A 576,716-nucleotide genomic window follows, 5' to 3' on the forward strand; every position below is an offset into this window, starting at 1 on the left:
TTCAGTGTCCTCATCCTGTGTTAGAGTGTCGGCTATTATGTTGTCTTTCCCTTTTTCCCATATCAATCTTCTGTCTTTTTCCTCAGATTTTTCACATACTTTTATCGTGCATTCTGCATCCTCGTTTTCATATGCCTCCTCTTCAAATGCCACTGTTTCGATTATACCTTTTTCGCTTTCATTTGTTAGCTTTATTTCTCCTTCTCCTGAGCTCATCTCTTCTTTTGAGGAATCCCAGTTTTCTTTTGCTTTTTATACTCTCAATTTTTCTTCTTCTGGGCTCAACTCTTCTTTTGAGGAGCCACAGGTTTCATTTTCTTTTGTCTTTTTCTGACTTTTTCTCCCTTTTCTTCTTTGTCCTTGCTTCGTTGCCAAATTCATTTCCACTGTTTGTTCTTTACCTGATTCGTCCGTATTTTGTTTCTCCTGTTCCTTGTTCTGTTCTTCTTCTTTTTCTTCTGTTAGATTCATCGTATTATTTTTAAAATCTATCACTACATGTTTTTCTGCCAATTCGTCAATTCCTACTATCATCTCATGTGACATGTTTGGCATTATTACACATTGTAGTGCATACATCTTCTTACCCAGTCGTACCATTACTCGTATGCCTTCATTTATAGTTGCCAATGTCCGTTTGTTTGCGCCCACTAAATTTACCCTAGGTATTTTGTAAATTAAATTTGTTAAGTTAACTTCTTCTATTAGTTTTCTGTTGACCAATGTTATTTCAGATCCAGTGTCTATCATAATTTTAATTTGTTTCTCGTTGATAAATCCATCCACAAATTTTAAATTAACTCCATTTTTCTTTTCGTTGTTTCTTGCCAATTTAATAAACTCCTTGGGGTTACAAAAAATTCCTGTTTGATTTTTGGTTTTTAGTGAGCGCCGTCGTGAAAAGACGCCGGTTGCTCATCGTTGTTTATATTTTCGTCATAATGTCTCTCTCCGGCATATTCTTCTGTCTGGGTATTATTTACCTCTCTTCTATTTTCTCTTGGTCTGTCGAATCTGTTTCGGTTTTCTCGATATCCCTGTTCATTTTGTCTACCATTATTTCTGTTTTCTTGATTTGAGCGTGTGGTGTTTCTATTCTGGTATTCTCGATTTCTGTCCTCATTCCATTGCCTATTTCTTTGTTCATAATTTCCTCTTCCGTTGTCTCTATTTTCGTTTTCCCTTCTGGGATTAAAATCTCGTTTTGTATAGTCCCTCCTATTTTGATTTCTATCTCTGTAATCCTGTGTTTCTCGGGGCCTGTAATCTTCTCGCGACCTTCTTGATTTTGTTTCTCTTACACGTAATTCTCTTATTTGTAGGAATTGGCATAAACTATCTATGTCTTTGTAGTTTTGCAATGTGATATGGTCTTCCAGCGTTTCTTCGAAATGTCTTGCAATCAGTTCGACTAATTGTTCCGATGAGTAATTATATTGTAAATGTTTTGCGTTATAGTAAATTTGTAATGCATATGTCCTTTCTGATATACCCATCCTATCATTGTATTTCCCATTTTGCAATTCCTTGTTAATTTCCAATTGTTGGACTTTTCCCCAGAAATAATTCAAAAATTTTTGTTCAAATTGTTGCCAACTGTCAAATTCTTCTTCTTTGCAATCGAACCATAGGCTTGCTTCATATTTTAGATGGTTTCTGATAGTTTCTTTTGCTGTTTCGAAATTTCCGATGTGCTGTATTTTCTTTTTCAGGCTATTTATGAACGGCACTGGGTGTAATCTTCTTACATCCCCGCCAAACCTTATCTTCACGTCATCTGTGCTATGTATAACCATTTCTCTTCTTTCTCCGACATTCTGTTGCGTCCTGTTTTCGGTGACTTGTTTTTCTATTTCTGAATAGCATTTTCCAACTTATTTTCCAAATTTTCTAGTTCCTTTTTCTGGCCATTCGTTAACTCCTTTATTTTATTTTGAGTTTTCATTTCTTGTTCTTTCATGTGATCCTTCAATCTCATTTCTTGTTCTTGCATGTGATCTTTAATTTTCATTTCATACTTTTCTATGCGTTCCTCCATTTTCTTGTTGTTCTCTTCTATGGCTTGTTTTGTTTCCTTCTGATTTTCTTGCATTATTCTTTTTGTTTCATCCATTTTTTGATCCATTTTTTGTTGTGATTCATCCATTTTCTTTGATGTTTCTTCCTGATTTTTATCCATTGTTCGTTTTGCTTCATCCATTTTTTGTGACTGGAGTTGCATAAGTTGTAATATCTTTTCTAATTCTGACAATTCTTTTTTTTTTGTTTCCATGATTGTTGTGTCTAAAATATCTTCTTGGTCTGAATTTTCCTCTTGATTTGAATGTTCTTTTTGTTTTTTATTGTCTTTGCTTTGGCTTCTTGTCACAGACATTTGTTTTCAAGAAGTACTGTCCCCGCCAAATATGAAATTTTACTAGTATGTTACCAAAACGACTTTTTCTCACCCAAATATTATAAATTGTCAATAAATATATCAAATGTAAATATCGTAAAATAAAATATTAAATCAGTTATGTAAAATTTGTACCTAAAGAGATCTAAAATTTTATGTTATCAAATGTAAGTATCTCACTTTTTACCACAGGCATATAAATTTTCAAATACCGGCTTTACTCTTTCTATCCTTCAAATTTTCCACTAGAAATACTTTCAAAATGCTTTCCACGTTGGACGACAGTTGTTGTGATCTTGATTATTGATATGAGATAATATTCTTATATGTCACTTAATTTAATCAATGTATTAATACTAATCTAATTAATTAACTAGATCACATATCAATATGTTTTCAATCTCAGGGCGAATTATAAATTAATTACTTACTTTCGTGGCTTCAAATATTTCTTAATGGTTCCTAATCGGGATAGAAAAGAAAAGAGTAAAAAAAATACACATATGGGTTACAATTGTAATCAAAATATTGTTTATTTTATTTAAATGGCAATCACTGCTTAATATTTGCTATATCTTATTATTCTTAAACATAACATTTACACATGGGAATCTTATTTCCTTTTGATTTCCAATTGAAAGTTTTTATTAACATTTAACTATTATGATTTATTAGCAATAATTCTATTTAAGTTTGATGAAGCTTTTCTGATATTATTGATTATGTTTCTTCAATTTTAAATGTGGTATTTACTACGAAAAACCCATACATTCATGTCCAAACAAATGAGACTGACCTTTTTCTGGTGAACTGAGAATGTCTTCACACAAGACCCGTTTCCTGCTATCCTTGGCTGCAATCAAAACCTCGTCCTGGCTTCCAGTAATGTTCTCCTTTGAAACTAGCTCGTATAGCTCTCGTTTCCTGCTTCTGTCGTGATGCTGTGTTCTACCTTTTTCGAAACTGCAATCAGCTACCGGGAACTCTTGGCTCAAGGAGGTTCTTTTACTCTCAACCTGGCCTACCTCTCGTTCTACGATAGATACTCCACACTCACGGAACTACACCGGCTTTCTCACTCTCCGTACACTACCGTCTACTACTCGACTTCACTTCTCGACAGCTCAAAACATTCTGATCTCTATTTGTCATTCATTCCCCTACTTTCTAAATATCCCTTCCAGATTCACAAATCAAAATTCCACCACCAACTCTCATTCGCAGTATTCCTCAAAACCAATTTTTAAACTTTCTAAATATGCTTAATGGATTTCAAAGAAAATAGTTAATTCCCATTCTAAAATTACTTTCTACTATATACAAATTTTAATGACCTATTCTCTATTTCCACTTAGTCTTATTTAGCATCGGCTAATGATCGATCCTTCCGCGAACAACGATAATGACCTATTAACGATTTCACTTGAGTCTTATTTAATCACTTCTTAAAATTAAATATAACAATTTGTTGTATACAGGTTGTTCTAAATTTATATGCCCGTGGTTGAGAAAATTGAAAATATTTTATATTAAATTGAATTCTGTTTATAATTATCAAATTTTAATTTTCATATCAAATAGAAATATAACAATATATATATATATATATATATATATATATATATATATATATATATATAAGACTTCCCTTGTAATTTTTCCGCCATTTTTAATCATCTCCACTGTAAAGCCGTCTCTTCCTGGTGATTTATTATTTTTCATTTCTCTCAGGGCTTTCTTTATTTCTGATTTGCTAAGCTCTGGTTGTAGGTCAGAGTTAGCATTTTTTGTGGTGGTTGCTTTTCTTGATATAAGTCTAAGTAATACCTGTTGTGTTATTGCTAATATTTCATGAATATCGTTGGTCTCTTCTCCCTGAGTATTTTTGATGCCATTTACTTCTGTTTTTCCCAGTTTTGGTCGTAAGCACTTCATATTCTCGTTTTGTTGAATAACTTTTTCAACTTGTTCTTCTTGTTTCTTTCTTTTCTCTTCTTTTATCTTTTTCTTTATGCTTTTGTTTATCTTCGAATACTCTGCTGTTGATCTCTTGTTTTGTTGAGCTAGTGTTCTTCGTTTTTCCATTAATGATATTTCATGTGAGATCCATTCTTGTCTTTTCTTTCTCATGGGTGCCACTTCATTCCCGGCTTTCAGTAACGTTTGTGTTAGAATGTTATTGATTTCGTCGACTCCTTTATTTACGAGTAGATTTGTATCGGGCATGATGTTTTTTATTTTCTCTTTATACTCTTGTTTATTTTCTCTTAATTTTTCCATATCTAAATTTTGTAAATTTTGTGTTCTCTTTTTCATTTCAAGTTGCCCATTAATGCTTAGGTTCGCTCTAACTAATCTATGGTCACTACCAGTTGTAAAATGGTTAAGAACGGTTACGTCTTGTACAACAGACTTTTCCGATGAAAGTATGTAGTCTATTTCATTTTTTACTTGACCATTAGGACTGATCCATGTCCATTTTCGTTGCGGTTTCTTATTGAAGAACGAGTTCATAGCATATAGTTTCCTCTCTTCCAGGTAGTTCATTAAGGTATCTCCTCTATTATTTCTCGACCCATATCCAAAATTTCCTATCCTTGTTTCTTCTTCGCCCTGCTTTATTCCTAATTTTGCATTAAAATCTCCGATAATTAGTGTTATTCTCGTTTTACGTTCTTCCATGACCATTGTCTTCCATGGCCAAATGCTTCAATATCTTCTTCCGGATAGGTTTAGGTAGGTGCATATATCTGTACTATCTTTAGTGACGTTCTTTTCATTTTCATTATCATGTATGTTACGCGCTCTGAATTTCCTCTAAATGTGCTTACATATTTGACAATCCTTTTGTTCACCATGAAGCCAACTCCGTTGTTATTGTTGTCTTCGTTACCTTTGTAATAGAGTATGTTTCCTGATTTCAGCTGTATTCTCTCTTCACCTTTTCTTCCTACTTCTGCAAGGCACAGTATATCCCATTTTATTTTCGATAGTTCTTCTTGTAGCTCAAAAATTTTTTCGTCTCCATTTAGAGATCTTGCATTGTATGTGTAGACGTTTAGTTTTAGGGTTTTGTTTCGTTGAGTTTTCATAAGCGAGTTCTTGTCTCCCCCAGACTCGGTGAGACTGACCTTTTTCGAGGTGTGGGATTTGGCACTAGATGCTTTACCCACCTGGGGACCATATCCGTGCGTTTTAGTGCTCGCCATTATGGTTTGAAAGGGGGTTATTGGCAGTTAAAACACCACGCTTGCCATGCGGGTTGGTGAGTTTGTTATCAGCCGCCCACTCTGGATCAGACGCTACATTTAATTTTATACTAACCCCTAAATCCGCCATACACGCCGTATCAAAGATCTTCTTTTTCGCCATGCCTACCGTTGGCATCTAAACATTCCGTATATGTATTTGGACCATAGGAGTTTTCTATTGGTTCGTTGCAGCACGCGGTAATATTTTAACCAATAGGCGGCGAGGTCCCAAACGCATATACGGAATGTTTGTCGGTCCCAAATTCATATACCGAATGTTAAAAATATCGTACACCGAAAAAGATAAGTTTTTTTAGAGTCTTTTAAAAGGAGATTGATTTTAAAATACTCGTTACTGTATTATTTCTGTAAATATATTTTGTTTTATTTCCTATTGCATTGTGTTATTTCTCTTTAATTATTGAATAATACAAAAAAAAAACGAATAAAGTCCTTTATAAAAGGTATTTATTTAAAATCCCTAAAGGGCTACATCACAGAACTAGTTTTCGATTGGTTGACCTTGACCAAACATTATCAGTGCCTTCCTAAAATGAATATAACCTGATACAATGATGCAAAGGTTTTAAAATTTTGACTACGGTTAAAAAAAGTTGTAGGTTATACTCACGTGACCTTACCATGCTAACCATCAAAATATACCTAATATTACAAATTTTATTTACATATATTACATAATTACAAATATTTTGGTGGTTAGCATGTAAGATCACGTGAGTATAACCTACAACTTTTTTTAACCGTAATCAAAATTTTAAAACATTTGCACCATTTTATAAGATTATATTCATCTGAATATAATCACACACACTTATAGGTCTGGATCCCGCGTATGAAAAAAAAGTTGATTAATAGCAAGCTGAAAATTTGTTAATAGCTTAAGGGTGTCCAGTCGGATAAACTTTGATATATGGGAACACTGGAACAGGGGCAGTTTTAATTGTGGAACAGGTTAAAAATTTGAAACGGTCACACCACGAAAACGGCATATTTATTTTGTCCGACAAAACAGACTTAAACTCTTCGAACAGAGATTAAACTCTCATACAAAAATCAGAGTGCTATTTATCACCAAATGGGCGTTTTAATGAGTGAAACATGTAGAATATGTCAAATGACAGGAATTATGACAGGTGATAAATAGCAGTCTGATTTTTGCATGAGAGTTTAAGCTCTGTTCGGAGAGTTTAAGTCTGTTCTGTCGGACAAAATACATGTGCCGTTTTCGTGGTCTGACCGTTCCAAATTTTTAACCTGTTCCACAATTAAAACTGCCCCTTTTACAGTGTTCCCATATATCAAAGTTTATCCGACTAGACACCCTTAAGCTATTAACAAATTTTAAGCTTGCTATTAATCAACTTTTTTTTCATACGCGGGATCCAGACCTATAAGTGTGTGTGATTGTATTCAGATGAATATAATCTTATAAAATGGTGCAAAGGTTTTAAAATTTTGATTACGGTTAAAAAAAGTTGTAGGTTATACTCACGTGATCTTACATGCTAACAACCAAAATATTTGTAATTATGTAATATATGTAAATAAAATTTGTAATATTAGGTATATTTTGATGGTTAGCATGGTAAGGTCACGTGAGTATAACCTACAACTTTTTTTAACCGTAGTCAAAATTTTAAAACCTTTGCATCATTGTATCAGGTTATATTCATTTTAGGAAGGCACTGATAATGATTGGTCAAGGTCAACCAATCGAAAACTAGTTCTGTGATGTAGCCCTTTAGGGATTTTAAATAAATACCTTTTATAAAGGACTTTATTCGTTTTTTTTGTATTATTCAATAATTAAAGAGAAATAACACAATGCAATAGGAAATAAAACAAAATATATTCACAGAAATAATACAGCAACAAGTATTTTAAAATCAATCTCCTTTTAAAAGACTCTAAAAAAACTTATCTTTTTCGGTGTACGATATTTTTAACATTCCGTATATGAATTTGGGACCGACAAACATTCCGTATATGCGTTTGGGACCTCGCCGCCTATTGGTTAAAATATTACCGCGTGCTGCAACGAACCAATAGAAAACTCCTATGGTCAAAATACATAAACGGAATGTTTAGATGCCTACCGTTGTGGTCTTTATCTGTAACCCTAGACAAGGGACCCTAAGCAGGTTCTAGTTCTCCGGGCCAGGGAACCCCTGGAATCTACGGAGGGCAGGGGCAGGGATTGATTCACTTTCCCTGATAGGACTGTCTAAAAAAGTTCCTACCCGTACCCGTTTATTTAATAATACATTAACAAAATATTTTAAAATCAGTCTTCTTTAACTGACTTTAATAAAAAGTCGTCTCTTTTGGTCTACGAATATTTAACATTCCGCATATGAATTTCGCACCAAATAACATTCCAAATACTATAATTTTTTTTAATAATACATTACAGATCCGGATTTAAGGGGTGGCAGACTGGGCAGCTGCCCTGGGCCCCCACATTCCTGGGGTTCCCACAAAGCCCCAAAGTTAAAAAAATTAGCACATTATTCACATATAATAATTTTTGTCAATCAATTAACTGTGATAATTCGTTACATGGAAGGTTTCACTCCTCTTGAAAGGTTTTTCCTTAAATATTTTGGCAAATCACGGTCATAAAGCAGAAGATATATTTAATTCTCTAATGACATTCTTGCAAGAAGATGGTATCGATTTGAAAAACTACAGGGGACAGTACTACGACAACGTGTCAGTTATGAGTGGAAAATACAATGGTGTTCAGGCTAAAATAAGATAACATAATACCTTGGCGTTGTGGATTCCGTGTGCCGCCCACTCTCTAAATTTAGTTGCAAAAGCTGCAGTTGGGTGTTGTCCTGCTGCCATATCATTCTTTGATTTCTTGGAAGGACAATATGAACAATATGTATTTTTTACTTCCTTTACATATAGATACAACTTGTTAATCGAATGTTTAAAAGCGGTGTCTTTAAGCGAGAGCAACGCCGACCGCGGCGGAAATTGTTCCTAGAAGAGTAAATACCTTACTACTAGATGGTCATCTAGAAGTGACGTCGCAAAAGCACTAGTTAACGGTTTATCAGATTAAAGGAGCATTATCCAAAATTCCAGAAGACGATGAGCAACAATTTTAAACTCGTAGCGATGCAAATGGTTTGTATAATGGAATGTGTTTACTGGAAACAGGAATATTTGTAATATTTTGGAATGAAATCTTAGAGAGGACAAACAGCACAAGTCGTATTTTCCAAGATCCAAATATGAACCTTAATTCATAAGTGGCGGCACTTAGATAGATCACTTAAAGAACATATTCTTTTAAGGAATATTCCAGATAGGTACTGAACTGATAACATCAGAGAAATTTAGGACTCAAAATTTTATCGCTATTATAGATTACTTCATTACCTCTTTAAGTCAGAGGCATTCTGCATATGAATCCATTCATTCCAATTTTGGATTTTTAGATTATTTGGAAAATTTAAGTTCAATGAAATTGAAGCTCACTCACTGAAGCTTAGCGACATTTATAGCAATGGTTTAGATGAAAATCTTGGCATCGAACTGGTACAATTTTTCAATTCATTTAAAGAGAAAATCGGCTCATCACATGTAAGTAAAGAACTTCAAACGTACCGATTGCTAAAAGAAAATAATGTGAATGATGCGTTTCCAAACGTTGTGGTGACACTTCGTTTATATTTAGTTCTGATGCTAACTAACTCCCTAAGGCTAAGAGCATTTGAAACATATCTCTATAATGAGCATTGAACACGACGTCTTAAAGCAACTGAACATATCCGACATAATCAAAGAATTTTCAATTAAAAAATCTCGAAAAGTACTTGGACTTTAACCATACATTTTACTATGTTTATTTTTAATATTCTACTGTGACAAGATACAGTTCTTGTATTTTTTATTATTTAAAAATATATGCATAAAAGTAGATCAACATTTTTTTTAATCTCTAAAATGGAAAACCCTGTAGTTGGCTGTATACCATAGTTATGAAAACAATTTTTTTAATGGTAGGAGGTGAGGCCCCACACCAATTCTACCCAAGGGCCCCCACTGACTTAAATCCGGCTCTGCGACTTGCTACCAATAATTAGGTAATCATGAACATAATTCACCCTGTATAGTGCAGATATCTATTTTCACGACGATAACAATATTATCCAACTTTAATAATGTAAATATAAAGCAAATAACAAATACTTAAGTATTAGGTTAACAAGTGGTGATTAAAATGATCCTTAGTACTACAGGATTTTTTATTTTACTGATTGGTAGGTAAAACTAAATTGACTACTTATTTACTTTTACTACGTTTACCGTAAATTTTTTTCTTTGCTTTTATTTGCTTTAAATGTCCATAAAAATTTGTTGCATTTAAAGTTTTGTATAATCTTTGATAATCGAGATGATTTTTTTACAAAAATATTGAGAAAATATTCGACATGATGTTACAAAATAAGATGAAAAAACACAACTTTATTATTACACTCAGTATATAGGTTAAGTTTGGTTCAACATGAGCGGACGCTTATAACCACCCTTCTACTCAACCTAAGATGCCTATTGTGGTTCATCTGCCTTTTTAACAAAGTACATTGTGGCCTTAGATGACACTTCTAGGAAGTAGCAGGACTCGAGTTGATAATGCTAAAATGTATTGAGCCTTATCCTATCTAACCCTGCGCAATTGCACAGAGCGTGCTCCGTTGTCTCGTGATCAGCCTGGCTCAATCTGCAATTCGCACTTTTTGTCAGTCCGATTTTGTTTCCTGACAGTGTCCTGTGAGGAGACCCACGATGATTCTCAGGTCATTCCTATTTATACCTAGTAGATCCCTTGATCTCTTCTTCAAAGGTTCACGTTTGTCCACGCCTTCGAATTTGTTTGTACCATATTGTTTTTAGAATGTGCTTCTTGATATGCTAACGTTGCTATGACAGGTTATGGGCATATCAATGTTTCTCTTGTTCCTCCCCTGGCAAGTAGATCCGTTTTTTCGTTCCCTTCAATACCAGTATTTCCAGACACCCAGAGTAAACTTTCTTCGTCACTTTTTCTGATCGGAATCAGATTCTGAAGACAATTTCAAACTAACTTAAAATCAATCCGATAATACCTGGTGGCTATCAGTTAGAATTTTTATCAATCTGTTCATGCTCCTCTTTATTAGTTCCTCCAGGCACATCTTATAGCATACATTTCTATTTGGAAGATAATAGAGTGTTTATTTTAGGTTTTCACTAAGGCTTAGCCTTGATTTTCCTCCGTATACCTCAGAACTTCTTCATCGGTTTTAGATCTATCTGCAGTCCAGCATTAAATGCCATTATAATCTTTATAATGTATATATCCCTTTCTGGATAGACGATAGTAAACGTCTTTTCTAAGTTATATTTAAGTTGGTATCTGATACTATTTATTAGGTTGGCAATCATCATAGCTATTTTAATTTTTGAGGCAGCGGTTCTAAATAGTTGTCTTGAACTGCATCCAAGCCATTCTCTCAGGTTCTTCAGCCATGAAATTCGTCTTCTTCCGATGCTTCTTCTGCCATCTATCTTTCCTTGCATTATGAGTCGTAGGATGCCATACTTCTCGCCCCGCATCACATGTCCGAGATACTGTAGCTTTCTTTCTTTAATTGTAAATTCAACTTCCTTCTCGTTATCTATTCTTCTCAGTACTTCATTGTTCGTAACTAGGGATTGCAATCCAGCAGCATTTTCAATCCAGCTGGATTTTTGCAAGATTGGCCTGAATCCAGCTGGATCCAGCGCGGATCGAGCAAAATGTGGAATCAAAATAAAAACAAGATTTTAATGTTTTTTTTTTGTCTATATGCCAAATTTCTAATGGTAGGGGAGCCCAAGCGGGGATTTTTGCAGTTACTCGAGCGCGTCAGATTATCATATGGGGAGAAACCTGATACCCTGCAGATGTACCTCTACTATATATTGGCATTTAACACAGGGGAGTTCGTTAAGGGGGGCCCGAAAATAAAAATATATCCTTAAAAAAACTCGAAATTGTCAGATTAAGATAAGGTAAGTTAAGTACATACAAAAGAGTGTATATTTCAAAAATCTGACGATTTGAGCTGGGCGTAAGGAAATGGGTGAGTCACAAAGTTTCACAAGAAAAAAGAGAATATTTCGCGAAACGAATGACTGATCGAAAAACTAAAAAATATGTGCTCAATATTTTTTAAAAATCTATGGAATGGTACCAAACATGACTTCCCACGGAGAGGGGTGGGGGGCAAATTTAATATTTTAAATACTAATCCCGCGATATTTCGCGAAATGAACATCAGATCGAAAAACTGTAAAATACACTTATTCAATATTTTTGAAAAATCTATCGAATTACACCAAACACGATCCCCCACGGAGGTGGGGTGGGGGGTTACTTTAAAATCTTAAATAGGAGCCCTAATTTTTTATTGCAGATTTGGATTCCTTGCGTAAAAATAATTAACTTTTATTCGAAACATTTTTTCGAATTATGGATAGATGGCGTTATAATCGGAATAAACGATTGTTGGAAATGGAAAATTAAATTAAAAAATGGCAAGCGCCCACTAAAATGGAAAACTTTACTTAACTTTTTTTGGTTTTAGGACCTACTCTTCACAACCCAATAGGTCCCCATAACGCTCGAGTGACTGCACATTTAGCATACTTTGCTCCCCTACCATAAACAACAGAAACATGAATTATTTAGTTTTATGAAAGTGATACCTTAAAAACATAGGCCTTACCTACTTCGCACAGAACTGCACATATAGCCGGTTGCGGAGAAAGCCCTTCCGGCCTCTGTGCTGGTCGGCTTTAAGGTCATCAAATAGTCATAGACCATTGACAAACGACAGTGGCGACGCGTGACTTTTTCTAAAGTGTTACCAAAACCAGATATTAAATATATACCAGATATATTATATATTATCTATATATATAATGTATTTTATAAATATTTTTATATATACAGTGTTCCCATACATCAAAGTTTCTTCGATTAGACACTGTGAATTTTCAGCTTGCTATTAATCAACTTTTTTTTGGTACGCGCGATCCAGGTCTATTATAAAAAAAAGATGAAATAAAATTTAAAAATTAAAAATTTAAGAAATTATATAAAGTATCTACAAACTAAAAACATATTTGTTGTTTTTAGGTAAAATATGTATTATATCACCTTTATACTTTATTAAAAAATCCAAATTGTATAATTAGTATACTAATCAGTACATTCATTTGTCATTTTTAGCCTAAAATATTAAATAATTTTTATTTTATTGATTATATACTACAATGTACTGTATAATCAATATTATTATATGTCATATTATAATAATGTTGTTGTTAATTAATATATTTCGACAAGTAATTAAAATCGATTAATATGATTTATATAGGATAAAAAGGTATAGATATATTATCTGTATAATAAGCAAGTACAGTTACAAGTTATAAACTAATAATTAATAATGCATATTATGCAATAATCGAATCCAAAGGGCCGGTACGGTTAACTAACCGGAGTTTAATCGAGAAAATACCGGCCCTAAGAATAACAGATTTCATAAATGGAATTGTAATTATTACCTATAATTATAATAATAATTAAAATTGCATTTATTAAGTCTGATATTCTTACGGTCGGTATTTTCTGTCCCGATAGACACCGGCCCTACCTAGCGTCACCAAATTAAAATTTGGTAACACCAATACGCGGTTTCAGAGCCTCGTCCCCGCAAAATTTTCAGAGACGATCCAGTCAAAGATCCTACTATCGTTGCCACTCACAGAAGTGGTAAACGGCGCGGCGCACGGTAAGGGCACAGCATAATAAATATGGAACCTCTTTATACTGTGGTAAGGGCGTATTATAATAACGTGTAACCGATTTTACATAAACTCGCTGATATTTTCGTGCGTCTAGTTGGCTATTTTACTGAATTAGGTAGATACTATTAATAAATATTTCTATTTTTAAAAAATATAAATGGAATTATTTCATAGTAGTCATAAAATATTTATTTACAAATTTTAACTGTTACCAATGGTAACAATGGTTACATGGACGCTTTGCCAGTGACAAACGATCACCTTTCACTACTTCGGGTTCATAAACCGCCATATCCTTTTCCAAAATATTTTCGTAATCTTTTTGAGAATCAGTTTTTTGACTATAAATGTTTTCTCTTTCTCGTTTCAATGCAATCTCAAGTTCTTGTTCCAAAGTAAAATTCACTGTCTCCGGATTAGTTGGCCCATCTTCTTCCATTATCTCTAGCACTGGTTCCACAGTTACTTGTTTATTTATACGAATCAACAAATTTTTCACCTCTTGTCGCATTGCATTCTTTTTCGGCATGGGGAAGTAACCAGGATTGTTTAGTCCTTCGTCATACATTTTTTGATTTTGTAAATACACTAATGTACCTGTAATCTCATAGAGACGCCGTTCCGTGATTCTGTTGCGTAGTGCTTCTGATAGATCTGCATTAAGGCTAAAGTCCTGGCTATTTAGTTTGTCTAAGACAAATTTAGCTGGTTAAAAGTGGCGATTAACTCATTGATTATTGACCACTCGCCAGCAGAGAATTTTATGACGAAATCAATGTATATCAACGCTTTATGGATGCAAACTTTTAAGCTATAGAAACTTTCCAGCATACTGAGCTACTGCCATCGCAATAAAACGGCAAGTTGCCGACTCACGGCTTTGAATAAAGATGCTAATGAAGACATTAAGTAACTTATTTCGAATTTGACACGTTTGCGGATCCGCGCTGCTGGATGCAGCATGATTTGCTGGATCCAGCATGTGAAAAAAATCGCTGGATCTAGCTGGATTTCTGGATGCTGGATCCAGCAATTGCAATCTCTATTCGTAACTCTATCGACCCAGGAAACCCTCATAATTCTTCTATAGGTCCACATTTCAAAGGCGTTAAGTCGTCTCATTGTCTCTACATTTAACGTCAATGATTCCACTCCATAGTATAGTACACTGTATACGTAACATTTAGTCGAGGAAATGAAGCATTTTGGCTCGCAATTTTTTCGTCCAGCATGGATTTACTTGAAATTTTCACAGAAGCTAGAGAATAGTCCAAGGATCATTTTCTATATCACGCCGCTGTACGCTAAAACCTTGGGGGTGGTTGCCACCCCATCTCTGGGGGCGGGAATTTTTTATTACATTGTAACTATACAAATCGATGTAAAAAGTGATTATAAGAAAAAAATGTTTTTTTACATTTTCTTCGTAAAACTAATATTTTTCGAGTTATTCGCTCTTGAAAGTAACAGTTTTTCGATGAAAAAATCGACTTTTTTAGAGGGTTTTTTGAGAATACCTCGAAAAATATGCATTTAATCAAAAAAACTGTAGATACCAAAATAGTATCTTTTAGTAACACAAACCAAATTATTTTTCTGTAATATCGCCAAGACCAATACAAACCGAGATACGGCATGTTAAAAGTTTTTTTTTTCGTCAAATGCATAATTTGAAATATTCAAAGTAAACTAACGGAAAAACTTTGCATTTTTCGAGGAAAACTTAAATACTCTTTTTTCAAGTATACAGTTAGGCCTTTCAAAAAAAATAATAAAAAGTTTCTAGTCTGAAAAGTAAGCGACTTATGATCAGGTCGGTACCTGCTTTTCTCTATAAAAAAATCAGTGAAACAAACCCCCTAACAACCCTCCTGATTAGAAATTGGTCTTCACCTTTCTGTGATTCCTTTTATATTTGTATTATTAATACACCCAAGAAGTTTGACGTATTTAAAAGGCCTAATTTTAGAAAAATTAGAGTTTAAAGAAAAATAAATTTTTTGGAATTTCCTATTTTTCACCTTTTACTTCAAAATATCTCCGAAAATACTGGAGATACGAAAAAAATTATAGATTACCAAATTGTAGCTTCTTTAATAATTAAAATTTCCTTGTGCATAGATTTTCATTACAGTGAACAGTTAGCGAGATATAGCTGTTTAAAACCTCTATTTACGAGCAAACACCCCCTTATCCGAGCCCTTTAAACCCACCCTAATTAAAAACTGAGGGATCTTACGGAATTTAGTTTACACAGTCTTATAACTCTTCAAAAATTCTACAAAGTCATTTTTAAAAAATCTTTTCAACGCCAAAAATGAAGGAGCTATGTTTATAAAACCAATTTTTTTTTCGAAAAATTCGGATAGTCCGCTTATGGATAATTTTCAATGTATGTATAATACCACAGAACCGGTTCGTATACTGGAAGATGACTAATAAACTATTTGTATTTGTATTTGTACATATTTGTAAATTCGTATTTTTGTGTAAATAAATGTTTTTGTAATTCTTTAATTCTACTTTTTTTTTTCTGTATAGACCTACTAAAATATCTGCTTATAAAAACTGTAATGTTATTAAGGGTGGTTTTTAAGGGTTGAAATATTATGATATTATATCCTAAAGTATAAAACAATCATTATTTAACCAATCAAAACCAAATTTTACCCATATTAAAGTATACAATGTTTTTATATAATTTTTGACAATAAGGGGTTATTTACACCCCTAAAAATAATCAACGCCCTTAAGCATGATATAGAATATGAAGTACAGGGTGAGATGATCCTAATCCCAAATTTTTATGTAAATCGATGCAAGCCGAAATTATTCCTTTAGGATAAGTAAATTTTTTATATATAGCTCCAACAAGGGTGGTTTTTAAGGGTTGAAATATTATGATAGTATATCTTAAAGCATAAAACATTCATTATGTATCTAATAAGAACCAAATGTTGACAATATTAAAGTTTAAAATGTTAACAAACTAAACTAAGTTATCAATCGAAGCAGCGCAGAAAACGACAATAAATATCGCCTCCGTACCACCAGATTGACAACAGGTGGAATACTTTCTTTGGTTGAATTATTTAAAATTCTCTCATCTTAATTTTCTCGGCACCTGTATGACTTATAAATTGTAAAAGTCTCAGGAGGTGTAACCAAAGAAAGTATTCCACCTGTTGTCAATCTGGTGGTACGGAGGCGATATTTATTGTCGTTTTCTGCGCTGCTTCGATTGATAACTTAGTTTGTTTTCCGGTAGATGGCCCTAGTTCATCCGTGACATTTCTTTCTTTGCAATTCGGGAAGGCCCTAAGCTATGGGAAATGGTTAAAGCGGAGAGAAGAGGATATGGGTTTACTGATGAGGGGAAAAAGATCTCCGAAACCGGTATAGACTCTCCGCTTTAACCAGAGTATTATGCAGCTGCTGCATTTTCGTTTTGCAAAGAAATTGAGAATGTTTATGCATTTTTAAAATGTTATTTTATAATTTTTTACAACTAGGGGTAGTTTTCACCCTTACAAAACCAAAAGCGTACAACGGCTCAATATAGAAAATGAACCAGAGGGTGTAATGAGCCTAATCCCAAATTTTTGTACAAATCGATGCTGGACGAAAAAATTGGGAGGTTTTGCCATAAAGTACAATTGTACTTTAAGAGCTAATGTTAAATCTTTGTTACATATAGGACTTTTTTCATTTTCATAAAATTAGAACGTGCTTTTTCGATTCTGACTTTGATTTCTGCAATGTAGTCATTATTTTCTGTTATAAATGTTCCTAGGTAAGTGTACTTTTTTACTCTTTCGATGTGCTGGCCCTCTATTATCAAGATTTCGTTAGTATTATGGTTGTTTTTACTAATTTTCATAAACTTCGTCTTTTTGATATTGAGAAAGAGTCCGTACTCCCTACTACACCTTACTATTTTACTCATTGAGTCTTTGCAGGTCTTGTAAACTATCTGCTATTGTTACTGTATCGTCTACATATCTGATGTTGTTAACTAAGGCTCCATATACTCTTATGCCGACTGTTTCATCTTCCAGAGTTTCTCGCATTACCTCTTCAGAATAAGCGTTAAATAATAGAGGTGATGTATGCAGCCTTGCCTGACTCCTGTTTAAACTACTTTATTTAATGGGTTATAAGTCAAACAATCATAGTATTGAGTAAACTTATATATTTTTATAAAACTTACTAAACATCTTACATACAATAAATCATACAAGTGACAACCATGTTGACTGGCTTGAAGTTAGCCATGTCATGTCTAGCACGCAGCCCCTTGCTACGCTGTTACACAGCTATATATATTAAACACCTTCCCCCTAAGATCGATATCTATAAGGGGTCTTTATATTACGACCAACTCTCGTCTTATAACTGTTAGAAGTCTCAATATTTGGGTTGACTTTATGACTCAATGTAGGTACTGATTTTACATTTGGGCTTGGGCAACTAATGGTTTTATTAACACTATCATTTACGTTAATGTGAGTGGTATCTTTATGAACACTTTGTGACTGAATATCAGGGTACAACTCGGGTTCTAAAATGAGTTCTTTTTCAAGTGTTGTGGTGTATGAATGTTTCATTTGGTGTGAATTCCGTCTAATAATTTTATTGTTATCTTCTTTTTTCACCCAATATGATCTAGGTTCATTGGCCTTTTCTAACACAATTGCTTTACGCCAATAATTATCTTTTGAACTTCTTATTACTACCCTATCTCCCTTTCTAAACTCTACTGGTTTTCTTCGTGCTGTCTTATCATAACGTACTTGTAATTTCTCTTTTTCTTTGCATAAATTCTTATATACTTGTTTCTGGATTGTAGGTTCTAATTTATTAGCTGTAGTTGGTAATTGTCCTCTCAGGATCCTGCTCTGTAAAATTTGAGCTGGAGATGCATCAAGATTTATTATGCAGGTATTATTATATTCCATCACCAAATCTCTAAAATCAACATTTTCCTCATTACTCTTTCTTAAAATTTGTTTGCTTATATTGACTGCTTTTTCTGCAAGTCCATTACTCTGGTGGTAATGTGGAGTGCATGTCATAATTGTAATGTCTTTTTCTCTATAATAATTTTTACATTTTACCGAAGTAAATGGTAGATTATCTGCAATTAAAATTTCTGGATATCCAAATCTACTAAAAGTATCTTGAAATGAGTTGATTACTGAACTGGAGGTTTTATCTTTTAATATTGAAATGTCCAACCAATGCGAAAAATAGTCTACAATTACTAAATATGCTTTTGAACCATACTCTAAAATGTCTGTACCAACTTTATTGAATCTTAGTCTGGGAATGTCATGAGGCATCATTGGTTCTTTAAAATTATTTGGTCTGTATTTCTCACATATCCTGCATTTTTTTATATAGTTTGTCACATCATCATCAAGTCCTGGCCAATAATATATACTCCTGGCTTTGTTTATAGTTTTACTGACTCCTATATGGCCTTTGTGAAGCAATTTTATCATGTCAAGCCTAAGTTTTTTCGGAATAATTATTTTGTCATCAATAAATGCGATGCCAGCTTCAAAATACAGTGAATCTCTTATACCATAGTACTTTTTACACACTTGAGGAACATTTTTTCCTTTTGGCCACCCATTATAATAAAAATCAAAAATTACTGCTAATGCCTCATCCTGGCTAGTAGCTAGTCTTAACTCAGATTGCTTTTCCTGGCTCATAGGTAAATGTTTACTCACTGAGTGGACCATTTCAAACATTTCTGGGTCATGTGTCTCTATATTTAAACTGGACCTAGATAGCATATCAGCAAAATGTATGTCTTTCCCAGGAACAAAATATACATTTAATCTGTACTTGAGAAGTTTAAGCCTTAAACGTTGGAGTCTAACTGATCCAATTTTGGAAATTGGCTTCTTCATAATGGAGATTATAGGTTTGTGATCTGACTGAACGTCAACATCAAAATTATAAATAAAATTGTGAAATTTTTGAGTAGCATAATAAATTGCCAATAGTTCCTTCTCAGTCTGACTATAATTTATTTCACTATCATTCATATTTCGTGATGCACAAGCTACTAATTTTAAAATAGAATCATATTTCTGGAACATACAAACACCTAAACCATTTTTAGATGCATCACATTGTAAAATAATTTTTTGATTAGGATCATAAGGGACTAACGCTGGTGATTTACAAATTATGTTCTTTAAATTATCAAAACATTTTTGATGTGACGGGAGCCACACCCATTCTACATTATTTTTAAGTAATTGACAAAGAGGTTGAATATGTTCAGCCATGTTCGGAATGTACCGTCTAACGTAATTAAATGCGCCCAAAATTCTTTGTAATTCTACTTTACTATTTGGTTTTTCAAGTTTACAAAGTGATTCCACTCTGTCAGGATCTATTTGCATCCCTTTATGTGAAAAAACTTGACCCATAAATCTGACCTCTTCTTGACAATATTGAAATTTGTCCCCATTAAACTTTGCTCCTACTTCTTTAGCCCTTTCTAACACTTTTTTAACAGTTGTATCATGTTCTTCTTTTGTTGTTCCCATAACAATCATATCATCATGACAAATCAATAAATTCTCTATACCTTTAAATTTATCTTCTACTACTTCTTGAAACAGATCTTGGGAATTTGATAATCCATATGGCAATACTTTATATCTGAAAATTCCATAAGAAGTTGCAAAACAGCATTTCCATGATGATGTCTCGTCAAGTTCTAAATGATGATACCCTTCAGAGAGATCAAATACAGAAAATATCTTTTTACCTATCATTTGTGCACAAACATCTTCCAATTTATGTACTACTCTTGGTTTGCGGACTATTTGTTTGTTTAGATCTAATGGGTCTAAGCATAAACGTAACTTACCATTTTGCTTTTCCACAATAACAATGCGGTTTATGCTTGCCCTGGGGTCAATTTCGTTAACTTTGACAATTGCCCCTCTTTTTGTCAACCTATCTAATTCATTTTTTAAATTATCTCTAATTGCGACAGGTACATTTACAGGTGGGTAACTTACTGGCTCAAAATTGTCTACTGTAGTGATCCTATGTTTACCACAAAATTTACCATGACCTCTAAAAACTTCAGGGTTAAGGTTTATAAATTTATCCCTTTCTGCTAATTCTAAAGTACCACAACTCTCAATATTGTTGATTCGTTTAACTAACCCCAAATCAATACATAATTTACCACTTAAAAGAACTCGAGTTGCCCCATTAATAATTGTAAAATCCTCGTAAACATACTTATTTTTATGTTTACAAAATAAATTTACGACACCCATTGTTTTAGCCTGAGTACCCTCAAACCCTTTCAGTACATAATGATTATCCCTAATTTTAAATTGTTTATCAATTTTCTTAAAAATTTTTAATGGAATTATACTTACATCTGCACCTGTGTCAAGTTTTACTTTAATTGTCTTGTTTTCAATTTCTATAATTTCATCCCAAATATTTTGACTACTTACATTTTGGTATACTTTATTGACATTTCCTACAAAACTATCAGCTGATCCATCACTGCTATCTTCATCTATGACATCAATATTCTTCACTCTACAGGACTTTGCAAAATGGTTTAAAAGCCCACATTTCTTACATTTCTTTCCATACGCTGGACATTCTCTGGCCCCATGAGTTGATTGACATCTTTTACACTTGAATTTTTCATTGGTATTCGCTTTACTTCTAGAGTTATTATAATTTCTATGGCCCTGGTACCTATCTTTACGAACTTCTCCTATGTCTACATCTTTTCTTTCGGTATGAAATTTCAAATTTTGGTTCTTACTTTGTTCACTAGTTCTACAAAATTCGATGGCTTTTTGTAGGGTAAGTTTGTCCACTCTCAATAGAGCTTCTCTAGTAACTGGATCTCTGATGCCCATTAATATTTTGTCTCTCAGAGCTTTATCTTCGGCTGTTTGTTCTGGATCAATTTCATTATAATTACATGTTCGAATCAAATGTCTACAACTAGTAAGAAACTGCTCAAACGACTCTCCTTCTTTCTGGACCCTCATGATAAAATTGTATCTTTCAAATGATTCATTCATCCTTGGATTAACATACTTATCGATTAGTGATATCATCAAGTCATACTTGTTATTTTCGGCTTCTGGGATCTCGAATGTGGACATAATTTTGGCAGACTCAGCCCCAATTATATTTCTTAAAATTGACATTTTCATTTTATCTGCTGACTGGTCTTGTCCCGTTGCTAGTAAATAATCTTCGAAACTAGTCTTCCAGAACTTCCATTCGCTTGCAGCATTTTGATCCTGCAGGTCAAAATCTGGTGGTAATTTTACATTTATTCCCATCACTGCCATTCAAGGTTGCCAGGTCAAAAAACTAAAAATCACCAGACAATTGCTTAAAAAGTTGCCAGATTTTGCTAAAAATCACCAGATTGTTATGAGTATGCGCAGTAACGAAAAATGTGTTGCTGCACATAATTTTGTGCATGCGCATACGCGTAACCATTCGAGAACGGTAATATGAAGGGTTGAAACAATCAAACCTAATAAAACAATAATTAGAATACATATGAAACGATTTTTTTTTTGTAAAATATAATATAAAATGTAGGTGTTCATTTTTATAAAAGGTACTGATAATCCCGACAATGTAGATTATTTAAAACTTAACGTTTTATGTCTTAAACTTGGCCTGACAGACGATCCTCGTCGAGCGGGGTGTTATACAAAATTGTTTTGTTGGAAACCTAGTAATTTTTGCTCATGCTAATAAATTTTTAATACAAATTAAAATTGAAAAAATAGTTAATAAGCACCTTTGAGATTTTAGTTTATTAGATGATCAAACCAACACAAAACGTGACAAAACTACAAAATATGAAGAACAGTAATCACTTAAAACTCTACAGCTGACACAAGAAAGATAAAACTGCTAAATTGATATGTTGATATTAACTGAACTGGTTTGTTTATAAAACCAAGACATAAATTATTGGAAGTGCATGAACACTTGCAAGAGTAGCGAAAACTTCGGGAAATCCCCGGTTGAGCACCACAGAGGCGGATCATTTTATATTACAAAATTAGACTTTTTGTATTATATGAATATTAGGCAATTCTTAATAACGAATAAAAAACATATAATCGTACTTTTTAAATAAAAATATATAATATAGATAAGGTCAAAAAATCACCAGATATTAAGCTTTTTAAAAAAGTTTTCACCATATCACCAAATGGGTTAGAAAATCACCAAATCTGGTGAATTTTCACCAGACCTGGCAACCTTGCTGCCATTGTAGGTTATGTATGGTACCTCGTGTACAAGTTGCTATAAATTTAGCTTTTCGACTGTAAACTGTAACCCAACTAGCTGTTTGACTGCGCCATGTTTAAACTACTTTATTTAATGGGTTATAAGTCAAACAATCATAGTATTGAGTAAACTTATATATTTTTATAAAACTTACTAAACATCTTACATACAATAAATCATACAAGTGACAACCATGTTGACTGGCTTGAAGTTAGCCATGTCATGTCTAGCACGCAGCCCCTTGCTACGCTGTTACACAGCTATATATATTAAACAACTCCTATCTTTATTTCCATTTCTTCAAATGTTTGTTTTTCAATTCTTACTAATGCTCGCTGATTGTAATGGAGGTGTGTTATTAGTCTTAAATCTCTTTCATCTACGTTTTTATTTTTTAGAATTTCCATGAGTCGATCATGTTTTATTTTATCAAACGCTTTATTGTAGTCTATAAAACAGACGTAGAGAGGACGGTTAACATGCAAACATCTCTGTGTCAGCACGTTGAAGAAGAATTATTCCTCTCTGGTACTCATACCATTGCGGAACCCATATTGAGTGTCACTAACATCCAGCTCCAGTTTAAAGTGTATTCTGGCGTGGATAATTTTCAATAGAATTTTCAAGGTATGTGATATTAAGCTCATGGTTCGATAGTCACTGCATTATTTGGCATTCACTTTATTTGGCAAACACACAACTGCTGATGTCAACATTTCTCTAGGGATGATTCCCGTAGTATAGATAGCATTGAACAGTTCTACTATTATGTCCAGGTTTTTCTCGTTGACCAACTGATCAGCAGATTTATTGGTTTTCGTAGAGTTTATTGCCTGACTAACCTCTGATTTGGTTATCTCTGGACCTACATCTCCCGTTTGACTATCTACGGATGTACTAGCTTCTCTCTGGTCATGAAATAGTTCCTCGATGTACTCTTTCCATCGTTGTAGTTTTCGTTTCCAACTCTGCGTGATTTTAAATTATCTCTCCAGATTTGATCCCGGTATCTTTTTGCCCTGCTTCCTGGCGTCTTTTCCGCCTTCTGTATGCTCCTACCTTCGCCGTCCATATATATGTATTGGAGGGAGGTGAAGCATGACCTCCATGGAGGTGGTTGCGTATGCCTCAGGTTTATTGTGCCTTTGATACTGTTGATTCCTCATATACCTCCACATTTTGTGCACTGTAGAAGTCACTGTTCATTCTTTTCGTCTTGTAATGTTCAGTTTTTTATTCTTCTTATTAGCTTCTTTGTTTCATTATTCTTCTTTAGGCTTTTCTGGAACATTTGATCTTTTATACTTACTTCAGGTAGGCTTTTCGTTTTTCTTTAGATCTTTTCTAAACCAAGGTGTTTTTTTTGTTATCGTTTTTGTTGTTTATGACTAGGTATACATATTATGTTTTCCTAAAGCTTCGACTGCTGCTTCCTCAATGTTTTTAATTTTTTCCACGTTCTCATTTACATCTTCGATGCTATTTGTTTGGTTCATTTGTACCTTCTGCGACAACAACACCAATTGTATTAGTTAATTTTTACATTGTTATTTTTTCAGCTAGTATAAGTTTAGGTCAGGAATGCGTTCGAAAAAAATACGACACTGGCATAGTGTGTGTGTGTGCAACGCTACCTACTGTGATGAATTACCACCTTTAAGCAAGTTAGATCAACCACAATATCAAGTATTTACGTCGAATCAAGATGGTCTTAGGCTTCATAGAACAACAGGAAAGTTTAAACCGTATGCGTTTAACATATTTAACGCTCTTTATACCATTCATATAAACAAATATGAGAAGCATCAAACGATGTTCGGATTTGGAGGTGCTTTTACAGATGCTTTTGGTATCAATCTGCAAAGTGTTGAACCGACTGTACAGGAAAAGGTGCTAAGGTAAATTTTTTAAGAATTTTATTCAAAAATAGAATAGTTAAGTTAAAATGAAAATAACGGTTTCATTTTTATCCAAATCGGCTCTCTTGTAATCACTCGACACGTGTTTCTAGGTCTACCCGTTATCAAGAGAGCTTTGGAAGAAGACCGATCTGAATCACAACGTCCGTTCTGATATATTTTCTTAGCGTCGCCCGTTGGTATTTTAGTACCTCATTGCATCGTTCCCCGTTAGAGGTCGTTCTTAGCATACTCCGGTATAAATATTTCATTATTTATACCGAGCAGAACGGACGTTTTGATTCAGATCGGTCTTCTTGCAAAGCTCTCTTGATAACGGGTAGACCTAGAAACACGTGTCGAGGGATGGCAAGAGACCCGATTTGAATCAAAAAGGAAACTGTTTACATTTTCATTTTGTTTTATACCATACTATGTATTTATTAGCGTACAAAAATGATAATGTTTCGTATGGGTAATCTGAGATGCATTATTGGAATATTTTCCTACCGTCGCCCGTTGGTATTTCAGTACCTGGGTTAACAAATTACTTGATTCGTTGTCGACATTCATTTCATTAATTTAATAGTTAAGTTCTTCTTATACTTCTCGCACACCTTATACCCTATATAAGAGCGCATGATCCAATAGTTAAGTTAATAACATCTACACACGCTCTAACAAAACCACCTGACTGTCGGGGACTGACAACTTTGGGTCTGACTGTTGGAGCGTGTGTAGGCTTGTCGCACGACAAAAATGAGCTATCCTGACAGTCAGGCTGACGGATTTGGTCGGGTGGTCTTGCTATTCCAACATCCTGACAAAATTTGTCGGGTCAGGACGTGTGTAGCGTTGTTGGCCTGACCTCTGACTCCAACACGCCTGAATAATTTTATTGGTAATAATCTGTACGGGTGGCTTTTTTAAAACAGTGGACACAAATTACGTGTTAAGTATGCTAAGGTCTATAATATAGAATACATAATTTACTACATGGTGCTGTATATTTTAACATGTTTTTACCCCCCGTTAGGGGGTGATACCCGAGAGACCCGATCACAAACGAATGAATCGTTGATTTGTAACTTTACTCACTTTACAATCAAAATACAATTCGATATTATTTTGTGAACATACGAAACCGAGAAAAGTCGAGGTCAAAGAGGCATTTCTTGGATTTTTTACGTTAAAAGCAAAAAAGCAGTGATCTAAATAACGATATTGTCAAGAAGCTTGAAATTGATGATTTAGATATTATAAAGTACCATTTACAGAGATACTATACGATAATGCAGCTGTTATGAGCAGCGTAAGTACATGGAGGAATACAAGCTATTATTAAAGCAAAAAACAAAAGTGCTATTTTCATTGGATGTATTGATCATTTAATTAATTTATGTGGCCAGCACTCTTTTAGATGAAATTTTTAGAGGCAGTTTTTCTTCTGCTTCCACTAGCTGCTAGAAAGTGCTTATTAAACACAGCAAAGTATCTGTCGAGCGACTATCTACAACGCGTTGGAGTGCTCACTATGCTGCAGTTAAAATATTGGCAGAACATTTTGATAGTGTTGTTGCTGCAATTGAGGAATTATGTCATCAACAAGAAAATTTATACACCAGAGGTGTTTCTTCACAAATTTCACATTTCTTTGTTATCTTTTCTTTTGGAATGATGTACTAAGAGAAATCAATTTTTGTCAGATTGAATTGCAAAGTAAAGACATAACCGTTTATCAATCAGCGACCCAAATAGGAGCACTTCGTCTTTATATTGAAGAAAACGTGGTCATATTATAGATGAAGCAATAGATTTTGCTACGAAAAGATATGAGGACGAAAATGAATTCGACATCAAAAATGAATGGAGGGTGAGATAGCTACCGATACAGGACTCACACTTCAAGCGGAACTTCAAAAGGATGTGTTGGAATGTTTTGACCTATCCAATGTTGAACTCGAAACCAGATCAAAGTCCATTCAAGATGTGGCTTCATTGTTCGAGGTTGTGCAGACACATACTCTGCTAGAAATACCAAGGTTCAGAAGACATTTACAAGCGGCCAATATTAGAGCTTCTAAATGGTTAGCTGCAGACTTGTTAAAATTCATTGTGGATTGGGTATTCAAGGAATTCCTCCCAAACCTAATGGTCGCATTAAAATTGTTAATGACCATTTGTGTATCGGTTGCTTCATGTAAGATAAGTTTTAGTAACCTAAAATTAATCAAGAATTACTTGCGAGCAACACTAACGCAAACAAGGCTAAATAACATAGGTGCAATTTCATTAACTATAATTCTTATTTAATTTTCATTATTCAAATCATACGTTTCTATCGGATTTTCATTGATTTTAACAATCTTTATTTTTAGGATTTGGGGTGACACCATCGATTACCGCCCCGGGTGTCATCCATCCTAGTTACGTCACTGGTTGTTTATTTCGTTTTTTTCGTATTCGTTAACATACAAATGTCCAAGTTTAAAATTATAAATAAAAAAATCAATTTACTTACACTGAAACATATAGGGTGTGTTACAAAACTGACTTTTCTTTTCTATGATCTTTTAGGCACTAATGTTTAGTTTTAGTTGACTTTATTTATTTTTAATAACTTACTTCTAAACAAATGAAAAACACTGAATTTATATCCTTTATTTTACAAACTACGATATTTAAAATATTTATTACACCAAATCTACTAATTTATCTAATTACAAATTCAAAAATACCGCGCCCGTTACATGTCAAAGTACACCGACGGTTTCAAATTCACCACTAAACTCTAATTCCAAAAATGTCTATTTATATAGTTATGTACAATTAGTCTACGAATTTCCAGAAAAATCGAAAGGTAAATATTATTTACAGAGCACTAAAAAAAAAGGTTTATCGATGGCCTTCTAGATACGCCGATTGTAAACAAGTTTCTCTCGTCCACAGAAAGGGCCTCAGACAGTTCGCCGCCAAAAACTTTCGGAATTGACAGGGCCGGCCTGGGACCGTGACAGGTGTCCCCAAAGTAGTGGAAAGGTCGAATATACTAACTGAACATCTGATCGAAAAACTGAACAATAAGTGTTCAATATTTTTCAAAAATCTATCGAATAACACCAAAAATGACCCCGCACTCCACCCTCTTGAGGTGTGGGGGGGGGACTTAAAATAGAAATCCCCATTTTTGTTTCAGATTTAGATTTCTCTCGTAAAAATAAGCAACTTTTATTCGCGGCATTTTTTCGAATTGATGGAGCTATAATCGGGAAGAACGATTTATCGTGATACCCTATCTATTTAGGTAAATTTTAGGAACGGTCTAATATATCGAGAAATACATTTCCAAATGAAAACCAAAAAACACGTGATTAATATTTTTCAAAAACCTATCAAATGACACCAAACACTACCTTGCACTTCCAACCCCTGAGGGAGAGGCGGGGGTAACTTTGAAATCTTAAATAGGGAACTTAATATTCACTAGTGCCGAATACATAAAAAACAGAAACACCAAACATGACCCCGCACTCCACCCTCTTGAGGTGTGGGGGGGGGGGGAACTTAAAATAGAAATCCCCATTTTTGTTTCAGATTTAGATTTCTCTCGTAAAAATAAGCAACTTTTATTCGCGGCATTTTTTCGAATTGATGGAGCTATAATCGGGAAGAACGATTTATCGTGATACCCTATCTATTTAGGTAAATTTTAGGAACGGTCTAATATATCGAGAAATACATTTCCAAATGAAAACCAAAAAACACGTGATTAATATTTTTCAAAAACCTATCAAATGACACCAAACACTACCTTGCACTTCCAACCCCTGAGGGAGAGGCGGGGGTAACTTTGAAATCTTAAATAGGGAACTTAATATTCACTAGTGCCGAATACATAAAAAACAGAAACACCAAACATGACCCCGCACTCCACCCTCTTGAGGTGTGGGGGGGGGGGGAACTTAAAATAGAAATCCCCATTTTTGTTTCAGATTTAGATTTCTCTCGTAAAAATAAGCAACTTTTATTCGCGGCATTTTTTCGAATTGATGGAGCTATAATCGGGAAGAACGATTTATCGTGATACCCTATCTATTTAGGTAAATTTTAGGAACGGTCTAATATATCGAGAAATACATTTCCAAATGAAAACCAAAAAACACGTGATTAATATTTTTCAAAAACCTATCAAATGACACCAAACACTACCTTGCACTTCCAACCCCTGAGGGAGAGGCGGGGGTAACTTTGAAATCTTAAATAGGGAACTTAATATTCACTAGTGCCGAATACATAAAAAACAGAAACACCAAACATGACCCCGCACTCCACCCTCTTGAGGTGTGGGGGGGGGGGAACTTAAAATAGAAATCCCCATTTTTGTTTCAGATTTAGATTTCTCTCGTAAAAATAAGCAACTTTTATTCGCGGCATTTTTTCGAATTGATGGAGCTATAATCGGGAAGAACGATTTATCGTGATACCCTATCTATTTAGGTAAATTTTAGGAACGGTCTAATATATCGAGAAATACATTTCCAAATGAAAACCAAAAAACACGTGATTAATATTTTTCAAAAACCTATCAAATGACACCAAACACTACCTTGCACTTCCAACCCCTGAGGGAGAGGCGGGGGTAACTTTGAAATCTTAAATAGGGAACTTAATATTCACTAGTGCCGAATACATAAAAAACAGCAAGAAGACCTTTTCTGCATATTAATAAACCTAATATTGTTTTTTCAATTTATATATATTTATATATATTTGCTTGTTACTAAATTTTTTTCTTTGTTGCCTATTTTTATTATTTCTTAAAGGAATCCCATAATCCCATGAGTTTTGATGTAAAATAAACTGCTAAAAATAATTATATAATGCTTTTGCAAAACCAATTCTAGCTCTTACTTCTCAAAATCTGGTATAGAGTACAATGTTGGAAGAGTACCCATTGGTGGGACTGATTTTTCAACCAAAGGATACAGTTATGATGACTCCGATACACCAGATCCTTCACTAAGTAAATTTAAACTTGCTGATGAAGACTATCGTTATAAAGTAAGTACCAATTAATGCTTCAAACACCATCTTCTTTCTTCCTAGGTTTTGGCTGAATCGTGTTTGGTCTTATTTGCATTTTTTCAGTCTTTAGTTTCAGTTTTGTTTCTTATACACTTTTGAGACTGTTTAAACAGCAAATACTGAAGAATACGTTTTTATCATCTTCTAGTACCCTCTCTCTCTCTCTATTGTCTTTTCCCCATGATTGAGGATCATGATTTCTTCCAATACTTCTAACAAATTTTCTCCATTGGTTCTATTTTCGGCTGCTTTAAAAGTTTCGCGGAAGCTCTTATTTACTATTGAATTATGAATTTGGTCGGACCATCTGGTTGATTACCGCCCTCTTGGTCTTCCCCTCGGAAAGTTTCCAGAAACAATTAATCTCTCTGAATGATCATCACCTTTGGGAACCACGTGACTAAAGAACTGTAGAATTCGCTGTCAAGTTCATTAATGATGGAAAAGTTTGAGCTGTCAAAGTTATGCGCAGCATTATTCTCCAAAACCCCACCTCAAAGGCATTTTTAGGTGTTCTTCATTATGAACGCAAAAACGCATAGGTTTATCAGTTTTTCTCCGTTTCCATTTGTTTGTTTTTCGTCGAATTTCTGCATAATTCCTGATATGGTAATATTCCCAATTCTTAAATTATTGAAATCGCACATTACGAATATACTGTCCCGATTATTAATGTTATCTAGTATAGTCTAGGCGCCAAATAGAGGTGACCATGTCCTTTTCAATTCTGATGGACAAACTCAACGATTTCTTATGGATTTTTGGCTGCTGATTACGAATTTCGAGGGTGGATTTCAATCCGAGTGGTCAAAAAATTGTTATAAACAATTAAATTGTTTATAAGGCTCTGGCTCATAAACTAAAAGAGATAAAAAAATGTTTCAAATAAAATTTGTTCCTTAATAAAAAATGAAGAAGAAAACTTTTACTAAACTTAAATCCAACAATTAAAACCCAAGATATTGTAAAATTATTGCACAATGCAAATTTCAAATTGCAAAATAAGTGTTTTTCGAAGCTTTATCGATCGTAACTCGGCTTCTACACATACGAATAAATCTTAGAAGGTATCATGTTAAAGCTTAATTAATAGGCTATCAAATAAAGTTTGTTAAATTACGTTATCTTCATTCGTTTTAAAGTTACACCTGTTTGAAGTTATAATTTTCTGAAAAAAATTGTACATTAATTTGTTTATAAGGGTTTCAAGCAAATTTGAGATATAAACATTTATACTTTAAATAACAATAATGATAGAAGAATTCAAAAGGAACATTTTGAGCATACGAAAATGTTCGTAAGTTTATTTTTGGCCAAGATATTGATATTTTAATAGCGCTCTCTGAGGCGCATGGTCGGCTCACAGCGTAAAGGTTCACGCAGTAACTTCTCAATGCAAATTATAATTTCTATATGTTTATCTTAAGAGTATACAGTAGAGCGTCATCAATATTTTTGATTTTCGAAAGTTTTGCGAACTTTCAACAGTGAGGCAACAGTGCGCCGGTAATTTGACACTGACAGTGACATTATACTATCAAACTATATACTCATAGGCGCGCTAAATGTTGCCGAGTCAGTCACGCTCGATTTCTTGTTATAGAAAATCGATTTTTAGTAGTTCCAATGTGACACAAAATCCTGCATGGGATAAAAAAGTTTATTTGAAGAAAGTGTATTTTTTTGTTCTTACCGCCATTCTTTATTATATTACGAATATGTGTGCCAAATATCTCGACAAAATATTCAAAATTACAGCCGCAATCTTGGACCGCGTTTGTTGCTACCTGTTGATCGCTACTGTATGCTCTTAAAGTATATTAACTAAGCTTTAAAATGAGACATTGAAAAGCTCATTTGCATGCCTAGAAGTCGAGTTACGATTGATAAAGCGTCGAAAAATATTTACTTGATTGTGAGCCGATCTTGCGCCTCATTGCGCGTCATAAAAATATCGATATCTTGGCCAAAAATAAACTTACGAACATTTTCTTAAGCTCAAATTGTTCCTTTTGAGTTCTTCTATCATTATTGTTAATTAAAGTATAAATGTTTATTGCTCAAATTTGTTTGAAACCTTTATAAACAAATTAATGTATAATTTTTTAAGAAAATTATAACTTCAAACGGGTATAACTTTAAAACAAATGAAGATAAAGTAATTTAGCAAACTTTGTTTGGAAGCCTATTAAATTTAGTTTATAAATGAGACCTTCTAAGGCTCATTTGCATGCGTAGAAGCTGAGTTACGATCGATAAAGCTTCGAAAAATACTTATTTTCCAATTTGCATTGTGCACTAATTTTACAATATGTTGAATTCTAATTGTTGGATTAAGGAACAAATTTTATTTGAAACATTTTTTTTATTTCTTTTAGTTTATCAGCCAGAAGCCTTATAAACAATTAAATTGTTTATAACAATTTTTTGACCACTCGGATCGAAATCCACCCTCCTAATTCGTAATGAGCAGCCAAAAATCCATAATAAACCGTTGAGGTTGTCCCATCAGAATTGAAAAGGACACGGTGACCCCTCTGGCGCCTAGACTAGTAGCTCGTCAAAGAATCGTTCTCTTTCTTTCATTGCTTTGTTCATATCAGGTGCATATATACTTATAAAATGGATCTTTTCATCGGCAACATTTATTGTAACCTGTTTTTTAACTCTTTCGGCGCTCTTTTCAAATTTCCTGTGAAGTAGTATAATATGGCTTTAGTGTCTTATATGTTGCCTATCCATTATGGTGTTCCAGTTCTTGAAGAATTTATTGGTCTTTGGTATTCCAGGAAGTGACGTTCAAGCTTCCGAGCCTGAGTAAGTATATTCTTTTTTCATATTTGCTTCCATTTTTGTGCCATTTTGTCATCTCTGATTCGTCTCTTCTCCGAGGCTGTTCCGATAGCTCCGTGAGTAAAGTCTTTCTTTACCATAATATGTAGGTTACTAGTCTCACCTATGAACCCTCCTCCTTTGTCGGGACTTGGGACGTCGTTGCCTTATCATAACAAATTTTATTCTTCTTTTTACAGCTATCATATATCCGCCGTGCCAACGAGTTAAACCAAGAGTTAAAACTATTCGCATCCGCGTGGATAGCGCCCAAATGGATGAAAACCAATAACGCCTTCTCAGGGTTTGGTCGTGTGAAGGATGAGTACTACCAGGTATGGGCAAATTACCACAAGAAGTTTTTTGATGAATATAAGAAAGAAAATATTACATTCTGGGGAGTAACAACAGGAAACGAGCCTAGTTTGTCGTTGTTTGGATCCAATATTCCTTCCAATCGGTTCACTATTGAGGAGATGGTAAGTAGTACATATACGTAAATGTTGAAATTTAAAAATTATTAAATACGGAATTCCTGAAGTACATCAACGAATTGTATCTGATGCTCTTATGATGTTGATATCGAGCTGCCGTGCCACCTTTTCGGGGATCTTCCTAGTGGTTCTTTTTGTATTGGGTTTATGTGTTTTTACCCATTTCGCGATTCCTCCTGGGTCCATTCTGTCCACATGATCTCCTCCTCCTCTTCCTTTTTCTTCTTCATTCCTCCCAATAGGAAAAGTGCCTATTTAATCTTCGGTGTCTTTTAATCTAAACCATAGATTCCCAAGTAGTCTATAGAGACCCAGAGCATAGTTTCTAATAATTTGGCGATGAATTAGCAAGGAATAGTGTATAAAAGTTAATAAATCAGTCCTTCTCGTCAGAAGTGCTGAAAGCTTCAGACAGATCTATGAAAGCAGCAAAACTCTAGTCTTCTTTAAAAACCGGCTTCTATGTAAGTATACAGAGATAGGTTATGTGGTCGATGCAACCTCGATTTGGTCTGAAACCTGCTTGTTCGATTGAAATAGCTTTGAGAATTATGTATTGGGCTTAAAAATTAGTCTCAAGTAGTATATACGTTATAGACGAATACATAGAGCAATTGGTCGATATTTTTTTGGGTGGTCAGCTGGTTTACGTGATTTGATCTTTTTGATTTTTTATAATTATATTATATTGTACTCATTATAACATTGTAATGAAACTTTCAGAAAAGATGGGTAGGGGATCACTTGGGACCCACTATTCGTCGGTCGGAGTATAAAGATTTAAAAATAATGGTACTGGATGATCAACGGGTGTTTTTGCCTTGGTTTGTGGACGCGGTAAGTATATCATTCTAAATAAATATATGGAGAAATGCTACCTTGTAAGAACACAAGGTACCTATGTATTTGAATTTATAGATATTTTAAAAATATATTATACCGGAATTCACCATTCACCAAAAAAGTCAATTTCATATGTAATCCCAATTTAAGAAACTCGTCTACAAAAAATTTGCACATTACACGGCTAACATAACTACTTTATTGTTCAATAAAATCTCAACTACTCTCTATAGTATTATTTTAGAAAAAGAGGTTGACATAACTGTTCAATTTTTCACATGCCAAAAACAATTTTGTATTTTTCGCTGTATCATTCGATAATTTCCACCCTTCATTATCATCATCAATCGTGCTATAGCCCTATAAAAGAGCCTCGACCTTCCCAAGTCTATTACGCCAGTCAGTCCTATCCATTGCCAACCATTGCCAGTTTGCTGCGCCTATTTTCTACCATCCTCATCTACACCACCCTTCCATCTGAGTTTTGGCCTACCCCTATTTCTACTTCTCAGAGATTGTGACATAAAGGATTCTTCTAGGAGGGTTGTTCTGCTGTGATCTTGCTAGATGTCCTGCCCATATCAGTCTTCCTATTTTTATAAGAGATACTACGTCTTTACCACCAAATATATGTTTATATCTGTGCTATACCTCGTAGTTGTACCTCCTCCTCCAAACACCATTTTCACAGATGCCACCGAAAATTCCTCTCAGGATTCTTCGTTCAAATATAAGCAGAAGGTTTTCATCTGCCTAGGAGATGGTCCATGTCTCCGATCCATATGCCAATACTGGTTGTATAAGGGTTTTGTATATGGTTATTTTTGTTTTTTGGCTTAAGTTCTGCTTCTCATATGTCTACTCCGTCCATTTGTTTGCTAGGATTATCCTTCGCTTGATTTCTTCCGTCATGACGTTCTCCTTTTGGTGATCAGGGAGCCTAAGTATGTGAATTTGTCCACCACTTCAAAGGTAGAGTTATCAACCGTGAATTGGTGACCGATGTTTCTGGCTCTATTGTTGGGTGTTGATAACATCATCTTAGTTTTCTCCTCGTTTACTTGCAGGCCCATATTTTTTGAGGCATTTGAGAACGTGGTATACATTTCTTCTAGCTTGCGTGTTGTGCGGGCAACTAGGTCCACGTCATCTGCATATGCCAATATTTGGGATGATTTATTAAAAATATTTCCTCTGTCTATTCGGCCATCTCTGACCGCCTTTCCTAGAGCTATGTTGAAAAGGAGACATGCCAGCGCATCTCCCTGTCGCAGCCCAACGTGCGTTTCAAACGCCTGTGATTGTTCGCCCTGTATTTCGCCTTTGCAAACAACTTTACGCATTGTAGCCTTAACCAATCTTATCAGTTTATCAGGGATGTGGAATTCATCCATGGCTTGATACAATTTATTTCTTAGGACACTAAGATGGTATGTGTCGATATTGAATTCATTGGTTTTTCTGATCTGGTCTGTTATTGATCGACCAGGCCTAAAACCACTTTGATATTCTCCAAGAAGCTCATCTGAATGTGCACTTAGACGACCATATTGTTCATCCGCTATAACTTTTCCCATGTGTCACTATTCATTTTCAAACAAATTCAGTCAAAGCATAAAGTGAAACGAATGTCGATGTGTATATACATTTTGTATACTGTATACTATATACTACACATATCGGCGTACGTTTCACTTTATGTTTTGACTTAATTTGTTTGAAAATGAATCGTGACGCATGGGAAAAGTTATAGCGGACGAACAATATAAGATACTCGAAAATATTTTGTAAGCTGTATTAAAGAGGGTTATTCCCCTATAGTTTCTACATTCCAATTGATCGCACTTTTTGTATAGCGGACAAACTATTCCCATACACCCCTCTTCCGGGATTTGTTCCTCATTCCAGGCTCTCAGTATTATTATTATTTCCACCCTTAATTTTAAATAATTATTTAGGCCAACCTTGAATAATAATTGTGCTAGTACCTATCTGTTCCCGTAAAGAATAGACGTGTTTTTCGGTCTCTCTACGACTATGTACCCAAAAAGAAACAGTACAGTAAAAAAACTAGGTACCGCTAATCCGCTAAAGACAATTAAACCTGGTACGAGAAACAACCGCATATAAATGAAAACCTGCTATAACTATGCAATATCCGAAACCTAATTATATGAATACCGCGAGTGTATGTAACAGTGATATTGGTAAGCTTTTTTCTAAACTTGATTTAGATATTTTCCGTATAACATAATTATGTACCTCTACTAATTCATTTAAACCACACCTATAATACAGTCATAAAACTCTGAAATTATTTTAATAATTTTGCATATGTACATGCCTTAATTGTGCAATAACCATAGAATTAAATACCAATACTTATAACTTAATTGTACAATAACAACAAATTCGTGTTGCAGGTTTTTAGCAACGCAACTATTAAAAATTATATTGATATTGTTGCTGTGCACTGGTATTGGGATGATGTGATCTTGCCTGTTGTATTGGACAAGGTGCATACCAGATATCCCGAAAAACCATTAATGGGCACTGAGGCTTGTGTAGGTCAGTAGGTACCAACATTTAAAAATTTTTTCGCAAGACCATATACCTACTTATACGATTTTTTATACTTGTTTTTTTTTGTCTGTAGGTGATCGTCTTTGGGAAAAAAGTGTAGAACTGGGTTCATGGCAAAGAGGAGAACGGTACGCTTTCAGTGTTATACAGGTTTGATTTTTTATATTTAATAATGATAATTTAAAATTTTTACTCAGATATTTTCCAAAATCAAGATCTTTTCGTATCTTCTTCTTTTTCTTCTTAACTGGCTTTACAGCTCGGGGTGAGTTTTCGGCACATCTACTATAGCCCTCCATTTTCTACGATATTGTGCTTCCATTTACCATTATGCTGTACCCCAATCCTAGATAAATCGGCTTCAACATCATCCTGCCATCTTTTTCTGGAACGGCCTACTGATCTTCTACCGTCTGGTTTCTCAAAAAATACCGTCTTTAACACTCTGTCTTCCTCTGATCTTACCACATGACCTGCCCATCTTACACGGTTAGCTTTTATATGTCTGACGATGTTTTCAGTACTATACAGAGTCACCAATTCAACATTAAGTAAGAAGCCTTCTCCACTCTCCTATCAATTCATCTCTTTGAGGGCCAAATATCATTCTGAGAACCTTCCTCTCAAATACCTAAATGTCGTATGCTAAGTTCAAATTTTATAAAAATGTGAGATAACTATATATCAATGTTAATCAAAGTAAGTTATCAATTGAAGGAGCACAGAAAACGATAATAAATATCGTTCCCATACCACCAGATTGATAACAGGTGGAATACTTTCTTTGGTTACACCTCCTGAGATTTTCAAAATTTATAAATCAAACAGGATGCCGAGGAAATTAAGATGAGAGAATTTTAAATAATTCACAACTCATCTGATCAGCGTGGTAAAAGTTTCAACAAGAAAGATTCCTTAATACTCCCACAAAAGAGTAAATGAATTAAAAAGTATAAACATTTTCAATTTCTTTGCAATACGAAGATTCAGCAGCTGCATAATACTCTGGTTAAATCGGAGAGTGCAGGAAGAGTCTATACCGGTTTCGGAGGTCTTTTCCCCCTCATCAGTAGTCCCATATCCTCATTTTTTTATATCGATGTTGTTTTTCATAATGTTTTACGGCTATCTTCTATTTATAATGGGAGTATTCTCTTCTTCTTCTTTAACTGCAGTCTCCCAATCGGAGGTTTAATATCATCATAACTATCTTTACTCTATCTACCGCTGCTCTGAAGAGTTCTACAGAACTGCAGTTAAACCTTAAATTCTTCAAGTCCTTTAAAGTCCCTTAAATTCTTCAACCAAGAAACGTTCCTTCTTCCTATACTCCTTTCTCCTCTTATCTTTCCCTGTATTAGTCTCAGGAGTTCATATCGGTGTCGCCTCATTACGTGTCCCTGATATCGTAACTTTATTATTTTTATTGTGTTTATTATCTCATATTCTTTGCCCATTTCTTGCAATATTTAATATAATCAATATTTCTGTGTCCATGCTATTCTATGCATCCTCCTGTAACATCCATAATCCATAACATGCAACCTCATGTGCATTGTTCATTATTAGTATTTTATTATAACTCATGTTTATGACATTGAACTAAATCACGAAAGATGTTTATTTCCAAGATGCTATTTTAATAATTAAATTTAAGGTGAATATTCAAAAAACCTTGTTCGACCAGGGCTAATCTGTAAAAAAACGTGTATTTTTGGATGTGAGAGGTGGCATTCGGATTTTTGCAGATAATAGAGAGTTATCAAGTAACCCTAGGAGAATACGGTAACGGTATTTTCCTGTATACTTTACATGTTATTTATAACGTTACCGTATTCTCATAGAGTTACTTGATAACTCTCTAATGCTAGGTAACACCTTCAGTAATAATAATTGACTTATGCTCCTTCTCAAATATGCCCGGAACATTTATAAAAAAATTAAGATATTTAAAAATTTCGAAAAACATCGATTTTTTTCTGCTTTCTTTGCTTATAACTTTAAAACCGTTCGTTTTGGAACAAAGTCGTAAAGAAATAAAATAAAGATAATTGAATTTTGTATGATATACGACTGGTCAGTCAAAAATGTCTTAAGGTATTATCTTTTCTGCAATATAGAAATAAATACAAAATAAGGGGGCAAAATACGCCTGTTATTCAATGTTTCTTAACCACTTTGGTGGCACTTAGAACCTTAGTAATTCCCTTAGAAAATTCTTATAACTTACTTAAATGGTCTACCAAATTTCATTAAAATCGACCTAATAGATTTTGCATAATAAATTTACAATGTAAATGTTTTTAAAGAAGTTAAAATTTTTTAAAATCTTTCTGAACAAAAAGTAGACCATTTAGAAGTTGGCTAATTTTTTTACATATAAAAAGGTGCTCTACCTATCTAATACACTTTACAGTATTAAAATCGGATTATTTAAGGGGACTCAGCAATGTTTTAAAATTATAAACAATTTTTGGCTTATAAACAAATAGCTTTGTTTAATAATAAAAACATTAATTTTTAGCAATGCAAATAATTAAAACCGGTATAATTTGACTTAAACTTTCAAATGCTGTCAGCAGAATTGCTATTTTATTTCTTAATCAAAAGTTAGTCTCGTTCAAAAATTGCAATTTTTCAATTTTTTGAATGTTCCACCGCGTTTATCTAGAAAACTATGCATCCTACGAAAAAACTTATAAGAACATTTTTTGCTTAGAATTGCCCAAGAAATACAAAAAAATGTTTTATTTTGCGAAAAATCGATGTTATGTACTTCCTCAAGTTCTTTGTTTATACATAACAATCTTATCGACAACCGGATCAGCTGTTACCCAAAAAATTCGTGTTCTACGGGCCAAAATAACTTTATAACTTTAAAACATTGCTGAGGCTGCTTAAATAATCCGATTTCAATTCTGTAAAGTGCATTAGATAGGTGGAGTACTTCTTTATATGTAAAAAAATTGACAAATCTTTGTATGTTCTAGTTTTTGTTGTGCAAGATTTTAAAAAATTTTAATTGTTTAAAAAAAGTTTAGATTGCAAAATTATTATACAAAATCTAGTAAATCAATTTTAATCAAATTTGGTGGACGGTTTTAGCACATTACAAAATTTTTCTAAGCGAATTAAGAAGGTTCCAAGTGTAACCTAAGTGATGGAAAAACATTGAATAAGGAGAGGCTTGTTCTGCCCCCTTATTTTATATTTATTGCTATTTTGCAGCAAGGGTGTTAAATTAAGACATTTTTAACCAATCGTATCTGATAGAAAATTTAATTATCTTTGTTTTATTCCTGTACGACTTTGTTCCAAAATGGATCGTTTTAAAGTTATAAGCAAAGAAATTGGAAAAAAAAACGAAATTTTTTTTTTTATTAATGTTCCGTGCATATTTGAGAAGGAGCATAAGTCAATTATTATTAAAGAAGTTATCACCTAACTTTATCTGCAAAAATCCGAATGCCACCTCTCACATCCACCTAAAAACAGATCCTTCCTGGTCTATGTGTGGGATACTCCACAAACGTGTACCGTTACAAGAGGCTGCGTCACAAAGATATTTTTGTTTTCCAACAGGCCTACATTTACGACATAAATTAAATCCATTTGTTTTTGCAGGATATCCAACACCACTTCATAGGCTGGACCGATTGGAACATGGCTTTAGACACCAAAGGAGGACCAACGTATATAGATAATAACGTGGATGCTCCGATAATCATTAATTCAGCCAAAGGAGAATTTTACAAACAACCGATGTATTACTCATTGGGCCATTTTTCAAAATTTGTCCCTAGAGGATCTGTTAGAATAGGAATCACTCAAACACCATTTATTTCTTCTACGGCATTTCTTAGACCCGACCAAGGTGTTGTTGTTGTTTTGCAAAACAGGTGAGTTATGTTTTTTACAGGAGATTGAACATTATTTTCATTGTTAAAATCTGTAAAGAACTCTAAGAATATAAGATAACACTGGGGAACAATTTTTAAAAAAATCTGTTAAGTTTGATTTTTGAGCTGTTTTATAGGTACCTAGTTATTTAGGCATGCTGGTTTCAAATCTATAATTAGTTTTTCTCTGCCACGTTAAATTTTTTCTCTATCTCACAATCTAGCATGGATCATACGAAGCACTATTGTTCTCCTTTTGTTTAACGCTAACTTTCTACCATGAATGAAGCTGGTGTGAATGACGCATAAGATAACAACAAGTCAAACTGGACTTGTTCAGTTCACAGATCACCTACCACTCTCTTAGTATAAGTGGTCTGTGGTTCAGTTACGCCTGAGAACTTGTACTGTACTGACACGTCGTCTCTCTCTGAAATAATCCAGTATTTGATCCGTGCTTTTTGTGTTTGTGGGAAGGCAGAGCTGGTGAGAAACATTAAGTGCAGTCGAATTGGCAACTAAGATTTGACCTGAAACATGGTGATCCAAACACTGTAGAAATTGTTTCAAGTATCTCATTTCGGAATTGTCTAACAGTGATAGTCCAAAGATTCGGCAACCTTTTACAGATGAAGATTTAACCAAACAATGTCAAAAATTAAAAAGAATACTTGGTGACTTTCAAAAACATTGTTAAATACACGACTTTCTTTGAAATACACGATCACATAATTAAGCTGAAATTGCCCAGCAACTCTTGGAGAGCTTTAAACTGCTAGGTTGCAATATGAACATCAAACAGCCATTTTTTACATAGCCACTTTGCTGATTTGCCTGAAAATCGATTTTTTTACTATTAGTACGAAAAATGCGTATTTTCTTATAATGAAAAATTAATAATATACTGAAAGTTTCAACCCTTAAAAAATTTTCTAAAGGTCACTCAACACTTTTTTTTCCAAAAATCACGTTATTTTTCGTTTTCTGACTAAACGAAATAAAAAATTCATATTCCGGGTATTTGAATGGCTTTATATTATAAATTATAAATTTATAGTATACTTACATTATTATAAATATTAATATAGTATAATATAAATTTATAATATTTAGAATAATAAATTTATAATATAAAGCCACTCAAATACCCGGAATATGAATTTTTTATTTCTTTTAGTCAAAGAAAACGAAAAATATTGCGATTTAAAAAAAAGTGTTCAGTGACCTTTTAAAAATTTTTTTAATGGTTGAAACTTTCAGGATCCTAATTTTCATTACAAGAAATTAAAAAAATACAAAAGTAAAAAAAAATTATTTTTATATAAAGAAAATATTATTTTTATTTATTATTATTTCATAAGAAAAATATTATTTTTCATCAAACTAAATGAAAAAATCTTTAAAAGGGTCTAGTATCATTTATATTTTTTCGATAAACACTCTTTTGAGATTTTTTGCTAATTTTAAAGAAATTTTTAAACATTTTTAGATGAGCACAAGGGTTTAAAAAATTTCTCTCGTGGTAAAATTACTGACATGCATAAAATAAGAAACAAAATTTTATATTGAATAGAATATTAACTCTGTATTAACGGAGTGTCTTAAATTCGATGAAATTGTATGTGTAATTTTTCAGCAATTTTAGGACTTTATGAAATAAAAAAATCTTTTTCATACTGGTTATCAATTGGTACATTTTTATTGAAACTCGGGGGAAAATAAAGGCACTCATACACGGAATATGAATTGTTTACTTCATTTAATAAAAAAAAATAACGCGATTTTTGTAAAAAATAATTGTTGAGCGACTTCTAAAAAATTTTTTAAGGGCTGAAACTTTCAGGATATTATTTTTTCATTACAAGAAATTAAAAAAAAAATGCTTGGGCAAAAGTAAAAAAATCGATTTTTTTTAATCACCCTACAGTACTATCATACATTTCAAAATCAAGTATAAATAAGCATTTTCAACACATTTTTACATATTACTTTTTTTGTTATAGGGGTATTCTTAGATACAGCATCGAATTAGTAGATAGCGAAAGAGGAAAAATCAGTTTGACTTTAGGTCCCCACTCGCTGACTACTGTTGTATATTATTAAAAATACATCAACAAGCAAACAAGCTATTTATTAATATTCAAGTCAAAAATAAAAATATTTTTTTATATTTGTTTTTGTTTTTAATAATTGTAAAAAGTGTCCAATATGTTGGCTTATACATGACGTGTTTTATCTCACTGTGGTTTCTTAAGATATTAAGGTATCATTGACATAAAACTGAATTGAAAGTGGTGCAAAAGTTGAATTTAAAGTGGTGCAGGAGCCTTGTTGCTTCGTAGAGAGGTCGCTGCTAGCGTACTTAGGCATGTTATGTTACTATAATGATTCTTTGGGTTATAAAACAAAAACTATCAACTTTTATTTAAATAAATAAATCTAACAACTCTTAGGTAATTTAATCGCTATAAGGGCATAATTAACTGAATCATCAGAGCACACGTGCCAATTATTGCTGATAATATTGTAAAACATTCCATGGACTAGTTCTGTTCGACAATTACCTAAAAAAATAAAAATAACTGTATGACATTAAAATTACTAAAATTTAAAAATCGAAAAATAGGTCATCACAATCACAACAGAACTTTTATAAACATTTTTTTAAACGACCTTTATAACAGTTCATACAACGAAATAAGCTATACGAAGCAGTAACTATCTAGATAGAAAATATGTGTATTTGTTTTCCCTATGTATTTTGTCACAAGAAGACAACGACATACCGTCAAGCAATTAGTTCAGCTTGAAATAGTAATGCTTTCATTATTTACTATTTCAAGATTTCCAGCCTCTTCTTCTTCTTTTTGTGCAGACATGTCTGTTCTTCAATGTGTCTCGCCTCCAGTGAGGTGCCGTTCCATCGTTTTCGTAGTCTTCCCACTGGTCTTCTTATTGGGTAACCATATTTCGCTGTCTTTACGACTCTATTTGTTCTCATTCGATTTATATACTCTTCTCTTTCTTACCCAGTCCTTAATGTTCTTCACATTGCATCTCCGTCATATATCTGTACTTCTAGCACTGTCACATAGAGTCTTACCATCGATTTTTTTTAAGAGTTTTCATCTCTACTGTTTCTAGCATTATTTTTGTTCTCTATGTGGCAGGTCATGTTTCTTCAGCGAATGTCATTTGTTTGAATCTAATCAACCATCTAATCTTGGCAACAACGCTTCATACCTCTTTCCCCTCGTAGCGCCGACACTTGACTTGTTTTTTGCCAACCTTTTGCTACGAGAGCCCTGCACACCTAAAACTCGATCTCTTATAATTCTAACCACCGAGCGAGGTAGTCGCTCTCCCAGAGCACACCGATTTCAAAACTGTAAGTTATACCTTATCCTTTTGAATTATCTTTCAGATTCCCTTTAAATTGATGGTCCAGCTATTTTTCGATTCAGAGGAGTGCACGCTAACGAACGCTGCTGAGGACGCCTGCAATGGTAGAAACAGCCTCTCCAGCGGGTGTGCATCCTTCTGAATCGAAGACAAACAAAACCATCATTTATTATTTTTCTATCTTTACTCGGATTTGAGTACTGAAAGTTCGTCTTCTGTCCTTTTTTCCTAGACGAATGAAAGCGAAATGTGATCGTTTCCTTTTCGTTTTCGATATTCGTCGTCTGCGGCCCTATTAATTGAAAAAGTCGCAGATTAAGGATGTACCAGAAAGAACTTTCAAAACGAATCGTCTCAGATTTAAATAGCTATTTACCATTTTTTGGTGGATTCTACATCTGAGACTCTTCAATTTGTTAAGAGATGTCGCTGTATCGCGTCCTAATGGGGATTTTGAATTATCTTTCAGATTCCCTTTAAATTGATGGTCCAGCTATTTTTCGATTCAGAGGAGTGCACGCTAACGAACGCTGCTGATGACGCCTGCAATTGTAGAAACAGCCTGTCCAGCGGGTGTGCATCCCTCTGAATCGAAGACAAGCAAAACCATCATTTATTATTTTTCTATCTTTACTCGGATTTGAGTACTGAAAGTTCCTCTTCTGTCCTTTTTTCCTAGATGAATGAAAGCGGAATGTGATCGTTTCCTTTTCGTTTTCTAATTCGTCGTCTGCGGTCTTATTAATTGAAAAAGTCGCAGATTAAGGATGTACCAGAAAGAACTTTCAAAACGAATAGTCTCAGATTTAAATAACTATTTACCATTTTTGGTGGATTCTGCATCTGAGACTCTTCAATTTGTAAGTTATACGTTTTCATTACGATTCAGAGCAAATAAATGATTTCAACCACTTCTTAACATCGACATACTATTCGATAATATTTTTGTAGTATCATAATACATTCATATTGAAGTACTAGCAGTGTCTTGAATCATTACAATAATAAAATAGAACCTCTAACTATGGAATACAACACTTTCGAAGGAACCCTAATTCATCTGAGAAACAGCTGTACCGGTTGTTTCTGTACCCGGCTCCAGAAGTAAGCCACACTTGGACGATTAGAAGCCCTAGCCGTTCAGTCATTATTTGTCCAATGGCTGTATTGTAAATTCTGCCTTTCATTTCTTTACCGATATACTTATTACTCCATGTGATCTTCCACTTCTGTTTCGAGCTTTCCGTAGCTAGATAGTGTGATGCCTAAATATTTGAACTCTATCACTTGTTCTATTATCTGACCCTCCTGCTCTAATTTACATCTTATTAGATTTGCTGTTACAGCCGTGCATTTTATCTTTTTTGGGGAAATCAACATTTTAAATTTTTTATCTATTCTCTTATCTCTATATACAGGGTGTTTGGTAAAGAATGGGCCATAGGCCATAGCTTAACCTTAGATTCCTGACGTTAAAATAGGTCGATTTGAGCTTACTTACCTTAGTACAAAAGTTGATAATAACCGAAATACCGAAATAACCGTCAAATTTAAACTTTTATTTTATTTATTTTTAAATATTTCCTGACAGGCATGGGACAGCCAAGAAGAAAAAACTAATTGCGTCTTGTGAGTTAATTACAATGCTTATAAATATTTGTTTTGGTATACTTACAATCCTCCAGCATCCTTTGTAATTCATGTGGCGATACGAATTTTTCATACTGGTGCGTTCCTTGCGGTATCTCTCTTACTATATTCTCAGCAATAATTATTCCAAATACATTAGCTTGCCACGTTTTATTAATAGTCGTTATGAAGATTTTACCGTTAGGCTTCAGACAATTTACACACGCTTCAACGAATTCGCTTTTTTGTGTGACATGCTCTACGACCTCTGATGCAACCAGAGCATCATACTTTTCACAGGCTTCTAGGGCATGGTTTTCTATAGACGATGTGATATAATTGATGTTTAGGTTGTTGAGACGAGCATGTGATTGGGCTAATTTTATCAAGTCTTCGTTGGCATCGAGGCCTGTCACATCAGCTCCTATTTTTGCTAAGGGTTCGGTTAAAATACCACCTAAAACAGATAAGATATAGTATTACCATCTATTTACGAGACTCATTAATATTCAATTCGGCAGGATGCTATTGTTTGAGGTGTGAAATTATATAAACAAGGGATCATTTCATAAAACAGGTAGAAGTAAATCATCATTCATAACTATGTAGAAAATTTACTAAAAAATGTTACCTCCACAACCTACATCTAAAACTGAATAGCCCTTTAATGGAAAAGCAGGATCTTCAACTCTTTTTCCACTAATAAGTGAATCTCTAATCCAAGGTATCCGAATTTTATTCATAGCATGTAGTGGTTTTACTTGTCCGAATTCATCCCACCAATAGTTGACATATTTTTTAAAATGTGCCATTTCTTGACTATCGACTGTTGTTGAAAGGAGCCTAAAAATAACCAGACATGGTATTATCATCAAAAATAGAACTTAAAAAAAGCACAGGATTTAATTTGTTTTTTTTTTACCAAAACAAAATTGATAGTGCTTAGTGTTTACATTATTACCGAGGGCCTAAAGTCCCTGAAAACTTTTATAATGTTTATTTTAATAAGTTACAAGGGCGAACAAAAAGGAAAATTTAGTATGATTTTTAATTTCAAATACTTCATTCAAAAGAAACATTTTGTTTATTCTAAGAGACTTTTGGGCCCCGGTAATAATGTAATCTTTCATTCTGCGTTTAAATTTTTCAAAAATATTATTAGTTTTCTCAGGATTCGGAAAAATGAATAAATTTAAATAGCATCGGACCAATATTTCGCGCCTACTCCCTTAATATAACTCGGGCCTTATTTGTAATTATGCCAATTAATATAGGATAACTTTGCTCTAGCATTTCCAAAAATTATTAAAATAGGATCCAAAATAAAAAAGTTATTTAAAATCAAAACTGGTTAATATTTCAATGCAGGGATTTTATGAACTTTTGAGTGTATAACGTATATGTAGGTCTAAAAATATGTAACATACACGTGTATACTGGGTTGGGATAAAGTATGAAACCAAGCAAATATCTTTGAAACGAAAAGAACAATATTTATGAAACTTTGCATGCAGGTACACTAACGCAAAAGGCATCTGTTGCCATAGTTTTTGTTTCTACTCCACTTCAGGTTTCACCGGAAATACCCTTAACTTATTTAATTTAAATGGGATACCCTGTATATTTTTGCGGATTTTAAAAGAACTTGTTATTTTTAATTCATACATACCAAACTTGGTAGAAAAAATTTGATAAAAAGTGTCTCTAGATAATTGTTTGTATTAATACAACGTCGTAGGAAATAAACGAGTACCATCTATACTGTAGACTAAAATTGCTGTTTACATGCAACTGCATGACTTATTTGAATTTAGAATAGTAGGTAAAACTGTTACTGAACTAATTGACAGAAATAAGTTGTATTAAAAATGGTTTATTTAAGTGAAAAATATCGCATTGAATTATTAATGATAATCGGTTATGGTGAATTTTCATTTTTTGGAAGTGAATTGTCCAAATCGATGGATTGGACTTAGAGGATTCATAGAGTGGTCCGCTCGTTCTCCGTACCTCAACCCGTTAGATTTTTTTCTTTGGGGATATCTAAAATCACATGTTTACGTTAGGCCTAGGCGAGCAACATGCTTGCAGGATTTGAGACAAAGAATAATTGATGAATGTGAACTAATACGTAGAGAAATCTTGCAAAAAGTGACTCACGAATTTATTTATAGGCTTGCACGTTATCAGGAGGTGAACAGCAAACATTTTCAACATTCGGAATTATTTTTTTTATTTTTATATCATTGGTCTAACGTAAATAAATTAACCTATTTTTTAACTGTAAAGAGATTTATTTCTTGTTTTAATAGTTTTTTGTTCCAAACGTAGTATGTATGAATTAAAAATAACAAGTTCTTTTAAAATCTGCAAAAATATAGAGGGTGTCCCATTTAAAGTAAATAAGTTAAGGGTATTTCCGGTGAAACCGGAAGTGGAGTAGTAACAAAAAATATGGCACCAGATGCCTTTTGCGTCACTGTACTTGCATGCAAAGTTTCATAAATATTGTTCTTTTCGTTTCAGAGATATTTGCTTGGTTCCATACTTTATCCCAACTCTGTATAGTAAAAAATTTATACAATATATATAGGTTCAAATTACTTACCACCTATAAATATCAAAAGAAAAATATACCTACAGTAGGTAAATTTTTTATTAAATTATCTATGAAACATCTTACAACGTAACTGCAATAAAACTAAATACAATATATTGTAATATTTTGTGGATAATTTAATTGTAAATAAGAACAATGCAATACCTCACTATTTTATTGATCAATAAATATATATCTAATTAATTATAATCTTTTATTAATTTTATTGGATAAAATTGTTATGTTTCGGAAACACAGTGATGTATTAAATCACAAATTTTAGTAAATATTAGTATTTCTCTCACTGTATTTAAAATATATATTAAAACAGTCAATCATACAAGGTAAGATAAGGAGAGGAAATAGTATAGGAAGAAGGAGAGTGTCATGGTTAAAGAATTTAAGGCACTGGTTTAGATGCAGTTCTATACAACTCTTCAGAGCAGCAGTAGATAGAGTAAAGATAGTGATGATGATATCCAAGCTCTGATTGGGAGACGGCACTTAAAGAAGAAGAAAACAATCAAATCAAAAATGTAAAATAGACCAGTTACAAAAAAATTCGAAGAGGTACCACAAGGTTATTTATTATTGTTAAAAATCATAAAAGGACGCGTTTCGGCTTTACACAAGCCATCATCAGCTTAAATACAGGACATAGAAAACAACGGACTGACCAGAAAACAGGCAGGAGGAAAAATCAGCTATGTAGCTATTTATAGCATTTTGTTCTTATTGTACTGTAAAATCATGAAGAACTTCAGCATGTAGAGTTTGTAGAGGAACCATCATGTGAGCCGGTCAGGTGTAAAGACCTTCCTAAAGGAACAATAAAAATAAGAAGATATGAAGTGTGTGCATCTCTATACTATATAATGTAAACTAGCTGATTCTTCCTCCTTCCTGTTTTCTGGTCAGTCCGTTGTTTTCTATGTCCTGTATTTAAGCTGATGATGGCTTCTGTAAAGCCGAAACGCGTCCTTTTATGATTTTTAACAATAATAAATAACCTTGTGGTACCTCTTCAGAGTTTTTTTGTAACTGGTTACCTCGAGACCACATTTGAGTAATATGGATACTTCTCTTCATGTGTAAAATAGAAGTTATATTTAAGAAGAAAATTGGGTTTGTATTACATTCATCTATACTCTAACCACACATAAACTTGACCTAATATATTAATTTTTCCCGTAATACGGTCTGAAGATTGCTTATACTTACATAATAGAAACATTTATTTGTAGTGCAAGTATACCACCCGTAGTGATGTATGGTAGCTAAATGTGGATATCAAAAGCAAACTAAGAGAGACTACGTTTGGGAAAGAAAAATTCTAAGGAAGATCTGTAGGCCTGTGCTTGATGAAGCAGCAGGACAATATAGAATAAGAATTAATATGAGCTAGAAGAACTATACCCAGATGCTAACATAATAAAAGAAATAAAGTCCAGAAGACTCCAATGGGCAAGACTCCTCAGAAAACATTCTGACGAAAGAACAGTAAAGCTGGTATGGGAAGAAGCTTCACTGGAAGAAAACCATGAGGGTGCCCTCGACTCCAGTGAAGAGATAATATAGCAGGAGATCTTAAAGCTATGGGCGTGGATAATTGGATAAAGAATGCTCAAGACAGAGAACAGTGGAGGCATGTTGTCGAGTCGGCTAAAACCCAAGACTGGGTGGGTTGTAAAGCTAAGGAGTAAGTAAGTAAGCATACCATGAGAGTAAGTAGTCAGTGAACTGGAAAACTGTCTGCTTACCTTATTTGGGTTCCACCTCTTAATATTTTCTGCATTGTGTATTCTAATCTAAAAAATATATATGGAATATAAATAACTGCAAGTAAACAATAATTGTACAAATTAATAAATCAAATAAACTCTGTACTGAAATTGAATCAGTTGTTTCAGAAAGCTGACATCTCGGGGTTGCTGAGTTTCTATCGATACAGAAAAATTTTCTCCACTCTTTAGGTTTATTTAGAATGTTAAATCGGGTTGGGTTTTCTTGAAACATGTGATTCCATATCTAAGGGTAGTAAAAATGCAAAAAAACGAAAATCGATTGTTTTGGACATGTCGGGTTTCTGAAATGACTGATTCAATTAGTCCTAGGCGAGATAGTTTGTTTTGTGTTGTATATTTTCTACAATGTTAAATTATTCGCAAAGCTGAGTGAACTGACTATACAAGACATACAGTATGTTTATCGGATGGTGCTACAAATCATGTAGCGAATCTAGCTGGTTGGTTGTGTTGGTCCCTGTTAATCCGAAGATTTAATGTTGCTACTTTTATTGATATATTTATTAATCTAAAACGGCTCAATTTGTAGCTTAGGCCACTATTGCTCTGACGGCCTCATATGGTATTAGCCGAAATAAACAGTACCTACTGAAATTTAGTAAACTTTTTATAGTGTACATGCAATATTTATTTATTTGATAGGGCTTATTTGTCATTAACGGTCATATTAAGAGTGCTTTATTATTAAAACCGGAGTGAAAATGGAACTCACAACTGAGGAAAAAATATTTCAGAAAAGTTTCGAAACAGAATAATTTCTTGTGTAACAGACTTCGAATACCCAGCTCACTCCCCTAATCTGACAGCACCTGATGCATACATTTATTATTTATAAAGGTACGTATTCATATGTTGGTCGCTCCTCTACATATATGTGGTCAACCACAAACTGGTTGAATCGAAGAGGGTGAGCGGTGAGCACCAACGTATCCACTATGTGGAGCTGCTACATGGAGCACATAGCACCAACATATGGATACACACTTATACAGCAGATATTAGAGAAATACCACAAAATATAATAACCTGTTTTCAACAATTGCAGTAATAACTGCAACTGCAACAACTCTCTAAAAAGCTGGATAATATGCAAAATCAAGCATTAAGCTTGGTTTGCGCCGCAATGGTTTACATTTTGAACTATTTGAACGTGTTAATTATATAAATTAAAAGCAAATACAATGGTCACATTCAGTAGTGTTTATTTTGGTGACTACTGTTTATTATATTTTTAGCATCAAAAAAACTAATAAATGTCCCACTTACATTTAAACAAAACTGTCACAATTATAGACTCAAAGAATCTAAAATTACTTCGTTGTTTCTAAATATAAATATTGATATATTTTGAATTACCTTTATATCTGTTTTTTTCAAAAAATTTTTGAAAACAAAATATCAACATAACCTACAACTACCACTGTCAATGTCAATGTCATGGGCACTTAAATATTTTAACCCTTTGCATAGTGATGTAACAGCCACCTAAAAGAAAATAAATTTGCAGTTTTTATTTTGATTAATAATAAATCCTATATTTTCCTAATAATCCTAAATAATTTCTTATTCTGTGGAAATAATATACGTAACTATTTTATAATAATAAAAATAATTATTTTAATGTTCTTTAAAAGTCTATCGAATAGTATCGAACAGGAGGATAACGAATTTTTACCATCAAGTTGATAAAAGACCAACATTTTATTTAAAAAATTGTTTCGCGCGTAATTGGCGAATCGACGGGGCAGGGGGAATTGGGGAAATCCCCTAGACAAGACTATACTGGACACTGGAGTTTGGAATTATTGCATGTATGAATGGGATGCTTTATATTAATGCCAGGATTTATCTTTAAACGTGCAAGGAACACATATCAGGCTGAAAGAAAGAAACCAGGATTAAACAGTACAAAAATCAACACAAAAAGTGACAGTCTACATTTTATTTTCAAAAAGTTTATACAATACATTTTTATTATTATCTTATGTATTTGTCGTTTCTAGTGAAGCGATCCTTTATCTTCGGGATACAAAAAGTAAATGTCTACATTTCCCTTCTTCATTCTGACCGTTTCCGTATGTCGAATTAAAAATATTGCTGAAACACCATACGCGAGGCAAGGGATCCCTAAAAAGAATATTAAAATTATAGCGTTATACCCCAGACAACCAAGTGACGTCAATAACGTCGAGGAAACGTCAGCTTTTGGTTGAATATATATACGTGTTTGACCATTACGTCGTATAAAGGTCTTTTGTAGGTGATTTTAAATACGTAAGATTAATGACGTTAAAATACGTTGAAAACACGTTTTCATTTCAGACAGCCCAAATCTGACGTCACAAAAATGGGAGGAGCTTAACGAGTCAATGCTTTTAATGTTGTTGTATATTGACGTTTGTAAGTTTAAATTGTCATATCCCTATATAAAAAGTGATAATTTTATAATGTTGCATTGAGGGTACCTATTGTAATTATATGAATTTTATACTCTCCCATTTGGTTTTACTTTTAGCCTATAAGCTAAATTTAAAATAGTTAAATGAAAAATTCCAATACCAACAACGCCCAGACGAATAAAAATTATTATTGTGTATTTTTAAAACCATAAAATGAAAAATCATCTAAAAAAACGACTTAAAAACTACGTTTTTTATATCACGTATTTAAAACGTGATAAAAATGACGTCAGTTATGGTGGGACATATTCACGTGACTTTCGACGTCGAAAAAACGTGACAAACTGATGTGGTTTGGTGATAATTATGACGTCTTTTCAACGTTTTGTAAACGTTATTTGGTTGCCTGCGACGCTTTTCCGTTCCTAATCGCCACTATCATTTATATTATTGTTGTGGCATTCATCTGTTAAATTTCTTTCCGACATCGCCTTGGTGATGCCCTTTATCCATATGGTTGTTGGTCTTCCTTGTTTTCGTTTTCTGTGGGGGTCTATTCTAACACTTTTTTGGTAGCTATTCTTTCCTCCATTCGTCTTACCTGCCCTTACGTTACTATGATAGCTGTTTCTCTCGATGACAAGTAATGGTTGTTTTTTCTATTCCCATTTGTTGTCTGATGTTGTTTTTTATGTGTTCTAATCCAGATCTTCTTGCTGATTTCTAAAAATCCATCTCAGTGGTTAATAATTTAACGTTTGACTTCTTGATTATTTGCCAGAGTTTAGCTCCATAGGTTAGTACTATTGGTTTTAATAATGTGTTTTAAACTAAATTTTTATTTTCTGTTCTTACATTTTTTTTGTCACGGTACCGGAATTCAGGGCTTCTATCACCTGTCTTCCCTTTACTATCCTTTTTTTTTATATTATCCTCTCCTGACTTCTGGCTCCTGTTCCACGTTCAGGTTCTCCGTTCCTGATTGTATTACTCAAATAAAATTTTTGGACGACTTACCTAAATTTAAAACCTTTATAGCCTTGAAAAATATATCATCAAATTTAAGGTCCTGAGGATCCCTCTTCGTGCAGTGATACTTAATATACGGGAAACAGCCGGTCCTGAGTATGTGATAATTTGATTTTCCTACTTTCCAATTGAAATGAGATTTGCCCCATTGATCGTCAGTTATGCTAGAATACTAGAATCAAAACGAAATATTATTTTTTTTAAGGAATTACATAATTTACATTGATGCTCCTATATACTAATATAAGACAATAAGACTAATGAACTATATAATCTTAAAAGTGTATAAAATAACAAGAATAAAAAACCGCTAAACGCCGTAAAAATGAGTGACGCATACAATATTCCAGCTACAAAAGATCTGATATGAATATCACGTGGCGCGAAAATGTATTTTCATTTTGATGCAAAATAAAATTTTAGTTTTATTTTAAAAGATTTTTCCATAATATTTGCTAAATTTGAAGTAAAACGCGCCACAAAAGAGTAACTTTGATACAGTTTGAATTTTGAAACTCTTTTGTGGCGCCCTGTATTTTTTATTTCATGTTTGTATTTATACCCCAAAGCTTCACTTGCAGCCTCATGAATGTATTTTTTAATTTGCTGGTATAATTCTTCCGCTGTTATATTTTCTCGTCCCACATTTTGTAATTTTGTGGCCAGTCGTAATTTATATAGAAATTTCGTTGAGTCTTCTTTCAAGCTTTCTAGGTTATATTTATGAGATCTTACTTCTTGTCCCTTTTCTATATTCTGTACCTGAGTATTATTGTTTTTGCGATAGTTAACTATCACGTTGGCCATAAGTAAACGATGATCGGATCCACATTCTGATCCACGGTATACCCTTACGTCAGTGGTTTTCAGGTGGGAAGTTTGACGTTGAATTACATAGTCGATTATCGAGCGCAGATTCCTAGTAGGTTGTATCCATGTAAATTTGTGGATGTCTCTATGTTGAAAAAATGCATTCATAATCTTGAGAGACATTGTTTCACAAAAATCTCTAAGACGCATTCCGTTGTCATTGGTTAGTTGTTCCCCATATGTTCCTACGACTCTATTATTTTCTTCTCTACCTATTCTGCCGTTTAAATCTCCTAGTACATAGATTTCACAGTTATCTTTAACTTGAGAGATTATTTCATTCATCTTGTCGTAGAAATCGTCTTTACTTTCTGGATCTGCATCTTCATTTGGGGCATACACTCCGACAATTACGATATTGTGCCCATTCTTTGTCATTTCCAGCATCAGCAGTTGTTCATTTACTTCAGTCCACGATTTAATATTATTTTTAAGATTTTTTCGAATAGCAATAGAGACTCCTCTCTTAGCTCTTTTATCTTTGCTCACTCCACTGAAGATATGTATATGCTCTCCTATCTCTTCATTTCATTTTCCCTTTTTCTTGGTTTCGGTAAGAACACATACATCTATTTTTCTTTCCGCTAATTCTTTGAATACTTCTGCTTGTTTGGTTTTAAGTCCTTGCACATTCCATGTAGCCAATATCATTTTCCTTTTCCGTTGCATTAGTCGTCTTTGTTTTGATCCGTCCGCATTCCGAGGCGTTTTGTCGAAATTTGTAGCATTTATTTCTTTTGACAAGGGACGAGTTGCTAGCCCATCGCCTCAACCCTCCTCCTTTATCCGGGCTTGGGACCGGCACCGGCATTTACTGAGCTACTCAATCCACCCAGCACTTACCGGAGGCGGAGTTTTTCAAAACTTTTTTTATAAATTAAATGTATGAAGTTGAATGCAATTTTTCTCGATTACACGTTAAGCTTTATAAATGGTCGCCTTTGTCGCATTATCTCCCAAATGATCTATTGTCCATCGAATGTACACTAGATTTTTTTCTATTCGAAATAGATTGAAAAAAATTATTGGGATGGCCGGTTAATGAACTCGGATTGCCCGTTGCCAGATCAAATTTAGCGTCGTAACCACTACAACTACATAAACCATTTCGGGAATAATCGTTAATTTTATTATACTTTTGTAGCTTAATTACTTCTAAACGGCTTAACCGATTTTGATCACGAAACATGAGTTTGAAACGTATTGACAAGTAGTATCTGATGCATCTAAGGTCAAGTATGATAACTGAAGCTATTACAGGAATTATTGAGCTTGAAAAACCGTTTTTCCTATAGGAAATAGATTTGATCATACTTATGAAGCCTATAACTTAAAAATTCTTATTTTCCCGGATATGAGGTATACACCGTCAGATTCGTCTAGCTAGAGTCCTTCTACAAACGCTCAGTTATTGGCGCAATTCGTAGGTCGAAATTTTAAGTAATTGTTGAAAAACCAAAATTTTCAAAGTTTAGTTTTTCAGTTTTTCGGCGATACTGAGCCGTGTGTATGTCTGATCCTGACGGCTTAGACACCATTTGAAAGCTTAACTCGACACTATTGATTTGGTGTATTTGCGGTTCTCCTGTCTCTTCTTGAACCGAAGATATATACCCCCAAAAAATATGGCGTTTTGTACCTACCAAGTCCTATAGCTAGCTTATGGGTGGTCAAAAATCACAAACTACACCGGTTCTGAATCGGCCCTGACCCCCTCTTCAAACACAGAAAAAAAATTCAGATCGGTTTAACTTTTCCAGCCACATACATACATAAATATCCACAAACATTTTCCCTTTTTTATATAGAAATTGAGTCATATTTCTGAGCTCGGTAACTTTTGAATAGTATAACCGATTTTCAAAATTAGACATGCGTTGGAAAGGTAATGATCAGTACTATTAGAAGCCGCAAAGGTCGGAGTTAAATTTTTGAAGTTTTTGGGAGTTTTGGGGACGAGAACGAAAAACAGGCCCTAAATAGGAAGGGCCGTAAAATCCACACCCTTGGACCAAAATGGATGGTTGATATATGAATGGGTGAGTCTTTTCCTGAACTTTAAGATGGGAGTTGGCACAATTTTCAATTCTGTCATATCTAGAAAATCGAAAATTTCGTGTATATAGTGTCGCGTGTAGGGGGTGTGGGTGTGCGCAACTGGCGAGAACTGCCGTTCTCTGGTAATGTTAATTCCTAGTTGAGCGCTAAGTCGTCTTCAGAGCTCTATAAAGATGGCTTTGTATGGCGAAAGCGTTCAGCTAGGTTTACATACTCTTATATTTTTCTTTTTCTTTTAATTAAGTAAGTGTACACAACACACGACGGGGGATTCACGACGAGGTTTGCAGTATCTATATATCGGAAACTATTCTTCTTCTTCTTACGGTGCTTATCCGTTCCAATGTTGGCGAGCAGCATGGCTATCCTAACTTTGCTTGCTGCTAATCGGAATAGTGCGGTTGTAGATAATATTGAAACACTTTCTCAGGTTTTGAAGCTACGATATTCTTCTTCTTCCTGGTCCTCTCTTGCCAAATAACTTGCCCTGAAGAACGAGTTACAACAAGCCATATTTCTGTTCCTTCCTCATAACATGGCCAAGATATTCTAGTTTGCGCTCTTTGATTGTGTTAATATTCTCGCATTCCTTGCTCATTCTACGTGGGACCTCAATATTAGTCATACGATCTTACGATCCACCCATGAACTTCTTAAAATGCGTCTGTAACATCACATCTCGAAGGCATCAAGTTTTCTTAAAGAAGTTTCAGAAATCGTCCAGGCCTCTACTCTATATAATAACGTAGAAAATACATGCATCTGATGATAGAGATTTCGATAGAGTCCTTGTCCATGCAGCCCTCCGCTCGTTTACTCACTCTTGCTGCCATTTTATGATGGTTTCTGTTCTTATTTGTCTCTTCTGTTGATTATTCTTGCAGTATGTTTGGCTCCCTCTTTTACCAGCAGGTGTATTGGTGGTACCCTAAGTATAACTTGTAGGGCTACTATCGAGGTCGTTCTGTAGGCGCACAAAACCCTTAATAAGACTTTTCTTTGGACTTTCTCTAACATTTTTTTGTACTTTTGTTTTTTGCCTTACTTAATTACACAGGTGCCACATATACACTAAGCGCCAAAATTAACGCACCACCTTAAAAATGGGACATTTTTAATGTCTTATTTCCTAAACTTGTTGTCCGATTTTAGTAATTTTTTTAATATTTCATAGCTTTATTCTTCAAGAATATCGATGTAATAATACTGTTGCTAAACAGATAAGTGTCATTGTATACCGGGTGTAACAATGTTAGTGTGTTTTTTCCTCAAAGTTTGGAACACCCTGTGGAATATTCTAGCGTATATAAAATATTGAAATTACAATTCAACTGCAACCTTAGGCTATTTTAACATTTTGCTTTTTGATTCATTCGCTTATATTGGATAATAAAAAAGTTAGGTACTTTAATAACTAGCAACGTTCTTCATCAAAACAGGGTGTTTTTAAATAAGTGCGACAAACTTTAAGGGATAATTCTGCATGAAAAAATAATGACCGTTTGCTTTATAAACATATGTCCGCAAATTCTTCGTTTCCGAGATACGGGATGTTGAATTTTTTCTTACAAACTGACGATTTATTTATTGCCCTAAAACCGGCTGAGATATGCAAATGAAATTTGGTAGCTTTTAGGAAGTAGTTATTGTGCATTTTTTTGGCATACAATTAAGAATTTTATAGTCACCATTGGCGTGCATACGGGTAATATGACTGGGTAATATGACCCGTATGCACGCCAATGGTGAATATAAAATTCTTAATTGTATGCCAAAAATGCGCAATAACTACCTCTTAAAACCTACCAAATTTCATTTGCATATCTCAACCGGTTTTAGAGCAATAAATAAATCGTCAGTTTGTAAGAAAAAATTCAACATCCCGTATCTCGGAAACGAAGCATTTGCGGACATATGTTTACAAAGCAAACGGTCATTATTTTTTCATGCAGAATTACCCCTTAAAGTTTGTCGCACTTATTTAGAAACACCCTGTATTGATGAAGAACGTTGCTAATTATTAAAGTGCCTAACTTTTTTATTATCCAACATAAGCGAATGAATCAAAAATCACAATGTTAAAATAGCCTAAGGTTACAGTTGAGTTGTAATTTCAATATTTTATAAACGCTAGAATATTCCACAGGGTGTTCCAAACTTTAAGGAAAAAACACACTAACATTGTTACACCCGGTATACAATGACACTTATCTGTTTAGCAACAATATTATTACATCGATATTCTTGAAGAATAAAGCTATAACATATTAAAAAAATCACTAAAATCGGACAACAGGTTTAGGAAATATGAGACATTAAAAATGTCCCATTTTTAAGGTGGTGCGTTAATTTTGGCGCTTAGTGTATAATTGTGGAGTGTATCACTTCCACCAGAATCCTTCTTTTTTCCGTGCCTGGCCCTTCTATACTTGACATAATTATCTAATGCTAATGCTGTTGCTCTCTGTTAGGCTTTGTTTTTTGTTAGCAGAATTTGTTGACGTGTTTGCCAAATACCTGCTTACTTCTTAAATGCGCGAAAATTAAATAATCGTGTTAAAAGTTTTTTGAAATTTTTTAATTTTTTGCGCAATTTTGAAAAATTGTCTTTCCTAAGAACTATATTAGGTATCTCATATTACAATATTTTACTCTGTTTAATACACTTTATATCACTTACTTTAACGAAATATGAAGTCCAAGGTGGTTCTTGGCATTGCTTGATATAATTTGTAAGCACCTCCGAAGAAGTTGGTTTATGCTTATTACGAAAATTATAAAATATATTCCTTGTTTGAATTTTTACGACCATATTACGATTACCTAAAAATAGAGTTGTAATTATAGCCATTTATAGCACGTGTTACGTCAAGGAAAAAAGTATTAGCTACCTAATTCAAGCAAGGAACCTTTATAATATCTTCTACCTATGGCGTATGAAATAAAAAATAAAGAGATAAAGAACTGTAGACAGAGTTTTAGTGAATTTGTATCATGTGTTCCTGAGAAGAGTTACAGATTGGTTAGGAACTTGTAAATATTCCCTTGACTTTCTTTAAATATTTAGTCATTCTTCTTCTTTAAGTGCCATCTCCGCGTCGGAAGCCGGCAATTATCATAGCTATTCGGATTTTAGAGACGCTGCTCTGAAAAGTTCATTTGATATACATCCGTACCATTCTCTCAGGTTGCGCAACCACGATATTCTGCGTCTCTCTATGCTTCTTTTTTCTTGAATCTTTCCCTGCATAAACAATTGGAGCAAGTTGTATCTCTGTCCACGTGTAATATGTACGAGATATTTAAATTTTCTTGTTTTGATGGTATTTAAGATTTCCATTTCTTTATTCAGCTCTCTCAGAACCTCTTTGTTTGTGACGTGTTCTGTCCACGATATTTTCAGAATTCTTCTGTACACCCACAACTCGAATGATTCTAGTTTTTCATTCCATAAAACAAAGTCGAGAAAACGTAGCACCTAGCCAACCTAACTCTTAGCTCCAACTTCAAATCTCTTGTGCAGAGCACTTTTCTTGTTTTGTTAAAATTTGCTCTAGCCTTTTCTATTCTGTCTATTAATTAAGGCCGGTACTTTATGCCTCGATTAACAGCCCGTTAGTTAACGGAGGTTTAATCGGGACCTCTTTAGGGTCTCTTGCGTTGTAATAAATGCAATTACAGTATTACAAGTATTATAATAATTAAAATAAGTATAATAATAATTATAATTGCATTTATTACAAGGCAAGAGACCCTAAAGAGGTCCCGATTAAACCTCCGTTAACTAACGGGCTGTTATATAGAGGCATAATTAAGTACCGGCGCTGTCCATTAATAGAGGACAAATACAGTCAAACCCGCTTATTAGAATACCTCTTAAAGGAATATCCCGGTTTAAGTAATAGAAATTTGAGGTCCGGAAACGTTTCTACTAGCGACCTATGATCGGCTATTAGAATATCCAGGTTATAGGAATACTTTTGATTGGCACGAAGGCTATTCCAATAAGCGGATTGGACTGTATATAAATCAAGTAGTGGGAGAACAATAATTAAATGTAACTATTTGTAACAATTAGAAATAAAATTAAAATCTACCACCTCGCTGGAAAAATTTTGCCTTATAAAATGTTTTCAAATGAAAAATTAAAGCTGAAAAGTGATAAACTAAAACTACATTTTTGACAATAGCGCATTAAATAATCCTTCTACTGTTTCATATATTATGGTACTTATATATAGTTTTAAACATAATTAACTGTAAATATGCACCAATTTCCACGAAATACTTTTTACAAAAAAGGGTGCGATCTTTTTAAATTTCAAGGTCGTACCTAGCCATGACGTCACAGTACTGACGTTGAAAAAGAATGTTGAATGGATTGGCAACAGTGCTTTTTACAAGAAATGGAATGAACGATCAAGAAATGGCATTTATTTTTATTTTATAAATAAAAGGAATAAGTGTCAAAACACGGGCGCTCCCAAGAGCTCCTAAAACTTTCCTTTATTAAAAAAATTAAAATAGAATTAGTGACGAAAGAACTAGACATCTGTTATACATTTTAAAATATAGATTAACGTGAAGAATGATTTGCTAAAGATAATATTAACAAAGTGAAGGTGAACAATGTGAAACTAAGTTTTTGAAAGTGTTTGTATTGATGTTAACGCTAAAAATATTTGTATCGATAAGTTTGGGTTAATATGGACTTAGTTAAAAACTCGATTTTCAATTGATATTTTTTAGAAAACAATTGAATCTGTTAAAATGGGACATTGTAGATAGAACATGGATAAACATTTGGAGCAAGATCTTTTAATTCCTGTTTCTTCAGGTGAGTACTATACAACTTTTATGTAGCGTTAAAAGATAAAAGAGGGGTTTTCTTACCTTATTTACAAACTTATTCAATAATCAAGTAGGAATATCAGGATGGTACTACAACATGTCACCTAGAAATTGACGAGGTTAGATTTTTTTGGACTGCTTCCGTTTCTTTATTTGTTTACTATAAATATACTTATTTATACTTTGTTTTCTTTGTGATTATTCAGTAAGTGAATAAAATAAAAACATGATATTCCTATCTATAATCTGTAACAAATGTAAAATTATTTCAACACCCACTAGAATGGCTAGACTAATGCTCTTTTTAATAATTTCAAACCTCGTTATTATATAACTTAGCAAAAGCAACTGATCAAAAAGCCTGCTTTGTGTACCTTTGTTGATTTGGCTAAAGCTTTCGATAGAGTGAGCCATCCAGGCCTTCTTGCAACACTGGAGAGAATTGACTTTAGTGGAACTGCACTAGAACTTAAACGGTACTACGTACTATCTTCAAAACAACTCAATGTGTTCAAATATTAGGAGAAGCTAGTGAATTTAAGAAAGTGAATTATGGAGTACCTCAGGACACAGTGTTACAGGACTAAAAAAAGCACATACCTATATAAAACATGTATGTATAGTACCTACATAGGCAGTGATGAAATTCCGTTTCACCCTGATAAGATTTAAGCCATATCGCCCTCCGCTGTCCGAATAATTTGGTTATTGCCGCCGGCAGCTAAGGGAGCGTTCAAGTATTACGTAACGCAATTTTTGAAGATTTTTGACCCCTCCCCCCACCTGCGTAACGCTCTCTAATATTGCGTAACGCAATTCTTGAAGATTTTTGTCCCCCCCCTGCGTTACATAATACTTGAACGGCCCCTAAAGGTAGGAGATTTTTATTTCACTAAAAGTTTGCTTCACTAACTAATTATATTGTAATTGTAACGTAATGGTTACATTGCATTAGTCTTTTTCTTAAGTGTTATTAAGTTGGTCATTAACAGTACGTCTTGTTTCCCAAAAATCGCAGTTAAAGTCACGTTAAAGTTAAATTCTTCCATTCTAATCGTTAGTGTTGCCAGTGGTTTTTCTTGTAAGATAGAAACTATAGTATTTTTACTACAAAAGCAATATTACGTAGGTCAAAATTTTTGACGTAAGAGAACTGTCAAAACATTAGAATGTGACTTTTCATTATTGCAATATTTATCCTGTCAAAACATTAGAATGTGACTTTTCATTATTGCCATGTTTATTATAAACATGGCAATAATGAAAAGTCACATTCTAATGTTTTGACAGTTCTCTTACGTCAAAAATTTTGACCTTCGTAATATCGCTTTTGTAGTAAAAATACTATACCTTCAGCTATGCCTTTATCGATGTACTTAGATATAGTACCAAAACTAGACTCAGTGAAAGCGAAGTGTATGTAATGTTACATTCGTCAGGACAATGCTGCAGTTTTCTGTAGATTCTAAATAAGAACATTATTACTTAATGTCTAGTAAATGCAGAAATTGTCATTTATTTAGCCCTAGTATTAAATTAAGTTGTTTAAATCATCAGTTTTTCATTCCAGCCTAGCCTGTGGCTGGCCGGCTGGTGGTTCTTCAATTCTTTTGCTTCACTGCCTTTTTACACCAGGTAGTTTCCTCAACCGAACACCATGCTGTGAACTATTAAATAAGTTGTTTGTAGCAAAAAAAGTTTTATAGTCTGGAATACATCACTTTTTGGAATATTTTTGAGAATGATGGAAGTAGGCTTATTGGTCTATAGTTCTCCATCTTAGTAACATCACCTTTTTTATGTAGTGACTTGAAAATTGCCAATTTTAAAGTTTCAGGAAATTTACTTTGACTGAAAGAAGAGAAATCTCTGAATATCTCAGAAAACAAATTTAATTAAGATGATTGATATTTCATCCTAACCAGAGCTGTGCTTGTTTTACGTTATTTATTATTTTGGTTTATTTCTTTCTCTGAAACGGAAGCTAGAAACATGCAATGATTATTTTTTTATTTTGGTACCTACACACACCGGCAAAATTAGCTGAACACCTTAAAAATGGGACATGTTTGATGTCTCGAATCTCCTAATCCTGTTGTCCGATTTGAGTGATTCTTTTAGTATGTTATAGCCTTATTAGTTAAGAATATCGGTGTAATAATATTGTTGCTAGACAGGTAAATGTCATTTTATACCGGGCGATACAATCATACTGTGTTTTTTTTTCTTAAAGTTCGGAACACCCTGTGGAATATTCTAGCATATATAAAATATTAAAATTAAAACTCGATTGTAAACTTAGGCTTTCTTAACATTTTCTTTTTTGATTCATTTGCTTATGTTGGAAAATAAAAAAGTTATGTGCTTTAACAACTAGCCATGCTTTTTATCAATAAATCCTCATCGTAGGGGAGGAAAGTATGCTAAATTTGCAGTTACTTGAGCGTTATGGGGAGCTATTGGATTGTGAAGAGTGGGTGCTAAAACCAAAAAAAAGTTAAGTTAAGTTTTCCATAAAGTGTGGGACTCTCCATTTTTTAATTTAATTTTCCATTTCCACCAATCATTTTTTCCGATTATAGGAAATATAGGCTATATCTATCCATAATTGGAAAAAATGTTGCGAATAAAAGTTGCTTATTTTTACGTCAAGGATCCAAATCTGCAATAAAAATTGGGGGCTCCTATTTAAGATTTTAAAGTAACCCCCACCCCACCTCGGTGGGGGGCCATGTTTGGTGTCACTCGGTAGATTTTTGAAAAATATTGAATAGGTGTATTTTGCAGTTTTACGATCTGATGTTCATTTCGCCAAATATCGCAGGGTTCGTATTTAAAATTTTTAATTTACCCCCCACCCTCCTCCGTGGAGTGTCACGAGCCCCCACGGAGGTGGAGGGGGGATTTAATTTAAAATATTAAATAGGAGCAGCCAATTTTTATTTCAGATTTGGATTCTTTACGTAAAATTAAGCAACTTTTATGCGATACATTTTTTCGAATTATGGATAGATAGTGCTATAATCGGAGAAAAATGATTGTTTAAAGTAGAAAATTAAATTAAAAAATAAAATGTCCCCCACTTAATGGAAAACTTAACTTAACCGTATTCTGATTTTAGCACATACTTTTCACAATCCAATAGGTTCCCATAACTCTCGAGTAACTGCAAATTTAGTATACTTTCCTACCCTACTATGAGGATTTATTGATGAAAAACATGGATAGTTGTTAACGCACATAACTTTTTTATTATCTTACATAAGTAAATGAATCAAATAGGAGAATGTTAAGAAAGCCCAAGTCTATAATCGAGTATTGATTTTAATATTTTACATATGCAAGAATATTCCACAGGGTGTTCCAAACTTTAAGAAAAAAACACAGTATGCTTGGTACACCTGGTACAAAATGATATTTACCTGCCTAGCAACAATATTATTACAACGATATTCTTAAATAATAAGGCTATAACATACTAAAAGAATCACTCAAATCGGACCAGTGGTTTAGGAAATTCAAGACATCAAACATTTCCCATTTTTAAGGTGTTCGGCTAATTTTGCCGGTGGGTGTATTAATTTGAAATTTTTTTTTTTTCGTAAAATTTCTTTACAGTTTCTGACTCTACATTTGCTATAAATTGATTTATTTCATTAGAAAGCACCCGAGAATTACCCTACAAACCAAAATTAAAATGATTTTTGGAATTACCCTCAATCTCTTAACCAATTGCCAAGACATTTTAGGTTTATTTCCACTATTTTCAATTCATTCTTTACAACAATGCTTTCGAGATTGAGTAAGTAAAGAATTGTACTTGCATTTTTCTGCCCTGTAGATATTTTTCTTCTTCTTTTTCTTCTTGGAGATCTTTCGATCTGTTTAATTCTGAAGCTGCCTCTGGTTAATTTCCTGGGAGGTAGATTGCCAACTATTCCTCCATCTTTTAGGTGGGCTTCCGGGGGTCTTGAACTGGGCGGGTTGTTTTCTAGGGCAATTTTTGGGAGTCTATTCTCATCCATTCGAGTTACAGGTTGTACCACATCCTCTTGCGCTGCCTTCCCCATCTTACAATATCTTGAATTTTGCATTGCTCTCTAATGTCTGTATTTCTCACTCTGTCTCTTCTTGAAAAACATTTTTAATGTGTCTGTGTCTTTAGAATTAAAACTTCTTTTAGTAAAATATATCCTATATGCTGTGGAGACATGGACAATGAATAAGTACTGTTTCAACAAAATAGAAGCATTCTAACTATTGATTTAATAGAAGAATATTGAAAATACCCTGGACTGATAAAACAACAAATGCATTTCATTCAGAAGAATTAGAAAACAAAAATGGTACCTAATTAAGTACTGTTGATTATCAAAAGTCAAAAACTTTAATATTTTGGACATGTTTGCAGAAATATAATTATATGAACACCTATAAAACATATCCAGGGAAAAATTATTGTAGGAAGAACTATAGGGATAAGAAAGATGTTTTGGCTGCGAAATTTATGATTTATGAGTTTGTGCAGCTGTATCTAAAATCCAAATAGCAATGATGATAACCAGTCTTCTAAAGGGAGATGGCACATAAAGAAGATCTAATTGAATATAATATTTATTTATTTATAAAGCTCACCAGGCCTTGAACGCCTTGAGGTGAAAAAGTTTCATTATCCATTACCATTAGTATTTACATTTATTTACATCAAATACATTTAATATTTGTTACAGTCTTTCCGTATATTTTTTAACCACTTCCTTCCATTGATTTCTATCCAATGCTTTTTCATTCCAATTCTAATTCAGTGTTTTTTTTTTTGTAAGTCTTCGTATACACTGTCCTTTCATCTCATTCTTGGTCTACCTTTGCTTCTTTTTTGTAACGGCTTTCTTGAGAGTACCATTTTCAGAATTCTTTTTTCCCATTCTTTCCGTCATTTTTTTGATTCGTTACATAATTCTTCAAGTTCTTTATTATTCTTTATTATTCCTTCTTCTCGATTGACCTTCTATCTTCACACCTCCATTAGTCTGGGCAGATTATCGGCGAATAGGCCATTTTTGGGAAAAGTTATTTACCAGCAATTTTATTGCTGGAATCGAATCTTATAATATAGGTATGCAAAGTCCGTAGATAGTGTGCTACTTTTTTTATAAACACAATGGCGCCCGAAAATCGTGTTTTTTTCAATTTTTGCTCTATAACTCCAAAGATTTTAACTCAAAAACACCCAAATAAAAATTCACCGTAATTAAATTCTGCATAGAGACGTGTTTTTTCCGATTGATTTCGACGAAAATTTTCCCCGGAAAATGCGGGTTTTCCAACAAAATCCTTAATTTTCAACTAAAATTTTAGATAAGTAATTGTCTACCAATAATTAAATATCTTGGTAATGTAAAAGCTCTTTTCGTATAGATTATAATTCCAGAATCTGATGGAAATTGAATGAACAGTTTAGCAACAATTAAATTGTTAATTAAAAATTTACGGTCGCTATAATAACCACAATAATTACGATACATAAAAATAAGTATGATTTTTGTATAAAAATACACTGTACCTATCTAATGTACTTTACAGAATTGAAATTGAACTATTTAAGCGGCCTCAGGAATATTTTAAAATTATAAATAATTTTTTGGCTTATAAACAAATAGAATATGTCGGGAAATATTAAATTAAATTATATAAACGGTATTGGAAAAACACCGGCAGTACGCTTCTTTTAAAAGAAAAAACGTTTAATTGTGATGAGTGGTTCCTGAGATACAACCAGTCAAAGTTGACCGGCATTTACGGCAAAGATATAAACAATAGGATTATAATTTTATCATAAAATGCTCATAACATATATTATTATAATAAAAACTATCGATATTAAGAGTGAAAATTGCCAAAAATAGCAAAATTCCAATCAAAAATTAAGTTGGAGAAAATGTAATCTCAAAGTTCAAAATCGGTATACGTTATAAAAAATGCATTTCTCGGCTTCCCATGGAGCAATTTTCTTCATTCTTTTTTTGTTCCCAAGTAACTCAAGTAGAGCCATCTAACTATGTAATAATGTAATGCATTATTAAATGTCAAAGTTGCTTTTGTTTTGTTATAATAAATTAATTTATTTATTATAACAAAAATTTTTAATTTGTTTAAATAATTATACAGCTTTCAAATGAGAATATTTGTATTTTTAATGTTAAAAGATACACTTGTAGTAAGTTTATCTAAAAAAAAGTCTACAACTGGAAAAAATATGTACTTAGTTTTCTTTTCTTATAAATGAATTAATCTATTATAACAAAACAGAAATAAGTTTGATATTTAATAATGCGTTAGTTAGATGGCTCTACTCCAGTTACTCAAGAACAAAAAAAAATAATGAAGAAAATTGCTCCATGGGAAGCCGAGAAAATGCATTTTTTAACGTATACCGATTTCGAACTTTGGAATTACATTTTCTCCAAACTAATTTTTAATTGGAATTTTGCTATTTTTTTGGCAATTTTCACTCATAATATCGATAGTTTTTATTAAAATAATATATGTTATGAGTATTTTAAAGATATGAAAATTGGTGTGGAGAAAGAGGACCGCAATAAAAAGGTGATGGTTTGAAAATTATGATCCTATTGTTTATATCTTTGCCGTAAATGCCGGTCAACTTTGACCGGTTGTATCTCAGGAACCACTCATCAATATTAAACGTTTTTTCTATTAAAAGAACCGTCCAGCCGCTTTTTTTCCAATACCGTTTTCGAGATTTAATTTAATTTAATATTCCCCGAGATAAACTTTTGGTTTATAAGCCAAAAAATTGTTTATAATTTTAAAATATTTCTGAGGCCGCTTAAATAGTAAAATTTCAATTCCGTAAAGTACATTAGATAGGTACAGTGTCTTTTTATACAAAAATCATAGTTATTCTTATGTACATATTATAATTATTGTCGTTATCATAGCGACCGTAAATTTTTAATTAACAATTTAATTGTTGCTAAACTGTTCATTCAGTTTCTATCGGCTTCTGGAATTGTAGTCTATGCGAAAAGAGCTTTTATATTACCAAGTTGTTTAATTATTGATAAACAATTACTTATCTAAAACTTTAGTTGAAAATTAAAGACTTTGTTGGAAAAACCCGCATTTTCCGGGGAAAATTTTTGTCGAAGTAAATCGGGAAAAACACGTTTCTATGCAGAATTTAATTACGGTGAATATTTATTTGGGTGTTTTTGGTGTAAAGTTAAAATCGTTGGCGTTATAGTAAAAAGTAGCACACAATCTGCGGACTTTGCATACCTATATTATTAATATACAGGGTGTCCCAGACTAATTTAGCCACGCTATATCTCTTAAACGAATAAAGATTTTCGAATGGGACAAAAAGTGGTCTATTCTACTTGTAATACACTTTAATATGGCGTAAAAAAATCATCCACTAAATATTCACCCCTAACCTTAATTTTTTTAATAGCACCCTGTATATTTTTTATAGTTTTGGATGTGGTCTTCTATCATCTATTCAACACATTTTTTGAAAATAAAATCGGTTTGTAAATAACCAAGAAAATATCAGTTTAGTTTTGTTAATTATGTGTCTCAGAATAAATTATCCAGGCTATATTTCTTAAAAGAATAGAGATTTTCGAATAGGACAAAAACTGATCTATTATATTTGTAATACACTTTAACATGGCGTAGAAAAAAAATTATCCCCTAAATATTCATCCCTTAGTTACAACCCCTAATTTTATTTTTTTTAAACAGCACCCTGTAAGTTAGGGATGAATATTTTTTCTACGCCATATGAAAGTGTATTTATTACAAATTGAATAGATCAGTTTTTGTCCCATTCGAAAATCTCTATTCGTTTAAGAAATATAGCCTGGATAAATTAGTCTGGGACACACAATTAACAAAAATACATTGATAATTTCTTGGTTATTTACGAACCGATTTTATTTTAAAAAAAGGTGTTGAATAGAGAATAAAATACCACGTCCAAAACTATAAAAAAATATACAGGGTGCTATTAAAAAAATTAAAGTTAGGGGTTGTAACTAAGGGATGAATATTTAGTGGATGATTTTTTTGTACGCCATATTAAAGTGTATTACAAGTAGAATATATCACTTTTTGTCCCATTCGAAAATCTCTATTCGTTTAAGAGATATAGCGTGGCTAAATTAGTCTGGGACACCCTGTATACAATCATAAGATTCGATTCCAGCAATAAAATTGCTGGTAAATAACTTTTCCTTGTATTTTGCTAATTAGCCCAGAGTACATATCTTTTTGTATTTTTCTCTCCCATTTCTAAAAGACCATTTCTGATTTTTTAAGCAACCATATTTCACATAAATACAGTGTGAATTTTATGTATGGAACGCCCCAATTATCTCGGAAACAGCTTGCATGATTTTTATAGGTTTTAGTGAGTAAGGGTATTATGATGAGGCCGATATTATGGTGGTATTTACATTGTTGTCTTCCGTTTTTTCTTAAAATCCAATGAACTTTCTTATTTCAAATGGAACACTCTATATATTTTTTGCGTTTTGAAGTCCTTGAAAAATACAGATTATTTTTTATGCAACATTTCCTATATCTACATGCCGTAATTTCGGAGTTATTGCTCTGTTTATTAAAAAAAAGAGATTTAAAACAAATTATAAAAATCAATTTTTTCGGCCCGTGTAGACAGTATTCTAGGTTCTTTGGATCATTGGGAACAAAAAAGGCCTTTTGTAATTTTTCTTCTAAAGTTGATTCTTTTTGAGTTATAAACAATTTAAAACTGAAAAATGGCTATTTTCAAGGCTTAAAAACACAAGTAAAAATAATTGATGGATTCGACCGTTACTTGATGGAAGTTCATTTTATCTAACAATAAAACACTAAAAACGTTTGTTTTCTATACTTCCACAAAATTTATTATAACTATGTGACTACAGCTATTTCAGCAGAGTGCCTTTCTCAAGTGATTTAGTTTACTATGAGTTTGTCTTTTTAAAGTCTTTAACTGAAGAGGTTGAGGAGTGGGGAGCTGTTTGTCTCGAGTTGGTCATTCAGAATTATATCTGTATTTTTTAATTTATTAATTTCCATAGATTCTAATAAAGATAGCTTAAGGCCTTTATTTTGAATATGTAGAATTTGCAACTCTTCATTAAAAGAATGATTATGATCTAGAATCTAGAAGGTGAAGTGCGTATGTAGAAGTGTCTGTTTTTCTATTGTTGAAAGTCCTTTTGTGTTATGCTATCCGTTTGTCAAAGGTTCTGCCAGTTTGACCGATATAAGTTTTCGGACAGTCACCACAAGTTAGTTTGTAGATACCACTCTGTAGTTGTTTTCTCTTTCGGCTCTTATTGTTCTTAATATATTTGCTAAGTTGTTGTTAGTTCTGAAAGCTGGTGTTATTCCTTTCTTTTTTATGTATCTGGCTATTTTTTGTTGTTATCTTGCCAGTATATGTGATAGAGCAGAAGGTACTGGGTTCTTTATGTGGTGGTGGATAGACTAGTTTCAGGGCTTTCTTATGGAGTTTTTGGTTTAAAATTTTATTAATTGTTTGTTCGTTATAGCCATTGTTTACTGCTATTTGTTTAATGATGTTCAGTTCTAATTCGAAGTTATTTTTTGACATTCTGTCAGTCTATGTATCATGCTATGTTAGGCTGGTAATTTGTGTTGTGGCAGGCTGCCATAACAAATTTTAAAATGGATGCCAAGGGAAAGACGAAAGAGAGGAAGGCCGAAACAATCCTGGCTAGGCGGCATTCAGAAGGCAATGTCGGAAAGGAACCTTGTGAAGGCGTATTTTGCAGCCTTTCAAGATTTTCACTTCATGGACGACGTCAGGCTGCCATAACAAATTTTAAAATTGATGCCAAGGGAAAGAAGGAAGAGAGGAAGGCCGAAACAATCCTGGCTAGGCGGCATTCAGAAGGCAATGCCGGAAAGGAACCTTGCGAAGGCGTATTTTGCAGCCTTTCAAGATTTTCACTTCATGGACGACGTCAGGCTGCCATAACAAATTTTAAAATTGATGCCAAGGGAAAGAAGGAAGAGAGGAAGGCCGAAACAATCCAGGCTAGGCGGCATTCAGAAGGCAATGTCGGAAAGGAACCTTGTGAAGGCGTATTTTGCAGCCTTTCAAGATTTTCACTTCATGGACGACGCCAGGCTGCCATAACAAATTTTAAAATTGATGCCAAGGGAAAGACGAAAAAGAGGAAGGCCGAAACAATCCTGGCTAGGCGGCATTCAGAAGGCAATGTCGGAAAGGAACCTTGTGAAGGCGTATTTTGCAGCCTTTCAAGATTTTCACTTCATGGACGACGCCAGGCTGCCATAACAAATTTTAAAATTGATGCCAAGGGAAAGAAGGAAGAGAGGAAGGCCGAAACAATCCTGGCTAGGCGGCATTCAGAAGGCAATGTCGGAAAGGAACCTTGTGAAGGCGTATTTTGCAGCCTTTCAAGATTTTCACTTCATGGACGACGCCAGGCTGCCATAACAAATTTTAAAATTGATGCCAAGGGAAAGACGAAAAAGAGGAAGGCCGAAACAATCCTGGCTAGGCGGCATTCAGAAGACAATGTCGGAAAGGAACCTTGTGAAGGCGTATTTTGCAGCCTTTCAAGATTTTCACTTCATGGACGACGCCAGGCTGCCATAACAAATTTTAAAATTGATGCCAAGGGAAAGAAGGAAGAGAGGAAGGCCGAAACAATCCTGGCTAGGCGGCATTCAGAAGGCAATGTCGGAAAGGAACCTTGTGAAGGCGTATTTTGCAGCCTTTCAAGATTTTCACTTCATGGACGACGTCAGGCTGCCATAACAAATTTTAAAACTTATGCCAAGGTAAAGAAGGAAGAGAGGAAGGCCGAAACAATCCTGGCTAGGCGGCATTCAGAAGGCAATGTCGGAAAGGAACCTTCACTCTGGCGAATGGAACGATCGATGAAACTAGGAACCGGAAGGCGGAAAACGCTATAAAAACCGGGATAGTAATAATAATATAAAAGTCCAACCTTGTGTTTAATAAAAAGTGAAACTAAAGGCATAGAAGAACGCTGAACTAAATATAAAGAAGCTATGCATACAGCGGCCAAAGGCATTTTAAAACCAAACAGGGCCAGAAGATGAGAAGATTGGTTTGACAAAAAAAAAAAAACAAATCTACTAACCAACAAAAAAAAAAAAGAAGAATATAAGAGACTTCATCAACGCAAAACGACTTTAACTCTGGAGGATTATAAAAACGTTCGACTCGAAGAAAAAACAACGCTTAAAAGGAAAAAGAAAAAGCAATACAAAAATGTTCTAAACAAGATTGTTAACCACCATAACAGAGAAAATTCTCGGAGATTTCACCAACAGATAAACATCTATAGAAACTAATTCAATTCTAGAATATGTAAGCTTTTTCCGGTAATCTCCCTGCCACATTTTTTAAAAAACGGTGGCGACACCCTTTTGAAAAATGTTTCATTAGGACAATGCACCGTGTCATATGAGTATTTTAATAATGGCTAAAATCCATAAAGTTTAAATTGTTGAAGAATCCACCGTATTTACCAGATTTGGCCCCTAGCGACTTCCATCCTTAATATCTAAAATAATTCATGCGTGGAAAGCGTTTTTTTAACATCCCTTCACCCCTTTAACTGAACTACCACTGACCAAAATCGGGAGGATTAAATAAACGGAACCAACTATCTAATCTATCGATTAAAACTACAATATAAAAAGTCCTACCTTGTATTTAATAAAAAGTAAAACTAAAGGCAAATTCAATTTCTCATAACATCGAAGTCCCTGTCGCTCTTCTATCCCGGAACCGACGACGTCCCTCTGGAGCGGTGCACCATCGCGGCGCAGGCGTCGCCAATCGATTTGGCATCGCGACGTTCTCCCGGCCGGGTATCTTCAGTTGTTCTGGAGCGTTCGAAGCGCTTTCTGCGTCGAGGTCTCTTCAAGTGATACAGTACAACAGGTATTTAGAGTGTTGCTTGCTCAGAAAGTTTTGTAGTTGATTGTTTAATTATATCTTTTGAAACAAACACGTTCGAAAGCTTTTATTAACTCAACGTAAATTTGTAAGTTTGGTTGAGGAAGTTTTTGTTGTTTTTATTTGGAATCGATACTGGTAGCTGACGGATTTGTCCTCCGTGAATTTTTAATTTAATTTTGTTGGTGTTTTATTGCTATTACTTCAAACGGTTGTTTTTCGCTATTGTAGTTTCAAATTTAAGTTTGTTTTTAAATAATTGATTTATTCGACTGTTACTTGATGGAATTCATTTTATCTAGATAATAATAAAGAAGGAAAACTTTTGTTATCAATACTTCCACAAAATTTTTTACCAATTAGTGTCACAACAGCTGTTTCGGCCTTTCTCGAGTGATGTCTTTTTACTATGAGTCTACACTTTATAGTCTTTAACTGAATAAGTTGGGGAGGGGGGAGTTGTTTGTCTCAAGTTGGTCATCCAGTATTATATGTGTATTTTTTAATTTATTAATATCTATAGATTCTAATGAGGGTAACTTGGGCTTTATTTTGAATCTGGAGAATTTAAATTGGTCATTAAGAGAATGATTGTAATCTAAAAGTTGAAGTGCGTACGTAGAATATGTTTTTATATTATTGTAAGCCTATTTGTGTTCTGGTATACGTTTGTTAAATGTTCTACCAGTTTGACCGATGTCAAAGTTTGACCGATCTGTCGAAATCTCTTCCAGTGATACAGTACAACAGGTATTTAGAGTGTTGCTTGCTCAGAAAGTTTTGTAGTTGGTTGTTTAGTTGTATCTTTTGAAACAAACACGTTCGAAAGCTTTTATTAGCGCAACGTAAATTTGTAAGTTTGATTGAGGAAGTTTTTGTTGTTTTTATTTGGAATCGATACTGGTAGCTGAAGGATTTGTCCTCCGTAAATTTTTAATTTATTTTGGTGGAGTTTCATCGTGATTACTTTAAACGGGTGTTTTTCGCGATTGTTGTTTCAAATGTCAGTCTGTTTTTAAATGAGTGATGTTTTCGACCGTTACTTGATGGAAGTTCATTTTATCTGATAATAAAACACTGAAAACTTCTGTTTTCAATACTCCTACAAAATTTATTACCACTGAATGTCACTGCAGCTGTTTCGGCAGAAAGCCTTTCTCAAGTAATGTGTTTTTACTATGCGTCTACACTTTATAGTCTTTAACTGAATAAGTTGGGGAGAGGGAGCTGTTAGTTTGTCTCAAGTTGGTCATCCAGAATAGTACATTCTTTCACGGTTTTTGCTGTAAATTTTAAAGAACCGCTTGGATTGATACGAAATTTAGCATACGCGTAGCTAACATGTCAAAGAAAAAAAGTGATATGGTGCCGATGTGTGCTTTTGACCTGGGGGTGATTTTCACCCCATCTCGGGGGTGAAAAAATATATGTCCAAGATAAGTCCCGAAATGGATAAATTGACTAATTTTGAGTAACTTTTGTTTTATAGAGTTTTTTCACCAAATCAATACTTTTCGAGTTATTTGTAAGTGAATATGTTCATTTTTCAACAAAATAACCACGTTTTTAGACGGTTTTTCGCAAATAACTCAAACCTTAAGCATTTTGTCGAAAAAAATATTTTTAGCAAAACTATAGCCTATAAAAATGTGAAAAAAATGGTGTATATATTAGGTCTCTATACCTAGCAAAAGCAGAGTTATAGCTAATGAAAAATAGGTTCATATTCGAAAAATTCCAAATATAATAATTCAATGTGAAATATCCAAATAATGAAGCATTCTTGGGGAAAACACATTACAACTTTTTTAAAAGCTTTATTTCTGTTTTAAAAAAAAAATTTCTAACATCAAATGTAAGCAAGTTACGCTCAAAAAAAAGTTGGTCCCTTTTGTTTTGGAAAAAAAAAATCAGGAAGATCACCCCCCAATTAGCAACTTAAATGAAATTAATCGCTTCACAAATTATTTTACTTATGTTGTGTTTATATGATATGTAAGCTTCATCGATCCAAAGTGCTTATTTTTGAAACAATTAGGTTTTAATTTTTAAAATTTTAATTTTGAGAAACATGCTTTTTTTCAAAATAACATAAAAATTGTTAGAGATACCAAAAATCTTAAACAATAAAAAAAGTCGGCTTTAGTTTTCCGAATATTTTGTATTTTTTGTTTTTCTGTAACACAAAAATTGGTTAAGATTCGGTGTTTCTAAATTTGCATACACTCGTGATAAGTGACTCGTTCAAGCCCTTTTAACTACAGCTCTTTCAAAAATAAGGACTTTGAACCGATGAAACTTACAGATCATAATATGATCAATACATACGGTGTAAAAAACTTTTGAAGTGGTAACAATTAAGTTCATTTGAAATGCTAATAAGGGGGTGATTTTCCCGATTTCTTAGCAAAAAAGGGACCAACTTTATTTTGAGTTTAACTTGTTTACTTTTGATGCTAAAATTGTTTTTTAAAAAACAAAAATAAGCATTTTTTTAAACACTTTAAAAAAGTTAAAATAAGTTTTCCCCAAAAAAGCGCTTTGTCTTTTGGTTATGGCACGTTGAAATATTCGATTTGGAATTTGACGAATATGAACCTATTTTTTATTAGCTATAACTCTGCGTCTACTAGGTATAGTTACCTAATATATATACACTATGTTTTTCAATTTTTTAACTTGCTATATTTTTTATAAGAATTTTTTTTCGACCAAATACTTACTTTTTGAGTTATTTGCGAAAAACCGTCTGAAAACGTGGTTATTTTGTAGAAAAATTAACATATTCATTCGCAAATAACTCGAAAAGTATTAACTTGGTGAAAAAACTTTATAAAACAAAAGTTACTTAGAATCAGTCATTTTATCCATTTCCGGACTTATTTCGAACATACACTTTTCACCCTCCAAAAGGGGGTGAAACTCACCCCTAGGGCAGAAGCACACATCGGCACAATATCACTTTTTTCTTTGACTTGTTAGCTATGTGTGTATGCCAAATTTCATGTCAATCCAAGCGGTTCTTTTAAAATTTAGAGGTTTTGCAATATTTTACCTTTAAAGAACGTATGTACTAGAATTATATCCGTATTTTTTAATTTATTAATTTCGATAGATTCTAATAAGGATAGCTTAATTCTTTATTTTGAATCTGGAGAATTTGAAATTGGTCACTAACAGAACCATTATGATCTAGAACAGTGGTGCGCAAACTTTTTTAATGAGGGGTAACAAAGTTCAATAAATGCTATAGAAGGGCCAGAATTATAGAAAAAATGCATTTTGTGTTAGGACTCTATGTATACTCTTCATGTCAGTGGATCCTCGGTGGGCCGGATTAAATACTTTCGCGGGCCGGATTTTATACTTCCGCTGGCCGTACTTTGCCCGTCACTGATCTACGTGCGTACGTAGAATCCGTTTTTCTAGTATTAAAAGCCCTTTTGTGTTCTGCTATACGCTTTTTAAAGGTTCTACCAGTTTGACCAAGTTTTTGGCAGTCACTACATATAAGTTTGTCTACACCACTGTGTAAGTGCTTTTTCTTTTTGATCTTGTTGTTCTTAATATATTTGCTTAAGTTGTTGTTTGTCCTGAAAGCTGGTGTTATTCCTTTCTTTTTGCCTCGAGGTCTCTTGCAGTGATACAGTACAACAGGTATTTAGAGTGTTGCTTGCTCAGAAAGTTTTGTAGTTGGTTGTTTAGTTGTATCTTTTGAAACAAACACGTTCGAAAGCTTTTTTTAACGCAACGTAGTTTGGTTGAGGAAGTTTTTGTTGTTTTTATTTGGAATCGATACTGGTAGCTGAAGGATTTGTCCTCCGTAAATTTTTAATTTAATTTTGGTGGAGTTTCATCGTGATTACTTTAAACGGGTGTTTTTCGCGATTGTTGTTTCAAATTTCAGTTTGTTTTTAAATGAGTGATGTTTTCGACCGTTACTTGATGGAAGTTCATTTTATCTGACAATAAAACACTGAAAACTTTTGTTTTCACGAATTCCACAAAATCTATTACCAATTAATGTCACTACAGCTATTTCGACGGAGTGCTTTTCTCAAGTGATTTGTTTTACTTTGCGTCTACACTCTATTGTCTTTAATTAAGATATTAAAATAGTTGGGGGGGGGGGCTGTTTAACTTTAGTTGGTCATTCAAAATTATATCTGTATTTTTTAATCCATTAATTTCCATCTTCTCTTCTTTAAATGCCATCTCCGCGGCGGAGGTCGGCAATCATCGTAGCTATTCGTATTTTAGAGACGGCTGCTCTTAATAGTTCATTTGATGTACATCCGTACCACTCTCTCAGGTTGCGCAGCCACGATATTCTGCGTCTCCCTATGCTTCTCTTTCCTTGAATCTTTCCCTGCATAATCAATTGGAACAAGCTGTATCTCTCTCCACGTGTAATATGTCCGAGATATTCCAATTTTCTTGTTTTGATGGTATTTGGGATTTCCATTTCTTTACTCATCTTTCTCAGAACCTCTTTGTTTGTGACGTGTTCTGTCCACGATATTTTCAGAATTCTTCTGTACACCCACAGCTCGAATGATTCTAGTTTTTTCATTCATGCAACATTCAAGGTCCAAGCTTCCATTTCATAAAACAAAGTCGAGAAAACGTAGCACCTAGCCAACCTAACTCTTAGCTCCAACTTCAAATCTCTTGCGCAGAGCACTTTTCTCATTTTCTTAAAATTTGCTCTAACCTTTTCTATTCTGATTTTGATTTCCTGTAACTAATCTCCTGTGGAGTATATTGGTCGACCTGTCGACCATATTGGTCGACTCGTTCGATATTGGATCCGTTTATGAAGAGATTTTCGTTATTTCTTTGAGTTTTCGATATTCTCATAAACTTTGTCTTCTTGACATTCTTTGTTAGCCCATATTCTTGTCCAAACTCTGCTATTCTGGTCACCAGCCTCTGAAGATCCCCAATATTTTCAGCTAAGATGACAGTGTCATCCGTATATCTAATGTTGTTAATGGGAACCCCATTTACCTTTATTCCAGCTGTTTCAATCTCAAGAGCTTTTTTCAAGATCTCTTCCGAGTAGGCATTAAAAGAATTGGCGACAACACGCATCCCTGTCTCACTCCACGTCTGATTTCAATTTCCTCTGACAGCTGGTTGTTAACACGTACTTTTGCTCGTTGCTTATAGTATAAATTCGATATAATCCTGAGGTCATTGTAGTACAGCTTCTTTGATTCCAGGACATGCATTAATTGTTCACGTCGAACTTTGTCGAATGCTTTATTATAGTCAATAAAACACGCATATATATCTTGATTGACGTCCAGGCACCTTTGTATAAGTATGTTAAGTGAAAAAAGAGCTTCACGAGTTCCCAGGCCTTTGCGAAACCCAAATTGCGTATCATTAACGTCTATGTCCAGTTTATGATAAATATATTCGGTTGTGGATGACTTTCAGTAGCAACTTTAGCACATGGGACATCAAACTAATGGTGCGGTAGTCGCCTCATTCTCTTGCGTTTTTCTTTTTGGGGAGGCAAATAAAGATCGACGTCAACCATTCTTTGGGTAACGTGCCTGAGCTATAAATTTTGTTTAAGAGTACCACTAAAACAACAATATGCTGCTCATCTATAATTTTTAAAAGGTCGATAGGAAGCATGTCAGGTCCTGGGATTTTCCTGTTTTTCATTGTTTTTAACGCATGTATTATTTCTTCCTTTGTAATATCTGGACCTATTTCTCCTGAAGTAAGTTCTATGTGTTCCAGGTACCCTCTTTCATCATCGAACAGTTCATTGATGTATTCTGCCCAACGTTGTACTTTCTCATCGGTCTCTGTTATAGCAACCCCCGTTATTTGCTTAATTTCCATAGATTCTAATAATGATGGCTTAAGTCCTTTATTTTGAATCTGGAAAATTTGAAATTGGTCATTAGAAGAGTGATTATGATCTAGTAGGTGAAGTGCGTACGTAGAATCTGTTTTTCTATTATTGAAAGCCAATTTGTGTTCTGCTCTACGTTTGTTAAAAGTTCTACCAGTTTGACTGATATAAATTTTTGGGCAGTCACCACATGTAAATTTGTATAGACCACTGTGTAATTTTTCTTTTGGCTCTTGTTCTTAATATAATTGTTTAAGTTGTTGTTTGTCCTGAAAGCTGGTGTTATTCCTTTCTTTATGCGTCGAGATCTCTTCCAGTGATACAGTACATTTTCTATTCTAACTATTTCATATCAAATTCCTAGCTTTTTTTCTGGCAAATTTTTTATCAACATTAATATCACAAGAGAGTGAGAATAAGCTTAATAATATCTTCTTCTTCACGTGCCATCTCTGCGACGGAGGTTGGCAATCATCATGGCTATTCTAATCTTAGATGCTGCTGCTCTGAATAGTTCGGTTGATGTGCATCCGTACCATTCCCTCAAGTTACGCAACCATGAGATTCTTCTCCTTCCTACACTTCTCTTGCCCTGGATTTTCCCCTGTATAATCAATTGAAGTATGTTGTATCTCTCATTACGCATAACATGCCCCAGGTATTGCAGCTTTCGTGTCTTGATGGTTTTCAATGTTTCCAGTCTTTTGTTGACTTTTCTCATGACTTCGTTGTTTGTTATATGCTCGGTCCATGATATCTTTAGGATTCTTCTATACACCCACAGTTCAAATGCTTCCAACTTTTTAGTAGTTCGACGTGTTAAGTGTCCATGCTTCTATCCTGTAAAGCAGGGTCGAGAAAATATAACACCTTGTCAACCTAACTCTCAAGTCTAATTTGAGTTCTCTTGCACAAAGTAATACCTTTCTTATTTTATTGAAGTTTGTTCTTGATTTCTCTATTCGAACTTTAAATTCTTTGGAGTAATCGTTTGTGTGATTAATTATTGTGCCAAGATAGTTGTAGTTTTCTACTTGTTCTTAAGTTTTACCTTTAATTGTCAGGCTTTCATCATTATTTTGGGTTTTTGATATCCTCATAAATTTAGTTTTCTTGATGTTTATTGATAATCCATATTCTTCTCCATACTCAACGATCTTGTTCATTAGCTTTTGAAGGTCTTTAAGGTTGTCTGCTATTATGATAGTATCGTCCGCATATTTAATGTTGTTAATTGGCGTTCCATTTACCTTTATTCCTGCTGTTTCTCCCTCAAGAGCTCTTTTCATAATTTCTTCAGAGTATGCATTGAATAGTAGTGGTGACAATACACACCCCTGTCGCACTGTGACAATACACACCCCTGTCGCAATTCTCTCTTAATTTCGAACTCTTCTGATGTGTGTTCATTAATGCGTATGTGTGCTTGCTGTTTATAATATAGATTTGTTATAATTCGAAGGTTATTGTATTGTAATTGTTTTGCTTTGAGGACGTCAATGTTTGTGGCGGACTTTATCGAAAGCCTTGTTGTAATCTATGAAACAGACGTACATATCCTGGTTCACATCCAAACATCTCTGGATTAGTACGTTGAATGCAAAGAGAGCTTCACGGGTCCCTACGTCTCTACGGAATCCAAATTGGGTTTCTTCAATATCCATATCAAGTGTTTGGTAAATGCGTTTATGAATGATCTTTAAAAACATTTTAAGTGTGTGACACATCAGGCTTATGGTACGGTGGTCGGTGCATTCTCTAGCATTTTTATTTTGTGGGAGACAAATAAATGTTGAGGTCAACCATTCATTGGGTATGTCACCCGACTGTTAAATTTCATTAAAGAGCTTCAAGAGGACATCTATGTACTCATTTTCTACTATTTTAAGGATATCAATAGGCAGTTGAGAATAACTTAACTGACAATAATGCGACAATTTTTCGAAAACTTGTTTCCTGGCAATAGACACGAGAGCACAGAGGGCTCCAGAGACTATTGATGAATGGAAACAAGTTTGAGAACAAAATTAGAGCATTATTTTCTCATTTCTTCTCACTATCGTATGGTATTCGACAGATTATTTTTTAGTACTTACATATGTATAAAATTTGAGTCTTTGTATAAAAACATTCAGTGACATTTATCTCAATTAATGTGACACACATTTTTCAACTTGTCAAAGTGAACAGCACAGTTTAGGAAATGTTCATACGAAGATATCAATGAAATATTAGTTAAAATTATTTATAAATACATTTTTATTCATGAAATAATCTTACAGAAGTACACTTGATCGCTTAAAATTGCAGATTTTTATTGTCCTCGTGATAATTCACATTAGATGCAGAACTAAATGTTTATAATGGTTCATTTTCTTAAATGTGACAGTTGTCAAAACTAGGAAGCAATCTACCTAAAAATTATTCCCAGTATAATAATAATCTGATTGGCCAGAATTAAACACGTGACTAAAAATCTTACTAATACTACACGATTGGAAATTAAAATCATTAAAAAATAATCGCTGGAAATTTTTCCAATATACAGTAAGCATCAAAATTAACGCACCACCTTAAAAATGGGACATTTTTGATGACTCATATTTCTTAAACCTGTTGTACGATTTGAGTGATTTTTTTAGTATAATATAGCTTTATTCTTCAAGAATATCGACGTAATAATACTGTTGCTAAACAGATAAGTGTCATTGTATACCAATAGTAACAATGATAGTGTGTTTTTTCCTCAAAGTTTGGAACACCCTGTGGAATATTCTAGCGTATATAAAATATTGAAATTAAAACTTAACTGTAGCCTTAGGCTTTGTTAACATTTTGCTTTTTGATTCATTCGCTTATGTGAGATAATAAAAAAGTTAGGTACTTTAACAACTAGCAATGTTATTTATCAATACAGGGTGTTTGTAAATAAGTGCGACAAACTTTAAGGGGTAATTCTGCATGAAAAAATAATGACCGTTTGCTTTATAAACTTCCTTTATAAACGTCCGCAAATGCTTTGTTTCCGAGATACGGGATGTTGAATTTTTTCTTACAGACTGACGATTTATTTATTGCTCTAAAACCGGTTGAGATATGCAAATGAAATTTGGTAGTTTTTGAAAGGCAGTTATTGCGCATTTTTGACATACAATTAAGAATTTTATATTCACCATTGACGTGCATACGGGATGTATCTAAAATGTTTATACCCGTATACACGTCAATGGTGAATATCAAATTCTTAATTGTATGTCAAAAAAGGCGCAATAACTACCTCTTAAAACTTACCAAATTTCTTATGCATATCTCAACCAGTTTTAAAGCAATAAATAAATCGTCAGTTTGTAAGAAAAATTTCAACATCCCGTATCTCGGAAACAAAGCATTTGCGGACATATATTTATAAAGCAAATGGTCATTATTTTTTCATGCAGAATTACCCCTTAAAGTTTGTCGCACTTATTTAGAAACACCCTGTATTGATTAATAACATTGCTAGTTGTTAAAGTACCTAACTTTTTTATTATTCAACATAAGCGAATGAGTCAAAAAGCAAAATGTTAAGAAAGCCTAAGCCTACAGTTGAGTTTTAATTTCAATATTTTATATACGCTAGAATTTTCCACAGGGTGTTCCAAACTTTGAGGAAAAAACACACTATCATTGTTACACCCGGTATACAATGACACTTACCTCTTTAGCAATAATATTATTACATCGATATTCTTGAAAAACGAAGCTATAATATACTAAAAAAATCACTCAAATCGGACAACAGGTTTAGGAAATACGAGACATCAAAATGTCCCATTTTTAAGGTGGTGCGGTAATTTTGGTGCTTAGTGTATTTTTTCCACATTCACTCTATTTTAATATTTTTACATTCATAATCCAAATATATCATTCTAATACAAACTACAGACGTGAAACGCCAAAAACTCGTTTATATATCCCTCTTTTTGTTCTCCACCTTTGCTCCCTGGATTTGATTACTTTATAAAATGGATCCTTGTAGCTGTTGCTTCGCGTTAGTTGATCGCCAACTTCATGACCTTACTCAAAGGATACTGTGTATACATGGCCGTCTGATGGTCTCATTAAGTTCTCTGTTCTTCTTGTTTTATTTTTGGAGTTTTGACTTTTTGTTATGGTGCCTGGAATGACGGAATGTAATTAGTATTCTATAAGAATTTTCTGCTAACTTTTCTGGGTTATTCGTTGTTTGAAAAGATCTTTATCAGATATAAGTTAACTCTGAAGTTTACTATTCTTTTCCATTCTTTTCTGTTTACTGCTTTATTTTTCTAATCTGGGATTTTAAGTTCCTCTACGTTTTTCACTATCCTTATTCCACATGGTTTCAGCCTACCTTTCTTCTTCTTCCTATTCCTCCCGTCAGTATTCTTTTGGGTAGTCTCATGCCCCATCCTATAGCTTTTCTCTAAATATTTTCCTGATGACTTTCATTTCCCACACTTGGAGCATGACTTCGGATTTGTTGATTGTCCATGTTTCACTGACATTTAATGCTGTAAGTCTTATCACTGTCTTATATGTTCTTATGTTAGCCCTTCTAGATATACAGGGTGTAACAAAAATACAGGTCATAAATTTATTCACATATTCTGGGACCAAAAATAGTTCGATTCAACCTAACTTACCTTAGTACAAATGTGCACATATAAAAAGTTACAGCCCTTTGAAATTACAAAATGAAAATCGATTTTTCCCAATATATCGAAAAGTATTATAGCTTTTTTATTGAAAATGCACACGTGGCATTATTATGGCAGTAGTATCTTAAGGAAAAATTATAGTGGAATTTGGAAACCCCCCAAAAATTTTATGGGGGTTTTGTTCTTTAAACCCCCCCAAACTTTTGTATACGTTCCAATTTAATTATTATTATAGTACCATTAGTTAAACACAATCTTTTAAAAACTTTTTTGCCTCTCAGTCCTTTTTCGAAAAATCAGTTTTTATCGAGATATTTTGAATATTTTTCAAATCCACCACATATTTGTATATGGTTAAGTACGATTATGGACACTGTAATAATATGAAAATGTATTTATGATTTACATTTTTAGGTATATTTTGGACCATATTAAAAAAGAAACCACATCTCGATAAAAGGTGCCTTATCTAAAAAATACAAAGAGGCAAAAAAGTTTTAAAAAGACTGTGTTTAACCAATGGTACCGCAGTAATAGTTTAATTGGAACGTACACAAACATTTGGGGGTTTAAAGGCACAAAACCCCCATAAATTTTGTATGTAAACGTATTAAAAAAGAAGCCGCATCTCGATAAAAACTGCCTTATCAAAAAAATACTAAGAGGCAAAAAAGTTTTTAAAATATTTAATTTAACTAATGGTACCACAATAATAAATTAATTGGCACGTACACAAAAGTTTGGGGGGGTTTAAGGGAACAAAACTTTAGGGGGTGCACAAATTTCACTATAATTTTTCTTTAAGATTTTCCTGCCATAAAAATGCCACATGCCCATTTTCAATAAAAAGTCGTTAATAGTTTTCGATATATTCGGGAAAATCGAATTTCATTTTGTAACTTCAAAGAGCTATAACTTTTTTTGTGTGCATATTTGTACTAAGGTAAGTTAGGTTCAATCGGACTATTTTTAGTCCCAGAATATGTGCTTTAATTTATGACCTGTATTTTTGTTACACCCTGTATTTTTACTTTGTTTAGAGCAAAGATACAACGATTACCAGCCGTAATTCTCGCTTGGATTTCTTCCTTCATATTTGGTAACCTGCCGAATGTCGCTCCTAGGTAATGGAATCTTTCTACTTCTTCGAAGTTATATATTTTTCCTTGTATGATTATTGTCAGTTACTGTCCTTGTATGTATTCTCGGTCTGTCCATTCCACCTGTCGACTAGGTGTGTTAATTTTCTTCTCTCGTAAGTTCCTCTTACATTCCATTCCATTATTAACGAAATGCAAAAATTATGGAATAACTGGAGTTGTGTTGAAATGGCTAGAAAATTATCTAAACGGTAGATGTCAAAAAACTAAAGTAAATAATAATATTTCAGACGAAATAGGTACTATACATGGAGTTCCCGAATGAAGCGTTCTTGGACCATTATTATTTATTTTATATATAAATGATCTACATCTCTATCTTAAAAATTCATTTGTAAATCTGTTTGCAGATGATACATTAATTTCTTTCTCTGGACAAGATTTTAATAATTTAGTTTAAACAATAAATGATGAATTAGATATTCTTAATAATTGGTTGATGGCAAATAAATTGAAACTAAATGCTCAAAAAACTAAGTGTATGATTTTGGGTACAAAGATAAATTGTTATTGTTAAATAAATCAAGGAAATTTTAGTATTAAAATAGGTGAAGATATAATAAGTTACGTAGATGAAATTAAATAGCTTGGAATTTTATTTGATCCACAGTCAAATTTTACCAAACATATAAATTTTCTGTGTAAAAAAATTGGTAAAAAAATCGGTTACTTCTCTAGAATATCTAAAGGGCTTTCCCGATGGTCTAGGAAGGTTGTGTATAATACAATAATATGTCCGCATTTTAATTATTGTATGTCACTGTTTATTTCATGTTCAAATGAACAGGTATATCGTTTGCAGTTGCTTCAAAATAAAGCTATGGGAATTGTCTATGGATGTAGCAAGTATACCTCTATAAACTTTATGCTGGAAACATTAAATTTTTTAGATGTTAATCAGCTTATTACTGAGTCATGTTTGGTGTTAATATTTAAAATTATTAACAAGCAAGCTCCTCAATACTTCAATAATTATGCCATTAAAAGATCACTTTTGTTAGGTCAGTATAATTTAAGATTTGATAATTATCATATTGAAAGGTTCAATACAAGTGCCATGGAAAAAACTGTTTTTGTTGAAGGACTAAGAATATATAACAGTCTACCATCTAGCATAAAAGATTCACCAAATGTTAAAGTCTTCAAAAGTCGGTTAAAAAAATTGTATTTTAAGAATTAGTTGATTTTTCGTTTTTAAGTTATAGTTATTAAAATATATGTAAATGTTTATTTGTAATGTAATAGCTAAAAAGCTAAATAAATCCTATTATTATTATTATTATTACATTGGGGAACATACTTCAGCCTGAACGGTGCATTGAGTTGAAGGCAGTAACTTTCTTGGTAATCGTTGTAATATTTCTGTTATATGACTCGAACCTGGAGTTTTTTTGGGATCGATGCTTCAGTTTTTATTTTCCTTTGGAATTATTAGATTTAATTTCCATGATATCTGTTGCCGTTGATAAAGTCATTTCCTTTGTTTGGCTGGAACGTGTTTGCGGGATGCTCTGCAAATCGATTGGCTTTTTGAGCTTTGTTTCAAGCCCAATTTCCATCAGTATTTCTGATGGGAGGAGGGTTTGCAATATAGGTCGTGTGGTGGCATTCCAGCGCGAATATTCGCTGCTTATTTCGGCTGTTAACTGACTAAAATATTCCCCCCGATAGATGCATTCTTGATGCGTTGAATTCCTCTTTTGATATATTGTGATATACATTTAAATAGCGTGTTTGCATGGGATTAAGCGACAGTTGATTTTAATGAAAATTACATTTGATAATAATTGTTGTTTGACGTTTCGGTTTCCACTCCAGAATTCGTTTTCAAAAAACAAGTATTTTCAATTAGAGAGTTGTGAATATAAACACAAAAAAGAAGAAAACCGGGAATACTAAAAGATACAAATGGGAAACTTGTGTTGAGTACTAACGAAAAATTAAAGAGATGGACAGAATACATAAATGAATTGTTCAAAGACAATAGATCAGAGCAGATGGAAGTCGAAGTAGAAGATGATACGGTTTTGAAGATTTAAAAGAAGAAATTAAATCGGCATTAAAAAACAGCAAAAATGGTAAAGCAGTAGGTCCAGACCAAATCCCAGTAGAAAGCTTAAAATGCATAAATGATGAAACCTTAGACATTATCGCAGACTTGTTTAAAACAACACAGTGTACAAAACACTTGTTTTAACACAGTGTACAAAACAGGAAACATACCCAACCTTTTGTGCTATCCCTAAAAATACAAACGCTAAAGATTGCAGTGAATACAGAACAATATCATTAATAAGTCACATTCTCAAATTATTCTTGAAAATAATACATGGTCGTATAAATAAAAAACTAGAAGAAGGAATAGATGATAGTCAGTTTGGGTTCGGAAACGGACTAGGAACCAGAGAGGCGTTATTTGCTTTTAATGTGTTAGCTCAAAGATGCATGGACATGAATGTGGATGTGCATGTTTGTTACGTTGATTTTGAGAAAGCTTTTGACAAAGTAAGACATGAAAAATTAGTCCAAATTCTAAAGACAAAAACATTGACAAAAGGGACTTACGAATAATAACAAACCTTTACTGGAATCAAAGAGCACAAATTGTAATAGATAACGAACCCAGTCCAGAAATTGAAATCAGGAGATGAGTTCGGCAGGGATGTATTATGTCTCCATTACTCTTTAATGCATATGGTGAAGCCATTTTTGAAGAAGCATTGCTATCTCAAAGTGAAGGAATAATAATTAACGGAAGATCTATTAACAACATAAGATATGCAATATGACACCGTGATTATGGCAAACTCTGCTGAACAACTCCAACTACTACTAAACAAAACAAACAATTTCTGTGAAGAATATGGACTAAAAATGAATACAAAAAAGACCAAATACATGATAATAACTAAGAAAACAAACATACAAACAAGCATACATTTGGGAAATGTACCGATAGAAAGGGTTGATAAATACAAATCCCTAGGAACATGGATTTCAGAGAAAAATGATCAAACAACAGAGATAAGGACCAGGATAGAAATAGCAAGAAATGCGTTTGTAAAAATGAAAACAGTTCTCTGCAAGAAAGACCTTAGCTTAGAACTGAGAGTAAGAGCTTTGAGATGCTACGTGTTCTCGATACTACAATATGTACTTGAAAGCTGGACATTAAAGCAAGAACACATAAATAAGCTACAGTCATTTGAAATGTGGTGTTACAGAAGGATGCTTAGAATAGCATGAACACAGAGGAACACGAACACGGAAGTATTGCGAGAACTGGGTAAAGAATGCGAAATAATAAACACAATAAAAATAAGAAAGTTACAATATCTGGGACACGTAATGAGGGGACCGCGATATGAAATGCTAAGACTGATAATACAGGGAAAGATAAGAGGCGGAAGGAGTATAGGAAGAAAGAAAGTGTCATGGTTAAAGAATTTAAGGCACTGGTTTAGATGCAGTTCTATAGAACTCTTTAGAGCAGCGGTGGACAGAGTAAAGGTAGTGATGATGATATCCAACCTCCGATTAGGAGACGGCACTTGAAGAAGAAGAATATAAAGTTTTTTGGTGGTTATGTTTTTCAGTTCGAGTCTCGATCTTGTAGACAATTAGCCATGCTTTTAGTTGAAAATACTGGGAGTAGTGTTTGTATCAAATTCTTCTTCCTTCTTGTATGTAGGCTTTAAAGCCTGTTTCTTCTTCAATATTAGCCTCCTAAATTGTTTAAGTTATCGCACCATCTTTTTCTTGGTCTGCTAATACTTCTTCGTCCATTTGGTGACTTATCTCGTGCTATTCGTACTATCCTATCTTCTACCATTCTACTAATGTGTTCGTTCCACTCCTGTTTCCGTTTTGTCACCCATCTATTTATCTCTTCTACATTGCATGATCTTCTTATGTTTTCGCTTCTCTCCCTATCCAACAGACTTTTCGGTTATATTCGTCGCAGTATTTTCATCTCTGTTGTTTCTAGTAGTCGTCTCGTTTTAGATGTGTCAGGTCTTGTCTCCGCCGTGTATGTCAATATAGGTCTAATTGCTGCTTTATAGATTCTTGCTTTTGTGTCTTGTCTTAGGTGTTTGTTCTTCCAGATTGTGTCATTAAGAGATTCCGCCGCATTACTTGCTCTTAAGCTTTGTTGTCGTACTTCCTTTTCTTTGTATCAAATTCTAATTATTTTATGTATAGGGTAAGATCGCAATCTTCGCTAACTTGTCCTGCTCCACCAATCATTTGTTGCAAATTCTCTAGACTTTCAGCTATTAGGACTGTATCAATTGCATACTGTATGTTGTTGATGGGCCGTCCAATTACTTTTATGCCTGCTGTTGATTACTTCATGACTTGCCTAATTATTTCTTATAAATACAAAATGAACAGGAAAGGCGACAGCATACTTCTTTGTCTGCCACCCCTTTCAATTTCTGTCTCATCTGATACTTCATGTCGGTCCTTTCTAATTTTGTTATACACCAATATAGTTTATCGTTTTTATAATTTATCTGGTCATTTTCCCTTCCAATGGCTTTTCTGCTAAGTGCATTTGGGTTTTTATGTTTTCATATCGTTCTTCATTATTATTATTTCTTGTATCTATTCTGTTTTTGACGCTGTAACCAGATAGAAGGAGATTTTCTGTTGGAGTGAATGCACAGAGAGTGATAAACTCCAACAGAAGTAGGAATAAGAAGATCTACTTAATGTAGCCAAAGGAACAACAATGTGGCTTCTGCGTTGAAGAAGCTGAAGTCTAAAATACTACTTTGCAGTAGTACTTGTATGGAAAGGTGCCAAGACAAGAGTATAGAATTGATATAGGACTGAAGATGAAAATTATGAATAGATAGATGTAACTTGAATAGCTAGCTCAATATGCAAGAGAATGGCCACTTTACACTCAAGGAAGGATTCGGCCAATTTGCACGGCTATTTCTGGCTGGACAATAAATTAAAGGAAATGACAATGATGGCTAGAAAAGAAGATATTAAGACAATGTTCACAAAATAGAGTAAATATAATAATATAATGAAAATAGAATAAATTTTTGGGCGCCAGAAGAAGGATAACTGGGTTAACCCTCTTCCAGGTATTCTACGCTGCTATAGAGTGTATTAAATTTGTAATAAAAGTATATTAAATGTACAAATATAGAGGAGTAATATGAGAAAAAAAATATGCACAATAAATATATATTTATTAAATTTAACTACTAGATGTTCACAATCTCCGAGTTAAGACAAGTAACTAGTCTGTGACTCTAACATGACAAAAAAAATGATACTAGTGAAAGTCAATTAAAAAATTATCACACAAATGTGATCTAAGAATAATCTTAATAAGGTTAGAAAATCTGAATAAGGGTACCTCTAATACAGAAAGTACAACTTACACCTAGATTAGTATGAACCCTTCACCAAATAACACTTGTACGATTTTAATACGTACACCCTAATTGAATACTACCTGATAATAGAATAAGGAAAATACCTAATGTAAATAATATATATTTTACAACTCTCAATGTGTTGACGGGTAACAAGTCCCTAAATGAACCAACTTAGTACTGGATACAAAAGATCCTTTTCTGACTAGTGGTTCTAAATAATAATCGCAAGTAAAACTAGTACCTTCCTGAGGGGATGGGTACTAGGGATTTATTCAAATATAATATAAAAAAATTAATAGTTAACGTTAAATAATATTTACAAAAATCTAATACAAATTGAAAAATTATGAAATAAGTTGAATGATTTTAAATTTAGGTGAATTGAACTAATATTATTTTTAAATTAACTGAGAAAACAAGTCTAAAATTAATACGAACCAAGGGGAAAGAACATGTATGGGGAGAATCTTCGAGCTCGAAACTTCTACCAAGAATTATATAAATTTGGGGGAACAGTACTAACTGTTAGGCATGGTTATTATAACTAAAATGTACTTAAATTTGTAGAGAAAGAAAAAAATATTTATGTGTAATTAAATTATGAACTTATGTGTATCTAACTTAAATGTCCTGAATATTACAAAAAAAAACAGTATAAGTCTTTAACTAGTATGGATAATTGTCCCCCAAAACAAACCCCTTTTCACGCGTTCCAACACTGATCCTTGGTGTGTGGTACCAAATCCGTGGTACGAAGTTAACACCGAAGTGGTGCAACTGCCCAATAGCTAATGAACCTGTCCCTCGGAGGGTGCAGGATGATGAACCAAAACAAAACAAATGGGACTGTATCCTTAGACTTGTTCCCTGGTTGACTGAATCTTGGAAGTGTCTGCTCTCGGTGTTAGAGAGGGTTTACCAGCGGTAATAATAGATTTCTCCCAAATGGCTAAAAACAAAATATTCCCAGTTTATTCCTAATAAAACATGTCAGAAAAAGAAGTAAAAGAGAGAAGTTAATGAGGAAAGGTTTTTAGAAAAGAACTACAAAAAACCGACCTTTCACTGACCCAAAAAAACCTATCTACCATGACATTTTAACCATAGGTTGTGATCAGACTTTTAACAACTATGGCCTTGATTCGAATAGACAAGAAAACTTACAATAATAGGTTTTTTCAAAAGAAGTTGTACATGTATGGTATAAAGAAATAGGTACTGTGAAAATATATGAACATATTAGATATGGGAAAAGAATTATGAAGTCTATGAAGTAAAATTTAGTAGGTTTCAAGAAGTAATGATATAATTGGCAATAGGTTTTCATAACTGGAAATTTTTTATGAACATAACCCCATATTAAGAATGTTATTAAAGATCTTTTCTGGATACATGATAGACACTGCAACATTCTACATAAAAGCCAATCGATGACTTAATTTAAATTCAATCCATAATGAGAATAATATTATAATTGCCACAATTATGACACCATATTGAAAAAACTATTATAAAAAACATACCGGTGTGAGATCCTTTTTCTTACAGTTTCATTATTCCGTCACTTTAATTCACTCAACTTTCTATAACTTGCAACAACAATAATGGAACTATGCAACTGGAAATAACTTATTTTAATTATATAATTAGAAAACTCACGCCGCCATTCTTATTGACACTCCCAAGACCAATGCTTCCCTCTTCACCGTTCCGGCTTCGTGACAGCTAGCGGCCGGTGTTCAGTACCAACCTCAAGAAATATCAATGTGACCACCATACACCCAGTATGACGTCACCAAGGGAATTTTGTACGAACTAGTTTTTAATATTCTAAGAAAATACTTTTGACAATAATTAAATAAGGTGTTCCCATTAATAATTAATTAAATAAGTGATGGAACGTCACATTCCCCTCCTACTGGAAGAAAAAAAAAATTTAATCCAAATTTTTTTTTATGCTCTAAATATTAAACTAAAGTAGTAGTAGTGTATTATTTATCGTTGATTCGCAAGATTACAAATAACCACAACTAAGGATCAAGGGAAAGCACTGCAGCAAATAACCTGAATTGCAGAAGATCACCCGAAGTCCTATTAAAAGCGACTGAGGTTTTGCCGTAAAAGACACACAAACTAAATATGAGACTAAATTTATAATGACAAATAAGTGTCGAATTGGCAGCAAATCCAAAGTTGAACTATCCATGGACATCAGATTTATAATGGGTATATCCAAGGACGAACAACCAGGCAAAGGTGTGAGCCAAATCGTACAATAACGCAAGTAAATATACTAAAGTTACCAAATAAATCAAGAAAATTAGTGAAGAATCGAACACTCAATCCAAAATTGGACCAACAATGGACACCAGATTCGTAATGGCATATCCAGAGAAGAACAATCAGGAAGATTTATGGAACAATTCTCACCAATACCGAATAATACAAATAGTAAACATACCAAATGAATCTAAAACACATTAACCAAAATAAATGGGGAATCGGACACTCAATCCAAAGTCAGACTATCAATGGACACCAGATTCGCAAAATCATATCCAATGAAGAACGACCAGGAAGATTTATGGACCAATTCACATCAATACTAAATCATATAAATAAATAAGTGAAGAATCGGACACTTCATCCAAAATCGGACTATCAAAGGACACCAGATTCACAAAAGCATATCCAAAGAAGAACGATCAGGAAGGTTTATGGACCAATTCTCACTAATACTAAGTAAATAAACTAAATTAGCTCTACATCTACCCTCATCCGGTAATGTGAGCCTATCTGAACTAAATAATAGAAATAAAGGATGAACTTATAAGTTCTATGACTCTATGGCAACTACAAAATATGACGGGAACAAACTCCCAATTTTTTTTATAAGACTGTATATTCATTTGAACATACATAGGATTATCCAGGAGATATTCCTGAATCTAAGCAACAACTAATGCCTAAGGAAAGAAGGGGAATCTACTAAAAAGAAAATCAATAATTCGTCCCGATGGGTTAATCACTAACATTACGACTCTACGTATATGGATAGTCAAAGCATCAATATACTATGAAATAAGAGACATAAAATAAGCAAACTAAACTTCCCTATTATCGTGTGAAAATGTGTCTGGAATATTTGGACTAATTACACAAGAACGGCTAGGAAATGTTGCGCACCATTTCCCGACCGGAAATATTATCATGCATAACCATCCGCAAACTCAATCATGAAAGACATGGATTACGAAATCGGATAGCAGTGATCAGTTGCTGAATTTCGAACCCACGTATTCACCAACTTTGAGCATTAACAGACTAGTTCATAAGAAGAAATATGAAAGACTCAAGCATTCATCTATAAACCAAAATTCCAAACTCATTCCAAAATTATACTGTGGAGAAAATAAAGACCTGAATTATTGTAAAGTATCTAACATATCCGTGACAAATGTCAATAGCGTAACCCAATAACAAATTAAAAACCACATCTTTCCAATATGGCAAATCCAATAACATTATATAAAAATAATATATAAAAAAAATAATAAGTAGGTAATCAAATATCCAAAATATAACACATAATCTAAGATATGGTAGTGTAACATAGTTCCATCTATATTCAGCGAGAGTACTAATATGAGCCTACATATCCAAATATCTAAATATATAATAATCAACAGCTCTTTTATTGTAAGAGGTTGAGTAAGCAAACCGAAAATACAAGTGGAGGTTATCAAACTTGGTAATACTACTGCCTGGATTAATACTGAAGAGTATTGATCCCTAATGATTAAACTGCAACTCATAATACAAAAAAATGATAAACTCGTATAAGCGGTATTACAGAATAATTCTTCGGTACCTAGTACTTAAGAAGTGAGAAGTCATTAAACCATGCCGAAGGATGAAAATTGAACTATGGACTTGCACTATCGAGTGATTAAAAAATTAAACCTAATTCTAATCCATAATTAAAACGAGCTAAAGGCAACCACAGGAAGGGATTAGCTCAACAACCCTGTTAAGCTAATCTTCTTCCGATGAAGTTGAATCAGCATCGTCCATGGTATTGTCAGGCAGTAAATCCTTTACATGAAATTGACCAATTCGCTTATTAGTCGAATTGTCCTTTAATTCATAAATCAAAGGAGATACTACCCTTAATACAGTACACGGAACATATTTCTGGCACAACTTTGCAGAAATGGCATCACCCTTACTGGATTTGACAAAATTGCGCTTTAAGACTCGATCACCAACAAAGAATCGCAGATCTCGTTTCCTCAAATTATAGTGCTGCTGGTTCCTTAGGTAAGAAGATTTTAACTTCTTCCTAATGTCTGAGAAAATATGAGGTAACGTCTGGAGATCATCTAAGCGATGAAGTTTCTCAGATATTTGAGGAAGGTTTTCGGAATTGTCTGAAATTAATCCAAAATAATCACCTGATAACGCAACATTCCTACCAAAATTCAGATATGCTGGGGAGCACTGGGTCACTTCATGGACAGAAGTCCTTATGGCCTGAGCTATGGAATGGATATATTGATCCCAAGCTCGGTGATCCGGGTAGGTATAGGACCTTAGAGCTGTGACAATACTGCGATTTACTCGCTCAGTATGATTTGCTTGTGGATGGTAGGCAGCATTGTAAAAGGTCTTTTGAACCTTATATTTAGCTAAAAGATCTTTAAAGGCCTTTGATACAAACTGAGGACCATTGTCACACGACACAATTTGGGGAACACCATACACCAGAAAGACTTGTTCCTCCAAATATTTTAAAATTGCTGGAGTTGTGGCCTGACGAAGAGGACAAACCAAAGGAAATTTAGTGAAATAATCCACAACTACCAGGCAATAGGTATTACCCTTGTAGCTCCGAGGGTACGGTCCAATGAGATCCATTGAGATCATCTGCCAAGGAAAATTGATGTTTCTGAAGGAACCCATAAGTCCAGCTTGTGGTAGGTTACTTGGTTTACAAGTAGCACAAACCATGCATTTAGAAATGTACCTTTTAATAGACTTCCGCATGCCAGGCCAATAATATAATTCAGCAATGCGGTGATATGTCTTATAAAACCCAAAATGACCAGCTGTAACTTCATCATGAAACATATGCAGAATATTTTGCCTATTTGGCGTAGGCACAACTATTTTCCACTCCGACATGTTGGATAAGGACTCTATCGGACTAAAGGTGTGTTTGTACAGAACATTATTCTCTACCTTAAAATCAGGATATTTTTGTGGGTCTTGAGTAACCCTATCAATCATATTCTGATACCACACATCAGGGGTTAAAGAAGACAGATCTAGGACATTAATATCATGGACACGTGAAAGAGCATCTGCAACCACGACCCCGTTTGCCTTTCTATGGACAATCTTATATGAATAGGCAGCCAGTTTACATATCCATCGAGAAAGTCTCTGAGAAGGGTTTTTCATACTATGAAGCCATACCAAGGAACTATGGTCCGTAATTATAGTGAAATTACGACCTTCCAAATAATAACGAAACGCTTCTAACCCATGGATGATAGCTAAGAGTTCTTTCTCTGTGGTTGAATAGTTTTTCTGGGCCTTATTCAACTTCTTACTAGTGTAAGCTATTGGGTGTTCAGAGCCATCCTTCAACTGAAATAATACGCCACCAGAAGCAGTATTAGAGCAATCTGTCATCAGATAAAAATGCTCATCAAAATTAGGTGACATCATGACCGGAGCGCTCGTTAAAGCATCTTTAACGCGCCTAAAAGCTTCATCGGCCTCAGGAGTCCAAGTAATGGTCTGTCCCTTTTTCCTGTTCTTCAAAAGATCAGTAAGAGGAGACAACAAGGTAGAGTATGACGGTACAAACCGACGATAATAGCCACACATTCCCAATATCCTACGGACTTGGGTGGTGGTCTTAGGTATGGGAAAATTTTTAATAGCTACTATTTTCTCAGGATCAGTCCTTAGCCCCTGGTTATCAACAACATAACCCAAGAACTTAAGACTAGGACGACAAAACTGACATTTATCCAAATTGATCGTCAGATTAGCTTCCTTAAGACGTAAAAATAACTTATCTAAAATTTCCATATGAAGGGAAAAATCGGGAGTGACAACCAAAATATCGTCCAAATAATAGAAAACATAGGGCTCTAACTGTGGACCAATGACTAAATCCATCAGACGACACATTGTCTGAGGAGCAGAAACAAGACCGAAAGGCATGGTGACAAACTGGAATAATCCTTTACCACTGACAGCAAAAGCAGTATACTTCTTGCTCTCTTCACTCAGTGGGATCTGTAAGAAGGCCTTAGACAAATCAATAGAAGAGATGTATTTGGCATTCTGAAGTTTGCTCAAAATCACATCTATTCTGGGGATAGGATAAGCATCCCTGTTCGTTGTGATACTGTTTAGTTTTCGACCATCAAAGCAGATCCTGAAGGATCCATCCTTCTTCTTCGTTAACCAGAGTGGGGAACAATAGGACGACGTTGAATGTTCTATGATATTTAAAGCAAGCATCGAATCTACTTCTTTTTCTAAATCTGCCTGCCAGGCTTGAGGTATGGGATACTGATACAACCTAAAAGGAGTGGGATTTCCCACTTCGATAGTGTGAGATATTAACGACGTACGACCTAGTTTGTCTTTTGAAGAAAGAGTAGTGAATTTAGAGATCATACTCTCTAATTGCCTTTGTTCGGAGCTTGATAAACTAGCAAAATCATGAATAGCACTAAGGGTAGATAAATTAAATTCAGATATGGAAAAAGAAAAATCAGAACAACTTAAGGTGCTATTGAAAGCATTGAAAAAGTCCATACCTAGAATTATAGAATTCTGCACGGAAGGAATAACATAGAATGTAATTTCTCTACATAAATCGGCCACTGTGATTTCAATTTGGAGTTTGCCCGTAATGGACTGAACTGTACCATCTGCAGTAGATACTTGCAAAGATGAAATGGGCATAATGGGAATACTAGAATTTTTCAATAAATTTAATGAATGTGCCCCTATCAAGGAAATATTAGAGCCACTATCTAGCAAAGCTAAACACGATTGTCCTAGAATTTGAATAGGGAGATATGGCCTATTATCATTTTGTTTCCTAACTAATAAAGAATTAATATCTAGATATAAAGTATTGGGTTGTCTAGAACCGTTATAGGGAACTAACCTAGACGTATCATCATCATTAACAGAACTAGAATCTAATATAGATAATGGAACTACATCACTATCACAATTATTATTGTTACGTTGAACACTACCAATCAAAGAAGAATTTGTAAATGAACATCTGTGATCATTTGAATCAAGCGAATCTAACGTATCATCTATAGAAATTAATTTCTGGTTTAATTTTGTTTTGTGGTGTGTGCTGTTTTCTTGAACGACACCCCTTTCCCTTTTCGTGAAGATGGGTTTGGGTTGCTGGATGTGCTTGGTCCAGCAGTTTCGTTTGACGATGGGGTTGGATTCCCTGATTGGGTGTTGGACGGAGAAACGTTCAGGGGACGGACCTCCGACGTCTCGTTTCCCGAACACTTAGAACAATTCCTTTTAAGGGTGTTCTCTCGGCCACAACCATGGCAGAAAATACGACTTTGAGGAATTGCACAATTGTAAAACGGATGACCTGGCTGATCACAATTCCAACAGACAAGAGAACTAACAACCGAAACATTATGATCATGGCCCTTATTTGGCCAAGAACGTTGCCTAAAGGAAGTTGGCTGAGAAGAAGAGTTAGAATAGGATCGAGATGTGGATGGAGGTTGCGAAGACCAAGATAAAGTTTCCTCCAAACGTTTGCACTTTATAGTAAGGTCATCAATGTTCTGAATGTCCATAAGAGCTAATTGTTGATGATAAAAGGGTAATAGACATTTAAGGATGATTTTAATTTTAGCTAAATCTGACAAAGGAGTGTCTAAACGACTACACATACCTAATATAGTATTAATAAACATAGTAACAGATTCCCCAGGTTTCTGCTTATGATTCTTAATTTGATCTAGTAGGTCGTCCTGGAACGAGTACGGAAGAAAATCTGACTTCAACTTTTTAATCAGATCAGACCAACAAGAAAAATTACCCCTATTATTCCTAAACCAGGTAAAAGCTGTCCCGGTGAACAGTTCAGCAGATGCAGCAAACAAATCCTCTTCAGAAACACCTCTAGATACTCGAAGACATTCAACCCTTTCCAAAAATGACATCACATCAGTGTGCTGTTTTTCACCTGAAAATGAAATACCCCATTTGTGTACTTGCACAGGTTTGGAGTAAGTGAAACTAGATACATTGACTGGAGCATTAGGAGTAGAGGTAGCTATGGGGTTAACTCTAGAATCAAGTTCACCCTCTAGTGTTAATATTCTAAGAGAAACAGATTTCTTGAAAGGTTCCTGTTCTTCGGTAGGACAGTGTAACAAGTGTACACGGGCAGAAATATGGCCTAGACGAGATGTTAATCGCGCATACTCTGTATCCTTTACAGTTCCCCTAAATTTTTCGATTTTTTTAGACAAGCTGTCCAATGTTTCAGAGATTCCTTTCTGTTGTTCCTCAAAAGGGATGGATACAGCTGATATTTGGAGAAAACTCCTATTGCCAGCTTCTTGTTTCAAAGCACCTCTCAGAAGATTGCGTTTTTTATCGACAGTTGTCGACTCCTCTGGCATTATGTCCCTAATCTTTAATTCATAATCCAGTTCATCCACCAGAAGATGTTCAGCTTTAAAAGCACACATGATGAGAGCAAAATTATTGACAAGTAGTCCAAAGAACAGAAGTATGAAAGATACCTAAGTTTGCACGCAAAATATATATACCGAGAAAATATTCGCAACACACCAACAAAATCAAAATGGCCAGAAAAAAAAAATATATATATATATATATAATGAAGTATATAATCAAATAAATATATAAGATCAAATAAATATATAAGATCAAATAAATGGATAAATAATCCAATAAATAATGTATACTCAAGTAAACCTACTACCTAAATACTGGAAGTAAATTTTTATTTATATGTAACTTACCACCACTTTGGAAAAAATATATATAATAATAATCAATGCTTAGTTGTACCTCCAACTATACCACTATTGGCTGAAGGAATAAAAATTACCTTATATGAATTATATTATTAATAGCAATATTAAATATAAGTTCCCAATAAAAAATTCAAATTTAACCCAGAATGTAAGTTGCACAAACCTATACTATAATGAGGTCCCAAAATATAAACAAAAATCAAAACAGCGTATAAGAATACCTGATATGTATCAGAAATTAAAATTAAAATAAATAAGTAACAAGATGTGTATAGAGATACCAACCGAAAATAACAAAGAAACTTGAGATAAAAAGAGAAGAATTGACCTAAATAAATACTGTCTCAGACCAAAAATAAGGCCACCACGTTGGGAAGCCGATGTAACCAGATAGAAGGAGATTTTCTGTTGGAGTGAATGCACAGAGAGTGATAAACTCCAACAGAAGTAGGAATAAGAAGATCTACTTAATGTAGCCAAAGGAACAACAATGTGGCTTCTGCGTTGAAGAAGCTGAAGTCTAAAATACTACTTTGCAGTAGTACTTGTATGGAAAGGTGCCAAGACAAGAGTATAGAATTGATATAGGACTGAAGATGAAAATTATGAATAGATAGATGTAACTTGAATAGCTAGCTCAATATGCAAGAGAATGGCCACTTTACACTCAAGGAAGGATTCGGCCAATTTGCACGGCTATTTCTGGCTGGACAATAAATTAAAGGAAATGACAATGATGGCTAGAAAAGAAGATATTAAGACAATGTTCACAAAATAGAGTAAATATAATAATATAATGAAAATAGAATAAATTTTTGGGCGCCAGAAGAAGGATAACTGGGTTAACCCTCTTCCAGGTATTCTACGCTGCTATAGAGTATATTAAATTTGTAATAAAAGTATATTAAATGTACAAATATAGAGGAGTAATATGAGAAAAAAAATATGCACAATAAATATATATTTATTAAATTTAACTACTAGATGTTCACAATCTCCGAGTTAAGACAAGTAACTAGTCTGTGACTCTAACATGACAAAAAAAATGATACTAGTGAAAGTCAATTAAAAAATTATCACACAAATGTGATCTAAGAATAATCTTAATAAGGTTAGAAAATCTGAATAAGGGTACCTCTAATACAGAAAGTACAACTTACACCTAGATTAGTATGAACCCTTCACCAAATAACACTTGTACGATTTTAATACGTACACCCTAATTGAATACTACCTGATAATAGAATAAGGAAAATACCTAATGTAAATAATATATATTTTACAACTCTCAATGTGTTGACGGGTAACAAGTCCCTAAATGAACCAACTTAGTACTGGATACAAAAGATCCTTTTCTGACTAGTGGTTCTAAATAATAATCGCAAGTAAAACTAGTACCTTCCTGAGGGGATGGGTACTAGGGATTTATTCAAATATAATATAAAAAAATTAATAGTTAACGTTAAATAATATTTACAAAAATCTAATACAAATTGAAAAATTATGAAATAAGTTGAATGATTTTAAATTTAGGTGAATTGAACTAATATTATTTTTAAATTAACTGAGAAAACAAGTCTAAAATTAATACGAACCAAGGGGAAAGAACATGTATGGGGAGAATCTTCGAGCTCGAAACTTCTACCAAGAATTATATAAATTTGGGGGAACAGTACTAACTGTTAGGCATGGTTATTATAACTAAAATGTACTTAAATTTGTAGAGAAAGAAAAAAATATTTATGTGTAATTAAATTATGAACTTATGTGTATCTAACTTAAATGTCCTGAATATTACAAAAAAAAACAGTATAAGTCTTTAACTAGTATGGATAATTGTCTCCCAAAACAAACCCCTTTTCACGCGTTCCAACACTGATCCTTGGTGTGTGGTACCAAATCCGTGGTACGAAGTTAACACCGAAGTGGTGCAACTGCCCAATAGCTAATGAACCTGTCCCTCGGAGGGTGCAGGATGATGAACCAAAACAAAACAAATGGGACTGTATCCTTAGACTTGTTCCCTGGTTGACTGAATCTTGGAAGTGTCTGCTCTCGGTGTTAGAGAGGGTTTACCAGCGGTAATAATAGATTTCTCCCAAATGGCTAAAAACAAAATATTCCCAGTTTATTCCTAATAAAACATGTCAGAAAAAGAAGTAAAAGAGAGAAGTTAATGAGGAAAGGTTTTTAGAAAAGAACTACAAAAAACCGACCTTTCACTGACCCAAAAAAACCTATCTACCATGACATTTTAACCATAGGTTGTGATCAGACTTTTAACAACTATGGCCTTGATTCGAATAGACAAGAAAACTTACAATAATAGGTTTTTTCAAAAGAAGTTGTACATGTATGGTATAAAGAAATAGGTACTGTGAAAATATATGAACATATTAGATATGGGAAAAGAATTATGAAGTCTATGAAGTAAAATTTAGTAGGTTTCAAGAAGTAATGATATAATTGGCAATAGGTTTTCATAACTGGAAATTTTTTATGAACATAACCCCATATTAAGAATGTTATTAAAGATCTTTTCTGGATACATGATAGACACTGCAACATTCTACATAAAAGCCAATCGATGACTTAATTTAAATTCAATCCATAATGAGAATAATATTATAATTGCCACAATTATGACACCATATTGAAAAAACTATTATAAAAAACATACCGGTGTGAGATCCTTTTTCTTACAGTTTCATTATTCCGTCACTTTAATTCACTCAACTTTCTATAACTTGCAACAACAATAATGGAACTATGCAACTGGAAATAACTTATTTTAATTATATAATTAGAAAACTCACGCCGCCATTCTTATTGACACTCCCAAGACCAATGCTTCCCTCTTCACCGTTCCGGCTTCGTGACAGCTAGCGGCCGGTGTTCAGTACCAACCTCAAGAAATATCAATGTGACCACCATACACCCAGTATGACGTCACCAAGGGAATTTTGTACGAACTAGTTTTTAATATTCTAAGAAAATACTTTTGACAATAATTAAATAAGGTGTTCCCATTAATAATTAATTAAATAAGTGATGGAACGTCACAGTAAGTGACGCTAATCACAATTTATGAAGAAAGGAGATCGACTCGTCATTTAGTTTGCAGGGTACCTTTTTGATTTTATGTTTTCATCCTCATTACATTTTATTTTTACATTACATATTTATTTTTTATAAATCTCCTTCATTTCACCAAAAGGTGGTCTGATCCACAGGTGGCTCCTTTATATTATAAATACTCTTGTTTTTTCGACCCTGATCATTCACTCTTAGCCCAGAAACAGACGAACCACTCTGCAGCGTTGCTCTGTGGCGTATATACATTCTTATGTAAATTAAGGGCCAAACCAGACGGGCCACTCTACAGCGCTACTCTGTGGATCCACAGAGTGGCTGAAACAGGCAATTTTCTAGCGCCGGCGACTGCGCTGTAAAGTGGATCGTTTGGAAGAGTGCGACGTTTAATGTAATGAGTGAGAAAAAAAAAGTAAGCTTGTTCAAATGATTAAAACTTGCCGGCTAAACTAAAATAATCTTTTAAAAAAGTGTGTTCGTCAAAGCCAGTGTTTGTAATGTCCATAGTTTTAAATATTTTATAAAATTTCTACCCTTTTGAAAAAATACCAATAAACTCCATAAATGGAATTAAGAAGAACCAGACAAAAGCAGCTATATCACAGAAAGAAGCACATAAAAAATTAACCAGTACATCTGGTATTCTACAGCCGTAAAATAGTTTGATACAATTTTCAATACAAAAAACACACAAATAGTAAGATTCCCATTACAACTGAGTGAACGAGGTCCTGTTTTTAAGGAGATGATGTCATTAAATATATTATGTAAACATGTTAACTTGTAATCCTCTTTTAACTGATATCTTATCGTTTTGTTTTCTACAACAAACAATAAAACCTTTTTTTGGCAGAGGATGGGACCCCACTATTTAACATAAATGAAAAAAGAATGTGTGTGTACTTTGTACGCACGTAAGAAGTTATACTTCTATTATATGATTTAAACGAAATTAATATACTTTTTATATTTTATTTAAATATTAAACTAATTTATACTTACTACTTCTAAAACATTTTTATTAAAACAGTGCCAAAAATTAAAATAATAAAAGAATAAAACACACACAAACACATTAAAAATGCCACAAATGATTTCTGAACATTAATTGTCGGAATTTTTTTTAACTAAATACGTATTTTCTGAAAATAAAATTATATAATAAATATACTTACAATCATAAAATGTATAAAAAAAAATAAAAAAATAAAAGTTTCTATTAGGATTCGAACCAACTTACCAGCGCGGCTGGTATTGGCGTTGTATTGGGTTCACTCGCATTAAACGCTTCGCCACGGAGACAGTGTGTCATTATGTGCGAAGATCGACTAACTAAACGGATTAAGCTTTTGACATTTTTGAATTAAATTAAATTATTTTGATTTTGAATTAAAATAATTTAGAATTGAAAAAATACAACAAAACATAGAGTAAGAAAACAATATATTAGGTGAACATTGATAGAAATTTTGATGGTAATCAAATTATGTAAATAAAAGTATTACATACTATGTATTTTGGTAGGTTCAAATAGGTAGGTACCTATGATACATTTACAATTATTACGTACCTGTTGCTTTTAAAAACTATTTAAATGTTTTGTTTCTGTCCTCACAACAATAAAACTAATATATTATACATTTGTTTACCTTCATATTGAACAATTATTTATTATTGACAGATCATTTCAACGCCCAATAAGAGCCCGTATAACGACTAATACCATACTGTCGGTGTGCGCATGCTCGCAGATCAATATAAATTCACCCTCAATCTCAATCGCGCCTAAAGAAGTATAACTTCAACAAACAATATTGTGAGTATTTGTTTTGTACAGTTCAATGATGGATTCAGACGGGGAAAGTCTTCTTTCTCGTCAGAATATATAATAAAATGTAGATATAAATAGAGAAAATATTGCTTACCGGATTTATTCTATTCGATAGGGTTACCTTCTTTAAAATCAGGAACAAATAATTCAAAGATCTCGTCCCACGCTTTTCCTTTCAATGCCCTATAACTATACCCTCGGGTTCTTTTATTCCATTATGTTTTGGAATTCAGTTAAAAATCTTTCAGAATCAAAATTCATTTTAAGTGCTCACCGTGTAAACTCTCGTCAATATTTGTGGCAGCTACAAAAGTGGTCCGTCTGAGGCCCAAACCAAACGGGCCACTCTGCAGCGCTACTCTGTGGATCCACAAAGCAGCTTCCGATGATTTACCGTGGGTTCTTATGTGAAGTGGACGTCGCACCCCAGACGAGCGACGAGCCACAGTCGCCGAGGCTCACTGCTAGTGGCGTCCACTAGTGGCAAACGCCATTCAGACGGACCACTTTTGTAGCTGCCGCAGATGTTTACGAGAATTTATAGGGTGAACACCTAAAATGAATTTCGATTCGGAACGGTTTTTGATTGAAGTGCAAAACAGACCGGATATATGTGATACAAGAACCCGAGGGCATTAAAAGTGGGACGTCATCTTTGAATTATTTGTTTCTGATTTTAAAGAAGGTAGCCCTATCGAAAAGAATAAATCGCATAAGCAATGTTTTCTCTATTTATATTTACATTTTGTATATATACATTGGATGCATTTGAACTGACCGAAACAAATACTTACAATCTTGATTGTTTATTTATGTTAAATAGTGGGGTCCCATTTTGTTGCTGAAAACAAAACGATAAGATATCAGTTAAAAGGAGGTTGCAAGCTAATATGTTTTTCACTTTCACTCAGTTGTCAGATTGTATCAAACTATTTTACGCCTGTAGGATACCAGATGTTGATTTTTTATGTGCTTCTTTCTGTGATATAGCTGTTTTTGTCTGGTTCTTCTTAATTCCATTTATGGAGTTTATTGGTATTTTTTTAAAAGCGTTGAAATTTTATAAAATATTTAAAACTATGGACATTACAAACACTGATTTTGACGAACACACTTTTTTAGAAAAATATTAGCCGGCAAGTTTTTAATCATTTGATTATTTTTTTCACCTGTCAAATTCTGACGTTTTTGCTTTTTCAGCCAATCACCACGCGTCGTTCTAGCCAATCATTGAGTGTAATACTGATAAAACAGCCTCTTCCTTGATAAAACAGTCTCTTCCCTGATAAAACTTAAGGTACCCTAAATTTAAAAATATAAAATAATTGATCTATAACCTACTTAAGACATTGATCCTAGTTGTCTTAAAAATATTTCACAGATGCCCGTATTTACTAATAATACATATTGGTTCACAAAATAATCTTTTCAAATACCACTCGTCATCTAAATTTTGCTTGATAAATTTTTTCGTTTTCATACTTAAACTTCTTTATTTAGGGTAAAATCACTCAAACAAACCGAAATGGATAAAATTTTATCATTCGGTCTGTTTTCGTAATTTTACCAAATAAAGAAGTTTTCGTGAAAACAAAAAAAATTATCGATAAAATTTAGAGGACTAGTGGTATTACCTTTGATTAAACTTACTGTTTTTTCTCGCCTATTACATTAAACGCCGCACCCTTCCAAACGATCCACTTTGCAGCGTAGTCGCCGGCGCTAGACAATCGCCTGTTTCAGCCACTCTGTGGATTCACAGAGTAGCGCTGCAGAGTGGCCCGTCTGGTTTGGCTCTAAGTAAATTAAACGTGCCATTCCAGACGAGCGAGAGTGGCCAGCCGCTCGCGTTAGAAAATTGCATGTCTAAGCCACTTTGTGGCGCCACAGAGTAGCGCTGCAGAGTGGCTCGTCTGTTTCTGGACTTATGTAATAATTGTATAGTCTATTATTGATTTTTGATTCAGAACTGGTTTTGTATGTGTATACCTCTGTATCTCCTTATGTTTCAAGAATCTATTAGATATTCTTCACGAATACTAGTGCCATGGGTAAATCAGTTTCCAATATCATACTTCATACTTTCAAATTAGGAAATATAATTTATTCAAAAAAAATTGCATGTTCTTTGTTACGACCCGTATTTTTCTTAAAGTTCTCGTATTAAAATGAAGCTACCTTACTGCAACTTCAGTTTGTAAATTGTTGAAGTTCGATCGAGGTCTTTCTTGCAGATAACCCGAATTATCTGTGTTCTTTCCAAGGCAGTTCGATTGAAGCTGTTCTGAAACATTTCGGATCCCTAGTTTTCGTTTCCAAACAACTTTTACTCGGCAAATTCTTTGCTTTTCATCCGAAAACTTGTTCTTTTCTCGCTTGAGAGGTCTTCCAAAAGAGTCTTAATAATTTATTCAATAAAATATCCTAAATACGGTCACGAAAAGTACGTTTAAAATAAGACTATATTAAATAGGGTGATAGATAAAAAATTGAAAGAGTGCGGAATTTACTTTCAATACTAAAAGTAGCAAATATTCCAATAAATAGGGAGAAAATATATATAACTTAGAGAAAACAATATGCGCAAGTAATGTTCTTAACAATTTTATTGTTTAAATGCTTATAAGTAACCTAATCTTATAAAATCCTAATGCGACAAGTCACGCAGTCGGGTACGGTTTCATCACCCATGGTCAGTATCTCGAAAAATAATAGTCCTGGAACCGAAGCTTTTCACCTCGCAATTTTTACAGGATGGATCGATTTGCTTGAAAATTTGAAAATAAGTAGTCCAAGGATCAAAATCTGTATCATGCCGAAAGGCGCTTTTACCATGGGGGTGGTTGCCACCCCATCTCGGGGGGTGGAAATTTGGTATTATATTTTGATCGCAAAAGTTGATAAAAACATTCATTCTAAGCCAAAAATGTTCTATACATTTTTTTGATGAAATTAATAGTTTTCGATTTATTCGCTGTCGAAAGTGTTAGTTTTATATCGAAAAAATCAATGTTTTTCGATAATATACTCGTAACAACCCTCCTAGAAGAATCCTTATGTCACAACCTGTGGGAAGTAGAAATAGGGGTAGGCCAAAACTTAGATGGAAGGATGGTGTAGATGAGGATGGGAGAAAAATAGGCACAGCAAACTGGCAACGGTTGGCAATGTATGGGACTGACTGGTGTAATAGACTTGGGAAGGTCGAAGCTGTTTCATACTATTCATAGGGCTGTAGCACCATTGATGTTGATGACTCATTTACAATTCACTCAATTTTTGCCGTAAAAATTTTTTTTAAACCAAGTTCTTGGGAATTAAATAACCTACAATTTCATATTTAAACATTTTTTCGTATCTCCGATGCTAACCTTTCTATTCTGAAGAAAATGGCATTTTTTCCAAAACTACAAGAAGTCGTTATTCGCTTTTAACTTCTCTTTTTTAAAAAGTAATCATTATAAGCCAGTCAAACTTCTAGAATCTATTAATAATACATAAACAAAGAAGAATGAATAAGGAAAATTACTAAAAACACCGCTAACTTATATTGTTATGCTTCCAATTGGATTTCTCCTTTTTTTTTCAAAAAAATATATTGATTTTTTAACCGTAACTTTTTTGTTTTTATCTTAGAAAGTTTGGTAAAAAGAATTTTGTAGATTTTTACAAGATCTATAAGCCTATTAATATTAAATCTTTTTAAAATCCTCAGTCGCAAAAAGATGTGACATTGAAAGGGTTGGTAAAGGTGGTTTTTGCATGCTATTACAAGTTTTAATTGTCAATAGCTCACTCAATTTTGTGCCGTAAAAAAATTTTGCAAACCAAGTTCTTGGAAATTAAATAAGCTACAATTTCATATTTAAACATTTTTTCGTATCTCTGATGCTAATCTTTCTATTCTGAAGATAATGCCATTTTTTTCCAAATTACAAAAATTTGTTTATCATCATCCAGCCTTCTGCATCCAAAGTTGAACATAGGCCTTCCCTAATTTCTTCCATTTTTGTCGATCTTGGGCTTTCTGCAACCAATTCTCAGCTATCCTTTTGACGTCGTCTGTCCATCGTGTAGGTGGTCTACCTCTACTTCTTCTGTCTTCTCTTGGTCTCCACACTGTAGTTTTTTGGGTCCACCTCCCGTCCTTCATTCTGGCTACATGGCCCGCCCAATTCCACTTCAGCCATGCTACTCGCTCTATGACATCTGTGACGCCTGACCTTCTTCTGATTTCTTGGTTTCTGACCCTATGTCTGAGAGTCAGTCCAAGTAGTGACCGTTCCATTTTTCTTTGACTGGAAACACACATTGGTTTCGTCTTCCTTTTCAAATAATTTGGCAAGTTGCTCTTGAAGATGTCTGATAGAGCTCCATATGCAGCCCATGCTAAGGTGATCCTTCTCTGTAATTCAGCAGTTTGATTGTCCCTGGCAATTTGGATTTCATGCCCTAAGTACTTATATTTATAGACCAATTAAAAGTCGACGTCAACGAAATAGAATTGGTCCAAAAATTCATTATTTGCTTTTAACTCCATTTTTTTAAAAACTAATCATTCTATGTCTGTCAAACTTCTAAAACCTATTAATAATACATAAATAAAGAAGACCAAATAAGGTCAGTGAGTAATTTTAATTAGGGTGGTGATTAGGAGGTTGCTTCCGATCACTTTTTCGCTGAAAAAATAGGGACTGACATTCTTTTCATTATAAGTCACCTAATTTTTAAGCTAGAGACTTTTTTATTTCTGAAGATAGATATTTTTAAATACTTTAAATTAAAAGAGAGACGTTCTCACAAAGAGAGACGTTGTGAAAACGTCTCTCTCTTTTCTTTACTACATTAGTATGGACTCACACATGCAACCCATTCATTATTTACTTTAAATTAGTTTCAACAAGTTATCCTCGAAAAATGCATAGTTTTCCCATCTTTTGACTTTGAAACTACAATATTTAGCATTTGACGAAGAAGAGCTAACATATAATAAAGTATAGCTCGATTACTGTTGGTCTTAAAGAAAATTAAAAAACACGGTTTTGTTTATTTTTTCAAAAGGTACATTTTTGTTAAGTGGTTTTGATAAAACGAAAACTTTTGGAGTTATTAGCATAAAACTTATTAAAAACATTGATTTTTTCGATATAAAACTAACACTTTGGATAGCGAATAAATCGAAAAATATTAATTTTATCAAAAACATGTATAGAGCGTTTTTTGCTTAGAAAGAATGTTTTTACCAACTTTTGCGGTCAAAATATAATAAAAAATTTCCACCCCCGATATGGGGTGGCAACCACCCCCATGGGCCTTTCAGCATCATATAGATTTTGATCGGTGGACTATCCACTACTTACTCTCAAATTTTCAAGCAAATCGTTCCATTCTGTAAAAATTGCGAGGTTTTGTTTTATTTTAAGCTTCATTACTAGGACTATATAAGCGTTATTTTGGGAATTTATAACATCGATATTAAAAGTTGCACCATTTTTTGTTCTATAAAACATTTTGATCTAAAACTTTCCAGAAAACTTCTTTGTACTTTATATTTGTCTAATCTTCGGGCTCAGTGGAGGGTGATCGGCTGTTATTGAAACACCAATAGCACTTAGAAAATTTATTGATAGCGACTGACACCAGGGTAGTAGAACCAACCCCGGGAGAACGTAGTTGTACTGATATGTGGCTCGTACGCGAATTAGTTTTAGTCTGTCTCTCTAGCTGAGATATCATAGTTTTATAGAAGCTAAATTTGGGTCATCGTTGACACGAGAACCCCGTGTTTCGTGCATCTAACAAAGGTAACTAGTTTTACTTTCGTCAGCGATTTTGTATCATTTCCAAATTATATTGTTTACGATTGGTAAATCATTATCGAAAATTAGTAGTCCACATGCGTAAATATAATAACAAATTATTTCATGTGATCTACGGGTTGATAAAATTGTACTGTTTAATATCGGATATTAATTCTGAATATTTGGTGTTGAACAATATTTTAACATAAATATGAGTAAAAAGCTTAATTTCAAATTTCGTCACTTAACTTTTGCGATTAAACTTTTCAATTCAGAAATCTACACCTTTTACTTTAAATAAATATTAACTTTTATTGTAAAAAGACTGGAGGCTTGCAACAGGCCCCATAGTCTTCAGAAAGGTGAAAACTATATGCTGTAAAAATATTAAAACCGAACAGAGTTGTGCGAGTTAACGCAAAAACGTGATTTCATTTTTTTATTTTTAGGGTAAAATGGCGATTTTGACGATGTTCCTCCACATAAAATTCAAAATAATATGTAAACCTCATTTTCGTTTCCAGCACCATCAAAAACATAAAGTCTGACAAAAATTAGCCATTCGCCACCCCGTCTAATAAGCAAAACTATCTAATATAGTCGATATAATTTGTTATTTGTTAATAACAAATTTGCAATATCTCGGCTTATATTGGACCGATTTCAATTTTTCAAAATTTGCTTTATTTATTTTTTTAAGAAAGCAAAACGTGATTTAAGAAAGGATTTATCTCTATCAGTTTGTTAGTTATAAGCATTTAAACAATTAAATTGTCAATAATAATTTCCTGCACAAAGATTCGGGTTATGCCAAAGCAGTGGGTAAAAACACGAGGGGCAGACCAAGGAAAAGCTGGAACACTAGTGTAAACGAAATACTCAAGAAAAGAGGAACATCGTGGCAAGAGGCAAAAGTTTTAGCAGCAGATAGGAAGAAGTGGCGTAAATTTGCAGAGAGTATTATATAAAGGAGGAATCCTCGACACCTAATGGTAAAAGAGGCAACCGATTATGTATGTATGTAGATTCGGGTTATTACTTAGAAGATTCGGATTCAGCGTGTCAAATTACATAAATGTCAGTTGTAATATCTCATGGACCTGAATCGCCCCCCTTTGCTCCCTTTGCCCCTAGACTTAATTCCATATACCGGGTGGTGAATTGGAAAACGGGCCATAGGAAATTCAATGTAAAATTCTAAACTGTTGAATTCCTGCTTCCCTAATTATTTTACATCAAAACACATGAGAAACTATTTGTAGAGGATTGAAATCGGTATTGAAAACAAATGTTAAAATTGTTCTACGAATTAAACATATTCCAAAAGTTTGTAAAAATATAATAAATTTTTCAGAGAATTACGCCAAAGTTAGGCCACACACAGTGCCATAATGTGTATCGGTTGCGTTAGGTCACAATGAAGTTACAGTATTTTAACTGTCAAAATTTTTATTTTCAAAAAAATTTTCATTTATTGTTTAAAAAATAATAAAGTTGATGAGATACCTTAAGTTGCGGAGAAAGTATTAATAATAAAGATGTTTTATTTAGTCAACAGTGTGCGCACTGTCAGTTAAATAGTAACATGGGCCGAACTTTTACACACATAAGTGATTGATGTGATCGTTCATGGGTATTCGTTCATTTTTCCGACTGTACCTACACTGTGGGCACTGCGGCAAATGTAGATATTTTTCAAAACTTTGAAATGTGTTTTAATTGTAGAACAATTTTAACTTTTGTATTTAATACAGATTTTAATCCTCTACAAATGCTTCTCATGACTTTTGATGTAAAATAATTAGAGAATCAGGGATTTAACAGTTTAGAATTCTACATTCAGTTTCCTATGTCCCGTTTTACGATTCACCACCCTGTATAGTATTTAAGATCATGCAGTCATTGAACAATCCTCTTAAGACAAAAAAAAACCACGAAAAAGTGAAAGAAATGAAAATGACACGACGAAAGAAATAAAAACAAAAACGCAGAATAACATCCTGCATGACCAGCATGACGCCACAACTATTGTTCCCTGTAGATAAAATTTCATTCCTGGTACATAAATTCGTATTGTTTATTTAAAAAATGCATGATGCATCTGTTAAGAGCAAAACAAGAGACTGTGTGTCTGAAAATAGGGAAAAGGATGCAATTCACTAATAATTTAGTGGACTGTAATGACCTCCAAATCGATATTTAGAACATAATATATTTACATTAGAATTCCACAAACGACGGGTGGTAGTTCCGATTATAAACCTTTTCTATAAAACATTTTGCTAGAATCATTACGTTTCCAGATAAATGTTTGGAGTTCAAAAATAATTTCAAACAACTATGTATTTATTTTTGTCAATGGAAAGTTTATTAACTACAATTCATACATGAAAAGCGAAGATGGAACACTCACCTTGGACATTTTACCGAATTATTGAAGCAAAATACAGATGAGAAAAAAAATTTTCTTATAGAATACAATAGAATATAATAGAAGTGCCTAGTGAAGAAGAGATTAAAAGCATAATCTAAAGTGCTCAGAAATAACATAAGACCGGGAAAAATGAAATATCTGCTAAAGAATGGAGGGAAAGAGCTACAAAAAAGGATGTATATCCTTATCAAGAGGATACGGGAAAAGGAAAATATGCCCAAAGATTGGACCAAAGCTTTATTATGCCCCATATACAAAAATGGGGATAGATTGGCATGTGAAAATTACAGATGTGTTGCTCTGTTGGATACTTGTTACGAGGTACTAGCCAGGATGAGCTGAGAGAGATGCAACAGATTTGCTCAAGATAAACTAGGTGAGTATCAGGCCGGTTTTAGGGTTAATAAATCAGTGACAGATCAGATTTTTACACAAATAAGAATCCAGACTACCTGCTATGAACATAAGGTATCCCTGCATGCGTTGTTTATACAGTGAGCACGTAAAGGTTGGAATAAATTCATTTTCTCGAGAATGGACGATTTTGGAGAAAAATCCCGAAACAGGTCAATTTTTATTTTTAAATTACGACTTTTTGGCATACATATCATACTAGTGACGTCATCCATCTGGGCGTGATGACGTCATCGATTATTTTTTTAAATGGGAATAGGGGTCGTGTGATAGCTCATTTGAAAGGTAATTTAATTCTCTATTCAGTAATATAAACATTTACATAATTATTTGTACAGGGTGTCCAAGAAAACATTTTTTAATTTAATTTATTGACATAAAAAGAAGAATGCATGTAATTTATTTAATCCAAAATACATTTTACTGCTCTCAGAAACCAAAAAAAATGTTTATTTGAAAAATATTCATTGTTTTTTGCTTAAACTAAATGTTCAAACTGTCCAGAAGAAGGTGGGTGGCGGCTTTGATATTGAATTTAAGCAAAAACCAATATTTATTTGGCAAATAAACATTACTTCCTGTTTTCTGATAGCAGTAAAATGTATTGTGAGTTAAATAAATTACACACATTCTTCTTTTTATGTCAATAAATTTAATTCAAAAAAAATTTTTTTGGACACTCTGTATAAATAAATATGTTATGTTTATATTATTGAATAGAGAATTAAATTACCTTTAAAATGAGCTATCACACGACCCCAATTCTCATTTAAAAATTTTTAAGATGACGTCATCATGCCCAGATGGGTGACGTCAATAGTATGATACATATGCCAAAAAGTCGCAATTTAAAAATAAAAATTGACCTGTTTAGGGATTTTTTTCCAAAATCGTCCATTGTCGAGAAAATGAATTTATTCCAACCTTTACGTGCTCACTGTAGATTATAAACATAGACAAGGCGAAAACGGCGGGTTCGTTAAAAAAAATATTCCCATGAGATTTTTTTGCATAATCAAATTCGTGAGACACCCCAGAATAAGGTTCAAGAAGTCGCCCACGCGAAAAGTGATTAAATTTTTTTTTAACAATTTTTTTTAATCAAATTGCAAAAATCAATACATTCGGCCCGGACAAATTTTTTTTTTAGATTTTTCGGACCATTCCGGACAGAAAAGGTCTCATGTAATTTTTCTCTAAAGTTGATCGTGTTCGAGTTACTTATAAGTAATTTAAAATTTGAAAATCGCGAAAATGGCAATTTTTAAGACTTAATAACTCGGTTTAAAATTATTATTATGAAAGTCAAAACGTGACTAAATCAAATTTAAAGCCCCCCTCCCTTCATGATCCTGAAGATATTTGTGTCATTAATTTATTACTAAGCTGTTATTTTTAATTAAATAATGAGTGGTAAGATCGTATTGACGCGGCTGTAAATGTGAATGGCATCTCTGTCGCACTCATCATGGACGGCCGCCTAATACGTGCATGGCGCTCATTATTTTTACTTAAAAATAACAGCTTAGTAATCAAATAATGACAAAATTTTCTTCATGATCTTGTAGGCGGGGCTTTAAGCTTTGATTTAGTCACTTTCTGACTTTCTTAGTAATAACTTTTAACCAAGTTATTAAGCCTTGAAAATTCTTCTGTTAGTTCTTTATCGTCGATTATCATATGGCCTTGATTGTCTATCAGTGTATGGATAGAATTGGTTCTATGTCCTCTTTTCTTAGTGGACATTGCTTTATAGAATTCTCTGGAGCCTGCTTTGGGTCGGTCTCTCTCCATAGCTTCATATTTTTGTTGTTCTTAGTTTCTTTTCTTTGTGAGTATCATTTTTCTTGTTTCTTTTCGGCAGTCGTCGTATTCCTTTTTACTTTTGTCTTTTTGTAGTTGTATCCATGTCTTCCTTGACATTCATCGTCATACCATGTTTTTGCCCTCTTCTGCCTACTCCTTCCAAAGATCTTGTCAGCTGTCTTGGTTATTATTTCGGCAATCGTTTCCCACAGCTCTTCTATATCATTGTAAACTGTTTCAGAGTTCAAGGTTTGTTCAAGTTGTTCTATATATTTTTGATGTTTCTCTGTGTTCTGCATTTCGTCCATGTTCCATTGTGGGCTCATTGTTGTTTTGTTGTATTTGTGGCTAGATATTCTGGATTTGACTTTTGCTCTGACTAAGTAATGATCTGTGTCTCCGTCTATTCCTCTGAGGCTTCTTACGTCTATGATATTGTTCACATGTTCACCACAATGATGTGGTCAATTTGGTTTCGCGTAATATGGTCGTTTGAGATCCAGGTTTGCTTATGAATGAATTTATGCGGACACATAGTTGATTTTATTAACATATTATTAGCTGCTGCAGTTTCTGTGAGTCTTAAGCCATTTTCGTTGGATATATTGTGAAGGCTGTGTTTACCGATTGTGGGGTGTAGGCTAGGCTCTTTGCCTATTTTAGCATTAAAATCTCCACAGAGTATGCGCATATCTTGTTTGGGCATCGTATCTATCACTCTTTCTAGGGCGTCGTAGAAGTCATCCTTGCATCTTCATCCTTCTCTTCCGTTGGCGCATGAGCTGAGATGATCTAAATGTATCGTTCTCCCTGCATATACTTTCGTTTATAGGTTAGAAATTTAGTATATTTTGTACTAGGTCCTCTCTTATCACAAAGCCCGTTCCAAATTCATGTCTTCCGTTTTTGTTACCGCTGAAGAAGATGGTGGATTTACTTTATATTTCCAGCGTCTGGCCATCTTATTTCTTGGACTACTGTTATATCCATTCCTATGTTTTCCTGTTGTTCTACAGCATTTGTGGCAGCTCCAGGTCTGTACCAACTCTGGATGTTCCAAGTTCCGATATTCATAGTCCTTTTACATTGCATTGGTCGTTTTTTGTGTTTATTTGTCCGGTTCCGAGGCAAAGTTGCAGTTTTCATAACTAGCTTATTTTTCCGAGGGTGGGTAGTTAACCCTCCGCTCAACCCTCCTCTTTTACCCGGGCTTGGGACCGGCTGCAGTAAGGTGATTTCCGAGCTACTCAGTTCACCGTTCCTCACCCTACCCCAGGCAGAGTTCCTGGGGTAGGGTGAGGGTAGTTCCAAACAAAAAAAAAGATCCCAATAATTAATGGGGAATATGCGTCACACCTTATCTTTGGGAAAATCATTATTAAACAAATGATGAGGGAACAGTTGCGAACTTCAGAAAAACAACATCCTTTTCGTCTCGGACGCTCATGTTCTGATGATATATTTTCTATAAAACAGCCCATAGAAAAAACAATAGCATTCAACGCTAAATGGGACATTGTATTTTTGGATCTCTGAAAGGTCTATGATAGTGACCCAGTCAACAACCTGTGATAAGTAATGGAAAATCACGGAGTAGATAACACCTACCTACATAAACGCCTTAAAATCACTTTACGAAGACAATGAATGTAGAATAAAAGCCGGGCAAAATTGCTTAGATCCGTTTAAAATACTTCGACAAGGATGCCCCTGTCACAACCTTATTAAAACTTTACATAGATGAAACACTAAAAAACTAGAACAAGAAATGTGCACAGTCGGGAGTAAAACTTGATGACAACTATATCCATAGCCTTTTGTTTGCCTGATCAAATAATTTTAGCAGAAGATAAGACGACATACGAAATATTGATAGTAGAGGGCCAGCAGATCGAAAGAATAAAAAAGTACACTTACCTAAGAACACTTAAACAGAAAATATTGACTACACTGCAGAAATCAAAGTCAGAATCGAAAAAGCACGTTGTAATTTTATGAAAATGAAAAAGGTCCTATGTAGCAAAGATTTAACATTAGCTCTTAAGTACGCCTAACAAAATGTTACGTATACAGTGTACTATACTATGGAGTGGAATCATGGACGTTAAATGTAGAGACAATGAGACGACTTAACGCCTTTGAAATGTGGACCTATAGAAGAATTATGAGGGTTTCCTGGGTAGATAGAGTTACGAACAACGAAGTAAGTACTAAGAAGAATAGGTAAAGAGAAGGAAGTCGAACTTACAATTAAAGAAAGAAAACTACAGTATCTCGGACATGTGATGCGGGGCGAGAAGTATGGCATCCTGCGACTCATAATGCAAGGAAAGATAGATGGCAGAAGAAGCATCGGAAGATCTGCCTCAAAAATTAAAATAGCTATGGTGATTGCCAACCTCCGTAGCGGAGATGGCACCTGAAGAAGAAGAAGAAGAAAGACCACATCGTCTACATGCTAAACAAGGTTGAAGGTATGATAAAAACGCAATACATAATATGGTCATTGGAAACACCACAGAAGACTTGGAGATAAATATCAACTTAATAGAACAAACAAATCAATAAAAATACTTTGGGATAACTTTAACAAATACATGATCAGATGAGACGGATATAATAAATAAAATAAAGAAATACATCTGTTATAAGAAGTAAAAAGATTTCATAGAAATATTAAGAAATACTTTCATTTAGGAAAGAAAGTTGAGAAGTATAAAGAAATACTTTCATAAAGTAAGAAAGTTAATAAGTATAAGCAGTGATAGCATTAAGGCACATATCTACATATTACGTTGGTGCTCCGTGTAACTGCTCCACATAGTGGATACGTTGGTGCTTTACATGTCAATTTGGTGCTTTACATGTAATCCGAACAAATCACGCTCCAAGTGTGGGAAAAAATCCCAAGGAAAATATTTGGAGGAAAGCTATGGAATGTAATGTGGACGGAACTACATAGATAAATACAGAACTAGAAAAGATGTATGGAGAACCGAATATCCGTATCGGAAGCATCATTATAATAAAAAAGACGTGAGATAGTTTGGACATATCCAAATAATGCGAAACAGGAGACTACCCAAAAGATTACTAAATAGAAGAATAGGAGGAAGAAAAACCAGATGGAAGAAGGATATTGACAGACAGAAGAACTTAAAATCCTAAATTGGAAAAATAGAACAGGAAACAGGAAAGAATGGAAAATAGTATACCGACCATAGTATATCTTCTAGGTCTGTAGAGCTAAATTATATATCTCTTGATCTCTTTTTGACCACGGTTTAATATTCAAGCAGTTGATTGTATATTCTTTTGTCGCGCACGTTTATCTTTATTATGTATATTACCTTAAGTATGTGGTATGTACCATTAAGTACGTAAGCAGTACTGTGTGCCTTACTAATTGTACAAAAATTTTCATTTTCAAGGCGAAATCAATTAAAAAGTAGATAAGAAACGATTTAATACTAATTTTCACCGTTCACACCGAAATACCTAATTTATTATGCATATGCATTCGAGTAGATAATATATAATTTTTAAAAAGTTATCCAGATTGTCGTTATTATGCTCTTTTTTTTAACTTGAATTTTTCTGTGTCGATGCGTTTCAAACACGCGTTGTGAGTGATAAATATATTTTGTGATGGATGTAGTGTAGATGTATCTGAAAAAGAAGTTTTCGTTTAATTTTAGCAGGAGTTTGTTTCATAGATCGGGTAAGCTTTTTATTTATCACTTCTGGACATTGGTATCATCCAAGTCTCTCCAATGATCTCTGCCCTCCATAGGTTGATAAAAATTGGTCTTAGTTATCAGTTATTTTGTTATAAGTTTGCTAACTAGCTGAGGCCATGATGACTTTTATTTGTTAGTTTTTTTAGTGATACCGAGTATACCAAATTTGGCCCTCAGTATTTGAGTTTATCTTCTGGACTGAGTACCATATAATAGGACTCAAATGACTCTTTGATAATGCAGGGAGCGGCAGTCAACCTGTATGTATAACTTAAGAATATACTCCGACATACATACTACTAAACTTACGTGCATAGAAATCGGCACACTTAAAAATTTGGTCATTTTTGATGTCTCATATTACTCTGGGCTAATTAGCAAAATTCATGGAAAAGTTATTTACCAGCAATTTTATTGCTGGAATCGAATTATAAGATCCTATATATTAATAATATAGGTATGCAAAGTCCGCAGATAGTGTGCTACTTTTTTTATAAACAAAATGGCGCCGACAAATCGTATCTTTTTCAATTATTGCTCTATAACTCCGAAGATTTTAACTTTACAACAAAAACACCCAAATAAAAATTCACCGCAATTACATTCTCCATAGAGATATGTTTTTCACGACTTGCTCCGACGAAAATTTTCCTCGGAAAATGCGGGTTTTCCTAACAAAAACTATAATTTTCCAATAAAGTTTTAGGTAAGTAATTATTAATCAATAATTAAATAACTTAGTGACATCAAAGATTTCTTGGTATAGATTGTAATTCCAGAAGCTGGTGAAAATTAAACGAATATTTTAGCAACAATTCAATTGTTAATTAACAATTTACGATCGCAATAATAACCAAAATAATCATGATACATTAATCAAACCTATAAAGATTATAAAGATGAGATGCTTGTTTAATATTTTATCGACAAAATATAAATTTTTCTTTTTTTTGCATAATCTTTAAATTTAAAAAAAATAGTTATAATACGTTGGTCTAATTAGTAAAGTACAAAGAAAGGTTATTTACCAGCAATGTTATTGCTTTAATCGAATTATAAGATCCTATATAATATTAATATAGGTATGCAAAGTCCACAGATAGTGTGCTACTTTTTTATAAACAAAATGGCGCCAACAAATCGTATTTTTTTCAATTATTGCTCTATAACTCCGAAGATTTTAACTTTACACCAAAAATACTCAAATAAAAATTCACGCCAATTTAATTCTACATAGAGGCATGCTTTTCCCGATTTGTTCCGACGAAAATTTTCCTCGGAAAACGTGGGTTTTCCCAACAAAATCTCGAATTTTCAAATAAATTTTTTGGGCCCGTAATTATTTATCAATAATTATATAGCTTGGTGAAAAAAAGCTTTCTTGGTATAGATTATAAATTCAGAAGCCGGTTAAAACGAAACGAATATTTTAGCAACAATTCAATTGTTAATTAACAATTTACAGTCGCAATAGCAACCAAAATAATCATGAGACATTGATCAAACTTAGAAAGATTATAAAGGTGTGATGCCTATTTAATATTTTGTCGACAAAATATAAAATTTTCATTTTTTTGCATGATCTTTAAATGTTTAAAAAAATTGTTATAAACAAATTAACATTTCTTAGAAATTGTTTATTATATTCTAATTTAAAAAAATACTTAAAATGCGTATTTCATAGGTCTTGAAAATGAATGCTTTAAAAAAATTGTCCAACCATTTGCAAATAAAACAGCAAAATAAATATACGATATCTCCATTGTCTATAATTTGTTTTAATTGTTTCAAAGCTTAAAAGTGAGTCTATGGTACAATATAATTACTCACAAAGAATGTCAAAAATTAGTGCAATGGTTATATTTTAATCGAAGATTAAAAATACTTTTTTTCTACTTTCGCGCGTGTAAATTACAAAAAAATATATTTATAATATTTAATTAAAATATAACCATTAAGCTGATAATCGATATTGTTTTATAAATAATTAGCTTGTACTTTAAACACTCTTCTACGCTTTGAAAGAATTTAAAAAAAATTATTAACACCGTAGTAATCGTATGTTTATTTTGCTGTTTCATAACTTTTTTGCAAATGGTTGCAAAAAAGTTTTAATGCATTCATTTTCAAGATATTTGAAATGTGCATTTTAGCTATTTTTTAAAATTATAATATAATAAAAACTTTCTGAGAAACGTTAATTTGTTTATAACTAATTTTTTTTAAACATTTAAAGATTATGCAAAAAAATAAAAAATTTATATTTTGTCAACAAAATGTTAAATAGGCATCTCATCTTTATAAGATTTCAAAGTTTGATCAGTGTATCATAATTATTTTGGTTATTATTGCGACCGTAAATTATTAATTAACAATTGAATTGTTGCTAAAATATTCGTTTAATTTTCACCAGCCTCTGGAACTATAATCTAAACCAAGAAGGCTTTTAAGTCACCAAATTATTTAATTATTGGTAAATAATTACTTATCTAAAACTTTATTTGAAAATTTAAGATTTTGTTGAGAAAACCCGCATTTTCCGAGGAAAATTTTCGTCGGAGCAGATCGGGAAAAACACGTCTCTATGCAGAATTTAATCACGGTGAATTTTTATTTGAGTGTTTTTGTTGTAAAGGTAAAATCTTCGGAGTTCTAGAGCAATAATTGAAAAAAACACGATTTTCGGGCGCCATTTTGTTTATAAAAAAAGTAGCACACTATCTGAGGACTTTGCATACCTATATTATTAATATATAGGATCTTATAATTCGATTCCAGCAATAAAATTGCTGGTAAATAACTTTTCCCAAAAATGGCCTATTCTCCGATAATCAGCCCAGACTATATTTCCTAAACCTGTTGGCCGATTTAAGTGATTTTTTTAATATGTTATAGCCTGATTCTTTAACAATATCGCTGTAATAATATTGTTGCTAAACAGGTAAATTTTCATTGCATACCGGGTGTACCAATCAAACTGTGTTTTTTTCTCAAAGTTCGCATCACCCTGTGGAATATTGTAGCATCTATAAAATACTGAAATTAAAATCCAACTATATCCTCAGGTTTTCTTAACATTCTGTTTTTTGATTCATTCGTTTATGTTGGATAATAAAAAAGTTAGGTACTTTAACAACTAGACATGTTCTTCATCGATACACGGTGTTTCTAAATAAGTGCGACAAACTTTAAGGGGTAATTCTGCATTAAAAAATAATAACAGTTGGCTTTACAAACGTATGTCCGCAAATGTTTCGTTTCCGAGATACGGGATGTTGAATTATTTTCTTACAAACTGACGATTTATTTATTCCTTTAAAACCAGTTGAGATATGCAAATGAAATTTGGTAGGTTCTAAGCGGATTGTTTTACATAAAATTAAGAATTTTATATTCACCATTAGCGTGCATACGGGTAATATGATTGGTCATATTACACGTACGCGCGCTAATGGTGAATATTAAATTCTTAAAGGGGGAAATAGGTTTAGAGGTTTCAAAATTTCAAATTTTTGGAACTAGCATGAATCGATAGTATTACTCTTCAAGAATGTGTTCTGAAAATTTCAAAGCAAAATTCGAAGTCCTTCCCAAGTTGAGAATTATACGGAGCGCGCTCGCGTAGAGCGCAATCTATGAGATTTTTTTCAAACGAGTTTTTCTCGAAACTCCTTTTTTTCGGCTTGCGTGACGTCTAGCTCAAAAAAGAATGAACCAATTTTAAAAAACCAAAGTGATTATTGTTCGTTATTAAATTGTCTTCGATATGAACCTCCAATTGGAATAAAAAATGGGTTTTAAGTGCATTTTTTAAGGCAAATAACTGAAGAAAAAAAAAACGTTTTCAAACTTGCGTAATTTTTCAAATTTTTGATTTTTTTAGCCGATTTGAGGTTCATATCGAAGAGAAATTTATAATAAACGTAAAAATTTTTGGATTTTTGATTTTGGGCGGAAATTACGACCTCTACCTACATGTCGCGCAAGCGGCATACGTGCGGCGAACGTCCACGGGTTGCGGCCTACAACTGCTCTATTTTTAAATATAATAACTTCAAAAATTTGGACATATACTTTAGAATATGTATAAAATGATCCCAAAGTTGCAAAAAAATATTTTTTTTTTCTACCTAAAAAAAATCTCAAAAAACATGAAAAATCAGGCTCTTAAACCTATTTCCCCCCTTAATTGTATGTCAAGAAACGTGCAATAACTACGTCTTAAAACCCACCAAATTTCATTGGCATATCTCAACTGGTTTTAAAGCAATAAAATAAATCGTCAGTTTGTAAGAGAAAATTCGACATCCCGTATCTCGGAAACGAAACATTTGCAGACATACGTTTATAAAGCGAATTGTCATTATTTTTTAATGCAGAATTACCCCTTAAAGTTTGTCACACTTATTTAGACACACCGTGTATTGATGAAGAACATGTCTAGTTGTTAAAGTACCTAACTTTTTATTATCCAAATTAAATGAATTAATCAAAAAACAGAATGTTAAGAAAACCTGAGGCTATAGTTGGGTTTTAATTTCAGTATTTCATAAATGCTAGAATATTCCACAGGATGATGCGAACTTTGAGAAAAAAACACAGTTTGATTGGTACACCCGGTATACAATGAAAATTTACCTATTTTGCAACAACACTATAGGGCTTTTCATTCACAGTCATTTGTTTCGAACTTCTGTCATGTGTCACATAATATTAATATATCTACGTCATACGTTATTGGTATACCAAATGATACAAACCAAAGACGTATGACGTAGATATGTTAATATTATGTGACACATGACAAAAGCTCGAAACAAATGACAATCGATGAAAAGCCCTATTACAGTGGTATTGTTAAAGGATCAGGCTATGTGTGTGTGTGGAGAGAAAGAGATGGCATTAGACAAAGAGTCTTTTTGCCACAGAATTTTGTTATAGATATGTTTAAATTTTTATCTTAGAATCATTTATAAACTTGATTAAGATATTAAATATAGATTTGTCAGAATAAGATAAAAGATTGCTGATGCTAACTGGAAGGCTAATGTTAAGGTTAATTAAGCCTAAATATAAGTTTCGAGTCTGATCCCTATGATTAAGACAATCAAAGAATACATGGTTCAGATCCCCGATGGACTCATGGTTACACGAACAGAAGGGAGTTTCATAGATTCCATTCTTATGTAGATGCTCTGGAAAAAGGCCATGGTTAAGTTTTAGCCGGGTTATTAATGAGGAATGTACTTTGTTATAATTGTAGTTAAAATGAGGTATACATTTGGGTAATAATGGGTGAATAGAAAAGTAATGATTTCTTGATGTCTGCTGAACATCTTCGTATTTGGACCTCCATATTTCCCCGCCAACACTTCTAATAATAGAAAATAGGTCTTTGAAGTTGAAAATGTTTGTGATTTCTGGTATCTCGGATGTATTTTTTGCCATTCCATCCACTATTTCGTTTCCAACTACCCCACTATGTCCTTTAACCCACAGTAAAGTAACTGTTTTTTTAGTGGATTTTAGATTATGTAATGTTTTTTGATATCAAGAATAATGGAGTTTTGGAAATTATCTAATGGATGGCTACAAATAGCTTGTAGTACTGCCTGAGAGTCTGAGACTACTACAACGTTCTCGCAATAATTAGAAGCACACCAAGTTAGTGCTTTCTGTATGGCAACAGCCTCGCTGTAAAAATAGAACAGCAATCCGGAATTCGGTATTTTTCTGCATAATTGTTGTTTGAAACAAAAAATGCGAAACCAGTACTTTCATATGTTTTTGATCCATCTGTATAAATTACTGTTAAATTTTTCCCTAATTTGTTTAGTATGGATTTAAATATAAGATTTGTTAAAGTTGGCAAGTCTGAATAAGATGGCATTATATTGGTTGGTTTGTCTATCAGAACTTCAAAGTCATGTTCGAAAAAAGGAAATTTTGGTAGCTGTGAAATATAAGGTTGGTAAAGATTCGTATCGACAAAAGATTCTGTAAGAGGAGGCGAATTTTTTATCCTCCAGTAAGAATTTGTTAAATTTTCTGTCGAAAGTAGACCTATTTTGTGAACCATAGTTGTATTAAACGTTCTGTATCAGACTATAACAAGTTCAAAAAATCACTTAAATCGGCCACCAGGTTTAGGAAATATGAGACATCAAATATGACCAAATTTTTAAGTGGGCCTATTTCTATGCACGTAAGTTTATTACATATCGGTTTATAACGTTCTCCGCGGTTTGCTACTTCTAATCACCACTTAGTCCGGTCGTTCCATAGGTCCTCTTCTATCTTTCTTTCACTCAGCTCTTCGTCTATTCCTTCCGAAGTAGATATCTGTCTACTTCGTTTTCACTTGCCTTCTGGTTGCCATCTTAGTATTTCCTTTGGAATTAGTTGTTCATCAATTCTTTCTTATGTACGAACCAAATAAGTTGTTTTGTTGATAAGTCACCTGTGATTGGTCGTCTGATTCTCATTATTTCGCGAATGCGTTCGTTGTTAATTATTTCTCGTCTAGATATTCTTGCCGCTCTTTTCCAAAAAATCCATTTCCTCTGTCCTCAGCGTTGCCAATGATATTTATTTCATTTGCCATACCTCACAGCTGTATAAATAGAGTCTTTTCACTATAGTCTCATATATCCTCTTTATATTTTCTTTGCTGATGGATTGGCCCCATAAAATACTGTGTAACATTGTAATGGATTTTCTACTTGCCGTATTTCTTTTTCTTAGCACTGTGTCTAATGTTTTATTATGCGAAATATTAGTACCTGGATATTTCTAGTCGTAGCAGTATTTTCTCGTGGTTCTGTGATCTAATATGAGGTCTTTTTATTAACTTTTAGACCCCATATATCATACTCTCCAATTAATTTTCGGGTCGTATGGTTCAAATCATCGCAATCTTGAGGCACTATTGCTTGATCGTCTGCAAAGGTGGGGATATTCCCATTGTTCTACATTTTTGTTTCCATCTTTTTAAAGCGCTTTCGAGTTATATTTTAAATAAGGTGGGGGACAGGCAACATCCCTGCTCAATCCCTTTGATGTTACAAACCCTCTTATTATATGTGTCACGGTTTTTATTTTGTTATGGGTTGATTGGATAGTACTTTGACGGCTTTTATTAATTCTATATTAATATTCGTGTCTCCATTGATTGCCACAGATTCTTCAGTGGAACGCTATCGAAGGCTTTTCGTAAGTCGACGAACAACACATGGATTTCTTGATTCCGTTCAAGCTTTTTTTTCTATTATTTGGCTAAGGAGAAAATGTTTGTTCTTTTGCTCCGAAATCCTGCTTGTTCTTTAGGCTTGAGAATCTAAATATTCTTTCTCGATTCAATTCTTCAAAACCGTTCCATATATTCTACTCATAAATCCGGTTACAGATATCCCTCGATAATAATTTTCACAATTGTTTATATTTTCCTTTCTATGTATAGTACATACTGTGATTATGATGTTTTCCATTCCATAAGGATTTCGCGTGTGTTTATGCATTCTTGAAAAAGTTGCCGAAGATATTCGTATAATTTGTGCGTTCTAAAGAATTTTCCGGATATCACTGATCCGGGCAATTATTCGCGCGTCGGTAAACCGCCATCGTTGTATATTTACGCACCACAAAAAGTCAATTCAGTCGAAAAAAGTCGATCCGATAGCCAAGCGGGATAGGAGGTAGACCGCACTTCACTTCACTGTACTGTATGTGAGTTCAAATTCTGATCCGATGAACGGAAAAATAAAAAGGCTAACGCAGCAGTTTAAAATTCTAACATATCGATCTGAGGCTTAGACTGAAATACGCTAGTGTCTGATCGGCCTATGGGGTAGCAGTACGGCATGAGATAAGGGCTTGCGGCTCGGTGATACTCCTCCATAGATCCTTGAGGGAAGGTCGTTGGCGCCTAATATAAGATACTGCTGTATATATAAAACAATCAATGGAAAATAGATAAGGAACGATTTAATACTAATTTTCACCGTTCACACCGAAATACCTATAGGCCAGGGTAATAAGGCAAAAATATACCCTGTTCGTGACACTTTAACAGCCAGGGTACTGAAGCGTTTTTTTGACAGGTAATACCTATAAGAACAAATTGTAACTATTTATATTTCATTTTTATTTATAAACAATATAGTGTCAAAAAACGGCCTTTTTTCCTTTTTTTTTCAAATAAATAGAAAACAGTGAAACTTATGGTTTTTTTATTACACATATCTTCGAGAGCATGGAAAAGGCTTTAAAATGGCGTATTACAAAGTTTGTTACACTCATTTACTGTTAATATAATTGCGAAAAAAGGTCGAAATTGCAAAAAAAATAATTTCGCAATAACTACATATTGTAAAAATTAGTACACAGCTTTGAAATTTTTATCAAATGAGGGATCTTTGGTGCTTAATACGTGATAAAAATTTCAAAGCGATTCATTCATTTGTTTAAATTTTATTCAAGTTGTTTATCCCAGAGAGCTTTTTTTGCAATAGCATAAGTCAGAAAGAAATGATGTTAGAACCATTCTACAGGTGTCAAATGAAAGAGCATAATCTAAATTTTCAAATTGGTTTAAAAAAAAGTGAATAAAAAATGCATTTATTAGTAATAAATAATTATGCAGAAGTATCGTCTATTTTTCCTTATAAACTTTTTAAATAGTTTTTTTAAATCTACTTTTTTACCGTGTTTTAGGTGCATAACTACTAAGTAGTGTTATGTATATAATAATTGATAAAACATTGTAATAAATATATAAAATTTATTATATAAAAAAATTAAACAGTTGATAAGGAAAAATTGACGATATTTTTGCACAATTATTTATTACTAATAAATGCATTTTTATTACCTTTTTTTAAACCAATTTGAAAATTTAGCTCATGCTCTTTCATTTAACATTATTTTTTCTGACTTATGTTATTGTAAAAAAAATCTCTCTGGGATAAACAATTTGAATAAAATTTAAACAATTGAATGAATCGCTTTGAAATTTTTGTCACATATTAAGCACCAAAGAACCCCCATTTGACAAAAACTTCAAAGCTGTACACTAATTTATACAATAGTTATTGCGAAATTAATTTTTTTGCAATTTGGACTTTTTTTCCCAATTATTTTAACAATAAATGGGTATATCAAACATTGTAGCACGCAATTTCAAAGCTTTTTCCATGCTCTCGAATATGTGTGTACTAAAAAAACTATAAGTTTCATTGTTTTCCGTTTTTTGACACTAAATTGTTTATAAATAAAAATGGCAGCCAGATCCTACGCAGGAAATAGTTACAATTTCTTCTTATAGGTATTACCTTCAGTACCCTGGCTGTTGGAGAGTCATTTATTATGCATGTACTCGAGTAATATAATTTTTAAAACCTTATCCAGATTGTTGTTACATGTTCTTTCTTTTTTTTAACTTGAATTTTTCAGTTTTTTTGTGTTGGCGCGTTCAGAACACTGTGAGTGAAAAATATATTTTGTGATGAATGTAGATGTATCTGAAAAAGAAGTGCTCGTTTAATCTTAGCAGGAGTTTGTTTCGTAGATCGGGTAAGTTTTATGGTTAGGAGTTCTTTTTTATTTACGATCCACGAAGGTGAGAGGCTATAAAATTTTATTATCATATTTTCGCCGTCTTCAGCTCGTCGTTTTTTTTATTTCCATTTTCGTCCTTCAGGCGAAATCGTGTTGATATATTAAATCTTGTTGATAATCTTCACAGATGATGTTTAAACATTGTGTTTATTATAAATTAAGGTCCTTTCACACCTGTCATCTCGCTCGCCTAAGCCATGCTCAACTATCGTTCCTTTCAAATGGTCACCTATTTTCGGTTTCCTTATTTTTGTATTTCAATCTCCTATTATCATCATTGCTTCTTTCTTAGTAATGTTGGAGATAGTTTCATGTATCAGGTGGTAAACTTATTTCTTCTTCTATATCTATATCTTTGGCCGCTTCGGATGTTGGCCTGTATAATATGCATATTGGCTGGTTTAGCATTTTTGATTATTTCATTATTTAATTATTTTGATTATTTCATTCATAGAGATTCCGACTAATAGAAACCTACAAGAATAAACATTACAGCGATTATTTTTTGATGATTTTAACTTCCAATCGTATAGTAAGATATTTAATCACGTGTTTTCTGTCCAATCAGATTAAAATTATACATACTGAGAATTATCTACTGTAGAAAATTACCGATAGAATTTATTTAAGTAGATTGTTTCTGTTTAATGGCAACCAGTTTCCTAGTTTTGACAACTGTCACATTTAAGAAAATATCCACAATATACGTATTAAAAGATAATCTTACGAATATCACACGGCAGTAAGAATAGATAAGAAAATAATGCTTCATTTTTACTCAAATTTGTTGTCATTGGGCAATAGCCACTCGAGCCCTGCGGGCTCTCGTGTCTATTGCCAGACAACAAATTTTCGAAAAACTGTCGCATTATTTTCAATTTATTCTCACTCTCTTGTGATATTATACCCGATAATTTTTGATAATTTCCCGTCGTCAAGTATTTTACGTCAGATGCCCTTCGTTGCTACGCAAAAATACATTCAGTGACATTAATGGCAATTATGAAAGTTTTACAACTTGTCACAGAGAACAACAAGAAACAGGTTTAGCAAATATTCAGGCGAAGATATCAATAAAATATTAGTTTAAATGATTTAAAAAGACAGTTTTATTCATGAAATAATCTTACCGAATTACTCTCGAGCTCGAATTATCGATTTGCTTTGCCCTCGTGACACTTTGACATAATTTATCTCCCTCTCGGGTCGTGAAATTATTAACTCCCCTTCGGGTCATGAAATTAAAACTGTCAAAGTGTCGCTCGGGATACAAATCGATAATTTGAGAGCTCTCGTGTAATTACTACTGATTATTCCATTCTTTACTGGAAGGCATTTATGTATCTACGTATTTTGCATAATGTTTTTTAATTAATATTGCTACGCCTTTTTGTCCTGATTTGTTAGCTCCTGACATGAAAACTTCGTAGTGATTGGCCTATCAATGTCTTTGGCCCCCAATGTCTTCCCAGTGTGTCTCAGATAACCCGTAGATATCTACCTTCTCGTTGATCAGTTCATATTCTAATATACAGTTTACTTGGCTCTAACAGCCCCTAACATTCCATGTTGTTATGCTGTGTTTTCTACGTAATGCTGTTGGGTCTTTGCAGACCACAGAATTTTCTTGCTCAGTTGTCATTTCATAACGCTCTCTAGGAAGATAATCAGGTGGTTTCCCGTTGCCTGTCAGATGGCAGTATCATCGCCGAACTAAAATGTGGTTGCCGCCTGTGAGTACACCAAACCTCACACAATAATGACATAGCTGCTACCCTATTTCATGACCTCAGTTAATCCGCGGGTACTTATTCGGTTGAATCTTATTCGTACCTGTTCCGCATATCTACAAGAACATTCCCTGTCAGATATTGGGACGCTCCATGTTGGGGTTGAAGACTTCCCTCGGCCAGTCTGTACTAGACTGAAAAGTACTGAAAAGCCCTACTCAGTTCAGAGCTCCTCCTCCACGCAAGATAGGACCGGCATGTCAGAGTCCTAGCTTGCGTGGAATTTTGTTTAATATGATTACTGTTGTGGTAGGGGAGCAAAGTATGCCAAATTTGCAGTCACTCTAGCGTTATGGGGACCTATTGGGTTGATTATTAGATCCTAAAACCAAAAAAAGTTAAGTAAAATTGTCCATTTTAGTGGGGACTTTCCATTTTTTAATTTAATTTTCCATTACCAACAATCGTTTTTTCCGATTATAACGCCATCTATCCATAATTCGAAAAAATATCTCGAATAAAAGTTGCTTATTTTTACGTAAAGATTCCAAATCTGCAATAAAAATTTGGGGGTCCCATTTAAGATTTTAAAGTAACCCCCCAACCCACCCCTGCGGGGGGTCGTGTTTCGTACCATTCGATAGATTTTTCAAAAATATTTTTGAAAGTGTATTTTGCAGTTTTTCGATCTGATGTTCATTTTGCGAAATATCGCGGGGTTTGTATTTAAAATTGTAAGTTTACCCCCCCCCCCTCTCCGTGGGAGTCATGTTTAGTAGAATTCGATAATTTTTGAAAAATATTGAAGACATATTTTTCAGGGTTGTTTTGTTTTAAACATTTTGTTTTAATCAACTGTTTTAAACATGTTTAAAACACTTAAATTAAACAAGCGTTTTTTTTTCATTTTCTTTGTGAATATGAATATAGGCCTCTGAAGTTATAGGTACAGTGAGGACGTTTGAGTTGGAATAAATTCATTTTCTCGAGAATGAACGACCGACTCTGGAGATAAATTACGAATCACGTCGATTTTCATTTTTAAATTAAAATTTTTTAGCATATATATCATACTAGTGACGTCATTCATCTGGGCGTGATCACGTAATCGATGATTTTTTTAAATAAAAATAGGGGTCATGTGACAGCTCATTTGATAGGTTATTCAATTCTCTATTCACTGATATAAATATTAACATAATTATTTATACAGGGTGCCCAAAAATTTTTTGAATAAAATTAGTTGAGACAAAAAGAAGAATCTATATAATTTATTTAATTCGAAATACATTTTACTGCTCTCAGAAAACGGAAAAAAATGTTAATTTGAAAAATAAACATTGCTTTTCGCTTAAATTAAATGCTCAAACTGCTAAGAGGCAGGTGGGTGGCAGCTTTAATATTGAATTTAAGCGAAAAACAATATTTATTTATTAAATAAACATTTTTTCCTGTTTGCGGACAACAGTAAAATGTATTTCGAGTTAAATAAATTACATATATACATTCTTCTTTTTGACTCAATTAATTTAATTTAAACAAAATTTTTGGGCACCCTGTATAAATAATTTTGTAACAGTTTATATTAATGGATAGAGAGTTGAATAACCTTTCAAATGAGCTATCACACGACCCCTATTCTTATTTAAAAAAATCATCGATTGCGTCATCACGCCCAGATGGATGACGTCACTAGTATGATATATATATTATAACGATCAGATGGACAAGAGGTCATGAAGGCTGAACCAGAAGGATCAGGACGATATTATCCTTAGATGGAATAAGGAATGACCGAAGATGGAAAGGTCCAATCGTTTACATTGACGAAACAAAGACCACGTTGCTCAGTCGGAAGAGATGTGGGCGCGGTTCTTTGGGTTGGGCTTCTGTTACAATGAAAGATGTTAAATGAATAAAGAATGGTATGCGAATAGAGCTAATGAAACGACGATAAACAAAAGATAAATAGGTAATATTAACTGATGATTTGACTCATGGGCTCTAAGAAAACGGAAATACTTAATAACACTCTAATAATACTAAGAAAAATATCTACATAATGTAAATGTTTATAGTTTAAATGATCACCCATTTAAAAATAAAAAGATAATCATCAACTTCATACTAAAAGTATGACCTACTTTTCAGAATGTCACTATCACAAACTGGGCGAAAACTTTAGGTCATTGAACTTATTTCACGAAAGAACACAAAATTGTCCTTGCCCTGGACATAACAAAGGCGTCTCTACTAATTTCTTCAATAAGTAAAAGATGAGTGACTTACTTAAAACATCTGTGGCCCTTTGTAAGCCGGCAGGCTCTCAAGGTGTGGAAGATGGCCATGAAGAAATTCAACTTTACGACACAGTCGAAAGAATAATAGTATTTAACAGTGTTCATAAAATAGCAGCTGGACAACATAATGCATAGGTGGAAGGTGGAAGGTGAAAGGTGGACCCTTTAAAAAATAGAATAACGCAATTGTATTGGAGGCATTTATAAAAGATTGTTTTTTTTTAAACTTACCGACACGAGTCGGGTCTACCAGACCTATGGCCACTGGAAATCACATGACTGCACTATATTAACTCAACTCACAAATGATGCAGAATTTTGAGAATTTGTGGTTTTTATGAACCTTTGGCGTCCTTTGTTAGTGGTGGGGTTTTGACCAATCAAAATTATGGGAAACTGTGAGAGATATTCAAGAACAGATTTCCTTACCACTCGTAAAAGGGCTTAGCGAACCTAATACTTAAGATGAGTTATGGGATGCAAGGCCCATATCATTCACCAGAAAGCTATTAAAGTCTAACATTCGACTCTATCGATAGCACATATGTGTTTCTAAGAAAAACACGGCGCTAGAGATTCTGGAATCTACAGGGAAATAAGTTAAAATCCATGTAGCAATGAAAACTGAAATAAATTCTACACTGGGAAAACTTAAACGTTATAATATGCCAAAAATTGTAATTTAAAAATAAAAATCGATCTGATTCGTAATTTATCTCCAGAGTCACCCGTTCTCGAGAAAATGAATTTATTCCAATTTACATGTCCTTACTGTACCTATAACTTCAGAGGCTAGTATTTTGAAACCATGATTTTTGGAGCTACGCACCCATTGAGACTTTTATTCTACACATCAAGGACTACCAGAACCCAAAGTTTCAGAGCATTTGACAGAGAGCCATTTCCCATAAGGTTTCTGCGGGGTCCTTTGTCAAAAAATGAACCGGGATCAATGCCATTTCCATAAGCTCCTTCACTTTATTCGTAACATTTACCAAAAATTCGCCATTTGCATGTTCAGGCTGAAATGCTTCCAGAAGTTCTAGTCATATAGAGGCTACAGATTCTGTAGCCTCTCCTTTAGTGCAAGTATTTGGACTTTGTCCCTGCAATATACTTTATTTTTATAAATACCTAGTCTTAGGCATTTGTCTTTAAATTTGTTTCATTTACAAGCTTTATTACATCTTTATCAATACTGTTTCAGCAAACGTGAAATAATATTGGCCAGTTTTCCAACTAACTTTCTAAGCATTCCGATAAAGTATTCCAATGAACATCCTGGTGCAATACAAGAGCAGAATCACCAGCTTCTCGGCATTTTGTGCTAGCAAAATGTATTTTTCATGTACATTTCTGAAATATTTGCAATTTTTTTACTACTCTTTATTCCTGACACTTCTATATCATGGGCAAGTAAGTTCAATATATGGGCCTTAAGTTATTATATGTATCTGTGCTGCCTAATTCCTCAAAAAGATCCTTCTCATTTTAAGAAAATATGATTTAAACAATGTTTTTTCTACGTTTTATTTGTTTAAAACATGTAATATAAAAACAAAACAAAAACATGTTTAAAACAAAAAAAAACCGTTTAAAACGAAAAAAACGTTTGTTTTGTATAAAATAAAAAAACATGTTTTTTTGCAACCCTGATATTTTTTAGTTTTTCGATCTGATGTTCATTTTGCGAAATATTCGCTTTTTTTGTTAAACTTTTTGACTCACCCATTTCCTTACGCCCCGCTCAAATCGTCAGATTTTTGAAATATACACTCTTTTGCATGTACATACTTAACTTACCTTATCTTAATCTGATAATTTCGAGTATTTTTAAGGATAGATTTTTTTTTCGGGCACCTTAACGAATAAGAGGGCTCCCTGTGTTAAGAGCCAATATATGGTAGAGGTACATCTGAAGGGTACCAGGTTTCTCCCCATATGATAATCTGACGCGCTCGAGTAACTGCAAACATCCCCGCTTGGAGTCCCCTACCATTATATAAAAGTCAAAAGTACCATTCTTATGTTTAAACAATAAGCCTACAATTCATATACAACCAGCCCTGTGATGAATCACTCACGTTAAATATAACGTAAAGTTATCCTGTAGTTAACGTATCATACATAACATGTAGTGATGTATCATATTTAACTTAACTACTTGCGTTATTTCTTGACAGTTCTTGAGTTATCTGATATATCAACTGTCACTTTATAACGCGACGTTAAAGCTCAAGTTATGAGATAACTATGTAGTTATGTAAGGAAGTGCAAGGTTAGGTTCATCTTGTGACTTGCTTTTAGATAGAAATAAAATTAATATTAAACAAAGAACGCTGCTTCAGGTTGTCCTAAGATTTTGTGCGGCATGTTATTAATTTAATATCAAATATAAAGCAGTACAAAATTAAAAATATTTAAAAAAATAGACCTGAAATAACAATTAAAAGCACGTAGGTAATAATAAGATTAAAACAATAATTAAAAATTAAAAGTAAAGCTAATAATTTAAGAATAGAAGGGTAATACAATTTTAAAGATCATACAAACATCAAATCGAGATATAATTGTTGAATATAAGTTGAAATTTATTAACATAGAACCATACCTACTTATATCTTTATGATTATCTTCCCATCCTCTGTCATGTTCCGATCAATCTCTCGCACTCACTCCAACTTGTACTATTTCTACATAAGGTTTTCTTTGTTACTTCAAACTTTGTTACTCAAATGTTATTTCTCTTTTAACGTTTAAGAAATAACTATCTCATAACGGTGACGCATACGTCACACCGAATTTACGTAAATAGTTATGGGCATAGTTATCCCTGAGAGTTATCTTAACTTTAACTCAAACGTTAAAGATAACTTTGGTCATCCATCACAGGGCTGAATATGTATTAGACACTTTTTGGTGTCAAAAGCTTAAGACCATAAGAAGTTTTTAAAGCTCCATCTATTTGTTTAATCTCATACTGTAAAACTTTATAATTTTCATTCCCTCGCATTTTACGTATTAGGTACTTCGGGAAAGATATAAAATATATCTAACTTACTAGTGTTAAATATCAAAATGTTGACATTAATATTAAAATGAAACCATCATGTACCTTGTTTGCAATTTTTACTAATTCTTATTTTATTGTTACAGGTAACTATTCTTTATACTTTTGCTTTGCAACAATGTAAGTAATTTGTGAACTACTTATTAATACTAAAACTACAATCTTTTTTCTTATTTTAAGTGACCAGGTCTTACTACAGTACATTATTATTGGCCGTATGTTGCATTTTAGTACGCGAATACAGTGGTAGGGGAGCAAAGTATGCTAAATTTGCAGTCACTCGAGCGTTATGGGGACCTATTGGGTTGTGATTATTAGGTCCTAAAACCAAAAAAAGTAAAATTTTCCATTTTAGTGAGGACTTTCCATTTTTTAATTTTATTTCCCATTTCCAACAATCGTTTTTTTCCGGTTATAGTGCCATCTATCCATAATTCGAAAAAATGTCTCAAATAAAAGTTGCTTATTTTTACGTAAAGAATCAAAATCTGCAATAAAAATTTGGGGGTCCCATTTAAGATTTTAAAGTAACCCCCACCCCACCTCCGTGGGGGGTGGTGCTTGGTACCAATCGATAGATTTTTCAAAACCATTTTGAAAGTGTATTTTGCAGTTTTTCGATCTGGTGTTCATTTTGCGAAATATATCGCGGGGTTTATATTTAAAATTTTAAATTTACCCCCTACCCCTCTCCGTGGGGGGTCATGTTTAGTACCATTCGATAGATTTTTGAAAAAATTGAAGACGTATTTTTTAGTTTTTCGATCTGACGTTCATTTCGTGAAATATTCGCTTTTTTTGTGAAACTTTTTGACTCACCCATTTCCTTACGCCCCGCTCAAATCGTCAGATTTTTTAAATATACACTCTTTTGCATGTACTTAAATTACCTTATCTTAATCTGACAATTTCGAATATTTTTAAGGATAGATTTTTTTCGGCCCCCCTTAACGAACTTCCCTGTGTTAAGAGCTAATATATAGTAGAGGTACATCTGCAGGGTACCAGGTTTCTCCCCATATGATAATCTGACGCCCTCGAGTAACTGCAAAAATTCCCGCTTGGGCTCCCCTACCATAAGAAAGTTTGCCAACAAACACCAACCACTGTTAAATAGTTTCGTCAAAACATTTGAATAATTTTTACCTGACCAAATAGGATCGGTATTTTACAAACATTCAAATAAGAATTTTCTGAATTCTATCTGGCTCCGAAAAAATACTTTGTTAATTATTAGTAATTACTTTTTAGGCAAAGTCTGATTACATTGTAATTATATTGCCCAACAACATGGCCATATTCTGCTACACTGATTATTTTTTTCTACCGTAAAACTTGATATACAGGGTGCGGCATTAGTCCTAAGTCCATTTTTCATGTGTAGAAAGAGATACGAAAAAAGTATTTAGGTAAAAGTTGGAGCAGAGATGGGACTATACTTTGAAAATACAGGGTGATTGATTAGTAGGGTAAAGCTCAATAGTTCCGCTATAGTAATTGTTCGAATAATTATTCGAACATGGAAAATACTTTGAAATATTTTCAATCCTAGCTCCATTTTTGATTGCAACACTCAACAGTGCCAATATGTACAAAGGACAAGTTTAGTGTTAGTTTTTAATGTGTGCGCCTAAAAAGGCATGTGCCTTAAAATAACTTTCTATCCCGGTACCTCCCTCACCCTCCAAGTACCAAGAGGGTAACTCGCCCGTTAAAGAAAAGGGCAGTGTGGAATCAATCTAGCTCAGGGCAACATCTCGTCGCCCCACTCAAGTATATCAGTACGAGATCTGGGCAACACACCGTTGCCAGACTCGACGCTAAAAAGTGAATCCGTCAAGGATAAAGTAAAGTGTGAATCGTGAAAACTTCTCTCTCGATCTGTTATACGTCCTCCAGGGACAACAGAGTTACGAGCAACGCAACAGTTCTCTATCTCTTGCACCTTTAAAGTGTCAGGTAGCATCACTCACCTGTTTCTCAAGCCCAAGTAAGACGCAACACTCTGTTGCCTTCAACCACACCATCGCCACATCGTCTCCAGACTGGATAGTGGAACTGGAACAAGTGACTTTGGACAGACAATATAGTGCGTACATGGACTGAAAGACTCATTGGTAGCTCGTAAGTACTTTTTGTAGTTTTGCAGTAGGTATTTTGTTTTCTCTGGATCAATGCTAGTGTTGCATCCACCCATTTATGTTTTATGTATGTTTGTTCTCTTTCTCTCCTAGGTTTTCTTACTCTACTTTGTATATATTTCCTCTTAATAAAATGTTAGTACTCATGGTAAAAGCTCCTTTAAACCTTAGTGTTTAAATATCCCTCTCTCACCCCCTTTATTACAGGTACAAGTAGATAACCTCATACATTACATTTAGAACCAGCACCTCTTTAGTAGTACAGTCTCTCTCTCTTTGTTAGGACGATCTTTATGACGTCCTATTGTCATGTTGTGATAGGTATTATCTCAACAAGTGGTCCTTCGAGCCGGATCTTCTTCTTTCTCGTAGCCTCTCTGTTGCGTAGTAAGTGGTCTATCTTTTAGCCCGAATCTCTCCCTCTCTCTCTCTCTCTTAAGTGAGTGGTCCTTCGATTGTTTTAGTTCTCTCAAGGCTTATCTACCTGTAATCGCTTTAATCTCTTTAGTTTAAGTCTCACAAAAATATCTTATACTTTTTATCCCGTAATTTTTCCATATTTTTAGATTTTCTGTAGATCTCGGATAGGTTCAGAAAGTCTGACAACGTCGCAATATCTAGTTCAGCAAACATAAGTAGTTTTGGTTATTTTCGACCTGCTTGGATAAGATTTTATGGGTATATCGCTCTGTTTCTTCCTTTATTTGTTTGGTTTAAGACTTACCTATTGTTACATAATAAAATATTTGTAGAACACCACAATTTTGTTGTGATTGAATTGATGCGGCTGTTTTGATTGATATGTTTACATTTGAGCAGTTTTAAATATTATTTTTATTTGATATCGATTTATTTTTTGTTTGTTTGTTTTGTTTGTCTGTATTTTAACAATCAAAAATGGAGGTAGCGAAGAAAAATAGAGCAACTGCAAAAGGCAAATTAACCAAATTGCAAAACTATCTTGAGAATAGCCTGTCTAGTCTGTCATTGTACGCTTCTAAGGATCGAATATTATATTTAAAAAACTCATACAGTTCGTACTGGGAAGCTCAGGACGAAATCATTTCGTCAGGAGTTGCAGATGACGAAAATACGGACTTAATCGATGATGCTTATTTGAAAATGCTCACCAACCTGGAGGAACATTTGGCTAAACTTGATGGTAGCAGTTCTTCTACTTCTTTTACCCAAGGTAATCCATCTCCTCCAAATATACCCACGCAAAGGAATATAAAGCTTCCCCAAATCCAATTAGAAAATTTTCATGGTGATTTTAACACTTTTCAAACCTTTATTCAGATATTTACTAGCACCATAGATGCAGATGCATCACTCAGTACCATAGAAAAGTTCATTTATTTGCGTTCTCTGTTAAAAGGAGAGCCTTTCCGGTTGATAGAGAACCTCGCTCTAGTTGAGTCCAATTATGGCATTGCACTATCTACATTAGTGAATAGGTGTTCCAATAATCGTATTGTTATTAAACAACTATTCTCAAAGATTGTTGATTCCAAAGGGTTGCCTAATAATGCAACGTTCACTCAGCTTAGGGAATTCCACACAACCGTCTCTAATGCATATAAAGCTCTAACAAATCTCAATTTCTCACACGAGAAGCTGTTTAATTTAGTCTTCATACATCTTATCAGCCAGAAATTAGACAATGCTACACTTCGCCAATTGGAATTTTCTCAAGAACAGGAACTTGAGCAGACAGATGTTTCCAAATTTATGAGTGCGATTGAAAATCGAGTCCGTCATTTGGAAATGCTTTCCATCACCACTAATAGGTCCAAGCCCCCAGTTAGCAAAGATGAAAAGTTTTCATGTCACACTCTTACTGATGCTAATCAAGATTTGGCATCATCTCGTTCTAGCTTCGTTAGTAGGTCATGTGGATATTGTAAAGACAAGTCTCACTCTATTTATGCTTGTAAAGAGTTTAAGTCCCAAAATGTTGCCTCTAGACGTGAATTTGTAAAGCAGCACTCATTATGTTTTAATTGTTTAGGGATTAAACATTTAATCAAAGACTGTCCAAGCACTAAAACGTGTTTGTACTGTCATCAACGTCATAATTCCCTGTTACATATGGACATCAGAGTCTCTCAACCCCATGCTCACTCTCAACCATCAAGGTCCCGGAATAGTAATGTAAATTCTGCTACACAGATTTCTTCTTCTCATGGTTCGGTAGACAACTACCCGTCTACTTCCCGCTCATTTCCTGAGGTTGTCGACAATGTCCAACATAGCACAAATGCAGTTACACTGTCGAACGTTCTTTCCACAACACATAGCGACTCAATAGTGTTATTGAGTACCCTTGAAGTATATCTCTATTCCAACTCTGGTAAAAGAATCCAAGTCAAAGCTCTTTTAGACAATGCTAGTCAATTATCTCTTGTAACAAGTGACTTAATACATCAGTTAGGTATCACCACAGATCCTCAGACCGTTAAAATTAACGGAGTTAATTCTGGCACGTCCACCTCTAACCAAGTTTCTCATTTGGAGATTTTTTCGGCAGCTACAGATCACAAATTAGATGCTAGTTGCTTTGTATCACTGGATATTTACCCCAAGTTAGAATTAACTCAAAGCACATTGATCTTCCTAGTTCCGTTACTCTGGCGGATTCTCAATACGCAATTCCCAGCCCGATTCATCTCTTACTCGGCGCTGACTTGTATTCGGATATTCTTTTAGGTAACACAATCTCTCTTGGCCACAAGTTACCAATTTTACAGGAGACTCTTTTCGGCTACACCATTTTTGGTAGGGTTCCAAGCTCAGCTATTAGTAAAGGATATCATCACTCCACATATCTCAGCAATTTGGTCACATGTCACATCAGCAATCTTTCTGATAGCCCCCTCTCGTCTGATGAAGTATTGGGTAGACTAGTGGAGAGATTCTGGGAATCTGATCAGCTTCCACATATTCAGGATTCTGTAGATGCAGGACACCCCGCCGAAACTGAGTTTTTACGATCTGTACAAATTCTTCCCTCAGGTCGATACAAGGTTTCGTTAAATTTAAACCGCCCTATTAATGATATTAACTTATCAGGCTCTTTACCAGCAGCTAAGGCTCGTTTTCTCCAATTAGAGAGGAAACTACACTCTGATCCACAACTCTTCAATAGTTACCGCACAATCATTCAAGATTACTTAGCCAACGGCCAGATTAAAAGAGTACCCTTAAAAGCTCTAACATCTGAAAATAGGGTAAATTATTATTTACCACACTTTCCAGTCAGAAAAAATGACTCTAGTACAAATGTACGACTAGTATTTGATCCAAACAATAAAACCCCTTTAGGTTGCCTTAACGATCAACTAGACAAAGGGTTTCTAACGCAACCTCTTCTTATTGATATTCTGTTGAGATTTCGCATATTCACTCAAGTGTTAATAGCAGATATCCAATCTATGTATATGCAGATATGCATAGATAATTCTGAGTCACACCTACTCAATTTTCTCTGGCGTGACTCACCAGATATGCCTTTCAGTGCTTTTCAGCTAACTAGAGTTCCATTTGGTTTATGCTAATCGCCATTTCTCGCCACTCGGGTCCTCAAACACATTGCGGACAACAATAAAAATGATTTTCCATTAGCCTCTGACACTCTCTTGTATTCTACCTATGTAGATGATATTTTAAGTGGATGTGACTCTTTAGACAAATTGGAACTATTATTTTCTCAACTTAAAATCGTGTTAGGTAAGCACGGGTTTAATCTCCATAAAATTTCTTCGAACAATAAAGAGTTCTTGAAAAGACACGGTCTTAAGTCTTAACCCTTCCACCCCCTTAACTCATAATTTGGGTGACCCCTCTCCGAAAGTTCTCGGCATTAAATGGAATCAAGTATCCGATACATTCTCATTTTCACCACCAAATGTTGATGTAGGCCAGTCAATCACCAAAAGAAAGGTGCTTAGCATTTTAATGTCGACTTTCGATCCAATGAACTTGGCCGGTTATATCACTGCCTCTTCCAAAATTCTCTTGCAACGTTTATGGCAGGCTAAAATTAGTTGGGATGAACCAATCCGCGATCCAGAATGGTTACGTGATTGGAACATTTTACTTGACGGTTTTCAATCCATTCCTCTCTTGGAATTCCCCAGATGTTTAGCATTAGATAAAGGGTTTGTAGATATTCCACACATTTTGCGACAGCTCTCTTAAAATATTTGCAACATGTACCTATCTGCGCGTAGTTTACGAGGATGGCTCAGTCTCCTCACGTTTGGTATCTTCCAAATCACGAATAGCTTCTGCTAAACAAAATTTTACAATACCTCGCTTAGAGTTAAACGCTGTTGTGATCGGAGTCCTCTTAACTCGATCAGTCTCGGATGTGTTAAGCAAAAATTGGCGGATTTCACAAACTCACATTTATAGCGACTCGTTAGTAGCTCTAAGTTGGATTTTAAATAAAAACTTTCGCTTAATCCATATGTTCATAATCGTGTACAGAAGATTATTGCCCTAAGTAAGGGTTACTTTTTCCATCACATTCCGACACAACTAAACGCAGCAGACATTCCGACTCGTCCCAGGGACATCACACATAATCCCACACTGTCAAAGTTATGGTTGTCAGGCCCAGAGTTCCTAATCGAACATTCTCTCGATTTTTCTCGATTTAAGATTATTCCCATCACGGCAAACCTACCCGAGACTCGTTCAGCGCAAGTAACGTTAACTACAGCCTCCCATGATACACAAGTAAATGAAACCCTAGATCTCATCTTCTCAAAGTTTTCGACTTTCTCTCGTATGCAAAGAGTATTAGCCTATGTGTTCAGATTCATCACAAATCTGAAGAATAAGCGCTCGAATCTCCCGTTACTCTCATCTTCCCTGGAGAATAAAGAAATTGAGACGGCAACTCTCAGCTTTGTACAATACCTTCAATTACAATCGTTTCACGGGGAACTATTAGAATTAAAAACTGGAAAGGTCCTCTCGAATAAATCGCTAAGACATCTTAACATTTTTTATGATCAGAAGTGCTCCACACTACGTGTTGGAGGTAGACTTTCCAACGCTCCCCATCTCTCGTATAATGAAAAACACCCCATGCTTCTTCCTAAGAAGAATCGAATTGTGTCATTGATGATGTATCAAACCCATGTCTCTCTACTCCACGGCGGGCCACAAGTCTGTCTGTCCCATTTCAGAATGAAATATTGGCCGTTATCGGGGTTAACTCAGATGAAACAAGTGATCCACAATTGCGTGGTGTGTCACAGGTTTAAAGCAAAACCAGTCACCCAATATATGTCTGATCTTCACTATAATCGTGTTTCAGGCACAAGGCTCTTTCAGTTTGTCTCAGTGGACTATGCTGGACATTTTACGTTGAAAGCATCACACCTCCGTAAATCTCCTACCTATAAAGCCTACGTAGCATTTTTTATTTGCACCACCACTAAGTGTTGCCATCTTGAACTGGTAACAGGCCTCACTAGCCAGGCCTACATTTTAGCTCTAAAAAGGTTCATAGCAAGAAGGTCAGTCCCATCATGCATTTGGTCTGATAATGCGACTAATTTTTATGGGGCAAAAAACGACCTTCATGAACTTTATACGTTCTTTATGAATGAAGACCATACTGCCTCCATTAAAGATTTCGCGACACAGAACCAAATCACGTTCAAATTCGCTACCCCTCTCAATCCTGCAAGTGTAGGAATACACGAAAGAGGCATTCAATCGGCGAAGTTTCATCTTCGTCGTGTGATCAGAAACGAAGTGCTAACTTACGAATGTTTCAATACCATATTATGCCAGATTGAAGCTATTCTCAACTCTAAGCCGCTATTTAGGATCTCAGAATGCCCAGAAGACCTCTCATTTCTTTGTCCTGCCCATTTTCTAGTGGGTCAATCTCTATTAGCTCCTCCGGAGCCTAGTAAAATTTTAGAGATTCCAGAAAACAGACTCTCTCTCTACCAGAAATTGTCCCAAATGCAATTATTGTTCTGGAAGAAATGGAGTGTCTCATATCTCCAGACCCTCCAAACTCGATCCAAGTGGTGTACTGTCACCCAAAGTCCCATTCAAGTCGATGATGTGGTACTCTTAATAGACGCCCACCTTCCACCACTAAAGTGGGAACTAGCAAGAGTCCTAGAGCTAATACCCAGCAGTGATGGTTTGATTCGGACTCTACGACTGCAGACAAAAACCACAACTTGTCTTAGGTCCATCAGACAAGTGAGTAAACTTCCTAGCCCCCCATAATAGAAAATGATATGTTCTCTTTTCCCTTTCCTCCCGAATATGTTTAGCCTTTGCTCCTCTGGCCGGGAGTATGTTCGAATAATTATTCGAACATGGAAAATACTTTGAAATATTTTCAATCCTAGCTCCATTTTTGATTGCAACACTCAACAGTGCCAATATGTACAAAGGACAAGTTTAGTGTTAGTTTTTAATGTGTGCGCCTAAAAAGGCGCATGTGCCTTAAAATAACTTTCTATCCCGGTACCTCCCTCACCCTCCAAGTACCAAGAGGGTAACTCGCCCGTTAAAGAAAAGGGCAGTGTGGAATCAATCTAGCTCAGGGCAACATCTCGTCGCCCCACTCAAGTGTATCAGTACGAGATCTGGGCAACACACCGTTGCCAGACTCGACGCTAAAAAGTGAATCCGTCAAGGATAAAGTAAAGTGTGAATCGCGAAAACTTCTCTCTCGATCTGTTATACGTCCTCCAGGGACAACAGAGTTACGAGCAACGCAACAGTTCTCTATCTCTTGCACCTTTAAAGTGTCAGGTAGCATCACTCACCTGTTTCTCAAGCCCAAGTAAGACGCAACACTCTGTTGCCTTCAACCACACCATCGCCACATCGTCTCCAGACTGGATAGTGGAACTGGAACAAGTGACTTTGGACAGACAATATAGTGCGTACATGGACTGAAAGACTCATTGGTAGCTCGTAAGTACTTTTTGTAGTTTTGCAGTAGGTATTTTGTTTTCTCTGGATCAATGCTAGTGTTGCATCCACCCATTTATGTTTTATGTATGTTTGTTCTCTTTCTCTCCTAGGTTTTCTTACTCTACTTTGTATATATTTCCTCTTAATAAAATGTTAGTACTCATGGTAAAAGCTCCTTTAAACCTTAGTGTTTAAATATCCCTCTCTCACCCCCTTTATTACAGGTACAAGTAGATAACCTCATACATTACATTTAGAACCAGCACCTCTTTAGTAGTACAGTCTCTCTCTCTTTGTTAGGACGATCTTTATGACGTCCTATTGTCATGTTGTGATAGGTATTATCTCAACAGTAATAGATAGCAATAAAAGTTAATAACAAAAATTTTAGCCACCTTTGAGCTTCACATTACAAAATTAGAATGTTACAGGGTGTTCGATAACACAGTGGCAGATTTAACTTATGTTTTTTTAAATGAAACACCCTATATTTTATTTTATATTCGAAATCCTGTTAACTTCTCCATCACAAAAATATAAAGGTTTGTAATGTTATACAGGGTATTTACAAAGTTATAACCAATTTTGAATGAAAATCGTAACAAGTTCAACTCCCTGTATAAATAAAAATAAGCACAAAACAGCAATGGTCTATTAATGCCATATTTTTTTATTTATTGTCAAATTTTTTAAGAATTATTGATATTGCTAATTTTCTTTATATCAAATACAGGGTGAGTCAAAACGCAAGTACATTATTTTCTCAGTAATGTTAAATGGAACACCCTGTATTTTATATATCATTTTTGAAAAGTAACATTAACGTACTTTAATTTTTATATAACATTCCGTATGCCCAAATTTATTAGTTTTAGAGATATTTTCATTTTTCAGAGCAAATTATTTTAGGTGTTTAAATTTATCTAAATTTTAAGTAAGCCATGACTGAATTGACAATTGAAGATTACCGGTTATCAATCCGGTAATCAATGTAACACTGTAGCAAATAAAGAAATAAAAATAATTTATTAGTACAGTAGACTCGCGATTATCCGAGTCTCGGTCATCCGAGCCACTCGGTTAACCGAGGCAAAAGAAATACTTTTTTAAACAGTAATATTGATAAGGTAAATGTTTTTATCTTTTATAGACAGTACTGTATTAATTTTGTCTTTAAAATATCCACAGTTATGATTATTTACGTGTTTTTCTATCAATATAACCAATCTCAGTGTTAACCGAGTTTTTCCGTATCCGAGGTAGTCACGGTCCCAGTTACCTCGGATAATCGCGAGTCTACTGTAATACATTTTACAAACATAAACACAACCACTACATGCAACATTTTTGAAACAAATAAAAACTATCTTTTTATGTAAATGCAACAAATAAACAAAGAAAATTAGTAATAAATTTTACAAAAAAACACACAAACACAAAATACAATATTTTGTGAAGACAATTAAACACTACTTTTGTATGTAAATGTAACAAATAAAGAACGAAACATAATTTATCAGTAATACATTTTGCAAAAAACATGTTTGAAAAAATTAGAAGCTACTTTTAATAAAATATTTTTAATATTTAATTACATAAGGTGTTCAAAATTATCTCGCTAACACATTTATGTACCCCTAAAAACGATCATTGAATGAGCTACTTACTCTATGGAGCATGTGTAAATTAACTCATCGAAATACACTTTGTATTCTATTTTTCATCTCATCCCTTGTTGTTGGAGGTATTTTATAAACTTCATTGTTAACGTAACCCCAAAAAAATCAGTCCAGTTTATTAAATTCTGGTGATTTGGGTGGCCACGCTACTGGTCCATTGAAAAATGAAAATATCTCGAAAACTAATAAATGTAGACATAGGGAATGTTATCTAAAAATTAAAATACGGTAATGGTACTTTTCAATAGTGATATAAAATACAGGGTGTTCCATTTAAAATTACTGAGAAAATAATGTACTTGCGTTTTGACTCACCCTGTATTTGATATAAAGAAAATTGGCAATATCGACCATTCTTGAAAATTTTGACAATACGTTAAAAAATATGGCATTAATAAACTATTGTTGTTTTGCTTATTTTTATTTATACAGGGAGTTGAACTTGTTACGATTTTCATATAAAATTGGTTATAACTTTGTAAATACCCTGTATAACATAACAAACTTTTATATTTTTGTGATGGAGAAGTTAACAGGATTTCGAATTTAAAATAAAATATAGGGTGTTCCATTTAAAAAAACATAAGTTTGGTCTGCCACTGTGTTATCGAACACCCTGTAACATTCTAACTAATTTTGTAATGTGAAGCTCAAAGGTGGCTAAAATTTTTGTTACCAACTTTTATGGCTATCTATTACTATAGCGGAGCTATTGAGCTTTACCCTACTAATCAATCACCCTGTATATTGACAGGGTGAAATAAACTTATGTTTTTTTAATGGAACACCCCATATATTTTTACATTCGTGAACTTTGCGATATAAGGTTTTGTAATGTTACACGGTGTATTTTAAAATATAATTACGGTGTTTTATTATTAGATAATTTTGGAGGATAGGCCTAAAGTATAATGAAAGTACTTTATTTGTGAAACCTATAAATATATATAGTCCAAGTAATGAAGCTTAAAATAGGACAAAACCTCGCAATTTTTACAGAATGGATCGATTTGCTTGAAAATTTGAGAATAAGTAGTAGATAGTCCAAGGATCAAAATCTATATCATGCCGAAAGGCGCTTTTACTATGGGGGTGGTTGTCACCCCCTTTGGGGGGTGGAAATTTTTTATTATATTATAATTGCAAAAGGTGATAAAAACGTTCATTCTAATCAAAAAACGTTCTATACATTTATTTGCTAAAATTGATAGTTTTCGATTTATTCGCTATCGAAAGTGTTAGGTTTATATCGAAAAAATCAATGTTTTTAATCAGTCTTCTGCTAATAACTCCAAAAGTTTTCGTTTTATCAAAACAACTTTGTCTAACAAAAATGTACCTTTATAAAAAATAAATAAAACCGTTTTTTTTTAAATTGTCTTTAAGACCAATAGTAATCGAGCTATACTTTATTATATGTTGGCTTTTCTTCGTCAAATGCTAAATATTCTAGATTTAAAGTCAAAAGACTGGAAAACTATGCATTTTTCGAAGACAACTTATTCAAATTAATTTAAAGTACTTAAAATTATCTATCACGAAATTAAAAAGAAGTCTCTAGCTCAAAAATTAAGTGACTTGTAATGAAAAGAACGTCAGTCCACATTTTTTTTCATCGAAAAAGTGATCGCAAGCAACCCCCTAATCACCACCCTAATTAAAATTAGTCATTAACCTTGTTTGGTCTTTTTTATTTATGTATTTTTAATAGGTTCTAGAAGTTTGATCGGCTTAGAATGATTAGTTTTTAAAAAAATGGAGTTTAAAGTGAATTTTTGTAGTTTGGAAAAAAAATGTATTTTTCTTCAGAATAGCAAGATTAGCATCAGAGATACGAAAAAGTGTTTAAATATGAAATTGTAGCTTGTTTAATTCCCAAGAACACAGTTTATAAAAAAAAATTTCTACGTTAAAAACTGAGTGAGCTATTGACAATTAAAGCCTGTAATAACATGCAAAAACCACCTGTACCATCCCTCTAAAAGTCACCTCTTTTTGCGATTGAGGATAACAAAAAGATTTAATATTAATAGCCTTATAGATATTGTAAAAGCCTACAAAATTATGTTTTACAAAACTTCCTACGATAAAAAATAAAAAAGTTACGATTAAAAAATCAATATATCTTTTTGAAAAAAAAAAAGGAGAAATCCAATTGGAAGCATAATAATGTAAGTTGGCGGTATTTTTAGTCATTGGGCTTATTCATTCTTATTTATTTATGTATTATTGATAGATTCTAGAAGTTTCACTGGTTTAGAATGATTAGTTTTGAAAAAAATGGAGTTAAAAGCAAATAAGGAATTTTTGTAGTTTGGTAAAAAATGCCATTTCCTTCAGAATAGAAAGATTAGCATCAGAGATACGAAAAATTATTTCAATATAAAATTGTAGGCTATTTAATTCCCAAGAACTTGGTTTAACAAAATTTTTTCTACGGCAAAAACTGAGTGTATTGTAAATGAGTATATATCGAAAAACATTGATTTTTTCTATACAAAACTAACACTTTCGATAGCGAATAAATCGAAAACTATTAATTTTATCAAAAAAATGTATATAGCATTTTTTGCTTAGAATGAACGTTTTTATCAACTTTTTCGGTCAAAATATAATTTAAAATTTCCACCCCCGAGATGGGGTGGCAACCACCCCCATGATAAAAGCGCCTTTCGGCATCATATAGATTTTGATCTTTGGACTATCCAGTACTTATTCTAAAATTTTCAAGCAAATCGATCCATTCTGTAAAAATTGCGAGGTGAAAAGCTTGAGTTCCTGGCCTAATAGTACGAAAACAAAATATAATTATTGTTGTAAAAACATATACATTTAACAAGGAAACTCTTGAATTGTTATTAAAATTTGACCATTTAATACGAAAACACCTTATAGAATAAAAATAAACAATAAACATATCGTTTATTAACCGTATTATGATTTAAAGCATAAACTTATATTAAATATTTTGCCAGATCTAAAATCTTGTGTTATTTCTTGTGCTTAATTTTAATTCAGACAACATTTTTCATTGTGCGTGTTCCTGTTTTAAAACGTTATATCCACAGGTATTTGTAATACTGTAAGGATTTTATAGTTATAACCGTATTTTCGGCATATTTCAAATTCTTTACCATTTTATCTCATTGGTGTAGTTTTCATAGTGCTTTCTCCAAACGTTAAAGGCAACAGGACAATAACTACATTTTTGCATTTGACGCAAAATACAGCAGGTATATTTTAAATTTTATTGTAGCATAGTTTAGAACTATACTAAATTTACAATCAAGATGCAATAGAAGTAAATAAACCAAGACACGTTAAGTGCTACTAGGAGCACTCCCAAACCATAATTTACAATATACCTATATACATTGTAAATTATGATTCGGAAGTGCACCTAGTACTTAGTAGCATTTAAAGTGTCTTGGTTTGTTTATTTCTACTGCATCTTGATTGTAAATTTAGTATAGGTCAGGGGTGGGCAAATACTTTTAAGCGTGGGCCAAAATGAAATTTTCAAAATGTCTCCCGAGCCGGAATATTATATCGCGTACGTAAGCTTGTGTACACGCGAATGTTATTGGTGAAGTTTTTCCCTACCCAAGAAATTTTTTTGAGAAAACTACTATAAGTATCATTTTAAAGCATTTGGATAAAGAAATTTTACTGGGAATAATAGATAACAGTAATTATAAACAAGTAATTAGACTTTGTAAGTCCTAATTTTTCACCCATCGTGACCGGAGGTAGAACCAAAAGTCGATATTTGAACTCTTCGTATAATTGTGCGTCGATTGATAAACGATTTCACTAATTTCCAGTAATTTATGACAAACTTTCGGTCATAACGTATCAGAGCTTAGCGGAAATGACGTCAAAACCTGAACTAAAGATTCAAGCTCGACTTTTCTAGACTTTTATGGGTCTAGTGGTCGACTGTTCAATACTTGTCTATTGATGTATCACATGTACTATTTCTGCGACTATAATATGACACGGTTAGCACTTTTTAACCGAAAATGATATAAAAACCAAAAGTGTACATTCGTTCTCATCTTGCTAAGGCACGTCGAATAATATATCGCTTATACTATTTAGGTGACTTTAAAACCGTACTTCTGGTTGCAACTATAAAACTGGAAGTCCGAGGTCAAATTTCTCACCTTTAATAGCATCCTTGGGTTAGGAGCTTTCTTTCGACACCTCATTTGTCGTTCAATCTGTTCTAATAACTGAGTAGTTGTGTTTACGGACAGACAGACGGACGGGGACAATTAAACGTTTTCACATTTTTTCAAAATGGGTTGGGTGTACATGAAAACAATTTGTGCCCAGTAAATAATGTCACGTAATTTTTAAAGAAATATGGTCCAGATAAAAAATGAAGATATGAACAAGTGGACAAAATGAAATACTTTACTTAGGGTAGAGGTCTGGATTACGGAAGATCTAAATACTTGTATCAAGAATAGGACAATCAAGAGCAGCTATTTTGAAGGTGAGAAAATTTCTGAGTAATCAAAGACTCAATCTTCAAATCAGATATAGGATAGTAAAATGTTATCCTTCTCTGTTATGTTAAATGTTAACTACATATTCTTCTCTATGGTGCCAAAGCGTGGGCTGTTAATGTTGACTTAATGAGAAAGCTGGAAAGCTTTAGAGAAGTGCTTTTTAGGAGAATTTTGAAAATATCACGAACATATCATATTACGGACGAAATGGTGATGCACAGAATGGGAAGAGACATATTACTTTTGACCACTATTAAAAGGAAAAAGACAGCATATTTGGGGCACATACTTAAAAATAATAAGTATGAGTTATTGCAGCTGAATGTGAAGGATAAAATCGAAGGAAAATGGGTTCCTTAGAGACAACAAATATCCTGGCTGAAACCAAAACATCACTGTCTCAAATAGTGTGAGAAGTGCACATTCAATTCTATGTAGTCAGTAGAATCTGGCTTTGTGAAACTATGTTGCATATTTCCGAGTAGGGAGAGGGTAACAGCTACAGCTCTTCGGAATTATAATATTCTTTATTATTTACATATTTTATTATTTATAGAAACACCACGCACACTAACACTGTCGCACTAACACTGTCGATTTCAAGAAAATTGCATTTACGAGTTTAAACAAAATTGCTTGTGGGATTTTTCAACGGGCCGAATAAAGTAAGCGAAAGGGCCGCATACGGCCCGCGGGCCGGCTTTTGCCCACCCCTGGTATAGGTGGTTAATTAAGGCAACAAAAATGAAATCCTTGTTAACCTTTAACTACCCGCGCATCAAGTTATAACATAACTACACGCGTGGCGTACTTTGTACGCCACAAGAAAATACACTTAAAAACAGCGGATTTGTTTAATTTTTTTTGAAAAAATACACTTAGTTGTTTGTTATAAACCTTATTCGGCATCAGTGAATAGTTGGAGTTCCTTTTCAGTAAGCCAATTGGGATTTATAGTTGGAATCATGGAATAACTGGATTCCATGATAAATAAAATTACTAATAAAAAATTTTTTTAAATGTGATTTTTTACAGGAGAAAAAGTATTGTTTGTAAAACAAAAGAGTAAAAAATATATTTTTTGCCATAATGACTAAAAAACAATTAAAATATGTACTTATATTACGACTTATAGTAATATAATCCTGGGGTATATTGTCCACCACCGGAAACAACAAATAATAAAATGTAAATTACGATCTTTCCAGAACACCGATTATAACGAAACTAAAACCAAATTGTAAAGCACATTCCAGTGATAGGTTAGAAAAATAAGCAAGGTCAAAAATTAAATTTTTAAATATATTTCCAGTAGAATTCCTATATCTGGCGTACAAAGTACGCCAGCGCGTGTAGTTAAAGGTTAAAAACTTTTAGACTAACAGCCGGTATGGGTGAAATTTGCTTAAATCATTTGGACCAAAATGAGACAATTGGTGTTTATTGGCAGGAAGGCATGATTTGAAACCTTGTTCAGCAAGCCTTCTGCGGACTGTCATGTCAGAAACTGGCATCCCAGCTTAACGAATCAGTCTCGTGAGGATTTTTCATGATTTCTTTCTGTTGTTTACGAAGATATCCCTAATTTTTGTGTCGTCTCTCTCTTTCGACCAAATTCTTAGGCACATTGATGAGTCAGGTCTATCTCCACTATTTTAGTTCCAGGGCCGTCTTTAGCCTTACCCATTATGATTTTATTCTCAAAAATCGATATTTTTTGAAAAACCCTTTAAATTTAAAACTGATATTTTTTTTCGCTCACAATCACCACTAATACATTATGTTATTAAAACATAATACACGCATAAAACAATAATAATCTTTCAAAAACAAAATAAAAACAGAAACTCAATTCTAACCTCCAAGCGCAAATTCACTACAATGTGTATGTTTTGACATAATTTGACACAAATGACAGTTCTAGAGATGTCAACATCAAAAAAGTAAAGTTATGAGTTACTATCGTCGCCCCCGTTAGGTAAATTATTCCGATTCGTTTTTTTTTGTACAAACTTACACAAAAAGAGGTCCTTATAACAAATCCACGATAACAAATCCAAAATTGATTGTTGTCGAGTTATACGCGATTTAAAATTTGAAAAAGGCGAAAGTGGCCATTTTCAAGAGTTAACAACTCAGTTAAAAAATTTTATTAGTCAAGTCAGAAAGTAACTAAATAAAAGTTTAAAGCTTACATGATCTTGAAGAAATTTGTGTCATTAATTTATTACTAAGCTGTTATTTTTAATTATCATCAATGAGCGCTAACAGCGTATTGAGGCTGCCGTCAATGTGAGTGCGAAAGAGACGGACCATTCCAGCAGTCCAATGGTGAATCTTACTCGCACTCACTTTGTTAATATTTAAAAATAACAGCTTAGTAATAAATAAATGAATGTAGGGAGCTTTAAACTTTTATTTAGTTACTTTCTGACTTTCATAATAATAATTTCTAACCAAGTTATTAAGCCTTGAAAATAGCCATTTTCGCGTTTTTCAAATTTTAAATCGGGTAAAACTGGACAACAAATAATTTTAGAGAAAAATCACAAGAGACCTTTTTTGCTCATAATAACCCAAAGAATTTAAAAAACATTGAACGGAGTGAAAAATTTGAACCGATTTTTTGAATTTGTTTAAAAAAAATTGTTTAAACAATTTTTTGACCGCGGCACCTCCCGGTACCCTGTGGATTTGTTATAAGGACCTCTTTTTGAGTAAGTTTGTGCAAAGAAATGAATCGGAATAATTTACATAACGGAGGCGACGATACAGCCCTCGTCTAATATGATTTTACTATAAAACTTTCAAACACATATGAAAAACTTAACATTTTGTGACTGATCATAATAATTTGGTCACTCACTGTTAGACCAGGCGCATCTGTAAAAATAGTACATTTGGACGTTGAGAGGTGACTCAAATTTTTTTGCAGAAATTGCTTGAAAATAACTCAAATAATAATATTTGAGTTATCCTCCCTCTCAAAACGATCCGGAACATTGTTTAAATAATCAAAATGTCAAAAAATGAAGGAAAAATTCGATTTTTTTCTTCGTTTTTTGATTATAACTTTAAAAGTATTCATTTCCGAGAAAAGTTGAGCTGACATAAAAGTTGCGCAATTAAATTTCCTACAATATAGAATTAGTTAAAAATTTAAAAAATAGTCACCCTTGTTGTAAAATAGCAATAATTGCGAAAAAGCATACAAAAACATGTATTCGCATTTTACGTTTTTCAACCATTTATGATACAGTAAAACAATACGGTAAATTTCATTAAGATAAGTTTAATAGATTTTGCAAAATAAATTATGCGATCCAGCTTTCGCAAAAAAAATCATTTTTTTTTTAATGTTACAGGACTGAAAATAAAGCAGATAGCAAGTTGAATTTTTTTTTTGCTTATAGAAGTTTACTGTACATTTCATTTGCAATTTGCAAAACTAAAATCGATTAAGTACCTCGGCGTCAGGATTTTTTTTAAATAAACATTAATTATTGGTGCTACACGCAGGACAGCGGATAGTTTGCTCTGATTGGGCATTCCAATGACCTTTGATAATGATTGATACATTTTAATTTTTATTACATTTCGATATTAAGAAATAAATTTGTTTATTGCAAAATAAAAACACATACTCTATCCTTTGAAATAACACTTTTTTTAGCAAAAACTTTCTTTGTTCATATATTTTAACTTAGAGAATAAAAGTGTATTATTTTTAAGCATATGCAATTGTTTAAACAATATTTCACAAACAATAATAAAATTAGTTTGATTTTTGTGGAATTAAAATATTAAAATACAACAAAATATAGAGTAAGAAAATAATATATAAGATAAAGATTGGAAGAAATTTTGGTGGAAATCAACTTGTGTGAATCGAACACTGCTGTCCTGCGCGTAGCACCAAATGTTTATTTAAAAAATTCCTGAAGCCGTGGTAATTAATCGATTTTAATTTTGCAAATTACAAATGAAATGTACAGTATTGTTTTACCGTATCATAAAGTTTTTCTGGGTGCAATATGAAGGTCCTAAGTGTAGCATAAATGGCTGAAAAACGTAAAATGTGAATACATGTTTTTGTATGGTTTTTTTCGCAATTATTGCTATTTTGCAACAAGGGTGACTATTTTTTAAATTGTTAACCAATTCTATATTGTAGGAAATTTAATTGAGCAACTTTTATGTCAGTTCAACTTTTCTCGAAAATGAATATTTTTAAAGTTATAATCAAAAACGAAGAAAAAAATCCAAGTTTTCCTTCATTTTTTAAAATTTTGATTATTTATCCAAATATTATTATTTGAGTTATTTTCAAGTAATTTCTGCAAAACAGATGTCTATCTCAAAACAGATGCGCCCTGGACTATGTATTTACTTTACGTATACCTGTGGTACCACTACATTTTCGAATAGTAATTAAATTAAAATAAATCCAGTTGTTTTACTCGTATATAAAAGTTTCTCTGATGCATCAGACTAATGAAGCGGATGCTCCAATAAATATGCGGTACAATAAGACTAAATACATCACTTAAATAAATTGTTCACAAATATACTGTTCTATGTAACATAAATAAATGGTCAGTATTATTTTTTCAAAATGTTGTTGAACTTGCTGAAAGTGCGTCAATAATTATACGGAAAATCTGAATAGCGTTACGAGTCAAAGGAAATTGTATTTTCAATAAACAAATTTTAGCGAGAATTTGTAATCCCACCAGGAGCTCATATATAAACGTTGACAAAAGAAAAATCGTCAGAGAGTTGTTGATTTACAGCATTCCACGTGTTTAAAATATTTTCTAAGAAAACACTAAATATCGTCGGCCTACTGCCAAAAAAAGGTAACTCCACGTTTTTGTCGATTCTGAGTTAAGTACTCCTTTGTACTTGAAAATTCTCAAATAATGCCACGGTGAGCTTGAAACACGTTATTATCTAATTTAATATCGCTTCAACTTTTTTTGTTGGAATATCTTCTACAACTCAAAGTAGACAATACAAGACAAACTAAGCGTCCCTTTTTGAAAAAACCTATTTTTTCTAAAAAATACATATATGTATAAATTTCTGAAATGTTTGAAGAATTTCTTGAACCCTCCCGCATATCTTCCACCCGTTGCATTTTTTTTAATTTGCAAATTAGTGGATAATAGAAAAAAATTAGGTATGTATTTGTTTATACAGGGTGGACCAAAGAAAAGAGTCGACTTCGATATTTGGCAGTATTTGTTAGATTTTAAGGAAATGCCGAAACAGGTAGATTTTTATTTTTAAATTACAATTTTTTGATACATATTTCATACTAGTGACGTCATCCATCTGGGCGTGATGACGTATTCGATGATTTTTTAAATGGGAATAGGGGTCGTGTAGTAGCTCATTTGAAAGGGTGTTCAATTATCTATTCAGTAATATAAACAATAATATAATTATTTATACATGGTGGCCAAAAAATTTTTTTTTAATTAAATTAATTAACGCAAAAAGAAGAATGTATGTAATTTATTTAACTCAAAATACATTTTATTGCTGTCGGAAAATAAAAAAAAAAAGATGTTTATTGGGTAAATAAATATTGCTGTTCCCTTAAATTAAATGTTACAACTGTCAAATAGGTAGGTGGGAGGTTGTTTGTGATTTAATTTAAGCGAAAAAAAAAATGTGAATTTGTGAAATACACATTTTTTTTTTATTTTATGACAGCAGTACAATGTATTTTGAATTAAATAAATTAAAAGTACATTCTTCTTTTTGCGTCAATTAATTAATTCAAACAATATTTTTTGGTCACCCTGTATAAATAATGATATCAATGTTTATATTACTGAATAGAGAATTGAACACCCTTTCAAATGAGCTGCCACACGACCCCTATTTCCATTTTAAAAAATCATCGATTACGTCATCATGCTCTGGTGGATGACGTCACTAGTATGAAATATATGCGAAAAATTGCAATATAAAAATAAAAGTCGACCTGTTTCGGCATTTTTTTTAAATCGAATAACTACTGCCAAATATCGAGGTGGACTCTTTTCTTTGGCTCACCTTGTAATTATATATTGCTGTGTTCATGTACTATTAATATAGAAGTTTGAATAAACGTTTCTTTCATAACGATTACAACGATAGTTATTGCAAAATATTTATGTAAAATGTTATTTTTCAGAAATTTATATTTTTTGAGAAAAAATCGATATTTTCAAATGTTTTGCTTTGCGAGAAATCGCAGTTATGTAATTCCTCAAGTTCTTTGTTTATAACAATCTTATCAACATCCGGATCAACTGTTACCCAAAAAATTGGTGTTCTATGGGTAAAAATACATAAAAAACTTGGGTAAGTCCATCTGAATAAAGGAGGCCGTTGTACCCCCTCCTGGCGACAGGACTAAATTGTATATCACTTTTTGGAGAGCTTTATTATAATCCCTTTATTTTATTCTCTGGGTAGGTGTTCTTCTACCCAGATATCTGGTAATAGTGGTGCTATTAGCTCCACGGTTCATTCAATATCCGCTTTCCACAATTCTGTTGGGATATCATCAATTCTCACTGCCTTGTTGTTTCTCAGGTGTCAGATTGCTTCAGTTATATCTTTCTTTGTAGATGTTTCCTCATTTATCCTTAGGTAGTTTTCATTCGGATTTACAGCATTATCATGTTGAGTTGCAAGCACGGCTCATTTTCTTCTACTGTCATAATAGGCGAGCGGCAGCAATCCCCAAAATGATGTTATACCGACCACGAAAATCAACTTTCAGGTGAATGATGAATTTTGGCAATTCTTTATGTTTTAGAGGTCGCTGAATCCGAATATGAAGTTTATTTTTATCTAGAATTGGTGGAACATGTTCAAAAATAAAATTTTAAGCAATAATGCGAAAAATCAACTTTGATTATTTTTCAATTTTAACTCGCTATATCTATAGCCTCTGTAAATATTTCCTTTTGAATATTTTATTGTTTTATCCTTGAAGTATTTAGATAACAATGGCATTTGTCCGAAATGTTTATACAAATTAAAAGAGGAGTTGTTAATTTTTAAACATTTTGTCGTCAGGTTTTGTCAGTTTCATGTTTACTTAAAAAAGTTGAGTGACAAACTTTTTGGTTTATAATTTTAACCAACACAGCATTAAAACATAAGCCATGAAGAAGTTTTCTGGAAAATTTCAAGTCAAAATATTATGTAATAGGAAAAAAGTTATGTGACTTTATAGACGAGTGGCACTCCCCCAAAAAACACTTATTTCTCGAGATACTGACCACGGTGTGGTGAATGGCTAATTTTGGTCATACTTTAGGTTTTTGATGGTGCTCAAGACGAAAATGAGGTTTATTTTGAATTTTAAGTGGGGGAACATTGTCAAAATCGCAATTTTATCCTAAAAATGAAACAAAAAATAAAATTATGTTTTTTGCGTTTAACTCGCTACAACTCTGTTCCATTTTAATATTTTTTTCTGAAATTTTTATAGTATATATTTCTTATCTTTCTGAAGACAATACGAGATGTTTCAATCTTTCAGTTAGTCCTGTCGCCAGGGGGGTACAACGGCCTCCTGTATTCAGATGGACTTACCCAAGTTTTTTTTTTATGTATTTTGACCTGTAGAACACGAATTTTTTGGGTAACAGTTGATCCGGATGTCGATAAGATTGTTATAAACCAAGAAGTTGAGGAATCACATAACAGCTATTTCTCGCAAAACAAAACATTTTTTTGTATTTTTTGGGCCATTCTAACCAAAAAATGTTCCTACAATTTTTTTCGTAAGATGCATAGTTTTCGAGATAAACGCGGTTGAACTTTCAAAAAATCGAAAAATTGCAATTTTTGAACCCGAATAACTTTTGATTAAAAAATAAAATAGCAATTCTTTATACCGCATTTGAAAGTTCAAGTCAAATTATACCGGTTTTAATTATTTGTGTTGCTAAGAAATTATTATTTTATTGTCCAACAAAGCTATAAACACCTAGTGCTTGATTGATGTTTTCAATGATTTCTCATTTAAAATCGAACGAGTAGGTAGAGAAGGTAAAAGTGCAAGCGGGGCTATTTTTACGTAACATTCATTAAAACGCATGTATTAAGCACGGGAAACACTATGTGTTTATAGCTTTTTTTAGCAATCAAAAAATAAATTTTTAGCAATGCAAATATTCAAAACAGATATAATTTGACTCAAACTTTTAAAGGCGGTAAGCAGAATTGCTATTTTATTTTTTATGCAAAGGTTATTTGGGTTCAAAAATTGCAATTTTTTGATTTTTTGAAAGTTTAACCGCGTTTATCTCGAAAACTATGCATCTTACGAAAAAATTTGTAGGAACATTTTTTGGTTAGAATGGCCCAAAAAATACAAAAAAATGTTTTGTTTTGCGAGAAATAGCTGTTATGTAATTCCTCAAGTTCTTTGTTTATAACAATCTTATCGACATCCGGATCAACTGTTACCCAAAAAATTTGTGTTCTACGGGCCAAAATACATAAAAAAAACTTGGGTAAGTCCATCTGAATTAAGAAGGCCGTTGTACCCCCCCTGGCGACAGGACTAAGTCTTATTATAAAAAAAGTCATGAGTTTTTTAAAGTAAAAGGTGAAGATTCCTGAATTGCAAAGTTTAATCGCAAAAGTTGAGTGACAAAATTTGAAATTTAGCTTTTTAATTAAGTTTATGTTAAAACATAGAGTACAAAGAATAACATGTTTTATAGAAAAAAAAATGGTGCAACTTTTAATTTTAAGAAAAACGTGATTTTATTTTTTTTTATTTTTATGGTAAAATTGCGATTTTGACAATGTTCCCCCACTCAAAATTAAAAATAAATCTCATTTTCGTTTTCAGCACTATTAAAAACAGACTAAAATTAGCCATTTACCCCAGCGTGGTCAGTATCTCGAGAAATAAGAGTTTTTTTGGCGGAGTGCCACTCGTCTATAAAGCCACATAACTTTTTTCCTATTGCAAATTTTAACTTGAAATTTTCAGTAGTAATCGCACAAGAGCTCTAAAATTCTATATTAATTTTAGAGATCGAGTGCAATTTGTTGCGATTATTTCATGAATAAAACTGTTCAAAACCAAAATTTTATTGTAATTTATTTATGTAAGTACAAATTAGTACAATTAAACACACAGTTGTTATAAATATTTGACAGTTGAAAGTCATCACTTTTATAATTTTTAAAACATTAATTGTCATTAATGTCACTGAATGTATTTTTTCATAGCAACGAAGGGCATCTGACGTAATATATTTGACGACGGGAAATTATCAAAAATTATCAGTTTAATTTTTATTTCTGTAGCTTTCTATTGGTCAGACTCTCCTATGAATGAAATAATCCAAAAAATTTCTTCATGACTTATTTTGTAATGCTGTGTTGGTTAAAATTAAAAACTAAAAAGTTTGTCACTCAACTTTTTAACATGAAACTAACGAAATCTGACGACAAAATGTTTAAAAATTAACAACTTCTCTATTAATTTTTTTAAACATTTCGGACAAATTTCATTGTTTTCTAAATACTTCAAAGATGATACAGTAAAATTTTCAAAAGAAAATATTTACAGCCACCAAAGATACAGCGAGTTAAAGTTGAAAAATCGTCAAAATTGATTTATAACATTTTTGCATAAAATTTGATTTTTGAAAATGTTCCACCAATTCTAGATAAAAATAAACTTCATATTCGGATTCAGCGATCTCGAAAACATAAAGAATGACCAACATTTGTCATTCACCTATCATGGTCGTTTTTTCGATTTCTAAGCCTGAAATTAGGGGTGTGCCGCTCGCCTATAAGTTCTCTTGTCATCTTCGTGTTTGAACTTCTGTTGTTGTAAGCAGCTGCCCTTGTTTGTCTTGTAGTGGTTTGCCACTATTGTAATTCTTTTTTGCAAGACGTTTAGTGGTTCTATATGTATATCCCATTAAAAAAGCTATTATTTTTACAATTACACGCAGAGTATTTGATCTACCTTTAATCATATTATTTGATTAAAACTTCAAGAAAAGGACGTTTATTTGTCGGTATAAGAAATATTCCACTTTCTCCATTGATTCCCTTTTTATGAAAAGGAAAACTTATTTGACATATCTCTCGAAAACTCTTTTACGTCCAGATAAAATCGGACTATATCCTGTCCTACAGACGGTGTTCCTATTCATACTCCGATATCCTTCCAATATGCCTCATTATCACTTTTATGTGCCTCTTCTCACGGCATATCCCTCACTTCTATAATCTCTAATCTTTCGAGTGATATAGCCCTATTGAAAATATTTTTCGGCTTACACTCAACGAAAAAGGTACGTAATATCAATAAAAATGTTAATTCAGACAACAAACGCAATTCTTAAAATTTGTCCAATTCTTGGTTTTATTGGAACAACAAAGCGATGTTCATCAATTCATTATTTTCGTTAGTTGAGCCAATGTATTACGTTTATTGAATGGACGAACATTCATTATGTATACCATAATATCACTTTATTGATATTACGAACTCAGTTCATTGAGTCAACGAACACTATTTATTGAAACAATGAACTTTCATTATGTATACCATAATCTCACTTTATTGATATTACGAACTCTGTTCATTGAGTCAACGAACATTATTTATTGATACAACAACGTCGTTAATTGACCGACGAAGACCATTCGTTGTGCCAATAACAGTGTTATTTCTCCTAACGTATTTCGTTTATTTCTACAATTATTTCCGTTTATTGTTACAATTAATTCCGTTCATTGGCACAATAAATACGGTTATTCTTACAAGCAATTCTATTCATTCTTACAATCAGTTTCGTTCATTCCTACTATGAACGTATTTTATATTAATAATTACTGAATGCATTAGCCCAATGTATCATATTAATTGATTAATAATAATTTTTTAAATCCCCTTTTTTGTCCTTAACCTTTAGGACTTTACACTGTGTGATTTCTCATAATTATTATATCGCTTATACAGTGCACTGGAATAAGTGTTACACTCCCCCCCCTTATTAACTTATTTATTTTTAGCACATAAGCAAAACGCTCAGACAGGTCGATTTTTAAAATTATCAAAGTATATTATAACATCAATGTTTCGAACTTTACACGATCCCTCTTCAGGTGACAGGCGTAACTTTGATTTTTTTAATGGGAAAGTACATCATGTGACAGCTCATTTAAAATTGTTTGAAATGGTGATTTCAAAAATGTATAACACTTTAATTATTTTTGAGAGCGCAGGAGCAAAATTTCGATCGAATTATTTTTAAACGCATTAATTTTTTTGGAATCCTGAGAAAACTTAAAAGTATTTTTGAAAAATTTAACCGCAGAATAAAAGACTACATTATTACTGAGGGCTGAAAGTCCCTTAAAATAAACAAAACGTTTCTTTTGAATAGTATATTTGAAATAAAAAAATAATACTAAATTTTCTCTTTTTCACCCCTGAGACTTATTAAAATAATCATTATAGAAGTTCTCAGGGACGTCAGACCCTCGATAATACTGTAATTCAGGATTCGAAAATTCATTTTCAGTTCATCTTATAAATAACATCACAAGACAATATTTAAAGTAAACACTTACAAACATATGACACTGACAAGTTTATTTTTAATTAGAATGTTCTCCCGTATTTACCTTATCAGAAAAAACTTACTTTTATTCAAATATAAAAAATAAGTACTATCTTATCCTTATCTTCCTTCTACTACGGACTACACTTGGAAACAAAATGCAATTATTATTCGGCACTTTCAAGGAAAAGCCGTTACATTTCATATGGTCAAGCAAAACATTTATTGTCTCAACAACCACGATTATTGTCACAATTAACGCGTTGATTGTGGGAATTAAAGGCAGTAGTAGATTAATTAATGCATTCGTTGGCACAACAATCAGTGTACATCTATTCAATAATCATATATTACTCTATATTAACAACATTTGTACATTGTTTTAATAAAATATGTACGTTGTCACGATGAACCAAGGTAATTGCTTGTCATCTACGAAATCAAGAACGTGAGTTGCTGCCATAATTAAGAGTATTTATTAAATATACGAAACTAAGTTATTGGCTGAATAAATTGAGTGTTATTGATTAATGTACTCTAGTTATTCTCACAATTATTATTCAATCATTGTGACAATAACCAAGTACATTCGTCAATGTCTAAAAGTTCGTTGAAACAACAAATTAAATTGTTGTGAGAACGAAATACTATTCAATAATCACTGTTAATCAATATTACGAACTAAATTTTTTTGAGTGTACGTGCCCTTGTGATTTTATCGTTCTAGAGCAGGTCTGGATTTTCAAGGGTTGCAAACATATCCCGGATATGGTCTTGACCTATTTACCGCGACCTACGACTGTGAGTCGGGGATCGGCAGAGGCGCCCCGACGCCCAAAGAGATCAGAAATCGTAAAGAGAATTTGTCACTCTCCGACGAATACTTTCTCGTGTGCTAGGTGGATTGAAAATGTGTTAGGGCTGTCGCTTGAATGCCAGATTTAATTCTACAAAAAATTTGGCTGGGCTTCGATTTTATGTCAGATAATTCGATGTCCCAACTAAATATTTAATAAAAACTGAGATTTTATATACTGAGGTTTGGGTCGGCTGGAGTCAATAAAAGGGGCTGTTAAGGATCGTTTAAACACAGCGATATATCAAACAACTTATCAAGGTCAATCGAGTTGTTGCAACTTATCATTGTGTGTAAACGGTGCATCGCACGACTTATCAAAGTTGGAGTTGGGTTGAGGTTGGTATCAACTTATCACAAGGATCGAGTTGTTTTAATTTATCGTCGTGTCTAAACGGTACAGCGATTTATCATTGGACTTGGGTTGTATCAATTTAGGAGAATCTTACCGTATTAGAATTTATTTACATATCCAATTAAATAATGTACAGGGTGATTGATTAGTGGGGTAAAGCTACGTAGATCCGTTATAGTAATAGATAGCAATAAAAGTTAATAACAAAAATTGTAGCCAACTTTGAGATTCACATTTATAAAATTAATTAGAATGTTACATAGGGTGTTCGATAACATAGTGGCAGACAAAACTTATTTTTTTTTATTGGAACACCCTGTATTTTATTTTATATTCAAAATCTTCTTAACTTCGCCATTACAAATGTATAAAGGATTGTTATGTTATACAGGGTATTTTACAAAGTTATAACCAATTTTATATGAAAATTGTAACAAGTTAACTCATTGTATAAATAAAAATAAGCACAAAAGCAATGGATTATTGATGCCATTTTTTTATTTATTATCAAAATTTTCATAAATTATTCTGCTTCTTCTTCTTTTTGTATAGACATGACTGTCTGTTTTTTCAATGTGCCTCTAGTAAGTTGTCGTTCCATCGTTTTCGTGGTCTTACCACTGATCGTCTGCCTATTGGGAAACCGTCTCTCGCTGTCCTGACTACTCTGTTGTCATTCGGCTTATGTGGTCATTCCATTCTATTGTTCTGTTTCTTACCCTGTCTTCTGTCGTAAATTTGCACTTCTAGCTCTGTCCCATAGTCTCACCATCGATTTTTCGAAGGGTTTTCATCTCCGCTGTTTCGAGCAATCCTTTTGTCCTCTCTGTGTCGGGTCGTGTTTCTGCCGCGTATGTCATTATTGTTCTGATGACTGTTTTGTAAATTCTGCCTTTCATATCTTTTCCGATATTTTTATTTCTCCATATTGTGTCATTCAGGCAAATCTTTCATTCTGCGTTTAAATTTCTCAAAAATACTTATTAGTTTTCTCAGGATTCCAAAAAAATAATTACATTTAAAAATACATTGAAAATTTTGAGAGCCTTCAAAATTTTGCATTTTGTTCCTTTCCCCTTAAGCTTATAATTTGATACTATGTGGTTTTGCCAATTAATCAACAATATATAATACTTTTATCAACTATAATAATTATACACTTTCCAGCAAAAAAATTAGGTCACTCGATGAATTATACACGTTTGATGTCTCGGATTTCCTAAACCTGTTGTCCGATTTAAGTGATTTTTTTAGTATGTTATAGTCTTATTCTTTAACAATACCAATCTAATAATATTGTTGCTAGATAGGTAAATGTCATTTTATACCAGGTTTTTACACAAAAATAAAATTTTGTTGCATATTGGATTTTTGTCCAATTCATATGAGTCTAAACTGGTATTTATCTAATTATCTATTTAAAAAGGAATCATTTCGGTACATAATTAACTTGACTTAAGTAAACTTGATACCTTTAATAAAAAAGAGCTAATTAATTGAAATATTTAAAAAATGTACTGTAGGTACATTACTTCCTGAAGATGTTCCAACGTTTAATATTGTTGCATGTTTTACTTGCATATGCTTTTTTAAATTAGATGTGCTCGTTTTATAGGACAGCTTTGCTTTACAAATATTGTGTGTGTGTGTTTTGTGTTTTATTAGCACTGGTTTTTACAACCAACTGGCCAGTCAATTTCATAATGATTTGTTTTAGCCTATAACTTATTATATTACTAACTCAGGGGAGTAATGTGTAGTGTGTGTGTTGAGTAAGTGTCTTGTTACTTTGCAAAGTCGACGTCATTGTCTTTGCAAAGAGACGCTAATTGTATCCGAACGTCTGCGGTCACTCCGGTGAGTACCGATCCCACAAGGACAGAAACTAGTTTCATTTATGTATTAATTTATAATAAACGAAAAATTTCTGACCGTGGTGAGATTCGAACTCACGACCATTCGGACCTTTCGAGCGCTCTTACCACTGAGCCACAGAGGGGTCTTTACAAATAGGGGGGTTTTTCGGCCCACCCTAGTGTACGTGCATAAATGAAAAAAGATATATTTTTTGTATTCTCTAAGAGTTAGGTATTAATATGTAAAAAGTATTATGTCAACTTTTAATAAAGGTTCTGAAAAAAAAATCTTCAAAAAATGCTTATTTTTGGTCTTCTAAAGTATACTAGTACCTTAAATTCTGGTGATCTGGGTAGTCACGCTACTGGTCCATTGAAAAATGAAAATATCTCGAAAACTATCCTTGTCTACACAAAATACGGAGTAACACGTGAATACCATGTGAACTCATGAAATATTTAGGTCTTTGCCTACAAGCTGTAAAACTTCAGTCAAACAGTCAGAATTCGTGGCAAACAGTTGTTGGTAATAATCCGATACAACTTCTACGGAGTAAGTACCTAATCGGACTCTTCGACTGTTATTTTTCAAGAAGCACGTGCCTGATCCCTTTATCACGCATTTTTAATTACTTTTTCTTTTGCGTAGACAGACGAATAGGGAATGTTGTATACAAATTAAAGTACGGTAATGGTACTGTTTAATAGTGATATAAAATACAGGGTATCCCATTTAAATTTTACTGAAAAAATAATGTACCTACTTGAGTTTTAACTCACCCTTTATTAGATATAAAGTAAATTAGCAATATCAATCATTTTTAAAAATTTTGACAATAAATAAAATATGGCATCAATAAACCATTGCCGTTGTGCTTATTTTTATTTATACAGTGAGTTGAACTTGTTACGATTTTCATATAAAATTGGTTATAACTTTGTAAATACCCTGTATAATATACCCAACCTTTATATTTTGAAAGTAACAGGATCTATTTGTTTACGATGAAAACTAGTTATAATTCATTGAAGGGTCTAAAAGGGTCTAATGTACACAATGGTCCCCTCTTCAACTTGTTGTGGTCAACTTATCGCAGCGTCTAAACAGCGTTTCAACCTCAACAAATCACAGCAACTTGTCATCACAACTAGTTGCTGGACTTATCGCTGTGTTTAAACGCCCCTTTAGAAGGCTATTTTTATTGCTCGAGCTTTCAAATCTGTTTACAGCCCCTTTCAAGAGCTATAAATCAGGAATTCAGAATCAGAATCAGAATGATAACACAACTATTCAACGCCGCAATAAGGCTAAAAATTGTACCAACGCAATGGAAAATGGCTGATACAATAATGATCCATAAACATGGTAAACCACCTCACGAACATACCTCTTATCGCCCTATTAGTCTCTTACCGGTACTAGCTAAACTATTTGAGAAGCTATTAGCGACCAGGCTAATGAAGATAATAACTGATAACAATCTTTTTCCGTATCACCAGTTTGGTTTCAGAGAGAAGCATTCAACAATAGAACAAGTTCATAGAGTCGTTGATATAGTAAATAAAACTTTTGAAGAAAAAAAGTACTGTTCTGCACTTTTTATTGGCGTCAGTCAGGCTTTTGATAAAGTCTGGCACGAAGGGTTGCCCTTGAAAATAAAAATGAACGTTCCTGATTTAATGTTTACTATACTAAAATCATATTTAGAAGAAAGGTACTACCGTGTCAAGCATGAAGCAGATACCTCAAAAATCTACCCTATACGATCTGGAGTCCCTCAAGGTAGTGTTCTGGGTCCTATATTATATCTAATATTTACACACGACATACCAACAAACGAAAATGTAACGACTACAACATTCCCAGACGACACAGCTATGTTAGTCACAGATGAAAACCCCGCAACAGTTACCGAATTTCTTCAAAGGCATATTAGGAACATTGAAAAGTGGACAAAGAAATGACGAATAAAGATCAATAAATCAAAATCACAACATATCGTATTTACAAAATGTCGTAAAATATCGCCCAATATAGAAATAAATAACAAAGAAATTCCACAAGCCGAAAGCGTTAAATACCTTGGTATGCACCTGGACAAAACTGTGACATGGAGAACACATATATGGAAAAAGCGCCAACAGTTAAATTTAAAATTTCGTAAACATTATTGGATACTGAGCAGAACATCGAAGTTGTCTATACGGAACAAACTCTTGGTATACAATAAAATACTCAAACCGGTCTGGACCTATGGGATCCAGCTATGGGGTACAGCAGCAAAATCCAACATATCCATAATGGAAAGATTACAATCCAAAGTGTTACGCTCTATAACAGACGCCCCATGGTTCGTGTCAAACAAAGACATTTATTGTGATTTTAACTATTTATAATGGGAAATAAGCCACAATATTATTAAAAAATGATTTTTATTAACGTTTCGTTAATTGCCCAAATCGGGTGCCGTTATCAAAATACAAAATACTACTTTAAAAAATTTAAAGTTTGCATATTGCAAAACCTATCAAAGATAAACAAGTTAAATTGAAATTGAAAAATGTAGTAAATTTATTAATAAGATATCAGTCTAATCAAATGACTAGAATGGATTTTGTAAAGTGTCTGTCTTATTATAGTAAATATTAAATAATAATTTATACGTCTTGCATATTATCTATATTATAAACTATTATTACCTCATTATAAATAGTTAAAATTGTAAAAATGCCACAAGAAAATAGCTTCAGAATAACATTTATTGTGATCTAGAAGTACCTACGATCAGTGAAGTGATAGTTCAATGCAGTGTTGGGTACTTAAAACGCCTAGAAAGCCATCCAAATGCCCTGGCAATAAACTTGCTTGATAATAGTCAACAAACTCACAGACTAAAACGTAAAAATCCACTGGACCTTATTTATAATTATAATTAAGTTTTATAACTCACCGTAATTGTGTTCATATTTTAGATATATGTATTGTTTGTAAATGTAAAATGTATGTTTATATGTAGCATATTATCGGAATGTCATGTTTGTTCCATACTAGAGGTCCAGTCATTGGACTGACCTCTCTAACGTCAATTTTTTATACTTCAAACCCCAAAGACGCTTATTGTTAGAATTTTTTATAACTAACAGATTACTGAATAAACGTTTAAAAAAAAAATAAAAAAAATAAAATTTATAACTACATATACAGGGTGTTAGTAAATAAGTGGGTTAGCCTTAAAGATGTCGTGGGTTTCGCACACTTCCAATGAAAATGTTCTGCAAATGATGAATTCAGAACGTCTGCTGCTAATAACATCATAAAGAGGAGAAAAACAGAATACTTCGGCCATATAATTAGAGGGCCTAAATACCATCTACTTCGCCTTATAATACAAGGAAAAGTGGAGGGAAAGAGATGGATTGGTCGAAAGAAACTTTCATGGTTGCGTAATATTAGACAATGGTGTGGTTCCACGGTAGAAGAATTGTTTCGCGCAGCAGCCGATAGAGAGAGGTTTCAAGAACTTATAAACATGATGACGGCCAACGTCTGAATACGTACACGGCACCTAAAGAAGAAGAAGTAAATAAGTATGAAAAAATTTAAGGGCTGATTTTACATGAAGAAATAATGCCGGTTTGCTCTATAAACATATGTCCGCAAATGCTTCGTTTCCGAGATACGGGGTGTTGAAATTTTTATTTCAAACTGCCAATTTATTTATTGCTATTTACTGCCAATTAACTATTGAAGATACTGTAATTGAGAGTGTGGATAACTACAAATACTTAGGAACATGGATAACATCAAATGTAGACCAAACCAAAGAAATTAAGACACTTATTGAAATAGCTTGTGCATCATTCATTAAACTTAATAGTACGTTCTTTAAAGGTAAAATATTGCAAAACCTCTACATTTTAAAGACAAAGAAAAAAAGTGATATTGTGCCGATGTGTGCTTTTGCCGTAGGGGTGAGTTTCACCCCCTTTTGGGGGTAAAAAATATATGTTCGAAATAAGTCCGGAAATGTTGTTCTGAAGTAAGTCAATAGTCGAGTTAGTACATATTTTATATTTTAGTATTACTTATATATCCATGTATTATTGATATTATTTATAATTTAAACAAAATTATAGTAAAGTCAGAATTTGGTATTAATTTTGAGAGTAATTTAAATGTAAGACCAAATACTTACGATGTCGGGATAGTATCACGAGGTTTTTCCTGGTTTTCCCTCGTGATTTACTATGAGATCTCTAACGCGAGAATTTTAATGTCACCGTTGCATGTGGTTGTCTTTTTAAAGACAGATCACATGCTATGATTTTTTTGTGACGGATATTCTTGAGTTGGGGTTGATTTCATGTAATCGAATGAACTATCTTTCAGTAAAGTCGTCCCAGGAACGCAACTCATAAATATTTTCAATATCATTTTAAAGTCTTCTACTTTAAAATGTATCATATGTATCTGAATTGCCGATATAAATGAGTCAAATTAAATAAATTATTAAAAAAATTTTTTTACTAAGCAACAACATTTTTGTTTCTGTTAGTAGTATTTTGTATTTTGACAACGGCACCCAATTTGGGCGTCGAAACGTTAATAAAAACCATTTTTTAATAATATGGTGGCTTATTTCCCATTATAAATAGTTAAAAAAAGTCCGGAAATGGATAAAACGACTAATTCTAAGCAACTTTTGCTCTATAAAGTTTTTTCACTTGCGAGTGAATATGTTAATTTTTCTACAAAATAACCACGTTTTCAGACGGTTTTTCGCAAAAAACTCAAAAAGTATTTGGTCGAAAAAAATTCTTATGAAAAATATAGCACGTAAAAAAGTGAAAAACATGGTGTATATATTAGGTCATTATACCTAGTAGAAGCAGAGTTATAGCTAATGAAAAATAGGTTCATATTCGACAAATTAAAAACGGAATATTTATTTTAACGTGCCATAACCAAAAAACGAAACAATTTTTTGGGGAAAACTCATTATAACTTTTTTAAAGTGTTTAAAAAATGCTTATTTTTGTTTAAAAAAAAAATTTAGCATCAAAAGTAAACAAGTTACGCCCAAAATAAAGTTGGTCCCTTTTTTTGGTAAGAAATCGGGAAAATCACCCCCTAATTAGCATTCCAAATGAACTTAATTGTTACTACTTCACAAGTTTTTTACTCGTGTATGTATTGATCATTTGATCTGTAAGTTTCATCGGTGTAAAGTCCTTATTTTTGAAAGAGCTGTAGTTAAAAGAGCTTAAACGAGTCACTTATCACGAGTGTATGCAAATTTAGAAACACCTAATCTTCACCAATTTTTGTCTACAGAAAAACAAAAAAATACAAAATATTCAGAAAAGTAAAGCCGACTTTTTTATTGTTTAAGATTTTTGGTATCTCTACAATGTTAAGTTATTTTTTATTTTTTTTAATTTTGAAATTTTTAAAAATTTTACTTTAAAACCAAATTTTTTCAAAAATAAGCACTTTATCGATAAAACTTACAGATCATATAAACACAACATTAGTAAAGTAACTTGTGAAGCGGTAACGATTAATTTCATTTAAATTGCAAATTGGGGGGTAATCTTCCTGATTTTTTTTTGCCAAAACAAAAGGGACCAACTTTATTTTTAGCGTAACTTGCTTACATTTGATACTAGAATTTTTTTTATAAACACAGAAATAAAGCTTTTTTTAAACACTTTCAGAAAGTTGTAATATATTTTCCCCAAGAATGCTTCATTATTTGGTTATTTCACATTGAATTATTCTATTTGGAATTTCTCGAATATGAACCTATTTTTCATTAGCTATAACTCTGCTTTTGCTAGGTATAGAGACCTAATATATACACCATTTTTTTCACTTTTTTATAGGCTATAGTTTTGCTAAGAATATTTTTTTCGGTAAAATGCTTGTGTTTGGCGCTGCTGTCTGTTTGATGCATTCTGTTATCTTAGCCTTATCAGTGACATCACCGGTGATGAAGGTTTGATTTCTTTCCAAAAACTAGAAGGTAAAATATATATCAGACATCAAGGAGTAGAAAAACCAAAGTGTGTCAAGTCTGCCATTCTTTAAGAAATAATCAGAAAGAGTAGCAAATGCCAAGAATTAAATAAAATCAATACTGACGGGGACTAGTTAAATAATTTGATTACTAAATGCATATTAATAGATGAAATGAAATATTCAAAATTCCAGACACGTGGATAGTCGAGGTTAGGTATAGAAACAAAAAGTTTATGAATGATAAATACAGTATGTCACAAACTACTCACCCCAAGAGAATATGAAAGTCTGATGAAATAAAATGTTTTATTTTTGAAGCTCCTTTGGCTTTTATAAATTAATTTTACCACCACTCTAAATCCTTTGTGTATGAAATATGGGGGTTGTTACAGTCATTAAAAAACGACATTTGAAATGACGGCCAAGTACAAAAATACAGGGTGATTAATTAGTAGGGTAAAGCTCAATAGCTCCGCTATAGTAATAGATAGTGTTATATATTTAGTAGTTAAGATCTAAGGCTACTAATATCTACCTTAGTTACTAATGTTTTTATGTTTCTAGATTAATATAATGTTGTCACTGTCATTAATTATAATTGAATAAATACTGTTAACATGTCCATTTCTTGTATATAAAATTGGCGACGAGATTAGTAGAATGGACATTAAAAAGCTAAAAAAAGTACGAGCCTGTTTACGAGGCACTCTGACAAAAACTGAAAACTGTTTACATGAACGAGAAATCACAAACGAAGAAATTGAATCCAGATTACATACGTTAGACGAAACCATAAAGAAATTTCAAAATATACAATATGATATCGAACAAGAAACGGAAGACGCAGATATAGAACAAGAAACACAAGAAAGATTTGAATTTGAAGAAAAATATACAGTGATAAAGACCAAACTCCTAATTTTGCGAAAGAAAAATGGATCAAACGACCAAGATGTTTTATGTAGTAAGAAAATTCAAAACATAGACCATAAGATACAATTACCAAAAGTTAATTTTCAACCATTACAAGAAACAGAAACAATTAATAACTTTACAAGGAGATTGACGGTATTTTTCCTATTAAATAACATCACAGATGAGCAAAGTAAAATTTACTTTCTATTATCTACGATCTCTCCACAACTTTATGATACTTTACATAATCTTTGTTCTCCGGAGGATCCAATAAATAAAAGCTTTGAAGAATTAATTAAACTACTTGATGACTTTATTGATCCTAAACCTAGTTTGTGGGCTCAACAACATAAATTTGTTACACATTTACAACGACTAAATGAAACTGTTGCAACATACGCTGCAGAACTCAAGAAACAATGCACTCCAGATTAATGATTGTACCAGTAATACAAGTGAAGAGTCTATCGGCGAAATAAACCTTGTTAAGGATGAACGATCTGAAAAATATACAATTACAATCAGTATTGAAAATAGGCCAGTTACTATGGAATTTGATACAGGGGCTACACTGTCTCTTATATCACTAAAATTGTACAAACAACTGAACATTCCAAAGAAAATTTTTAAAACAGACTTAATATTAAGAACTTACACAGGAGAAGTAATCAAACCTACTGGAGTTGCTTATGTTAAATGTAACTACAAAAACCAAACCTTCTTCAGCAAATTATACATTATAGCTAAGGACGTTGATCCTTTATGCGGACGTAACTGGATGAAAGAAATAAATATTGAATTGGCAGATGTACGAAGACTACAAACTGTTGAAATACCCAAATTAGACCAACTTCTTGAAGAATTTGCAACATCAGTATTTAGGTCAGACCTAGGAAAAATACCAAATTTCAAAGCTCGTTTAAACTTACAGGAAAATACACAACCAATTTTCATTAAGTCTAGAAGAATTCCATACGCTTTAAAATCGAAAGTAGAAGCAGAAATAGAACGGCTAAGTTCTGAAGGTATTATAACAAAAATCGACCATAGTAATTGGGGTACACCAATTGTACCTATTGTTAAACCTAATGGGAGTATCAGACTATGTGCCGATTACAAAATAACTTTAAATAGAGTTATTAAAGACGAAAAATACCCGATACCTATCATAGAAGATATTTTTGCCAAAATGAATGGGGGTAAATTATTTTGCACATTAGATATTCAACAAGCTTACCTTAATATGGAGATGGACGAAGACAGCGCCCAAATACAAACTTTAAGCACTCATATGGGAACATACAAAGTAAACAGACTGATGTTTGGTGTAAAAGTAGCTCCCAGTTTATGGCAAAGATTCATGGATAATTTACTTAAAGGTTTAGAAGGCGTACAATGTTTTTTTGATGATATAATAATTCAAGGATCAACAGAAGACCAGCTATTACTAAGATTAAGAGAGGTACTTACCAAGTTAAAAGAAAATAACCTACGGGTGAATAAAGAAAAATGTCAATTTTTTAAAAAGAACATAAACTATTTAGGACATAAAATTGATAAAGATGGGCTCCATAAGAACAAAGACAAAATTAAAGCTATAATAGGTATGGAACGGCCTTCTAATATAAACGAATTGCGAACTTTTCTGGGTATGGCTAATTACTACAACAAATTTATTGCTAATCTTGCATCTATATCAAATCCTCTAAATCAACTCTTGAAGAAAGATAACAAGTTTACCTGGACTGTGAAATGCGAAGAAAGTTTTAACAGAATTAAAACGGAAATGGCAAGTGAAAACGTATTAACACATTTCGACCCGAGAAAACCTCTAATCATAGCCACGGATGCTTCACCAACAGGACTTGGAGCAGTCCTTTCACACATAGTTGAAGACGGCTCAGAAAGACCGATAGCTTTTGCGTCAAGAACCTTAACCAATGCCGAAAAGAAATACAGTCAGATTGATAAGGAAGCGACTGCGATATACTGGGGTATAAAGAAATTTTTTCATTTTTGCTATGGGCGAAAATTTACTCTGATTACTGACCACAAACCGTTAACATCAATCTTTCATCCCCACCATAATCTACCAGAACTGAGTACAATGAGACTTTTTCATTATGCTCATTTTTTATCTGGATTTGATTATGATATACAGTACAGAACAAGCACAAAAAATGCTAACGCAGACTTCTTGTCGCGGTTTCCTGTTGAGAACACAAATACATATGAAGTAGATCAACATGGCTTATACCAAATACAACAAATTCAGATATTAGAAATTAGCCCAGATATAATCGCTAAGGAGACAGAAAATGATATCGAATTACAGAAAATAATTAAAGCACTAAGAACAGGTCAATCTCTGAAACAATATGGATACAAAGACAATGAATTTACTTTACAAGATGACTGTATTTTAAGAGGAACAAGGGTCGTAATACCACATAAATTTCGTAAATTTATTCTTAACGAACTGCACGCGGGACATATTGGTATATTAAAGATGAAACAACTAGCACGCAGTCATGTCTACTGGAAAAATATTGATAAAGATATTGAAGAAAAAGTGAAATCATGTAGATCATGCCGTTTAGAACAAAATGAACCAGCAAAGACACATTTACATCACTGGGAAGAGCCCACAGGTCCCTGGCAAAGAATCCATATTGACTTCGCTGGACCAATTTCTGGTTCTCAACTATTCATTGTGGTAGATGCATATACAAAATGGGTGGAAATTATATCTACAAAGGTAACAACTAGCTCGTGGTGTATACAAACGCTAAGACAAATATTTGCCACGTTCGGAAATCCATATGTGCTGGTATCTGACAACGGCCGACAATTTGTTTCAGCAGAATTTAACAAATTTCTATCCAATTGCGGTATCACCCATAGAACTATTGCTCCATATCACCCAGCAACGAACGGTCAAGCAGAACGATTTGTACAAACTATAAAAAGGACCCTGCGCAGCTTAGCGGGGGAGAGCAATAGCTTAACTGATAAACTATTTAAAGTACGAACACGTTTACGTCGTACACCAGGTGTTAACGGTTTCACCCCGTATGAGCTTATGTTCGGACGAGAAATTAGAACGTATCTTCATGCAATGTTAAGAAAACCTTGCAAACACACAACTTCCTTTCCATCAGACAGGCCTACACCTGGTAGGGAATTTGCCTTGGGAGACAGAGTTCAGGCTAGAAAGTACTGCAGTGATCAACGATGGGTATTTGGAAAGGTAATCAGACGCATAGGTTACTTACATTATGAAATACGAACAGATGATGGTCTACTTTGGAAACGTCACTTAGATCAGCTGCTGCCAGCACCTCTAGTCTTGTAGTTGGGAATTGGGGCGGAGGACTGTTATATATTTAGTAGTTAAGATCTAAGGCTACTAATATCTACCTTAGTTACTAATGTTTTTATGTTTCTAGATTAATATAATGTTGTCACTGTCATTAATTATAATTGAATAAATACTGTTAACATGTCCATTTCTTGTATATAAAAGATAGCAATAAAAATTAATAACAAAAATTTTAGCCACCTTTGAGCTTCACATTACAAAATTAGTTAGAATGTTACAGGGTGTTCGATAACACAGTGGCAGACCTAACTTATGTTTTTTTTAACTGGAACACCCTATATTTTATTTTATATTCGAAATCCTGTTAACTTCTCCATCACAAAAATATAAAGGTTTGTTATGTTATACAGGGTATTTACAAAGTTATAACCAATTTTGTATGAAAATCGTAACAAGTTCTACTCCCTGTATAAATAAAAATAAGCACAACAGCAATGGTCTATTAATGCCATATTTTTTTATTTATTGTCAAAATTTTTAAAAATTATTGATATTGCTAATTTTCTTTATATCAATTACAGGGTGAGTCAAAACGCAAGTACATTATTTTCTCAGTAATGTTAAATGGAACACCATGTATTTTATATCATTATCGAAAAGTAATATTAACGTACTTTAATTTTTATATAACATTCCCTATGCCCAAATTTATTAGTTTTCGAGATATTTTCATTTTTCAGAGCAAATTATTTTAGGTGTTTAAATTTATCTAAATTTTAAGTAAGCCGTGACTGAATTGACAAATAAAGATTACCGATTATCAATCGGGTAATCAATGTAACACTGTAGCAAATAAAGAAATAAAAATAATTTATTAGTAATACATTTTACAAACAAAAACACAACCACTACATGCAACATTTTTGAAACAATTAAAAACTATCTTTTTATGTAAATGCAACAAATAAACAAAGAAAATTAGTAATAAATTTTACAAAAAAACACACAAACACAAAATACAATATTTTGTGAAGACAATTAAACACTACTTTTGTATGTAAATGTAACAATGCAACAAATAAAGATCGAAACATAATTTATCAGTAATACATTTTGCAAAAAACATGTTTGAAAAAATTAGAAGCTACTTTTAATAAAATATTTTTAATATTTAATTACATAAGGTGTTCAAAATTATCTCTCTAACACATTTATGTACGCCTAAAAACGATCATTGAATGAACTACTTACTCTACGGAGCATTTGTAAATTAACACATCGAAATACACTTTGTATTCTATTTTTCATCTCATCCCTTGTTGTTGGAGGTATTTTATAAACTTCATTATTAACGTAACCCCAAAAAAATCAGTCCAGTTTATTAAATTCTGGTGATTTGGGGGGCAAAAATGAAAATATCTCGAAAACTAATAAATTTAAACATAGGGAATGTTATCTAAAAATTAAAGTACGGTAATGGTACTTTTCAATAGTGATATAAAATACGGGGTGTTCTATTTAAAATTACTGAGAAAGTAATGTACTTGCGTTTTGACTCACCCTGTATTTGATATAAAGAAAATTAGCAATATCGACCATTCTTGAAAATTTTGACAATACGTTAAAAAATATGTCATTAATAAACCATTGTTGTTTTGCTTATTTTTATTTATACAGGGAGTTGAACTTGTTACGATTTTCATATAAAATTGGTTATAACTTTGTAAATACCCTGTATAACATAACAAACCTTTATATTTTTGTGATGGAGAAGTTAACAGGATTTCGAATTTAAAATAAAATATAGGGTGTTCCATTTAAAAAACATAAGTTTGGTCTGCCACTGTGTTATCGAACAACCTGTAACATTCTAACTAATTTTGTAATGTGAAGCTCAAAGGTGGCTAAAATTTTTGTTATTAACTTTTATTGCTATCTATTACTATAGCGGAGCTATTGAGCTTTAACCTACTAATCAATCACCCTGTATGGGTAGGCATGTTCGGTATTGTAACTGAACGATTAGATAAAAAGAGAGTCGTCTATATAATGGGCGCCAACGAGTTTTTAACGAAGAAAACAGGTAAAACAAATAGAAGATTATTACTAATAAAATATTAAATAAAATAAAGTAAAATAAATATTTAAAAATAAAATAGCAAAATGTGACGTTTGTAACGTTACATTCTAAATAAATAATCCGGTTTTGCTACAAATACAGTGTTAGGTAAATTATTAACACCATCACTACGCTAAAATTGAATTATAAATACGCCTATATCCGATTTGAACCCTAATTATCAATTTTATTCCGATATATTGAATCCTGTATTTCCAATAAAAATTTTCTTTGGCTTTATTTACTTTTGTTCAATTATTGGATTTTCAAATATCGTTCACTTCCACTGTAGCGAAGGGCGTTATAGAATTGCCTATAAAATGATCATATCTTTATCCCTCCAACCCAACCGTTCGGGTCCCTTTTTGCCAGAAAAAAGTAAACCCTCACTCCATACTTCCAAAATCGAGATATTCATCCCCCGATGTTCTTTTCAAAAGGTCTCTTGCCGATGTTGTGAAGAAAATCAATGGCGAAATAGAGATGGGTAATAACCAGCTACTATTTTGCTCTTGGAGGATATTCTTAAGTCGTTTTTGTTATGCCGATGTTATAACTGCGAATTGAGGTTACGGTTTATGGTGTTTTTGGAAAAATGTATATGTATTTTGCTTATAGACCATCTACAAAAATTTGTTTTTACATTTGTATTTATATAGATATTTTTATTATACATGGTAGGCGCCCACGGATCTTAGATATTTAGTACGGTTGTCTACTTTGACTGTGGTAGGGACACATGACTTGACGTCACAAGAGTATGTACACAAGCCTATTTGTACATTTAAAAAAAAAACGTTACAACGTTAAAATTTCATTACAGTCGGAAAAATGAAAGATTACCCATGAACGATCACATCAATCACATATTTTGTATTTGCTGTCTTTTTCCATAAATAGCAAAACTAGAGAGAGAGGGAGATTATTAATAATCTGAATAATATGTGACCGATATGATCGTTCATGGGTAATCTTTCATTTTCCGACTGTATGTACACTGGTGTGCAAAATTAACCGGACCCCTTAAAATGGGTCATTTTTGATGTCTCAAAATTTCTAAACCTGTTGTCCGATTTAAGTGATTTTTGATTATGTTATAGGCTTATTCTTTAACAATATCACTGTAATAATATTGATGATAAACAGGTAAATTTTCATTGTATACCGGGTGTACCAATGAAACTGTTTTTTTTTTCTCAAACTTGGCAACACCCTGTGGAATATTCTAGCATTTATAAAATACTCAAATTAAAATCCAACTATAGCCTCATGTTTTCTCAACATTTTGTTTTTTGACTCATTCGCTTATGTTGTGAAACAAAAAAGAAGAAGAACTTCTGTTGGAGGGAATGTAAAGGGGACAATATACTCCAACAGAAGTAAGAAAAAAAAAGTACCTAACTAACTAGTGAAACAAAATAAAAGAAAACTTCTGTTGGAGTGAAAGTAAAAAGAAAGATATACTCCAACAGAAGTAAGGAAAAAGAAAAGAACTAGTGGATGCTAATCGAACAAAAATGAAAAGAGCTTCTGGTTGGAAACCTGTAGTAATAAAAAAATACTATTTGTGTAGTAGTATTATGTAGGGGGAAATATAATGATAATGAAGTTGAGGAAAGGGGAATTAAAAGGGATAGAAGTAGAAGTATGAAGAGACAGAGGCAAACTGAATGGAGTGGCTAGCAAGAGATGCAAGAGAACAACTTGATACTCAAGGATGGATACGGCTCATTTGCATGCCTGTCGAAGAACAGTAGCTCAAAGTAGATGCTGATGACTAGGAAAGGTATATACTAAGATAAGAATAATGCACTGAAAATATACAAAGACGAATAAGTACTAAAGAAGAACAAATTAAATAAAACTAACAAATCATGGGCGCCAAGAAAATGATCTTCGAATACTCTCCCAGGTATCTTACACTGCTGTCAAATATTAAATATATTAAATCAGTAATAATGAACATAAAGGAATAATAAAAATAAATGATACACAAAATAAGTAAATATTTATTAAAAATAACTACTAGATTTTTGACAATCTCTGAGTTAGATCAAATTGAATATAATGTGACTCTAAAATGACAAAGTTATACAATAGTACATTATATACCGCGGGACTGAAGTAGTACATTTAATCCTGAAGGTAAAGTTTATGGCCCGACCGCAGGGAGGGCCATAATTTACCTGAAGGATTAAATGTACTTCAGTCGCAAGGTATATACGATACTTTTCGTACTTCCGGTATGATTTTATTAATTATTTCAATAATTTCAATCAGTTTTTTCTCTCTTCAACTCATTTAATAAACTGTCTTTAAAATAAGTTACCATAGTAACATTGCGTTGTGACAGTTATAATTTAGAAACATTGTCATTACTAGTGTCATTGTAAAGAAACAATGGGTGGAATGCATAAAACGTAGTAGATGCTATTGCTTCAGCAAATAGTATCTAGTTTGTAGCATTTTCTTTTACATAAAAGGAGGTGCTTTGTTGAAAAGACCGTACTACACATTCGAAGTACTTGCTACTGACCTGAAGGATCTACTACTAAACGTAGCGCCAGCCGTAGTGCCCTTGTGCGCATCACACCAATCGTATTAGAACTAGTTTTTCATGTGGTTTTTCATATGCTTGTGTTTTGTGATTTCACATTTTTACGTACTTAATTATTATTAGAATAAGTGAGTAATGAGTAAAAATGAGTGGTTCAGATTCCGAAGCGACAAAAGAGTTAGGGGAGGACAAAAATGAACAAGTATTGTTTGTTAATCTTCTTGAAAACTATCAAATTTTATTTGATAAAAGAATGATACCAAAAATTAAAAATGAAAAGGAAGCTGCATTTAATAAATTAACTGCTGCCTTTAATGAAATTATCGAAAAAAACCTGGATTCAAAACAAATTATGAAGAAATTCAACAACATGAAAACAAAGGTTAAAAAAATTGTTGACGTAAAAAAAACTGGTAACAAAAAAATCATACTAACTGACTGGCAAAGAAAATTCTATGAGTTATAAAACATTGGAGAAAATCCAGTCTTGCACAGGGTACCAGGTGCTTGTCAGGCCGGTGTAACAGAGGAGATTGGGGTTTCATCACAAAAAAATAATGTTGAAAACGTTCAGTTTAGCTCCAGTTCTGGTTGCCAAAAACTAACAGGCAGAGCTTCCAAATGTCCTAGTGCGAAGGAGGAGTCGCTGATTAAACTACAGAAGACCTGCTTACGAAAACAAATTGAAGCAGCCGAAGCTCAAATTTCTCGTGCTCGAGCTCAGCAGTCTTCGGCAGAAGCTCAGAATCGAGCCGCGAATGCATTGATAAAGTTTGCTGAAGCTGGTGAGCAGTTAGTCAACCATATAGTTCAACGTGATATGGTACAGTGACAAAATTTGTATGAAGATATGTATTTTTATAAAAACAAAGTTATAAACTAAATATTAAATAAATATGTTATTATGTTGTATTTTCTTTAATATTAATAGAATAAAAATCAAAATATTGGTTACGAATTTTTATTAGACCCTGTACATATTATGGTAATAATATATGTGTTAGTTGGCATTACGAAATAGAGCCTCCGCAACCTCATTTCTACGTTGTGTGCCTTGATTTCGAATTAGTCCTTGATTTCCTTCAGGTATCACTTCATTTGCATCTTGCACTACAATTTGAACTGGATCAAAATCATGGTACGGATCCTGCAGATGTTTAGATATGTTGTGAAGTACAAATGCACTTACAATATGTTTTGGAATGTTTTCAGTTTTTAGGCGAAAAGTATACTGTAACATTGGAAAACGCCTTTTCAACTGACCAAAACAGCGCTCGATGACACAACGTTCCTTTACATGAATTGTATTATAATTTTGTTGAATAGGTGTGGTTGGATTTTTAAAAGGTGTCAACAACCACGGTGCAATACCATATCCTTCATCACCTATCAAGGCTGCTCCTTGCACGTTATTATACATAATTCGATGCACTACGGAGTTTCGCCAAATTCGACTATCGTGCACGGAGCCTGGCCAACTCGCATCGACACTGGTAAACATTTCTTGGGCGTTACAAGTAGCTTGTACATTTATGGAATATACTCCTTTTCTATTCACGTATTCTTCACCATGGATACGTGGCTTTGTTATTTTAACGTGGGTACAATCAATAGCACCTATAACATTGGGCATTTGCTTATTGGTATTTGCCCACTGATTGATAGCAACTTCAAATAACTCGTTAGTATTAGGAAATGTTATCCAGTTATTTCTCTTTAAGTAAATTGCTTCTGAAACACTGATCAAGGTTCTGATACAGTGCTTTGGTTAACATTTAAATCAACAGCAACTCCCTGCTGATATCCTGATATCCAGGATCTCATAAAAAGGTAATATTTATATTTTTCAAAGTTTACAACTTATTTCCAAAACTAACCTAAACTTCTCAAAAATATCTCCATTTTCCGAGTGGGTGACAAGGCTCCACCTCTTGTTTCTACGGAATCGTCATCGTCAAGAAAATGATTAGCAAGCCACTCTACATTTTCTCTGTTGAATCTAAAACAAAAAATATGAAAGTAACTTTTTAAAAAGATTTTATATTAATACCTAAATATATATACCTACATATGCAGTGCGCTGAAATAAGTCTTCCCCTCCTACTCTCCCATTTAAAAAATCTAAGTTATTACTGTCACCTGAAGAAGGATTGCTTAAAATTCGAAACATTGATGCTATAAAATACTATGATTATTTTAAAAATCGACCTCTCCGAGCGTTTTGTTTTTATACTAAATGAGTTAATATGGGGGGTAACACTTATTCCAGCGCACTGTATGAATAAAACTGCACGATTCATGATAATTACCTGAATATTTTACGATAAATATCGTCATTGTATCTTCTTCCTGGTTTGTAGATTTTTCTACGACGAACATTCATAAATGCTGCCATGTTTTAACATAAAACACCTACGCCGAAGTCGTTCGTCCACCAACTTCACCTAAACTGAAGCAAATTCTACTAAACTAGCAAATACTTCAAAATTGTAGTACGTCCTTCTATGTATCTGGTAAATAGTAGCAAATACTATGGAGGAAAGCAAAATACTTTGTAAGTGTAGCAAGTACTACAAAAATGTAGAATTACTTGAAGCATTAGCAGATACTACGTTTTATGCATTCCACCCATTGTTATTGATAATTATTGGTATCATGAGTGAAGAAGGTGTATCTGATATTGATAAAAGAGCAGCCGAAGTAGGTGAAGAATTGTTACCACCGAAATCTAGAAAACTATACGAGCAGCAGTACGATGCTTTTAAAAAGTGGTGCCGCTTAAAAAATGTGAGACAACCTACTGAAAATGCGCTGTTAGTCTACTTCGATGATAAATCAAAAGCGGTTTGTGCCTCAACTCTCTGGGCACATTACTCAATGCTGAAATCGGTTATTAACATTAGAGAAGATATTGATATAAGTAAATTTCCAAAATTATTAGCTTTTTTGAAGAGAAGAAATGAGGGATTTAAGCCAAAGAAGTCAAGAATTCTCACGTCTGAGCAGGTAGATCAGTTCTTACGGGAGGCTCCGGATGATAAATATTTAATGCTTAAGGTAAATTTGGAAATTTGTTTATATTCAGAAATTTTAAGAAATCAATTTTTTTGTAGGTTGCACTTATTTTGGGCGTTGCGGGAGCTTGTCGTGGAAAAGAGTTGGTTGATTTAGAAATCGACGATGTGAGAGATTTGGGCGATTCCTTCCTAATTGCGATTAGAAACACCAAAAATAAAATTGACCGAAATTTTGTGATCAAAAATTCAGAAAACAGTGCCATCAGTTTTGTGGCGATATTTCGGAAATATGTGGCATTGCGAAAGACAGGGACAACTCATTCAAAATTTTTTGTTCAATACATCAACAAAGAATGTACTACGCGAGTAGTAGGAAAAAACATGTTTGGTACAATTCCACGGCAAATAGCAGCTTTCTTGAAATTAGAAAATGCGACGTCTTATACGGGACATTGTTTTAGACGCACATCTGCGTCTTTGTTAGCTGATTCGGGAGCAACAATAGACGTGCTGAAGAGACATGGAGGATGGAAATCCTCCAACGTGGCCGAGGGATATATTGAATCGTCTATTAAAAATAAACAAAAAATTTCAGATAAAATATTTGGTCAAGTCGCCGATTCGTCCACTATAGTTATGCCACAGTCCTCATTCTCGCTTCCTGTTTCCGCAGGATCTTCGAAACAAACACCAGTTCAATATGAAAAGGACCTATCTGTTACTCGTCAGTTACCTGCTGCATTAACCCAGGAAAGACTGGTCAATATGACGAACTGTCACAATATTAATTTGAATATTAACGTTAATTACCATTCTAATTAATTATATTTTTCAATAAAATATCCCTTAAATTCGTTTGTTTGTGATTTAATCGTTCCGGGAGTTTCGTCAATATTTAATCCCGGAGGGATTAAATGTGACACTTTAGTACCTGTCACAAGGGAGTGAAGTTGTCACTTTAGGCCCGGAAGTACGAAAAAGTTATATCTATTTAAGATAACAACAATAATGTTACCTGTTACAAAATTATATAAGTACCTCTTACTTACATATAGGGTACAACTCACACGAGATTTTTACCAACTGGTTATAGTACGCTTGCTACGTACAACCAAATTAAAAACCGACAAATATGAAAAAAATATATAAATAAATAGGCACAAGCCTGACGAAGAGAAAATACAATGATGAATTAAGCAAAATTAATTAATAAAAGTTACAGAAATGAAGCTAAGATAAATACCGAAACGATGACCTAAATTAACCGAACAAATGGAATAAAGCGAATAAACAAATAAATATTTGGTAAACAAGCAAGTAATATTACAAAATAAATATCAAACCAATAATAAAGTATAAAACCCTAATTTTCTAGGCCTGATTACCTGGTGCACACAAGTAACTTACCATAGATACAATAGTTTGGGAACCAAATATTAATATACAAATATGTCATATAAAAAAAAGGTAAACTAAATCTGAAAAAAATTAATAACAGTGCATTAAACCAAGAGTCTGAAATATAAAACACTATAGTTACTCAAATCCACACAAACTTAAATGTTCCCAAACAAATCCAAATGACTCCTAAAAAGTCCGCTACTGCAACCCAAAATGAGCACCTGGGTGGTACGAAACGGTACCTCCTATATGTCCAGGTGTAGAACGAAAATCAGGAGCAGGAACACCCCAAGTGTTCCCCAAATGACATACTCCCAGAGTGACTTGACTGTGGGTGTAATGGTTTCCCTAGGTGGTCAAAGGGGCTACGACTTCACATTGTGGTTTCTCCAAAATGGCTAAAAAAACATTCCCAGTTTTATTTCCCATATAAACATGAGCAAAAAGTAAAGGGAAGAAATAAATGAGGAAACTTTTTAGAAGCAAGAATATAGAAAAAACGACCATTAAAAAATGGGACAAAAACTAATCTCAGGTAACCTTGAACTATTTTGAGTGTGAAGACATGAACAAATAATGACATTGAATTTGAAAGTGGAATATAAAATATGATTTATCTGAGAGATTATGAGATTAATATAGTAATAGCCATCTACATACATTTTATATACCTTCATGAAATGGTATGAAACCAGGCAAAAGATAGTTATTTGACAATTTATAAAAATATTGGATGCTCAATAAGTTTAAAACCTACAGCGAAGTAATGATAATTATGTTCAATATTACTTGAGGACTTCAGAAATGTTTGGTTATGTAAAACCAAAAACATATTAATATACTTATAATTTCCCTTGAATGAATATTAAATAAAATCGAAATAATCTACATACTTCACTTAATGGGCTCACTAAGGAAATTTAACAATGAAACTAATATTCCATAAAAAAAAAGCTAACAAAATTATTATAAAAAAAGAATTTTTTTACCGGTGATTTTTATTCCGATTCCAAGTGGAGTTGTGTTACCCACATGTCTCCCTACTGCAGAAAACCATTTGTGGTAACTTTGTAACCTCTTACTTTACTTTAAAAACTGGATGTTAAATAAAATAATTTAGATGTGAATCATCCGCCATTTTATGGTACCAACTATCAATCTCACAGCCACTAGCCAAGTGTCGGTCATTCCTCTCTGCTTCAAAGAGGAGAACCTCAAACGACCACAGAACATGAATTAAATGTCACGGAACGATTCGACAAGTATGTTCAGTAGACGACGACGTGTGACGTCACGTAAGTGGTCCTTTACGAGAAAGTTACAGAAATTAATTGGGAGGTCAAGAGAAAATAATTATAAAAATAATTAAAGAGCTAAAAATGATATTATAACGGGTGGACCGTTACAGTTGGACCGTAAAAAAGTTAGGTACTTTAACAGTTAGCCATGTTTTTCATCAATACAGGGTGTTTTTCAATAAGTATGGCAAACTTCAAGGGGTAATTCTACATGAAAAAATAATGACAGTTTGTTTTATAAACCTATGTCCGCACATGCTTCGTTTCTGAGATAGAGGATGTTAAAATTTTTCTTACAAACTGAAGGTTTATTTATTGCTTGAAAACCGGTTGAGATATGCAAATGAAATTTGGTAGGTTTTAAGATGTAGTTATTGTACATTTTTTGACATACAAGTAGGAATTTAATATTCACCATTGGCGCGCATATGGGTAATATGACGGCTCATATTAGCCGTATGATCGCCAATGGTGAATATTAATTTCTTACTTGTATGTCAAAAAATGTACAGTAACTAACTACCTCTTAAACCCACCAAATTTCATTTGCATATCTCAACCGGTTTTAAAGCAATAAATAAATCTTTAGTTTGTAAGAAACATTTCAACACCCTCTATCTCAGAAACGAAGCATTTGCGGACATACCGTTTATAAAGCAAACTGTCATTATATTTTCATGTAGAATTACCCCTTAAAGTTTGCCATACTTTTTTAAAAATACCCTGTATTGATGAAAAACATGGCTAGTTGTTAAAGTACCTAACTTTTTATAGTCTAATCTAAGCGAATGAATCAAAAAAGAAAATGTTGAGAAAACATGAGGCTGTAGTTGGATTTTAATTTCAGTATTTTATAAATGCTAGAATATTCCACAGGGTGATGCGAACTTTGAGAAAAAAACACAGTTTAATTGATACACCCGGTATACAATGAAAATTTAACTGTTTAGCAACAATACTTTTACAGCGATATTGTTAAAGAATAAGGCTATAATATATTGAAAAAATTACTTAAATCGGACAACATGTTCAAGAAATTCGAGACATCAAAAATGAACTATTTTTAAGGTGTCCGGTTAATTTTGCACCCCAGTGTATTAACCTAATAATAATGTTGATGAAATTTTAGAATGCCAGGTACAGGCTGTGGTGTGGCCAAATTGATTAATAATAATGTTGATGAAATTTTAGAATGCCAGGTACAGGCTGTGGTGTGGCCAAATTGATTACCTATTATTTAAATTATTACAATAAATTATACAAGTAATTCTAATTCACATCATCTTAACTGACTTCTAAGGACGGTATGTATTTAATGGTTAATCCAGTATTGATGGAAACTCGGTGTAAGCGACAAATTTTCAGTGTAGAATGGAGATTGAAGTCCTACATTTCCGTAAATCTTGCATTACCAGTTGGATAAACATGAACAACCGGTCCTGATTCATTTTAAGTACCAAGCCTCAATAAGGCATTTCCTTTAATTCCTATTAAGCCAAAACATCGGAAACCTTGGGTTACGAAAGGTATTCGCATATCAGCTAAGAATATGCGTTCACTACTATACATCAAGAAATGTTGCTGTCTACCAATGTTGCTGTCACTGAATATATCATGAAGTACAGGACAACATATCTAAAACTTGTCAGGTCAGCTAAAAAAGCCTATTATCAAAATCGTCTGGGAAGCTCTAAAAGTGTTGCAAAAGAAACTTGGTCTATAATAAACGATCTTCGAAATAAAACTCACACAGCTCAATCATTTTCCCTTCCAAATCCTGAAAGTCTAAATGACTACTTCGTTAATGTGAGTAAAAATATAACATCAACAATTTTGCCGCAACAAGATCCCATTTCCTATCTTCCTAATTCAAGACAGGTCTCGAATTCATTCTTTTTACGACCAGTCGATAACTCTGAACTGATCCAAACAATCAATAGTAGTATCAAAAGCAAATCATCGTGTAGTACTGATGGACTATCTATAAAAAATTTTCTCTAATCTCACAGAAAATGTGTTGGAAATCCTCCTCTCACTAATTAATGATTCCTTCGAAAAAGGTAAATTTCCAGAGTGCCTAAAGACAGCCATTATTATTCCTCTTCATAAGGGTGGCGAAAAATCTGATGCCTGCAACTATAGACCTATTGCCTTACTACCGGTACTCTCCAAAATTATTGAGAGACTCATTAAAACTCGACTTATGTCCTTTATCGTTGATAACATTTTATCACAAAATCAGTTCGGCTTCTTAACAAATAAATGTACCACTGATGCCATGTTTTCTGTACTACATGAGGTTTACCAAGCACTAAACAATAATCTTTATACTGCCACTGTTTTCTGCGACTATGCCAAAGCTTTTGATTGTGCAAATCACGACATCTTGATTACAAAACTAAATTTCTATGGAATTCGAGGTATTTCTTTGAATTGGTTCCAATCCTACGTGAATAATCGGAAACAACTAGTTAGAGCAAATGATACTGACTCTAGTCTCAAAAACATCGTATGTGGAGTACCACAAGGTTCAGTATTGGGTCCTATACTGTTCCTTATCTTTATAAATGACATCACTAATTTAAAAATCAATGGGAAAATTTTTCTTTTTGCTGATGATACCCGTATCACTTGGAGCAACTCAACTATTGCATCTCTTCATGGAACTATAACTTCGGATCTACTGACGATAAAGACCTGGTCTGACTCTAATTTACTCTCTTTTAACGTAAATAAAACAGTAGCATTATCCTATAAAGGAGTTCTTCAACATTTGCCTCTTAATAACAGCCAGATCAGTACCGTTGATTCTGTAAAATTTCTTGGTATTTTTTTAGACAGCAACCTCAAATGGTCCCTTCATATCGATTCGTTAAGTAAGAAACTCGCCTCAGCTTGCTATGCAATACGATCTGTCTCAAGGGAACTCAATTTAGCATCTTCTAAAATAACATATTTTTCGTTGTTCTCATCTCTCACCTCCGATATGGTCTTCCTTTTTGGGGTTCTAGTACAGCTGCTCAATTTGATGTCATTTTTAGATTGCAAAAAAGAGCAATAAGATATTTGTTTGGCCTCAGAAGATCTACACATTGCCGAAGTTACTTCAGAGATCACGAAATTTTAACACTTCCATCTTTATATATTCTAGAAACGGTTTGTTTAATTCGTAAACACCTTCATGTCTTTCCATCAAGGCCCAATCATCTTTACTCCACCAGAAATTCAATCTTTGATATTTATTTACCGATTCCATCCACTGAGTTAGTAAAGAAATCTATATTATATTCCGCAAAGAAACTGTACAGTCATCTTCCGTTACAACTTAAATCTGCAACATCTTTCCCTAAGTTCCGTAAAATGACAAAAGCCTATCTATCCAAAAGACCATATTATTCAATAGAAGAATTTCTTAATGAATAACTAAGAAAATTGGGTTCCATACGCAGTAGCATAAACTTGTCAGTTCCTTATGTTGTACCTATTTTATTTTATTTGTTGTATGTTCAATTTGCAATTTATATATATTTTGCAATAAATTGTTTTTGTCTTGGCTTTTATATCTTATACTGTACATTATTGACGATTTATCTAATTTTAGTAAATTGTAGTTGTTATTTGTTATTTATATTATGTTTTTCTTTTGACTGTATGTAAGCTTTGTCCATAAAATTGTAAAAATTTTCAGTGACAATAAAGCATATTTCTATTCTATTCTAAACCACCCAAATATAATAGTTTTCCGTAATTAGGTATTATAATCCACTAAACATCTTTATTTCAGAACTATCTTTACTATTTTCCATACATAAAAGACATAAAAATACCGATTAATCATATTAAAATTCAAATTACAGTACACTCGTGACGTAATCGCGGACTTCATGTTCATTGTTTAGTCGAAATAGGCAACCGTAGTAAATGTCTAAGAACCGTGGTAGACTCGCAACAAAAATGTTTCAACCCTATTAAAAATATTTGTTTATTTCATTAAGGGACAGTTTCACCAACAACAAATAAATCAGTGAATTCGTCGAATAAAATTTATGTCAGTTATGTATATTTTTTATTGTGTTTCAATACTAATATAAAACTAAAACAAGCTAAAAATGCGAGCATTATCATAATGAATATTTTGTTTATTTACATATTTAAATTCATATTATTAAAAATTGCTATTATGAAAAGTTGTTTAGGAATTAAAAACTATGTTTTAATGTGCAATTATATCCTTCTAATTTAAATATTGTGAACTATAAATGTACCTTACTCTTGAGCGAAATGCATATTTTTTGACAGACCTCATATAAAATTGATAAAATTTGATATATGATGGTTGCATCTTAGTTTAGTTAGACCATGCAGATCTTTTTATGAAGAATAACTTTTTTTTCGTAAAATTAATAATAGAAGAGTTATCTTTTTTTTTAGAACGATGTAATTGCATATTAGAACATAGTTTTTAATTCGAAACAACTTTTCATAATAACAATTTTCAATATTGTGAAAAATAAAGGTACTATACTCTTGAGCGAAATTCATATTTTTGACATACCTCGTATAATATATAAGATAAAATCTGATATAAATATGATAATTGAATCTTAGGTTTTTACACCTTGCAGTACTTTTTATGAAGAACATCTTTTTTTTTTTCGTAAAATTAAAAATAAAAAAAGTCTCCCATAATTATATGTGTCCAACTTAAGTCGACACGCTGTATATAATATTATACATAAGTATAATATACATAATACATATCATTGGGTAGACAGCTCAAAGAAAATAGTAAGCTGTCATTTAACATTACCCACACTCCGGCATACTGCCGCTAAGATCTCTGAAGAATAAATTGCCGACAAATATTTGATTAGTTGTCGTACTATTTCATTGACTGCATACTATCACCAAATAACACTACTGCCAAAGATAACTTTTGATATACAGGGTCGCATAAAAATTATTGCGTTCTGAACCAAATCAAATTTTAAAAAGTTTTTTTCAGATCGTTAAAATATAAAATAATGTCTCAGTTTTCTATTATTCTATTATTTCCAAACCGTGGCAAATTAAAAAAATCCAGTTTATACGAAGTGTCCATTTCGCAAATAACTTTGGAATGGAGATTTACATCTAGACCTACTGAAGAAGGAAGTAGAATTTAGTATACTTAAATAAATTAAAAATAAGTGTAAATAAATTAAAATAAAAACTAAATAAATTGTGTCTAAATTCATTAATAAATAAAGCAAAGACATTACACTATTTTATTTTTTTGTTCTCCACGAAGTTATGAGATTGAGATTAAAGTTATATTTGGTATGCTTTGTGAAATATTTTCCATTAAAAAGTCGAATAAAATTGTCCGCCAGTGCCAATAATAATTCTCATCAAAACAGCGTAGAATTTAGAGTGGAAATTTATTAAATTATCACGCTACATTTCCAATACCTGCCAATCATAAAATTGCAACACAAACAGTAAAATTTCTATTAGTCCAGGCTGTATGCTCGCCCCGGTTTGATAAATTATTCCGATTCGTTTTTTTTGCACAAACTTACTCAAAAAGAGGTCCTTATAACAAATCCACAGGGTGCCAGACTGTACCGCGGTCGGAAAATTGTTTAAACATTTTTTTTTAACAAATTCAAATATCAAGTTTTTCACTTCGGACAAATTTTTTTTTAAATTCTTTGGGTTACTGTGAGTAAAAAAGGTCTCTTGTAATTTTACTCTAAAATTGATTGTTGTCGAGTTATACGCGATCTAAAATTTGAAAAACGCGATAATGGCTATTTTCAATGCTTAAACTCGGTTAAAAATTATTATTACGTAAGTCAGAAAGTGACCAAATCAAAGTTTAAAGCCCCCCTACAAGTTCCTGAAGAAATTTTGGCCAATATTTTATTACTAAGCTGCTATTTTTAATTATTAACAATTAGTGTTAAGCGCGTATTAGCCGGCCGTCAATGGCGAGTGCGAGTGAAATGCACTATTGGACGGCCGGAATGGTACAGCTCTTAAGAAAATAATGACAAAAATTTCGGCAGGATCTTGTATAGTACGTTCTTTAACGGTAAAATATTGCAAAACCTCTAACTTTTAAAGAACCGCTTGGATTGACATGAAATTTGGCAAACACATAGCTAACAAGTCATAGGCGGGTTTTCACCCCTTCTCGGGGGTGAAAAAATATACGTACAAAGTAAGTCCGGAAATGGATAAATTGACTAATTTTAAGTAACTTTTGTTCTATAGAGTTTTTTCATTAAGTCAATACTTTTCGAGTTATTTGCGAGTGAATATGTTCATTTTTCAACAAAATAACCACGCTTTTAGACGGTTGTTCGCAAATAACTCAAAAAGTGAGTATTTTTTGAAAAAAACATTCTGAGCAAAACTATAGCCTGTAAATAATTGAAAAAAAGGTGAATATATTAGGTCTCTATACCTAAAAGAAGCAGAGTTATAGCTAATGAAAAATAGGTTCATATTCGTCAAATTCCAAATGGAATATTTTAACGTGAAATAACCAAAAAATAAAGCACTTTTTGAGGAAAACGTATTACAATTTATTTAGACTGTTTAAAAAACTTCATTCTTGTTTTATAAAAAAAAAATTTTAGTATCAAAAGCAAACAAGTTATGCTTAAAATAAAGTTAGTACCTTTTTTTGGTTAAAAAAATCGGGAAAATCACCCCCTAATTAGTATCTCAAATGAATTTAATTGTTACCCTTCACAAGTTTCGTTACTCGTGTATCTATTGTTTATATGATCTATAAGTTTCATCGGTTCATAGTCCTTATTTTTGAAAGGGCTGTAGTTAAAAGGGATTGAACGAGTCACTGATCACGAGTGTATGCAAATTTAGAAACACCAAATCTTAATAAATTGTTGTTTTACAGAAAAACAAAAAATACAAGGTATTCAGAAAAGCAATGTTGACTTTTTTGTTTTTTGAGATTTTTGGTATCTCGTAACAATTTTTAAGTTATTTCGAAAAACAAACCATTTTTTTTTTTCAAAATTAAAAATTTTACATTAAAACCAATTTTTTTCAAAAATAAGCACTTTGAATCGATGAAACTTACAGTTCATAATATAAACACAACATAAGTAAAATAATGTGTGAAGCGAAGCGGTAACGATTAATTATTTAATTTAAGTTGCTAATTAGGGGGTGATCTTCCTGATTTTTTTTTGCCAAAAAAAAAGAGACCTACTTTATTTTGAGCGTAACTTGTTTACATTTAATTCTAGAAACTTGTTATAAAAACAGAAATAAAGCCTTTTTTAAACACTTTAAAAAAGTTGTAATGGGTTTTTCCCAAAAAGTTCTTCATCTTTTGGATATTTCACGTTGAAATATTCCATTTGAAATTTGGTGAATATGAACCTATTTTTCATTGGCTATAACTCTGGTTCTACGAGGTCCAGAGACCTCAAGCGTCCACCATTTTTTAAACTTTTTTACAGGCTATATTTTTGCTAACAATATTTTTTTCGACATAATACTTACTTTTTGAATTATTCGCGAAAAACCGTCTAAAAACGTGGTTATTTTGTTGAAAAATGAACATATTTATTTACTCGCAAATAACTTGAAAAGTGTTGACTTGACGAAAAAGCTCTATAGAACAAAAGGTACTTAAAATTAGTGATTTTATCCATTGCCGGTCTTATTTTGGACATATCTTTTTTCGCCCCAATGGGGGGTTACAGTCACCCCCAGGGCAAAAAGCACACATCGGCACACTATCACGTTTTTTCTTTGACATGTTAGCTATACGTTTGCCAAATTTCATGTAAATCCAAGCGGTTCTTTAAAATTTACAGTAAAAACCGTGAAAGAATGTACTAGTAGGGGGGCTTTAAACTTTGATTTGGTCACATTCTGACTTTCATAATAATAATTTTAACCGAGTTATTAAGCCTTGAAAATGACCATTTTCGCGTTTTTCAAATTTTGAATCGCGTATAACTCGACAACAATCAATTTTACAGAAAAATCACAAGAGTGCTTTTTTTTTCTCATAATGACCCAAAGAATTAAAAAAAATTGTCCGAAGTGAACAATTGATATTTTGAATTTGTTTAAAAAAATTGCTTAACCTTCCGATAACCAACCTTTTTTTTTGTTACACGGATGACCAACGGGGGTAAAAATGACTCCAAGTCAAAAATGACAATTAACAAAAAAATGAAGTTTTTTAAGAAATGTAATAATTTATTCGTAATTTTAATGTTACTATTGTATCAATAAATTATAAATAAACATTAGTAAAACATATTTTTAATTGCAACTGAACAAAAACAGGATCATCATTCTGAACTTAGAACTAAAGAAATTTTAAAATATACACTAATTACGTAGCCACAGGTTTAACAAACAATTTTTTTTCAATATTGAAATGTTTCTTACATACAATTCCACATAATAGACGGTATTTACTTAATATAAAATTGGAATATATAAGGCCAAGGGAGTTCGTCTTTGACCCCAAATTCAGAAAATATTTTTTTTTCGTAAAATATAGGAAATTTTTTTTATTACAAAATATGAGGGTATCTAGAATGATATTAAAGTCAAATAAAAAAATAATGAGTTTAAAATTGAAAATATTTCTGAATTTATTAAATAAAAACATGCATTGGGGTCCAAATTTACCCCCTTGGTCATCCGAAGGTTAAACAATATTTCGACCGCGGTACCTCCTGGCACCCTGTGGATTTGTTATGAGGACCTCTTTTTGAGTAAGTTTGTGCAAAAAATAAACGAATCGGAATAATTTACCTAACGGGGGCGACGATACAGCCTAGACTATAATATACATTATAAACGATCAGCACACCTAATAAAATATAAATTAGTAGCCTACAATAGAATCGTATGTATATTAATAGAAATCCCGATTCTGAAAGGTAACTGTATAAAATTGTATTACACAAAAAACAATTAGCAATAAATAACAGCTACGATATACAGTAGGTAAAATATTACGGAATAAATTAGGCAAAAAGCTCTAAATCTCATGTTTTGACAATAACTAGAACAGAAAACAATTTGTCCTGCTAAATATACAAGTCACATAAAAATACGTACGCGTACGACTCAATACAAAAAAAAACACACCGGTATTTTCTACATTTTGGTACCTTTTAATTTACCCTGCATTATTACCTGAAGAATGTGGTACCTACCGTTCCTCATTACATGTTCAAAATATGACAAATTCATTTTTTGTACTATTACTTTACTGTCAACTTCCAACTTAGGTACTAACGGTTCTTTCTAAGAGCTCATACATTTTGTCTTTTCAGTTGCTATTTACATTTTATTTACAGTTTTTATTACAATATTTACATTTTTTTTTCTTTTGTGTTGAAACTATTTACTAGGAAAAACGCGAAACTCTGAGGGACTGTAGCCTTTGTACGGTATGGACGCACTGCTATGCCTGACAGAATTTCGTCCCAACTCGTGGGAACAAAATGGACAGGAGACAAAAAGAGATGGAACCACAAATAGAAGTGTAGAAGGAAACAGCCATGAGGAGACCTCCTTCGAGAACTCTGTTTCTGCCCTAAACAGATCTATCTTGATGACTCCAATCAGAATCCTACAGGCAAATCTTAGTACAATCTGACAGCTTAATAACCATACCATAATACAATATACCAGGCCCAAATAAAAGTTTCATTGCGTGTTGGTGGAAGTTTATTTATAGCAGTTCTGCTGAAGTCTTGAGTAGGTATTTGCTTAACCTTTAACTACACGCGCTGGCGTATTTTGTACGCCAGATATAAGAATTCTACTGGAAATATATTTAAAAATTTAATTTTTGACCTTGCTTATCTCTCTAACCTATCACTGGAATGTGCTTTACAATTTGGTTTTAGTTTCGTTATAATCGGCGTTCTGGGAAGATCGTAATTTACATTTTATTATTTGTTGTTTCCGGTGGTGGACAATATACCCCACGATTATATTAATATAAGTCGTAATATAAGTACATATTTCAATTGTTTTTTAGTCATTATGGCACAAAATATATTTTTCTTTATAAACAATACTTTTTCTCCAGTAAAAAATGACATTTAAAAAAAATTTTTTTTAGTAATTTTATTTATCATGGAATCCAGTTATTCCATGATTCCAGTTATAAATCCCAACTGGACTACTGAAAAGGAGCTCCAAGTATTCACTGAGGCCGAATAAGGTTTATAACAAACAACTAAGGGCCGGTTGTTCGAACGCTAATCAAAACTGATCATTATCAAATATTTAATTACAATTATATTTGATTAAGCGTACTTCTGACAGATGTCGCATTTTGAGGTTATGTTGACTGATTTATTTTATTATTTTGGTTTTAATTTAAAATAAAACATAATTAAACTCTTTCCGATGTTAATTTCTTGTTTTTACTTACAAATCAATAATAATAATAAGCAATTTTTAATAATTTAAGAGCTGCGGCTATATTTTTATTACTGTTTTACCTACAATCAATAACTGATTAGTGTTTTAGATGCATTTTTCATGTCGCGATTTGATTCCCATCAAGAAAATTGATTACAATAAATGATTGATTATAATCAACTTCTTGATTAGCGTTCGAACAACCGGCCCTTAGTGTATTTTTTCAAAAAAAAAAACAAATCCGCTGTTTTTAAGTGTATTTTCTTGTGGCGTATAAAGTACGCCACGCGTGTAGTTATGTTATAACTTGATGCGCGGGTAGTTAAAGGTTAATAGTTAATGGTCGATCTGCAATAAGTACGACCGATATAGAACAAATCATCTCCAGAGAAGAAGAAAAAAATAGTGTTGACCTCTTTGATGGTTGTTTGTTTTGTTGACCAGAAGTGAATTTTATAAACTGGTCTAATTGTAATTAGAGAACATAAATGACTGGACACTGAAAAGAAAAAAGAATGGTATAGCCATATAAGCAGAATGGTAGAAGGAAGACTAGTAAAGATAGCACGAGATAGATCACCAAACGGCCAAAGGAGTTAAAGTAAGGCCAAGGAAGAAATGGAGTGACAACCTGGATATCTGATGAGGAGGCATCCGAAAATGGAACAGGCGCGAGCCGCGAGCCTATTAAGGAAGCAGGAAGAAGAATAAGAAGGTCTAATGGCGGCTACGTATGCCGTTGCTCCCGCTTGGCGGCGCTAGTGTAGTTGGGGGTCAACGTTTTGACAGTTCTTTAAGCTTGTATGGTAGTTTTGTTTTAATTATTGCGATTTAATAAATTAGGGCAGAAAAATACGAATCTTTAACTGTTTGTGAATTGAAAAACGAATTGAGAAGAAATGCAAGAATTACTGGAAAAAAGTTATTCACATGACAGAGAGGGAAAAAATTTAATCCTTTGTAAATTTACTATTGAACTAAGACCTTTATTGCGCTACAGATTGGGGTAAGAAATATGAAAAAATAAAATACTGATGAGTCATCTCCTCAAATTGTTCTTAAAGATAATCCATGAAAGAATTTCCAAGCTGTGTGAAAGTCAAATTTCGCCCCACCAGTTCGTGTTCATAAATGCTATTGGTACGAGAGGGGCTTTGTTTTCAATACAATTCTTATTCCAGAGATACAAAGACGTCAATTGCAACGTATACGCATGTCTGGTTGATTACGAGAAAGCGTTTGATCGAGTACAGTACGCCAAGATGATGCAAAAATACTAAAAGAAGCAGGAATTAACAACCAATATTTGAAAATAATTAGAAATCTTAGAAATCAGAGTTGACGGTCACAGCGAATATGTGAAAATCATGCGTGGAGTGAGGCAAGGCTGCATTTTGTCCCCCCTAATTTTCAGTCTTTACTCTACTGAAAGAATATTTATCGAAGCTTTGCACGAAACTGGAACAGGTATTCTACTAAACGGGTACCGGCTAAATAACATCAGGTATGCAGATGACACCATAGTGTTTGCGGACAACCTAGGAGAACTACAAGTCCTCATGAAAAAAATCACGTATTACAGTCAACAATATGGACTCAATATAAACGTAAAGAAGACAAAGCTTATAATCATTAGCAAGAAAAATATAACAGAAGGTCAACTCTACATCAACCAAACCCCTGTAGAAAGAGTGAGGCACTATAACTACTCCGGAACCATAATAAATAATGAAGAATGAAACAAAGAACCAAAAGATAAGAGCGCGCATCGGAAAAGCTAGATCAACCTTCAACCGTATGGGGGCCTTTTGCAAGAGCCACCTTTCTCTTGCTATAAAAGTAAGAATGCTGAGATGCTACGTCTTCTCTGTCCTTTTTTATGGTGTTGAATCATGGGCCTTGAACGAAGATATGCGCCGAAAATTGGAAGCATTTGAGATGTGGCTATATCGGAGAATTCTTAAAATCCCATGGACTGATCGGGTCACAAATGAGGAGGTCCTTAGAAGAATGGGGAAGAACCGAGAGGTACTAACCACCATCAAAACTCGAAAGTTGGAATACTTTGGACACATTATGCGAAATGAATCCAGATATGCCCTCCTACAAGCCATTCTGCAAGGAAAAATATTTGGAAAGTGAGGTCCAGAAAGAAGAAGAACATCCTGGTTAAAGAACCGCAGAACCTGGTTCAACACAACATCTGTGCAGCCTTAGTGTGACGTCACGACTGTCACATATTGTTATTTGTAAACAAAGATTGAAAAGCCAGGATTTACCCCATCTCAAGCCTTTTTAATTCATATAAAGTTGAAATTTTGCTTCCTCTGCTGCTTTTTCTGCTTAAGCTTAGTGTGCATAAGATACTACTACCATAATTCGGTCTTAAATTTCTGTGAAATATAGTTGTTTTAGTGATATTCACCAATAAAAGGTTAGGAACTTTTGTGAACCATTGTATTTTGTACAATAAAAATGGTAATGTGCTTTGCCCGGATTGTAAACACTATGGTGAAAGAGGGATAGGTATATTCTTTGTGTTTCCAAAGGATCTAGTTGAAAAGAAAAGGCAGATTTCATTACTAAGGTAAGAAAATATAGTGAAGAAAAACAACTGAACTTATCACGTGGGGGGAAGGCTTACAAATTATGCCACCATGATAGTGATGTAAGAAGAGAATATTCTCAAGAGAATATTCTAGGTCAGAATATTCTCGTTCTCGAGAATATTCTCTTGGGAGTTGCTGCGGTCCTTAATCGTGCTAAGACGATACATAAAAAACAAAAATAAAAAACGGAAAATGTGGATACGGCTTTTCTAAAGGATCGTTTAAACACAGCGATAAATCAAACAACTTATCAAGGTCAATCGAGTTGTTGCAACTTATCATTGTGTGTAAACGGTGCATCGCACAACTTATCAAAGTTGGAGTTGGGTTGAAGGTGGTATCGCATTGAATCGCAGCGTCTAAACAGCGTTTCAACTTGTCATCACAACTAGTTGCTGTGACTTGTCGTTGTGTTTAAACGACGCTTAAGTAAACGCGACACAATGAGTAATTTAACTATGGAAATAATGCTAGACAATTATTTGTTTAAGAATTTTACAGGAATGTCAAAAAGTTATTTCGAACTATTAATAAATATCCACAAGGAAAAAGTTTTATGATAGGGCCAAGAATAGAGAAGGAAAGATCAAACATGAGAAATGCAATACCAATCTCAACAAGATTAGATTTACATAAATATACTAACAGTTTTAGTTTAATGTATTTATTGAGGGTGCACTACTCTTCCATTTGTCTCATAGTTCCAGAAGTATGCCAAGTTCCACAACTCTGGACGTAAATGTACTGCATTAATAAACCTTATTATGATCTCATTTTACCACGTATTCATCTTTTCTTTGTATATTTTGAGAAAACCAAATTAAATTTCAACAGAGTACAGGAAATAGAGAGGAAATACAGAGCAACATGCAAAATTTTCCACAGCAGTTCGACTTTATCGGCAACGCATCAGGTACTGCAATAGTGTTCAAATAACAGTAAGATTCGGCCACATGGCTCAGCCAAATGGCGATATTTTCATTAGATGGCTGTAATGTTGGCAGAAACAGGGTTGACAGGTTTAAACCATCGTGCTTAAAACCTTGATTTAAACCGAGGTTTAAACCAACTGTTTTTTTAAGAAAAAACCCTGGTTTTTATTGAGCCTCCAAACTGGTGTTTTTATTTAGTTTTAATACAGCTGCCGCAAATGAAGAAAATTAAGATAAATAAATTCTATTTTTTTACTTTCGAACTTACTTATTTTGAATTATGTATTACGTTTGAAGATGTTTTTTTTGTTATATTAATTTTTTGTGTGTGTAAATAACAATAAAAGTTGTCTTAATCATTTTTTCATTGTTAATTACTATTATTTTATAAAATAATTTATACATTTTTAAAGTATTTCGACTTATTATACTTTGTATCAAATAAACCAGGTTTAAACCAAAAAACCTGTTTTTTGGTTTTTTGGAAAAAACCTTGGTTATTGCCAACCCTGGCCAGAAACATACCAAACATATATATTTTCGGCAACATATTGCTTCAAAAACTAGCCCGTCTAAATGCCCCTTTAGATGTAGACCAGTCTATGACTGAGCTGACGACTCGTGAAAAATAAAATCCCACAACTTCCCATCAGTACATACATTGAAATGCAGAATGTAGATGACCAGGATGAGCTAATGATAGAAATAGATTCTGAACCTGAGGCCTCATGTTTTTCTGATTAAATCACCACATCCATTACTTGCATTATTTGTTGTTTTAGAAGAAACTTTCATTTTTTTATCAAATAAATTTTGTGTTCTCTGTTGTTTTTGTATTTTGTTTATATAGGGTGTCCCAAAAGTAGCGGAACGGTCGAATATTTCCCGAAATAAACATCGAATCGAAAAACTGAAAAATACGTATTCAATAATTTTTAAAAATCTATCTAATGACACCAAACTTTAAATTTTAAAACCTCAAATGGAAACCCCTAGTTTTTCTTGCAGATTTGGAGTCGTTACGTAAAAGTAAGCAACTTTTATTCAAGACATTTTTTCGAACTGTGGATAGATGGCGCTATAATTGGGAAAAACGATTTATCCTGATACCATAGGTAAATGTTGTTCTGAAGCTATTTTCTTGTGGCATTTTTATGATTTACTATGGAATTTATGTTTTTTGATTTTATTTGTGATTTACCATGGAACGCGAGAATTTTACTGTCATCGTTGCATTTGTTTGTCTTTTTAAAGACAGATCACATGCTATGATTTTTTTTTTGTGACGGATATTCTTGAGTTGGGATTTATTTCATGTAATCGAATGAACTATCTTTTAGTAAAGTCGTCCCAGGAACGCAACTCATAAATATTGGCGGTATCTTTTTAAAGTCTTCTACTTTAAAATGTATAATATACGTCTGAATTGCCAATATAAATGAGTCAGATTAAATAAATTATTAGAAGAATTTTTTTACTTAGCAACAACATTTTTGTTTATTTTAATAGTATTTTGTATTTTGACAACGAAACGAGATTTGGGCTTCGAAACGTTAATAAAATAATTTTTTAAATTTAATTGTGGCTTATTTCCCACTAAATAGTTAACCATAGGTAAATTATAGAAACGGTCTAATATCTCGAGAAATACACTTCCAAACGAGAAATCAAAAAACAGGTTTTTAATATTTTTCTAAAACCTATCCATAAACACCAAACATGACTCTCCAACCCACCCCCTGGAGGTGGGGTGGGGGGTAACTGTAAAATCTTAAATAGCAACCCCCACTTTTTATTGCAGATTCGAATTCGTCATGAAAAATTAAGCAACATTTATTCGAAACATTTTTTAAAAATGCTGATAGATGGCGCTAATAAATCGTATTTTTCCAATTAAAGCGCCATCTAGCAACAATTCTAAAAATGTTTCGAATAAATGTTCCTTAATTTTTCATGACGAATCCGAATCTGTACTAAAAAGTGGTATTTAAGATTTTAAAGTTACTCCCCACCCCACCTCCAGGGGGTGGGTTGGAGGGTCATGTTTGGTGTTATTCGGTAAGTTTTCGAAAAATATTAAAAATCTTTTTTAGGTTTCTCATTTGGAAGTGTATTTCTCGAGATACTAGACCGTTTCTATAATTTACCTAAGGTATCACAATAAATCGTTTTTACCAATTATAGCGCCCTTTATCCACAGTTCGAAAAAATGTCTTGAATAAAAGTTGTTTACTTTTACGTAACGCGTAACGAATCCAAATTTGCAAGAAAAACTAGGGGTTTTCATTTGAGATTTTAAAGTTACCCCCACCCCACCTCCAGGGGGTGTAGTGGGGGTTGGTGTTTGGTGTCATTGGATAGATTTTGGAAAATGATTGAACACGTATTTTTCAGTTTTTCGATCCGATGTTTAGTTCGCGAAATATTCGACCGTTCCACTACTTTTATGACACCTTTGTATATAAAAAACACTGTTGTTTAGTCTCATAATTTTGAATATAATTTCATGGTTTTTAATATGTACCATATTTCATCTTCAACAATATCCCTAAGTACGTCATAGGGTTCATTCTCAGAAAATTCTCCATATCGAGAATATTCTCTGATTTTTCATTCTCGAGAATTTTCCAACACTACACCATGAGAAGCGCTGTCATCAACATGTCAAATCCCCTCCATATCAACCCTCCCAGTGGATACTTTACAATACTAAACCAATCCACGAACCGTTCCGAATACAATAAGTAACTAGTTCCACTCGCAAATAACTATATCCACCTCCGTGACCGTGGGTTAACGTGATGTGAAATATTCCTGTTGGATTGTATACATTCGGGTCCGAGTAGAAAGCGCAACAGTCAGTTGGTACGATGCTTTTCCTCGTTTTCCTCGGGCGACAATGGAAGCAACACATGGTTTCCAACCACATTTCCTATTCGGCGCTCTTTAGGAAGCTGGGCGAAATGTAGAACGTTGGATATTGATAAAAATGCACATTTTATATTTGGAATAAAGATTGGTTTTTTTGTATGTGTATAGTTTAGTATTTTTTTAGAAGAAGAAAATAAAGAGCAATAAATAATGCGTTATTTAGTGTTTTCTAAACTGTTGTCCAAATTAATTCATTCACGACAATAATTTTTTGCTATAAATTTTCTTTTTTCAAGCATAAACTGCTCGTCAAAAGTTAGGGATATAGAAAATTATGCTGATTTTCATAGTTGATTTTTTCGCGAACAGACGGATTCCGCTATTTTTTTTATTTTAGATTTTTCTTTAGTATTTACACAATTGTGAAAAGGTTTACTCAAGCTTATTTTTTGTACTTATACCGGGTGGAAGAAAAGAAATGTTTTTCCTATGTTAAGTTTGAAACACTCTGTAGGGAGAACGAGGTACAAAAATGTCAGTATACATCAGAATCGTATTGTAGTCTTATGTTTTGTGAACATGTTGTTGTTTGATTGTCCCTGATATCTTTAGAAACAAAAAAAAATAGACGGTTTTGTAATTTAACATGTGTTTTAACCGAAACAAAAGTTTGAGACACCTTGTAGAGAGAAAAAGGCACAAAGGTGAGTATACCTCGATATTATGTTGTAGTCTCGTATTTTGTGAATATTTTATTTCTTTAATCTCTCTGATATCTTTAATAACAAAGAAACTAGACGGTATTACTCTTTAATATATGTGTTTCTATGTTTAACATGTGTGATGTGATGCATGTCGTCAGTTAAAACTACAATACGATTCTGATGTATACTGACATTTGTACCTCGTCCACCCTACAGGGCGTCTCAAACTTAACATAAGAAAAACAGAAATCCGTTAATCTGTTCACGAAAAAATCTACTATGAAAATCCAGCAGAATTTTCTGTATCCCTAACTTTTGACGAGCAGTTTATTTACACTTTATTTATTTTTAGAGCTTTTCTTGGGGTTGAACGAACCATAGTGTTAAATATTAAAATGTTGAAATTAATATTAAAATGAAACCATGTAATTTGTTTGCAATTTTTACTAATTGGTATTTTTTTTTGTTACAGGTAACTATTGTTTATACTTTGCCTTTGCAACAATGTGAGTAATTTATGGGCTACTTAATAATACTAAAATTAGTTTTATATATTATATTCTTAGCAATAAATTATTAAATAGAAAATAAATTAGTAAAGAAAATATATTATTTTCTTACGAAGTCTTGTTTCTGATATACCATATGTTGTAGTCTACAATGTCAACTGCTTGACATTGTCTGGGCATATGGTGTCTTTTCTGACTCCTTTCTTGGAATCCTGAGATCTCTCTCTCTCTCTCTCTCTCTCTCTCTCTCTCTCTCTCTCTCTCTCTCTCTCTCTCTCAAAAATATGTGAAAATAAAAAGTGCGAATAACTCGTGTTACTAGAGCAATGTAGTTTAAATAAAATTAAAGAACTGCAAGATAACAAATTACAGAATTAAGCGTTTATAACTCCCCATTAGGTTTAGTTATTATGTTATAGTATTAGGTCTATAAATAGGTATGGTAAATATGTACGTATTTACTAAAAAGTATGTTTTATTTAGTTTATAAAAAAAGTTAATTATATTAAATAATGATTAAATAGAGTAAAAAATACTTGATTTTTGTGTTCTCTTAAAAAAATTTAATTTATGTTCTTAAATTTGACCCTCGTAGGATAAATACTACAGTGTTCGAGTGAAAGGAGCAGATCATTATCTGTTAACAATTATAAACCGTTTATCCCTTTTCGTAAAATCCGTGAATTGAAGGTCCCCGACCATTTGTGGCACCTTTAAGAAGCTCTTTTTCTTTAACATTTTATTAAAATACAGGGGCGATAAACAATAATCCAGACTCAAGATGTGGTCTGAAGGCAAGCGGCAAGTATCGACAGCATGCAAAACACAACGTGACACAACCGAAGGCCGGCAATTGCAACAAGGGTTGTAAATGCAGGTTTTTCCTACTGATAAACATTACCATTATAAAAATATACTCTAATTTCTTTATATAGAGAGAAATAATTAGGTCATTAGGTGAATGTATAATGTTAAAATTGGTATGCGGTTGAAAATACATTTTATTCGAAATTGTTTTGTTCAAATTATTGCTACCAAAAAAGCAAGACCAGCAAGACTCTTGCAGCAAGACCAAGACCAAGAACAAGACCGGCTAGTGCAAGACCAAGACCAAGACTGCCTTTTAGCTGCAAGACCAAGACCAAGCTTGCAAGAACAAGACCAAGACTATCCTGGTCTTGGTCTTGTTCTTGTTTTGCTCATCACTATTGAACATGCGTTTTCTAATTCGTGTAGTATTTCTTGTGTTTTACCCAAATCTTCGGGAATAAGTACTATATCGTCGGCAAAACGCAGATGATTGAGTCCCCATCCATTTTTATTCCTCTATTTTCCGACTTTAGCCTTTTAAAGGCCTATTCGAGGACCGTTATAAATAATTTAGGTAGAGAGTGTCGCCCTGTCTCACCCCGCTTGATATATTTCCCTGGTGGTATCATGTAGTTTTACACGTATTGTGTCATTCTGGTACAATGTTTGTACTAACTTTGTAAGGTGGTAGAATATTGTACTGTTGTTCAGAGCAGTTATAATGCTGCCTAGTTCCATGGTGTCGAAGGCTTTGTGAAAGTCTACGAAGATAAGTACCAGTGATCTGTTATATTGTGTCGTTTTCTCTATTAAGGTTTTTACTGCCCGTAGGTGATCGTTTGTACAAACAAAAGATCACCATATTTTTTAATAATCCTTCTAATTTCGCTAAAGGCTATTGATGATTTGATTCTGCAATCGTTATTTTAACGAAAAAAGAAGTTATTATACATATTAACTACTTTTTTCTGTATCCTCCAGTTTCCGGTATACGTATACCATACACAAATATATCAGTTTGGGACACCCTGTGTAGAGAGCTTAAATAAATAGCAATAGCAGTGACGTTAAACATTAACATGGTGGCGTGAAGCTTATTATACATAACACAATAGTAGATCCAGTAGGTATTTTACTTTTCTCCTCAAACCTCTTAAATCTAATCCAGTATCATAATTTTTGTCGTTGCAGTGGTTTTGTGGTGCCGATTTCTTACTAATGAAACTAATTTTAGAAATCTACCGAATTGTTGATTCTATAATAACACTCTTTATCGGAAATAATTTAAACACAAATATAATGATTCATTGAGCATTGAATAGATAAAAACAAGGTAAAACAAATTGGGCAAGATTAATTATTTTGTTGCTACATTATGTTGAAACCGTCGTCGTAGATTTTACAGCACTGGGGAGTGTCATTGTGCGACATTTAACGTTTTTCGCAGGTCTAAAATAGTGTATTGAATGGAGTGCTTTGTTTTTCATTGCCCCACAAAAGATTCAATGATTTTTTATTTAACCGAAAATTCACTCAACTAAACCTCTTCATCTTATAAATTTGTCCAGTGGCGTAACCAGGAAGGTTTTGGAGGTTATAACCCCCCAGAAATCCTCCAGTAGTTGTAACACCCCACCCTTAGGATCATCCTGGTTCCGCCGTTGAATTTGTCTACTACTTAATGTAAGTTTCCTTTTAGTGCTTTCATAGCTCTCTATCGCATTAAAGCTGCCACATCCGTAACTATGTGAATACCTAACATCCATGGAGTCAGACCCTACAAAAAACGATGCTCGTGAAGGCAATAAAACTAACGCCAAGAAAAGCCACCCAAAGGGGATGTAGAATATACCCCTTGAATGACTGAGAACAAATATTTCAAAGTGAACGAAAACTACTTCCAGTTATATGATGAGCACCCTCTATGTCCAGCGATGATTGGAGCTGCGAAGACTTAGTTTTGGCATGGATACAGACAGTTAAAAATGCTGGAAATTGATAAAGAGTTTGGCCGGAGACAAGACAGTGCAATCCACCCACGCCAATGTAACTCAAAAACAGATAGCTACACAACTTCTGAAGAATGGTAACCTAAGTAAGGGGCAAAACCACTCCAAGCCTTTTATAAAGAGAGGTCAGTACCTGCAACGTGATAAGTTCGACTTGACTAGACGACATCAGAAATGAAATCCTTAAAAAGTATGAGCAATTTTTTGAAAAAATAACTATTAACTAAGTCTAAGACAATGTTGGGAACAGGCTAAGATCCCAAAACTATGGCGAGATGCCATAGTTTGGCTGGTAGCTATATTAAAAACAGGAAAGGATCAAGAGGACCCAAAAAGGTAACGCCTATCTCTATCCTGTGTTCAACATTCAAGCTATAAGGTAGTGTCGCCAAATAAGGCCAGTGTCTTAATAAGGCCAATTGCAAATATTTTCTTAAATATAGATATTATATATTAGAGGTCACCGTAAATGTCTTTCTCAGTCAAAATCGTCTAAGCCATTCAGTCGGTAGTATCACATAGCAGCGCCAAGTAGACTGGACACGTGTTTGTTACGGTGCGGAACTTCGTTTATAAATTTTAGGTAAGTTATAAAATTACTAAAATGGTAGTTAACCAATATAAGCCAATATTTTTTCTTTGTAAAGCGATAGTAAATTAATACTTTTTAAGGAACTGGAACTGTTTTTTTCTCTATATTGCTTTTTATTATTTTTTATGTTAAATAAAAAAAGTAGACAGTGTCCTAATAAAGCCAATTGTCCTAGATGTGTGTAAATATGCGATATGTGTGCTTAATGTATTGACAAATTTTTGTTTTTAATATGAATAAAAGTTTCTTTCACTAAATTTTGTATTTGTTCTTTAATTCTTAGGTTTAAAATTTATTATCCACCTCAATTTGCGTAAAAAATGAAACTGGCCTCATTAAGCTACCAGTTCCTAATAAGGCCAAATATTCCAGATTTATTCAATGTTAAATTTTATATTTATTTATTTATTTAGTAAGTATTTTATCCTGAAATATAGCTAAAATGTTAGGCAATACGTATACAAGAGTTTTCCCCCATATTGTTCCTGAATAAAATATTACAGATATTTAAACGTTAAGGTGGCCTTAATTGGCGACCTTACCTTACGAAAGATTGATATTAAATAGGATTAATCTACGCATAGAACAAAACCTTATAGAGGAACACGCAGGCTTTAGAGCAGGAAGGTCATTTACTAGCCAAATACTTAACCTTACCTAGTACATCGAGGACGGATATCAATAGGGATTAAAGATCGGAATCATATTCATTGATCTAACGCCGCATATGATACTGTAAACCATCGAATAATCCTGATCAAAATGTACAAAATAATAGAAAGCTACAAAGTAGGTGAAGTCCCCCGATCAATTTTGACCAATCGACATTTCCATGTTGTGTTCCAGGGAAAACAAGTAGATGCCGTGCCAAAAAAACGGAGTACCACAAGGAGGAGTACTCTTGCCACTACTTTTAAACATAAACACTAATGACCAACCGATACTGCGATAATGCATTAAAAACATTTATTTATGCTGAAGATCTAGTTCTGGACACAGAAGAACAAGAGCCGAGCTTGAATCGTTGTCAACATACTACAGAGAAAATGCACAAAAAACACAAATTACCCTCCACCATCTCAACAACTGGGAAGTTAAAAAAAATCTTAACGTTCAATGGAATGGAGTCACATTGTCCCCAAAAACCTCGGAGTGACGCTAGATAGAACATTGAGCTACAAACGGCACATTGAAAATCCAAAAGCTAAGACTCAAGCTAGAAATAATGTGATACAAAGACTAACATCATCCAGATGGGGAGCTAACCCAAGTGTGTTACGAACACCAACGCTAGCACTCTATCTATCAAATCATAGGGACAGACATAGTCCCGTTTGGAAGCGATCAAGACACACTTATAATAATAGACAGTGTAATAAACAAGAAATGCCGACTGATTATCGGCTGCCTGAAGCCAAAAAGTGTTGAAACCTTTACTCATTATCAGGCATCGCGCTCCCAGTTATGATAAGGAAAACCTACAACATGGCGGAACAAACTAAATAGATAAATGACCATTACCATCCCCTATTCGGCCATATTCCTGTACATAAACGATTTACACCTAGAAGTTGAAATATGAAAGTTTCATTACACTTTAAGATTTGTGAGCAACGTACTTCGTATACGAAATAAATAAATAATGTCCAAGAATAGGAACAAAAACAATGAAAATAGTTATTTTTCTACAACCACTATTCAAAGTGCCCTTTTCTGCACAGTTTTATGTTAACAAAGTTGATATTTTCTCACAGGATAAGATTTATGACATTAGTGTGCCGGAAAGTTCTTTTCTGCACCTCAATACCATACATTCCACAATAAAATCATAAATATAATTATAACATGTTTAGATGAAATGGTTTTATTTAAGATATTAGATTTGATAGTGGTCATGTCCGAGAAATCTGCAAAATTCGCTACTTTAACACATTATTTTTAAATTTTACATTTGGTATTTTACAAATGACTATCTCATTCTGAGTAAGGTAATATATTCTGTTTACATCTGTGGTTAAAGTGTAGACAAATATACAACTTGTAAGACTATTATACTTAATTATCGAATAGAAATTAAATTATGGATGTTACAACTGTTTTATTTTACAATTTTATTCTTAATAAACATTTTATAATTATCAATTCACCAATAAGAATTTAGTAACCTCAGCAAGATACGTCGAATGAAGTAGGTCTGGTGGAAATACGTGACTGCATAAATATAACGTCAAATGTGACATTATTTTGTAATAATTTATTTAAAATAGTTTAAATTCAAACACATTAAGATAGTGCATTAATTTTTTAACTGATTTCTGTGTAATTTGTTTAGGTATAAGGAATTTAAATTGATTAGTATTAATTAAATACAGTTTAAAATTTATAATTTATTACTATAATAAGTCTTCGTTTTAAAATTGTGATTTTTATTTTTAGCAAAAACTGTGGTTGTAGAGTATAGTGTGTAACACGTGCAGAAAGGTAATTTCTCACTCGTTTGAATTAAGACACTCGCTTGCGCTCGTACCGCAACTTTTCAAACTCGTGAGAAATTAGTACCTTTCTGCACTTGTTGCACAATATACTATTTCCTAATAAGTGCGGAAAGTCATACTTTTCCGCACGCGATTACAGTTTGCCGAACGACGCGAAGCGGAGTTCGGCAAGCACTCTAGTGCGGAAAAGAGACTTTCCGCAACAGTTCAGAACAATATTTTTTCTACGAGCGTTTAAGAAATCATCAAATCTTAATCAATTTATTGAATTAATTAAATATGAAAATACACAAATTAATTCTTTGACAAGGTTGTCAAAACCAAACTTTCAATATAATTGGTTAGCATGACGATGATCTTGGTTTCCATGACGACGATTCAAAACCACTGTTATTGTCTACTGATTTGACTTTCGAATATTATGTCAAAATAATTTTATTTCATCGAATTGTCGCGTTAATTTCATTAAAACATGAACACAATACGATACGATAAGCAGTTTGCCGAACGACGCGAAGCGGAGTTCGGCAAGCACTCTAGTGCGGAAAAGAGACTTTCCGCAACAGTTCAGAACAATATTTTTTCTACGAGCGTTTAAGAAATCACCAAATCTTAATCAATTATTGAATTAATTAAATATGAAGATACACAAATTAATTCTTTGACAAGGTGGTCAAAACCAAACTTTCAATATAATTGGTTAGCATGACGATGATCTTGGTTTCCATGACGACGATTCAAAACCACTGTTATTGTCTACTGATTTGACTTTCGAATATTATGTCAAAATAATTTTATTTCATCGAATTGTCGCGTTAATTTCATTAAAACATGAACACAATAAGATACATTTGAAATAAATTAGTAAATAATATCTAAAAACATAGTTTATTGCATGTATTATAATTATTATTTTAAGGCCATATTAAAATATCTAAATTCAGTGCGGAAAAGTAAAACTTTCCAAACTAAAACGCGTGCGGAAAAGTAGACTTTTTTGCACGCTCGTAGAAAAAATCATTAACAGAATTCACGAAAATTTCAAAATAGTTTTCTTGTTAATACGGAAATTGTCATTGTCATTTCGCGACCTTTTTATATAAATGTATTGGTCTTGGCAGTTGTCCAATCCTAAGTAATTGTTTTGATTATTAAATCACTACTACAAAGCGGATACTATCATGAGTTACATTTTATTCAGTTCTCTGTTCTCTCTGCATTCATTTAAATAACAGTTTCAGTCCAGTCGACCCACACCATTTTTAAATTTACTGTTAGCTTGGAGTATACTACTTATCATCGATCATCATGAATGAATATAACACTATACTATAAAGTGAAATCGTCCATATTCGCATAGTTAACATTCTCTTGTATTGTTGTTCCGTGCGAGAAATGATTTGAAATATAACCCATTCTAAACGACAAGAATTCGTTCGCTACCTTGTCTATGAATTAATACGGAAGTAACGGGTCCTAATAGAGATGCGCCGTTCTTAAATGAATCGATTAAAGGAGACTATATCCTTCTTTAAAAACTAATAAATTAAAAAAAAAATAGTAAAATCCTTTATAAAAGGGATATTTAAAATCCCTAGAAAGGGCTACATCACAATCACATAACTAGTTTTCGACTGGTTTACCAGTCATCATCAGTGCTTACCTAAAATGAATATAACCTGGTAAAATAATGCAAAGATTTTGAAATTTTGACTACGGTTAAGAAAAGTTGTAGGTTATACTCACGTGAAGTTTACATGCTAACCACCAAGACATAATTTACAAAAATATTAGGGTCAAAGCCCTGTAAAGGTAATCCGTCAAGGAAACATCGATTGAAAATACTGACTTAAGCGTGGATGTTTGAAATATTTGCTAATAAATATGCCCCAGGTAACATCTGAGCTGTGATTTGACTTGTTCACATGGTGGAAGTGTAGCAGCAAGTGACAACGAAATGGATAGAAACCTCTGAACGATGACAAGACAGAAATGACAGTTCCACAAGAAGTTGAAAAATTAACCTGTCCTATTTAAAGACTATGGTGTACAGTTTGTTAAAGTTAGAAATGATGTAACACACTTTTTCTTTCTGGATCCCGTTCATGTTCCTTTCTCGTTAATTTCCTCACAGACATTTCATACCCCCCCCCCCCCCAGCCCCTACTGTCATCATCTTATAACGGTTTTGGTTTTTGGGCCCTTAGGCCGCGTTCAGAGTGGACGAGCAAAGAGCAAAGAGCAACGAGCAAAGAGCAAAAAGTGCACGTTCAGAGTGGACGAGCAAAGAGCAAAGAGCAAAGAAGTGCTAATAGCGGGTAGTTACGCTAGACGAGAGTTTAGTTCTTTTCCACTCGGCAGTGTGGATAGGAGCGGTAGGATATTTGCTCTTTACTCTCACAGTAGTCCATGTAGTGAGACCGCTCCCGTCTGAAAAAATTTCCGATTCGGTCTCTTTGTGGATTCCTATTTAAAAATATTTTAAAATTTCCTTTAAACAAATCTGAAGGGTGCCGGGCGGAATTTTTGGGCAGAAATTGTTTAAACAATTTTTTTAAACAAATACAAAAGATCACGTTTTTTGCTCTGGAACATATATTTTTAAGTTTTGTGGGTCATCTAAACAACAAAGGTATCTTGTAAATGTTCTCAAAAATTGATAGTTTTCGAGTTATAGGCAATTTAAAATCTGAAAAATGCGAAAATACCCATTTTCGAGGCCTAAATACTCATATTTAAATTAGTATTTTTGAGGTTGCCAGATACTTAAATTGAAGTTTAAACATTGAGCCTCAAGACTCTGAAGAGTGATCGCGTCTAACCTTAATTTATATCGTTGTTTTTTAATTGTTAAATATGCGTGTTTATTCGATTTTTTGCCGGTGTGGCGCGCTCTATTTCAAAAATCTCCTATTTTCCTCCGAAAATTATTTTTTCTAGATTTTTTGGGATTTTCTAAATAAAATAAGTTTCTTGACATTTTTCTCAAAAGTTAACAGTTTTAAAGTTATAAGCGATTTAAAATCCAAAAATGAGTTTTTTTGTCATTTTTTGGATTTTAAATCGCTTATAACTTTAAAACTATTAACTTTTGAGAAAAATGTCAAGAAACTTATTCTATTTAGAATATCCCAAAAAATCTAGAAAAAATAATTTTCGGAGGAAATAGGAGATTTTTGAAATAGAGCGCGCCGCACCGGCAAAAAAATCTGATATACACGCATATTTAACAATTAAAAAACAACGGTATAAATTAAAGTTAGACGCGATCACTCTTCAGAATCGAAGCTGAATGTTTAATCATCAATTTAAGTATCTGGTAACCTCAAAAATACTAATTGAAATATGAATTTTTAAGCCTCGAAAATGCGTATTTTCGCATTTTTCAGATTTTAAATCGCCTATAACTCGAACATTATTAATTTTTGGGAAAAATTACAAGATACCTTTTTTGTTTAGAATAACCCAAAAAACCTAAAAATATATAATAATAAAAATGGTATACATTTTTATTTTATAGTCGTATTACTCCGTAGAGTAAGTGCACACCTACATTGCCTACATTGGATCCGATTTTCTCCGATCACATCAGATCAGATCAGATCCGATCCGATCCGACAGGCGGTGCCTACATAGGGCTTTTCATTCACAGTCATTTGTTTCGAGCTTCTGTCATGTGTCACATAATATTAATTTATGTACGTCATACGTTATTGGTATATAAACAATACAAACCAAAGACGTATGGCGTAGATATATCAATATTATGTGACACATGACAGAAGCTCGAAACAAATGACAGTCGATGAAAAGCCCTATTGGATCCGTCTTTCTCCGATCAGATCAGATCCGATCAGACCGGTTTTCCGGCGAGGGTGCCTACATTGGTTCAGTAATCTTCCGACCACCGACCACCGACAATAAGTTCCGATGAAGATGTGTTGAGATGATGACATTGAATATATTTAAACATGTTAGCTTGCAACCCCCAACTTGCAACAAACTTGCAACCAGTTTGCAACCAGTTTGCAACCAGTTTGCAACCAGTTTGCAACCAGTTTGCAACCAGTTTGCAACCAGTTTGCAACCAACTTGCAACCAATTTGCAACCAACTTGCAACCATCTTGCAACCAACTTGCAACCAACTTGCAACTAAAATTGCAACTCAACTTGCAACCAATCGGAATGAAACCAAACACTTCTCGATGAGAATAGGAGAAACTACTCCCGACGTCGGCCGATATCGGATCTGATCTGATCTGATCTGATCGGATCGGAGAAAAACGGATCCAATGTAGGCACTCCCATTTAATACTATGGGTTTATTTTTTATTTCGACGTCGGCCGACGTCGGATCTGATCTGATCTGATCGGATCGGAGAAAACGGATCCAATGTAGGCACCCCCATTTAATACTATGGGTTTATTTTCTATTCCGACGTCGGCCGACGTCGGATCTGATCTGATCGGAGAAAATCGGATCAAATGTAGGTGCGGCCTAACTAGGTGCATTTTTCCGTTGGAACTTTACCAGCTGCAGACGGGGGATGTGAATTGCATAGTGTAGAATTCCTTCCCTCTCGTCTTCACTGCAGCATCCATTTGACTTGCAAATTGGTCTTGGAGGTGTCACCAGGAAAGTGTACCAATAAGTTTTCAATTTAAAAATCTTTTAGTAATATTTTTAATATTTTCAATATTAATAATTTACTATTAGGATTGAAAACTACTTCGTCTAAAAATATATGTTCCGGAGCAAAAAACGTGATCTTTTGTATTTGTTTAAAAATAGGTATTTATGAAAAAGTTCGTGAAGTTATGCTTTTTGCGAACGCACGCGATATTTAGAGCACGAGCGACAGCGGAGCGAGTGCTATACATCGCGTAAGTTCTCAAAAAGTACTTCATGCACAGTTTCATACAATATTTTATCTACTCTACCATAAACAAATAAAAAAACTGTAACTCTTCGTCACTGGAATTCATTTCTATTCTACAATTTTTAGAACTTTGACATTTAAAAATTCTAACTTCTTTCAAAACACAAAACTGTAAAAACTTTTGTCGTAATTTATTGCTCATTATGTCATCACCATGACAACGTCAAAGTTAAGGATATTTGATTATATGAAAGTGTGTTAAAAACAGTGCGAAAAAGTAAGTCCCATTTAAAATACATTGTTACTTCACGCTCACTTTAAACACTTCACGCACTGCTATCTATAATGACAGTTTTCACAAACTAAAAACTTACACGTAACATAACATAGAGTAGATAAAATTGTTTAAACAATTTCTGCCCAAAAATTCCGCCCGGTGCTCTTCAGATTTGTTTAAAGGGGACATTTTTGAATAGGAATTGACAAAGAAACCGAATCAAAAAATTTTTCAGACGGGAGCGGTCTCACTACATGGACCAAAGAAATCAAACTTGTTTGGTTTCGCCGCTTTGCTCTTTGCTAGCACTCTGTGCACCTCCGTTTGCCAGTATGAGTTTGATTTCTCCGCTTTGCTCTTTGCTCTTTGCTCTTTGCTCTTTGCTCGTCCACTCTGAACGTACGCTTAGGGATCCGGGTAGCCTGGGAGGTCTTTAGGAATTAGTCGCCTAAGTTTGAGCTTGTGCTTTCTTAATGATACATCCCCCTAGATTATTTAAGACATTTTTACACCTCAGTCACCCCATTGTGATTTCTTTTTCTTTTTAAACTTACACAAATTCCAACAGCTAACAATAACTTAAATAAATTAAATATACCTTTTATAAAGGATTTTACTATTTTTTGTATTACATGGTATACAGCGAACTACAGGAAAACTTTTTCCTTGTGAATAAAATAAAAATCAAAAGAGGTGTTAGACAGGGCGGTGTCTTGTTGCCATTCCTGTTTAATGCATACTTAGAGGACATATTCAAAAAAGCATTACAAGATGAATTAGCATATGTGAAATTAGATATGCTGATGATACAATACTAATATCAGAAAATATTACAGATCTACAATGAATTTTTGATAAGATTGTTGCAACGAGTGAAAAATTTGGTCTATCGCTAAACAGATTGAAAACAAAATTCATGGTTATATCAGAGAAAAATATTAGGAACATTAATCTACACGTAAATAATAAGATGATAGAACGTGTTCAGAATTATAACTATTTAGGGACAAACATTTATGAAACAAATGATTATACCAAAGAAATCAGAGTTAGAATAGAAAAGGCTGGAAGTGCATTCAATAATATGAAACAAATATTATGTAGTAGAGACCTCAGCCTAAATCTTGGAAAACTAGTTCTAAAGTGTTATGTATTTTCTGTTCTTTTGTATGGTGTAGAGACATAGATACTTAATAAACAATGTCTCAATAGATTGGAAGCATTTGAAATGTGGACATATCGAAGAATGTTGAGAATATCCTGGACAGACAGAATAACCAATGAAGAAGTATTAAGAAGAATAGAGAACAGCAGGGAGATACTGGATTCCATCAAAATAAGAAAACTACAATATTTGGGTCATATAACACGTGGTGACAGATATGAACTATTAAATTAATAATGCAGGGAAAGATTCAAGGAAGGTGCAGCATAGGTAGGAGAAAAATGTCCTGGCTGAGAAATCTCAGAGAATGGTTTGGAAGCAGCTCAACTGAACTCTTTCGGGCTGTAGTGTCAAAAGTTAGAATAGCAATAATGATTGCCAACCTTCGTCGCGGAGATGGCACGTAAAGAATAAGAAGATAGACAAAGCTTTAGTCAAAAAAAAAAACAAGAACGAAAACAATTTACTCAAATTACATAAATCGTCAATATAAATAAAAATAATGAAATATAACAAAAACAATATATTGCAAAATTTAAATAAATTGCAAATTGCATTTTTTTTAAGCATTTATTAACAATCAGAATTACATATTCTATAAGCTAATTTGATAACAAGTACAATAACATATATCAATGTATTATTGTACACTAAAATGGCCTTATGAGGTACATCACCCAGCGGTTTCACCTCAGTTTCAGCGAAGATCTATGGGCCATAATCTTCGCAATCTTCTGTTGTTTAGTGGCTGTAGTAATGGTAATATTAATTGGTTGGGGTGGTCTTCCAATTTCTCGTGATGTCTGTTGGCTCTTTCTTGAATTACTGTGCTGACTAACGGGATGTTTAGGTCTGTATGAAGGGTTTGGTTGGAAATGTACCACGGGGCATTTGCGATGGTGCGTAGAATTTTTGATTGAGTTCTTTGGATAATTTTTGTGTTTGATTTGCTGGCCCAACTCCATAGTTCTATACCGTACGTCCATATAGGTTTGATGACTGTTTTATAAATCAGCAGTTTGTTCTCAATTGAGAGTCGAGATTTTCTACCTATAAGCCAATTAATTTCTTTCACTCTCAACTCAATTTGTTTCTTCTTCTTTAAAATGTGTTGTTTCCAGTTTAATTTAGAATCAAGATGAAGCCCCAGGTATTTGACGATGTTCTGTTGTGGTATGTTGACTTGATTAAGGCTAATATTTGGGCATTGGTCTTTCCTTAGTGTGAAAGTTATATGTGTTGACTTAGTTTCGTTAGATTTTATCTTCCATTTCTTTAACCACTGTCCAATTTGGTCTAGGTGTTCTTGAAGTTTTAATACTGCAGCTCTTGGATCCTCTTCAGTTGCAAATATTGCTGTGTCATCAGCGAAAGTTCCAATGGTGGTTTGTGGAGAGGTTGGTAAATCGGATGTGTACAGTACATAAAGAAGTGGACCCAATATACTACCTTGTGGGACTCCTGATTGAATTTTGTTACGGTTTGATAGTTCATCCTCCACTTTAGTTTCAAATTCTCTGTGATTTAGATATGATTTTAATAAGTCAAAGTATTTGTTGGGTAGGGATTTTTTGATTTTATAAAGTTATCCTGGGTGCCATACCTTATCAAATGCTTGGCTGATGTCCAGAAAGGCTGCTGTGCAATACTGTTTATTGTCCAAAGCTCTATTAATTACATTTGATATGCGATGGCATTGTTGCACTGTAGAATGACCTTGCCGGAATCCAAATTGGTGTTCTGGGATCCAGTTTTGGAATTCTAGGTCGCTCATAATTCTTTTAAGTAACAGCTTTTCAAGAAGTTTTGACATTATTGGCAGTAGACTTATTGGACGGTATGATGAAACATCCGTTAAAGCTTTACCAGGTTTCGGTATCATAATTACTTGGGCAATTTTTAGTGATATAGGCCAATAATTAAGTCTTAAGATTGCATTTAATATGTACAATAACTTCATTATACCTTTTTTAGGAAGTTGTTTTAGCATTGTTGCTGTTATGAGATCAGTGCCTGGTGCCTTCTTTTCATTCAAATGATTAATTTCATCTTTGATCTCCTTCGGTGTAATTAAAGTTAGTCGCTCTCGTTGATTAATTGGTAAGGCTAGTTCCTGCTCTACTTCTTGTACTTGGTCATTGTCGTGTGGCTTGAAGACTTCAGTTAGATGTTCAGCAAATAAATCAGCTTTTTCTTTGTTACTTTTTGCCCATGGTCCTGGTGGTAATGAGTTTTTCCCGAATTGGAGGTGAAGTATTTATTGGTTTATTTTTGTTTTTGATTGGTTTCCAGATAGAGTTATCTTGACGCGAAAGGTTTGATACATAGTTTTCAAATGAGTTGTTTCTCATCTGTTCTAGAGCTGTTTTTAAGTTTCTTGTTTTGTTATTATAAATTGTCCTGTCGTCTGGTCTGTGAGTTCTTTGCCAAATTGATCTAGCTTTTCGTTTTTCTGCTACTAGTCTTTTTATTTCAAGAGGAATGTTGGTTGAAAATTTTTTTTGTTCAGGTTGAGGGGTAGACTGTTTGGCAGCATTTTGAAGTAAGTTGATTAGATTATTAGTTTCTGTTTCTATTTGTTCGGGAGTTTGCAATCTCACTAGTAGATTTACTTCCTGTTCTATAATTAGCCGGTATGTGTCCCAGTTTGTTTTGAAGTTATGCAGTCGAGGTGTTGGTTTTTTGATTATCACCGTTGTGCTAATTGTGGCAATTATGGGACTATGATCTGATGATAAATCAAAACTTGGTACTACATCTGTATATGATTGAGATATTCCGTTTGTAATAAAGAAATCCAATAGGTCTGGTGTTTTATTTGGATCGGTTGGCCAATATGTCGGTGATCCCGTCGATAGGAATGAGTAGCTTTTATCCTGGATAACTTTTGCTAGCTCTCTGCCTTTGGTGGTTGTTAGGCGTGAACCCCATAGCGTATGTTTACAGTTGTAATCTCCACCTGCTATAAATTTTGGCCCTAGAGTTTCGAAAAAGGGTAGAAGATCTTCTTTTGTAAGTCTATGCCTGGGCGGACAATAAATTGCTGTGACAGTTATATCATATGGAAGAGTTTGTATTTTTATCGATGTTGCTTGAATGTGATTTGTTTCGTATTTTAGCATTTCATAATGTTTTATAGTTTCTCTTATCAATATGGCTGAACCTCCGTGGGCTGTACCATCTGGGTGATTTGTGTAATATAATTTATACTTAGGTATCTTGAAGTAGGTTCTGTCTGTAAAATGGGTTTCACTTACTAGTAGTATGTCAATGAAATTTTGTTCCAGAAATAGTTTTATATCTTCTTTATGATTAGGAAGACCATTGGCATTCCATTGGGCAATTCTTATGAACTTAGACATTGTTAGTTTACTTTATTTACTAGCATGGAAATCATGTTGAGCACCATACTGTTTTGTTGCATTAGCTGGTTAAATAAATTTTTAAACTCTTCTAGAAATTTGGTAAGTATACTCGCTGTATCTTCGCTATTGTTCTGATTATTTGCTGCAGCTTGAGCGTAACTTTCATACTGATTCTGAATCCTGGGTTGTGTATATATTCTGGGTTGTGTATGTATTTGATTTATTGCTGGATTTAATACGTTTCCTCTGTTATGATACCTGTTATTAATATTATAAATTTTTTGGTAATGTTCACATCCTTTATAATTTGCGGGGTGATCCCCACCACATAATGCACATTTTGCTGGAGTTTCTCTAGTCTTCTTACAAGTTGTGGTATTGTGGGCTCCTCCGCATTTGACGCATACAAATGGTTTATTGCAATATGACTTGGAGTGACCGTACGATTGGCATCTCATGCATTGTATTATGCGATTTTTGGTTGTTCGGGGAGGTTCAATTTCAATAACTCTATTCTGTAGCCCCCTTAAGTTATAAATATCTTTGTTATTTGCTGCCGGTTCGAGATCCACGAAGAACAAATTAAGTGGCTCTTTAGTAATTCTGTGTTGTGCATTTATTATATTTCGAACTTTATGACCCAGTTTTAGGAGTTCGTTTTTTATATCCTCGGTGTTAGTAGAGTGGTGAAGGTATTTTATTACAACTCTATAGGCTCGATCCTGTTTTAACTGATATGTATGGTGATAAATGTTATGTTCATTAAAATATCTAACCATTTTTCTATATGTATCTGGCGTGCCACAACTTAATTTTACGACATTGTTAGTTAAACTTTTTGTATGATATTCTTCCCTTTCTGCTACATCCTTAATTTTTTGTACCATTTTTTGATAGTCTTGTACACCGTGTATGAAAATTGGTGGAGGGTTTGCTGTGTTGTTCTCCTTGGGAGGGACTACTTCATTTTCTAGCGCTTCAAATCTATTTTCTGTTACAATAATATTTGTACTGTTTGCATTGTCTGTTGTTTTTCTGATTTTTCTTCTTTTTGAGCTTCTAATTTCTTGCCAATCGTTGCTGCTAGCTGGTTCGTTGTTTTCTTCCTCTTCTTCACTGGTGGATGGCAATCGTTGTAATTGATAATTTGAAGCAGAACTATGATATGTGATCGGCACTAATGGAATTTGTGTCTGTGGTAGTGGAGGGTACAAGTTAGGTGGCTTTGGTTTAGTTGGTGATGGTTGCGACATCGGTATTAGATATGGCGTGGTTTGTACATTCATGGCTAGTTGTCCTTGTGTGTTGACTTGATACATTTGTGGGTTGGTTATTGAATTATTACTAAACTCTGTATTTATCCCGGATGGAAACATATTTTGAAAAATATATTTATCATCATTTGCGTACTTGTGTATTATATTAGTTTTCCTGGACTGGGCTTGTCACAGTCCCGAACAGGGTGTTTTTTTGCTGTACTAAATTACTTCGATATGTCGATACAAGAATGGACTGAACAAATTTTATCTACGTTAAATAATCTGTGGTTAAATCACAAAATTCGAAGAGAAACTTTGAATTATGTATTTAAACTTTGACAGTTATTTTGACAAATTGCAAATTGCATGATCAACCTTAGGAACTAATAGACCTGGATCCCGCGTACCAAAAAAAAGTTGATTAATAGCAAACTGAAAATTTGTTAATAGCTTAACGGTGTCTAGTCGTACAAACTTTAATGTATGGGAACACTGGAACAGGGGAAGTTTTCATTGTGGAACATTTTAAAAATTTGGAACTCATATTACGAAAACGTCCCATGCATTTTGTCGCACATAACATCCAATTGATTTGTTACCCTTTCATTAAACTCTCATGCAAAAATCAGACTGCTATTACTAACCAACATGATTCCCGTCATTTGACATGTTCTTCGTGTTCAAATCATTAAAATGCCCAGTTGGTGATAAACACCAGTCTGATTTTTATGTACAGAATAAAGAACTCGATTCAGAGCAGGGAGTCAATGTGAAAGATTCGAATCATTAAATGAAACGATTTGTTTCCCCTCTAGTTTCCGATATTTGATCAAACCGTGATATATTTTTCGTCGTGCCGCGGTCTAGGTCATGCCTAGATGGGCTTCGTTCCAGGTCGAAGCATTGGATTCTACTACGTTAAATAAGCAAATACGAATCCATTCATGGAGATTGGAGAGTAATGCAAAATATAAAATTAAAAAACCGAATCGTTCATTTTAATGTGTGGGCATAAGCATGCTTCTTCTATTTTCAATGATGTATGCTAATTGGAACGGAGGGAGTGATTTTTCTAAAACTCCTGGAAAAACAGTGCAATCACATCAATTTAGAATCATCGACAATATTCTAAGCAAATAAATTCTTACTACATATACTATAGTTTATTTTTTAACCAGGAGGAGTAAACTAAAAAGACAGATTCACACCCAAGAAAGTCACTAAAATAATAACCAAATACATCTCCTTTTTTGGTTGATCTAGTCGGCCCTCAACGGTAATCCATAAATATTATATTAAATTAATACGTCGCTAAAGAGTTCCAAAAACAACTACCTTTTATATAAAAGCAGACTAACAATCTAAAAATTAAAGGAATAACACAGAAAACACAAAAATCGCCGATATAACTTAATTAACCTATGAAATGTCACTAGTGTCAAAATTTGATAAATGTCATTAGTGTCAAAATTTTATAACAGTGGAGTAAACTTGCCTGCGGTTGGACCAATTACAAACAAGCAATACAGCGCGGTAAATTTGAATCACTTCTCTTGGTTAAAAAAACAAACAATAGACGTTTTTACTGATTTACCTTCAAAAGTTGATAACTGGAATTGGATAGACAGAAAAGTTGATAACAAAAGTTCGTACGTATACAAAATCATCACTTTATAGCTCCCTCATAAAATTATCAGACCTTCCGAGATATAGCAAACTGATCACCGGCATCTTTTGAAGACCCTTAAACTGATCACCTCAGATAGGTAAACTCATCACCAACATTTTTTGCACCAAAAGCGCTGGTTTCTAATGCGGAGGATTACCTGTTACACTTCTTGTTTACGTAGTAATCTATATTTTAAGCAAATTGCTGTAAAATTTAAAGTTCAGTTGTTCCTAGCCGTCCTTGAAGCCGGCCACTCACGATACTGCGGTGTCGTTCGACAAGAACGTCGATGATATCAATTTTGCAGTACTGCAGCAGAGAGACCAGTCTCTCTGTGGTCAAATTGTACGATTTTGTTGGATGCACGGTCACACACGATCAAAATTTTTGCCAACTAGTCGAATTCGACAAAATTGAACGACAACGCAGTACAGTGATTGATCGGCTTAATGTAAAGACATACTTTCAAACAAACAACAAACAACCCACGTGTCTTGTGGGGAGTCATAGGATGCCAAAGGCCATATCGACTGTGTACATGCATAATGTCCTATATTATTATGACATTTTTCTCAATTTTCGTTTTTCGCGGCATTGGAACCTAACCACTAAAATACATTATTGCAGTATAGTAACAAATAATAAATCAATTAATTTGGCGCTAATTTTAACTCTTTCATTAGGTCCTAACTGCCGAGCAACAAGCATTCGGCCCCAACTGCCATGAAGAAGAGTCTATGTCATGTAGAAAATTGCAAAGCTAGACCGCAAACTAAAATAGTTTTTACTCTCGCCTGAAAAGTTATCCAAAACCATATAGGACATTATGCAGGTACACAGTCGATATACTTACGGACTTTTCTCCATCACTTGGATTTCTTAATTACAATGTTACTGTAACATATTTTGTTAACATTTAAAGGTTTTTACCCATGTATTTTTGGTGGCCCATCATGTGATTTGCCTGTATCTGCACTGATGATGATCTATGTAGATCGAAAACGTTTTGTGATATAGATCCCTTTAAGGGTTTTTTTTTAATAAATATACCTTTTAGAAAGGATTTTTTCAATATTTTTGAAGTTATACTTCTTTAGGCACGATTGGGAGTGACTGTATGTAAATGTGTGCGAATTCATCAAAATTGTCGGTGCCACGCGTAGATACATTATACGTTAGCTATGATTGGGTATTCCAATGATATGTCAAAAATTATCCATAATGGCGGCTGTGGTTAAAGAATGTGTCATTATTATGTCAAAGTGTCACGAGAGCAAAAATTCTATATTAATTTCAGAGGTCGAGTGCAATTTGTTGCGATTATTGCATGAATAAAACTGTTCAAAACCAAAATTTTATTGTAATTTATTTATGTAAGTACCATTAAACACACAGTTTTTATAAATATTTGACGATTGAAAGTCATCACTTTTATAATTTTTAAAACATTAATTGTCATTAATGTCACTGAATGTATTTTTTCGTAGCAACGAAGGGCATCTGACGTAATATACTTAACGACGGGAGATTATCAAAAATTATCGATTTAATTCAGATTTCTGTAGCTTTCTATTGGTCAGAATCTCCTATGAATGAAACAATCAGTAGTAATTGCACAAGAGCTCTAAAATTATTAAATTTTTCCCGAGTGACACTTTGACAGTTTTAATTTCACTCGCCTTCGGCTCGTGATGTCAAAGTGTCACGAGGGCAAAAATTCTATATTAATTTAAGATATCGAGTGCAATTTGTTGCGATTATTTCATGAATAAAACTGTTCAAAACCAAAATTTTATTGTAATTTATTTATGTAAGTACAAATTAGTACAAATAAACTCACAGTTGTTATAAATATTTGACGGTTGAAAGTCATCACTTTTATAATTGTTAAAACATTAATTGTCATTAATGTCACTGAATGTATTTTTGATAGCAACGAAGGGCATCTGACGTAATATACTTGACGACGGGAAAATATCAAAAATTATCGGGTATAATATCACAAGAGAGTGAGAATAAATTGAAAATAATTCGACAGTTTTTAGAAAATTTGTTGTCTGGCAATAGACACGGGAGCCCGCAGGGCTCGAGTGGCTATTGCCCAATGACAACAAATTTGAGTAAAAATGAAGCATTATTTTCTTATTTATTCTTACTGTCGTGTGATATTCGTAAGATTATTTTTTAATACGTATATTATGGATATTTTCTTAAATGTGACAGTTGTCAAAACTAGGAAACTGGTTGCCATTAAACAGAAACAATCTACTTAAAAAAAATTCTATCGGTAATTTTCTACAGTATAATTTTAATCTGATTGGACAGAATTAAACACCTGGTCAAATATCTTACTATACGATTGGAAGTTAAAATCATTAAAAGATAATCAGTTTAGTTTTTATTTCTGTAGCTTTCTATTGGTCAGAATCTCCTATGAATAAAATAATCATATTAATTAACTGAATTAATAATGCATTTATACAAGTAACAGTTATCATCAAAGTAACATTTAAAAGCCATCTCTTTAAAGTTAATGATGACATTGTCAAGTAGTAATGCCGAGTAAAGACAGAAAAAGTAGAGATAGCCGTAAAATATTTGCACCCATGCCCTTAATGAGTTTTCGCAATATCCCCACGAGATATGTATCCCAGTTTTATATTTCTCTTCTTTCGTAATCCATTTTTATGATTAATACCTGTTGCATTTATACTTTTCTTGCTTTTCCCTATGAACCGATTTCCGGACACATGTTGCGGCCGCGATCCCTTCGCAAAAATAGAGGAAAATAAACAGGAAGCTAAACGAACCAGTTTCAAAGTCTACATTGAAAATTCCAGGCTGTATAATCAAAGTATACGTGACGCAAAAGGACCGGAAGCAAACAATGGACGACATAAACAAGGGTTTACAATTCCCCAAAGTTCAATAGAAATAAAAGACATACCTGTTCGCTTGAATCGGTATCGCTTAGTTAAACATTAGTTTTAACTAAATTAAAAAATACTTTTGTGTTAGTTTTTTGTTTATCGAAACCAGATAGAAGCTTATTAGTCCAGGCCGTATGGTCGCTCCCGTTAGGTAAATTATTCCGATTCGGTTTTTTTTGCACAAACTTACTCAAAAAGAGGTCCTTATAACAAATTCACAGGGTAGTGATGTAAGAACAGAATATTCTCAAGAGAATATTCTCGAGAATATTCTCTTGAGAGTTGCTGCGTCCTTAATCGTGCTAAGACTATACATAAAAAAGTATGAGTAACGAAACAATGAGTAATTTAACTATGGAAATAATGCTAGACAATTATTTGTTTAAGAATTTTACAAGAATGTCAAAAAGTGATTTCTAACTATTAATAAATATGATAGGGCCAAGAATAAAGAAGAAAGATCAAACATGAGAAACGCAATACCAATCTCAATTGGTTATTTATATATAGTAAAAGTTTTAGTTTAATGTATTTATTCAGCGTGCACTACTCTTCCATTTGTCTCATAGTTCCAGAAGTATGCCGAGTTCCACAACTTTGGACATAAATGTACTGCATCAACAAACCTTATTGAGATTTCATTTGACCACGTATTCATCTTTTCTTTGTATGTCTTGACAAAACCAAATTAAATTTCAACAGAGTACAGGAAATAAAGAGGAAATACAGAGCGACATGCAAAATTTAATTTTCTACAGCAGTTTGACTTTATCAGCAACGCATCAGGCACTGCAATAGTGTTCAAATACCAGTAAGATTTCGGCCACATGGATCAAACGGCGATATTTTCATAGATGGCTGTTGCGTTGCCAGAAACATACCAAATATATATTTTCGGCAACATATTGCTTCAAAAACTAGCCCGTCTAAATGCCCCTTTAGACGTAGACCAATTCATGACTGAGCTGGCGACCCGTGAAAATTAAATCCCACAACTTTTCATCAGTACATAGAAATGCAGAATGTAGATGACCGGGATGAGCTAATGATAGAAATAAATTCTGAAAATTTTAGGACTCATGTTTTTCTGATTAAATCACCAATCACCACATCCATTACTTGCATTATTTGTTGTTAAGAAGAAACTTTCTTTTTTTTATCAAATAAATTTTGTGTTCTCTGTTGTTTTTGTATTTTGTTTATATATAAAGAACACTGTTGTTTAGTCTCATAATTTTGTATATAATTTCATGATTTTTAATAACCTATTTCATCTTCAACAATATCCCTAAGTGCGTCATAGGATTCATTCTCAGAAAATTCTCCATATTGAGAATATTCTTGAGAATATTTTCTGATTTTTCATTCTCGAGAATTTTCCAACACTAACCGTGAGACACCCGATATAAATATGTCAGTTAAATTTGAAAAAAAAGTGTGTGTACTTCGTACGCACGTAAGAAGTTATACCTCTATTTTTATGATTTTAACGAAACAAATATATTTTAAACATTTTAATTGTATTTTTATTTAAATATTAAACTAATTTTAATACTTAAAATAATAACAAACATTAAAAATAACGTTAATACGTCATTTTTTATGAACTGAAGCGTCGTGTCCTCAATTGCTTTTGTCGTGAGGAATAGTATAAAGTATAAAGTAAACTCTAAAAAATGTCGTTTTTCGACAAAAAAATTTATACTATAATTTTTTCATGGGCTATAAACTTTTCGACTTTCTGCTGTATTTTCGTCAAATTTTAAAATCATTAAAAATGGTAAATTCTCGATAAATAATGTTAATCCGTAATTTTTTCACGAACTGGAGCCTCCCAGCAATTGCTTTTCGCTTGAGGAATCGTAGATAACAAAAAAAACGTCAGATTTTCTACACAATTTTAATAGAAGTATAACTTCTAACGTGCGTACAAAGTACACACACATTCTTTTTTTTTTCTATATTAATAAGTCCAAAAATATATATAAAAACTATTTAAAAATGCAATACAACTATAAACTCACTCTTGCCCCTGTTCTCACAACTTTTAAAACACAACTTATAGGTCTGGATCCCGCGTATGAAAAAAAAGTTGATTAATAGCAAGCTGAAAATTTGTTAATAGCTTAAGGGTGTCTAGTCGGATAAACTTTGATATATGGGAACACTGGAACAGGGGCAGTTTTAATTGTGGAACAGGTTAAAAATTTGGAACGGTCAGACCACGAAAACGGCACATTTATTTTGTCCGACAGAACAGACTTAAACTCTCCGAACAGAGATTAAACTCTCATGCAAAAATCAGACTGATATTTATCACCTGTCATAATTAAAATTAAAACTGTCAAAGTGTCACTCGGGAAAAATTCAATAATTTCAGAGCTCTTGTGCAATTACTACTGATAATTCTTTCACTTACTATGTATTAGTGATTGTAATAATTTGACCAATCGCTTTGAAATTTAAAATTATTAGCATTATGTGTAACAAGAAGGTTCTAACTTAATTTTTGCATAAGTTATGAACATTTATAAAATATTAAAATTTATGACTTATTTTGCAATTTTCTAAGCAACAAATAAGGATAGACATATTCAGAGAACGCCATATTGAAGCTTTTTATAATTATGATTTATGAGTTTCTTATTCTCAAATTTGTTTAGAATGCTTTACTTTTTAGTAATAGACGAAAAAAGTGAAAATTTACCGTTTTTTGATCTTCATTTGTTTATAACTATGTATATCATCAAAATCAAAATCGGCTGCAGGAAACATATAGGTTATTAATATAGATGTCCATACTACTCAAAATTGGTTTCGGCCTAGAGGGGGATGTGTCACGAGAAAAATCCTATTTCTCTGGACTAATACTTTTTAAATCACTAAACCATAGTCACTTCTGAAAAAAGATGAAGTTATTCACTGATTAACTTTTCAAAAAGGTGGTTAAAATTCCCACCGTCCAGACTGAAAGGGTTACGATATTTTTAATTCACAAAATTCAATTTTCCATTATGTGGAGGCTGAACATTTTTTTTTCTCTCTCTCAGCTAGAAATGTTCCACTAAATGCGCTAGTATCATGGACATTTTTGTAGGACCGTCGTCGGTTCACGCGGAAAGGTGATTTTTTTCTGAGAGAGTGAGTAAAAGCTGCATATTTGCACTTTTTTCTCGTTTATCTAATCTCATTTATTCTCCACCTACTTGCAGAAGTGCCATTAATTTCCCGTAACGGTAAATTTTAATTCGTCCTTTTTTAATTTAAGTAGTTATCAGTAGTAATTGAACGAGAGCTCTAAAATTATCGATTTGTTTCCCGAGTGACACTTTGACAGTTTTGTCAAAGGGCAATGGCAACTACGAGGGCAACAAGTCGATAATCATTTTAGAGATCGAGGGTAATTCGCTGAGATTATTTTATGAATAAAACTGTCTTTCTAACATTTTAGCTAATATTTTATTGATATCTTCACCTGAATATTTGCTTAACCCTGTAAGCGCGCATGATGCTCTCAAGCAACGTTGACTTAAAACTCTAAAATTTCGATATACATACATACTTCGAATTTTACCACAGTAAGACGGTGTGGTATCCAAGCGACAACCGTTCTTCTATGATTCCGGCATGTGCGCCATCTGTATTAAAAATTTTTAACTTAGTAAGCATCATTTCGAGTGTGAGGTTTCAATGAAAGTGTTGTAGTGCCGACGTTGCTAGTTAAATATAAACAAATCGGTAAGTAAAAACACGTATTTTGCTGTAATATTTTTAGAATATATTTAGGAAAGGTTTATTTGTAATCTAAAACATACATCTACTTTGTACTTTGAGTATTTTTAGCAAAAACTTTGCCTAAAAAGTATGTTGCTTAGAATCAACGTTGACGCTAAGTGGTAATGGTAAAAACTATGCTAAATTTTCTTTTCAGAAATATGGACATCCCTCCTGTTACGTTTTATGGAAAAAAACGATCTACATGCATAGTTCCTGTTAGAGCAGATGTATCAGATACAGAGAGTATATCCGATGATGAGGACATCGAAAGTAAGCATTTGGATGAGTGTTTAGTTGCAGATTCGGGAGATGAATATGATGAAATACAAATAGGTAGCCAAAAATAGATAGCTACAAATAGGTAGCTAAAAGTAAAACCAATGCATTTAAAAAAATTTTAAATGGACATAGCTGAATCTTTTCACCAAACAGGTAAAATAAAAAAGAAGGGGCGGCCTTCACTGAACGAGACGGTCGAAAAAATTGTAACTCATACGAAAAGTCGACCACATGACATCACTAGGAAAGACAACGTGGGACACTGGCCCATCTATGGACCAAAAGGAAGATGCCGCTTTTGCAAGAATGGCTACATGACAATTATGTGTCAAAAATGTGACATGAGATTATGTTTTACACCGGGCAAGAATTGTTTCTTTAATTTCCATAACTCTCCATAAATTTTTATCTTTGTTTTTTCTTGTAACTGTGTAAGTAATAAAGTTCATGTTTGCTTATTTTTGTAGCTTTTTTTACATATTGTAAGCCCTAAGAAAATTACTTTTGTTGATGGTGATTCCTCGTTTGCACACTGCAAAAATTTTAACCTCAAACTGATACTGATGCTTTGGAGCAACGTTCTTATTATACCACTAATGGACAATGTTACTTGGGGGCAACGTTTTCAAACTCCACTTTTTATACAAAAATTGCATATACCAACCCCACCGATACGTTCATAGCCGCTTAAAAAACGCCCACACAAATTTTTATAATTTTATTTCAATGAATTTAATGTGTGACGGTTACAGGGTTAACGTGTTTCTTGATGTTCTCTGTGATAAGTTGTAAGACATTAATAATTGTCATTAATGTCACTGAATGTCAATTTTTGCATAGTAACATAATGCTTTCTTCTTCTTGATGTGCCTATCCGTGACGAATGTTGGCGATCATCATGGCAATCTTCACTTTATCTGCAGCAACGCGGAAAAGCTGCACAGATGTTGTGTTCTGAGGAACCAGGTTGTGAGGTTCTTTAACCCTTTAACGCTCTCTGGTAGCTATATATACCATAAGCTATTACGACTTATTTTGTCATCAGAGTTGCGGTGAAAACAATCCTTATTGGCGTAGTCGATACACTGAATGCTTGCTGGTAGGTGTGAATACCGAAAATCTGTATGCGGCGTGGTAACCACGTACGTTTCACAAATCTGGTATGATAAGCTACCAGCGCGCCTTTCTGTAACAGTCTATGTAAAAAATCGTTCAATTTTATTTTTGTTTTTTGCACAAGTGTCATTTGGAATAAACTACTTGAACAAAAATTGAAGGTAAGTGTCAAGTGTACTTTTTTCATTATTTTTAACTAGCAGATAATTCTTTAAAAGCACTGGAGTAGGTATTGCAAGAATAAATATGTTTTATGAGAATTTTAACCCCAAAATTCATTGTTTTTATTTATCCCGGCGTACAAACAATTTTTATTACTTAGTTTTGAAACTTATGCCAGTTATTAAACAATATTGTGGCAACAAATTTCTATAAAAATCTTGTTGTTTGACATTAGCGATAGGAAAATATTTGTAATTATTTTGAGGATTGTCCCAAATAAAAGGTTATTTTTTCACATACTAAACCAAAAAAATATTGAGATCGTAGTTTACGCACAATACTAAATTTTTTACGCATACATTAAAGCAAAGTTTAGTATTTATTAGCTAGACAAGGTTCTATAAGACTTTAAATTATTTATTAGGCTTATTTGTCATTACAATTTTTCCAGTACATTATTTAGGTTTCGTTAGATTTTTCCAGTACATTATTCCTATGTTTTTTTAGATGTCTAGAAATCGACCGCTTACAGAAGCTGAACTCCAGTATATAGTAGACCATCTAAGTGATGAAGAGTACTGTCTTTCCGAATTTGATGGCGATGAGGATGCGGACGACAATTTCCCTGAGACGAGCTCAATTTCCAGAATTCCATCACAATCCTCGACTACCAGTATCGACAGCCAGCCGACATGTTCCAGTACTTCAGTACAGCTCTTGATAAGGGTGCGCTAATGTACTGTTACAAGAAAGACAAATAATTCTAGCGGAAATGAAGATTTTGATGATTCGGATCAAGATCCTGACTTTGATCCAGATGACGGATTTGGTTTCAAACACAACAAGTTGGCTAGGTTATTTCCTAAAAACATTTTTTCTGATGAACAACTGTTAACATTACCTCAAGCAACAAATTCCCTAACTCCTACCGATAAAGATGACAATGCGGAACAAGCTTCTGTTCCTTCAAATCAATCTTTTGTGTGGTCCAGGAAAAATGACTCCAATCTTCTTTTCGAATCATTTGATTTTACTGAGTCTTCAAGCGTCAATGTTGACATTAACTCGAGTAAGCCAATCGACTTTTTCAGAGTTTTCTTTAGTGAGAGTATCTGTCAATCAATTTGCAAAGAATCGAACCTCTACTCTACCCAGAAGAATTCAATACCACTGATGCAGAAACTACTGGAAAAGAAAACTTTTGCTTGTGGCACTGTAAGGCAAACAAGAAAATAGTTTCCAAAACAAATATTAAGTGTTGATAAAGAGCTTTCCCAAAATCAGTCAGATTCGGTTAGTTCTGGGGAAATATATGTTTATAAGTGGAAATATTGAGGCGTAAAATATGTTGGTGTTGCCAGCAATCTACATAATTTTCAAGAAAAAACTCAGGCTTTGAGAACAAACAAAACCGGAAAACTTATGTACCATGTCTTCAGGCAATAGCCGATTATAACAAATACATGGGTGGAGTAGATGGTACTCCATCGCATGGAAATCAAGACGCAGCAATAGTAAACAGCTATATTATTTTATATAAGGAGACTCTGAAAAAAAAAACTCAAGTGCTAAGTCTTAGGCTGCATTACAGTTCCTAGAATTGCATTGAACTAGCTGATAATTTGATTAGCACTTTTACTTTCGGAAAAAAGTCTGGACCTCCACTAAACTCAACTTTGAATGCTGGTTCACACTTACTCACCAAAGGAACTTATAGGCGCTGTGCCCTCTGCGCTACATCTTAAAGGAAAAAACGCGCAGCAATTTGATTTGTCAAGTTTGTAACGTTGCTCTATGCAAAGACTGCTTTGCACCCTACCATAGTAGATAGAAAGTTCTTAGATAATATATTTAAAATATTCCTGTATTTAGTTTTTTTTATGTTTTCAAAATAAAGTATTTTTTTATAAACTTTTGTAATTGTTTTTACCGGTCGCTATATATACCATTGTCCGCTAAGTATTAGTTGTTTGTCAAAATGCACACTGGTAGCTATATATACCACCCTTTCCAGCCCTTCTGGCACAGAAAAAATTTTTTTAAACATTTTTTGTCTTACTAATGATGCATAATGAACTACTTTTACTATTCAAAAGTATAGTTTTACAAAAACAATAGTTCTGTCAGTTAAAGGGTTAACCAAGATTTTCTTCTTCTTCCTGGAACTCTCTTTCCAAATATTTTTCCTTGCAGAATGGCTTGTAGGAGGGCCTATCTGGATTCATTTCGCATAATGTGTCCAAAGTATTCCAACTTTCGAGATTTGATGGTGGTCAGTACCTCTCGGTTCTTCCCCATTCTTCTAAGGACCTCCTCATTTGTGACCCGATCAGTCCATGGGATTTTAAGAATTCTCCTATATAGCCACACTCAAATGCTTCCAACTTTTGGATCATATCCTCGTTCAAGGTCCATGGTTCAACACCATAAAAAGGACAGAGAAGATGTAACATCTCAACATTCTTACTTTTATACCAAGAGAAAGGTTGTGGCTCTTGAAAAACGCCCCCATACGGTTGAAGATTGATCTAGCTTTTCCGATGCGCGCTTTTATCTCTTGGTTGTTGGTCCATTCTTCATTTATCATGGTGCCGAGGTAGTTGTAGTGCCTCACTCTTTTTACAGGGGTTTGATTGATATTATAGAGTTGACCTTCTGTTATCTTTTTCTTGATGACGATCATAAGCTTCGTTTTCTTTACATTTATATTGAGTCCATATTGTTGACTATAATACGTGATTTTGTTCATGAGGACTTGTAGGTCTTCTAGGTTGTCCGCAAATACTATGGTGTCATCTACATACCTGATGTTATTTAGCCGGTAACCCGTTTAGTAGAATACCTTTTTTCAGTTTCGTGCAAAGCTTCGATAAATATTCTTTCAGAGTAAAGATTGAAAATTAGGGGGGACAAAATGCAGCCCTGCCTCACTCCACGCATGATTTTCACATATTCGGTGTGTTCACCGTCAACTCTGAGGTTTGCAGTCTGATTCCATCCAGTAAAGGTTTCTAATCATTTTCAGATCTTGGTTGTTAATTCCTGCTTCTTTTAGTATTTGCATCATCTTGGCGTGTTGTACTCGATTAAACGCCTTCTCATAATCAACCAGACATGCGTATACGTCGTAATTGACGTCTCTGCATCTCTGGAATAAGACTTGTATTGAAAACAAAGCCTCTGTCGTACCAACAGCATTTATGAACCCGAACTGGTTGGGCGAAATTTGACTTTTACAACGTAATGCTTGACGACGGGATATCAAAAATTATCACTTTAATTTTTATTTCTGTAGCTTTCTATCGGTCAGAATCTCCTATGAATGAAATAATCACTAATACTTTTAATAATTATTATGAAACAAGTACTTATTTTTAGAATTTAGAATGTTATTGACGACCTCTCGTGGATTTCGGCTGAACTAGCGTTGAGGGTGTTTTCAATATCAAACGCTGAGTGCACATGCATTTTAAACAAGTAAGCAATATTCATTATTTATTTTTGCATGTTTTAAATTAATTATTGGGTAATATAAAATGATTAAGATGTAATCTTCACGTTTCTATAAAGGTTGGCGTCGATGTTGTATATAAAATTTGTAAAAAACATGTAAAAATAAATAATGAATATGTATTACCTACTTGTTTCAAATGCATGTGCGCTCAGCGTTTGAGATTGAAAACACCCTCAATGCTAGTTCAGCCGAAATCCACAAGAGGTCATCATTATGACTTAACATCACGAATATAAAATATACAACTGAGTGGTCGTTTGCCAAAAAGCTGATATGTCCATTTTTGCTACTTTTCAGGAGAGCAAATTTAAATTTCTACGACGTCCATAAAATCACAGTTTTAGAAATATCATATTTGGTTTTGAGTTTAATTTTCTTACAGCTATCCATATGACTTTACATATAACCTAGCTACAAATTTCATAAAAATGTTCTGTTAATTTTGCAAAATGCAAAAGATTTACGGATCTAAGTGCACATATCAGCTTTTGGCAAACGTTTTTTAAATAAACATTGTAATTAAATTTGGTGGGTTTTAAGAGGTAGGTATTGCGCATTTTTTGACATAAAACTAACAATTTTCTATTCACCATTGGCATACGGGTAATGATCTAAATTTTTTTAAAGTAAAAAATAGTACACTACTGAGATATTTCAAAATAAAAATTATTTTTAAATTCCTCATTTAATTTATAATAAAAAAACCTCTCTCGTCTTATATTCATATGGTGCACCATTTTTATGTAAAAAAATAAATATCTTAACGCGTATTTTTCATTTATTTAATACATTATCAAGAACTGTCTAATACAATAATACTAGACTAGAACAATAATAGAAAATAAAACTAACAAGATTTAAACTAGGCTCAAAGCTACAACAAATGTTCAAAATACCCTCTTTCAGAGGTGACAGTAGAATTTTATATTCATCATTGGCGGGCGTACGGGTAATGGTCTGAATTTTTTAATGAAAATAATAGTACGCCACTGAGATATTCCAAATTAAAAATCATTTTTAAATTCCTCGTTCAATTTACGATAAAAAATCTATCTTGTCTTTTTTTCATTTGATGCGCCGTTTTTATGCAAAAAAATAAAACATCTTAACGCTTACAAAGTATATAGATATTTGAAATAAGTTTCTATGCATATGGAAACTACCTCGAATACTTTGTAAGCGGTAAGATGTATTTTTTTTTTGTATAAAAACGGCGCCATATATGAAAAAAGGTAAGATATATTTTTTGTCACAAATTATACGAGCAATTCAAAAATGATTTTTAATTTGACATATCTCAGTGGCATACTATTTTGTTCTTAAAAAGAAATTCAGACCATTACCCATACGCGCGTCAATGATGAATATAAAATTCTTCTGCCACCAGTGATGGAGGTCATTCTGAACATATGTATTTGAAGTTTTGCACCTAGTTGAAATCTTATTAGTGTTATTTTCTGTTATTTTTCTAATTTAGTATTAATGTATTAGATAGTTCTTGGTAACGTATTAATGAAATGAAAAATACGCAGTAAGATGTTTATTCTTTGCATAAAAACGCTGCATCATATGAAAATAAGGCAAGAGAGGTTTTTTATCATGATTTAACCACGGAATTCAAAAATAATTTTTAATTTGAAATTTCTCAGTGGCGTACTATTTTTTTCTTTAAAAAAATTCAGGTCATTACCCGTATGCGCGCCAATGATGAATACAAAATTCTTATTTGTATGTCAAAAAATGCGCAATAACTACTTCTTAAAACTTACCAAATTTTTGTTTTTATAGCTCAACCAGAGTAATAAATAAATTGACAGCTTGAAAAAAAAATTTCAACACCCCGTATCTCGGAAACGAAGCATTTGCGGACATATGTTTATAGAGCAAGCTGTACTTATTTTTTTATGTAGAATTACCCCTTACACTTTGTCATACTTATTTAGAAACACCTGTATATTATACTGTAAGCTTCCTAAATAAAAAAAATATTGCCAACATAATATAGTTAAACATTTTTAAAACAAAATCTTTATACAAAATAAAAAAAATACTGCTCATAAAGAAACAAGATGAGTTCAAGAAAAAAACTTCTGCCAAAATATGATAAATCCATTTCAAGTGTACATATCTGCTTTTGGCATGCGCAATATTTTATGACTTAAAACTTGTAACGGGTAGTTCCTTCAAGGACGACAGACTCAGTAAAACACAAGTTAAAAATAAAGTAAATATATTAAAGATAATTATATACAGTTTAAAACAAATAAAATAAAATATAATTTCGTCTTCTGCAAAGGAAAAACAATATTAAACTTTCTTACAGTTACCCGATGATAATAGCAACATTAAAATAATACGATAAACAGTATACTTATATAAAATAACAATCTCGCTACGTTAAATCAACATAGCCCTATATTCCGATCCGGAGATGATTCCTCGCTACTACCGCACACTGCGATAACGATCATGGCAAGACTCCACGTCACTACTGTGGCGTCCGCCTAGGCATAGTACCACCTCACATACGGTGCATCTACTGCCAAGCCAGCTAATGCTCGTTCAATACGCGAGCAGCAGCTGTTGAGCAATGGTTAGTTCAATTCGCTAGCCATGACTGATTACTGATTTTATCATTCTCCTGGCTCGCCTTAAATATGCTCTCGATGCCCTATCCTTCGGTTTCCCCCAGCGATGCTATGCGCCAACGCTGACACTCTTCCGGTCGTCTTTGGTAGAGCAGCTCATCGCTTGTCGTGGCATCACATCGTTACAAACTGACAAGGGTACATATCAGCTTTTAACAAACGTTGATTTGGTTATGTGGAGATATCCAGATTTAAACATGGAGGGTAAACTACATTTCACAGTACACTGGACATATCTACTTTGGGCAGATGGAGCATATAATCACACACTATCAACTGGCAAAAAAAAGTCCAAATCACAAAAAGTGGATATAATATCACCTTTTGGCAAACGGCCACAGAACTATATAATATATATAGCGATGTACTGTCTTTCAGGACTTCCAGGTCTTGAGGGTCTTCAGGACAGGGGGTGCAATTGCACCACTATGGCTCGTTTAACGATTCAACACCCCGTGTATAAATCCTTATGTCAATATCTAAACCCTCGAAGTTGATGCAACTGAATGTAAAATAAATGGATTTAAAAAGATATACTATGCCGTAAAAATCCAAATATCAAGTTTATATTTGCCTTTTTTAAAAGGATATTTAAATGGGTTGCTAGTTTTATACGCTATTCGCTATAAATGATCCAATAAATGTTACAGCGTCATTTGCACCAGCTCTATTTTTCTCTATCTAGAATGTTAATATTTTCCTCATTGATCCCTATTATACAGTGCGTCCATAAAGTAACGCATAAATTCGTTATTTCGTAAACCGGCGACTTTAAGGAAAAATCCCGAAACAGGTCGATTTTTATTTTGAAATTACCATTTTTTGACATATATATCATACTAGTGAAGTCATCCATCTGGGCGTGATGACGTAATCAATGATTGTTTTAAATGGGAATAGAGGTAATGTGATAGCTCATTTGAAAGGGTATTCAATTCTCTATCCAATAATATAAACATTAACAATTATTTATACAGGGTGTTCAAAAAACATTTTTTTAATTAAAATAAGTGAGACAAAAAGAAGAATATGTATATGTAATTTATTTAATTCAAAATACATTTTACTACTGTCAGTAAACAGAAAAAAATTTTATTTCAAAAATAAACATTGATGTTGCTGATGTTGATGTTGAAATGTTCAAACTGCCAAGAGACAGGTGGGTGGCAGCTTTAACATTGAATTTAAGCAAAAAACAATATTTATTTGTCAAATAAACATTTTTCCCGTTTTCTAACAACAGTAAAACGTATTTTAAATTAAATAAATTACATACATTCTTCTAAATGCTGCCCACCCAAGACCGATTCTTCTCTTCAGCTCATGAGTCTGGTTATCCCTGCCAATCGTAATTTCATGTCCCAGGTATTTATATCTATCTACGAGTTCTATTTCCTTCCCACCAATACTGATGTTCTGGTTGGGTACCAAATTTGTCATTATTTTTGTTTTTGAGATGTTTATATTTAAACCAACATTTTCTGTAGCTACAACGAGTTCTTGTACCATCTCTCTTGCCATACCTAGATCCTCAGCTACTATGACTATATCATCGGCGAAACGTAAGTTGTTTAGGTATTCTCCATCTATTTTTATTCCCTTTGTCATCCAATCCAAACTCTTGAAAGCATGTTCTAAGACCGTATTAAAAAGTTTAGGTGACATTGGGTCTCCTTGTCTAACCCCCCGTTCTATTTTTATGCGATTGTTGCCTGTAAGTATATTTTGTGTAATAATTTTGTATACCTATAATCTAGCCTGCATTCTTTAAGCGCCTGTAATATTTTGCTAAGTTCAACTGTATCAAAGGCTTTATGAAAATCGATAAAAACTAGAACTAGGGGTTTATTGTATTCCACTACTTTCTCTATCAGGGTTTTTATACTTTGTAGATGGTCATTTGTTCCGTAATTTTTTCGGAATCCTGCCTGTTCTCTTGGTTGATAAGTCTCTAACTTTCTTTCCATTCTCTTAACTATTATTCGCGTAAATAACTTATATAAATGGCTGAGGAGGCTAATCGGTCTGTAATTCTCTAAATTGGCTTTGTCTCCTGCTTTGTGTAATAAAATCATAGTAGCGTTGTTCCAGTCTGTTGGAATATTGGCGTTGTGAAGGCAGATATTGAAAAGTTGTTTAATTTTTTCAAGGTTTGGGCAGCATTTGGAAAACTGAGAGAAACTTTTAAAAGTGAGTTACCCACATGTCTAAAGAGAAAGGTATTCGATCAGTGCGTCCTCCCAGTCTTGACGTACGGATCAGAAACACTTACCTTAACTAAAGCCTCGGCTACCAAACTAAGAGTCACGCAGAGAAGAATGGAGCGGTCAATGTTAGGAATAACTCTGCGAGACAAAATCAGAAACGAAGAAATCAGGAGAAGAACAAAGGTGACTGACGTCATCGAGAGGATAGCCAGGTTGAAGTGGAGATGGGCAGGACACGTAGCCAGAATGACAGATGGGCGATGGACGAAGAGGTTATTGGAATGGAGGCCAAGAGAAGACAAGAGAAGCGTCGGTCGACCGCCTACAAGATGGACTGACGACTTAAGAAAGGTAAATAAAAACTGGATGAGGGCGGCGCAGGATAGATGGGGTTGGAAACGAGGGGAGGAGGCCTATGTTCAGCAGTGGACTTTTGAGGCTGGATGATGATGATACATTCTTCTTTTTGTCCCAATTATTTTAATTAAAAACATGTTTCTTTGAACACCTTGTATAAATAAATATGTTAATGCTTACATTATTGAATAGAAAATTGAATACCCTTTCAAATGAGCTATCACATGACCCCTATTCTCCATGCCCAGATGGATGACGTCACTAGTATGATATATATGCCAAAAAATCGGAATTTAAAAATAAAAATTGACCTGTTTCGGGATTTTTCATTAATATCGCCGGTTTACGAAATAATGAATTTATGCGTTACTTTATGGACGCACTGTATACGTATATACTTAATAATATATTGTAATAAATCAGGGATGCTTTATGAATCAGTTCTAAAGCTAAAGGATAAAATATCGGACGCTGCTCTATAAAATTAGGTGTGTATTCAGAAAGGATTAAAGGCACAATGCGTGTTCTAATAAAGGACTGCGGAGATTTGATTTAGGTAAACTGGTATGTAATTCGAGCCTTTGTAGTCAAAAGCAATTAACACCCCACACGATAATAATGAATTTAGTAGATCTTGATCCTAAAGGTCCAATTAAGGGATAGATATAGGTCATATTTAGTTGACTTTATAGATTTAAAATTTAATATACTGAATTTTATATACAGTATGGTGCAAATGTTTGGAATAAATTCGGTATTTCGTAAGCTGGCAACTGAAAAATTCTGAAACAAGTCGATTTTTATTTTTAAATTATGATTTATTATACTGGTGAAGTCATCCATCTGGGCATGATGACATAATCGATAAGTTTTTTAAATGAGAATAGGGGTCGTGTGATAGTTCATTTGAAAGATTATTCAATTCTCTTTTCATTAATATAAAGATTACCATACTTATTTATAAAGGGTGGCCAAAAATATAGGTATAAATACAGGTAACTATTGTTTATACTTTTGTTTTACAACATTGTAGTAAGTAATTTATGAAATACTTATTAACATTAAGTATATGTAGTACAGTGGACTCTCTCTATAACGAACACGGGTATTACTACGAGGTTTCGCTTATAACGAGGTACAATAGATGTCCCATGAAACACCTCTATAACCAGCCATATTTGGTTATAACGAGGAAAAATGAAATCGAAGAGTATGTTTCTTTACCTGTTTTTGGCGTAGTAATGGTTATAAATAAATACCCCAACTACCTGTATATAGAAATATAGAAATGCCCAACATCTGTGTTATTATCGAGGCCAGTACTGTAATAAACTCCACCGCCTGTAATAAACGTCTTCCTTTATCGACCGATGTTGAATATTGTAGGAAATTTACAATGGCGAGTCTCATTGTTCAGGTCGACCATCGACACCTAATAAACTACGTCAGAGCCATCAAAACATTTCAGTATTATTGTCTGATATAACGAGATCCGCTTATAACGAGGTAATTAGTCCGCCATTTCAGTTCTCGTTATAGAGGGAGTCTACTGTATTACAATATATTATTAGCAATAAATTATTAAAAATAAAAATTGATAAAAGAAGATATAATTTTTTTAGCAAGACTTGTTTGATATATTATGTATAATATGTACGTTAATAAAATCATTTTCTTGGTAAAATAGTGGCTTATTTCCCATTAAAAGTAATTGATATAAAAATGCCACAAGAAAATAGCTTCAGAACAACAATATGTACGTTGTCTGTGTCCATACCATGTCAAGTGTTTGACATGGTATTGACATATTTGGTGTCTTTTCTGACTCTATTTTTGCAGTCTTAAGTGACTTTATGGATTTTTCATAATTATCAGTTAATTTTTTCGGTCTTTTCTTGTTTTTCAGTTTTATCGGAATACTTCTGCATTAGGTGTTCACCCTTAGTTGTTTTGTATTATGTATTTTTCTAGTTGTGTATAATTTGAGCCGGCATGGCATTTCATTTTTAACAGCTTATGGTATTATTCACAGTATATTCCAGACATAGTTTTTTACCTTTATTACTGAGGTTTTCCAGCTTCCGCACGAGACAATCTTTTTGCATCTTTTTTGGGGTCAAAAAAATTGACATTATCAGAAAAATTCAGCTTGATCGTATGATTTTTAGAGGCTCAATGACATTTTCGTCATGCTTTTAGAATTACATAAGACGGAGGTGTTTCTTTGCAGCTGGAGACATTTTGAGATAATTCATCACTATTGCATAAATCGAAAATAGGATCAATTTAGATTTTGAACCAAGTTTTTGAGCTTTGAGGAGTGACACAAATAATCTACTTTTGCTCTTTGCTTACTAATTTTTATTATTTTTTTTTATCTACACTCGGATGCAAAAAAATCGATTCACTAAAAAATTTGGTCAATTTGATGTCATGAATTACCTAAACCCGTTGTCCGATTTTAGTGATTTTTTTACCATGTTATAGCCTTATTCATTAACAATATCGCTGTAATAACATTGTTGCTAGACAGGTAAACTGTCACTGTATACTGGGTGTACGAATCAAACTGTGTTTTTTCCTCAAAGTTCGCATCACTGTGTGGATTATTGTAGCATTTATAAAATACCAAAATTAAAACCCAAATATAGCCTTCGGTTTTCTTAACATTCTGTTTTTAGATTCATTCGCTTATGTTGGATAATACAAAAGTTAGGTACGTTAACAACTGGCCATGTGCCTCATCAGTACAGAGTGTTTCTAAATTAGTGCGACAAACTTTAAGGGATAATTTACATGAAAAAATAATGACAGTTTGCTTTATAATCGTATGTCAACAAACGCTTCGTTCCCGAGATGCGGGATGTTCAATTTTTTTACAAACTGACGATTTATTTATGGCTTTAAAACCAAATGAGATATGCAAATCAAAGTTAGTGGGTTTTAAGACGTAGTTATGGCACATTTATTGACGTACAATTAAGAGTTTAATATTCACCATTAGCGCGCAAACGGGTGTTATGACCGATCAAATTCTTAATTGTATGTCAAAAAATGAGCAATAACTACGTCTTAAAACCCACCAAATTTGATTTGCATATCTCAACTAGTTTTAAAGCAATACACAAATCGTCAGTTTGTAAAATAAAATTGAACATCCCGTATCTCGGAAATGACGCGTTTGCGGACATAATATGATTATAAAGCAAACTGTCATTATTTTCTCATGTAAAATTACCCCTTAAAGTTTGTCGCACTTATTTAGAAACACCCTGTACTGATGACGAACATGGCAGGTTGTTAAAGTACCTAACTTTCTTATTATCCAACATAAGCGAATAAATCTTAAAACAGAATGTTAAGAAATCCTGAGGCTATAGTTAGGTTTTAATTTCAGTATTTTATAAATGTTAGAATAATCCACAGGGTGATGCGAACTTTGAGAAAAAAACACAGTTTGATTCATACACCCAGTCGAGTATACAATGACCTGTCTAGCAACAATATTATTACTAGTTCAGAGAAATAAGGAAAAAATATCCTGTTGGTGACACAAACCCCTCCAGGCCGAAACCAAATTTTTTGAGTAGTATGGACATCTATAATAATAACCTATATGTTTCCTGCAGCCGATTTTGATTATATACATAGTTATAAACAAATGAAGATAAAAAAAACGGTAAATTTTCGCTTTTTTCGTCTATTGCCAAAAAGTTAAGCATTTTAAACAAATTTGAGAGTAAGAAACTCATAAATCGAATAAAAAACTTCAATATGGCGTTCGCTGAATATGTCTATCCTGATTGGTTGCTTAGAAAATTGCAAAATAAATCATAAATTTTGAGTTTTTATAAATATTCATAACATGTAAAAATTAACTTAGAACCTTCTTATTACACGGAATGCTGAGACTTCTATGCTTAAATCATACCCTAAATTTCAAAGCAATCGGTCAAATAGTTTAAAAGTTATTGAATTTGTTTATCCCAAATTAATTTTTTTTTGCAACACTATAAGTCAGAAAATGATGAAGTTACATTAATACTTTGGATAGTTTATGAAAGAAGAAGATTTATACTATTAACTTAATTAAAAAAAATGACAAAAAATAATTCTAAATATTGCAAAATTATTTTGCAAAAACATGTGAATTAAAAAAATGGGGGGAGAGAATTTAAAAAAAAAACATGTGAATTAAGAAAAACAATTGTTTTTCTTTCAAATGTGTATAAAAATTCAGTCTCTCTAAATATGAAAAAATAATTTTTCTACGGGTAACGGTTAAAAAGTTACTCTAATTGTTTATAAGTAATCAAAAAATCGACATGTTTTTGCAAAATAATTTTACACTGTTTAAAATTACTTTTTGTCATTTTTTTTAGTTGTTAATAGTATAAATTAATCTTCTTTCATAAACGTCCGAAGTATTAGTGTAACCTCATAAATTTCTTATGCTTATAGTGTTAGAAAAATAAATTTGGGATAAACAAATTAAATAACTTTTAAACTATTTGACAAATTGGTCTGAAGTTTACAATATAATTTAAGCACAAGAAGTGTCAGCATTCCGTGTAATAAGAAGGTTCTAACTTAATTTTTTACATAAGTTATGAACATTTATAAAATCTCAAAACTTATGACTTATTTTGCAATTTTCTAAGCAACAAATAAGGATAGACATATTCAGCGAACGCCATATTGAAGCTTTTTATAATTATGATTTATGAGTTTCTTATTCTCAAATTTGTTTAGAATGCTTCACTTTTTAGTAATAGTAGTCCTGTCGCCAGGGGGGGTACAACGGCCTCGTTAATTCAGATGGACTTACCCAAGTTTTTTTTATGTATTTTGACCCGTAGAACACGAATTTTTTGGGTAACAGTTGATCCGGATGTCGATAAGATTGTTATAGACCAAGAACTTGAGGAATCAAATAACAGCGATTTTTGGCAAAACAAAACAATATTTTGTATTTTTTGGGTCATTTTAAGCAAAAAATATTTCTACAAGTTTTTTAGTAGGATGCACAGTTTTCGAGATAAACGCGGTTGAACTTTCAAAAAATCGAAAAACTGCAATTTTTAAACCCGAATAACTTTTGATTAAAAAATAAAATAGCAATTCTGCTTAGCGCCTTTGAAAGTTCAAGTCAAATTATGTCGGTTTTGATTATTTGCATTGCTAAAAATTTATTGTGTTATTGTTAAACAAAGCTACAAACAACTAGTGCGTGAGTGATGTTTCTATGATTTCTCATTTAAAATCGAACGAGTAGGTAGAATAGGTACTAGTGCAATCAAGACTATTTCTACGTTACATGCGTTAAAACGCATGTAAAAGCACGGGAAACCCTACGTGTTTATAGCTTTGTTAAACAATAAAAAAATAAATTTTTACCAATGCAAATAATCAAAACCGATATAATTTGACTTAAACTTTCAAATGCGGTAAGCAGACTTGCTATTTTATTTTTTAATCAAAAGTTATTCGGGTTCAAAAATTGCAATTTTTCGATTTTTTTAAAGTTCAACCGCGTTTATCTCGAAAACTGTGCATCCTACGAAAAAACTTGTAGAAATATTTTTTACTTAAAATGGCCCAAAAAATACAAAATATTGTTTTGTTTTGCCAAAAATCGCTGTTATTTGATTCCTCAAGTTCTTGGTCTATAACAATCTTATCGACATCCGGATCAACTGTTACCCAAAAAATTCGTGTTCTACGGGTCAAAATACATAAAAAAAACTTGAGTAAGTCCATCTGAATTAACGAGGCCGTTGTACCCCCCCTGGCGACAGGACTATAGACGAAAAAAGCGAAAATTTAGCGTTTTTTGATCTTCATTTGTTTATAGCTATGTATATCATCAAAATCGGCTGCAGGAAACATATAGGTTATTAATATAGATGTCCATACTACTCAAAAAATTTGGTTTCGGCCTGGAGGGGGAAGTGTCACGAGAAAAATCTTATTTCTCTGGACTATACAGCGATATTGTTAATGAATAAGGCTATAACATGATAAAAAATCACTTAAATTGGACAACAGGTATAGAAAATTCGAGCATCAAAAATGACCAAATTTTTAAGTGGATCGATTTTTTGCACCTGAGTGTACCTATATCACCGTGCTCTCTAGCTATTTGCTACCAATTTGTGTTAGTGTGTATAACCAGGTATAACATAGTCGACTTAAAAGATTGCATAAGTAACCTAATACTGACATTTACCGCGTGACACTCGATATCGACTTGAGGTTTCCGTATGTCGTCCACAATCCACAACTTTCCTGTCTACGAAAAAAGAAAAACCACTCACTCATTCACCTCATTCCCGCTTTTGTTTCGTTTGACGAGATCAAGAGAGCGGAGGACGGGGCTATTCGGTTTCTCGTTCTTAAGAAAGTTAAAAGATTGTTATTAAAACTACGAAAAGATAACAATAGATTTTTTTTCTTTGGCACGTGTGAATCGGTGTGAATCCAAGTATGGCACGACGCGCACAGTCTCTTTCCCATTGTTTCAGCGAGAGCCTTAGTCTTAGTTTTTTCACGGGCTCGTAAGTCGTTTCTTCTCTTCGAAAACTCGATTCGCGTTGTGTGACGTTGCGGAAAATTAGCCATGAAAATGTGAAAATTCTCTCTGTGTGTAAAAAGTTCGAAAAATGGGATTTTCTAGTTCGTGGTGGTGACGAAAATCGGGAAGAAGTCTGATGTTTGTGGTTACACAGTAAAGGTTTATACACTAACAGACAAAAATATTGAATAATTTGTTTTGGGTCTATTTTTGTAATATTTTTTCCTTTTGAACAGTTTTGTACTTTTTATTGCTAAGTTGTGCTGGACTCTTCTATGTACATACAGTATGGTGTAAATGTCAGGAATAAATTCGATATTTAAAAAATCCACGAGGAAAATAAAATTCCTGTAGCTGGCTGTACACCATAAATCACAAAAAATACAAGATCCTTTGTAAAAGGTATATTTAAAAGACCCCAATAAGGATTACATCACAAAACAAAACGTTTTCGGATTAATAGGTAATCCATCATCAGTGTTAAGCCCTAAAATAGTATGTATAACCTAATTAATAATAGACAATGTTATAAAAGTTGCCTAAGGTTAAGAATTGACAGAGGCCATACTCACAATAGCATGCATGCGTGAGCCACCAAAAAGTTATGGGTAAGAGTTTAAAAGTTTCAAGATCTTAAATGATACTACATATTTTTATTAAAACAGATGGATGTTGCAAATATTCCTGGATATAACCCAGGGCAACACAGGACTCTAACCCACGTGGATGTGATATGCAAGGATTGAACCTCACATATAGAAAATTGAGTGTCAACCGAACTGAAAGGTGAAAGAACTTTAGAAGTATGCCAGTGACAGATTGTCAATGCGACATTATGAACTATTTTGTTACTTCAGCCAAGGAATTTAAAGTTTATGTTAATGTTGAAAATAAAACATTATCAAATATCCATATATTGGTGTCAGAAATATTCAATATATTTGCAACATCAATCTGTTTTAATAAAAATATGTAGTATCATTTAAGATCTTGAAACTTTTAAAGGGTTCTTACCCATAACTTTTTGGTGGCTCACGCATGCATGCTATTGTAAGTATCGTATTGTAAGTAAGGATATTTAATTATGTATTCAGTAATATAAATCGTCCTATTAGAGGTAAAACTCACTAAGTGCACTTTTTTGAGAATTTGACATTTTCATCAATTTTAACTAAATACGGTACTGCCCAGCCCTGGAGAAGTCACCTGGGGCTCTAACCACCTTCGATTTCAGAGCAAAACTCATTAAAACGTATTATTACACGTGAATTTTTCCTTCCAATCTGGAGTGAATTTTGGTTTCAAGTTAAAACTCATTAAAACTTATTATTGCACATAGTGAATTTTTCCCTACAATCTGGAATGCCGAATCGGTACTTAGTGATTTTTTAAACAATACATTAGATAACATAATCTATTTTGCGATTAAGCAGGCGACTTGTGTGTTACATTGTATTGTTGAAACTGTACATTATATTTGTGTGCATTATCTGTTCAGCGATTGATTAAAAAAAATATGAGCTTAAATTTCTTTGTAATAGTGATAGCATATATAAAGGGTACCTAACATAATCTATTTTGCGATTAAGCAGGCGACTTTTGTGGCTGTCATAAATGCCGAAAGAATTGCATTTATTTTCGAAGAACGAAACTTATTGTTCATTTTTTAAATAATAGACTGTTATTTCTGATAGTTCGTTCGTTGTAAGTCAGCGAAATTTTATGGAGACAAATTCATTAACTTCTCAATATCCAATAATTATGTTCAAGGAAAAACTCATCAAGTACAAAGTGTAGTTAGTGAGTTTTACCTCTAATAGGATATCAATATCCAATAATTATTGTGTTCATGGAAAAACTCATCAAGTACACAAATTTATCTAATATTGATTGTATCATAGTTCCTGTGACGAAATATGGCTTAAAATATATGTTTCTATTTATTCTTTAAAGTTGGAAGTTGCATTACAAAAGTTCCAATATTCGAGTCAGGTGAATTTAAAAAACAATTTGTACCTTTAAATTAACTAACTAGTGAGTTTTACCCCTAATAGGACGAAATATTAACATAATTGTTTATACAGAACATGGATGTAATTAGAATATAGAATATAGAATTAATATAGAAGAATGGATGTAATTTTTATTTAATTCAAAATACATTTTACTATTGTCAGAAACCAAAAAAAAAATGTTTTTGATAAATAAGCATTGTTTTTTGCTTAAATTCAATGTCCAAACCAGCTCCCGCCAACCACCTGCCTCTTGGAAGTTTTAACATTTAATTTAAGCGAAAAGCAATGCTTATTTCTCAAATAAACATTTTTTTCCACAAGGAAAAAGTTTTCCTGTAGTTGGCTGTATACCATGTAATACAATAAAAACAGTAAAATCCTGTATAAAATATACAGGATTATACAGGATTTTACTGGATTTTTTTTTAATTTTTTTTTCTGACAGCAGTAAAATGTATTTTGAATTAAATAAATTACATACATTCTTCTTTTTTGTCAATTAATTTAATTTAAACAAATTTTTTTGGGCACTGTGTATAAACAATTATGTTAATATTTATATTACTGAATACATAATTAAATACCCTTTCAAATGAGCTATCACACCACCCCGAGTCTCATTTAGAAAAATCATCGATTACGTCATCACGTCCATATGGATGACATCACTCGTATGAAATATATGCCAAAATATCGTATTTTAAAAATAAAAATCGACCTGTTTCGGGATTTTTCCTTAAGTTGCCGGTTTACGAAATTATCGAATTTATTCCAGACATTTGCACCATACTGTATAGTTATTGTCAAGTAACTTGCATATTTATTGAAGAGCTACAACTTTGTACAGAAATTAATGAAATAGTTTGATTTTGCTTATAACATTTAATTATAAAGATAGGTAAACAATAACGACAATAGAGTACTGTTTTACGGCAACACTGTACCAATTTAGTACTTAGTATTTCCTCCTCTAGCTTTAGTGATAGTACATCCTTCTAGGCATACTTTGCAAAAGGTCTTGGATGGTTTCTTGCGGATGTCAATTTCATTCCTTCTGTGCAGCAATTCTTAATTCTATAATTGAGTTTAGAGTTGGATTTCTTACTCGTATACGTCGTTTTAGGATGTCCCATTAATGTTCTATTTGGGAGATTTGAGATATGCATCAGGACGCATTGGTGGCCAACCTAAAGCCTCTATCTCAACATCCTCAAGATTTCGATAACTGTTCCTGTGGCATGCGCACGAGTGTTATCATGCATTAGCACAAAGTTTTTATACCCAATGAAGCCAGCATAAAGAAAAACATGCTCTTCGAGGATGTTGCAATATTCTTCTCAATAAGCTCCTTACGACTCTCCCAACTAATGCCACCCCATAGCATTACAGGTGTAACCAGGATGATCCTAAGGGGGGAGGGTTAAAACTACTAGATGGTCTCTGGGGCTATGGAATAGTAATGGTGTTAAGCGTAATAGAGCTCAAAGTACAACTAAATGGGGGGGGTTACAACCCCCAAACCCCCCCTGGTTACGCCTATGCATAGCATAATGGAACCACCACTAAGGCTTCTGTATACTCGACCACGTCCATCTAGCTGTCATAATTATTGTATCCTTGTTTGATCTGTGAAAATATCCAACTGTTGCAACCGTTAAGTTTTGGGCCGTGGGGAAAAGCCATGGAACTATGGCAGGCCTTTTGGATTTAAACCAACCTCTTTTAGTCTTCTCTTCACTATTTTAACACTTACATTAACTTGTCTTGTGATCAGTAATTCATTATTGAGATTGGAAGCTGTAAAAGTGCGATTTCGCAAAGATTGAAGTCTCAAATATTGGTCATCTCTTGACGTTTAACATCTTTTTCGTCATTGACCAGGTCGCCGTTTGTATCCTCCAGTCTCATTGTATTGGTTTTCTATGCGAGAAACAGTCGATTGATGAATACGCAGGCTCCGTGCAATATCTTCTTGTTTGTAACCTTCATTGGCTAAAGTAACAATTTTAACACACACTAACTCGTTTAAGTATGGCTTATGAGCAAGAAAATTCCAGAATCAAGAAATAAAACTCTCCAATTGACATAGTAATACCAAGAAACAAAAGAAGAATCATTGTAAGTCGCCAAAGCACGCTTTCCATACTATACTAAAATCACATAAAATCATGGTAATAGATAGAAATAGGAAAAGAATAAATATGCAAATAGATGGAGTAGAAATAGAGCAAGTCAGTAAATATCAATACCTAGGTGTAATATTTGAAGAAAACGGAAAACATGAAATAGATATAAATTATAGGATACAAAGAACAACTAGACTTTATTATGCAATAAACAGCGGATTTGTAAATAGACGAGAAATATCAAGAAAAACAAAAATGCGTGTATACAAAACTGTGATAGACCTGTACTCACATATGGATGTGAATCGTGGATATTGTCAAAAAGGGATAAAAGTAAACTGCAGGCAATAGCAATGAAATATCTAAGAAGAGTAATGGGAGTGACAAGAAGAGATAGAGTTAAGAATATAAAAATAAGAGAAGAATTAGAAATAGAACCATTAGAAACTTATACAGGGTGTCCAGAAACTCTACCGACAAACGAAGACAGGAGATTCCTCAGATAATTTTATGACAATTTAACCCAATTCACCTAGTCCGAAAATGCTTCCTAAGGGAGCTAGAGCTCTTTGAAGATGGCGCCATGTAATTAGTTTTTCTTAAATACCTCCAGAACGCTTCTATTTAGAAAAACGAAAATTGGTATACATATTTACTTTTCTGAAATGAATCGATTCCATCCATTGCGAATTTCTAGTACCGGTCATAGGCGTACGTTTTGGGTAGGGCAACGGTTATTTTATCGCATAACTTTTTTGTCTTCAACTTATAAGCATTTTTGATACTGGATTATTAAATTGTGAGGTATTCTAGTATTAAAAGGTACTCTTACTTTAAGTCGATAGGATACACCGTTTTCTAGAAAAATCGATTTGAAAGTTTTTAGTTTTGGGAATTTGAAAAAAAAAAGTTAAAAAAATTAAAAAAAAAAACCGATGTATTTTATCAACTTAAAGCAAGAGTAACTTTTAGTACTCGAATATCTCATAATTGAATAATCTAGTGTCAAAAATACTTAAAAATTAAAGACAATAAAGGTATGCTATAAAATAACTGTTGACCTACCCAAAACGGACGCCTATGACCGGTACTAGAAATTCGCCATTAATGAAATCGATTAATCTCTGGAATATAAATAAATGTACCAGTTTTCATCTTTCTAAATAGTTTTTTTTGTATCTTTTTTTTTTTAATTCAAGGAACGAAAAATTTTCAAATCGATTTTTATAGCAAACGGTGTATCCTATCCACTTAAACTAAGAGTACCTTTTAGTACTAGAATAACTCACAATTAAATAATTCAGAGTCAAAAATGCTTAAAAATTAAAGACAAAAAGTTAGGCTATAAAATAACCGTTGCCCTACCCAAAACGGACGCCTATGAGTTGTACTAGAAATTCGCAATGGATGGAATCGATTCATTTCTGAAAAGTAAATATGTATACCAATTTTCGTTTTTCTAAATAGAAGTGTTCTGGAGGTATTTAAGAAAAACTAATTACATGACGCCATCTTCAAAGAGCTCTAGCTCCCTTAGGAAGCATTTTCGGACTAGGTGAATTGGGTTAAATTATCTTAAAAGTATCTGAGGAATCTCCTGTCTTCGTTTGTCGGTAGAGTTTCTGAACACCCTGTATAGAAGAAAGACAGCTGGGTTGGTGGGGACACCTTCAAAGAATGAGTGATAATATATCTGTTAAAAGAATCTGAGAAAGCAGAAATTTAGAAAGGAAAAACGTGGTAGACCAAGAAAAGAATGGAATGCAGTAATAATAGATATTCTGGAAAAGAGGGGAATAACATGGAACGATGCCAAAAAACTAACGGAGAACAGAAAGATATGGAAGAAATTGGCGAAGAATAAAAAAAAATGAAAGAATCAGAAACAGATCCCTACACCTTAGGGTAGAAGGGATAAAGATTATATATACAGTAGAGCGTCGATAATCCGAACTAATTGGTACAGGGGTAGTTCGGATTATCAAATTGTTCGGATTATCGAACATACGTTCAAAATACATACAAAGCTCATAAACATATAGTACATATTATGTACTATGTACATACAACGTATGTACATACATTTTAGTTACAAGGAATAAAACACCTACATAATAAACAAAATTGTATGTATTTCTGCATAAACAAAAAAATCCGCGGTCATATTTTGCCCATATTGTCATATTAAATCCAAAAAATCGGTCCGCGATCATATTTTTTAATTTTATAAAAAAAATTTTGCGTTCGGATTAGCGATCGTTCGGATTACCAGGGTTCGGATTATCGACGTTCTACTGTACTAAAATCACAATAAAGATGCACTAGAAATAAACAAACCAAAACACGTTGAATGTTACTAGGAGCACTCCCGAATCATGGTTTACAATGTATAAACTTTGTAAATCATGATATTAGATTTACAGTGTATACTTAAGATTTTCATCCGATAGTATGGTAATAGATGCCTTCATTTGTAATGTCATCATGTTCTTCTATGTTGCTAGTAGTGTTTTCAACTATTTTCGCAAATTTCTTATTATAGACCAGGGCGCATCTGTAAAAAGATTAGTACATTTGGACGTTGAGAGGTGACTCAAATTTTTTTGCAGAAATTGCTTGAAAATAACTCAAATAATAATATTTGAGTTATCCTCCCTCTCAAAAAGGTCCGGAACATTATTTAAATAATCAAAATGTCAAAAAATGATGGGAAGATTCGATTTTTTTCTTCGTTTTTTGATTATAACTTTAAAAGTATTAATTTCCGAGAAAAGTTGTACTGACATAAGAGTTGCGTAATTAAATTTCCTACAATATAGAATTGGTTAAAAATTTAAAAAATAGTCACCCTTGTTGCAAAATAGCAATAATTGCGAAAAAACCATACAAAAACAAGTATTCGCATTTTACGTTTTTCAACCATTTATGCTACACTTAGGACCTTCATATTTCACCCAGAAAAACTTTATGATACAGTAAAACAATAATGTAAATTTCATTAAGATCGGTTCAATAGATTTTGCAAAATAAATTTTGCAATCCAGCTTTTGCAAAAAGAATTCATTTTTTCAAAATGTTACAGGACTGAAAATAAAGCAGATAGAAACTTGAATTTTTTTGCATATAGAAGTGTACTGTACCTTTCATTTGCAATTTGCAAAATTAAAATCGATTAACTACCACGGCGTGAGGATTTTTTTTAAATAAACATTAATTATTGGTGCTATGCGCAGGACAGCGGATAGTTTGCTCTGATTGGGCATTCCAATGACCTTTGATAATGATTGATACATTTTAATTTTTATTACATTTCGATATAAATAAATAAATTTGTTTATTGCAAAATAAAAACACATACTCTATCCTTTAAAATAACACTTTTTTTAGCAAAAACTTTCTTTGTTCATATATTTTAACTTAGAAAATAAAAGTTTATTATTTTTAAACATATGCAATTGTTTAAACAATATTTCACAAACAATAATAAAATTAGTTTGATTTTTGTTGAATTAAATTATTAAAATACAACAAAATAAAGAGTAATAAAATAATATATAAGATAAAGATTATAAGAAATTTTGGTGGAAATCAACTTGCGTGTGAATCGAATACCGCTGTCCTGCGCGTAGCACCAAAAATTAATGTTTATTTAAAAAATTTCCTGACGCCGTGGTAATTAATCCATTTTAATTTTGCAAATTGCAAATAAAAGGTACAGTACACTTCTATAAGCAAAAAAAACTTGCTCTCTGCTTTATTTTCAGTCCTGCAACATTTAAAAAAAATGAATTTTTTTTGCGAAAGCTGGATTGCAAAATTTGTTAAACCAATTTTAATGAAATTTACAGTGTTGTTTTACTATATCATAAAGTTTTTCTGGGTAAAATATAAAGGTCCTAAGTGTAGCATAAATGGTTGAAAAACGTAAAATGCCAGTACTTGTTTTTGTATGTTTTTTTTTCGCAATTATTGCTATTTTGCAACAAGGGTGTCTATTTTTTAAATTTTTAACCAATTCTATATTGTAGCAAATTTAATTACGCAACTTTTATGTTAGTACAACTTTTCTCAGAAATGAATAGTTTTAAAGTTATAATCAAAAAACCAATAAAAAAAATCGAATTTTTCCTTCATATTTTGACATTTTGATTATTTAAACAATGTTCCGGACCATTTTGAGTGGGAGGATAACTCAAATATTATTATTTGAGTCATTTTCAAGCAATTTCTGCAAAAAAATTTGAGTCACCTCTCAACGTCCATCTCAAAACAGATGCGCCCTAGACTATTAAGCTCTGTTTTTACTTTTCCCTGGATGTTGTTTTTGTTTAGCAGTTTTATATCTATTTTGAGCCAAATTTTCTTACGAATTATTTTGAGGCGTATGTTGACATTTTGAACTAATATACTATGATCTGATGAGACATCTGCGTCTGGATATGTTTTTGCTGAACTTAGAATTTCGATACCTTTTGTTTATGTTGATAAAATCAATTTGGTTTCTTATGATTTTCACTTGGTTATCACCGGTTGCTTTCCATGTATAAAGTGTTCTTGGATGTAATTTAAGTTGTTTGATAATATTTTTTGTGTCTTTGACAGCATTTATTGCATAACGGAATCTGCCCCGGCCTACTGTTCGGTCATTTAGAAATTATTTGTTGAATTTGGTCACTATGTAATGTACGTCCAGAATCCGTAGACTACTCTTGATTTATTCCAAAATTATATTATTAACGAACATCTTGTTTATCACATCACCTTGATTTTCGTTTCCTCAATTATAATTACCAGGTTCATGAAAAACGTTAGGATGTAGTAAATTTTTTGATGCCAGCAAAAACCGACAACTAGGCGCTTCATTAAGAATGCAGTAATAATTGCAGTTGACGAAACTATTACATTAATTATCAGTTTTAATAAGTGCTCAGACTTCTACACTAATGGCCTATTAATTCATTTAAGTGTACCAGTCGAATGACCCCGCGCCGTCACTACGATGAAAACTTATCTTTCAGTCTAACTATGAAAGTTTACTTGTTATTCAATAGAATCAAGAAATACGAGCGATAAAACAACAAAAAATATATATAAAGCTTTTATGAAGTGTTTCTAGAAGTTTCAGTGACAGATTATCTTTTTCGAGTGATCTAATCCATAAAGTCGTTAGGAAAATATAAACGTCGTGGCTTTTCCTCCGACCAGCGACTATCACGAGGCATTTTGACAGGGGGTAAGACCAAAAAGCGATTTTTTGTTACAGGCTTCTTTTTCTTCGAGTGCCATACGCTTCCAGCGTCTAAACGCTCATCTGACATCTGACAAATTCTTAAAGGGGTGATACACACGCGAGTAAGTACGCGAACTTATGGCTCGACGACCTTTTTCGCCCGTGTATCACAGCAAGTACGCGTATTTTAAGTCCGCCGAGTAAGTACGCCGTCGATCCAACAAGTTTGAAATCTTACTCGTAACCCGTACGTGTATCACTGCCACGAGCCTCGAGCCATCATGTTATTGCGTTTAAAGTTACACTTATATTTTCACTAATTAAGCAAATTGCCTAGAAATAATTCAATCGTTTATTGTTGATAAAAGACAGTAAATAACTCGAAAAGTATTGTTTTAGTGAAAAAACTCTATAGACTATACAACAAAAGTTGCTTAAAATTAGTCAGTTTATCCAATTCGGAACTTATCTTGAACATATATTTTTTCACCCACAAGATGGGGTGAAACTCACCCCCAGGGCAAAAGCACACATCGGCACCATATCACTTTTTTTCTATGACATGTTAGCTATGCGTATGCCAAATTTCATGTCAATCCAAGCGGTTCTTTAAAATTTACAGCAAAAACCGTGAAAGAATGGACTAATAGGATTGTCAGGGTATCGCTTAAAAATGATTGACTCTGTAGGGGCCTGTGACAAGAAACTTGTGTTTTCAATGGTGGCATGTATATTTTTAAAATAAGAGAAAATAATGGCTTAATAAAAAATAATTATATAGCTGCTTGCCATCAACTGTTTACGAATTAAAAAATGACTGCCTGACAATCCTATTGAACTTCAACTATAAGCTAATAGAAGCCTAACTTATATTGTAGTATTTTTTTGAAAAATCTTATGAACAATTTTTATATGTGTTCACAGCAAACTGATAGTACGGTAGTTTTTTTTTTAAGTCTATTAGGTGTCGTTTTTTGTATACTAAAACAATAACTGCATTGTTCCATTGATATGAGGTTTTTCCTTGGTAGATTTATTCGATGAAAAGTTTGGCCAAAGCGTGGATAATTTTATTTTCACCTAGCTTGATCACCTAGATCACTACTCCATCACTGCTAGGGATTTTGTTATGTTTCATTTCGGAAAGTGTCGTTTTAACACTTATTTTGTCGTTATTTTTCATTTCGTGTGGTATTATTTCTGACATTCATTTGATCCCTAATTCCTAGTTAGTGCTCTCATACATTTCGCAATAAAAGGGTTCGAGAATCTCGAGAATTTTCGTTCCGTAGTGATGTTTTCATCTTTGTTTCTTATTCTGTACATATATTTTTGTTGCCTATTTTGTTCGTATTTCGTTTTAAAACTTTTGTTTTCTGGATAATCTATTTAATTTCTTCATTGTTGGGTAGTTTTACGTCGTATTATAAGTCGTATTACAAAGTCGTATTTTTCTGTCAGTTTTCTTCTTTTACCTAGGACCTTTTTGGAATTTGGCTTAGTGGTTCTTTATCGATCACGACTGTATTCCAGCAATCCTTTTCCTTTTTTTAGTGCCTTTGTTGTGCCATTATTTACTTTTTCAATATTTTCTATTTAATTTTCTAAGTCTTGTGTATGTCTGGTTAGTGTATCTACATAATTATTATATGTCTATATCTTCTGGAAAAATCCATTTCTTCTTTCGTGTTTTTATTTGTTATTTTTTTGTGAACAGATACAATTACATATGCTGCTTCTTAATTCGTCTAGCATTTGTCCACATTTTTGTAATTCTATTAAATAAACATTTTGCTAACTTGCTCCTATTTCCCCTAAGCTTTCTTCTAAAGTTTTTCATCGTAAAGTGGTTGCTCTATATATTATTTCTCTTTCCACCTTTTTAACTTTTGTTATGTCAATATTGATCCAGTTGATGAAGGTAAAATATATCGTAACTACTGTATAATTTTCTGACCAGATTTGCTCCAAAATTTGGCTAAATGTTCTACTTACATATTGTCAACTTCAAAGTTGGCCCTGTGCCGTAAGGTGGTGTTACCCTTGGGGTGAGGATGCCACCCCTTCTCGGGGGTCATTTTTTTTATTAAAAATAACACCGGGAATTAATATACCTATTAGAACTTTTGTCCTATACATTTTTTTCTGAAAGTCAGTACGACTTATTCGCAAGTGAAAATGTCAATTTTTTAACAAAAAACGATTTAGAATTTTAAGATTTTTTTGATAAAATACATACTTTTGAGTAATTCGCAAAAAAATCGTTTAAAAAAATGTTTTTTTTTGGTGTTAAAAAAATGACATTTTCATTTTCGAACAAGTCGAAAATATTAACAAAATCTTGAACTGAATACCAAATGCACATTCAATTGTGTCACACTTAATTTACCTTTTTAACTAGTGATTATTTAATCCTTGTGATGTGACAAATACCAACGAACAATAGACAAAACAAAAACAGTTCCGAAGAGTATTTGAAGTGAATTAATAATGATGTTGTGTGGGGGATGAGTTTGCTTCCGGCCGACACCAATCGATGCTGTCTGTGCACCAGGATAAAAGTACTTTTGTTCTCCATTATGGGATTCTCTTGTCTTCTAGAAGGTAACTATTACAAATGTAGATAATTTATTATATCCTTATAACTTATTCCGTTGGCATGCATAACAAAAACTCATTTTTATCATATAGTGCTTTATTATCTATATAATAAGCAAAAGTACAGAAACACAAAAATCATAATGTTCATTCAAATAGATTTATAAGTCGACAGATATGTCTGAAACCGCCAACGTCGAAAACTTTGGTTTCGCGACGTTGTCATATCAATCAGGTTTCAAAAGTTTTCCGGTTTTTTATTTATCTGCTTCACAGTAAAATTTTTGTCTGCTTCCTTCTGTGTACATTTTAAAACATTGTGTATAATTTCATGCCATTGTGCACTTAGTGTCCTATTTTTCACGGTATTTGTAATAGCCATATTTATTAAAAAAATATTTAGTGTATTCTAAATAAACAACTATTCCACGATATTAACTGGCAATGTCGTAAAACCACTGATGTCGTGCACAATGTATTTTAAAAGAATGTTTACTCTTTGCACCAACGCGTTCAACTGATGTACCCTCTCCTTGATTTACTGGCTTGAAGTCAACGAGCCTTTTTTTGTAGAGAAATATACCACAATTGCTAGGTATGATCGTCCAAACTCAGCTCATGGAGGCACCCTAATTCTTTCTGCAAACAATGATTTTTCTCTGATAACAAAATATGACTTTTTGTTGAATGAAGCCTTCTTTGAATTTTCCTTAGTTTTTAATAAAAATCTTAATCTTTACATTATTTGCATCTATAGATCACCTGACTCTTCCGTGGAACTATTTTTTCAGAACCTGCTAAATTTGTTAGATGACTTGCCTCACAAAAGCAGAAAAATTCTATGCGGAGACTTCAACATAAATTATGCTGCTGCTTGTGCTACCCAAATGTTCTTGGTCAACATATTTGAATCATATGGTCTCTCAATGCACGTTAATTCTCCTACAAGGATTACAAAAACTACATCTACCATAATTGATTATATTGTCTCCGATTTCTCACCCCTTGATGTCTGCTCTACAGTTATTAATGCGGAACTATCGGATCATGAAGCAGTATACACGAAATTTAACATCTTCAGCAAACCCTCCTCGAAAACCCGACGTTTAGGTAGGATTTTTTCCGCCCGGAATTTTCATAAATTCCAAAATTTATGTTTAACTTTTGACTGGCATTTTCCTTCTACGGACGTGGACTATAATTTCAGTGATTTTTTGGAGAAGCTTGTCTGTATCTTCAATAAGGCATTTCCTTTAATTACGATTAAGCCAAAACGTCGCAAACCCTGGACTACCAAAGGTATCCGCATATCAGCAAAAAATATGCGTTCACTACTTTATATCAAGAAATTTACTACCAACGTATCTGTCACTCAATATATCACCAATTACAGAGTCACATACCTAAAACTCATCAAATCAGCTAAAAAAGCCTACTATCAAAATCGTCTGGGAAGCTCCAAAAGTGTTGCAAAAGAAACTTGGTCCATAATAAACGATCTTCGAAATAAAACCCACGCAGCTCAAACATTTGCCCTTCCAAACCCTGAAAATCTAAACGAATACTTCATTAACGTGAGTAAAAATATAACATCAACTATTCAGTCTCAACAAGATCCCATTTCCTATCTCCCTAATTCAGAAATTGTCTCGAATTCATTATTTATAAGACCAATCTATAAATCTGAATTGATCCAAACGATCAATAGTATCAAAAGCAAATCATCTTGTAGTACTGGTGGACTATCCATAAAAATCTTCTCAAATCTCACAGATAATGTGTTAGAACTCCTCGTGTCACTAATTAATGATTCCTTTGAAAACGGTAAATTTCCAGAGTGCCTAAAGACAGCCATTATTATTCCTCTTCATAAAGGTGGCGAAAAATTTAATGCCTGCAACTATAGACCTATTGCCCTACTACCGGTACTCTCCAAAATTATTGAGAGGCTCATAAAAACCCGACTTATGTCCTTTCTCTTTGATAACAATATTTTATCACAAAATCAGTTCGGCTTCTTAACTAATAAATGTACAACTGATGCCATGTTTTCTGTACTTCACGAGGTTTACCAAGCACTAAACAATAATCTTTATACTGCCACTGTTTTCTGTGACTATTCCAAAGCTTTTGATTGTGTATATCACAACATTTTGATTAAAAAACTTAATTTCTATGGAATTCGAGGTATTTCTTTGAATTGGTTCAAATCTTACTTAGATAATAGGATACAACTGGTTAGAGCAAATGATACTAACTCTAGTCTCAAAAACATTGTATGTGGAGTAGTACAAGGTTCAGTATTGGGTCCTCTACTTTTCCTTATCTTTATAAATGACATCACTAATATAAAAATCGATGGAAAAATTTTTCTTTTTGCTGATGATACCAGTATCACTTGGAGCAACTCAACTATTGCAACTCTTCATGCAACTATAACTTCTGATCTTCTTACGATAAAAACCTGGTCTGACTCTAATTTGCTCTCCTTTAACATGGATAAAACGGTAGCATTATCATATAAAGGTGCTCTTCAACCCCTGCTTGTGAATAGCAGCCAGATCTCTACCGTTGATTCTGTAAAATTTCTTGGTATTCTTTTAGACAGCAACCTCAAATGGCCCCTTCATATCGATTTGTTAAGCAAGAAACTCGTCTCAGCCTGCTATGCCATAAGATCTGTTTCGATTTAGCATCTTCTAAAATAACATATTTTTCTTTATTCGAGTCTCATCTTCGATATGGTCTTCCTTTTTGGGGGTCTAGTACAGCTGCCCAATTTGATGTTATTTTCAAATTACAAAAACGAGCAATAAGATATCTGTTTGGCCTCAGAAGAACAACCCATTGCAGAAGTTACTTTAAAGATCACGAAATTTTAACCCTTCCATCTTTGTATATTTTAGAAACTGTTTGCTTAATTCGTAAACACATGCATGTCTTTCCAGCAAGGCCTCATCATGACTACTCCACCAGAAATTCAACTTTTGATGTCTATTTACCGATCCCGTCTTCTGAGTTAGTAAAGAAATCTATACTATATTCCGCAAAAAAACTATACAGCCATCTCCCTTACAACTCAAATCTGCAACATCCTTTCTCAAGTTCCGTAAAATGACAAAAGGTCATTTATCTAAAAGACCATATTATTCAGTAGAAGAGTTTCTTAATGACTAACTAAGAAATCATAGTAATGTACAAGTAACTAAAGTGTATTTATCTATATTTGGGTGTCACATACAGCACCTTAAACTTATTAGTTCCTTTGTTTGTGTTTTATTATATTATGTTGTATGTTCAATTTTGCAATTTATAGTAATTTTGCAATATACTGGTTTTTGTTTTTTTACTTCACTTTTTTAACTTGTTTATATTTTTTTTATTGACGATTTATCTAATTTTATAAAATTGTATTTGTTATTGTTATGTATATCTTTTCAGTGACAATAAAGCATATTTCTATTCTACTACCTGAGTGACCTTCGCGGTTTCCGATTTTTCTGAACAAATTGTCTTCTTCTTCTTCTTATACTTGTTATAGATCTGTCGATCTGTTAATTCCGACGTTGAAGTATTTCTTGAGAGGTAGACTGCCAGCTATCTCTCCATCTTTTTGGTGGTCTCCCCAGTGGACGCTTGCCTACTGTTTTCCTTCTAGCGCAATTCTTGGTAGTCTGTGCTCCTTCATTCTTTTTACATGACTGAACCATTCTCTTCGTCTTTGCCTGCCACATCTGACACATCTTGCACGCCACATTGTTCCCTGATGATGTTGTTTCGTATTCTATCTCTTCTTGTCTTCCCTGCTGTTGCTCTTAGTGTCTTTATTTCGGCTGTTCGTAGCATGCTTTTAGTTTTATTGGTGTCTTCTCTTGATTTAATGTTATAGGTCATAACAGGTCTGATGCAAGTTTTAGAAATGCTAACTTTACTGTCCGTTCTCATATAAGTATGGGTTATTCCAGAGCACATCTTTCAAATATCCGGACAAGACAGCGGCCTTGTTAATTTGTCCTCTTAGGTCTCCGCCTGTATGACATTGGTTGTATTGAGCAACTCAGTGTCATGTTGCCGGTTCCAAGCCCGGATGAAAGAGGAGGGGCCTCCAGGTTACGTTAGCCCCCTGCCTGGAAGAACACATATTTTTGGCTCACAGAACCGACACTGCCTCGGTACATATTGTAAATCCATATAAAAATTAATTAAAACAATAAACTTTTCATATTTCGCGTGACTAGTGGTTGATATAAGCTAATGTTGCTTAGTTGCAATACATTAAGTCTGCATCACAGCACTCTTCCTGACCATTTACGAGGCTACACTGCAGTAGGTGTCTGATTGATTGGATCACTCCGCATGCACAGCTCATTTCTCTCAATGTATCCCCAGGATACCATATTTTGTTTGGATCTTCCGACGCCTGTACGCAATCTATTCAGTGTTTTCCATCTTTGCCGGTCAAGTAGTGCACTGGCAGGAGTACTTTTGATGTATTTGTGATAATATTTCCTGTTTGCTACTCTTCCCACATTATGGATTTCGTGCCTTTTACATTGTGGGATAATGCCTCAACTGGACCAGTGAGTGATCTACATTTAAATCATTTATATACAGAAATATGGCAGAAAAGTGGATGGAAACTGAGGAAGCGATGGATGCCTGACAATGAGTAAAGCTGTTTAACTCTGGTCTTTAATTCCCTTTGATATCCGTCATCTATGTACTGGGTAAGATTAAGAATTTGGCTAGTACATGACTTTCCTGTTCTGTACAATACGTTCATATTACAGCCTGCGTATGTGCGTGTCCATACCGGCTTGCGTGGCGAAACTAGTACCACAGACACAGGTAACCATTTCTTTCGATGGTTAGAAGTTAGCTGGGCTAGTAGGAGAAAATTACTTAATAACCACTTAGATAGTTGGGATCTACATTAACTCTAAAACCTAAGCTCCCAGAAAACTGGGCGAATGTACTGCCTTAAGGAGTTCGAAAAGCCGAGAGGATGAAGCTGTATTAGTGCGCGTATCAAGGACTTAGAAGAAATCGATGTCTTGAATATTGTGCACACTTTCAACTTCCAATCAGGCACGCCTTGTGCAATCAGCGTTTGTTATACAGCAAATCAGATGACGTGCTCTAAGAAGTGTTCGTATCACTGATCCGCCATATTATAGAACCCCAGCTCTACCAACGTGGAGGTTTGTACTAAGATGATTTTTTTGTACTAGTGGTAAACTGAGCACGTTGTCCACCAGAAAGCTGACAAAACTGAGAGAGAGCCACAAGCGATTTGGGAAAAGCAGGGGTTCGCTAAATCTCAGCTATCTACCACATATACAGTAATCGCCACGCTACTAGACACACGGGTACATTGAGGTAATACAGTCCTGGACCCTTTAAATATAAATACAGACCCAACAGTTGTATTTGAATAAACTGTTTTTAATGGGAATAAGCCACAATTTTACCAAAAAAATGATTTTATTAATGTTTCGAAGCCCAAATCGGATTTCGTTGTCAAAATACAAAATACTATTAAAATAAACAAAAATGTTGTTGCTAAGTAAAAAAATTCTTCTAATAATTTATTTAATCTGACTCATTTATATTGGCAATTCAGACGTATATTATACATTTTAAAGTAGAAGACTTTAAAATGATATCGCCAATATTCATGAGTTGCGTTCCTGGGACGACTTTACTGAAAGATAGTTCATTCGATTACATGAAATCAATCCCAACTCAAGAATATCCGTCACAAAAAAATCATAGCATGTGATCTGTCTTTAAAAAGACAATGAAATGCAACGATGACGGTAAAATTCTCGCGTTAGAGATTCCATAGTAAATAAAACGTTAATAAAATCATTTTTTTGGTAAAATTGTGGCTTATTCCCATTAAAAATAGTTTATTATAAAAATGCCACAAGGAAATAGCTTCAGAACAGTTGTATTTGAAGTTTATACACTGGGGTGCAAAATTAACCGGGCACCTTAAAAATGGGTCATTTTTGATGTCTCAAATTTACTAAACCTGCTGTCCGATTTAAGTGATTTTTAATATATTATAACCTTATTCTTTAACAATATCGCTGTAATAGTATTGTTGCTAAACAGTTAAATTTTCATTGTAGACCGGGTGTACCAATCAAACTGTGTTTTTTTCTCAAAGTTCGCATCACCCTGTCGAATATTCTAGCATTTATAAAATACTGAAATTAAAATCCAACTATAGTCTCATGTTTTCTCAACATTTTGTTTTTTGATTAATTCGCTTATGTTGGATAATAAAAAAGTTTAACACCTAGCCATGTTTTTCATCAATGCAGGGTGTTTCTAACTAAGTATGGCAAACTTTAAGGGATAATTCTGCATGAAAAAATAATTACTTAATGTATATGAAAAATGAAAAATATAATGCACATGAAAAATATAATGCTTCGTTGCCGAGATAGGGGGTGTTGAAATTTTTCTTACAAACTTATGATTTATTTATTACTTTAAAACCGGTTGAGATATGCAACGGCAATTTGCTGGGTTTTAAGACGTAGGTATTGTTCATTTTTTCACGTAAAAGTAAGAATTTAATATTCACAATTGGCGCGCATACGGGTAATATCACGGCTCATATTACCCGTATGCGCGCCAATGGTGAATATTAAATTCTTACTTGTATGTGAAAAAATGTACAATAACTTCGTCTTAAAACCCACGAAATTTCATTAGCATATTATATCAACCGGTTTTAAATCAATAAATAAATCGTCAGTTTGTAAGAAAAATTTTAACACTCTCTATCTCAGAAACGAAGCATTTGTGGACATAGGTTTATAAAGCAAACTGTCATTAGTTTTTCATGTATAATTACCCCTTGAAGTTTGCCATACTTATTTAAAAACATCCTGTATTGATATAAACATGGATAATTGTTAAAGTACCTAACTTTTTTACACTCCAACATAAGCGAATGAATAAAAAAACACAATGATGAGAAAACATGAGGCCATCGTTGGGTTTTAATTTGAGTATTTTATAAATGCTAGAATATTCCACAGGGTGATGCGAAGTTTGAGAAAAAACACAGTTTCATTGGTATACCCGGTATACAATGAAAATTTACCTGTTTAGCAACAATATTATTACAGTGATATTGTTAAAGAATAAGGTTATAACATATTAAAAAAATCACTTAAATCGCAACAGGTTTAGAAAATTCGAGACATCAAAAATGACCCATTTTTAAGGAGTCCGGTTAATTTTGCACCCCAGTGTATTTGCAGCATCACAAGTAATCTTTTATGACATATTTATTAATTGTAGCTTTGCTAAACACAAACACCCTTATAAAATGTAGTTTTTTGCCCAGTTCTGCATTCAATCTGAATGAATATAAAACAGTAAAATCATTTTCGGACACTCTTAATCCTCCTGGTAATATTTTCACAATAGTTGTGTTATAAAACAGTTAAAGGTGCTGTTACTTTTTCATCCATTCGCCATTGTCTTTGATTGTATTGAAGCCGGGGATATTCCCAGCCATTTATATTAATTTAATGGAGTACAAAACAACAGAGTGCACACACAAACAACATATTTTTCCTAACCTAGTTACCATGCTTTTATTATATTTCAAGTTAAACTATGTAGATTCATCAAAGGAAATAAATATACAGCAGTGCTTTGAAAAGTGGCCGCGCAAATGAACTCTGAATATAATCACAAAGTGCAACAATTTATTGATCATTAGGTCTTTATCTACTTTCATTGTTCTCTCGTGGAAATTGCAAAATTATTTTACGAATTTGTCTTTAATGACATAGGAATGCCACAATGCCACATAATGGCATAGAAGTGCGCGAAGACACCAACAAAACGAAACAGATGCTAAGAGTTGCCGAAATGAAAACCCTAAGAACAATAGTGGGGAAAACAAGAAGAGACAGAGTTAGAAATACAGACATCAGAGAGCAATGCAAAATTCAAGATATTGTAAGATGGGGAAAACATTACTTTTTGGAAAAAAATTAATCAAAATATATATTTTTTTGTTTGAGAAAAACTTGTTTATCATAACATCATACTGTATATATCACTGTAAAGGGCTTTAAAAATGTTACAAAATGACACCTCTCCCAGCATTTTAGCTTCTACAATAGGACAGCTCTACAATAGGACAATTAGGACAGCTTCTACAATAATTGCAATAAAGTATGGTCGCGGTGTTTTGGATTTTTTTTGAAAACTTTACATAACCACATTTCGGAAACAGCTTGAGATAAAAATTTAAAATTTTGTATTTTTGTTTCTCTTATTAGCCACTATGAGTATTCCAAATTATAACCGAATCTGAAGAGGGGGTGGAAATTAGGTGTATTGAGTTGATATGGAATGACCCAGTAAATGAACCACAAGTAGATTCAATTTTCATTCTAATCGTGGAGAAACAAAATGCAGTTTCTCGATGACCATAAAATTTGATTCAGAAATAAATTAAAATTAAATCGCGAAGAAAACAAGTTATTTATGGAAACAAAATTACGTTTAAACTTTATGTGTTCATAGTGTTTGAAATTACTTAAATTAAAAATGGTGCATTGGAAATATTTTCTGTAATCTTTTTGAAAACAGATTTACTTTTGTAGGCAGACTTAACAGTGGTATAGCAATAAGAACTGGATGTTGGGGGAAATTAGAAAGGGATTATTAGATCCAGAAATTGAAGAAAGTGATTGATTTGATATATTTAATAGATTTTTACAAATAGATCACCCACTGTAACCAAGAGGAGTAATTCAAATTTCCCGCGTTGTAAAGCTTGTTTGTAATTGGTCCAACCTCAGGCATATTTACTCCACTGTTATAAAATTTTGACACTAATGACATTTATAAAATTTTGACACTATTGGCATTTCATAGGTTAATTAAGTTATATCAGCGATTTTTTGTATTTTCTGCGTTATTCCTTTAATTTTTAGATTTTTGGTCTGTTTTTCTATAAAAAAACAGTTGTTTTTGGAACTCTTTAGCGACGTATTAGTATAATATAATATTTATGGATTACCAACGAAGGCCTACGTGATCAACCAAAAAAGAAGATGTATTTGGTGATATTTCTAGTGACTTTCTTGGGGGCCGCTCAAGTATTACGTAACGCAGGTTGGGGGTGGGGGGGTCAAAAAACTTCAAAAATTGCGTTACGTAATAGTTGAACGCCCTATTACGATGTGTTACATAGGGGGAGGGGGTCAAAAATCGCGTTACGTAATACTTGAACACCCCCTTGGGGGGTGTGTATGTGTCTTTTTAGTTTACTCCTCTTGGTTTAAAAACAAAGCTTAGTATGATGCCTATCCGTTACGGCTGTTGGGACACTCTTGTGATGCAGCCGATAATATGATGGTATTTACATTGTTCTTTTGTTTTTCTGGAAATCTAATGATGAACTTTCTTATTTCAAATGGAACACCTTGTTTTGTCCAGCTGAACACGAATACGCCATTAGAACCGACTTCTGGAGCACCTGGTGCCAACGATCACCACTAAGGATGTCATCTGGAGTTTCGAGGGTTTTTGGAACTGAATGCATACAAATAGATTATTAGGCGGTTTTTGTAGTCGCTGAATACGAATACATCATCAGAAATGACGCCTGCACCACCTGGTGCCCAAGGTCACTGTTAAGGCATGTTATCTTCTGGAGTGTGGAGGGTTCTTGGGGACCAGGTGCACCGGGGCTCGATTCTGATGGAGTATCCTAAAACTTGGGAACCTCAACCTTGGCTGGGAAGAAAAAGCAACAAATAGGGATGTATGGAGGAAAATAGTAAGTCAATTTAGTAGGCAAGGAGCATGATTGAACGAGAAACCACCCTACTTATATACATATTATATAAGTGTTATATTATTATAATATATTAATTGTATTCTTAGCCCTAGGCCTTCAAGACCTGTTGAGCTTTGTAAATAAATAATAAGAAAAAGAGGGGTACATTTAATTTTCTTTTTTTTTTTTCATCACCTAACTGTGCTGCTCCAGTTAATACCCCCACTGTATAAATACATATTTGAATACAAAATTCCATATATGAGTCATATACACAGAAAAAATATATTTCACAAATTGAAATCAGGATGTGAAAGCAAAATACATTGGAAAACTATTTTCGCTGAATCAATATAACGAACGATTTAAAATTCTTTTGTGTTATTAAAACAAAATTGTTCTATTGTTTCTGGACTGTTAAATACCGTTTGTTTCGTTATATTTAGCTCACGTCAATATGTACCAGTTAAAAATAAATTTTTAGACATTTCTATAAACATGTTGATTTGAAGAAAAATAGCCAGTTAATAAAATGTGTTGTTTGTAAAATGTTTCAGTGTTAACTCATTTTTAAACGTCACCTGCAAATGTATATTAATCAAGTCATTAGAAAAATACAGGGAGTTGTAGCGGTGTACATTTTGTTTACATATTGTATTATCAGTCATAGAGTAATAGAACGTCTGTAAAATTATACACTCGAGTAGAATTATTATTGTACAGAGTTGACAGAGTAGTGTATTATTGTACAGAGCTTATACTGAAATGATGGCATCTCCTGAGGTAAAAATATACCGGAAGGGAAGTAAAATGAACCTCCGTTCGGATCTCTGGGTGAGGACTATCTCAGAGGGAACACCATTGCAGGTTAGAAAAATCAGGATAGGGCCGTGGAATCTTGGTAGTCTTACAGGTAAGAAATTGGAAAAGGCTCAAAGGGCTCAAAATGGTTTGACTCAGCCATGTTGTCTGTTGTCTTTTTAAAATAAAAAAGAATTTAGATGTGAATTTATTCATTTTAAGGGGTTGTTATACCCGATATCTGTGGCTTTTGCCCAGTATCCTGCCTTCTATGTATTTTGCCTTCTATGAAGGTTTTATAAGAGGACGAAGCTCTAATGATGACACTTTATGTGTTGAAATTACTTAGCTGATAATAAAACATTTTTTACACACTATCAAAAATTTTTTTGAGAACATACACCTGTTTGCCGTTTTGACTTACAGGTAAAAGTCTGAAGTTAGTGGATGCGCTCAAACGAAGGAGAATTCAAATTGCTTGCATTCAAGAAATAGGTGGAAAGGTCAAAGAACGAAAGAACTAGTGTTAGGACAGGTGTGAGAGAGACTGATAAATTTCATATAAAAGTAGGATTGCACCAAGGCTCTGTGCTTAGTCCTTATTTATTCTCATTAGTTTTGGACCAGATAACAGCGAAACTACAGGGTAACATTCCATGGTGCTTAATGTATGCTGATGTATGTCGTGTTAGTAGGAAATAGTGAAAGAGACTTGGAACAAAAACTGGAACAGTGGAGGCAAGCTCTGGAGGAAAAAGGTTTAAAACTTAGTAGGACAAAAACAGAGTATTTGGAATGTTCATTTAAAGATGAAGTTACTACAAATAAAATGGTATCTTTGGATGGTGAACTGATTGTAAAAAAGCAATAGTTTTAAGTACCTGGGATCGGTATTACAGAGTAATGGAGAAATAGATGGAGATGCATGCAGTAGAATTAGGGCTGGGTGGATGAAGTGGAAGGAAGCGAGTGATGTGCTGTGTGACAGGAAATTTCCAAGGAAGTTGAAGGGAAAATTCTATAAAACAGCCATAAGACCGGCTATGATGTACGGAACTGAATGTTGGGCAGTGAAAAAGAAAGAGGAACAACGAATGCATGTGGCGGAAATGAGAATGCTTAGATGGATAAGTGGAGTGACAAAAAAGGATAAAATTAAACGTGTGGCACCAATTGATGCCAAAATGAGAGAGCATAGGTTGAGATGGTTTGGTCATGTTGAACGTCGAGACGCGAATCACCCAATACGAAGAATTGCGGAAGTGCAGATTCCTGGAAGGAGTAGGAGAGGAAGACCAAAGAAGACGTGGGGGGAGACGATTAGGCAGGAGATGTTGGTAAAGGGGATTAATATTGATATGACTCAAGATAGAATTGTATGGAGAAATGCAATTAGGGAAGCCGACCCCGCATAGGGATAAGGCAAAGAGAATGATTATGTACCGCTGATCTCTAAGGAATTTGAAAAACTTTTCATAAAACGGTTAGAGCCGATCCTCATAGAGCGAAACCTAATCCCACAAAATCAATTTGCTTTTCGCAGCAGACATGGAACTATAGAAGAAGTTTATCGCTTGCTAAAACAGATTAACAATGTCCTGGATAATAAAATGTACTTTAGTGCAGCCTTTTTTAACTTCATCTTACTTACCATTATTATCTTATCTTGAAAGCTTACATATTAGACCGGTATTCTGTAGTTAAACGAATAATGGTCCGAACTATTCGAATTTAAGTTGGGTGTGTCCCAAGGCAGTGTTATTGACCCTGTTTTATATTTGTTATTTACTGCTGACTTACCAACTACCAGATTATAACCACAGCTGTCAAATATCCTGATGACACGGCTGTTCTTGCATTACATACAAACCTATAAAGGGCGTCACAAAATTTGTAAAATATTAATCTGAACATTATTAATAATCTGATGTAAGGAGTTCTACAGAGTATGTATGCACTACTTCCTCATGATTACTTTCAAGTGATATAATTTTGATGTCATCAGCTAATATGGTAATAGTATCTTAATTTAGTCAAGGGATATAACTGATCCAAGGACATGTTCTTGTGGGTCCCAAATCAAAGTGTGCTTCCTTTTGCTTGATTCTGAAGCATTTGTCTGATGTATATGATTTTAGAAGTAGGAAATACTAGTACATATTTTAGGAAATAAGAATTGTTTAAACAATTGATTCGTCTAGTTTCAAAATCCGACAAATTCACTTTTTATGAATATTGAGTTATTCATGTCAACAGATTTTTAAATCTTGCCCTCTACAAGTTTATACTGAATTTCCGATGCAAAACCCTCCAAATCTAATCTTAATTTGCATTTGAAATATTGGGTTGGTTTCAAAATCCAGCAAATCCAATGAATACCCATAAGCTTAACTTTCACATCAAAACAGTTTTTCTGAATTTCCGAACATTTGACCGCAGTGGATTTGTTGGGTTTTGAAGACGACTCAATTAAGAAATATAATATATCAAGTTACGGTATTTTTCTTTATCATTTATGTCTAATATTTTTCCTCTTTCTAGATGAATGTGGCCAAAGCGGAGGAGAGGCCGATAGTGACGAGGACGTCATCACCGACTACCACATCCCGGTGTTGGATATGTTGCCTCGACCTGGAGCCGGTGGGCCTCTTCCTACCATCAGCGTTACGCCGCATTCACCTGCCAACAAGACATATCCGGTGCTAGAGGACAGCTTGCAGCAAGTTCGGGAATTACACGAGAGTGTACAGCACATGCGCAATGTCTCCGTACAAAGTAAACGTAAGTCCATTTTATTTATAATAATTGAATACGCTTAATAGTGCAGTCACTGAAAGTGGATATGAGCTATTACCTCGATTTCGTTCAACCTCCATCGATTTGCATGAAAATTGGTGAGTGGTTAGAGGATACCTCAAGGAACAAAGGTGACATGATGCCAACTTGCGCTTTTACCCTGGGGGTGGATGCCACCCTTCTCGGGGATGAAAATTATTTTATTAAAAATAACACCATAAATCGATAGAGGGGCAAATTCTGAGCAAAATTTGTTAGGTAAAATTATTAAAATAAATAATTACCCAATACCCAACTTTGGGTGAAACACTAAAGTTCTAAGGTAGTTTTATAACAAATAACGATTTTCACTTATTTTGCAGTTTGCGTAGCAACAAATTAACTTTTTAACTTTCAAAAATCGGCATTTTGAAGGTTTTTTAATGTTCTAAAGAATTAAATTTTTTCTACAACCACTATTCAAAGTGCACTTTTCTGCACGGTTTTATGTTAGCAAACTTGATATTTTCTCACAGTATAAGATATTTGACATTAGTGTGCAGAAAAGTGACGTTTCTGTGCCGCAAAATGACGTTTCTGTGCCGCAAAGTTCTTTTCTGCACAGTTGACTACCTCATTCTGAGTAACGTTATATTCTGTTTACATCCGTGGACTACCGCATTCTGAGTAACGTTATATTCTGTTTACATCCCTGGTTAAACTTTAGACAAATATATAACCTATAAGACAATTATTATATTTAACTATAGCATAGAAACAAAATTATGGATGTTACAACTGTTTTATTTTACAATTTTATTCTTATTAAACATTTTATAATTATCAAATAACCAATAAGGATTTAGCAACCTGTGCAAGAGACGTCGAATGAAGTAGGTTTTGTGTAAATCCGTGATTGCATAAATATAATGTCAATAATGTGTAATAATTGTTTAAATTTAAACAAATTAAGGCAGTGCATTAATTTTTTAACTGATTTCTGTGCAATTTATTTGGGTATAAGGAATTTAAATTGATTAGTAGGTATTAATTAAATACAGTTTAAAATTTATCACATAGGTACCTATTATAATTAATCGTCGTTTGGAAATTGTGATTTTTATTTTTAGGAAAAACTGTGCTTGTAGAAAAAGTATAGTGTGAAACACGTGCAGAAAGGTAATTTCTCACTCGTTTGAATTGCGGCACTCGCTTGCGCTCGTACCGCAACTTTTCAAACTCGTGAGAAATTAGTACCTTTCTGCACTTGTTGCACAATATACTATTGTAATTTTATGTCAACTATTTAGCTTTTAAATGGGGTGCAAAATATCGAAAAAATCGCGATTTTTGCACTAAATTGTTAATAATAATTAAAAAACGGACGCGAACTCTACAATAACTAAAAAAGTAGTCAGCTACCTGGATCTTTGAGTGTCCCGAGAAAATCCTTATTACTCTGGACTATATTGTTTTCTTTCTTCAATCTTGAGAAATTGCAGTTTTCTAGAATTTGTGGAAGGTATATTGTGGAAGGTATTTTGGTCAACGGAAATAGCATTAATAATATTAGTTATGCGGACGATACGGTCATATTTGCAAGTGACATGGAAGATCTACAGTACATAATACAACATGTATACAATGCATGTGAAAGGTACGGACTGCAAATGTATCTCAAGAAAACGAAATCAATGATATTCTCAAAAAAAAAACACAAAATGTAGGTAATCTGATCATCAATAATACAACGATCGAAAGAGTAACAACATATAAATATTTAGGAACGTGGCTAACCGAAGATGGAGATCAAACAAAAGAAACCAGATCTAGAATAGAAATGGCAAGAAACACGTTCATAAAATTTAAGAACTTACTTTGCAACCGTAACCTTAATCTAGAGATCTGCACAAGAATGCTACGTTGTTACGTTTTTTCTACTTTACTATACGGCATGGAAGCGTGGACAATAAAACAGTCTGAAATCAAAAAATTAAACTCCTTTGAGATGTGGTGCTACAGGAGAATCCACAGAATATCGTGGACTGAAAAAGTAACTAATATAGAGGTGTTACAAAGAATGAAGAAAGAATGTGAAGTCATAAAAACTATTAAAATTAGAAAGATTCAATATCTGGGTCATATAATGAGGGGCGAGAAGTACGTATTACTTAGGTTAATTATGCAAGGGAACTAAGGGAAGAGAAACCCAGGACGACGCAAAATATCCTGGCTAAGAAATTTGAGAGAGTGGTTCGGTTGCAGCTCATTAGAATTATTCAGAAGTGCGGCAATAAAATTAAAATAGCGATGATGATTTCCAACCTCCGATAGGGGAAGGAACCTGAAGAAGAAGAATTTGTCTTTCAGTTTCATTGGAATCTTTCTCTTTCATACATCTGTTCTGTTTCATACATCATATCATAGCCTTCTTCTATTTTATCTTTACATCTAGTACAAAATAATCTTTAAAAAATTCAGTTTATTGGGTAAAGTGTTGAGATACAGAACTTTGATAATTGTATCAAAGTCATATCAACTAGAAGGCAATAACTAATATAAAATAATCTAAATTCGAAAGTAGATAATGGCGGGAAAAGCGTGAAACGCAAAAGAAAAAATAAGCAGAGAAAAAAGGGAAAGGGGGCGTAAGACGTAAATAGCGCAAGAAGTTGAGAAAGCACAAAAGAAGCAAATGAAAGAAGAAAAGATAAAAACTTATTTTTAATATCTAAACGTTAAATATTTAACTTCTACAAAAATGTTCTAACATGCTTCAATTGCTAACTGGAAACAGTTTCATTTTGAATATATCGAAATGTTAGAATAACACTTTGGATACAAAGTAAATCTTTCCAAAATATGCTCATTTTTATTGTTTTAGAAGTGTCGAATGTGGACGTAAAATTATTTTATTACATATTTACTACATGGACATGGGTCGTATACCTACTACATGGAACAGTAAGTTGTCATTTCGATGTTTGTGGGAATTTTACTACCGATACCTGCACAATGTTGTCAATCGATTGTTTAAGGTCGAATAAAAAATTTAATTGTTCCTATACGAAGTTCCCGATGTAAATCTTTGTTGTGGATATATTTTTGTTTCATATTACTTAGGCTCTATGCACATTTGCGTGTTTTCAAGCTTAGTGCACGCTGCGAGTAATCTACGTGCGATCGTTGGCGGTTCAGCAGTATACATGAGTTGAATTGAATTTATGATAGAGGAGCTCAAGCGGGGATTTTTGCAGTTACTCTCGAGCGCGTCAGATTATCATATGGGGTGAAACCTTGTACCCTGAAAATGTACCCCTACCATATATTGGCTCTTAATGCAGGGGAGTTCGTTAAGGGGAGTCGAAAAAAAATCTATCCCTAGAAAAACTCGAAATCGTCAGATTAATGCAAAACAGTGTATATTTAAAAAATCTGACAATTTGAGCGGGGCGTAAGGAAATGGATGAGTCCTAAAGGTTCACAAGAAAAAAGCGAATATTTCGCGAAATGAATGACTTATCGAAAAACTAAAAAATACGTACTCAATATTTTTCAAAAATCTATCGAATGATTTCAAACACGTCTTCCCACGGAGAGTGGGGGGGGGGTAAATTTAATATTTTAAATACGAATCCCGCGATATTTCGCGAAATGAACATCAGATCGAAAAACTAAAAAATGCACTTATTCAATACTTTTGAAAATTCTATCGAATGTCACCAAACACGACCCCCACGGAGGTGGGATGGGGGGTTACTTTAAAATCTTAAATTGGAGCCCCCATTTTTATTGCAGATTTGGATTCCTTACGTAAAAATAAGTAATTGTTATTTGAGACATTTTTTTAAATTATGGATAGATGGCGCTATAATCTAAAAAACGATTTTTGGAAGTGGAAAATTAAATTAAAAATGGACAAGTCCCCACTAAACTGGAAAACTATATTTAACTTTTTTTTACTAAGGAAGTAAAACCTCACTTGTAGGTAAATGGTATATAAATTTATTAAAATTTTTATCTAAAATGATCCAAATCGGATTGAAGTGGGTACATCTATAGTACAAAAATCACACAAACGTTTTCGGACCAATCAGTCCATCATCAGGTAGAAAATCTAAAATAAGCAAACCACTGTATTAAAAGAGGCCAAGATGAAATTTTTGACTGTTTGAAAGTTAGGAAAATTAAAACATATGGTTACTAACTTTAGATCCAAAGTAGTTGGAACTAGCTGCATAGTTAGGTCAAAAGACCTTAAAATTACAATATATTGTAGTATATTACAATATATTGTAGTACATTGAAGTATATTGTAATTTTAAGGTCTTTTGACCTAACTATGTAGCTAGTTCCAACTACTTTGGATCTAAAGTAAGTAACCACATGTTTTAATTTTCCTAACTTTCAAACAGTCAAAAATTTCATCTTGGCCTCTTTTAATACAGTGGTTTGCTTATTTTAGGTTTTCTACCTGATGATGGACTGATTGGTCCGAAAACGTTTGTGTGATTTTTGTACTATAGATGTACCCACTTCAATTCAATTTGGGTCATTTTAGATAAAAATTTTAATAAATTTATATACCATTTATAGACCTGGATCCCGCGTAAGAAAGAAAAGTTGATTAATAGCAAGCTGAAAATTTGTTAATAGCTTAACGGTGTCTAGTCGGACAAACTTTGATGCACGGGAACACTGGAACAGGGGAAGTTTTAACTGTGGAGCATGATAAAGGTGTCGTCCTGACAAGTTTATGATTGTGAAAAATAGCAAGTTGTTTTTAAGTTTATTCGATAGCCAACGTTATGTAATATATGCGAAAATGTTTGTCCGACAAAAAGGTTGGGCATTTTAACGAGTCCGACACGTAGAACATGTCACATCACAGGAATTATGTTGGTGATGAATAGCAGTCTGATTTTTGCATGAGAGTTTAATGAAAGGTTAAAAAAGCAATTGGAAGTTCTGTCCGACAAAATTAATGGGAAGTTTTCGTAGTCGGACATTCTAAACAGGTAGGATATAGACAAAAATGCTGGTGATAAATAGCTTTCCGACAAAGACGAAATTTAATTAAGTAAGTTATTCCTTACCAAGAATGACTGTTGTCGGAAAAAAATAAGGGGTAGATTTTGTAGTCGGACAATTTAAAAAAATAATTTTTGAAATTTCAATAAGGGGTGATTATTCTATGTCAAAAGTACCTGCAATCAATTACAATCGATATCTTTCGATTTATGTCAACATCATTTAGATACCTCACTGTAATACATTTATAGTAGATCAGGCAAATTATATTATGGATTGAGTGGTCTAGCTATCTTTGTCTGCCACATGCGCGGGATCGCTTGGTTAAAAGAGATAGATAGACCACCTATCGACTTTTTGCACTGTATTCCCTGTCTACCCTTATGTCTATGAATACATTTCCATTTAAGAAAAACTGTCACTTTTGACAATAATTCATAATAAATTGCAATCGTAACTTCAAATTTAAACTAATCGATTTATTTTGGCAGCAAATTATTTCTTGCCATGTGACATATTAATTACATTATTGTTTCATTTGTAGAAAGTTGAGAAAAATTACGTTATACAATTTTAGTAATAATTTATTTAGGTACCCTTTTTCAATCAAGCAAAGCATTATAGCACGAAGAATGATATTCAATAGAACTTTCACAATCATCTGGCAACTGAACCTCATTGAATTGATGACCAAGTATTTTACTAACTTTGTAAAATGTTCGAAAATTACTCAAAAATGTTCCGTTGGATGGTTTCACTTTTGATTTGGCGACTTAAAATTTAAACTGTTGACACTCAAAAATAGACACAAAAACACTCCATAGTTAATATAAATTTTAATTTCCAACACACACGTGGCAAACAGAAACTCAGAGACCATGTACTTTCAAATACTACTTTGTATAGCACAAGTGTCACACTGACAAATGCAGCCTTCTAATACATACTTCTAAGCATAATGTGTCATATTTACGTCTATTCTTATAAGCACCGAAGTTTTAGACTCTTCACATTTTTCAATGTCGTTTACAGGGTTAAGACTTGAGTATGGAAAAAAATGTATACAACGTTTTTTGTAGGAAATTTTCCGTACTTTCTGATGCGCCTAATTAGAAAACCCTAAGAGATTGCTTTCACATGTTCTTTAACATTTTTTATTGTCATTTTGAGAATATCTAGAATAAACTCCACCAAAAAAAATAATTGTTTTGCAATATATACATGCATTGATACTTACCTCACTGTTTTTGGAGTGTGCATGTATATATGTATATGCACATGCAAATATGTGAATATAAATAATAATATACAACTAAAATAGCTTTATCAATATGTGACTAAGTCATTCTGGAAAAATGTTTTTTATTTATTTCCTTCGATTTGCCCAAACATTTTGTCCGACATATAACTTTTTGCGTTACAAAATATAATTTGTACATAAACAAATCAAAATTAGCTTGCTATTTATCACCAACATTTTTGTCTACATCTTACATGTTTAGAATGTCCGACTAGGAAAATTTCCCATTCATTTTGTCCGACAGAACTTCCAATTGCTTTTTTAACCTTTCATTAAACTCTCATGCAAAAATCAGACTGCTATTCATCACCAACATAGTTCCTGTGATGTGACATGTTCTACGTGTCGGACTCGTTAAAATGCCCGGACAAACATTTTTTCATATATTATATAACGTTGGCTATTGAATAAACTTAAAAACAACTTGCTATTTTTCACCATCATAAACTTGTCAGGACGACACGTTTATCATGCTCCACCGTTAAAACTTCCCCTGTTTCAGTGTTCCCGTGCATCAATGTTTGTCCGACTAGACACCGTTAAGCTATTAACAAATTTTCAGCTTGCTATTAATCAACTTTTTTTTCTTACGCGGGATCCAGGTCTATTACCTACAAGTGAGGTTTTACTTTCTTAGTAAGTTTTTTATTATGGTATACAGCCAATGAGAGGAATCTTTTCCTTTATATTTTAGTATAAGTGAGGACGTTTGAGTTTGCATAAATTCATTATCTCGAGAATGGGCAAATTTCAAGAGAAATCCTCAGACAGGTCGATTTTTATTTTTAAATTAGGACTTTTTGGCATATATATAGGGTGAGGCAGATAAAGGGCCTATTAGAAATATCTCGAGAACTAAAGGCAACTGAATTATGAAAATTGGAATAAGGGGGTTTTGAAGACTGATCTATTTGATGAAAATATTTTTATCTATTTGGTACTTCCGGTTATACCGGAAGTTGCTTATAACTTCGTTTTTTTAAATGGGACACTCTGTATATTTTTACATTTTTGGATTCTCCTCGATTTCTTCTTTCCTAAAATATAAGGTTTTGTAACATTATACAGGGTAGGTTAAAAAATAATTACGTTTTTTTTTATTAATTTCGGAACAACATTCACACCCTGTAGGATTGTAGTAGTTTGACATAATAAACTCTCTTTATGTTCAAATGATTTTTAATATAGTCTACTATTGTTAACAATTATTAGTATAGCTAAATTTTTAAATTTAGTATACAGGGTGGGTCGAAACTCGGAATGAGTATATTCTGAGTTTTCTTATATGGAACACCCTATATTTTAGTATTGTAATGAAATGATATTTCATGGTACTTTTTTTACTACTTAAGCATTCCCTATACCTAACTGCTTTAATTTGTGCTTAATTGTTAATCGTACCAACAGTCTTAACTTCGTTGGTATTTTGATATCTCAACCATTATTGGCAATTTTAACTATCAGTCTAGATTAATATGTATTTATTTCCAAAAAATTATTTATGATTGAATATTTTCACGGCCAACCTAACACAATTTCACATATTTTGTGTTGCAATTAATGTTTGGCTTGAATCCCCAATAACTCACAAATTAAAGCAGTTGGGTATAGGGAATGCTTAAGAAATTAAAAAGTACCATAAAATAACATTTCATTACAATACTAAAATACAGGGTGTTCCAATTAAGAATAAGTACTCAGAAAATACTCATTCCGAGTTTCGACCAACCCTGTATACTAAAATGAAAAATTTAACTATACCAATAATTCCTAACAATAGTAGACTATATTAGAAATCATTTGAACATAAATAAAGTTTATTATGTCAAACTACTACAATTCTACAGGTTGCGAATGTTGCTACGAAATTAATAAGAAAACGTTATTATCTTTTAACCTATCTTGTATATTATTACAAAACATTATATTTTAAGAAAGAAGAAATCGAGGAGAATTGAAAAATGTAAAAATATACAGGGTGTCCCATTAAAAAAAAGAAGATACAATCAACTTCCGGTATAACTGGAAGTAGCAAAGAGACCAAAATATTTTCATTAAATAGTTCACACCTCAAAACCCCTATATTCCAATTTTCATGATTTTCTTACCTTTAGTTCTCGAGATATTTCTAATAGGCCCTTTATCTGCCTCACCCTGTATAATACTAATGACGTCGTCCATCTGGGCGTGATGACGTAATCGATGATTTTTCTAAATGAGAGTAGGGGTTGTGTGATAGCTCATTTGAAAGGTTATTTAATTTTCTATTCAGTAATATAAACATTAGCTTAATTATTTATACAGGGAGCACAGAAAATTTTTTTTATTAAATTAATTTACACTAAAAGAAGAAACATTTTTTGCACACCCTGTATAAATAATTATGTTAACGTTTATATTAATGAATAGAGAATTAAATAACCTTTCAAATGAACTATCACACGACCCCTACTCCCATTCAAAAAAATCATCGATTACGTCATCACGCCCAGATGGGTGGCGTCACTAGTATTATATATATGCCAAAAAGTCCTAATTTAAAAATAAAAATCGACCTGTCTGAGGATTTCTCTTCAAATTTGTCCATTCTCGAGATAATGAATTTATGCAAACTCACACGTCCTCACTTTTACTACAGTGTCGCGCCCGCTTGGTTAGCAATTAAAAAAAAGGGGGTTTTCGATATTGTATTACAAAAAACTCTTCGGGATTTCATCAATCGATGTTTAAAGAATATCTCCTACCTTGGCAACATTGAAATTTTTAGTTAAATGTCCGATTCAGGGTTAAAAATGGCCAATTTCGCAATTTTTAAATTTTTAATCGCTTATATGTCAAAAACTATTAACCTAAGAGAAAAGTCACTAAAGACCTTTTCTGTTTGGAATGATTCAAAAAACCTAAAAAAAACTTTGTTCGATGCAAAAAAATAATTTTAGGAAAAAACCCTAATCTTTCCCCTCGCCTCGCAAGGTCTTATGCTGTTCAGAATCGCCTGCCATTGTACACATTTCTTCTAAATGACTTACTCAAACGCATACTTAAATTTAAACTTTACGGGAGAAAGTTTATTTTACCCCCTAAACTATGCACTTTTCGACTCACCTGGTAGATACACGTGCAGGGCTGATGCCTGCCAGGTTATGGTTTTTAGCCTTGGTGTGCCATGAATTATCACTATACAAATTTCTGGCCTTACAGGAAGACCGTTACTCGGAGGGTTCACTAGCTCTTAGACTATTGAGGCTTTCGCAATGTGGCTTTATCGTCGAATCCTTAAGATATTTTTTACCGATTTCGTTACTAATCAGGAGATTTTATTAAGTATACAAAAGGAAAAAGAGCTATTCACCACAATAAAAACAGCCAAAATCAAATTCTTCGGTCACATCTTGAGCAACAGCCAAACATATGGATTGCAGCAACTAATTTTACAGCAGAACTATAGAAGGAAAACTAGGACTATGAAGGCGAAGGATTTCCTGACTGAAAAATCTAGCAGTATGCAAAGTACAGATTGTCATGATGGTCGCCAACATCCGAAACCGATAGGCACTACAAGAAGAAGTATTTCCATGAACGTATAAGTAAATACGTAATTATTTATACCATAGAACAGCTAAACCAGTTCAAATATCTAGGCGTAGAGTTATCAAGTTATCATGACCCCGCCAGAGACCTAAGAGAACAAATTAACAAGGCCGCTGTCTTGTCCGGATGTTTGAGAGATGTAGTCTGGAATAACCCATATATGAGAATGGACAGCAAAGTTAGAATTTATAAAACTTGCATCAGACCTGTTATGACCTATGGCATTGAATCAAGAGAAGACATAAATAAAACCAAAATCATGCTACGAACAGCCGAAATGAAGACACTAAGAGCAATAGCAGGGAAGACAAGAAGAGATAGAATACGAAACAACATCAATAGGGAACAATGTGGCGTGCAAGATGTAGTCAGATGTGGCAGGCAAAGACGAAGAGAAAGGTTCAGTCATGTAAAAAGAATGGAGGAGCACAGACTACCAAGAATTACGCTAGAAGGAAAACCAGCAGGCAAGCCTCCACCGGGGAGACCACCAAAAAGATGGAGAGATAGCTGGCAGTCTACCTCTCAAGAAATTCTTCAACGTCGGAATTAACAGATCGACAGATCTACAAGTATAAGAAGAAGAAGAAGAAGATTTATACGTTCATGAGTATTTCCGTTTAACTTCTTTAGTTTTCCTCGTTACTTCGTGATATGTTGCTGCCACTTTCATTTACTTGCCAAATGTAGCCTAGGCATTTAACTGTTTTTTTTTTGTACAGGACTATTTTATGGTTTAGTCTAAATGGGTGATTATTTATTATTTTTTGTAGTGAAGTTGATATGAGTAGATTTCCCTTCTTTAATTTGTATGCGCCATTTATTATTCCAAGTGCTTTGGGATTCCCGCTCTGATTGGTCCTTGGGGTTGGTCGGGGTTTTACTTTGAAATCTCAAATGGAACATCCCATTTTTTTATTACAGATTCGTATTCTGCGTGAAAAAATAAACAAGTTTTATTTTTTATCTGCTTTTTTTTAATTTGCAATAGATGGCGCCGTCGGCGATCTCGGAAAAACAAATACAGATCAATAGTCTGCAAACTAATTTTTATGGTGGTGGATTCGACCGTTACTTGTTGGAAGTTCATTTTATCTGACAGTAAAACACTGAAAACTTTCGTTTTCAATGCTTCACTGTAATAAATTTTGTGGAAGTAACAAAAGTTTTCTTTGTTTTACTGTTAGATAATTTTTATGACATTGGATACAGTTTTTTTACGTAGCTACAATAAAAATGGGGGTTTCTATTTAAGATCTTAAAGTTGCCCCCCCCCCCCCCATCACAACTTTAGGGGATAGAGGTGGGAGTCGTGTTTGGTGTCATTCGAAAATTTTTTGAAAAGTATTAAAAACATGTGTTTTGGTTTTTCATTTTGCAGTGTATTTCCCAGATATAACATCGTTTATAACATCGTTTCTATAATTTTTCTAGCTAGGATATCAGGAGAAGAGCAGCCACAAACGAACAAGGGTGGAGGCAAAAAATAAGGGATGCCAAAGCTCAATTTGGGCTGTAGTGCCGTAGAACAAGAAGAAGATCAGGATTAATCGTTTTTTTTTTACAAGAAATCCAAATCTACAATCAAAAATGTGAGATCGTATTTAAAATTAGATTTCAAAGTTGCCCACAGCCCCACTCCCATGGGGTGAAGGCCGTGTTTTGTGTCAGATTTTATAAAAATAATAAACACGTGTTTTTCATTTTTTTTTATCCGATGTAAATTTTGCGAAATATTCTACTTTCCCACTGCTTTTGGCACACCGTATATGTTGTATCTACTCTGGTGTATTACATCGTTACGTTTTTCAGATGCTTGCGGTCCGAATTCCAGAGACTTTGCTGCATTTGCGCTCAATCCATTTCTGGCTCAAGTTGCTCGACTCAGTGCAAGTTGTCCTGCCCTAAACGAAGCCATTCCGGATGTCGATATAATCGGCGGTTCGTTGGGATCTTCTCCTTTACACCAACCACCAAGTAGAAAGGGAAGCGGTAAGTATTCGTTTTTAAAAGGAGAAAATAACTACATAAAGATCAAATGGCATTGTTGCAGGCGCTCAAGATTGGCTATGTCAACCTGAACCTCAGAGAAGACGATCATGGACAGCACTGGAAGACCTGACAGGAAACAAAGACAAAGTGAAGCAAACTCGCCAAAGAAGGTAAATAAACTGTTTTTTCTTTTTCTTGCACCTCTTTTATTATAGTAGAATGCTATCCAAAATAGGCTAGCAATACCTTTCCTATAGTCGGTTCGCTAAACTCAGACACAACTGGCTAGTGATTTTAGTAAGAAATTTTGCCAATTTGGTAAAATTGCCAAAAAAATAATTACTAAATAGTTAGTAATTTTGCCAATCTTGGCAAAATTGGCCTAAAACAAAAAAATTACCTACTAAAATCACTAGCCAGTTTTGTCTGAGTTTAGCGAACCGACTATAATAATTTTTTGGTTACTTGATTTTGAAATGTCATATAATATATAATTTATATTACAACCAAACTGTCGACATTAAAGTGGATAACTAGTTTACAGAGGTAGTCTCCATAGATATAGGAGTGAGACAAGGATGCATTCTATCCCTGGTGTTATTTAATATGGACTCTGAACATAACGCGTGATCCAAAATTATTGTCACCATAGGTGGCTCTGAACGACAGAGATTGGCTATACAGTGCATCTCTATTATTAATTCAGATATACTTTCCGGTTTACGTCAACTTTGACAGATACTTGTCAGTATACGTACGTCAACTTAAAAAAAACATTATAATTGAACATAAAAAGTAGCAGAAGAAGCAAAATTTTAACTTTATACGAATTAAAAGGTCTTGAGATTGGGTATCTTTTCAACATGTTTTCGATCTTTATTCTTTGTTTGGAAAAGTGATCATAACAACACTGAATATAGCCGCAGTTGGCCGTGGCGTCACATTCCGGCGGTCTTTCAGATTAAAACAAGACATACGTAATTTTTTGCACGTGTAGCTTTGATCCCAATAATTGTGGATCGCTCGTTATCTTCGAGCAAGCACTGGGATAACTACAAGAAGGCGTATTAGACAACGGAGTGCGTCTAAACAACATTAGATATGCCGACGACGCAGTAGTTTTTGCAGATATCTTAGATGATTTGTGAAGAACAATGTCGTGCATGTCAGATGTAAGTAGAGAACATAGACTTGATCAAATACCAAAAAACAAAGTACATGATAGTCAGTAGGCGCGAAATATTCAATACGCGGCTTTAGGTTAACCAACAACTAATTGGCAGACTGGACAGCTACACCTACATTGGCACCAACATAAACAGCCAATGGCACCACTCTACTGAAATAAAACAACGCACAGGAAAATCTCTATCATCAGGCCTGGACACTTTCTAAAGTTTCTTTAAGAAAACTCAAGGCCTTCGAGATGTGGTGTTACAGACGCATTTTAATAATTTCATGGGTAGATCGTGTGACTAATGTAGAATGGGCAAGGAATGCGATATTATTAACACAATCAAAAAGCGGAAACTAGAGTATATTGATCATGTTATGAGGAATGAACAGAGATATGGCTTATTGCATCTCATTCTTCAGGGCAAGGTATTTGGAAAGAGAGGACTAGGGAGAAGCAAAATATCTTGGCTTCAAAAGCTGAGAAAGTGGTTCAAGACATCTACAACCGGACTATTCCGAATAGCAGCAAGCAAAGTTAGGATAGCCATGCTGATCGCCAACATCCGGAACGGATAGGCACCGTAAGAATAAGAAGGTATTGAAATTAGCAAATTTAGGTAAATACAATAAAACCTATTTCACGTTGTAACAAGTTCATGTTTACTCAATACACACAACGACAAAAAGATTACGCACAAAAAATGACATCAATACGTTGTGATGCGGATAAACTGTTAATAGCTTTCTATACTAAAATCTACAATTTGTAACAACAGTCATTCTGTAATATTTTTTTAACTTTCAGTATATCTTTGAGCAGTATGGAATCAGAGGCCGACGAATCATCCTTATTAGACAATGTAGATGGCAGTACCGTTAGATTATTAGGCCCTGAAGCTCCCGTTGTTATCAGACATCGTGGATCGAGAAGTACGAATGGAGGAGCCAGTACTCATTCTCTTAATGAAGCGGATCTTCAGGTAAGTCTTTATCTATCCCAGGCAATTCAAATATATTTAATTCTCTAAATAAACAGATGTCATAGGTATGCTGCCCCTTCAATTTTTATCTATTGCTGTTTCTTCTTGCCAGGATTTACCCTTATTTTTTAATATCTATGCTGTGTTGCTGCGTGGGACTAGCAACCTCACCATCATTCCTCATGCTACGTCAAACACCACAAGGTGCCCTTTGCTCCACTTGGAGATGTATGATTATGATGATGCTGTGTTTCTATTTCACTCCTTTCTGGTCTGCCCCTTTTGTTTGTCCCAATTGGTTTAGCTTCCCACACTCTTTTCACTTGCCTGATACTGTTCATCCGTGTTATATAACCGAACCATTCTGTTTTCCTCCTTCAAGCAAAAGTGTAATTTTAAGTATGTTTATTATTTTTTCATTTCTGAGTCTGTCTGATGGTTCTTATCCCTATTTTTCTGAGTATTTCATCTGTATTGTTTGTGTCCTACTCTGGTGTATTATGCTTCAAATTAAGTTTTTCTTGATTATTCTTTTTTATTGAGGTATAGGTACTCTATTTAGTGCCTAGAATAGTTTTCCTGTACCCTCTAATCTGTTGTTGAGAGGTCTTCCGTGCCGTTTTTCCTTGTTATTTTCATTATCTGCGTCTTCTCTTTATTTACATTTAGGTTGTACTAATAGTACTATGTCATCTGCAAATAAGCATATCTCTTCATTTATCATTTGCATTATATTCCATCCAGCACAGTGTTAATTGTATTCTGCCACTTGTATCAATTTCTTGTATTTCCCTTCTTGTGCACTGGTATAGTTATTGCATTTGACCATTCTTTAGCAATAGTTTTTCTTCCATATTAGGTTTAGGATGTATAATAATATTTTCTGTGTCTATATCTTTCAACATTTCTGGACCAATTTATCGCTCCCAGTAGCTTTTCCAGTCCTTATCTTTCCTATTGCTTCGCTTAATTCTTCCTGTATAGCTTTTCCTTCCTCAGTGTTTTCCTCTGATCGGCCAACTACATTGTTTTCATTTTCCTTTGCTTTTTCTTGCTCTCCATTCAACAGTTGTTCGAAATGTTCCCTCTACATTTCCATTATATCCTTAGTTATAAGTACTTATCCTGTAGTCAGTTAATATTGTTTCGTTTTGGTGAATTCTTCACTCACTCACTTCATTACTCTTCCATTTTTTCTCCGACCTTCTTCCAGATTTCCTTTTTCTGTTTTAATGTTTCGTTAACTTTTATTCCCTATATTTTGTATCTTTCATATTTTTGTTGCGTTTTGTCTTGTATGTATTCTTTCCACAATTTCTTCTTTTTTTTTAATTCGATTTTTACCTCTGTGTTCCACCATGGTGTCCGTTTCTCTTGTCTATTATTTCTTGTGGTCCCACATACTAGACTAGTTTTGATGTATTTATCATAGTATTTCTAAATTTTCCCATTCTTCTTCCACTATTTCTGGAATTTCTTTGTCCATTTCCTTCAGTTCGTATCTGATTTTCATTGTTTCTTCCCTTAGTTTATGTATTTTAATTATTTCCTTGTATGTACTTCTTTATTCTTGACCCCTGTGCCATTAAAACAGAAGAACAGAAAAACTGAAAAAAATATCCACAGATGGATCTTAATAGTATATTTGATACAATACGTTTAGATTTGGATTAGATATTGTTCACTAAAATCGACAACATTGCTTATTCCACTATCGTCTGCGATGAAGATGATAATGACTTCGGAGGATGGAGTGTTCGTACTTGCCGACGCGCAGTTTTGCCATGTTTAGGGTGTATATCTAATTTAAAAGTAAACAGTCTGTATGTAAATATATAGATATTCATAGTTTATTTTCTTCTAGAACGATTTTAATAAGCTCAAAGCAAAGCGTGAAGCCGAACAGCGCTTGCTACCAGCCAGGCTTCCATTACAAAAATCCATTTCCACACCATCTATTATAGCGGTTCGTGATCTAGCACCAGAGCCTACTTTAGCAGGAGCTCAACCTACGTTACCTATGTAAGTAGAACAAACATTACTATTTCAAATCGTGTTTTTAATTTTTTTATTTTTTTTTTGTCAATTTTTGCTTCAACTTTTTATATAATGATATTTTTATCACTTTTTTGGCACTGATTTTTTTTGTTTTGATTTAAAAAATGCATGTCCATTACGAGAATTTTAAATCACAGAATGATTTTAAATTGTTTTTTACTTAAATTTCAATATGCATATTTTAAACATTTTTAAATTAAACAATAATTGAATTTGTGAAATATCTACTTCTGTTATACACGAGCACAACTTTACAATTGCTACTAAAGTTGAAAATATACAAAATATGGATGAGTTTTAAAGTTCAATATCGTTTAGGTTGATTAAAAACTACTATAAGTTCATGAGAAAGTGATAAAAGATTAAAGTTCTATAGTAAACTCCCCACAATTTAGTCTAAAAGTTAGTTTTTGAACTGTCAATGCATTCAAACCTTAGAAGCTGAAACCGTTTTATAGCTGTCAGTAAAAAAAGGCATTGGTGATTTGACATCTTATCCTTTTCTCACAGTGCCTCTTGGTTGCAAGAGTTGGCGATCATCATACCAATTTATGTTTCTTGTAGTCCTACTATTCCCTCTCTGACGTCTGTCAGCTGTCATTTCTTTCTTTTTCTGTCAACGGCAAGTCTGTCGAATCTATTTAACACCGAGAAAGAGAGAGGAGGCGTCGCTTGGAATATCACCACCATTTCCACTCTGACGTCACCTGTCACTGGGATAATAGCCTGTCATCTGTCAATTTTGATTTCTGTTTTCGTCTATCACCGACGAGTCTGCGTCCAGTTAGGGCCACGTCAACAGGCAGCGTTTTATACCGACAGAAGAGAAAAAGAAATGACAGTTGAGAGCTCAACTGCCAAGCCGTCACCTTGTAAAGTCATAGTGGGATTGAAGGTGTCCTAAGCGTTGTCAATCTAGTGGTACGAGAACGATATTATTGTCGTTTTCTGTTCTACTGAATTCAGAACTTAGTTTGTTTCTTAGCAGATGTCGCTACGATATCTATGACATTTCTTTCTTTGCAATCTGGGAAGGCACAGATCGAGGTACGTGGTTGAATTGGAGACAAGAGGATATGGGACTACTGATGAGGGGAAAAATGCCCGAAACCGGTATAGACTCTTTCTGCACTCTCCGATATAACTAGAATATAATACTGCTGCATTTTCAGGTTGCAAAGAAATTGAAAATGTTTATACATTTTTAATTCATTTACTCTTTTGTGGAGTACTTATGACACCTTCTCGTTGGAACTTTACCACGCTGAGCAGATGGGACGTGAATTATTTTAAATTTCCATGAGAAAAGAAAGACATTTTTGAAATCGGCGCATCAAAAATATTTAAAATTCGTTATTTCCCAGCAGTATTTTTTTTCATTTTGTTAAGGAGGCTAACAAGGTATTATTGATCAAAGTTCGAAACACAAGTAGATATTTCACAGCGCTAAAGAATTTCACTTTAGCTAGAACAGTGTAGTGCATGTGCTTAGCTTGGTGTCTAGGGGCCGACCCAGCGGGACTGAGAGCGAGACGGAAGAAGAAGTTAGCCGATCAGGACACGTCCACTATGATTCCCATTCGAATGCACTTTTGCACCAGTAAGTAATAGCATGATTAGGCTATCACTGTATTATACTGCACTATGTGTTAACTTTTAATTGTTTTTTAGAATAATATTAAGATTAGTTACAGTTAAACATAGTTTTCTATATAGAACGATTCGGCATTCTATTCAGTTTTGTGATTTGTTTGAAGTATTGGTTATATATTTTTTATGGGAACTTTATCAGTGGCTCTTTTTATTTAATTATATTTCTGGCTTTAGTGGAGACAAAAATGTGCGGGAATGGGGTCGAAGCTTAATAACCATTATCTGGCAGCGCTGTTCTTGGCAGATGATCAATTACTAATTGCAAGCTGTGAAGAAGATGCAGATTATGTGCTTAGAAAGCTCAGAGATGAATACGATGAAAACGAACAATGGGGATGAGTATGAGGTATAGGCAGTGAAGACGAATATCCAGATTTGGAAATTAGACAAATGAAGAGGTGCTACGAATACATATATTTGGGAAATATTATCGGCAGCAAAGGAACAACGAAACGAGATATCGATTATAGAGTGCAACAAGGCAGGAAGAGTGTTCAAATTCTGAATTAGATACTTTGGTCCAACAGAGCCACTTTGAAAACTAAAATGACAATCTACAAAGTAATCGTAGAGTCCAGTCTTCGTGACGCGACAGTTCGTAACTATACAAATTCGTAACGTCCAAATTGAATTATTCTGTTTATTTTTGTTAACGTTGAAACTAACTGTTATTACAGTTACAATTGAAATTATGTTTATCAATTTAACGAAATAGTAGGTACCTGGATAAACATGTTTAACACATTTTATATTTCGTGTTTCAGAATATATTAAAAGTCTTTAAACACATACAAACTTTAAAGATTTAAATACATAAAAACGTTTAACAACATTTTTAAAAGTGTATCCCTCTTATTGTTTCTTAAATTTGCATATACCTCCTTAGACAAAGGAATAATGAAGTAATTCGTGAAATCCTTAAGCCGACAACCGTCTTTAGACATTCCTAATTTTCTAAGTAAAGTATTTTATTTAAATATTTTTTATTTGCGTGTTTAAATACTTTTATTATATTCTGAAACACAAAATATGAAATGTCTATCCTGATACTGATTCGTTAAATTGATAAACATAATTTCATTTATAACTGTAATAACAGTAGTTTCCACGTTCACAAAAATAAACAGCATAATTCAATTTGGACGTTACGAATTGTCCGTTACGAACTTGTATAGTTACCAACTGTCGTCGTTACGAACTGTCGCTACTACGAATTGTCCGTTACCAATTGTCCGGTTACGAACTGTCGCGTTAAGAGATGTCATGGAACATGGATGTCTTACATATGGAGTAGAATGTTGGCAAATGACAGCAAAAGGAAAGAAAAAAGTTGACACGGTTAAAAGAGACTACCTGAGAAGAGCTTGTCATATATCAAGAGCATAACGTATACCTAATACTGAAATTAAAAGAAAATCAGATAAAGGACATAAAACTTCGTAAAGAATAGAAACTAGACAGTTAATATGGTATGTACACGTGCAGCGGATGGACAACAGATGGCCAAAAAGAGCTATGGAGTATAATCCAAGTAATAGAAGGAAACGAGGAAGACCAGCCAAATCTTGGATACAAGGTGTTATGGAAATCATGAAACACAGAGCCATTGATGAAGACACCTGGAGTTATAGAAAAATATGGCAATCGAAATGCAGAAGCTGTAGATCCCCGCTTATACATACATATTTCTGGCTTAGTTTACCCTTGAACACCATCTGCTTCACTCGTTACATAGAGAAAAAGCGTTGAAATAAAAGTAGACGACTGAATTTCTTTTCAATTCAAGCCCCACCATTGTTCTACACGTGTTTCGGGTTATTCACCCCTCACCAGGAACACTTTTGGTAGCTTGAACTGAAATGCAATGCTCTCAACGACATGACTGAAATTTTAATTAGGTTTAGGATTAATTATTTCTATAGGAACCACTGATATAGGTTTCCAGATATTTGCATGACTTATTTGCCTTCTGTTTTTTTATCTCTCTCTGGTATTTTTATCATTTTATATTTTATTTTTTTTTTCTATTAAACCTTTACTTCAGTTTTGTTTCCTACGTGTATACTTTTTATCAGTTTTATGATGTCTAATGGTACTTGTATATTATATAGTAGATGTATAACGTCTGATACTCACACTCTGTTCAGGTCCAGGGCTTTCCCGTTCTTCGTTGTTTTTAATGCGTTTACTAATTCTTCTCTCGTACTATTTGGACCTATTTCTTCTGAAGTAAGTTCTGTTTTCCATGTCTCCTCTTTCATCATCGAACAATTCGTCTATGTATTCTGCTAAGCGTTGTATTGTCTCATCGGTCTGGGTTATAGTAGTACCGTTGCTATCCAGAAGTGCACCAGTGAGATTTTGTTTTCTTAGTCCTGCCATTTCTTTGATTTTCTTGTTGTAGATTAAATATATCGTATATTTTTTGAAGGTCCTCGATCTTTTTGCCTTTTTCTTCTAAAGTGTTTTGCTTTAACTGGCTTTATCATCCTCCTTATATCGTGATTAATTTCCCTGTATAATGTATTGTTATCTTTGTTCCTATATTGTCTCCGTTGTTCCATTATATTTAAAAATCCACAAGGAAAATGTTTTCCTGTAGTTGGCTGTATACCATGTAATACAAAAAACAATGTATTCAAAATCCCTAAAAAAGGGCTACATAACAATCACATAACTAGTTTTCGACTGGTTTACCAGTCATCATCAGTGCTTACCTAAAATGAATATAACCTGGTAAAATAATGGAAAGGTTTTGAAATTTTGACTACGGTTAAGAAAAGTTGTAGGTTATACCAATTACTATTGACTGTAATACATCCAATTCCCACGGAAATCTGGAAGCACGTTGCCACTAGCGCGCAAGCGCCACTGTCGGCTTGAAGTGAAACTACGTTTTGAAAATGTATGTAAAATTTGACGTAAACATTCAAATTTAATTTATAAATTTTTGAATAACGAGCTAATTTTGCTAAATTAAATTAAAATAAAAATAGTTCAAGCACTTATACAAAAACAATAATAAAGCAATTTTATAAATGTAAGGTTAGATTGCTCTGGTTATCACCGCACACTACTAGATGGTGCTATATTGTTTGCTTCCTCAAATGTAATGGGAAATGTCAAGAGTTGTATGTATTACAGTCAATAGTATTTGGTTATACTCACGTGAAATTTACATGCTAACCACCAAGATATAATTTAACAAAAATATGTGGGCCAAAGCCCTGTAGTAATCCGTCAAGGAAACATCGGTTGAAAATGCTAACTTAAGCATGGATGATTTAAATATTTTACCTATATGCCCCAGGTAACATCTGAGCTGTGGTTTGACTTGTTCACATGGTGAAAGTATGGCAGCAAGTGACAATGAAATGGATAGAGACCTCCGAACGATGACAAGACAGAAGTGACAGTTCCACAGGAAATTGAAAAATTAACCTGTCATATTTAAAGACTATGGTGTATAGCTTGTTAAAATTAGAAATGATGTAACAACACACTCCATTGTGAAAATTATCATTTAAAACTCAGTAAACTAGATGTTGTAGTTAAAAATGTATTCACGTATACTGTCAGTGGAGGTGGTTAGGCAAACCACATTACACAAATGTTTGTATTCGAGAACTAAAGTCAGTATTCAAATCTTGTTGTCAAGAGACCTAAGATTTAAAAGAGCAATTTTGTGTTGATTTAAAGTTATCGAATTTATTTAACTTATTAGTAGCTGTTGGAATTTGTGTAAGTTTAAAAAGAAATCACAATGGGGGTGACTGAGGTGTAAAAATGTCTTAAATAATCTAGGGGGATGTATTATTAAGAAAGCACAAGCTCGAACTTAGGCGACTAATTCCTAAGGAATTAGTCGCTGCAGCAGGCTGCCCGGATCCCTACGGGTCCAAAAACCAAAACCGTCATAAGATGATGAAAGTAGGGGCTGGGGGGTATGAAATGTCTGTGAGGAAATTAATGAGAATATTATGTGATTGTGATGTAGCTCTTTTTAGGGATTTTAAATATATACCTTTTATAGAGGATTTTACTGTTTTTTTCCATCATATTAACTTAGTATATCGTCGTTCATCCATTCCTCTTTTCTTTTTGCGGAAGTCTTTAGTATTTCTTTGCAGGGTTCTAGTAGAAAACGTTTTGGTCGATCCCAGTGCTCGTCAATATCATTGTTGTCTATGTTCAGTTTGCTACAGTTCATAATGCAGTTCATATTTGAGCTATTCTTTTACGTTTTGTTCTTTAAGCTTACTTGTGTCTATTGTAGGAATTATTTGATAACTTTTAATGTTTTTAAGTGTGAGTGTCATCCTGGCGATAAGTGGGTTGTGATCTGAGGTCACGTCTGTAACAGCATTACGGTATCTTTCATGTATCATGATGATGATCATGATTTAAATCAAAAGGCTAGCAGAATTAATGTGATAAAGATTCTAACAGCGGAACTGGCGTGAATGAGAAGACGGGATATTCTGCCAACGGGGTAATTTTCCAAGTGGAAAATCCAAGCAAGGGACAGAGCAGAATGCCTTAGAGAGTTTGAGAAGGTCGAGGCTCTTTAATGGCTATAGCGATGATGAGGAGGAGGCTAGCAGAATTTGGACATGAGAACATTATAATGTTCAGTTCATAGTGTTCTGTGTCATGTAAAATATAAGTAATTAAAACAAAGAAGACAAGGCAGAATATTGCGAAACCGTAGCAATTCATTTTTGAATCTAGTAAAAAGCCGTTCTGGGGGTCCTTAGATTTTTCTCATTTCTGTACATTACTCTTCTTCGTTCTGAGGATTACTCAATAAGAGGGTTTGTGTTCTTTGAATTCAGTTTCCTAATGACTACTTAAACACTCTTTAAATGTTGTAATCGAAGGTTTAAAAGTAGAATAAAATATATTGATAAAGTTTCTGCTACACATTAAAATTCAGTTTAGAAGTTTGTTTGTTTAGCTGTTTAGAAACTTTTACTGAACATGTCATCACAATATTTACAACGAAGACATTTATTTATTTTAATTTGATATTATTTTATATTTTATTAAATTGAAAACTTTGACTTGTATCTAGCAGATGTCGCCATGACACCTAGGCCATTTCCTTAGTTGCAATTCGAGGCTAGTCGTCTGGATTGTTTCAGTTTGAAAACTAACGAGTTTTGAAACCGTTCGATCAGAGTGCTTGTAGCACTCTCTAAGCGAACTGAAATATAAGACGGCTTTGGCTTCGTGTTGCAACGAAATGAAAATGGTTATTCATTTTTATATTTATTTATGTTTAACCTTAATATCAGAGACTTTATCATATTATACAAAATGACTTTTATATTTTCTTAATTTAATAGAGATATCAAAACTTTTTCAGCGTTCCTTATGAACTTCATTCTGAAAAACGAAGAAAAAGGGGAAGCTTGTTCTTCAGGAAAAAGAAGGTAAATAAAATTAACACATTTTTCAGAATAAATAACTGATTTTCTTAAATATTTTGTTTATCTTTACATAAATAAATGTAGCGGTAGTGATGGATAGATAGATTCATTGAGTTGATTTTTGGGACCCAAAAATGTCTTAAGATGGTTTTGCCATCTTTTTAATATGCCCTTGATGTTTTTATTTATTTTCCCATTAGTGACCAACAGTAGTCTTCTTCTTAAAGTGCCTATCCGTTCCGGATGTTGGCGATCATCATGGATATCTTGGCTTTGTTTACCGCAGCGCGGAACAGTTCAGTGGTAGTCGTGTGATATCACTTTCGTAAATTTTGAAACCAGGAAATGCGTCTTCTTCCCGATCCCGGTTTTACCATTTACCTTCCCTTGGAGAATCAGTTGGAGAAGGCCGTAACGTTCTTGATTTCGCATTACATGTCCTAGATTTTCTAATTTTTTTTTTGTTGGTTATGAGAATTTCACACTCTTTACCCATTCTACGCAGGACTTCCACATTAGTAATTCGGTCAACCCAGGATATACGTAAGATGCGCCTATAACACCACATTTCGAAAACTTCGAGCCGATTCATAGATGCAACTGTTAGTGTCCACGCTTCCATTTCGTAGAGCAGAACTGTGAATATGTAGCATTTCAACAGACGGTATTTTGTTTTTAGTGATATGTCTCGACTGTTGAAAATGGGCCCCATGGATATTAACTTGTAAAACTAAAATAATAATTATTATCCTGATTTATGCGTTTTATTCACTACGTAAAGATTTTTTTGCCGGCACTGTATGCTGCCTTTTTGTTTTGTTCTTATTCTTTAGTTCCCTAATTTGCTAATGAAGTCTAAAATAATTATTTTTTACTGCTAATTGTTCTGTCTCTTCAAGTCTTTCTTCGCACCATTTTCCCTCTGCTTCTCTTACCTTATTTCTTAATTCCATGTGTATTGTGGTATATTTCTGTCTTCGTATGGTCTTTTGTCTTTTTCCATGACTTCTAGCATTTCGTTAGTCACCCATTCTTTTTTGCTACTGTTTGCTCACTTTCAATCAAAATTTGTTTAAAAAAAACTAGTCAGACAAGCTCTTCAAATTATGTAGGGTTGTAGAACATTGTATTTATCCAAATACTAATAATATTTTATATTTTTTAGGATAAATCTAAAAAACTGTCACATCAATGGGTGTCGGCTTGTTACGGGACTTCCCAAATATGTGATGTATGCTCCAAATTATTAAGCAATAAACCTGCCCTTTACTGTGAATGTAAGTACAATCAAATAGAAATTATAAAACCATATTAAAAATGTCTCTTTTCTACTACACATACTATGGTCTGTTTTTAAACCAGGAGTAATTCAAATTTACCGCGCAGTAGTTAACGTTTGTTTGTAATAATTGGTGCAACCCCAAGCAAGTTTAATCTACTGTTATGAAATTTTGACACTATTGACATTTATGAAATTTTGACACTATTGGCATTTATGAAATTTTGACACTATTGGCATTTCATAGGTTAAGTAAGTTATATCGGCGATTTTTTGTGTTTTCTGCGTTATTCCTTTAATTTTTAGATTTTTAGTCTGCTTTTAAAAAATATAAAAGCAGTTGTTTTTAGAACTCTAGCAACGTATTAGTATAATATAATATTTATGGATTACCGTTGAGGGCCGACATGATTAACCAAAAAAGAAGATGTATTTGGTGATTTTTCTAGTGACTTGCTTGGGTGTGAATCTGTCTTTTTAGTTTACTCCTCCTGGTTTAAAAACAAAGCATAGTGAACCACTATTTCTCTTTTTGATAAGATTTTAGACTTTTAAAATTGCTGGATTTTAAAATACAGAATACAGTATAGTAGTTTTAGGTACATGTAGGCGAGGATAGCATAGCGGAATAGTATTATCGAAGTTTTGTTGTAAAATTAAAACTAATTTATGGCGTAAAGTCTGTTGGAATTTATTTGAAATTCCAGCAAGTGTCTTTAATATTAAATTTGATGTTATCAACTAAAAAGCTTGCATAAACATAACAATTTTTGTAGTAGTATGATAATTTTGAACAAAAATTTATACATACTGTTTTTAGGCTGTGGTACTTCTGTACATCAAAATACATGTAAGGACAATATTCAAGAGTGCATTAAAATAAAGAACGCAAAGGTTAGTACTGTGAATTTAATGAAAATTTGGTATTTGTAGCAATGTAATTGTAGATTTATAATTTGGAGGTGTTAAATTTTATTATGAGTCATGCAGTAAAAGTCCTATTCTATAAAAAGTGCGAGAAAATCATCGAAGATCATCAGTCGGATTCAGAGCCGGCATGGGAACAAGAGAAGCCTTGTTTAGTTTACTAGTTCTGGCCGAAATATGCTACGACCAAAAGAAAGATATTATATGCTTCATAGACATCGAAAAGGCATTTGATAGAGTAAGACACGACCTACTATTATAACGTTTGCAAGAAGTCGGTTTAGATGAGAAAGACATCAAACTACCAAAAAACTTGCACTGGAACCAAGACACCAGAGTTAGAATCCAAGATTCTACATCCGCAGTAGAAATTGGGAGAGGAGTTAGACAAAGATGTGTTCTGTCACTCCTGTTATCTAATCTTTACTCCAAGTTTCTATTTAAACAGGCACTGGTGGATTCCAAGGATGGGGTCAAGGGTAATGGCGTAAATATCAACACCGTCAGATACGTCGATGATACGGTGTTGATTGCGGATTCCGACTTGGGGCAATTTGGTATGAAAATAAACATTGAAAACCAAAGTGATGTCAATTCAAAAAAAAGCCAAAATGTACCTCAACCTTGCACAATAAACGGGCATTTCATTGTTACATTTGCCTTTACTTTTCTATTATATTAATGGATTTTAATAATGGCAAAGCCAAATTAATCGATAATATATTTTTATCTCATTTTTAGAGTACAAGTAAGTTATCAGGGTTCGCCGTACCATTAACGAATGCGAAGAACTCAATATCTAAGCGTGGATCTGCTTCCGTACCTTCCAACCAGAGTACTCCTGCTAGGTAAGAGTTAATATGTGTAGTCTGTTGATACCATTGGCTGTTAACGAAACTTATTTGTTCGTTTGATGATAGATATATAATTACGTAGTAGGATGAATTTTATTTTTCGTAAGAAATGTAGCGTTGGTATAAATTAAATAGATACATGATTAGCTTTTAGTAGTTTAGGCTTTATTGGATATTGACGATAAGTTAGCTAATAAAAACGTAGATTTGATTCGATAGAGATTAAAAATGATCTATATCAGACAAATTTAATATTATTTTGAAGGATACACCGACGCGAAATTAGGCACGCCGAGGTTTCGACTTCCTTTTTGGAGTGTTCATCAGGATGTATTCCGCGTCCTGAGATCTGAAATCACCTCCTTACTAAACTCTCTGCCACTATAAATTGCACTACTGTGTGCAATAAGTAGTGCAATGTAGAGTATCAGAGAGTGATAGTTCACTACGATAGAGTAGATTCACTGCGATAGTAGTGAAGTGATCTGGGGAGTCAAAAGACAGAAGCTCCGAAATATGTTTTGTGGAAGACTCAAGAAAGGAAGTGAAATACTCGACCTAACCAAATTCAACGCCATCCAATCCGGAAACTCAGTGAAGTTAATCGGAAATAGTTTTTCTTTTTGAAAAGTGGGTAGACCTTTCAAAGAAATATCATTCGTGGTTTGAATGATGTACAGGATTGCTTCTCCCTTGGTTTTGTTTTCGGGGTGAGGTTTTTCTTGTGAATTTTGATATTCAGTAATGTTTTGACGCACAAAAAAACCACATTGCGGAAAACGAACCAAGATAGAGACTGAACCTGGACATCACTCAATCTACACAGCAAATGTGTAGGCATCGTTAGAGAATAGGTATTTCCTTATACAGAGTGTTAGTAAATAAGTATGAAAAACTTTAAGGGCTAATTTTACATGAAGAAATAATGCCGGTTTGCTCTATAAACATATGTCCGCAAATGCTTCGTTTCCGAGATACGGGGTGTTGAAATTTTTATTTCAAACTGCCAATTTATTTATTGCTCTAAGACCAGTTGAGCTATGAAAATGAAATTTGGTGAGTTTTACGAGATAGTCATTGCACATTTTTTGACAAACAATTAAGCATTTTGCATTCATCATTGGCGCGCATACGGGTAATAATCTGAATTTTTTTAAAGGAAAAAATAGTACACCACTGAGATATTTCAAATTAAAAATTATTTGTAAATTCCACGTTTAATTTTTGATAAAAAACCTTTCTTGCCTTTTATTGACATGTTGCACCGTTTTTATGCAGAAAAATAAAACATCTTGACGCGTATTTTTCATTTCTTAATAAATTATTAAGAAATATCCAATATAATAATACTAAACTGGAACAATAACAGAAAATATTATTAATAAGTTTTTTAACTAGGTGCAAAGCTGCAAGAAATGTTTAAAATGATCTCCTTTACAGGTAACAGAAGAATTTTATATTCATCATTGGCGCGCGTACGGGTAATGGTCTGAATTTTTTTAAGAAAAAAATAGGACGCCACTGAGATATGTCAAACTAAAAATCATTTTTGAATTCCTTGTTCAATTTACGACAAAAAATCTTTCTTACCTTTTTTTCATACGAGGCGCCGTTTTTGTACAAAAAAATAAATCATCTTAACGCTTACAAAGTATTTGAGGTAGTTTCCATATGCATAGAAACTTAGTTCAAATACTTTGTAAACGTTAAGATGTCTTATTTTTTTGCACAAAAACGGCGCCGCGTATGAAAAAAGGCAAAAAAGATTTTTTTGTCGTAAATTGAACCAACAATTCAAAAATGATTTTTAATTTGACATATCTCAGTGGAGTACTATTTTTTTCTTAAAAAAATTCCGACCATTACCCGTACGCGCGCCAATGATGAATATAAAATTCTTCTGTAACCTCTAAAGGAGGTCATTTTTAACATGTGTTGTAGCTCTGCACCTAGTTAAAAACTTATTATAATATTAGTAATACTTTCTGTTATTGCTCCAGTTTAGTATTATTATATTGGATATTTCTTAAGAGGATGGGTACGTATTTTCGGCTGCAATGCTATTCAAATGGGGATTAATTTTTTTCGAATCCTGAGAAAACTAATAAGTATTTTTGAAAAATTTAAACGCAGAATGAAAGATTTATTATATAAATATAAGGCCCTCTTATATTAGTGAGGGCCGATAGTCCCTGAGAACTTCTATAATGTTTATTTTAATAAGTTACAGGGGTGAAAAACTAAGAGAAAATTTAGTGTGATTTTTAATTTCAAATATCTAATTCAAAATAAACTTTTTATTTATTCTAAGGGACTTTCGGCCCTCGGTAATAATCTAGTCTTTCATTCTGCGTTTAAATTTTTCAAAAATATTTATTGGTTTTTTCAGGATTCGAAAAAAATGATCACAATGTCCGTGGTCATATTTTCCAAATCTATCTTTGTCTTACAACGCACTCAGCCGAAGAGAATATTGTCAGCATATTGTCAGTCAGACACTGACAATCAGTGACAATTTTAAATATTTGACATGGCATCGGGAATATTTTGAGTTGTTGATTAAATACTATTGATACATAGTGTATTTGATAAATAATTGATTTAAACGTGAACTTATTAAAAATTTATTTTATTGTGTATTATTTGTGGAAGATCCACGCAGAGAATACATCAGGATAATATATTCTGTTATCCAAGTATTTTGTTGTTAAAGATGTTCAAAATTGTAAGCGTTCCATAGTAACAATATATTATTAAAAAATCACTTTAATACTTTCCCTCTTTTCTCGATTGAGTATTAGTTTTTGTTGTACAAATAAATGATTACAATCACTGAATACATAGTTAGTGAAAAAATTATCACATTTATTAAGTGAATTAATAATTTGCAATTATACAAATAACAGTTATCCAAGAACATTCCAAAGCCATCTTTTTAAGTTAATCAACACATTTTCAAGTAGAATGACATTCTAGTAATGTTTACATATCCATACCAGTGTGAATTTTACTACACGTAATTTGCCGTGTAAAGACAGAAAAAGTAGGGATAGCCGTAAAATATTTTCGAATTATGTACCCATGGCCTTAATAATGTATTAAGAAATGAAAAATACGCGTCAAGATGTTTTATTTTTCTGCATAAAAACGGTGCACCATGTGCAAAAAAAGGCAAGAAAGGTTTTTTATCAAAAATTAAACGTGGAATTTAAAAATAATTTTTAATTTGAAATATCTCAGTGGCGTACTATTTTTTTCTTTAAAAAAATTCAGACGATTACCCGTATGCGCGCCAATGATGAATACGAAATTCTTAATTGTGTGTCAAAAAAAAATGCGCAATAACTACCCCGTAAAACTCACCAAATTTCATTTTCATGGCTCAACTTGTCTTAGAGCAATAAATAAATTGGCAGTTTGGAATACAAATTTCAACACCCCGTATCTCGGAAACATTTGCGGAAATATGTTTATTGAGCAAACCGGCATTATTTATTTATGTAGAATTAGCCCTTAAAGTTTTTCATACGTATCTACTAACACCCTGTATAGTAGATATTTTCTTTTGAGAGGAAAGACTACTTCCGGTCGGATGAATATCAGGACGAGAAAACAAGAAAGCTTTTCCTTTCATTCTTGAAGATGATAAATAGATATATTTTGATCAGATATGTAACCGAACATGTGATTTTTGTGTAAGATATAGATCATTTTTGTAGAGATAAATTGTAACTTCCATGTGACCAACACATATGAAAATACTACCCCTTAGGATCGTTCGTAATAGGACCCATATTTCATATGCCACATAAATCTGTCTGAGCCTGGACTAAAATATTATATCAGTTGATAAATCCAGTTGAATAATCAGGTTAGAACGCCCTTCACGCTTAAGGGAAATGAACTTTGATGGTGTGAAAAAGGGCGTTAACTATCTGAGAGCGAATCCAATAACGAAACGTATTCGGAACTCGAATTTACTTAGTAAATTGATTGCTATATTAAGTAATGATATGTTATTTTTCGGGCTTGTTGGCCATGGTCTTGTATTTTTTCCTGACTTTTCGGCTGTAACATTGACAGATGTTTGAAGGTGATGCGGTAGCAATCACAACTTTATTGAGCAAACTCGCTGTTGAGATATATCACAGATAAAACATCAGAAAGAAATAATTCGTGATGACGCCCTGGAAAACAATGCATCATTACAAAACATCGATCGTGCAAACCTACACTCTGATAACGTAAGGTTTAGATTTTAGCTCCATGGATGATATTTGTATTTATATTTCCTATTACGACAAGGACTTATGTGACAATCCTGTAAGGAGGTAATTCAAAGCGATAGGTATAGGTGCAAACTTAAGTGTCAGATTTAGTTAAAGTACATAGTTCAAAAGTTCAAGTATTCGTTCAAAATCACGCTTATTTTAAACAAATTTATTTGAATCCACTTTTAACATTCACCACTTGAATTTTTGTGGCCCTCTCCGGTATTTTGGTTTACTTTTGCTTTTTTACTTCAATGTCCCAGATGTATATTAAAATCACCTATTATAACCCTCTCCTCTGATGAAATATCGCTCAGTATGTCTCCTTATTAATTATAGAAATCCTTCTTTTCACTCTTACCCAGCCCTTTTTGAGGAGCATACAGTCATGCACACATTTAATACTTCTTTATCAAGAACAAATTTTACTGCCATTAGTCTATCTCTCGTTCTTACAACTTCTACTACGTTATCTTTTATTTCACCATCAGCAACTCTACCAAGTCCATTCCTAATGTTGCTTTTCCCTACATACCACAATTTGTATCCTTCACCTAGTTCTTTCGCCGCTTGTTTTTTCCACCTAGTTTCTTAAATGCAAGCAATTTGTACTCCCTTTCTTTTAAGCGTATTTACACTAATTTTTCTAACTTATAATGTTCCCCCTAAAATATTCGTCACCCGAAAGTCCTAACGGAGGCTCTTTTTGCTTCCGAAGCATTTTATCTCAGGAGATGACATCATTTGAGTATAATTTTTGTTAAATTGGAAAAGGTCTTTCCATTATTATGTCCTGAAAATATTTTCGTGACTTTTGATGTCTGCATTCCTTTTCTATCAGCATCACGTCCTATACGAGTTCCTAACACACGCCCAATTCAACTAAAGTGCAGTATTGCTCCACAGCCGCTTGCATTTTTCTGTGCAGGCCAACAACCTTACTGTCTATAAACCAATGTTTTGTTGCCAGTATCCCAACACTAAATGACCCGTTATTTTGGGTATTCAGAACTTTTTTCTACTATTTTTTATAAAATATAAAGGTGATTTTGAACAATGTTGATTGGTTAAAAACTTAACCTAAATCTAGGTAATCTAGTTTACATCAGCTGTCTGTATCGTAGAATACATACCCTAGTGTTACCAAGAGCTGTAGATTTTTTCATAACCTTTCGATAGTAATTTTAAATTTGTTATGGCTGTAGTCTATAAGTTGTTGTAGAAACGTTGTTTATATTTTGTACACAATTCGAAGTCAACACTTTATTTTCCTATTTTATTTTATCTGATTGATTTGTAGATTAGTTGTGGTGTCGGTTATATTCACACAGATTAAAACAGATCTTTACAAACGACCACCCCCACCCAAATTATACATACTTGTCTGGCTTAAAACTCCTTAAATGTTGTGTTGCTTGCTTTGTAGCTTTTCATTGCCTATAATTTGAGTTAACAAGCTCTAAATAATCGATACACTTCTTCGATAAATGCTTGAAATTAGTACCTATATTACTATATTTTAAGAATCACTCTAGAAAAATATTGGATGCGGTTAAATTTCACGTTTTTTGATAGAATTTAACCATAAGACAAATACAGTAAAGGTCAACGCAATAATTTTTAACTCATGTCTGTCATAAATGGCCAATGTAACCTATCTGTGTGTCTATAGGTCTACCCACAGCTGCTCATTTGTTTCGAACACTTGTTCTATTTATATATAAGTCATATGTCATTGGTATATCCCAATTATGTAGACCAATGTCGTATGACGTATATAGAGTATACGTCATAGATCAAGTGTTCGAAACAAATGAGCAGTGTTCGAAATCCTGTGTAGCCAAACCATAGACATAATAAAAATAGACTAGGTAAGGTATGCGCCGCTCTGTGAATAAAGATGTAACGCCAATATTCACTAGCTATCTTTGTCTGTCAGATTACCTGTCTATCACTAGAGTAGTGTAGTATATTCGTCTGTCATACGCAAGTAATCGCACGGTAAAGAGAAATTGATAGACCACCGATTGATTCCTCAGCGTTACACTATTTTGCTCAGGGTGCCTTGTCTATTCTTATTATGTTTATGAGCCAAATACCTATCGACGTACTGTGTAGTTGCAGACACGACAAAACAAATTGGTGACGACCATTGGCTGGCAGATTGACTTTGACAGCTGACAGCCGTGTTGGAATCCCCACGCGTTGACAGCTGACAGACAAGCAGAGTTTAGGATGCTTAGGCCATAGACATATATATTATCATAGATTGAGCCTGCCACGATAAAATCTCTGGGACAGATTTGTGGTATCTCTTTCTAGCACATTGTATCGAGAAACTAACATGAAACTGACTGGGGGTATAGGCACGGAAAGGGAGGACTACTGTCGCAGCTTTACTATGCGTAATAGTGAAACAGGACTGAGCCACAAAAAAAAAGATGGTGTCGTCACGTCGCTCAACATGACACTCTGTCTATGATAATGTCTATGGCTTAGACATGGGAAAATTGTGACATAACGGTCATCTTGGAAAGGGACAGACAGAAATTGCTATTTATAAAAACCATTTTCTTTATTCTACTCTATTATATTAACCAAATTAATATCTATGTGTGAAGTGTACGATTATTTAAAGCTTTCCCGAGCGTCAGGATATCGTTGGTAGATATTGTTTTTGTTAAACAGTTTTTGATGTTTTTTGTAGTAAAACAATAACGAATTGATTTGAAGGTGCCAATCCCCAATGACATATAAAATAATTATCTAAAAAATAAGAGATTTAATACCAATATTTTTTACAATGTTTTATGAATGATCTAAATTATTGTATATATGTAATATAATATGACATAATATGTTTTTTATTTGTTCAATTGGCATGGTTAGGTAATTATTGTATTTATTTTTAGTAACATTAATGTTAATATTTATACATCAACAGTTTGAGGTAGAACAACATTTTTGTGAATTTTTTTGAAACAGTTATTCTCGAGAAAAGGCGCGAAACAATCATGCAAGAAAATCTAGCAGCACACTAAATAATACAAGGTCCAAATAGGATTTATCGAATACTTCTATATAAGGGAAATGATCTGTACATAAAATTGTGTATGATACTATTTGGGTGCATACCAAAAGTACGAGTAGTAAGTCATATCAGGGATGCAGTATTGGTTGAAAGTCCGATACATCAGGGACAGGCATGCATATTTGCATATCGAGCAGGAGTCTCTACAGAAACGGCACTGCACCAACTCGTACAGAGGGTAGAGTACGTTCTGAAAACCAAGAGGTGATGATGAGTGCATTTCTCGTCACAGAGGCAGCATTCGACAACACCTCGCACGAAGCAATCCCAAAAGCGATTCGTCTATAAGGAATTGACGAAACAAGATGCTGATGGATAGACTGGATGTTGATAAGCCGTATTATGCACCGTTACTAGGAGATACAATGTCAGCACAAGTAGCCAGAGTCTGTCCGCAAGGGCAATTATATCTTCTCTTTTGTGGAATATGCTGATGGCTAGAGTGATGGCTAGACTCATCAATGGCAAGCATAATGTCCTGGGCTATGCGGATGACCCGGTAATCTTAGCCCACAGCAAATTTAATAACACAGTCAGAGGTAGAATGAAACAGGGTTTTACCCTAGTTACAGAATGGACTTTCAATAGGGCCTAACGTAACCCCCAGAAGTCCAAAATCATGAAATTTACCAGAAGGAGGAATTTAGAGGGATTGAGTCCTCCAAGCCCAACGTTAATGTTAGCCAGGCGTACTCCTGTAAAAATTTGGGGTTTAAAACCAGATATGTTATATTGGATTTATAACATGGTGGTAAAACCAACAATTACGTATGGTGGCTAAAAGTACAGCAAAAAAATGCCATCCTCTAGAGGCCCTACTAGATCTCTCTCCTTTACATATAATTATAAGAGCGGAGACGAGGATTGCCAAATCCAATAGACTGCCAAAAAACCTGATCTGAGCGACGTACCGGTTCGATCAGGACATAGTAATATAGTAAGTTAAACTAGGTATACCGAATGGATGATAATTTCTGATCATATGTTCACTAGCAAGTAACTCCAAAAACATGGTACACATTCACTGGACCTGTAACAAGTTAGAGCAGGATTCTGATATCCTGAAATGGGTATCATGAATAAGTGGAAGATGTGCAATAAGTTTACTGACTGCATAATGACCGGATGACACAACAAACAGCTTCCATGAACAAAAAGCAATACAAGGATTATCAAATAATGTACCACATGACATATTATATTCATAATTAATAAAAATGTCGATATCGTCATATTTTTGGAAAATTTCAATAAACACATAAATTTTATTAAAATGCATGGAAATTAAAAAATAAATTGATATCTTTAATTGTTTTCATAAAAGATTAAAAATACAAAATTATTAAAGTCATACTTTATTATGCTGAGGAATTTACTAGACAATTTTCTCCTTCGAGAATAGATGCAATATATTTTCCTTTTTGTTTATATTTAATCTTTATATAAACAAACCGGCAAAATTAACGGAACACCTTAAAAATGTCCAATATGGGTGATTTTTTTAGTGTTATAGCCTGATTATTTAAAAGTAAATGTCATTTTATACCGGGTGTAACAATCATACTGTGTTTTTTCCTTAAAGTTAGGAACACCCTGTGGAATATTCTAGCATAGATAAAATATTGAAATTAAAACTCAATTGTAGCCTTAGGCTTTCTTAACATTCTCTTTTTTGATTCATTAGCTTATGTTGGATAATAAAAAGTTAGGTACTTTAACAACTAGCCATGTTCTTCATCAGTACAGGGTGTTTCTAAATAAGTGCGACAAACTTTAAGGGGTAATTCTGCAGGAAAAAATAATGACCGTTTACTTTATAAACATATGTCCGCAAATTCTTCGTTTCCGAGATACGGGATGTTGAATTTTTTCTTACAAACTGATGATTTATGGCTCTAAAACCCGCTGCGCTATGCAAATGAAATTTGGTAGGTTTTAAGAGGTAGTTATTGCGCAATTTTTAACATGCAATTAAGAATTTTATATTTACCATTGGCGTGCATACGGGTAATATGAAGGGTAATATGACCCGTATGCGCGCCAGTGCAGAATATAAAATTCTTTATTGCATGTCAAAAAATGCGCAATATCTACCTCTTAAAACCTACCAAATTTCATTTGCATATCTCAACCGGTTTTACAGCAATAAATAAATCATCAATTTGTAAGAAAAAATTCAACATCCCGTATCGCGGAAACGAAGCATTTGCGGACATATTATGTTTATAAAGCAAACGGTCATTATTTTTTCATGCAGAATTATTACTTAAAGTTTGTCGCACTTATTTAGAAATACCCTGTACTGATGAAGAACAGGGCTAGTTGTTAAAGTACCTAACTTTTTTATTATCCAACATAAGCGAATGAATCAAAAAGCAAAATGTTAAGAAAGCCTAAGGCTACAGTTGAGTTTTAATTTCAATATTTTATATACGCTAGAATATTCCACAGGGTGTTCCGAACTTAAAGAAAAAAACACAGTATGATTGTCAAACCCGGTATAAAATGACATTTACCTGGCTAGCAATAATATTATTACACCGATATTATTAAAGAATAAAGCTATAACATACTAAACAAATCACTCAAATTTGACAACAGGTTTAGGAAATTCGGACATCTAACATGCTCTATTTTTCAATATTGTCTCCGTTTAGCTCCATACACTTGACCCAGCGATGCGTTAACTTCTTTAGCCTGACTGAAAGATGCTTTTTGACGAAGTCTGCAAGGTAGGCCTCCGTGGCGGCGATGGCCCCGATTTTAGGATAAAATTTCTACAAATCTAGAGAACGTGGTGGATGGGCAGCAGTTCGTAGCCCAATTCGACCGTGTTCATGGCGAAGGGTGAGTCGGTGTGTTTTCATGGTGGAAAAGTATTTTTTTCTTCGCTAAATGGGGCCGTTTTTTCTGCAATTCGTGGATTCTGCGTCGAATCGGCCTAATAATTCGGCATAGTCGAGCCCCTTGATATTTTTGTCTTTCTAGCGGTAGTCGATGTAAATCACACCTTGTGATTCCCAGAAAACGGTGACCATTACCTTTCCAGCCGATAAACGGTATTCTTCTTCTTCGGAGCACGTTTAAACGGTGTTCTTCTTCTTCTTCGGAACACGTTTGCCGGGAATTGTCCCCTGCTTCGACTGTTTCTGGGGTCTGGCTTGAAAAACTCCTTCGGCTTGCGCTTAAACAGCTACAAACACGGCTCTGAAGTGGGCTCACGGTTGCGCTTGTTGTCCGAACTGAGTAAGCGTGGCACCCATCGCGCCGACAGTTCTGACATGCTCAAAATTAACCAATGCCGGTTTTTGAGACAGAGTACTCCGCCAACTCGCGCACTTTCAAACAGCGTTCTTCCAATACGACATCACAGATTTTTGTCACGTTATCTTCCGCCATATTCGTTTTTGTAGCACCTGGGCGTGATTCATCAAAAAACCGATGTGCCGACCACGTTGAAACCCGTTCAACCAATATTTGGCGGTCTCCATCAAAGGAAAGACATTTTTGTAAAATACCAAGACACGCCCGCTTTCACACACGGTAAAAATAAAATGACGAGTCTGATTCTGCTGAAATTTTGGCATTAGCTGTATGTGAGATTGTACGTCGTAATCCATGAAACGTTATTGTCACATCTTCGTTTCATTGTTGTTGCTAAAATTTTTCTTGTCATTTTTCTGTCAGAAGATTTATAATTGAGTTTAAACAAATGTTACTTTCTAAAAAAGTTTAATAAGAAAATTGGATTTTTATATTTTTATACCTTACTAAACCTTTGCAAGATTTTAAAAAGAGCATTTAAACATATAGAAATAATAAAACGAATAAATTGAACAATATAAATAAAAATTGATAGCAATTGATTGGCACTAAATTTGTTTGGGGATGGTATGCTTCAAATCTATATGTACCGAAATAATTTGTACAAAGACCAAATCAATATCGGTAAATGTTTGAAAAATTTGGGTTTGTGGCTAATGTGTTGCCTCTTCCCTGCCCCTCCCTTTAGGAGGAGCCAACTATGCTATTCCCCCTGGCGAAGGGTCGCAACTAAACTTGGAGTAAAGTAAGTTCTTGACTTACCTCACTACCACCATTTTACTGTTTTCCGTTTTCCGATATATCACATTTCTATTTCTAAACTCTTTACTTTTAGCGATTACATCATTTGTTGAAATTCTTCAGTAATCTGGCTTATGCTCCTGGATTTATAGCTAAATTTGCCGATAGTTGGTTTGTCCAATAAGAATATACATATACCCTTTTTACTACAAAAACACGCTTACGTCATTCAAGATGTCTGACGTCAGAGCATTGCCAAAACATTAGAATATGACTTTTCATCATAGCCATGTTTATTGTAGAGTGAGAAATTAGGCATAATTACTTGTCAGATATATTTCTTTGTTTTTGTTTACTGAACAAGTAATATGTATATGTATAATTATTTATTCTAATTAATGATGTCAATTATTTCGGCCAGTAATGATGTCATTACTGGCCGAAATAGTATTATCATAGTGTATAATCGATAAAATAGATCAATTAATATTTTAAGGCTAAAATGACAGATGTATGTACTGAATAGAATTGAATACGAGATAAATATTGCAGGTATAACACGAGATTGTTTATAACAAAATAAAGGCTTTGGAAATTTTTATATAAATTATTTTTACTTTATTATTATTTATATTGTTAACGTAACCTACCTTCTTCATGTGTCGTGCTCGATTATCGAACGTTGGCTAACGTATTAGCAATTTTGTTAACGGTAGCTCGGAAAAGGGATGCAAAGGATCTGTTATACCATTTTCTCAGGTTTTTAAGCCATGACGTTCTTCTTCGACCTGGCCCTCTTCTTTCGTCTACCTTACCTTGTATTATTAAATGGAGTATATTATATCTCTCTGGGTGTCGCATAACATGGCCAAAATATTCAAGTTTTTGATTTTTAACTGTTCTGACGACTTCCGTGACTTTTCCCATCCGGTGCAAAACAACTTCGTTACGAACTCTATCCACCCAACTTATTCGTAGGATTCTTTGGTATACCCAAATTTCAAAGGCTTTCAATTTCTTGAGAAGAGTATCTGTTAAAGTCCAACCTTCGACACCGTACAAAAGAGTAGAGAACACGTAACATCTCACTAATCTAATTTTAAGATTCAAAGTAATGTTGTTTCCACATAAAAGTTTCTTTATCTTAAAGAATGCAGCTAACCTACCACTAAACAATATAAAAATACTAAAGAATAGTTTTTGAAATAAAGTATTTTTTATTTATATCTATTTTTTATAATATTTTATTCGTATTAAATACGATTTAGTGCATGCATCTGTCATTAAATGCCTTTAAATATTAAATGATATATTTTATTGATTATACACTATGATAATTATTGTTTTTAAATAATATATTTCGGCAAGTAATGAAAATTGATTGACATTATTAATTATTATAAAGAATTATATACAGTGATAAGCGCGCTAATAGCCAGCAAAATAACGCAAAATATGGAAAACATAATACATTATGAAAACAAAAAGAGATAAAACTATTAGAGGTGTAAAATTAGCGATAGGAACTTATAAATTGACATTATATTACATAGTTTCCCACCTTTAGACGTATCGGCGGAGTATGACAAAAACTGTCACTGTGACAGGAGAATTTTATAAAATTCTAAGTTCTAAAATTTGATAAAATTCTCCTGTCACAAACGTCTAAAGGTGAGAAACTATGTAATGTAATGTAATGTAAATTTATACATTCCTGTCGATAGGTCCTCATTCTATGTCACAGCGCATTATGTTTTCCATCTTTTGCGATATTTTGCCGGTTATTAGCACGCTCATCACTGTATTATTCGTACACTGAACAAAAACAAAGAGAAATATCTTTGACAAGTAATGATGCCTAGCTTCTCTCTGAACAATAAACATGGCCATGATGAAAAGTCATATTCTAATGTATTGGCAATGCTCTGACGTCAGAAATATAGAATGACGTAAGCGTGTTTTTGTATTAAAAAGGGTATACTAAACATTTGTGCAAATTAAATATCTGCCTGTCAAAATACAAATTAACTGAAAATCTACAGAATCTTTCAACTAACAACACTACAAAAGTTAGAATTAATTCTTTTATTAATTTAGCATGTATGATCTCAGAAATAATGCTTCATAAGCATGCTAAAGTTTAGTGTCCTTTAAGACAGTATAATATATAGTAGTAAAAACACAAATCTTTATAATTATACATATTAATCATTTAGGAGAATTACTGAATATTTGATTTATGATATTTTTGTCTTTAAATTCCATCAATAATGTTGTGTTTTTTTTTTCAAAACTACTTAAGGCTGTTTTATCAGTTGAAGCACATTGCAATGTTAAGTGGGCGTATCACTTACTTTCGTAGACTGCTTACGTCACCACACACGTGACTCCCTACTTGAAATTGATTGGAAGTAGGGAGTGCGACCGACAATTCGATCTTTACTCAGTGGCGCCGGCGGACAAGTATTTTAATGACAACAAAATGCATTATTCTCCATTCAAATTAGTTTTGTCGAGAATACCTTGTTAGATTGATTTTATCGTGGATAATATTTTAAAAAGAATTATCACATTTTTGTCACATAGTTTGGCCTAGGTCAAACTAGTTTATCCTGATATAATAAAGATTCACACTTCAGGATAAACTAGTACGGCCTTCTTCTTCTTCTTGTAGTGCCTATCCGTTTCGGATGTTGGCGGCCATCATGGCAATCTCTACTTTTCACACTGCTGCTCTGAAAAGATTTGTAGTGGTTGTGTTGAACCACGTACGTAGATTTTTCAGCCAGGAAATCCTTCGCCTAGTACGGCCTAGCCTACACTAATTTAGCTGAGTCGAAAGTAATTTGACGAACATGTAAGGACTTTTACATGCGGGGAATTCCCAAATTACGTCCTTTATAATCCAAGGATGGTACTAAAAGTGAGAAATTTGACCTAGGCTGTCTGTCCGTCGGTCCGTCCGACCGCGAATATAACTGCTCCGTCACTATACTAGGTAGAATGACAAATAAGGTGTCAAATGAAAGCTTATAATCCAAGGATGGTACCAAAGGTGAGAAATTTGAGCTAGGCTGTCTGTCCGTCGGTCCGTCCGACCGCGAAAATAACTGCTCCGTCACTATACCAGGTAGAATGAAAAATGAGGTGTCAAATAAATGCTTTTAATCCGAAGATGTTATTAAAGGTGAGAAATCTTAGCGAGGCTGTCTGTCCGTCTTTCCGTCCGATCGCGAATGTAATTCTTCCGTCAATATACCAGATATAATGACAAATGAGGTGTCAAATGAAAGCTTGGAATCCAAGGCTGGTACTAAAGGTGAGAAAGGACCCCGCAGAAACCTTATGGGAAATGGCCCTCTGTCAAATGCTCTGATACTTTGGATTCTGGTAGTCCTTGATATGTAGAACAAAAGACTTCATGGGCGCGTAGCTCCAAAAAATTATAGTTCTGAGATATAAGCCTCTGAAGTTATAGGTACAGTGAGGACGTTTGAGTTGAAATAAATTCATTTTCTCGAGAATGGGAGACTCTGGAGATAAATTACGAATCAGCTCGATTTTTATTTTTAAATAATAATTTTTTGGCGTATATATCATACTAGTGACGTCATCTATCTGGGCGTGATGACGCAATCGGTGATTTTTTTAAATAGGAATAGGGGTCGTGTGATAGCTCATTTGAAAGGTAATTTAATTCTCTATTCACTAATGTAAACATTAACATAATTATTTATACAGGGTGGCCAAAACTTTTTTTTAATTAAATTAGTTGAGACAAAAAGAAGAATGTATATAATTTATTTATTTCGAAATACATTTTACTGCTGTCAGAAAACAGAAAAAAATGTTAATTTGAAAAATAAACATTGCCTTTCGCTTAAATTAAATGTCCAAACTGCTAAGAGGTAGGTGGGTGGCAGCTTCAATATTGAATTTAAGCAAAAAACAATATTTATTTATCAAATAAACATTTTTTTCTGTTTTCTGACAGCAGTAAAATGTATTTCGAATTAAATAAATTATATACATTCTTCTTTTTGTCTCAATTAATTTAATTAAAAAAAATTGGGCACCCTGTATAAATTATTATGTTGATGTTTATATTAGTGAATAGAGAATTAAATAGCCTTTCAAATGAACTATCACACGACCCCTATTCCTATTTAAAAATATCATCGATTGCGTCATCACGCCCAGATGGATGACGTCACTAGTATGATATATATGCCAAAAATTATAATTTAAAAATAAAAATTGACCTGATTCGTAATTTATCTCCAGAGTCGCCCATTCTCGAGAAAATGAATTTATTCCAACTCAAACGTCCTCTCTATACCTATATCTTCAGAGGCTTATATCTTAGAACTATGATTTTTTGGAGCTACGCGTCCATGGAGTCTTTTGTTCTACACATCAAAAATTACCACAATCCTAAGTTTCAGAGCATTTGACAGAGAGCCATTTCCCATAAAGTTTCTGCGGGGTCCTTTGTTCTAGGACTTCCGGTTCTAGACGCTCACTTCAGGCCAAACTAGTTTGGGCTTTAGTAACATTCTTGGATTATAAGCTTTTATTTGACACCTCATTTTTCATTCTACCTGGTATAGTGACAGAGCAGTTATATTCGCGGTCGGACGGACCGACAGACAGACAGCATAGGTCAATTTTGTCACTTTTAGTACCATCCTTGGATTATAAGCTTTCATTTGACACCTCATTTGTCATTCTACCTGGTATAGTGACGGAGCAGTTATATTCGCGGTCGGGCAGACCGACAGACAGACAGCCTAGGTCAAATTCCTAACTTTTAGTACCATCCTTGGATTATAAGCTTTCATTTAACACCTTGCTGAAAAATCTACGTACGTGGTTCAACACAACCACTAAAAGTCTTTTCAGAGCAGCAGTGAGAAAAGTAGAGATTGCCATGATGATCGCCAATATCCGAAACGGATAGGCACTAGAAGAAGAATAAGAAGAAGGCCGTACTAGTTTATCCTGAAGTGTGAATCTTTATTATATCAGGATAAACTAGTTTGGCCTAGGCTAAACTAGTTTGGCCTGAAGTGTGCTTATTTATATCAGGATAAACTAGTTTAGCCTACGCGTGATATGATAAACTAGTTTGACCTAGGTCATACTAGTTTATCCTAGGCGGTTAGGACAAAGTAGTTTGGCCTAGGCCAAACTAGTTTGTCCCGAAATCGGGTTTGGCCGGTAACATATACATTATTTTAATATATTTATAGGTTGCAGTTACATAAAAAAAGTATCCAATTGATGAATAAAACACAAATCGTGGATAGTAGTATAATTTTCTGTCTTATTTTAAAACACCCTGGGACTCATTTCTTATCTTGTCAACCTATATCCCTAAACTAATGTAATACTTAAAAATACGCGTAAACTAAAGAACTTGTAACTTATACCACTAAACTAATAATATATTATGTATTTAAAATACCCGTAAACTAAATAAGTTTAATGTTTTCAAAATAACTAAGAATACTGTAAACTGTAAACACTAAGCAAGTTGATGAAGAAAATACAAGAATGAATAACTGGAAATGGATTCTAATAATTCAAGCGAACTGACCGACTGACCGTACGTTCATGAGATTTGTCGTCACGAAGGCGATAACGATGAAACTAAGCGCCAATGCTGCGTAACTCGTTTCATTATTAGATTTCAATATTTTTAGCAAATTTTCTTCAAAGTTGGAACACGCTTTTCTCGATTATTACTGGACACAGAAAGGTGAAAAAAAAATCAACGATTACAGAAAAAAAAACTCTTTCAAGTGATGGGAGTAAAAAGTTTGGTTATAATAGAACGTTAAACATTATAATCTAATTTTTCAACAGAATTTTCAAAAAAATAAAAAAAGTAAAACCATCATTTTAAAGGCAACATAATTTCGAACAACGTGTCCAAATTTCGAGACATTCTGTCGGTAAATAACAGAGAAAACACTGTCCCTAGGTTTTGGTGCACCGATAAAACAGCCTTAATACGTCTACGTCTACATCTTAGAATTCATAAGTTTTAAGTTAGTATCATTTTATGTTACATATGTTATGTTTATGTTTAAAATGTTTTCATCGTTTAATCTCTCCCTTCTACAATAATTTATAAGGCAAGAGGACTTCCAATAAAGGAGACGAAAAGGACTCTACAATATGCAGTCACATTCCATCTATTCCTTATCACAAAAGTTAATCACCCTGTTATATTATAATAAGAAATAATAATTAAACATACCTACCATAAGAAATATTAAATTATTAATAATATAGTAAAATCAAATAAATTTAAAATAATATAATATACAATAAATATAAAATATATAATAAAAAGTAAATTTGACAAATTCTTTATTTGACAAATTCTTTATTTGACAAATTCAACTAACACAAATCATCGTAGGCTATATCTGAGCATAGGCAAACTTCTAAACAATCTAGTCTATTAGCTGTTCTTTTTTTGCGGTAAATTTTTTGATTGATTAACTGACTGATTTTATTTTATAGGTTATTCAGTTTTTTGCAATTGCTTCATACGCTACTTCGCTTTCAGGCATGACTTTTTTCTATTCTTCCTCTATTCAACGCAAGTAAAATTTGGTTTGGTTTATACATGATATAGTTTGACAGAAATTTAAAAATAATCACAGAGTATAAAGTTAATTAAATCGCAGGAAAGATTCCTGTTTTTTTACTTATACTAAATAATTTTCAAAATTTAAAAAAGTCTATTGAAAATTTGTGAAACATTAATACAGCACATTAACTGAGCATTAAACAGTCCTAGTCAAGACAGAAGATTATTTCCCATTATTTCATACAGGGTGAGTCATGAGGAACTGTACATACTCCTACCTCGTATAGAGGCCAATATGGGGAATAACAAATGACCATTAAAAAGTGTCTGCTCCCATTGTTTAATAATATACAGGGCGAGTTTCGCATTTTGACAGAAATTTGTATTCGTCATAATTTTTGAACGGTCAGATCGATGTGTCTCTTATTTTGGTCAATCGTTACACTATTACCACCTAATCAACTGATTTATTCAAACTAGAAAAAAAATCAGGTCCGGCTTTAAAAAAATAGTTCGTTTGGGTCTTAGAAAAAATTTCACCCTGTATACGCTTTTTGAAAACTATAATATGAATTTTACAAATTAGACAAATAGGCAATTAAAATGACATATTTATTTTTTCCCCACACGATTACTTTATTTTTTATAAAAAAATCAAATTTGAGTATGAATTAAAAGTTTGGTAAAGTGAACCATAGATTAAAAAAAAATAACTTTTATTACAAAAATTAATTTTTTTGAACAACTATTTAACTTATGTTACCACCCAATTAACTGATTTATACAAACTAGAAAAAAATCAGGCCCGGATTTAAAAAATTTGTTCGTTTCGTTCTTAAAAAAAATTTCACCCTGTATACGCTTCTTGAAAACTCAAATATGAATTTTACAAATTAGACAAATAGGCAATTAAAATGGCATATTTATTTTTTCCCCACACGATTACTTAATTTTTTATAAAAAAATCAAATTTGACCATGAATAATTAATAATTTGGTAAAGTGAACAATATTTACTAGAAACCAGATTTAAGAAAATTAACTTTTATTACAAAAATTAATTTTTTTTTGAACAAATATTTAATTTATGTTACCACCCAATCAACTGATATATTCAAACTAGAAAAAAATCAGGCCCGGATTTAGAAAATTAGTTCGTTTTGGTCTTAGAAAAAATTTCACCCTGTATACGCTTTTTGAAAACTCTAGTATGAATTTTACAAATGAGACAAATAGGCAATTAAAATGGCGTACTTATTTTTTCTCCACACGGTTACTTAATTTTTTATTAAAAAATCAAATTTGTCAAAATCGGAATTTTGCCATAAAAATAAAAAAAATTAAACAACGTTTTTCTCAAAATTAAAAGCCTCACCATTTTTTTTTCTATACCACGTCTAGATCTAAAACCCATAACACTTCTCGTTGGACTCTATAGTTTAACATAGACGTGATCAAATAGATAAATCTTAAATTTTTTCACTTAATTTTTGCGATTTAACTTTGCAATTCACGAATCTGCACCTTTTATTTTTAAAAATTCATAACTTTTATGAGAAGAAGACGCAAAGTCTACAACAATTTTCATATTCACAATGGTAAGAGATATGTGCTGTAAAATTTCAGAAAAAAATATTAAAATGGAACAGAGTTGTAGCGAGTTAAACCATGATTTCATTTTTTTTTTTTCAGTTTTAGGTTAAAATTCCGATTTTGACAAATTGATTTTTTAATAAAAAATTAAGTAATAGTGTGGAGAAAAAAATAAATATGCCATTTTAATTGCCTATCTGTCTAAATTGTAAAATTCATATTAGAGTTTTCAGAAAGAGTATACACGGTGAAATTTTTTCTGAGACCAAAACGAAATAATTTTTTAAATCCGGGCCTGATTTTTTTCTAGTTTGTATAAATCAGTTGATTGGGTGGTAATATAAGTTAAATATTTAAAATATATATAAAATCTATGGTTCACTTTACCAAACTTTTAATTTTTCAGTGTAAAATTTGTTTTTTTATATAAAAAATTAAGTAATCATGTGGGGAAAAAATAAATATGCCATTTTAATTGCCTATTTGTCTAATTTGTAAAATTCATATTAGAGTTTTCAAAAAGCGTATACAGGGTGAAATTTTTACTAAGACCAAAGCGAACTAATTTTTTAAATCCGGGCCTGATTTTTTTCTAGTTTGTATAAATCAGTTGATTGGTGGTAACATAAATTAAATATTTGTTCCAAAAACATTAATTTTTGTAATAAAAGTTATTTTTTTTTAATCTATGGTTCACTTTACCAAACTCTTAATTCATACTCAAATTTGATTTTTTTATAAAAAATTAAGTAATCGTGTGGGGAAAAAATAAATATGTCATTTTAATTGCCTATTTGTCTAATTTGTAAAATTCATATTATAGTTTTCAAAAAGCGTATACAGGTTGAAATTTTTTCTATGACCCAAGCGAACTAATTTTTTTTAAAGCCGGACCTGATTTTTTTTCTAGTTTGAATAAATCAGTTGATTAGGTGGTAATAGTGTAACGATTGACCAAAATAAGAGACACATCGATCTGACCGTTCAAAAATTATGACGAATAAAAGTTTCTGTCAAAATGCGAAACTCGCCCAGTATATTATTAAACAATGGGAGCAGACACTTTTTAATGGTCATTTGTTATTCCCCATAGGGGCCTCTATACGAGGTAGGAGTATGTACAGTTCCTCATGACTCACCCTGTATATTATTAGAATTTTTTGTTAGAAGATTAGAAGCAGTCCATTCTTTTGTGTAGGTGACCATATTTTTGTAGATGGTCTAGCGAGTTTATAAGATTTTACAATATTTTTTGGTTTTTGTGACAGCCCTGTCCAGGCTGTCACACAAATAAAATGTGCTCTGCTCTTTCTTCTTCTAGTTGACAGAATCTGCATAGGTCATCATCTGTCAATCCCATCACCTTCAACTGCTTATTCAGCTTATAGTGCCCTGTTAGCAGACCTACTATGGCTTTGACTGTTTTCCTGTATTTTCTTATTAGGTCTGTCCTAAATTTTTACGAATATCCTGTAATAAACTGTTTCGCCTATATTTAACCTGGCGAATTTCTCCACAATTCCAGAAATTTGTAACTGCCTTTGACTACTGATTTCTTGTAACGGTTTTTGTTACTGCTTTCCGGTCTAACAAATGGCATTGATGAGTCTTGTTTGGCAATTTGGCAATCTGCTGTTTCATTGCCCTTCTGACCCTTGTGCCACGATAAACTGGCTATGGTAAACTTGTTATGATCTTCTAGTTTATTTAGGGCAACCACACAATCCCATACTATTAGATAGACATCAGGCGTTAGCCCATTCTTAGCTTACATTCGCTCATTTACGTCACAGAATTAGCAATCATGACAAGCATGAAGATACCTCCACCACGACAGGCTCTTACAGCTCTCAGAAGGTATAGAAGGTGAATTTTGTAGATGCCTTTATGGAAAGAAATTTTAAAATTTAGTTTACCTTACTACTTTAAATTTTTGTTAGCCTAGCTCAGAAAAATAATATTTTCTGAACATAAGTTGAGCCGGTTGAGCGTGGGGAAATGTTTAACATCTAGAGCATTGTAAACCACATCCTCTCCGCATGCGCAGTAGCGACGATAAAATTATAATCGTTCAATAAAAATGGCGACTGTATTATTTTATTGTCGTGGACTAAAAATAGCAAATGTCATTTGCCACTTCCTCCAATAGAATCGTCTTCGTTTATGGTGTCTTCTGCCACTTCGTATTTGTTAAATCGTCTTTATGATGCAATTGTCCAAGATTTCTAGATATTTATATATTTTATAGATAGGATTTTAGATATTCTATCTGGAAATCTTGGTCGTTGTCTTCATTACAGTCTATGGCCTGTCATTTCTTAGCTATCTTTTTTCGTCTGTCAATTCTTCTTGTCTGTCATCTGCCACTATGTCGTCTGTGTAAATTCTTAACTGTTCCTGTCTCCTCTTCTAGTCGTCTTGTTTTTTCCACTGTCGTAATTTACTAATGTGGCTAAATTTTTAAGCGAGTCTTAACAAAAATATAACACTATGTACTATATAACTTAAAAAGGTAACTTTTCAAAGAAAAATGAGGTTACATTAAAAACATTATTTGAGAAGACACAAAAGAGTACACACGTAATTTATAAAATTATAATAATTATAAAAACCTTAATACAAAAATATATAATTCAATTAAAATATAAAAAGTATGTAGAATTCAATTAAAAATCTTTTTGTTGAATTCTATAAATGATTATTGATTCTATAAATGAAGTTTTTATATGGTTTCGATTTCAAATATCTAGGTACTGTTTAATTTTTGGCTTTATTTACCTTGCTTCATATTAATTTAATATTTAAATTTGATTGTTTTTTATCATTTCTGTCAAAACTATTATTCGTCTATAAACTCACTACATCCACCACATACAGTGTCTAGGTATCACATTTGTGACATGTTTTCGTTTGTTTTTTGTTTTATTTTAATATTTAGTTAGGCCTAGGCTTGTTTAGGCCAGTTGTTATGGTATGCCTTGATCTTTTTTATGGTAATGTTCGTTTTGCCTTTCAGCCAGATACTGTACGATGACAAAGACAGTGGTTCGCATGGCCAACATGATGCTGCCAGGTAAGTTGTTTTAAATCACATTCGAATGCTTTATTTAGCACTACAAATTATTAAGAATTGGCTTGGAAATTTTTTGTTGATTACAGCTTCCAAAGTTGTTAGGTTCGTTCGAAAATGTGGTATTTGTATGAGTCATTAAATTATAACAATACAGCAACCAATATATAACAGTGAAGCTATCAGCTCGATCATTGAAACGAGTAACTTTAATAATAACACAAAGCAATAATATGAAATTATGATTAACTATTTTTAATGGGAAATAAGCCACAATTTTACTAAAAAACTACTAAAATTAACGTTTCGGTAATAAAATCATCATGAGGTTTTTTCCTGGTTTTTCCTCGTGATTTACTATGGAATCTCTAACGCGAGAATTTTACTGTCACCGTTGCATGTGGTTGTCTTTTTAAAGACAGATCACATGCTATGATTTTTTTGTGACGGATATTCTTGAATTGGGGTTGATTTCATGTAATCGAATGAACTATCTTTCAGTACAAGTCGTCCCAGGAACGCAACTCATAAATATTAGCAATATCATTTTAAAGTCTTCTACTATGTCTGAATTGCCGATATAAATGAGTCAGATTAAATAAATTATTAGAAGAATTTTTTACTAAGCAACAACATTTTTGTTTAATATAAATATTTTTTGTATTTTGACAACGGCATCCGATTTGGACGTCGGAAACGTTAATAAAATCATTTTTTTAGTAAAATTGTGGCTTATTTCTCATTAAAAATAGTTAATTTCAAAAATGCCACAAGAAAGTAGCTTCAAAACAACATTAGTGAAATTATACTTAGGCAATTATACTATTTCTTCTGTAAGAAAGTTGAGTATGGTTTTCTAGAGGACAACTGAATGTAGCATATGAAAAATTGGATTAGCAGTCCAACGCCTTAACCACTCAGCCACCTCGTTACGTGTGTACGTGTGGATGTTGATAAGAAGGGTTGTAGGCTCGCTACATCTATTTATTATGCCCATAATGTGTACACCATGAGATACGAAAATGACCAAATACATAGAGGAGCATATACATTCCTGAAACAACGCAGAGAGGGGTATAAACCACACACCAACCTTTAGAGAAATAGCGAAGGACAAATTATCTGTGACGACGCAGCACTAAAAGTAGGTTGGAAAAACTATTTCAAGGGGCTAACAGAGCAAGTACAAATAAACAGCCCATGCAGTAGCTGATATCGAGATAACAGAAGATTAGAGCCAGAATAACGAATTAACAAACCCGCATACTAGTACTCCAGGGAAATAAGGTTTTTGTCGGGACACTTGAGCAGCCAGGTTGCAAATGGGTTTTTTGGGTACTACATATCTAATACATTATACATACAAAAATGCCCGTCACAGTTCGGACGAGAATTTTAGTTATTAACAAATAAGGGTCAAAAATAGCAGTTTTTTCGTTTAAATCGCTACAGGTAAAAATGGGATAATTAAATATCTTATTTGTAATATTCTTCTTTTAGTAGATGAGCCAATGTTTAAAACGGCAGTTTTTTAATTTTGGTCCGATCATTTGTTGCTTCGAAAATTGCAAAATAAAACTAAAATTTCGAAAATAAAAAATTTGCTATAAATTTCGCGAAAGTGACCATACGACTTTTATTTTTTACAAAAAGTTGAGTCAAAGAGTCCATATACTGCACAAAAAATTATAAGACGATTCGTCAATTAGTTTAAATTTTATTCAATTTGTTTATCCCAAAGAGCTTTTTTTTGTAATGTTATTGTTCAGAAAATAATAATTATATAGAAATTCTGTGAAAACCACATGAAAGAACAATAGTCTTGTTTTCAAATTATTGAAGAAAATCATTAAAAAGTAATTTTTGTCACTACGAAAACATTTTACTAAAGTAGAGTCATTTTTGGCTTGAAAACAATTTGAATAGCTTTGTTAATATTGACTGTAGAGTAAATTTACCTTGGAATTTCAAAAGCTGGTATTTTTACACAAATTTTCAAAAAAAAACTTTTCGCCTATGTTAATTACGGTCAAAGTTAGCCATTTTTATTATTTAAGTCACAGTTATGTACTTCAATATACATAAAATTCTCCTGTAACAGTGTTAGTTACCATACTACTCCGAAACGGCTTGGCCGATTTTTATAAAATTTTACAAGTATATCCTATGGGACTGAGAATAGGTTTTAATCTATTTTTCATACCCATAAGTTATAAGGGGGGTTGCTCCCCTGACATTTTTTTTTATTTTTTTGGACAAAATTATCTATCTTAATTTTATATGACGTAGGAATAAAAAATACATACAACCCTTAATTTACATTTTTTTATCACCAACCCCTATTTGTTAATACCCATCTATATATTTACATCTATAAAATTCTCCTGTCACAGTGTTAGTTGTCATACTCCTCCGAGACCGCTTGACCGATTTTTATGAAATTATATACGTATATTCGGTAGATCTTAGAATCGGTTTTAATCTATTTTTCATATCCCTGAGTGATAAGGGGAACTCCTCCTAACATTTTGAAATGTTAGGTGGGGATTTACGTACATAACGTACTCTACAAGACTACGAGTACATACAATTTAAAAAAATTATGATCAAAATCCATCAACAAGCTCTGGAGATATTAATCGCAGCACATTTTTGAAGAATCAGTTTCATTTTTTGAGTGCACGGATTTTAATAATTCATTTCCACCGACCACAAATCGATTTCGTTAGAACGTTATTTTTAAAGCTTTATTAACAACTCTGTTGAAGTTTAAAGTTTACTCAAACTTTTACACAAAAATTATATATCTTCAACTTCGAAATGGCGCTAGTTGGGTTGCTTAATTGTTATAAATAAAGTAGCTGTCAATTAAATAGAAAAAGTGGCTAACTTTGACTGTAATTAACTTAGGCAAAAAGTGTTTTTTTGAAAATTCGTACAAAAATACCAGCTTTTCAAATCCCAAAGTAGTTTTAATCTACAGTCAATATTAACAAAGTTATTCAAATTGTTTATGAACTAAAAATGACCCTACTTTAGTAAAATGTTTTCGGAATAATAAAAATGACTTTTTAATGATTTTTTTTAAATGCTTTGAAATCATAACTTTTCTTCTTTCATGTAGTTTTCACAAAATTGCCATTACATTACTATTTTCTGAACAATAATATTGCGAAAAAAAAGCTCATTGGGATAAACAAATTGAATAAAATTTAAACTAATTGACGAATCGTCTTAAAAAATTTTGTGCATTATACGAACTGTTTGTCTCAACTTTTCGTACAATATGAAGGTCTTAAGGTCATTTTTATAAAAGTTATAGCAATTTTTTTATTTTCGAAATTTTATTTTTATTTTGCAATTTCTGAAGCAACAAATGATCTAAACCAAATTCAAAAACTTCCATTTTAAACCTTGGCTCAGCTACTACGAGAATAACAGTATAAATAAGATATTTAATTACCCTATTTTTACCCGTAGCGATTTAAACGAAAAAACTGCCATTTTTGACACTTATTTGTTAATAACTAAATTTCTCGTCCGACCTGTGACGGGCATTTTTGTATGTATAATGTATTAGGTATATAGTACCCAAAAAACCCATTTGCAACCTGGCTGCTCAAGTGTCCCGAACATGGTATATTTTTCCTTATTTCCCTGGAGTATAGCCAGGAATTGACAACATACCAGCTGAAATGTTTAAAATTGGAGGGCACACACTGATGGAGCAGACGTGTAGAACAAAGAAGAAATTCCAGGACTTTGGGAAAAAGCAATTGTGTGTCCAATCCATAAGAAGGGTGACAAAATCAGCTACAAAAACTATAGAGACATCCTTACTCTGTGTGAATTATAAGGTGGATCATAAACCGAAGACATAGTCACTTCACAGAACAAATACTAGGGAGATGCCAGGCCGGATTCAGACCAGGACGGTCTGTATTGGGATACACTGCATCTCTTAGTAATCATCTTATTAAGTACAAGACAAATTCTTTTAATATTTAAATGTCCTTTGTAAAACAAATACGTTTGTTTATAATAAACATGATTGACCCATATTACCACATCAGTGTATCAGTTTTCGATACAAGGTCAGCTTGCAATAGCAAATATTATCCTTTATTTATAATCAAGTCGACACAGCATTTCTAATACAAACACTCTCACTTTTATATATACAAAAACATTAAACAGGGGAATCCACATTCTTAGTTCTAATTTCATTGCGTAAAGATTATTCATTGGTATTTGAGATCCCAACGGGTAAACATCATAGCGAATAAATATTATACCGCCAGCTCTTTACCGTAGTTACTTCAACGTACAAATAAATGAATTTACAGTGAGTAGTGTTACTTCATCAACCCTTATGGTAGGGGGTAACCACCCCTCAATCATCTGAGATGGTTCAGGTAAACAGGAACCACCATAGGTCTACTATTGACCAGCTATTCGACGTAAAACAAATATTAGCTAAAACCTGGGAGCAAGACTTAGATATCTACCAAATCTTTGTAGATTTTCGACAAGCCTATGATAACATACATAGAGAGATAAAATATATGTAATTATGCAAGCAGTTGGTATAGCAAGGAAATTGGTAAAGTTAGTTCAAGCCACCATGACTCACACAGAAACGCAAGTAAGAGTTCAAAATCGATTGAGAGATCCCTTCCAGATAACTAAATTGCTATAACAGGGAGATGGGTAGCCAAATTTGTCCACTGTCGGACATAGGCCTCCTCAAAATGTCTCCACTCGTCTCTGTCCTGCGCAGCTGCAATCCAGTTTGTCGCTATTCTTTTATTGTCGTCGGTCCATTTGGTAGGTGGTCTTCCACGACTTCGCTTATCTCCCCTTGGCCGCCACTCTAATATCTTCCTTGTCCATCTGTTGTCTCTCTGTCTTGCGACGTGTCCTGACCATTTCCACTTCAACTTCGTAATGCGTTTTATGATGTCTTTCACTCCAGATCTTCGCTGTAACTCATTATTTCGTATTTTGTCTCTCAAATTTAGGCCAAGCATGGACCTTTCCATTTTTCGTTGTGCTACTTGTAATTTTCTTATTGATGCTTTAGTCAATGTCAGTGTTTTATCTGCATAAGTGAGCACCGGAAGTACACACTGGTTTTTATTTGTAGCTTTAGCTTAAAAAAAGAATGTATGGATTATGTCATAAGAAAAATGTCCGTAAACCCAAAAAATATTGTTTAACAAGTCTAAGCAGATCGTAGGATACGCAGATGATGTAAACTTGATAGGAAGAACCGCAAGAGACATCACAAAACTTTATGTGGAGCTTGAAGAAAGCGAAAGAAATAGGGCTAGCCATCAATGTAGATAAAACTAAAGCCCTAATGCAAACAAGGAAACAACGAAACGTACAGAATTTGACAATAAACGACGCTAACATTGAAGTAGTAAAACAGCTCACATACTTGGGCTTGGGTGAACAGATAACTGAGGATGGCAGCTAGGAGGAAGAAATACAGAAACGGATAATGCTTGCTAACAAAGCATACTTCTCTCTGTCGCAGGTGTTTGGATCCAAAGATAACCATAGGAAAGTAAAGTTTAAAATACATAAAACCATCATACGACCAATAGCAACATATGGCTTAGAAACATGGGTCATGACAGAAAAGACAATAAACCTTGTTAATATTTTTGAAAAAAGATATTAAGGAGGATAATGGGACCCATTTGCGACAATGGTTTATGGAGAATAAGGTTCAACCACGAGTTATATGTACCAATATTACAAAGTATACTCTATTATAGCAAAATGCAAAAATACAAATATTGCGCTGGGCAGGTCACCTTATAAGAATGAATCGTGACCGAACACCTAGTAGAACGATTAGCGGAACTATGGTAGGACGTCGGCCAGTAGGAAGACCAAGGAGAAGTGGATAGATGAGAGAAGTGAGAAGATGGGAGAAGTGAGAACCGATGCTAAAGAGATATTAAGGATGGATAATTGGAGGAGAGCAGCCAGGGACAGAGATACTTAGAGCCGAATGCTTCTCTCCGCAGGAGAGAAGTGTCCACATGATGTAGGCAGTTGGAAGTGTCCCTTGAGGACAAGACAATGTCCAAGATAATATAAAAAAATCCAATAAAGGTAAAAAATGGGTTTATGTTCAAAAATTCCATTTTAAATAGATGAACGATATCCCCTCCTTCCATTTTTTGAAGTGAAAATTTATAGACAGAAGTCGGAATTGCCAACATACGAATAATTTAATAGTTACTGAAAGTATATGAATGCTATCATAGGGGATACATATACGGGGGTATACAAAGAATAAATGAGAATAGAACCGAAAATTTAAATTAAAAAATGATGATTAAACAGAATACTTAGTTAATAGAAAAGTTTAGTGCTAACTATTTTTAGAAGAAAAATGGTAAAACGAAACAAGCATATAGAGTTTTGATTTTTTGCGAACCATGTAATCAAAAAGAGGTGCAAGATGTAACCAATTTCTCGATTTCGTGGAGGAGCATCAAATATTCGTTATCATAAATTTGATGACAGAAATCACAGCTGTGAAACTACTTTTAGTAATACTACATTTTCCATGTTAATCTACAGAGATTTATAATTTCTGTTCCATTTCATTCCACTATGATTGGTGGCTCGCTTAGGTCGTCTTTGTTCAGTTCAGTTTGGTCAGTTCTTTTTTGGTCAATTTTGGTTTTTTTTTGGTCACTTCAGTTTGATCCTACATTTGTCGATGCCATATAAAAGGACTGTTTATGAAGCTATTGTATTGAACTATTGAACCTAATATCTGTTATAATATTAAAGCCTTATTATATATTTGCAGCTATCCCGACGATGTCCCAATTATCCCCTTGGAGTTTCTGTCAGACTCTCCACTGACGGCAGCTGATTTGTGTTCAGATTTTACCTTGGGATTGCACGAAGCCGAGCCGGATTCGTGGTCGCCGTACGTCGGTAAAGATATATCGAGGAAATTAAAAGAGAAAGAAGTTAAACGACAAGAGCATGTTTATGAATTTATTTTAACCGAAAAGCATCATTGTATGACACTTTTAGTCATGCAGAAGGTAAGCAAGTTATAATTGGTCCGCTTGATTTTTACACAAACGTGATTATTCAAATATTGTGTGACAGGGTAATTAATGTACTGACAGAGTAATTCATAATCCGGCTCGAAGGACCAGATGTTTTGTGGAGCGTAATAATGGGTTTATTCTAATCACTACACTAGTAAATGTTTTGGAATTTAAACGTTTGGTAAATCTTTCAATATAGTTTCTATGAAAGGTAGGGAGTAGATAAAAACAACATACGAGGCGCACTAACTTATTTAGGAGTTCTTCTCTTCTTACGGTGCCTATCCGTTTCGGATGTTGGCCATCAGCATGGTCATCCTAACTTTGCTTACAGCTTTCCGGAATAGTCCGGTTGTAGACGTATTGAACTACTTTCTCAGGTTTTGAAGCCAGGATATTCATCTCTATGGTCCTCGCTTTCCAAATACCTTGCGCTGAAGAAAGAGTTGCAACAAGCAATATCTCTATTCATTTCTCACAACATGCCCAAGATACAGTCTTCGTCGTACCATTATTTTTTTCCTTTTATCTCTTTATATCCTATTTTTTTGCTGCTATCAAAATGTGTTCTTTATTTTTTGCGACTTATCTTCTATATTATTATGGTTTGAAATTTTTAAATTTGCTTCCAACTCTTTAAAATAGTTTTTATTAATAATGACGAAATCTAGTATTCCTGCATTGAATTTTTTTCTGTTAGTGTATTTCTTTGTATCTTTAATAATTATTTTCATTTCCATATTTCCTATTACTATTAAGTAGCTAGAATCAGGATTTGCACCTCGATACGACCTGACATCTTGGAATGTTCTCTACTTTTTTGAAATTAAAATATGGTCTATTTGATTATCTTCAGTTGATCCTGGTATTACGCATGTTATACTGGAGTCGTTCTTAAAATAAGACTCCCTATGCCGATGAGAAAAAGTGAGACGTGCTAGGAGAAATCTTGCAACACTTCCTTACATATCAACTCACCCTCTCTCCCATTCCTCCACTTTCACCTCGCTGCATTGCTCAGTGTCGGCCTAGCAGTCTTTGAAGATGGTGGTCACGGTGTCACAGCATGAATTCCACTTTGGCGGTCACAGCGACCGTGACCTCCACCTTCGAAGGCTGCTAGGCCGATACTGAGCAATGCAGCGTGGCGAGAATGATGGGGGAGTTGATGTGTAAGGCAGTGTTGCCAGTTTTTTCCCAGCACGTCGCACTCTTTCTCTACGGTAGAGAATCTTATTTTACGAATGACTCTAGTATTATGCTCTTTTTGTATTTGAAGTATGTACTCGGCTACTGTTCGATATTAAAGTCAAAATAAGGGGGAAAATGTATGACTGCCGTAGTGCAGCGACTATGTTACGGGCTTAACAAGCTGGTGAGCCCAAGTTAGATTCCTGGCACTGATACTAAAAATTGTTTTAATTTCTTATGTAACTGAGCCGCCACCGTGCTTCGGAGGGCACGTAAAGCCGTCGGTCCCGGCTACGTAAGTGGGCGTTAAGTTATAGGAGCGCTTTCTCGACTTAAAAACCCTAATACTAGACCTAAGCTAGAAGGTTACACGGACTTTACTTTTTTATGAGATGTATTAAGCTGGGCGTTCACGGTCAATCCATTTGGAACCAAGCCAAACGGCTTCAGTCAAATGGATGGACGCCAAAATCATAGCCCACGCACGATCACTCCAAATTGGTTATCATTTCGTATTTGACGTGGTTCAGTGAAGACGCACAATGTTGGATTCGAAAAAGGAACCTTTTGCGGCATCTGTTTGTCATCATGTAAAAAAGAAACGAAGAAATGGTGCAAAGAGTGGTTGAGAAAAAGGAGGACCTTCATGCATGTGAACTTATTAAACGAATTGTCTTTGGAGCCAAGTGATGACTTACGAGGAACTCAAGTTTCCAACCGTAATATTTTAGCAACTTTTGGCAGTCATAATACTAGAGACATGTAAAGCAATTCTTAGCATAATATTAGCATTATTCTTAGCAATGGAAATCCAGATTTTGGCATCACGCAAAAAACCAATCATGATTCAACACTGACGATCAAAATTTGGCTGTATATCATGCCATTTGAGGCGATGGCATAACCGTGAATGTCCAACTTTACTTCCTTTTAATTAGTTTATGTTTACATAAATTTTATTAATATATAATTGTCAATGTTTGTTTTTAGATTTTTGTAGAAGGATTACATAAGTACTTCCAATTGGGGCCGAATTTGGAGAGGATGTTTCCAAGACTTATCGACCTGACTGAATTACATTTAGGATTCTTAGCGAGACTTAGACAAAGACAGAGAGAATCTCCTGTCGTATCTTCCATTGCAGATATTCTTTTAGAAACGTTTTCCAGTAACCACGCTGCAAGATTAAAATCGGCATACGGTGAGTTTATCTAATAGGAATTTTCTGTCATATATTGTATAATATGTGTATAATATTAATATATTACGAATTATACGACACATGACAGGAGCTCAAAACAAATGACAATCGATGAAAAGCCATATTGTTATGCATAATGTTTTAATTGTCATTTGATCGTTTTTTAAAGCGTAAAAGTCAAATACACAAAAAGAAACATCAGAATGTAATGGTAAGTTAGGAAGAGGAAGAAAGGGGATGGGAAGACCAATAAAAACATGGAAACTGGTAGATAGAAATATACATAAAGAAAAGAAAAGATAAAGGGGGAAATGATACATAAAGGTACACGTAAAGGAAGATGAAGACTAAAAGTGAGAGAAGAGCTATTACAAACTCGCGAGTTGTATACTTTAAGAGTTTTTTTTCATCATATAAAGGAGATAGAAATAAGAGAAACATAAAGGTGTTAAATGGAGAATGATAGAATTTCCATTCTATAATTCTAGTAAATACCCCAAGCCACAATTAAAAAAATAATATTGTAATGTGAATGCACATACGAGGAATTCACTGGCCCAGAAAAAAATTCATTATCAAATATATCCACAAATAAATTACCACTACCAACCGATGTATACCATGCTTAAAAAATGCTTGTGGCTGTTGCTCAAGGAATTATTGAGTAGCAGTAGTTCTTCGTTCGACTGAAAACGATTACTTGTAACGCCTTTTTCAGAGGGTCAAAGATGTGAAAATTGCATGGTGATAAATCGGGACTATAGGTTGGTTGCGCCAATATCGCCCATTTTTTCGTTGTAGATTTTATTTCACTACTTTGGCAACATGGGGCCGAATATTGTCATGCAGATACGTGGCACTACGTAAGATCTTCCCGTAAGACCTTCTCTGGACGGTTTCGTCTTATTGCTTGATGGAGCTGAGTCTTGAAATGTTATGAAGGATGACTTTGTTTATTTTTAAAATCTTCTTCAATATAGTTCAATATCTGCTTCAAGAACAACCTTTTTTTCTTTCTGCATATCTTCTTCGCTTCCCGTCTTTTTCATCATATGCTTCTTTAATTTTTATATTATTTATCCTCACGCTATTAATTCTAACTTTATTTCGGTCGTCAACTGATCTCTTACAGTCTTCTCATATTAATCTGTTTGTCTTATTTGTCTATCTCCTTGGTTTCTTCTTGTATTTTTTTTAATCCTTCTCACCTGTTTTATATATCCCGTACTGTTATTTGGCTTATGAATTTCTCGTCTTTCGTTTTCTGAACTTGCTCTTTTTTTTAATATTTTTATTCTGTAAATACACCTTCTTCTTTTTTGCGCGCTTTATCAAGTTCTGTTGACGTTGGCGACGTTTGTTAACATAGAAAATACTCGTTCATTGTCTACACTGTTGAAAAATTCGTAGTTTCCTATTTCTCTGCAGGATTTTCCGTTTTATTTGGTCTCCTGAATGGCTGAAATATCTATGTAATATTTGTTCAAGGTGTCTGTTAAGTTTTTTTAGTGCTCCTGCATCAAAGCGTGCTCTAACATTCCATTGTTCCATTCCAGTTATAATCGTATTTTGAACCTTATTTATTTCCGAATTTTCTTGACCATTTTTCTCCTTTGTAACTGTTTTTTTTTTCATTTTTTTCGAACTCTTCGGTATTATGGTTCCATTTTCATCATTTATTGCTTATACATATTTTCTGATACCCAACCCTCGTTTCATTACCTTTTTCCTTTCCTCCCTTTACATGTCAGCTAATTTCTTCTCTACTTTTGCTTGAACTTGTATTACTCTTTCAGTGAAAGAATTGCTTTCCTATTATTTTATTCTTAGTCGTCATATTAAAAGTTCTTTATCTTTCATAGTGTTGATTTTTACCATCCACATTCAATTTATTTGCAATTAAGTTACCTCTTTATTTTTTCATCTTCACTGGATGATTCTTCACTTTTAATTTGGTTTATTTCTTCTTCTTTTTCAACCTTTGTTCGTCCACTGCTGGACATATGCCTCTTCCATTTGCTTCCATCTATTTCTACTGTTGGTAATTTTCATCCACATCTTGCCCGCAACTTGTTTGATATCATCTGTCACCTCTTCTCCGGTCTGCCTACTCCTCGCCTGTTCTCTCTTGGTCTCCAGTTTGATAATCTATGTCCATTTTTTGAGATTTTCTCGAGCAACATGCCCCACCCATTGGCATCTGAGGCTTGCTATAGGTTCTGCGACATCAGTAATCTTTGTTCTTTCACGAAGGGCGATATTTCTAATCCGCGCTCTCAAACTAATCCTTAGCATGGCCCTCTCTATCATCATCCCTCTCTTTCAATTTGGTTTAGTTTTTCTTGTTTAACAAACCACGGTTAACCTATAAAAAAAGCAACTTTACCAGCCGTATGTAGTGGGAAGAAGATTCAACAGGTTATGGCATACAAAACCTAACTTTTTGGAGGGGTATTGGAGAACCATAACTAGATACTTTTTTTTAGAAGACGTCTGTTACAAAACGGTCTTACCGCAGCCATTTGCTGAGGTACGATAGTCAGGAATTAAATGCACAACAAATAATATATTTTTTAATTAGAGGAAGTTGTAAATTTACACCCAATAAAGAAACTTGCTTTTTAAAAATTGTAATTTTTCATTAAACAGCCTAAATATTTGACATTTTAATGTTGAATGGGTTGCATATGTGAGTTCATTTTAAATGAAGTAAAGAAACACAGACTTACTCACAATCATTTAATTTACTTCGATCTCTACAATATACAGATCATCTTCAGGTCGGCGTTACAAGTGATACCGTTACAAGGGATGCTTTGTAAGTTCATCGATAACATGTTTAAACGTCCAGGTTATGCTAATAGGATAGCTAGGTGAGGGACTGGGTAAGCGGACATGCTTCGTAGGTCAAAACACAGTGAATTGGAATGGATCCTGAAGGCAGATGTGTGATGTGAAACAGAGACAGATGTACTAGTAATGAGAAAGACAACGTTCGGATGGGAATGCTAATAAATGCAGCTAAGGTGTACATTTGTACATTGACTTATTGTAAGCACTTGTACGATTCAAAGACCTTTACAATCGTACAAGTGCTTAGAATAAGTCAATTTACACCTTAGCTGCATTTATTAACAATCCCATCCGAACGTTGTCTTTCTCATTACTAATACATCTGTCTCTGTTTCACATCACTGTGTTTTGACCTACGAAGCATGTCCGCTTACCCAGTCCCTCACCTAGCTATCCTATTAGCATAATCTGGACGTTTGAACATGTTATCGATGAACTTAACAAAGCATCCTTTGTACCGGCATCATTTAATCACTTGTAACGCCGACCTGAAGATGATCTGCATATAGTAGAGATCGAAACCGGTCGTCGAAGTAAATTAAATGATTGTAAGTCTGTGCTCCTTTACTTCATTTGACATTTTATTTTCAGGTGAATTCTGTAGCAGGCATAGGGACGCCGTCGAAATATACAAGTATTACCTACAAAACGATCAAAGATTCGGCGAATTCGTAAGGCACTGTCAAACGAACCCTCTCCTCAAAAAGAAGGGAATCCCAGAATGCATCTTATTCGTGACGCAACGTCTTACGAAATACCCCCTTCTGATCGAGCCCCTGATAAAAACCAGCAAAGATAACAAACCCGAACAGGAGGCGCTACAAAAGGCATTGGCATTAGTGAAGGAAATTTTGGTAGAGGTGGATGCCCAAGTGGCCGAGAAGGAGAAAGAAGATCGCAAGTTAGAAATATATAATAGGATAGATGCCAAATCTAACACTGTGTACCGGGGGCAGAAGTTTAGAAAATCGGATATTCTCCAAGGCAACCGCTCCCTTAAATTCGAAGGAGTGGCCATGTTGATGCAAGGCAGAGGAAAGATGCAAGTTGTTTTAGTTATAGTTTTATCTGACGTTCTGTTTTTCTTGCAAGAAAATTCGCATAAATATACGTTTTTCACTCCAGTAAGTAAAGTGAGTATTTCTATGATCTTTCTCTTCTACTATGGAAAACAGTTAAATTATTTTCTTTAAAATTTCTCCCAGAAAACGAAGTATTTGAAAATCGAAATTATTTCACTTCAATATTGTAAAAAAAACTTCTTCTTCTTTAGTTTATTGGCCTCCACCTACTTGGGTATTTGGCCAGCTCATCGTCGCGGAATAAGGGAAAAATCCCTTGTTCACTTACAATTTGGAGTTAGTACATTATACAATTTGCTTCTTCTTCTTCTTCTTTAGTTAACTGGGAATTTTGGTTGATGTGGGACAAACATGATAAAAACTTTTCACGCTAGGGGCAACTGCCTATCAATACACAATCTTCTTTTTCTACTTTGGTTTCAATACAACAAAGACACATACTTTTTTCTCTCAGGGATAACTGCCGACCATTACACAATGTTATTCTTCCACTTCTTTTTTAGTTTACTGGCAATTTTGAGTTGGCTTGGGACAAATACAGCAAACACACAAACTTTTTTCTCTTTTTTTTTGTAAAAAAACCCGCATTTTAGATAAAAACGTTCAACAGATGACTTTCTTGCAAATACGTGGTTTTTAAAATGAGATTTTCTGAATTAAAAAATGTTTATAAACAAAAAAGTTATTGCAAATTAAATGCAAAAGTAAGCATTTGTTTTTCAATTGTTTATAATTGGAAAAAATATTAAATATATTTCACAGTATGAGTTTTTATGTAATTTCTATAATGTGCAATAGATAGACCCGATCGGTCGAGTAGTTTTTAAATAATTCTATATGTTTATCCCATTTAAGAGCATACAGTACCGATCAACAGGTAGCAACAAACGCGGTCCAAGATTGCGGCTGTACTTTTGAATATTTGTCGAGATATTTGACATACATATTCGTAATATAATAAAGAATGGCGGTACAGAGCCCAATTTGAGAAATATGTTAGTATGTGGAAATTACTCTATAACTAAAAAAAAAAATATTGCACAAAGGAGTGTACCTGTACCACCATTACGAAGAACAAAAAATACACTTTCTGTAAATAAACTTTTTTATTCCATGCTTAGATTTTGTGTCACATTGGATCTACTAAAAATCGATTTTCTATAACAAGAAATCGAACTTGACTGACTCGGAACATATCGCGCCTATGAGTATACAAATTATTGTTTTTGATAGTATAAATGCCACTGTCAGTGTCGAATTACCGACGCACTGTTGTCTCACTGTTGAAAGTTCCCAGAACTTTCGAAAAACAAAAATATTGATGACGCGCTACTGTTTACTCTTAAGAAAAAAAAAATGGTTATTTGGTTCATTTGCTTTGTGAATATTTAGAAGAAATTTTTTGGACTCGTTATCTTTGCAATATCTCACATTTTCATATTAAAAAGAAAGTATATATTCATTTTTAATTGTTTACTTACAAAAATATTTGATAAAGAACTATCATTATTTGCTATATAATCAAATAAATTTTCTGCGCCTTTTAACCTTTACAAAATAACAAAATATGTCATCTGAAAGGTTATGAGAAAACACATCTTAAAAAAAAAGAAGTTTGTACGACTCATAAAACCGAAGATAATTTTTTTTTAGTTCACAGCGCAAATATTTTAGGCGAGTGGCTTTTGTCAAAAAAAGGTCAATTATAAAAAAAATTCTTTTCTCGTTTCGAAATATCTTTTATTATTTTAAGCTGAAATTTATTCTTGTAATTTTTTCGTAAAATTACTACTTTGCCTTACGAAGAGAATGAGACCCTTCTAAATATTGACAAAGCACCTTTATAGGTACATATTTGAAAATAACCTTTTTTCTCTCAAATGGGATAAACAAATAAAATTATTTAAAAACTAATCGACCGATCGATTTAATATTTTCATTGTTTATTTTAATAATTATAAAAAATTGAAAAAAAACTTACTTTCAGGTTTAATTTGCAATAACTTTTTTGTTTATAAACATTTTTTAATTTAGAAAATCTCATTTTTTAGAGCAAGTATTTTCAAGTCGTCTGTTAAACGTTTTCATCTACAATGCGTAGTTGTTACATAATATTGAAATGAAAGAAAAAAAGGTCACTCTTTTTTCTGTCTTCTACATGTTAATAAAAACCATGACGCAGTAAAAATTTCGGTACTTTCTAGATGGTAGCCCTTTCTATCGACTTTCCTCAGATATTCCAGTTGAAAAATAGCGATCAGTAATTTTTTTATTTTTCAAATGCTTTTTCGGCTTGGTTTCCTGGGGTAATGCATTTCAAATAATGTTTCTTACATTATACAGGATGTCCAGAAATTCTACCGACAAAAGCAGACAGAAAATTCCTCAGATAATTTTAAGACAATTTAACCCAATTCACCTAGTCCGAAAATGCTTCCAAAGGGAGCTAGAGCTATTTGAAGATTGCGTCTGATAATTCGTTTTTCTTCAATACCTCCCGAATGCTTTTATTTAGAAAAACAAAAATTGGTGTGCCTATTTACCTTTAAGAGATAAATCGATTCCATCAATTAAGAATTTCTAGTACCGGTCATAGGCGTCTTTTTGGGTAGGACAACGATTGTTTTATCCATAATTTTTTTGTCTTTAATTTTTAAGCATTTTTGACTCTAGATTATTAAACTGTGAGATATTATAGTACTAAAAAGTACTCTTACCTTAAGTCGATAGGATACACCGTTTTCTAGAAAAATCGATATGAAAATTTTTTGTTATTTGAATCTCAAAAAAAAATAAAAAAAAACTATTTAGAAAAACGAAAACTTGTACGTTTAATTATATTCCAGAGATGAATCGATTTCATTAATTGCGAATTTTTAGTACCAGGTCATATGCGTCCGTTTTTGTGTAGGTCAACGGTGATTTTATCGCATAATTTTTTATCTTTAATTTTTAAGCATTTTTCACACCAGATTATTAAATTATGAGGCATTCTAGTACAAAAAGTTACTCTTGCTTTAAGTTGGTAAAATACACCGTTTTTTTATTTCCTTTTCTTTTAATTCGAGACGAACAATTTTCAAATCGATTTTTCTAGAAAACGGTATGTCCTACCGACTTATAGCAAGAGCACATTTTTAGTACTAGAATACCTCGTAATTTAATAATCTAGTGTCACAAATGCTTAAAAGATAAATTCAAAAAAGTTATGCTATAAAACAACCGTTACCCTACCCAAAACGGACGCCTATGACCGGTACTAGAAATTCGAAATAGATGAAATCAATTTATCTTTGAAAGACAAATAACCGTACCAATTTTCGTTTTCGTTACTAGAATCGTTCTGGAGTTATTTAAGAAAAACTAATTACAAGACGCCATCTTCAAAGAGCTCTAGCTCCCTCAGGCAGCATTTTCGAACTAGGTGAATTTGGTTAAATTGTTTTAAAATTATCTGAGGAATGTCTTCGTTTGTCGGTAGAGTTTCTGGACAGCCTGTATAGAGGCTTATAATATGCTATATAAAATATTGTAAAAAAAATTATACAAAAAATAATTTGACTGTATCATTTTCCGATTTCAACAAAACAAAATCGTCTTAATCTTCTCCCCATTAAAAAAATCTATTTTTTTAACTTTTTAGACAGGCGTAGTGTCGTTGCAAAAATTATTGGTTAGAGAAATAGCTGGTCAAGATTCGAGAGGAATCTATTTGATTTCGTCAGATCCCGCCGATCCAGAAATGTTCGAGCTAAAAGTGCATAAACCCAAAGACAAACAAGTATGGATAAACGCAATAAGGTAATAGCTATATATATGGGAATGAACTACAATTTTAATTAAAATACCTCGAGTTCCTTCTTGAAAATTGTTTGCTCAAGATATAAATAAAATTGTAGTTTGTTACCATTAATTAAAGTAGATAATACACTCCTGGCCAAAAAAATCGGGACACCTTAAAAATGGGTCATTTTTGATTTCTGGAATCTCCTAAACCTGTTGTCCGATTTTAGTGATTTTTTTAAATATGTTATAGCCTTATTCTCTAGGAATATTGTTGTAGTAATAGTGTTGCTGAACAGGTAAATGTCATTGTATACCGGGTGTAAAAATAATACTGTGTTTTTTCCTGAAGGTTCGTAACACCCTGTGGAATATTCTAGCATTTAAAAAATATTGAAATTAAAACTCAATTGTAGCCTTAGCCTTTCTTAACATTCTGCTTTTTGACTCGTTCACTTATGTTGGATAAAGAAAAAATTAGGTACTTTGACAACTAGCCATGTTCATCATCAATACAGGGTGTTTCTAAATAAGTGCGACACATTTTAAGGGTTAATTCTGCATGAAAAAATAACGACGGTTTGCTTTATAAACATATGTCCGCAAATGCTTCGTTTCCGAGATACGGGATGTTGATTTTTTTCTTACAAACTGACGATTTGTTTATTGCTCTAAAACCGGTTGAGATAAGCAAATGAAATTTGGTAGGTTTTAAGAGGTAGTTATTTCACATTTTTGCCATACAACTAAAAATTTTATATTTGCCATTGGCGTGCATGCAGGTAATATGACCGGGTACTATGACCCGTATGCACGTCAATGGTGAATATAAAATTCTTAATTGTATGTCAAAAATACCACTTAACGCTTTTACTATCACTTCCCTTTAGAGTGATTAAAAAATTCTAATTTTTGGTATACAAAGTCACAAAGTATTGTTGCACTATAGATTATTTTTTTTTACATAAAAAAATTTTAACTACCCCCACCCTTCCAGTACAGGATGTCCATCACAATGGACAAAAAAAGTCCATGGAAGTAAAAAAAAACCATTGAGTGTTAATTTTTTATTAGAAACTCTTATAAATCAGATTATTGTCAAAAGTAATATAAATATTAAAATTTACTTTGAATGAAATATGGAAAACAATTCATTTCCTTTAAAATACATAAATGAACTTTGCATGTTTGACAAAATATATGTGTTCTGCTCTTACACCCCTCATTTTTGCATCTTGGGGATTCCTTTTTGTCATCATACTGTGGAAGATGATGGTATCCATCCAATCGAAGGTCTTTTATAGGCCTTATTTCAGTTTTTTTCTTTTTGGAGGGACCTGGATCCTCGAAGTTTTTTGAAGGCTTGCCTCTTTTAGGAGCACGTCTACTGCAGATTAGATTTTTGGCCACTTCTTGGCAAAAACTAACAAATCAAGGATTTCTTTCTTGTTTACTCCCAAAAAAACAGCTTGAGTGCGATACTCAAGCTTATAACTTTTGCAAAAACATGGTCTTATATATTGTCCACAAACTGCGTTTGTCCATGCTAATGTACATACTAATTCAAACTACATCTGGGGACTTTGTATTATATAAAGCATTATAAATTATTATGGAACTCCAACGTTAAAACATGTACTTATCAATAGCAAATCATAAAACTTCTAATTTTAATAGATTTTCAAGAAAACGTAAAATATATGACATAACCTAAAATGCACCTGTTTGCACAACACGCCACTCACGTTTTAGAATGTTGCCTAACGTCTATTGTCAAACTTTATCGCATTTACTACCAACCTAAAAACTTTAAAATAGGTTGTACTTTCTGATGTACAAATGCAGATTAGGAGGTAAATAATTCTGAATTTCATATAAGGCAATACAATTCAATGTACATGGTAATGTACAAAAATAGTGAAAGGGTTAAAACCTACCAAATTTCATTTGCATATCTCAACTGGTTTTAGAGCAATTAATAAATCGTCAGTGTGTAAGAAAAAATTCAACATCCCGTATATCGGAAACGAAGCATTTACAGACATGTTTATAAATCAAACGGTCATTATTTTTTCTTGCAGAATTACTCCTTAAAGTTTGTCGCACTTATTTAGAAACACCCTGTATTGATAAAGAACATGGCTAGTTGTCAAAGTACCTAGCTTTTTCGTTATCCAACATAAGTGACTGAGTCAAAACGCAAAATGTTAATAAAGGCTAAGGCTACAATTGAGTTTTAATTTCAATATTTTTTAAATGCTAAAATATTCCACAGGGTGTTACGAACTTTCAGGAGAAAACACAGTATGTATTATTGTTACATCCGGTATACAATGACATTTACTTGTTCAGCACACTATTACTACATCCATATTTTTAGAGAATAAGGCTATAACATATTAAAAAAATCACTAAAATCGGACAACAGGTTTAGGAGATTCAAGACATCAAAAATGACCCATTTTTAAGGTGTCCCTATTTTTTGGCCAGGAGTGTACATGAAAGTCTCAATTTCAATTGTGTAATTCGATGTGTTAAAAATAAAAATGATATAACAAAATGTCTAAGACATCATTTCACACAATACGAATGCAGATTTAGCCCATTTTCCTTCTTTTTGTTTTACCTGGCGAATACAGTGCTAAAGCAACAACTCAATGTAACAGACTTTGTAAACTAAGTTTTTTGGCTCCTCATAAAGAGTTTTCAAAATATGTATGGAGGACTGAAACTGATATAAGGGTAAGAATAATGTTTCTGCTTGGGTAGCTTGTGTATGGAGAAAGCAAAATGAATCATAATGACGACTGTTACTTCTGCTCATGTGGTGACAAATGCATTAATCCAAAATCAAATCATTCGGTTAAAATTATCAAAACAATCTTTCGTTTTTTGTAATCCTTAGTAATTAACGATTTAATAATTTATAGGGAAGCAGTACAGTCATGCCCCGAGGATGAAGAGGATACCATAGCTCTTAGTTCCGAAGAAAAACAAACTCTGATGAATGCTAAACAAAACCAAGTGCGTCAATTAATTGGTAAGTAACATTTTAACTTATCAAATATTCTATGAATTCAGTGAATGGAAAACAAAAAATAATATGTTTTTCGGTTAGAACCCTTTCCAAATATAAATTTCAACAACTACAGCTTAGATTTATTAATATTTTTGGACCACGGCCGTATTTATACAAAATCTGTTCAATCTGTCGATGGTTAATTGTGTATCTGGTATTGGTCGTACGAAGTAACCTTAAATCGTAATAGAGAACATCTCATTGAATTTTGAGCTCATAAGATTTGGGAATAAATAACATTTTTTTTCCACAAACCCCGATACAAGTAAACTTGTCAGAATGCACAAGGTCAACAGTCAACGCTAAAATATACAGTGTGTGACAAAGAAAACAGTCCGCCTCGATATTTGGCAATATTTATTAGATTTTAAGGAAATGAAGAAACAGGTCGATTTATCTAAGGGGGAGACATTTTTACGGTACATACATCTGTCATTTGTCAACCTCCTCTCTTCCACTTTCCCCACCATTTATTTTAAAGGTACTAGTACACTTTGGAAGACCAAAAATAATCATTTTTTTCAAGAATTTTTTCTCATTACCTTTATTAAAAATGAGCATAAAACTTTTTACATATTAATATCTAACTCTTAGAGAGTACAAAAAATATATCTTTTTTCATTTATTCACGTAAACTAATATTGTAGAGGACGCAAAAGTCGAGGCCTCGAAAAATGATGGCGGACAGTTAATGTCAGAATTGGAATATCTGAAACAAAAAAATCGTACTGCATTTGAAAAAGGAAGGTTTCTTACGTGACAATTTACCACAATTTGACCAAAAAATTAAAATTTAATATTTTTTAACCATGAAAAACTGAAGAAAAACGAACGATTTTTTCACAATTTTTTTTTAATTTCCTAAAATCTTTTATTTCGGAATGTTTTAGTAACGGTGGTAAATTGTCATTTAAGAAACCTTTCTTTTTCAAATGCCCTACGATTTTTTTGTTTCAGAGATCCCAATCCTGAGATTAACTGTCCGCCATCGGAACTACTTTTTTTCGAGGCCTCGACTTTGGCCCCTCTACAATATTAGTGTACATGCATAAATGAAAAAAGATATATTTTTTGTATTCTCTAAAAGTTAAATATTAATATGTAAAAAGTTTTATCTTCATTTTTAATAAAGGTTCTGAGAAAAAAAATCTTAAAAAATTTTTTTTTTGTTCTTCTAAAGTGTACTAGTACCTTAAATAGGAAATAGGGGTCGTGTGCTAGCTCATTTGAAAGGTTATTCAATTCGCTATTCAGTAATATTAACATTGACATAATTATTTATACAGGGTGTTCAAGAAAAATTATTTTGAATTAAATTAATTGGCACAAAAAGAAGAATGTATGTAATTTATTTAACTCAAAATACATTCTACTGCTGACAGAAAACAGAAAAAAATGTTTATTTGATAAATAAACATTGTTTGTTGCTTAAATTCAATATTCAACCTACCAAGAGGCAGATGGGTGGCAGCTTGAACATTGAAATTAAGAGAAAAGCAATGTTTATTTATCAAAAAATATTTTTTTCTGTTTTGTGACAGCAGTAGAACGTATTTTGAATTAAATAATTTACATACATTTTTCTTTTTGTGTCAATTAATTTAATTCAAAATAATTTTTCTTAGACACCCTGTATACATTTTTAAGTCGATGTTGATATTACTGAATAGAGAATTGAATAACCTTTCAAATGAGCTAGCACACGACCCCTATTCCCTATTTAAAAATAAGGGGTGGGGGAAGTGGAAGGGAGGGGGTTGACAAATGACAGATGTATGTACCGTAAAAATGTGTCCCCCTTAGATCAAAAATCGACCTGTTTCTTCATTTCCTTAAAATCTAATAAATACTGCCAAATATCGAGGTTTTCTTTGGCCTACACTGTATAATAACATACAGAAATAATACATAAGTAAATTCCACACAAAGAGCTTCAACAAGAATACCAACAAAAAAATAAAGTTGATCTTGGATGACATCAACTAATCGTCTTCAGGATTTAAATCAGTCTCTTTTGAACATCGCGCGTAGCGTCTGTTCGCACTTTCTGGCAAAACATGGAGAATCTTGGGCCCCAGATGAAGGATCTTTCATCCTAGTTAATTTTTTTGAGCCATCATTTTGTCGCACAACAAGAAAATAACTGATATAAGTGATGGTTTAGCGTCCTAGTTTTCTGTAATTAAGTTACCATGATTTATATTCTATGATCTAATTTTTTGTTTTCTAATCACCGATTCATTGTACAAACCACACACGAGGCATGCAGAACATATATTTTCGCCGAACTAGCCGTAGACCTACTCTATACTTCATACTAAACACACATCTCTCTCTTAATTCCAATCTGTTAGTGTAAATATTTTTGTATTGGTCTGTTGCTCCTACAGAAGCAGATTCGGACCTCGAAGGTAACTTTTACTAAGAGAAAATGCATGCGATTACCATTTTCTTATTTAGGATCAGTTCCTTTTATACGATTTTGTTTTTGTTTTTTTGTTTTTGGGATATGCGTTTTTTTCTTATACTTATACAGAGTTTTATACATAGTACCTCAATTATCTCGATAATGGCGTACACGTATGTTATAGGTTTTAGTGAGTAAGAGTCTTGTGATCTGACCGATACTTTGATGGTATTTACATTGTTGTCAGATCTTCCGTTTTCCGGAAATCTAATGAAGTTTCTTATTTCAAACGAAACACCCTGTATATTTTTTATATTTTGAAGCCCTTAAGAAATACCGATTCTTTTTCATGTAATGTTTCCTATATCTGAATGCCATAATTTCGGAGTTCTTGCTACATTTATTTAACATTTTACCATTTTTTTAACAAATTATAAAAATCAATCTTTTCGGCCCGGGCAGATATTATTATAGGTTTTTTTGGATCATTCGAAACAGAAAAGGTCTGTTGTAATTTATTTTAAAGTTGATCTTTTTCGAGTCATAAACATTTTAAAACTGAAAAAAAGAAACGAAAAATTACGATTTTTAATGAAAATCGTCATTTTTCGTTTTTTTTTTTGCTCAGTTTTAATTTGTTTATAATTCGAAAATTATCAACTTTAGAGGAACATTACAAGAGACCTTTTTTGTTCCGAATGATCCAGAAAAAAATCAAATCCTGTCGGGTCGAAAAAATTGATATTTTTTATTTGTTTTAAAAAAATTATTTAAATAAATGTAGCTAGAACTCCCAAATTATGGCATTTGTGTATAGGGAACATTACATAAAAAAATAATCAATATTTCTTAGGGACTTCAAAACGCATAAAATTTCCAGTATATTCCATTTTAAATAAAAAAAAGTTCATTAAATTTCCAGAAAAACCGAAGACGTGACAGCAATGTAAATACCATCATAATATCGGCCGCATCAAAAGATTCTTATTGAGTAATATGTATAAAAATCGTGCAACCCTTTCTCGAGACAATTGAGGGGTTCGATATATAAAACTCATTCTGTATTGTATTCTTAGTTGTTTTTTTACGAAATTTTCGATGTTTTTAATTTTTGTCGTAGTAAAAAAGTCAATATTTTTACGTTTTTACGAATTTGGCTCTTATATCGAATGCCGCTTTTTTATGTACGTTCATTTATCTAAAATCTAGATTTAAAAAGTTACACACATAGAAATTTCATAAATTCTTTACAAAAATATGTTACGTACATTGTTTATTCAAAATTTGATTCCTTAAAAAAGTAAAAATCGACAGAGAAAAATAGTAGATTTTTGAACTATTACATCTTTAAAAAAACACAGCAACAAATTTTTTATTAATAGTCCAGGAATCGAAGCTTTTCACCTCGCAATTTTTACAGAATGGATCAATTTGCTTGAAAATTTGAGAATAAGTAGTAGATAGTCCAAGGATCAAAATCTATATGATGCCAACAGGCGCTTTTAACATGGGGGTGGTTGCCACCCATCTCGGTGGTGGAAATTTTTATTATCTTTTGACCGCAAAAGTTGATAAAAACATTCATTCTAAGCAAAAAATTGTTTATATATTTTTTTGATAAAATTAATAGTTTTCGATTTATTCGGTATGGAAAGTGTTAGTTTTATATCGAAGAAATCAATGTTTTTCCATATACCTACATATACTCATTTACGATGCACTCAATTTTCGCCGTAGAAAAAAATTTTTCAAACCAATTTCTTGGGAACTAAATTACCTACAATCTCATATTTAAATATTTTTTCGTATCTCTGCTGCTAATCTTTCTATTCTGAAGAAAATTGCATTTTTACCAAACTACAAAAATTCGTTATTCGCTTTTAACTTCAGTTTTTTTAAAACCAATCATTCCAAGTTAGTCAAACTTCTAGAATCTATTAATAATACGTAACCGCTAACTTACATTACGTAAAAACACCGCTAACTTACATTATTATGCTTCGTATTGGATTTCTCCTTTTTTTTTTTTCAAAAAAATATATTGATTTTTAACCGTAACTCTTTCATTTGTTATCTTAGAAAGTTTGGTAAAAAAGAATTTTGTAGGTTTTTACAAGATCTATAAGGCTTTTAATATTAAATCCTTTTAAAATCCTCAGTCGCAAAAAGAGGTGACTTTGAAAGGGTTGGTAAAGGTGGTTTTTGCATGTTATTAAAAGTTTTAATTGTCAATAGCTCACTCAATTTTTGCTGTAGAAAAAATTTTTGCAAACTAAGTTCTTAGGAATTAAATAATTAATATTAAATTAAATAAGAAAAGAGCATTTTTTACCAAACTACAAAAATTCATTATTCGCTTTTAACTCCATTTTTTTTTAAACTAATCATTCTAAGCCGGTCAAACTTCTAGATCATATTAATAATACATAAATAAAGAAGACCAAATAAGGTACATGACTAATTTTAGTTAGGGTGGTGATTAGTGGGTGGTTTCCGATTACTTTTTCGCTGAAAAAATAGGGACTGACATTCTTTTTATTATAAGTCACTTAATTTTTGAGCTAGAGACTTTTTTTTTGTTTCCGGAAATGGATATTTTTAAATACTTTAAATCAGTTTAAATAAGTTATCTTCGAAAAATGCAGAGTTTTTTCGTCTTTTGATTTTGAAACTACAATATTTAGCATTTGACGAAGAAGAGCTAACATAATAAAGTATAGCTCAATTACTGTTGGTATTATGAGAAAATTAGAAAAAACGGTTTTGTTTATTTTTTCAAAACATACATTTTTGTTAAGCAAAGTTGTTTTGATAAAACGAAAACTTTTTGAGTTATTAGCGGAAAACTGATTAAAAACATTGATTTTTTTGATATAAAACTATCATTTTGGATAGCGAATAAATCAAAAACTATTAATTTTATCAAAAAAATATATTTTTTGCATAGATTAATCCTTTTACCAATTTTTGCGGTCAAAATGTAATAAAAAATTTCAACCCCCGAGATGGGGTGGCAACCACCCCATGGTAAAAGCGAATTTCGGGCTCATATAGATTTTGATCCTTGGACTATCCACTACTTATTCTCAAATTTTCAAGCAAATCGATCCATTCTGTAGAAATTACGAGGTTTTGTCCTATTTTAAGCTTCATTGCTTGGACTATAAAGAGGGACACATTTTTCCGCTGTTTTTTCCAAATCCTAAATTTGATGCCCTAAAAGGGTAGAAATCGACAGAAAAAAATAGGACGCGACAGAAAAAAATAGGACGAATTTTTTGAACTACTACAACATTTTTAAAAAACCCAGCGACAAATTTTTTATTAAAGGGTGACACATTTTAAGCCAGGGTAATAATGACACCAACAAAACACGCTGTTTCACTTTTATCGTTGAGGTTAATTCCTTTTTATGTGTTTTATATCATCATTAGGTACTTTAATGTTTTCAACTGGAGTAAAATGTTAGTAAAGCCTTATATAATCGAAACGTAGCTGCTGTTTGGTGAGTTGTTATTGTGTTGTGCCCTTTCCTCATATTTAACAAAATAAAACAATGTGAAATAGCAAATTTATTACTTAGCAGATAATCTGCTTCATATTTCTTGCTTTATTACTGTTTGTTAAAGAGAGTCAGAGTAGAACGGAATATATTTTTTTAATTTTAAAATAATGGAACAAAGAGAAAAGATAAAATACTTAATTGAAATTTCCTAAAATTGATAACTAAAAAAGTTTTTCATATAATTCCATCTCTTTGAGACATACTGTATGAATGTTGTTATACTCTCTTTTTTATTTCAACCTAGACAGCCAGTATGGCGCACTTGTTTCAATGAAAAGATTAAACATATCAACAGGCCATTATTTTGCATGATTATGCATGTATTTATATTTTTGTTCATTAACTAATGAGTTTATGTTTAACATGTATGACGTTGGTTAAATATTTTTCTTAATATATATATAATTACCTACATAACTAATATATTATAATTACATAACACATCACACTGAAATTCTGTCATCATTATTCTATAAACTCGAAGGACGATCGTACTAGGGCAGTCTAGGCTAGTACTAGGCATAAGTAGGTACTTAGCCTCTCCGCCCGGTGGCGCCACTATCGCAAATGAAATGTACTTTCATTTAATGCGTTCTCGTAGACAGCTAATGTCAAAATTTCAGCCAAATCAAAATTATAGTATTGTTGTGATTGCGTGTGAAAGTCAGCGTGTCCGCGGATTTTAATAAAGTGGAAAAAGCGCAATATCGGTCGGTGATTCGAACCTTGTTTTTGGAAGGGAAATCACGCAGCGAAATCAAAGAGCGCTTGGATGCTGTGTACGGTGACTCTTCTCCTTCGATGGCAACTGTCAAAAATTGGTTTAATGAGGTTCAACGTGGACGAACGTCAGTTTTTGATGAGCCACGCGTAGGTACCTCGAAAATGGCTACCACGAAGAATAACGTGACAAAAATCCACGATCTTGTATTGGCAGACCGCCGACTGAAGGTGCGCGAGATAGCTGACACAGTAGACATCTCAAAAGACCGCGTAGGTCACATCCTGCATGAAATTTTGGGCATGTGAAAGCTGTCGGCGCGATGGGTGCCGCGTTTGCTCACTTAGACAATAAGCGCAACCGTGAGACCACTTCAGAGCAGTGTTTGACGCTATTTAAGTGTGATCCAAAGGAGTTTTTACGTCGTTTCATAACCGTCGACGAAACATGTATTCAGTGGTATACACCAGAAACCAAGGAACAGTCGCAAGAGTGGACAGCACCCGGCGAACGTGCTCCGAAGAAAGCGAAGACTGTCCAATGGGCCGGAAAGGTGATGGCCAGCATTTTCTGGGATTCACAGGGTGTGATCTACATCAACTACTTGGAGACGGGCAAAACGATCACAGGGCCGAATTATTGGGCCGATTCGATGCCGAATTGAAGAAAAAACGACACTATTTGGCACAGAAAAAAGTGCTCTTCCACCTTGACAACCGGCTCACCACCATGGCTCACACCTCCACCGTCGCCATGGTCAAATTAGTCGAATTGGGCTACGAACTGTTGCCTCATCCACGGTATTCTCCAGATTTGGCCCCTTGCGACTACTATTTGTTTCCAAACTTGAAAAATACACTCGCTGGGCAGAAATTTGAATCAAATGAGGAGGTCATCGCCTCCACGGAAGTCTCTTTTTGCAGACCTCGAGAAAAGGTATTTTTCAGACGGGTTAAAGAAGTTGGAGCATCGCTGGGTCAAGTGTATCGAGCTAAAAGGAGACTATGTAGAGAAATAAATTGCCACTTTTCCAAAATTTTCCTTTTCTTTTGTAGGCTAACTACTTATCGGACTACCGTATATGAACGCACATTTTCTTTCTGAAAGTAACATTTACTGATGTGAGCAATAATAAATATACTTCTTAAGGCCGGTTTTTACCTACGTTTTGTTGGACATACAAAACATACAAACGATAAAATGTACTTTTTATCCAGTGGATACCTCAGTTCCAATCCAGAGTCTTGAGTTCTGTGAAGTTTGTTTAGTAAATCTTTTTGAGAGACATTTTTCTGATTATAGAGAAAACACGGCTGCTTTCTTTTATTTTTTCAACTATAACGATACAAAGACTGATGGTAAAGGGATGAGGAGGCAAACGATAAGATGTTCAGGGGAATGGCTTCTGAAAAGAAGCTAGTGTTACCACGTCTCGTTACTAAAAAAACTGAGAAGCGAATCTGATGATTGGCGCAGTTATTTGCGAAAGTACACCTAAGCGTATTATCAATTGCTAGAGTTGGTAACACCATACATACTGAAATAAGACACCTGCATGAGAAAATCAATTACAGCCCATGAAGGACTCACAGCAACTCTCAGATATCTTCTGAGACTCCTCGTCATCGTTTGTAGTTTCTCGTGGCATCCTTGGTATATCTTGAACATTTAAAAATTCCAATAAGTCGAAGTACGACGAAGATGGTTTGTATCTATCTTCATCTCCAGTTTCAGAGGTAACTTCCCTCACTTTTTATATAAGCCGATCTCAACTTGTTTATCTTTTTATACAGTAGGAAAAATGAAAGAATACCCATGAACGAACATATAAAACACGCTGTATTTTCCTGTCACCATGTCATACAAAAAATTGGCCAGCGCAAGTACATGTAGTAATTATTATTATATGTACTTGCGCTGGGCAATTTTCTTTGTGACACGGTGACAGGAAAATACAGCGTGTTTTATAGGTTCGTTCATGGGTAGTCTTTCATTTTTCCGACTGTAACTGTCTTTTATTTGCCGTTGCGTCTATTATTACTTTGTATTTTTTATAAGCATCTATTCCGTTGTGGTTTACGGAAACAATTAAATGAAATTAAAATAAGTGTAAGACAACTAAGAATAATATATTTATTGATTTTTGGTTAAAAAGGCGTGCTTATATCTCGTAAGAGGGTTTGTTATTCTTTGCAGGACGAGGGTATGTGGTGGATGAACTAAAAACATTAGTTTTACATTTCTGTGGTTTTTAAAGAAGTTGAAGACTGATTTAGTGACATAAGGAGGCTGGCCCTTTATCGTCCCATAATCTATTATGGAATTTGCGTTTCCCATACATAAACTGAACAGGCCATCAACATCTGGTGTTTTAAAAGCTAAGAAGGCATTTTATCTGAATACTGATATATTTGGTTTCTTAAAATTTAACAGGCCCTTTATGTATATGGTTTGTGAATTTTAAAATGGGACGTATTATTTCATTTAGGGACGCAAAATAGTTATTGAAGCGTGTCGCCACACATCTCATACGCGCCTTTTTTATTACGATCACTACCGTCTTTATTTTTCTTCTTCTTATAGTGCCTATCCGCTTCGAATATTGGCGACCATCATGGCAATCTGCACTTTGCACACTGCTGCTCTAAAAAGATTTGTAGTGGTTGTGTTGAACGACGTACGTAGATTTTTCAGCCAGGAAATTCTTCGCCTTCCTGGTCCCCGTTTTCCTTCTACTTTTCTTTGTTTTTCATGATGTGACCGAGGTATCCGATTTTGGCTGTTTTTATTGTGGTTAACAGCTCTATTTCTTTTTGTACTTGTAATAAGACGTAATAATATTAACGTGGTGGGTATACGATATCTTCAGGATTCAACGATAAAACCATATTTCGAAAGCCTCAATTTTCTTACAGATAGCGTCTGTGAGAGTCCACGACTCAATTTCGTACAACAATATAGGCAAGATATAACATCGGAGTATCCTGATTTTTATGGGTATTGATAAATCATGACATTTGAGTAGCTTAGCCATTTTTTTAAATGCAGAACGTGCTTTCTCTATCCTACATTAAATTTGATTTCTAGGGAATGGTTCCAATTTTCATTGACGTTCGTACCAAAGTAGGTGTATTTTTTATTCGTTCTATTCGTTGACCGTTTACACTAGGTTTGTTCGTAGAACGATCAGCAACCGTTGCCAACCATCAGACGCATGCGCCTTCGTAGTCTACGAACGCTAACTGTTAACTGCGCAACGCTAACTGTTCACTGCGCATGCGTCTGATGGTTGGCAACGGTTGCTTACTGATTCGTCCAAATTACTTTACCTGTTGTCTTATTTTTCACTTTCCACAAACACGAGAAATTTTTATGAATTCCCAGAGAGAAAATTGGAGGAGAGCTAGTCGTGAACTGAGACAAGATCGAACGTCTTGTCAGAATATGATCATAGACGTTTCGTTTGGTCACATCAGGGGCCTGATTCTAATTAATTTCGATGTCGCAATTTAATTTCAACTCCGCCATGACAGATGTAATTTATAGCGATTCTTATTCATTTCGATATTAGTTCCAACTGGGGATATTAACGTTATCATTTTGACACTGCTCAGAATTTGGGTTGGTCCTCCTGTTTATTGGATTTATTGGCTATGTAACCACCGCAACGTTTGTTGATAGTCTGGGCAAATTATCGAAAAAATGTCATTTTGGGAAAAAAAAAGTGTGTTATTTTATTTATAAACAAATTAGCACTCATAAATCTTCTTTTTTTCAATTAGTGCTCTGTAACTCTTAAGATTTTTCCTTTAAACCAAAAACACTCGAATAAAAATTCAACCGCAATTTAGTTCTGCACAAAGTTATTTTTTTTCCGATTTCCTTCAACAAAAAATTTACTCGGAAAATCCGAGTTTTCCCAAAAAATCTGCAATTTTCTATTAAAATTTTAGGAAAGTAATTATTTATCAATGATTAAATAAATTGGTGACATGAAAGATTTTTTTTACCTAGTATATCAGGAGGCCGGCGACAATCTAACCAATAGTTTAGCAATAATTAAAATGTTAATTAAAAAATTTCGGTCGAAATAATAACCAGAAAGATTATGAGACACCAGAATAACTATGATTTTCGTATAAAAAAGCACTATACCTATTCAACGTACTTTACAGAATTTAAATTGGACTATTTGAGCGGTTTCAGGAATGTTATAAAGAAACAATTTTTTGGCTTATAAACAAATAGGACCCCTCAAAAAATATCAGATTAAATTAAATTAAGTTAACGCTCTTGAAAAGGGCACGGCTTCTTCTTCGAAGAAAAAAAATCGAATTGAGTGGTTCCAGGTATAACCGGTCAAATTTGACCGGCATTTGCGACAGAGTTATAAATAACAAGATTTCAATCTTTGAACCATTACCTTTTTATTCCGGTCCTCTTTGTACATACAAATTTTCATATCTTCAAGACACTCATAACAAAAAAGATTTATGTCACCAAGTTATTTAATTATTGATAAATAATTACTTCCCTAAAATTTTAGTTGAAAATTAAAGATTTTGTTTGGAAAACCTGAACTTGAGGAAAATTTCCGCCGAAGGAAATCGAAAAAAAAATATCTGTGTGCAGAATTAAATTACAGTGAATTTTTATGTGAGTGTTTTTGGCTTAACGTTAAAAATCTTCTGAGTTGCAGAGCAATAATTGAAAAAATATTTCGGAGCGCTAGTTTGTTTAAAAACCAAATAGCACACTTTCTGCGGACTTTGCATAGCTATATTACTAATATATGAAATCTTAATATTTGATTCCAGCATGTCCAATGTCCAGCAATAAAATAGCTGGTACATAATTTTCCTTGTTTTATAGCAATTTTCCCAGATTATTACCTTACATCTTTCATTGAGTTGATAATTCACGTTGTGAACATTCTCAATTATTATATTTCTAATTTAATACTATTCTATCTAATTCCTCCAAAACCAGCAAATTTCCATAAAACCCAGCCATATTAATACCTTTTGCTTTAGTTTTCCTTGCAAGAAACAAATAAAACACATCTCCTAAACTAAACCTAACCTCGCTTTCGGCCATTCATTCATGTCCGTGTCACAATAATTTCGACTTGAAATTATTATCAACCACTTTTTTGGAGTCGCAATTAATTTCGATAAGTCGCTATTTCATGACATCATTTCGTTAGTTCAACTAAAATCCACAAGGCTCGCACAGTCGCATTTCAACGTCGCCATATTGATTGCGACTTGTTTTGAGTCGAAACTTGAATTAGAATCAGGGGCCGGTTCTTGCAAAGTAATGCTTCTACTATCAGTTCTCAATCTGACCTTGGATTCGAAAAGACATAAGTTTTTTTATTTACACGCCACATTTTATAGGATAGAATTTGTCCTGTTCCATAAACTGTACAATAAGACGTAGCGTGGAAACCAACCTTTAGAGATATTGAAATGAAATACTCAGTAGGAAATAGGTATCTGCTATCTTGCTCACTCATATCACGTTCGCAGGTCTTTGTATGCGCATCTTAGAGACAAAGTGAATTTGCCAAGTTGTATGTGTATTTCGTATTTGGGCGTTCATATTATTTCAAAAATTTTGAAAATAATGAACAAGTATAAAAAAGTAAACAATTTTCATAAAACGTAAACACTACAATCTATAGAACAGCTATTATATTTAAATAATAAACACCTCCAGACAATAATACACCTTTTTACACCTAATCATGAATTTGCATTCAGACCTGCATGTTTTACATTAAAAACAAAACTTCCCTACGATTATAAATATCCTCCTTCTTCCATAAAATAACCCTTAATCCCACTACTCGACTCGCTTTAATTAAAGAGTTGATTTTAGGACAACTACGGCAAAAAGATATAGAGCAAGCTTTATTATTAGAAGAGAAGATGTCACTACAGCTGCGACTGTTGGCCGCAGCAGGATTAGAGCCGCCTTCGCCACCGTCTTATAGGCATTTGGTTAGCGAAAATGCTGATGCTGGTCAGATGTGGAAGGTAGTCCTAACGGCTGTACAGGCAAGTTTTTACTTTAAATTATTAATATGTAATTTAATTTAAATTTAAGATATTTTCTCTTTCATTTAAATTTAATGTTAAATTTATTAAAAAAATCATACAGAAGTAAAAATTTCGTTTGTACAATATATAAAAAAGTTTATTAAAAACCATTAAACGTCATCACAAAGGATTCGCAAAACGTTTTCGATCTTGATCAGATCATCTTTAGTGCGTTCTGCTTAGTACATGAAACTATCAACCTTATGAAATTGGTAACATCGAGAAATATGGTTTACATGATACAACCTGGTTGGTCTGTGTCCATTGAACTGGCAAGAACCACAAGTTTTTATCGAGCAGGGAACCATGTTGCCCTTTGAGCACTCCTAACACATTCAATCTTTTAACATCGACTTGGAGTCGCTATAAATATCATATAAGTATCATGTAAACCATATTTCTCGATGTTACCAATTTCATAAGGTTGATAGTTTCATGTACTAAGCAGAACGCACTGAAGATGATCTGATCAAGATCGAAAACGTTTTGCGAATCCTTTTGGATGACGTTTAATGGTTTTTAATAAACTTTTTGATACCATTGTACAAACGAAGTTTTTACTTCTGTATGATTTTTTAATTATGGTATACAGCCAGCTACTAGGATTTTCCCATTGATTTTAAATTTATTAGTACTTATCAACTCATGAAGCTATATACTATGTAACAAAAGAGAGAATCCGTTTAAAATTTGTAAGAACTATTTCTGGCTCACGAAAATCATTTGTTGCTGCTAGCTGCCTTGATATTACAAAATTTGTTTTGTATAACGTCACAATTTCCGAAGAAGACTGGCACTATACAGTGCGTCTATAAAGTAACGCATAAATTCATTATTTCGTAATCCGGCGACTTTAACGAAAAGTGCCGAAACAGGTCGATTTTTATTTTTAAATTCCATTTTTTTGGCATATACATATATCATACTAGTGACGTCATAAATCTAGGCGTGATGATGTAATCGATAATTTTTTTAAATGAAAATCGACGTCATGCAATGGCTCATTTGAAAGGGTAATCAATTCTCTATTCACTAATATAAACATTAACATATTTATTTATACAAGGTGTCCAAAAAATTTTTTTTCATTAAATTAATTGACACAAAATGATGAATGTATGTGATTTTATTTACACAGACAGAAAACAGATTTTATTTGAAAAATAAATATTTATCTTCGTTTAAGGTACTAGTACACTTTTTTTTTTTTTTTTTTTTTTTTTTTTTTAATGGCTTTGGCAGTTTGCCATACAGCCAGTTACATGTTTTTTTTAATCTCATTAGGAGCAGTAAAAAGTTTATGAATTATTTTCAATTAAATATAGACTAGAATAGATAAATTTTAAGTTGGAAATCAATACAACAATTAGTGAAAAGAAGAGAAAATTTTATATATATACATACACATTAACAAGGGTCACACGCTTCACGTCCAGGGGCCCATCAGGACATTATAATATAAAACATATACAGGAAAACTAGGCCACGGTAAATAGGATTAAACATATAAAGGAGAGAAAACAAAGGTAAACAGTAAAAACAAATTATTATTATTTTTTTTATCTAAAGAAAAATATTACATTTGGCCAAAAAATCGATTATGCAGTCGTAAATTAATCTGTTTTGAGTCGCTAGAGCAGATAAAACGTTAAACGGAGATTTACCGGTAATGTGAACTATATTATTATATAATAAGGTGGATACTAGTACACTTTAAAAGACTAAAAATAAGCATTTTTTTAAGATTTGTTTTCTCAGAACTTTTATTAAAAATGAACATAAAACTTTTTACATATTAATATCTAACTCTTACAGAACACAAAAAATATATGTTTTTTCATTTATGCACGTACACTAATATTGTAGAGGGCGCAAAAGTCGAGGCCTCGAAAAAAAGTAGTTCCGATGGCGGACAGTTAATCTCAGGATTGGGACCTCTGAAACAAAAACATCGTACGGCATTTGAAAAATGAAGGTTTGCTTACGTGACAGTTTACCACCGTTAGTGAAAAATTCTGCAAAAAAAAAGATTTTACGGAAATTTAAAAAAATTTTGTGAAAAAATCGCAATTTTCTTCTTTCTTCAGTTTTTCATGGTTAAAAAATATTTATTTTTTATTTTTTGGTCAAATTGTGATAAATTGTCACGTAAGAAACCTTGATTTTTCAAATACAGTACGATTTTTTTGTTTCAGATATCCCAATCCTGAGATTAACTGTCCGCCAACATTTTTCGAGGCCTCGACTTTTGCGCCCTCTATCATATTATTGTACGTGCATAAATGAAAAAGGATATATTTTTTGTACTCTTTAAGAGTTAGATATTAATATGTAAGAAGTTTTATGTTCATTTTTAATAAAGATTTTGAGAAAAAAATTCTTGAAAAAAAAGAATTTTTTTGGGTTTCTAAAGTGTACTAGTACCTTAAACGTAATGTTCAAACATCCCAGCGTCAAGTGGGTGGCAGCTTTAAAATTGAATTTAAGCGAAAAACAATATTTATTTGTGTAATAAATAATTTTTTCCTCTTTTCTGACAACAGTAAAATGTATTTTGAATTAAATAAATTACATACATTCTTCTTTTTGTTTCAAAAAATTTAATCAAAAAAATATTTTTTGAACATCCTGTATACATAATTATATTAATGTTTATATTATTGAATAGAAAATTGAATACCCTTTCAAATGAGCTATCACATGACCCCTATTCTTATTTAAAAAAGTATCGATTACGTCATCTCACCCAGATGGATGACGTCATTAATGTGATATGTACCAAAAAATCAACATTTAAAAATAAAAATCGACCTGTTTCGGGGTTTTTCCTCAAATTCGCCGGTTTACGAGATAATAAATTTATACGTTACTTTATGAACGCACTGTATTGAGAAAAGTATTGAGAAAATTGACAAGAGTAACAGAAGACTACCTTAAACAAGAGACACGAAAAAGAGCAAACCATGGATGACAGAAGCAATTTTAAACATGATGGACGAAAAGAGAAAATACAGAGATAAAAATGAAACAACATACAAGCAAATACACAAGAATATCAGAATGAAGATCCAACAAGCCAAAGAAACCTGGCTTGTGAAAAGTGAAAGTGAAAGGTGCCTGGAAAGTGAAAGATGCCAAGAAATTGAAGAGTTGGAACAAAGGCATGATACTTTCAACCCACATGAAAAAGTGAAAGAGGCCGCTGGAATATGAAAACAAACACCTACGTTTTTCATCAAAGATAAGCATAAGAATCCGCTACTTAACATATGTAGAAGATCAAGTAGGTAGATGGAGAGAATACGTGGAAGAGTTGTTTCAAGACCAAGAGAGGATGAACATTTGTATGCAGGAGGTGTCGACTGGACCTTCCATCACAAAGAAAGAAATGATCAAAGCTGCAAAGCAAATAAAGAATGGAAAAGCTGTTGGGAAAGATAATCCCAATTGAAATAATAAGGTATTCATGCCTATTCTATATCTCATTTCGATGATAGAAGTAAGGAAAATCGAATAGAAGTGGCCAAGTCGAATAGAAATAGGCAAAATCGGTATTCCATAACTCCCTCGGAATCTCTACAATCGGAATAGTGAATAGAAATGACTTCGACAACATTTACCCTAATTAGATTTCGATAATCTGAATTGTGCTTGACGCAAGCGCATTGTATTTTGCTTTGACGTTTACATTTTATATCTACTAAAAATAGTTTATTACTTCTTATTTACAATTATTTACAGTATGTTTACCTTTTGTATGTGCTTAATTTTTTAGCCTGTGGTGTTATTTACTTAGGAAATTGTATATTTAATTTAGTCATGTTGTACGAGTATCTATGCATTGAACCTAACCATATTTTCTCTGGCATCTGAATTCTGAATGTTTGCCAGTCACAGTTTACAGTGTTGCCATACTTTTTTGGTTTATTTCTTGTACAATTTCAATCTATGGCATAATGTACAAGAATATATTGTACAAGGCCGTTTAAAATATAAAGATAGATTTATAGCGTTGAGTGATAAATATATTATACCAGTTTACATGTAGTTTTATCAATCAACGCTTATAGAAAAGAAAATAATTATAGAAAAGACGCCTTTTTGGGAAAAGTAGTTTATCAGTTATTTTAGCTGGAACCAAATCTTAAGATTGTATATTATTAGTAATATTTTACATCAGACATCTTATCATCATTTATCTTTTTGAAGTTATACTTCTTTAGGCGCGATTGAGAGTAAAATTATTCATAAATCTGCGCACATGCGCACACAGACAGTATGGCGTTTAGTTGCTAATCTTTCAAATTATGTTTTTTAGTAAATGTATTATTTATTATAATTTTGTGTCTTTGGATTTGTCTTCCTTGGGCGTAAAATAATAAAATATCTATTTTTATATTTCACTTGTCACCGTGATGTGTAATTATGTATATCTGAAACGTCAATAACATGCGCTTTGATGGCCTGGTTGGTAGAGCATTGGACCAGAGATCGAGAGATCGCGAGATTGCGGGTTCAAATCCCGGACGATTCATACTTTTTTTTTTAATATTTGGCATTGTTTAATTTTTGGTTAATTTTTGGTAATTATTGTTAATTTTTTGTATTGTAACTGTTTTTATTTCGTTGAAATTATATAGAAGTATAACTTCTTACGTGCGTACAAAGTACACACACATTCTTTTTTATTTATCAGTTGATCTACTTTTTTATAACGATTTTATTTAACTTTGATTTAAAACCATTTATCATCTTTTGAGCTTTTTGTGTAGAATATTTACACTAATATTTTGTTGTTTACTTTTCAAAACTTTCCTTTTTTGTTATTTGAAAACTATTTTTGAAATGCAACTGTATGTAATGTGATAGTATGAAAAATTGAAGATATGGCAACGGTGTCGTATTTCAAATTTAGAACCAGTAACAAGCAGGCCACAGAACACTAATTTCGCTTGACAATGCGGAGTTGCCACCCCCTCCTGACCACGTGAAATAGAAATTGCCGTTTTCGATTTACCTTGATTTCGATGCGAGTTACATAATGCGAATCCAAACACGAAAATGACGCGATAGATATCAAACATTCCGATTTAAGGTAATTACGATTCGACTTGGTCATTTCTATTCGATTTGTTAAAAGTTACAGAATAGGGCTGATTATTAGACGAACACATCGAAGTAATGGAAGATATATAAGAATACACAAAACAGGCATAATACCAAATGATTGGCTGAAATCGGTGTTTATACCAATACCAAAGAAGAGAAACTGCAAGAAAAGTGAAGACCATAGGACTATTAGCCTGATGAATCATATGCTGAAGCTTTCCCTACGAATAATACGCAATAGAGCATACAATAAAGTAGACGACCACTCTGGTCAAACTCAATTTGGTTTTAAGAATGGCTTCGGAATAAATGAAGCACTTTTTTCAATACGCGTGTTAGTTAGTAGAGATGTCGATTCTGATGCATACTTCATGTCGGGTAAAGGCACATACAGTGTTTTACAAAATGCAAAAAATTCTATGCAACCGCCAGCTGGGTATCTTATTGAGAACTAGAATACTTAAGTGCTATGTTTTCTTCACCTTGCTCTATGGTATTGAAACCTGGACAAAGACAGAAGCAACACAAAAAAGAATCCAAGCATTCGAAATCTGGTGTTACCGTAAAATGCTTAGAATATCCTACGTGAGCCATACGATAATTGCGGAGGATGAACAAGGAAAGGGAGCTAATGTTTATAATAAAAGAATGGAAAACACATATTTTGGTTACATCGTAAGAAATAAAAAGTATGAACTGTTCCAACTTATAATCGAAGGCAAAATCATTAGCAAAAGGAGACCAGGAAGAAAATGTAACTCTTGGCGGCTTAAAAACCTAAGACAATGGACGAATATGACCTCCATAGAATTATTCAGGGCGACTGCTAATAAAATTAAGTGAGCAAATGTAATGGCCAACGTTCTTAAGGATAAGGCACAGTAAGAACAAGATAAAGTCACAAACAATATATGCTGTATATTAAGTAGCTTATAATCAATAATATGTGTAATAGAATTTAATTTTTATTTCAAAATTTACTTTATTTTTCATTCTCAAATTTGCAGGAAGTAAGTCAATTGGCGAGTTCATTATATACGACAGGCACGAATCTTTCAAGAAGTGTCAGCTCTGCAGGTGAACACCAAAGCGAAACCTACGTCTCACCAATACTGCCCAAACGGGCAGAAACGTTTGGCGGTTTCGACAACAACCAGGGTCCCTTTAAACTGCTGGGGAAGAAACTTTCGACGTCAGGAACACCCGCCGGTACTCCCGACTTTGAGAATCTGAAACCTGGTGATTCAAGACTATTTGTAAGTACTTATAAGCATTAAAACATAGATCAACACTTCACTCAATAAGCCACAGACTTTATTAATAAAACTTTTATTTCAAAATCCATTCTATTAGCTTTCTGCTAAGGTAATACATAGAATTCTAAGGCTTCTCCAACAATTCTATGACTATTTTGTACAGCATTTTGTTTTTAACCTCATGATATGACTCAGTTGTCGCAAGAACCTTCTCTTTTGAACCTAATGTCTTTCCCTTGTCATCGACTCTGCCAGTTTCCGACCAACCAGCGCCCCGATCATATGATCATACCCATACTCGCACCGTATTGGCTGCCTGACTCGATTAGATCACTAATTCTCGAGAAAACCATCAGAACTATACATTCACGAGAATAAAAGACGACGACTTTTCAGTCAGAAACAAGTACTCGCATTTGAAGACAAGGTTCAGTGTCCGTACATCTAGTGAGTTTTATTTTGCATTTGCCTTACTGAAAACGGACCGGGGTGTAGAGCGGTACGAAATATCCATGAAGGGCAATATATTTGACACGGGTGTTGCAAAAAACCATACAAAGAAAGAATTATATTTCTTTTATCTCACGTTTAAATGGATTAAAAAGGAATAATTAAACTTACCACAGACTGTGGGTTTTTTCACTTCTCAAAAACTTATAAATTGACTATAATTGTTCTCGGTTCATCTCGATCTAAAAAAAGGGGGAAAAGCAAACCATTTAGATACATATATTTCATCCCTTCCTAAAAAAAGTAAACAGTAATTATTATTAGTTTTGGTAAGAATTTTGAAAAACTACCTTTTCCTTTACCTGCCGATTCTGGTACTTTTTGCCTTTTCTTTTCGGAAACTGGCAAGCAAACTATCAACCTGTTTCTTTGCTTCTTTAGAGGTACATCCTACTTCTTCAGCTAACAGTATCCATGCATCATTTTTTTATTTTGATATATGTGTAATATTGCCCATGTTTTGGATTCCACAGCACAAAAGAGCGGTCATATAAATCAATAAGATCTAAACATTTTTCTCTGTTCCATTCCATTCTTTTAAGTGCAGAACTAATCAAAGTTCTTTTTTAAGTAAATATTTGCTGCGAACACATCATATACGTTGAACGCTCGTACCCACTGAGCATCAACGAACAAATGCTCGGTTTTGATCTTTCAACGGTTACCGACGCTCCTCCGAAAATGCTCGTCTTGTTGGGTTCGGCAGAATTTTGCTCGCGAACACTACTGACTAGAGTCATTTGTTACAGCGCGCTCTGCTCTTTCAGTTCGTTGGGAGAGAAATGCTCAAGTAAATAGGTACCTTAAGGTTCCCTGCTGTTTTCAAATGAAATTTCGCTCTCTCCACTCTTGCTTGGTACTGATTTGGTTATTTTTTTTTACAGGAACGGTTGCCTTATAGAAATTGTGTGATAACAGGAGGGCCTTTAATAAATGGCAATATTTTAAATGTAAATAGCGAATCCCCTCAACAATCTCAACAGCATTTGACGACGGCTCCTGACGGTCCGGCCTTATTGTCACTCGGACGTGAGCAACAGTTGGCTGCTATTCAGTTGTCACATTACGTTTACACCTTGTTGTGCATTATTTCCCAGTTGATGACAACAAATGAAAGGTAAGTTTGTTTATAGTTTACAATACTATATGCTGATCTATCAGTGTATGTACGCTTACTTGAAATTTATAAACCAAAAAAAACACGTTAGTAATTCTTACACAATCCATTGGTAGTGTGTAAAATTTTGAAAATACAAGGTGATTCAATGAAACGGTACTATCTCAAACAAACAAAAAAATCTGAACAAATAACTTTTTATTAAATTTAACTTTTTATGGAAATTATATTAATGTGTAAGTGAAGAAATATTCAGTTTTTAAAGATGATATTGGAATGGTGGCCTCCATTTTGTCGGGACACTTTCTTGTAGCCATAGAACAAAGCTGTTTACGTCATTGAGTAACATTTCTTGAGGTCTCTCTTCTCTCTCTTGTCGTTTCCCCATTACTGAGGATCGTGATTTCTTCCAATATTCCAATTTTTTTCCATTGATCTCTATCTTCTGGTTTCTTTTAGGTATTACTTCCATTTTTTCGCGTATCCGTGCTTTCAAAGCCTCGATAATTCTTGGGGTGTTATTTTTAAACACTTTCGAGTTTATATACCCCGAAAGAAAGTTGTCGCGTAGGGGGAGGTCCGGACTACGAGGTGGCTAGGGAATATCACTGCTTTTAGTCATAAGATGAACGGGGAACGTTTTTTCCTCTATTTTTTCACCAGCAGCATTGCCAGATCATGCCGTTTCATTGAATAGGGAACTTGCATAAAATTTTAAATTCGAAAAAAATGTTATAAATCACAACAGAACATAATTTAAAACATCTATCAAAGATAAAAAAGTTTTGTTTGTCTTTCGTTTGGCCCTTTGGCCCCTAAAGACGATTAAAAATTCAAATTATACCAGCCAGCCCAAAACGCGTTGTGACGTCATCCGGTTATATATTTACATTATTTACCAACAAAGTAAACAAAATTGTATATAATTTTAAATTAGACATTATAAACGTCAGTAGAAAATACAGTTATGTGACGTCACAAGTGTTTTTGATCGTTTGAACTATTCATAGAAAACTTGTACTTTTACAAAATTGTTTTATTTTCCATAGTAAACCTTCTTTCCTTTCCTTCAAAAACTGTATCAAACTCCAATCTCAACAAACTGGTATATATTATTACAATGACATACGATAAATGTCATTAGAATATCAATATTTTTTCCTTATTTCGCGCCGATGAGCCGGCCAACTACCCAACTAGGTGGAGGCCAATAAACTAAAGAAGGAGAAGAAGAATATACCTAAATATAACCATAATCATTACTATATAATAAAACTATTTGACGTCACGGGTCGTTTGAACTATTTTATACCGCAGAAGATTTGAAATTGGTATTTCTAAGTTATTACGAGTTTTTGAAACGTGAAATTTTGGAAATCTCATTTTTAAACAAAACTGAACATTATTCTGTAATAAAAAAAATGTGCGTTCCCTATTACTTGTTATATGTCACTATGTTTAAGTTCAGTAGAAGCGATTGGCTGAGTTATGATACAACTAAATACTGGTTGAGTATTATTTATTTGGTTAATTCTGAAAATCTGAACAAATGTAAAATAATTCCATTGTGTATATATAATAATTAAATTACTGTTACTATTTTAGTCTGCAAGCTCAAAATGTAACATTGAAAGGTGGTGCGGATTCAAAGCAATATCGACATAATCAACAATTAGAAGAGCTGAGGAACCTGCAAGATAAATTGAGTGGGGAGAAAGCGGCTTGGAACGCTTTAAAAGAACAAGAAACCAAAGAACTGGATGAGAAGAAGGCGGAATTGCAAAGGTTGCAAGTGAGTATGTTGTAAAAATAATATAATCTAATATAATAGTTCACTTACTAGTGTTATCAAGTCCAAATGGCAAGATCTCCATGTAATAAATAATTTTTCTCAAATTTACTTCAAATTGCCGTGAAATTACTTATCCTTACTTATGTAGCTTTATACATAATCTTCTGTATGCTGTTTACCACATCCCAATTGCCTCTTGTCATATAAATCGTCTTCACTGAGGTTTCTTTTTTTTTCGTTGCTCTTTTTATCTGTTCGTTTCACTGTATGTAATGTACGACGTCCTCTTTTTCTCCTTCTCTTTGGTTTCCATTCCAAGTAATCAGCGGTATTTTTGTCTCGTTCATCCCTATGTTCATACTAGAGTAATTTTCGTTTTTTATGTTTCGTCATTTAGTGTCAACTTCACATTCATTAGTTCCTTAATGCGATTATTTCTCACTTTGTCCATTAGTGTTATCTGCAGCTTCTTCGTCAAACCATTAGTTCCATTGTATTTATTCTATTTTCCATTCTTTTATGTATCACTCACGTCTCTGAGTCATACAGTAAGCAGCTTTACACTCCTGTCTTTTATTATATTAAAATTTGGTGTTTAGTTTTGCTTGTAATATCGTCACTCCATATAGGTAGTGTAATTGTCGTGTATTTCCTTTCTTTATTTTATTTATTTCTAGTTGACCCGGCAGACTTCGTACTGCCTCAATAGATTAAAAAGCTAAACTGTTGTATACAATTTACTTAAAATAAACAAAAAGAATTCGTAATAAAGTTTCTAGTGTAACAGTTACAATCTTAAATTTGTTTATTAATATATCTGATATTATTAAATTTTTTTGGTTTAATTAAATAAAATTAAACAATAGTAATAAAAATTAAATAAAATGTTATAATTTGCCGCTTGTTCGTTATTGCGCTCAGAATTTTTTTCCTGCTTGCGGTTCGTGAGAAAAGTTCCGTTTAGGGTTTTTTTGAAAATTTCGAAATATGAAAAAATTCATATTTTTGTCCCAAAGTTAAACTGTCACACTTCTCTTCTATGAAATTTACCACTCGTTCTTCTCGTGTGCTCATAATTTTTCTAAGACTTACGGTTCTGTTCAGAATTTAGCAAGGCATTTAACCTACTTAATTTCGTATTTTTCACGTCATTATTGTGAGAGCTACGGTGTCATGGGCAAACCCCCTTATGACGTACGGGTATGAAAAATAAATAACAACCTATTCTTAGGCCTGCCGAACACACGTGTAAAATTTCATAAAAATCGGTCAAACCGTTTCGGAGGAATATGACAACTAACACTGTGACCAGAGCATTTTATACATACCTATAGCTGTAAATATTTTGGTGGCTACTAAAATGCCTATATAAAACCGTATAAACCTTCCCTAAACTCTGAATTTCATTCAATACAACCAAAAATGTTTTGGTTAATTCTATAGGTGATAGCAGTGGCACATGGAAGTTTGGAATACCTTTCAGAATCATTCATCAATGAGTTATGCTCAATGCAATAATAATGCGATTATAAAATGGTATAAGTAGACTTGAAGCTATCTAGTTCCACTCTTTTTCTTCTTTCGGTGCTGTATTAGGTACCTCTAACGTTAGCTATTACATTGGCGAGTTGTTCACGGTGCTCAGCTAATCGGAATAGTTGTTCGGCACTGCGTATTCATGTCCAGTCGTGAGTGTTAAATAATAATCAATAATGAATTAAATATAATATTTAATATATAATAATTCCGATTAATCCATAGACGTTGGATATACTGAACTAAAGAGAGATTTACATTGAGATTTTTAAATAATTTTTTTTTTCTTTAAACACGCAATAAAATCATCAACCGAATCTGACTTAATATTTTACCTTGTCCTCACGTGTGCATAACAAAGAAAAAATATAACTGGAAGTACAAAAAACTTCAGGTGTCATTCTTCGACCATTTGTCTAATTTGGCCTCATTTCCTTTGAATTGATCACACAAGAATAACGATTAGATATATGTATACCGTTGTTAAGGTTGTTGTTTAAAAGTTGCACGACCTTGTGTTAAGTTCATATTAGGAGCGGTTAGTTCAACTAGAATTGCAAATTAATTATCACTCGCTATTTTTTATTAAGAATCCAGATAATTAGGTAATTATATTATATGACTAACGTCTTAATAATATTTATCTATCCGGTTATTAACACAGCATGCAATCTCTGTATAAGTGCATATTTATTTATCTTTGTGTGGTGAGAGGTGTTGTTATATCACATCGTTTATGAATAAATTACTTACTAAAATGTTTCGTTTTCGGGTAAGTTTTAAATTGTTGTGTAAATTTGCATTAAAAAGTGTTTAATTTAAGAATTTAAATGTAATATGCATATTGTGCAGTTTCTAATTTTTTAAGGAGGTAGACGCAAAATTTCGGCTTTAATGTTTTTTAAATGCATTTATTTTTTTTTTTTCAAATCCTGAGAAAACTAATAAGTATTTTTGAAAAATTTAAACGCAGAATGAAATGTTACGTTATTACCGAGGGCCTAAATTCCCTGAAAACTTCTATAATGTTTATTTTAATAAATTACAGAGGTGAAAAAAAGAGAACATTTAGTGTGATTTTTAATTTCATATATCTCATTCAAAAGAAACTTGTTGTTTATTCTGTCGGGCTTTCGGCCCTCGGTAATAATGTAATATTTCATTCTACGTTTAAATTTTTCAAAAATATTTATTAGTTTTCTCATGATTCGAAAAAAAAATAATAAATGCTTTTAAAAAGCATTAGAGGCGAAATTTTGCACATACGCCCTTAGCCCGAGAGCAGTCGCGCTCACTTCTGTAACGTAACTAGTCGTGCGTAGGGAAAAAATCTCACAATATAGATTCAAATACGAATTTAAATCAAATTTCTATTTTATAATATTTTTATTTACTTGATATGTTAAAAATATCTATTTCTGACAATTTTAAAGCTAATTAGTTCTCACCAATAAAATAAATTCCACAAAAAAAATTAAAAAATAAAAAAAAACAATTAAAAAAAAAAGAATGTGTGTGTACTTTGTACGCACGTAAGAAGTTGTACTTCTCTTATATGATTCCAACGAAATTAATATGTACTTTAAACAATTTATTTATATTTTATTTAAATATTAAACTAATTTTAATACTTGCTACTATCTAAAAATTTTTATTAAAACAATAAAAAAAAATTAAAAAAATAAAAATAAAACACACACAAACACATTGAAAAATGCCACAAATAAATGATTTCTAAACAATAATAATTGTTGGCAACAATTTTAACTAAATACGCATTTTCTGAAAAAAAATATAACAAATATACTTACAATCGTAAAATGTATAAAAAAAATTTAAAAAAAAACTTGCATTGGGATTCGAACCCGCGTTTATTCGGGTTCTGAGGATTTGAATTCAAAGCCTCTACTCATTTAGCCACACTTACACGTACCTGTCATGTTTGAAGATAGGCCAACTGAACGATTTACTGTTTGACAGTTCTAAATTTAATAAAATTAGTTTGATTTTTCTGGAATTAAAATATTACAATACAACAAAACATAGAGTAAGAAAACAATATATTAGATGAAGATTGGTAGAAATTTTGTTGGTAATGAATTTATGTAAATCAAAGCATTACCTACTAGATAGGTACATACATTTTCCAAAGAGGTAAGCACCTATATAATTTTTTATTACAATTACAATACTGAAACATTTACAATAATCACGTACCTGTTACTTTTAAAAACTATTTAAAAAGTCACTACAATTATAAACTTACTTTTTTCTCTGTCCTCACAACAATAAAAACTAATATACACAACATTTGTTTACAGACGACCGACATATTGAACAATTGTTGACAGGTCATTGTAATTATCCAATCAGAGCCCGTATAACGTTTGAGCTGCGCTCAGGACCAATACTTTTGAACCAAGAACCAACGCGCCTAAAAAAGTATAACTTCAAAAATTTCTACGCATTACTACGATCTTCAAAAAATAATACTTCAACCATTTATAGCTCCATTTATAGCAACCATTTATATAGATAGATTCTTTATTGCATCTCTTTTGTTGTTAAACTATATTTTTGTAAATTTGAAACCACCAAAATAAACGTAAACAAATTAAGAGAAGACAATTGAAGACCTTAGAGAGCAACCATGATACATGCCACAAAACTAAGTTTGTGAGAAAATCAACTATAAAAGGTTTTAACCCTCGTTTGGTGTTCTGGGGTATACCATACCCCAGATACTACTTTTATTACTATAAAATCGAAAATCGATAAAATAGCGCCCTGTAGCGCCTAGTAGCTGTAGTTTATATATGTTTTGTCACGATAACCTTGTTGCCAGCTGTCGATACAAAGACGGTTGGGGTATGTTATACCCCGGTACACTACTATTATAACTTTTAGTTGTTTTGTTTTCTGGAGGTGAAGTACATGATATTTTGATGTTTTTTGAGATTTACTATAATTTTTATTACCCTTAAAAGGCAAATTCTGCAAAGACTGTGTCATATGTTTCTGTTTCGAACAGATCAAAAAATGTAATCCTCTTTTTTACTTTGCATCATGATGATACTATAATTGAAGAAACTGGTGAAACGAAATTGCCTGAAATTATTGGCTTTTAAAATACAACCAAAGGCTGTACAGACACATTGGATAAGTTATCTATCGCCAATTACAGCGTATCAAGAAACAGTCGCAGCCCTCGTTGGACTTTGACATTATTTTATTTCGTTTTTGAATACAGCTGGAATGAATGTTCAAGTTATATAACAACTACAAAAAACTGAAATCTAAAAGACGAATGTTTTTGAATGCAGCTGATTTCTGAGTTTCAAAACCAACGAAGACCATATCCTTCCATGCGTTGACCACTATGTAATAATCAGCAACCAGAGGTACCTATGCGACGTAGGATAAGAAGTAGATGTTCTGATTGTCCAAGAAATAAAGATAGGAAGACATTTTACAATGGTATGCGATGTCATACTGCAATTTTTTTGGAACAAGCAATAACGACACATTTGGAGGAGTTCTAACTTTTTTATTTTTCGATGTATTTCGGCAAACATTTTTTTCTTTACTTTGTATAATATTGTGTTATAAGTTTCTTGTGTGTTGTTTCTTGAGTTGTGTGTTCAATAAGATGTTTCATAATATCTGCGTGTATTATTGTTCACTTATGTTTTTTGAATGGCATAATTGCAATATGTAGCATAAATGATGTTTAACTTTTAAATATAAAACTTTTACAGTACAATGTTTAACTTATTTGACTCATAAATAATCAAAAAACCAAGAATAATCATTTTAAATGATCAAAAGTTTAAAATTTTTAAATTCCTGCGTTAGTTAATTTGGGGTATGACATACCCCGGAACATCTCTCGTGCTAATTTATCTGTGCACACTGAAGCAGGGTTAACCAAATCCTGAAATACTAAATATGTATTAAAAATTATGTCAATGGTACTATTAAGAAATATATTTCTTCTCTTCTTAGAATATTTAAACAAATTTAAATTAAAACAATTTTTTTCATAAAAAAATAACATACCCAAAAAATATAGTTATTTACGAAACAGTTCGTGAAGTATCCTTTTTACGCACATTCGCGAAGTTTAGCGCACGAACGTTTTAACAAATTAAAAGAATCATATTATATTTTTAACAATAATAATGTCCCTGTTATAGTTCTGATAAATTTGTGGATTGTTGAAAGATTGAACAGTTCTTTTGAATTTAATAGAATGGGAGTTCTTACACGTCTTCTACCAATGTTTAGAGATTTAACTTAAAAACAAGCTCCAAAAAGCCTGAAATATTGGCACTTCTTTTCCTTGCAAAGCATTCTGACAATTTTTCCGACATATCGCCGCCGCCTACGAAAAGTATAACTCTGAAAAATGCCGTGAAGAGTATAACTTTCAATGAACGCCACGAAAAATATTATTTTCGATTATATGATCGTGAAAATTATAATCCCTAATAAATTGTTAGCGAAAAAAATTATTTTTTGAGGAGTATCAGCAAAAAACATCAGTTCTGTTTGTGGGTCCACGAAAATTATAACTACTAAAAAGTTCTCATTGAAAATAATTATTCTTCTATCAATAACATTGAAAATAATTATTTCTAATTCTGTCTTCATGCAGATTATAACTCCTAATAATGAGGAATGAAAAGTATGATCCTGAATGAATGAGAGCGAAAAATATTTGTTCTGTCTTGTACTTTCGAAGACCATAACTTCTAATACGGTGCGGTGATATGAAAAAGTTCACAATAATTACGTGTAAAAAGAATTATTTCTGATTATGTTTCCACGAAAATTAATATTACTAAAAATTTCTCGGCCAAAATAATTACTCTTGGATGAATGACAGCAAAAAAAATCATTTATATTTCTATGTTTGCGAAGATTATGAATCCTAATAATGCGCGGCAAAAAGAATAATGCTAAATAAGCGACGGCAAATTTTATTTTCGTAGCTACTCTACTGGAAAATAATTTTTGTTTAATGTAAATCTTCGAGGAGTTATTTTTTCCGCAAGAACAGAAACATAAATAATTATATTCGTCGTCATCTATTAAGAACTAGATGTTTTCGTCATAAATATTGTAGCGGAAGAGAAATCTTGGCCGATCCCCGTATAACAGTAAACACCTCGAGAATGACGTAATCGGATGTGCTAGGCCTCGCCGGAGAATTCTGGAAGGTACGTCACGTAGGCGGAACAAGCCGATAGCTCGAGATGGGAGTCGATTGTTCCAGAATAACAACTGGGTATAAATACGGGCATATTTTGTGAATAAGTTTGTGTATAAGATAAATTCGTCTGTAACTTATATAAATAAAGTCGTATATAAATTACGAACCGCTAGTTTTATTGTAATTATAAGTAATTACACTAGTCACGTTACAGTTGGTGTCGGTGTTCGGTTAACTTAGTGCGATATAAATAAGTGAATTACAGAGAGACTTTAAAAGACTTTTGAACTTTATTCGTCGGGAATAACCGGAGTGCGTTAATTGTTCGGTATTCGGAAAGACTTTAAAAGACTTTTGGACTTTATTCGTCGGGAATAGTTAAAGTGCGTTGATTGTTCGGTATTCGGAAAGACTGTTAAAAGACATTTTGGAAAGTACGTGTGTGCCGACCAAAGATGTTGCTACAAGAACTTACAGTAAAACAGCTCCGTGAACAGCTAGAGGAACGGGATCTGGACAGCAGTGGGCTCAAGATAGTCCTACAAGCACGACTCGAGGATGTCCTCACGAAGAACGGAGAAGACCCAAAGACGTTCCACTTCCAGTCAGCAGAACAAGTAATCTTATCGAAATTAAAAACTGTTTCTGAAACGATCGATGAAACTTCTAGAAGAAGCGACGAGAAACTTGAAGAAGTTAGTAGACAGAACAACGAGAAATTTGAAAGTGTTTCTCAAAAGATCGATGAAACTTCTAGAAGAAGCGACGAGAAACTTGAAGACGTTTGTAGACAGAATGACGAGAAATTTGAAGAAGTTTCTAGAACATTCGATAAGATGCAGAAAAGTGTAGAGACCGTAGAAGAAAAGATCAAACAACTAGAGAGCATGATAACCGATACAAAAGTACAACCATCAGTTAATGCAGCAGCGTTAGATCCGGTAGTGAAAGATGAACTACCGAGAGACGAAACGTCGCATAATATGAGATTCAAATTACCACCATTCGATGGAAAGTCCTCTTGGTCCATATATCTTAGACAATTTGAAGCTATTGCGACCGCCAATCATTGGACCGAACAGGAAAAGGCGGTTTCCTTGACTGCTGCTTTGCGAGGTGATGCTGCAGATATATTAAGATCAATTCCTAAGGGTCAAGAAAATTGTTACCAGACCTTGTTCACTCGTCTAGAAAAACGCTATGGAGATGCTCATCTACAACAAGTATACAAAGCACAACTGCGAAGTAGAAGTCAACGAGCAAGTGAGAATCTGCAAGAATTTGAAGCATATGTGGCTCGTGTGGTGCGGTTGGCTTATCCAGAGGTGCCAGACAGCGTTTTAGAAGAAATTGCAGTAGATACCTTCGTCAATGGGCTGAAAGATAATGAACTACAGAAAGCTTTACGACTAGCAAGGCCGAAAGTTTTAGATGAAGCACTTGCTATTGCATTGGAACACGAAACGGCTAGTCAAACTTCACGAGGCCATAGAATAAGAACCATTGAAGAAAGTGACGAACACAACGATGAACGTCTGGAAGAAATGATACGGAGAGTATTAAGTAATCAGATGCCAAAGAGACGCGAGCTTAGATGTTGGAATTGTGGAGACGTAGGCCACATTCGTCGTAATTGTAAGAAGATCGTACAGCCGTCGGAAAACTAGAGCGGGTCGACACCAAGGGGCAACTGCCGACCTCGAGAACTAGAGCCCCCATAGTAACTGTCAACCTTACGTCCTCCGGTGGAATCCACAACTTATACATCGAAGGTCGTATCAGTAATAGATGTAGATCATTTTTGGTGGATACAGGTGCAACGAGAACTATCGCACGTCCAGATGTAGTACGAGACCATAATAAATTATCACCTGCAACAGTAAAGCTTAGAACAGCGACTGGTGAGCTAATTAATACATATGGCGAGGCTAATATGTCAGTATCCATTGGCCAGACCACAGTTGAACATCAAGTATTAATTGCCGAGATCTCCGACGAATTCATATTGGGGATGGACGTACTAAGGAAAGTGGGGGCAATATTGGATGTTCAAAATGGAGTTCTCAAGATCAATGGTGAAGAGTTGCCCTTTCACGACGACAAAGAAGATGTCATCCGCTTACTTACTACATGCGACGTAACCATACCCGGTAATAGTGAGAAAATTCTGATGACCATGCTTGATGGACACTGCCGAGAGGGAAGTTTAAGGATGGTCGAAGATGTGGATAATGTCGAGTTCCTAACGGCGAAAACTTTGGTAAAAGTTCGAGATGTGATCCCTGTAAGAGTTATGAATTTAAGGGAAACTGCTATCAAGTTAAGTAGAGGAGCTTTGATCGGGCAGTGTGTTCCCGTGGCTTCAATTTGCTCTGTGAATACCAATGAGAAATCATCGAAGTCGAAGTATCCAAAGGAGCTTGTTGAGATGATCATTGAAAGATGCCAAGATCTTGATCATGAACGAACGGAAAAAGTGACATCTATGCTGATAGAGTATCAAGATGTTTTTGCTATTGACACGAAGGATAAGGGAAAAACAAGCATAGTAACGCATAAAATAAATACCGGAGACGCTCAGCCAATCAGACAACGGCCTAGACGACTTCCATTTGCGAAAAGAGATGAAGCCGAAGAGATTATCAAGGATATGGACAAACAAGGGGTAATTCAACCATCGAACAGTCCATGGACATCACCAGTAGTTCTGGTAAAGAAGAAAGATGGTTCAACGCGTTTTTGTATCGACTACCGCCAGCTCAATGCGGTAACAAAAAAAGATAGTTATCCTTTGCCCAGAATAGACGATACATTGGATACTCTCTCCGGTTCTCGTTGGTTTTCCACACTCGATTTAAAAAGTGGATATTGGCAAGTAGACATGGAGCCAGCCGATCGGGAGAAAACCGCATTTTCGATAGGATCAGGGCTTTGGCAGTTTACGGCTATGCCGTTTGGTTTATGTAATGCCCCTGCCACATTTGAAAGATTAATGGAGGCAGTTTTAAGAGGTCTAACATGGAAAACATGCCTGGTTTACTTGGATGATGTAATTGTGGTTGGAAGGTCCTTTGATGAACATGCCAAGAATCTAATAGAAGTCTTTCAACGATTGAGGGCAGCGAACTTGAAGTTAAGTCCGAAGAAATGTCACATGTTTCGACGAGAAGTTAAGTATTTGGGACATATTGTATCGAGTAATGGTGTAACAGCTGATCCTGAAAAGATTGAAGCAATTAAAGATTGGCCAGTACCAAAAGATAAACATGAAATTAGAAGTTTCCTTGGCCTATGTACATATTACCGACGATTTGTCAAAGGATTTGCCAATATCTCCAAGCCCCTAACAAAGTTGACGGAGGAGGGCAAAGAATATACATGGAGTGAGGAGTGTCAAAAAGCTTTCGAACAACTACAAAGGGCTCTGATCAGTGCACCGATATTAAGCTACCCGGGACAGGCAGGAAAATTTGTTTTGGATACCGATGCTAGCAACAGTGCCATAGGAGCTGTTCTCTCACAAATCCAGGATGGACAGGAAAAAGTCATCGCTTATTTCAGCAAAGTCCTGTCGAAACCAGAAAGAAACTATTGCGTTACCAGAAGAGAACTGCTGGGTGTAGTGAAGGCTTGCGAACATTTCCATAAATACTTGTACGGCAGAAAGTTCCTTCTTCGAACAGATCACGCTGCTCTAAAATGGCTCATACAATTCCGTAATCCAGAGGGCCAGATGGCAAGATGGTTAGAACGACTGCAAGAATATGATTATGAGATAGAACACAGGGCCGGAAGAGTTCATTCAAATGCTGATGCCCTTTCGAGACGACCATGCAGTGCAAATTGTAATCACTGTGCCAAATTAGAGGAACAATTTTGCCCCGTGAGACGAACCACCGTAGTTAATGAGCAATGGCAGCCCCAACAGTTACAAAACGCCCAAGAAGATGATCCATGTATAAAAAGAGTATTGGATTGGATGCGTCGAGTTGAGAGACCTAGTTGGCAAAACATTAGTGCATGTAGTCCGGAAGTCAAGGCCTACTGGAGCCAATGGAATTGCCTGATACTAAAAGATGATCTTTTGTACAGAACCTTTGAGAACGATGATGGTACAGAATCTAAGCTTCAGTTAATTGTACCTAAAAGTAAAGTGTCAGAAGTACTGCGTCAGTTGCATGACGGTACATCAGGTGGACACTTTGGTATTACGAAGACTCTGCAAAAGGTTCGAGAACGGTTCTATTGGGTGAACTGTAAAGATGATGTAAGAAGATGGTGCCGGAAATGTGAACTGTGTGCATCCGGTAATGGTCCAGTTGGTAAAAAGAGAGCACCCATGAGACAGTACAATGTTGGAAGTCCTATGGAAAGAGTAGCAATCGACATTGCAGGTCCATTTCCAGAAACCGATGCTGGAAATAAATACATTCTGGTAGCCATGGACTATTTTACAAAATGGACTGAGGCCTATGCATTACCAAATCAAGAAGCTGCTACCGTTGCAGAGGTACTTGTTAAAGAATTCTTTAGCCGATTTGGTGTTCCCTTGGAGATCCACTCTGACCAAGGGCGAAACTTTGAGTCAGCTCTTTTCCAAAACGTTTGTAAATTGATTGGTGCCAATAAGACCAGAACAACACCCCTGCATCCTCAATCAGATGGGATGGTCGAGAGGATGAACCGAACGATGGGTAAACACTTGTCCAAAGTTGTATCTGAACATCAGCGAGATTGGGACCAACACATTCATTTATTCCTGATGGCCTACCGCTCGGCCGTAAATGAAACTACAGGTCAAACACCAACCTGCCTGATGTTGGGTCGTGAAGTTCGGTTGCCCTGCGACCTAGAGTTTGGCTGCGGACCTTCCGAGGAACATGTTGCAGGCGAAGACTACGTTGACCGCCTGAAATTACGAATGAACAACATTCATGAACTTGCCCGACAACACATCCAGATAGCCAGTGACAGAATGAAAGATCAATATGATTCTCGATGCAAGAATGAAAGCTTCGAAGTAGGTGATCTTGTCTGGCTTTATAATCCGCAACGTCGTCGAGGCTTATGTCCTAAACTGCAAAGACAATGGGAAGGTCCATATGAAGTTAAGAAGAAAATAAATGACGTAATATATAGAATTAAGAAGTTGCCAAACGGTAAACCAAAAGTTATTCACATAAATCGTCTTGCACCATATGCTGGCTCAAATGAAACAGAAGAAGCACGAGTCCTCCAACGTGAGATGAAAGATGTCGCACAGCCAAGTTTTAATCAATTTATGTCAAATTACGCAGCGAGAAAGAGTGCTAGATTCGGCGTGACCACAGAAGTTCAGCAAGATCTGTTTGGTGTTCCAGAAAACGTCTCTCTGGCCCACTGTGTTGCCCAAGACCTCGAGATGACTAAAGGAATATCGTCCGTATTCAATAGAAAGTTCGGCCGCCTGGACGAGTTAAGAAATCAGCAGCCTAAAATTGGAAGAGTACTGCGATTGGAAGATGGTCCTCGATCTTTGCTGTATATGGTGACCAGAAAGTCTTATACGGACACGCCAAGCTACGAGAACATATGGCGTGCTCTAACTAATTTGAAGAAAATCGTGTGTAATTATGACATCAAAAATTTGGCTTTACCAAAAATAGGCCATGCAGTAGAAAATCTGGATTGGAAGATTGTGAGAAGCATGCTTGAAGTGGTCTTCAGAGGAACTGGTGTACAAATCACTGTGTGTTGCATGAACCCGAAGATGTCGTACCCTTCAAAGACAGTAGACTGTTATTTCTTCTTGAAGGGTGTATGCAGAGCTGGAGAGTCGTGTAGATTCCGCCATCCTGGGCCTTCATTTAGAGTTGCTGATCGAGACGCTCAGATCTTAAGAGGGGAGCAGTGTAGCGGAAGAGAAATCTTGGCCGATCCCCGTATAACAGTAAACACCTCGAGAATGACGTAATCGGATGTGCTAGGCCTCGCCGGAGAATTCTGGAAGGTACGTCACGTAGGCGGAACAAGCCGATAGCTCGAGATGGGAGTCGATTGTTCCAGAATAACAACTGGGTATAAATACGGGCATATTTTGTGAATAAGTTTAGTGTATAAGATAAATTCGTCTGTAACTTATATAAATAAAGTCGTATATAAATTACGAACCGCTAGTTTTATTGTAATTATAAGTAATTACACTAGTCACGTTACAATATTGTGGGAGTTTTCGATCTTCGTGGATGTTTGGTGGATGTACAGATAAAAAGAATTATTTTTTGTTGTTCCTGGTATAAAAATAATTCTTTTCGTCACAAATATTTTTAAATGTATAATCTTCTTGGGCACGTAAATAGCAATAATTTTTTTCGCCGATATCTGTAGAGAAGTAATTGTTTTCCCCCACAACCTTTTGAAAATTATATTTAGTATTCGCCGGTACATTACCAAAATTTTTTTTGTGGCCACTTATTGAAAAATGATTCCTTTGCTGTAAATCTTCCAGGAATTATTTTTTTCGCGAAAATAGAGAGGGGAATAATTGTTTTCGTCGGCATCTATTAAGAACTAAATCTTTTCGTCATAAACATTTTGGGAGTTATACTCATCGCGGACACGCATATAAAAAAAATTGTATCGCCAACGGTACCTCGTCAAAATAGCCCCGTCAAAAAAGCTCCGACAAAATAGCCCCGACATAATATCCCACACACAAAATAGCTCCGACAAAATAGCCTGCAGACAAAATAGCCTCGGAATAATAGACCGCCGACAAAATAGCCCCGACAAAATAGTCCCGAAAAAAAAGCTCCCTTCAGAATTCGTCATGAAATAATTCCTTAAAAATACATTGTTTCTTCTTCTTCTTTCTCGAAACTCCTTATGCCCCTCAGGGGCGTCGGAGTACATTTTTTCGGAAATGGTAATTATCCTCTATTCAGATGTTTATCTTAACCATATTAAATAAAAATTGTCTTTTCGGAGAACTCGAGTCCTGTCTTTCCTGCCTCTTGGAAGTTTGAACATTTAAGTTAAGCGAAAATCAATGTTAATTTATGATATAAATATTTTTTTCTGTTTTCGGGCAACAGTAAAATGCATTTTAAATTAAATAAATTAAATACATTCTTCCTTTTTGTAAAATAATTTAAATTAAAAAAAAGTTTTTGGACACCTTGTATAAATAATTATGTAATTGTTTATAAGAGGCTGTTTTAGCCGGGACTATTTTAGCCGGGGCTGTTTTGACCGAGGCTATTTTGTGTGCGATCTATTTTGTCGGGGCTAATTTGTTTGTGGGCTATTTTGTGTTCGGGCTATTTTGACGGGGCTTTTTTGACGGGGCTGTTTTGACCGGGCTATTTTGACGGGTCACGATCGCCAACACTTATCAAAGACTTATTATTTTCACTGAAAACGTATTGGGAATCAGATTAATCATAGGTACCAGCGATATTTTCTAACTACCTGTTGACATCTTCTGATTTTTAATATACCTAATGTAAATTCCGTACATTTAGCAATAATTACTTATACGGTTTTCTGCTATCAGAAAGATAATTACTGTTTTTAAACTTTATTTCGAGAAAAAAAAATACATATTTTACAAAACGGTGTTAAGCCTTGTAGATCTTCGATGAGAGAGAGAGAGGCGAGAGGTCGTCCTGCGTCCCGCGTGTGGATGCGTGCGATGATGATCATAGCGCATGACGGATCGCTGTACATATGCGCACATATCAAATACACTGCTGCCCAAAAATATTAACTACACTGCTGTTCAAAAATGTTTGTGTATTGGGACGCAACATAGCCGCCCCCATTGAAAGTCTGGCAGACTTTAAATAATCGGTAAAACACAAAGTTTTGTCACTGGTCGTTGATAACTTCCATTAAATGTCTTTACAGTGGCGGTCCGAATAATACCATCAGCCCCCGGGAACACTTCGGAAATTCGACCGGTTAACCATTTTTGTGGAGGTAAGTCATCTTCTTTGACAATCACCAAAGCTCCAGGTTGAAGAAGATTCGGTGCATTAGTTTTCCATTTCACTCGAGTTTGAAGTTGACTAATGTAGTCTCTGGACCATTGAGACCAAAACTTCTGGGTGATCGCTTGAATAAGCTGGAAATGCTTAAGTCTGTTGCTAGGCACGTTCAAATAATTTTGGTCCGGAATGCTTGTAATAGCTTCCCCAATGAGAAAGTGTGATGGAGTAAGTGGTGCAGTATCATTGGGGTCTGATGACAACGGATGCAAAGGTCTGGAATTCAGAATTCCCTCTATTTGGATCAACACAGTTAAAAATTGCTCATAGGACAAGACATTGGTTCCAACAACTCTTTTCAAATGAAACTTGACCGATTTGATACCCCGTTCCCATAATCCCCCAAAATGAGGTGCTTTAGCCGGTATAAATTTCCACGATATACCTTCAAGTGATAATTTAATATTTATTGTTTTATTGGCTTGTTTAAGAAACGAACCAAGCTCCTTATAGGCACCTACAAAATTGGTACCATTATCCGAAAAAATTACGGAAGGTTTGCCTCGTCTAGAAGAAAATCTTCTCAAGGCTGACAAAAACGAGTGCGTAGTAAGGTCCCCTACAAGTTCAAGATGAACAGCCTTCGTGGCCATGCAGACAAAAAGACAAATATACGCTTTTACACTTTTATAGGGTTTTGTAATTCGATCTCTTATCAGGAAAGGACCAGCATAATCTACTCCTGTATTATAAAATGGTCGAGTCGGAGTTACTCTTTCTGGTGGGAGTTCACCCATTAGAGGTTGCAATGGAACACAACTATATTTAAAGCAAACAATACAATTATGTATTATTCTTCTAACCAAATTTCGAGCATCAAGAATCCAATATTTTTCTCTAAGTGTGTATAAAGTCAACTGAGGCCCTGCATGCATCAACCGACTATGTTGATCCAAAACAATTAGTTTAGACAGGAAGTGCTCTTTAGGTAAAAGTACAGGATGCTTTTTGGAAAAATCATACCCTGATCTCTTAAGCCTACCCCCAACTCTCAAAATGTCAGATTCGTCGAGAAAAGGAGTTAATTTTAGCAACTTGCTATGAGAAGGAAGATTCTTGTGAGATTTGATATTTTTGATTTCTAATGTAAATCTATCAGCCTGAGCCAGTTTCACGAGCTGTATCATAGAGCTATTTATCTCCTCCATAGTTAATTGATTTGCTAACTTAACGGATTTGGGTCTAATGTTATTTAAAAATTTTAATACATAAGCAAAGACCCTAGTAAGTCTAGTAAGGTTAGAAAATTTAGTTAAATAGGGTATTCTTTGAAAGTCTTCGATTTGATTTGTGTGTAATACGATAGGTTTATTAGGCTTTCGTTCAGGAAGTTCCGAATGAGGAACAAGTGGAGTGCTATTGATGGGCCATGATGAAGAAGGTAATAAGAGCTCTTCTGGACCATTCCACCACAAATTAGAGTTACACAACTCTAGAGCTGAAATACCACGAGACAAAAGGTCTGCAGGATTTTTCTTGGTAGAAATATGAAACCACTGTTGAGGATTAGAAAGAGATTGGATACTTTGTATACGATTGGCAATAAAAACCTTATAAAGATGTGGTGATGATTTAATCCATGAAAGAGCGATGGTAGAATCAGAATAATAATAAATTTTTGACACGTTCAATTGTAGAGAATCCTTTATTTTATCCATAAGCTCAGCCAATAACAACGCTGCGCATAGCTCTAATCTAGGGATCGTTAAAAGTTTTAAAGGTGCTACTCTATTCTTAGCACAAAGCATATGAACCGAAATGGTTCCTGAGTTATTTATCGACTTTACATAAATAACTGCTCCATAAGCAGATTCTGACGAGTCAGCGAATCCATGAAGTTCAATAACTTCCGCCGAGATGCCTAATGCATGCCTTGGTATTTGTAACTTCTGGAGCAATTTGACTTGATCTTTGAACTCTTGCCATTGGTAGGTTAAGTTTAAAGGAATTGATTCATCCCAAGAGATATGCAACTGCCACAATTTCTGTATTATCAATTTGGCTGTTACTGTGTAAGGAAGTAAAAGTCCAAGAGGATCGAATATCTGAGAGACAATGCTTAAAATGGATCTTTTTGTGATAGGATCGGAAAAATTATCTCTGATTGTGTACATTAAAACGTCATTTTTTGGATGCCATAGAAGTCCAAGAGTTTTTGTGGGTTCATCTATGCCCAAATTGACAAATGATTCGGGATCATTAAATGAATTTGCAATTTCAGGAGAGTTGGAAACAAATTTCCTAAGGGGAAAACCGTAATTATTCAAAACGGTTGACAAGATTGATTTTATATGCTGGACCTCCTCAACCGTTGACCCACCTGTGAGCAGATCGTCAACATAAAAATCTTTTAGAATGATTCCGCTGATGGAGGGATGGGTGCCGGAAATGTTGTGTGCCACTTCATGGAGACAACGAATGGCAAGAAATGATGCCGTTGCCGTCCCATATGTGACAGTGTTTAGTTCATAAACGGATACAGGTTTAGATGGATCACTACGCCAAATAATGCGTTGTAGTGAACGCTGTGTGGGATCGACAAGTACCTGACGGTACATCTTCTCTATATCCCCTCCCAATACAAAGTTGTGCTTTCTAAAACGAATTAATATTGAAAACAGATCATCCTGTATCACAGGGCCGACCATCATGAGATCATTTAAGGAAAACCCAGAAGAAGTTTTAGAAGACCCATCAAATACAACCCTGAGTTTGGTAGTGGTGCTATCAGATTTGAAGACACAATGATGAGGCAAAAAATAACCCAAAGATAGATTCAAATCAGAAACTAATGTCATATGCCCCATAGCCACATATTCATTAATGAATTTCAAGTATTGACTTTTTAAATCAGGATTTTTAGCAAATTTTCTCTCTAGCGAAAAAAGGCGCTTTTCAGCAATATCTCGAGACTCTCCCAACTTAGCGATAGGTTCCTTCAAAGGAAATTTAACAACAAAACGACCAGTTGGGTTTAAAACAGTGTTTTCTATGAAATGTTTTTCACAATAGGATTCTTCGAGAGAAAAATGTTTACTTGGAGGATACTCATTAATATTCCAAAACCTCTCCAATTGATTGTTTAATGAAGACTCTATAGAACTGTCATCATTTATACTAAAATTGCAATGAGTTGTGTTGAATTTTGATTCATCAAATCGAATTGGACCAGAGATTATCCAACCGAGTAAAGTTTTTTGCAATATAGGTGAGTTATTTCCCAGTTTAATTTGTCCAGAACAAAGGAGATCCCAAAAGAATCCTGCTCCTATTAGGAGATCAATAGGAGTGCTTTCATTAAAATCAGGATCAGCTAATAGTAGATTGGCAGGTATGTTAAGTAAAGATTTATCAAAGGATATACATGGAATGCAAGATGTAATCTTGTCCACTACCAAACACGATAAAGATGCATTGTATGCAGTAGTACGAGAATAAACAGTAACTAATGTTTTCGAATTGATTTTTGAACTGCTTTGATTTATTCCTGTAACGGACATGTTTATTTTGTCTACACAAAGATTGAGTTTTTTGCAATAAGCATTTGTAATAAAGTTACTTTGCGAGCCACTATCTAGCAAAATTCGACAATTGTGAGAATTGCCTTGATCATCGAGAACAATCACTTGAGCTGTGGAAAGTAAAATGCAATCCTTATTTTCCACTGAACATAAAGTATTCGAAAAAGATGTGACTGCGCTAGAAGTACTAGCTTGCTCTTGCGAGCTACCATGATCCGACTGAGATTCGACAGTCTGAGAGCTAGAAGGGACCAACTGCTTGTCAAAGTGGAGAAGTGTATTATGCAAGCCGCTGCATTTTCTACACTTACTAGAGGTACAATTTTTAGTAAAGTGATTATTTCTAAAACAATTAATGCATAGTTTAAGTTGCTTAACTTGCTCATATCTTAATTTAGGCGTACGTTGTAAAAACTTAGAGCAATTCTGAATGATGTGACTTTGTTTACAAAATTTGCATGTTGCGGTTGCGGCATTAGTGGAAGTAAAAGCCTTTGGCTTATGACTGACATTGTTAGATTTTCCACTGGATTTCGAATCAGCCTGATGTGCTTTAAGAAGGTTACATCTATCCTTCAAGAATTCAATAAAATAACTTAGATCAGGCTTTTTAAGCTTAATGATTTTAGATACCTTAGAATCCCATTTTTGCTTAGTTTTGTTACCCAATTTAAGATAAATAGTGTTTATTAACAGGGTGTCCCAATAGTCAACAGGCTCACCAAGAGTTTTTAGTACACGAAGATTTTGAATTAGTTTATCCTGAATATGTTTAAGATCATGATGTGATTCCTTAGAGATTGGTTCTAGATTCAATATTTGTCTTACATGAAAATTTATAAGGGCATTGGTGTCCTCATATTGCTCCAATAAGCTTTGCCAGGCTACGTCATAACTGTCTTCCGAAATTTGTAAATTTCGTACTGTTTCAGCGGCTTCACCTTTTAAAGCAAGTCTTAAGTAATGGAATTTTTGAACCTTTGACAGATTAGGTTTGTTGTGTATGACAGAAATGAAGGTATCTCTAAAGAAGAGCCAATCTCCAAACGAGCCGTCAAAACAAGGCAAATTAATATCCGGTAATTTGAGACCAAGATCATAGACAGGAAATGGTGTATGAACAGAAGGCAATGGAAGCGCTTTAGAATCGACAAGATTATTAGATGCCACATTCATGATATTATTATTTGGTAACGAAAAATTAATATTTGCTGATGAATTTAAATGCGTAGCTCCTAATGAGTTAGCAATGTTGCACTCAGTACCACTAGGTACAACTGTAATGTTGTTTTGAGCATTTGTCACCTTGAGAGGATCTTGACTATTGTCAGAAATATGCGATTTTGAGGAGCTTGATTTACTTCTTATTTCTTGAAGTTCTTTTTTAGCCAGCGAAATTAATTTAAAATAAGTGTCTTCAAATTGTTCGCGTTCAGTATCATCGGTTACAAAATCACCGTCAACACGGGGTGAAGCCACCTCTATACTGTATTGAATATTATTGAATTCGTCTAAAATTCCAAGAATATTAGTATAACGTAAATCTAGTTGGTCAATATCCTTATTAGAAGACGCGATATATTTATCCAAAAATGTATGAAAACGAGTAAGGTTTGATTTAATAGTTTTACGTTTACCTTTTAAATAATCTAAATCATCCGCCATTTTGCGAGATACAAGAAAAACAGAACAAAAATGCCGAAAAAAGGTGTTTCTCCTATATAATAAAACACTTAACGAAACGAATATAGATTGCACTTGTTATAAAGTGTAGAATGTAGTTATTATTAGTATAACGATTAATAATAATAGCGTTAAGGATTACTATCAATAAACAACTATTATATAATAGCAACCAGACACGAGGTTTGACAACGAAATCAAGTTGATATAAGTGTTGGGAATTACTATTTATAAACAAATATATTATGTAATAGTAACAAAATACGAGATTTTATCAACTTTAAGAACGAAATTAAGTTGACGTGTTAGGAATTACTATCAATAAACAAAATATATGCAATAGTAACAAAATACGAGGTTTAATCAACTTTAATAACGAAATTAAGTTGATGTGTTAGGAATTACTATCAATAAACAAAATATATGTAATAGTAACAAAATACGAGGTTTAATAACGAAATCAAGTTGATATCAGTGTTAGGAGTTACTATTAATAAACAAATAAATGTAATAGTAACAAAATACTAGTTTTAAATCGTTATAACCTGTCAGAAATATTTTCAAGTATCATTTGCATTCTGGTCAAAAGAAACCAATTATCTCATCCAACGACAAAATACATTAAATCAATCCAAATATCGAGAACAGAAAAAAGACCATACCTTGCAAAACGTGTTCTTAGCGAAGCGAAGCGGTTTCCCATGTCTCCATCCAAAATGCAATCTCCAGACACGCGTGATATTTGATATAATTTTTCTAATTATAGGCACTAATTAATAACACCAGGCTCTTTTGAAGGACCATGTAAATTCCGTACATTTAGCAATAATTACTTATACGGTTTTCTGCTACTATCAGAAAGATAATTACTGTTTTTAAACTTTATTTCGAGAAAAAAAAATACATATTTTACAAAACGGTGTTAAGCCTTGTAGATCTTCGATGAGAGAGAGAGAGGCGAGAGGTCGTCCTGCGTCCCGCGTGTGGATGCGTGCGATGATGATCATAGCGCATGACGGATCGCTGTACATATGCGCACATATCAAATACACTGCTGCCCAAAAATATTAACTACACTGCTGTTCAAAAATGTTTGTGTATTGGGACGCAACACCTAAGTCGCGGTCGGCCTCTGCCTCTTCTATCTACCAGTGTTCCTTTTTAACATTCGTGTTGTCTAGCATTCGTACTGTGTCCAGCCCATCTAAGTAGCTGTATTTAAATGAATGTTACGACGTCTAGTTGATTAAAGAGTTAGAACTTTTTATACCTATTTTAAAATGGTTATTTTAGGTGGTCTAATACTGGGGTAAAGAGAAAAAACTGGAAAATTAAACTGAATTTTTATCTACATTTTAACATTCAATCAATAATCATAATGTATGTTTAGGAACAAATTCGTGCCGAACAAGAAGACATCACACAGCAAAGAGAACAACTATTCAGGAAGATGGAGATGCTCTCTAACAAGGGATTACTGAGTAACGTTCCGATAAGTCCCTCGGTTATCGCCGATGATAGTAGCAAGGAGACTTCGGAAGACAGCAGTCCTCAATCGGACTCTTCTTCTGCCACAAGCGCTTCCGGAGGAGGCACCAGTTTGACGCACTCATCGTCTTCCGTCGACAGGAGGAAAGATTCCAAATGGGCCAAAGGTAATATAGAATTTTTATTGATCGTTGTGAATAATTTCTTAACTCGGGTGATCCATTTAGAGGTACTTTTTTAAAAAAGAAAAAACAATGAAAGAATGAATTTTATTTGAAAATCTTTCTTATCATACAAAATAACCATTCTTTACAATTACTTCTTCAAGATGATTTCTTTTAATTGTTGGCCGTGACTGCGGTTAAGATGGTTCATTCTGAGGTTAGAATTCTCGATGACGCGTTCGAGGATCGGTATTTGACCAATGACTCAAGTAATATTGGCCTCCAATGCCTCAATCGTTTATTCAGGTGGACTTTGAACTTCAGGTAACCCCAAAGGAAAAAGTCTAGAGATGTGATGTGACAGGATATAGGCGGCCAACTTATTGATCCGAAGCGTGAAATAAATGCCATGCTTTCACGGGCTGCATGGCAAGTGGCGCAGTCTTGTTGGAACTAATGCCTGGTTGCACCAACAAATCTTAAGCTCAGCTTAGCCCAGCTCAGCTTATAGATAGGGTCGCTTTAAGTCTCACTAACGTTGCACCATACTTTTCGATTCTTATCGATTCAATCCACTTGGCAATCCATTGTGACAAGCTGAAAATTGATCTAAAACTCAACGGTGCAACGGATATGTTTCGTAAGTTGAGCTTAAGGCAAGTCTTAAGCTTAAAATCTGTTGGTGCAACCTGGAATAAATGTTGTCGAGACCACGATCTTCAACTTCAAGCACCAAGTAGTCTGTTACAGCTGAATAATTTCTAGACGCTGTGCCGGGCTAAGTCTTTCCAGGATGAAATGTCTAACAATACTGAATAAAAACGCAACTCGGTGATAGGATTCATGCACGATATCCCATCAAATCCCTTCCAAAAAAAGTTCCTATAAATGAATCACCCTTTATGTCTCATCCATGCTTTACTTACATATAAATTAAAAACGGTTGAAATTTTTAGGAAATCTACAAGTAAAATCACAACTTCCATTAAACCTAATATCCGCCACAAATCAGCAAAAAGTGTCTCAGAACGTACACATTAGGCAACAGATTCCTCTCAAGTTAGCTTCGAAGTTGAGCGGAGACCTTCCTAAACCTAATATGGGAGGTGTCCAACAGATGCTGCCGTTGAAGTTGAGTCAAGACGAAAAAGTTCGAAGGACCAGCACGTCTGGATATCAGAGATTAGGATCAGATAATAGTTTTAGTCCTCCTTCGGGAGAAACGGTAGGTTCTGTTCATTCTGTAGCATTTTATTAATGCCATTTGATAGAATAATAATTTTTTTAACATCCCATTTATTTACAATTTGTAATAATTATTACAATAAGTAAATTGTTTAATTAAATTACAAAAGTCTAGTAAAATAAAATTATACTACATGTAAATAAAAATGTAAATTCGTACAGGTTGAAACAAATTTTATATCAAAGTTTAGGTGGGTACAAAAGATATTTTGCAGAGGTCATTTTTGCAAAAAAATTACTTTTCTAACTGCTGAGGTCATTCAATTACTAATGAAGGTCTATAGGATTGTTTTCTACAAAGTTGAAGGGTAAATCTTTCACATAAGACTTACTAAATTAAATTTGACCCCCTATTTATTTAAATAATTATACATAAAACTTTAAAAACAAATTTGCAAAAAATTATTTTTAGCGTTTTAAATAAGCAATATAAGATATCTTATTTTACAGGAGAAGTTGCGCTATGTTATCAGTATTAAAAAAAAAATTGGTCCAAAAATATTTAATATTTTTTGAGATATTGAATTTGTTTAATAAATGTTACTCTATTTTCAATTGCAAAAACGCGGTTGATGTCAAAGAAATATTCACCTGTATTAAATCTTATTATTTTTATTTTTATGTATGTTTTCGATAAATGTATTGATAAATTCAAATTTCAATTAAACTTCCCCCTAAAATGGCATTTGAAAATTATTCAAATTTGTTTATAATTTGTTTTTTTAATAACGTCGCGGGGATTAAATATTTTGAAATGCCGTTTCGATAATTGGGTTCCTGCGAATTTTTCACTAATTAACAAATTTTTTTGTCTTTTTTTCCTCTTCTTTTTTTTCTTGGAGTTATATTACTACGGGCCCTTTTAGGGTTAAGTTTCATTGATAATGTCGAATCTCTAAGTTGTAGATTCTAGACCTAAAAATATTAAGATTGGTCTAAAATCACTTAAATAAAATGTGGCTACTTACTGAGTTACAGGGTGTTTTATTTAAAAATTTAAAAATTATTTTTACCAAGTACTTTCAAACTATTTGACGTATCCTTATCATACTTGACAGAAAGTGTGGGTACTATACAGTCTACTAAATTGTGATAAATAAAAGTTTCTAGCTACTACCAGAGGCGTACGACAGGGGAAAGTTAATGGTTGACCCTTCCCAAATTCTACGCCACTGAGGGAATTACTGTTTTAGCGAAATTTTTAGATTGTCCAATACTTTCGATGTAAATAATATACTCTTTACTGGTAACGATTAAGTCATTAGTTTTCGAGATATTGGACGTTAAAAATGAAACAGCATAGTTATTTTGATTCATTCATTCATTTTAAACTTCCAATATCTCTCAAACTGATGATTTTATCGATACCAATAAAGTTATTTACATACAAAGTACTGGAGAATCGAAAAATTTCGCTAAAATAGTAAATCACTCAGTGGCGTAGAATTTGGGAAGAGGTCAATCATTCACTATCCCCTGTCGTACGCCTCTGGCACTAGCTAGAAACGTATATTAATCACAATTTAGTAGGGTGTATCATAGTAACACTTTCTGCCAAGTATGATAAGGATACGTCAAATAGTTTTAAAGTACTTGGTAACATAATTTTTAAATTTTTAAATAAAACACCCTGTAACTCAGTAAGTAGCCACATTTTATTTAAAAGATTTTAGTTAAATCTTAATATTTTTAGGTCTAGAATCTACAACTCAGAGATTCGACATTCTTAATAAAATTTAACCCTAAAAGGGTCCGTAGTAATATAACTTCAAGAAAAAAAGAAGAAGAAAAAACGACAAAAAAATTTTGTTAATTAGTAAAAAATCCCAGGAAACCAATTATCGAAACGGCATTTGAAAATACTTAATCCCCGCGACGTTATTAAAAAAAAAAACAAATTAGAAACAAATTTAAATAATTTTCAAATGCCATTTTAGGGGGGAGTTTAATTGACATTTGAATTTATCAATACATTTATCGGAAATATACATAAAAATAAAAATAATGAGATCTTAAGCAAGTGAATATTTCTTTGGCAACAACCGCGTTTTTGCAATTGAAAATATAGTAACATTTAATAAACAAATTCAATATCTCAAAAAATATTAAATATTTTTCGACCAAGAAAGATTTACCCTTCAACTTTACAGAAAAAAATCCCATAGACCTTCATTGATAAGTGAATTACCTCAGCAGTTAAAAAAATATTTTTTTGCAAAAATGACGCCTTTTTAATTATTTAAACAATGATCCCCTTGTATGATTTGGATACTTTCTTAAAAATATCTTTTGTACCCACCTAAAATTTGATATAAAATTTGTTTTAACCTGTACGAATTTACATTTTGACTTTTTTTATTTTATTAGGCTATTGCAGGAGACTGTACAGTTACAATATCCTATTAAATCATGATTTTAGTAACAAAATTATTTGGGACTAATAAATGTGTTAATAAATTAAAAATGTTTTGAGAATTTAAAATCTGGTGGGTTAGATCGCTTGGAGTGTGACGCTTTAAGGCTGATTTATGTTAGGCTTAGGCCAAGGCGTGCACGATACGTGTCGTAGAGCAATAAAAACAGCACGTCCCCGGCACTCCCGGTGTCGCTCCGTTCCGTTGTATGATAAACTAGGCAATGCTTGTCATATCAGTCGATTCTTCAACGTGCCTCGTCCCCGTCGTAACATAAATCCGCCCTTAATCTTCTGTTTGCCTGGTGCCTCATAAGGTTCTTCGCTAGCTTGTTGGGGTGGTTTTGCAGTCATCTGTCGTATTTTTGGGAGTAACTAAGAATTTCTTCTTTGACAGTTTTCATTTGAATATCGCGATTGATATATTCATTGGGGATGTACCACCGTGCGTTTGTGATAATGCGGAAGGTCTTCAATTGGAATCTCTCCAGGATGTCGATATTATATCTCGACGTAGATCTCCACAGTTGGATTCTATAGCTCCATATTGGCTTTTTCGCTGACTTGTATACTAGAATTTTATTGTACAAATTCAGTTGTGATCTTTTTCCTACTAGCCAGTACATTTTATTGAGTTTCAAACCCAACTGTTTTCTTTTTGTGAATATGTGTTTCTTCCATGTTAATCTGCGGTCCAAGTGCATACCTATGTATTTTACATCATCCTTCTGTTGTAGTACTTGGTTATTTATTGAGTTATAATATGTACTGACTTGCTTTCGTTTACTTTAATTCGCCATGTTTGTAACTAAATCTTTATATCTGGTTGTGATTATGTTTTGACTTGTAGGAAGATTTGCTGTGTAGAGTAGGTAGAGAGCAGGTCCAAGGAACTATTCTGAGGTACTCCAGCTTTAGTTGGATATAAATTAGTGCACTGATGCTTTACTTTTACAAGGAAATGGTAGTCGGAAAGATATGACTTGAGGATTCGAAAGTAGTTGAGATGAAGGACTTGTCTTATTTTGTATAACAGGCCAGGACCCCGATTTTTGACTCTTCGCTTCGTTATAGATCATTCGCAATCTATGCACGCACAGATAGCGAATGATCTATAACGAAGCGAAGGGTCAAAAATTGGGGTCCAGTGCGCCAGGCTTTATCAAAAGTCTGCGAGACATACAAAAGGGCAGCACCCTACAGTATTTCTTTTCTTATGAGGCTTTGTTTATGGATTTGCAGATTCGGTGAATTTGCTCAGTGGTAGCATGTTGTTGTCTAAATCCAAACTGGTGATTGGGTATTAGCTGCTGTTCCATGAGGATTGGCTATAATCTGTCTAGTAGTAGTTTTTCAAAAACCTTTGACATCACTGAAAGTAGACTGATAGGTCTATAGGACATAACTTCTTCTACATGCTTGTCTAGTTTGGATATTAAGATGATTTGTACTTTCCAAAAAAGGGGATAGTAATATAAAAAGTTGTAGTAATAAAAAACGGATAGTAGTTATAAAAAGTTGTTTTTTTGTTAATCTTTCAGATAGTGTATTTTGTTTTTTTTTCAAAGATTAAGAGGCGCAGATAATTTGATGGTTTATAAGGCGAAGCATTGCACTTCATTCTCAATCAATTATTTGATAGTAAAGAATTAAAAATGAATATGATTCTTTAAAAACATGAAAATTGAAACCTAAGATCATTACGAGATAAAATCAAAAAGCCCTTCCAAGTATTGACAAAGCACCTGTACAGCCATTTGAAAATTATCTTTTTTTTTCTCAAATAATATAAATAACTAGAAGTGTTTAAAAACTACTCGACTGATCGGATCCATCTTTTGAACATATAGTAACTATACAGAAACTAATATTGTGAAATGTGTAAATGTTTTTATTGTTTATTTTAATAATTATAAACATTTGACAAAATGCTTACTTTCTGGTTTAATTTGTAATATCTATTTGATTATAAATATGCTTTTATAGGGGTACGCTTTAATTACTATTTTTACTAATTTTATTTTCTTAATTTTTAATAACTTTTCTCAAAACGAAATAATATGGGTCATATGTAATATACAAACCAGATGCTAAGAAGGGCACGGTTTTACGAAACGAAATGTATCCTTAACCATATGTTTTGGTGTGTTTAGTTTAACAAACTGAATTCCCCATAAATTAATTACCTTATCAGACCTTATGCCAATAACTCACTTTGGAAATGCACGTTTCCTAAAACTGCAGACATGTTTCAACTTTTAAACGCCAGATGTAAATAATTTATTGCCTCTCTGGTCAGTTGGTAGAAACACAAACAGATTAGCGTCTGTGGTTTCTTTCACCCGTGTTGAGCTGGCCCCCCCCCCCACTTGCAAAAATTAAAAAACAAATAGCCCTGATTTATGAGCTATTTATGAGCTCTCATATTCCGCAAACTAAAAATTTTGAGCTCGTTCCACTGAGCAGGAATTTAATACCCTAGTGGGGGGAGGCTGAGTCAGCCCCCCCACTACTTAAAAATAGGAATATTGAATCGGTTTTTGCGGCAGAATTACGAGCTATTTATGAGCTCTTGAAATTATATAGTTTCGATTTTTGAGCTCATCCCCTTCACACCCAAACAACCCTTTAATTGATTTAACTTAAGAGAAAGATGCTGAGAAAACTTAAAATATATCGTATTGCGGATATAATTCCTATAGCTTATATACTCTAAGAATAAACTATTAAATCAAGGGCATTTCGATTATTGAGCTACAACCCCTTCGCAAGAAAACCACCCTATCTTCCCGGCTTAAGAGAAAGTTGTACTTAAAATGCGTTAAACTAATTATTTGGCGACTACATATCATTTAATAATTTATAAGCTTCCAAATTACGCGCATTTAGATCAGTAAATTGCAATTTATTTTGTATAGTGCAGTCACTGAAGGTAAAAATCAACGATTACCTTCAATTTCGGTGAACCTTCATCGATTTTCACGAAAATTGGTCAGTGGTTAGAGGATACGTCAAGAAACAAAGGTGACATGGTACCACCTTGCGCCTTTACCCTGAGGGTGGATACCGCCTCTTCTCGGGGGTGAAAATTACTTTATAAAAAATAACTGCACAAATCAATAAAAGAACAAATTAAAAGCAAAATTTATTATATAAAGTTAATAAAATAAGTCAATAACTTTTAAGTTATTAAAGATCAAAGATTTTAATTATTTGTGAAAAAAAATGCATGTTTTAAGGAGGTTTTTTTGTAAATCACTGAAAAACTGTAAGTTTTTACAAAAAAGTTAATAGTAGTTTAATTCGTGTAGCTTATATTTTAAGAATAAACTCTAAAATCACGCGCCTTTCGATTATTGAACTACAACCCCTTCGCAAGAAAACCATCCCATATTCCCGGCTTAAGAGAGGGTTGTACTTAAAATAATTTAAATTAATTATTTGTCGACTATATATTGTTTAATAATTTATGAGCTCGCAAAATATACGCATCTCAATTATTGAATTGCCATTTTCTTTCTATAGTGCAGTCACTGAAGGTAAAAATCAACTATGACCTTCGATTTCGGTAAATCTCCATTCATTTTCACGAAAATTGGTGAGCGGATTTTGATACTATCAACTTTTTCTGGATCTTATTTTTGATGGGTATTTCTAAGTACTTTGACAAGTATTTAGTACCTAAGTGTTATAAAATGCATCTTTTTCCCGTTATTTAAGCTTGAACCCTTAGATTTGAACAGTCGCGGAAAAAAATATATATTTAATTACCAATAACTTACTTTAAATTAACATTAAAGGTTTTTCAAGTAAGCAATTTATTATATTTTTTATTAGCTTCAATTTTAGTGATGAAAACTTTTTTGTAAAAACTTACAGTTTTTGAGTCATTTATGAAAAATCGCTATAAGGCATGCATTTTCTTTCCAAAAATTAAAATATTTGATCTTTAATAACTCAAAAAGTATTGATTTATTTTAATCACATTATATAACAAATTTTGCTTACAATTTGTCCCTCTCTCGATTTGTGGGGTTATTTTTAATAAAGTAATTTTCACTCCCGAGAAGGGGTGACATATACCCCAGGCTAAAACCCCAAGTTGTTATTGTCAATTCGTGAAAATAAATGGAGATTTACCGAAATCGAAGGTAATAGTTGATTTTTACCTTCATTGACTGCACTATAGAAAGAAAATGGCAATTCAATAATTGAGATGCGTATATTTTGCAAGCTAATAAATTATTAAACGATATGTAGTCGCCAAATAATCAATTTAAATTATTTTAAGAACAACTTTCTCTTAAGCCGGGAAAATGGGGTCGTTTTCTTGCGAAGGGGTTGTAGCTATATAATCGAAAGGTGCGTGATTTAAGAGTTTATTCTTAGAATATAAGCTATACGAATTAAACTACTATTAACTTTTTTGTAAAAACTTGCAGTTTTTCAGTGATTTACAAAAAACCTCTTCAAAACATGCATTTTTTTCACAAATAATTAAAATCTTTGATCTTTAATAACTTAAAAAGTATTGACTTATTTTATTAACTTTATATAATAAATTTTGCTTTTAATTTGTTCTTTTATTGATTTCTGCAGTTATTTTTTATAAAATAATTTTCACCCACGAGAAGGGGCGGTATCCACCCTCAGGGTAAAGGCGCAAGGTGGTACCATGTCACCTTTGTTTCTTGACGTATCCTCTAACCACTGACCAATTTTCGTGAAAATCGATGAAGGTTCACCGAACTTGAAGGTAATCGTTGATTTTTACCTTCAGTGACTGCACTATACAAAATAAATTGCAATTTACTGATCTAAATGCGCGTAATTTGGAAGCTTATAAATTATTAAATGATATGTAGTCGCCAAATAATTAGTTTAACGCATTTTAAGTACAACTTTCTCTTAAGCCGGGAAGATAGGGTGGTTTTCTTGCGAAGGGGTTGTAGCTCAATAATCGAAATGCCCTTGATTTAATAGTTTATTCTTAGAGTATATAAGCGATAGGAATTATATCCGCAATACGATATATTTTAAGTTTTCTCAGCATCTTTCTCTTAAGTTAAATCAATGAAAGGGTTGTTTGGGGGTGAAGGGGATGAGCTCAAAAATCGAAACTATATAATTTCAAGAGCTCATAAATAGCTCGTAATTCTGCCGCAAAAACCGATTCAATATTCCTATTTTTAAGTAGTGGGGGGGGCTGACTCAGCCCCCCCCCCACTAGGGTATTAAATTCCTGCTCAGTGGAACGAGCTCAAAATTTTTAGTTTGCGGAATATGAGAGCTCATAAATAGCTCATAAATCAGGGCTATTTGTTTTTTAATTTTTGCAAGTGGGGGGGGGGGGGCAGCTCAACACGGGTGTTTCTTTCAGCCACTCAGTCGGTTACTACACCCCAGCAGGCATCTGTCGCTTGCTGGGCCGAAACAATAACAAACCCTCTTACGAGATGTATAAGCAAAACACCTTTTTTACCAAAAATAAATAAGTATATTATTGACAATTGTTTGCGTTTTAATTAATATTATTTTATATAATTGTTTCCGTCAACACACACACACACCTACCGGAATATTTTAATTTAAAAAATTTGATTTTAAAGAATGTCGTTTATTGAACGTTTCTATCTAAAATGCGTAGTTTTTTCATAATTTTGAAATTAATAAGTCGTTGTTTGCTTAAATGTTACGAAAAAAGCATAACGCCGTAAAAATTTCGATACTCACGAGATGGAACACAATTTCTATTTTTGTAAGCGTATTCTTGGAGAGAATTGTGTGGACTTGAATAAAAATCCATTTTTTAATTATTTTGTATAATTGTAGACTCCCACAACTACGCCTCACGTGCACAGTAGAACAGGCTCAAGTCCGGCGATGATGCAGGCGTCTCCACCTAACTCGGCTCCCTCCAGCCAATGCCAAAGCCCCGGGGGCGCCAAAGCGACTCGCACGCACACCTATCCGAAATTGCCGGACAAATTCAAGGTCAGGAACGATCAGCAACCGCCCACCGACGAAGAGGTCATATATTTCTGACGACTCTCCAGCAGGACTAAACATTTTTTCTGTTCGCTTATTAATACGAAGGTATAGGATCTTACGTTATCAACGTGGTTTTTATTCGTTTATATTTTTGACGTGGTTGATATATTTTTAATGATTTTTACGTAACATTAGACATTTGTAAGTATAAAATTACTAAACAGAGTTTTATAGACTACACTTTACATTGAATTATTAGTTACATTAATATTGATAGAAGAAGAATGCAAATAAGTTTTTAATAACACTACCAATAAAACTGTTGTATATGTAAAACAAAAACAGACATATATAGTTGTCAAAAGCGCTATTAAGTTATGACACAAAACAATTGACAAATGACATGACAGATCGTGAGGTCTATCCTTTTCGGGGAAAAAGTTGGTAGGTCTACAACTTGAATATGATAATTTCAAACTGTGTTAAAAATTCGCAGTGTTTCTTCATTGACATTGGTAGTCTACCAACAATGATTGAAATAGTTGATTCTCTTGTTGTCTCATTATGTCCCTCGTCCACGAGGTTGTAAATCATCCAGGCAGGTATAATACCGCAAAATTCTAGGTATCATTCACTGTCATTTATCATATTATTATTGCTGTCTTTATTTCCATTTTAGATGGATAATCAGTAGTATTCACGCAAGAGCTCTAAAATTATCGATTTGTATCCCAAGTGACACTTTGATAGTGTTAATTTAAGTGACTGAAAATTATGTCAAAGTGTCACGAGGGCAAAACAAATCGGGAATTTTTAAGAGCTCGAGTGTAATTCGGTAAGATTATTTCATGAATAAAACTGTATTTTTAAACAATTTTAACTAATATTTTATTGGTATTTTTGCCTGATTATTTGCTAAACCTGCTCATGGTGTTCTCTTTGACAAGTTGTATACATTAATTGTCATTAATGTCACTGAATGTTCATTTTTGCGTAGCAACGAAGGGCATCTGACGGAATATACTTGACGACGGGAAATTATCAGTAGTAATTGCACAAGAGCTCTAAAATTCTATATTAATTTTAGAGATCGAGTGCAATTTGTTGGGATTATTTCATGAATAAAACTGTTCAAAACCAAAATTTTATTGTAATTTATTTATGTAAGTACAATTTTGTACAATTAAACACACAGTTGTTATAAATATTTGACGGTTGAAAGTCATCACTTTTATAATTTTTAAAACATTAATTGTCATTAATGTCACTGAATGTATTTTTTCATAGCAACGAAGGGCATCTGATGTAATATACTTGACGACGGGAAATTATCAAAAATTGTCAGAATTTTTATTTCTGTAGCTTTCTATTGATCAGAATCTCCTATGAATGAAATAATCAGTAGTAATTGTAAAACAGCTCTAAAATTATCGATTTGTTTCACGAGTGATACTTTGTGATAGTTTTAATTTCACGACCCGAAGGGGAGTGAAATTATGTCAAAGTGGCACGAGGGAACAAGTCGATAATAATTTTAGAGATCGAGGGTAATTCGCTGAGATTATTTTATGACTAAAGCTGTCTTTTTAAATCATTTTAACTAATATTTTATTGATATCTTCACCTGAATATTTTCTAAACCCGTTTCTTAGTAAGGGCATCTGACGACGGGATATTATCAAAAATGATCACTTTAATTTTTATTTCTCTAGCGTTATATTGCTCAGAATGTCCTATGAATGAAATAATCGCTGTAATTTTTATTTCTGTAGTCTATTGGTCAGAATCTCATATGAATGAAACAATCAGTAGTAATTATACGAGAGCTCTAAAATTATCGATTTTTATCCCGAGTGACACTTTGAAAATCTTAATTTCACGACCCGAAGGGGAGGGAAATGATGTCAAAGTGTCACGAGGGCAAAACAAGTCGCCAATTTTTAATAGTTGGAGTGTAATTCGGTAAGATTATTTCATGAATGAAACTGTTTTTTAGTTTAATCATTTTAACTAATATTTTATTGATATCTTCGCCTGAATATTTGCTAAACCTGTTTCTTGATGTTCTCTGTGACAAGTTGTAAAACATTAATTGTCATTAATGTCACTGAATATTCCTTTTCGCGTAGCAACGAACGGCATCTGACATAATACTTGACGAGAAATTATGAAAAAAAAAATCCCGCTGTAATTTTTATTCTTGTAGGTTTCTATTGGTCAGAATCGCTATGAATAAAATAATCGAAAAAAAATTACGTCTGTAATTTTTATTCTTGTAGGTTTCTATTGGCCACAATCTCAATGAATGAAATAATCAGCTTAATTTCATGGTTTTAGATTTTGTCGACAGAAAGGGGACCTAATTTAAAAAAAAAATGTGGATGATGTTATAATGTGCAAAGAACAACATCTCAGCCGCATCACCACATATCCCAGAAATAAAATATTCTTTAATTTATTTAAATTAAAATTATTAAATTAAATTTAACAGAAAAAATTGGTACCTACATCATATTTGACCATTAACTTGTCCAAATTACTAAAATCTGTGAATCTTAACCTTTCACGTTGGAAGAAGTTTTTCTTCGATGATTTAGCTTCCTAATTTGGACATGGGGTGCTATGGAAAGACACACCTCGGCTATGGCCGCATCATTGCTAGCAAATCGTCATCTTCTGAACCATTCTTTTTTGTTTGGGGAAAGGAATTAGTCACACGGGGTAAAATCCTGGTATATACATTGGATGGTCGATCAATTCGCATCCCAATTTGTGTTATTTTTGCCTCAACGACAGCCGAATTGTGAGCGGCTAATTGTCTTGATGGAAGAAATTTGTTTCGGAACAAATCATGGCGTTTTTTCTTCTAATTTGTACCTTTTCAACTAAAACGACAGTAGGCTTGACAACTTAATATTAAGACCATTATTATTTTAATTATTAAACAATTTAATGTATCAAACACAAAATTTAGGTATGGTGTCAATAACTAAACTCTGATTTATATGAAATGAGTAATATAATTATTTAACCTTAATAGCGGTATACAGTGAGGACGTTTGAGTTGGAATAAATTTATTTTCTCGAGAATGGGCGACTCTGGAGATAAATCCCGAAACAGGTCGAGTTTTATTTTTAAATTATAATTTTTTGGCATATATATATCATACTAGTGACGACATCCATCTGGACGTGATGACGTAATCGATGATTTTTTAAATGAGAATAGGGGTCGTGTGATAGCTCATTGAAACGGTCATTCAATGCTCTATTGACTAATATAAACATTAACATAGTTATTTGTACAGGATGCGCAAAAAATATTTTTGAATTAAATTAATTGAGACAAAAAGAATGTATATAATTTATTTAATTCGAAATACATTTTACTGTTGTCCGAAAATATGAAAAAATGTTTATTTGATAAGTAAATATTTGTTTTTGAGTTTGAACATTAAATTTAAACGAAAAGCAATGTTTATTTTTCAGTTTAACATTTCTTTCTATGATTAATTATTTATATGGGAAATAAGCCACAATTAAAATGAAAAAAATAATTTTATTAACGTTTCGACGCCCAAATCGGGTGCCGTTGTCAAAATACAAAATATTACTCAAATAAACAAAAGTGTTGTTGCTAAGCAAAAAAAATTCTTCTAATAATTTATTTAATCTCACTCATTTATATTGGCAATTCAGACATATATTATACATTTTAAAGTAGAAGACTTTAAAATGATATTGCTAATATTTATGAGTTGCGTTCCTGGGACGACTTACTGAAAGATAGTTCATTCGATTACATGAAATCAACCCCAACTCAAGAATATCCGTCATAAAAATTATATTTTTAATAATTTATTTTAGTAATATTTTGTATTTTGACAACGGCACCCGATTTGGGCGTCGAAACGTTAATAAAATTATTTTTTTCATTTTAATTGTGGCTTATTTCCCATATAAATAATTAATCATAAATATGCCACAAGGAAATAGCTTCAGAACAACATTTCTTTCTATTTTCTGACAGCAGTATAATATATTTTGCATTAAATTAATTACATACATTCTTCTTTTTATCTCAATTAATTTAATTAAAAGAAATTTTTTTTGGGCTCCCTGTATAAATAGGTAATTATGTTAACGTTTATATTACTGAACAGAGAATTGAATAACCATTCGAATGAGCTATCACACGATCCTTATTCTCATTAAAAAAATATCGATTACGTCATCATGCTCAGATGGATGACGTCACTAGTATGATACATTATATGTCAAAAAATTATAATTTAAAAATAAAAATCGACTTGTTCCGGGATTTATCTTCAGAGTCGCCCATTCTCGAGAAAATGAATTTATTCTAACTCAAACGTCCTCACTGTACATAGAAATTATTTCAATCGCAATATACTCTTAATAAAAATCATTGAAAATGTATCAATCTGTCAACCTTGTAATATTCATTTTATGATAGTAGTATTTATTTAGCAATAGGTTGTAATAAGTGATTTTGTAAACTTATCTGTCATTTCATTTTTCGAATTTTTTCCCATTTTACTAACGTAGATGCGTCTACGTTTCAATTAGGGTTTAGGTCATTTTTGTTTGCGCCAAGTCAACTCAAACACAGCTATGTAATACTTTTTACGACGCTGTCATTTGTCATTTTCAACTCGTTCAAATTGACGGATGACAAATGACAAGCCCAGCATTTTTTTAAGCCAACCCAATCGTTCAGTATTTCAAGTGTATCAATTTTAGTTTTCTATAAGAATGTTGTACACTTATTACGTTCAGACAGAACATGAATTCTATAGTTTTAGCATTTAATTACTCATCAATAGCCGTTTTTAGCAGCATATCCAACCAATTTGTTTTAAAATCGACTCGGCTAAAACAAAGTTGACCTATTCCCTGCTCTTAATCTTGTACTTTCGTTCGTCTTCCTTGAAAATTTCGTTCGAATCAGTATTCTTAAATATACTCAAATCTTGTGACAATACAATATTTTAGGATATCATTTCAAGTTTTAAATTAGACGACTAGAATCTTTTATAGTTTTACTGATAATGTGAATATATAGGATTTTTCCTACTAAATCCGTTTTACGTCATCGTCTGTTTGAAGTTTTGCCGATACGGTTGTACAGCATTGCCGAATCGTCGAAGAAAAAGTAGCACAGGAAATTTTCCCAAGAGCACAAGAAAATAAACATATGATAGAGATGAAACTTGATTATAAATAAATATTTATTCTTTAATTCATTTCAATTCAAAATTCAGTAATTGTTATGTTATTCTCGAAAAGATTAGCCAAGGTAAAATCTTGCTGTATTAGTCATCTACATATTTGGACATTTTGTAGATGAAATTACACAAAACTAGATCAGCTTAGATTCATTGGGATTATAATTTAAACAATAGTTTTTTCTATGGATGCTATACAATGTGCAACTTCTCTCACTACTTACATACATTCAAAACGAACAATTTCTCACGCAGTGAGAAAAGTCGGCCATTGCAGTAAGAAATATTTTTTCTCACGGGTTCTCCTACGGTTTTCCATACATATGATCCCCGTTTCCATGGTAACATGCACAATACAAACACAATGTTATCAAACAAAATGTGTTGAAGCAAAACTTACCAGGAATTACCTTTCAGAACTGTTCAAAAATAACTGTTAATTAGAATTTTAAATAAATAACGTATTTAAATTTTAAGAATATTAAATACCTTCATGTATTATTATGCTCTATATTTTCTCTCAGTTATGAGATAGATCAGCATCTTATCAATTCAATTAATTAATTAATTATTTTAATTGCTACTCATGGAAACAAAACCAAAATTTAATAAAACTTTCCAATAAAAAATGTTCTCAGGGCTATTTGATTTTAATATATCGCCTTTAGTTTGTGGCTTCTATTATTTCTCGTTGCCTACTTTATCCAGGACAAAACAAGGAAAATAAATATGATCACAATCATATATATTTTATAAATAATATTTATTCATATACTATACCATAAAAAGATTCAAAATGTATGCTAAAACTTTGTTCTCTCGTAAAAATATTTTATCTACTAAAAATACATAATCTGGAATTCTACTATCTCCTTTTCTTTTAACAAAATTTTATTTAAATGTTTCGGTGGACTGTTCTTATTATTATAAAAAAAAACAAAATTTAATTTTCACCTTTTAAATAGATTACTTGATTCATAGATGTCCTCTATGAATTTATGAATGAATAAATTATGCTGTAAAACTGTTAAATTGGCAAAATACAAATATGGTATGTAATGTCAAACAACTCTCTCTTTTCACAAAATCTGACTAACCTTATGTATCTTCTTAACTTCTTCTCATGGATTCTGTTGTCCTCGTTTCTCCCACACGTGCTCCTCGGAGGCTGCAACTGTTCTTCTTGTCCAAACGGTTTCCCAAACAAAACAGCACTCGCTTGAAATCTCTCCTCAATTTCAGGTCGATATCTTGTGCAAAAAATGATACAAACCGGCTACTCGTTCTAGACAGAAAACTGCAATCTATTCGGACACGAGGAGATTTTACTTCTCGACTCAATCACGATTTCGTCTTAACAGAAATCTGCTTACACGGCCACCAAATTAACCACTTTACACAAAATCACCACTTTCCAAACTCGACTGGTCTCTTCAGATCTTAATTACACAGTAAATATTTTTCCTTTATCAAACTCAGACTCAACCATTCTATTCTCCCTCCATCGGTCTCTCTCGCCAATCACAAGCATTCTCTCAACATTACCTCCCTACTTTCATTTCTCAAGAACACATAGTGTTGTATACAAATTTTCTGTCTTGTCAAATTTCCCGGAGATATTAAAATTAAGTTCTTTCTTATATCCTAGAAAAAACCCTCTATTCTAAAACTAAACGAATCTGTTTACCGTCGTTGCTTTCGAGGAAACCATTTAGAAACGTCCTATTGTTCACTCCAACCGCGAATACATCAACTTTCTAAAAACTGATCGTAATTTAGTTCCATTGTTTTGAATTGTTAAGTCCGTTCGTAGAATCTTTATCACTACACTTTTCCTCTTTACCACGAAACACTGCTTATGACTAATTATATTATTTACAAATTTTGGCTATATACAGGGCGATGAAACTTTACGGTCTTGTGGTCTTGGATATAAAATGAATTCTCTAAATTATATATAAAATTATATAACAGTATATGTATTTTATTTCAATTTATGCATATAATAGACCTAAAAGCACCTAAATTATTTAATTTTGAAGTTTGAACTCTTGACAAAACCGCATCCATAGAAAAATACAGTGTACAAACACATGAGAAAATGACATATTTCTCTCTCGCTTAATTCACCTCGTATGCTTCTTTTCATGAGCATTTTTCAGTGGGTCACAGATGATAGAAAAAAGGTAAGTCCGTGATAATACACATTTATAACATTTATTCTAACATGACATTTTAGTTGAATCTGACAGTTGTCACATTTTATGTGCAATTTGGCATAAAAACAAATCAATTGTGTTTATTGCATTTATAAAATTGTATTTTCTTTGATTTCTATAGTCTTATAAATTGTACAGATTATATTCGTAGATATATAATTCGTAAATAATTTTCTCGATTATAGCGCCATCTATTGACAACTAGAATAAATGTTATAAATGTCACCGACGAAATGTAATCACCGACGTGCGTTTTTTTCTGTAACACGCAATTTAATGCGTTAGAAAGAAATCGAAAAACTGTGACGCACTGAAAGATCCTCATGAGAAAAAGCATACCTCGGCTCGTGCCAACAAACTTCTGCGCTTGTGAGAAATATGTCTTTTTCTCGCTTGTTGTACAATATACTATTCTCTTGAGATATAAATTAATATAACTTTTCAATAATTTGTCATTGTTAACAATTTATTTTTATCCTAATTTATTTGCGCATATAAATGATCGTGTAATTTAAGATTAATAGCTCTTTTAGGTATAGTAAGTTGTGACGTCGTAGTTTCGGTACCGATTTCTTGGGACGGACTTGGTAGGAAAGAAAGTATAGTACAGATCGAATCTATTGGATCGAATGAGAAGAAAGCAAAACCTTCATCGTGTATAAATCTGTTTATATGTGTGATATAGTGTGATATCTTTACATTTCTCATTTTATTTAAATTTTTTTAAATTACGATTCTTACTTTTTATAAATTATTTATTCATTTTATATATAATATTTTATGTTAATTAGGATTTAACGTTTAGGTAAATTATATTTTAGTTCTACAAAGTTTACAGGGTGTCGCGAAAAAGATAGGCATAAATTATTGTAGGGTTTTGAAGGTTCTAAGCAGATTAAAGCATAAATAAGTTGTTCTCAGCCGATGTCTGGACATAAGCTCGTTTTGGAGCCGAAGAACCATGTTCATACCACTCTTTAGCCTATTGTTTGATTCAGAGTCATGGTAATAGACCCAAGTGTCATCCATAGTGATGAATTGACGTACAAAATCCTCATTATTCTTTAGAAAACCCTAAAATAGCTTAAAGAAAAAAATAGCTTAAAAGTTACTCACGATTATACTTCTGTCCACTATTGTCAATTTCCACCATGTCCTCTTGAAGCTGGGCGTGGTCCTATGTCTCCAAACCTCGTTCCTGCCGACGTCTACCATTACGACCCTGTGGCTTGGTCTCTCCAAATCCATATCTCTCGCATTCCGTATACCATCGTAACGATTTTCTTTCTTCTCTTCCAATTCCAAAATCTTGCCATCTTTTTTCTGTTCCTGTGGTTTCCCCCTGGTGTAGATCGTCATATGGTGGTTGGGGTTGTTACCCCCTATGATGGGGTTGATTAAGTTGCAACACTATTTATCAAACATGTATTTATTTGCCAACACTAAATATACCAGTAACGAGTTGGTGGGCAACGTCTATATTCTAACTACTTGATGTCTAAATAATGAATGAATAAAGAATGAACTGTGCAATACTTTCTCCGTATCTATAAATAAACTCGTAATTGTTTTGTTATGATTTTGACGACACCATTGTGACCGTGAAATACTACGTGAAATATCAAATACCCTGACTGAGGTGTTCTCGAACCGATTGGCCTACATTGTGAAATAAATGTCACCTAGTTATTTTACTATAAACAATAATGTTGTTTAAGACCTTTAAAAATGAAATCGATATGAATTGCTCTTATTTTTGAATGCTAATATAAATCCTGTACATGTTGCTGAGAAAGTCGCATTCGAATGGATGTGTTTTTTTTTTCATTGTTAGCGAATGCAGCACCCTTTGAACGCAGCTTTCTGAAACCCAATATTTCATTGAAAATATTGCTTACACTCCCGAATAAGATGCCTAGGGCCTTCTGCTAAATCTTTTTCAGTCACTCAACGAATTTCCAATACGACATCCAGTATTTTTTGCTATTTCTGGTGGTGTTCTGTTTTTGGGACAGCTCTTATAACCGAAAATCGTGTTTTTCAAGTTGTGTAAGTTGGTCTTGTCAAATGTGTCATTCTAATTTCTAGGGCATCGTTGTCAGTTCAACGAAAATATTATTGAACTCTTGAGCCAGTGGTCGGACAGACCAACTATCTTCTATTTTAGAAATTATTTTCGTTTTATGACACTTAACTGACGTGGCATCGTTAAAAATTTACTTCGACCAACTTGTCAAATCTGACTTCTTCTTCAGGTGCCATCTCCGCTACGGAGGTTGGCAATCATCATAGCTATTTTAATTTTGATCATAGCTATTTTAAATCTGACTGATGTTAAGTAATTAAATAAGTCATCGAGGACTGGGCCTATTGCTTTTTATTATGTTTAATCGTTTAATTTTTCAGTTATAAGTGGATTTTTTAAGATCAACTTATTCCTCTCTCTGGTTATTAAATTTATTAGATACGGTTTTTTGATGATAAAAATAATACCTATCTAAAAACTTTATACATTTTTTAACTTTATTTTTTTTATTTAGATTTACTGCAATTCCATTATTTGTAATGGCAACGAAGTGATTCACGTTCACGAACCATTGTGTCCAGTCTGAACACAGGTTTACATTGGGAAAAAAATGTACCAGTTTTTTATGACGGGAAGTGTACAACCACGTTTAAATTCAATAACCCATCTTTCTACTGTACTAACTGAAGGCGAAGAGTCCTTATACACTTTCAACATTCGTTCATAAATTCTTTGTTTTTAAACTGTAAAAAATACTGTGACATGTTGATACTAAATGGCTTGTAAAAAATAATGAATTGGCAGATTGAAATAAAACTTCAGTTACGTTCATATGTAGAGTGTACCAACACGAAAAGAATTAGGCTAGTAACAGCGCCCTCTTTTATCGAACCGCAAAACTTATTAAACAGCTTATTATACAGTGAGGACGTTTGAGTTGGAATAAATTCATTATCTCGAGAATGGGCGAATTTGGAGAGAAACCCTGACAGGTCGATTTTTAATTTTAATTTATGACTTTTTGGCATATATATCATAATAGTGACGTCATCTATCTGGGCGTGATAACGTGATAGATGTTTTTTTAATGAGAGTAGGGGTTGTGTGATAACTCATTTGAAAGGTTATTTAACTTTCTATTCAGCAATATAAACATTAACATAATTATTTTTACAGGGAGTGCAAATGTTTTTTTTGATTAAATTAATTTACACAAAACGAAAAATTTAAGTAATTTATTTAATTCAAAATACATTTTACTGCTGTCAAAAAAACAGGTAATAATTTTTATTTCACAAACAAACATTGCTTTTCGCTTAAATTCAATGTTCAAACTGCCACCCACCGGGAGGCAGTTTAAACATTGAATTTAAGCGAAAAACAATGTTTTTTGTCAAATAAACATTTCTTTCTGTTTTTTGACAGCACTCAAATGGTTTCAGAAAAAAATGAATTACATACATTCTTCTTTTTGTCTCAGATAATTTAATCCAAAAAAAAATAATTTTTTGGACACCCTGTATAAATATGTATGTTAACGTTTATATTACTGAATAGAGAATTAAATAACCTTTCAAATGAGCTATCACACGACCCCTACTTCAATTTAAAAAAATCATCGATTACGTCATCACGCCCAGACGGATGATGTCACTAGTATGATATATATGCCAAAAAGTCATAATTTAAAAATAAAAATCGACCTGTCTCAGGATTTCTCTTCAAATTCGTCCCTTCTCGAGATAATGAATTTATTCCAACTCAAATGTCCTCACTGTATAATATTGAATATAAACCGATATAGCAGCCTTTCTGTACCAGAATCTGTCGAGATCTTTTGTCTGCAAGTCCTTGCAAATGCCTTGCTTTTGCTTTCAATTCTCAAACTAGTACCGATTCGACGAACATAAGAATTTTCGTGTCATGTTGAATTTTACAGCGCTATAACTGATGTAAGTTACTACCCTTTGTTCACTGATTCAACCATAGAAATCGTAATATAATCTATGACTAGCTTTTTCGACACCCTGTATAACAATGGCCGGACTAGCCTACAGGAACTGTATATCATGTATTTTTAGAAATGCTTAATCATTTTTTATTTAACGAATTCTACTTAATGATACTTAAATCTAACGCGATATAAGCAGAAATTATTTTACTTAATTTGTCCTTTATCACATTCAGCAAAATTCAAGGGACTTAATTATGTAGCAAGTTTTGTTAATGTTTTAAAGGATATCTAAAGGAAAGATGTAAAAATTTTAATATTATAAATAAGAAATAAATTTCATTAATTGTTTTAAGTTTTTTTATTTGTGATTTTGTTTAACAAATCAAACAAATTCTGTTTAACAAACGTCACTAATCCTTTTAGTATAACTCAGGAAATATAAAAACTGGAGGAATATAAAAAACTACTAAACTGTTCGAATCAATTGGGACAAACATGTTTTTCTAGTCTGTTTACATTGAAATTTCAATGTATTTCAATTTATTGGTCTGGTAATTCACCAGACCTAAATCCCATAGAGAAATTATGGCATATTCTCATGAAACTCAAGAAAGTGTTATACACGTGTAGTTCCACGATGATCAAGTCAAGAACATGTGCACTAAAGTAGTGGAGTCAATGCCCAGACGTGTTGGAGAAGTAATTTTCGCTAAATGAGGACATCCTTCATACTAACATAATTTTTTCAGTGTACTTATGGTATGTAATGAGTAATTATTAAAAGCTAAACTATGAACCGTTCCACTGATAACTTACAACGCAGCCATTGGTACCATACTGTATGTCAAGGCTATCATCAATAGACCTTTTCGTTGTAATTAACTTTCGATACCCACATCGGAGCATCGTAAAGTACAATAGAGTTAATTACACCAAAAAGTACTGCCCTTTTTTTACTAGTCGGACCACTTGATTTGATATTAATCTGGTCAGCTTTGTTCTATTATTTCTAGATAATTCCGCTCCTTTTTCACAGGAATCTTGAAGCCCTGTGTGCGTAAAACAGCCCCATCTTTATCTCTAGGACCCTTGATGATGATTACTTCACTCGTATGTGGCGCTTTTCCGAGATCGTGGGACGTCATCCACCAGTTGGTTCTATTCAGCGCTTCAATTACTTTCCTTTTAGTGGCTTCATTATCGTTAGCCGACACTGTAAGAACCAAATCGTCTTCATAACTACCGATCCCGCAGGTAAGCTTACGCTTCACGCCGTCATACAGAACGTTCTATAGTGGTAGAGGTGCTGTGGAGCACCTTCGTTGACGTTAACCCTGTCGCTTAAGTTTAATTTCGATATTCTTATCAGGTAGTCTCATAACTATATCAATGTGATATTTGGATATGGCTTTTGTTTCCATTTTATTGAGTCTTACTCTCAGCGGACGTTATTAAACACATTTTCAACATCTACTGTAGCCACGAAGTACCATTTGTACACTATCGACTTAACCTCGTTTACAGCATGAACTATAAACCTACCTTTTTTTGTCTTATCGCTTAAAATTTTCTTATTCACTAGTTTTCCCATGATCAAGGACTCTGGTAGTAGTCACAAGAGGCAGCGCTGAAAAATCTCTTTGAATTTACTAAAACTAGATTTTTCACAGTTGATTACTGTGATTGTGTAGAGAAACATACTGCGGTCGGTCAAGCGAAACGTAGAACAGGGGTTACTGAGAGGGTATCAAAGTTGCTTTCCTACGAAGGTAATTAAATCCATTTACTAAGGATGAAAATCAGTACACACATTCTAAATTAAATATAAATAAAAGTTATTATAGTCGGTCAGCTGTATTACGGGACAGAGCTGGTCGGTTGGCCCCAGTGAATGTACAGGGTTATTCACTATATTTTGACCCCCTTGTAAACTGCTTTATTTACAGTATTAGAAAAAATGTAAAATACAAAAGTTATTCGATTTTTAAATTATGATTTTTGACATATATATCGTACTAGTGACGTTATCCATTTGGGCGTGATGACGTAATCGACTATTTTTTTTAAATGGGAATAGGGGTCGAGTGCTAGGCTCACTTGAAAGGATATTCAATTCCCTATTCAGTAATATAAACATTAACATGATTAATTATACAGGGTGTCCAAAAACCATTTTTTAAATTAAATTGTTTAATTATTAATTCAAAAAAATTTTTTGGACACTATAAATAATGATCTTAATGTGTATAGTACTGTATAGAGAATTGAATAGCCTTTCAAATGAGCTAGCACACGACCCCTATTCTCATTTAAAAAAATAGTCGATTACGTCATCACGTCCAGATGGATGACGTCACTAGTACGATATATATGTCAAAAAATCATAATTTAAAAATCGAATAACTTTTGTATTTTACATTTTTTTCTAATTCTGTAAATAGAGCAGTTTACATTACAAGGGGGTCAAAATATAGTGAATAACCCTGTACATTCATCGAGGCCGACCGACCGGCTCTGTCCCGTCATACAGCTGACCGACTATAATAACTTTTATTTATATTCAATTTAGAATGTGTGTACTGACTTTCAGCCTTAGTAAATGGATTTAATTACCTTCGTAGGAAAGCAACTTTGATACCCTCTCAGTAACCCCTGTTCTACGTTTCGCTTGGCCGACCGCAGTATGTTTCTCTACACAATCACAGTAATCAACTGTAAAAATTTAGCTTTAGTAAATTCAAAGAGATTTTTCAGCGCTGTCTCTCGTCATTTTTTCGAGAGAGAGATTGTACGTGACCACGCCCATTTCATTCCCTCAATATCTAACACATCTACTTTACTACTCCATTGGTGCATCATTCTCCCTATGTTCTGCTGCTCTTTCTCAATATTTCTGTTTGGTCCAAAAGATTCCAATAGTTTTAGACAGAGAGTATCAATGTGAAATGCCCGGTTCTTGAAATTATTACGAACCGGTTCATTTAAGACCTGGATCGAACGTGATACAGCATCTGTCGTCTTCCTTAGAAGAATTATAATTTAATTTGCTTTATTTCATTTCGACAAATATAGGAATGTTCTTGAGGAGAAACATTAGAAACTAAGAAATTCAGTACTATTTATTGAAGAACTATATTTATGAAGAACATTCCTTGTAGGTTGTAGGGGCATCATTTATTTACCTTTACGTAGACCTGACGATGCATAGCAAATTGTATACGAAACCCGTCGACCAAGGTAGAATAAATTGAATGTAAGTCTTTTATTTATTTCTTTTATCTAAATATGAAGATAGTTGACCATATTTTATTTATAAGGGTTGATTACATCCTAAAGTTCAGATGAATTTAAAAGGTTTTTTAATATTCTTTTTATAATGCATGCGAAGGAAAATTAACTTATTTTAAATATTTTAATGTATCTGACATCTTTCTTTCAGGTAGATATAGTCAAATATTCTACTAATTAATTATTTTATTAATTTCTCAAATTCTTAACCTTTGAGTTATATTTATACACAGATTTAAAAACATTAGTATTGTTTATTTGATCGGTTCGACTAGTTAACTAGTTAATTTTAGATTCGTAACAAAAAATCATTTGATTTAAACCTAGCAGTGGTTATTTCTTTTCATTCGATGTTATTTATATACTGTTGTTAATTGTTAATAAATAGTAGAAAATCTCATACACAAATTTACAAACATAAAAGTTCACAATTTTTAAGAGACAAATTCCACTGAAAACATAAACTTGAATGGTTTATTTTTCGGTAAGTATCCAAATCGAGCTCAGTAGTCATCAGAATTTTAAAGCGGATCAACAAACACCAAAGAATTTTTGCTTTATCTTAGAAAAGAAATCAAAACTATGGGAGTGAAACACGTGAAATTAGAAAACTTTTGGAAACATCCAACTAGTACATGTCTCTTTCTTCGAAAATTGTGGAGCGAATGTTGAATATGTTTGTAAATTTGTTAAGAACAAAATTTATATTATAAAAAAGGCCTACCGTATTTTGTCTCTTCTTCTGAGTGTGTCGTAATTTAAAGGAATATTTTTATAAAACTATGTATCCTTCCAAATTTACTGAATCTCATCAAGTTGTGGTTTATTGTAAGTAACCCAGACTTCCCAAAATCGAAATAAAACAATTATCGTGACGTTATAATGTTTATTATAAAGTTCCTAACCTAAAATAACCTAAAATATGATATTAATATTCGCAACAGATGCTGCCAACTGTAAACAAAAAATTGGTGTTATATTCAGCATGTTTAATAGGTACGTAAACCTATTTGTGAATAGACTGTTACTCGTTCTCTCTTCTATCTTTTTTGATTAGTCTGGCCATATGTTTTGGCTCTCTTTTACCTGCAGGTGTGTTGCTATAACTTCTAGGGCTACCGTCGAGCTGGTTTTATAGGCGCATACGACCCTTAATAGGGCTTATATTTGGGCCTTCTTTTGTTTGTTCGGTATTATGGAGTGTACCTCTTCTATCAGAGTCCTTCTTTTTCCCCTACCTAGGCCTCCTCTATTTAGCATAATTATTACCAATGCTGGTGCTCTCTGTTCTGCATATTTAAGGTATTCGCCAAATATCTGTTTACTGTCCATCATCGCTCCTAAATGTTTAACGTTTTTGGCCGGCGTTGTTCTTTCTCTCTCGAGGATGAAGAAGATGTGATTTGTGTTTGTAGATCCTTTTAGTGTCAAAGCTTCCGTTTTTGCGTAGTGAGTGTCAATTCTCGGTCTTTCAACCATGTTGTCACCCTTTCCAGTGCAGCATTGGCTGTGTTCATAACTTGTTGTCATCGTGTTCAACTAGAACGACCAAGTCATCCTCACTCGTAAGATACAGCCTGTGTCCCTTCTCCTAAATCTTCCTGTGGTATATCATTGTAATGCGTGTTGTCGCCAATTCTTTTTATTGCCTACCCGGAAGAGATTCAGAAAAAAGCACTTGAGAATGAAACAGCTGGAATAAAGGTAAATGGAGTTCCCATTAACAACATTAGATATGCGGATTACACTGTCATCTTAGCATAAAATATTGGTGATCTTCTGAGGCTGGTGACTAGAATAGCGGAGTTTGGACAAGAATACGGTCTAACAATGAACGTCAGGATGACAAAGTTTATGAGAATATCAAAAATCCAAAGAAATAACGAGAATCTTTTCATAAACGTATCCAATGTCGAACGAGTCGACCAATATGCATATCTTGGAACAATGATCAACCCCACAGGTGATTACTTCCACGAACTCAAAATCAGAATAAAAAGGCTAGAGCAAATTTTAACAAAACGAGAAAAGTGCTCTGCGCAAGAGATTTGAAGTTGGGGCTAAGAGTTAGGTTGGCTAGGTGCTACGTTTTCTCGACTTTGTTTTATGGAATGGAAGCTTGGACCGTGAATGCGACATCAATGAAAAAACTAGAATCATTCGAGTTGTGGGTGTACAGAAGAATTCTGAAAATATCGTGGATAGAACACGTCACAAACAAAGAGGTTCTGAGAAAGATGAATAAAGAAATGGAAATCCTAAATACCATCAAAACAAGAAAATTGGAATATCCCGGGCATATTACACATGGTGAGAGATACAACTTGGTCCAATTGATTATGCAGGGAAAGATTCAAGGAAAAAGAAGCATAGGGAACACAGAATATGTGGCTGCGCAACTTTAGAGAATGGTACGGATGTACATCAAATGAACTTTTCAGAGCAGCCTTCTCTGTCCGAATAGCTATGATGATTGCCGACCTCCGTCGCGGAGATGGCACTTAAAGAAGAATGTGTCATTATCGAGGATGTTCAAGAGCAATATGCCAACATGTTCCAGCCAAGGACCGAGGCCTGTGGCACCCCTGCCGATGTCTGCATAACGTCTCCCTTGACTGAACGTCTCCACTTTGTTTTATGTATGAAGATACTTCCAATTTCTCCAGTATTCCCGTTATTATTCCCCAGCTCGCGAAGTTGAAGGCATATTTTATCTCCAGAAAGAAGGCTGCCAATTATTTGCTCCTACCTGTGGCAGTTAATTACGTGATCCGACTGACTGCGTCTATTAGATATTTCCCCTTCCTAAACCTATATTGGCATTCAGACAATACCCCTTTGTAAGCGAATTCATCAATTATTATTTTTAAAATGTTGCTGACGAAAGAAAAGATATTTTTCTGTTCTGTAGCACTCTTGAACCGTCAGCTATCACTTTTTTTCTTTTACGTTGGCAATACTTCACTATACAATTGGCGGCAAATTCAAACGTTTCTGTGAATTCTAGATAAGTTTTATAATAATACTTACAATGTATTATTAGTAGTACAAAACTCGAATGATCTTTCTCGTTATTTGACACTTACTGCCTTTGTTTAAAGTTTGAAACATATACGAATATATCTACAATATATTTTCTAACGAGTTAAATATAGTACGATAGCACGAAGTATAAATAATAGTACGATCAATTACATTTTGTGAAGTCTGTGGTTTTAATATAACTTCGTCACCCTGAGACAGTGATATAAATAGTGAGGATATCTAAAGTTATTTACTGTAGTGATTCTTCTCAGCAATACTTGTGTGTAAGTGGCATTATTACTAATCATTGTGGGCAACATGGCTACAAATATAAGAGTGAAATTTTTCGTAAAATCATAAGTTTCCAATTGATTTAAAATTATGTAAGTAATAGACAATGCAATAACATTTCACTTTTAAGTAATAATTAGCTAGATATGAATTTCCATTTGTTAATATTTTTATCGAATATTTTTGTGTCTTGTACCGTTGATATGTGTATTTAATACGTATTGAATAATTCCACAAATAACAAATAGAATTGCGGTCAAAATAGCATGTTCTCGGGTAGATCGCATATTCAATTCTCTATTACTTTTGTTACTTTATTAGAGATACTTGAATTACTTGTTACAAAGATACCATTATAAGGTAGCAACGTGTAAATGCCACTGTCCATTTCCTACATGACTAAACATCTGACATTGCTACAAATATTTGTGGGAACACTCCTCAAAATTGGCAAAATCAAATTGTTATGATGATTGCCACATTAAAGACACTGGCACTGAGAAAGAAAGCATCACTTATTTAATCTACTGAAACTTTTAAACTAAGTCGGATTAAGCTCAATTTTTTTTATTAATCTCAAATTATATTGAGCTCAAATGTTTTATTAATCATAAGAATTTGGTATTCGTAGCGCCATCTACATGTCTGGTCACAAAAATGCACAAAATACCGTGAAGGTAAAAACATTTAAGAGGCGCACGTATAATTCAGGCCACTATATGGTCACGGTCACTCTAAGACAAACTGTTAAAATAAAAAAAAAAATAAAATCCAGATGTTAGGAAGTGATGAGCCGAAGTAACAGTACAAATAAGATAGATATAAAGACGGAAATATAAAACCAGAAAGAGACACTATTACAAAATCGATAGAAGAGGTAGTAAATAAACACCTAAGCACATGTCAGGAGAAATGAAACAGGAATGGTATCATCAGGAATGCAAAGAAATAATAACAAAAATGTGCAAGCGCAAGCTATATTGCTAAGAACAATGAAAAATTAAGAAGGAACGCTAAACAGATGATGAAACACAATAGATTAAGAAAGAACAAAAATAATACGAAAAATTTCTATAAAAATATTAAAGAACCAAAAAGATCAAAGGTAAAATAAACGGATAAAGAAGGCGCAGTCATAATAGACGATAACAAATACAAATTAGTTTAGAGAGTTGGGGAACTCTTAGAGCGGTATCCAGGAGAAGAAATGAATGAGGAAGATCAGTTAGTAGAAGAAGACGAAGTATCTTGAATATGAAAATTCCGGAGAAGTATAATCTTCTACTTCCCATAATACAGGGCAAAATCGCCGGAAGAATAGGCCCAGGCCGAAGAAGAACGTCCTGGTTCCAAAAGCTCCGGGAGTGATATCAAGAGACCACCGCTAATCTGTTATTGCCAATATGGCGGGTAGTGTATTGAAAGAAGAAGAGCATGTCACATCTGGCATGAAGGAAAATAAAGCAGTCTCATAATCAATGATACAATGGAAACCAGGAGGGAAAAAAGAGATCAAGATGGTTGCAATAACTTAAGGAAGGGCAGCATAAGGTACGAGTCAGATAATAACAGAAGAGAATTAGAGAAAAAAATCTACCATCGCTTCAATAGTTTTTTTCCACTTTTTCCCATTTTATGCTAGATTTTTGCAATCTTTGACTTATAGAAATTATTCTGGTATATTTTCCATGCATTTTATTCGTGAGCATACCTTTGGGAACATCCATAAACAAAATCGTAAAAAATTTGTACTTTTTAATACACTCTCTCTCCTTCGTCATAAAGCGTCGTTTACAATCATGCCATATCGTAATTACAACGCCTTTTCTGTGATTTTTGAAAAATTTCAATGTTATTTCCGGATTTTTAAAATTAGCTATAAAACTTTATTTACGAATGTATTATAACAATAATGAATAAAATTATATTTATAGAGACAATGGCGATAAATTGAAATACACCAAACAACGTTACCCTCCACACATACCCTCCTCCCTTTTGTCACATACCATCGTAATGATCATACTCGTAACCACAGTATCATAGACGTATATATTAACATAGACTGGGTTAGTCTGTAGTACTCCAGGGAAATAAGGTTTTTGTCGGGACACTTGAGCAGCCAGGTTGCAAATGGGTTTTTTGGGTACTATATACCTAATACATTATACATACAAAAATGCCCGTCACAGTTCGGACGAGAATTTTAGTTATTAACAAATAAGTGTCAAAAATGGCAGTTTTTTCGTTTAAATCGCTACAGGTAAAAATAGGATAATTAAATATCTTATTTATAGTATTCTTCTTTTAGTAGATGAGCCAATGTTTAAAACGGCAGTTTTTTAATTTTGGTCCGATCATTTGTTGCTTCGAAAATTGCAAAATAAAACTAAAATGTCTAAAATAAAAAATTTGCTATAACTTTCGTGAAAATGACCTTACGACTTTTATATTTCACAAAAAGTTGAGTCAAAGAGTCCATATACTGTACAAAAAAATTTTAAGACGATTAGTCAATTAGTTTAAATTTTATTCAATTTGTTTATCCCAAAGAGCTTTTTTTGTAATGTTATTGTTCAGAAAATAATAATTATATAGAAGTTCTGTGAAAACCACATGAAAGAACAATTAAAATTAATGAAGAAAATCATTAAAAAGTAATTTTTGTCACTACGAAAACATTTTACTAATGTAGAGTCATTTTTGGCTTGAAAATAATTTGAATAGCTTTGTTAATATTGACTATAGAGTAAATTTACCTTGGAATTTCAAAAGCGGGTATTTTTACACAAATTAAAAAAAAAAACTTTTTGCGTACGTTAATTACGGTCAAAGTTAGCCACTTTTATTATTTAATTCACAGTTACTTCAATATACATTAAATTCTCCTGTAACAGTGTTAGTTACCATACTACTCCGAAACAGCTTGGCCGATTTTTATGAAATTTTACAAGTATATCCTATGGGACTGAGAATAGGCTTTAATCTATTTTTCATACCCATAAGTTATAAGGGGGGTTGCCCCCCTGACATTTTTTAAAATTTTTTTGGACAAAATTGTCTATCTTAATTTTATATGATATAGGCTTAAAAAACACATACAACCCTTAATTTACACTTTTCCATCACCAACCCCTATTTGTTAATACCCATCTATATATTTACATCTATAAAATTCTCCTGTCACAATGTTAGTTGTCACACTCCTCCGAGACCGCTTGACCGATTTTTATGAAATTATATATGTATATTCGGTAGGTCTAAGAATCGGTCGTAATCTATTTTTCATATCCCTGAGTAATAAGGGGAACTCCCCCTAACATTTTGAAATGTTAGGTGGGGATTTACGTACATAACGTACTCTACAAGACTACGAGTACATACAATTTAAAAAAATTATGATCAAAATCCATCAACAAGCTCTGGAGATATTAATCGCAGCATATGTTTGAAGAATCAGTTTCATTTTTTGAGTGCACGGATTTTAATATTCATTTCCACCGACCACAAATCAATTTCGTTAGAACGTTATTTTTAAAGCTTTATTAACAACTCTGTTGAAGTTTAAAGTTGACTCAAACTTTTATACATAAACTATATATCTTTAACTTCGAAATGGCGCTAGTTGGGTTGCTTAATTTTTATAAACAAAGTAGCTGTCATTTAAATAAAAAAAAAGTGGCTAACTTTGATTGTAATTAACCTACGCAAAAAGTGTTTTTTGAAAATTCGTATAAAAATACCAGCTTTTCAAATACCAAAGTAGTTTTAACCTACAGTCAATATTAACTAAGTTATTCAAATTGTTTATGAACTAAAAATGACCCTACTATAGTAAAATGTTTTCGCAATGATAAAAATGACTTTTTAATGATTTTTTTAAAACACTTTGAAAACATGACTTTTCTTCTTTCATATAGTTTTCACAGGATTACTATTACTTTACTATTTTCTGAACAACAATATTGCGAAGAAAAAGCTCATTGGGATAAACAAATTGAATAAAATTTAAACTAATTGACGAATCGTCTTACAAATTTTTGTGCATTATATGGACTATTTGTCTCAACTTTTTTTTGAAATATGAAAGTCTTAAAGTCATTTTCACAAAAGTTATAGCAATTTTTTTATTTTCGAAATTATAGTTTTATTTTGCAATTTCTGAAGCAACAAATGATCGAACCGAAATTCAAAAACTGCCATTTTAAACCTTGGCTCATCTACTAAAAGAATAATAGTATAAATAAGATATTTAATTACCCTATTTTTACCCGTAGCGATTTAAACGAAAAAACTGCCATTTTTGACACTTATTTGTTAATAACTAAATTTCTCCTCCGAACTGTAACGGGCATTTTTGTATGTATAATGTATTAGGTATATAGTACCCAAAAACCCCATTTGCAACCTGGCTGCTCAAGTGTCCCGAACATGGTATATTTTTGCCTTATTTCCCTGGAGTATAGAGCAAAGTGACAATAGTATGTTTTAGGTGTGGAGAAAAAGAAGTACTGGAACAATAGAATGTACTAGAAAGAGACGGATCGAGCGCAATAAATCTTTTTGTCAGCATGCATGGGCGGTGTGCTCGGTCGATGTTAATATATTATACGTCTATGCAAGTAACATAAAGAAATAAAAGTAATGTGAAAACGAATGATTAGGGCATGACAATTTGAACCGCTGTATATATATTTACTGAATAATTTTTAACAATAAGCATAGATGCTTAACTTTTCTTAGAGATAAATGGAGTTTAATAAACGTAAAGTTTAAAAGATAATGTAATTACAATAAAATATCTCTAATAATAATAATAATAATGCCACTAATTTTTACATTTCACTATTAGACCTAAATGAACAATTTACTTTTATAAAATTACCGATGTTTATCCATATTTAATGGAAGTATGCATATAATAATACAGTATAACTGTACGTATTCTATTACTAATCCGTTGTCTATATATAGAAAGCACGTTTAAATTAAAATTTATTTAGCAAATTGAGTTGTAGTTGGTATAAGTATCTAGTTAAACAATTAAATTAAAAATCCAGATGGATTACAGTAGTTGATTATGGTTGAGAACGAACGTTTTCGGACTTTCAGTCCATCTTCAGTGGACTTATAAAGTACTTGCAATAATAACTGCAAAACCAAACAGTGGTTGGGTTTAAATTGAAAACTACATACTTATACAGGGTGAGTCATGAGGAACTGTACATACTCCTACCTCGTATAGAGGCCCCTATGGGGAATAACAAATGACCATTAAAAAGTGTCTGCTCCCATTGTTTAATAATATACAGGGCGAGTTTCGCATTTTGACAGAAATTTGTATTCGTCATAATTTTTGAACGGTCAGATCGATGTGTCTCTTATTTTGGTCAATCGTTACACTATTGCCACCTAATCAACTAATTTATTCAAACTAGAAAAAAATCAGGTCCGGCTTTAAAAAAATTAGTTCGTTTGGGTCTTAGAAAAAATTTCACCCTGTATAAGCTTTTTGAAAACTCTAATATGAATTTTACAAATTAGACAAATAGGCAATTAAAATAACATATTTATTTTTTTCCGCACACGATTGCTTAATTTTTTATAAAAAAATTAAATTTGATTATGAATTAAAAGTTTGGTAAAGTGAACCATAGATTTAAAAAAAATAACTTTTATTACCAAAATTAATTTTTTTTGAACAAATATTTAATTTATGTTACCACCAATCAACTGATTTATTCAAACAAGAAAAAAGTCAGGCCCGGATTTAAAAAATAAGTTCGTTTTGGTCTTAGAAAAAATTTCACCCTGTATACGCTTTTTGAAAACTCTAATATGATTTTTACAAATTAGACAAATAGGCAATTAAAATGGCATATTTATTTTTTCCCCCACACAATTACTTAATTTTTTATAAAAAAAATCAAATTTGACTATGAATAATTAAAAGTTTGGTAAAGTGAACCATAGATTAAAAAAAAATAACTTTTATTACAAAAATGAATTTTTTTTGAACAAATATTTAATTTATGTTATCAGCCAATCAACTGATTTATTCAAACTAGAAAAAAATCAGGCCCGGATTTAAAAAATTAGTTTGTTTGGGTCTTAGAAAAAATTTCACCCTGTATACGCTTTTTGAAAACTCTAATATGATTTTTACAAATTAGACAAATAGGCAATTAAAATGGCATATTTATTTTTTCCCCCACACGATTACTTAATTTTTTATAAAAAAAATCAAATTTGACTATGAATAATTAAAAGTTTGGTAAAGTAACCACAGATTTAAAAAAAATAACTTTTATTACAAAAATGAATTTTTTTTTAACAAATATTTAATTTATGTTATCACCCAATCAACTGATTTATTCAGACTAGAAAAAAATCAGGCCCGGATTTAAAAAATTAGTTTGTTTGGGTCCTAGAAAAAATTTCACCTTGTATACGTTTTTTGAAAACTCTAATATGAATTTTACAAATAAGACAAATAGGCAATTAAAATGGCATATGTATTTTTTCCCCACACGATTACTTATTTTTTATCAAAAAATCAAATTTGACTATGCATAAAAAGTTTGGCAAAGTTTTTGCATAGATTTAAAAAAATTAACTTTTTTTACAAAAATTAATTTACAATAACAACGTTTTTCTTAAAATTAAAAGTTTTACCATTTTTTTTTTCTATAACACGTCTAGATCTAAAACTTCCCATAACACTTCTTTTGGACTCTATAGTTTAACATAGACGTGATGAAATTGATAAATTTTAAATTTTTCCACCTACTTTTTGCGATTTACAAGTTTGCAACTTTTACAAGAAGAAGACTGAAAGTCTACAACAATTTTCATAGTCTTCATAATGGTAAGAGGTATGTGCTGTAAAAATTTCAGAAAAAAAATATTAAAATGGAACAGAGTTGTACCGAGTTAAACCGTGAGTTCATTTTTTTTTTTCATTTTTAGAAAATTCCGATTTTGACAAATTTGATTTTTTAATAAAAAATTAAGTAATCGTGTGGGGAAAAAAATAAATACGCCATTTTAATTGCCTATTTGTCTAATTTGTAAAATTCATATTAAAGTTTTCAAAAAGCGTATACAGGGTGAAATTTTTTCTAAGACCAAAACGAACTAATTTTTTAAATCCGGACCTGATTTTTCTCTAGTTTGAATAAATCAGTTGATTTGATGGTAACATAAATTACTTATTTGTGCAAAAAAAATTAATTTTTGTAATAAAAGTTATTTTTTTTAAATCTATGGTTCACTTTACCAAACTTTTAATTCATAGTGAAATTTGATTTTTTTATAAAAAATTAAGTAATCGTGTGCGGAAAAAAATAAATATGCCATTTTAATTGCCTATTTGTCTAATTTGTAAAATTCATATTAGAGTTTTCAAAAAGCGTATACAGGGTGAAATTTTTTCTAAGACCCAAACGAACTAATTTTTTTAAAGCCGGACCTGATTTTTTTCTAGTTTAAATAAATTAGTTGATTAGGTGGTAATAGTGTAACGATTGGTCAAAATAAGAGACACATCGATCTGACCGTTCAAAAATTATGACGAATACAAATTTATGTCAAATTGCGAAACTCGCCCTGTATATTATTAAACAATGGGAGCAGACACTTTTTAATGGTCATTTGTTATTCCCCATAGGAGTCTCTATACGAGGTAGGAGTATGTACAGTTCCTCATGATTCACCCTGTATATACTAACGATTTCCACAGTTTTCACTGTATTCCTTCACTAAATCGTTCTCTCCAGCTCTTTCTGTTTTGCCAGTCCCCTTCTTGTAGATTTCTTCTTTCCATTGCTTCGTCCACTTCGTCTCTGAAAGAGCTTCCTGGTCTGCCTCTCTTCCTTCTTCTTATCAGGCTTCACTCTGTTATTCTATTTATCCAACGATTTTAGTCTGCTTTTCTGACATGTTCTTACCATGTTAATCTCTTCTCTTCTATGGAGTATATTATATCTGAGTTCATTCCCATTATTTTCTTCTCCTTAGGAATTCCATCTGTCTGTTGCTCTTATTTTATTTTTCAAATTTTTCATTATCAAATGTTCACACCGATAAGTCAGGATACTTCTTGTCATGGTATTATATATATTCTTCTTTTTGTTTTTATGCCGATGTTCTTATCACACAGTACCGGGTTCAATTTCCGTATGCAGTCTCTTGTTTGTCCTGGTCTATTTTTTATAAATCCTTTTCCGTTGTTTTTTTGTTTGATATGAAAATTAAATACTTGTACTTGTCTGTTCCTCTGATTTGTTTACCTTCGTCTATTTCCAGCTGTTTTATTTCTGTATTTTTCGTTGTTAGGGATACAGTTTTATTTAGGCTTATTTCTATCTCATTTTTTGTATATTCCTGTTCCAGTTTTCTCACCATAACACTGAGGTCATCTTCGTCTTGTGCGATCACTATTTGGTCGTCAGCAAAACTAAGGGTATACAGGGTGAGTCACCACTAACGCGACGGAAGATTACAGCGAAGTGGTAAAAGATTTTAAAAAAATTTAAGTTGAATAGTTTGTAAGTTGATAAAAGCTACATTTTAAAATTATTTTGAAATATACAGGGTGTCCCAATAAATTGCGGCTTATCAAAGTTATACTTTTTCTTATGGAACACCCTCTATTTTATTGAATTTTTTAATTGTCCGCAAAAAATAAGGTATAGTTTCATAAGGCTTCCCTATACCTATGTACAAAGTGTTCTGAGTTATGTTGACTTTTCTTAAAATGTAAAGTTTTAAAAAAAGGCTTATTCTCAAGTTACTTACGAAATTATAAAAAACATTACTTTTTTATCTAAATAGTTGGATATTGGTTGAATGTATTCCATGATTAATTATTTATTACACATTTGTCTACAGGGTGTTCAAAATTTACAGTTTCATTAGTGGAGTATTCAATGTGTCATATGATGCTTATTTTAAATGGAACACCATGTATATTAATAAAAATAATTATACTAAACAAATTTACCTCTTTCGAATGGTATATGGATGTCCTATACCTAGGTGTAATAGTTTTTGCGTAATTTGCAATTATTTAAATTCTTAATCTGTAAATCGATTTTAAAACAAAAGATGAAGTTAATTAATGTCATTGTATGACATTGTCATTTTATGACAATACGGTCTGGTAAATATCTTATAATTAATGCATTCCATGCTTGATTATTACACATTTATTTACAGGGTGTTTATAATTTACAGTTTCATTATTGGATTATTCAATGTAGCATAATATGATGGTTATTTTATTAGAACACCATGTATATTAATCAAGGATTATACTAAACACAGGTTGTTCCTCTTTCGAATGGTATATGATATATGTTCTATAACTAGGAGTTATAGTTTTTGCGTAATTTACAATTTTCTTAAACGGTACATCGATATTAAAAATATTTATAGTCACTCTCGATTTTTAACTCATCATCTTGGCATAGTTGTTATACGAGTAGAGTGTAGTTGTAAATAAATATGTAGATATATTTTTATTTGCTGATTTGTAAAATAAATTTTTTCGTTATTAAGTAATAATATTAAGAAAATAACTAAATACAAAATGAATCACAACTTACTATAAGTAAAAAATTATCAGTTATGTAATACATGTTCAAAATGTTTATACAATAAGCATAGGCGTAACCAGGGGGTGGTTTTGGGGGGTTATAACCCCCCCTTTGGGATCTACTTTGAGCTCTATACGCTTAACATCAATATGTTGACAAATCAAGCCATTTTGAAGTTGTAACCCCCCCCTTAGGATCAACCTGGTTACGCCTTTGACAACAAGCGAATTTAAATGATTTGTTTATATTATTTAACATAGCTGTTGTTATAGACGCAAAAGCGTTCGAAATTCTCAATTTCATAAAAATATCATCTGTGGGGTAGGGTAGGAAGTGTAGCATTTACAATATTTTTAATATAACCCCATTTAAAAAAATTCATCTTGGTCAATCCTGGTGACCTAGGTGGCCAAATATATGGACCGAATCTATATATCCATTTATTTCTAAATTTTATGTTGAGGTTGTTCTTAACATCATGTCAAAAATAAGCAGGAGCTTTGTCCAACTGGAGCCACATGTTTGTTTGCACGCGAAGTGGAAGGTTTTAAGAAGGACCCAAAAAACTTGTTTTAAGAAATTTAAAAAATCTGCTCTGTTCAGGTTTTCGTCAAAAAAATATGGATCGATAACGTACTCGCTCAGAATACTGTCCTAAACATTAACACTTCATCGGTGTTGGTGATCAACAGTAAAATGTTTGTTTACTGTATCATAATAAAATGAAAGCTATGTCTATTAACTAGACGATTATTATGAAAAGTAGGTAGATTCGTCTCTACACAATACATTCTTAAAAAAATCAGGATCTTCTCCAAATTCTTAAGTCTATAAACGAAAAGTTAAACGTTCCTGTTCTGTCTAATGCTGGTGTAGTTCAGTTTTATAGGGATGATAGTGGTTTTTCTTATGTATTTTACATACACTCGTTTGACTGATTTCTAATTGACTCGAAATTTTTCACGTGCTAGTATTTGGGTTTTCCGTAACAGAAAGCAGGACATCAAGTTCGTTGACGTCATTAAAAATAAATGGTTTATTTTTATGTAACTTTTCGTACCTACGCAACATTACCAGTAGCACGGAATCTATCTATCTATCTATCTCTCAAAAACGTCCTTTTTTGGGTGTCTTCTATCAGGATACCTTTAAGCGTAAACTTTAGAAGCTAAGAGACAATTTTAAAAATATTCCCCAATGAAAAGTAGCATGTCTACTCTTTCATAGATATTGTGATTATTCATTTTTAGGAACAATTAAATTTGAATGTAATTGGCTCTGCAGAGCCATTTTTAAGTAAAAAAATTTTGAATATTATACACCGATGTTTATAGTTTTGATAATTACCAGACTGTACTGTCATAAACTGACCATGTCATACAATGACATTAATTAACTACTTCTTTTGTTTTAAAATCGATTTACAGATTAAGAATTTAAATAATTGTAAATTACGCAAAAACTATGACACCTAGGTATAGGACATCCTTATACCATTCGAAAGAGTTAAATTTTTTTAGTATAATTATTTATTAATATACATGGTGTTCCATTTAAAATAAGCATGATATGACACATTGAATACTTCACTAATAAATCTGTAAATTTTGAACATCCTGTAGACAAATGTGTAATAATTAATCATGGAATATATTCAACCAATATCCATCTATTTGGGTGTAAAAGTAATGTTTTTATAATTTCGTAAATAACTTGAGAATAAGCTTTCTTTTAAAACTTTACATTTTAAGAAAAGTGAACACAACTAAGAACACTCTGTACATAGGTATAGGGAAGCCTTATGAAACTATACCTTATTTTTTGGGGACAATTAAAAAATTCAATAAAATACAGGATGTTCCATAAGAAAAAATATAACTTTGATAAGCCGCCATTTATTGGGACACCCTGTATATTTCAAAATAATTTTAAAATGTAGCTTTTATCAACTTACAAACTATTCAATTTCAATTTTTTTCAAATCTTTTACCATTTCGCTGTAATCTTCCGTCGCGTTAATGGTGACTCACCCTGTATAGATATTCGTTCCTTACTGGTATACCCATTCTTTCGCACTTTCTTTTCCATGCTTTCAGGGTTTTTTTTCGGGAATATAAACAGGGTAGGGGATGTGGAACAGCCATGTAGTAGTCCCTTAAATGGACTGCATATTCTATTGCCCGTTTAGATTTGACTTTTATCTTTATCATGCAATCAAACTGTTTTCAATATTTCTAGCATTTTGTTATGTCGGACCTTGTCAAAAGTTTTTTCAAAATCGGTATCACAGATGTATACATTTTATTTTGTATTAGTACTTGGATAGTGAACAAGGCTTGACACATGACAACAAGACTCTCTATTTTTTCTATAAATAACATGAAATAGGTATATCATTTGCCACCTCTTGTCAGTTGTTGAAACATCACATTTTATTGCTTGTGGTAAAATCAATTTATATCCCGTTTTTTTGTTAAACTGTTTTTGATCAAAGTTTAGCAAACTCTTGCAAAATCTGAGCGAAATGGTGAGTGATTCCTCATTTTCCCGCCTGCCACCAGAATTAGTAGAGGCTGCAAAAGAGGCTTCGTTAAAAACATTGTCCAAAAGATCTAAGTCTTCATCTCAGGTCTTCAATTCAGGTCTTCGATTCAGGTCTTCACCTGACATTTTTGCATCTTACAATTTGACGTTGAACGTATAATAAATACGCAACATTTATTTACCATTTTTCATAAAACTAGTTATCCAAACAATGACAATGACATTACAAAGATAGCTCCAATATTATCATATTTCGCCCCTACTCACGCTGGCATCGTTTCAAGGTACCCCCACCATGGTCACGCACGGAGCGAAAATGAGCGAACGTGTGAAAAATTCACTGATTAGCACTCCAGGAAGAAATATAATTTGTTCTCAGAAAATGTTTGCATGACGTATTTTTCGTATCTTGACGTATTTTTCGTATCTTGACGTCCGCGAATGGGATAGAAATAGATTTTACCCCATGGGATAAAACGTGGCGTTTCAGCAATTGGCAAGAGGTGACAAATTATGATATTTGACATATTAGTTCTAGAGAAAACCATTTATTTATCAACGAGGGTCATTCGTGAAAAAAGGTTCGTATGTCGCTGGGAAAGAGTGCGACGTGTTGGGAGAAATTTGGCAACACTGCCTTACACATTAACTCTCTCTTACTCCACCACTTTTGCCTCGTTGCATTGCTCAGTGTCGGCCTAGCAGCCTTCGAAGATGAAGGTCCCGGTTGCTGATACCGCAAATGTGAAATTCATACTGTGATACGTTTAAATGTGAAGTGAAGTGAAGGCCGAACGAAAATTGAATAAAATGAAATTGATGAATCTGAATTCGTTCCTCTCGGGCTTCACTGAATTCTCTACACCATTAAAAATAGTTCGAGATGTGCATCAATCTCCTTAGAGACATTTCGTCTACACTTTTTGGGTCTCCTAAATCCAGCCCTCGGACAAACTAAGTTATGCAGAGCCTTATATTGTCGATGAAAGAATGGATGTGAGTTTTGATATGATACAGTTAGATATAGCGCTCATATAGTCCTGTCGCCAGGGGGGGTACAACGGCCTCCTTAATTCAGATGGACTTACCCAAGTTTTTTTTATGTATTTTGACCCGTGGAACACGAATTTTTTGGGTAACAGTTGATCCGGATGTCGATAAGATTGTTATAAACAAAGAACTTGAGGAATTACATAGCAGCGATTTTTCGCAAAACCAAATATTTTTTTGTATTTTTTGGGTGATTCTCAGCAAAAAATGGTCTTACAAGTTTTTTTGTAGGACGCGTAGTTTTCGAGATATACGCGGTTAAATTTTCAAAAAATCGAAAAAGTGCAATTTTTGAACCGGAATAACTTTTGATTAAAAAATAAAGTAGCAATTCTGATTACTGCATTTGAAAGTTCAAGTCAAATTCTATCGGTTTTGATTGTTTTCATTGCTAAAAAATAAGTTTTTATTTGTTAAACAAAGGTATAAACACATAGTGTTTCCCGGGCCCAATGCATGCGTTTTAATGGACGTAATGTACGTAGAAATTCTGTATGCGCGCCTACTCGTTCGATTTCAAATTAGAAATGCATTGAAAACATCATTCAATCACTATGTGTTGATAGCTTTGTTTAACAATAAAAAAAAACTAATTTCTAGCAATGAAAATAATCAAAACCGATAGAATTTTACTTAAACTTTCAAATGCGGTAAGCAGAATTGCTATTTTATTTTTCAATCAAAAGTTATTCGGGTTCAAAAATTGCAATTTTTCGATTTTTTGAAAGTTCAACTCCGTTTATGCCAAAATCTATGCATCCTACCAAAAAACTTGTAAAATAATTTTTTGCTTAGAATGACCCAAAGAATACAAAAACATGTTTTGTTTTGCGAAAAATCGCTGTTATGTGATTCCTCAAGTTCTTTGTTTATAACAATCTTATCGACATCCGGATCGACTGTTACCCAAAAAATTCGTGTTCTACGCGTCAAAATACATAAAGAAAACTTGGGTAAGTCCATCTGAATTAAGGAGGCCGTTGTACCCCTACTGGCGACAGGACTAATAAGCCTAAAGGATAATAAAGCACCTGGTACCAATAGGATACCGGCTGAGTTTTATAAAAATCTTTCAGCTACTAGCAAAGCAAAGTTATTGGTTGCTTTTAATGCAATGTTCAATCGAGCCGCGGTTCCGGATTCTTTCCGGGATGCGATCATTTTTCCTTTGCATAAGAAAGGTGCGACAGACGATGTAATGAATTACAGGGGAATAAGTTACCTGAACGCAGTAGCCAAGCTGTTTTCGTCTTTGTGATTGAGTAGAATAAAAAAGTGGGCAGAGTCAGGGATTTTACTGGAATACCAGGCAGGGTATCGAGAGGGGTACTCTACAGTTGACCAACTGTTTAACTTGACAAGCATAATTAAAATACGAAGAACAAGGGGTTATAACAGAACCTATGCTTTGTTTGTGGACTTCAGTAAAGCATTTGATACGATTGATCGACAAGCGCTGTATTACAAGCTTAGTTTTATGGGGTTGTAAAATTGCATCAAATGCAATTTTACAGGAACACAATCTGCAGTATGGGGAACGAATGGTACGTCACGTTGGTTTAGACTGTGAGATGGGAGTTAGATAAGGCTGCATTCTGTCCGCTGCTATTTGCACTATTTCTTTGACTTACATGATTTTCTAGGAGGAGGCGTTGATTTAAACGGATTTATCATTAGAATATTGCTGTATACTGATGATATGGTAGTGTTAGCAAGCAGCCCGTACAAATTATGATCAATAAATTAGGGGAGTATTGCAGACTATGTAATTTGAAGATCAACATGGACAAGACAAAAATTATGGTGTTTAGACAAGGAGGTGGAAAAATTAAAGAAGAGTGGAAGATAAATGGAGAAGTGGTGAAGTTGTTAATAATTATGACTATTTGGGAGTGAAACTAACACCGCGGCTATCTTTTAGTTCCCACTTTATCGAAAAACGACGAGCGGCTAGAGTAGCTATAAACATGGCTTCGCGCCAGATCTTATCTAAGGCGAATCTTCCACTATCATCTAAGGTGCGTATTTATGAAGGGGTAGTCAGATCTATTCTGACTTATGGTGCTCAAGTTTGGGGATTGGCGTAATTTAAGGAAGTTGAGGAGGTAAGAAGGTTTTTTATAAAAAAAATGTTGAATATTCCGAGTTACTGTCCAAACTATATGTTGGATTTAGAAACCAACATTAAGCATGTGTATCTATTTACGATGAATCTGCATAAAAAATATGTCAAGAGAGTGTTAGAGTATGAGGAAGGACGTCTTTCTAAATTTCTGCTTCAGGAAATGATAAGAGCTAACTGTGGTTGGAGAAGAGATTGGGAGAACTTGGGAGGGAGATGGGGAGTGGAATTTAACACAGAGTGGGAAAATAGGAATTTTTGGGAGGATAATTTTTGGAACAGGTGATAGGAGACATTCGTGTTGGGATAAGGGAGCATTGGAGAGAGCAACTAGATCAAATTTCTGCAATCATTATAGAGAGTTAATGGGACTCGGCGTTGACGTGGGTTATATGAGGGATGAGGTGAGTTTTAATGATATAAGGTGGATATTCAAGATTAGATGTGGAGTATTGTATCTCAATGATAGACCTGGTAGGGCCGATGATAGGAAAAAGTGTGCTTTGTGTAATGGGAGGGAGGTGGAAGATATTTTGCATTTCATGGGACGATGTCCGATACTACGTGAATACAGAATGAACTGGTTCAGAAAAAGTAGATTAGATAGGGAAGAATTGTTGGAACTTATAAGAGGTTTGGGCTTGAGGGAACTGGTTGGATATGCAAGGGATGCATGGAAGTATAGATACAATCTAGTGTTGGAATATAACTATTAGACTCATGACATTCTACTCTTCTTCTTCATGTATTGTGCCTCTTCACCAGTTCTTAACCGATTTTGAGCTTGTATTCACGACATTCTAATAGGTAAAATTTAATCTATACTTCTCAATTAATGGGTGACCTTTTATGCTTTATTAAATCTTAATTAATATTTAATTTAATTGTGTTAATACGTTTGTTCTAGTACATAACACTTTATAAAATTTCATTATGTATTCTGGTGCCTGGTGTAAGCAAGGGAATTTCACTGGAAACTATGATAGTTATAATTTTTTTCATATTCATTAGTTATATTTTTTATTAATAATTGTTAATTTTATTGTTAGTTATAGAAAAAAATGTTGATTTATATTTTGGCCAACCCCCCAGACGACCAATGATGGTCATGGGGGAAAATGTTTTATTAGGTGAGCTATTATGTTACTTTAAGCATTACTGTAGTTCAAAGCAATAAACATTTCTGAATCTGAATTCTCTACACCATTTGCGAATATTGTTGAATAGATATGCACTTTTAGCTCTAAACTTCGAGTAACTAACGATGACGAAAACGTATTACAGTATGAATTTCACATTGGCGGTATCAGCCACCGGGACCTACAACTTTGAAGGCTGCTAGGCTGACACTGATCAATGCAGCGAGGAAAAAGGTGTTGGGTAAGAGAGAGGGAGTGTTGATGTGTAAGACAGTGTTGCCAAATTTCTCCCAGGCCGCACACTTTCTCAGCAGCATAGCAAACCTTTTTTTACGAATGACCCTCGTAATTGTGCTTTAAATATATAGAAACGGATTCGATTTTTTCGTTTGTAAATGTAGACCGTGACTGATTAACATGTTTGTAAAGTATTCGATTAGAACAATGCAATCTTGCCTTGAAACATTTTCTCGACGTTATAAATGTCGGGAAATGTGCGGAAAATCTATTTATTGTTAACAAAAAATAAGAAGTCTATTTATTGAATCTATTGTAAATAAAATACAAAATTTGAAAACATTTAATTTTATAATAGTTTTAGTTTTCTTCTAGATTTAGGTAAGTCATCATTCAACAAGCTCTAGACCAGATCTCAGATGTGAATTCAGAACTGGTACTTACTAATTTAGTTTAATAATTGCTAATTTACAAAACACTATTAAAAAGGTTTGGACTTGTAAAGCTGTAGTGAAATCCATGATGGTACCGGACCCGATAAATTTTCATCCTCCAAGCGGATCGATATATACTCAGCTACTTTTCGCAATTTTCGACTCCCAGCTTCTTCAGATCTACCTCAACATCGTTGATCAATCAAAGACAGGTCTTCGTCGATATCTTCAGTCTCCTGTGGTTCCTCGATAGAGTTGCGTTACTGATCTAAATTAAAGTAATTCTGACAAAGATCGACAGTACCTACTTATTTTATGAAGACTCAAGCTGCAGAATCTGTAGCGGAGAACCTGAAACTAGAGCTGTACAAGCTGGTACAGGGTTGCAGAAATTCTGGAATGGGTGAATTTTTCTTTAGGTACCGTATTCGTATTAAGTCGTTGGCCATCATCATGTTTACAATTTTTAGGAACCTTTCTCTATAGGCTGCGCGCGTTATAAATCTACTACTATGGAACCACATCATTGTCTACTGTTACGTAGCCACCAAAGTTTTTTCGACCAATCCATCTCTTTTCCTCCACTTATCCTTGTATTGAATTTATTAGTTTAAGAACATATTCATTGATACCAAACCCACGATATTTTTAGGATACGTGGATGGCACCGCAATTCGCATGCTTCTAATTTGTCAAGCATTGTGGTTTTAATGTCTCAGTCAGCTGCCAAGGTATTTAAAACAGTTTACACGTTTTATCTCCTCTCCATTAAAGGAAAGCAGACGTTGATCTACATTTAATAATTTCAACAGCCATTCACTTTGCTTTTGAAATGTTAATTTTAAGACCTATCCGATAACTTGCTTCACTGACTAGATTTACTAATGTCTGCAGGTCTTGTAAATTTTCTGCAAGAACGGCTTTATCGTCAGTATATCTGATATTGTTGATTACTTTTCCGCCTAGTCTTACTCCCTCTTGTCTGCCATCCAAAGCCTATCTAATAACTGTTAATGTCAAACACAACCCTATCGTACACCACTTTTAATGGGTAGTTTTTTAGTACGACTATGTCAAATTTTGATAGACGCTACTTGATTGTAATACAGTGCGGTGGAATAAGTGTTGCCCCCCCCCCTGTTAACTTGTTTATTTTAAGAATATAAGCAAAACGCTCGGACAGGTCGATTTTTAAACTAACCATAGTATATTATAGCATCAACGTTTCGAACTTTACGTGATCTCTCTTCAGGTGACAGTCATAACTTTGATTTTTTTAAATGGGAAAGTACATCATGTGACACCTCATTTAAAAAATACTGAGTTCAAAAATGTATAATACTTTAATCCTGTTTGAGAGCGTAGGCGCAAAATTTCGGTCGAATTCTTTCTAAATGCAATCATTTTTTTCGAATCCTGAAAAAACTAATAAATATTTTTGAAAAGTTTAAACGCAGAATGATGATGATAACGGAAAAACTATATGATAACGCCAACGCCAAAGTTAAAATAGGAACGAATGTTTCCAAAGGTTTTGTAGTAGAAAAAGGACTGAAGCAGGGATGCTGCCTATCGCCGATACTTTTCAAAATATATCTGGAACAAGCGTTAAAACTTTGGAAGCGGAAGTGCAGCGGCATGGGTATACAATTAAATAATAACAACCTGTACACTCTATGTTTTGCTGATGATCAAATTGTGATTGCCAACGATTATGACGATCTGGAATACATGACTCGGAAATTAATCGAAGAGTACAAAAAATGGGGATTAGAAGTTAACATAGAGAAAACAATGTACATGAACATCGGTGGCAACGAACAGAATCTAGTTTTAAACGACGGACAACACATTAAGTACAACAATAAATATTCTTATTTAGGAGTAGAAATCACGGACGACGGCAAATCAGATCAGGCTATAAAAAAACGAAACACTCAAGGTAGAAGGGCCTTATCTCAACTAAATAGTATTACAGTGGAACCTCGATAACCCGGATTAATCGGGACCGCGGCCGATCCGGGTTATCGAAAATCCGGGTTAGCCGGAGAATATAGTAAAAATTAATAAATAACCTCCATTATAATTACAAAAACATGAAACACATATGCACAGTACACATCTAAATTACGTATAGTTGTATAGAGTGTAGAGTTTTGTTCATTTCTTGGTAAAAAACTCAGTCATACTGTAGAGATGTACCGACACCATAATATGGTAGGTCTGGATCCCGCGTACGAAAAAAAAGTTGATAAATAGCAAGCTGAAAATTTGTTATTAGCTTAAGGGTGTCTAGTCGGACAAACATTAATATATGGGAACACTGGAACAGGGGAAGTTTTAACTGTGGAACAGGCTAAAAATTTGGAACGGTCAGACCACGAAAACGGCACATGTATTTTGTCCGACAGAACAGACTTAAACTCTCCGAACAGAGATTAAACTCTCATGCAAAAATCAGACTGCTATTTATCACCAAATTGGCGTTTTAATGAGTGGAACATGTAGAATATGTCAAATGACAGGAATTATGACAGGTGATAAATAGCAGTCTGATTTTTGCATGAGAGTTTAATCTCTGTTCGGAGAGTTTATGTCTGTTCTGTCGGACAAAACAAATGTGCCATTTTCGTGTTCTGACCGTTCCAGATTTTTTACCTGTTCCACAATTAAAACTGCCCCTGTTCCAGTGTTCTCATATATCAAAGTTTATCCGACTAGACACCCTTAAGCTATTAACAAATTTTTAGCTTGCTATTAATCAACTTTTTTTTCATACGCGGGATCCAGACCTATGGTATCATAATATCATATTATGATGCTGCAATAAATTTATTTTAAAGATTCGCCTTTATCAATCCTACCTACGTTTTGTTAACATTACAGTTTTGTTACCATTACGTAGACAAAAATCAGGCAAACACAATCTGAAGCACGATTACAGAACGGAAGTGATTAAAACAATGTTGTTATTTAAGAACAGACTAAGGCCATTGTTTTAAAAAAGAATTTTTAAATAGTCACGTCTATTTTAAACAATGCTAAGACAGTTTGACATAAATAACGGAAAAGGAATACAGACAGGTGCCTGTTCTTTCCGATAAGCTGAGACGGTCGCTCTGCCTGCCGCCGTGTGCATGAATCATTTTTACTGTTGTACATACTTATATGTGTTCAAATTACACAAATACACATTATCTCTCAAATATTATTTGACCTACATACATTTTTATTTGATAAAATTGTTAAATTGTTTATTTGTTAAATTTTTGTCTGATGAAAATCGGTCCGGGTTAGCCGGACTTCCGGGTTATCGGGGGCCGACTTATCGGGGTTCCACTGTATTTGGGATCAACATATATCAAAAAAAAAAAAATAAACATCGAATATACAACACTATTATAAAGAGCATAGTAATGTATAGAAGTGACGTGTGGCAGTTAAAGACAACTACTGAAAGAACACTACAAGCCACGGAGATGGACTACTGGAGACGTGCCGCAAGAAAATCAAAACTCGAAAGAATTAATAACGAACGTATACGAGAGATTATGGGAGTCACACATATGATTGTCGAAGATATAAGAGTACAACAACTAAAGTGGTATGGACATGTGCAGAGAATGCCAGAACACCGTCTGCCAAAACAGATTCTAGATTGGTCACCACATGGTAAGAGAAAAAGAGGCCGACCCAGAAAGAGCTGGAGAGAAGGAATAGACAGAGAGATCCGAGAGAGAAGTTTAGACGAAGACCTTTGGGAAGATAGAGATGCATGGAGATTGGGCATCGGAAGACGTCGGAGGACGTTTTAAACCTATTATATATATATATATATATATATATATATATATATATATATATATATATATATATATATGAAACTTAAAGCTAAAATCAATATCAACAAAAGAATTAATATTAAAATTAAACTCACCAGGCTTCCGGGTTGAACCGCGTCGTTGGTTTCTAGGCCGAGCTTTCGACGTCCTCTCTGACGTCATCTTCAGGGCTTCCGGGGTCTCAGTCTCCTGAGGCTCCAGACACTACACTCACTACTCACTACTTCACTACTCACTGCAATACTGTTGTTGCTGACGCTGGGGCGGTCATTTATACCGTGGACTGGTGTGACTGACGTGGCTGTCGATGACGTGGCGGAGTGGGAATTAGCGCGAAGACGATTTGGAGAGGCGCGAAGATTTTTGACGGCGGGAATTGTATTTGTAGATGGAGCGGACGATGTTTTCTTTAGGAGGGGTCTCCAAGTCGAAGGTAAACGGATGCCGTCATCTCTTTTATTGAGACAATTTGGCCGTTTTTCGATTTCTATGGCTTCTCGGATAATTCTTTGTTTATAGAAGCGGATGGGGGCTATGGTTCTGGAGTGTTCAAAGTCAATTTTGTGACCTGTATGAAGATGGTGTTGGCCTAGGGCTGAAACTGAATCGGAATTGCGAACAGATATGGAATGTTCATAAATCCTATTTTGGATTCTACGATTGGTTTGTCCTATGTAAGATCGGGGGCAGTCTGCACAAGGAATTTCATAAACTCCGTGTTGTTCATTTGGAATGTTGTCTTTGACGGATCGGACAAGAGATGAAAGTTTTTGTTGGGGGGTAAATACTGTTTTTATTCCTCGTGGTTTAAGAATTCTGTCGATTTTGTCAGTAACACCTTTGATATAGGGAAGAAAAGCTTTCGTATGATCAGGATCTGACTCTTTGGGTTGTGATTGAGCGGGAGATTGAAGTTTATGGATGCTCCTATCGATGTGATTTTCGCGGTAACCGTTTTGGATGAGGGCTTGTTTTAACAAGCCCTCACCACGTAAAACAAGCCCTCATCCAAAACGGTTACCGCGAAAATCACATCGATAGGAGCATCCATAAACTTCAATCTCCCGCTCAATCACAACCCAAAGAGTCAGATCCTGATCATACGAAAGCTTTTCTTCCCTATATCAAAGGTGTTACTGACAAAATCGACAGAATTCTTAAACCACGAGGAATAAAAACAGTATTTACCCCCCAACAAAAACTTTCATCTCTTGTCCGATCCGTCAAAGACAACATTCCAAATGAACAACACGGAGTTTATGAAATTCCTTGTGCAGACTGCCCCCGATCTTACATAGGACAAACCAATCGTAGAATCCAAAATAGGATTTATGAACATTCCATATCTGTTCGCAATTCCGATTCAGTTTCAGCCCTAGGCCAACACCATCTTCATACAGGTCACAAAATTGACTTTGAACACTCCAGAACCATAGCCCCCATCCGCTTCTATAAACAAAGAATTATCCGAGAAGCCATAGAAATCGAAAAACGGCCAAATTGTCTCAATAAAAGAGATGACGGCATCCGTTTACCTTCGACTTGGAGACCCCTCCTAAAGAAAACATCGTCCGCTCCATCTACAAATACAATTCCCGCCGTCAAAAATCTTCGCGCCTCTCCAAATCGTCTTCGCGCTAATTCCCACTCCGCCACGTCATCGACAGCCACGTCAGTCACACCAGTCCACGGTATAAATGACCGCCCCAGCGTCAGCAACAACAGTATTGCAGTGAGTAGTGAAGTAGTGAGTAGTGAGTGTAGTGTCTGGAGCCTCAGGAGACTGAGACCCCGGAAGCCCTGAAGATGACGTCAGAGAGGACGTCGAAAGCTCGGCCTAGAAACCAACGACGCGGTTCAACCCGGAAGCCTGGTGAGTTTAATTTTAATATTAATTCTTTTGTTGATATTGATTTTAGCTTTAAGTTTCATTGTATTAACCGCGGAAACCTTTCCGAACATATATATATATATATATATATATATATATATATATATATATATAAACGCAGAATGAAATATTACAGTATTCTCGATGGTCCAAAGTTCCTGAGAACTCCTATAATGTTTATTTTAATAAGTCACAGTGGTGGAAAAAAGAGAAAATTTAGTGTGATTTTTAATTTCAAATATATCATTCAAAAGAATCTTTTTGTTTATTCTAAGGGACTGTCAGCCCTCGGTAATAATCTAATCTTTCATTCTGCGTTTAAATTTTTCAAAAATACCTATTAGTTTTCTCAGAATTCGAAAAAAATAAATGCGTTTAAAAAGAGTTCCACCGAAATTTTGGGCCTGCGATCTCAAAAAGGATTAAAGTATTATACATTTTTGAAATCAGTATTTTAAAAGCTGTTAAATGAGGTGTCACATGATGTACTTTACCATTTAAAAAATCAAAGTTATGCCTGTCACCTGAAGAGGGATCGCGTAAAGTTCGAAACGTTGATGCTATGATATACTATGATTAGTTTAAAAATCGACCTGTCCGAGCGTTTTGCTTATATTCTTAAAATAAACAAGTTAACAGGGGGGGGGAACACTTATTCCACCGCACTGTATAAGTATTTTAGTAGTCATATATCGTAATGATCAAGCCCTGCTGTCTGCAGGCAATCTAAAAGCGTATTGTGTTGTAATCGGTCGAATGTCTTCTCTAAATCGATGAAACAAACATAAAGGTTCTTTCGAAACTCACAAGCTTTTTGTAAGAGGACGCTCATATAAAATAGGGCCTCTCTAGTTCCTAGATCATTTCTAAATCCAAATTAGTTATTACCCAATCTACTTTCGCACAGAAGAAATACTCTGTTTTGTATAATTCGTAAAAGTGTCTTAATTATGTAGTTCATCAAACTGATTAGTATAAATCACTGCATTTGGTGGATCTGCTTTTCGTTGGTAATGTGATCAACAGTGACTCCAACCAATCATCTGGTATTTTTCCTTCGTTATAATTTTTTTAAACACCATTCTACATTTTTAAAAAAAATTGGTTAAGTAAGTAATGTTTTCCTCGCCCAACAGGTTAAGTAGTACACAGGGATTTGATCTGATTCAGGTGCTTGATTTGTAGGTGCTTGATCCAGGTAGAAGAAGAATTTCCTGGTGGAGATACTTAAGAGAGTAGTGTAGTTGCAGCTCAGTAGATCTTTTCAGAGTCGCAGCCAATAAGGTACGGATAGCTGTGATGATAGCCAACCTCCGATAGGAGAAAGAACTACAAGAAGAAGAAGGTGCTTCATTATTTTTGGCTTGCTGGATTGCTTCTTTGACTTCTGATTTCAGTATACTGGGACCTCTGAGTTTTTAAGTCCGTGAGCATTTTTTAATTTTTTTTAACTCCAGAGGTATGTTTAAGTTTCTTGTGTAGGTTAAAACTGTCGTGTTTCATTTTTGGGGTCTTCTATTTCTTTATATGAGATCTCGAGCTAAGATTCTTCGGTTTCCTTAATTTTCTTCACGGCATTTTTTAATATTTCTATTTTTATGTCTCCCTCGAACTTCCATCCGGTCTAGGATATCCTGTGTCATTCACTCATTTTTTGCCAATAGGGCTTTTCATCGATTGTCATTTGTTTCGAGCTTCTGTCATGTGTCACATAATATTAATATATCTACGTCATACGTCTTTGGTTTGTATCATTAGTATATGCCAATAACGTATGACGTAGATATATTAATATTATGTGACAAATGACAGAAGCTCGAAACAAATGACTGTGAATGAAAAGTCCTATTGGGCTTTTCATCGATTGTCATTTGTTTCGAACTTCTGTCATATGTTGTATAATCTGTGTATAATAATAATATACACTGATTATACGACATATGACAGAAGCTCGAAACAAATGATTGTGAATGAAAAGCCCTATATTGTAGGTGTTTTCAAACACTCTTATTTCCTCTAAATTCGAGTTTTGTATGCCGAACCAACATTCGTTTATGGTTCTGTTTTCTGTTGGTAGCTACACTCGCTATTCTTTGTATTTCGCTTAGTATTTTTCTATTTATCTGTTGTGACATGGGTTCACGTATTTGAAGGTTTCTAAGGGAGTCGAGATATACCTTATTAGGCTTAGTTGGCTTTCTCACAATAAAATACTGAAAAACGTTTGTTTTCTATACTTCCACAAAATGTATTACATTTTGTGGAAGTATAGAAAACAAACGTTTTTCAGTGTTTTATTGTGAGATAAAATGAACTTCCATCAAGTAACGGTCGAATCCATCAATTATTTAGTTGACTTTGTTAATTTCTTTAGTTTAATTTTTATTTAGGTGCAGAGTACATTATTCTTTGAGTTTAGGTATATCAACGCCGGTATTTTTTTGTTTTTTTGTTTTATGGCATAGACTTGGGTGTCAATTAGCCAGTCACAACTTTTTTGTTTTCTATTCATACATAAAGAAGGCAATGAGGCCCTTAGAGTTCCATAGCAAACTCTTCCACAGCTCTCTATTCAGTTCAAAAGCTGCATCTGGCCCATAGAGGTATATATTAACATAGAGGGAGCCTACCTTCCGCGCTTCCTGACGACAAGATCTCATGGACTGGTTTTCTGCATCTCTTTCTAACACATTGTATCGAAAATCTATGATGACATTCAGTGTGAATATAGGCACGGAAGAGGAGGACAACTGTAGCAGCTTTAAATATGCGTAATAGCGAAACAGCACTAATCCAAATAAAAAAGATGGTGTCGTCACTTCGCTCTGAATGACACTCTCTCTATGCTAATATATAACTCTATGATCTGGCCGGTATGGACTATCCAAGTTGCTCACCACATTTTTCCATTATACATCTTCTTCTTCTTCTTTTTTCATATGTACATAATATATCAAATTATCAGGATTCATTTTATTTAATCTTCGATTAAATTATAGCTGTATGGAATGTATTTTGGGCACTCAAAGAAAGTGTGATTAAAATCACCCACCTTCTGACATTCAGTACAAAGATTTGAATCAAAAACTTTAATTCTTGCTAGATGTACCTCTAGATGTACTTGCTAGGTTAAATCAGTGAATACTGAGATTTGGATTGTTTATAAAGAATCATCAACGCCGGGATGTTTTTACATCTTTTTAATATTGTTTCGAAATCTGTGGTCCATTAAAATGTAATCTATTTGGTGTCATACTATTCTACCTTGTTGTCCATCTTGAAGGAATTTCCACGTGTACAGATGCCTTTCTGGAATTTGAAACCAGGTATTTATAATGACGAAGTCATTTTCTTGATAGAATTCGATAGACGCTCACCTCTTTGATAATACGCTGTTTCATACTGATACTTACTAATACACTATTTCATAATCATAGACATATAGTCTGCGCGTTGCAATCTAAAACTGTTCCCCCAGTTAGACAGAGAAAAATGACTGTAAACAGGGTATGCATTTCTTACTAATCGACGTCGTTATCTAATCGGCGGCAGTGAGAGAGTCACGTGAGACGATTAGAAAGAGATTCATACCCTGTTTACAGTCATTTTTCTCTGTCGTACTTGGGGAACAGTTTTAGGTTACAGCGCGCAGTCTAGGTATATTATGTCGATGTTCATAATTGTTGATAACCAAATCTAGCCTAACCCAATTTACCTAAGTATTAAATTATTAGAATCTCAGTTCATAATTCAATACGTCTGAGATCTGGTTAACTTTTCAATAAAATACAATAATACAGTTACATTTAGACTTAGCTATATATTGTAACATTCCAATTATTGTCAATGTACCTAACTTTTTAGTTCAACGAAGTTCAGATATGCCAAAATTGGGTAATAAAATAACTTATTTTTATTAGTAATTTTTTGACTAACTTGTATTCATGTATATAAGACTTATATTTATTGTAAATATATTTGATTAAAGTGTAACGATGAATCTTATTTTAGACCTACTTTTATCCTTGTCTGTATATTATTTGGTTGTCGCAAGGCCAAACCACTATCCTTCAAGTAATCTCTGAATGTGATAGCAATCTATGCACCTGAGAACAACAGATATACTATCACAAGAGAAAACTTCGATTCTATTAATACCTTCAGATTCTAATAAACCAGACTCCCAAAGGACGAGTATATACGCTCGTGTTGGCAATGATATCATTCCTAGAATAAAACAACGATATAATGAAAATATCCGAAATCACAACGAAGACTTTTTGACGGACCTTTGGAGCGTAAACGAAATCTATCTATCTATCTATAAGCGAGGTTCCTACAGCCTCTGCCGCTTCTCGCATTTCGACTGCCATCTTCTTCTGTCCATCTATTCTTCTTCTTGGATGGCTCTATCTCTCATGATATGCCGTATATTTTCTTCCCCTGCAGGCAACTGAAGGCCTTTCCCTTCTTCTTCTTTGGTGTGGTATGTACGAGTAATTTAAAGCTTTCTTTGGCCATCTATCTTCATTCATTGGTTTTACGTGACCATACCACACTAGTTGTCTCGTTTCAATTCTACCTACACTAAAATATACAGTATTTGTCCTCCTTCTAATATCTTCATTCCTGATGTGATCTTTTTTGGATATACCACACGCTCTCCTTAGATAATCCATTTCTACTACTTCTATTCTTTTTCTATCTTTTTTCGTGATCTGCCAAACTTCTGCCCCATAAGGTTACGTTCACTACGGAGACCATCGCATGGTATCCTAGTCTAGAGTCTAGAGCTTAGTATCCTACTCTTCATATTCGTGAATTCTCGCATATAAAATAATGCAATTATTTTACCTGGTGATCGAAACTATATTATCGGTCGCTATGTAAAATAAATGCATTATTTTGAATGCCAGAATTCACGAATATGAAGAGTAGGATACTATGCTCTAGGCTAGGATACCATGCGATGGTCTCCGTAGTGAACGTAACTTAAGTAGTAACCAATAGGCTCTACCAGGTAGTAACCAATAAGCTCTACCAAGGTACGGTAGATTGTCAATTTCGTTTTTTGTCTTATATCTTTAGACCCTAGTAGAGAGCTTAGAATGTTTACCGCTTTTTTGCCCTGCTGCGTACTGTTTTCGATGTCTCTTTTGGTAGTGCCTTCTTTGGATATTATAGATCCGAGATATTTATATTCTTTACATGTTTTTGTGGTTCTACTTTCTAAATCTGGATCTTCTTCATCATCCCCTATTTTAAGATACTCTGTCTTTGACATATTCATATTGAGGCCCCATTTTTCATATTCTTTCTTTAGTTTTCTAAATATGTAGTCCATGTCTTCCTCATCATTCGCTACGACTACCTGATCATCTGTGAAAAACAAAGTTGTTAGACATTTACCACCGCCTATGTCTATTCCCATTTCGGATACTTGTTTCCTCCACTGCTCTAGCGATGATTGAATATATATTTTAAATAAAGTAGGAGACAGACTAGTTTACGCCCCTCTGTTATTGGAAATGATTCAGATATAAAGTTTCCTTCATTCTTCTTCTATATAAACGAAATACGTATTAATAATGCATTCTTCCAACACAAAGAACAAAACAAATAAACTTCTTAAAACACTAGAGAACATAGATCTATGATAGACTATATTTTGTCGAATAGAAAGTTACACCCCTCTCAAATCTTAGATCTAGAAATGATTTAGATCTTGGATTAGAAATAGGAAGTGGTCATAAATTGGTATTTATGCCAAAAAATTAAGTCTAAAGCGAGGTCCAAGTTCCTCGCCTTAGGTCTAAGTTCGTGGCGAGGAACTCCATGGTTTTGTACAGAAGTAGGAAAAATGAATCAAAATACTCTCCAAATAAAACTCGACGGAATCAGAGAGGAAGATACCGCAGAGGAAGAATAGAGACAATTAAAAACAATAATAACGGGATCTGCAGAGGAAACTGTCGGAAAAGCCAAAAGGCAAACAAATGCGGAATGGTATGATGATGAATGCAGAACTATAGTAGAGGAAAAAGGCAAGCTAGGCTTAACGAACTGCAAAGAAACACAAGAAATAGCAGAGAAATTTATAACGAAAAGAGAATACAAGCGACTAGAATATGCAGAAGAAAAAAAAGAGAAGCTTTGAAAAAACAAGTACAAGAAATCCAGAACATAACAACAGACACGAGAGCAGAAAATTCTATAAAAAAATAAAAGAATGCACACAGTCATTTAGACCAAAATTGACAATATTCAAAGACAAGGACGGAGAACTACTAACAGAGAAACAAAAAATTATAATGAGATGGAAAGAATACTTTGAGGAAAATCTAAATGCAGACAATAGAAATCATCAAAACGAGACAATGTATTTTATGGCAGAGCAGCACATTGAAAATCCGAGTTATGAAGAAGTAGTTCAAATAATAAAGAAACAAAAAAACAGTAAAGTGCCACGAACGGACGGAGTTTCGGCAGAATTGTTGAAATGTGGAGGACCCGAACTCTGGAGAAGAATCCATTACCTGATAAAGTTGGTACCTATGGACCAAGGATCAAATTCCGGAAGAATGGGCAGTTGGTCATATACAGCCAATACATTGGGTGTCCAGAAACTCTACCGATAAACGAAGACAGGAGATTCCTCAGATAATTTTAAGACAATTTAACCCAATTCATCTAGTCCGAAAATGCTTCACAAAGGAGCTATTTGAAGATGGCGTCTGGTAATTAGTTTTTCTTAAATATCTCCAGAACGCTTATATTTAGAAAAACGAAACTTGGTACACATAATTACCTTCCAGAGATAAATCGATTCCATCCATTGCAAATTTCTACTACCGATCATAGGCGTCCGTTTTGGGTAGGGCTACAGTTATCGCATAACTTTTTTGTTTTTAATTTCTAAGCATTCTCGAGTCTGGATTATTAAAATGTAAGGTATTATAGTACCAAAAGGTACTCTTACTGTAAGTCGATAGGATACACCGTTTTCTAGAAAAATCGATGTGAAAATTTTTCGTTTTTTTAATATCAAAAAAAAAATTTTAAAAAACTATGTATTTAGAAAAACGAAAACTGGTACGTTTTTTTATATTCCAGAGATTAATCGATTTCATTAAGGCTATGGGTACATAATTCGCAAATATTTTTCGTGTATCCCTACTTTTTCTGTCTTTACACGGCAAATTACGCGTAGTAAACTTCACACTGGTATGGATATGTAAACATTACTAGAATGTCATTCTACTTGAAAATGTCATTATTAATTTCAAGAGATGGGTTTTTAATGTTCTTGGATAACTGTTATTTTTATAATTGGAAATTATTAATTCAGTTTATAAATGTGATAATTTTTTCACTAACTATGTATTCAGTGATTGTAATAATTTATTTGTACAACAAAGACTAATACTCAATCGAGAAAAGAGGAAAAGTGTTAAAGTGATTTTTTAATAATATATTGTTATGGAAAGCTTACAATTTTAAACATCTTTAACAACAAAATACTTGTATCACAGAATATATTATCCTGATGTATTCTCTGCTTGGATCTCCCACAAATAGTACACAATAAATAACTTTTTATTAAGTTCACGTCTTAAATCCATTATTTATCAAATACACTATATTTCAATAATATTTAATCAATAACTCAACATATTCCCGATGCAATGTCAAATATTTAAAATTGTCACGATTGTCAGTGTCTGACTGACAATATATGCTGACAATATTATATTCGGCTGAGTGCGTTGTAAGACAAAGATAGATTTGGAAAATTTTACCACGGCATTGTGTTTATTTTTTTCAAATCCTGAAAAAGCCAATAAATATTTTTGAAAATTTTAAACGCAGAATGAAAGACTAAATTATTACCGAGGGCCGAAAGTCCCTTAAAATAAATATAAATTTTATTTTGAATGATATATTTGAAATTAAAAATCACACTAAATTTTCTCTTAGATTTTCACCCCTGTAACTTATTAAAATAAACATTATAGAAGTTCTCAGGGACTTTCGACCCTCGCTAATAACGTGATCTTTCATTCTGCGTTTAAATTTTTCAAAAATACTTATTAGTTTTCTCAGGATTCGAAAAAAATGAATCCCCATTTGAATTGCATTGCAGCCGAAAATACGTTCCGATCCTCTTAATGGCGAATTTCTAGTACCGGTCATATGCGTCCGTTTTGGGTATCTAGGTCAACGGTTATTTTATAGCATAACTTTTTTGTCTTTAATTTTTAAGAATTTTTGACACTAGATTATTAAATTATGAGGTATTCTAGTACTAAAAGGTACTCTTGTTTTAAGTTGGTAAAATACACCGTTTTTTTTTTAAATTTTTTTTCTAATTCACGAAACGAAAAATTTTTAAATCGATTTTTCTAGAAAACGGTGTGTTCTACCGACTTATAACAGAAGTACCTTTTAGTACAAAAATACGTCACTATTTAATAGGCCAGTATTAAAAATGCTTATAACTTAAAGACAAAAAAGTTATGCGATAAAATAACCGTTGCCCCACCCAAAAAGGACGCCTATGACTGGTACTAGAAATTTACAATGGATAAAATCGATTTATCTCTAGAAGATAAATATGTGTACCAATTTTCGTTTTTCTAACTAGAAGCGTTCTGGAGGTATTTAAGAAAAACTAATCACAAGACGCCATCTTCAAAGAGCTCTAGCTCCCTTAGGAAACATTTTCGGACTAGATGAATTTGGTTAAATAGTCTTAAAATTATCTGAGGAATCTCCTGTTTTCGTTTGTCGGTAGAGTTTCCGGACACCCTGTATAAAAAAGGAGAGAAGAGGGAATGCCAGAATTACATACTGCTAAATGTAATATACAAAATCCTTTCTGGCATTATCTACACTAGATTGTCAGAATACTCCGAAAATATAATTGGTGATTATCAAAATGGATTCAGACCAAATAGAGCCACCACAGACAACATATTCATACTTAGAACAATACAAGAGAAAGCTTAGACATAGAACTATATAATATGTATATAGACTTTAAACAAGCTTTTGATAGTGTGAAAAGAGACAAAATATTGGAAGACCTCCGAAATCTAGGTATACCAAAAAAGTATATCAGCACAGAAAATTCCGTAAGTAGTGAAATTAATGCACGTATTTCCAGTGGAAATCGTACATACTATGCTAATAAAAGATTGATGACATCGAAATTATTAGACAAGAGAACCAAAATGACTATCTACAGAACTTTGATTAGACCCGTAGTAACCTATGGTTGTGAAACCTGAATAATGACGAAAAAAGATGAAGCCCAACTCAGGACATTCGAGAGAAAGATACTGAGAAAAGTATATGGCACGGTGCAAGAGGAAGACGGCACATGGAGAATCAGGAGAAACGACGAGGTTAATGAACTGAATGAAGGGTATGAAATTGTAAGATTTGTGAAAAGTCAAAGACTGTCATGGCTAGGACATGTTTAGCGACAAGAAGACACGAAAATGACAAAGAAGATGTTACAGTGGAAGCCGGTGGGAAGGCGGAAAAAAGGAAGGCCCAGGAAGAGATGGTTGGATGACGTGGAAGACGACCTAAAAACCATGAATATAAGACAATGGAGGAGAAGGGCCCAAGAGAGATCTGAATGGAAGGACATAGCCAGACAAGCAAAGACCCATGATGCCAAAAGAAGAAGAAAAATGTAACGAAAAGAAAGAAGCTTACCTGAAATACATCAGATAAGACAAAAGAGGCATCTGGTAATTACAAGACAACAACAAACGAAACACATGCACTTGTGTGGTCAGAGTGTCAGAGAACGGCGGTAAAGGAAGTAATAAACTCAAAAGGCATACAAAAGGATACATTGATTGACTACCTATCTAAAAAAGCTCTATAGAGAGGATAGATACAGATAATAAATGACGCTAGAACCGGGAATACTAGAAATGGCCGAAAATGAAGAAGTTAATAAAAATAAACAGGAAGTTAGAAGAACATTTGAAAAGCTGAGGAACAAAAAAAGCTGAAGGTAAAGACGGAATACTAAATGAATTACTGAAATATTGTGGAGCAGCAATGGCAGAACAAATAACGACACTAATAATCAAAATTATAAAACAAACAAAATACCGAAAGAATTGAAAACGAGCGAACTAATTCTACTATTCAAAAGGGGAGATAAAATCAGCCACAAAACTACAGAGGTATCAACTTGTTAAATATTACCTACCCTAAAACTTATAACTAAACGTTTACAAGAACTAATTAATCAGAGGATAAGTTTAGCAGATGAACAACAGGATTTTCGTACTGAAAGATGATGTACCTACAGATTCAATATTGGTCATAAAGCAAATTACCCAGAAATTACTAGAATATAATAGACCAGCATTTCTATGTCTGATTGACTTAAAGAAAGCATGTGACAAAGTAAGACTCAAAGATGTAATCCATCATCTATCATAAAAACTATTGAAAACATGTACCAAAACAGCAAAATGGAAGTCAGAATAGATGGACAACAAAACCTAAAAACATAGGCAGCGGAATGAGACTCATTGAGCCCTATGCTATTCAATTTAATCATGGATAAAAGATCAAAAGTGTCAAGAAAGGAAGCGGTAGATAGAACAAAACAAATAGCTTCAGAACAACATAAAGGAAGAGGATACAGAATACGAACCAAAGAAGTAAAGCTACTCTGTTACGTAGCCCAAGATGGATGAAGATAGTCTGCAAAGACTATAGTCCACAGATCTAACATAAGAGCAAAAGAATTTAGTATGACAATCTCAACTCAGCAAACTAAAATAATAGTTATCAGTAAAGAACCAATCAGATGTAAAATAGAAATCGATGACGTCAATATTAAGCAAGTACCTATATTGGAAATATTTAAAAAACTTTGGAATGATGAATGGATACTATGGAAATCTGGATAAAAAAGTGAGAGGTCATAATGACATATGCATCAAAAACAATACCCGACACAGGCACAACATAAAGGCTACTGTAAAATGTAGAGATGAGAATACTGAAAATAATTACACGGAAATACGGTGTGAGATCGAAAGAGAAGACATTAGAAGAAAATATAACGTACAGTGTATAAACAAATGGACACTAAACAGACAAGAATTAAATAACCACATAAGCAGAATAGAGCAGACCCGTGTGGACAAATAAATAGGAAGAGATAAATCACCAATCGGTAGAAGTATTGGACGAAATATGGATAAGCAAAATTGCTTGTTCATTTGGCAAAAGGAAGTTATAAATAAACGAAGAAAAGAGCATGTTCTTGGTAATAAATAATATAAACAAAATACAGAACAAACCAACCAACAAACAGAGAGAAGAATTGGAGATACATATTAGAAATATAAGATTATATAAACAAGACGAAGACTTTTATAATAAGCATAGAAAATTAAAGCTAAAACAATTGGGCAAACGATTTGTGCAAATACAAAGATTTAATTCAATAGGTATTGTATATTATTACAAACTACGAAGCACAATAACGATATACTGGTTGCCTACCTCTCTAAAAGTCGAGCCTAATTTATTTCGTTTTAAGAAATGTCAAATTTATATTTCTTACCTTTATTATCTTTTTAATTACATAGGAAAATATTAAAATCAAAATTAATTTGTTATTTTTTGTTTCATTATTTTGTACATTTGCATATCTACGCATTCTAGTGCCATCTGTCGTACGTGTATGTATAATTTTCGAATGTATTTTGATTATTCATTCGCTTAAATCGGCCTAAATGATGTAAAGATGCAACTTCAAAAAACTATAAAAATACAAGTAAACACTGGAAAAACAATGTAGCATCAACATCCGACGAAATTCACTTCCGGCACCGAGAGACCGAGTAGCCGTTCCATCGCCGCCATTGTTACGATAGAAGTTGTTACAGGTTTCTTGTTGCGGTACTCCATTCCGGTTTTTTTATTTCAAATTTGAAATCTAACCGGGTTTTTTGTAGTATATGCATAAAAACACAAGAATATAGCGATTGTTTCGTAATTGTGATAAATAACGCCAAAAGTGAGAAAGTTTGGTCATTATACGGGCAGAGATGTAGAATATGTGTAGTGAAATGGTACAGCTTTTCATATTTATGTATCTGCTTCTAGGTAAGTGATCGAAATATTTGATTTTCTCTGAAAAAGATCATTCCCTAGTTTAGATTTTAGTATGTATGAGCTACTGAAACTCTTACTTAACAAAATATAATCTGTAATTGCTTAGATCTTAGTCTATTCATTAAGATTTTCATAAAAAGTTTGTATTACCTGCTACATATGAATAATACCTATGTGGGCTCCAGTGGCTCACAGCTTTAGGTCTGGATCCCGCGTATGAAAAAAAAGTTGATTAATAGCAAGCTGTAAATTTGTTAATAGCTTAAGGGTGTCTAGTCGGATAAACTTTAATATACGGGAACACTGGGGGGCAATTTTAATTGTGGAACAAGGTTAAAAATTTGGAACGGTCAGACCACGAAAACGGCACATTTATTTTGTCCGACAGAACAGACTTAAACGCTCATGCAAAAATCAGACTGCTATCAATTCTACATGTTTTACAGCAGGCTGATTTTTGCATGAGAGTTTAATCTCTGTTCGGAGAGTTTAAGTCTATTCTGTCGGACAAAATACATGTGGCGTTTTCGTGGTCTGACCGTTCCAAATTTTTAACCTGTTCCACAATTAAAACTTCCCCTGTTCCAGTGTTCTCATATATCAAAGTTTGTCCGACTAGACACCCTTAAGCTATTAATAAATTTTCAGTTTGCTATTAATCAACTTTTTTTTCATACGCGGGATCCAGACCTATAAATGATGCAGTCGTTATTCAATAAAACTAACTTGTGTGAGTGGCTAAATATTTATTAGAAAAAAAATGCATAATGAAATTAATTTACTATACTTAAGTCTTCTAAAATAGCATAAGCTATTTTTTGGGCTTATGATTTTGATTTCACAGCTAAAATGATGAAAACTTTTAAACAAACAAATTAATGAAGAAAACAAACTCGGCCGTTAAAATTGTGTAGCTAATATTGTATAGCTTTTCCTTCATTATCAATTACAACATGTAGTCGTCTACCCATATAGCACACAACGTCCGGTGTACGTCATATAACGTACATTTAAAGTCCAAACGTCCATGGACCAAAACTGGACGTACTATGTACGTACATTACGGGACGTCCATTGGACGTTTGATTTCAACGTACATTGGACATCCATTTGTGGTCCATGGATATTTTACACAAAACGCGACTATTATATTAAGTCCCAATACAAACTAAATGAGAATCTTCTTGACAACGTTGTCGCTCTTCGCGCTATCGGTCGTGAAAGGTGGTATTAGGCAGGTACTTTTAGGGGATTATCGCTGTTAATTGTTGTGGAATACTGAAGGAGGGTTTATTTATGATAATTCACAAAATGGCAAACGTGCTTGTAATATACAACACGGTACTGACTCTAAAAATAGTTTGGAACAGAAACAGAACGGAGATTAAACCTCTTTTAATGTGCATGCTTCATGCTTCCTAAGGCGTCATTATCTGAATCTCGTCTTTATGAAAATACATCCTGTGTGTGATATATTTGTGTTTTCTGTTTATCGTGCAAGTGCAGTCGTGCATTAATGAAGTTCCTATAATAAAGTATATATTATAATGAAGTTATAGTAAAGAGAAATAAAAAAGGTCTTTTGTGTAATATTTTTAAGTATACGTTTAGTATTATAAGGAACTATTTCCTATAAAGGCTTTTTGCTATGTATTCACAAAATTATGGATACTAGATTGCTTTCTGAAAAGTGCCCTACAAATGTCCATAAGACGTACATTGAATGTACATAAGGTGTACACTGAAAGCTCCAATACAACGTAAAATGTACGTTTGTAGCGGACGTTCTATGGACGTCCAATTTTGTGAACTCTGGACGTTCGTTGGACGTCCATCGGATGTCCATTGTACCTTAGCGGGACGTCCATTGGACGTTCCAATGTACACAGATGTACGTCCATTGGATGTCCATAAAACGTACTTGTGCTATCTGGGTAGGTATTGATTCATCAACTTTCTAGTTTACTCTGGGATAACTGTGTTCCAAGCTTCAGTAATTTTTATTTTCAATTAATTTCTATTTGATATTGGGGCACAATTTCTATTGTTTTGGAATGGTACCCACATGTAAGCATTTATTAAACAGTTCGCTTACCGTGAAATGGGGTGAGATTGATCAATTTTAACTTTATTTTATTTATATTTTAAACGTTTTTGTTACTGTTCTATATTTAAACATTTCACGTGTTATATTAATATCTAAAGAGTACTGATTTAACACTCGTTTTGTTTTAATTATTAAGAAAATCCACTTATCTCATAAAAAAAGGGTGATCAATCTTAGACCCGTGACTGGGGTGAGATTGATCGTGATGATTTTACAGCATGAAACAGTAGTGCTTTTAAATAGAATATGATCAATCTTAACCCTGACTAATTCGGTCAGACAGTTTTTCGAATTTTTACAAAGAGGTGAGATTGATCATGCGGGGTGAGAATGATCACACTATTTTTATTGTACTATTCTTTATTTATACAAAAAAAAAACATATTTTACCAACTAAAAATGTAATTCAGAACAATTTCTAAAAAAAAAGAGAATTTGATTTAACATTCTTTTATATTAATTCCTCCGCGAAAATGATATTTTTGTATCCTATCAGAAATCGTCTCTCAAGTGTTGGATCTGGTAGTACGGCAACTACATCATTGAAGGAAACAGTGGATATGTCATTTTAAATTATTTTGAAAATCTTCCTCGATCCTGCTGATTTAAGGCCTTGAACTTCGATTTCTTCTCCTTCTACAACTCCTTTTACCTGACAGACATAGGTAGATATTCTTCGGTACATGCACATTTCTTTTCCGGGTTCATCTGAGACGTTGGACTCGATGTAATTAAAAATATTTTCAACTGGAACATTTTCAATCGTTTGTTGTAAATTGACAAAGTGTTTTTTAATCAGGTCCGGAGATACTTCTGCTCGGCTTTTTTTAATATTAGTTGCTAATCTTTTACCAGCAATACTTCCGTGTCTCTTCAACAAGCTATTTACCCAGTCAATTCCAGGAATATTCTCCTTAAATCTAGATACACTTCTACCAGTTTTGTCCAAAAAACTTTTGACGCACATTCTCAAATCCATTGCACTTAGAGGATATCCCTAATCTGCACACGTTAAAATGGCTACTTCTATAATGGCTACAATGGCTACTTCTTCTTCATATCATGTGAATACAGATCTTCCACCTGTTTTCTTAATCTTCCTTCCATGGTACTTGTTATTTAAAGTTCCGTAGGACAATTTGTATTTTTTTGCGCCTTTTCTTAACGATAATCCATTTTCCAATACATCGTGCAGTGCCTGATTAACTTGTTCTTCATTAAAATTGCCATACCTTCTACTGCCTAATTGTCTTTTGTACGTTCTTCCCATTTTGATTGATATTCTTAAATCTGTGACAAAAATTATAAATTAATTTCTGGAACGTACGTAACGTGGGGTTAGATTGATCACTTGATCAATGTCACCCCATTCAATATTATCCGCCATCTTAAAAAAGCTGGCTTTAGTTAAAATGCTAGATACTTAAAATTATTATTACAAAACTTTACAAAATAATTTTATAACACTAGAAATAGCGAACTTACCTCTGTTCTTTCTCTACCATCAAAAGTACACAAACTATAAAAATAGGCCAAAAATTATGGTTAATTTCAAAGCCACAGAACTTCTTCCGAATGCCAATTGCAAACTAACAACGACGTGAACTGATCATAGTCAAGATCCAAGAAATGAATAGTGCCACCCCCAAAAACAATTTTACATTGTTGTCGGTTGTATCTACATATATGTAATACAACGACAAATGATCAATGTCACCCCGGGAGATCAATCTCACCCCATTTTACGGTACTGATTTTAGTAGGCTTTCTCCTTTCTCCTCCTACTTCTATTGTCTTGTGATCATTGGCTGGTATAGAGATCTTTATAAAACTGTAGATATTTTTAGAATGTCCTGTTTATCTGTTGTTACCGTTCCTTATTAATTTGTCTCTTAGCTTGTAGGTAAATTTCTTTTTTCTTTGTGTGAGTTCTTTTTTCACTATCTTTAAACCTTATTTGTTCTCTTCTATTGTTTGAGTAATTAAGTAGGTACTTTAGTAGCAGTGATGGTTTAAGGCATCATGGGGCACTAGGCGGCCGTAAGAAGTAGGCCCCTTTATATCGACCATTTACTTAAAACAAATTTACAGATATTTATGTTGTTTTGGGAAGTAGTTACTCCAAAAATAAATTACGACAATGTAAAAAAGATCATTTTTCTTTTTTTTTTGCATTTCGCAACAATTTCTGATTAATATTCCATAGCTAATATGCCAAAGAAAAAAGGGATATTGTGTCGATATGTGATTTTGCCCTGGGTATGAGTGCCACCCCTTCGGGGGTGAAAAAACATACATTCAAAATAATGGATAACTGATTAATTCTAAGTAACTTTTGTTCTATCGAGTTTTTTCACTAAATCAATACTTTTTGAGTTATATGCGAGTGAATCTGTTCATTTTTCAACAACAAAAAAACACGCTTTTAGACGGTTTTTCGCAAATAACTCCAAAATTAAGTATTTATATAGCGTATACACAATTTAAAAAAATGGTGTATGTATGAAGTATGTAGACCCAGTATAAGCAGCACTGGAGCTAATGAAAAGAAGATTCTTATTTGACAAATTCCAAATCAAATATTTCAACGTAAATTACCAAAAAATGAAGTACTTTTTGGTAAAAATCATCACAACTTTTTTAAAGTGTTAAAAGTTTTATTTTTGTTTTTTTTTTAAGTTTCAAGTATCAAAATTAAGCAAGTAAAGTTTAAAATAATGCTGATTCCTTTTTTGGCACAAAAATCTTGAAAATTTATGAAAATCTTGAAAAAACTTATAAGTATATTATTTATATGACCTGTAAGTTTCACCAGTTCACAGTGCTTATATTTCAAAACATTGGGATTTAAAGTAAAACAAATTTTTTGAAATTTTGAAAAAAAAAAATGTATTTTTTTTCAAAATAACTTAAAAATTATTAGTGGTACAAAAAATCTTAAAGAATAAAAAATATAGGTTCTGATTTTCTGAATATTTCAGATTTTTGCTTTTTTAGAAGATAAAAATTGGTTAAGATATGAGTGTTCAAAATTTGCATACCCTGGGTAAAGAATATTTCATTTATTAAAAATTAGTAAATGAAAATAGTTTCTAACCTTGTGGGATCGGTACTCACCGGAGGGACCGCAGACGTTCGGATACAACTAGCGTCTCTTTGTAAAAACAATGACGACTTTGTTAAGTAACAAGACATTTACTCAACACAAACTACCCACCACACTAGGTACCTGATTGGAAAAATCCACTGTACCATGCCAATAGTCATTAGTTGTCGAGGCATTAAGCTAAATAAAAAAAAAATTGCATACACTTGTGATTAGTGACTTGTTCAAACCCTTTCTACTACAACCCTTTTATAAATAAGCACTTTATACCGATAAAACTTACAGAACATATAAACAATACATAAGTAAAATAGCTTGTTATTCGTTAAGGATTAACTTCATTTGGGATGCTAATTAGGTGGTTATTTTGACCAGTTTGTTTACCCAAAAATGGGATCAACTTTATCCTGAGCGTGTCTTGCTTACTTTTTATGATAGAAATTTTTTTAAAAAACAAGAATAATGCTTTTTTAAAACATAACAAGTTATGATGAGTTTTCCATGAAAAGTGCTTCATTTTTTGATTATTTCACGTTGAAATAATCGATTTGGAATTTGACGAATAAGAACCTACTTTTCATTAGCTACCACTCTGCTTCTACTGGGTCTACAAACTGCACACATACACCATTTTTTCAATTTTTTAAAAGCTATATTTTTACTAAGAATATTTTTTCGATAAAATACTACTTTTTGAGTTATTTGCGAAAAACCGTCTAAAAACGTGTTATTGTTTGTTGAAAAATGAAGATATTTACTTGCAAATAACTCGAAATGTATTGACTTGATGAAAAAACTCTATTGAACAAAAGTTGCTTAGAATTAGTCAGTTTATCCACTTCTGGACGTATTGTGACGGTATATTTTTTCACTCCCGAGAAGGGGTGGACTCAACCGTAGAGCAAAAACACACACTGGCACAATATCACTTTTTATTTGACATGTTAGCTATGCTTATACCAAATTTCATGTCAATCCAAGCTCTTGTTACAAATCCAAAGGTTCTTTAAAATCCGGAGGTTTTGCATTATTTTACCGTGAGTGAATGGACTATAAGGCCCATCGGTGTGTAGAAATAGAAAAAAAAAAAACGTACCATACCAAAATAATTACCAGCTTTTATCATAATTTGCTTGCAAAATTGATTACCAAATTGAGGGAATGATTAGAATTTAGAACATGGAATATAAACATAACTTTGAAGATAACTGCTTAATTTGTCTTGAAGTCGGTTGTATTTTTATGATATTTGACAAAAGACAAAGCAAAAAACTGAGTTTGATTGGAAATCATAATTAACCATTTTCTTTTTTTTTTGTCTCAGTTAGCCCTATTTGGTTTTTTTTAAATAACTGCTTAAATAATTAAATAATAATTAATGCATTTGTGTGGGATGCGGGCCCCGTCAAGTGCCCGGGCCCTAGGCGGCCGCCTAGTCCGCCTAATGGTTAATCCGGTACTGTTTAGTAGTATACAATATTCTTAGATCTTTTGTAATTTCTGCCGAAATTCTTTTATTTAGTTTTCTATATTTTTTTTTGTTTCCTTCTTGTCTCGCTTAGGTTTCGTCGTATTTCTATTAGAGGGATCTTTACTAATCTCTTTGCTTTTGGTGTCATTTTTCTTACAACATTTGAGTTGTGCGTTTCTGAGTTTGTTAATAATTTATGGTAATCGTAGATACTAAGAGATTTGAGATTATTACTCTGTAAAGTTTCGGCTATACTTTTTATGTGTATGCTTTAGTGGATTTCAAACTATGAGTCTGGAACATCTTTACTCTTTCTTTTTGCATCTTTATCGTTATTTTGGCTCTTACTGGTCTGTGATCGCTTCCTACCGATAATTTATTGAGTACAAACTTTTTTTATTGAGTACACCTTGAAAACTTTGTATTTTGTCTGTTATATACCTAATCATATTCACTTTTAGTTCTTCTGTATGAACTGATCCATGCCCATTTCCTATTTTGTTTCTTCTTACAAAAAATGTTCATTGCATCCAGTTTGTGTTGCAATAAAAAATTAGTAAACATTTCGCCTTTTTCTGGATAACATATCCATACCAAATTAACTGGCGTGTTTCAATTAGCTCTATGACTGTTTTTTTTCTATCTTTGCTATTTGCCTTATTGTGTCATTTTGTACATGTGGTAGTCTTGATATTCTACATGAGCGTCTTAGCAGGTAATCCATATAAACTGCTTTCACTTTTGTTCAAACTTTATTATTCATTTGCCAGCATTATGCCCAATGTATCAATATAAGTTCCAGAATAGTTTGATATATCTGTGATTATATTCTTAATGTAATTCTCGGTGAACATAGAATATAGTTAAGCATTTGTATATGTATGTCCTCCCCTGTGTCACTCTATTCTGAACATCCTTATCTGTGTTTTCTTTTTCTGAGATTATAGTTCTTATATACGAGTACATATTATACTAAGGATTCCCACAGTTTTCATTGTATTCCTACACTCCACCCTTTTCTTCAGTTCTTTCTGTTTTGCCAGTCCCCTTCCTGCATATTTCCTCTTTCCTTTCCTTCATCCACTTCGTCTCTGAAATATCTTCTGACATGTCCTTACCAGGTTAATATCTTCTATTCTATGGAGTATTATAAAGTTTATTCCCATTCTTTTTTTAATCTCTATGTTATTTATTCTATCTCTTCTTGTTACTCTGCAGCTTCTCCTTAGACTCCTGCAATTTCATCTCTGTTGCTCCTATTTTATTTTTCTTATTTTTTATTATCCAATTTTCACACCCATAAGTCAGGATACTTCTTGTCATGGTTTTATATATTCTTCTTTTTGTTTTTACACTGATGTTATTATCTCAAAGTAGCGGATTCAATTTTCGTATGCAGTCTCTTGTTTGTCCTAGTATATTTTTTACATCTTCTTCAGTTATTCCTTTGTTTGATATAATGAAAAATAATACTTGAAATAATAATAAAATCTATTCCTTTGATTTGTTTACCTTCGTCTACTTCGAACTGTTTTATTTTTGTATTCTCCGTTGTTAGGTATTCAGTTTTCTTTAGGCTTATTTCCATTTTATTCGTTGTATATTTCTGTTTCAGTTTTCTCATCATAAAGCTGAGGTCACCTTCATCTTGTGCGATCACTATTTGGTCGTCAGCAAAATTTTCAGGAGTATTTTGAGCAGGGTAGGGATGTAGAGTGTAGCCCTGTAGCAGTCCATTTGGATTATAGTTCCTAAGTATTTGTGTTGATTGTGTTGACATCCTATTTTCTTGAACCTTAAGTTTATTTTATTTTCTTGAATCTTAGTGTTATATTTTTTGAGAAAATTTTCTTGGAAATAGGTTAATTTAAAAATAAATATTAAAAAGTTTTATTTGAGTTGACGTTTCGACAACTTTTGCTTTTGATTTTAGATCAAGAAATTTATTAATATATTGACAGAATGTCAAGTAGACAACAAATTTGACAGTAGATATTTCAAAATTACTGAATTATTTTCATGAAAAATTATGTTTATTAACGTCAAGTAATTTACGTTTTATGGTAAGTTTTTATTAGTTTTTTTTTATACACCATGATACAAGTAATGATTGACTTCATTGACATATTTACGACGCAGATGTTTTTCATCCAAAAGTGAGATGCAAAGCACAGGTCTCACATTGGTTTTGAAAATAAGACCTTACATCAGCAACTTGTTTTACAATTTGCCCACCTGGTCTTCCTACTCCAAATGTGTTCTTGGTATTCCTAATGTTTATTTCCATGTCGAGTTGGTCCTGTAGAAGGACGAAGAGTCGTTGTATGTAGACCCAAGCCGGAATCCTCAAACAACACCGTGTCATCGGCTTACCAAGTAATGGTCACTACAACAAATAGTTATTTTGGAAACTCTTAGATCTTTTAAAATAAAATTTCACTTTAGTTTATTTTCAAAATTTTGTTTCTCGTTTCGATTCTTTGAAAAATTTTTAATTCTTGTAAGTATTAGTACATACATTATCTGACGGTTTTTGCTGTAAATTTTAAAGAACCGTTTGGATTGACATAAAATTTGGCATACGCATAGCCAACATGTCAAAGAAAAAAAGTGCGATGTGTGCTTTTGCCCTGGGAGTGAGTTTCACCCCTTCTCAGGGGTGAAAAACATACGTTTAAAATAAGTCCGAAATTAGATAAATTGAGTAATTCTAAGCAACTTTTATTCTATACAGTTTTTCACTAAGTCAATACTTTACGAGTTATTTGCCAGTGAATGTGATCATTTTTCAATAAAACAAACACGTTTTTAAACAATTTTTCGCAAATTAATTAAAAAGTAAGTATTTTATCGAAAAAAACATTCTTGGCAAAAGTATAGCTTGTAAAAAAGTGAAAAAAATGGTGTATACTTAGTGTGACCAACTCCAATTCAGTCGAATCCGGGACAATGCTGAAAAAAATACCTAAAATCCGGGACTTTTGGATGAAAATCGGGCCATTTGTTATTTTTTTTTTTAAATATAGGACTCTAATATCATCATTTTATTGGTTATTTAACATTTTTATGTTGACAATGATATTTTTGATGGAATTAAGCCACAATTGGTTATAATGATAATTATATTTTTGTTAGTTTTTGACGTTTCGACTTCCAATCCAGAAACCATTCTCAAAAAAGGAGAAAAAATAGAAAATCAACTGATGTTGGATTTTCATCTTATCTTAATTTAAGTATCACACTTCACGTCACTGTTAGAGTTACTTTTTTTTTTTCAAAAATGGAAATTCTTCTTCCATTATTTTATTGAAAGTGCAATATCGTTTTCTGTTTTTACTTTCTTGTGTTGGTTCCATATTCATATTAACAATAATAATATATTGGAATGAAAAAGTCAGGTCAAAAACAATAATTCCGAGATGGTCACTAATCGATTTTCGGATTCAAACTGATTACTGTACTGACAATAAAATAAATGTTTAGATAAAAAAATCATATTGCAACGCAGCAGATTTGAATTTGGCTCAAAGCATGCAACGGTTTGGAAATTAATCATATTTCGCGAACGAACTCAAGAGGTTTATCTACTTAAAGTGGTTGACAAAACCGAAAAAAAAAGATGCATCAGCAATCATTACATTACATCGTTCGATGCGGCATGCGTGCCTAGGCATGATTCATTGTGACATGAATTATTATTGTTTTTGAATGGTCTTTTCGGAAGACGATAATTAAAACACACAAATAAAAAAAATTCCACAGTTTCGTTTTCTTTCATAGAACTATTAAAATTTATACCCGGATAAAAATTTTTTTTTTCGTCTCAACAATTTAATTTGATGTAAATTCTTAGAATAAAAACGAAAATATAGACTTTTATCAAAAAGTTGAAAATTCGGATGGCCCGGAAGCCTTGTCCGGGACGCCGGGACACAACTTCGTAATTCGGGCAATGTCCCGGATTTTTCGGGCAGTTGGTCACACTATGTATACTTAAAGTCTCTAGACCTAGTAGAAGCAAAGTTATAGCTAAAGCAAAATAGGTTCATATTGGCCAAACTTCAAATAAATATATTTCAACGTGAAATAATCAAAAAATTAAGTACTTTTTGGAAAAAACTCATTACAACTTTTTTAAAGAGTTTAAAAAGCTTTATTACCATTTTTATAAAAAAATATTCTAGCATCAAATGTAAGCAAGTTACGCTCAAAACATATTTGGTCCCTTTTGATTTGGCTTAAAAAAATCGGGAAAATCACCCCCTAATTAACAAGTTAAATAAATAGAATTAATCATTACCGCTGCACAATTTGCTTTATTTATGTTGTGTTTATATGATCTGTAAGTTTCACCGATTCAACGTGCTTACTTTGAAAAAAAAAATTGGTTTTAAAATATAATTTTTAAAAATTTTAATTTTGAAAAGAAGCTTTATTTCAAAATAACTTAAAAATTATTAGTAATAACAAAATCTCAAAGAGTAATAGAATGCACGTTTTGCTTTTCTGAATATTTTGGATTTTTTGTTTTCCTGTTAGACAAAAATTGGGTATGCTATGGCTGTTCAAAGTTTGCATACACTCGGCATTAGTGACTCGTTCAAGCCATTTTAACTACAGCCTTTTCAAAAATGAGCACTTTGAACCGATGAGACTTACATATCGTATAAAGACTAAATAAGCAAAGTAACTTGTGAAGCGGTAACGTTTAATTTTATTTGATATGCTAATTAGGGGGTGTTTTTCGCAATTTTTTTACCAGAAAATATAAGGTTCCAACAATATTTTAAGCATAACTCACTTACTTTTAATGTTAGAAGTTATTTTAAAAAACAAAAATAAACCTTTTTCTAAAAACTTTAAAAAAGTTAAAAAGAGTGTTCCCCGAAAAGTATTCCATTTTTTGGTTATTTCACATTGAAATATTCGATTTGGAATTTGACGAATAAGAACCTACTTTCATTAGCTACAACTTTGTTTCTACTGGGTCTATAGACTTAATATATGCACCATTTTTTTCACTTTTTTATGAACTATATTTTTCTTCTTCTTCTTCTTCTTGTAATAGGACTATGTCCTGTTTCTTCTGTTACAGTCTTTGCTGCGATCCGGAGCTCCAGCTCTCGTACCATCGTTTTTTGGGTCTTCCTATGGGTCGCTTGGTGTTAGGCTTCTGTGTTTTCGCCCAATGCGCCATACGTTCAGGGTCCATCCGATCTACGTGGTCTCTCCACATGCGTCGTCGCGCTCTTGTCCATCTCACTACGTCTTGAACGTCTAGCTCTCTCAATGTGTCTTCGTTTCGTATTCTATCTCTGAGTGTGATACCTCTTATGGATCTTAGGGTTTTCATCTCTGTTGTTCTCATTATTTGTTTGGTCTTTGTTGTCTCGGCCCTTGTCTCAGCTGCGTATGTCAGTACGGGTCTAACACATGTCTTATAAATGCGGACTTTGCTTTCGGTGCTCATATATTTATTCCGCCAGATTATATCCCTCAGGAAACCAGATATTCTCGCTGCTTTCGTTGCCTGCTGTTTTGATTCTTGCCACAGATGCCTGTCGCTAGATATTTCCACACCTAAGTATCTGCAATCCATTACCTGTTCGATTATATGGTCGTCCACTACTAATTTACATCTAATTGTATATTAATATTTATTAATTAATATAAAAATAAACTATATTTTTATTAAGAATATTTTTTTCGACAAAAGACTTACTTTTTGAGTTATTTGCGAAACTCCGTCTAAAAACGTGGTTATTTTGTTGAAAAATGAACAAATTCACTTGTAAATAACTCGAAAAGTATTGACTTGGTGAAAAAGCTATATAGAACAAAAGTTGCTTAGAATTAGTCATTTTATCGAGTTCCAAACTTATTTTGGACATATATTTTTTCACTCCCGAGAAGGGGAAACCCACCCCCAGAGAAAAAGCACACATCGGCTCCATATCTCTTTATTTATTTGACTTATTAGCTATGTGTATGCCAAATTTCATGTCAATCTAAGCGGTTCTTTAAAATTTAGAGGTTTTGCAATATTTTATTGTTAAATAACGTACTATTGTATAATGGATGCACGTATCCAACTTTTTTATTTAAATTTAACTAATGCAAAACATTTATATGTACTAACAAATCTTCTCTTTGTTCCAGCATCCAGTGCCGTGTCGTGTCGTCATTATCGGTAAAGGTAAGAGTATAGTTATTTCTGGTGGAGATTGAGATTGATAAAAGTTTAAATAATATAAAATGAAATACAAAATAACTCATATACTACATAATTTAGGATCAAATATTGTAATATTTATTAAATATATGGACTCCACAGTGTAAAAGTTGAGTGCGATTTTGATAACTGTTAAGTGGGATCATTGACAGTTTCTGGGTCAATAAGCGTAACTAATCTTCGGATAAGTTGTTCGAGGCTGACCAAGGTAAATCCAAAAAGTTGTCTAAAGGAGGAATTTTGATACGAAGAGGAAAGTGGAACTGAAGAAGTAGGATAAGAAATCAAAGAAGAGGAAGCGAAAAATGTAACTGCTAACACGCAAGAAAATAATATAATCACAGCAGCACAAGTATTGATTAGCAATCATCAAAATTCTTTCTTTAGACAGCTTAATGGATAACTAAAGAAACTGTTTTGTGATGGCGTGTATTTATGTCAGAATGAGTTGGTCGCCGCCGGGATCAGAAGATGTCCGGAATGATTCACGCGAACTAAGATGAGAAAGATGCAGAGAAGCGCCAGTTTACGAGTAATGGATGCTGATGCAGACGAGCAGAATAGAAGATATAGCTCTACATAGATTTTGTTGTAAAGGTAAGCTTAAAGTATTTTTTATTGCTGTTAAAGTACATGTTTTCTCTCTGTTCCATTTAAAATTACTGAGAAAATAATGTACTTGCGTTTTGACTCACCCTGTATTTGATATAAAGAAAATTAGCAATATCGACTATTCTTGAAAATTTTGACAATACGTTAAAAAATATGGCATTAATAAACCATTGTTGTTTTGCTTATTTTTATTTATACAGGGTGTTGAACTTGTTACGATTTTCATATAAAATTGGTTATAACTTTGTAAATACCCTGTATAATATAACAAACCTTTATATTTTTGTGATGGAGAAGTTAACAGGATTTCGAATATAAAATAAAATATAGGGTGTTCCATTTAAAAAACATAAGTTCTGCCACTGTGTTATCGAACACCCTGTAACATTCTAACTAATTTTGTAATGTGAAGCTCAAAGGTGGCTAAAATTTTTGTTATTAACTTTTATTGCTATCTATTACTATAGCGGAGCTATTGAGCTTTACCCTACTAATCAATCGCCCTCTAGATAAGTTGCACGTCGGTTTTTCACTATAATGCGTCTTAATCACCTTCTATCTGCTTCGCTTATTTTACTTTTTCCTACATTTATAGGTTTTGTCATGACAAAACCTGAGGTTTTGTATCTCCTAACTATATTTCTTACACTATACTGTGACAATTGAAACATATTCGTGATTTTCGAATTGATTTTCGAGAATTAAAAAATTTATTGATGATTGAACAGATGTTCTCATCCATAACTTTACCTTCACTCATTCCCATCGATGACTTTTTCCAGACAAACGGCAATAGGCTTTATAATATCACAAGATCTATTTGACATTAATTGACAATTATTGTTTTGATATCATTTTCCATAGCCTAACTCTGATTTTAAGATAATTATGAAAAAATCAATGTATGTTGGTGTAATTGAATCAAAAGCCAAGATTTAGCGACTTTTTTTATAATTGTTTGAAATAAACAAAAAAAATCCATAAGGGTAATGTTTTCAATAAATATTAGTAAAAAATGCAATAATAATTAATATGAGAACTTATAAAAATATGTTGATTATCACTTGTTTATGGTAATCGTCATAAACTTCAAATTCCAAAGGTGGGCCAACTAAAATGGGAAGGGGCTCGTACAGGGTTATTCACTATATTTTGACCCCCTTGTAAACCGCTTTATTTACAGAATTATAAAAAAATGTAAAATGCAAAAGTTATTCGATTTTTAATTATGATTTTTTGACATATATATCGTACTAGTGACGTCATCCATCTGGGCGTGATAACGTAATCGACCATTCTTTTTAAATGAGAATAGGGGTCCTGTGCTAGCTCATTTGAAAGGTTATTCAATTCTCTATGTAGTAATATAAACATTAAGATCATTATTTATACAGGGTGTCCAAAAATTTTTTTGAAGTTATATTTCTTTACCGGCGATAGAGGGTGATTTTTTATATGTTAAAACCTATCAGCCCGGCGCATGCGCATTATAACTTTGTTCTGATTGGATGTTCAAATGACGTCAAAAATTATCCGATATGGCAGCTGTGGTTTGGAGGTAAACGTAAAGGTAAACAAATGTATAATATATTAGTTGTGAGGACAGAAACAAAAAAGTTTATAATATTGTAGTGACTTTTAAATAGTTTTTAAAAGCAACAGGTACGTAATAATTGTTAATTTATCATGGGTATAAACCTACCTATTTGATCTGCCAAAATACATAGTATGTAATACTTTTATTTATATAATTTGATTACCATCAAAATTTCTATCAATATTCACCCAATATATTGTTTTTTACTCTATGTTATGTTGTATTTTTTCAATTCTAAATCATTTCAATTCAAAATTAAAATAATTTGATCAATTTTCAAAATATCAAAATATCACAAGTTTAATCCGTTTAGTTAGTCGATCTTCGTAAATAATGGCACATAGTGTCCGTGGCTAAGCGGAGAAGGCGAGTGAATTCCAATACCAACCGCTCTTATCAGCGCTGGTTCGAGTCCCAATAGAAACTTTCTTTTTTGTTTTTTTTAATACATTTTATGATTGTAAGTATATTTATTATATAATTGTATTTTCAGAAAATACGTATAGTTAAAAAAATTTTCGACAATTAATGTTCAGACATCATTTGTCGCTTGTTTAATGTGTTTTTGTGTGTTTTATTCTTTTATTATTTTAATTTTTGGCACTGTTCTAATAAAAATGTTTGAGAAGTAGTAAGTATAAATTAGTTTAATATTTAAACAAAATATAAATAAAAAGTATATTAATTTCGTTTAAATCATATAATAGAAGTATAACTTCTTACGTGCGTACAAAGTACACACACATTCTTTTTTCGAATTATTAATTAAACAATTAATTTAATTAAATTTTTTTGTGTACCCTGTATAAACAATCATGTTAATGTTTATATTACTGAATAGGGAATTGGATAACCTTTCAAATGAGCTAGCACACGACCTCTATTCTCATTTAAAAAAATAGTCGATTACGTCATCACGCCCAGATGGATGACGTCACTAGTACGATATATATATATATATATATATATATCATAAAATCAATTTAAAAAGGGAATAAGTTTTGTATTATACATCTTTTTTCTAATTCTGTAAATAAAGCAGTTTAGAGAGGGGTCAAAATATAGTGAATAACCCTGTACATTCATTGGGGCCGATCGACCTGCTCTGTCCCGTCATACAGCTGACCGACTATAATAACTTTTATTTATATTCAATTTAGAATGTGTGTACTGATTTTCAGCCTTAGTAAATGGATTTAATTACGTCCGCAGGTAAGCAACTTTGACAAGCTGTCAGTACCACCTGTTCTACGTTTCGCTTGACCGACCGCAGTATGTTTCTCTACACAATTACAGTAATCAACTGTGAAATAACTAGCTTTGGTAAATTCAGAGAAATTTTTCAGCGCTGCCTCTTGGACTATTAATAATATCTGTGTTTCGTATTCTATTAATTTTGGTATTACCATTAACTCTTCTTAAGAACTTCATCTGTATAGCTTGTAATTTGCTCTGTCTATAAACTGATTTGAAAATTTTCACTAAGGAGAGACGATATGTCTTCTTTTGTCAAGGCATTCATCAATTTTTTTAACTAACACACATAATAAATACAACTATTATTGTAAATTCTATATTTAATTATAATTCATCAGTTCATATAGTTTACACTTCAGTGGAAGTGTTAAAATAAATTACTTACATTCTACAAATATTGAGTCAAAGGATAAATCTATATCACTAATAACGCATTTCTTATACAATATCTAATCTATTATGAACGGTTGATGAAATAGGGATCAAATTCTGATACCGCTCAGAATCACTAGGAGAAGAATATTTTCTACTATTGGATTCTACTAGAGATACTAAATAAGTTAGGTTCAATAATGAATGGCTCTACTGCATTATTTTCCTATAAAATCTAATGGCTAAATGTCTGTGATAAATAACATTCCTGACTCCTTCCACATTGTAAAAAAATTCTTTTCTTGTTAACTCGTATTACAATTTTCTCTCTTACTCTTCAGTACCTTGCGGTACTTGAGTACCTGGCATGTGATTATTTTGGAAAATTTGATAAACTGTGACAATTTGGGTATTGTCATTAAATTTACAGGAAACATGGACGTCCGCTATTTTAAACACGTAACAATAACTGCCCCATCTTTCTCTCAAGTAAACTGATCGAGGATCTTCTCTAAGTACATTGGTGATTGTTAGTTTCTTCTCCACTCCCTAAAAAAGTTAGCGATTAAAACAAACAAGTTTTCACAATAATATAAGTCTGTATTATAGAGGGTGGTTCTTTGGGAAAGTAAAATATGTTAACTAAAAAAAGGGAACACTTAGGTTATCTCAATAACCCCATAATTAATGGATCTTACTTCATCAATAAAAAAGATACTGGGTGCTTTTGGCACGTTAAAGCTGATTTTTTTTAATTGTAAAGATACTTATTTGATTAAAGTTACGTATTTTTAGTGGTCTCTTCATTATTTATTCATTAACTAAAGATGAACATTTGTTATGAATTACTTGTGCACATAATAAAAAACGCGGCAGCAACATGATCTGATACAGAAAGGACAAAAAGAATGCTAGAAACAGCAGAGATTAAAACACTTCGAAAACTCGATGGTAAGAGACTATGGGATAGAGCTAGCAGTGCAGATATACGACGGAGATGCAAGGTGGACAACATTAATAACTGGGTGAAGAACAGAAGAGTAGAATGGAACGACCACATAAGCCGAATGACAACAAATAGAGTAGTAAGGACGACAAGAGGCGGTTCCCTAATAGGAAGACGATCAGTGGGAAGACCACGAAAACGATGGAAAGACAACTTACTGGAGGCTTATTAAAAAACAGAGTCATGTCTACAGAAAAAGAAGAAGAATACATAATAAAAAAATACTGAAGTGGTAACATTTTACCAATTCAGATTAAATAATGGATTTAATTGAGAATCACCAGAATAAGTTTCGTCCATTTAATTGTTACTGCAGCTTTAGAGGATCTAGTTCCTCTAATTGTCGTCTGTGTGAATGCAAATATGGTGGACTTGTGGGGACATATTTAGCCCCTCCAAATATGTCCATTGTCTCACTAGTCCTAGGATCTTATTCATAAGGTCTCTGACTACAGTATTGTACTTTCCCTGTGAGATGATTAGCAAATCAACCGCATATGCGATTATTTTATGACCATTGCCTACAAAATGGGTTCGTCCATTACCAGCTTCCTCAGCAAAGGAGAGAGAACTCCACCTTCCTCTGTAGGCCAATCCGGTCTCCAAGGATTACCAAGGAACCGCTTCCGCAAATTTTGGATTTGGTTAGTTGTGCTCACGATTTCTTTCTCTTTTCCGATTCTGTGGATTACCTCTATGTTGGTGACATTCTCGGTCCAGGATATACAAAGAATACGTCTGTGGCGACACGCTTCAATTACTATTTTACTATTTTTTTAATTGTTAATTTTAAATATTAACTTTCCTTTCTAAACGAAATAATATGGGTCATTTAAAATTCACATGTGTTTCGCTCCTAATATACAAAACCAGAATGTATAAAATTAATGGCTTTTTCATGGGAAACACAAATTCCATTATAGATTACGGTACCAGATTAGTCACCCTCTTTATGCCAACTTCTTAAAAACCACAGAAATGTTTTCAGTTTTTAAAACGCCAGATCTAATAAATTGTCGCCTGTCTGGCCATATGGTAGGGTAGAACCAGATAATGACAGATTAGTGGTTGTGGTCTAGTTCAGTCGATACACAGCCTCCAGCCGGTTCACACAACCCAGCAGGCGTCGGTCGGTCATAAACCCTCGCTGGGCAAAAGAATAACAAACCTTTACGAGATATAAACAAAGCACACGCCTTTTTTTACCAAAAATAAATAAATATATTATTGACAGTTGTTTGCGTTTTATTAATATTATTTTATTTATGTGTTTCCGTGAACACCCCGAATGCTTCTAGTTTTTCATGAGCACCTCTGTCAGGAGGGGAAGAGATAAATCCTTGCTTATTACGAGCTTTTTCATATTGTTAAATGCTGCTCTAGCTTGTTCTATTCTCGCCTTAATTTCTGTGGCCTGTTCCCATTTTGAATTTACGTTGATGCCCAGGTATACGTAAGATTCTACATGGTCAACTAGTATGTTGTTTATCCGTAACTGTCGAGCAGGTTGTTGCTTTTTGCTTATCAGCATCCATTTTATCTTCTTGAAGTTGAGGTTCAGGCTTTATTTCTCACTAACTAAATTAAGTCTTTCCAATGATTGTTGGAATTCATCTATGCTACTGGCCAGGATCACCGTGTCATCGGCATATCTTATATTGTTCGTTAACTCACTCTTATTTGCATTTTCCATACATTTTTTAAATATTTCCTCGGATTAAATATTGAATAGGAGTGGGGATAAGATACACCCCTGCCGGACACCCCTCATACTTAAGAAAGCGTAATATAGCCATTTTTCTAGTTTTAAATGCTCTGTGGAAATGGAAACATGGTTAAAGATCTAGGTATTCTGAATGTTAAAAGACTCAAACACAGTATATTGCGAATATTTTTGAGCAGAATAAGGATGCTTGCATTCTGATTGTTTGGAAATGAAATTCAAGAAGATAACAAACAAAAATGAACCATGTGAAATAATGTTGTTACCTCTTGTCCAAGCTGTAAAAGCTGCGCTAAAGCTCTATCTTTAAATACAACAGTCAATCTAGGAACTAATGGTTGATCAATCCAAGCTGGCACTCTAATATGCCCTTCTGGAGTAGTTGCTGTAGGCAATGCTACTGGGGGTTGTGTGATTCTAGGAGATTCTTCTTCTTCTCCATCGGGAGCTTCACGTTCACCTATTCTTGAATTTGACCTTTTAAAAGAATATATTATTTAGAAAAGTAAGTCTTCTGTTACGATTTTTAAACTTACCGAGCATACAGTGCTTCCTCTGATCTGGAATGGTCATTGTTTGTACCAGGAGCACCCACTATTTGATCTCTTCTTTCGTTTTCCTGGCCATCCATGGTGCGCTCATTATTTATAATTTGGGTGCTTCTATGGCTACCAGAATCTACCTCGTCTGGTGAAGTTGGTCTAGAGATTCTTGACGTACTAGCTCCAGGATCAGCAGTACTATTACTGTTACTGTCATTTGTGTTGCTCAAATATATTGGGTTGTCATACTGGGGAATGTACGGTTTAATATCTAACACAGGGGTTTCATTAACCATATCTACACCACTGAAATTGAACAATAAGAAACATCAGTAATTATAGACTGAAAGGGTACTCCTGAAATTTTTTTACGAAACTGTGAAATAAATAAAAAAAGTATAACAAAAAAAAAGTAATATGTAAGTAGAATAATTCAAATTTTTATCTGACAAGTCAACAAAAATATTCAATTGTTTTAATCATAAGAAACATAAGCATTAAATAATATACGAGGGTGGATTAATATAAAACTAGCCTTTGATTTTTGAAAAATAAGTTTCTTGGGATTAAATCGATTTATTTCTCAACATAGTCCCCTTCTGGCTCGATACACTTAGTAAGACAATGTTCCAATTTTTGATCCCATCCAAATAGTACTTTTGCTCGAGGTCTTCAAAATAGGCCGAAGTTTCAATGATGACTTCATCGTTTGTTGCGAAACGGCGTCCTCCGAGCCAAGAAACAGAAAAAAGTCGCTGGCGGCAAGATCTGGGAAATACGGTGGGTGTTCAACCAATTCAAAGTCCATTTCGTGTAATTTTGCCATGGGCCGGTACGTTGTCTTGGTGAAAGAGCACTTTTTTGCGTGCCAAATCGACGCAATTCGGCATCGAATCGATCCAATAATGCTGCGTAGTACTCGCCATTGATTGTTTTACCTTTTTCCAAGTAGTTGATGGGGATGATGTCACACTACAAAACCAAACTAATAGTTTTTTGGCTTAAAATTTTGACAGACGTCATGTCATAAAAAACAAATGTCAAAACCGAGAGCAATTCGGTATCAAGTAACGCCATCTATCAAAGGCTAGTTTTATATCAACCTATCCTCATACTCCTGTTCCGAATGGTTTGGGAACGATTAACTAAAATTAAAATAAATGTAAACACAACAAACTTTCAATAATATATTTATTTTAATCAGTAAAAAGACGTGTTCTGCTTATATCTCGTAAGGCTGTGTTGTTGACCTATCCCGACGCTCGCTGGGGTGTGACTCCCGACGGGAGATTGTGAATCGACTGCCGTGGCTGAAAAAACCACAAACGCTAATATGTTTGTGTTTCTACCATCTGGCCAGAGAGGCGATAAATTATTTAGATCTGGCGTTTAAAAGTTAAAACATTTCTACAGTTTTAAGAAGCGTTTTCGAATGCATCTCCAAAGTGAGTTATTGACATAAGGTCTGATAAGGTAATTAATTTATGGGGAATTCAGTTTGTTAAACTGAACACACCAAAAACATATGGTTAGGGATATATTTCGTTTCGTAAAACCGTGCCCTTCTTAGCATCTGGTTTGTATATTAAATGTGAATTTTATATGACCCACATTATTTCGTTTTGAGAAAAGTTATTAAAAATTAAAATTAGCAAAAATAGTAATTAAAGCGTGTCGCCACACTCATTTCGCTGATCCCAGTCCTAACTGCCTAATAAATTTAGTAATTATTTTTTGCCATATTTGTTAAATTATGACTGACAGTGGCTGGGAATTACAACCAAACATATTTTATTAACGAACAGACTATAATAATGATTTTTTCTATTAAAGTACAAACAAATAAATGTTATTCCAAAATTGCTATACTTAAAAAATTCAAAGAAGATTCAAATTTGAAGAAGGAGGTCAAACATAGCGTGGATCTGAAGAAAATGTATGTTAGACAGTGGGAAATAGTGGCACAAGACCAATACGAGGGAAGGGCAAGACAGAAGAATGGTTTAAACTAGTGTTGTATACTAACGAGTAATTAAAGAGATGGACAGAATACATCAATGAGTTGTTCAAAGACAATAAGAACAGAATAGATGGAAGTAGAAGATGGTGTGGTTTTAAAGTTATTAGAAGAGGAAATTGAAATGGCACTAATGCCTGGTTGCACTTACAAATCTTAAGCTCTAGCTTAGTCCAGCTCGGCTTACAGATAGGGCCGCTTTAAGTCTCACTTACTTTGCACCATAATTTTCGATTTTTATCGATCCAATTCACTTGACAATCCATTATGACAAGTTGAAAATTGATCTAAGACTCAATGGTGTAACCCATATGTTTGGTAAGCACGTCTTAAGTAAGCATGTTTAAGGCACATCTTAAGCTTAAGATCTGTTGGTGCAACCAGGTATTAAAAAAATAGCAAATATAGCAAAGCAGTAGGTCCAGACCAAATCCCAGTAGAAATCTTAAAATGCATAAATTAATGATGAAACCTTAGACATTATAGTAGACATATTTAACAAGATACAAAACAGGACATATACTGAAATAATGGTTACTCAAAATCTTTTGGCAAGAAATGGGCAAACAATACAAAGTAATAAAGACCCAATCATTGTTCATGCAGTTCAATAGAACGCAGAGCAGCAGTAGATAGAGTAAAGATAGTGATGATGGTTTCAAACCTCTGACTGATTGGAAGACTGCACTTAAAGAAGAATGTGGTATAAAATTTAGCTTATCTTACCTAAAATAGATAGTATTATCCATTATTCTATCAATCTTAACTAACGACAATCCTATAGGAGCAGGCCTATGAGGAGATCTCGTAGCAAATACACCAGTTCTAATACCATTCAATCTGGGAGGAGATACTTTTGCTTTTGCGTGTGTGCCATCATTCTTGTGAAAGTGAAATAAGATCCACATGTGGGAGTACTCTTGTAACCCCTCTAAAGCATGTTCCGGATTTGTAAAAACATTATTATCAAGTACTAGTTTAGCTGTCATATCTTTGCATATACCAGGTTGTCTTGGAGTGCCTCTTTTCTCTGGAAATTTAGTACTTATTTTGCCTATGTAGCTGGCTGTGAAATCTTGTTCTAAATTCGGTGCAGGTTGCGGTGAACTACACTGATTCTTTTTACACGAGAGACACTGCCATTCTGACAATTTCTTATTGATGTAATCGAGCTCTTTTCGGTGAACATGATTAAGAGTATTAAGTTGTTGCCTGAAAGATTAAACATTATATATTTATAAGCTACAGTTGATGCTTAAATACAGTAAAACCTCCGTTAATCGAAACCTTTTTAACCGAAACATCGTTTAACTGAAATGGTTAAACGCTAGTTTAATAATTTCATCAATAAAAAGTAAATTTAAAAACTGCAATAAAATCAAGGAAAAATGAACATGCTTAGATTGATTTTTTTTAAATCTTCTATTTTCTTTTATGTTTCTCTTTGACAACGATGTTTTACAGCTCTATCTCTCCAATACCATGTAATTTGATACAAGAAGAATACAAAAAACAATGTTATTTTTACCCAAAATTCTTGTTTTCCGAAACGGCCTCCCTCCTAATTATTTCGGTTAACGGAGGTTTTACTGTATAATATGAATTTTACAAATAAAAGACAGATATTGAGCATACTTATTTATTAAATCTTGCACAAGTACTTTCGCTCTGAGAGCATTTTCAGCAGCATTTAGTCAAAAAAGAAGACAAGGTTTGACTTTTTAGTTTTGCATATAGCCACTTAGAGAGCCACCAATAAAACCTTCTAACACAAATGTAATCTCAATCTTTTGTTAACATAAATCCAGAATGCATTGCGATACAACAAGTCATGTAAATACAGTAAATTTTTGAAATTAGTAAGTCAGTCAAAAAATGGATCTTGCAAAGAACATTTTCGAGTGCTAATATTTTACAATTTTTGGGGAGGATTATCCCAACAGCAATATCTCGCTGAAATGGTTTCTGTGTTTGAGAATGAAGTACAGTAGAACCCCGTAAATCCGAACCCCGCAAATCCGAACTTTCGGCAAATCCGAACCAACGGAAAGTGAAAAAAATTTAAAAATTCAAGACAAAAACTTAAAAACATGTTTATTATACAGAGTAAAGCCAGAAAATTGGACAATGTAGGATTACTAGGACTTTGACATTTAAAATTTCTTAAAACTAAATATTATACTTTAATATATAGGTTTATAAAGTGTTTATCTATATAGGTTAAACACAAACTTACTTTGGTTCTCTCGTAGTCAACTTGAGTCCAAAAATATTGTCCATACTCTTGCGAGAACGTTTGGCTACTCAAAATCACAATGAAAGCTTTGAACTACTAGTTAAGGCTAACTTTCGGATACTCCGAACTTTTTGGAATCCGAACAGGCTGTCCCCCCAATTAGTTCGGATTTGCGGGGTTCTACTGTATCACACCAGTCAACTAATTCCCCCGGGTATTGCGAATTTCAAAGTGGTCCAGTCTCAGCTGCGAACCTAGGCCAGCTCCACCCAAAACAGCAGACAAACAGCAAAACATTGATGCGGTTCCTCAGCTAATTAAGGATGACTGTCATGTAACATACCGGGAGATAGAGGTAGCTTGGGCATTGGCTTAGTGGCATGAATAATTATTGGATGTTACGAAGTTGGTGACCCGTTGGATCCCTCATTTGCTCACAGAAGAGCACAAAGCAGTTTGCGTCAATTGGTGTCAAAGAACATTGGAACGGTTCAATAATGGAAGCTCAAAAAACGGTTATACTATTGATAGTGGTGATTATTCTTGGTTCCTATGAACCAGAAAATAAATGCCAATCTCCGGTGTGAGTGTTTTACGCTGATCAAAAACCAACTTGGTATATAACCGTGTGTTTATAAGAAGTTATCGCAAAACTCCAACAAAACATCACACAATGGCAAATCATCCTACATTAGGACAATACAAGTGTTCACACTGACCAAAGACAATAAAGTTTTTGGAGCTTCAAAACACTGCATTGTTAAACCAACCACTGTATAGCCCTGACCTAAGTCACAACGACTTCTTCATGTTCCCAAGATATCCAAACCAATATATCTACTGTTTAATTTATTTTTGCTCACATGTTACTTCCCTGCTAGATGGAAAGAAAGCTATGTATCACCTAGTTTTAAAGCTGGTGACAAAAATAATAATCAGCAATACCAAAGTTATTCGATAAAATAGTATACAATTAAGTATATTGGCAATGTAAAGAATTATTATCAATCTGTAGTTCACCATGGGTTTGCAGCTGGGAAATCCACTATTACTAACTGGGCAGTGTATGAAATGGATCTGTTGGAGGCATTGAAGAGGAAGGAACAAGTAGACTCAGTCTACACTGACTTCTCCAAGGCCTTCAACAGAGTCAATTTTAACATTTTGCTTGCAAAACTCCTAAATTTAGGATTTACTAAGGAGGCCATAGAATGGATATTAAGTTTTTTAAAGGATCGAAAACAAAGGGTGAAACTATTTAATTTCCTATCTGAATCATTTTTGAGGTTTCATCAGGTGTCCCCCAAGGAGGCCACTGTTCACCAATTCTATTTAATCTTGATTAAATCTCGAAATTGAAAATGGTTATTCATTTTTGATTTTCTATTTAATCTCTTTATAAATGATATTTCTGATAATCTTGAATCATCAGTTTTACTTTTTGCAGATGACTTAAAGTTATATAGATGTTTAACATCTGTAGCTGACATACATATATTGCAAAAGGATATTATATCAGTTTTTTAGGGGAAATAAACAATATGACTCAAACTATCGTATGAATAATGTTAACTTAAGATATAAAACTCAAGTTAGAAACCTGAGCATCACTTTTAATGAAAGCATTAATTTCAATGACCATATTTCACAGATTACATTGAAAGGTCTTAAACTTCTTGGATTTACATTAAGAAACTGTAGTGAGTTCCCAATTGATGTAACAAAAGTTGTGTATTGTTCTCTTGTACGCTCTTAACTAGAATATGGCACGCTAGTGTGGTCTCCTATGTATGACCAGTATATCAATTCCATTGAGAAAGTTCAGAATAAGTTTCTTAGGTATTGCAGTTACAAAATGTTCAGTTGCAAATATAGACAAAAAAGTAATTATAGATAGATTAAATCTAACAACACTTTATAACGGACGAATTCAGTTTGATTCTGTATTTATTTATAAATTATTAAATAATTTAATTCAATGTCCAGAACTTTTAAGTAAAATAAACTTCAATATTTCACAGCATAGACTAAGATCTTTTGAACTTTTTCATATAAACTTTCATGCTACCAATTATGCCTGCAATAATCCATTTGATAGGGCCTTTAGGTTTTTAAATAGACACTGTGATATAGATCCTTTTAATTTAAGTTTAAGTTAAAATTTAAAACCATGATTTATAGTAAACTCTAGAATTATTTCTAAGTATTGTATTTTAAAGTGTAGTTATAAGATAAATTAGATTAAAAATATATTGTTATTATAATGCTGTAATGGGGTGATCCCATCTATTTAATAAATAAAAAAAATAAGATCAAGAATTCAATGCATGAGCAGCTATTCTAGTCACCAGAACAAGCCATTGATGCCTTTAAAACAGCGATTTTGCAGGTGTTAACTGAAGACTGGAATAACTGTTTTACGAATGGGTTTGAACATATGCAAAAGCCTATGGATCTTGGTGGGACATATTTTGAAAAGCAATAAAATACTTTAAGTCTATATATATGGCTATATGCAAAAGTAAAATGACAACCCACATAGCACATCCCAGAATGTAGTAGACATTTACTTAAAAACTAAACAAATAAGGTCACAGTAATCCCTGTACTAGTTGTGTGCACCATAATAGCAGTCAATATCATTTCTTTTTTTTATTGAATGATTTTTCTGGAATCTGTCTAACTGACACAATTTCTCCAGTAGTCTTCTTGAACATCCCGAGTTGCCTAAAGAAATACCAAAAGTGGGATTTCATTACAATTTTATCTCGAGAGAAAATTCTCATTGTATACAAAGGAGTACTCGTTTCCTTTTCTGTAGGCAATTTGTGCTCTATAACTTTATACCTACTCTTTCATAGCTACTTATTGTTTTTTTTTATAGAAAGAAATTCTACCTCCTGACATAGCCGATAATGTAGCCCCTGAATAATTATTTTAAACTGTTTGTCCTTTGTCTAGTGTATGTTATTTGTACAATTTTTAAGTAAATGTCCAGGACATTCCAGGATGTGTTGGGATAGCTTCTTTTTTTTATGAAATGCCCCCGAAGATGCTCTGAGGGCGAAAGTACTTGGGTAAGATTTAATTTAATAAATAACTGTGCTTGATATCTGCCTTTTATTTGTAAAATTTGTTGTAATTTATGTTACAAATGTGAAAGGACTGTCATGTTGTAACTTACCTTAAATTATTTATTTCTTTTCTAGCAACGAGTAATTGATTCTGTAGAGAGATGGGGTCTAAAGGAAGAGTATTGTTTTGATTACTGCTTGAATTTTTACGTTCTGTAGACATTTTTATTTACAAATAACGTTATTTACTTTTTATTTGGATTATTTACACTTCTCCTTACAAATGTCACTGTCATTGTCATCACAATTGTCATCAGCATCAGTCATCACCCATTATAGGACATCAAGTCAAAATGCACAGCTCACAGAGCACAATCTGTCAAATCAAGTCGACCAATCCATGGCCGTCCTGAAGAGACGTTGTATTATATGTGGCAACATTTTCTAGCTGTCAAATAGTGGGCCTATTTATAGATGTAATAGTGGGCATATAGCGAGAAGAATACATTAGAGACATATACAAGAGTTATATTTAATTAAATTAATACAAAATGTATTTTACTTAGGGCCGTGTATTTTACTTAAATAAATAAAATTTATTTGTCGGTTATATTTTTATTGTTTCAATACATACAATAATTTTGATAGGTAATAATTTAAAGTTAAACTGACAAATTTTCTTTGTTATAGCTATTTAAAGCGAGATGAACTTGTCAATTTATTCGAAGATTAATATATTTATTTGATAAATAAATAAAATAAATCTTATTTCACTACGTCGTTGGTGAAACGTAGATGTGTCTGTGTTAGTTTTATTGGTTGAATAATTTTATTCATCAAAACTACTATTATGTCAATCTAATATTATGTCAATATGGACTTTATGTCAATCAGCCAGTCACCGTCTATTAGATAATAAACACAGTCATTAATAAACAAAATACACTAATCATAAATTTGATATAATAAAAATAATTTAACACATCCATGGACATTGGACATGATTGCATTTGCAGACACTTACTCCATAAGGAGACGTGTAGATGACCAAAATTAGATCATATTAAAGAATTGTCTTGAACACTTTGAAGTTTAGATATTTTTCTTTTTTTTTGTGCACTTTTCTTTTTTATCACTTTTGTTTTTGGTTTTTTCCTTTTGTCATACCAATTGTATTTTATCTTGAATTAATTTAGTATAATTATTAATACACGTATTAGCTAAAATAGGTAACCATTACTTCTTCTCTTTTTCCCAATTGCTCTCTCCGAATTGCTTCCCGTTCTTTATATTGCCCCAATAGAATTCACTGTTTGCCTGCCACTGCTCTTATGTCATCTACCCATCTCTTTTGAGGTTTTCCCAGTCTTCTTGTCATCCTCCTTGGTCTCTTTATTTATTGGCTTAAAGTGCCAACTTGGCTGGTTAAATTGGATTTTACAATGACAATAAACAAATCGCAAGGCAAATCTTTGGAAGTTGCGGAATTAATTGTGGGTTTCGGTTTCGATGTTTCGGCATGGACAAAATCATACGCGTTTTTGCGCGTTGGAAAACCGTCATCCTTGTATATTTTCGAACATCAAAAAAGGCCAAAAATTTATTTCATCAGAAAGGATTATATTGATTAAACTTTTTTAGTGAAGAATGTTCTTGAGCATTTTTGTGGTTGTCTGGTAATTTTTAGTTACTGGACTTTAACACATTATTATTTTAAGCTAGTAATTAATAAAACCACAAATTTTAAGAATATACAAACACCGCAGGCTTAAAATTTTATATTTAAGGGGGGGGGGTATGGTTTGAAATATTTAATTTTTTTTATTATTTCAAATAAAAGTGCATACTTTCAAGAATACTCTCTAATAATTTCAAAATAATCTGAGTAAAATTACCAGAGATACAGTGTGTTGAATATCCCTACCTTCGACTCGCTTTGCCGCAGCTTCGCGCCAGCACGCTTGAGCGTAGTGAGAAACGTTAAACAACTGTTCGCCTTCTCTTTTGTAGATTACTCCGCAATTCAAAAAACATATTCCAATGTTCATCACTTTACGATTTGGCAGACAGATAAAAAGATGAAAACTTTAAACGCATTTTTCTCAAAACTGCTTTTTCAAATGTGGTGGACATTGTAACTGAAAAACTACTTGAAATTTTGGATAGGTTTCCTTTAGACATTTCGTGAGGTAACAACGTCGAGATATTTTTCGTTTTGTGCATATTTTTTGTTCAAAAATATTAAATCTGTTGGTTTTCACAAAATTTTTATCAAAAATTTCGTATTTTTGACTTTTGAGTGATACCAAAAATTCAAATATCATGAAAAATAAAAAAACTCGACGTTGTTACCTCGTGAAACTCATAAGCTAAGTAAATCTTTTTGAATTTTTTGTTTCGTATGATCCAGTGATGAGTTCTGATGTCCACCGCAAAATCCACTTTTTTTTGAGCTGCCTGCCAAAATTTGTCGCCAATGGCTTATTTTTCAATATTTTGGATTGAATTTTTTCTTAAATATTCTTTGAATTGTACTTAATGTGTTTATTTATTTAAAAATAAAATAATTCTGCCATAGTTTCCAAAAAAAAATCACAAAAATGTGCTTGATATGTTGATTTCAAACCATACCCCTCCTTAATAATAATTCTTACAGATAGTGTTTTGAGAAACACCAGCAGTACAACACATTATCTTTTTCGTGCCAGGCAAATTTTATTAAGTTTGGAAGACATTCACCAAAATAAGACCCCGTATCTTAAACGAGACTCTCCTTGGCCATGATACAATATAATAATCAGTTGAATCTTATTTCGTATGTTCCGCAGATTCCGACACGAATAGCACAGAGAGTTCACATTCGAAATTAATCCCTCATCCTTCGCAGTGTTTCTTCCAGTCGAAGTATGCGACAAAATACAAATTAGTCCTGTCGCCAGGGGGGTACAACGGCATCCTTTATTCAGATGGACTTACCCAAGTTTTTTTTATGTATTTTGACCCGTAGAACACGAATTTTTTGGGTAACAGGTGATCCGGATGTCGATAAGATTGTTATAAACAAAGAACTTGAGGAATTATATAACAGCGATTTCTCGCAAAACAAAACATTTTTTGTATTTTTTTGGTCATTTTAAGCAAAAAATACTCCTACAAGTTTTTTCGTAGAATGCATAGTTTTCGAGATAACCGCGGTTGAACTTTAAAAAAATCGAAAAATTGCAATTTTTGAACCGGAACAACTTTTGATTAAAAAATAACGTAGCAATTCTGCTTACCGCATTTGAAAGTTTAGGTCAAATTTTATCGGTTTTGATTATTTGCATTGCTATAAATTAATTTTTTTATTGTTAAACAAAGCTATAAGCACATAGTGTTTCCCGTGCCTAATACGTGCGTTTTAACGCATGCTACGTAGAAATAGCCTCGCTTGCACTTTTAGCTACTCTACCTACTCGTTCGATTTTAAATGAGAAATCATTGAAAACATCACTCACGCACTAGGTGTTTATAGCTTTGTTTAACAATAAAATAATAAATTTTTAGCAATGCAAATAATCAAAACCGATATAATTTGACTTGTACTTTCAAATGCGGTAAGCAGAATTGCTACTTTATTTTTTAATCAAAAGTTATTCGGGTTCAAAAATTGCAATTTTTCGATTTTTTGAAAGTTCAACCGCGGTTATCTCGAAAACTATGCATTGTACGAAAAAACTTGTATGAATATTTTTTGCTTAAAATGACCCAAAAAATACAAAAAAATGTTTTGTTTTGCGAGAAATCGCTGTGATATATAATTCCTTAAGTTCTTTGTTTATATCAATCTTATCGACATCCGGATCACCTGTTACCCAAAAAATTCGTATTCTACGGGTCAAAATATATAGTGTCCCAAAAGTAGTGGAACGGTCGAATATTTCGCGAACTAAACATCGGATCGAAAAACTCAAAAATACGTGTTCAATCATTTTCAAAAATCTATCCAATGACACCAAACACCAATCCCCAATCCCCATTACACCCCCTGGAGGTAGGGTGGGGGTTAACTTTAAAATCTTAAAAGGAAACCCCCAGTTTTTCTTGCAAATTTGGATTCGTTACGTAAAAGTAGGCAACCTTTATTCAAGACGTTTTTTCTAACTGTGGATAGATGGCGCTATAATTGGGAAAAACGATTTATCCTGATACCATAGGTAAATTATAGAAACGGTCTAATATCTCACGAAATACACTTCCAAATGAGAAACCAAAAAACAGGTTTTTAATCTTTTTTGAAAACCTATCGAATAACACCAAACATGACCCTCCAACCCACTCCCTGGATGTGGGGTGGGGGTAACTTTAAAATCTTAAATAGCAACCCTTACTTTTAATTGCAGATTCGGATTCGTCATAAAAAATTAAGCAACATTTATTCGAAATATTTTTTAAAATTTCTGATAGATGGCGCTAATAAATCGAATTTTTCCAATTAAGGCGCCATCTATTAAGAATTCTAAAAAATGTTTCGAATAAATGTTACTTAATTTTTCATGACGGATCCGAATCTGTAATAAAAAATGGGGGTTGCTATTTAAGATTTTAAAGTTACCCCCCACCCCACATTCAGGGGGTGGGTTGGAGGGTCACGTTTGCTGTTATTCGATAGGTTTTCGAAAAAGATTAAAAATCTGTTTTTTAGTTTCTCATTTGGAAGTATATTTCGTGAGATATTAGACCGTTTCTATAATTTACCTGTGGTATCAGGATAAATCGTTTTTCCCAATTATAACGCCATCTATCCACAGTTCGAAAAAATGTCTTGAATAAAAGTTGCTTACTTTTATGTAACAAATTAAAATCTGCAAGAAAAACTGGGGGTTTCCATTTGAGATTTTAAAGTTACCCCCCACCCCACCTCCAGCGGGTGTAGTGGGGGTTGGTGTTTGGTGTCATTGGATAGATTTTTGAAAATGATTAAACACGTATTTTTCAGTCTTTCGATCCGATGCCTAGTTCGCGAAATATTCGACCGTTCTACTACTCTTGGGACACCCTGTATAAAAAAACTTGCGTAAGTCCATCTGAATTAAGGAGACCGTTGTACCCCCCCTGGCGACAGGACTAAACCCTAGAATAGTAAACATTTTATTTCTTTAATTTGTTTCGTATTCATTATTAGTCCAACAACTGTTTTGTATAATATACAGTATGTCCCTGTAAGTTGTATCCATATGGAAAACTTTTTTATTATTAATTTTACGAAGAAAAGTTATTCTTCATAAAAAGCTCTGCATGGTCCAAAACCTAAGATTTAAGCATCAAATATCAAATTTTTTTAATATTGTACGAGGTATGTCAAAAAGTTTGAAATTCACTCAAGAGTAAAGTAGCTTTATTTTTCACAATATTGAAAATTTATATTATGAAAAGTGGTTTGGCATTAAAAACTATATTACTAGTATGCAATTACATCCTTCTAATTGAAACATTTTTTTTTTTTGAAAAGTTATGGATAACTAACATTATTTTCTGTTATTTCAATGCATATAACTCTTTTATTATTAATTTTACGAAAAAAAGTGATTCTTAATAAAAAGTTCTGCATGGTCTAAAACCTAAAATACTACCATCCTATGTCAAATTTTATCAATTTTATACGAGGTATGTCAAAAAATATAAATTTCGCTCAAGAGTAAAATACGTTTATTTTTCACAATATCGAAAATTGGTATTATGAAATATTATTAAGAATTAAAAACTATGTTTCAGTATGTAATTACATCCTTCTAATTGAAATATTCCAAACTATAATGGTACTTTACTTTTGATCAAAATTTTTCTTTTTTGACATACCTCGTATAAAATTGATAAAATTTGATATAAGATAATTGTATTTTGGGTTTTAGACCATCCAAAACTTTTTATTAAGAATCACTTTTTTTCGTAAAATTAATAATAAAAGAGTTCTCAGAATTGAAATAACTGAAAATAATGTTAGATATCCATAATTTTCCAAAAATTTTTTTTTTCAATTAGAAGAATGTAATTGCATATTAGAATATAGTTTTAATTCCAAGCAACTTTTCATAATAGCAATTTTCAATATTGTGAAAAATAAAGCTCCTCTTGAGTGAAATTCAAACTTTTTGACATACCTCGTATAATATTTAAAAAATTTGATAATTGATGATTAAATCTTAGGTTTTGGACCATGCAGAGCTTTTTATGAAGAGAAAATTAATAATAAAAAAGTTTTCCATATGGATACAACTTACAGGGACATACTGTATATACAGGGTGTCCCGGAAAATAGTGCGTTCCTTTAAGGTATGGAGAGAATACACAATTTAGAACAAAACAGTCCTATACCATTTTTTTCTAAAGTTAACCGTTCCAAAAAAAGATTACATACATTGTTTTCCATATACCTGTATTTTAAAGTTTAGAAATTTAAATAAACTGGCAACATGTACGCACTACGGAAGAATAACAGATAATAAGAACTCGTTTGTGATTGTGATTTACAGTATTTAAAATAATCCAACCTAATAGTACTTATTATGTACTTACTATTTGTTTACCAATTTTTTTTTGAAATTTATTGAAATAGGTACCTACCTATTGCATAATTTTAAACGAATTATACATCTTTCAACATAAAAACACATCTTTTAACTGATAGTAAGCTTTAAATGTGTTGAATACTGAGGGCTTTAACTGAATTACATAGTTTACATTGGAAAAATACACCAGATAATGTCTCGGTAATTTGTTTACTTGTGAACTAAAATAATTAAGTTGTACTTACTTGAAAATAATTATTATACCTAATAAATGTTCAAAGTAACCCACTTTCACGAACACCATTCATACGACGAGAAATACAGGCAAAACATTTTGAAAGAAATGATTATAGTATTAGTCCAGGGTAATAAGGTTTTTCCCATGACACTTCAACAGCCAGGGTACTGAAGCGTTTTTTCGACAGGTAATACCTGTAAGAACAAATTATAACTATTTCCTGCGTAGGATCTGGCGGCCATGTTTATTTATAAACAATTTAGTGTCAAAAAACGGTCTTTTTTCCTTTTTTTTGCAAATTAATGGAAAACAGTAAGACTTATGGTTTTCTTAGTACAATAAGCATCTTCGAGAGAATGGAAAAGCTTTAAAATGGCGTATGACAAAGTTTAATACACTCATTTATTGTTAATATAATTGCGAAAAAAGGTCGAAATTTTAAAAAAATATAATTTCGCAATAACTATTCTAAAAATAAGTATAGAGCTTCGAAATTTTTGTCAAATGAGGGTTCTTTGGTGCTTAATACGTGACAAAAATTTCAAAGTGATTCATTCAATTGTTTAAATTTTATTCAAATTGTTTATCCCATAGAGCTTTTTTGCAATAACATAAGTCAGAAAAAAATACTGTTAGAACCATTCTATAGGTGTCAAATAGAAGAGCATGAGCTAAACTTTCACATTGGTTTAAAAAAAGTGAATAAAAAATGTATTTATTAATAATAAATAATTACGCAAAAGTATGTTCAATTTTTCATTATAAACTTTTTATTTTTTTATATAATTAATTATATACACACACCGGCACAAAAAAACGCCACCCCAAAAAATGGGTCATTTTTAATGTCTTGTATTTAATTAACCTGATGTCCGATTTAAGTAATTTTTTTAATATGTTATAGCCTTATTCTTTAACAATATCGCTGTAATAATATTGTTGCTAGACAGGTACACTGTTATTGTATACAGGGTGTACGAATCAAACTGTGTTTTTTTCTCAAACTTTGGAACACCCTGTGGAATGTTCTAGCTTTTATAAAATACTGAAATTAAAACCAAACTATAGCTTCAGGTTTTCTTAACATTCTGTTTTTTTATTAATTCGCCTATGTTGGATAATAAAAAAGTTAGGCACTTTAACAACTGCCCCTGTTTTTCGTCAATATAGGGTGTTTTTAAATAAGTACGGCAAACTTTATGGGTAATTCTGCATGATAAAATAATGACAGTTTGCTTTATAAACGTATGCCCGCAAATGCTTTGTTTCCGAGGTAGGGGGTGTTGAAATTGTTCTTACAAACTGACGATTTATTTATTGCTCTAAAACGGTTTGTGATATGCAAATGAAATTAGGTAGATTTTAAGAGGTAGTTATTGCGCATTTTTGGCATACAATTAAGAATTTTGTATTCACCATTGACGTGCATATGGGATATATCTAAAATGTTTATACCCGTATGCACGCCAATGGTGAATATAAAATTCTTAATTGTATGCCAAAAATGCGCAATAACTACCTCTTAAAATTTACCAAATTTCATTTGCATATCACAAACCGTTTTAGAACAATAAATAAATCGTCAGTTTGCAAGAACAATTTCAATAACCCCTATCTCGGAAACGAAGCATTTACGGACATACGTTTATGAAGCAAACTGTCATTATGTTATCATGCAAAATTACCCCTTAAAGTTTGTCGTACTTATTTAAAAACACCCTGTATTGACGAAAAACAGGGGTAGTTGTTAAAGTGCCTAACTTTTTTATTATCCAACATAAGCGAATGAAACAAAAAACATAATGTTAAGAAAACCTGAGGCTATAGTTAGGTTTTAATTTCAGTATTTTATAAAAGCTAAAACATTCCACAGGGTGTTCCAAAGTTTGAGAAAAAAACACAGTTTGATTCGTACACCCTGTATACAATGACAATGTACCTGTCTAGCAACAATATTATTACAGCGACATTGTTAAAGAATAAGGCTATAAAATATTAAAAGAATTATTTAAATCGGACATCAGGTTTTGGAAATAAAAGACATTAAAAATGATCCATTTTTTGGGGTGGGGTTTTTTTGTGCCGGTGAGTGTATATTTATTAAATTTTTTTATCAATTATCATATAAATAACATTACTTGGTAGTTATGCACCTAAAAAACGGTAAAAAATAGATTTTTTTGAAAAAACTTATTCAAAATGTTTAAAGGATTAAAAAAAGAAAAATTGAAGATACTTTGCGTAATTATTTATTACTAATAAGTGTATTTTTATTCACTTTTTTTAAAACAATTTGAAAGTTTAGTTCATGCTCTTTCATTTAACACCTGTAGATTGGTTCTAACATTATTTTTTTCTGACTTATGTTATTGCAAAAGAGCTCTCTGGGATAAACAATTTGAATAAAATTTAAATAATTGAATGAATCCCTTTGACATTTTTGTCACATATTAAGCACCAAAGAACCCTCATTTGACAAAAAATTCAAAGCTCTATACTTATTTTTACAATAGTTATTGCGAAATTATTTTTTTTTGAAATTTCGACCTTTTTTCGCAATTATATTAACAATAAATGAGTGTATTAAACTTTGTCATACACCATTTTAAAGCTTTTTCCATTCTCTCGAAGATGCTTATTGTACTAAGAAAACCATCAGTCTTACTGTTTTCCATTAATTTGAAAAAAAGGGAAAAAGGCCGTTTTTTGACACTAAATTGTTTATAAATAAAAATGGCCGCCAGATCCTATGCAGGAAATAATTTACAATTTGTTCTTATAGCTATTACCTTTTGAAAAAACTCTTCAGTACCCCGGCTGTTGAAGTGTCACAAACAGGATATATTTTTGTCTTATTACCCTGGCCTATATGCCTCTCCATTTAGTGATCTGCCATAAATAATCAACATAACATAATAGGTACAGTCGGTATAACTTATTTTGCATTTGCTCTCATTTTCTATAACAAACGTTTGTTATTTATAGAAAAAGACAGCAAATGCAAAATAAGTGATTGATGTGATCGTTCATGGGTATTCTTTCATTTTTCCGACTGTAATGCACTCACGATTCGAAAACATTTTCGCCATAGACACTAAACAAGATTCTTTCAAACTATCTGTTTATATTACTAAACATGGGACTGTCTATGTTTAAATTTTCGTACCTCACATAGTTGCCAGGTTTAAATTTTCATACCAAAATGTATTTTAACTTTTTGGTCAAACGGTTGCATTTAGAAAAAAATCTTAAAAGAGTTTTTGTTCTACGCGGTGCCCTCTACCTATACCTTTAAGGAACGCACTATTTTTCGGGACACCCTGTATATACAGGATGGCCCATCCTAAACGCGCCACTTTCTGTACGGCAAACGACACAACACTTCAAGGTTTTTTCTTCATAGAAATATACAGGGCCATTAACATTTAAAAATAAAATGAATTATACCGGTTGCCAACAAAAAAGAGTGGTGTATCATACACCCTATATTTGATAACATTTTTAAATAGTTTTTTTGTTTTAAATTCGATTGTACCTTACAAGATACAATTTACTATTTTATAGTAAAAACAGTTCCAGAAAAATATTGTACTTATATATAGGTATTAAATATCATTCAATCTGTAATTCACACCTACCAAAATATACCAAAAGTTATATTTTCTTTTTGTTCAAAATACACTTGATTTAATAAAGTATTTTCGATGGGAAATAAGCCACAATTTTACTAAAAAAATTAATTTATTAACGTTTCGACGCCCAAGTCGGGTTTCGTTGTCAAAATACAAAATAATACTAGAAAAACAAAAATGTTGTTGCTTAGTAAAAAATTCTTCTAATAATTTATTTAATCTGACTCATTTATATCGGCAATTCAGGCATGTATTATACATTTTAAAGTAGAATACTTTAAAATGATATTGCTAATATTGATGAGTTGCGTTCCTGGAACGACTTTACTAAAAGATAGTTCATTCGATTACATGAAATCAACCTCAACTCAAGAATATCCGCCACAAAAAATCATGATTAAATAGCTTCAAAATACACTTGATTTATTATGCAGATAACATACAGTGAGGACGTTTGAGTTGGAATAAATTAATTATCTCGAGAATGGACGAATAGTCCTGTCGCCAGGGGGGGGGGTACAACGGCCTCGTTAATTCAGATGGACTTACTCAAGTTTTTTTTATGTATTTTGACCCGTAGAACACGAATTTTTTGGGTAACAGTTGATCCGGATGTCGATAAGATTGTTATAGACCAAGAACTTGAGGAATCAAATAACAGCGATTTTTGGCAAAACAAAACAATATTTTGTATTTTTTGGGCCATTTTAAGTAAAAAATATTTCTACAAGTTTTTTCGTAGGATGCACAGTTTTCGAGATAAACGCGGTTGAACTTTAAAAAAATCGAAAAATTGCAATTTTTGAACCCGAATAACTTTTGATTAAAAAATAAAATAGCAAGTCTGCTTACCGCATTTGAAAGTTTGAGTCAAATTATATCGGTTTTGATTATTTGCATTGGTAAAAATTTATTTTTTTATTGTTTAACAAAGCTATAAACACGTAGGGTTTCCCGTGCTTTTACATGCGTTTTAACAATAACACAATAAATTCGTAGCAATGCAAATAATCAAAACCGACATAATTTGACTTGAACTTTCAAAGGCGCTAAGCAGAATTGCTATTTTATTTTTTAATCAAAAGTTATTCGGGTTTAAAAATTGCAGTTTTTCGATTTTTTGAAAGTTCAACCGCGTTTATCTCGAAAACTGTGCATCCTACTAAAAAACTTGTAGAAATATTTTTTGCTTAAAATGACCCAAAAAATACAAAATATTGTTTTGTTTTGCCAAAAATCGCTGTTATTTGATTCCTCAAGTTCTTGGTCTATAACAATCTTATCGACATCCGGATCAACTGTTACCCAAAAAATTCGTGTTCTACGGGTCAAAATACATAAAAAAAACTTGGGTAAGTCCATCTGAATTAACGAGGCCGTTGTACCCCCCCTGGCGACAGGACTAGAATTTGAAGAGAAATCCGACAGATCTCCGACAAGAGACACGTCGATTTTTATTTTTAAATTATGACTTTTTGGCATATATATCATACTAGTGACGTCATCCATCTGGGCGTGATGACGTAATCGATGATTTTTTTAAATGAGAGTAGTGGTTGTGTGATAGCTCATTTAAAAGTTTATATAATTCTCTATTCCATAATATAAATATTAACATAATTATTTATAGAGAGTGTACAAAAAAATATTTTATTAAATTAATTTACACAAAAAGAAGAAGGTAAGCAATTTATTTAATTCAAAATACATTTTACTGCTGTCATAAAACAGGTAATATTGTTCATTTCACAAATAAACATTGATTTTCGCTTAAATTCAATGTTCAAACTTCTAAGAGACAGGTGGGTGGCAGTTTTAACAGTGAATTTAAGCAAAAAACAATGTTTATTTGTCAAATAAACATTTCTTTCTGTTTTCTGACATCACTCAAATGTATTTTGAAATAAATGAATTACATACATTCTGATTTTTATCTCTATTAATTTAATTCAAAAAAATTCTTTTGGACTCACTGTATAAATAATTATGTTAAAGTGTATATTACTGAATAGACAATTAAATAACCTTTCATATGAGCTATCATACTACCCCTGCTCTTATTTAAAAAATATTCGATTACGTCAACACGCCCAGATGGATGACGTCACTAGTATGACATATATGCCAAAAAGTCATAATTTAAAAATAAAAATCGACCTGTCTCAGGATTTCTGTCCAAATTCGTCCCTCTTCGAGATAATGAATTTATTCCAACTCAAACATCCTCACTGTATATTAAATTTTCACTTTAAGTACCCGCGCATAAAGTTATAACATAACTACACGCGTGGCATACTTTATATGCTACAAGAAAATACACTTAAAAACAGCGGATTTGTTTATTTTTTTTTTGAAAAAATACACTTAGTTAGATGTTTGTTATAACCTTATTCGGCATCAGTGAATACTTGGAGTTCCTTTTCAGTAAGCCAATTGGGATATATAACTGGAATCATGGAATAACTGGATTCCATGATAAATAAAATTACTAATAAAATTTTTTTTTAAATGTGATTTTTTACAGGAGAAAAAGTATTGTTTATAAAGAAAAATATATTTTGTGCCATAATGACTAAAAAACAATTGAAATATGTACTTATATTGCGACTTATATTAATATAATCGTGGGGTATATTGTCCACCACCGGAAACAACAAATAATACAATGTAAATTACGATCTTCCCAGAACGCCGATTATAACGAAACTAAAACCAAATTGAAAAGCACATTCCAGTGATAGGTTAGAGAGATAAGCAAGGTCAAAAATTAAATTTTTAAATATATTTGCAGTAGAATTCTTATATCTGGCATACAAAATACGCCAGCGCGTGTAGTTAAAGTTAAAAAAAATGATTTCACATACATAAAGATTTTGAGAATGAACTGATAATGTCCTTTCAGTATGCACTTTAAACGCCGTTTCTTATCGACTGGAAATCTAACAAATATTTTATTGGTGTTTTTAATGGTTCTGCTTTAACACAATAGTATTAAAACAACACTTATTGTACCGTAAAATTGGGTGTAGTTCACCGCTGGAGTGAATTTGACTGAAAAGTTCGAAAATGATTTCAACATGCTTATTTTTTTTTGTTTATTAATATTAGTAAATTGTGTGCTAATTCTGTTCATTGTAAATGTATGTTGAACATATTTTATGTAAAAATTAAGAGTTTTTTCTTGTATATACCAAAAACGCGGCCTCGAAATTATTAATTTAATTTGTAAGGAAATGAATATTCTTAAACTTTGTTATAAAAATCATTATACTAAAAATATTATTGGCAACTGTTGGTAATATTTCAACGAATCATTAACCGTAGATAAAAATACCAGTTACTAATTTTAAATTAATTTTTAAATTTCGTTATAATCTTCAAATTTGTCAACTTATGCACTTTTCGCTTAAATTTGGGGCGAAGTACATCAAGATGTTCATCAGGTCAAAACTTCCAAGACCTACATTGAATCGACGCTACTTTATTGCATATACAGGGTGAGTTTTTAGTGCGGGATCGGTCGATAACTCCATTATGGTATAAAATATCGAGAAAAGGTATTTAAGAAAAATGTAGGCAATGATATTTTCCACGCTTGGAAAATATGTCCATTTCTACAGGGTGATCAGTAAATGCGTGGTATATCAAACATATAATTTTTTAAATGGGACACCCTATATATTTTTTCATATTTATATTCTCCTCATAATTCTTGTTCATATAATATATGGTTTTGCATTACTATACAGAGTATTTAACAAGTTATGACCATATTTATTTCAAAATCACTATGAGATGAACACCCTGTATATAAAGAAGTAATTCGTAGACAATAATTTGTTTTATGTAATAAGATAAACAATATACTGTAGTTTTTAAATTAAGTCTAATTCACATCATTGACGAATATTTGTATACAGGGTGAACTACAAAACCAAATTACGATTTTCTCTATTTTTTTAAATGGATCACCCTATATTTTATTTTTCAACATTATTGTATTTAATATACTCTTTCATTTTTATGTAGCATTCCCTATATCTAAACTGATTACTTTCCGAGATATTTTTAGTTTTCTTCAAATTTCGGGAATACATTCAATTTTTCTAGTAGAAATAAGTTAGTATTGAGTGATAGTTAAACAAAATTATTTTTATTAGATAAATAGCTAACACAAAATATAAACCATAGCAATATGCAGTGAATATACCAATAAATGTGATATTAAGAAATTATCATATTTCCCTAATATACAAGAATCGTAAAATTCCTACAAAAAAACTTTGTATTGTATATAATAATTTAACAAGATTATTTTTATTCAATAAATAACTTACATGAAACATAAATCAAAACAATATACAACTGATGTAACAGTTTTTAGATTGGTATATCAACAGCATTCTAAGCCAAGAATTTTTTAGTAGAACATTCATTTTTATAAGCACTTTTAAACTACAAAACTAAATTACGATTTTCTCAATTTTTTTTAATAGATCACCCTATATTTTATTTTTTATAATATTGTATTTATGATACTCTTTCATTTTTATACAGCATCTCCTATACCTAAACTGATTGGTTTCTGAGATATTTTTAGTTTTATTCATTTTTTGGGAATACATACAATTCTTATAAATATAAATAACTTAACAAATAAGTATTATCATTTATTATAAATATTCCATATATTATGTAATAATATAACAAATATTTTCATTCAATAAATAACTAACAAAAAATAATAAACCATAACAAAATTTAATGAATGTACCAATTAATGTGATGTTAAGGATATAAGTCTAAAGTAAATGTTGAAAATGACCACTTTCAACGTCTATGCAATTCTGTAACCGATATTCAAATGCCCGAGCCACATTTCTAACATTTTTGTAAGTCAATATTATTAAAAGATTCTTTTATTCTATTTTTCATATTATCAAGCGTTGTTGGATGCTTCTGGTATACAAGGTTTTTTATATAGCCTGACTTGAAAAAAATCAATTTTGGAAGAACTGGAGCACCGTCGTATAAAAACCTCAACGTCAAAAAATGTGGACCAATCACGTCATAATCTCTAACAATATCACCTTAAACATTTATAGATCACCTAGTTTGAGTGTTAACAAAGTAGGGATTTCTTGATGCATATTAATGAAATTTAATATGAAAATTATATTATTAATAACTGCGGGTCACAATCTGCAATTAGGAATGTGTTACTAAAAACTTCTTGGCTTAGAATGCTGTTGATATAATAATCTAAGAACTATTAAATTAGTTGTATATTGTTTTGATTTATGTTTTGTGTGAGTTGTTTATTAAATAAAAATAATCTTGTAATTTTATTATACACAAGATACCTATATTTTTTTGTAGGAATTGTATGATTCTTGTATATTAGGGAAATATGATAATTCCTTAATATCACATTTATTGATACATTCATTGCATATTGCTATGGTTTATATTTTGTGTTAGTTATTTATCGAATAAAAATAATTTTGTTTAATTATCATTCAATACCAACTTATTTCTACTAGAAAAATTGAATGTATTCCCGAAATTTGAAGAAAACTAAAAATATCTCGGAAAGTAATAAGTTTAGATATAGGGAATGCTATACAAAAATGAAAGAGTATAATAAATACAATATTTTTGAAAAATAAAATATAGGGTGATCCATTTAAAAAAATAGAGAAAATCGTAATTTGGTTTTGTAGTTCACCCTGTATACAAACATTCGTCAATAATTTCAATTGAACTTAATTTAAAAACTACAGTATATTGTTTATCTTACTACATAAAACAAATTATTGTCTATGAATTACTTCTTTATATACAGGGTGTTAATCTCATAGGGATTTCGAAATAAAAATGGTCATAACTTGTTAAATACTTAGTACAGTAATGCAAAACCATATATTATATGAACAAGAATTATGAGGGGAATTTAAATATGAAAAAATATATAGGGTGTCCCATTTAAAAAATTATATGTTTGATATACCACGCTGTTATTGATCACCCTGTAGAAATGGACATATTTTCCAAGCGTGGAGAATATCATTGCATACATTTTTTCTAAATAACTTTTTTCGATATTTTATACCGTAATGGAATTATCGACCGATCCCGCACTAAAAACTCACCCTGTATATACATATATCCTATCCTACTTATCTATACTTTATTGTTTCGTAGTATGAAACGCGGACGGGAGCTGACGGGTAAAATATTTTTAAAGATAATTATGTACCTACTTATCGACAATAAATTTGTAAAATGCTGAGGGTGTATAAGCATAAGGATAAGAAGACCATGAACTTGCACACATTCAAAGTAATATTGCTGAGGAAACAGAATACTTTTACATTAACAATATAGAAGCAAATTTATGGGTTGTAAGTTGTAATAGAATATCAAACTAAGAAGAAGATTAAACATTTTATAGGACAAATTTCAGCGATTAAAGATGATGAAGCTACATAATGTTAATTTCCTTAAACTCTCAAAATTGGTAAAACTTATATGACCTAATATTTTTGACGAAGACAATGTTCCTCTAAGTAACATAACATAAAAAGAGTAATAAATGCGCCAAAAATTTGCCGAAGAGGCGAGCTGTGTTTTTTTTGGACCTCTGCGTATAATTTTAAATAAGTAACTTTCTTTATGTAATAAAAGTTGATTAAAATGTTTGTTATAATTCAAAATCATTTTTGTGGGTTTATCTTCACCGCAGTTAAATAAAAATCATTTTTATTAAGTAAAACCATAGACAGTCAACTTCACCCCGAACGGGGTGAAGTTGACCAAAGAAGCAATTTATTTTTTCTAAGTTTGGTTTTCTAAATTACCCGTTGTTTTTTCTACTAAAATTAAAGTTTAGACCTATACACATATTATGCAAAAATATATGATACATTTTATATTGTTATCTAGAAAATATCTTTAGTTGAAGTTGAAAAACGGTCAACTACACCCCATTTTACGGTACCTACTTTTATTTTCTATAGTAAATACACACACAATTCAATACTAACTCTTCAAAAACCATATTAAATTCCTAAGTAAACAGAATGATATACAGAGTGTTCCAACGAAAATTTGACCCCCACCCCAGTAACTCAGAAACCAAGAGTTTCTTCAGAATTAAAAAAAAAAACATGTCAATTTGTATTGAGGGGGGACGAATTTTCATGCAAAACTCTTCCCCGTTTCCCTGCCACGCATCAGCCTCCCAGTTTTTTTTTAAATATTAAGTGTAGTCGAGTGGCACATAATTTAAAAGGTATTTGTTTTCTCTACAGGACCCTCTATTTTTTTAATTTGCGGAATAACCTTAAAAATAATTTTGGATATTGGATATTTGGATATTTAACTAATTTATAATAGATTTGTTAAGTCCAAAATTATCTTCAAATTTATTACGTAAATTAAAAAAAAGTAGAGCGTCGTTTAGAGAAAAAAATTACCTTTCAAATGATGTGCCACTCGACCACACTTGCTATTTAAAAAAAAGTGGAGGTCGATGCGGGGCAGTAGGGGTTACATTTGAGGGCATGAATTTTGCATGAAAATTCGTCCCCCTTCCATTAAAAATTTACGTATTTTTATAAATTTTGAAGAAGCTCTTGGTTTCTGAGTTTCTTAGGGGGTCAAATTTTCGTTGGAACAGACTATAATTTTAAATTAGACATGAAAACTGTCATTACAAAACATAACACTATGACGTCACAAGGGTTCGCGCGCTTTTTCGATCGTTTGAAATGATTTAAATACACAGAAGGTTTCAAATTTGTACTTATGTTAATATAAAAGTTATTATGAGGTTTTCAGGTGTGAAATTTTGGAAATCTTTATTTTTAATCGAAACTGAACATAGCCTAATAAAATAAAAAAAGTCAAAATGTAAATTCGTACAGGTTAAAACAAATTTTATATCACAGTTTAGGTGGGTACAAAAGATATTTTCAAGAAAGTATCCAAATCATATAAGGGGATCATTGTTTAAATAATTAAAAAGGGGTCATTTTTGCAAAAAAAATACTTTTTTAACTGCTGAGGTAATTCACTTATTAATGAAGGTCTATGGGATTTTTTCTGCAAAGTTGAAGGCTAAATCTTTCACATAAGACTTACTAAATTAAATTTGATCCCCTATTTATTTAAATAATTGTATATAAAACTTTAAAAACAAATTTGCAAAAAATTTATTTTTAGCGTTTTAAATAAGCACTATAAAATATCTTATTTTACAGAATAAGTTGCACTATATTACCAGTATTAATAAAAAAAAATTGGTCGAAAAATATTTAATATTTTTTGAGATATTGAATTTGTTTATTAAATGTTACTATATTTTCAATTGCAAAAACGCGGTTGTTGCCAAAAAATATTCACCTGCTTAAGATATCATTATTTTTATTTTTATGTATATTTTCGATAAATGTATTGATAAATTCAAATTTCAATTAAACTCCCCCCTAAAAGGGCATTTGAAAATTATTCAAATTTGTTTATAATTTGTTTTTTTAATACCGTCGCGGGGATTAGGTAAGTATTTTGAAATGCAGTTTCGATAATTGGGTTCCTGGAAATTTTTTACTAACTAACAAAATTTTTTTGTCGTTTTTTCTTCTTCTTTTTTTTCTTGGAGTTATATTACTACGGGCCCTTTTAGGGTTAAATTTTATTAAGAATGTCGAATCTCTGAGTTGTAGATTCTAGACCTAAAAATATTAAGATTTAACTAAAATCTCTTTAATAAAATGTGGCTACTTACTGAGTTACGGAGTGTTTTATTTAAAAATTTAAAAATTATTGTTACCAAGTACTTTAAAACTATTTGACGGTTCCTTATCATACTTGGCAGAAAGTGTGACTATTATACACCCTTTTAAATTATGATTAATAAACGTTTCTAGCTAGTGCCAGAGGCGTACGACAGGGGATAGTGAATGATTGACCCTTCCCAAATTCTACGCCACTGAGTGAATTATTATTTTAGCGAAATTTTTAGATTCTCCAATACTTTGTATGTAAATAACTTTATTGGTATCGATAAAGTCATCAGTTTGAGATATATTGGAAGTTTAAAATGAATGAATGAATGAATCAAAATAACTATGCCGTTTCATTTTTAACGTCCAATATCTCGAAAACTAATGACTTAATCGTTACCAGTAAAGAGTATATTATTTACATAGAAAGTATTGGAGAATCGAAAAATTTCGCTAAAATAGTAATTCCCTCAATGGCGTAGAATTTGGGAAGGGTCAACCATTAACTATCCCCTGTCGTACGCCTCTGGTAGTAGCTAGAAACTTGTATTTACCACAATTTAGCAGAATGTCTAGTACCCACACTTTATGCCAAGTATGATAAGGATACGTCAAATAGTTTGAAAGTACTTGGTAAAAATAATTTTTAAATTTTTAAATAAAACACCCTGTAACTCAGTAAGTAGCCACATTTTATTTAAGTAATTTTAGACTAGTCTTAATATTTTTAGGTCTAGAATCTACAACTTAGAGATTCGACATTCTTAATCAAACTTAACCCAAAAAGGGCCCGTAGTAATATAACTCCAAGAAAAAAAAAAGAAGAGGAAAAAAAGACAAAAAAATTTGTTAATTAGTAAAAAATTCCCAGGAACCCAATTATCAAAACGGCATTTCAAAATATTTAATCTCTGCGATGTTATTAAAAAAACAAATTATAAACAAATTTGAATAATTTTCAAATGCCATTTTAGGGGGAAGTTTAATTGAAATTTGAATTGATCAATACATCTATCGAAAATATACATAAAAATAAACATAATAAGATTTAATACAGGTGAATATTTCTTTGGCAACAACCGCGTTTTTGCAATTAAAAATAGAGTAACATTTAATAAACAAATTCAATATCTCAAAAAATATTAACTATTTTTGGACCAATTTTTTTTATTAAGAGGAAACAGTAGCGATCAACAGGTAGCCAAAACGCGTTCCAAGATTGCGGCTGTAATTTTGAATATTTTTTCGAGATATTTGGCACACGTATTCGTAATATAATAAAGAATGGCGGTACAGAGCCCAATTTGAAAAATATATTAATATGTGGAAATTACTCTGTAATTAAATACAATATTAAAAAAACGAGCCTGTACCGCCATTAAGAAGAACAAAAAAATACACTTTCTTCAAATAAACTTTTTTATCCGATGCCTAGATTTTGTGTCATTTTGGAACTACTAATGAAATAAAAAATTTTGAAGTTCCAAAATGACACAAAATCTAGGCATCGGATAAAAAATTTATTTGAAGAAAGTGTATTTTTTTGTTCTTCTTAATGGCGGTACAGGCTCGTTTTTTTAATATTGTATTTAATTACAGAGTAATTTCCACATATTAATATATTTTTCAAATTGGGCTCTGTACCGCCATTCTTTATTATATTACGAATATGTGTGCCAAATATCTGGAAAAAATATTCAAAATTATAGCCGCAATCTTGGAACGCGTTTTGGCTACCTGTTGATCGCTACTGTATCACCCTGATAACATAGTGCAACTTAGTCTGTAAAATAAGATATTTTATAGCGCTTATTTAAAACGCTAAAAATAATTTTTTGCAAATTTGTTTTTAAAGATTTATGTATAATTATTTAAATAAATGGGGGGTCAAATTTAATTTAGTAAGTCTTATGTGAAAGATTTACCCTTCAACTTTGCAGAAAACAATCTTATAGACCTTCATTAGTAATTAAATGACCTCAGCAGTTAAAAAAGTAATTTTTTTGCAAAAATGACCATTTTTAATTATTTAAACAATGATCCCTTTGTATGATTTGGATACTTTCTTGAAAATATATTTTGTACCCACCTAAACTTTGATATAAAATTTGTTTCAACCTGTACGAATTTACATTTACATTATTATGTAATTAAACAAAAATGCATGATTTCCCTATTATTCAAATTAAAACATCTCTCAATATCGCGGGATTAATATTTTAATATAATCTCGTCTAAAAGACATTTTTTAAATGAAATAACACTAATACTCTTTGAAAAATGGTGCTCTCGCCGGAGCGTCTATTGATGAAATGCACTTTTTATACACGGGAAAACATCGATCAATTTCATTATTTTCATGAAATTCGCGTAGTTTTTGAATAATGGTTTCGCGGAAAAGTTGTAGATTGCTCTAATGTATTTTTTCTCCAATATGGGCTAACAAACAATTACCGCTAACAAGATTGCTACCGCTTCTGCTACTTTACTTTTTTTAAACAAAATATACCAGAGCCTGTATAATTATTTTAATCATCGAGATCTAAATGTACAGGGAATTTTATTATTTTCCACGAAAACATTTCGTTTATAAATTCGCAAAAGTGTGTGTGTTATTGCGTTGCCGCTCCTGCAATACTCAGATCAGATTTATCAATGGATTATTATGTAGTTTTTTCTTCTGAATCCAAATCTGAAAACAGCATTTCGATATTTCTAACCGTCTTCGAGATAATCGATCTCAAAGTCTAAAAAATGACGTCACAATCGTTTTATTTTCTGCCGACACACTACAGGTCCAACTGAAATCGTTGCTATTAAGTAGGCTAGTTTTTTAATCTCGATTTGTTAAGCAAATCATAGGTTATTTACATTTGAGTTTGACACTTCGTGAATATCAAACTAAATTTTAAATTAAGTATTAATAAAACATCAATGACATTTGATAGCGAATTTAATTATTATATAAAATAAATAAGATGTTAAAAAATACAATTTGAGTATATTTTAAAAGCAATAATTTATTAACAGCTTTAAAAAGGTTTATACATACGAGAATACGGCCTCCCCTTTATGACAAATGGACTGTTCCATTTGCTATGAAATTAAAGTATAGTCGGTTCGCTATACTCGACAAAACTGGCTAGTGATTTTAGTAGGTAATTTTTTGTTTTTTGAGAATTTTGCCAAAATTGGCAAAATTCCTAATTATTTAGTAATTATTAACTAATTAGTAATCATTTTTTTTGCCAAATTGGCAAAATTCCTAATTATTTAGTAATTATTAACTAATTAGTAATCATTTTTTTTGCCAAATTGGCAAAATTATTGATTAAAATCACTAGCCAGTTGTGTCTGAGTTTAGCGAACCGACAGTATATGAAATGATATTGTTTGGTAAAAAAAATTGGGGTCTGATATGTGCAATTACATTCTTCTAATGGAAAAAATATTTAAAGATTTTTCTCAAATTATGGATACCAACAACATTTTCATTTATAACTCTTTTATTTTTAATTTGACGAAGAAAAGTTATTCCTCATAAAAAGCTCTTCATGGTCTAAAATTTATGATGCAACCATCATACATCAAATTTTATTAATTTTATACGAGGTATATAAAAAATATGAATTTCGATCAAGAGTAAAGTACCTTTATAATTCACAACATTTTAATTAGAATGATATAATAGCACATTAAAACATAATTTTTAATTCTGAACAACTTTTCATAATAGCAAATTTTTCATATTATGAATTAAAATACGTAAATAAACAAAGTTTTCGTTATGATAATGCTCGCATTTTCAGTTTGTTATTTTTAAATTATGATTTTTTGGAGCATGTATCGTCCTAGTGACGTTATCCATATGGGCGCGATGACGTAATCAATAATTTTTTTAAATGGTAATAGGGGTCGTGTGATAGTTTATTTTAAAGGTGATTCAATTCTATCTTTTCAGTAATATAGAAATTACTATAATTATTAGTACAGGGTGTCCAAAAAAATTCTAAATTAAATTAATTCACACAAAAAGAAAAATGTGTGTAATCCATTTAATTCAAAATACATTTTACTACTGCCAGAAAACAGAAAAAAATATTTATATGACACATAAACATTGCTGTTGGCTTCAATTAGATGTTCAATCTGCCAAGAGGCAGGTGGGTGGCAGCTTTAATATTCAATTTAAGCGAAAAGCAATGTTTATTTATCAAAAAATATTTTTTTCTGTTTTCTGACAGCATTCTTCTTTTTGTATGAATTCACTTAATTTAAAAATTATTTTCTTGGCCACCTTATATAAATAATTATGGTAATGTTTATTTGACTGAAAACAGAATTGAATAATTTTTCAAATGAGCTATTACACGACCCCTATTCTATTAAAAAAATTATCGATTACATCATCACGACCAGATGAATGCCGTCACTAATATTATACATATTCCAAAAAATCATAATTTAAAAATAAAAATCGACCTCTGTCGGGATTTCTCTTCAAAATCTCCCATTCTGGAAGAAATGAATTTATTCCATAATTTTGTCCCTCTCTGTATAACTGAGGCTCATATATAAAGACAAATGCAAAAATCGATTTTCTTTTCTTCTTCATTCCGTGGATTAAACATTTATCGTCTGTTCCAACATCAAACTTTTGCTCCATCTTTTCAATAAGTAGGTATCCTAAATTTCGTCCATTCTGCTTTTGCAGGGTGTTCTAATTGGAATTGGTGAATAGAGTCACTGAGGCGGTACTAGATATACTACATTTATTGCCTCACCGATTTTTTTAATCGAGTTTCAGGATGTTTAATCGATTTCGCCCGTTTCTTTCTGGACCCATAACTTTAGAATCACATTGTATATTTTTTTGATATTTGGTACAAATATGTCTCATTTACTAACCACAAGAAAAATCCAGATCCGAATTAACAAAAAAAAAAAAAATTTAAAAAAAGTAATTGTGAGCTTGAGACGACATCCTGGATATTGAAATTTTAAAAATAAGTTTGCATATTCGAAAAGACCACACAAAACTGAGTTTAATGGCTACTTCAATGCTTTATTGTTTTGCGCAGCTAATTTACTACTTTTAATTTTCCAATTATATTAAATATTTTAAGAACTCTGAGATTAAAAAGCAGGTAATGTATTATTAATTTTTAATAATAAATTATTAAAGCTAATTAATCAATACTCTTTTTATAAATAACGTAACCCAATACTTATTTACCACATTGGCCTCCTTTTGTAGCTGTAGACACATAATTAAAAAGTAGATTTGTGATAATGTCATTTTTTTAATATTTTAGTAAAAAATTGGAAAAAATGAGGTCGTTTTCCTTCTAATTAAAAACATTCACAGAATAATTTAATGTAACATAATTTAAAGAGATACGAACTATAACAATGTTGCTCAAAATGTCCTCCATTTTGGTCTATAAATTTTCCTACTCGTTTTAAGATATATCTAACAGATTTTCGAATTACATTTGGATTGTTCTTTGTTTTCCTGACAGATTTTTGTATTCTTCTAAAAAGTTGGCCACTAGTGTTTATTTCGAAGGAATACTAATACACTTGTGATTTTAAGTGATCCCAGATATAATAATCTACTGGATTAAAATCAGGGGATCTTGAAGTCCAAAATGAATGTATTACCAAAATTATCATTTAGAAAGTCTCTAACAATGAGTCTGTAATGCGACAATGTACCATGCATCGTGCTGAAAGAACATACCAGCAATGTTTACATTTTCGTCATGTAGTAAAACTGGCAGCATATTTTCAAAAAATTCCAAGTACAATTTTATAATATCCAGACGGATTTTTGGATATTATAAATTAATTATAAATTGATAATTTCCGAATTTCAAATTAGAATCTCTCAAAATAATCTTATTTTAAAGTAAAATTTCTTTAAGAAAACTTGAGGCCTTCGAGATGTAGTGTTACAGACGCATTTTAAGCCATCATTTTTATTAACATCAAACAGCGCTAATTAGAATATTATCTTAGTCATGTTATGAAAAATGAAAAGGGATATGGCATGGTGCAACTTATTCGTTGGCAATATATTTGGAGAGAGAGACCTAGGAAAAAGAATACCTTGCTTTCAAAACCTGAAAAAATGGTTCAATAGGTCAACAGCAGGACTATTTCGAATAGCTGCTAGCAGCCATGCTGATCGCCAACATCGTAAGAAGAAAAAAGGCGGTAAAATTGAGGCTTATTCCAAGTAAAAATAGTAATTTTTGTTTTCATTCATTTTACAACATTAAAAAAATGGTGAAGATCTTGAAAATTATCCATATTTGTCTGTCTGTTCGTCTGTCTCTGTGCGAACGCAACTCCTGGGTTATTTCAACAGACAAAGTGACAAATGAGGCGTCAAATGACAGCTTATAACACAAATATGACCTCACTCGGACTTCCAGTTCGAAAGTTGCAACCGGAACTACTTGTAGTAATATTAGGACACTATATATTAAATCTATTTAAACCTCACTCAAAGTCAATAATCAATGTATTATAAACTCATTCAATTAACCTCGAGTAAGTAACATTGGAAACAAGGAAAATAGAAGCATTCGAGATGTGGATGTACCGCAGGATACTGAGAATATCGTGGACAGATAGAGTGACAAACATGGAAGTGTTGCGAAGGATGCAGAAAGAAAAAGAACTTGCGCTTACTATTAAAAAGCGCAAACTGCAATACTTGGGACATATAATGAGGGGACAAAAGTACCAGCTACTACAATTAATTATTCAGGGAAAAATAATAGGTAAAAGATCCATTGGCAGAAGAAAACATTCATGGTTGAAGAATTTAAGAGATTGGTACAAGTGCAGCAGCTGCCAATTATTTAGATCTACGGTATCAAAAATACGCATAGCCTTGATGATAGCCAAACTTCGGAACGAGGACGGCACCTGAAGAAGAAGAAGAAGTAACATTGAAATGTTATGCTCGTTATTATTTAAAAGTCTATATGAAGCGTATAAAAGCAATACATTTGACATTTTTTTTAAATGAGTATATATGGATTCCTTATGTAAACATTGATATAAATCCGATTTTCTGACTCTTATATTCATAAACACACATTTGAATGGCATTATTTGTATTGTAAATTTCGCTTTAGATGCAAAAGCAGCCATTCGTGTACACTTTTTACGTACAAAAGCAGACATTTGCCTTCAAACCAAACCGGATGCGACCTCGTAGTCACGTGCCGTCATGTTTAACATGCCGTAGATATTAACTTGATTATTTCATTCATAGGAGATTCTGACCAATAGAAAGCTACAGAAATCTAAATTAGACTGATAATTTTTGATAATTTCCCGTCGTCAAGTATATTACGTCAGATGCCCTTCGTTGCTATGAAAAAAATACATTCAGTGACATTAATGACAATTAATGTTTTAAAAATTATAAAAGTGATGACTTTCAACCGTAAAATATTTATAACAACTGTGTGTTTAATTGTACTAATTTGTACTTACATAAATAAATTACAATAAAATTTTGGTTTTGAACAGTTTTATTCATGAAATAATCGCAACAAATTGCACTCGATCTCGAAAATTAATATAGAATTTTTGCCCTCGTGACACTTTGACATAATTTCACTCGCCTTCGGCTCGTGAAATTAAAACTGTCAAAGTGTCACTCGGGAAAAATTCAATAATTTTAAAGCTCTTGTGCAATTACTACTGATAATTTAGTTTTTGTATTAATTTTGTACAATTCTTTTTTAAATTCATTAAAACCATTATTTTTTAAATTTAGTTTTATTTTATTACGACCCTTTTTTGTTAGTATCAGACACGAAGCTATCAATGTTATAAGAAATAATACAAAATCAGTTGAGGTTCATTTAGATGCATAAGCAGACATGTGCAACTCTTAGGTGCAAAACAAGACATGTCTAACTTTTAAAGCAAAATATCTTTTTACAAGCAAGTCTAATTTATGTTTTGTTTAGTAGTAACTATCTCCATCAAAGATAGAAAATTTTGGTTCAAACACGATGTTCATTGGTATCAAATTACGATTTTGGTAGGTTTTTTGCGTTTTACTCAAAACGAGTTACATGTCAAATGCCTGGTTTTGCTTTTATACGCTTCATATAAACATTTCCTTGCTGATATATGGTTGTAGTTAGTAAGTATTAACGTAAAGGTGATGCCGACACGATGTTAGGCTAGGTCGCGATATTATTATTGTAAACAAGTTGTTATGGTTTAGTCGTCGATATTGTGAATTTAAAATATAATGTATTTGAACAGAAGTAGAGTTTAAATTAATAAACTAAGGACCGAAAGAGCAGTTTAAGTACCAACTTCTGCTTCTTCAGGACATACTCTATTAAAGTGATTGAAATAGTACAAACGATATATTGTTCGACTCGTCTAATCAAGACGAGAACAAATATATATACATATACTTCCAGTTTTTATATAACGCAAAGTTTTAATATGACGCAAAGTTACACAAAGAGTTCAAATATCGACTTCCGGCACAACTTCCGGTCACGTTTGGTGAACATCCAGTACTTACGATGTCCAATTGCTTATTTATAGATTAGTATTTACAAATACGAAGTGTTTAATCTCTATATATCTCCAAATATCGCCGTAAATGTGATTATTTTGGATTAAAAGCGAAATGTGCTCAAAAGAGTCAAAAGACGTTAATCCAAAAATGTTCTTCGGTCGTGAGTGCTCATTGGAAGCGGGGACATGCGTTGTTTTCTCTCAACTTCACACCGCATCCCTGGAGTGGAGAACAAGCAGAGTAACGCTGTTCCTCGATCCGTGCTATGCGTCGGGGCGCTTAGTTCTATACGAGCCACGATCATACGTTTTGGGAATCGAGGTGGCTGCGACTTCACGTCGACAATCGGCGCTGCTTTTTCTCTCTTGTTTTTGTGTCAAAATTTTGTGATGTCGATGTGCGTGACAGTTTTTCGATATTTGTGGTTGAGGTGATGTGAATTGTAATTATTGAAGTGAATGGAGTTATTGCGATAGTTTTTAAAGTTTTGGCATGGGAAATCATAATATGTGAAAAACTGGAGGCATCATGAGGCCGGCTGCTTCTGTCATATTAATGATTTTATTTTTACAAAGTAAGTTTTTAATTTGAATTTTTAATTTGCAGTAAATATACAACCCGGTTTAATATTGGGTATTTTACATAAATCATTGACATAATCCTACAATATATAGGGTATTAGTGAATAAGTGAGACCAACTTCAAAAGGCAATTCTGTATGAAACAATAATGACAGTTTGGTATATAAATATATGTCCGCAAATGCTTCGTTTTCGAGATATGAACTGTTAAAAATTTTGTTACAAACTTACAATTTATTTATTATCCTAAACCCGAAGATACACAAACGAAATTTGGTGGGATTTAAGAGGTGGTTATTGCGCATTTTTTGACATGCAACTAAGAATTTTATATATTCATCATTAGTGCGCATACTGCGGTTAATGATCTGAATTTATTAAAGGAAAAATGGTACACCACTGAGACATTTGAAATTAAAAATCAGTTTAAAATCCCTCGTCCAATTTGTGACCCAAAATCTTTCTTGATTTCTTTTTATTTGACACCGTTTTTACACAGAAAATAAAACTTCTGGTATTTTTCAACGCATAATTGTTCATCTCTGTAATATATCATCTAGTAGGCTACATTATTCTAGTATACTTCATTATTTATCGAATGTTAATAGCAAATGACAAATTAGCGTTTCTTCATTATTAAGCTTTTAGTTTTTTATAACATTATTGTTAGTGATTAATTAATAAGTTTTATTTCATCGAACAAAAAAGATGGAAATTTTAAAAAAGCAGAATTATTGTAAGACGTGCATTTGGCATATGGTAGAAATAATGGAAATGGTTGACAGACTGAGTTGTATGCTGGGTTGTATCCAGGACGTATCCCATCATACAATATTTGTTCTGATTTTTCAAATTGCTTAATTATTCTTAAATTACATGTAATTTTTTACTAAGCAACAACATTTTTGTTTAATTTATTAATATTTTGTTTTTTGACAACGACATCCGATAAACGTTAATAAAATCATTTTTTTAGTTAATTGTGACTTATTTCCCATTTAGAATAGTTGATTACAAAAATGCCACAAGGAAATAGCTTCAGAACAACAATATGTAATGATTCTTGAGAAGAATTGACAGATGAGGCGGAATCTTCTTTTAATGATGACATTCTTACTACTGTGTATATATTTAAGGGTTTGACTTGTTTCTGTCTTCTTCTTCTTCATGTGCCATCTCCGCGACGGAGGTTGGCAATCATCATGGCTATTCTGATCTTAGATGCTGCTGCTCTGAATAGTTCGGTTGATGTGCATCCGTACCATTCCCTCAAGTTACGCAACCACGAGATTCGTCTCCTTCCTACACTTCTCTTGCCCTGGATTTTCCCCTGTATAATCAACTGAAGTATGTTGTATCTCTCATTACGCATAACATGCTCCAGGTACTGCAGCTTTCGTGTCTTGATGGTTTCCAATATTTCCAGTCTTTTGTTGACTCTTCTCATGACTTCGTTGTTTGTTATATGCTCGGTCCATGATATCTTCAGGATTCTTCTATACACCCACAGTTCAAATGCTTCCAACTTTTTAGTAGTCGATGTGTTAAGTGTCCATGCTTCTATCCCGTAAAGTAGAGTCGAGAAAATATAACACCTTGCCAGCGTCACTCTCAAGTCTAATTTCAGTTCTCTTGCACAAAGTAATACCTTTCTTATTTTATTGAAGTTTGTTCTTGCTTTCTCTATTCGAACTTTGATTTCTTTGGAGTAATCGTTTGTGTGATTAATTATTGTGCCAAGATAGTTGTAGTTTTCTACTTGTTCTAAAGTTTTACCTTTAATTGTCAGGCTTTTATCATTATTTTGGGTTTTTGATATCCTCATAAATTTAGTTTTCTTGATGTTTATTGATAATCCATATTCTTCTCCATACTCAACTATCTTGTTCATTAGCTTTTGAAGGTCCTTAAGGTTGTCTGCTATTATGATAGTATCGTCCGCATATCTAATGTTGTTAATTGGCGTTCCATTTACCTTTATTCCTGCTGTTTCTCCCTCAAGAGCTCTTTTCATAATTTCTTCAGAGTATGCATTGAGTAGTAGTGGTGATAATACACACCCCTGTCGTACTCCTCTTTTAATTTCGAACTCTTCTGATGTGTGTTCGTTAATGCGTACCTATGTGTGCTTGCTGTTTATAATATAGATTTGTTATAATTCGAAGGTCATTGTTTCTGTCTTAACTTGGTGTAATAATATTATCTAGTAGGCTACTGTCAACATTCATCAGTTATTTTATTTAGCTATTGTCAACATTATTTATCGAATGTTCAATTGACAAATTTATTCTTAGAAAGTAAGATTTTAATTTGAATGTGCAGAAACGAGACAAACAGATTTAATATTAGGTATTTTACATACAATATTTATAGAATATCTACAATATACAGGGTAGGTATTATATAAAGAAATGATTTATTTGAAATGTCACTTAGAAGCGTTTAAATTGTGAAAATTATTGTAAAAATGGATAAAACACATTCAAAAAGTCAAGTAGTTATTTAACATTTTTTGACATACAACTAAGAATTTTATATATTCATCATTGGTGCGCATACGGTTAAATGGTCTGAATTTTTTAAAGAAAAATAATGCACCACTAGTCCAGGGCGCATCTGTTTTGAGATGGACGTTGAGAGGTGACTCAAATTTTTTTGCAGAAATTGCTTGAAAATAACTCAAATAATAATATTTGAGTTATCCTCCCACGCAAAATGGTCCGGAACATTGTTTAAATAATCAAAATGTCAAAATATGAAGAAAAATTCGATTTTTTATTGGCTTTTTGATTATAACTTTAAAACTATTCATTTCTGAGAAAAGTTGTACTAATACAAAAGTTGCGTAATTAAATTTTCTACAATATAGAATTGGTTAAAAGTTTAAAAAATAGTCACACTTGTTGCGAAATAGCAATAATTGCGAAAAAAACCATACAAAAACAAGTATTCGCATTTTACGTTTCTCAACCATTTATGCTACACTTAGGACCTAAATATTTTACCCAGAAAAACTATATGATATAGTAAAACAACACTGTAAATTTCATTAAGATCGGTTTAATAGATTTTGCAAAATAAATTTTGCAATCCAGCTTTCGCAAAAATTTTTTAAAATGTTGCAGGACTGAAAATATAGCAGATAGCAAGTTAAATGTTTTTTTTGCTTATAGAAGTGTATTGTACCTTTCATTTGCAATTTGCAAAATCGATTAATTACCACGGCGCGACGTGCGTCAGGAAATTTTTTAAATAAACATTAATTTTTGGTGCAACGCGCAGGACAGCGGTGTTCGATTCACACAAGTTGATTTCCTCCAAAATTTCTTCCAATCTTTATCTAATATATTATTTTCTTACTCTATATTTTGTTGTATTTTAATATTTTAATTCCAAAAAAATCAAACTAATTTTATTATTGTTTGTGAAATATTGTTTAAACAATTATATATGTTTAAAAATAATAAACTTTTATTCTCTAAGTTAAAATATATGAACAAAGAAAGTTTTTGCTAAAAAAGTGTTAGTTCAAAGGATAGAGTATGTGTTTTTATTTTGCAATAAACAAATTTATTTATTTATATCGAAATGTAATAAAAATTAAAATGTATCAATCATTATCAAAGGTCATTGGAATGCCCAATCAGAGCAAAGTATCCGCTGTCCTGCGCGTAGCACCAATAACTAATGTTTATTTAAAAAAATTCCTGACGCCGTTGTAGTTAATCGATTTTAATTTTGCAAATTGTAAATGAAAGGTACAGTACACTTCTATATGCAAAAAATAATTTCAACTTAATATCTGCTTTATTTTTAGTCCTGCAACATTTTGAAAAAATGAATTTTTTTTGCGAAAGCTGGATTGCAAAATTTATTTTGCAAAATCTTTTAAACCGATCTTAATGAAATTTACAGTATTGTTTTACTGTATCATAAAGTTTTTCATCATGAAATATGAAGGTCCTAAGTGTAGCATAAATGGTTGAGAAACGTAAAATGCGAATACTTGTTTTTGTATGTTTTTTTCGCAATTATTGCTATTTTGCAACAAGGGTAACTATTTTTTAAACTTGCAACCAATTCTATATTGTAGGAAATTTAATTACCCAACTTTTATGTTAGTACAACTTTTCTCGTAAATGAATACTTTTAAAGTTATAATCAAAAAACGAAGAAGAAAATCGAATTTTTCCTTTATTTTTTGACATTTTGATTATTTAAACAATGTTCCGGACCTTTTTGAGAGGGAGGATAACTCAAATATTATTATTTGAGTTATTTTCAAGCAATTTCTGCAAAAAAATTTGAGTCACCTCTCAACGTCCAAATGTACTAATATTTTTACAGATGCGTCCTGGTCTACATTGAGTATTTGAATTTAAAAATCATTTTTAGATCCCTCGTCCAATTTATGACCCAAAATCTCTCTTGCTTTATTTTTATTTAAGACATCGTTTTTACATAGAAAAATAAAACTTCTGGTATTTTTAGTAGGTTACTGTCAATATTCATCAGTTATTTTATTTAGTTACTTTATCGATTGTTCAATAGCAAATGACAAATTAGCGTTTCTTTATTATTAAGCTTTTAGTAGTTTTGTAAAACATTATTGTTAGTGATTAATGATTTTTCTTTTATCGAACAAAAAAAAATATAAATTTTGACAAAAGCAGAATTGTCTGACATGCATTTTGCGTATGGTAGAAGTAAAGGAAGTGATTGACACTCTGAGTTGTATGCTGAGTTGTATCCAGGACGTAGGGTATCTTATCATACAATATTTGCTCTAATTTTTTAAAGAGCTTAATTATTCTTGAAGCGTATTATAATTATCCACGAGAAAAATGGACAGATGAGTCTAAATCTTCTAATAATCACGTTCTCGCTACTGGGTGTATGGGCTACTAAGCTAAAGTGTTTCATCAGTTTTCATCTTAATTTGGTGCTTTTTCTCTCTGGTTTTTGTGTCAAAATTTTGTGACGTCGATGTGCGTGACAGTTTTTCGATAATTGTGTTTGTGGTGATGTGAATTGTAATTATTGAAGTGAATGAAGTTATTTCAATCGTTTTTAAAGTTTTGGCATGGAAAATCATATGTGAAAAACTGGAGGCATCATGAGACTGGCTGCTTCTGTCATATTGATGATTTTATTTTTACAAAGTAAGTTTGTAATTTGAATGTGTAGTAAAGAGACAAGACGATTTAATATCAGGTAGTTTACATACAATATTTACACACTACCTACAATATACAGGGTATTAGTAAATAAGTGAGACAAACTTCAAAAGGCAATTCTGTATGAAAAAATAATGAATGACAGTTTGGTATATAAGTGTATGTCCGCAAATGGTTCGTTTTCAAGATACGGGGTGTTGAAAATTTTCTTACAAACTTACAATTTATTTATTACCCTAAAACCGGTTGAGATATTCAAATGAAATTTGATAGGTTTTGAGAGATAGTTATTTAGCATTGTTGACATACAACTAAGACTTTTATATGTTCATCATTGGTGCGCATACGGTTAATAGTCTGAATTTTTTAAAGAGAAAATAGTACACCACTGAGATATTTGAAATTAAAATCATTTTTAAATCCCTCATCTAATTAGTGACCCAAAATTTTTCTTGCTTTCTTTTTATATGAGCACCGTTTTTACATAGAAAAATAAAACTTCTGGTATTTTTCAACGTGTATTTTTCATTGCTGTAATAATATTATCTAGTAGACGTCAACATTCATTAGATATTTTATTTAGCCACTGGCAACATTTTTATCGAATGTTCAATAGGAAATGACAAATTAACGTTTTTCATTATTAAGCTTTTAGTTTTTTATAACATTATTGTTAGTGATCAATTAATTTTTCTTTTATCGAACAAAAAAAAAATGGAAATTTTTACAAAGGCGGAATTGTTGACAGTCTGAAGTCTCATTTGTATCCAGGAAGTAGGGTAGCCCATCATACAATATTTGCTCTAATTTCTCAAATGGCTTAATTATTCTTGAATTCTATGTAATGATTCTTGAGCAGAATTAACAGATGAGTCGGAATCTTCTTTTAATGATGACGTTTTTGCTACTGAGTGTATATTTATGTGTTTAACAAGTTTTTGTCTTAATTTGGTGCTTTTTCTCTCTTGTTTTTGTGCCAAAATTTTGTGATGTCGATGTGCGTGGAAAATCATAATATGTGAAAAACTGGAGGCAACATGAGGCCGGCTGCTTCTGTCATAATGATGATTTAATTTTTACAAAGTAAGGTTTTGTAAGTGGAATTATTGAAGTAAATGGACAATGAAAATTGTCGACATTGGGCGGATGAGAACCCACGCTGGATGAGAAAAGGCCATACTCAGCGACCAGAAAAAGTAAATGTTTGGGCAGGAATTCTAGGAAATCAAGTTATAGGACCAATAGTTTTTGCTGAAACTCGCAATGGAGCACACTATTTGGAATTCTTGCAAGAAAAATTAGTGGTGCAATTGGCTGATTTGTTTCCTAACCCTGAACATGCTAATGTTCCGAATAGAGATATCTGGTTTCAACAATATGGTGCGCCTCCCCATTTCGCAAGACCTGTTCGTGAATATCTCGGTGTCGTATTTCCAGGCAGATGGATAGGTAGAATAGGACCTATTGAATGGCCACCAAGATACCCAGAGCTCAATCCGTTGGACTTATTTTATGGAGATACTTGAAAAGCAAAATTTCTAAGACCAATCCAGCAAATGTTGAGGATATAAAAGCGCGAATAAGAAATGAGTGCAGATTAATTTCATCCCAAGTCATTAGAAATGTTCAAAACGAATTTCGATCACGTTTAGGATATTGTCAAATAGTCAATAAGCAACATTATGACCATTTGCTTAATTGAAATAATTAAATTCAATTATTTGATCACTTGTTTTCTTTAATTTTGTTTTTTTATTATCTTGTAAATGGTAGGAAATAAAAATTTGATATTTTGCAGTTATGTATAACTTTACACACCCTATCAAAATAGCTATCAAAATGACAGTGTTGCCATTTAGGAAAATCAACGATGACGCCATATTTATCTTTAAATTGGGACATCCTGTATACATTATTATTGTATGTAAAAAATTTCGATTTGCAATACTAATCGACACGTCTGAGCATTTTTCAAAAAAACAATTAGTATTTGAACTATTGAATTTATTTCAAATTGCAGACTCACTCTTTAGATAATAAATGTTCTATGAAGATTTTAAAGTTTGTTAATATGCGTTATCACTATATTTAGCACTATAAAGGGTACACAAATTTCATTGTTCTACAGCAAAACCCTGTTTATAAAAATCAATACTTAATTAAGAGTAGTGTTTTTATTCATAGGGATGATATAGTTATTATTCCTAGTATGTTCCGCTTTGTTTTACAATATCCTTTCAATTATGTCCCTTGTTTTGTGTACTGCTGTGTTTGTCCATTAGCCGTCTATAGAAAAATAGGCCAAAACTATTGTTCTAATTATTGTAGTATGTTTGTGACATTTTGTAACGTTGTAGGTCTTATTAAATTTTAATGTTATTAATAGTACACTGGGTGATACTATATTTAATCGAAAATGATTTATTAAAGAGTGATATCTTTAACTGATTAATGTTGATATAAGAACAGTGAAATTTTTTAGGAAGCTAAAAATTATCAGCGAACGGCAGTTCTCGTCAGTGGCGCACACACACCCCCCTACACGCGACACTATATATACACGAAATTTTCGATTTTCTAAATCTGACTGAATTGAAAATTGGGCCAACTCCCATCTTAAACTTCAGGAAAAGACTCACCCATTCATATGTCAACCATCCATTTTCGTCCAAGGCCCTTTTACGGCCTTTCCTATTTAGGATCTGTTTTTCGTTCTCATCCCCAAAACTCTCAAAAACTTCGAAAATTTACCTTTCCAACGCATGTCTAATTTTGAAAATCGGTTATACCATTCAAAAGTTACCGAGCTCAGAAATATGACTCAATTTCTATTTAAAAAAGGAAAAATGTTTGTGGATATGTATGTGTGTGGAAAAGATAAACCGATCTGAATTTTTTTCTGTGTTTTAAGAGGGCGCCAGTGCCGATTCAGAACCGGTGTAGTTTTTAAATTTTGAACAACCATAAGCCAGATTTAGGACTTGGTAGGTACAAAATGGCATATTTTTTGGGGGTATATATCTTCGGTTCAAGAAGAGACAGGAGAACCGCAAATACACCAAATCAATAGTGTTGAGTTATGCTTTCAAATGGTGTTTAAGCCGTCAGGATCAGACATACACACGGCTCAGTATAGCCGAGAAACTGAAAAACAAACTTTGAAAATTTTGGTTTTTCGACAATTACTCAAAATTTCAACCTACGAATTGCGCCAATAGCTGAGCGTTTGTAAAGAGATTCTAGACGAATCTAACGGTGTATACCTCATATCCAGGAAAATTCGAATTTTTAAGTTATAGGCTTCATAAGTATGATCAAATCTATTTCCTATGGGAAAAACGGTTTTTCAAGCTCAATAATTCCTGTAATAGTTTTAGTTATCATACTTGACCTTAGATGCATCAGATACTACTTGTCAATACGTTTCAAACTCATGTTTAGTGATCAAAATCGGTTAAGCCGTTTAAAAGTTATTAAGCTACAAAAAATATAATCCAATTAACGATTATTCCCGAAATGGTTTATGTAGTTGTAGTGGTTACGACGCTAAATTTGATCTGGCAATGGACAATCCGAGTATATTTAGCGACCATCCCAATATTTTTTTCAATCTATTTCGAATAGAAAAAATCTAGTGTACATTCGATGGACACTAGATCATTCGGGAGATAATGCGACAAAGTCGACCATTTATAAAGCTTAACCTTTAATCGAGAAACATTGCGTTCAACTTCATACATTTAATTTATAAATAACTTTGAAAAACTCCTGATACAAGAATAAAAAACCGCTAAACGCCGTAAAAATGAGCGGCGCATACAATATTCCAGCTACAAAAGATCTGATATGAATATTACGTGGCGCGAAAATGTATTTTCATTTTGATGCAAAACAAAATTCTAGTTTTATTTTAAAATATTTTTCCATATTATTTGTTAAATTTGAAGTAAACGCGCCACAAAAGAGTTTCAAAATTCAAACTGTATCAAAGTTACTCTTTTGTGGCGCGTTTTACTTCAAATTGAGCAAATATTATGAAAAAATCTTTTAAAATAAAACTAGAATTTTGTTTTGCATCAAAATGAAAATACATTTTCGCGCCACGTAATATTCATATCAGATCTTTTGTAGCTTGAATATTGTATGCGCCACTCATTTTTATGGCGTTTAGCGGTTTTTTATTCTTGTTTAAAATATACTTAACTCAAGTAATACTGCTTACAGAAAGCTTGTTGGGAATCTACCCCAATACACAACAATAAACCTACATAACAATGAGTTCTATCCTGAGGCCATTGCACAAAAAATCGAAGAAAGGGGCAAACTTATAGGGAAAAGGATATAAATGGGGAAATAAATTAATTGTGAATTAACAATAGAAGAACAACTAAATTTATCAAAACAAAAATGTTGAAGAAATTGACATACTTATGGCAAGAGTAATATTTTGCAAATCCAACTCGATATACAAAAATAGAAACCAAGTTGAGAAGAAATCCTTGGTACAATTATATTGGTATGATTACAATCGTAGAAGTATAACTACTATCATCGGTAGAATCAAGATTGCTCACGCATGTTATCCAGCACATTTGCATAAGATAAGGTAAAAAAAATCCAGAGCGATTTTTGCGAGGTTCGTAACATAATCGGAGATCTGGAACCAGATTTTCATTGAGTGCATAAAATATAGGGTGCAATCTATTGAATTTTCCAGAAAACTTCTACGATTAAAAATTGAAAGCCCATATAATATTATTCTATCTGCTGGCTTTAGATAAAAAAGACATATATTGTTTGTTATACTTCGTTAAAACACCGAAAATTCAATTATATTAGCATCTTTATTTTACTTCTCATGTTTTTCCTAAATTTTTAACCTACCCTATCCGAGGGTTAACCTGTGTTGTCAATTAAAATGGCTTTAATCTGTCGTTGGGCGAAAAGAGTATAACACCTGTTAAAACCTTTTTGAAGTTATACTTCTTTAGGCGCGATTGAGATTGAGGGTGAATTTATATTAATCTGCGCGCATGCGCACACCGACAGTATGGTATTAGTCGTTATACTGGCTCTGATTAGGTGTTGAAATGATCTGTCAATAATAAATAATTGTTCAATATGAAGGTAAACAAATGTATAATATATTAGTTGTATTGTTGTGAGGACAGAAACAAAAAAGTTTATAATTGTAGTGACTTTTAAATAGATTTTAAAAGCAACAGGTACGTAATAATTGTAAATGTATCATTGGTACCTACCTATTTGAACCTACCAAAATACATAGTATGTACCTAATAATTTTATTTACATAATTTGATTACCATCAAAATTTCTATCAATATTCACCTAATATATTGTTTTCTTACTCTATGTTTTGTTGTACTTTTTCAATTCTAAATCATTTTTAATTCAAAAATGTCAAAAGTTTAATCCGTTTAGTTAGTCGATCTTCGCACATAATGACACATTGTCTCCGTGGCTAAGCGTTTAGGCGAATGAACCCCAATACCAACCGCGTTGATAAGTTGGTTCGAATCCCAATAGAAACTTTTATTTTTTTATTTTTTTTATACATTTTATTATTGTAAGTATATTTATTATATAATTTTATTTTCAGTAAATACGTATTTAGTTAAAAACAATTTCCGACAATTAATGTTCAGAAATCATTTGTGGCATTTTTAATGTGTTTGTGTGTGTTTTATTCTTTTATTATTTTAATTTTTGGCACTGTTTTAATAAAAATGTTTGAGAAGTAGTAAGTATAAATTAGTTTAATATTTAAATAAAATATAAATAAAAAGTATATTAATTTCGTTGAAATCATATAATAGAAGTATAACTTCTTACGTGCGTACAAAGTACACACACACATTCTTTTTTTTAGTAATATAATTAATGATTCTGGCTATTATGTGGGAATTCTCCCTAATGCCAAAAAAATTCTAAAAACACAAAATACATAATAAGGACAATTATTCGTAGCTACCTCATTTAACATTAAAATTGTTTTTTTTTAGCAAGCAAGATGTTCACACAAATCAAAGCCTATGTTTATTTGTGGGAGACATAATTGTTTATACAGCAAAATAATCTTTTGGTACTCGCGGTTTAAATTACTTTATTAAATAACGTATGTTAATGAACCTTAAATTACACAGAGACTCGTACAATACTTTTCAAAAGGTTCAAAGGATCGGGACAATAACAAACCCTTTGTTTGTTATGTAACATTAAAACAAATTTTAATTGCAAAGGGCAGGTTGCCAACGTGTTCTACGAATCTGCGTTTTTTTTGAAAAGTAATTATATAAAGTTTTACTTTGAAATGATATAAATTAAGCATCCGCCATTGTTTAATGAATTTCACATTTGGAATATTAAAAAGTATATATTTTTTATTACAGTATCTCAATGAGTATGTACGTGTACGTACATATTGCTTTTAATTGACAACGAAAAATTGAAATTTTATGATAACTAATTTTATGACCATTGCCAACATCTATAAAGGTTCAATCTATCGTATATCTATGATTATGTATCTATATTTATCTAATTAGCCAAGAAGATCAATTTTTTGTGTTGTTATACAGAGTGTCCCGAAAAGATTGGTCATAAATTATACCACAGATTATGGGGTCAAGAATAGGTTGATTGAATCTCACATACCTATATACAATAGTGCACACAAAAAAAGTTACAAAATGAAAATAGATTTTTTTTTCATATATCGAAAACTCTTAGAGATTTTTTATTGAAAATGGACATGTGGCATTATTTTGACAGCAACATCTTAAAAAAAATTAAAGTGAAATTTGTGCACCCCATAAAAATTTTATGGGGGTTTTGTTCCCTTAAACCCGCCAAACTTTTGTATACGTTCCAATTAAATTAATATTGTGTTACCATTAGTTAAACACAATGTTTTTAAAACTTTTTTGCCTCTTATTACTTTTTCGATAAGCCAGTGTTTATCGAAGATATTTTGAATATTTAACGAATCCACCACATATTTGTATATGGTTAAAAGTACGATTATAGAGACCTGTTATAATCTGAAAATTTATTTATAATTTACATTTTTAGGTATATTTTGAAAAAGAAGCCACATCTCGATAAAAGGTTACTTATCAAAAAAAGACTAAGAGGCAAAAAGTTTTAAAACACTGTGTTTACACTGTGAACGTACACAAACATTTGGGGGGTTTAAAAGAGCAAAGCCCACAGAAAATTTTTATGTAATTATATTAGAAAGAAGCCGCATCTCGATAAACACTGGCTTATCGAAAAAATACCAAGAGACAAAAAAGTTTTAGAAACGTTGTGTTTAACTAACGGTACCACAATAATGAATTAATTGGAACGTAAACAAAAGTTTGGGGGGGGGGGGGTTTAAGGGAACAAAACCCCCATAAAATTTTTATGGGGTGGACAAATTTCACTATAATTTTGTTTTAAGATGTATCTGACATAAGGATGATAATGTCCGTTTTCAATAAAAAATCTAATAGTTTTCGATATATTGAAAAAAAATCGATTTTCATTTTGTAACTTCAAAGGGCTGTAACTTTTTTTATGAGCACATTTGTACTAAGGTAAGTTAGGTTCAATCGAACTATTTTGACCCCAGAATGTGCGGTATAATTTATGATCAATCTTTTCGGGACACCCTGTATATAATGCCCTAGGTTGTGGGCCATAGGTCCTTAAATTTGCAACTGATTTCAAATAAGATAAAGGCAGTTTTTGTTTTTATTTGATTCAGAGTTGGACCACCATCTCCATATAGCTATTTTAGCATCCTCATGCATCCTCAGTGAAGCTATGCAGTCACAACTCTGAAACAAATATCAACAATCCTGCCTATTTAAGGGAAAATATCGCGATGAAATGTTTCCACCTTTTGAGATGCAAAACAGCGACATATTTCGTAATACGAGGAAGACGAAAAGCCCTGGATACAAAGTTTGCTACTTTTATGCAATTAGAATTATTGAAATAAAAATAATATACTTACAATATTTTAAATCCAAGACTTTTCGTTAAGAAGCTGCTTTCTGGCTGCATCCTGTATCCCCGGTTGATTTCGAATAATAAAAAATAAATGGTTTCAAATGGTCATTTATAAATAAGGAATTTCATACGACTAAAAAAAGAAAACAACGCAACACCACAAGCAATCCAGAAATGCTCATAAGAAGGTATTTAACAAGAAAAAATACCATATCTAAAGGGCATATTAGAAAAATTGAAAACGACAGGAAATAAATACATCCCCCTTTTTTTTTTTTTTTTTTTTTTTTTTTTTTAAAATGGCTTTGGCAGAGCCAATTAGCCAGACTTGTTTGTGATTGATTGCAGATTCATAGTCATAAATTTTTTTATAAACATAAGTACATTCTACAATATTATTTTTATAGATACATTGGTACATTGTGTAGCTTTTTTTTATTTTGTTTTTTTTTTAATTATTTTACTGTTTTTTTAATATATATTTTAATTTGTACGAAACACTTCTTTTTTTATGTTTGTTTCTATTTTTTTTCTTTTTTTTATGTTTGTTTCTATTTTTTTTCTTTTTTTTTATTTATTATTTTTTTGTTATTATTTTATTATGTGTTTTATATATATATATATTTTTTTTTAATTTTTTCAAACCACATTAACAAATTATGCCTATTATATTACGTTTACAACTTGTATTTACATAATTTAACATGTTAATAAATGAGATGAAGAATTTCCATATCATTTGTAAATATTAAAGAATTAAGGTTTATTGGGAAAAAACATTTTAAATCTTTTAATTCTTTATAAAGGTCGTTTATGTTATTTATGTTTAAATGACATTCTAATATGACATGTGTTAGATCTCCGATTTTGCCACAAGTACAATTGGGAGTATCTGACAAGCCGATTCTATGCATGTAATATGGCGTAAGAGCATGATTGGCTCTCAGCCGATTAATGGTCTTTATAAAATGTCTGTTATATTCTGTGTAAAACCATCTTTTTGAGATAAATACATCCTAACAACATTCAAAAAAACCAATACACTGAGATCCATTCCGCAAACTAAACCAAACAACCCATACGAGAGATCAAAGAACTGCTTCTAAAAAATACCTTGTGAATGCAAAAAATTAAACAATTTTTATGTGGGATAAACTGAAAGATCACTAAGTTTGAGGATAAAAGTGGATGAAATATACATCAAAAACAAAGACTTCGAGAGATTCCAGATTTATAAACATGATGACAATGAGAAGGGACCCAGACCTTACTATTGCCGAGAGTGTGTGTGTATGTGTGTTTGTGTTTTATTGGCACTGGTTTAAGCAACCAACTGGCCAGTCAATGTGTTTTGAATTATCTCTTTTACAAAATAAATGCTTGGTATCTAAATTTAAAACTATTACTACTACTAAGTTTTTTACTCTGTTTTTTTTTATTATATTTTTTAACAATTTTTGTTTTATTATATTTTTTTATTATATATTTTTTTATTTTTTTATTTAGTTTTTTTTGTTTTTTTTTCTTTTGTTTTTTTATGTATTTTCAACGAAAACTTTTCGTTTATAAATTCGCAAAAGTGTGTGTGTTATTGCGTTGCCGCTCCTGCAATACTCAGATCAGATTTATCGATGGATTCTTATGTAGTTTTTTCTTCTGAATCCAAATCTGAAAACGTTCTTTCGATATCTCTAGCAGTCTTCGAGATAATTGACCTCAAAGTCTAAAATGTGACGTCACAATCCATTTATTTTCTGCCGACACACTACACCTCAGCTGAAATCGTTGCTAGTTAGTAGGCTAGTTTTTTAATCTCGATTTGTTAAGCAAAGCATAGGTTATTTACAGTATTTGAGTTTGACACTTCGTGAATGTCAAACTAAATTTTAAATTAAGTATTAATAAAATATCAATGACATTTGATAGTGAATTTAATTAGGTATTATATAAAATAAACAAGATGTACAAAAATACAATTTGAGTATATTTTAAAAGCAATAATTTATTAACCGCTTTAAAATGGTTTATACGAGTATACCCCTTTAATGATAAATGGACTGTTCCATTCGTTATGAAATTATTGAAAATTGTTATTATAGTCGGTTCGCTAAACTCGACACAACTAGCTAGTGATTTTAGTAGGTAATTTTTTTGTTTTTTACGAATTTTGCCAAAATTGGCAAAATTACTAATTATTTAGTACCTACTTATTAACTGAAGCTATTTTCTTGTGGCATTTTTAGAATTTTAACTATTTATAATGGGAAATAAGCCACAATATTGTTAAAAAATGATTTTTTATTAAGAATAGAGAATTTGATAGATCTCAAATATGTCAACACGCATGGGATAATGAACATAGAGTTCAGTGGAGAGATTCAAGTATAGTCCTGAAAGAAACAGATAGTAAAAAGAGAAAAATCAAAGAAGCGGCTCTAATTATGCTAAACGAAACCAATTGTGTCGCAAATTCCTCGGTGAAATGCAGTAGGATGTGGATACCTATACTGAAAGAGGAAGTCAATAGAAAGAAAATACCACAATTAGTAAGTCGATAGTCAAGTTAGTACATAGTTTATATTTTAGTATTACTTATATATCCATGTATTATTGATATTATTTATAATTTAAACAAAATTTAAGTAAAGTCAGAATTTGGTATTAATTTTGAGAGTAAATTAAATGTAAGACCAAATACTTACGATGGCGGGATAGTATCACGAGGTTTTTCCTGGTTTTCTCTCGTGATTTACTATGAGATCTCTAACTCGAGAATTTTAATGTCACCGTTGCATGTGGTTGTCTTTTTAAAGACAGATCACATGCTATGATTTTTTGTGACGGATATTCTTGAGTTGGGGTTGATTTCATGTAATCGAATGAACTATCTTTCAGTAAAGTCGTCCCAGGAACGCAACTCATAAATATTGGCAATATCATTTTAAAGTCTTCTACTTTAAAATGTATCATATTATGTATCTGAATTGCCGATATAAATGAGTCAAATTAAATAAATTATTAGAAGAATTTTTTTACTAAGCAACAACATTTTTGTTTATGTTAATAGTATTTTGTATTTTGACAACGGCACCCGATTTGGGCGTCGAAACGTTAATAAAAAATCATTTTTTAACAATATTCTGGCTTATTTCCCATTATAAATAGTTAATACTTATTAACTATTTAGTAATTTTTTTTTGCCAAATTGGCAAAGTTATTGACTAAAATCACTAGCCAGTTGTGTCTGAGTTCAGCGAACCGACTACATGAAATATTGTTTGGAATAAAAAATTATGGTCTGATATGTGCAATTACATCCTTCTAATGAAAAAAAAATCTTTGAAGATTTTTCTCAAATTATGGATACCAACAACATTTTCATTTAGAACTCTTTTATTTTTAATTTGACGAAGAAAAGTTATTCTTCATAAAAAGCTCCTAATGGTCTAAGATTTAAGATGCAACCATCAAATATAAAATTTTATTAATTTTATACGAGGCATATAAAATATATGAATTTAGATCAAGAGTAAAGTGCCTTTATAGTTCATAACATTTAAATTAGAATGATATAATTGCACATTAAAACATAATTATTAATTCTAAACAACTTTTCATAATAGCAATTTTCCATATTATGAATTAAAATACGTAAATAAACAAAGTTTTCGTTATGACAATGCTCGCATTTTCAGCTTGTTTTGTATATTTTTTTTACTACGCTAAGACCTAAACCCGATTCAACCCCTCCGAGGTTTAGTTCTTCTTAGTAACTTTTTATTTTATTTTATTATTTTTTAAAATTTTTTTTTATCAGAGCTTTAATTTTAAACAATTAACATGGTTGTATAAAATTTTATAAACATCTAGATTGTTTGATTGTAAAAGGTATATATTGTAAGATTAAAAGGAAATTGTACATTAACTTGAACTAGATTGGTATAGAAATTTGATATTTCAATAAAATGTAAAGGACATTCTAACAGCATATGTTGTAGATCAGTTGCTCTCCACATAAACATTCATCATTATCTACAAGTCCTATTTCTCTTTTGTAGACTGGAGTCAGACAGTGATTGCTTCTTATTCGACAAATAGTTTTGATAAAGCCTCTGTTGGAAACTTGATTAATAGTATGTATAGTTAGACCCAAACCCAGACATCCAAAGTGAAAGTTATCCTCCAACACCAAATTGTTCTATATGGTCCACATAATGTTCAGAAAAAAGTCACACCATTTTGAGCGTCGGGTTTGGGGGGAGAGGGGGGAGAAATCTGCAAATTCGTAGTTTTTTTACGTTTTTCGTCAATATTTCTAAAACTAAGCGGTTTAGCATGAACAACCTTCTGCACAAAATTGTTCTACATTAAATTTGAAATAAAAAAGGCCCTATGCATAACCCTTCTAAAATAAACGGTTTCAAAGTTACGGAGGTAGTATGGTATAATTGGTCCAAAAAAGGCCTAACCCAGACATCCAAAGTAAAAGTTTTCCTTCAACACCAAATTGTTCTATATGGTCCACATATTGTTCAGTAAAAGGTTACACCATTTTGAGCTTCCGGTTTGGGGGGAGATGGGGGAGAAGTCGGTAAATTAGTAGTTTTTTTTAAGTTTTTCGTCAATATTTCTAAAACTATGCTTTAGCGTAAGGAATGTTTTATAGAAAAATGTTCTACATAAAATTTAAAACAAAAAAGGTTCTATACATAATTGTTATAAAATCAACGGTTCCAGAGTTACGGAGGGTGAAAAGTGGAGGTTTTCGATACTTTTTATATTTACCGATTTCTCCCCCCTCTCCCCCACAAACCCGACGCTCAAAATGGTGTGACTTTTTTCTGAACATTATGTGGACCATATAGAACAATTTGGTGTTGGAGGATAACTTTCACTTTGGATGTCTGGGTTTTTGGTATAGTTATATCATAAATATTGCCCAAAAAATATAAAAAGTATCGGAAACCTCGACTTTTCACCCTCCGTAACTCTGGAACCGTTGATTTTATAAAAATTATGTATAAAACATTTTTTGTTTTAAATTTCATGTAGAACATTTCTGTATATAACATTGTTTACGCTACAGCATAGTTTTAGAAATATTGACGAAAAACGTAAAAAACTACTAATTTACCGGCTTCTCTCCCATCTCCCTCCCAAACCGGATGCTCAAAATGGTGTAACTTTTTACTGAACAATATGTGGACCATATAGAACATTTTGGTGTTGGAGGAAAACTTTTACTGTGGATGTTTGGGTTAGGGCTTTTTTTGGACCAGGTATACTCCGTTGGTACCATTCATTTTAGAAAGATTATGCATAGGGCCTTTTTTATTTCAAATTTAATGTAGAACAATTTTGTATAGAAGGTTGTTCATGCTAAACCGCATAGTTTTAGAAATATTGGCGAAAAACTTAAAAAACTACGAATTTACCGATTTCTCCCCCTCTCCCCCCAAACCCGACGCTCAAAATGGTGTGACTTTTTTCTGGACATTGTGAGGACCATATAGAACAATTTGGTGTTGAAGGATAACTTTCACTTTGGATGTCTGGGTTATGCCATCTTTTGGATCAACTATACTATACTATAAACCATGTCGTGATAAGAAGTGTAGGCTGGATTTTTTTGTAATAATTTCCTTTATCTGAATTGTTGTATTGGTCCTGCCATTTCGTCCGTTTGATAGATCTGATAGTAGATATTATGTCTCCCATAGGAAGTTGATAGGTTTGCAGAGCGGATTCCTTTATTGTTGCTTTTTTAGCTAGATCATCTACTATTTTGTTGTTTTTTTATACCAATGTGTGCTTTTATCCAGCACAATATTATATTTTTGCCCGATTTCAAAGCTTCATTGTTCACTGCTATGATGTCACTGATGATATAATTTTCTGCAAAATTATGTACATTATATTTCAGTTTCTTTACAATGCTTTGGCAGTCTGTAAATATACCATAATTGAGTTCTTTTAGATTAATACATATTTTATATGCTTCTTTGATTGCAATGAGTCAGCTGTGAAAATTGTCATTTTATCAGGTAATCTGTTGTTTATTTTTTTACTTTTTTTTGTGGGTAATATAGCCGAGAGAAGATAGGAAAGGAAAAGGTCTATTGAAAAATGGCAAGTAGAATGGAACAACACGGAGGATGTGACACAATGGAGAAATATGATGATCCAAAAGATATGTTGGAGAAGAAATTGGAAGGCGGTTGAAGAAGAGCTATTGAAAAAGAAGAAGGAGGACTTAAGGTTACCAGGTGTCAAAAACGGAGTATATGTGGTCGGAAGGAACAGGAATGGTTGGAGACATAGAATTGCTAGGAGAAGGAGAAGGAGAGGTAGAGAAAAACCAACGGGGAGACTGTGTGGAAGGGCATTGAAGATAGACGGATGAGGATAGACGTCGAAAATATAAAATTTTAAACTCTAAACTTTAAGCCATTAGTACTAAACACTAAATTTCACGACAACCGCTTCCAAAGAATTGAAAGAAGCCATAAAATCTCATAAAACACCCTTCCTTGAAAAATAATCTGCAGGCGCATTTGTTTGGGTACCGGTGAAACTATAAACAACGGAAATATTTTTCTCAATTCAAAGAATAACAAAAATGATATTTAAAATGCAAATACATTACACTGGGTATAAACCTTATCTCATGAAAAGTCACGTTTCAGATTTGCGATACAATAAAGATATAAAAATTTGTATTTTACTAGATAATCATTGGGTACCTACCCATTGATGGTAGAAAGGTTAATCTTTATGGTAAACCAGTGAGATTAATAGCCGTGAATTGTCTATAAATCCTTTTGATACAATAGGTATCTGGGATTATATAGTGTATTTTATCCTTAGAGTAAGTGTGAGTCATATGGCTAAATCTGGAAAATATAATATTTGAGCAGTGTTGCCACAGGTCTTGGATAAAATTTCGGGATACTGCTCCTATTTTTTCGGTAGAAATCGTCAAATTTCGGTAGATTTCATTTTTGCTTTTTTTTATTCTTTCAAAAATAAACTACATTCATCATCATATAATGATCAATAATCACCATTCGTCATAAAAATCATTCAAAGTTCAAAATCGGTATACCTTAAAAAATGTATTTTCTCGGCTTTCTAGGTATTATAGAGCAATTTTCTTCCTTTTTTTTTTTAATCCAAAGTAACTCGTTTAGAGCCGTCTCACTAACGCAACACTAAATATCAAGGATGCTTTAGTTTTGTTATAAGGAATTAATTTATTTATAATAAAATAAAACTGCATATTTTTTCCTGTTGTAGACTTTAAAAAAAAACTTTCCACACGTGTACCTATTAACGTTCAATATACAAATATTCTTATTTGAAAGCTGTATAATTGTTTAAACAAGTTAAAAAAATTTTTTATAATGAATAATAGTTATAAGTTATTAACATTTATAAATTACTGCAAAAATAAGGGTTTTTTGCAATTATCTCCAATTGTTTATGTATTTCAAATTAGAAACTATTAAGATCTAGAATATTTATTTGAAACATTTTTCTCTAAAATCTACAAGGAATGTTTTATAGGCAAAAACATGATTTTTATAATCGTTTAAAAACAAAACAATGTCGGATATTGGAGTAATTGAGAATGAGAAAATGTTTTAATGTTCTTTAGTTATGTCGAAATACTGTAAGTTAAAAAGGTGCAAAATAAATTTCTCCTGTTTTAAGATTTTAATATATGTAAATACTATTTTTAGTTTGGAATTATCTTCTATATCAAAATAAGCCACAATCCTTCAGTATTCACTATTCAGATTCAGGTAGATACATTTTACTCCCAAAATCATATTAATATAAAAGGACAAAGGACTGGTCATAAAATTGATATCGGTAAATCCGTATCTGCTCGTTCGCACTTTGTGTCACAAGCTAGTAAAAGCAATTCAAGAATTCTTGAAAATTGATTAAACTCTGTTGCCAAATCTATCCGCTAAAAAATTTTATAATAATTTTGATTTTTCGGTAGAAAAAAAAAATCGGCAGATTAATTTGAAAATTAAGAATTTTGATTTTGTGGCAGAAAAAACGGAGAATTAGGTAGATCGGTAGATTTCACAGGTATTGTGACAGGTATTTGATTGTGGCATCACTGTATTTCAGGTAAGTCTGCCCCCCCTTCTATTATGAATTTCTAGATCCTCGCCTGAACACGGAGGATGTGACACAATGGACAAATATGATGATCCAAAAGATATGTTGGAGGAGAAATTGGAAGGCGGTTGGAGAAGAGCTATTGAAGAAGAGGAAGGAGACTTAAGGTTACCAGGTGTCAAAAACGGAGTATATGTGGTCGGAAGGAACAGTTATGGCTGGAGATATATAATTGCTAGAAGGAGAAGGAGAAGGAGAAGAAGAAGGAGAGGTAGAGAAAAAACAACGAGGAGACTGGTGGAAGGGCATTGAAGATAGACGGATGAGGATAGACGTCGAAAATATCAAATTTTAAATCGCTGGTCCATCTAATACACATATCCATTATTTTTATGTTTTCACACTTTACGTGGTCTCTGTATTATACATTTTGGAATTGAATTTTACCACTCGCCCATTCTAATTAGGAATTATATCGAAAACTTTAACGAAAACTTTAAATTCACAAAACGAATACATAAATAGTAAAAAAACAAAGTATATAATTCATTTTGCACTCTCTATACCCGACCGCACCTAAAAGGATAAAAGGCAAAGAGGCTTTCTGAGACGTTGGTGGTAAAGTTCTTTCCCGAGCTTGTTCCGCCAGTAAAAATCGCTGAAACTTCTTCCTCAAAAATTAAATTTACTCGAAATCTGTCTCACCAACAGAGCAGTAAAATGCATTATTTAAACTCTGCGCTCCTCGAAAAGAATTGAGTCTATGTGCCCAGAATATCCCGAATTACCTATAATTCATTTCGTCCGGGAAGAGATTAAGGTAGCTTTTTTGCTGGAAAGTTACAAGTATTGGGAGAAAAAGACGTAAAAATCTTGATTGGGATATTTTTTCACGGCGGGCTATATTTCAGGGACCTACTAAAAGTGTCTAGATAAGAATGTACGTAGAGTTTGCAGAAAATTGAATGAGTTTGAGCCTGTTGCGCGAGATTACTTTCAAACAGGAAAAAATGAACATATAATCCGAACATTATTCATATAAAACAGTGCTTTTTACAAGTTTGTATGCACATTTATTAGATGAGGACTTTGAACTATACAGGAAAAAAAAAACAATGTGTGTGTACTTTGTACGCACTTAAGAAGTTATACTTCTATTATTATGATTTTAACGAAATTAATATACTTAACAGTATATAATATAATATATAATATATCAAAAATAAAAAAAAAAGAATATGAATCATCCGGGATTTGAACTCGGGCCCTCTCGATCTCCGATCACACGCTCTACCACTGAGCTATGTTCCCTTTGCTTTGACAGGTTACAAGATTTCTCATACATACTGACTTTAATAGACCAAGTGAAGTATACAAAAATACTTTAAATGTTCTAATTTAAATAAGATAATTAATAAATTTAAATAATGTAGTAAAAATTCCTAATTTTGTTAATTACTTTACCAGCACAAATATGACCATAAAATTTGTGAATTTTTGTTATTAACTCCACTCCAAAATCTTTGGATAATATTATTTTTTTCTGGTTCTTTCTTAATTTATAGAATACATCTTGGTTTGAAATTGTTCCTATCATTTTATCTATAGCTTGTCGATTATTATTCTGGTCTTGTTTTATCTCAGTTAATGTCACTAGGTTCACTGTTTTTATAAATGTTTCTGAATTTTCCATATTTTACAAAACTGGGTTTCTAGAAAGGCAGTCTGCTTCTACATTTTCTGTTCCAGGTTCATATTTAATGTCGAAATCAAATTGTGAAAAAAATGAGTCATATCTCCTAATTCTTCATCTGGCTTTAAATGTTCTAATTTTGCTTCAAAAAGCTCTGTGGGAATTCCTTCATTAAAGTTTATTGAATATTCTGTCAAATTAACATTGTGATTAAACTTTTCAATCTTCTCTTCAATATCTAGATCTAATCTTTGATAAATTTCTAAATCAAAATCTTGTTTCATTTGAAAATTCAAAATAGAATCCAATCCAAGTAGAATATCATACTCGAAATATTCATCATTAATTACAAAAAGATTAACATTTTTCTCAATTTTATTAATTTTCATTTTTGCAATTAGTTTTCCTGTAAAATTTGTTCTGCCATTTATCGTTTTAAACATATTCCTATCTTCATGAATAACTAATCCCAACTTACCTGCTACCTTCGAATTCAGAAGAGTAACATTCGAACCTGGGTCATAGATTCCACATAATTCTCTATTATTTAGGAATACTTTTAATTTGATCAATGGCAGCAAATTCAGTTTTTTTGGTCGGTTACCGTTTCATTTAATGTCTCCTGTATAGCAATATTATTAACATATTGAATATCATTTGATTTTTTTTCTTGTATTGTCCTTCTATCTTTTTGCTTTAAACGACACATTGCCTCTGGATGAAACCTCCCAGGGAATCCTTTTTTATCACAATATTGACAACTATTTTTTTCTTTTGGTATTATTGTATTTAATTTTGGTAGCTATTTGTACAAAATTTGTGTTTGTCTCTGATTTATTCTTCTTGCTTATAACTGAACTCTCCAATTTTCGTAACTCACCTATCAATTTTTCCATTGTTGTAACCTCAGCTTTATTAATATTATTTTGTATATGAATTGGCAAATTTGTCACAATTAAATCAATTAATATATCAATAGGAAAATCATTTTTGATATTTAGCAATAAATTTTCTTTGCGAAATGCATAATCAACAAGACTACCACCTATATACTTAAAAGAATAAGCTTTTCTATGATTATCCCAACCTGTTTCACAAAAACTATCAAAAGAATTAACTTTCCATACCTCAAAACTGTTATCTAAGCCTAATGTTATTATTTTTGATTCAAACCATTCCTTTGCTATTCCATCAAGAAACAGACGTAGAATCAAAATCTTGTCTTTATCAGTTTCCACCTCACATCGCGAACATTCTGATTCGAAGGTCTTGAGCCATGAATTAATTGGAACATTTTTACCATCAAAATTTCGAAGTACGAAATCATCTTTTATTTTTTTGTAATTTTTCTTTTCAACTTTAGGTATACTAGTTTCACCAAGTTTCTGAAGCAACTCGACTAATGGTGGAGATTGTTCAATCGCTTCTTTCTTCTCATACACTGGTAATAAGGTCTGTTGTAGGTACTCATTTTGATAAACCACATCACCATCTGAATCAAAATAAATCACTTTCAAATTATCATCTAAGGTTCTAAAGCATCCTCTTGATTTCATAGATGCTAAAACATTTTTTACTTTTTTCAGACGAAATAGTTCAGAATGATAATCTTGAAGTTGCTTTTCAGCAGGCATTTCATAATAGAAACGGGACTCTGTTGGCTGCACCCACTTAAATTTATATACATTATTCTTACTATCACTACTGCTTGCTTCTATAGCAATAAAAATTCTCATTGATGCAATATTCATCCTTAATTTGTACATATAACGGCTTGAAAATCTATTTTTATCTCTATTTTCGCTTGGTCAGCGTAAGTTCTTGATTTATAAGAGTTGTTTCCTACTCTTATTCTTGTAAGAGATAGTAGTATGAATTCATCTAAAAAGAGTTTATTTACAATATGTACAATAAAGATTATAAACACTAATATAAAATAACTAAAATAACTTAAAAATACAAACCTAAAAAAGAATCAAGAACAATGCTATTTCTTACGCTATGAGTTTTTGACAACTATCAAATAATTTACAAATGTCATTGAAACTAAAATTACACAGTCATGCCACCTAAAACTATAAATAACTTAAAATAACTAAATGTGGTTTTATTGAAAATAAACATAGTTTTATTTTTAGAAATATACTTACTATTATTATAAAATATCTTATTCTCGAGGAAGACAAATCCAAAGACACAAAAATTATAATAAATATATTTACTAAAAACACTAATATATGCTTTTAATGACTTATTTGCGCTGACAGCGCTGATACATACATATCTTGAAAGATTAGCAACGAACTACATACTGTCTGTGTGCGCATGCGCCCAGCATTATAAAATTTCACTCTCGATCGTAAAGAGGTATAACTTCAAAAATAAAGAAGTAGGTAAAAAGAAAGGTGGCACATGAAAAAAAAAAAATAAAAATGGGAAAAACATTTACATAGACAGAACCACACATAGCAGGAATGAGAAATTCAGGGTCATGGCGTACCTTTAAGTCGCTCCAAAGAAATAAACCAGAGAAAATAAAGATCAGAATAATCAAAGAAAATGAATAGTAAGAATACTATAAAAAATTGCTAACCGAAAACCGGTTATACACATGATGAAATCGAATTAATCCTAGCTGAGGTAAAAAAAACGTTACGGCCTTCTCCAACTGATTCTACAAAGGAAGGTAAATGATAAAAGAGGACCGGAAAGAAGACGCATTTCCTGGCTTCATAATTTAAGAAAGTGGTATAACACGACTACCACTGAACTGTCAAGATAGACATCTGTTAAGAAGTCAAGATAATCATGATGATCGCCAACATCCGGAATGGATAGGCACTTTAAGAAGAAGAAGAGCGATCAAAATCCTAAACAATAAAAAAGCAGAAGGCCTCGACGGAATACCAAATTAATAAAAAAACACGGATCGGAAAAGCTATTCCGCATGATACAGAGAGAGCACTGAATGGAGAAGAATATATTATGACATCAATATATAAGAAAGAAAAAAGAAAAAAACTGCAAAAACTGTCGAAGAATCAGCATATTATCACCTATAAGCAGACTGCATGGAAAGACCATAAAGAAAAACGCAGAAATACAGTTAAAGGAGAAAATCGGAGAAGACCATACAGGGTTCACAGCGGAAAAAGCATGCTTAGATCACATTCACACGGTGGAACAACTAATAGGAAAAAGAATGGCCAAAAATAATAACCCGTCCACTTGGCTTTTGTAGATCTTAAGAGGCCTATGACTCGATACCTAGAACCAAGCTATGGGAAGTTATGGAAGATATCGAAGTTCCACGAACATCAATAAAATCAGTAAAAGCACTCTACAAGAATTACAAAGTAGCTATCAAAACGGGCAATAGAATATGCAGTCCATTTAGAATGACAAAGGTACTGCTCCAATGCTCCACATCTCCTACGCTGTTCAGAATATTCCTTCAAAAAACCCTGAAACCATGAAAAGAAAAAGCGCGAAGGGAAGGGTATACCAGTAAAAAACGCATACCTATATACTCTAAGTTTTGCTGATGACCAAATAGGGATTGCACAAGACGAAGAATCGACTCTAAGTGCCTAGAGTATCCTGAATTACCTATAATTCATTTCGTCCGGGAAGAGATTAAGGTAGGTTTTTTGCTGGAAAGATAAAGGATTGGGAGAAAAAGACGTAAAAATCTTGATTGGGATATCTTTTCACGGCGGGCTCTATTTCAAGGACCTACTAAAATTGTCTAGATAAGAATGTACGTAGAGTTTGCAGAAAATTGAATGAGTACTTTCAAACAGGAAAAATGAACATATTATCTGAACATTACACTCATAAAACAATGCTTTTTACAAGTTTGTATGCACACTTATTAGATGAGGACTTGGAACTATACAGGAAAAAAATAGAGAAATAAGTAAAAAGAAAAGAGGCGCATGAAAAAAATTAAAAATGGGAAAACACATGTACATAGACAGAACCACACATAGGAAGCACGAGAAATTCAGAGTCATGGCGTATCTTAAAGTCGCTCCAAAGAAATAAACCAGAGAAAATCAAGATCAGAAGAATAAAAAAAAGAATAGTAAGAATACTATAAAAAATTGCTAACCGAAAACCGATTATACACATGATGAAATCGAATTAATCCTAGTTTAGGTAAAAAGAGCGTTACGGCCTTCTCCAACTGATTCTACAAGGGAAGATAAAAGTGGACCGGGAAGAAGACGCATTTCCTGGCTTCATAATTTACGAAAGTGGTATAACACGAATACCACTGAACTGTTAAGATAGATATCTGTTAAGAAGTCAAGATAGCCATGATGATCGCCAACATCCGGAATGGATAGGCACTTTAAGAAGAAGAAGAGGTAAAAAGAACGATCAAAATCCTAAACAATGCATGATACAGAGTGAGCACTGAAAGGAGAAGACCAGCGGAATGGACTCAAGCATATATGACGTCAATATATAAGAAAGGAAAAAGAAAAATCTGCAAAAACTATCGAAGAATCAGCATACTATCACTTATAAGTAGACTGTATGGAAAGACCATAAAGAGAAACGTAGAAATACAGCTAAAGGAGAAAATCGGAGAAGACCATGCAGGGTTCACAGCGGGAAAAGCATGCTTAGGTCACATTCACACGGTGGAACAACTAATAGGAAAAATAATGGCAAAAAATAGATTCGTTCATCTGGATTTTGCAGATCTTAAGAATATCTGTGACTCGATACCTGGAACCAAGCTATGGGAAATAATGGAAGATATCGAAGTTACACGAACATCAATAAAAGCAGTAAAAGCACTCTACAAGAATCACAAAGTAGCTATCAAAACGAGCAATAGAATATGCAGTCTATTTAAGATGACAAAGGTACTGCTACAATGCTCCACATCTCCTACACTGTTCAGAATATTGCTTAAAAAAACCATGGAAAAAAAGCACGAAGGAATGGGTATACCAGTAAGAAATGAATACCTATATACCATAGGTTTTGCTGACGACCAAATAGTGATTACACAAGATGAAGAATCGACTCTATGTCTCCAGAATATCCTCCAGAAAATTGAATGAGTTTGAGCCTGTTGTGCGAGATTACTTTCAACGAGGAAAAATGAACATATTAGCCGAACATTACACACATAAACAATGATTTTACCAGTTTATATGCGGATTTGAATATTTTGTTTAATATTTTAGATTTGCATATTACATAGGTACTTAATGATCACAGGCCATGACAAAATCGGGAAAGTGTGATGATAATAAAAGAAGAATCTATTTTTTGGTCTGATTTATTTTGTTTTTTAGACAAAATATTTAGATTCTTTTATTTTCGCCATGAAGTTTCCGACTAGCTAATGGGTGGTATTAGCAACCTTCTTAAATCATACGGATTAGCAGAATCAGTTACACTGAAAGTTCCCACATATGGATAAACTACTCACATCTAAGTCGTTCTGGAAGTTTGACAGCTGCTGGTGCCGTACTTACCGTATGGCACGAGCAAACTTTCCAAACTTTCTTAGTTGGCACCTTTTGAGAAAAAAATAGTTGGCGATCCCATTGTCTTATCATACCCAGTTCATTCACCATTTAATAACTTGTCAAATTAAGGGAAATATCTAGTATACTATCTAAATTTGGTATCGTTGTTTAATAGAGAAAAATGTTTTTGCTTGCGTCATCTATAGGACTTTTCATCGATTGTCATTTGTTTCGAGCTTCTGTCATGTGCCGTCTAATATTAATATATCTACGTCATACTTTATTGGTATTACCAATGATACAAACCAAAGACGTATGACGTAGACATCTTAATATTATACGACACATGACTGTTGATGAAAAGGCCTATTAGTTAGTTATACCATTTCTTTCTTCTTACGTTTTCCTTCCATATTTAATAAAGAGAGCACTACATTAGTGCGTGGATTTTTATGGAATTGTAAATTCGACGTTATATAAGCGAGAAAACGTGATTAAACAAAAAAAAAAAACGTTGCGTTGTGTTACGTTCGTTCTTTAATTTTTGTTATTTTATTAGACATGGATATATTTTTAAAAATATTGTTAGAACCATTTGCGGCTGGTAATAAAAATAACAACAGGAAAAACAGATTTTACAGTGAGGAGTATCCCAAATATGGTTTTACAGTAAATGTAAAAAAAGAATGTGTGTGTACCTTGTACGCACGTAAGAAGTTATACTTCTATTATATGATTCCTTAAAAATAAATATACTTTAAAAAGTTTGTTTTAATTTTTTTAAACACCAAACTAATTTTTTGCTTACCTCTTTCAAAAAAAAAAAAAAAATAAAAAAAGTATAGGATTGCACTGGATTCGAACTCAAGACCTCTCGATCTCTGGTCGAATGCTATACCAAATACGCTACGACGACTGTGTCTGTATCGGTTCGAACGTACCTAATGACAATTCACGGTAACAAACAGACAAGGTGATGTATAATAAATATACAATAAAATGTTTTAATAATACTCATCTTACTCCGGAGGAAGACAAATCCAAAGACACAAAAATTATAATAAATATATTTACTAAAAACACTAATATATTCTTTTCACACCTTTTCTTGCACTGACTACCGAAGATTCTGTTACATAACTAGAAAGATTTAACAAATAAACGCCATACTGTCTGTGTGCGCATGCGCGTAGTATTATGAAATGTTACTCTCAATCGCGCCTAAAGAAGTATAACTTCAAAAACAAAGTATGAAGTCGTCGAAACTACTTCAGCACAAAAAAATAGAAAACATACAGATAAAAAAGAGAAGCCTGTAAAATTCTCTGAAGTAAAGTTAAGAGGAAACAGTAGCGATCAACAGGTAGCAAAAACGCGTTCCAAGATTGCGGCTGTAATTTTGAACATTTTTTTGATATATTTGGCACACGTATTCGTAATATAATAAAGAATGGCGGTACAGAGCCCAATTTGAAAAATATATTAATATGTGGAAATTACTATGTAATTAAATACAATATTAAAAAAACGAGCCTGTACCGCCATTAAGAAGATCAAAAAAATACACTTTCTTCAAATAAACTTTTTTATCCGATGCCTAGATTTTGTGTCATTTTGGAACTATTAAATTTTTTTATTTCATTAGTAGTTCCAAAATGACACAAAATCTAGGCATCGGATAAAAAAGTTTATTTGAAGAAATTGTATTTTTTTGTTCTTCTTAATGGCGGTACAGGCTCGTTTTTTTAATATTGTATTTAATTACAGAGTAATTTCCACATATTAATATATTTTTCAAATTGGGCTCTGTACCGCCATTCTTTATTACATTACGAATACGTGTACCAAATATCTCGAAAAAATATTCAAAATTACAGCCGCAATCCTGGAACGCGTTTTCGCTACCTGTTGATCGCTACTGTTTCACCTTAAGGTTTCACAACCCAGAAGCGATTTTTTAATTTATATTAGATTTATTATTTAATTTATAGAGATATCTCTTTCTATTAGAATATGTACTATTCAAATAAATTACTGACATGGCAGAATATTATATTGGAGAACAAAATATTAAAAACATCAAAAATGTTCACTCATCAGATGGGCGAATCTACAGATATATGCTTATAAATTGTGTCCAGTTTATAACATCCATAAAGTACAACCGCAAAAATTACATCACAGAAGACATTTTATTTCGTTTCCTACTAGAATCAAATACCAGAAGGTAAAACTTTTATGCAAAACACTTATAAATACCATATTCATTGTGCGAAATGCATTGCTATAAGTACCGATATGACCAACACCATAGGATCATATAACATCGATTTGGCTTGATTGTTAAATTACAATGCATCAACATCCTTGTAAACGAAGTTTTTTTGTTTTCGAAATCTGTAATGATATGATGCCTGCAGCCGGCGTTCGACAGGTCCAGATCGAACGAGTGTCCATAGTGGCGCAGCTCCCCTACGTACCACCACTAGTCGAAGCCAAAGGAAAGATGGCTACCGAGAGTGTATTTAAGACGAGCAAGGAGAATAATAAAATCAGTTCTTCTTGGCGTGTTAAACCAAGAAGGACTCAAAACGGCAGAAATGCAATGGATTTAATTGAAACTTTGCCGAGGTGGGCGCGCTCCGTATTGAAGAGGCGTTTCGCCGGAATAGTATCCGCAGTGAGCGGTAGTGGCTGATCTGGAGACTATGGATGGGCGACTGTGTGTCGCTGTTTGATTGTTATCGCTACTACTACTACTATCGGTTTACAGCGTTCTCCGACGCCTTCCGACTCCTAACCGCCATTCTTCTCTGTTTAACCATAGACCTGGAGGGATTTCTCTTTCCTCTAATTCTTTTTCAATTCCCTCCCTCCAGCGTCTTCTCGGCCTTCCTCTTTTTCTTCTCCCTTGTGGTGTCCATGCCAAAATCTGTTTAGGGATCCTATTATCTGGCATTCTCTGTACATGGCCGTACCATACCAGTTGCTTTGTTTTTATGTCATCAATTATTATATGTGTTACTCCCATCATTTCTCGTATTCTCTTGTTCGGTATCTGATCTCTTCTTGATTTGCCTGCTGCTCTTCTCCAGAAGTCCATTTCTGTTAATATGTAGTAACATTTTCTGCGCTCTTTGTTTCAGTGGCCAAACTTCACTGCCATATGTGATTATACTTTTAAGTATGCTATTGTATATGAGCTGTTTGTTCGCTTTAGATATTGTCTGGTCCCACAGAATGCCGTTTATCATGGATATCGCTTTTCTACCTTTGTTACTAGTAACATTTTCTGCGCTCTTTGTTTCAGTGGCCAAACTTCACTGCCATATGTGATTATACTTTTAAGTATGCTATTGTATATGAGCTGTTTGTTCGCTTTAGATATTGTCTGGTCCCACAGAATGCCGTTCATCATGGATATGGCTTTTCTACCCGGCATGTTTCTGTCTTTTATAGCAGCATCGAGTGTTCCATCTTGAGTTATCTTCATGCCCAGGTACTTGTATTCATCGCAGTCTTTAATTTCTACCCCATCGTCTAATGTAATGGACTGCTTTGTTCCTCCAATACACATGGCTTCAGTTTTCTTAATGTTGACTTCGAGACCCCATTTGTTATATTCTTCTGTTAGCTTCCGCATCATGTAACTTAAGTCGTCATGATCTTGAGCAATCAGAATTTGGTCATCAGCGAAACATAAAGTGTATAGTGTCGTATCGTTATTGAGAGGGATTCCCATGTCATTACATTTTCTTTTCCACAGCTTGAGTGCTTGTTCCAGAAAAATTTTAAAAAGGGTAGGCGAAATACAACAACCCTGCTTCAATCCTTTCGTGACCTTAAATCCCTCAGACATCCTTGATCCAGTTTTAATTTTTGCAGTCTTGGAAGAGTTTTCTTAGCTGTTCTTGGAGTTTGTCTGTGCCGGCTTTCACTAATTCTGCAGGGATGTCACCAGGACCAGGGGATTTTCCATTTTTCAGAGATTTGGTTATTTCTTCCATCTCTGATTTACTTATTTGTAATGGTGATGAATTTATATGTATACCTATCGTGTTGTCTTCAATTTAACAAATTCTGGTCTTTGTTCTGTTAGTAATTTTTTAAAATATTCTTCCCATTTTTCCGTTGTTATTGGTTATATAACGTCACGTTATAAGTGATATAACGATTGTTATCGCATTGGATTGAAATGTGATAAGCTCCGAAACTGAGTGTGTAGATAGATTGATTCCGTGTAACTTGATTGCTATTGTATATATTGTGTTGTGTATTGTCTTATTCTAATATTGTTATTATATTTTGATGACAGTAATAAGTATAATGTTATTTTTCTTTGCAGAAGATAGAGTTATATTTCATTTTATTTATTTTGAACTGTATATAAATATTATCCTAAATATATTTACTTTGTTTTTAACCTGTGTTTTACTGAGTCTGTCGTCCTGAAAAAGCTACCCGTCACAAATAATTTCGCGACCCCCAGCTTTTTAACGCGACCCCCCAGTAGACCAGGGCGCATCTGTAAAAATATTAGTACATTTGGACGTTGAGAGGTGACTCAAATTTTTTTGCAGAAATTGCTTGAAAATAAATCAAATAATAATATTTGAGTTATCCTCCCTTTCAAAAAGGTCCGGAACATTGTTTAAATAATCAAAATGTCAAAAAATTAAGGAAAAATTCGATCTTTTTCTTGGTTTTTTGATTATAACTTTAAAAGTATTCATTTTCGAGAAAAGTTGTACTGACATAAAAGTTGCGTAATTAAATTTCCTACAATATAGAATTGGTTAAAAATTTCAAAAATTAAAAAATAGTCACCCTTGTTGCAAAATAGCAATAATTGTGAAACAAACATACAAAAACAAGTATTCGCATTATACGTTTTTCAACCATTTATGCTACACTTAGGACCTTCATATTTCACCCTGAAAAACTATATGATACAGTAAAACAATACTGTATATTTCATTAAGATCGGTTCAATAGATTTTGCAAAATAAATTTTGCAATCCAGCTTTCGTAAAAAAAAATCATTTTTTCAAAATGTTACAGGATTGAAAATAAAGCAGATAGCAAGTTGAAAATTTTTTTGTGTATAGAAGTGTACTGTACCTTTCATTTGCAATTTTGCAAAATTAAAATCGGTTAACACCACGGCGTCAGGAATTTTTTTAAATAAACATTAATTATTGGTGCTACGCGCAGACAGCGGATAGTTTGTTTTGATTGGGCATTCCAATGACCTTTGATAATGATTGATACATTTTAATTTTTATTACATTTCGATATAAATAAATAAATTGTTTATTGCAAAATAAAAACACACACTCTATCCTTTGAAAAAACACTTTTATTAGCAAAAACTTTCTTTGCTAATATATTTTAACTTAAATAATAAAAGTTTATTATTTTTAAACATATGCAATTGTTTAAACAATATTTCACAAACAATAATAAAGTTAGTTTGATTTTTATGGAATTAAAATATTAAAATACAACAAAATATAGAGTAAGAAAATAATATATTAGATAAAGATTGGAAGAAATTTTGGTGGAAATCAACTTGTGTGAATCGAACACCGCTGTCCTGCGCGTAGCACCAAAAATTATTGTTTATTTCAAAAATTTTCTGACGCCGTGGTAATTAATAGATTTTAATTTTGAAAATTGCAAATAAAAGGTACAGTACACTTCCATTAGCAAAAAAAAATCAACTTGCTATCTGCTTTATTTTCAGTCCTGTAACATTTTGAAAAAATGAATTTTTTTTGTGAAAGCTGGACTGCAAAATTTATTTTGCAAAATTTATTGAACCGATCTTAATGAAATTTACAGTATTGTTTTACTGTATCATAAAGTTTTTCTGGGTGAAATATGAAGGTCCTAAGTGTAGCATAAATGGTTGAAAAACGTAAAATGCGGATACTTGTTTTTGTATGGTTTTTTTCTCAATTATTGCTATTTTGCAACTAGGGTGACTATTTTTGAAATTTTTAACCAATTCTATATTGTAGGAAATTTAATTACGCAACTTTTATGTCAGTACAACTTTTCTCGGAAATGAATACTTTTAAAGTTACAATCAAAAAACCAAGAAAAAAATCAAATTTTTCCTTAAATTTTTGACATTTTGATTATTTAAACAATGTTCCGGACCTTTTTGAGAGGGAGGATAACTCAAATATTATTATTCGATTTATTTTCAAGCAATTTCTGCAAAAAAATTTGAGTCACCTCTCAACGTCCATCTCAAAACAGATGCGCCCTGGACTACAGTGGGGGGTTGTTTGTTTTTCCTATCTCGTTGACGAGAACATCATTTTAGCTTTCATAACTTTGGCAGCAGCGTAAAATTTTTATTTGCAATACGCCTTTCCTTGTCTAAGATTATAACGACATTTAAAGGCAACTTAAGAAAGGTTAGGAGTGGGACAAATTATGAATTCGCGAAATAACAACTATATTAATCCACTTGCAAATACTTAAGAAAGTTTGTTCAATTTCTAACATAATTACAGTTTTAACACACCTGGGAAATTAGGATGGAAAGTAATTATAATTTAGGAAAATTTCATTACGGCAAGCTACGAGGATGTACATATCTTAAAATATGGTGATTATGGAGTTAACTATATTTCATAACTTTTAGAAAAGAGTTAAAATAAAAGTTATTTTGTTGTAAAAAAAATAAAATCACAGAAAATATCAAAATAAGGTAATATGTAATGCAGCAACAGTTTGCTAGATTTAGGACACTTTAGAAAATATATGTTGTAAGGCCTTCACAATCCCTACATATTTTTATTGTAGGTATTTATTTTTATGACAGGACTGAGAAAATATTTTCGTAAAACAGCTCGATCCCTTCATCAGACTTGTCGGTTGAAGGGGCATAAAAAGGCATAACAGTGGGCTTCGTTTTTTCCGGAGAAATATATAGCACTTTTTGTAGTGGTAAACTGGCTCATTGTATGGTCATATTCGATTTTTCCAGGAAATGCATAAGACAGGCAGAAACTGTTGCCATATGTGATGCTCCAACCGGATAATTCTGGGAGATTATACGGTGAAGGCGCACTGCCATTCCTGACAGTATTTTGCCTCAACTGGGAACACATGAGGACAATGAGAGAACAAACTAAAGGAGATCAGAGGTCAAAGGATGGCTCAGAAATAAATAACTCTTCTGAAGGTTGTCATGTCACTATTTGAAGAGAACTATCTGGAGATAGTAGGGTATTCCACCAGGAAAGTACCCTGGTACAATGACAACCTTGCAAACCAAAGAAAAAAAACCAGACAAAAATTTACTTTTTTTACAAGATTAGGTGAGTGGGGAGATTATCACGAAGCTGAGATTGAACATATTAAGGAACTGAGAAGGTTAAAAAGAAAATCGTAAAAAAGCCATTCCGAGGACTTAGACCCTCACATAAGTATTCCTTTACTCCAAAAGTAGTTAGGTAAATAGTCAGAATGATGAAGACCTAAAAGAACTTTTCAGGAGGTATTTTCCTGAGTCTAAAACAAAACTAATACCACTAGACACATGTCAGCAGAGTCTTTTCACCTGATGTCCTTGGTACCTTGTATTCGCTGTGTGCAAGTACTTGGAGGGGATACGAGAAACGATCCTGCGCTAATAGCGGAGAAATCTTGCAACTTTCTTAAATAATAATTCATATTGTTAATTGAAATTGTCAAATTCACGTATATTTTATACCTACTGCCATTGAAGAAAATGGGATTTAACAAATGATATGTTATAAATGGTAAAAATTATATCTTGCTGCACAATATTGATATGATCTTATTCAATTATTAAAGTAAATTTAATTAATGGTTTTTTGCTTGTAGTACAATGTTTACCTTTTAATAACATAACCTCAATCTTACTTTCTCTTCTAATTCTTTTTTTGGGCTATGGCCACATGGCCTTGACAATTATCCAGTAATCGGAACTAATATAATTGGCCAATATAATTAAAATTGCTAAAAATGTTACTGAGATATGAAACCAGGTGTAGCTCTTCCGAACTTGCACGGCCCAATACGTCTCTTTTATTCTGAGCTTCTTGTATATTCCCGATTCATTCCGTAATATTTCTTTTAATCTGTTTCAACATAACCGAATTTCTCTCTAAGCCCGACCGCACATCAAAGAAACATGAAACGTAAATTACGTTTCATGGAAATAAACCACTGCTAAACAAATATACGTCCGGCCATTTATGAAACTCTCCGAAAATAAAAATGTGTCATGAGCATGAATCACACTCGTTTCATTGGTAGGCGGACTTTGAGATTTGTTTAGCAGTGTTTTAGTTTCATGAAACATGTTTTTCGTTTCATGTTTCATGTTTTTCGTTTCATGTTTCTTTGGTGTGCGGCTTGGCTTAGAGAGGCGGTTGCTTTTGAGTGGTGGCCAAAATGAGGAGTTTTAGTGTCTTTAAATAGAACTATAGTGGGTACATTTTTTCGTTACCTTCTATACAATTATTCTGGTTTATTTATCAACAATAATAGTATATTATTCAACGAGCATGTAATGATGGCTATTACTAACGATGATAAAGTAGACTATAATAATGCGACTAGAATACTATACTTTTTCTACGACCTTCTATATTTATTAGTAAAAAAAAATATAATTATCAAATACTCTAACCATTAATTCTAATTAAAATTAAAATTTACAAAAACAAAAATGTAGTTCACCAATAGTAGGCGGCTGAATAATTGGTTGCCTACTATTAGGAGGCGTATAACATTGTTACAATAAGTGTGTGTCTCGACCGTGAGGATTACTCGTATAAAAATAATCACTATTTTGGTGTATTTATGTTACGAGAATTAAATTTAAAGATTGCAACGTAATAGCACGCAAGCTTATGTAATGTAATGGCAGTCATTTCGACCATAATATCTGTCACATACGTCACTGGGCATGCATCAGTTGATTAATTAAACCCGTGAGTAAAGAACTATTACTCCCGGGTAAAGTAATGGGTGTTACAAGATATCTATCTAAAAATAGTGAATAATGAGCATATTATTAAACGGTCGTAAAAAATATTTTTACTCATTCATAGCTACCTTACACGTATATAAACAATCGAAGACGTAGTATAAACTTTAACCTTAAAGCCCATATAAATATACTACAAAGCAAACTTTACGTTTTTGATAAAAATTTTTATGTGCGTAGCATATTTAGAGATAAAAGGATCTATAACAAAACGGGCCAGTCATTTGACTCTGTGTTTACCAATATGTTCGCTACCTTTGAAGTTACATTCTAACAATGTATTTACATATATCCGCAGATGGAAATGGGCCACGGCGGCGAAACCAAAGTGTGAATTCCCAGAAAGAAGAACAATACTCTAAACAAATAGGCATCTTTTCCTTTCCTTAAATCCAAATCGCTAAAAGGATAAAATTGTGAGTCGCAAAGGGGTGGACCAAATCCCAGAAAGATTCATACGGTGCAAAACAAAGACGCAGTATTATTCCATAAAAGGGACTTAACTATATTGTTTTTAAAAATTGTTTTAAAAAAATACTGTTTAGAAAATATTTCATTGAGGCATATTTATTTGTTATCACTTATTTATTAATACATTAAAATTCCACAGGTTGGTAGTTACCACTAACGGTTACCACTATGCTAAGCTGAAACTAAAGTAATTCCATATAAGCTTCATATTTTATACTCGTATACAGGGTGAGTCATGAGGAACTGTACATACTCCTACCTCGTATAGAGGCTCCTATGGGGAATAACAAATGACCATTAAAAAGTGTGTGCTCCCATTGTTTAATAATATACAGGGCGAGTTTCGCATTTTGACAGAAATTTGTATTCGTCATAATTTTTGAACGGTCAGATCGATGTGTCTCTTACTTTGGCCAATCGTTACACTATTACCACCTAATCAACTAATTTATTCAAACAAGAAAAAATCAGATCCGGCTTTAAGAAAATTAGTTCGTTTTGGTCTTAGAAAAAATTTCACCCTGTATACGCTTTTTGAAAACTCTAATATGAATTTTACAAATTAGACAAATAGGCAATTAAAATGGCATATTTATTTTTTTCCGCACACGATTACTTAATTTTTTATAAAAAAATCAAATTTCACTATGAATTAAAAGTTTGGTAAAGTGAACCATAGATTTAAAAAAAATAACTTTTATTACAAAAATAAATTTTTTTTGCACAAATAAGTAATTTATGGTACCATCCAAACAACTGATTTATTCAAACTAGAGAAAAATCAGGTCCGGATTTAAAAAATTAGTTAAAAAAATCAAATTTGTCAAAATCGGAATTTTAACCTAAAAATGAAAAAAAAAAAAATGAACTCACGGTTTAACTCGCTATAACTCTGTTCCATTTTAATATTTTTTTTCTGAAATTTTTACAGCACATACCTCTTACCATTGTGAAGACTCTGAAAATTGTTGTAGACTTTCAGTCTTCTTTTTGTAAAAGTTGCAAACTTGTAAATCGCAAAAATTAGGTGGAAAAATTTAAAATTGATCAATTTAATCACGTCTATGTTAAACTATAGAGTCCAAAAGAAGTGTTATGGGAAGTTTTAGATCTAGACGTGTTATAGAAAAAAAAAAAAAAAAATGGTGAAACTTTTAATTTTAAGAAAAACGTTGTTTTTGTAAATTAATTTTTGTAAAAAAAGTTAATTTTTTTAAATCTATGCAAAAACTTTGCCAAACTTTTTATGCATAGTCAAATTTGATTTTTTAATAAAAATCAAAAAACGTATACAAGGTGAAATTTTTTCTAAGACCAAAACAAACTAATTTTTTAAATACGGGCCTGATTTTCTTCTAGTTTGAATAAATCAGTTGATTGGGTGATAACATAAATTAAATATTTGTTCAAAAAAAATTCATTTTTGTAATAAAAGTTATTTTTTTTTAAATCTATGGTTCACTTTACCAAACTTTTAATTATTCATAGTCAAATTTGATTTTTTTTTATAAAAAATTAAGTAATCGTGTGGGGAAAAAATAAATATGCCATTTTAATTGCCTATTTGTCTAATTTGTAAAAATCATATTAGAGTTTTCAAAAAGCGTATACAGGGTGAAATTTTTTCTAAGACCAAAACGAACTTATTTTTTAAATCCGGGCCTGATTTTTTTCTTGTTTGAATAAATCAGTTGATTGGTGATAACATAAATTAAATATTTGTTAAAAAAAAATTAATTTTGGTAATAAAAGTTAATTTTGTTAAATATATGGTTCACTTTACCAAACTTTTAATTCATAATCAAAATTGATTTTTTTATAAAAAATTAAGCAATCGTGTGCGGAAAAAATAAATATGTTATTTTAATTGCCTATTTGTCTAATTTGTAAAATTCCTATTAGAGTTTTCAAAAAGCTTATACAGGGTGAAATTTTTTCTAAGACCCAAACGAACCAATTTTTTTAAAGCCGGACCTGATTTTTTTCTAGTTTAAATAAATCAGTTGATTAGGTGACAATAGAGGAAAGTAACCAAATATGGAATAGTGCCCTAATATGGAATTCCTTGATTTCTCCGAAAATATAAGTTGGAAGCGCACTACAAGACCATCCTTTATTTCAGTCGCTCTCTTTATTATCGTATTCACACCTCTGTGTCAGATGCGCGAACGATACGTGTCTGACAGGCGCGTTTTGTTTTATCGTCTCGGAGAAAATTTCAAAGGTAAATATATTCAACGAGTATTATTGGTTATTATGCATGAATACAGACTTGTTATGCTATTGCGTATATCAATAGTACCTTTATTTTGATATTTTATGACCTTCTGTAATTAAAACATTACGACTTGAAAAAATGTTGATACTAGTTTGAACTAATGTACAAATCCAAATATGGACAGTCGTTGGTGCCTAATTATGGAATAGTGGATTAAGTGTAAGTGGGCTCATTATGATTGTGCTGGTCCAGAGTTTCATACATGGATCTGTGATGTCGGCAAGTGAATTAAGCTACTTCTTCCATTTTTCAAAATTTTCTTATTTAAATTTATTTGGTCTCAGATGTTTATGTCTATTTTTGTTATTGATATGTTGGTTTATGCCTATATTCCATATATGGGTACCTATTCCATATTTGGTTACCCATTTATTTTGTTTTTTTGTTCGATTTCTTTTTGTTAATTAAGATATTTAATAGAAGGCTTTTAATTACTACATAAAAATGTATGACTGATGTGTCATAACATTAAATTGTTTTCATTTCTATAAAGGTATTATTTTACATCCCCAAAACAAAATGGTATTCCATAATTGGCGACTTTCCTCTAGTGTAACGATTGACCAAAATAAGAGACACATCGATCTGACCGTTCAAAAATTATGACGAATACAAATTTCTGTCAAAATGCGAAACTCGCCCTGTATATTATTAAACAATGGGAGCAGACACTTTTTAATGGTCATTTGTTATTCCCCATAGGGCCCTCTATACGAGGTAGGAGTATGTACAGTTCCTCATGACTCACCTGTATGTTCTAGGGTTGTTTTCCATCTACTTTTATATTATTTTTTCTTGCCTGGAGTCGCGCTAGCTGACGGACATTTTCGTTATCAAACAAGTAGGTAGGTACATACTAACGGCCAAAATAAATTAATAGAATCCGTGTAAGACTATAATATTTATCGATAATTTAAAATTTAGTTTTTTGACGAATCTGTCAAACTCAAACGTAAATACCTAGCAAACCTATATGCTTTGTTAATACATAAAAACATAATTTATTATTATTTGAATATACAAAAATTTGTTCAAATTCAAATAATAAATAAATAATATAATTCCTTTATTCAATTTAAATAAATGTATAGATACGTATGTTATGATATTTATACGGCAAGCCAACCTCTAGCGTCTCGAGACGCTTTCGCGTCTCGATTTTGAATGACGCCCAATACCTACGACTGTACAACCGCCAAAATTCCATACCGAACGATAAGAAGTATTCACTTCAAAATACTCGACAGAGTTACCCCAAGAAACTCATAAGCTGATAAAATCTTTATGAATTTTTTGTTTAACATGATCCAATGATGAGTTCTGATGTCCACCGCAAAATCCATTGTTTTTTGAGGTGCCTTTAAAAATTTGCCACCGTTGGCTTATTTTTCAATATTGTTCCTTGAATTTTTTTGAATATTCTATGAATTGCACTGAAGATGCTTATTCAATTTAAAAATAAAATAATTTTACCATACTTTAAAAAAAATCACAAAGGTGTGCTGGAAATGTTGATTTCAAACCCTACGCCGCGCCCCCTATAGTTATGACAAGATTTTGATAGGCAACCCATCCAAGTCATATTTGTCTATGTATTAAATTTAATAAAGAAAAATGTTTATTCGAAAAGCAGATGGGTGAAGGTCCACCTATATTGGGATCTTAGACTATGTATTACCATTTTTATCTGCCTTTTGTGATATTTATGATTTTATGATTTATGATTTATGATTTTTTGATATTTTTGTAGTTTGATATAGTGAATTTTATGATCTTTTATATTTTATACTATTATAATTTACTCTTTTTGTAACTATCTCATTATTTCTTTTTGTTTTTGGGATTCAAGCCACAGTACACTATAGTACACAGAGTATACTACCAGTGTAGTACACTACCAAGTGCATTTTGAAGGGATTCCTGGAATCGTGGATTCCTGAATTCTTCAGCGAAATACCCATCTAATTATATGCCATACACAATCTATTCCCTATTTATATTAAGGGTTCGTAGTACTGGAAAAGAAGATGTTGACAAATGACAGATGTCTATATCGTTACAATATGACAAAGGAATAAAAATGGACATGTTACAACATTTTTAAATATCGGTGTATACTCTTTTGAATGGCCCGACCCTTTTTTTGACAAATTTTTGATACTAAGTTTTTAGTTTATTCAGAATAAGAACATATTATTTCGAATAAAAACTAAAATATTCCATAAGAAACGCAACATATTTTATCACAAATTAGTCGTGAAAGAATTAATTTAAGTCTTTGTTTCTTAATGAAATCTTTAAATTATATTTAAAATACATTTTGTTTTAGTGAAAATAGTTTAGTCAAATGTTTAAAATATTTCTTCTTTTCTGCATTCGATCCTAGTTCATAACATCCTATCACCTTGTGAAATTTATAAATGCGATGGATAAAACCAAAAAGGAAATGAGAATGGTCTCTGTCAGATTGATGGATATTCCCCGAAGAAGGGCATCATCCATCGATAACGCAAACTTTTGAATTAGACTATATTCGAATTCAAAAATCTTGTCATCTCGAGTGGGAGAGTTTTCTTGGAGTTCCTTTAAGTCGAGTTTCTTGTCAAGATGCATCAGAAAATGGATCTTTTCAATGACACGTATAGGGAAATGTTCTGAGGGATTTTCAGTTTAAATTATTTTAAAAGGTACTTTGGATTTATTTTTGATCTAGTTTTTCTTTCTATTAATTTATTCAGAGTAAATTCTCAGGATGCTAAAATATTGTAATAAATATAGTTCATAGTACATCGTTCTATTTTGAAAATGATTACAAAAGTCTTAAAAATGGTTTTAACTGCTTTGTTTGAGCAAGTCTATCAATTTCTGAAAAATTTTAGAGTCCAGGCTGGACGCGTTTCCTCACACCCGCGCCTAAACCTATAGCCCTAGCGCGCTTAGTAGTCGCCAAGTAATGAAGCTTAAAATAGGACAAAACCTCGCAATTTTTACAGAACGGATCGATTTGCTTGAAAATTTGAGAATAAGTAATGGATAGTCCAAGGATCAAAATCTATATGATGCCGAAATGCGCTTTTACCCTGGGGTGGTTGCCACCCCATATCGGGGTGGAAATTTTTTATTATATTTTGACCGCAAAAGTTGGTAAGAACATTCATTCTAAGCAAAAAACGTTCTATACATTTTTTTGATAAAATTAATAGTTTTCGATTTATTCGCTATCGAAAGTGTTAGTTTTATATTGAAAAATCAATATTTTTAATAAGTTTTTTACTAATAATTCCAAAAGTTTTAGTTTTATCAAAACAACTTTACTTAAGAAAAATGTACCTTTTAAAAAAATAAACAAACCCGTTTTTTTTTTAAATTTTCTAACGACCAATAGTAATCGAGCTACATTTTATTGTATGTTAGCTCTTCTTCGTCAAATGCTAAATATTGTAGTTTCAAAGTCAAAAGACGGGAAAACTATGCATTTTTCGAAGAAAACTTGTTCAAACTAATTTAAAGTATTTAAAAACATCTATCTATAGAAATAAGAAAAAGTCTGTAGCTCAAAAATTAAATGACTTATAATGAAAAGAATGCCAGTCCCTATTTTTTTCAGCAAAAAGTGATCGGAAGCAACCTCCTAATCACCACCATAATTTAAATTTCGTGATTGACATTATTTGGTCTTCTTTATTTATGTATTATTAATAGGTTCTAGAAGCTTGACCGGCATATAATAATTAGTTTAAAAAAAAAACGGAGTTAAATGCGAATAACGAATTTTTGTAGTTTGGAAAAACATGGCTTTTTCTTCAGAACAGATAGATTAGCATCAGAGATACGAAAAAAATGTTTAAATAAGAAATTGTAGCCTATTTAATTCCCAAGAACCTGGTTTGCAAAAATTTTTTCTACGGCAAAAATTGGGTGAGCTATTGACAATTAAAACTTGTAATAACATGCAAAAACAACCTTAACCAACCTTTTCAAAGTTACCTCTTTTAGCGACTGAGAATTTTAAAAAGATTTAATATTAATATACTTATAGATCTTGTAAAAACCTACAAACCTCTTTTTTAACAAACTTTCTAAGATAAAAAATAAAATAGTTACGGTTAAAAAATCAATATATTTTTTTGAAAAAAAAAAAGAGGAAAAATCCAATTGGAAGCATAATAATGTTATTTAGCGATGTTTTAGTCATTGGCCTTATTCATTCTTCTTTATTTATGTATTAGTAATAGATACTAGAAGCAGAGAACAATAACCACAGAGAAGCGTCACGACCGTACTTAAAACGTGTACTGTTTTTGTAGACGCATGCGTGAACCTGGTTGCTTTAAGTGTTCCCAACACATGCTAATTCCAGCTAATTCTGTCGCTCTGGTTGTTTTACGATAGTCCGTAGGCGTGTATGGTAAATACTCGACTTAACAAGTTTGTTTGAGCATTTATATAATAATTATACATAATAGTTAAAATGTCTGGTTACTCGTGTGTGGTTCACGGATGTTCCTCTGCGACAGGAAGAGGAATAAGTTTATTTAGATTTCCTAAGAATAATAACAGGTAATTGTTATTGCTTTGTAATTTATACATATTAGTTATTAGGTTTCTAATAGTCTTAATTTGACTTGATTAAATATTATTGATAATAAATCATAACGAAAGTGATTCATTTTCTTGTATACATTACCCCTAAGTAATGCATAAAAAAACTAAACTTCGTTCTGCCAAGCAACGGATATTTCAAAAAATAATAAATTTGGTGTCAGTGCATGTATTTCATAACAGACGCAAGTCTGCAAAGGGCCAACCAGGTCAAAACAGATGTTGTCCGGGTGTCATCGCATTCCAAGATATTCTATTTTTATAAAATAAAAATATATAAAGAGTTCTATATACACGACAATTTCTGATCTGATTTAAACGACGCAAAAAAATACTATTCAAACTAAAAATTGTTGGAGACATAATTGGGGCGATAATTTTGAAAATCTTAAAATTATAGCAGAACAAGACTTCAAAATTGCAAAAACACGGTTGCAAATTAACAAACTTACATTAAATTATGAAAAAATTAAATACTTATCTACCTTCTGCAGTGCAGTATACAAAAATACTGCCAACTTTTAATTCGTTAAATATAACAAAGATTAAATATATCGATCGGAGTATACATCTAAATCGTATTGTAGTCATATGTTTTGTTAACATTTTGTTTTTTGAATGTACCTGATATCTTTAGAAACAAAGAAAATAGACGATTTTTTAGTTTAACATGTCTTTTGTGGATGGAAGGTACAAAGGTGGATACATCGATATTATATTGTAGTCTTGTGTTTTATTTCACAACGTATTATGTTTTCCGTTTTTTGCGTTATTTTTTCGGGTATTAGCGCACTTATCACCGAATATTATAGTATAGGTCCCCGTGTGTGACAAGCTTTAGGTTCTTGACGTTCGGCAATATTTGTACTGCTTAGAGCTATTTAAAATATTAAAACTATTATTATTACTATTATTTAAAATACAGAGATAAAATTCAACTTCAAGAAAAATTGTCAAATTATGAAACATGGAGAGAATTAAATGTAAAATGTCTTCATACTTTTGCTCCAAAGATATATCAGAGTCCATATATAGTCCATAAAATTTAAAAATATCTTTCTATCTAAAAATCTATAAATTCTTTGTTTAACATTTGTAGTGCCCAAGCATGGATAAAAGCTTGTAACAGACAAGATTTGCTATTTAAAATGGATTCACTATATAATAGTTATAGGATTTGTGAACTGCACCTTGAAGACAAGCTTATTTTAAAAGGAAATAGGTACAAGAAAAACATTAGTCTCTGACGCAGTACCTACAATATTTCCATGCAATATAAGCAATATAATTGACCACGGTGGAGATATTCAAGAACCACCAAAAAAGATTATCGTTTTAGGTTTGTGTACATTTCAGTTAAAAATAGTATATTGTACAACAAGTGAGAAAAAACACATATTTCTCACGAGCGCAGAAGTTTGTTGGCACGAGCCGATGGGGAGTGCCGCAAAAAAGCGAGGGAGAAATAAACTTGCGTGCATAGAAATCAGCCCATTTAAAAATTTGGTCATTTTGATATCTCGTATTTCCTAAACCTGTTGGCCGATTTAAGTGATTTCTTAATATGTTGTAGCTTGATTCTTAAACAATACCGCTGTAATCATATTATTGCTAAACAGGTAAATTTTCATTGTATACGGGCTGTACGAATCAAACTCTGTTTTTTTTTGGCGGCCCTTTTGGATTTTCTATAATGAACTCTTTATTAATAGTCAAGCACTTTTATTTGATACCCATATTGAAGTAGTTGTGAAAAATATGTAATCCGCCATTTTATAGCGGTGGACATCTTGGATTTACAATGATACTGAATGTATGTAGTGTATGTAATGTTACAAATCGGTGTAATTGTAACGATTCGTATAAGACTTTTTTTATTATTGTTTAGATTGTTGCCTATTTATATTTATAGAAATATACTCTTACAGTACTTCTTGGGTTTTTATTCGTTTGCTCCGGTATTCGACTTTAAAGGAAAAATGTACTTTTGATAGGTTTCCAAGACAAGAACAATATTGACATTCAATTTCAACATAAAGTTTCTTGTTATCGATCACGAACATTTGTCACCCAAAGAGAATTGGAACTTTCAGAGTTTGTGACATTTCCGTGGCCGTTACAATGGCTGTGTTTTTTTTTTCGATAACCTATATTAAAAAATATAATTTATTAGGAAATACCTCGACGAACAAATTATATCTTGTATCAGCCAAGCCAAAAACAAGCAGTGAATGTCACACCTACCGTAATAAATAGATATATTTTATTATTGGTCTTTCAATGCCAAAATCAGGATAAACAAAAAGGTATTTTCATTTATGGTTCCAATCCATATGATTTTCACCATTACTTTGCATTGTGCGATATATTTGCAACCTTTTGTAAATCAAAAATAATTCCATTATTATAAAGAATGCCAACAAAAGCCGGCCCTGTACGCAACTTTTTTCTCGGTGAGATATTTTATATTTATTGAAAGTCAACATAAATGTTTAATTTTATTTACGAATTTATATTGTGTGATATGCCTACTGACTATTGCTTCGATGGCCGCTCTGGTTGCTTTCTGGTTGTTGTCGGCTTAGCCACGAAAGATCAAAGGCGTGTCGTTTCTCTGTGGTTATTGTTCTCTGCTAGAAGTATGACTGGCTTAGAAGGATTAGTTTTTACAAAACTGGAGTTAAAAGCGGATAACGAATTTTTGTAGTTTGTTAAAAAATGCCATTTTCTTCAGAATAGAAAGATTAGCATCAGGGATAGGAAAAATTTTTAAATATGAAATTGTAGGTTATTTAATTCTCAAGAACTTGAGAAAATCTTTGTGTGAAAAAATTTTTTCTACGGCAAAAATTGAGTGAATCGTAAATGAGTATTATATAAAACTAACACTTTCGATAGGGAATAAATAAAAAACTATTAATTTTCGCAAAAAAATGTATAGAACATTTTTGCTTAGAATGAATATTGTTATCAACTTTTGCGGTCAAAATATAAGAAAAAATTTCCACCCCACGAGATAGGGTGGCAACCACCCCCATGGTAAAAGCGCCTTTCGGCATCATATAGATTTTGATTCTTGGACTATCCACTACATTCTCAAATTTTCAAGCAAATCGATCCATTCTGTAAAAATTGCGAAGTGAAAAGCTTCGGTTCCTGGACTATAGGTTTTGTGATTGCAAAAATTTTAATCAAAAGATTATGCGTTAGAATAAAATAAATTATTTTTGTCATACAAAAAGAGGGCGCGATCGTTGAGTCCGACACCCGCAATATTATGTCCAGGCCCGGCCCTAGGGATTTTGCCGCCCTGGGCAGGATCGGCGACCACCGCCTCGCCCTGGTAGACCCATGACTCACCACCTTCCTTCAGCGATGGTCAACTTAAATCACGATTGTATTTTTCTTGACGTGTGCTCTGTGCAAAATTATTTAATATACCATTACCAGTTTCCATATTGTGTTTCTCTTATTTCTACAAGAGCATCGTAGATTTCTTCAATTTGGTGTCTGATAAGTAATTGCATAAATTCTACTTTCCCATCCACAAAGGTAGTTTCGGACAAAGGTTTCAATGGAAGGCTAGAAATATAATTTTTTAATATAGATCAAAGATGAGTAGATGCTGAGAAAACGTTATAATTTTGTCATTATGGAAGAGAAACAGCAATCTGTGAGGCTTTAGCAGCATCGTTCACGACTAAGTTGAGTGAATGGCTAGGAAAGCGGACAAATGATGCTCTAGGATTCATTTTTAAAATTCTGTGTTGAACTTCCAAGTTCTTCTCTTACATGTTTGCCCCATTATCGTACCCTTGTCCTCTCATATCTTCCAAAGGTATTCGCAGTCCATTCCTTTTTGCAAAATAACTTCTGTAGTCCCAAGCCACTGGTTTTCAGTACAGTCACAAATCCAAGAAAATATTCTGCAATTTTAAAACTTTGTGAACGAAATCTAAATCGATAAAACGTACAAGAGTCATTTAGAAATACCATAGCTCAGAAATATCAGGTGTACAATCTAAAATAACGCTATAATAATTCAAAAATGAATAACCATTTTCAATTTCGTTGCAAAACGAAAACACAGCCGCATCATATTCTAGTCCAATCAGAGAGTGCAGCAAGCACCTCTACCGGTTTCGAAACTTATTAGTCTCTCATCAAGAGGCACATATGCTGCTCTCTCTGATCCAACCAAAACAAACCCCGGCGTGCAGTCACGGATTACAACGAACGAAATGGCATAGTTGCCCTAGCGGCAACTGCTAGCAAAAGACTAAGTTTTCACTCTAATGGCATTTAAAATAACGTAATGTTACTCTATATCCCACCAGACTGAAAACAATGGGAAACTTCTCTGGTTACACCTCCGAGGCTTCTACAATTTGCAAGCCATACGGATGCTGTGACTAAGGAAGATGAGGGAATTTTACAATTTATAATTCACGTCCCACCTGCTCAGCTCGGTAAAGTTCCAACGAGAATGGTTCCCTTCGTACTCCAATCTGAGTAAACATGTAAATCAAAAATGAATAACCATCTTCAAAAGAGAAACTTTTTCGTTTTGCAACGAAATTGAAAATGGTTATTCATTTTTGATTTACATGTTTTCTCCGATTGGAGTACGAAGGGAACCATTCTCGTTGGAACTTTACCGAGCTGAGCAGATGGGACGTGAATTATAAATTGTAAAATTCCCTCATCTTCCTTAGTCTCAGCATCCGTTATGGCTTGCAAATTGTAGAAGCCTCGTAGGTGTAACCAGAGAGGTTTCCCATTGTTTTAGCTGAACAATTTCATTTTGAATACTTTTTCCCAGGTAGTGATGCTGCTTGTTACTACCATTCGTTGTTATCCTAATGTGCTCTTGTAAAAGAGAATCAAATTTTCCAAAGAGCTCAACAAGCTTTAAGAAATTACCATTGTTGTGATCAAAAAGCTTATCAGAATCGCCCCTCAATGGAAGAACGCTAAGAACTGTATTATTGATAAAAGCCGTTCTATTACTTTCTTCCAATGACGAATTTCTGAATTTAGAACTTTTTGTGTCTCTTCGTTTATGGTTTTGCCCGATTCCAGTCTTTGCTAGTTCTACCCACTGTGGCTGTGACTCTAGATGAGCTGGATACTTAGCGTGATTGAAAAAAGCTTCAGTCATATGTTTCCAATTAAGTATTATATCCATTTACAGTCAATTTAATTTTGACATTTGACAGAAAAAACAATGAACAGAATTGCGTTTGTTTTATAATAAATTAACCACTTTCTCTCAACAGTTTCACCATTGCACATTTTGTAACTGTAGTAGTTAGTTCTGAATGTACGACCTGCATTATCTGTCGGGTACAACTGAGCCTCTGAAACGGATAACTTTGGCCTCTTGTTACCAAAGTTGTTCAAATAAAACCATTAATTTTATTTTACCAATTTATTGGATCATAATCTATAATAACGTGGTTACCTGTGACAGTAATAGTGTCATCCGTAGCTGACGTAGATGCTGATGGTTGTCTTAGGTGGCTGTCGTTGGACTGACATTGTTCATAATATTGATTTTTTATAATATTAAAAACATAATTTATTATTTCTTCAATTTCAAAAATTGGCTGTCCTCTAATATTTAATTGGCTGTCCTCTAATATTTGCCGCCCCTAAATTTGCCGCAGCCGCCCAGTTCGCCCACCCCTGAGGCCGGGCCTGATTATGTCACTCTAGCGCGGTATAGTTTTGTTATTATAAAACTCTATGTTTAATTGAAGGATCATCAACATCACCATCATTTAACCCGGATTTATCACCTGCTGGATATAAGTGTCCCTCAGTCTTTTCCATGCATTTGTGTTTTGCGCTGTTTGCATCCAATTTTTGTCGATCCGTTATATTATGTCATCAGACCATCTGTGTTACGTTGGGATGTCCACGAGTTACTTTACGCAAAGATCCCTAGGTTCGAAATTAAATTATAGAAAATAACTTTCGATTACAGAAAATCATCCCAATTAAAAATACGCAAGTGTAGCTTAAAACAAAGTTTTTATTTGGATGTTATCCGAACAATGTTACAAACTCGACTAACTTTAAAAACATACACAATATAATCTACACATTCCTTAAAACTGCAACACATTCTTATCAAAGGTTTCAATCTCAAGTGGGCTAGTAAGCCCAACATTCCTTCACCTTAAAACAACGAAAAACAAACCATATGGCCCGCCTCGTATGTATAAAGCAGAAATATCTTTTAAACATGGACACTGCCATATAATGACTCGACAATCTGGTTGGTGGACGACCTCTACTTCGATATGCTTCTTGTCTTGGTCTCCAGTGTATTATTCGTTGTGTCCATCTGTTGTCCGACATTCTAGCTATGTGTCCGGCCCAGTTCCACTTTAGGGTCATAATTCTTTCTCAAAAGGTCATACCTTTCATAATTAAAGGTATTGATAATTAATTACTAAATATTGTCGATCTCTTGTCCGACAAATTTACAGTCTCGTTTCTTTAGTCGGACAACGTAAATTTGTTAATTATGACAAGTTATGTGTTGGGATTACAAAAGTTATAATTTTAATTTTTTAACGTTCAAACAGTTTCAAATAGTGCATTAGTTTTCGAGATATTTGAAACTAAAAATTAAGCGGCACAATATATTACTCTTCTTCTTCTTCTTCTTCTTCTTCTTCTTCTTCTTCTTCTTCTTCTTCTTCTTCTTTTATATAGGCATTACTGCCTGTTTTTCTTCAACGGTGCCTTTCATTCCGTCCCTAAATTGTCATTCCATCTTTTCCTTGGGTGTCCTATACTTCTTCGGCCTAACGGTGACTTGTCCCTGGCTATTCTTACTATCCTTGATTCAGACATCCTGCTTATGTGCTCATTCCACTCTTCTTTTCTGTTCTTTACCCAGGTATTTATATTGTCTACTCCACATATGCGTCTGATTTCCTCACTTCTTACCCTATCCTGTAGTCCTTTTCCAGCAATCCTTCTTAAGATCTTCATTTCGTTGGTTTCCAGATGTCTTCGTGTTTTGCTTGTACCTGGTCTTGTTTCGGCCGTGTAAGTCATAACTGGCCTAATAACTGACTTATATATTCGGGCCTTTGTTTCCAATCTTAGGTGTGTCGTTTAGGCATCCGGCCGTTCTACTGGCTTTTATTATTTGGTCTTTTACCTCTTCTTCGATATTGTTGTCGGCTGATAGATTAATTCCCAGATATTTGAAAGTCATTACTTGTTGTATAATTTGATTGTCTAACTCCAATTTGCATCTTATTGGTTCTTTGGCAATTACTAACCTTTTTGTTTTTTGGACTGATATTTTCATATTCATTTCTTTTGCGTTAATGTTGAACTCGTGCAATAATCTTTGTAGGTCGTCTTCGCACTCTGCTACTAACACGGTGTCATCAGCGTAACAGAGTATTTTTATCTCTCTATTGCCCATTTTGTACCCTCTTTTTTTCTTCACTTGTTTTATTATTGCATCCAATATTATGTTAAACAGTAGATGGCTTAGTGAATCTCCTTGCCGGATTCCTGTGTTTGTTTCTATGGGTTCTGTTATTATTCCATTGACTTTCATCTCTATTTTATTTCTTACATATATGTTTTCTATCAGTTTTATGATATCCAGTGGTAAATTTTTCTCATATAGTAGGTGTATCACATCTTTTAATTGGATTCTATCAAACGCTTTCTCTAGGTCTATGAAACAGAAAAAGGCTGGTTTGTTATATTCTAATGATTTCTCCGCTATTATATATATATATATATATATATATATATATATATATATATATATATATATTAATCAAAATATCTAATTAACTGTACCGTTACATGTTTAACTTCAAATATCTCGAAATCTAATGACTTTATCGTTACGAGTAAAGAGGATGTTATTTACATAGAGAGTACTGGAAAATCTAAAAATTGTGCTAAAATGGAAATTTCACCAGTGACGTAGAATTTAGGAAGGATCAACTATTTACTGTCCCCTGGCGTACGCCTCTGGTAATAGCTGGAAACTTGTATTTACCATAATTTCATAGGGTGCATAGTACTTACACTTTCTACCAAGTATGAAAAAAATACGTCGAATAGTCTTTAAAATACTGAGCAAAAATATTTTTTTTAATTTTTAAATAAAACACCTTGTAACTCAATAAGGAGCTATATGTTATTTAAGCGATTTGTGTTATATCTTAATATTTTGAGGTCTACAATCTACAACTCAGAGATTGGACATTCTTAATGAAACCCCCTCTATAAGCAAAACTATATATTTTACTATACGGAAAAAAATAAAGAAGAAAAAACGACAAAAAATTTGTTAACCAGTGAAAAATTTCCAGGAACCCGATTATCGAAACAGCATTTCAAAATGTTTAATCCTCGCGACGGTATAAAAAAAAACAAATGATAACCAAATTAGAACAATTTATCAATACATTTATCGAAAACATACATAAAAATAAAAGTACAGTCGGAAAAATGAAAGAATGCCCATGAACGAACATATAAACACGCTGTATTTTCCTGTCACCGTGTCACAAAAAAAATTGGCCAGCGCAAGTACATGTAATAATTATTGTTACATGTACTTGCACTGGACAATTTTCTTTGTGACACGGTGACAGGAAAATACAGCGTGTTTTATATGTTCGTTCATGGGTATTATTTCATTTTTCCGACTGTAATGAGGTTTTACACATATTTATATTCTTTTGGTAACAACCGCGTTTTTGCAATTGAAAATATACTAACATTTAATAAACAAATTAAATATTTCATAAATTATTAAATATTTTTTAATCAATGTTTTTCTGCCTAATACTGGTAACATAGCGCAACTTGTCCTATTAAATAAAATAATTTATAGTGCTTATTTAAAACGAAAACAATATTTTTTGCAAATTTGATTTTTAAATTTTATATATAATTATTTAAATAAATAGGGGGTCAAATTTAATTTAGTAAGTCTTAGGTAAATGATTTACCCTTCAGCTTCGTAGAAAAAAATTCTAAAGACCTTCATTAAAATGTAAATTAACTCAGCAGTTAAAAAAGTAAATATTGTGCAAAAATGACCCTTTTTTAATTATTTAAACTCCCTAATAATCCCCTCATATGATTTGGATACTTTTTGAAAATATCTTTTGTATTCACCTAAACTTTGATATAAAATTTATTCCAAGCTGTAGGGAATTACATTTTGATTTTTTTTATTTTATTAAGCACTTTCTAAGATAAAAAACAAAAAAGTTACGGTTAAAAATCAATATATTTTTTTTTGAATAAAAAAGGAGAAATCCAATTGGAAGTATAATAACGTAAGTAAGCGGTGCTTTTAGTCATTGGCCTTATTCATTCTTCTTTAATTATGTACAGTGGAACCCCGATAAGTCGGCCTCCGATAACCCGGAAGTCCGGCCAACCCGAACCGATTTTCATGAGACAAAACAAACGTTTTTTCAGTTTGACTGATTTTTTTACCAAGAAATGAACAATACTGTAGTATACAACTTAACGTAATTTAGATGTACTACTGTGCATATGTATTTCATGTTTTTGCAACTGTAATGGAAATTATCTCGAAGTATAGTGTATTTTATTAATTCTTACTATATTCTCCGGCTAACCCGGATTTCGATAACCCGGATCGGCCGCGGTCCCGATTAATCCGACTTATCGAGGTTCCACTGTATTAATAATAGATTCTAGAAGTTTCACTGGCTCAGAATGATTAGTTTTAAAAAGACTAGAGTTAAAAGCAAATAAGGAATTTTTGTAGTTTGGTAAAATGCCATTTTCTTAAGAATAAAATGATTAGCATCAGAAATACAAAAACAATGTTTAAATATGAAATTGTACGTTATTTATTTCCCAAGAATTTGGTTTGAAAAATGTTTTCTACTACAAAAATTGAGTGAATCGTAAATGAGTATATCGAAAACATTGATTTTTTCGATATAAAACTAACACTTTCGATAGCGAATAAATCGAAAATTATTAATTGTGTCAAAAAAAATGTACTGAACATTCTTTGATTAGAATGGACGTTTCTATCAACTTTTGCGGTCAAAATATAAAAAACAAATTTTCACCCCCGAGATGAGGTGGCAACCACCCCCATGGCAAAAGCGCCTTTCGGAATCATATAGATTTTGATCCTTGGACTATGCACTACTTATTCTCAAATTTTCAAGCAAATAGATCCATTCTGTAAAAATTGCGAGGTGAAAAGCTTCGGTTCCTGGACTACTAGGAAAATAATAAACGAGAATATAAAATATTTTTGATAGTTGTTGTAATTAAAAAACAACGAAGAGACCACCAATTCTCAAGAGTTTTTCAATGAACCCGGTATAGTACAACTGTAAATAAATTTATTGATTTATTTACAAATTGGTTTTTTCAATTAACAGCAAAATTGTATAAAAATAGAGCACTATTAGAGTGTCCACTGTGTTTTTAATAACGGATAGTACAAATAAATAAAATATATAGTATCCAGCAGGGAGTAAAACTGTTGTTATTGCTTTTGTCTTTAACGACCCGACCAGTAAAAATACAATTAAATGTACAACAGAAGAAGACCCATAATTCTTTATAACGTTTTAAAACTGCAGTTTTGAAATGCATTTGCAACAACAGAAGAATTGAGATGGGATACTCTGGTATTGGTTATTTTTTGCGAGCTTTGAAAATTGAAAATATTTAAAATATTTAATTTACAAACAGAGTAAAAGGAGAATATACGACACAGTAAAAATACTCCAAGAAACAAAGAGTAGTGTTTTTTGCAATATTGAAATGAATGAAAAATGTTGCTTAAATATTTGTAAAAAAACTATGACGGAGTAAAAATTTCGATGCCCACGAGATGGTACGCCTTTTCTATTGACTTCCCCAAGATTTTCCAGCTCAAAAATAGCAGCCAGTAATTTTTCTATTTTTAAATACTTCGTCTCCTGGATATAATAATGTAGTTATGGGTTATAAAGTTAGTTTTTAATAAATCATTAAGCATAGACTTCTCGTCGCGTCGACTCTTCTCAATGCAGTTGACATCTGGACCCTTAAAATCATCATCATCATTCTTTTTGCCTTATCCCTATACGGTGTCGGCTTCCCTAATTGCATTTCTCGACACAATTCGATTTTGGGTCATATCAATGTTAATCCCCTTTACCAACATGTCCTGCCTTAACGTCTCCCTCCAGGTCTTCTTTGGTTTTGCTCTCCTACTCCTTCCAGGAATCTGCACTTCAGCTTTTCTTCGTATTGGGTGAATAACGTCTCGACGTTGAACATGGCCAAACCATCTTAACCTATGCTCTCTCATTTTGGCATCAATTGGTGCCACACCTAGACTTCACCTAATATACTCATTTCTAATTTTATCCTTCTTTGTCACTCCACTCATCCATCTAGGCATTCTCATTTCCGCCACATGCATTCGTTGTTCCTCTTTCTTTTTCACTGCCCAACATTCAGTTCCGTACATCATAGCCGGTCTTATGGCTGTTTTATGGAATTTTCCCTTCAGCTTCATTGGAATTTTTCTGTCACACAACACACCACTTGCTTCTTTCCACCTCATCCATCCAGCCCTAATTCTACTGCATGCATCTCCATCTATTTCTCCATTACTCTGTAATACCGATCCTAGGTACTTAAAACTATTGCTTTTCACAATCATTTCACCATCCAAAGATACCATTTTATTTGTAGTAAGTCCATCTTTAAATGAATACTCTGTTTTTGTCCTACTAAGTTTTAAACCTTTTTCCTCCAGAGCTTGTCTCTACTGTTCCAGTTTTTCTTCTAAATCTCTTTCACTATTTCCTATTAACACTACATCATCAGCATACATTGGGCACCATGGAATGCTACCCTGTAGTTTCGCTGTTATCTGATCCAAAACTAATGAGAATAATAAATAAGGACTAAGCACCGAGCCTTGCTGAAATCCTATTATACTTTCACCTGAAATTTATCAGTCTCTCCCACACCTGTCCTAACACTAGTCGTTACCTCATACATATCCCTCACAATCTTTACATATTCACCAGAGACTCCTTTCTTATTGAGTGCCCACCACAGAATCTCTCGAGGAACTCTATCATATGCTTTCTCAAGATCCTTAAAATATCAACTGTAAATAAATTGGAGACCTTTGAAATGCGGATCTACCGGAGAATCCTCAAAATAGGCGAGCTAAAAATACCGACAACTAAAATCAACTTTAAGGTGAATGGCCAATTTTGGTGATTTTTTTGTTTTTGTGGTCGCTGAATCTGAATATGAAGTTTATTTTTATCTAGAGTTGGTGGAACATGTTCAAAAATCAAATTTTATACAAAAATGCGAAAAATTAATTTTGATGATTTTTCAACTTTACCTCGCTGTATCTTTGGTCACTGTAAATTTTTCCTTTTGAAAATTTTACTGTGATCTTTGAAGTATTTAGATAACAAAGAGCTTTGTTGAAAATGTTTAAACGAATTAAAAGAGGAGTTGTTAATTTTTAAACATTTTGTGGTCAGATTTCGTTAGTTTCATGTTTACCTAAAAAAGTTGAGTGACCAACTTTTTAGTTTATAATTTTAACGAACACATATATAAAAATAATTCATGAAGAAGTTTTCTGTAGAATTTTAAATCAAAATATGTATTAGGAAAAAAGTTATGTGACTTTATAAACGAACGGCACACCCCAAAAAACGCTTATTTCACGAGATAGTGTGTAGTGTGATGACCACGGTGTGGCGAATAGCACATTTGGTTCATACTTTATGTTTTTGATGGTGCTGAAAACGAAAATTAGGTATATTTTGAATTTTACGTGGGAGAACATTGGCAAAATCGCAATTTTATTTTAGAAATAAAACAAAAAATGAAATCATATTTTTTGAGTTTAACTCCCTACAACTCTGTTCCATTTTAATATTTTTTTCTGAAATTTTTATAGTATAATATTTCTTATCTTTCTGAAGACAATCGTACCTGCTTCATTCATTGTGTATTATTATAATAAAAGTTATGAATTGTTTAAAATAAAAGGTGCGGAGTTTTTTTTGGTGGAGTGCCACTCGTCTCTAAAGTCACAAAGCTTTTTTTATGCATATTTTGACTTGAAATTTTCAGTAGTAATTGCACAAAAGCTCTAAGATTCTATATTAATTTTAGAGATCGAGTGCAATTTGTTGCGATTATTTCATAAATAAAACTGTTCAAAACCAAAATTTTATTGTAATTTATTTATGTAAGTACAAATTACTACTATTAAACACACAGTTGTTATAAATATTTGACGATTGAAATTCATCACTTTTATAAGTTTTAAAACATTAATTGTCATTAATGTCACTGAATGTACTTTTTCATAGCAACGAAGGGCATCTGACGTAATATACTTGACGACGGGAAATTATCAAAAATTATCGGATATAATATCACAAGAGAATGAGAATAAATTGAAAATAATGCGACAGTTTTTCGAAAATTGGTTGTCTGGCAATAGACACGAGAGCCCGCAGGGTTCGAGTGGCTATTGTCCAGTGACAACAAATTTGAGTAAAAATGAAGCATTATTTTCTTATTTATTCTTACTGTCGTGTGATATTCGTAAGATTATTTTTTAATACGTATATTATGGATATTTTCTTAAATGTGACAGTTGTCAAAACTAGGAAACTGGTTGCCATTAAACAGAAACAATCTACTTAAAAAAATTCTATCGGTAATTTTCTACAGTAGATAATCCTCGGTATAATTTTAATCTGATTGGACAGACTTAAACACGTGATCAAATATCGTACTATACGATTGGAAGTTAAAATCATCAAAAAATAATCAGTTTAATTTTTATTTCTGTAGCTTTCTATTGGTCAGAATCTCCTATGAATGAAATAATCAAAAAAACTTCTTCATGAATTGTATTTTATTGCTGAGTTGGTTAAAATTATAAACTAAAAAGTTTGTTAATCAACTTATTTAAGTAAACATGAAACTAACGAAATCTGACGACAAAATGTTTAAAAATGAACAACTCCTCTTTTAATTTGTTTAAGCCTTTTAGACAAAGCTGGTTGTTCTCTAAATACTCTAAAGATAACACAGTAAAATTTTCAAAAGGAAATATTTACAGCGACCAAAGATACAGCGAGGGTATATATGAAAAATTATAAAAATTGATTTTTCATATTTTGGCATAACATTTGATTTTTGAACATGTTCCACCAATTATAGATAAAAATAAACTTCATATTTGGATTCAGCGCCCTCGAAAATATAAAGAATGACCAAAATTTGCCATTCACCCATCATGGTCGCTTTTTTCTTTGATATCTAAGCCTCAAATTAGGGTTGTGCCGCTCGTCTAAAATATCATGGACATCGTATACCTCAAACGACGAAGATCTCCATAAATTAGGCAAGAAAAGAGAACTTTTCAACACAGTGAAAGTTAGAAAAACATCATACCTAGGCCACATATTGAGAAATAGTAAGTACCAATACGCTCAACTAATAGCGAAAGAAAAGATCGAGGGAAAGAGAGGACTAGGAAGGAAAAGGCTATCGTGGCTAAGTAACATCCGACAATCGACACTGCTAAATTTTGAACAGCTAATAAGAACAGCTGAAGACAGAGAAGAGTTTGCAATTGTAGTAGCCAACCTCCATTGGGGAGAGAGCACTTCAGTGGCGTACGGTGACTTTTTTTGAAAGGGGAAGCGATTCAATAAGAATATAAAAATATTTTCTTAAGGGTCGAGAGTCGAGCCACTTCCCACCTGATAACACTCTGATGCGCAGGGGCTCTCTATCAGCAAAGTACTTAATTATGTGAGACGTCCTGCGTACAAGGACTCACACACTAAATCCGTGACGCGTGAATGCGTGAGGCACTCTATTCCCGCTATTTCTAGTGACTAGTGACCTATCATTGATCTGTATTGCTAGCTCGGGCCTTGAGTCCTCGCGCCGGGCTTGCTTTTCTAAAGAAGAATCATATTTAAAAAAAATATACCCGACGCATTTTCCACAACACACAACTTTCACTAAAATGACACTTATTTATACTCGAGGTCTATTCTCCTATCAACTTCTGATAATTGTTGAATGCAGTCTTTTTCAATGGATAATAGGGCTAACTTTCAAAGTCTGTTTTCGCTTGTTGAATTTCTTTTAAACTCTTAATTTGAAACTCTTAATGCATCTTAATACTGCAAAACTTCGTTCAACTGATACACTTGTGGCTGGGATAGTTGGTAGTACTAATTCACACAACTTGACCACTTCACACAGTGACTTGTTTAAACCAGTAGTTATAAAGAAATCCCAGATTTCTGGGATTTGTCAAATAAACATTATTTCCTGTTTTCTGATAGGAGTAAAATGTATTTTGAATTAAATAAATTACACACATTCTTCTTTTTATGTCAATAAATTTAATCCAAAAAAATTTTTTGTGCACCCTGTATAAACAATTGTGTTAATGTTTACATTACTAAATAGAGAATTGAATTACCTTTCAAATAAGCTATCACAAGACCCCTATTCTCATTTAAACAAATCGTAGATGACGCTATCACGCCCAGATGGGTGACGTCACTAGTATGATATATATGCCAAAAAGTCGCAATTTAAAAATAAAAATTGACCTGTTTCGGGATTTTTTTCCAAAATCGTCCATTCTCGAGAAAATGAATTTATTCCAACCTTTACTTGCTCACTGTATAATTCTACAAATTTTAAATCTTTAAAATTTTGAAAGCTAGAATTCATTTGTTGTAGAATATTATCAAAAGGTCTCTTTGTTTCCTATGTTTTCTCTGCTCTCTGTCTCCGAAATTATCAATCTTCATTATTTTTCTTTCATATTCAAACCCCATGTTCAGTTTTATCCCAAATATTTTTAAACTGCTCTCGCTTTTTTTAATTATCGTATTAATAAAGTCATCAATTTGTCTTATACAAAATGCAATACCATTTGATTTCTGTAAAATGTCAAATAAAAGATCAGTAAAAGGAAAAATCTCTGCAAAAAATTTAAATCGAAATATTCTTTAAGCGAATGTATGTATACCTCGTCCAATTTACTTACCGTTGCACGTCATCCGCGCCATAGGCTGTGACACGATACCAACACGAAATATTTAGGCGGTGGGTGTGTTCTTTTTTAGAATCAAAATGATTCTAAAGGGGAACACACCTACCGCCTAGATATTTCGTGTTGGTATCGTGTCACAGGCTATGGTGCGGATGACGTGCAACGGTAAGTAAATTGGACGAGGTATAATACCTAAGCACCCCTTAGCAGCAGTAACAGTCGGAGCATCTCACTTTCGCGAAGGCGATAGGATAAGCGCTTCCATGGTACCAAAATTCGCGCGACTAGTGGGTGCGGTCATTGAACCCTGACCACTTTTTAAACGGGACAACTGTACGACAAGCGGCGATTTTGAGATGCGCTTCTGTCAGGAGTAGACCAAATAGTTGAATTGTGTGCATATTGAGTTCGTTCGTACGCGATTAATTTTTAATATTTTTTAATGCTTATTGCCTAGGTAATATGTAGATTACTTGGATTAGGGAAATTTTTTTTTAAATATTAATTAATAATATATTTTTGCTTATATCGACGTATAAATAGGGAAGCGGCGCTTCCCCCGCTTCCATGGACCGCACGCCTCTGGAGCACTTTAAGAAGAAGAAGAATAGACTTTTAGTTTTTTTTTAAGTCAAGATATATCTTAGATTGTGTCAAGTTGGACCGGGGTTTAATCTAGTAGTGATTTGTATCTAGGAAAATGGAAAATCAATTTAGACCTACAGATACCTAATCTGCGTAGCTAGTTGGACTTCGAACATGGGCTTTTAGGCTACAATCTGATACAGGTGCTCACATGACACGGAAGCTTCTGTGGCTACTTTTCCCGGCACAAAAAGACCGATCGGACAATTACTTTTATTGTGGGGTTCGGCCATTGCGTCACATATCTTTTGGGGTGAGAGGATAAAAGAAATAAATGAGCTAGGGAGAGTCTTTGAGTCGGTATGAATGGGTGACGGGGTAAGAAAATATTAGAGAAGATGATGAATGAACCGCGCTATAAGAAAATCCACAACTATGTAATAAAGGTATCTTAAAGTTTATCAGACATAACACAAGAAAAAAATTAAGCAGAAAACTAGTGAGAAGCCATTCAGAGTTCACAAAAGTAGCCCAGAATTGAAGCCAATGGAAAAAATAGTTGCATATGGTAGAATATCATGACAGTCAATTATGAGGAAACGTTTAGACAGACAGACAGAGAGATAGAAAGAGAGAGAGAGAGAGATAGAGAGAGAGAGAGAGAGAGATTTAGAAGTAAGCGTTTGCTTACTAGTCCATTCTTTCACGGTTTTTGTTCTAAATTTTAAAGAACCGTTTGGATTGACATGAAATTTGGCATATGCATAGCTTACATGTCAAGGAAAACAAGTGATATTGTGCCGATGTGTGCTTTTGCCCTGGGGGTGACTTTCACCCCCTATTGGAGGTGAAAAAATATAAGTCCAAAATAAGTCCGGAAATGGATAAGTTGACTAATTTTAAGTAACTTTTGTTCTATAGAGCTTTTTCGCCAAGTCAACACTTTTCGAGTTATTTGCGAGTGAATATGTTCATTTTTCAACAAAATAACTACATTTTTAGACGGTTTTTCGCAAATAACTCAAAAAGTAAGTATTTTGTCGAAAAAAACGTTTTTTGCAAAAATATAGCCTGTAAAAAAGTAAAAAAAATGGTGGACGCGTTAAGTCTCTAGACCTCGTAAAACCAGAGTTATAGCCAATGAAAAATAGATTCATATTCACCAAATTTCAAATAGAATACTTCGAAATGAACTATCCAAAAAATTAAGCACTTTTTGGGGAAAACCCATTATAACTTTTTTAAAGTGTTTAAAAAAAGCTTTATTCCTGTTTTATAAAAAGTTTCTAGAATTAAATTTAAGCAAGTTACGCTCAAAATAAAGTTGGTCCCTTTTGTTTAGGCAAAAAAAAATCGGGAAGATCGCCCCCTAATTAGCAACTTAAATGAAATTAATAGTTACCGCTCCACAAATTATTTTACTTATGTTGTGTTTATATGATCTCTAAGTTTCATCGATTCAAAGTGCTTATTTTGGAAAAAAATTGATTGAAATGTAAAATTTTTAAAAATTTTAATTTTGAGAAATATGCTTTTTTTTTCAAAATAACTTAAAAAATGTTAGAGATACCAAAAATCTCGAAAAATAACAAAAGTCAGCATTGCTTTTCTGAATATCATGTATTTTTTTGTTTTTCTGTTAGACAAAAATTGATTAAGATTTTGTGTTTCTAAATTTGCATACATTCGTGATCAGTGACTCGTTCAACCCCTTTTAACTACAGCCCTTTCAAAAATAAGGACTTTCAACCGATGAAACTTACAGATCATATAAACAATACATACACGAGTCAAGAAACTTGTGAAGTCGTAACGATTAAGTTCATTTGAGATACTAACTAGGGGGTGATTTTCCCGATTTTTTTACCAAAAACAAGGGACTAACTTTATTTTGAGCGTAACTTGTTTACTTTTTATGCTAGAATTTTTTTTTATAAAACAAAAGTGAAGCTATTTTTAAACACTTTAAATAAGTTGAAATGAGTTTTCCTTGAAATGTGCTTTATTTTTGGTTATTTCACATTAAAGTATTCCATTTGGAATTTGACGAATATGAACCTATTTTTAATTAGCTATAACTCTGCTTCTACTAGGTATAAAAACGTGATATGTACACCAATTTTTAAAATTTTTTACAGGCTATATTTTTGCTATGAATGTTTTTTCGACAAAATACGTACTATTTGAGTTATTTGCAAGAAACCGTCTAAAAGCGTGGTTATTTTGTTGAAAAAAAAATGAACGTATTCACTGGCAAATAACTCGAAAAGTATTAACCTAGTGAAAAAACTCTATAGAACAAAAGTTACTTAAAATTAGTCAGTTTATCAATTTCCGGACTTACTCTGGACGAATACTTTTTCACCCCCAAGAGAAGGTGAAAACCACCCCCGGGGCAAAAGCACATATCGGCACAATATCACTTTTTTTCTTTGACTTGTTAGCTATTTGTATGCCAAATTTCAAGTCAATCCAAGCGGTTCTTTAAAATTTAGAGGTTTTGAAATATTTTACCGGTAAAGAACGTACTATACTGGTTACTTTTGTATTATAAATGTTTTATTGAAAATTTATTAGTAGGTATTGAAGTTTCCAAACATTAAAATTTCCAAAGCATTTTGTTTAGTAATGTATTCTAAAAGTACAACCTCTTGTATTTTCCTTTAATTACAAACCGGTATGAAAATAACGTACAAACTCTAGAGAAAGATCGGGCTCACTGGTAGTCTATCGCGCTCAAACGGAGATAGTCCAAGCTGTATCGTCGCACCCGTTAGATAAATTATTCCGATTCGATTTTTTTGCACAAACTTATTCAAAAAGAGGTCCTTATACAAATCCACAGGCGGTGCGGTGGCCGAAAAATTATTTAAACAATTTCCTTTAAGGGAGGGGTATGGTTTGAAATATTTAATTTTTTTTATTATTTCAAATAAAAGTGCATACTTTCAAGAATACTCTCTGTTTTCAGATCGATCGGAGTAAAATTACCCGATATACAGAGTGTTGAATATCCCTACCTTTGTCTCGCTTTGCCGCGGCTTCGCGCCAGCACGCTTGAGCGTAGTGAGAAACGTTCAACAACTGTTCACCTTCTCTTTTGTAGATTACTCCGCAATTTAAAAAACATATTTCAATGTTCGTCACTTTACGATTTGGCAGACAAATAAGAAGATGAAGATGCAATTGTCAAAACTTAAAAACGCATTTTTCTCAAAACTGATTTTTCAAATGCGGTGGACATTGTAACTGAAAAACTACTTGACCGATCTACCTGAAATTTTGCATAGATTTTCTTTAGACATTTCGTGAGGTAACAACGTCGAGATATTTTTCGTTTTGTGCTTATTTTTTGTTCAACAATATTAAATCTGTTGGTTTTCACAAAATTTTTATCAAAAATTTCATATTTTTGATTTCTGAGTGATCTAAAAAATTCAAAAATCATTAAAAATAAAAAAAACTCGACATTGTTACCTCGTGAAACTCATAAGCTAATTAAATCTTTTTGAAATTTTTATTTCGTATGATCCAGTGATGAGTTCTGATGTCCACCGCAAAATCTATTTTTTTTTGAGCTGCCTGACAAAATTTGTCACCAATGGCTTATTTTTCAATATTTTGGATTGAATTTTTTCTTAAATATTCTTCGAATTGTACTGAATATGTTTATTTAATTTAAAAATAAAATAATTCTACCATAGCTTCGAAAAAAATTCACGAAAATGTGCTTGATATGTTGATTTCAAACCATACCCCCTCCTTAAACAAATTCACAAAAACAATTTTTTTACTTGGGACAATTTTTTAGATCCTTTGGGTCATTTGGAGCAAAAACTGTCTCTTATAATTTTTCTTTAAAATTAATTGTTGTAGAGTTATACGTGATTTAAAATTTGAAAAATGTAAAAACGACCATGTTCAAGGCTTAATAACTCGGTTAAAAATTATTAATATGAAAGTCAGAAATTGATTAAATCAAAGTTTAAAGCCCCCCTACAAGATCCTGAAGAAATTTGGGTCATTATCATATTACTAAGCGATTATTTTTAATTGTTAACAATGAGCGCTAACCGCGTATTAGGCGGCCGTCAATGGTGAGTGCGAAAGAGATGCACTATTCCGGCAGTCTAATGGTGCATCTCTTTCGCATTTACCATTGACTGACGCCTGATACGCGGTTAGCGCTCATTGCAACAATTAAAAATAACCGCTTAGTAATAATATAATGACACAAATTCCTTTAGGATCTTGTAGGGGGCTTTAAGCTTTGATTTGGTCATTTTCTGACTTTCATAATAATAATTTTTAACCAAGCTGTTAAACCTTAAAAATGGTCACTATCGCATTTGTCAAATTTAAATCGCGTATAACTCGACAAAAATCAATTTTAGAGAACAATCACAAGAGACATTTTTTGCCTCGAATGACCCAGAAGATCTAAAAAAGTTTGTCCGAATTGAAAAAAATTTATTTTGTGAATTTGTTTAACAAAACAATTGTTTAAACAATTTTTCGACCACGGTACCGCCTGGCACCCTGTGGATTTTTTATAGGGACCTCTTTTTGAGTAAGTTTGTGCAAAAAGTCGAATCGGAATAATTTACCTAACGCGGGCGACGATACAGCCTGGAATGAGAGGTAACTCATAAAATATAAAATACACTCCGTTCGTTTTTCCAGGTTTTAGGATTACAGAACTGGCGTATGTGTGTTCCGTCTCTGCATTTTCATGCTGAATCAGGGAAAAACCGAATGTTGAATTAGCTGTAACTACTAAACAAAGTAGGCGAATTCAGGCGGTTCTATTGAAATTGCACAAAAGGTAATGCACTAAAAGATTTATAGAGAGAATTTTATTTGGCAATCAATTAGGTTTATTCAGAATAACAAACGGTTTTACCGACATTGTAAAAGACTGTTAAAATCAAAGATATTTTTATAATATAATATATATTGTAAGGAGTAGGACTGCCAAATTTAAATTTCAAAATTAATCATCTAGTGAATGCAGAGGTTTCATCGGTAAAACGTTTCGCTTTATATTTCTAAAGCTTTATCAGTTCACTACAAAATGGGATAAAGTTTCTAAGTATGACATCTACACAGGTGTGGTAAATAATTACAAAACAATTTGTAGTTTGTTTTGGATGTTAAAATAGTCCAGGTTAATAAGGTTTTTTCCATGACACTTCAACAGCCAGGGTACTAAAACGTTTTTTCGACAGGTAATACCTATAAGAGCAAATTGTAACTATATCCTATAACAGGGTATAATATTTTTTCTTATCACCCTGACCTAAAAAACTGTACAACTATTCAACACATAAAGCAAATTATCTTAACGAATAACAATGACATGTTAATCGTGAACTACTGTCCATTTATTAGTTGGGCTGGTGATTTAAATTTCACAGACGGCTTCATTTAATTTGTTCCTGTACACAGTAAGACGAAATAATACAAACTGAGATGTTGTTAACGGATTGAAACACATGTGCGGGTGATTTGCAATCCCATTGGTAGTATCTAAGCGCCAGATGATTGAATTAAACGGGGTTAGTTGAAAATTTTGTTAAAAGCGTGGAACTGTATAGCAGAACTATTTCAAGGTTTGTTTATCTCAAAATGTGGGATAGGTATGTTGTTTTGTGATATGATATTTTTTGTGTAAGATGAGAGTGGTAAACCTGCCTCAAAGTGTCTATGTCAGTACTTTTATTTAGGGCAGATGGTTGTTTAAGAATATGGCACATTTCGAGGAAGGATCTTTTTTAATAATTTTGTTGTTTGGCAAGAATTTTGACTTTCGTGAAGTCGATCTGAGGTTTAGTGGAAATCGCGTGTTGTGCGAAGGCACACGAGGGTTTGGAAATCCCGATGTCACTTTTGTGTGAGGTTAGACGACCTAGCAGGGAGCGGCTGGTCTAGCTAACATAACAGGAGTTACACTCTGCATAGGGTACATGATACGCACCATTAGTTTGTTCTAACGGGAGCAGTGGAGTTTTGGACTTGGAAAAAAATTTCCGACAGTTTTAGTGTTTTTTAGAGCTATTTTGCAAAAGAAAAAATGATGTTTTTGGAGGAGGTGGGTAGGGCGATGAACTTGCGCCACATAAAACGTAAAAAAATTTAAAAAATTGAATTTTGAGAGTAAGGGAATTTTGCATATATTAACGGGGATACCCTTTCACTCAAAATTCAATACTCGTTCTTTACTAAATTAAATAAAGGGAGCAGATATCTTTTAATGACCATTTCATATTCCCCATAGAGGCTCCCGTACGTGGTAGGAGAATGTACACCTCATGATTTACACTGTAACACTGGTGGTGTATTTTCAACAATATAATATTAAAAAAACAAAGATGTGATAAAGGGATAGTTTCTTTTTCAATTTGTCTGCTTTGCCCTTAATATTAATCTGCCCTTTATTAATCAATCTGATTGTAATTAAATTATCATCTAGTAATATCCATTTAAAGTATTTATGATTTATAGATAAGAAGCAAATATATTTGTCATATCGTTACATATCCAACCAGTGGTAAATATTTTTCTACACGTAATAGTAATTTATGATAATGAATTCCGTACTCGTTTGGGGGTAGTTAATGCAACACTGATTATCCCAAATATTGCGTGTTCGCGATTTAATTTAAGACAATTATTATAGTATTTATAGATCTTGAGAAGGCCTACGACACAGTTTTTCACAATTTTTCACATGCAAAAAATAATCTTATTTTTAAAAATATTTTTTATTGTATGAAACCCGTAATTACAATCCGTAATTTTAAATAATTCTTAAGCTAACCCTGACCAATAGTACCTAGTTATCCCTACCAACGTTCATCCCTCCAAAAACAGACATTGTTGAGAGTAAAACACGCGCGAATCGATCTCGGTCTCATTGGATTGTCACTCACCGCTCTCTGAGGACACATCAAGCTCTCAGGTGCTACAAGTCTAAGCGAAAAGATCGCTCTTGTGTTATCTTTCATGCACAACACTTTGGACCTTTCTTTTGGGTACCATTACCCTTGAACAAACGCTCTTATCCTCTATGCAATAGTCTAAGACACTAATTCGACATAAAATAATCGCTGATCCGTTAAAAAAGTTTAAAACCCGCGAGTGAAACGGGCACATGTGTTTAATCAAAACGAGAACAGTGTTTAATGACACAGGACTTGGTAAGATTTTGAAAAATTTATAATATTATCTCTTTATCACAACCCTCTTTTAATTCCACTTGAACCGACAATCTCATACAGTCCACTAAAACTGAAATTATGATAACAATTTCATCCTCGTTAATATTAATCAACTTGATTATCGTTCGATGATCATCTAGTAATATCCATTTAAAGTATTTATGATTTATAGATAAGATGCAAATATATTTGTCATAGTGTTACATATCCAACCAGTGGTAAATATTTTCCTACACGTAATAGTAATTTATGATAATGAATTCCGTACTCGTTTGGGGGTAGTTAATGCAACACTGATTATCCGAAACATTGCGTGTTCGCGTTTTATTTTAATTTTATCTGCCACATTTCATAACGAAAACCGAAACGAACCGAAACCATGAAAATGGGATTTTCATTACACAAAGTAATAATATTTTTCATCTTTATTCCGTGTTTTATTTCAAAAGTATTTTATTTTAAAAACATGTTGAGCAAAATATTTTTCTAGTTATTAATGTCGAGATTGAACGAACATAAAGAAATATTAGTATCATGATATATTCTACGAATATGGTAAATAATACATAATATCAGGATTTTCCACTGAACAACCATTCGTTTTCTTTTCTGGATAATTTAATCTCTAACAAGAAAATTAGATATGAAAATTATTTGACCTACTTCTGTTCATAATATAATCACTAAACAGCAAAATTAACGCACCACCTTAAAAATGGGACATTTTTGATGTCTCGAATTTCCTAAACCTGTTGTCCGATTTCAGTGATTTTTTTAAGTATGTTATAGCCCTATTGTTTAAGAATATCGATAGTAATATTGTTGCTGAAGAGGTAAATGTCATTGTATACCGGGTGTAAAAATAATACTGTGTTTTTCCTTGAAGTTCGGAATACCCTGTGGAATATTCTAGTATTTAAAAAATATTGAAATTAAAACTAAATTGTAGTCTTAGGCTTTCTGTTTTTTGACTCAGTCACTTATGTTGGATAACAAAAAAGTTAAGTTCTTTGACAACTATTCATGTTCTTCATCAATACAGGGGGTTTCTAAATAAGTGCGACAAACTTCAGGGGGTAATTCTGCATGAAAAAATAATGACAGTTTGCTTTATAAACATATGTCGACAAATTCTTCGTTTTCGAGATACGGAATGTTGAATTTATTCTTACAAACTGACAATTTATTTATTGCTCTAAAACCGCTTAAGATATACAATTAAAATTTGCTAGGTTTTAAGAGGTAGTTATTTCACATTTTTTGACATACAACTAAAAATTTTATATTCACCATTGGCGTGCATACAGGTAATATGACCAGGTAATATGGTGAATATAAAATACTTAATTATAGAGGTGGTAAAATACTTAATTGGTTTTAGAGCAATAAATAAATCGTCAGTGTGTAAGAAAAAATTCAACATCCCGTACCTCGGAAACGAAGCATTTGCAGACATATGCTTATAAAGCAAACGGTCATTATTATTTCATGCAGAATTACCCCTTAAAGTTTGTCGCACTTATTTAGAAACACCCTGTATTGATAAATAACATGGCTAGTTGTCAAATTACATACTTAACTTTTTATTATCCAACATAAGTAAATAAGTCAAAAAACAGAATGTTAAGAAAGCCTAAGGCTATAATTGAGTTATAATTTTAATATTCTTTAAATGCTAGAATATTCCACAGGGTGTTCTGAACTATGATTAAAAATCACAGTATTATTGTTACACTCGGTATACAATGATATTTACTTGTTCAGCAATAATATTACTACATCGATATACTTAAACAATAAGGCTATAATATACTAAAAAAATCACTAAAATATCGGACAACAGATTTAGGCAACTATCCTCTCATCTGCTGAAGAAGCTGTTGGAGATACTAAAACACTACCAGGATTGGTTCGATCAAATTAATAAGTGCGTTCGCAGAGCCTGTCGGCAACTAGTCAGTGTAACCCAGTAAATGACCGTTTTGGAGTGTAATTCTCAGCGGCAACTCCGAATTGCATGAAAATTTTGATTTAGGTTCTACTTGAAGAGTACAGGGGAAAAACAACGAATGCCACTTTTTCATGAATTTTGGTTCTTCTCGACATTTGGTAGCAAATATTGAGTACTATCGACTAGCCTATCGATTCAGGATAATAACCAGAAAGATCAGTATATATAAATTTTGTAAGAATTTGTATCCAGGCGAAGGACCAGGATTGTCCGCACGCCACTGAACCAAAATAAGGAATTTTGGCAGTTTTTTTTATTCATTATTAAATTAATAATTTAATATAGATTAATATTATATTAAGATTATAGAATAAGAATTGCTAGAAATCTGCTAAGAATCTCCTAAGTTGTTTTTAGATATCATAAGAATTAAACCTTTAATGGTGTTTATCTCAATATGTATAAAATGTGACATTCCTTGTCCTCATTCAGATTACCAAATTTCTTCTAAAAAACTTCTGACTAATTTGACAAGACACCAGTCCCAATATCGCTTCTTTTGTATTAGACTTTCATGTATTCGCCAAACTCCCAGCAATGTGCATTTCTCTGGCTTAATATTTATATCACCTCCCGCGAACACTGCACGCATTGAAACTGGCCAGAACCTTGTTCCAAAATAAATTACAATATGAAATAAAATATCTAAAATATATATGAATATAAAAAAAAATAAAACAACACAAATTAGCAGCCTACCATAGCATGATACATAGACTGACAGAAATTCCCATGTCAAAAATAATTTCGAGATAGAACTGAATATCATTAAACAAATAGCAGTAAACAATGGCTATAACGAACAAACAATTAACAAAATTTTAAACCAAAAACTCCATAAGAAAGCCCTGAAATTAGTCTATCCACCACCACAGAAAGAACCCAGTACCTTCTGCTCTGTCACATATACTGGCAACATAATAACAAAAATAGCCAGATACATAAAAAAGAAAGGAATAACACCAGCTTTCAGAACTAATAACAACTTAAGAAAATATATTAAGAACAATTAGAGCCGAAAGAGAAAACAACTACAGAGTGGTGTTTACAAACTAACTTGTGGTGACCGTCCGAAAGCTTACATCGGTCAAACTGGTAGAACCTTTGACAAACGGATAGCAGAACACAAAAGGGCTTTCCACAATAGAAAAACAGACACTTCTACATACGCACTTCACCTTCTAGATCATAATCATTCTTTTAATGAAAAGTTTCAAATTCTGCATATTCAAAATAAAGGCCTTAAGCTATCTTTATTACAATCTATGGAAATTAATAAATTGAAAAATACAGATATAATTCTGAATGACCAACTCGAGACAAACAGCTCCCCACTCCTCAACCTGTTCAGTTAAAGACTTTAAAAAGCCAAACACATAGTAAACTAAATCACTTGAGAAAGGCACTCTGCCGAAACAGCCGTAGTCACATAGTTGTGATAAATTTTGTGGAAGTATAGAAAACAAACGTTTTCAGTGTTTTATTGTTAAATAAAATATCTTCTATTTTATATGTACAGGTATAAACATTTACAATGTATTTACAATGCGTACCTAGCCACCCTATCTTGACCCGACTAGATGCCGAAAGTACGAATCAAATTGCAAGAACACATCATAATAGTTTAAGAAAAGCAAGTGTTAAGATTACGGCCAGACAAGCGACAATTTACAACACTTGTAAGAGCAGTAAAAAGAAGCGCGAAAAATGAGTTTTACGGTGAGTGTACTGGATGGCCAGACTGAGCTGTAAGGGAGCCATTTCTCGCGCTTCATTTTACTGCTCTTACGGCACTGTAAATTGTCGCTTGTCTGACGGTAGCCTAAGAGTCGTTCCACGTTATATTTCCGGTATTCAGTCATCCGGCGATTACCTATCCTCAATTTCAACTCCAACTCTCCAACTCTTACTCTTCAGTTGTTCCTAGTCTGCCGAGGAAGTCAGGCATATCTTCGCTACGCGGTAGCAGTTGCTACTCTCGTCCCACATCCTACACGGGGAGTCAAGGTTTGAGTTAAACACATTATTTGTTTCCAAATTACTTTACATCACGTACGTTTACTTGTATAACAGTGCTAGACATATTTATTGCGAATTCACATGAATTTTGCTGAACTCTATTTTAATCTTGTGACGCGTATTAAACATTTTAACCGGTTGAGAACATGTTACGTTTGCTTAAATATTTATCAATTTAGTAACAGCCTTTCTTTGATGGATAGTATGTCTATCAATCTTTCTAAGCTTGATTTACAGCTTACACATTAACGGTTCTGATCACTAGTTATGTCTCACTAGTATCACTAGTTACGTTTTTAAAATTTATTAGTACATAAAATGCTTCCATATTATTAATTATATTTTCCATTAATTTCATATTATATGGTAGGGGAGCAAAGTATGCTAAATGTGCAGTCATTCGAGAGTTATGGAGACTTATTGGGTTGTGAAGAGTAGGTCCTAAAACCAAAAAAAGTTAAGTAAAGTTTTCCATTTTAGTGGAGACTTGCCATTTATAATTTAATTTATTTGCGATTTCCAACAATCGTTTTTTAGATTATAGCGCCATCTTTCCATAATTCGAAAAAATGTCTCAAAGAAAAGTTACTTATTTTTACATAAGGAATCCGAATCTGCAATAAAAAATG

At 33.0% G+C, this 576,716-nt stretch overlaps 5 protein-coding genes across 17 annotated transcripts; 2 read left to right on the forward strand and 3 right to left on the reverse strand.

Annotated features, from left to right (window-relative positions):
* Window positions 1-9,799: 9,799 nt before the first annotated feature.
* LOC114347524 (lysosomal acid glucosylceramidase) lies at window positions 9,800-42,655 on the forward strand. Its single transcript, XM_028298218.2, has 9 exons — window positions 9,800-9,944; window positions 24,411-24,749; window positions 29,654-29,810; window positions 32,867-33,145; window positions 33,884-33,997; window positions 36,427-36,571; window positions 36,660-36,736; window positions 40,211-40,485; window positions 42,489-42,655. Exons 2-9 carry the CDS (start codon window positions 24,433-24,435, stop codon window positions 42,586-42,588), a joined length of 1,464 nt encoding a protein of 487 aa, XP_028154019.1. The 5' UTR covers window positions 9,800-9,944; window positions 24,411-24,432; the 3' UTR covers window positions 42,589-42,655.
* Window positions 42,656-42,882: 227 nt separating this feature from the next.
* On the reverse strand, window positions 42,883-51,375 carry LOC114347531 (ubiquinone biosynthesis O-methyltransferase, mitochondrial). 4 transcript variants are annotated; one of them, XM_028298231.2, is made up of 5 exons: window positions 51,277-51,375; window positions 49,876-49,923; window positions 46,148-46,359; window positions 45,563-45,973; window positions 42,883-43,049 (listed from the first exon to the last, which is right to left on the reverse strand). In XM_028298231.2, the coding sequence occupies exons 2-5, from the start codon at window positions 49,908-49,910 to the stop codon at window positions 42,925-42,927; spliced, it is 783 nt and encodes a 260-aa protein (XP_028154032.1). In that variant the 5' UTR covers window positions 49,911-49,923; window positions 51,277-51,375; the 3' UTR covers window positions 42,883-42,924. The 4 variants fall into 4 exon arrangements, with proteins under 4 accessions (XP_028154032.1, XP_028154025.1, XP_028154036.1 ...); XM_028298224.2 differs by having other exon boundaries at window positions 51,187-51,346; XM_028298235.2 differs by lacking the exon at window positions 51,277-51,375 and adding an exon at window positions 50,947-51,094.
* Window positions 51,376-51,847: 472 nt separating this feature from the next.
* LOC114347603 (uncharacterized protein C15orf61 homolog) lies at window positions 51,848-72,984 on the reverse strand. 4 transcript variants are annotated; one of them, XM_028298287.1, is made up of 5 exons: window positions 72,897-72,984; window positions 61,170-61,231; window positions 58,957-59,099; window positions 53,337-53,520; window positions 51,848-52,047 (listed from the first exon to the last, which is right to left on the reverse strand). In XM_028298287.1, the coding sequence occupies exons 3-5, from the start codon at window positions 59,086-59,088 to the stop codon at window positions 51,920-51,922; spliced, it is 444 nt and encodes a 147-aa protein (XP_028154088.1). In that variant the 5' UTR covers window positions 59,089-59,099; window positions 61,170-61,231; window positions 72,897-72,984; the 3' UTR covers window positions 51,848-51,919. The 4 variants fall into 4 exon arrangements, with proteins under 4 accessions (XP_028154088.1, XP_050505899.1, XP_050505900.1 ...); XM_050649942.1 differs by lacking the exon at window positions 72,897-72,984 and adding an exon at window positions 61,310-61,395; XM_050649943.1 differs by lacking the exon at window positions 61,170-61,231 and having other exon boundaries at window positions 72,897-72,920.
* Window positions 60,691-406,234, forward strand: LOC114347563 (rho guanine nucleotide exchange factor 18). Of its 7 annotated transcripts, none has more exons than XM_050649938.1 (24): window positions 60,691-61,113; window positions 271,095-271,334; window positions 283,063-283,242; window positions 283,304-283,412; window positions 285,224-285,398; window positions 287,263-287,420; window positions 288,949-289,056; window positions 294,478-294,544; window positions 295,707-295,818; window positions 296,641-296,714; window positions 297,489-297,595; window positions 320,241-320,297; window positions 327,133-327,376; window positions 329,567-329,777; window positions 333,222-333,763; window positions 337,356-337,513; window positions 340,426-340,535; window positions 353,151-353,333; window positions 359,492-359,736; window positions 361,131-361,363; window positions 362,969-363,155; window positions 384,528-384,792; window positions 385,746-386,014; window positions 394,280-406,234. In XM_050649938.1, the coding sequence occupies exons 1-24, from the start codon at window positions 61,068-61,070 to the stop codon at window positions 394,490-394,492; spliced, it is 4,293 nt and encodes a 1,430-aa protein (XP_050505895.1). In that variant the 5' UTR covers window positions 60,691-61,067; the 3' UTR covers window positions 394,493-406,234. The 7 variants fall into 7 exon arrangements, with proteins under 7 accessions (XP_050505895.1, XP_050505897.1, XP_050505893.1 ...); XM_050649940.1 differs by lacking the exon at window positions 60,691-61,113 and adding an exon at window positions 73,082-73,134; XM_050649936.1 differs by lacking the exon at window positions 60,691-61,113 and adding an exon at window positions 118,315-118,454.
* A 57,959-nt stretch (window positions 406,235-464,193) lies between these two features.
* Window positions 464,194-475,164, reverse strand: LOC114347636 (tRNA (adenine(37)-N6)-methyltransferase). Its single transcript, XM_028298316.2, has 5 exons — window positions 474,972-475,164; window positions 470,278-470,763; window positions 467,529-467,840; window positions 467,259-467,469; window positions 464,194-464,812 (listed from the first exon to the last, which is right to left on the reverse strand). Exons 1-5 carry the CDS (start codon window positions 475,082-475,084, stop codon window positions 464,594-464,596), a joined length of 1,341 nt encoding a protein of 446 aa, XP_028154117.1. The 5' UTR covers window positions 475,085-475,164; the 3' UTR covers window positions 464,194-464,593.
* Window positions 475,165-576,716: the final 101,552 nt, after the last annotated feature.

This window comes from Diabrotica virgifera, chromosome 4 (assembly GCF_917563875.1).
Source record: "Diabrotica virgifera virgifera chromosome 4, PGI_DIABVI_V3a".
NCBI lineage: Eukaryota > Metazoa > Arthropoda > Insecta > Coleoptera > Chrysomelidae > Diabrotica > Diabrotica virgifera.

Coding starts and splice junctions, on each gene's coding strand:
- LOC114347524 (XM_028298218.2), top strand. CDS start 24,433: ATGCGTTCGAAAAAAATACGACACTGGCATAGTGTGTGTGTGTGCAAC. Junction 33,998..36,426: donor TGCCTTGGTTTGTGGACGCG/GTAAGTATATCA, acceptor TTCGTGTTGCAG/GTTTTTAGCAACGCAACTAT. Junction 36,572..36,659: donor GGGCACTGAGGCTTGTGTAG/GTCAGTAGGTAC, acceptor TTTTGTCTGTAG/GTGATCGTCTTTGGGAAAAA.
- LOC114347531 (XM_028298231.2), bottom strand. CDS start 49,910: ATGCAGAAAATATTAAGAGGTGGAACCCAAATAAG. Junction 45,974..46,147: donor TTTAGATGTAGGTTGTGGAG/GTAACATTTTTT, acceptor TATCTGTTTTAG/GTGGTATTTTAACCGAACCC. Junction 43,050..45,562: donor ACAAAGGATGCTGGAGGATT/GTAAGTATACCA, acceptor TTATTTTTTTAG/GTAATTGTCGAACAGAACTA.
- LOC114347603 (XM_028298287.1), bottom strand. CDS start 59,088: ATGGTCGTAAAAATTCAAACAAGGAATATATTTTATAATTTTCGTAAT. Junction 53,521..58,956: donor GGACTTCATATTTCGTTAAA/GTAAGTGATATA, acceptor TTTTGATTCTAG/TATTCTAGCATAACTGACGA. Junction 52,048..53,336: donor TATAAAGGTTTTAAATTTAG/GTAAGTCGTCCA, acceptor TATTCTTTTTAG/GGATCCCTTGCCTCGCGTAT.
- LOC114347563 (XM_050649933.1), top strand. CDS start 257,836: ATGAGTTTGCTTCCGGCCGACACCAATCGATGCTGTCTGTGCACCAGG. Junction 327,377..329,566: donor CACTTTTAGTCATGCAGAAG/GTAAGCAAGTTA, acceptor GTTTGTTTTTAG/ATTTTTGTAGAAGGATTACA. Junction 329,778..333,221: donor AAGATTAAAATCGGCATACG/GTGAGTTTATCT, acceptor TTTTATTTTCAG/GTGAATTCTGTAGCAGGCAT.
- LOC114347636 (XM_028298316.2), bottom strand. CDS start 475,084: ATGTCTACAGAACGTAAAAATTCAAGCAGTAATCAAAACAATACTCTT. Junction 467,841..470,277: donor GATAATACTATCTATTTTAG/GTAAGATAAGCT, acceptor GTTCAATTTCAG/TGGTGTAGATATGGTTAATG. Junction 464,813..467,258: donor TTTTACAGCTTGGACAAGAG/GTAACAACATTA, acceptor TAACTTTTTTAG/GGAGTGGAGAAGAAACTAAC.